This window comes from Schistocerca nitens, chromosome 10 (assembly GCF_023898315.1).
Source record: "Schistocerca nitens isolate TAMUIC-IGC-003100 chromosome 10, iqSchNite1.1, whole genome shotgun sequence".
Taxonomy (NCBI): domain Eukaryota; kingdom Metazoa; phylum Arthropoda; class Insecta; order Orthoptera; family Acrididae; genus Schistocerca; species Schistocerca nitens.
The window spans coordinates 90,511,010-91,009,860 of record NC_064623.1 but is presented as its reverse complement, the minus strand read 5'-3'; the positions used below and the strand labels follow the sequence as shown (position 1 = coordinate 91,009,860).

The 498,851-nt window shown below is 40.5% G+C and overlaps 3 protein-coding genes and 1 pseudogene across 6 annotated transcripts; 1 reads left to right on the top strand and 3 right to left on the bottom strand.

Annotated features, from left to right (window-relative positions):
• Positions 1-13,434: 13,434 nt before the first annotated feature.
• LOC126210653 (zinc finger protein 501-like) lies at positions 13,435-415,119 on the bottom strand. Of its 4 annotated transcripts, none has more exons than XM_049939982.1 (8): positions 414,921-415,119; positions 402,871-402,933; positions 377,843-377,911; positions 349,758-349,826; positions 303,634-303,702; positions 281,281-281,385; positions 233,342-233,391; positions 13,435-15,284 (listed from the first exon to the last, which is right to left on the bottom strand). In XM_049939982.1, exons 1-8 carry the CDS (start codon positions 414,921-414,923, stop codon positions 14,378-14,380), a joined length of 1,335 nt encoding a protein of 444 aa, XP_049795939.1. In that variant the 5' UTR covers positions 414,924-415,119; the 3' UTR covers positions 13,435-14,377. The 4 variants fall into 4 exon arrangements, with proteins under 4 accessions (XP_049795939.1, XP_049795940.1, XP_049795942.1 ...); XM_049939983.1 differs by lacking the exon at positions 13,435-15,284 and adding an exon at positions 70,096-71,376; XM_049939985.1 differs by lacking the exon at positions 13,435-15,284 and adding an exon at positions 152,418-154,414.
• On the bottom strand, positions 57,984-59,525 carry LOC126210655 (gastrula zinc finger protein XlCGF71.1-like). Its single transcript, XM_049939987.1, has one exon. It carries the CDS (start codon positions 59,512-59,514, stop codon positions 58,792-58,794), a length of 723 nt encoding a protein of 240 aa, XP_049795944.1. The 5' UTR covers positions 59,515-59,525; the 3' UTR covers positions 57,984-58,791.
• Positions 415,120-416,649: 1,530 nt separating the features above from the next.
• Positions 416,650-421,740, top strand: LOC126210352 (uncharacterized). Its single transcript, XM_049939566.1, has 2 exons — positions 416,650-417,096; positions 421,451-421,740. The coding sequence occupies exons 1-2, from the start codon at positions 416,720-416,722 to the stop codon at positions 421,539-421,541; spliced, it is 468 nt and encodes a 155-aa protein (XP_049795523.1). The 5' UTR covers positions 416,650-416,719; the 3' UTR covers positions 421,542-421,740.
• A 52,913-nt stretch (positions 421,741-474,653) lies between these two features.
• Positions 474,654-474,770, bottom strand: LOC126210963 (5S ribosomal RNA; annotated as a pseudogene).
• Positions 474,771-498,851: the final 24,081 nt, after the last annotated feature.

The following is a 498,851-nucleotide window of genomic DNA, read 5'->3' as shown; positions in this document are numbered from 1 at the left end:
TATGAGATACCCTGCAAATCACGCTATAAATTAAGAGCACACTAGAATTAATAGAAGTTTTAGGGTTTTTTTTTCTAGAGGCAACAGAGAGATTTGAGCTCATATGAGACATTATTTTAAGCCCCAGAAAGTTTGAAAATTTCCAAGGGAAGCCACAGAATATGATAAATGTATGTACATCCACTAAAGCAATGTTATTACAAAGACAAACACCAAAAACAAAGCCACAATCAATGCTACAGCAGACATAAAAAGCTACTTGATACATAACGCTACTGCACACTGCGAACTTCTACATCCATATCTATACAGCACAAGACATGCTACCATCTGTCTGGGAGTCATTTAACTTCAGATACTCCTCTTTTTGTAGTTCATTGATATTTTCGGACATATAAGAATCTTTTCTTACCCAGTACAATATTGCAATGGCTGTCCTATTCCGAATTACAATACAGTGTTCCTTTGGACATGCATAAATGTCCAAAGGAACAAGCACTGCAGCGACTACAGCCATTATGAAATACGTGAAATGCATCCACATTTGGAACTATGGACAACCATCAGCTGTATAATGGCACGACAACAATGAAAATTTGTGCTGAAGGGAGGCAAAAGTGGACAAATGGTTGACGATATATGGAAATTTTGGTCTGGCCCTGAGTTGTGTTTCGGTAGCCATACGGTAACGCGACCGCTCGTGATAAGCGGGGAATCCGTATCTGTGTCCTAGCCTGGCACGAATTTTCACTGTCGTAATTCTGCTATACACATGATGGTTGTCCATATTCACAACTGTGAATTACGAGTATTTCATGCATTTTCTTAGCCGTCCTGACTATTAGAACTCAAAGGTTACAAAAACGAATGAGCGATTTTCCTTAGATTACTATAAACGATGCTACCTTTGTCATGGAGCAATGTACAAAATATTTTAGAAAGTGGTGGAGTACGGTATTGATGTTTCACTAACAAAAGCCTGTGCAGACCTTGCAGATGCCTGAAAAAAAAAACTACTTACATGACACTATGTGATAAGAAAGATCCAACTAGGACTTGGTTTAAACTTAGCACAGGTAACAGGTTTATAAGAAAATCGACAACTGCAGTACTCTTATATCACCTGGATGAAGTGATGTGTTGTACGACACGTACCAAACTAACGAATAATGATTAACGCCTCTAAAGTTTTATTTATATAATGAGTTTAGTATAGTATGCTGTTCTGCGGTTTGCTTTCTTTCTTTGGATGTACTCTGGGGTAGAAGGGATGCAGCATATCTGCAAGCCAGGATGACGATAGCACTCTTACTATGCTTCACATTATCTGCTTTATGAGGCAGTTTATTCCATGTTGCTGGATCCTGCAAAGAGATATGGTGTGATCTATGGAAGAAGAACTGCCATGAAAATCACTATGATACCATGTCACTATTTTAGCTGCTGTTCAAGAGACAATTAAAGTCAGTTACTATAAGATGAAATTGTATTGAAGACATGTAATAAAACGGCTCATTTGTTACAAAGTATTGCATGAGGCGTTCGACTATTGTAACGAATCGATCAATACATTGATATTATCGAAGAATTCCTCCACATCATTTATTCGAGACCTTTTCGGTTTCGAGCAAAGAAGAAGTTGCCAAAAGAGACGAAGTCTACATTAACGAAGACACACATAGTTATTCTGGATTTGCAGTTCAAGCACAGCAGGTCATAATTAGTAATTAATGCTGACCAAAGATTTATTCACAAGCATATCACATGAAATAACGTGCAGAACACTTCCAGTTGGCGACCAAGTCCAGAACCAGAACATTTCTGTGCTGGAAAGCCGATAAAAATTTGATGAGAAGAAGAATATAACAGTTTTCACCATAAGAAATCTCATGAAATAGTGTGGTTGTCCTTAGCAATGAAGGTCAACATCCACAACTAAGCAGCAGTGAAAAATTTAATTTGCAGCACAGCAAACTCCGGGTAGCTGTCAAGAATCCCATTTAGGACTCTTCACTCCAGAACATCGGCAGATTCAGCCGCCGAACCGATGTACTGCAACTCAATACGTCCATCGCATAGAATCTGTCTTCCTGTCGTTATCCCAACATGGAGAGCTAAGAAAGAAAAACTTGGTGATCTGTGTAAATTATAATTTGCTTTCCTTTTGTTATAGCGGTCGTATAGTATTCAGAGAACTCTTTGGTACGAGCTTTGGCCATTGACGTAGGAGCCGGCCGAAGTGGCCGTGTGGTTAAAGGCGCTGCAGTCTGGAACCGCAAGACCGCTACGGTCGCAGGTTCGAATCCTGCCTCGGGCATGGATGTTTGTGATGTCCTTAGGTTAGTTAGGTTTATCTAGTTCTAAGTTCTAGGGGACTAATGACCTCAGCAGTTGAGTCCCATAGTGCTCAGAGCCATTTGAACCATTTGAACCATTGACGTAGGAAATACGCGACAAACGTCGTAAACAATGTGCCAATTGTGAGGTCATATCAGCATCTATTTCGTGAACACAATAAAGAGAAGCGTTATGTACAAGAATGCTTGCAAGCGATATATGCATCGAATGCACTACTGTCATGGATTACCGATTTTGTTTACACTGATCGGAACTACTACGACGAAAGATGAACGATGTGGATTTCGGTTATAGCGTTCACAACTCCAAAAAGAGTACATGAAAATTGACCAATGACGACATAAAATGTAACTTCATTTATTTACTCTTCATCGATATCTCATCTTGGACAACTGCATGTGATGTGTGTGCTGCCAGTAGAATTCCTTTTTTTCCATAGGTAAACTTTAGCAATATCTCTTAAGAAAATTGGCAAAGTCTCACAGGGAAGATTCATACCACGTAAGCGCCAATCGTGGTAGATGCACTGAAAAATGTACAGTTCATCTCAGTCTCCCAGTTGTCATTCTCATTTGATCGATAATTTCATGGATCTCCATAATCGCTCAGTGTTCTGTGTGTGCACAGAGAGATCATCAGAAGACACGAATTCGAGAGAATGGTTTACAAACTCGTGGTGAAATCCCTCTTCCTTCAAAGTGTTTTACGATTTCCATTCATCTGTAATGAGTTTGGTGTGAGGCAAGATGAAATTCTTAATAAGAGACACTAAAGTTTGTTTAGTCATGAAATACACTTTCACACAGAAACATTTTCTTGATTGTCTTTCTATGCCTCCAAATACCCAAACCTGTTCAGATTCGTTCTTGAGAAGTCATCCTTTCCCGTACTTTCTAGTTGTTATCTGCGACACATGTATTTCCACAACCTTGTTGACACCACATATTGGACCACCGTCATTAGTCACAATTACGTAACACACTTCACGACAGAAGCCATAATAGTCATGAAGAGTATTAATCGCCAGTCCAATTTCCGACGCTGTGTTTTCCAGCATGTAATCTTTAATCCAGCAGGAAACCAAGATGATGCTATGCTGTATTGTCAGTTTAGAATAATCAAACCATGTGTTTTTCCTTATTCTTATTCTTTTCCGACATTTGCTACAATACTGTTGTAAAATGAAATCAGAATCGCTACTTTCTGAACACAGTCTGATGCAGTTCTCTCCATAATAACCCGCGCAATTTCTAGTGTCGTGATTCGGCAGCAGATGACACTCCCACACTCAATGGTACTCAACATAGGAATCAATTTACGCCATATGGGACAGACACTGCTGAAAACTGTACCTCCTTCAGTCTGCTCTACGACACTACTGAAAACAAATATTCTTCACCACTTGTTATGGGTCAATGCTGTCGCTCGAAGCGAGATTCTTTGCCGCAGATTATGTGTCATTGCTCTAAACAAATTCGATATCTGCCGGCCGTTGTGGCCGAGTGGTACTTGGCGCTTCGTGTTCGTGTTCGAAATGTGCAATAGGTGGAAAATTAGTAACTGGCTGGTTTCCGCAGATGAGGCAAGGCTTCCCCTCCAATTTTCACAGTCTCTTCAATGGTTTGACGACTAATGTGTGGTCTTTCATTGACACGCAAAAGAAGAACATATGCCAAAGCTTTTGTTGAGCGATCTTGCTGAAGAAGTGCTTTAAACTGTTTGAGGGTTGTGACGGATGGGACAGAATATATTGTGCATCCCTGCCCGAAAAAATCAACCGCAGTCACACCCTTTGCATCCCAGAATAGCGAAGCCACACCTTTCCCTGACGATTCTACAGTTTTGAACTTTCTCTTCTTTGGCGAGTTTGTTATGCCATTTCACTGACTGTCTATTTGATTCTGCTTTAAAAAAAATGTACCCATGTTTCATATGCGGTCACAATTTACGCCAGAATTTCTCTCCCACTAAACGGAAGAGCTGCAATGGTTGAGAGCAAATTGTTTTTCTTGCCTCTTTATTCTGGTCGATTAATATTCTTGTATATCCAAGTTCCACAAACCTTGAGTATCCCAGCTGTTAAGGGGACCACACCCTGCTTATCTAACCCATGTTAATTTAGGCAAGCATTTTATCCATTTCTGAAAAAAACTATTTGATGCAGGACCTTAATATTTTTACTGTGTTACATGATGCTAATAAGAGTCTGTACTAAAATCTACGTTACCCATTTTATAGTTTTTAAGAAATACCTTTTTTAATTTATTAACAAAATATATTAAGTTTTTTCCGCAGAAAATATTTTTTGTGAACTTTCCAATGGGGGAATATTAATTAATGTAGTACCAGAGGTGTCATTTTATGTTATGCAGAGTGTTTGAAAATTTCATTTATTTATCTACGATAGTTTCTGATATAATGGGGCATATCTACTGAAAATTTTAGTTGGTGGGAAATTGACTTTAAAGAAAAAAACTTTTGAAATTTGTTACTTAGAGTTAATTAAAACTGTCCTGCTGCATATGACGGCCCTTCTTTGGCCTCTAGCAGGTCTTCCAGCTTCTTTTTCACCTTCCTGGATATTTGTCTTGCTTTCTTGGCCATATTAGATGCAGACCTGTCCGCAACAGTTATCCTCATTTTATCACAACATTGCAGCCCAGTGATCATATTTTCACCAGGATTAATTCCCAGCTTTTTCAGTACCCAACACTTACCAATATTACCACAATTTAATGTAATAACAGCATCATGAACTCCTAGTTTCATTGTATGCATGCCCACAATTATAGTTTTAGGAAGGCGGTTCCAAATTATACTGTTGAAACATTCATCTACATCTAAATCTACACACATACTCCGCAAGCCACCTGACGGTGTGTAACGGAGGGTACCTTGAGTACCTCTATCAGTTCTCCCTTCTATTCCAGTCTCGTATTGTTCATGGAAGGAAGGGTTGTCAGTATGCCTCTGTGTGGGCTCTAATTTCTCTGATTTTATCCTCATGGTCTCTTATGAGATATACGTCGGAGGGAGCAATATACTGCTTGACTCCTCGGCGAAGGTATGTTCTCGAAACTTCAACAAAAGCCCGTACCGAGCTACTGAGCGTCTCTCCTGCAGAGTCTTCCACTGGAGTTTATCTATCAACTCTGTAATGCTTTCGTGATTACTAAATGATCCTGTAACGAAGCGCGCTGCTCTCTGTTGGATCTTCTCTACCTCTTCTATCAACCTTATCTGGTATGGATCCCACACTGCTGAGCAGTATTCAAGGAGCGGGCGAACAAGCGTACTGTAACCTACTTGCTTTTTTTTTTTGGGATTGCATTTCCTTAGGATTCTTCCAATGAATCTCAGTCTGGCATCTGCTTTACAGAAAATCAACTTTATATGATCATTCCATTTGAAATCACTCCTAATGCGTACTCCCACATAATTTATGGCATTAACTGCTTCCAGCTGCTGACCTGCTATATTGTAGCTAAACGATAAGGGACCTTTCTTTCTATGTATTCGCAGCACATTACACTTGTCTACATTGAAATTCAATTGCCATTCCTTGCACCATGCGTCAATTCGCTGCAGGTCCTCCTGCATTTCAGTACAATTTTCCATTGTTACAACCCCTTGATATACTACAGCATCATCTGCAAAAAGCCTCAGTGAACTTCTGATCTCATCCACAAGGTCATTTATGTATATTGTGAATAGCAATGGTCCCACGACACTCCCCAGTGGCACACCTGAAATCACTCTCACTTCGGAAGACTTCTCTCCATTGAGAATGACACGCTGTGTTCTGTTATGTAGGAACTCTTCAATCCAATCACACAATTGGTCTGATAGTCCATATGCTCTTACTTTGTTCATTAAACGACTGTGGGAAACTGTATCGAACACCTTGCGGAAGACAAGAAACACGCATCTACCTGGGAACCCGTGTCTATGGCCCTCTGAGGCTCGTGGACGAATAGCGCGAGCTGGGTTTCACACGACCGTCTTTTTCGAAACCCATGCTGATTCCTACAGAGTAGATTTCTAGTCTCCAGAAAATTCATTATACTCGAACATAATACGTGCTCCAAAATTCTACAACTGATCGACGTTAGAGATATAGGTCTATAGTTCTGCACATCTGTTCGACGTCCCTTCTTGAAAACGGGGATGACCTGTGCCCTTTTCCAATCCCTTGGAACGCTACGCTCTTCTAGAGACCTACGGTACACCGCTGCAAGAAGGGGGCAAGTTCCTTCGCGTACTCTGTGTAAAATCGAAGTGGTATCCCATCAGGTCCAGCGGCCTTTCCTCTTTTGAGCGATTTTAATTGTTTCTCTATCCCTGTGTCGTCTATTTCGATATCTACCATTTTGTCATCCGTGCGACAATCTAGAGAAGGAACTACAGTGCAGTCTTCCTCTGTGAAACAGCTTTGGATAAAGACATTTAGTGTTTCGGCATTTAGTCCGTCATCCTCTGTTTCAGTACCATTTTGGTCACAGAGTGTCTGGACATTTTGTTATGATCCACCTACCGCTTTGACATAAGACCAAAATTTCTTAGGATTTTCTACCAAGTCAGTACATAGAACTTTACTTTCGAATTCATTGAACGCCTCTCGCATAGCCCTCCTCACACTACATTTCGTTTCGCGTAATTTTTGTTTGGCTGCAAGGCTTTGGCTGTGTTTATGTTTGTGAAGTTCCCTTTGCTTCCGTGGAAGTTTTCTAACTCGGTTGTTGTACCATCTCTTACGATCTTGCTTGGCACATACTCATCTAACGCATATTGTATGATATTTTTGATCTTCGTCCACTGATCCTCAACCCTATCTGTATTTGAGACAAAACTTTTGTGTTGAGCTGTCAGGTACTCTGAAATCTACTTTTTGTAAGTTTTTCTAAACAGAAAAATCTTCCTACCTTTTTTTAATATTTCTATTTACGGCTGAAATCATCGATGCAGTAACTGCTTTATGATCGCTGATTCCCTGTTCTGCGTTACCTGTTTCAAATAGTTCAGGTCTGTTTGTCACCAGAAGGTCTAATATGTTATCGCCATGAGTCGGTTCTCCGTTTAACTGCTCAAGATAGTTTTCAGATAAAGCACTTAAAAAAAATTCACTGTATTCTTTGTCCCTGCCACCCGTTATGAACGTTTGAGTCTCCCAGTCTATATCCGGCAAACTAAAATCTCCACCCAGAACTATAACATGGTGGGGAAATCTACTCGAAATATTTTCCAAATTATCCTTCAGGTGCTCAGCCACAACAGCTGCTGAGCCAGGGGACCTATAGAGACATCCAATTATCATGTCTGAGCCAGCTTTAACCGCGACCTTCACCCAAATTATTTCACATTTCGGATCTCCGTCTATTTCCTTCGATACTATTGCACTTCTTATCGCTATAAACACGCCTCCCCCTTCACTGTCCAGCCTGTCTCTGCGGTATACATTCCAATCTGATTTCATTACTGTTTATGTCTGGTTTTAGCCAACTTTCTGTCCCTAGTACTATGTGGGCATTGTGACTGTTTATTAATGAGAGCAGTTCTGGGACCTTTCTATAGACGCTCTTGCAGTTTACTATTAGTACATTAATATTGTTATTCCCTGTTGCATTTTGCCTACTCCTACCTTGCCGCGTCTCAGGAGGCATCTTATCGGGCCTAGGGAGGGAATTCTCTAACCTAAAAAACCCACATGTGCACTCCACACGTACTCCGCTACCATTGTAGCTGCTTCCTGCGTTTAGTGCACGCCTGACCTATTCAGGGGGACCCTACATTTCTCCACCCGATAGCCGAGGTCGAGAAATGTGCACCCCAGATCTCCACAGAATCGTCTGAGCCTCTGGTTTAAGCCTTCTACTCGGCTCCAAACCAGAGGACCGCGATCGGTTCTGGGAACAATACTACAAATAGTTAGCTCAGATTCTACCCTGTGAGCAAGGCTTTCCACCTTCACCAACTCCGCCAACCGCCTGTAGGAACTGAGGATGACCTCTGAACCCAGAGTCATTGGTGCCGACATGAGCAAAAATTTGCAGTCGGGTGCACCCAGTGCTCTCTATCGCCGCCGGCAGGGCCTCCTCCACATCTCGGATGAGACCCCCTGGGCAAACAGACAGAGTGAACACTGGCCTTCTTCCCCGACCTTTCCGCTATTTCCCTAAGGGGCTCCATCACCCGCCTAACGTAGGAGCTCCCAGTAACTAATAAACCCCTCCCCCCTGTGCCTGTTCGGACCTTGCTGAAGGAGCGGCCACATGTCCACTCACAGGCAGAGTGGGCAATGCCACACAGCCAGCCTCCACAATGACCCTCCGCCTCATGCGCCGCAAACGCCGCTGAACCGACCACTCCCCTTGGGGAGAGGGTGGCCCAACCGCGTCCGGTACCCGCGAAGATGTCTCGACAGCAGGGACAGTGGGTGAAGCATGTAACACCTGGGGTGTACCATGCGATGCACCAGACTCCACACTGCCACTACACTCTGAGGCGGCAGCCTGTAGATGGCTGACTGCGGGCATCAACATGTTCAGCTGTTTGCGAACAGTGGCCAGCTCCTCCTGTGTCCGTACACAGCAGTCACACATCCTATCCATCCTAAGAAATCAATTTACTGTAGAGAGTTAAGCAACTTTTAACTAGACTGTTAATTCACTAAAGGCGGCTGATAATTGAGTAAACTGTGGTTACTAGACACTTCTTGTAGAAAACAATGAAAATAGCACTACCTGTCTCTGGGCTGTATTGAAAACAAACACTAGCACTACTGGCACTATGTTGAGTAAAGGGACTCTCTCTGACTGTATTCAAAACAAACACTAAATCTATGGAACACTGTTACTAGCACTCGTCAATTAAAGATTCCTAAAAGCAAAAACACACGGAAGAAGAAGTGACAAGTAAGAAAAATACAGTTAATACTTAAATTAACATAGCTCGCTGCACAGCAGACGTGACGCAGACGGCAGTTACGACGACACTGACACTAGTGGCACTATGGCTGACTAAAGGGACTCTCTCTGACTGTATTCAAAACAAACACGAAATCTATGGAACACTATTACTAGCACTCGACAATTAAAGAATCCTAAAAGCAAAAACACATGGAAGAAGAAGTGACAAGTAAGAAAAATACGGTTAATACTTAAATTAACGTAGCTCGCTGCACAGCAGAAGTGACGCAGACGGCAGTTACGACGACACTGATTTGGGTTCTGTGTCTGCTTATGCATACATTTCCTTAGACGGTCAGGATGAGACAAGTATCTGAAAATAGGTTTAATTGCTGTAAAAACAGCAGCAGGAAGAGAATGCTGGTGAGAATAATATTCTCCAATTGCCTGAGCCCTATTGTATTTGTGCCACAAATTTTCTCCTGATGGACATAATCCATGACATGGCTTATCAGTAGAGGACTTATGGAAGAATATGGCCCAAACATCTCTCTTCATTGCCTCCAGATTTTCTTTATTTCACCTAATTGCCTGCCCATAGTATACCTGCAAGTTTTCTATTTCAGTTTTAGTTAATCGATGCTGTCCAGTCAACGATTTTCCATCTTCTTATTTTCTTCCTCTCATATCAACAGTTTTCACAGCCTTGCTCCCAAACGTTTCTGTACACAGCCTACGCATTCTATTTTGCTAATAATGGCACCTCCATATGGCTTAGAGTTCACCACATTATTGTATGCCTTACTGTCACCATCAACCAAATATTTGGTGTACCATATGCCTCTTGTTTCTATGGAGCGATGTAATATTTGTTGTACTCCATGAACTTCCCTACCACCACTCGTTCCTCTAAAATTAGCCACACAGTTGTGTTCTTTATGATCTTTGGCTTTACAGAATTTGCTATTTTTAGACATTATCTCCACATCTAACACTTAACTGGTGTCTACACTCATGGCAGTCACTACTCCAGTCAGAGAAGTATGTCGTACTGTCTGCCAACTTCCACCAAGTGCAACTCCAATATCTGAACATCCATCGTTTTCTTCCACTGCTTTCCTAGCAGCCAGTCTCATGCTTTCCTCACTGACCTCACATACAGCTTTCTCTAAAATTTCAGTCAGCTTTTCAAATTTATTAGTGGTTGATGTAAGTTCATCACTGAGCAAAATGTTCTCCCTCCAGCCAGGCCCTTGCCAATGGATTGTAAGGCAAAAACTAATCTAGTACTGATTTCATAAGGGCCACTTGCATCTGGTTTTGAAGAACTCATAAATGGAATCACAGCTGAGCATTTAGTGCAAATTAAATCCAAAGCAATTGCTAGGCTTTTCTCCTACTGGCACTCTCACAACTTTTCACACTCTGTGACTCACCACACTGTCTATGTTTTGTAGAAATTTAGAAATTACATCTGATAATATTCTCAAATTTATAATAATGTTACTGCATCCCTTGCCACAATAAATTTGTTGTAACTCTCTTGAAATGGTGAGAGCTTCTTTGATGATGCAATTGTTGAAGAATTACAGTTAGAAACATCGTTGCCATGAGACACAACCTCTTGTACAGAAAGCTTTCTAAACTTGTTTCCTCTAAATTGTCCTTTCGTGGAAATGCCTTTACGTGTCGACATCTTCAATAAATACAACATAACACATGTAAACAGGCACTGCAAATATAAGTATAACAATTACTTGCAATCTCACTTGAACAAAACTAACCACGTGTTTGAAAGCATGTTGTTTACAAACAGGAGAAACAAAAGAATACCGACCATTGCATTCCAAGAATAGCCAACACACTCGGGAGTAAAAAAAAATCTCTAATGTGCAATGTAGGGATTGTAAAGATCTATTATATATGCAGAAAAGAGGGTGACAGAAAAGTGGGCGTGGCACATAAACACACGTAGTCGGAAAATGCTCTTTAAATGCTCAAAAAAATTTTTTTCAGCAAAATACTTTGCAGAGTACTTAAAACCTTAATGCATCGAAATATGATGAAAACCGAAAATCAATTTTTTTCGACCCGAACCACGGTGTGGTGCCCTTAAATAATCGTCATTGTGCTACCTTTACTGAGAGAGATAACGCGAGAAAAATCACCTGCAGTTGCCTGGCGGTCACCACGAATTATGTCGTTGACTCGCTGAATGTTGTTAAGTGTCACTGCAGTCACACCAGCCCACCACTCTGTGTTTCGTCAGACGATGGTGTTTGCCATGAAAGTTTGATACAGTAATGATCTCCGATACAGTAATGATCTTATTACCTAACTGTGCTGACATCCAGTGTTGCATCGCCACACACATTTTTCAGTCTTTCATGAATATTAATGGTTGTTTCACTTTCTGCATTCAAGAATTCTATCACAGAATGCTGCCTGAGAAAAAAAAACGATAACAGTCATTTTGAAAGCGCTTGCAGTAATGGCATCTGTTTATGCAGAAAATTACTATTGCAGTGGATTGGAGAAGGTTCGCGAAATAGTGCCAAATTCAAATTTTTTTCACTAACAAGCCTTATTTAAGGAAATAAAAAATAGGAGGCATTACATTTTGGCTGCCCCTTGTACTTTGTGTGAAAATCTGGTTGCAAATGTCACAGCTGTGTGGTCATTCAGTAGTGTCCATTGAATGAACACTTTCCAACTACTGAGCTTTGTGGATTTTTGTGACAGGCACCACAAGAATGCATAAATGTCTAACTGTTCATGTGTGTGTGGGGGAGGGGGGGAGGCGCATGCGTGCATGCATGTGCGGTCTCCCTCAGGTCCCTTACATATGCAGACTTCTTTTTGCAAATGAAATACTTACGTTGACATACACTCTTCCTACTTGGTGGTGAAGTGTAACCAAACCACCAGTGCCATTACTACGAGAATTGTACGCCATGCAAAAGAGGACAGAGCAGCAAAAAGTGAGATAATGCTGGTCAATGTACTAGCCAATCACGACTGTATTGCACTTGGCCTCCCACAGCAGTTATCAGAAACATGCAATGATGTTAGAGTAAATAACGTGCAGTGGTGACTAATGAATACACATAGCACTGTGAATGCTTTCAGACAGTTGTGCATATACTGTCAGGTATTAGAGCATCTCCTTGTGGAACATCACAACAAAACTCACGAAAATCCGACCAAAGCGCCCTTACTCCCAGCTGCAATAATATTGTGGTTGACTAGTAATGTGATACAATATGATCATGAAAATGAAAAATTATGTGGTCTCACACGTGGGTCACAAAAGTGCCTTGGAAGCTCTCCACAAATGTACTGCATAAGACATTCTCTGAAATATACATTATAAATTAGGAACACATCCACCAATAGTGACGTTTTTTGAAGTGAAACTTAAGGAAACCACCAGGTGTACAGCTTAACTGTTAGGAGCAACTGTAATCTATTGCATAAAATATGAAGTTACATTCAGACAATCTCATTGTTGAAGCTCATTGACATGTTGGGATGTGGTATGACACTCTTTCCATTACTGCCCTACTTGTCATTAGTCACCAGTCACAGATAGAAATGGGAGACATTGCTTTGACTACCATAAAGGGCGCTACCTCTATCCTGGTGTAGTGGATAAAAACTTTTACAACCATCGAACAGATACTGCATGAAGATCTTTCAAATGACAAGCAAACAGCGAGGAACAAATGATGGTCAGAAAAATTCCATCATAAATTTGGTTGATATTTCTCTCAGGTTTTCGTTCTTGAATGGTAGTGAGAGGTAATACCCCCTTCCAGTCTACACTCCATAATAAGTAATAAAATCACATGAGATCTTTATGTTATGTACATCGCAGTTACTAGTATGCTACTTTATTCCTGGATACATTCATATGTAAATAACTGCTCAACTTCAAACCATGGAACGGCCATTAACACTGCAAACATATATTTTTATAATAATTATTTCCATTTTAATATAAACACCAAGAGCAATGCAAACACACCATCATGTTACTGAAATTGTTGCATGCTTACAACCTACTAATATGAATCCATAAACCCACAATAGTGACAGAGTATAGTTAAACAACTATCAGCGACATGGTAACAATAATAGTTTAATACTACTGTGACATATAAGCAGTAAATTTCACACTAATAAAGAGTTTTGCAGCCATTAGAAACATTAACTTTAGGACAGATGGAATTCAGCACCTACTCAAAATTCAAAGATCTCATATTCCAATACATATTACTTTCCCAGCTTTAATGTCTCATAATGGTTACAATAGTGCAGTTGCAGGAACTGGGTAATATACAAAGGCATGTTGAGAGTCATTCTTTCTACGCACTATCCCTGCTGTATCATTTTACTGACCACCTGACATCAACCCACTTAAAGGCTATTATTTATATGTGATAGATATTTTATTATAATTACATTTGAGGTTTCTGTAAGGCTTTTTCATCATTCCAACAATTTACTGCAACACCTTAACAATCCCCATGACACATTTAATTCATCTGATACTTATAATTAGCCAGCCGGAGTAGCCGAGCAGTTCTAGGCACCTCAATCTGGATCCGCACCACCGCTACGGTCGCAGGTTCAAATCCTACCTCGGGCATGGATGTTTGTGATGTCCTTAGGTTAGTTAGGTTTAAGTAGTTCTAAGTTCTAGGGGACTGATGACCTCAGATGTTACGTCCCATAGTGCTACGAGCCATTTGAATCAATACTTATAATTATTTTGATGACACTGGTGTTGCATTTCAACTATTATGCAAGCATAAATGTGTCTCTGTAAGCAGCTCCCCAGCCACACTTAACTGTTACAGCACAAACAGCCACAATTGTCGACACAGACATAAGATTTCATAATCTCAGGAAAGACGCTTCTGCTCTTAAACTTCTAAAGACACAAGTCACAGCAACAGTAATATTCGGTACTTTGCACTGACAACTATAGTTTGAGACCTTTCCTGAGTGAAGAAGTGTGTGCCTCTCCAGTCTGCAGCTGCTTGCAAATCTCTTCACACACATCGCAACTATAGATGGGCAATCACTTTCACGAAGAAGTAGGTGTTTCCTCAAGCTGCGGTTAAGTTTGTATTAGTTTCGACAAATGCTGCAACTGTATGATCTCTCACAGCATGAAGCCGCAAGTGTTCCTTGAGACTCCAGCGCCGCGAAAATGTCTTTGGACACATACTACAGTTGTACAAACGTTCACCAGTGTGTAGTCTGGAATGTTGTTTTCGGTCGGACTGCTTCCTGAATGACTTGCCACATACATCACAAGTGTAGGGGCGTTCACCGGTGTGGAGCATCGAATGCTGCTTCAGACTTCCACTTTGTGTGAATGTCTTGTTGCAAACACTACAACTGTAGGGGCGTTCGCCAGTGTGCTGCTGTGAATGTCGCTTCAGATGATCGCTGTGCTTGAATGTCTTGTTGCACACGCCACAGCCATATGGGCGTTCACCAGTGTGCCGATTAGCATGCTTCACCAAGTAGCTATTAGATGCGAACGTCTTGTTACAAACACAACAGCTGTATGGACGTTCGCCGGTATGCAGTTCTGAATGCTTTTTCAGGTCGGAATTTGTTACAAATGACTTATTACAAACGGCACAGCTGTAGGGGCGTTCACCAGTATGCAGCTGTATGTGTCGTTTCAAATGACCACTTAACTTGAAAGTCTTGTTGCACACGCCACAGATATAGGGGCGTTCACCAGTGTGCACAGGAGAATGTACTTTCAAACCAAAACTTGTAGTGAATGTTTTGTGACACACATTGCAAGAATGCAAAAATTTACTTCTGATGTCACTACTGTACACTAGATGCCTTGTACTGGTTTTATTCCCACAGAACGCTTCCAGCCTGGTGGTGCTTTGTGTCCTGTTGCCTGTTCCAGAGGCCATGGAAACTTTGGTAACAGAACTGCCACTGTCTCCAGTACTGTTGTCGTCCTCCACGCCAACGAAGTTATTACTGGAGAAAAATGGAAAAAAGTCTTAGAAATATTACAAGAACATAGCTACGGAAGAGAAAATTATACTAACATATGCTAGGGCGCCAAATGTGCCAAAAAAATCCCCAGAATGCACATATTTTATGTCCCATAAGCTTGTAAATTTGGGAGAGATAGTTCTGAAGAAGTAATATGTATGTAGATCCACTAATAGCTATGTTACCACAAAAATATCAAGAAAACACAAACCACCATCATTGCTACAGATGTAAGAAGTTACATGATAGGGACCATGTAACTCAAAGTGCATACATTCCGAACTTCGACATCTACAGCTGTACTCCTGAAGCCATGCTGGTGTGTGTGTGTGTGTGTGTGTGTGTGTGTGTAGGACACTTAATTTGAAGTTCCTCTTTTCGTTGTTCACAGATATTTTGGGATATGTGATAATATCTTCTTAGCCATCCTACCTCCCAGAAAACAAATGTCACTGAAACTTATGAACAACTTTTCTTCGATTACTATAAACGATGCCACCTTTGTCACTGGCAATTGATAAAAAACTTTACAGAGTAATGGAACAAGGAATTCTTGTTGCACTAGAAATGCCTGTGCAGATGTTGCAGCTGCTTGAAAACGAAAAAAGTGCTACTTATATGACAATGTGTGGTTAGAAGAAGGTCCAAGTAGGATTTGGGTTAAATTTAACACAGGTAGCGTCATTAACAGAAAATCGACAGCTACAATACCCCTCACATTAACACTTCATAGCTTAAAAAATATAATTAGCCATTACTTGTGTTACATACAGCCTAATTGCGACATTTAATTGCTGGTTGACTGATATATTTGTTCACACATTATTTCCCAATACTTAAATTAACTAGGTTTCATTGTTGGTATATAATTCTGTCAATACAATTAGAAGTAGTACACACATAATTTAATAAAACATATTTATTAGCTGTACCAATTTCAACAGTCACTTTGATTCATATAACATTGGACATTATTCTGGTCACAGGAAGGTGGGTTCCTTTCTGAGACTTACGTTTTATGAAAGGTAAACTATTCTAAAATACTCATATTATTTAGCAACTGAAATAAATTATCTACGAAATTTTTCAGAATTAAGTTATTAACACAGTTTAAATTGCAAATGGAGAACCACCACAGGTAATATTACGTCTTTGTTTCCTTTCTGTGCATGTAATCTGGGTTTCGATGAATGCAGCACATCTACAAGTCAGAATGACTCTTATTATTCTTCACGCTATCAGGTGACTGGAAGGTTTATTCCATATCGTCGGGGCCTTCCTTGCAGATATAGCGCACGTCGTGGAGGAAGAGCTGGTGTGACAATCGTAATAAAGTCGTGAGGACAGTTGCAGCATTTTTGCTGTCATTCTGTTAGCAGTCATTCGGGGGAGAATTAACGTCAATTACTCTCAGATGAAACTGTATTGAGGACATGTAATGAAACAGCTAATTTGTTACAAGAGACTGCATGAGATGTTCCACTACTGTACTGAATCGATCAACATACTGATTATGAGCAAAGAATTCGTCTACATCATTTCTTGGAAACCTGAGATTTGAGAGAGTCATGTTTAGCTTCCAGCACAGAAGAAGTTGTCGAAGGACATGAACTCTACAGTAACGATGACATATACTGTTATTCTGCCTCTGCATTTCAATTAACAGCGACCAGCAATTCATTTACAAGTACATGAATACCACATAATGTAACATATGGAATACACCACTGTGTTAAATAAATATCATGTATATAATGTATGTCTCTCTACTGACAACAGGACGATCAGATTCTTAACTACGAGTTTTGATGAGTTTAAGGTACATTATAGAGCGACCTCTCTTGAAGACATGCCTAGCACCTTTTCATACGACTGCCCCTAGTTTCAAGATACTGGATGTTGAAGTTTCTTTGCATAACTCCTACACATGTGAGAGTATCATTTCGATCAAGCAAGCGTGACACAATGGTTAGGGTTAGTGGCTTCCAGAATGATGTGATGGGTTCAGACGCTGTCCATGTACTTTTTCGCCCTTAACTGTCACTGTACAGAGCAACACTAAACAGTATATGGCATGAAAAATGTTTCAAAAATAGTCAATTTCGTCGTAGTTAGCACATGATTATAGCATATTATCTTCAAATGTATATTCCGTTTGTGGTTGAAATTCCTAATATTTAGACAGCTCCAAAGAATTCGCAACGAGGGACAGAGTATTGGCAGTTGTGGAAGGATTCCACATACAGATGAAAGTACTGATCTTCAATTTTGACCTCGATTATGTAATTATACCGATGAAAACGGCTGCCATGACCATTTGACATACAACAGAACCCTTGCATAACAAGAAGCGAAACCCATCTGAAAAAAGATTAGGACAGTGTACTGTAACTTCATCAGGAAAGATATTTCCGTACATTTTCTTATGTATGCTAGAACAATTTGAGATATTTGGTCAGATTTTTCAAAAAGCAGTTAACCTCTTGGTTCATAAATTTAAAAAATACAATTCTGTCCTGCGCGAAATCAAGGAGTTCACGAAAGCGCTGACGAAAAGTTAAAAAAAAAAAAAAAACGTTATTGCATCATGGGGAAAGTAGACTGATCAGATGCTTTACTATCAAATCTTTGTAGACGAAAAAAAAAGGAAGCTTCTCTACTTTAAAATCATCCCACGCAAATGTACAACACTTTTCAAACCTCATGATGTTTATTTTCTAAGCAGGTTAAAAGTTTTACGAAAAAAATTCAAAATGCTCCAGACTAATAGAAAAATCACTTTGAGAGAAAACTCCATAAAAATACATCCGATTATTCTGCGTCAATTTAGTTCTTCAGCTACCACAAGAATGATCAAATATGCGTGGTTGTCATCGAAGTTGATAGAAGAAAGTACAATCATTTTTAATTCAAGTGAACTGTATTTTCCAGTATTGCTTCAAAAAAATCTGAGTGCTTTCACAGCAGCAGCTTTCATTACAGGTATGTGGTGTTCTACAAATTTATGTTTAGATTGCTTCTATGACAGGCGCCATCCCAAATCCTGTTGTAGCACAGCAAGTAATGCAAGAGGTAGCGAATAAAACGATTCTGCAAACTATGCTGTAATAAACGAAATAAACATTTCAAGAAAGTCTGCTGTCATGATTAATTTATTAATAAAATTGCTACAGCGAAAATGACTATTTTTGAGTAATATGGACGACACACACTATTTAATGATATTCTGTACAACGACACTGAAAAAAAGGTTATAAACAAAATTAGAACCCATACCGCTAGCCTGACAGCCAGAAACCTTATCTGCTGCACTATGACCACTTAGTCAAAAGATGAGTAACGTTACTGGTATAGAAAATACGCACAATACTTCAACATCTATTTCACCATGAACTAGGGACTGCTGCGTAAAAGGCCGCTAACCAGGTACTCATGGTAGAGCCCTCTGCAAAACATCTAAGACCCATCAAAATCTGTGATCAACTTATCTGAAGGTTCGCATGTGTACCAAATTGCGTGGCAATTGGTTTTTATGCAACCTACCACTCGCACTGAAGATGGCAGTCAAATTATTTGAAAATAAATACTGCTGTACCAGGTCCAGGCCCAAAAGAAGATGGATATGGTGTCATATTTACAAGGAAAGAATTTTCGAAAGAAAGAAAATGTATACTACTAATAGGTAAGTATACAGTCAGCAATTTCTACATATTGTAGGGGACAAGGGGTTATTTTTAGGAACTATCGTGCAAAATTGTGATTTAGTGTGCTTCAGTGTGCGATGCGCCAGCCTCACGGCAGATGGCAGATGAAGGCTAGCCGGCACATTATGTAGGTGACACAGTTTTGCATCAAGTGTCGATATGTGTGTGCATGCATGGCAGCCATCAACAGCCAGAATGCAGCATTAGCAGAATGACGCAGGCGTGGGCCACATGTGGCACGGTTGCGTTAGCCAACTCATCGAGGACGTTCTAAAAAACACGGCGCCGTGTAACCGGCGGATTCAGCAGCGGTCTGCACTATTTAAGGGCATCAGAGTTGGGCGTCGGCATCGGTTCGACCGATTAGGCGTACGGTCACTGTTACATCGTCGTCGTCAGTGATGCTGTCCCTAAGGACCTGCCGGCGGAGGGCGTTGCCCGCTGCTGCACTGGCGACTCCCGGCGTTGTCACGAGACGCAGCGTCTGTAGCAGGCGAGCTGGGTCGGGCCTCGTGCTGCTAACCTCCTACTGCCTGCACAGCCGCTGACTGAGCATGGCATCACGTTCCCCGGGCTGCGTGCATCTGCGTGTCTCCACCACGACATGAGCGGTGGGGCTGAGCTACCGGAAAATGTATTGGAAGAACCAACAATAAAGAGAAAGATTGATAAAAACAGCCACCTTCTTCTACCCAGCTGCACCCTACAACCCCGACCACGTCACCCGCTCCAGTCATCCTATTACAAGTAGTGTCAGTTGGGCAACCTGCGCATCACACACTCCTGTTACAATTGGTGACAGTAGTGGTCTCCTCCCTGGATTTGGAGGAAATTGTGGCTGGTAATCGACGAGGATAAGTGGAACATGAGAAGGGCAACAATGGATCAGCAACTGCTGAAACATGACAAGTAAGTGCCTATTTTTCGTTTGGTGGTTTGTCTGAACCTGTAGCATAGTAAGTCTTCCTTTCCTGTTCTTCTTTCTGGGCTTACTGTAGTCTTGATTCGATAGCTGGTAGTGATGGAGGAGTCTGTGTCAGCCAAGGTGGCTATTCAGCAGCTACTTGAGCGAGTGTCAGAACTAGAGATAGAGCTTGCTCCGTCTAAAGAAGTGAGCAAGGATCGGTTTCCTGTTAATGCAGTAATTCTTGACACTAACGCTGCGTCTTTGGTCACCCGTCTCTCAGAAAAAGCTGGGGAGCATGTTATGATTTTGTTTGAGAACCTTAGGACGGCCACTAAATTGGGAAATTGGGGTGTAGAAACACTTCTGCATGTGGCTAAGTTGAAAGTAACTGGTGATGCCAGAGCATACATTACATGCCATGAAGAATTAAGGGATGTTCGGACATTTGAAGTATTCAAAAAAGGGTTGCTGAAAAGGTATCGAAGGAAAAATACGTCTAGATACTATCGGGAACAATTGAATAGAATGTATCAAAGGAATGGGGAATCAATAGAAGCTTTTGTTGATCGAATTTGAAAAATTAATGTTAATACCTATGAGCTAACGGATTCTGATAAGATTAATGAAGCCATTCTGCAGGAAGCTGAGCAGAGGGCACTAGACGCATTTTTGCGGGGAATACAACACAAAACCTCCAGCAAGATTACGATGGAATTCCCTAAGACTCGCAATGAGGCAGTCGGAATCGCTGTGGCGTTAGAGGAAGTTGAAGCAGTAACAAAGACGTGAGACAGGAAAGCAGTGTTTAATGCAGAAATAAATTGTTTCAGATGTGGTTGCATAGGACACATTAGATTCAATTGCAAGGAAGTGCAGTGCAGGAAATGCAAACGTTGGAGTCATCAGGAGCGTAACTGCAATGGGTCCTGGCAGAAAGATGATAGGTAAACCGCAAGATGGGCCCCACCCCCCTCAGTTAATTGGGCCAGGGGGTGGTGTGTCCACTATGCAACAACCCCGGTAAGGATTAATGCTAGTGCAGAATCAGTGGCAGTCTTTCTTCTGACCGGCTTAGTGAGGGGCAGACCGTGCAAATTTTTATTGGATACTGGGTCTCAGGTATCCGTGGCGAGTAGAAATGTACTCGGTAAAGTAGAATTAATACCACCATGCTGGGCGTTAAGTGGCGTGGGTGGGGGACAGGTGAAGTCACTCGGATCAGCGGTGTTAAACTTCTGAGTGGAAATGAGGAACTTCCAGGTCAAGGTAGAAGTTCTTGCAGTTGTTGGCAGCAGCTATGATGTCATACTCGGACTGGATTTCCTGGTTGCGCATCACCCAAAAGTTAACCTGGAACGGCCTACAGTAGAACTGGACGGAATACAATTTCGCCTAGGATCTGTGGCCGAAAAACCTTTACTGTTGCAAGGAACCGCCCAGACGGTGGGTGGGCCACCTAAACTGCGTACAAGGTCCCTTAGGGTTAACTCGCGGGATACTATACCGAAGGGTACAGGGAAAATAATCTGAGCAGATGTTGGAGCTAGCGTGCTGATAAATTCGTTGTGTGTTGTTGAACCTTTGTCTGAGAATGAGCCGCTGGATAAAATGAAGCGTTTTATGCACCGTAGCGTGTCCTACGTGCGGGAGATAGAAGGAAAAAAGGTTGTGCCTGTCAGTATCGATAATTGTGACCTTGAAGAGGTGCAGTTAGCATGGGGTATGTAATAGCGAATCTGGAGATAATAGGGGAAGATGAACTGAATAAGGATTTCGCAGCAGATTACACAATACCAGGACAATCTGTCTGTTGATCCGCACTGAGGGGTAACGTAGCACATTTAGAAGGGCAAGACAGACAAATCATGGAGAACCTTTCGACAGAATATAAAGAGTTATTTAATTCTCATGGTCCACTGTCTGCCACACCGTTAGTTCAGCATTACATTCCCACTGGGAATGAAGCACCAGTGTATAAACGTCCACATCGTGTTCCTAAAAGTTTACAGCCTGTCATGGAAGAATTTATTAATCAACAGCTTAGGGATGGGATAATACAAACCAGTAGTAGTCCCTGGTCTGCTCCTTTTGTAATAGTGGTTAAAAAATCACTTGATGGGGGCAAGGCATATCGTTTTTGTTGTGATTATCGTTTCCTGTATCAAAAAACTGTATCTGATGCATACCCAATGCCCAATATCACTGAAACTCTGGATAATTTGGGTTGGTGTCGGTACTTCACGACCTTGGATCTTCGAAGCGGGTACCACCAGTTGGAGGTCGCCCTGGAAGTCCGACCGAAGACAGCTTTTTCAACACCTACAGGTCATTTTCAGTATCGGCGAATGCCTTTCGGACTCAAAAATGCTCCAGCAACCTTCCAGCGGTTACTAGATAGCGTGTTACGAGGGCTGAAACCTAATCAGTGTATGGTATATTTTGACGACATAATTGTTTTCTCAAAGGACGTGGAACAACATGTGCGCCGTTTGAGCGAAGATTTCGATCGTCTGAAAGCAGCGCGGTTAATTCTTCATATGGAAAAATCTCATTTTTTGTTGCAAGAAGTCCGCTATTTAGGTCGTATTACAGGACATGAGGGTGTACGCACGGATACAAAACTTGTAGAGGCGGTAACAAATTTTCCGACACTTACAAAAGTAAAAGAGTTGCAGCTTTATTTAGGTCTCGCCAATTTTTACAAGAGGTATTCCAAAATTTGCGGAAATTACAAGGCCCCTCACACAGTTGTTGAATAAGGGAGCAAAATTTCACTGGTCAACAGAATGCAAAGAGGCTTTTCAAAAGTTAAAAAATTTGTTAACATCTAGTCCAGTTTTGGCTTTTGCAGATTTTAGTAAACAGTTTATATTAATTTGTGACTCTAGCAATTTTGCTTTGGGTATTGTATTATCTCAGGAAATAGATGGTGGGCAGGAACACCCAATAGCATATGCTTCCAGACAGCTAAACAACGCAGAAAAAAATTACTCAACAACTGAGTGAGGAGTTATTAGCATTAATTTTCGGAATAACCTATTTACGGCGTTATTTGTATGGACGACGATTCAACGTGATTACTGACCATGCAGCACTTAAGTAGTTGTTGGGGCTTAAAGACCCAATGAGTAGATTAACTAAGTGGGCTTTGCGTCTTAGTGAGTACGATTTTGAAGTGATTCATCGACCGGGTAAATCACACGGAAACGCGGATGGTCTGAGTCGTAAAGTATGCACCATGGAATGCACAGGAATAAATGAGAACGAATGGGAGGAGGTAAAACCGCCGACACAGATTGTCAACGATTTACCTCACAGCGACAGTTCGTCGTGGAAGACGAGATATTGTCCCGTAAAACTAGGAACGGTCCACGCATAGTTGTACCAGAAAAATGGCGTAGCGAAATGTTAAGGCAAACAAATTATTCAATGTTTTCTGGTCATTCACGTCGAAGAGCAACGGAAAGGAGGGTAGCACAGAGTTATTGGTGGTCAATGCATAGGCAAGATGTCAATCAGTACGTATAGAATTGCATTCTGTGTGCTCAACAGGCAGAATTGAGTCATCACAAAATTGTGTTGCAACGACTACTGGAAGCGGATAGAACTTTTCAATTACTTGGCTTTGACGTCTTGAAACCGTTTGTGCAAACACCAGCGGGTAATCGCTATGTTTTAACAATAATAGATCATTTTTCGCGCTGTGTCTATCACAGCTATTCCGGACCAGCGAGCTGAAACAGTGGCTCACGCCATGGTACATCAATGGATATTGAAATTCGGAACACCTGAAACTATAATTACAGATCAAGGGTCAAACTTTATGTCCAATTTGATGAAACAGTTAAGCAAGTTGTTGCATCTAAAGGAATTGAGAATGAGTGCGCTACACCCGCAGCCTAATGGTTGGACCGAGAGAGTTCATCGTACAATAGCTAAGATGTTAAATTATTATGTAAATTCGCAACACAACAATTGGGATACCCTACTGGCGTTTGTAACCGCGGCATGTAACTCAAAAGTGCATGAAAGTACAGGATTGTCTCCGTGAGAAGTACTGTTCAGTAGGAAGATGCCATCTCCGTTTGAATTGCTCAAGACCCCACCAGGAACCGATATTTCGGCTGTTAAGGATTTATCCACAAAGTTGAAAACAATCTGGCGGAAGCTGAAAAAAATGAACACTAAAGCGTTAGAGAGACAGGACAAAATTCACAATAGAAAGGCGGCTTTACCCAAATATCATGTAGGACAATGAGTGATGATGACTAATCAGTATGTGCGAAAGGCAAAACGAAGAACCTTGTATCCCGCTATCAAGGTCCTTTCCAGGCGATCGAGATGACATCGCCAGAGAATGTAAAATTACAGCTTCCAGTTCGCCCAACTACTGTGCATGTGAGCCGAATTAGGCCTTTCAAGGGGAATTTTGAGGAACTTCCTTCATTGTCTGCTGTAACTTCTAGTGGAGAGAAAGATGAATCTAAGAAAAAGAATAAGAAAGGAGTAGAAAAACAAGAGAACTAAGTTAATTGCGGAAGCGATCACACATGCTACTATGCTCTTAGGCCACGCGCAAAAAGGAAGACCTAATGTGAGTTGTTTTTCTTTTGTTTCTCAGAAGGCCTGACGTTCTGGTAAGACCAGCAGTTCCAGCGTCATGGGTTGCGCTGAAGAGGGAAGGTGTACACTATCTCTCAGCATAGTTATTCTGATTTGCTGTTGCAACTTAGCTGAAGCCTTGAAGGTACGTCCTATATCAAGTGGTGTTTTGTTCTCGCGACAAGCGGACGTAATTATGTCTGGACATCAATGGACCTTAAGGGTGGACTGTAATATTTGGGCGGTTGAAGACGAAATCAGTAAATTAGACGATATATTTAATGAACTTCATTCCATGGTGGCTAATCAGTTAAGGTTTAATGACACACAGGGGGAATATCAGCTACTACGATCAGCTTTTGTATGCTTACAATCTCAGTTGCGGCAAACTGCAGGGTTAATCCCGCACCTCTGTAGGAAAAGAGGATGGTTAGATATGGGTGGCCGTATCCTAAAAACTGGTTTTGGGACCGATCACGCGGAAGATATTAAAAGTATTATTGAAACGCTGTAGCAGGTACAGGATAATGTGAATAGCAAGCAGGGAAAGCTAGATCTTCACACAACCCAATTAGAGAGTTTGGAGTAAGATTTAGTTAACAATACGCGCCAATTGCGAGCTTTGGTCGCGACCTTGATGTCCCACATTAAGACCACAGCCGACACAACCAATCACGACTTGGGTATAACCAAGTATCGCTATGCTGCTCCGTTTTCTTGCTGATAGTATTACGGAAGCACGCATAGAAGCCACGGAACTACAGGAGGCTTTGTTGCATGCAATGCGCAGCCACCTAAACCCAGTGTTGTTACCTTCGGAACAGCTACGGGAAGGATTACGGAAAGTTCAATCGGAATCGCCCGCATCCCTGGAGCTACTGACAGACGAACACTTATCTCTGTACTACAAAATGGGCAATGTTACATGTGTGCAGACAGGTACCCTGCTGAGAATTCATATCATAATACAATTAACATGTAAGGATTGTAAATTTGAATGTTACGCCTTGCATCCGTATTCAGTGATGTGGGAAATTTTGCAGAAATTCATACTATAACCGTACAGGAAATACTGTTAGTGGCACGTAACAGTTCCCCACTCCACAAGACTTGCTGTGTTGTCGAACAGGTCCAGTTACCATCTGCCCCGTGAAATTGTTACACACTGTTCTCAAATCTTGTGAGTATTCTCTATTCCGCTCTCAAGAACCAGTCGCGGAGTGCCCTAATGAAATAATAGCAGGCACGGTGCAGATCTTTCAGCAAGTGCGTCCACATTGGATATTTTCAGCAATGGAAAACACAGTCGTTATTTGCGTTTGTTACGAGCAGGGTAAGCAAGGGAGTACGCAAAGAATAGAATTGCAGGGACAGGGACTGTTAATTAACAGTACACAGTGTGATATTTCAGGGCCAACTTTCTGTTTACCAGCCGTGATTACTGGAGGTACAATCAGGAACCTAACACGCACATTGATCTATGTACCCGACCAACCTGTACAATTCGTCACGAAAGAAAATCTCACTCTTTTGAATAGTACGTTAGACCCAAACTTTGCTCCCCTCTTTGGACCGGATGCTAGCAGCTCAGGATGGACATATAACTATGGAACATCTTCTTCAACGAGTGCATGAGCACCGTAATGAGCATAAGCAACACTTACTAGTTATTGGATCATCAACCACCGCCACCTGCATTTTTATCTTTGTCGTAGGTTTAGTGTACTATCGGCTCAAGAGGAAGGTAAGCCAAATCCCGCCCCTTCCAACCTTTAACCTAAGGGTCCAGACGAAATCACTGAACAGTTGTGAGGCACTGCAGCAGAACACTGAGTAATGTTGATGAAGAAAGATTAGACTGAGGATAGAAGTGAATGAACACAGTGTAAATAGTGAATCAATCGCATTTTGTGGGGTTTTTGAAGTGAACTATAGTTGTTTTGACTTTTTGGTTGAATTTGGGGACGAATTCTTTTCATACAAGAGAGGTATTGTAGAGGACAAGGGGTTATTTTTAGGAAATATGGTGCGAAATTGTGATTTACTGTGTTTTAGTGCGCAATGCGCCAGCCTCACGGCACACAGCAGATGTAAGCTGGCCGGCGCATTATGCAGGTGACTCAGTTTGCAATGAGCGTCGGTATGTGTGTACATGCGCGAGAGCCATCAACAGACAGAATGCAGCATTAGCAGAATGACGTGGGCCGCGGGCCGTGTGTGGCATGGTTGCATTAGCCAACTCATCGAGTACGTTCTAATAAACACGGCGCCGTGTAACCAGGGGATTCAGCAGTGGTCTGCACTATTTAAGGGCATCAGAGGTGGGCATCGGCGTCAGTTCGACCAATTGGGTGTTTGGTCGCTGTTACGTCACTGTCATCAATGTCGCTGTCCCCGAGAACCAGCAGCCAGAGGGCGTTGCCCGCTGCTGCACCGGCGACTCCCAGCGTCGTCACGAGCCACAGCGTCTGTAGGAGGTGAGCTGGGCCGGGCCTTGTGGTGCTAACCTCCTACCACCTGCGCAGCCGATGACCGAGCACAGCGTCGCTTTCCCCAAGCTGCGCGCATCGGCACATCTCCACCATGACACAAGCGGTGGGGCTGAGCTACCAGAAAATGTATTGGAAGAGCCAACAATAAAGAGGAAGATTGCTAAAAATAGCCACCTTCTTCTACCCAGCCACGCCCTACAACCCCGACCATGTCACCAATCGACGAGGATATGTGGCATCTGAGAAGGGCAACAATGGATCAGCACCTCCTGAAACATGATAAGTAAGTGCCCATTTTTCGTTTAGTGGTTTGTCTGAACCTGTAGCATAGTCCGTCTTCCCTTCCTGTTTTTCTTTCTGGACGTACTACCACTCACACTGAAGATGGCAGTCAAAATATTGGAAAATAAACTACTGCTGTGCCCGGTTTATTCCCTAAAGAAGATGGATATGGTGTCATATTTACAAGGAAAGAAATCTTCCAAAGAAAGAAAATGTATACTACTAATAGGTTGGTTGGGTGGTTTGGGGAAGGAGACCAGACAGCGAGGTCATCGGTCTCATAGGATTAGGGAAGGACGGGGAAGGAAGTCGGCCGTGCCCTTTGAAAGGAACCATCCCGGCATTTGCCCGGAGCGATTTAGGGAAATCACGGAAAACCTAAATCAGGATGGCCGGACGCAGGATTGAACCGTCGTCCTCCCGAATGCGTTACTATTAGGTAAGTATACAATTTCTACATATAATGTCATGTCCAAACAATGGAGTACCTTGGAAAACAGTGACATTCACAAAAAATTTGTTGTTACAGAAATTTTCTATGTCAGATTTGTACAAAACTATAGTGTTTCCTGCTAGCTGTAAGCAACGATTTATTGAATTTAGTTATTATACCAGAATTAAGAGTGTCACCATACTTGACGATTTTATAAATGTTTTAATCTTTTTTATCTTTACATGGATCACAGACATGACACAATGTTTCTTCAGATGTTGCACATGTCGAATGGTTTGAGTGGACATGGAAGCATCACATAAGTGGTTCCCCAACACTCTTACAGACAGGTACTTGTGCTCTCAAATGTAATGAACACTCCTATTGGATGAATGGTCTCGACCAGATAAAGCAGTCATCAAGTACAAAAGAAAATAGTGGAGGCTTTTACTAAAATGATTTTTAAAGCATATTTCCAAAAGAAACATACCTTCAAGTATTTTACAGCCTTTACCACTATCACAGAGAAATGAGGAATAAAGATGTAGCCAAATAAGAAATAAGTAAGAAAAATTACAAGCTACACAAATTTTAGTGCGAGGCTGTAAATTGGAGTGCCACTGCAGCCTCCTGAGAGAATGGTGGGGCAGCGCCCAATTAGTATAGTACAGTATGTCCCACCAACAGCCTGCTGCTCCGCTGTATCTCTAGTCACTACACGTACATGGGCATTCAGAGTTTCTTTGGATGTTCTTAATTTCCACGCTGCCACTACCATGCATTTAGGTAAGACAAACCTATCCTATATGGGCACCTAGCAGCTCATGTCAAGTGAGTAAGATTCTGAGAGGTACGATCAGCGCACTCTGCACTTCTTAATTCATAACTGAGAAAGTGTTCAAGTAGTGTGATAACTTCACTGATTCTACACGAGTCTCATACAGCAGCAGCAGAATATGGGTTATATTTCAGTAAGAATAATTGAGCTATATGACGTCTGAATAACTCTGATATGTTCCATGGCAACAACGAAGAGTATGAGTGCAGCAGGAATGGAAAATACAGCTCTGATGTCATTGTAGATTGTAATGATAACCTTTCTATAGTGCCAGGCATAATGCACAGAAAGCACTGAAGGGGTTAACACTGAGGAAACGCAGAATAAATATGTTCATGCAAACAGTGTAATAGGAATTCTTGGAGCAAACCACGACCATACTCTTTTTCCTTATGCAACTCTTCTGAAGATGTTTTTATAAAAGTGAGTACACCTCAATGGTATCTCTGCATGGACAGTAAGAAGCAAATGGAGTGAGACGACGCTCAGCACATCTTCAGGTTTGCATTGTAGCTCATGGTGAGTGCTCCCACATACGGAGTGTGCCAAGCGGATGGTAAATATTCAGGGATACGACAGGAATGGTCACTAGAAGTAAAAATGTCTCTTAAACATGGGCTCTAAAATGCATAACTTAAGAGCTACAAGCACGTATTTATCTGCTTTACTGTGAAACACATCTCCTCTACTGACCAAGTCCTCATAGCTCTTAATCTATACGTTTTAGAGCCCATGTTTACTGGCCTTTTTACTTTGAATGATCATTGCTGTTGCATCTTCGAATATTGATCATTCATCCTGGGACAACCTATATATGTAACACCTGCCCCCTCCGCACTGTATTAGAACCAGTAGGGTTGTGTGACCTTTCTTTGAAAGGGAGTACCTTACAATGTCCGATAACACTTGCATAACTTTACCATATACGTGTTCTTGCCACCATAAGTGTTCATGTGTATCTTGCAGGATATGTAAGAGTACTAGGACAAGGAGAAAACGATATAACCTTCAAATGACCTTTAAGTGTCCGCACTCTCAGTTAACACCAAATGACGCAATTGCCCATGTCATATTCTCACTTCCTTATCTCCAAGACCATACTGAGACTCAAGACTTACTGCTACACACCAAATCAAGGATGGGGGAGGGGGGGGGCAGGAGGGCAGGGGAGAAGAAGACAACTGAGTGTCATGTCACATCACACATTAGCACCGTCTTATTTCCAAGGCAATCCAGGAATTATGACATCAGCATCATGGTATCTGGCCACATGCCACGGGTATGTAGTGGAAAGGGAAGGGGATGGAGGCTGCCCCCACACCACAAGCACTCCTGCTTGGCGGCCAGACACGATCAAGTATCTGAACTGCAGAAAATTTTGGCAACTATTTTTGCATTAATGACTTCCAAAAATTCAATTACAGACTGGCTTACCAGTCACACTGGTAAATTTCATTTGAACCTGTATATCATTTGTAATGGCCTATTGGAAGGAGTAGACAGCATATTGCTCTACAAATACTAGGGTTGGCAGCATTGGTATGCGGCAGGTACTGTCTTGTTCCGTAGCCTCTTCTCTACAGCTCCAGTTGGTGGGAAGCCTTAGCACTGAATGGTTGTGTTGTTACAGTGTAAAGTATGGAACCATGCGCAGACGGTCAGTCAATACGATTTAAGCGCTGTGCTTGTTTTGTAGCCTCTCTTGTAACTTTCGAATAGTTCGAAAGTTACAAGAGAGAATCGTGCTGGTACCTCTGACATTGGAATAGATGTACAGATACTGTTAGTGCTAAGAATGTCGGGTATGTAACTTTCAGACGTGGTAGTAGGCACCAAATTAAGAAAAAATATCTACTACACAATGGCTGTAAAACGCATACCTGGGGAACTAGTGTGAAACACATTTCCTCTATTGAACAAGTGCTCGTAACTCCTCACGTATGCATTTCAGAGCCCATGTTTAGTAGACATTTTTTCTTGTTTTGGTCCATACTTCCACCTCTGAAAGTTGCCCAACCTACAATCTTAGAAACAACGGTAACGGTTTATGTATTTCACTGTTGATAGGTTTCAGAATAGTTTTCTCTTACAACTTTCAACTCGTTTGTTTCTGGTACAGCGACCCTTATCTCAAATTGATATCTTTTTCCTTTTCCATCATCCTTGAAACTTTCTAACGTGATCACAGGATCACCCTTCATATACTTACATCTACAGCTGCCGGCATCTATTACTTTGACGTTCAATAGCGTCGATGGAGGAAGTTTTCAGACAAGTTTCGAATGGTTCAAAAAAAATGGCTCTGAGTACTATGGGACTCAACTGCTGAGGTCATTAGTCCCCTAGAACTTAGAACTACTTAAACCTAACTAACCTAAGGACATCACAAACATCCATGCCCGAGGCAGGATTCGAACCTGCGACCGTAGCGGTCCTGCGGTTCCAGACTGCAGCGCCTTTAACCGCACGGCCACTTCGGCCGGCTTTCGAATGGTTCAAATGGCTCTGAGAACTATGCGACTTAACTTCTGAGGTCATCAGTCGCCTAGAACTTAGAACTAATTAAACCTAACTAACCTAAGGACATCACACACATCCATGCCCGAGGCAGGATTCGAACCTGCGACCGTAGCGGTCACGCGGTTCCAGACTGAAGCGCCTTTAACAGCACGGCCACACCGGCCGGCTTTCAGACAAGGGTTCCTATGTAAAACACGATGTACTAAATCCCCTCTATAGCCTCTAGAACTGTGTAACATGAATTGTGAAACACACTATATAATATATTATATAAGTTTTACTCTACCATTGGAGATAATCCACGTTAATCAGGCAGCCCTAACTGTCTTATCACACGGTACGTGGTGTCCATAAACGTCTACTATGATTTTAAGATTTAATATTAATTGTATTTATGATGGTACGTTTGTTTTTTCTTACAGATCTACTAGGTAACCCATGAAGTTCCTGTACACCTTTGTCTGATCCAACATTTTCACTACAAGGAGCGTTTTGTGAGCTATATAGTAGAAATGGCTTTCCCGGGGAGAAAGCTCATTGTCTTGTATGGAAAGCAGAAACCAAATCAATGATTACTGTTCAGCAAAAGTTTGGGCCCCATTACGGAGAGAAAGCACCTGATGTCACGTTAATCAGAATATGGGTGGACTTTTTTTTTTTTTTTTTTTTTTTTTTTTGCAGTGGCGTAATTTCAGAAATGGACAAAGAGTGGCAGACCATCTGTTTTGGAAAAAGACTGTGCAGGATGCAGGAATTTCAAACCGCGTTCAAGAGGTCACCACGCAAATGGTTTAGATAAACTTCACGGAAACTTCAAGTGTCAAAGAGTAATGTTCATAAAGTAGTCCGCAATTGTCTTAAATTGTATGCATACATGATCCAGATTGTTAAGGCGTTACAACTAGATGATCGCACAAGGCACAAACAATTTCCAATGGACATGATGAACCATCTGGCTGAGGACAAAGATTTCTTGAATTGCGTGTGTTTTTCTGATAAGCCTACATTTTATGTTTGTGGTTCAATTAAAGGCCATAATGTCTGGATCTGGGGATTAGAAAATCGATGTTGTACAAGAAAACATCTGGGACAGTACAAAGAGTAATGTGTGGTGTGGGTTAATGTGTGGTCGAGTGACTGGCATTTTCCTTCCTAGAAAGTAATGTAAGTGGATATGCTTACCTAGACATGTTGGTTAATTACGCCGTTCCCTAGCTACATGATATGCAGGACACTATCATCTTTCAGAAAGCTAGGTGTCAGGGATCAGGCAACATACAAAGTCTTGCATTAGGAGTATTGTAAAGTTGAGCCAGACAGAAGGGGATTCTATTGCTAATTCAATTTAAAAGGTTTATTTTATTCTCTCGTTACAGCCCAACATTAGCCGGCAGCTTCGGGTGCCTGTAATTTTCTCATCCCACAGTCTGGCAACAGCAAGTCAGCAAGCATCTCGAACACGCGCTTCCCCCGTGTGCTGACGAGGTAACGCCGCCCAGGCGATGACGCTGACCAGGCTACGCTCTGGAAATTTCCATGTCACCCCTGTGGATTCCTCGGCTTCTGACCAATTAGGGCAGAGGAAGCCGTGTGGCCGTGTCGCATGTACCCGGCCACCCGCCAGTGAGCCGCTCTCTCTCGATCACGCGCCCTGTAGCAATCAACATCTCCTGCCCTTGCCGGTGCAGCGGCACCATGGACTTTGTTTTTTCAGTAGCTGCCACGCCAGTCAGACTTGTTCGAATGGCAGACACTGCATTTCCCTAGCTATGCGAACTACGTTTCGCCCCCGACTATGCTCTGGCTCACCCTCGCCTCCCTAGGCCTGACTATGTGACCCATTTCAATGCATTTACTGCCAATAAATGGCCTTTTAACTAAAATGTAATGGTTCATTCCTGCCCACCACCTTCTAATCCAGATGTCCTGTATAAAAATTGGTGTCAGAAATACGGATGCATTCCCATAGCGACTTTGTCGCTATTCCAAATTCTTCCGGCGAAGCGCCGGGCATTTTGTGCATTGAGTGTGCCAACCAGCCGGCATGTTCGCCCCACATGAGCCGCGGCCATAGAAATGCTCAGGGCGCACGCTGCAGTGTCGGAGGCACCTCAGTCTGAGGGAACCAGCCACGTGAGTCGGGCGCTGGTGCTGCCCGCCGGTGTCGCTGCCGAGTACTGGCCAAGCCAGCGTCGACTCCCGCCAACACATCAGCCGCCACCCGAGGGTCCAGCAGCCGCCCACTCACACCTGTGTCCGCTGTTGGCACGTCGCCAGCCGCTGCCACTCCACCACGTCGTCGCCGCCGCCAACATGTCGCATTGACTCCACCTTCATGTAAGTGGCGATGATGCTTCCAACTTTAACATCGAGCTCTCTGCCACTGGAGTAGGTTATTTGTGACCTTTCTTTTTTGTAACAAATCGCTCAAAAGAGGAAAGGTCGCTGGACCTGATGGGATACCAGTTCGATTTTACACAGAGTACGTGAAGGAACTTGCCCCCTTTCTTGCAGCGGTGTACCGTAGGTCTCTAGAAGAACGTAGCGTTCCAAGGGATTGGAAAAGGGCACAGGTCATCCCCGTTTTCAAGAAGGGACGTCGAACAGATGTGCAGAACTATAGACCTATATCTCTAACGTCGATCAGTTGTAGAATTTTGGAACACGTATTATGTTCGAGTATAATGACTTTTCTGGAGACTAGAAATCTACTCTGTAGGAATCAGCATGGGTCTCGAAAAAGACGATCGTGTGAAACCCAGCTCGCGTTATTCGTCCACGAGACTCAGAGGGCCATAGACACGGGTTCCCAGGTAGATGCCGTGTTTCTTGACTTCCGCAAGGCGTTCAATACAGTTCCCCACAGTCGTTTAATGAACAAAGTAAGAGCATATGGACTATCAGACCAATTGTGTGACTGGATTGAAGAGTTCCTAGATAACAGAACGCAGTGTGTCATTCTCAATGGAGAGAAGTCTTCCGAAGTAAGAATGATTTCAGGTGTGCCACTGGGGAGTGTCGTAGGACCGTTGCTATTCACAATATACATAAATGACCTTGTGGATGAGATCAGAAGTTCACTGAGGCTTTTTGCAGATGATGCTGTGGTATATCGAGAGGTTGTAACAATGGAAATGTGTACTGAAATGCAGGAGGATCTGCAGCGAATTGACGCATGGTGCAGGGAGTGGCAATTGAATCTCAATGTAGACAAGTGTAATGTGCTGCAAATACACAGAAAGAAAGATCGTTTATCATTTAGCTACAATATAGCAGGTCAGCAACTGGAAGCAGTTAATTCCATAAATTATCTGGGAGTACGCATTAGGAGTGATTTCAAATGGAATGGTCATATAAAGTTGATCGTCGGTAAAGCAGATGCCAGACTGAGATTCATTGGAAGAATCCTAAGGAAATGCAATCCCAAAACAAAGGAAGTAGGTTACAGTACGCTTGTTCACCCACTGCTTGAATACTGCTCAGCAGTGTGGGATCCGTACCAGATAAGGTTGATAGAAGAGATAGAGAAGATCCAACGGAGAGCAGCGCGCTTCGTTACGGGATCATTTAGTAATCGCGAAAGCGTTACGGAGATGATAGATAAACTCCAGTGGAAGAAACACTGCTAGAGACACGCTCAGTAGCTCGGTACGGGCTTTTGTTGAAGTTTCGAGAACATACCTTCACCGAGGAGTCAAGCAGTATATTGCTCCCTCCTACATATATGTCCCGAAGAGACCATGAGGATAAAATCAGAGAGATTCGAGCCCACACAGAGGCATACCAACAATCCTTCTTTCCACGAATAATACGAGACTGGAATAGAAGGGAGAACCGATAGAGGTACTCAAGGTACCCTCCGCTACACACCGTCAGATGGCTTGCGGAGTAGGGATGTAGATGTAGATCTTATGGGTCAATAACGCCCTCCTAATTTTGTAAACACGCCGATGGGAATGAGAGCGATGGAACGGATACTCCCGCAGAGGCACCAGCGTCGCAAGACCTGCTCAAAACTATTAATATTCAAATGCACCAACTGTTCATACAAAACCAAGAATTTCTTGAGCAAAACAGCGTCTTGAAACAGACACTGGAAGCCAGAGTGTGACCTTCAGTACCTGAGGCTAGCTCCACGCCTCTAACAAATGTGCAACCAGTGACAACTTATACTAATTCTGTCACTACTGCAACTACCACAATTTCAGCTAACACGGCAACTGTAAGTAATTTTCCTGCAGCTGATTTCATCCACACCTTTTCTGGAAAGTCCCATGAAAATGTGGCTATGTTCATACAGAATATTCGCGATGTGGGTCGCACTTATGCCTGGCCGGATGATCTACTGGTCAACGTAGCCACATTGAAATGGACAGGGGAAGCCAGAACGTTTATAGAGACAGTGGACGAGCTGCGTGATATGCGTGACTTTGACGTTTTGGCCCGCGGACTAACTACGAGTAATTCCGATACCAGAGGTACCGGATATTACAGGGAATAATTATCAACTCTTAGGCAGAAGCCTAACAAGGATTTTGATGCTTTCGCAGATCGCCTATGAGCTGTATCTTGTCGTACCTAAAAGCTACGCGAAAATGCCAATGAAAATAGGATTTTGCGCTCAGAGGCAGAAGCACGTGCAATTCATGTGCTTGTTCACATTATTGATCCCCGCATCAGAGGAGAAGTTAAAGGAGCCTCCCCCACCTCTTTGCTTGGCGCTGTTAATTTGCAGAAGCACACGAATATGAATTGCGCTTCTGCGCTGCTGCACCGTGTCCGCCGGATCCAGTACCGGTATTAGCAAAGGAAGTATTTTGTCAGCATTGTAGGAGACCCAACGACACGGCAATGCACTATCGGGCACCTTTCTGCACTATTTGCCAGACGGTAGGTCATCTTAATAATGTCTGTCCAACAAAGTCCCAATTTTCTAACCAGATGCGCGGCCAACGCCGCTACGAGGGGTCAAACTCGGGAAATGTATGGGGGGACAGGCTCTGCCACCCACACACGCCCCCGACCAGAATAATACACTCGGTGAGGGCCGGAGAAAGTAAGGAGGTGGACCATGTTAGTCTAAGTGGCATACTCGGGAACAAAGTAGTTAAGATTTTAGTTGACATTGGTTCACAAATTTGTAGATAAAAATGATTGAAGGGTGCTACAGCCACCCTGATTTCATACCACTGACGTTGGTGAAGAAATAATGGTCCCTGCAGGTTCGTGTGTAGCGAATCTGCAAATAGATGAGAAGAAATACTATCAAGAGATGGAAGTAGTGAGGTTAAATAAAGGTGATTTTGACCTCGTATTAGGGAATGACTTCGGCCACCATTATCAGGGAATAGTGAATTATCGAACGCAAACTGTGCAGTGTGGGGAAGCAATTCACTGTTTCGGTAGTGTACCAACCCATCAGATCCGAAGAAGCTGTGAAAGGTGCCGTTCACAGTCTCCTACAAAACTGCAGATGTGGGCGATAAAAACCACTGACCCTGTAAGGATAAAAGGCGGAAGCGGAAAAATTCTTTGGATAGATGTTAAAAATCGGAAGCAGCTGAAGATAGACGTTCTGGTGGATGCTCTCAGCCAGAATGATGTATTAGATCGTCAATCAGTTCATGTTAAGAGAAGTATTTGCCGACCGGAAAGAAAACAGAAAGGTTTTGCAGTACCGGTGAGCATAGATAACTATGGTATGAAAGATGTAACACCGAAAGGTACTATTGTTGCTACTGGACCTGAAATCTTGGAAGAAGTACGAGGAGCTGAAATTTCACAAAGTAAAGATGAAGAGGGATGGAGGAGAAAGAAGTGTCCAGTCAGATAAGTGGGTTATGTCGTGTCATCATTAAGGAATCAGTTGACAGAGAAGTTGAGTCATTTAAACGTTGAGGAGAAAAAGATGTTGCAGCCAGTGTTTGAGGAATTTTCTTGGTTGTTTGAAGAGTGGCAGTTTCTACCGGTCACGGATTTGGTTCAGCACGAAATTCCGAACGGTGAAGTACGGCCGATTGACCAAAAACCATACTGTATACCATATCATTTGCAATCTGTAGTCGAGGATACGATTCAGCAGCAATTAGCTGCAGGAATCATTCAGCCCTCCTCAATTTCGTGGACGTCCCCCGTGGTCGTCGTGCCAAAAAAGTCAGTAAACGGAGAGAAAGCCGGTTGTTGCACGTATTGAAACCCACAGCATGCTAGGTATATTTAGATGACATTATTATTTTTTTCTAAAATCATCAAAGAACATGCAGAAAGACTGAGGGATGGTTTGGAAAGATTGAAAATAGCTCACTTGAGTGTGAAACTGGAAAAGTGTGCCTTTGCCCAATTACAGGTACAATATTTGGGACATATAATAAGTGAAGAATGTGCCAAACCAGATCCCTATTTGAACACAGCAGTAACGGAATTTCCAACGCCAACAAATATCAAAGAATTACTGTCATTTTTAGGTCTTAGTAATTATTACAGATGTTTTGCGAACAATTATGCTACCATTGCTAAGCCCCTGACTAAAAGATTGAAAAACGAGTTTTACCTGGACCAAGGAATGTGATGAAGCAACGCAACAAATCCAACATGTTTTAACTAGAGCCCCTGTACTAGCATACCTCGATTTTGAAAAACCATTCATTCTGTTGGTAGACAGCTCTGATTATGCTGTAGGAGCCATCCTGTCACAAGAAATTGATGGAGAAGAACGACCAATTGGTTATGCGTCTCGGCAGCTTAACAAAGCAGAATTAAATTACAGTACAACTGAGAAGGAAGTCTTAGCGCTCATGTTTGGTGTAACCTATTTTCGATGCTATTTGTGCGGGAAAAAATTTACTGTCATCACTGATCATGCTGCATTACAGTGGTTGTTAAGTTTTAAGGATCCTAGTAGCAGGTTGACTCATTGGGCTTTAAAATTGAGCGAGTTTGAATATGATGTAAAACATAAACTGGTCAAGTTGCATCAAAATGCCGATGCGCTAAGTCAGAAAGTTAATGATTCTTACCAATGATGTTTCTATTTAAGAATTGAGGGGACCACAGCAAAGAGATGTTGAATGTTAGAAGTACGAAACTTTGCCTGAATTTTCTGTTGAAGATGGAATTTTGTATCGAAAATCCCCATTAGGTAAACGGGTGGTAATTCCGAAAGAGCTATGTTTCAAGATAGTAGCACAATGTCATGATAGCCTGCAAGCATGTGATAATGGTCTTCATGCTGTCGTGTCACCGCCAGACACCACACTTGCTAGGTGGTAGCCTTTAAATCGGCCGCGGTCCGCTAGTATACGTCGGACCCGCGTGTCGCCACTATCAGTGATTGCAGACCGAGCGCCGCCACACGGCAGGTCTAGAGAGACTTCCTAGCACTCGCCCCAGTTGTACAGCCGACTTTGCTAGCAATGGTTCACTGACAAATTACGCTCTCAATTGCCGAGACGATAGTTAGCATAGCCTTCAGCTACGTCATTTGCTACGACCTAGCAAGGCGCCATTATCATTTGCTATTTATCTTGTGATGCATGTACCGTCAGACCGATGTTCATCAATTATGGATTAAAGTTAAGTATTCCAGAAGCTACGTACTTTATTTGCTAGTCTTCATTACTTGTCCTGTTCTAGACCTCACGCCATCCTGCGTGAGCTTAAACGCGTGCCTTTCGGCTTCCTCCAAACCCCGTGAATTGGCTTCTGCCAATTCACGACACGTGCCACTAATTGTCGAATAGCCACCCGCTATTTCTGGGAAGGCAGGCGGAGAGACATACAAAAGTATATACAAAATTACTTGCCCTGCATTAAGAGGTCATTGGACCCTGAACAAAGGTACCATTACAGCAAGTGTCAGAAGCAACTTGTCTTTGGGCTCTGGTAGCAGCAGATATCGTGGTCCTTTCCCTTTGACTCCACAAAATAAGAGATATATTGTCCATCATAGATCATTTTTCCAGGTTCTTAATTCTCGTTCCCATACCAGATACTGGTATGTCCGCAGAAACTGTAGCTCGTGCATTTTTCACCCACTTCGTGTTACCCTATGGAAGCCCTAAAGCTGTACTTACAGATCAAGGCACGAATTTTATGTCCACATCGTTTACAGAAGTCTGTCGATTGTTGCAAATCAAAAAGTGGAGAATGACACCGTTTCACCCCAAAGCGGACGGACGCTTGGAGCGAGTCCATCACACTGTTACGCGCATGCTCTATTACTATGTCAATAAAAATCACTCTGACTGGGACAGGTGTGTCCAACACATCACGTCGGCATATAATAGCCATGTTCATGAAGCTACAGGATATTCCCCTTATAAAGCAATATATGGCCGACCTATGAATTCACCTTTTGATATTGACAGACTGGAATTAAATCCATAGACGTGAAAGGTTTGGCATAACGTCTAAAAGCCATTTGGAAAATAGTGTGAGGGAACAATGCAAAAGCCACTGCTCAACAGTTAAAGAGGGACAATCAAAAACCAAAAATGCCCGAGTACAAGGTAGGAGATCTAGTTATGTTACGCAATTCAGTAGTAAAAAAGGGAAGAACAAAGAAGTTTATACTTGTGTATGAAGGACTGCACCGTATCACGCGGCTTACTTCGCCGGTAAATGCGGAAATTAAGTTAGCAGAACACACAGTGATCGTTCATTTCGACAGGTTAAAATTGTATAAGGGTTCCGAGCTACCCCTGCTTGATAGTGAAACAGAGCCTGTTACAACAGTAGTTCCACCCAAGAAAGAATGTAGTACAACCACCTAGACCACAACATAAATATGCTCCAAGATCAAAACACCCCTATGGGTTACATTCCAGGGATTAGGTCGAGTATGACATGTAATCAGCTGGAAAAGTCCTGAGGGAGGCAAGAGAATTAATTGATGTAAACTACCGTCATTGCTATATATTTATTTAATTTATTGGACAGATACAAACATGACCCGCAGTCCGGAACCGTGCGACTGCTACGGTCGCAGGTTCGAATCCTGCCTCGGACATGGATGTGTGTGATGTCCTTAGGTTAGTTAGGTTTAAGTAGTTCTAAGTTCTAGGGGACTGATAACCACGGCAGTTGAGTCCCATAGTGCTCAGAGCCATTTGAACCAAACATGACCGAGTGCATAAACGCAGCGATAGGTACATATATTTCACAGAAAGTTTCATAATAGCAAAGACATCCAGTATGTAAATTGTGTTTACTTTCACACGTAGGCTGCCAGTCACGATAAAATTTTTGGGAACTGGACAACATTCCAGTCGTTAACCTTTGCGACAATAGGCTTACACTCTACTTAATCTAACTTAAACTAACTTACGCAAAAGACAAGACACACATCCATGCCTGAGGGAGGACTCCAACCTCAGACGGGGGCAGTCACGCGAACCGTGGGAAGGCGACTCATACCACGCGGCTACCGCGCGCGGCCAGCATCTCCGAGGTAGCGATGATGTGGGGATTTTCCCATACGACCATTTCACGAGTGTACCGTGAGTATCAGGAGTCGGATAAAACATGAAATCTCAGACATCGCTGCGGCCGGAAAAAGATCCTGCAAGAAAGGCAGCAGCGACGACAAAAGAAAATCGTCCAACGTGACAGAAGTGCAACCCTTCCTCAAAATGCTGCAGATTTCAATGTTGCTCCGTCAACAAGCGTCAGCGTGCACACCATTCAACGAAACATCATCGAAATGCGCTTCCGGAGTTGAAGGCCCACTAGTGTACCCTTGATGACTTCGCGACACAAAACTTAACGCCTCGCCAGAGCCCGTCAACACCGACATTGGACTGTTGATGGCTGGAAACATGTTGCCTGGTCGAACGTCTCTTTTCACATTGTATCGAACGGGTGGACGTGTACGGGTATGGACACAACCTCATGAACCCACAGACCCTGCATGTCAGCAGGGGACTGTTCAAGGTGGTGGAGGCTCTGTAACGGTGTGGGGTGTGTGCAGTTCACGTGATAGGGGACCCCTGCTATGTCTAGATAGGACTCCGACAGGTGACACGTACGTAAGCATCATAACTGATCACCTGCATCCATTTATGTCCATTCTGCATTCCGATGGACCAAGGCAATTCCAGCAGGACAATGCGACACCCTACACTTTCAGCATTTCTCCAGAGTGACTCCAGGAACACTCTTCTGAGTTTAAACACTTCCACTGGCCACCATCCCCAGACACGAACATTGTGGAGCATATCTGGGATGCCTTGCAAGGTGCTGTTCAGAAGAGATCTCCGTCCCCCCCTCTTGTACTCTTACGGATTTATGGACAGCCGTGCAGGATTCATGGTGTCAGCCATTAGTTGAGTCCATGTCACGTCGTGTTGCGGCACCTGCGTGCTCACGGAGGCCCTGCACAATATTAGGCAGGTCTACCAATTTCTTTGGCTCTTCGGCGTATGTAAAGACTGTAACTACAAATGTCATTATTTGATACATAACATGTTCATTTTACCAAACAGGCGTGCTTCTGATAATCATTGTGCCGTACCTTTGAAACGGTATACTTTCGTAGCACACAAGTTATAAAAATAATAACTTCAACTACAGGACGCTGTTACCTATCTAAATGTCGTTTCCTGTCATTTTATTATAACAAGTCGTACCTAAAACGACGCGTTTTCGAGAGGTCCTCAATTTGCTGATGCTTTGAAACAGCTTATGTTCGTATCACGTACTCTACAAGAAATAAAATCCACAAGATACAATGTTTAACGCCATACAATATGTCGCCTAGATACTAGAATACACGGTAGGGATCACTAGGTGTATGCGCAGTAGCAAGCCGCGCCGTTGACGTCAGAGTGAACCTAGCCAGCACTCAGCAGCTCGCAGTTGCCATATAGAATTGTGCTGCAATGCGTTTACCAGTCAATATAAAGTTGCCTGCGGCAAGGTTAATTTTTATTAGTGACTGTCGACTGAGTTCCGAGCTGCATCATCATTATTAGTATATTGAGCGACTCTTCAGAGTAAGTTTTTAAGTGAAAAATAATGATTTGCTGCACAGTCGCCAGCTGTACTGACCACAGCAGAAACGAATTTAGTTAGGAATAAAGTTTCATATATTTCAAAGAGAGAAAACAAAAATGGATAAATGCCGAGTAAATGTGCAGATACGATTTCAGATGAAAATGCCCATGCTTGCTCAATACATTTAAATGATTTGGATTATGAAAGGGATTTGAATAGTGAACTGTAGAATATTCCATCGAAATGCAAGTTGAAAACTGATGCTCTTTCATCTGTAAATCTACAATTCTCTGGTGCTGATTTAGGATGTAGTAGTAAGCCTAATAATGAGAAAAACATCTGTGCTCAAAAACGAAGCTACGATGAAGAAAAAGACGATATTTTACAAGTAAATATATCAAGAGCTCATGACGAAATTACGACTAGATAAAAGGCCAGTCATGAAAACAAACACTGATGTCAATGTGACGCTCTGTGATTACGACAACAATTAAAATTATGGAAACAGAAGTAAAAGCCCTTTGGCAAAAAAATGCTCATTTATTGGACTTTCTCTCTCGATGTAGCGCTACTGAAATTAAAAAAAAGTTCAAAAGGGGTTTCAGGGGCCGCTTTGTCATGGCCAACAACCAATGGTTATGAAAGGGCTAACTGGTCATCTGAAGATATTGCAAAGGTTGCGACTGTACATTGCCTACCTTATAGAATGTTATATTTTGTCAGGGACGCATTGAAATCTGCTCTTCTAAGTAATTCACTTTAAAAAGAAGACAGGCAAATTCAGCCTTCCATCAAGTTTCATTGTCTTAAACCTTAGTGTTTTGAAAAGTAAAAAAAAAAATAATTAGAAAATGGCTCTGAGCACTATGGGACTTCACTTGGTGGTGGTGGTTAGTGTTTAACGTCTCGTCGACAACGAGGTCATTAGAGACGGAGCGCAAGCTCGGGTTACGGAAGGATTGGGAAGGAAATCGGCCGTGCCCTTTCAAAGGAACCATCCCGGCATTTGCCTGAAACGATTTAGGGAAATCACGGAAAACCTAAATCAGGATGGCCGGAGACGGGATTGAACCGTCGTCCTCCCGAATGCGAGTCCAGTGTGCTAACCACTGCGCCACCTCGCTCGGTGGGACTTGACTTCTGAGGTCATCAGTCCCCCAAAACTTAGAACTACTTAAACCTAACTAACCTAAGGACATCACACACATCCATGCCCGAGGCAGGATTCGAACCTGCGACCGTAGCGGTCACGCGGTTCCAGACTGTAGCGCCTAGAACCGCTCGCCCACCCCGGCCGACTTGAAAAGTCAGTTAAAAGTTATTAACAAGATTTGAAAAAAAAAAACACCTAGTGCAGAGGCTTTACACTAGCGTTTCATCGACCATAGAAAACACAATTCAGCTAATGTAAATCTTAATAACCACAGTAATCACACACTAAAACCTTGAGGATCTCGATTACATTCACGCCAGCGTGCGAGGTAAGCATGTTTGCGTCGTCAGCTTATAAACTTCAATGCAGTGCGATATGGCGAGAGGGCCCACGGTGACGTCATTGCTGACAGACCACCTGTGTCTGAGCCCTAACGTGTACTCTAGTATCCGTGATATTGGGGGGCATCTTTATGCTCGTGCCAGAAAACGACGGCGCATCTCACTGGCTACGTTCCACTCCTCGAGGCAAAAATCTTACGTGCCAGCTTCTTGATTTCACGCCCCGCGGTGTATTGGAACATGGCATTCCACGCTGTGACGTCACCAGCTCCTCGTCCTGGTGCGTTTACACGTCTCGTGAGAGGACGGCTTCAGGCTCAGACAAAATTCTCCCGTGTGGCGACCGTGTGAAAGGAAGAATTCTGCAGCGAAGCCACGATCACTGTTCGAAGCAAGAAGACATCGGCCCACCAGTTTCAGCGGTACTGTTCTGCCGCAATTCCAATTACTCGTACGAATAATTATATTTACGCCCTCCCAACCGTTAATGTGGTTCGTGGTAACGGACATCATATGCTGACAGCAAAAGGTGACCAATAATGACGAATAATTCACCTTGGTGATAAGCAATTTCGATTAATAACAACAACACTGGTGTAGGAACCAGAATGAGATTTTCACTCTGCCGTGGAGTGGGCGCTGATATGAAATTTCCTTGCAGATTAAAACCGAGTACCGGACTGAGACTCTAACTCGGGACATCCATGTTTGTTACACTTGGTTGGTCAATGTAGGGATAGTTAATGGTTGCGGATGACGCTGGAGTTGTCATCAGACGCTATCCCACATATGCTTGATTGCAGGTGTTGTGATCGAGTGGCCTAAGGAAACATGTCGACGGCCTGCAGTGCACGCTGGGTTACAACAGCAGTATGTGGACGAGCGTTATCGTGCTTTCAAACAACCTCTTAGCATTCAAGAGGTTGTTCATGAATGGTAGCAAAACAGGTCGAATGGCCAGACTGATGTACAAATTTTCAATCAGAGTGCGTGGGATAATCACAAGAGAGCTCCTAATGCCATACGAAATCGCGCCCAAGGCCATTACTTCAGGTGTAGGTTCAGTGTGTCTAACAACCAGGTTGGTTGGTTGGTTGTAGGTCTTCAATTGGCCTCCTCCTAATCAACACGCGGCCATTGCTGGCACTGAAGCAGAACTGGCTTTCATTAGAGAACACAACAAACCTCCACCCTGCCCTTCAATGCGCTCTCACTTGACACCACTGAAGTCGCAAATTGGGTGGTTTGGTGTCAGTTTAATGTACCCTACAGGGCATTTGGCTTGGAGCTGTCCTTGAAATAACCGATTTGTGACGGTTCGTTGTGTGACTAGAGTGCCAATGCTGCTGCAGATGTAGTATGATACACCCGAGCCCCGACATCGAACATGATGGTCGTTCCTCCCAGTAGTGAGATGCAGCCGTCGGTAGCTCGGTCTTCTTAGGACTGTACATTCTCATGACCACCAGCTGCTTGTAATCACGTACAGCGACTACATTCCTGATAAATCTTTCTGCAATATCGCAGAAGGAACATACAGATTCTTATACCCTAACACACGACCTCATACAAACTCAGTGAGGTGTTGATAATGGCATCTTTGTCACCTTAAAGGCATTCTTGGCTGACATCAAGTCACCACGTTCAATCTCAAAGGTAACTAACTTTCTCGACGGGTACAGCGTTTATTTAAAGCAAATTTGATTTGCATCGCCATAGTGGCACTGCTAGCGCTACACTCATGTGACTGAAATGAAATTTTAATACACATCATTTTTCAGATATAGAAACACAAGTACTAACTCTTCTATGTCGCACAAATCTTTCATGTTGTTGCGATTTTTTTCGTCAGTGAACATTATTGTAATGTTAAGTGTCTTAATGAGGAAAACTAGGAAACTGGTACCACGAAAACAAAAACTTGGTAAATGGGACCTATTATTATGACTTATTATAACCTCATTAAAAGGTCTGAGGCGTATAATACCCTCTACAAAGAAGAGACTGCCGTAGATCCCGAACTCCGGTTTTCATTGAGAAAGTTACAGATAAAGCTGAAAACTATCCAAAAGATTTATGGCCCTAAATAGGGAGACAGAAGTGAAAAATGAACAGAGCACACTGAAAGATGGAAGAAATGATGCAGACCTTCCAGAAACAGCAAACAACTTCACAACAGATAGCTACGAACAGAAGCAGAGCTATTGATTAGAAACCATTTTATAAAACAAAGAAAACATAAGCATATAAGAGGTAAACAGACTGCAAATTCCACATATAATATCACCACTCACACAATTGGCTATCTTGGAATTTTTTATGAAGAAATTTTCTGTACTGCTTTTGTAACAAATTATGATGTTTCCTGCTGTAACATACAGTAAGATGACAAAAGTCATGGGATACCTTCTAATATTGTGTCCGACCTCCCTTTGTCCAGTGTTATGCAGCAACTTGACATGGCATGGACTCGACAAGTTGTTGGAAGTCCCTGCAGAAATACTGAGCCAGGCTGCCTCTACAGCCACTGATAATTTGAAAGTGTTCGAGGTGCAAGATTTTGTGCATGACCTGACCTCTCGATTATGTCGCATAAACGCTCGATGGGATTCATTCATGTAGGCCGATTGGGTGGTCATATCATTTGCTCGGATTGTCCAGAATTTTCTTAAAACCAATTTTCAACAACTGTGGCCTGGTGTCAGTTCCATCACTGTCTGAGAATATGAAGTCCACGAATGGCTGCAAATGGTCTGCAAGTAGCTGAACATAACAATTTCTAGTCAATGGTTGGTTCAGTTGGCCTTGAGGACTCAGTCCATTCCATGTAAAATTGGGCCACGTCATTATGTAGCCACCACCAGCTTACACACTGCCTTTCTGACAACTTGGGTCCATGGTTTCGTGGGGTCTGCACCATACTCTAACCCTACCATGACCTCTTACCAACTGAAACAAGGATTCATTTGATGAGGCCACTGTTTTCCAGTCGTCTAGAGTCCAACTGTTATAGTCACGAGCCCTGGGTAGGAGCTGAAGGTGAAGTCGTGCTGTTAGCAAAGCCACACATCAGTTGTCTGCCTACACCATTAACACCAAATTTCACCCCATTGACCTAATGTAATGTGGTAAGTTGACTTCTGCAGTGCTACTGGACAAGCAACACTATGGTTATTTCATGCAGTGTTGATTGTTCGATAGCACTGACAACTCTACGCAAACACTGCTACCATCGATCGTTAAGTGAAGGCCGTCAGCTACTACGTTGTGCACAGTGAGAAGTAATGCCTGAAATTTGGCATTCTTCTCCCACTCTTGATGCTGTAGATCTGGGAATACTGAATTCCCTAATGATGTTCCATGCATCTAGCTCCAACTACCATTCCACATTCAAGTTTTTTTGATTCCCATTGTGCAGCCGTAATCATGTCAGAAAGTTTTTCACATGAATCACCTGAGTACAGACGACAGCTCCGCCAATGGACTGGGATTTTATACTTTGTGTATTCAATACTTTCGCCATCTACATATGTGTATATCCCTATCCCATGACCTTTGTTAACTCATTGTAAAGCCATAGCCACATTCTCAAAGCGCTCCAATGTAAGAGACAATTTGCTGAATTTAGTTATTACGCTAGAGGAAAATGTGTAACCACACTTGCCACTTTTAATGCTCGTTTATTCATTTATTCATTCAGGTATCGCCGTTATGTGACACTTCGATCCTTAATGCATGGCACAATGCTGAGTAGTTTGAGGAGCCTTGGGATCGTGACATAAGAGAGAGGTACTTCTGCCGCTATACAGGAACTGTGCAGAAAATTATACTAAACATCCCTCTTGGAAGTATGGATCTGACCAATAATCCAGTCATCAAGTACTGAGGAAGATAGTTATCATCTTATTAAAATTTATTTTAATGTATGTTTCCATAAAAAAATTACCTTCAATAGTCTTTGCATCATCATGGGCAAATATAGAATAAAGAGTCAGCCAAATAAGAAGAAAATTAGAAAAATTACGTCACTATGCAAAAGATAGGGTGAGCCCATTAAGTAGGATGCCACCCCAGCCACCAGATCATATGGAGGGGCGGTGCCTGAGTAGCACATCTCACCGACAGCTTGTTGCCCCACCATCCCTCTACAGTACTCCATGTACGCCTGCAGTCATATTCTCTGTACTGCTATGAGGATGAACCTGCTATCACCACTTTGACAGTATAACAGGTGGGAGAAACATGGTGGGTTCAGGATGGCACTACAGATCATGGCACTTGCTCCGATCTGTATGTGTCTAAGAAGGAATGGTCAATATGTAAGGAATGATCACCGAGAGCAAAAAGTCTAGAAAACATTGGCTCTGCAGTGTATACCTTAAGAGCTCTGAGCACTCGTTCATTTTCACTACTGTGAAACACATCTCTTCCACTGAACAAGTGCTCATAGCCTTTAGGAGTGCATTTTGAGCCCATATTTAATGGGCAATTTTTTCTTCTCCTCACAACATGTGGAAGGCAAAGAGCTTGAAGAAGAAGAAATTTGATTCAAAGTCTTTAAGATGAAGAAACGCTCATAGCTCTTAAGATATGCATATTAGAGACTATATTTACTAGGCTTTCTTTTTTCAGATGATCCTACTGGGACATCCTGTGTATGATTCATGTGCTCCTTCCCACTGTTATGCCACCAGCAGCTTTGACTATGTCATTTTGAGCTGCTGTACATTAGTTGTTCGATAATAATAAGATAATATTATCTTAACATGTTTTTGCCCTTTATGAATATTCTGTGGATGTTGTAGTTAAACAGATGGAACACGTGGCAGTACCACACAAAGTACAGGAACTGAATGACAGGATTTACTTGGCAGTTCCTCCATAAAATACAAGTAATGCTTTTTATCATTTAGATATGCATGTAGTTGCTCAAAAAATGTGCATATTGTATAACACAAAACATTTACTTGATTTACACTAGAGTCTGCAAATTTGGGGCATAGTGTCATTACTCATTCACTGTAACACATTGTTGAACATTATGATTCATAAACGATACAGGTACATTCTCTGTTTATTCTAGAGGTAGACGATATTCATCATAACTATTAAAATCACAGTTACTGATACATATCTTTTTAGCAATTTAATCTGATGCACGCTAGACTCTATTAAATTTTTAATAGTTTGGGATTCACCAACAGTACATCGAGGTTTCTCCATTCAGCTCTGTCCTGGCAAAGTTCAATCGTTTTCTAAGGTAACCACTTACGTGAAGTTGCATACAAGCTACAGCACACAAATATCAGCTTCCTGTTGTGGTTATGTTGTCCGACCAGGGGGATCCTGTGGTAGTAGTGTGGTGACAGAATGATACTGGGGGTCAGTTGCAAACGAAACAGAGACGTTTTGAAGGCTGTTTAATATTATATCCTGCATTGATCAAACACTTTTGGTACAAACTTTTTATTGCGTGACTATGATTATTCTGGATTCACTGTGAGGCACCAAGACAAATTTCTCCCACTTTTAGTGACCTCATAGGGAATCAAGATGTCGCACCTATCTATATGACACCTGTACTGACAGCTGTTGGCTTTTAATCATAGAAGAATCGAAGTCAACAGAGTCACAACTTATACTGCAATGACATTAGCATTTATTATGGAGGAAACTTAATTCAGAGAAATGAATATGATGTCTGTGGATGAAGCAAAATTAGATTCAATGATATTCAGAAGAACAAGTGTGAAGGACATATATCAGACCTATACATAGAACATAAAAAAGAATTTTCAGTCCTCTTAAATTTTAATTTCTGTCTACACCTAGGTTGCAGATGAATTTTTAGTAGCCACATTATACCACATTACCAGTACTGTGCTATATACGAATATGAAACAACTACAGCTGTCATGGTGTCATTTATTGTTTAGCTGTAGGCGTTCCATTTTCTTACATAAGTGAACAGCTGAAGTCGCCCAAGACCTTCAATCAGGAGAATGAACACAAAAAAGTATTGTGACAAGGATTAGTAATAGCACATTTGTGCTTAATGGAGATGCACACCTAAATTTATTGTGTATTTTCGTGTTGTTTTTCTGTAGCTATGAATACGATATAATGCTGCACATCATGTGATTTTTAGTAGCCATTTTACGCCACGTTCCCACTAGTCTGGGAGGTATTACTAATAGCATATTTGTCCGTGACTAGCTTCCACACCTGAATTTGTCATGTGTATTTCTGTAGCTACAAATACGAAATAATGGTTCAAATAATGCAGAGGTATCAGCCCTATATTTATTCAAGATTCTCAGCATGCCAGTAGGTTAGAATATTGCTTGAAAAGACACATTGTCCCACAGCCCCCCCTTTCGCTCCTTAGCAATGAATCTACGGTAGAAAACTGAGAATCATCTAGAACAATGACTCACACTACTATGACCAGATGCCAATAGGCAGATCAAACACTGTTTGCAATCAGATGAGTGGGAAATAATTCACTGCTGCTAATAGGACCCCTTGGCTCCCAAGGAGAAGTTGAATGTCCATTCTTTACTCAAACGTAATGCAAGGTAATACACGAAAAGATACAATACCATTTCACTAAACGACTGGATTTTGGTCAGTCACAACTCTCGAGTATTTAAGACTACTTGACTACAGAGATTTAAGGTTCAAATGACCACAGGAAGGATGGAGAAGGATGAACTGCATTATGAAATGCACTCCTAACAAAATTCAAAGACATAATATATACTTATTACTTCCTTCAACTTATGTCTCATACTGACCATGATGGTACTGTTATAGAAACTGGATCACAGACACAGGGGTGTTGACAACCTTGCCACATGGTAAGAATAAACAAAAAGGTTTGTTAATTGTATCTGTGAAACAAAGCTATTACAACAATTTAATCCGATGTAACTGTAAGAGTGAGTCACTCCAGAATTTTACAGCATCACATCAACCATCCCCACAATACATTTAAGTCAGTGGTCATCAAACTTCTTGCTCAAGAGCCAACAATGACATTAATGCATGGTATCTTGGACTTCATATGTATGGATCTTATTGTTACCTGACAACCTACATAAATTGGTATTTAACAAGCCTCCAATAGACAATTTATAGTAAGGAAGCGACAAGTTGATCTCCTATCCCCCTCTCCCCATCCCAAGCACTGATCGTTAAACGTCAGAATAAACTGTTACACTTTGTGTCGATTATTATTCTCTGTTTCAGATTGCTGCCTCCCTCAGTGACCGCAAAGTTGTGACTCTGTGATTACCTGATGATGTGTTCTTGTGCTGTCTGTGTGGGCATGTGATTGTTGTTGTTGTTGTGGTCAGTCCTGAGACTAGTTTGATGCAGCTCTCCAAGCTACTCTATCCCATGCAAGCTTCTTCATCTCCCAGTACCTACTGCAACCTACATCCTTCTGAATCTGCTTAATGTATTCATCTCTTGGTCTCCCTCTACGATTTTTACCCTCCACGCTACCCTTCAATACCACATTGGTGATCCCTTGATGCCTCAACACATGTCCTACCAACCGATCCCTTCTTCTAGTCAAGTTGTGCCACAAACTTCTCTTCTCCCCAATCCTATTCAACACTTCTTCACTTCTTCATTAGTTATGTGATCCACCCATCTAATCTTCAGTATTCTTCTGTAGCACCACATTTCGAAAGCTTCTATTCTCTTCTTGTCTAAACTATTTATCGTCCATGTTTCACTTCCATACATGGCTACACTCCATACAAATACTTTCAGAAACGACTTCCTCACACTTAAATCTATACTCGATGTTAACAAATTTCTCTTCTTCAGAAACGCTTTCCTTGCCATTGCCAGTCTACATTTTATATCCTCTCTACTTCGACCATCATCAGTTATTTTACTCCCCAAATAGCAAAAACTCCTTTACTACTTTAAGTGTCTCATTTCGTAATCTAATTCCCTCAGCATCACCCGACTTAATTCGACTACATTCCATTATCCTCGTTTTCCTTTTGTTGATGTTCATCTTATATCCTCCTTTCAAGACACTGTCCAATCCGTTGAGCTCCTCTTCCAGGTCCTTTGATCTCCCTGAGAATTACAATGTCATCGGCGAACCTCAAAGTTGTTATTTCTTCTACGTGGATTTTAATTCCTACTCCAAATGTTTCTTTGGTTTCCTTTACTGCTTGCTCAATACAAATTGTAAATAGCCTTTCGCTCCCTGTATTTTACCCCTGCTACCTTCAGAATTTGAAAGAGCGTATTCCAGTCAACATTGTCAAAAGCTTTCTCTAAGTCTACAAATGCTAGAAACGTAGGTTTGCCTTTCCTCAATCTAGCTTCTAAGATAAGTCGTAGGGTCAGTATTGCCTCACGTGTCCCAACATTTCTTTTTCTTTTCTTTTTGGTCATCAGTCTACTGACTTGTTTGATGTGGCCCGCCACGAATTCCTTTCCTGTGCTAACCTCTTCATCTCAGAGTAGCACTTGCAACCTACGTCCTCAATTATTTGCTTGACGTATTCCAATCTCTGTCTTCCTCTACAGTTTTTGCCCTCTACAGCTCCCTCTAGTACCATGGAAATTCCCTCATGTCTTAGCAGATATCCTATCATCCTGTCCCTTCTCCTTATCAGTGTTTTCCACATATTCCTTTCCTCTCCGATTCTGCGTAGAACCTCCTCATTCCTTACCTTATCAGTCCACCAAATTTTCAACATTCGTCTATAGCACCACATCTCAAATGCTTCGATTCTCTTCTCTTCCGGTTTTCCCACAGTCCAAGTTTCACTACCATACAACGCTGTACTCCAGACGTAGATCCTCAGAAATTTCTTCCTCAAATTAAGGCCGGTATTTCATATTAGTAGACTTCTCTTGGCCAGAAATGCCTTTTTTGCCATAGCGAGTCTGCTTTTGATGTCCTCCTTGCTCCGTCCGTCATTGGTTATTTTACTGCCTAGGTAGCAGAATTCCTCAACTTCATTGACTTCGTGACCATCAATCCTGATGTTAAGTTTCTCGCTGTTCTCATTTCTACTACTTCTCATTACCTTCGTCTTTCTCCGATTTACTCTCAAACCATACTGTGTACTCATTAGACTGTTCATTCCGTTCAGCAGATCATTTAATTCTTCTTCACTTTCATTCAGGATAGCAATGTCATCAGCAAATCGTATCATTGATATCCTTTCACCTTGTATTTTAATTCCACTCCTGAACCTTTCTTTTATTTCCATCATTGCTTCCTCGATGTACAGATTGAAGAGTAGGGGCGAAAGGCTACAACCTTGTCTTACACCCTTCTTAATACGAGCACTTCATTCTTGATCGTCCACTCTTATTATTCCCTCTTGGTTGTTGTACATATTGTATATGACCCGTCTCTCCCTATAGCTTACCCCTACTTTTTTCAGAATCTCGAACAGCTTGCACCATTTTATATCGTCAAACGCTTTTTCCAGGTCGACAAATCCTATGAAAGTGTCTTGATTTTTCTTTAGCCTTGCTTCCATTATTAGCCGTAACGTCAGAATTGCCTCTCTCGTCCCTTTACTTCTCCTAAAGCCAAACTGATCATCACCTAGCGCATTCTCAATTTTCTTTTCCATTCTTCTGTATATTATTCTTGTAAGCAGCTTCGATGCATGAGGTGTTAAGCTGATTGTGCGATAATTCTCGCACTTGTCAGCTCTTTCCGTCTTCGGAATTGTGTGGATGATGCTTTTCCGAAAGTCAGATGGTATGTCGCCAGACTCATATATTCTACACACCAACGTGAATAGCCGTTTTGTTGCCACTTCCCCCAATGATTTTAGAAATTCTGATGGAATGTTATCTATCCCTTCTGCCTTATTTGACCGTAAGTCCTCCAAAGCTTTTTTAAATTCCGATTCTAATACTGGATCCCCTATCTCTTCCAAATCGACTCCTGTTTCTTCTTTTATCACATCAGACAAATCTTCACCCTCGTAGAGGCTTTCAATGTATTCTTTCCACCTATCTGCTCTCTCCTCTGCATTTAACAGTGGAATTCCCGTTGCACTCTTAATGTTACCACCGTTGCTTTTAATGTCACCAAAGGTTGTTTTGACTTTCCTGTATGCTGAGTCTGTCCTTCCGACAATCATATCTTTTTCGATGTCTTCACATTTTTCCTGCTGCCATTTCGTCTTAGCTTCCCTGCACTTCCTATTTATTTCATTCCTCAGCGACTTGTATTTCTGTATTCCTGATTTTCCCAGAACATGTTTTTACTTCCTCCTTTCATCAATCAACTGAAGTATTTCTTCTGTTACCCATGGTTTCTTCGCAGCTACCTTCTTTGTACCTATGTTTTCCTTCCAGACTTCTGTGATGGCCCTTTTTAGAGATGTCCATTCCTCTTCAACTGTACTGCCTACTGCGCTATTCCTTATTGCTGTATCTATAGCGTTAGAGAACTTCAAACGTATCTCATCATTCCTTAGTACTTCCGTATCCCACTTCTTTGCGTATTGATTCTTCCTGACTAATGTCTTGAACTTCAGCCTACTCTTCATCACTACTATATTGTGATCTGAGTCTATATCTGCTCCTGGGTACGCCTTACAATCCAGTATCTGATTTTGGAATCTCTGTCTGACCATGATGTAATCTAACTGAAATCTTGCCATATCTCCTGGCCTTTTCCAAGTATACCTCCTCCTCTTGTGATTCTTGAACAGGGTATTCGCTATTACTAGCTGAAACTTGTTACAGAACTCAATTAGTCTTTCTCCTCTTTCATTCTTTGTCCCAAGCCCATATTCTCCTGTAACCTTTTCTTCTACTCCTTCCCCTACAACTGCATTCGTCGCCCATGACTATTAGATTTTCGTCCCCCTTTACATACTTCATCACCCTTTCAATATCCTCATACACTTTCTCTGTCTGTTCATCTTCAGCTTGCGACGTCAACATGTATACCTGAACTATCGTTGTCGGTGTTGGTCTGCTGTCGATTCTGATTAGAACAACCCGGTCACTGAACTGTTCACAGTAACACACCCTCTGCCCTACCTTCCTATTCATAACGAATCCTACACCTGTTATACCATTTTTTGCTGCTGTTGATATTACCCGATACTCATCTGACCAGAAATCCTTGTCTTCCTTCCACTTCACTTCACTGACCCCTACTATATCTAGATTGAGCCTTTGCATTTCCCTTTTCAGATTTTCTAGTTTCCCTACCACGTTCAAGCTTCTGACATTCCATGCCCCAACTCGTAGAACATTATCCTTTCGTTGATTATTCAATCTTTTTCTCACGGTAACCTCCCCCTTGGCAGTCCCCTCCCAGAGATCCGAATGGGGGACTATTCCGGAATCTTTTGCCAATGGAGAGATCATCATCACACTTCTTTAATTACAGGCCACATGTCCTGTGGATACACGTTATGTGTCTTTAATGCAGTGGTTTCCATTGCCTTCTGCATCCTCATGTCGTTGATCATTGCTGATTCTTCCGCCTTTAGGTGCAATTTCCCATCCCTAGGACAAGAGAGTGCCCTGAACCTCTATCCACTCCTCCGCTCTCTTTGACAAAGCCGTTGGCAGAATGAGGCTGACTTCTTATGCCGGAAGTCTTCGGCCGCCAATGCTGATTATTTATCAAAATTTAGGCAGTGGCAGGGATCGACCCCGGGACCGAAGACGTTTTGATTATGAATCAAAGACGCTACCCCTAGACCATGGGTGAATCCAAACTGATCTTCCCCGAGGTCGGCTTAAATGACAACAATAATGACACTTATATTTAATTACATTATGGAATATGAGACATGATCAAAAACGTTTACTTTATTTTCTGAATGACATTATTGTTTTATTCATTGTGTTGTACTACAAAGGTCTTAATTTAATTTCGTATTCCTTGCTATAAATACATACTGTGTCTATAATGTTCATTCAGAAATCCATGTTACTTCTGTGTCAAAATTTATACCATAGCTGCTAATCGGCATTGGTTGCACACGCCTGTCAGTTGTCAGTACTGGAAGATGGACAAGGCAACACTCTGCGTGTTACAGCCTCTAACCATTCTACTTAACCTTTTGCCCCTGAAGTAAGTGACCAGCTTTACTTAGGTCATGGCTAGCTTCCAAGCTTCAATTAAAACTAAGCACATCTTAAAAATATTTCTCTCTCTGTAAGAATTTTCTTTTGTTACTGAGCACGAAAACTACACTCTTAAGAATCTTGATGTTAGTTGGCATTTTGGTTCAAAATGGTTTTCAAATGGCTCTGAGCACTATGGGACTTAACTTCTAAGGTCATCAGTTCCCTAGAACTTAGAAATACTTAAACGTAACTAACCTAAGGACATCACACACATCCATGCTCAAGGCAGGATTCGAACCTGTAACCATAGCAGTCGCGCAGTTCCAGACTGTAGCGCCTACAACCGCTTGGCCACTCCAGTCAGCTGGCGCTTTGGGACTCATTTGCTATTGTTAGATGCATCCATACTTACTATACCAATGGATCTAAGTAAGTATGTTCCAAAGGTCCTCCAAAACCATCAGACCATTTTCAAACAACTTTTGTACGCATATCACTTACTGTCTGGAAGAAATCGCTGTTGTAAGTACCACCAATCTATAAAAGCCGTGATGGTAGGGATGGAAAGAAATAATGTAGCCCATGACCCGTAAACACACAGACTTTATTCATCCACTATTCGAGAAAGAGAGCACTTAATGACTTTCAACAAACTTTATACAAAATTTCAAACGTTTATGGCACTTTTTCTCGCTGTCAACCCGCACAAAATGATAAAAGAATAAAAGGTTTATCGCTTAGTACATTTTCGCTGTTCATACAGTAAAACTAGCGCATCAGGCACAACCGTTTATTTTACTACTTCTTTACTACTAACAGTATTTGCGACACATTTTGCGGACTGTATTCACATATAACACAGAATGTACCTGGAAAATTACAACGTTGTATGACACACAGTTCAAGGAATATGAGCTCAAACAATGAATGCATGAAAAACTGCCGCATCATGCATGACTATAACTTCTTTGCTACTAACTATTTGTAACACATTTCACACACAGTATCAACATATGCTGCTGAATGTACCTACAAATATGTAACATTGTACAACACATCACTCAAGAGATAGGACAGCGTAAACATCTGCAGGGCGAAATTCGTTAGAGATATAATATGTGAAATCTATTGGGCATTCACTTACATGGGCGAAGCTATGGACGAAAATCTTTTCCTGCATCCCTGGGTCCATTTCGACCAAACCTTCTACACATACTACTTACTATCTTGAAAGAAATACTGTGGGAGTGAGACCCAGTAACCTCGCAATTGGTTAGGAGTAATAATGTGAAGAGAGAAGTGGATAGGAAGAGATGGACACACAGAGAGGGGGTAGGAAGAGATGGACAGAAGGTGGAGGCAGAGGAGTAGGATAGAGGTAGGCAGAGGAGGAGGAGCAGGGGGAGGAGGAGGAGCAGGGGGAGGAGGAGGAGCAGGGGGAGGAGGAGGAGCAGGGGGAGGAGGAGGAGCAGGGGGAGGAGGAGGAGCAGGGGGAGGAGGAGGAGCAGGGGGAGGAGGAGGAGCAGGGGGAGGAGGAGGAGCAGGGGGAGGAGGAGGAGCAGGGGGAGGAGGAGGAGCAGGGGGAGATGGATAGAGGGAGGAGGAGGAGGAGCAGGGGGAGATGGATAGAGGGAGGAGGAGCAGGGGGAGATGGATAGAGGGAGGAGGAGGAGGAGCAGGGGGAGATGGATAGAGGGAGGAGGAGGAGGAGGAGCAGGGGGAGATGGATAGAGGGAGGAGGAGGAGGAGGAGCAGGGGGAGATGGATAGAGGGAGGAGGAGGAGGAGGAGCAGGGGGAGATGGATAGAGGGAGGAGGAGGAGGAGGAGCAGGGGGAGATGGATAGAGGGAGGAGGAGGAGGAGGAGCAGGGGGAGATGGATGGAGGGAGGAGGAGGAGGAGGAGCAGGGGGAGATGGATAGAGGGAGGAGGAGGAGGAGCAGGGGGAGATGGATAGAGGGAGGAGGAGGAGCAGAGGGAGATGGATAGAGGGAGGAGGAGGAGCAGAGGGAGATCGATAGAGGAAGGGAGGAGGAGGAGCAGGAGGAGATGGATAGAGGGAGGAGGAGCAGGAGGAGATGGATAGAGGGAAGAGTAGGAGCAGGGAGAGATGGATAGAGGGAGGAGGAGAAGGAGAAGCAGGGGGATAGATGGAGGAAGAGGAGGAGGAGCAGGGGGAGATGGATAGAGGGAGGAGGAGGAGGAGGAGGAGGAGGAGGAGGAGGAGGAGGAGGAGGAGGATGGGGAGATGGATAAAGGGAGGAAGAGGAGGAGGAGGATAGAGGGAGGAGGGGGAGGAGGAGGATAGAGGGAGGAGGAGGAGGAGGAGGAGGTGATGAATAGAGAGGGGAAAGGGGGAGATGAATAATGAGAGTGGAAGGAGCTGGACTAATAGAAGATTGGAATAAATGCATACCCAGGCCACGCCAGGTAATCACGTAGTGTCATTATAAAATACAGCTGAGAACCACAGGCCACATAAATACTTTTGAGTTGGGTTGAATGCAGCATGTGGGATGAAGTTTGATGTCCATTAAGCTACATGATCTGTCCCGTATAAAAATTAATAGTACATTGATATTGCAGTTGCGATTATATCCCAGAGTAAGTGTGCCTCCAAAATACCTCTAAGTGAGCTTCCAATCACGACTTAACTCTTATAGCAAAAGAAGCATCCTAGATGAGAAATTTCACAACCCCTCTTAAACTTCTTATGATGTAAGTTACAGTGATTGGAATATGTGTCGGGATGTAATCACAGGGGTATTTTCAAGCCTTTAAGAACAGTCATTGTCTTGACACACATGCCACAAATGTGGCTTCTGTGGCATATTAAGTGCCTCTCCAGTCTGTGGCTGGTTTTAAATCTCTTCACAAACATATAACAAGTATATGGACATCAATATTTATGAAGAAGGGAATGTTGTCCAATATGCATCAATGTTTTGACAAACAATGCAGCTGTGTTGTCTTTCTGTAATGAGCAGCTGCAAGACGACCTTCTGGTAACCAGATGCAAAAATCTGTTACGACACACAAAAGAAATATAAGGACATTCAACACTGTACAGCTGCGAATGTTCTTTAAGAGTATTACTTTTTGTGACTGCCTTTTGCAAACGGCAATAGATTTAAGCACATTCGCCAGTATGAATCTGAGAATGCTGCTTCAATAGATCACTTCGTGTGAATGACTTGTTGCAAATACTGCAACAGTAGGGGCGTTCGCCAGTATGTAGCCTTGAATGCAACTTTAGATGGTTATTTGATTTGAATGTCTTGTTGCAAACGCAACAGCTGTAGGGGCGTTCGCCAGTATGCAGCCGTGAATGCATCTTAAGGTTAGTATTTGTTACAAATGTCTTGTTGCAAACGGCACAACTGTAGGGGCGTTCGCCCGTATGCAGCTTCACATGTTTACGTAGATGGCTATTTGATTTGAATGTCTTTTTGCAAACGCCACAGTTATACGGGCGTTCGCCTGTATGTAGTCTGAAATGTTTATGTAGATGACTATTCGATTTGAATGCCTTGCTGCAAACGCTACAGCTGTATGGGCGTTCACCCGTGTGCAGCCGTGAATGCTCCTTCAAAGTACTGCTTTGAGTGAATGTCTTGTTGCAAACGCTACAACAGTATGGGCGTTCACCAGTATGCAAACGGAAGTGTTTCTCCAAAGTGTCTCTCCTTTTGAATATTTTGCTACACACGTTACACGAATGCAACAATTCACGTCTGTCCACGTGTGTGTGCTCCTTCAGATCCTGCAACTGGCTGAATGTCTCTTTGCAGATGTCACACCTGTGTGCCAGATGTCTTATATCAGTTTTATTCCCACAGGATGCTTGCTGCATGGTGATGCTCTGTATCCTGTTGTCTGATACTGCAGCCAGGGACACTTTGGTAACTGAACTGCCGCTGTCACCGGCAGCATTGCTGTTCAGCATACCAGCACGATTAGTACTGCAGAAAAGTGGAAAAAACTGTGTCAGAAAATATTTTCATAACAGTTCAACTATGGAAATAACAATTACACTAACATACGCTAGGTCTCAAAAGATCTCTAAACATCCCCATGAAGACATTGTGTACGGCATAGTCTGCAATGCAGGTTACAAATTATGGGCAAACGTACTTGCATTAATAGAACTTTTCGGCCTCTTTAAAGAAGCAACAGAGAGACTTGGGTTCATATGAGGCGTTATTTTAGGTACCAAAACATCGTACTTTCGTCAGAGAATATTCACAGGAGATAAATATAGGCAAATTCACTAATAGTGATGTTACTCCACAGTGTAACACGATGAAAACACACCCAGAGATCCAGTAAATGTAAGGAGGTACCTGACTGGGTCAATAAAATTTTGATGTGTACATTATGACCATTTATGTCTACATACCAAAGCCATAATAGGGTCTGATGCAGAGTTACCTTCAGACACTCCAACTTTTGAAGTTCACTGGTATGTTGTGACATGTGAGGCTCTTTTCATAACCACGTACAATCTAAAAGTCATTGTTCACAAAAATGAATGAGGAACCTTCCTTAGAATGAAGCCAAATTGGTCGTGGAACAATGGATAAAATCTTTTACATAATAATGGACAATGGAAAAAATTTTAAACAAATTGAAGTCCGTTTAGACCTTGCTGACACTAGGAAAAAATATGTACATGGCAATGGTTGGCTACATATGTTATACTTCGATTTGGGTCAAATTTAGCACACGTAACGTCTTCAAAAGAAAAGTGACAATGTAATTGGATGCTGTATGTGCAGTGTATATCAGAATTACTACTTTTAAATGCTGATGCATTTGCTCGCACATTATAGCCGAATAGTCCCGAATTAGGTGATGCAGTTTCGTAACAGTTCAAAGAATGCTTGAGTCTTACTGTATTTCCAATTCGTACCTCACACATAACTTGGTGGTGACTTCAATACATCGTTAATACGTCGACGAAATTACATGTTTAAAGTCGGTGGTAGGCATAAAACATCGTCCGAAATTTATCTATTTTAAAAAGCATATGTAAATTCGCATGACGCCTTTCTAAGAGACAGCTTCCGTTCCTTCCGAATTACGCAAGTGTTGACCACGTGAGGCTGACATTCAAAGAAATAGTATCGACACACATGGAGACATTTATAAGAAATCAATTAATAAGAGACGGAAGTGAAACCCCATCCTACACAAAACAAGTCAAGAAAGTTGCAGAAGCAACAGAAAGGGATGCCCAATTTAAAAAAAAGCCCAAAATCTCCAAGATTGGCGAAGTTTGACAGAAACTCGGAATTTAGCGCCGACTTCAATGCGAGATCTTTTAAGAGTTTCCACAATGAAATTCTGTTTAGAAATCAGCAGAAAATTCAAAAATATTCTAGTCGCATGCAAAGTACACCACTGGTAAAATACAGGCAATTCCATAATTGCACAATGGTGATACCAGTGCCACTTAAGAGGAGTTACCAAATACTGTTCACCGAAATTCCTCCAACAAAGACGATGAATCAGGTATTCCAAAATACGAATCAAGAGCCACTGCCTAGATTAGAGCTAAGAAGTAGATATCCTCTGAATAGCGATGCAACTTATATCTCTTAATAAAGGCAAGTCTTCCCATTCACATTTATCAACAGTCAGGTTTCTTTCAGCATATGCTGACACTATAGCCCCATACTTAGCAATCATACACAACCAGTCACTTGTAGAAAGATCTGTACCCAAAGACTGGAAAGTTGTACACGACACACCAATACCCAAGAAAGGAAACAGGAGTAATCCGATGAATTACAAAACAATTTGCATTAGAATTTTGAAACACATACTGTGTTCAAACATTATGACTTACCTCGACGTAGATGGTCTACTGACAGGTAGTAGGGATTCAGAAGTTATCAGTCTTGTGAAACACAACTACTGCTTATTCTCAGCCATGCAGAGTGGCTGCACGGTTTGAGGCGCCATGTACGGATTGCGTGGCCACTCCCTCTGGAGGTTCGAGCCCTCCATCGGACATGGGTATGTGTGTTGTTCTTAGCATAAGCTAGTTTAAGTAGTGTGTAAGTCAAGGGACCGATGACATCAGCAGTTTGGTGCTTAGGAGTTCATAAACATTTGAACATTTTCTTATTCTCATTAACTAATGAGTGCTTTCGACAAGGAACATCTAATTGATTCCATATTTTGATATTTCCAGAAGGCTTTTGACACCGTTCATTGCCAGAAACTTCCAGTAATGTTACATACAGTACATATGGTGTATGGTCTCAGTTGTGCGACTGAATTCATGATTTCCTGTCAGAAAGGTAACAATTTATAGCAATCAATACAACATCGTAGAGTGAAACGGAAGTGATATCTGGCATTCTGCAAGAAGCTGTTACAGTCCCTGTGCTGTTACTAATCTAAGAGACAATCTGTGGAGCCTGCTTAAATTATTTGCAGATGATGCTGTCATTTACCATCTAGAAAAATCATCAGAAAATGAAAACCAACTGCAAAAATCATTTAGACAATAAATCTGTATGGTGCTGAAAGTGGCAGTTGACTGTAAATAAGGGAAAGTGAGAGATTATCCACTAAAAGGAATCCATTAACTTTCAGTTACACAACAAATCGCGTGAATCTAATGGGTGTCCGCTCAACTAAGTATTATGAATTACAATTATGAACAACTTAAACTGGTACAATCACTTAGGTAACATTGTGAGAACGCGAATCAAAGACTGTATTTTATTGCCAGAATAATCAGAAGATGCAACAAGTCTACTAGAGAGACTGCCTGCACTACCCTTGTCCATCCTCTGCTAGACTACTGTTGTGTACTATGGGATCCTTACCAGGGAAGACTGATGCAAGACGCTGGAAAAGTTCAAAGGAGGTCAGCTCATTCTGTATAATTACGAAATATGGGAGAGAGTGTCACGGATATGATAAGCAGGTTGGCGTGACAATTATTAAGAGAAAGACGGTTTTCGTTGTAGCGAGATCTTTTCGAGAAATTCTATTGGTAACGTTCTCCTCCCTATGCGGAAATATTATGTCGACACCTATCTACATAGGTAGAAGTGATCACTGTAATAAAAAAAAGAAAAGAACAACAAGAGCTTGAACAGAAAGATTTTCTTATTCATTTTTTCTGCACGCTTTTCGAGAGCGGAACGTTAGAGGAATAGAATGAAAGTGGTTCAATGAGCAATTGCCAGTCACTTACGTGTGAGGTGCAGAGCTAGTCATGAATATTCACATATAGATAAACATATTGGGTGATACTAATGCTACACGATTCTGGTGATAGTACTATAAGCAGTACCCTATGAAGTTTAATGAAACCTAATTATTATTTCTACCAATTTCAAGCGCCAGTGGGCCCCACATAGCACTGATCACCATTCTCGTCATAGGAAATTGAGTTTCCTACTGAGGCTATTACATTTAACGATATCTAAACGAACCTAAGATACATCTTAATCAGCAAATGAGACAAATTATCTACAAAAGTTTCCACTATGAAACACGAAGTATTATTTAAATTACAATCGAAAATTAAACACAAGTAATGTTTTATGTTAAATCTACACTCCAGGACTGTCGATGTGCTATTTTGTAATTCACAGGGGCTCACCTTTTGTTCTAGATTGTTGATTCATATGGACGAAATATCTTCTTTAAGACTTTATTTCAAATCCGTGCTGCTAATTGGTCCAGTACTTTCCAATCATCTTTATTTGTAGACGTGTGCAAAAAAACGGGTAAACCCTCAAATGTGAAAACTTACCAATAAGTGCTGCCATCGCTTGCTGGGTATGGGATACAACAAAATTGACATTGGTCTCACCCCTAAATGTCTCTTTAGGATGTAGTACAACAAAGAGGATTTCTTGCATTTCATTAGATATGATTTCCGTGATGTCAGAATGGGCTAACCTTTCCATAAACTCTAGTTTCCCTCTATTGGAAAGAAGCTGTCTAGCTGAGTAGCCAATACTGCGCCAAATGATAAACAGACAACAGAGAGTTATCTCTAAGTTGGAAAGATTTGGAGGCAGACTTAGATTATATTGGAATTAATAAGAGTGTAAACACAAACTACAATCCTTGTGTAATTTGTAATATTATTCACTTTATGTACAAAGTTTAGAGTGTTTCAAGTGTTCAGTTGGCACATTCAGTACACAATACAAATACTGAACATGGCGGATGTAGAAATGGCGTATTGTGGGGCGGCAGTTAGGTTGAAAATATGTGATTGCTGTACAAATGTTTGCATGTTGAATCAGTTTCTGGCTTTTAGAATGTTATTAATGCTGTCTTTCGCCGTTCTCAACACTGGCTCTCTAATTACTTTTAGCAACCAGAAAGTGATTTAACAAAACGTGAAGCCTGTAATTAGAATTCCTAGTGCCCACTTCATCTGAGAATACAATTATAGCTGCAGCTTATAGCTCTGAGGAATTAGGAGATTGTCCGGGATTTATAATCAAAAACGATATTCCAAAATAGTTGAGTATATTCTGAAAGTCACTGATAAAAAACACAAGTATCCCTACAACCTAACTAACAGAGCAGTTCAGAGTCTAATGCGCTGATGCAACTATAAATGTCCGAATTAAATGTTAAAATGAATGCTCGCTATAATTTGATGATAAAATTTCATCAAACGCCACGCTAAATAATGGTAGAATGTCTGTCCCGCGACGGCACGTGAAAATACGACAATACACAAACTGAAGCTAGATAATGAAAATCACTTGAAATGATTTCATGGTTACACGCATCTCTAGTAACTTAATACGGCACCCGAGGCTGTTTGTAGCAGTGATACCGATGCGACGCGACTCCCAACACAGATGGCGTGTTATTCAGCGTCTGGAGAGAACTGGGGCCTTGCTTCCTCACGCAGCGTTCTTATATATAAAGCCGCAGTGCGGACGGCTAAGGGAACGCCTGATCAAATCGGCTCTCCCGACTAGCCGCTGGGCTAGTAATGCACCACTTCAAGTTACATAATAAATTATAGCTTCTTTTGCTGATGGCCGATGAAGCTCTTAATTTAAATGTGCATTCAGCACGCAGGTAAGTATTGATAATAAATTTTTGACGTGGCTAAGTTAAATATTTTCGGCGAGAGAATTAATGAAATTACACTGCACGCAGTAGATGAGCTCTGAACTGGCCCTTTTGAGATCCGCTATCGCTATAATTTTATAGGTATTCAAAAGAAACTTCTCACATCTTCATAGTCATAGCGGACCTCCAACCTATTTAAATCTAAACATCCTAGCCTTATTTATTAGCCTACTTAATCTATCTTGCTTCCTTCAGTTTTGAGACGAAAACCACAAAATCATGAATTTCCACTAAAATCTTAATTTGTGAAATCCAAAGTACTGTTTTTATTAAATCATTATGAAAGATGAATCTAAATATAAATTTTGAAGTCTCTAACTCTTTTCTGTTGCGCCAATGATTTTTACAGAAAAACGTCCAAATTTCAAAAATGGCTAAAGTTATCGAACTGATACTCAACAGACATTAATTTAGTATTATTCCTGACATGCTAGAAAAGTTTTAGGTTATTTGCTTGATTTTTAAAGTATTGCGCAACATTTATGACGTCAGAGCTAGTTACAGCAGACTGGCTGGCACACAATGGAAAGACTGATGTGAATTTACTACAGCGTGAGTAGGCTGCTTCCCTACAGTATGCTGATGAAAGTGTAGAAAATCAGCGAAATTTATCGATAGAAGAAGCGTAATCAAGAGAATTGGCGCAAAGAAGTAACAAAGAGTACAAAAATTATTCGTATGTAGTGAAAAATGCAAATTCACAAGGTTGAGATTGAGCCTACGGTAGAAAATGTTTCGATATTGTATCGAAGTAGAAATGATCTTCAAAATTCTTATGTACATTGAAGAGCCAAAGAATAAGATACACCTGCCTATAATCGTGTAGGGCCCCTGTGAGCACGCAGAAGTGCCGCAACATGACATGGCATAGGCTCGACTAATGTCTGAAATAATTCTGGAGGCAATTGACACCTTGAATCCTGCAGGACTGTCCATCAATCCGTAAGAGTACGACGGGGTGGAGATCTGTTCCGAACAGCACTATGCAAGGCTCCCACATATGCTCAATAATGTTCATGTCTGGGGAGTTTGGTGGCCAGCGGAGTGTTTAAACACAGAAGAATGTTCCTGAAGCCATTCTAGCAATTCTGGACGTGTGGGGTGTCGCATTGTCCTGCTGCAATTGCCCAAGTCCGTCGGAATACCACAATGGACATGAATGGATGCAGATGATCAGACAGGATGCTTACGTATGTGTCACCTGTCAAAGTCGTATCTAGACGTATCAGGGGTCCCATATAACTGCAACTTCACACGCCCCACACCATTACAGAGCCTCCACCAGATTGAACAGTGCCCTGCTGATGTGCAGGCCCATGGATTCACGAGATTGTTTCCATACCTGTACACTCCATCTGCTCGATACAATTTGAAATGAGGCTCGTCCGACAAGGCAACATGTTTCCAGTCATCAACAGTCCAATGTCAGGCCCACACAAGGAGCAAAACTATGTGTCGTGCAGTCATAAAGAGTGCATGAGTGGGCCTTCAGCTTCGAAATCCCATATCAATGATGTTTAGTTTAATGGTTAGCACGCTGATGCTTGTTGATGGCCCACCACTGAAATCTGCAGCAAATTGAGAAAGGGGTGCACTTCTGTCACGTTGAACGATTCTCTTCAGTCGTCATTGGTCCTGTTCTTGCAGGATCTGACAACGCTTACTCCACTCTTTAAACAGGGACAGCACCACATTTTTGAACAAAACAGTCAATGGCCATGAAACAATGGTCCACCAGTATGGGGCAGAATCAAAAAGCCAGATAATAAAGTCGAAACACCTGAGAACAACAAAGGCAAAAAATTCAAGACTGCCACTGGCGGAAATCATTAAGCTAATAATTTTTCAGATGCAAAAGGGCCAGTGTAGGAAGAGAACATACCAATGGGAACAACTGCCGACAAGGAATCTTACAGTGGGGTGCTGGAAACACGCTAAAGACAGAAATTCACTACAAACGACGAGGTCTGCTGCCACAGAAAGGGTTCCCATTACATGACAACGTCAGCCCCTACACATTTCACCACACCACTGAAACCATCAGGACAATGGACGTTTAGCTAATAAAACTCCTCCCTACAGCACATATTTTGTTCCAACAATCTTTAATTTGTCTGGGCCGCTCGAAGATGCTGTGTGAGATCATCGATTTTTGTCCAATGTGGAGGCACTAATGACTGAATCATGAGGGCTGCCAGAAAGAAAAAGTCGTGTAAGTATGAATATTAGCTGTAAGCCTGTAACTTAGGTAAAGTCATACAGTGCAAGTCACTTTCGTCAGTCCATTACGTGGCCATATGAATAGAGATACCTTTGATTTCAAGTTCACTGCCTGCGAATTGGAGGTAAAAATCCACGAAGTGACATCTTACCTGTAAGCGAAAAACAGGCCCAAATACCATATACAGAAGCCCTCAAACGCCACACAAGGCATAGTTCTACAGTCCAGCGATCAAAAGACAGCCTATAGTGTCCACCATGTGAGTGAGAATGGTCTTCAGTTAAGGTTGTACACTATGATGGACTTGAAAAGCTTGCCTTAAAGTACCGCTGGATTAGGGTTACTGATTTCTATCATACATCTGTCTACATGTATCTGTGTCTGTAAGTCACTTGAATTGTGACGAGACTTGAACCTAAGGTTCCAACAGAACATGGCAGGTTCAAGGTTCATTGTTTGTAATAACACACATTACTGTGTACACCCTAATCTGTGTAAAGTTAAAGGCCTGGGCGACCTTTAGTTCTCGTATCTGATTGGAGTATCTAGTAAGCCTCATATATATTTTTATAAGAGGACAAATGTAAGGATTCAGAACTGTATATCACTAGGAGAAAGAGAGATACCGCCTACAGAAAATTAAAAAGGCTTTTGGAGTAAAGAGAAGCAGTTATATAAATAGCAAGAGCTCAGAAGAAAAACCAGTACTAAATAGAGAAGGGAAAATTGAAAGGTGGAAGGAGTGTATACAGGTTCGGTACAAGGGAGATGAAGTTGGAGAGAAAGGCATAAAAAGGAAAGAGACCGTAGAAGAACATGAGATTGGTGACAGAATACTGCAAAAAGAAGTTGACAGACCACTGAATGACCTAATTCGAAACAACGCCCCTGGCGTAGATGACATACCCTCACAACTTCTGATAACATTGGGAGAGCCAGCCATGACAAAACTATTCCATGTGATGTGTAAGGTATATAATACTCTCAGGATTAAAGAAGAACATTATATTTCTAATTCCAAAATTAAGGTAGATAAACTTTGTGCTGGCATACGTTTTTGCAGCAGGCCACGGTTTTTGAGTTTCTAGAAAACCGTACAAAAGTGACCATCACGACACATCTTCACCCCCCAACTAATCCCTCACCAGTCATGATTTTTAGTATGTTGTTCGTGGCACTCCATCCTAGCACTGTACAAAACTTTCAGACTACACGAACTATTCCCGATATTCGACCTTCTTTTGGCTCTATCGATTAGGTTGTTACATCACCAGCACAGTTGGCTATTTCATTCACATTATTAATTTAAACGTACCCGTGAAAGTAATGAAAGAAAACCGACTACCACAGACGTTACTCTAAAACTAATTACGTTAACCATTCGATCCAAAAGTAACTCTTACAACCTTTTCGTAGTCGGAAGACCTGACAAATACTACTATGTAATCGTTTAAATTCAGAAAACTGTTATTTACAATTTATCTAAATGTAAGTTTTATAATTTCTAAGTGCTCAACTAAACTGATGGTGTAATGGTACAAAACTTATCTACATTACATTTCCTGCAAAAAAGCTCTAGTTCATTTTTTCTGTAGGGCTAACAGTTTGCATGTTGCCAGAAGGAGAAAATGAAAAGCTTGCATTTGGTTTTTGAAGACTTGCTATAATATTGTGGGTTGCATAAAATATCGCTAGGGGCAGCTGCAACACCCTGTATAACAAGACAAAAAGCCTAATTATCACTCTTCTTCAATATTCGATTCTGTAAATGCTTAGTATGCAACTGCATTTGTACTGTTGTTTATACAATGTTGTGCCACATTTTATCAGTACTGTGGTGAGCTGATAACCAAACTACATTTGTGTTTGAAGGGAAACCACACAAGAAAATTGTCGCTGAATTTTTGGTGTGCTTTGGAGTACCTGTCAACACTAAATATAGTACAGTCTATTGTAAGGATGCAAACACTATATTCCTTCTCTGGTCTGTGAGGCAAAAGATTGGGCAGGTAGTTGTATAGTCACTGTTTCTATCTACCAATGAAATTAGATAACAAAAGGGAAGAAAATTTGCGATATTCACTCACACTATTACCAAAAGATATTACTGTTAACATCAAACATTGTTCACAACTAGATGAATGGGAAGTGACTCATTTCTTGTTGTGAAAATCCTGATTATAGAGTGGGAAATAGGTGAAATTGTTCCAACTTGATATTGCGCCATTAAGAGTAGTTATTGCCATTATGGGTACGTAGTTTATAGACATCAGTTGCTAATTCTGTATGCTGTGACAAATAGTAAGAGAACAAGATGTCATGGACTCACAGTAACTCAACAGTGTTCAACTATATAGTACTATATCACATCACTGGTATGATGAAAATCCAAATTTAAACTGTTTGTGCAATGCATTGTTGGTCAGATGTGGAAAGACACCATGTGTTCTTCAAGCAACGTCAACTGCTCAGTTTTCCTGCTAATACAACATAATGTAATGCTATATAACATATGAAAATACCTGATATTGTTTGATTTAAGGGTTGATTATTGAGTCAGCACAATAAGGACTCAAGAATATCTGACAAGAGAGATTTAAGGTGTAACTCTCTCTGGGGAAGGCAGAGTAACTCAGAAAGTGTCATACTGCATAAACCTGAAAATTCAGATTTCACATTGTAGTACAGATTTGGATACATATTACTTCACACAATTTTAAAATATTCCATAATGACCAAGATTATATATTAATTTGAGGCACACTGGGTTAATATGTTTGTCCAGCCAATGCTCATACAAAAATACGACTTTGATATATGTACAGTCTTAAACATGCTTTGCATGCTATTATGGAATATACCACTCTGTCTGTTATGATGATATGTACAATTGGTTCAGGTAACCCAAAAGCAGTCATGAATTAAATAAAAAAACTATATCCTTAAACTTTGATGTTTTCTGTATCAAACAAAATTACACAATTACAGAAACTGAGGAATATATATGCAGGAATGTGAACGGAATTTCTGTGTACATGTTGTCTGTGCTACTTTTGAATAGAACAATGTGAAATTACGTCATCTGCTTTGAATCCAGTCAGTTTTTATTCACATTTTATCAGCATCTCTACAACAACATCTAAAATTGAAGAAAATAGGAGGCTTTTGTATTATTTCAGCAAACTACTTGAACACCTCAACCATCTCTTGATACAATCAAGTGATATTAGTATAACAATAAAAATGTTCCACTATCCCAGCAAGTGACGTATCATACAAGCATTAATGTGCCACGAAGGGGCCCCTTAGACCTCTTTCCAATCAAACTCTTACAGCGGAAACATATGATTCGTCTAAGACCAGTGATTACATGCTGATTTTCAAGCCACTTCTGAACTTAAACTTCCGTCAATAGAAGTCACAGCACCAGTATCATTCCCCTGTGGGCACACCCAATATAAACAGGTGTTTGGCAGAGTGTCATTTTGTTTCCATGACTTCTTGTGAATATTACAGATGCATCGGTGTTAACCAGTGTGCCCTGCTGAGTGTCGTGACAAGCCTCTCTGACATCTGTATGACTTGCCACACAAGTCACATTTGAAGTGGCGGTTGCCAGCGTGCGTACGTAAATGCTCCTTCAGGACGCTGCTGAACTTGAATCTCTTTTGACATATACCACAGCCGTATGGCCGTTCATCGCTGTGCTTCTGTGAATGTGTCTTCAAGTGGCTTCTTTGTGTGAATGTCTGGTTGCAAACGTCACAGCTGTATGGGCGCTCGCCAGTATGCAACCACATATGCTGCTTCAGTGTGCTACTTTGAGTGAACGTCTTGTTGCAAACGCCACAGCTGTACGCACGTTCACCAGTGTGCACGGTCATGTGTCTCTTCAGATCACTATCTTTCCTGAATGATTTACCGCACTCATCACAAGTGCATGGACGATCTCCTGTGTGCAAACGTATATGATCTTTCAGAATGCTGCTGCTTTTGAATCTCTTGTGACACAAGTCACAGCTGTAGGGGCTAAACCCAGCGTGAACCAGCAAATGCTGCTTCAGGTGAGTACTTTGTCTGAACGACTTTTTGCAAATGTCACAGCTGTATGGGCGCTCACCAGTGTGCAGGCGGAAGTGCTTCTTCAAATTGTCACTCCTTTTGAATGTTTTGTGACACACACTACAGGAATGCAGAAATTCTCGATTGCCCTTTTGAGGGCGAATTTTCACGTCCTGACACTGTGAAAACTTCTTTTTGTTGAATGCATCCGTGTCTTTCCCTGCAGGCAGGGGAACTTTGGTAACCAAACTGCCACTGTTACCAGTGCCGTAGCTGCCATCTGCGCCAACGGGGATAGTACTGCACAAAAGTGAAAAAACAGTGTAAGAAAGTTTTTTCATAACAGCACAACTAAGGAAATGAACAAGCATATTAAAATACGCTAGGATTCGAAATATCCTACAAGATCTCCACAAATGCATTGAATTTGGAATAGACTACAAAACTAGGTTATAAATTAGGACAATGCCTCAGTATCACAGAATATTTCTGCCTTCAATGAGGCAATTAAAAGATTTGACCTCCTATGAAATATGATTTTTTGGCATAAGAGTTTGCAAATTTCTCAGCGTATTCCCCAGAGTGAATTTTCCGATATTTTTGTTTAAGGTGATTTTTCCATCGCTTCCTGGTAGAACAACTTCACAACAACATGTGAAAACTACAAAGAGTTGGTGCAAAAGATATAACAATTCACTCTCCATGTGTAATAGCTACTGCACTGTTGTGCACATGAAGCGTAGCTGTAAACGTCACCCGCTGATACTCTGACAGAATTTCTCTTACTCCACCAAGAGTCCTGACCCAGATAATAATTTCGTATGCTGAGAGTAAATATGTCTGCACATGAATCTGTCAGATTTTCAAATGGCGCATGTACGTTCCTATGAATTATAAAAGGGAGGTATAGTAATCCCACTGTTGTGAAATTTTGTATAAACTTTTGTAAAGATGATAGTTAACAACAATATAAATTTCAGTTTTTTAAGTAACTTTGGTACACAAAAAACTATCGAAAATTCAGAAGTTATAACTTTCCTTGATAAATAAGTTCTTGGTATGTTAATTAGTTTTCTGTAGATGCCACTGAAGGATGTTAACTAAATACTTGAACCTTAAATAACAAAGAAAACAACATTACAGTCAAAAGACAGGAAATCTGTATAATGCAATGTATTCAAACTGCTACTGCTCATCTAATGGACAATATTAGATTTTTGTAGCTGAGAAACATTATATGTGAGTTCAGGGCAGGCTATACTTCTGCAGAACTCACTAAGGTGAGTATTATTGGTGTTAGTAAGATGAGGGAACAATATGTCGCACTGCTGCACACCAGTGTTGTACCCTCCTTGATGATGACAGTTAAAGTCTGATGATGGCCTTGTAGGCTGAAGACAAATTGTCTGGCAGCCACTAGACGACACTACTGCACACTACATGTATTTCTCTTGAAATATCCCTATCGTTGAGGCTCACTGAGATGTTTGGACATGCATAGGCACTGCTGTCATGGTCACTATGAGCTATATGCGTAAATCAGATTTTCCGCTTGTGTGTCGATTTATTGAATGATTTACTTGTGTAAGTGGCTATTCAGTCACTTTTATGAATTATAGGCTGTTGGCGAATTTGAGAGCACATTACTCTTAGTTTCTGGTGTCAACAATAGGGCAGGTTCAGCGTGCAGCAGCCTGCTGCGAATGTTGCGGAGTTAGAGAAAGGTGCTGCATGGATGTGTGGTTAGGGGTCCGCACTGGTCTGATGTGTGTACTGAGTAGGGCTGTCTGTATTGTAGTAATACATGATCACAAAAAAATCAAGAACTGTCACGACAGTTGTTTTGATGAATATACAAAATTAATGTGGACTGTGTTCCACATAGGTTGGCTTACATGTTAACCTGCGACTTCCACAGACCTTTCCTGAACCTGGCAATGCAGGAGCCTACCAACAAAGTTTGTGAGACTTTATTCTACTCCACTCTTTTTATATTTTTTCAAACAGAGCTAAGTTTAAATGCAGAAGTAAATTTCACTGATTGGACTAATGAAAACATGTTAAATTATTTTAGGTGGCATGTCTTCGGGATCCAAAAATTGTTTAATGGAATCCAGAGCTTACGAATTCTGTCAACTGGGGGCATTAACGATAGCTATCTTGTTTTTGAGTGTGATAGTAGTCTGACAACTGACATCAATGCATGAACAGAATTCTTTTCAACTTCTCTGTCCTTATCGTATATATTGAAAAATAATTACATATTTTCATGGCGATTATTTCAATGTCGACAGTTAAGACTACAGCAGCGCTTGATATAGTATCGTCGAGAATATGGGCACGGATTCCAACTTCTTCCACGTGTTTTCCTATTTCTTCATTAATTTGGCGAAACACATTCCTCTGGCCGCGTCTTTAAAGCCTTCTGAAGTTGATATTGGTACTGTCCCCACAAAACGCGATTAATTTATCTAATGGAATCTGCAGTTGTCTTGAAGTGTATGTCCTATCCTGACAAAAGACCATTCTTATGGTAATCATTCAAAAACTGACATTTTCACTTTCTATCCTGTGACATTTTCGTAAGTTTTGATGAGACAAGTTTATTACCGGTAATCAGTCGCCAGTAACACTTGAGTCATCGAAGTATACGTCACCATACACTTCACGCCCTATATATCTGCGGTAAACACTTCAAACATTATTAACTTGCACTCGTTCGTATTACGTTTAGAAAGAGTTGTCTTATCACATCGTTATTCAAATGGGAACTGCCCGATTCTTCCGCGTGAAGCTGCTTAAGTGGTTCCACCCCCATACTACTGAAGAGGTCTGGTATTTCCCGAATGATGGCACTAGATCTAGAAGGTGCCTGCATAGCCAACAGAGGACACGCAACATGTAACGCCATATGTGAGACAATCTTGTCAACATAAACTTGTTGACATAAATAAAACTAACTGAGGTTGCATTTACATTTTGCACAAACAGATGGCGCTGCTTAAGTACTTGAGACAAGTTAGTAACAGTATTTTGCAAAATCGGTACTAAATTGAGTCTTGTTGGGATGTCGGGACAAAAAGGTCCATAACGATGACTGTTCTGATACATCAGGATGGATGCCAACTCTATACACAGCAGGAAGATAATAGTGGGGGAGTTTACAATGTGGCAAAAAAATGGCTCTGAGCACTATGCGACTTAACTTCTGAGGTCATCAGTCGCCTAGAACTTAGAACTAATTAAACCTAACTGACCTAAGGACATCACACACATCCATGCCCAAGGCATGATTCGAACCTACGACTGTAGCGGTCGCTCGGTTCCAGACTGTAGCGCCTATAACTGCACGGCCACTCCGGCCTGCTTACAATGTGGCGATGCGCGCCGAAGCGACATACAATGTGTAATCTCTGGATGCGTTCGATGCTGACTGCAGCAGTTACATGGTGAATCTGTTTACGAAATACGTAGCAGCGACTCGTAAGAAATGGCAAGCGCAACGCTGAATAGGTATGTAGGAAAAATAGACTATAGCTTTTAAAATTTGTTAAAGGTAGTTGCCAAGTATTACTTTAAGTGAATCAAACAGAGAGAGGCTAAGGATATAGACAACAATGGTTTCGAATTTGTAGGAAACGTAATTAATTATTCTGACACAGAAGAAAGTACAGCAGGTTTTCAAAACAATCAAGTTGTGAAAATGGTAATCAGAATTTCGCCGCAAAAAGTGCCGGTTATGTAACCAAAACCGACGTATTAAAAGGGTCGCAGATTCAGGCATTGGTTGAAATTCTTACAAGCCTAAAGAAGGATTAACTGCGAGAAATAATCTCCTACAGAGAGTACAGGACAAAAAATAAGAGAAACAAAAAAAGAGAATGTGTTGATTTAATTTCACTAAAGCATGATGCGTTCAAGGCCGAACGTCATGGTAAATGCGATAAATACCACACTAAAAACACTGTTAGAAGGGCAAAGCGTTTGGCGTAAAAAGTCTGCTACTGAAACTTCTGATTTTCATCGACAGTAGAATCACGAAAATGCTATTGTAATGTAATAGTGCAGTAATAATATGAATGCTGCAACGATATTGCTTGTTGCGCAGCTCACTGTACAGGGCTTGAAAAAAAAATTATGGGCATTAGACAAGTGGTACACGATTGTGCCGACACTACAGTGAAATCTCATCGTGGAATGTTGAAGAATGACATTAATAGAGTATTCAATGAACGGGATAGCAAAGTACTGGACTCATCACATATCAGAATTTAAATTCGAAAAGAATTCAAAGCAGTGCATGGCATAGATGGAGTGATTCTCATGGATCGCACAGAAACAGAGGTTACAGACAACCCATGGAAGATTTTAATCGTTATGAAGAGGATTATAAGCTATTCAATGACGTGTGAAGTCTTGACAGATCTCTGGATCCAGGAAGGAATGAAAGACGCATGGCCGGCCGCGGTGGTCTCGCGGTTTTAGGCGCGCAGTCCGGAACCGTGCAACTGCTACGGTCGCAGGTTCGAATCCTGCCTCGGGCATGGATGTGTGTGATGTCCTTAGGTTAGTTAGGTTTAAGTAGTTCTAAGTTCTAGGGGACTGATGACCACAGCAGTTGAGTCCCATAGTGCTCAGAGCCATTTGAACCATTTGAACCAAAGACACATGACAGACCGGCCCTCACAGTTAAACCAAATGGAGTTTCAGATGTGACTCACTCCAGAACTGTCACTGCAGTAAAAGAGTCAGCACCTGCTATTAAAGATATTCAGTGGCATGAGTTATGAAGTATGAGGTGACTTGATGGTAGAGCCTGAAGTCATCACAGAAGACGAGTCCATGCCCGTTGTCGACATTAATTTTTGCTGTAGTAACACTGATGTGCTTCTGGACAGCATTCGCCAGGTCTGTGCACTATAAAATAAACTGTATGTACGGTTAAATGAGGTTTCAGAGATCCCATCTTTTTCTCCAAGTTGTTTACATACTATGACTGATGTTTGTAAACAGAAGCAAGTAGATTAGGAATCAGATATTATTGAAGTTTTACGCCAGTGAAAAACAATAAGAGGAGAGTTTCATGGAATCTTAAACTTTATCTGTTGGATGTATTTTTGTGAGTGACTGGATGACAGCGAATAAACGTAAAGAGCATTTTGCTGTTGGTAAGTTAGGCAAGGGGTAGGTAGACGTCCGTTCATCATAAAAATAAATCTGATACATACAAATACAAATGCGATGACTAGTCAGAAGCCGTAGCACACGTACACTGGTGTTACTCCACTCTTGGAAGTAGGTCCTACTTATGTACTGGATACATTATTACAAAGTTACGTTAAATGAAATTTAGAGATATTCAAATATATTAACAGCCATTAACTTTTATCTTAATCACGCTTTAGCTACCTAGTTTTTATTTCCAAAATCGTGTACAGTCACAGCCTCAGCAGCGTTGTGCTGATTGTCGCACTGTTAATGCACAATATGAAAATGGCAGAGGTTGCTTTCTGTTCCGCAGAGAAACGCGCGTGTGGAATATAGTTAAAAAGTGCCAAGAAATAGGCTGTTCTTCATGTTTTTCATAAATTTTCGGAGATAATCGGCTTTGTAATTTTCTCAGTCACTGTATGTAGCACAGTTGATTCGTAAATCCACATTGTATGTGTAGCGCAGTTGTTGCATATAGGAATGTTAACCAAGTACAGTAAATGGTTCGTAGGTTTAAAACTCAACAGTATCATTTTTTTCTCGTCCAATTTGAAATACCTATACCTCGTAATTATCAAACTCACCATTTTTTTCATGAATAATGCACGCCTTCGTGTTTCTAATTACATATTGCACGCGAAATTCCGGTTTTCATTTCAAATACAGATTCTTACTTATCGATGTTTTATGAAAGACTGTTCATAAAAGTTGCTTAAATTAAGAAAATATAACAACTTAATTTCAAGGCAAAAATGAAAAACCAAATCCTCTTTATTTGAACTGTGTCCATTGTTTTATACCACAGATGTAAATATGTGTCGCAGAAACATGAAAAACAATCGTTGTCACAGCATCCAGCACACAACACAAATGCTGAAGTTTTATAGCTGCTACTGAACCATTACAATATGAACCAAATAGAATTGATCTGGAGTTAAGTTGCGGGATTTGGTCCGAGAAGTAAGAATATTGTTAAGCTGTCAGACGTACTGAAACTAACGCACGCAGCTTTTCCACATGTCACTGCCGAACGCCGGCGAGATATAGAATGGCTTGTCACAAAAGAAGAAGAGAAAATGCGGCGCCTGGTTGGCTTAGTGGATTCTGTTGTTGATAGGCTCGTTAACAACGTAGCAGGTGACACTTCCAGAACTGAAAAGTATTTCTCGTATTCGGATAAGATTGACTGTAATTAATACCTTCACTGGCTTCAGTATTCAACAGTACGGTGAAATCCCTACAGTATACTTTTGCATTACACACATCTCTCTCATAAAAATTAGCCTATGTTTGAGTGAGAAATTTTCATAACTTTTCCCTGTAATTACAATACTATGTCAGGTAAGAATGAGTGCATTTTATGCTTTCCGTCTGGCCATCTAAGAAGCGCGCGGTTGTGCAGGAGTTTCTCCGAATATTATTTGATACTCTTTAAAAATTAAATGACATTCGAAGGTATAATGTCTCTTTGCTCGACCGTTTTCACATCTGAACTGCGACTGCTCACATCATTGCAGGTTAGTTCGACCGCTGGCTGGCCAGTGCTGCCCAAGTTTAAACCGCCGGTAAAACTGTTATCCCGCATTATCGCTCAGTCTATGTGTGTGTGACACAGCATAAAACGTATCCTTATGATCGTACTTGACTGTACTGTCACAGCTTGGCTTCCGCTCCATGTGAAACGAAATCCAATGAGATTCAAGCAAACGCGGAAGTATACATGGCGTAATGTTTACATCGGGTTTATTCTTATGATGAACAGAGTATAGAAGTATTGGTCCGCTCGTTGCACTAACGCTTAAAGATGGAGTTGAAAGAACGGTGTCCCACAACGGGCTTTACATTTTCGATCTTTAATACCTGGAGGTCCGCCGCTCGCGGTAGCGCTCTCGCTTCCCGGGCACGGGGTCCCGGGTTCGATTCCGGCTGGGTCACTGATTCTCACCTGCCCTGAGATGACTGGGTGTTGTGTCGTTTTCATCATCATCATCATCATAATTCATCAACATTACGGTCGGAGGAAGCCAATGGCATACCTGGAGACAAACTGGTGATAGATAATCTGATCCAATTGTAATTATATAACTAGTGTGTTTCGCCATTCTTTGATTTTATTTTCAATTGACAGCAACTACATGTAAATAACAAGATGGCTGAAAACTAGACCTTAGACCAAAGAAAGTAGATTTTAAAGTGCTATTGGAAATGGGAAAACATAAAAGTGCAGCCGTCTGGGCCACCGTTTAGCGAAATTACGCGATAAATGTGAGAGGGAAGGAAGTGTGCAGCACAGAGGTATAAGCTTCACCGACATCGCCACGGAAGTCCACAGTGCGAGCTGCGCGTGAAATCAGGTGCCAGCAAATCAAGACTTCGCCCCATTTTATTATGCAAGCGAAGTAGAAACCCTACATTTCCAGTTTGCTTCACGCGATGAATGACGACGACCAGGATTGGCACCTCGAACTTTGTGAGTGGATATGCAATAGTGAACAGTTGACAGATGTTATTGTTTGATCTGATAAGGCTATACCGGCCGCGGTAGTCGAGCGGTTCTAGGCGCTCAGTCCGGAACCACGCGACTGCTACGGTCGCAGGTTCGAATCCTGCCTCGGGCATGGATGTGTGTGATGTCCTTAGGTTAGTTAGGCTTAAGTAGCTCTACGTTCTAGGGGACTGATGACCACAGATGTTAAGTCCCATAGTGCTCAGAGCCATTTGAACCATTTTTTGATAAGGCTATGTTTAAACTCAATGGATTCATCAATCGCCATAGCAGTGTGTACTGTGACAAAGAGGTAATCCTCATGCCACTGAAGGATGAAATGTTAATGGTCCTGGGTTACCAGTGTGGTCTGGAGTGGTGTGCCTGTCTTTAAAGGACTTATAGGGCCTTTCTTTTTGCAGGAACAGTGACCTTACCATGTCGCAGGAACTATTTGTATCAGCTGTTCACCAAATGTACTGAGATAATTTTTTTTTCAACAAGACAGTGCACCGTCACATTACCATTGTGATGTATGGCAATTCCTGGATGAAACATTTCTTGAGAAGTGGATAGACCGACGAGAAAGTGCCGAACTTCCAGCCAGGCTTCCCGAGCACGCGCCTTGAGACTTCTTTCTGTGAGGAACCATGACGGACACTGCCTTCGCCATAAAGCCACGTACGCTGCATGACACTAGAGAAGCGATTGTGAATGCCTGTCTATTAAATGGCAACCACTACGCATCTGTATGGAGCTGGTATCTGTACAGATATTATTGGTGATCTTGCACTCTCGATGAATGAAATTATAATGAAATCTAGACCTTTTAGCTGCTTACAGGCGTTGATAAATATCAACAGGGACAGTTAAATAATGTCTGCCCCGACTGGGACTCGAACCCGGGACCGCCTGCTTACATGGCAGATGCTCTATCCGACTGATCCATCTTGGGCACAGAGGATAGTGCGACTGCAGGGACTTATCGCTGGTAAGCTCCCCGTGGGACCCACACTTCCAACTTACTGTCCACACACTACATTTGTAGTGCCTCTGGACACTATAGTCATTACTCGTGGCAGTCAATCTACCCATTCTCGTAAGAGTTCGGGCAGTGTGAGTGCATCCGCACTGAAGAAGATCATTGGCCAGTAAGCGTTACCTGTATGAAGATGATATCTGTTCTTTCAGAAATGTTACGAAGTCGATAAACTATCGTGCTGTCGTCGATATTTTGCGTGACGTCAAAATGACGTCATGTATGCAGGAAGTAGGGTGAAACGACTGTTATCCTCAGAGTTTTCTTCTATCTAACGTTATTGTATCTTCAACTTTCGAAAATAAAAAGAAACTTCCATAAGACCCAGAACTACGTCCGATTATTTATGTGCATAAATAATGACGCCACATAATTTGCGACCCTCTCAAAAACTTTCGTAGCTTTCAGTGAATGGCGTAGGCGACCAGCAGCTAAATACGCACGGAGAAAATGAGCGACAGCAGCAAGATACTCCACGAAGTCATTGAGTAATGAGTGCTATCGACAGGGGATGTCAAATTGATCGCATATTTTTAGATTTCCAGCACGGTTTCGACAAAGTTCCTCACAAGCGTCTTCTAACTACACTGCGTGCCTGTGGAATATCGCCTCAGTTGTGCGACTGGATTCGTGGTTCCCTGTCAGAAAGGTCGCAGTTCGTAGTAATAGACGGAAAGTCGTCGAGTACGACAGAAGTAATATCCGGCGTTCCCCAAGGAAGTGTTATAAGCCCTCTATTGTTCCTTATCTGTATTAACGACATAGGAGACAATCTGAGTAGCCCTCTTGGACTGTTTGCAGACGATGTTGTCATTTACCGTCTTTTAAAGCCAACAAATGACCAATACGAATTGAGAAATGATTTAGATAAGATATCCGTATGGTGCGAAAAGTGGCAATTGACCCTGAATAAAGAAAAGTGTGAAGTTATTCACATGAGTACTAAAAGAAATCCGCTAAATTTCGATTACTCGGTAAGTCACACAAATCTGAAGGCTGTAAATTCAACTAAATATTTAGGGATTACAGTTACAAATAACCTAAATTGGAACGATCATATAGATAATGTTGTGGGTAGGGCAAACCAAGGACTGCGATTAATTGGCAGAAGGTGCAACGCGTTTACTAAAGAGACTGCTTAGAGCATGCCTGTCCGCGCCATCCTGGAGTATTGCTGTGCGGCGTGGGATCCGCCTCAGGAGAGACTGACGGATGACATCGGAAAAATTCAAAGAAGGGCAGCTAGTTTTGTATTATCGCGAAATAGGGGAGATAGCACCACAGACATGATACGTGAGGTGGCAATCATTAAAAAAAAGAGCTTTTCGTTTAGACGGCATGTTCTCATAAACTTTCAATCATCAGTTTTCTCCTCCGATTGCTAAAACATTCTGTTGGCAACCACCTACATAGGAGGAAATGATCGTCACGATTAAAAGAGATAAATCAGACCTCGCACAGAAAAATTTAAGTGCTCGTTTTTCCCACGCGCCGTTTGAGAGTGGAACGGTAGAGAGACAACTTGAAGGTGGTGCCCTCTGCCAGGCACTTTACTGTGAATACCAGAGTAATCGCGTGGATGTAGATGCAGACTGATGACATTAACGAACTTCAGAATGACATAAAGGCTTTGGAGCTTGCAATTCTGATACATTCTGGCATGAAGTCCATTTTGGACAACAAAAACGGCGTTAACTCTGCAATGTCCACACATCGCAGCACAGTTTACCAGGTGGCGCACGGTATTAGGCCAGGCTTCAGCCGTCTTCACACGGGACGAGGCATCTAACGTTGACGATGACGCTGACGAGACATACACCATCCGACCTCACGAAGGACAGCACTCCGCCAACCGGGACGAGCTGGTTAACGTGATCTGTGCCCTCAGCGCTATCCAGCGGTCATTTTCGGCTTTATTTGGCTCGCAAACCACACTCTATACGAAAATGAACGAGCGTAATATAGCTGTTGGTTATTGTCGAAAATGAAATGGAAAAATCCCGAAGGAGATTCTTGACTCGTCGATGGCTTGAACAATGAATTTCTGGTAGAAGAACACTACATAATATTCTAGAACGGTCTGAGATACATACCTGTAGTAATAGTTATTCGTTAACTCAATCGAAATTTCATCCCATTTTCGATTTTCAAGTGAATATAATTAAGGTATAACGGCCAATGTCAGTTTGCGCAAGCATAAATCAATATTCTCGATATTGGATTGTGTGCTGACACTGAAATGATGCACTGCATCACATAGATTTCAAGATCGAGGTTAGTTTCGTATCTTCATTCGAATGAAGAAACGAGGTTTTGGCAGAAGCTCATCATCAGCAAAAAAGGTATTTACCAGCAAGATACAAACAAGAGCGAGTCCATAAACACAGAGACAGGTACATATACAATACTGGCCATTAAAATTGCTACACCAAGAAGAAACAAAGGTGATAAACGGGTATTCATTGGACAAATATATTATACTAGAACTGACAGTTTTACGCAACTTGGGTGCATAGATCTTGACAAATCAGTATCCAGAACAACCACCTCTGGCCGTAATAACGGCCTTGATACGCCTGGGCATTGAGTCAAACAGAGCTTGGACGGCGTGTACAGGTACAGCTGTCTCTGCAGCATCAACACAATACCACAGTTCACCAAGAGTAATGACTGGCGTATTGCGACGGGCCAGTTGCTCGGCCACCATTGACCAGACGTTTTCAATTTGTGACGGATCTGGAGAATGTGCTGGCCAGGGCAGCAGTCGAACATTTTCTGTATCCAGAATGTCCCGTACAGGACCTGGAACATGCGGTTGTGCATTATCCTGCTGAAATGTAGGGTTTCGCAGGGATCGAACGAAGGGTAGAGCCACGGGTCGTAACACATCTGAAATGTGTATCATGATGCTGTAAACAGAACCTGGATTCAACCGAAAAAATGAAGTTTTGCCATTCGTGCACCCAGGTTCGTCGTTGAGTACATCATCGCAGGCGCTCCTGTCGGTGATGCAGCGTCAAGGGTAACCGCAGCCATGGCCTCCGAGCTGATAGTCCATGCTGCTGCAAACGTCGTCAAACTGTTCATGCAGATGGTTGTTGTCTTGCAAACGCCCTTATCTGTTGACTCAGGGATCGAGACGTGGCTGCACGATCTGTTACAGCCATGGGGATAAGATGCCTATCATCTCGATACAAGGGCGTTGGGATCCAGCTTGGCATTCCGTATTACCCTCCTGAATCCACAGATTCCATATTCTGCTAACAGTCATTGGATCTTGACCAACGCGAGAAGCAATGTCGCGATCCGATAAACCGCAATCGCGATAGGCTACAATCCGACCTTTATCAAAGTCGGAAACGTGATGGTACGCATTTCTCCTCCTCACACGAGGCATCACAACAACGTTTCACCAGGCAACGCAGGTCAACTGCTGTTTGTGTATGAGAAATCGGTTGCAAACTTTCCTCATGTCAGCACGATGTAGGTGTCGCCACCGGCGCCAACCTTGTGTGAATGCCCTGACAAGCTAATCATTCGCATATCACAGTATCTTCTTCCTGTCGGTTAAATTTCGCGTCTGCAGCATGTCATCTTCGTGGTGTAGCAATATTAATGCCAAGTAGTGCATATTACAGAAAGTTTCATAACAGCAAAAAACTTCCAGTTTGTAAATTGTTTACTTTCACACGCATCCTGGTAGTCACGATAAAATGTCTGAGCACTGGCCAATATTCCAGAAGTTGACCTTTGCGACAAGAATTGCACCAAATACATTATTTATGATAAACTACATCGACTATTGAGATAATAAATCTATGAAATGCATAAGAAAGACCCAGGCTCTCTAAGACAAGAAACAGTTAGAAAAATAATATACAACATCAAAAAAAGATTTGCATCACCCCTGTTCCCAGAACTCCTGTAGATAGACGTTGACTGTGGATATTGTATCACAGCCATAGTCCCTTTGATTGTTCAGAGATGTCACTGAACCCGCCCAAAGACGTAAACAACCATGCATGAGCAGGGCCTATTGGACAGAGAGGGTCCGACAACCGATCAGTTCCAGTCATTCCAACAGGAAGGAGGTACACGCATCATGTTGTCTGTAGTTCAACCATGCCTAGATGGTCAATACCGCGGTTCGATTGCGACCACATTGTTACTTTGTGCCAGGAAGGGCTCTTAACAGGAAGGACTCTTAACAACGGATGTGTCCAGGCATCTCGGAGTGAACCAAAGCGATGTTGTTCGGACATGGAGGAGATACAGAGAGACAGGAACTGTCGATGTCATGCCTCACTCAAGCTGCCCATGTCTACTACTTCAGTGGGTGACCGCTATCTACGGATTATGATTCGGAGGAACGCTGACAGCAACGCCACCATGTTGAATAATGCTTTAGTGCAGCCACAAGACGTCATGTTGTGTGTAATAAGCTGCATGATGGGCAACTTCGCTTCCGACGTTCCATGGCGAGGTCTATCTTTGCAGCCACGACACCATGCAGCATGGTACAGATGAGCCCAACAACATGCCGAATGGACTGCTCAGGATTGCCATGACGTTCTCTTCACCGATGAGTGTTGCATATGCCTTCAACCAGACAATCGTCGGAGATGTGTTTGGAGGCAACCCGGTCATCTGAACGCCTTAGACACACTGTCCAGCAACTGCAGCAAGTTGGAGGTTCCCTACTGTTTTGGGGTGGCATTATGTGGGGCCGACGTACGCCGCTAGTGGTCATGGAAGGCGCCATAACGGCTGTACCATACGTGAATGCCATCCTCCGACTGATAGTGCAACCATATCGGCAGCATATTGGCGAGGCAATCGTCTTTGTGGACGATTATTCTCGCCCTCATCGTGCACATCTTGTGAATGACTACCTTCAGGATAACGGCATCGCTCGACTAGAGTGGCCAGCATGTTCTACAGACATGAACCCTATGGAACCTGCCTGGGATAGATTGAAAAGGGCTGTTTATGAGGGACGTACCCACCAACCACTCTGACGGATCTACGCCGAACCGCCGTTGACGAGTGGGACAATGTAGACCAACAATGCCTTCATGAGCTTGTGGATAGTATGCTATGACGAATACAGGCATGCATCAATGCAAGAGGACGTGCTACTGGGTATCAGAGGTAACGGTGTGTACAGCAATCTGGACCACCACCTCTGAAGGTCTCACTGCATGGTGGCACAAAATGCAATGTGTGGTTTTCGTGAGCAATAAAAAGGGCGGAAATGATGTTTATGTTGATCTCTATTCCAATTTTCTCTACAGGTTCTGGAACTCTCGGAACCGAGTTGATGCAAAACTTTTTTTGATAAATGTATATGGAGCAGGCCTCTGTATATGGAACAGACTACTCTGAAGCGCGAAAGAAACTGGTGTAAGCATGCGTATTCAAATATAGTGATATTTAAACAGGCAGAATACGGCGCTGCCGTCGGCAACGCCTATATAAGACAAGAACTGTCTGGCGCAGTTGTTAGATTAGTTACTGCTGCAACTAATGTGTGTGAATTCCTAAGGGACAAAACTGCTGAGATCATCGGTCCCTAGACTTATACAATGCTTAAACTAACTTATGCTAAGAACACCACACATGCCCGAGGGGGGACTCGAACCGCTGACGGGACGGGACAGGCCGCGCAATCCATGACATGGTGCCTCTAACCGTACAGCCATTTGCCGTGGCACTGCTGCTACTATGGCAGATTATCACGATTTAAGTGAGTTTGAACGTGATGTTATAGTCGGCGCACGAGAGATGGGACACAGCATCTCCGAGGTAGCGATCAGAAGGGGATTTTCTCGTACGACAGTTCCTGCAAGAACGGCACCAACGACGACTGAAGAGAATCGTTCAAAGTGACAGAAGTGCAACCCTTCCGCAAACTGCTGCAGATTTCAATGCTGGGCCATCAACAAGTGTCAGCGTCCAAACCAATCAACGGAACATCATCGATATGGGCTTTTGGAGCTGAAGGACCACTTGTGTACCTCTGATGACTGCACAACAGAAAGCTTTACGCCTCGCCTGGGCCTGTCAACACCGACATTGGACTGTTGATGACTGGAAACATGTTGGCTGGTCGCACGAATCTCGTTTCAAATTATATCGAGTGGATGGACGTGTACGGGTATGGAGACAACCTCATGAATCCATGAACCCTGAATGTCAGCAGGGGACTGTTGAAGCTGGTGGAGCCTCTGTAATGGTGTGGGGCGTGTGCAGTTGGATTGCTATGAACCCTTGATACATCTACGTATCACTCTGAAAGGTGACACGTATGTAAGCATCCTTCTGGTCACATGCATCCATTCATGTCCAATGTGCATTCCGACGGACTTGGGCAATTCCAGCAGGGCAATGCGACACCCCAAATGTCCGGTATTGCTGCAGAGTGGCTCCAGGAACATTCTCCTGAGTTTAAACACTTCCGCTGGCCACCGGACTGCCCAGACATGAACATTATTGAACATATCTGGGATGCCTTGGAACATGCTGTTCAGAAGAGATCTCTACCCGCTCGTACTCCTAAGGATTTATGGGCAGCCCTGCAGGATTCACTGTGTCATTTCCCTCCAGCACTACTTCAGAAATTAGTCGAGCTCATGCCATGTTGTGTTGCGGCACTTCTGTGTGCTCGCGGCGGCCCTACATGATATCAGGCAAGTGTACCAGTTCCTTTGGCTGTTCAGTGTATGTAAAGATAGTAACTACAAATGTCATTATTTGAGATTAAATATACAGGGTGTTTCAAAGTGAACATACCGGTTTTAAGGTGTTTTAGCATTTATTACGTTCAACTTACAGTTGTAAATAATAGACCAAATCAAAGAGCAACTCAAAGAGTTTTGTTTGTATACCTGTGCGCAATGGGAAGAGTATGGAATGACAAAGAGTAACTGAAAAACGTGTTGAACAAGTGTGAGTCTTTCACGCTTAGCCCCAAGAAATATCCCCGCGGAAAGTTTATGGGCTTTTCTTTTTCGATGAATCAACTGTAACTGATGTTTTTTTTTATCTTGATGTGCTACAGCTATGGCCCGTGCCTCAATGGGAAAAAGCTGAACAACACATCTTTATTTGGGAGCAAGATGGTGCACCATGAAACTGGCATAATTCAGTACATGACTGCTTAAACGACATTGTATCCGACCGGTGGATTGGGCGCAAGGGTCTGGTTGACACAGCACTTTATACATGACCACGTTCACACACGATCTGATGTGGTCATGTGTTTGTGCCTCCTATACTACCTCATATATCCGACTTTAGAAACAGTGTTATTGCAACAGTTACTCCTGACACATTGATCAAGCTTTCAGAACAACTCGCCAATCGACTCGATGTCTGATCGTTGTTCACACTGAATAATTGTAAGAAAAACTGTTTGTGTTCTCTTTCATTTGGTGTATTATTTATAATTGTAAGGGTGAATATAACATGTCCTACGAAGCCTTAAAACCCATATATTCATTTTGAAACACCCTGTATTAATTTTACTAAACAGACGCCATTCTGATGACCATTGTGCTGCAGCCTTGAAATGGTATACTTTCGTAGCAAACAAGTTATACAAATGAAAACATCAACTATAGGACGCCGTTATCTATCGATATGTCGTTTCCTGTCATTTAAGTGTAATAAGTCGTGGCTAAAACGGCGCGTTTTCGAGAGATCCTCAATTTGCTGATGCTCTGAAGCAGCTTATGATCCACAAGAAAGAAAACCCACCTGATACAATGTTTAAAACCATACAATATGTCGCCCAGATACTAGAATACATGGTAGGGATCACGAGGTGAATGCCCAATAGCCAGCGGCGCCGCTGACGTCAGAGTGAACCCAGCCAATGCTCAGTAACCCGCAATTGCCATTAAGAATTGTGCTTCAATGCGTTTACCAGCCAATATAAGGTTGTCTGCGGCAGTGTTAATTGTTATTAGTGACAGTCGACTGAGTTCCGAGTTACATCATCATTATTACTATATTGAGAGACTCTTTAAGAGGAAGTTTTTAATCGAAAAATAATGGTTTGCTGCACGATCGCCAGTTGTACTGACCACAGCAGACAATGAAGTTAGTTAGGAATAAACTTTCATATATTTCAAAGAGAAGAAACAAAACGGATAAATGCCTGTAAATGTGCAGATTCGTTCTCTGTTGAAAATGCTCATGCTTGCTCAATACATTTCACTGATTCGGATTATGAAAGGGTTTGAACAGTGAACTGTTGAATATTCCAACGAAATGCAAGATGAAAACTGAAGCTGTTCCAGCTCTAAATCTACCATCTTCCAGTGCTGATTGAGGACATAGTATTAAGCCTAATAATGAGAGAAATATTCGTGCTCAAAAACGAAGCTACCACACAGAAGTAGAAGATATTTTACAGGTAAATATATCACCAGCTACTAGACAAAAGGCTACCCATGAAAATAAACACTGCTGTCAATGTGATGATCTGTGGTTACGCCAACAATTAAAAATTATGGAAACGTAAATAAATACCTTCGGCAAAAGTATGCAGATTTATTGGATTTTCTCCCTCGATGTAGTGCCGAGTTATTGAAAGTAGAACATGAGTTATTGAAATGAGAACATGTTCAAAAGGTGATTCAGGGCTCTGTTTCTGATAGTCAACAATAAGTGGTATGAAAGGACTGACTGGTCATTTGAAGATACTGTAAAGGTTGCGACTTTACATTGCCCACCTTATAGAGCGTTATCTTTTGTCTGGGACACATTGAAATCTCCTCTTCCCAGTAAGTCACTTTAGAAAGAAGACAGGCAATTCAGCGTTCCACCAGATTTCATTGTCTTAAACCTTGGCGATGTTAAAACTCAGTCCAGTCATTAACAAAATTTGAAAAAAAAAAAAAAGACATAGTTCAGAGGCTTTACACTAGCATTTCACCGACCAAAGAAACACAGTTCAACTAATATAAAGCTTAATAACAATAGTAATAACACAATAAAACCTAGAGAATCTGGATCACATACACGCCAGTATATAAGTTAAGCATGTTTTCGCCATGAGCCTATAAGCTTCAATACAGTGCGATATAGCGAGAGGGTTCAGGGTGACATCATCACAGCTGACAGCCCACCTGCATCTGACCCCTAACGCGTATTGTGGTATCCGTGATACTGCGGGGCCTCTTTTCTGCGTGTGCCACAAAATTACGGCGCTTTCCACTGGCCACGTTCCTCTCCTCGACGCAAAAATCTTACGTGCCATGTTTTTGATTTTACGCTCCACAGTGTAGTGGAAAGTGGCATTCCACACTGTGACGTCACCACGACTTCAGGCTCAGACAGATGCTGCCGTATGGCGACCGCGTGTGACAAAGAATTCTGCAGCTGAGCCACGCTCACACTTCGAAGCAACAAGACATCAGCCCACCAGTTTCAGCGGTTTGGTCCTGCCACGATTGCAATTACTCGTACAAGAACTTCCAATTACGCCCTCCCAACCGCTAACGTGGTTCGTGGTAATGGACATCATATTCTGACAGCAAATGGTGACCAATAACGAGTAATTCACTTTGGTGATACGTAATTTGGACCAATAAACAACAACATTGGTATCGGACATTACAGAGCAGTACTACCACACACCGCAAAACTTCCACCATTGGTGCAGCAGTCGAAGCAAACACTGCAGCAATACACACTGCCCGCCCCCTCCAGTGGTAATTGGGCGTCTGCACGCGCGAATACTTACACAGCTGCTCGCATGTGACTCTGTGAAAGGACTCAATCAGGTAGTGACTACAGCCACCATACACTGGCCCTTTCCCAGTGTTGAGTAGAGTGGATCGTACCATAGACATATTGTACAATGACGTGCCAATGAATGTATCAATTGAAAGGATCAAAGTGGTGTGGGTTTTAGTTTCTGGCAGTGTTAGGCACCTCACCGAAGCTGCAACCACAATCAGTCCAGAAGAACTGAATCATACTTCTTGGACGCCAGACAAACCTGCTAGTCAGCTTTGGGACACACAGGTGCAGCAACAGAGAGCATCTGCACCATAAAAGCAAATTTCCGGATTATTCAAGTACCGAGATCCCAGATGTTCTGCACTATACGGAGGTCAGTGGGATGGAGGTGGCGGCAGTGGTGGAGGTAGTGGTCGTGGTGGGGGCGGGGGGGAGGGGGGAGGGGGGAGAGGTTGGCATCGTTACTTTTTGTGTACTTGTGCATCGTAAAAGCAGCATGTGGTACACGTGAACTCTCTGACATATTTTGTGTTGTTATCTTTGCTGTATTATATGAGGGCGTGCTGAAGAGTAGTGTCTACCAATTTTTTTATGTGATAATTCTCAAAGATCTCAAATAACACAAAGTTTATTAACATTCTTCATCTTTATTCTTCACGTCTATGTATTTATTTCCCCAACACTGTCACCCTGGCGTCGAACACGTTTCTCCCAGTGACAGACGATCCTGTTGATACTGCCGCTGTAGACTGTTTGACTTCGTTGATGGAACCACAGCCTCACCTCTCACTATCAAAGTGAAGTCCGCAAAGGTGTTCTCTAAGTTTTGGGAACAGGTGAAAATCGGATGGGGCCAAGTTGAGGTTAGCACCATTGTTTCTTGCATAAGAAATATGAGCAACCCAAATCCGCACATTACTGATGTTGAATCAGCATCACCGTAGATGGCTTTAATTCTTCTATGGCTGTGAATTGGAGGCATATTTTCTACAGTTAGAAACTCGATTACAGCACACTGTTTATCACGCACTGACGTAGCTACGTTCCACTCCGCCATGTTGCACGCTACAATTCGGAGCTGTCTAGCACCACTGGGGTTGCAACTTGCGTCAGCAGAGCGGGAAAGTCGACTGAGTAATACGCATGTAATGCAATACCTCAATCAACATCGAGAACACAACAAAAAAGTCGGAGGCATTAATTTTCATCGTACCCCTTATCATCATCGTTACTATTATTTTCGTATCCAGGATGGAACAGTACAGTTATTTACAAATATATGCACAACAGTTTGTTGAGTGTCAAATTGCTTTTGGGGCCCAGGATTCGGCGGTCCTAATAGCGTGAACATTTTCTAAAACCAGGTCATCCAGCCTTCAGACTTCAGGCAACCTTGGGAAGACCAAGAGAGTTTCTCCGTCTGGAAGTTCTCCACAATCGCAAGTTGCATCTTCAGTAATATAGCCCAACCGCTTCATGTTATGTTTGCACTTTTGTCACTTCACTTCGCAGTTCGTTCGGGGTCTTCCACGTTTGATAACGTAGTTGTAAACCAGTAACGAGACGTTCTTTAGTTTTTAGCTGCTATTACCATTTGCCAAGTTTCGCCACAGTTCCATTCAGCGAGTGGAAGGTGACGATGTAATTGCTTCAGTCGTTCGAAGAAAGCCCTTTCTTGAGTTTAGTGTAGGGCATGAAGCTTCTCTTTCAAACATGGTATGCCTGGGATCATTTTCCTGTTTTTCCTTCACAGCCTCTGCAGCTGTTCTTCGTCTCGTATGCAGTGGTACTACGCCTACAAGATGGAAGACATTGTCAATTGGATTTGCTCGTAGGCAACCAGTCACACTGTGGCCTCTCTCATGAAGAGCTGTGCCGTCATGCCTGGTAAGTACGGAGTTCTGCCGGACTGGTGCTGTATATACTGCCACGGAGAAACGTAGAGAAAAAGCAGACATATGTAGAACATTTGTCTGAGTCCCCCATGTGCTGTACAATATTAATTCGGCTGCAGACTTTGAGCTTCATGTACCCGCTACGGTTATTGAAAGTAAGTACGAGTGTACATAAAGTCCGGGAACACTTTCAATTATTTATTGCACAAGAACCAAACATTGTACAGATATCACACATATGTTATTTTGAAGTTTTTTTTCATGTATAACGCCACAGCGTAATTTGGTAATTTTCCGATAGTTAGCGCTAATCGCAAACATGGTGAGTTCAGCTGCGGAGTGGGCTTTCTGTGTGTTTGAGTTCAACAAAAACAAGTGTGCTACAGCTGTTCAACGGATGTTTAGAACCAAGTACGGTAAGAAGCCACCAACAGGAAAGGCCATTTACCACTGGCACAACAAATTCGTTACGACGGGTTTCTTGTGCCTGTCAAAGAGAAGCGGACGCTCCAATGCGTGTGAAGTGAATGTGGAGCACGTACGAGAGACATTTATTAGGAGTCCAAAGAAATCGGTGTGTCGTGCATCCTGTGAACTTGAAATGGCTCCAATGACTGTGTGGAAAGTCCTGCGACAGAAGCTGCCTATGAAACCATTCGAATTGGAACTAGTGTAGAAGCTCAGTGACGACGACAAAGACAAGCGTTTTGAGTTTTGTGCGCTGTTGCAACAATTGATTGAGGATGGGGATGGCATTGTTGATTGCTTAATTTTTAGCAACGAAGCCACTTTTCACACTAATGGGAAAGTGAACAGGCATAATTGTCGAATCTGGGGTACAAAACATCCACACGAATGCATTGAATTTGAGTGTAATTCCCCAAAGGTAAATGTTTTTTGCACCTTGTCACGTCGAAAACTGTATGGGCCATTCTTCTTCGCCAAGAGCACTGTCACTCGATATTCCTATTCTGACATGTTGCAGCAATGGCTCATGCCTCAAAATATGCAATCGGACTCTCTGTTCATCTTTCAGCAGCATGCTGCTCCGCCCCACTTTCATTGAGAAGTTCGTGGGTACCTGAACACGGATCTGCCACGTCGATGGATTGGCCATGGTACAGAAGGGGACAGCTCTTTCATGAAATGGCATCCCCAATCACCAGATCTCACTCCGTGAGACATTTTTCTGTGGGGACACATTAAAGATCTGGTGTATGTGCCGCCTCTACCACGTGATGTAGCAGAGCTCTGGAGAGAATAAGGGAAGCGACTGCCACAGTCGACCATGCCATGCTGGGATGGGTATGGCAAGAATTCGATTACTGTATTGACATCTGCCAAGTCATTCATGGTTGGCGTATCAAATGTTTGTAAAAAAAATAAAAACTTTCATAGTGTCTCTTTAAATGCAATAATGTATGACATCTGTACAATGTTTAGTTCTTGTCCAATAAATAATTGAAAGTTGTCCTGGAGTTTATGTATGCCCTGTATGTGGTCGAACTTTACTCCGATGTACTGCAGGTTATACCGGTGATGTAGTTGCTGTCCCCTCCAAGTAACATCCAGTTATTGCCTAGCTTGTCTACATATCAAGTGAAACGTAGAGACCCGTGATATGGATGGGTTAGGCTTCAGGTGGTTATTTTTCTAGTGTGCTACTAGATCTTCCAGGGGTGCAGTCAGTTTCATTTTTAACTCCTCAAATGTTCCTCCTTGGGATGCAACTGCTGTCTCGTCAGCATAAATGAAAGATGTAGTCTTTGTTCCGACAGACTGATCACTGGTGTAGGTACTGTATAGAAGCGGTCACAGCACATTGTCTAGAGGAAGTTCCCTTGCTTTAGAGTTTATGTTTGCTTTTATCTAACGTCATTGAATCTTCCACTTTCGAAAATAAAAAGTAATTTTTTGTACATCAATTATTTATATGGATAAATTAAAAGCTAAAAACCGAATATATAAAAATGGCTTTCCTTCGCTCACACTATCTCTGCTCTAATAATATATACAGTAGATTTTATCAAATATCCTGAGGCAGTTTGTACATATTTTCCATGTTCCGTTAACCATACCTTGACATTATCTTCTAAATATGCACTTTAATAAAATTCTTGAAGTTTGTCACACATACCAGAAGCTTATTTCCAAATGAGGTAACAGGTGGCAGCATTACCTATAACAATACGTATGTAATAAGAACTGTTATGTATCCAAAAACGTACCATATCTATCATATATTTCTCCTTAAGACTTTCTGTTCATGGCGAAGAGTACCAAATCCAGTCTTATTTCGTTTCTTAAGTCCAAATCCTGGTAGCTAATCGTTGTTCTTTTTGATAGTGACATCACAAACAACATGGCCGACATTTGTTTACATGACATTGTATATTGTATATTGTAAGGGCATGTCAGGAGTTTTATTTTTTAAATTCATTTTGAGTTTTTAATTAAATCATGGAGACTGATGTATTAGGTGAATACTGTGAATCACCAACAGAAGCTCCAGAACAACAGTTACCAAACTGAACACAATTTTCTATCAAAAGGTACCATATCCGTTTTTATTTACGCAACAACAAATAAACATGTAACAGAAAAACTATAATGTGTCTCAATATCCGTCTGAATATAACAAGAAAGCCATAAAACATACTCTGATGCTACCGTGGTTGTAAAACGTTTTTCGTCCCTCCCGTTAAATTAGATTTTATGCATTTGGTTCCTTTAGGAAAAGAGCATCTCATTTCACTGTATGCGTCAGGAAGTATTTGAGATACAGCAGCTACTGAAATGCGGAACATTTATTAAAGTCAGTGTCTCCAGTTGATAATAATCAGAGTGTAAATCTCAGCTTTTTCTTCAGGTGGAATTGCTCGTCGTAATTATTCTTCTGCTTTTAAATATCCCCTTCAGTTGGACTGAGAAGTCAGCGAAAAGCGACAACCAACAAATCTGCACAGTTTAGGAATAATGCTAAGGAAAACTGAACCAGCAATTCAGTGTTAAGTCCATTACCTCCACGCGTTTCATGCTTGCATGCAAATTTAGACACCTTCATTCTACTTTTCTTACATACGTCATTTTGATTGCAAAGTCAAAAACAGCGCGCTCGCCAGGAAAAATAATCCTATCAGAATATCACAGTCTTGCATCGTGGCTAAAAACAGTGTTGTATCTAGTGAAACTCGTGTGACAACGTTCGTAGAGCCGGCTGCTGTGGCCAAGCGGTTCTAGGCGCTTCGGTCCGGAGCCACGCTGCTGCTACGGTCGCAGGTTCGAATCCTGCCTCGGGCATGGATGTGTGAGATGTCCTTAGGTTAGTTAGGTTTAAGTAGTTCTAAGTCTAGGGGACTGATGGCCTCAGATGTTAAGTTCCATGGTGTTTAGAACAATTTGAACGTTCGTAGAGTTGGCACGTTATCCTCGTTCTAAAGTGCTCTCTTCATTTCTTCCGGTGTAAACAATGGGCAAATTATCTGCGATTGCATGTTCACTTCCACTAGCTTTGGTGTAGAATCCGCCAATGGATGTGTTCGTTTTTGTCAATCAGGAGCTTAAGGCTTTTTCTTTTTTCTTTTTTTGGTACTAGTGAAAGAAGTTACGACACTTTTCATGTCATTTGGTTCAATTCTGCTCTATCTGAAACGTCATTAGAACAAAATTTTTACGTATTCAATGTCATTTTCCGATAGAAGTTTCATCAGTTAGTTACCCATTTCGGTACAACAACCGCAGAGTTTCGTTTCAAACGTCCTTAAGCCACCAGTTTACCAAATTCCGCGTGTTTGTCAAATTATTTGGCAGTGTGCTGGTTTATTTTACGAGTTTGTCAAAGAATGACTTTGTCTGGCATCACTGAGAAATATTTTAATTGGTAACCGATTTGTCAAGCAATTTTGATCGTTTTGTGCTTCTCAAACATAAGCCAGCTGCATGCCTGACTTCGAAGATTACGGACCTATTAGCGTGGACGTTCCGCCGCGTATTTTGGACGAAAAAGAAATTGAGGTGCTGAGTACCATAAAGGCCCGAAGCACAGACACGAAGTTTTCAGACAAACAGGCATATGCAAAAATCAGATTTGTAGACAAGCCACATGTCTCCTAGATCTGTTTTTTAAAACTAAGTCTCCACAGCCTATATTTCACAAAATTACCTTATATAAGCTAGTGACAATAATATCTTTTGACTATGGTAAAATTTTTAATTAATATGAAATTAGAATCAGAAGACAAAGAACAAATACTAAATGCACTACATACAAAATTATTACTACCTGTATGAACACTTCGTGGTCCTCGTTACCATAATTTTCATTACGCAGATTCTGTGGCTTGAAATTCAGATAAAACCTCCGATTACGACGTGCTTCTACTGTGTACATGATGTAGACGCTAAATTATGTCGGCAACTCTAGATAACAATTTAACAGCACAGTGTAACAAAATTTTGTTATGTGCTTTGGGCCAATTTGAAAATGACTATTCGACAAATATGGGACGCAGCTTTTGGCGAATCCTCATATAAATAATGTGGGCTTACAGATATAGATAATACTGGTTCACCATAAGATGTCAGGGGCATGCATAAATGGTACAAACTCAAAATTGATGGTGTGCTTTACGCCCTTATGGTTCTCAGCGCCTCAATTTTATTGCAGTTTCTCTCTTAGCGTCATGAGTTACAATTGTGAAATTAATCTCGAAGGTTTATACGGACAGAAACAAAAGATCACAGGTCATTACCAAAATGGTAGAGGTGTTGCACCTTTCTCCTTCAAATATTACACAGCAAGACGTAAAGAGAAAAAAAAAATCAGTTTTTTGCCCCCGAAGTCCAATCGAGAATACAACAAGATAATACTGTCTTTTAATCCTTCATTTATTGTTCCACGGGTTTCCATAATAATGTCTCTCAGCGTGCGAGATGCAATGCAGAATACAAATATTAAGTCTGTGAAATCTGCTTCAGTTCACAGATATCCCAAAGTTATATACGAGTATATATATAATCGTTGAGAGACTGAAACAGAATTCCACATAACTGTGTCCTCTTAATCATTGTGAGGTCAAAGTAATTCTAACAAGTCATTAAAAGTTTGATTGTCCATTTGGAGAAAGATCATGTTATTACCAGAGGCTGAGTGTGGTACTTCTTGTAGCAGATTTTGATGGGTCTCTGCCACTCAATTTCAACCATTCGCTATATCAACGTCCTGATTTCTTTTTAATCTTTGTACGCAGTGCTAAAGTAAATGCAAGAAATGCTTCGTTTGCTATGGTAGACATTCACACTAGTGCGAAAATACGACACAACATGATACAGAGCGAGAGGAGCTTCAGAAGTGATGTCAAGTTTGACAAACTTGGTTTACACATCTGCACACTTATTTCACAAACCCGCGAAAAGCAAACAGCAAAGATGACCAACAATTGTGACCGTTTACAAGGGCGATACGGACACAGATAACTCTTTACAGTTCTAATTCGTTCATCATAAGATTAAAGCCAATGTAAACAAACGCAAACGCAGTGACTTATCAGCAGCCGTAGCACAGATATACTAGTGTAGATACACTCTTGGCACCAGGTCCTACGTATGTATTAGATATCTTATTACTATGTTACGCAAATGAACTTCAACAGATTTAATATATTAACAGCCATCAATGATTTTCACAATCATACTGCAGTTATGTAGTTTTTATCTCAAAAGCAGTGTACAGTCTCTGTACTGTTGTGCTCTGACTGTCGCGCTACTATACGCAGTGGAAAAAGGGCTGGCGTTGCTTCTTGGTCTGTGTGAAACGCGGGCGTGGAACACCGTAAAAATGGCGAGAAACAGGTAGTTCTTAATGTGTTTCACAAGTCTACCAATGCAGTGGATGACCGCTACCCACGGATTATGATTCGCTCTGACAGCAACGCCACCATATTGAACGATGCTTTTCGTGCAGCCACAGGACGTCGTGTTACGACTTGAACTGTGCGCAATAGGCTGCATGATGCGCAACTTCGCTCCCGACGTACATGGCGAGGTCCATCATTGCAACCACGACACCATGCAGCGCGGCACAGACGTGCCCAACAGCATGCCGAATGGACCGCTCAGGATTGGCATCACGTTCTCTTCACCGATGGGTGTCGGATATGCCTTCAACTAGACAATCGTCGGAGACGTGTTTGGGTGCAACCCCGTCACGCAGAACGCCTTAGACACACTGTTCAGCGAGTGCAGCAAGGTGGAGGTTCCCTGATGCTTTGGGGTGGCATTATGTGGGGTCGACGTACGTCGCTGGTGGTCATGCAAGGCGCCATAACGGCTGTACAATACTTGAATGCCATCCTCCGACCGATAGTGCAACCATATCGGCAGCATATTGGCGAGGCATTCGTCTTCATGGACGACAATTCGCGCCCTCATCGTGCACATCTTGTGAAACTGCAAAATTACCTCGAGTAAACAAACAGAGAACCGACTCGTGGATATAACATCTTGGACCTACTGATAACAAACAGACCCGAACTTTTCGACTCTGTAAGCGCAGAACAAGGAATCAGTGATCATAAGGCCGTTGCAACATCCCTGAATATGGAAGTAAATAGGAATATAAAAAAAGGGAGGAAGGTTTATCTGTTTAGCAAGAGTAATAGAAGGCAGATTTCAGACTACCTAACAGGTCAAAACGAAAATTTCTGTTCTGACACTGACAATGTTTAGTGTTTATGAAAAAAGTTCAAGGCAGTCGTAAAATGCGTTTTAGACAGGTACGTCCCGAGTAAAACTGTGACGGACGGAAAAACCCACCGCGGTTCAACAAAAAAGTTAGGAAGCTACTGCGAAAGCAAAGAGAGCTTCACTGCAAGTTTAAACGCAGCCAAAACCTCTCAGATTAAGCTAAACGATGTCAAAGTTAGCGTAAGGAGGGCTATGCGTGAAGCCTTCAGTGAATCCGAAAGTAAAATTCTATGTACCGACTTCACAGAAAATCCTAGAAAGTTCTGGTCTTACGTTAAATCAGTAAGTGGCTCGAAACACCATATCCACACTCCAGGATGATGATGGCATTGAAACAGAGGATGACACGCGTAAAGCTGAAATACTAAACACCTTTTTCCAAAGCTGTTTCACAGAGGAAGACCGCACTGCAGTTCCTTCTCTAAATCCTCGCACAAACGAAAAAATGGCTGACATCGAAATAAGTGTCCAGGGAATAGAAAAGCAACTGAAATCACTCAACAGAGGATAGTCCACTGGACCTGACGGGATACCAATTCGATTCTACACAGAGTACGCGAAAGAACTTGCCCCCCTTCTAACAGCCGTGTACCGCAAGTGTCTAGAGGAAAGGAAGGTTCCAAATGATTGGAAAAGAGCACAGGTGGTCCCAGTCTTCAAGAAGGGTCGTCGGGCAGATGCGCAAAACTATAGACCTATATCTCTGACGCCGATCTGTTGTAGAATTTTAGAACATGTTTTTTGCTCGCGTATCATGTCGTTTCTGGAAACCCAGAATCTACTCTGTAGGAATCAACAAGGATTCCGGAAACAACGATCGTGTGAGACCCAACTCGCTTTATTTGTTCATGACCCAGAAAATATTAGATACAGGCTCCCAGGTAGATGCCATTTTCCTTGATTTCCGGAAGGCGTTCGATACAGTTCCGCACTGTCGCCTGATAAACAAAGTAAGAGCCTACGGAATATCAGACCAGCTGTGTGGCTGGATTGAAGAGTTTTTAACAAATGGAACACAGCATGTTATTCTCAATGGAGTGACGTCTACAGACGTTAAAGTAACCTCTGGCGTGTCACAGGGGAGTGTTATGGAACCATTGCTTTTCACAATATATATAAATGACCTAGTAGATAGCGTCGGAAGCTCCATGCGGCTTTTCGCGGATGATGCTGTAGTATACAGAGAAGTTGCAGCATTAGAAAACTGTAGCGAAATGCAGGAAGATCTGCAGCGGATAGGCACTTGGTGCAGGGAGTGGCAACTGTCCCTTAACATAGACAAATGTAATGTATTGCGAATACATAGAAAGAAGGATCCTTTATTGTATGATTATATGATAGCGGAACAAACACTGGTAGCAGTTACTTCTGTAAAATATCTGGGAGTATGCGTGCAGAACGATTTGAAGTGGAATGGTCATATAAAATTAATTGTTGGTAAGGCGAGTACCAGGTTGAGATTCATTGGGAGAGTGCTTAGAAAATGTAGTCCATCAACAAAGGAGGTGGCTTACAAAACACTCGTTCGACAAATACTTGAGTATTGCTCATCAGTGTCGGATCCGTACAGGTCGGGTTGACGGAGGAGATAGAGAAGATCCAAAGAAGAGCGGCGCGTTTCGTCACAGGGTTATTTGGTAAGCGTGATAGCGTTACGGAGATGTTTAGCAAACTCAAGTGGCAGACTCTGCAAGAGAGGCGCCCTGCATCGCGGTGTAGCTTGCTGTCCAGGTTTGGAGAGGGTGCGTTTCTGGATGAGGTATCGAATATATTGCTTCCCCCTACTTATACCTCCCGAGGAGATCACGAATGTAAAATTAAAGAGATTCGAGCGAGCACGGAGGCTTTCCGGCAGTCGTTCTTCCCGCGAACCATACGCGACTGGAACAGGAAAGGGAGGTAATGACAGTGGCACGTAAAGTGCCTTCCACCACACACCTTGGGTGGCTTGCGGAGTATAAATGTAGATGTAGATGTAGAATGATTTCCTTCAGGATAACAACGTGGCTCGACTAGAGTGGCCAGCATGTTCTCCAGACATGAACCCTATCGACCATGCCTGGGATAGATTGAATAGGACTGTTTATGGACGATGTGACCCACCAACTACTCCAAGGGACCTACGCCAAATCGCCGTTTAGGAGTGGGATAATCTGGAGCAACAGTGCCTTCATGAACTTGTGGATAGTATGCCATGACGAATACAGGCACGCAACAGTGCAAGAGGACGTGCTACTGGGTATCAGAGGTATTGGTGTATACAGTAATCTGGAGCACCACCTCTAAAGGTCTCGCTGTATGGTGGTACAACATGCAATGTGTGGTTTTCATGAGCAGTAAAAAGGGCGGAAATGATGCTTATGTTGATCGCTATTCTAATCTTCTATACAGGTTCCGGAACTCTCGGAACTGAGGCGATGCAAATTTTTTTTTTGATGTGTGTACGTAAGGTTATGAGAGTCATTCTTCCCTCGTACTTTTCCTGCCATATAATCACACATCTGCTTAGAAATTGGCAAAGAATCCAAATAGTTACGCCAGCAAATTTGATACCACCCAACGGCTGTTATTTACGTACACATTAGAGAACCAATTAATAAAATTAATACAATTTATTTTAATGAAAATATCCTTTTTACTGCAACAATTCAATAATCACCAAAACATAGCATATCGATCACAGCGTTATAATAATTACGATTCATTGATATTGCAGTTGTGAAATTATAGAAGCTTTAGCAGAACTCCAAAGTACCGTCTTAGGGAGCCTTCCAAGAAGATTCACCGGTTACAGCACAAAGTCATAAGAATCGTACTAGGAGTGAAATTTCACGTGCATCCTAAAGCCACTGCTGCTCCTATGCATCTTATAACACAAGTCACAGCAGTACAGTAGTGGCAATTAAGATATGGATGTTTGTAGGAAAATTAACACTGTCGGTTGCTATAGTCGAGCACAGTGTATATGCAATACTATGAGATTCATTACATCGACAAATGCACTCAGGTGGTACCGCGTTTGATATCAGTAGTAATGTACATAACAAGACACCAACATTTCAGGTGGCAGAGTGTGGAACTCTGTATAAAGATAGTGAGCTCTGTGCGGTGTTAGTACGTGCGTACGTGCCTTTACTAATCGCCAAAATGTTGAACCGTTCACGTATAGTGATTGATAATATCGATTGTTTGGGTACACGACATGGACAGAATGGAGCATATGGGCAAAGTAGAAAATTATCTGAGGCATCGAAACGGTAACTTTTGCGCAAAAGAAGGCCACAAACGATTAGTCTTCTCAAGTTCTTGCTGATTTACAGTGACCACTAACTACTAGATACGTATGACAAATTTTGTCAGATGACAAGCATCTTCCATTTACGAAACGACAACAGAAAGCAGCTTTAACACCCAAACGTAAACAACTCAGATTGGAGCTTGCTGGAAAACGTACACTATGTGATCAAAAGTATCCGGACACGTGGCTGAAAATAACTTAAAAGTTCGTGGCGCCCTCCAACGGTAATGCTGGAATTCAGTATGGTGTTGGCCCACCCTTCATGACAACTTCCACTCTCGCAGGCATTTGTTCAGTCAGGTGCTGGAAGGTGTCTTGGGGGATGGCAGCCCATTCTTCACAGAGTACTGCACTGAGTAGAGGTATCGATGACGGTCAGTGAGGCCTGGCACGTAGTCGGCTTTCCAAAATACTCAGAGGTGTTCTATAGGATTCAGGTCAGGACTCCGTACAGGCCAGTCCATTACAGGGATGTTATTGTCATGTAACCACTCTACCACAGGGCATGCATTATGAACAGGTGCTCGACCGTGTTGAAAGATGCAGTCGCCATCCCTGAATTGCTCTTCAACAGTGGGAAGTAGGAACATGCTTAAAACATCAACGCCGGCCTGTGCTGTGATAGTGCTACGCAAAACAACACACACATAACACCACAGCCTCCGAATATTACTGTTGGCACTACACACGCTGGCAGATGACGTACACCGGGCATTCGCCATACTCACACCCTGACATCGGATCGCCACACTATGTACCATGATTCGTCACTCCACACAACGTTTCTCCACTGTTCAATCGTCCAAGGTTTACGTGGCTTACACCAAGCGAGACGTCGTTTGGAATTTACCTGCTTATGAGCAGCCGCTCGACCATGAAATCCAAGTTTTCTCACCTCTCACGTAACTGTAATAGTACTTTCAATGGATCCTGATGCAGTTTCGAATTCCTGTGTGGTGGTCTGGATAGATGTCTGCATATTAAGCTGGGTTTACACTAGCAAGTCGCTTGCAGAAGTTATTGCTGCAAGTTATTGCTAGCCGCTTGCAGCTGTGTTTACACAGCAGCGCAAGAATTAAGCAAGATTCTTCCGCAAGTTCTTTGGCAAGAAACTTGCGTCAACAACTTGCTGATAGTGTTTACATATGCTTTCAGTACCACTACGAGTGTCAGCCGAAGTGTAAAATGACAAGTAGGCGGGTGAGATATGCTGCAGCTCTTGTAATTGTAATGCAAAACGTGAAAAACAAAAAGAGAAGTATTTTGGTTAGAGAGTAGATAATGAGAAGATCGCAAAATGGTGCCTGTAATAACCTTTTGCAAGAACTTAGTATCGAGAGCATGGATACTTTTGCAGAATGTCCTCAAATGATCCTTAGTATTTGTTGATGTTAATAGCGCCCATCATATCAAAACGAGACACAAACTTCGGTACTGCTATTTTAGCAAAGGAACGTTTGCTAGTCACTCTATGATTTATAGCTACCGGTGAGCTACGAATAAAATAGGCATTTCATTTATTTATGTGAAACATACAACCAAAAAAAGTTTGAATTATGAAACCTTTTCTTTGTAGGAGACTCATACAAGTCCCTAATGTACTTGTTTCACATTCCCGTCTGCACGATTTCTCTGATCGTACCCGATGTATGTAGAGCCTTTTTCAGTGTCTTGAAAAGGGAAAATTATTTGAAGGTATGTGAAAACACAACAATGTAATTAAATTTTTATTGAAATAAACAGCATTTTACAGAATGATATGATTATAAAAATGTTTTTTTTTTCTAATGCTCATAAAATGGAAAGTGTAAAGCTAAGTAAATAGAACATGTAATAATTACACATCGTCTTTTTCTAGACTCCTAAAACAACAAGCGAGTGGATGCAGATGGCAAAGGGGTTGTGTCTCCAAGTTATGCTACTTTCTATGTACTTCTTTTATAGATGAGTCGAATATCGACGAGATTTCATTTAAAGCGCTCATCTTCTTCACTCTATCCTTAAAGTCGCGGATATGCACGTTCCATATTTTGGGGTAGCTCTCCACAGCTTCAATAAAATGTTCTGTATCCTGCTTCATCCATTCCCGTTTCTCCTCCATTTCTGAAATTTGTTTGCATATAATACGTAAGATGGTTGCATAAAATTAAGTCACCACATTAAGTAAAATGTTAAATATGAATGTTATGCAGACGACATACTTACTATAACTTGCGCTTCCTACTTGCAGGAAATAGAAATAAATCCTAAAAGCTGCAAGTTACTTGCAGACACTTCTTGCGTGGTGTTCACACTGGAAGCGGAAAACGTGCAGCAAGTCACTTCCGCAATAAATTGCTACAGTCGCAAGTCTACTTGGCGATATGTTTACACTCGCAAATCGCGCGGCAAGTTCCTCCGCGCAAGTAAATTGCTGCAATAACTTGCTAGTGTAAACCGAGCATTACACATTACGACCATCTTCAACTGTCGGCGGTCTCTGTTAGTCAACAGACGAGGTTGGCCTCTATGCTTTTGTGCTGTCCGTGTCCCTTCACGTTTCCACTTCACTATCACATCGGAAACAGTGGACCTAGGGATGTTTAGGGGTGTGGAAATATCGCGTACAGACGTAAGACACACGTGACACCCAATCACCTAACCACATTCGAAGTCTGTGAGTTCCGCAGAACGCCCCGTTCTGCTCTCTCACCATGTCTAGTGACTACTGAGGTCGCTGAAATGGAGTACCTGGCAGTTGGAGGCAGTACAATGCACCTAATATGAAACATGTATGTTTTTGGATGTGTCCAGATACTTTTGATCACATCGTGTACGTTATGGACTTCAGAATGGGATAAGTGGTCTTCAGTAACGAGATGAAGTTTAATTTAGATGGGCTGGATAGATTTCAGTATTATAGGCATGATCCGAGAACAGAGCAGAGCAGGAATGAAGAATACGCAGAAATTTTACTGGCCGAAGTGTTATGATCTGGGCAGCCTTCTGCGCTAAAAGTAAATCACGCATTGTTTGGTTGAACACTATAATTAACTCTAATAAGCACACTGAGATGCTAGAGACAGCATTGATCAGAATGTATGAGGACCTAGGGAGAGGAAAATTTAATGTTTAATGACATAATGCAAATGTGCATGTTTCTGCTACAACCAAAAAAATGGTTTCGAGATAAAGATATCGACGTCGTGTCTTGACTTGCACGTAGCCTGGATCTGAAATCTGTGGAAAACCTTTGAGGAATACTTGCAAGGCGTGTTTATTGCAATGGACGGTTATTTGAGGCCGTATGTGAGCTAAAGAGGGTGATATGAAACGAGTGGACGACAATTTCACTGTGTGACCTACAAACTTTAACGAAATCAATGTAGAAGAGAATTTTTGAAGTACGGTAAATAGGAAGAATGGAGGTTGGGCAAAGTACGAACGGCGTTCAGTAAGTAATGAAATACATTTTCTTTCTCGGCCAATATCTGTTGAAAAAAAATGCGGAATTTGTCGCGGAAGATTCCCGCTTCTTCCCCTACAGTTCCATAAGGTTCCGACGCGTGGTGGCGATACACGTAGCATCCAATTTGGCGTCTGTTACGGAGGTGCGTTTTGTCATTGAGTTTATTTTGGCGGAAAACCAGATCATCGCACATATTCGAAGGCGCTTACAGAATGTCTACGAAGAACTGGTAGTGTTTACTACCAGTGCTCGGTGAGTCGTTGGGCGAGGCGTCTCTGTCATCATCACAACAAGGTCACGCAAATGCAAACCAACTTCTCCTTCTCTGTGACCATGCAAGGCCTCAAACGAGTCTGCATACCCGAGAGGAGCTCACAAAGTTTCACTGGACTGTTCTTTCTCATCCACCCTACAGGCAGAATCTCACACATTCCACCTTCTATCTATCTGGCACAATGGAGGACGGACTCAGCAAGAAACAGTACGCGGATGTTGGGGACGTCGCTGATTGGTTCTGACGTCGACCAAAAGAGTGGTACCATGCACACATAAAGGCCCTCCCAGTATAGTGGCGTACCACCCTCACATTGAACGGATACGGTGTTGAGAAAAAGGGTTTTGTAGCCAAAAGAATGGGGAATAACATTGTGCTTTGCAGTCCCGAATGAAACCAACCGGCTTTCAGAAAAAAAAAAACGTCCCTCATACTAACAGTCCAATAACCAACAGGACAGCAAGTGGCTTCATACCAGTTTTCTTCCCAGAAAGGCAAACACCTTATTTTGTTATTTGTATTACGAAATAACCTATGTAATTCCGTCATGGTCGTTTATGCTTGTGTGTATCTACTATATTCATAATGAATTCGATATGTGTACGCTTCAGACACTGTAGAATTACTTTTGTAGCAACCCTGCATTTATGATTTCCACTACATCTACATGGATACTCTGCAAATCACATTTAAGTGCCTGGCATAGGGTTAATCGAACCACCTTCACAATTCCCTATTATTCTAATGTCGCATAGCGCGCGGAAAGAACGAACGCCTATATCTTTTCGTACGAGCTCCGATCTCCCTTATTTTATTATGGTGATCGTTTCTCCCTCTGTAGGTCAGTGTCAACAAAATATTTTCGCATTTGCTGGAGGAAGTTGGTGACTGAACTTTCGTGCGAAAAACGCCTTTGTTTTAGTGATATCCATCCCAAATCCCGTATAATTTCTGTGACTCTCTCTCCCCTATTTCGCAATAATACAAAACTTGCTGCCCTGCTTTGAACTTTTTCGAAGCACTCCGTCACTCCTATCTGGTAAGGATCCCACACCACGCAGTAGTATTTTAAAACAGGATGGACAAGCGCAGTGTAGGCAGTCTCCTTACTAGATGTGTTACATTTTCTAAGTGTTCTGCCAATAAAATGCAGTCTTCAGTTTGCCTTCCTCACAACATTTTCTGTGTGTTCCTTCCAAATTAAGTTGTTCGTAATTGTAAATCCTAGGTATTTAGTTGAATTTACGGCCTTTAGATTTGACTAATTTATCGTGTAGCCGGAGTTTAACGGATTCCTTTTAGCACTCATATGGGTGACCTCACACTTCTCGTTATTTAGGGTCAACTGCCAATTTTTGCACCAGCCAGATGTCTTTTCTAAATCGTTTTGTAATTTGTTTTGACCTTCTGATGACTTTTTCTAGTCTATAAACGTCAACGTCATCTTCAAATAACCTAAGACGGCTGCTCAGATTGTTTGCCAAATCGTTTATATAGATAAGGACCATCAAAGGACTAACACTACCTTGGGGAACACCAGAAATCACTTTTGTTTTATTCGATGACTTTCCGTCAATTACTAAGAATTGTGACCTCTCTGACAGGAAATTAAGAATCCAGTCACATAACAGACGATATTCAACAAGCACGCAATTTCACTACAAGCCGCTTGTGTGGTACAGTGTCAAAAGCCATCTGGAAATTCAGAAACACGGAATCAGTTTGAGATCCCTTGTCAACAGCACTCAAGACTTCATGCGAGTAAAAAGCTAGTTATGTTTCACAAGAACGATGTTTTCTAAATCCGTGTTGACTGTGTGTCAGTAGATCGTTTTCTTCAAGGTGATTCATAATGTTCGAACAAAATACATCTTCCAAAATCCTGCTGCATTTCGACGTTAATGATATGGGCCTGTAATTTAGTGCATTACTCCTACTACCTTTCTTGAATATTGGTGTGACCTGTACAACTTTCCTGTCTTTGGGTACAGGTCTTTCGTCGAACGAACGATTGTATATGATTGGTAAGTATGGAGCTATTGCATCAGCATACTCTGAAAGTAACCTACTACTGTAGGAGTATTCGTCATTGGGCACTCGCTAGTGTATTTTCAGTCAGTTTGGAGCTCTGAGTGACCTGCCATACACATTACAAGTGCACAAAAGGTCCCCTGTGTACGTAAGTGAGTGTTTCTCCAGGTTGCCAACACACCTGAATCTCTTACGACACAAATTACAGACCTATGGGCATTCGTTTGCATGTAGATGCAGATTCTTCTCCTCAGCATGTCGATGAAAACTACGTAAATGAGATGCTGCGTCTCAGAAAGGTGCACTGCTTTTGAGCAGGGTAGTGAAGAAAATAGATCATCATCTGTCCAACCTCCATGCACAAGACAGAGTCCTGTTATCGCAGAGTCGCTGTTTTAACATGGCTGGCTTACTTAGGGCAATGCCCGAGGGGAGATTATTAAATATCTCAATGTTGGCCGTGACAGGATGTTTTCTGGGGGGCATCTCCTCTTTTGGTAGTATCCTATCACTTTTGGCTCTTTCCTGCCACCATTGTAGCCTCTCTTTTGCCTTTGACTTCACCAATGGGGAGGTACTTGAGATGATGATTTTCCTGCTGCGAAGACGTCAAGAAACAGGTTCATGCTCATGAAGAGCATGTCTGTCATCAGTGTTGATTCTGCTCCTCTCGGATTTCGTTGTTACTATTCGACTGGTATTGGGTGGAGCTACTCCAGCCAGAGCCTGGATCTTCTCGACAGAGGTTGTGTGAGGCACACACTCACATGGCTGCAAGTTCGGTGAAGACCAATATCAACCTGTTTCGAGTGGCAGGTTTGGTACCACACGGGGTAAGTACATTCTTCGCCTGAGTAGCACAAGGCTACAGCCGACGTCCAAGGTACATGAGGGCTTGTTCCCCAACTTGTGCCATTGAGATTTTTTAAGATACTGTTTCGTGTTGCAATCTTCATTTTGACACTGTCAAAATGTTTCTTGAATGTCAGACTCCTATCACAAATAACGCTGAGATGTTTAGGCACAGAGCTGTGATTGAGAGGAGTTTCCAACCATGAGGTTTTTAGACTGTAGTTAGCGTATTTGTTATGGAGATTGAAAGCGTTGACTACTTGTTTGCTTGGATTTGGCTTCCCACAGTTGGCCTCATAATAGTTTCCAATGTAGTCAAAAGCATACTAAAGGTGAGCTGCGGATCATTCTTTAGGTGAGTACTATGAGTGAATGTCCTGTTGCTCACATCACAGATGTATGGGCGATCTTCAATGTGCGGACGAGTGTGCGCCATCAAACTGCCACTCTGCGTGACTGTTTTGAGACACACACCACAGGTATGCAGAAATTACTCACTGAACATGTGTGGGCACCTTCACATTCTGCAATTGTGCAAACATCTCTCTGCAGATGATATGTATAGGATAACAAAACCGCCAGTCATCAGTACTACGTCTTCCATGCCAGTGGGGACAGTTCTGTAGAAAAGCGAAAAAAACTGTGTCACGAAATAGTCATACAGTATAATTATGGGCCTCAACATTTATATTAACTTACACATAATTATAAAATACCTCAGAATCTCTCCGCAAATTTGCTAAATAAGGCATTGTGTTTGAAATGAGGAGCACACCGTCTCCACAATAGGGATATTTGTGACTTCAAGTAAGGTAACTGACAGGTATACGTTCATATTAGGCATACATTTAAAAACCATAAGCTTCGAAAATTTCTACATTCCAAACGTAGTCACATCCACTGACAATGATGTTTTTTACTTTATGGTGTAATTGGTTCATACAAGTAATTCACTGCTAGGAAACACAGAAATCTAACGTGTAACACCTACACCTGCATACATATTTCGAAAAATACAATATGGTGCGTGGCGGAGAGTATCTTGTACCACAACTATTTTCTTTTTTCTTCCACTCGCAAATTGAGCGAGGGAAAAACAACTGTCTATATACCTCGGGACGAGAGCTAATTTCTCTGATCTTTGAAGTCCGTACGCGAAATGTACGTTAGCAGCAGTAGAATCATAAACCAGTAAGCTACAAATGCTGGTTCTCTAAAATTTTTTAATAGTGCTCCGCGGAGAGAACGTTGTCTTCCTTCCAAGGATTACCTCTTGAGTTCATGAAGCATCTCCATGATATCGCGTGTTGCTCGAATCTACCAGTAACAAATCTAGCAGTCCACCTCTGAATTGCTTCGATGTCTTCCTTAAATCTGACCTGATAGGGACCTCAAACATTCGAGCAGTTCTGAAAAATGGGTCGCACACATGAAGATATATTCAGACATGTTTATTGTTCTGCTGATTGACAAGTTGGGACACGACACGATACTGTAGTGATGACAGAATCGTAAAGGGTTGCCAGAAAAATGAAAAAAATAGTACGAATATTTGTAAGAAAAATTTTAAACTTAGATAATAACATACAGTTTCAGCCACTTTCACCAGTTCATTATGAGGTCAAACACATATATATGCCGCTGATTTCACGCGCTGATTGCGAATTGAAGGCAAAAGGGACCACAGTCACACACCACCTGCAACCAAAGAGGCTCAAAAGCAGTATATAGAATCCACCTATCGACAATTAGGGCAGAATTCCTGACAGCAACAAAGTTCTACGCCGACATCCACCTAAACCAGCGCCTTGAATAAATACTTGCAGACAGCAGGAACTATGGGAGTGAGAATTAGCAGCTTCAAAATGTACTTTTTCCCAATTTAAATTCTGATCAATATGGACATCTAAGAGTTTTGAAATTTCCAGCCTATTTATTATTTTCTCGCCCTATGTTACACTTGCCATTGGTGTAGCACCCCTAGATGTGCAGAACTGACTATGTTTTGTTGTTTTAAAATTGAGGGTGAGACTATTGGCAGAAAAACAGTCAATGATACTTTCAAGAACGATATCGTTTCTTTTGTTTCTGTATGTATGCTTGGACTGATCGCAAAACGAAATAATTCCTCTTGATGTATATTAGATGAAAAATCGTTTACGTACATGTGAAACAATAGTTGAGCTGGGATTGAGCCTCAGGGAACCCAATACGTGTTTCAGTTAAGCTTGTACACTACGAAGGACTTGTAAAATTTTCCTGTTGGTGCCCCTTGACTACAGTTAGTGGTTTCGTTTGAACGTTTGCTTATATGAACCTACACCTGGTTGTCACGTTCACTGTGGCGTGAAACTGAAACTATGGCTTCGACCAGAGCAACAGAAACTGGGTTCTTTCATCACTTACTGTCTGGAACACCGTCGTTATATGTTGCTGCGTGTACCATATTCCTAATAGTATGTTAGGCTGGTTACGCCATTTGTTCTAATAATTGGTTAATAATAGCTTACGGTTTCAAACCATGTCTGTCTTTTCCACCTACATTGAGTCTTGGACTTGACTGATAAACTAGTGTCTCAGTGCTTCAGCATATTAGTTAATGTTCCACAGAACATTTGCGTGATACAGTGTAATGATGTGGACCAGGTCATTTGAAGTACACATCACAACTTCATTTTTAAATATGGCTAGATGCTGGATATTTACAAAGTAGTGTCTTTTTTAAATCTATACAGATGTGGGTTAGTAATTCCTTAGCACCACCTTCTACACATTACAGTAATATAAATTCTTTTACAGAACAGGAGTTGTAAAGGAGAAACTTTTTGATTTGTCTCCAAACTTTATTTTGCTATGACAGATATTTTATATTCCTGAAAAGTTATCGGAAATTTTTGCTGCAGCATTGTGCACCACTTTTGTGCTAAAGACACCCTTGGTGTGGAATGTCATTTTTCCTTCTGGTATTGTAATTATGTACATCACTGTTCCTTATGAACTGCAGTGGATTATTTACAACAAACATCATGAGGGAATATATATACTGTCAATCTGTAGTCAGAATGCCCAACTCCTTAAACAGATGTCTAGAAAATGATCATGGGTGACCACCATATATCATCCTTACTGCATGTGTTTGTGCAAATAAGACTTTCTTTCTCAAAGATAAGTTACTCCAGAACATTATTCCATATGACACTACTGAATGACAACATGCAAAATATGTCAATTTACTGATTTGTCTCTCCCCAAGACTTGCAATGATTGTAAGTGCAAATGTGACTTAATAAAATCGTTTTAGGAGTTCAAAAATATACTTTTTCCAATTTAAATTCTCATCAACATGGACATCCAAGAATTTTGAAATATCCACCCTATTTATTATCTGTTGACCATATGCAACACTTTCCATTGGTGCAGAACTGAATATGTTATGTCGTTTAAAAATTGAGGGAGAGACAATTCGCACAAAAACAGTCAATGATACATTCAAGATTGAGCCTAAGGACTCGATACTATGTTGGTTGAATTACTAAGTACAACTCTTTGCATTCTTTTGGTTAGATATGACATTGTCCACTGGTTGGCTAGACCATGAGTCCCATAAAACTACAATTTATCTAGGAAAATACTGTGATTCACAAAGTCAAATACCTGAGACAGATCGCAGGAAACACCAACTGGCACTATTATATAATTTAATGCCTGTAAAATATGACGAATGAGAAAGTAAATGGCATTCTCAATACAACAAAACTTCTGAAATCCAAACTGTAATTTGCCGAGGCTATTATGGATGCTGACATGAGGTACTATTTTAGAATACATCACCATCGCAAATTAGCCTGACATCCATGTCTGTTTACAGTATACTACAGAGACCTAAAAATATATTTCACCCCGTCGCCATTTCACCTCCGTAGGTAGCTGCTTGTGTGCCAGAGGTAAAGTACCAAAATTATCATGTCACCGCCAAACTGACATTCAAAGTACGTATGTTGCGACCCATGTCTGGTTATGACAGTTTTCATGGCTGCCCTTCTAACGAGAAGGCATCATTCGCAGATCCAAATCAGAGAATTGCTTAGCTTACCATAAATGACATCATTTTCGTCGCTGAACAATGGATAAACAGGTTTACAGAACAATGGACCATGGAACAGATACTGTACAAAGAAAAATTCGTATGTAGATAACATCGCCTTCAGGTCTAAACTCCATGGCAAGTAACAAGACTGACTCAGACTTTTTTTGTGTGCATCACAGTTATTAAGTCCCTCGGTTACTGTGTGAAATATTTATTCCTACATAATCGCTCAACACTAAATTATAGAATGGTCATTACTACTGCAAACACATATGCCAGTGTCTGAATATAAACACAACGAGATAAGCAAAAACACGATGACATTATTGCACTTGCTGAATACTTACAACCTACTAATATAGATACATAAACCCATAACAGTGACACTGATTTGAGGAAAAACTATTGATCACATGATAGTAAATACACTTACATGCTGCTGTGACACCAATATCTTCGTACTAACGTGACACCCATAACTTCATACTAGGATGACACCCATACTTTCATGCTATGGTGACACACAAACGTTTATGCTATATTGACATGCATTTCCACACTAGCAGATCATTTTGCAATGATAACATAAGAAGTGATGGAAATAAGCAGAGGAAAACCGGCAGGTTAAATGGCAAAACGTTAATGCAGAAAAAGTGGGAAAACAATATATGCAAACAATGAGGCACATTTCAAATGTGACCAGCTTTTACTTCATTTAAACGCTGACAGAAAAAATCGCAGCACCAAAACATAATTAATACAAATTAATGAAATTTCGAGAATACATCCGTCTAGGTAATGTATTCCAGTGGTTAACACTGCTAGATCACAGATGAACGTAAGTATGAGATAAGCCAACACAAATGTGAAATGATGGTACATTAATAACCATTCTAACCGTCAGAATGTTGAATGCAGCTTGCAAACGTGCATGCCTTGTGTTGTACAGGTGCCATATGTCAATTTGTAGGATGGAGTTCTATGTTTGTTACACTTTCTTGCTCAATATAGGGACAGTTAATGATGGTTGTGGATGACGCTGGATTTGTCATCAGACGCTATCCCACATATGCTCGATTGCACATGATGTGATCAAGTGGCCCAAGGCAACGTGTCGACACCCTGTAATACAATGAATGGTAGTACAGCGGGTCGAATGGCCAGACTGATGTACAAATTTGCAATCAGAGTGCATGTGATAATCACAAGAGAGCTCCTAATGCCATACAAAATCGCGCCCAAGGCCATAACTCCAGGTGTAGGATCTGTGTGTCTAGTACCCAGGTTGGTTGGTAGTAGGTCTTCAATTGGCCTCCTCCTAATCAACACATGGCTATCGCTGGCACTGAGGCAGAACTGGCTTTCATCAGAAAACACAACAAACCTCCACCCTGCCCTTCAATGCCCTCTCACTAGACACCACTGACCACTGAAGTCTCAAATCGGGTGGTTTGGTGTCAGTGGCATGTACGCTACAGGACATTTGGCTTGGAGCTGTCCTTGAAATAACCGATTTGTAACAGTTCATTGTGTCACTAGGGTCCCAATACTGCTGCAGATGCAATATGATGCAACAGAGCCCCGACACCAAACATGATGGTCGTTCCTCTCGGTAGTGATATGCAGCTATCTGTAGCTCAGTCTTCTTGGAACTGTAAATTCTCATTACCACCGGCTGCCAGCAACAAGATACAGGGGCTACATTCCTTCCAAATCTATCTGCAATATCACAGAAGAAACATACAGCTTCTCGTAGCCCTAATACACGACCTCATACAAACTCAGTGAGGTGTTGATAATGGCATCTCTTGTCACCTTAAAGGCATTCTTGACTAATATCAACTCACCAAGTCCAATCTCAAAGGTAACTAACTTACACGACCATTACAGCATGTATTTAAAGCGAACCTGATTTGCATCCTCATAGTGGCGCTGCTAGCGCTACTCTCATGTGACTGAAACAAAATTTGAATACAGATCATCTTTCAGATGTAGAAACAAGCTTACTAACTCGTTTATGTCGCACAATTCTTTCTTGGCGTTGTGATTTTTTTTCGTCGGTGTACATTAGGTGTCCTAATGATAAGAAACCTGAAAATCTGGTACCACGAAAAAAGAAAGTCGGTGAATGAAGATCTATTATTATGGCTTATTATGACCTCATTAAAAGGTCTGAGGCGTATAATGTCCTCTACAAAAAAAGAGAGTAATGTAGAACCCTCAGAGAAGCGAACTCCAGTTTTAATTGTAAAAGTTACAGATACAGTAGAAAACTATTCAAAAGATTTATGGGCCCAAACAGGGAAACAGAGGTGACAAAATGAACAGAGCACACTCAAAGATGGAAGAAATTATGCAGACCTTCCAGAAACAGCAAACACCTTCACAACAGATAGCATCGAACAGTAGCAGAGTTACTGATAAGATTAGAAAACATTTTACAAAACAAAGAAAACATATGCATATAAGACGTAGACTGACTGCAAACGCCACATATAATATCACCACTCACACAATGGGCTATCTTGTAAAACAGCAACATTCATCACGAATTTTTTATAAGGCAATTTTCTGTACTGCTTTTTTAACAAAAGTCATGGGATACCTTCTAATATTGTATCCAACCTCCCTTTGTCTAGTGTTACACAGCAACTTGACATGGCATGGACTCGACAAGTCGTTGGAAGTCCCCTGCTGAAATATTGAGCCAAGCTGTGTCTACAGCCATCGATAATTCGAAAGTTTTCGAGTTGCAGGATTTTGTACATGAACGTTCGATGGGATTCATGGAGGGCGACTGGGTGGTCATATCATTTGCTCGAATTGTCCAGAATTTTATTACAACCATTCATGAACAATTGTGGCCTAGTAACAACTCCCTCATCGTCTGAGATTATGAGGTCGATGAATGGCTGCAAATGGTCTACAAGTAGCTGAACATAACAATTTCCAGTCAACGACCGGTTCAGTTGGACCAGAGTACCTATTCCATTCCATGTAAAAACAGACCACACCATTTTGTAACCACCACCAACTTACCCAGTGCCTTGCCGACAACTTGGGTCCATGATTTCGTGGGGTCTGAGTCACACTCGAACCTTACCATCACATGTTACCAACTGAAACAAGGACTCATTTGAACAGGCCACTGGTTTCCAGTTGTCTAGAGTCCAACTGATATGATCACGAGCCCTGGGAAGACACTGCAGGTAATGTCGTGCTGGTAGCTAAGGCACTCGCATCGGTCGTCTGCCTATGTAACCCAAAAACACCAAATTTCATCACATTGTCCTAAATAATGTCGTAAGTCCTACACTGACTTCTGCAGTCCTATCGAACAAGCAACGCTGCGGTGATTTCATGGAGTCTACACAAATGCTACTACCTTCGGTTGTTAAGTGAAGGCCATTGGCTACTACACTGTGCACAATTAGAGGTAGTGCCTGAAATTTAGTATTCTCAGCCCGCTCTTGACGCTGTAGATCTGGGAATACTGAGTTTCCTAATGATTCTCGAAATGGAATGTTCCATGTGTCTAGCTCCAACTACCATTCCACACTCAAAAGTCTGTTAATTCCCGTCGTGCGACCGTAATCATTTGAGGAACTTTTAAACATGAATCACCTGAGTGTATATATGACAGCTCCGACAATGCACTGGTATTTTATACTTTGTCTATGTAATACTATCGCCATCTGTATATGTGTATATCAGTATACCATGAGCTTTGTCAAGTCAGTGTAAAGCCTTAGACACATTCTCAAAATGCTCCAATGTAATAATTGCTGAATTTAGTTACTATGCAACAGGATTCAGGTATCACTGTTACGTGACACTTCAATCCATAATGCGTGGCACATTGCTGACTAGTCAGAGGGGCCCTGGGATCGTGACAAAGAGAGAGATACTTCTGCTGTCATTCTGGAACTGTGTAGAAAACTATACTGAACACCGCTCTTGGGAGTATGGATCTGATTAATAATCCAGTTAACAAGTACTGAGGAAGATAGTTATCATCTTATTAAAATTTATTTTAATGTGTGTTTCCATAACAAAACTTGCCTTCAATTACCCCATAGTCTTTGCATCATCAAGGGAAGATAAAGAATAAAGAGCCAGCCAAATAAGAAGGAAATTACAAAAATTACGTCACTACGCAAAAGATAAAGTGAGCCCATACATAGGATGCCACCCCAGCCACCAGGCCATGAGGAGGGGCAGTGCGTGACTAATACAGTACAGCACATCTCACCGACAGCTTGCAGCTCCACTGTCCCTCTACAGTATTCCATGTATGCCTGCAGTCATATTCCCTGTATTGCTATGAGGATGAACCCACTATCCTCGCATTGACAGTATAAGAATTGGGAGAAACAAGGAGAGGTTCAGGATGGCACAACAGCTCATGGTACCTGCTCCCATCCGTTCATGTCTCAGAAGGAATGGACAACATTAAGTGATATGACAGGAATGATCACCGCAAGCAAAAAATGTAGTAAATATAGGCGCTACAATGCATACCCTAAGAGCTCTGAGCACTCGTTCATGTTCGCTACTGTGAAACACATCCCTTCTACCGAACAAGTGCTCATAGCCTTTAGGTGTGCATTTTGAGCCCTTGTTTACTGGGAAATTTTTTCTTGTGTTGGTCCATACTATCTCCTCCCAACATGTGGAAAGCAAAGAACTTAAAGTAGAAGGGATTTGATTCAGAGGCTCGAAGATGAAGTAGTGCTCAATGCCCTTAAGCTATGCATATTAGACGACGATTCCTCCTGAGACATCCTGTATATGATTCCTGTGGTCCTTCCCACTCAAGGGGACATTGTAGTTAAACACATAGAACACATGGCAGTGCCACACAAAGTACAGGAAGTGAATGGCAGGATTTATCTTGGCAGTTCTTCCATAAAATACCAGTACCGTTGTTTATCATTTAGATACGTGTGTATTTTCTCAAAAAAGGTACATTTTGCATAAGAGAAAATATTTGCTTGATTTACACTAGTCTAAAAATTTGAGGTGTAATATCATTGCTCACTCACTGTAACACATTGGTGAACATTGCGATTCACAGTCAATAGAGAGACATTCTATGTTTATTCTAGAGGTAGACAATATTTATCATAACTATTAAAATCACAGTTACTGAGACATATCTGTTTAGCAATTTAATATGGTGCAAACTAGACGCTATTAAATTTTCAATAGATTCGCATTCACCAAAACTACATCGATTTTTCTCCGCTCAGCTGCTTTTTGGACGCTAAGAGAACCTATTGTCTCTATTACAGAGCTTATTGGTAAAATTCAGTCTTTTGAAATTAGTCACTACCATTTGTAACTTGTCAATGTAACAGGTAGCGCTGCAGCCATGACTTACTAGTATCTCTGTCCTCGCAACGTTCAATCGTTATCGAAGGTAACCACTTCCATGAAGTTGCATACAAGCTTCCTCTTGTGGTTATGTTGTTAGACCAGGGGGATCCTATGGAGGTAGCATGGTGACAGAATGATACTTGGGGTCAGTTTCAACCTAAACAGAGACGTTTTGAAAGATGTTTAATATTACATGCTGCGTTGACCAAACATTTTGGGTACAATCTTTTTATTGCACCACTATGATTATTCTGTGGTGTAGAACTAGACACTCGTGATTCACTCTGTCGCACCGAGAAATATTTCTCCCACTTTGAGTGACCTCATAGGGAGTCACAGTGTTGCACCTATCAATACAACACCCATACTGATGGCTGGCTGCTTTTAATCATGGAAGAATCAAAGTCAACAGAGTCAAAACTTATACTCCAACGACATTAGTGTTTATTATGGAGGAAAAGTAATTCAGAGAAATGAATATGTCATCTGTGGATGAAGAAGAAATAGACCGAATGAAATTTGGAAGTGTGAAGGGCATATATCAGAACTATACATACAATATAAAACAGAATTTTCAGTTCTGTTAAAACGTAGGATGCAGATGAATTTTTAGTAACCATATTACGCCACATTACCAATATTGTGATATGTATGAAAGCGAAGCAACTACAGCTGTCATTTATTGTATGGTGGTAGGTGTTTCATTTTCTTACATAATACATTGTTTTGTATTATAAAGGTCTTAATTTAATTTCGTATTCCTTGCTATAAACACAAACTGTCTCTATAATTTTCCTTCATGAATCTACATTACTTCTGTGTCAAAATTTATACAATAGATTCTGATCGGCATAGGTCACACATGCCTGTCAGTAGTGGAAGACAGACAAGGAAACCTTCTGCCTCTTACAGCCTCTAATCCCGCAGTAACCACTCTACTTACCCTTTCGCCCCTGAGGTAAGCAACGAGCTCTACTTAGGTCACGGCTAACTTCCCATCGTCAATTAAAACAAAGCACATCTTAAGATATTTCTGTCTCAGTATAGTTTTTCGTTTGTTATTTTGCCCGAAAACTACAATCTTAAGAATCTGGCGTTTTGGGATTCAGTTGCTAATTGCTAGATGCATCCATACTTATTATACAAATAGATCTAAGTATGTATGTTCCACATCTCCTCCTAAACCACCAGATCTTTTTCCACCAACCTTTGTACGCATATCACTTACCGTCTGGAAGAAATCGCTGCTGTTGTAAGAACCAATAATCTATCAAAGGTGTGAGGGTAGGGGTGGAAAAAAAAAATGTAGCTCACGACACGTGAACACACGGACTTTATTCATCCAGTATTTGAGAAAGAGAGCAGTTAATGGCTTGCAACAAACGTTATACACAATTTCAAACGTTTATGGCATTTTTTCTCGCTGTCAACCCCCACAAAATGATAACAGGAAAAAAGTTTATCGCTTACTACATTTCGCTGTTCATGCAGTAAAACTGCCGCATCAGGCATGACCTTTTAATTTACTTCTTTACTATTAACAGTACTTGCGACACACTTTGCAGACTGGATTCACACATGCCATTGAATGTACCTGCAAAATTATTACATTGTATGACACACAGTTCAAGAGATATGAGCTCAATCATTGAGATGTGTGAAAAACTGCCATATCATGCATGACTATACATTTTTTGTTAGTATCTTTATTCGCAACACATTTCACAGAGAGTATCAACATATGCTCCTGAATGTAACTACCAATTGGTATCATTGTATGAGACACCATTCAAGAGATACGATGGCGTAAACATCCACAGGTCGAAATTCGCTAGGGGTATAGGTGAGGCATGAGTACAAATATCTGTGAAATATGTGAAATCTATTTGGTGTGTACATATGTGGACAAATACACAGGCGAAAAGCATCTCCTAAATCCCTGGGTAAATTTCAACCGAACTTTCTTCACTTATTACTTACTATCTTGAAGGAAACACTCTGGGGGTGAGAACCAGTAACCTATTTGGCTAGGGGTAGTAAAATGTGGAGAGAGAAGGGGGACGGAGGAGATGGACACATAGAGAGGAGGAAGGAGGAGATGGACAGATGGTGGAGGCAGAGAAGGATAGAGTGGGGAGGACACAGATAGAGAAGGGGGGAGGGGTGGATAGAGGGAGGACGAGGAGATGGATAGAAGGGGAGGAGGTGGATAGAAGGGGGGAACAGATGGATAAAGGAGGGTGGAGGTGATGAATAGAGAGGGGAAAGGAGGAGATGGATAGCGAGAGTGGAAGGAGGCGGACTACTGTAAGACTGGAATAAATTCATACCCAGGCAATGTTGGATACTCAGGTAGTATCACTATAAAGTATGGCTAAGAACCACAGGCCGCACGAATACCTTGAGTCTTTGATGACCACTAAGCTAACTGATCTTTGATGTATAAAAATTAATAGTACATTGATATTGCAGTTGTGATTTTATCCCAGAGTAAGTGTGCCTCCAAAATATCTCTAACGGAGCTTTCAATCTTTACCTGACTCTTATAGCAAAAACAGTCATAAAAATCATCATACACTGCTGGCCACCGTAAATGCAACACCCTGAAGGAAGCATCCGAATCAAGTGAAATTTACACCATGGGTTTGCAGCGATGAGATATGCAACTGATTAGAATTTCAGCGCAGACGTACATCACGCGCGCCTGTGACGCCACCTCATAGCGCCATTTAAGGCTTGGCGATTTTGACGAGTGTACGTTCGGCACGTGTGTTTACCTTGTGGTTGTTTCACAAGACGATCAGTTATGCCTCGTAGACAACAGCGAACGTCGTTTGATCAAGTATCCGAGTTCGACAGAGGAAGGATAGTGGCTTACCGAGATTGTGGATTATCATACAGAGAAATCGCTAGTCGTGTTGGACGAAACCAAACAACTGTAATGCGGATATGTTACTGTTGGATGCAGGAGGGTACGACGGACCGACGTGGTCGATCGCATTCACCTCGGTGCACCACTGCACGTGCTGATAGGCAAATTGTGTGCACGGCAGTGAAAGATCGCTCAGTGACATCCCGAACCATAGCACAGCACATTGCGTCTGTAACGCATCATCCAGTGTCTGCGCGTACCATTCGACGCCGTTTACAGCAGAGTGGTCTGTCCGCAAGACGTCCATTGCTTCGTCTACCATTGATGCAGAACCACAGACGTCTCCGTCGCCAATGGTGTGATGACAGACGGATGTGGACGTCAGAATGGAATGACGTTGTCTTTACTGACGAGGCACGCTTCTGTCTGCAGCACCATGATGGTCGGATTCGAGTGTGGAGACACCGTGGAGAGAGGATGCTGGACAGCTGCATTATGCACCGCCACACTGGTCTTGCACCGGGTATTATGGTATGGGGCAGTATTGGATATTACTGTCGCACGCCTCTAGTATGCATTGCCGGTACTTTAAATAGCCGGCGCTACATATCCGAGGTGCTGGAGCCAGTTGTCCTTCCTTACCTTCAGGGCTCGGCCACAGCCATATTTCAACAGGATAATGCGCGACCACACGTGGCACGCATTGTCCAAAGGTTCTTCGTCAATAACCAGATTGAATTGCTTCCCTGGCCGGCTCGCTCTCCGGATCTTTCGCCGATAGAAAATATGTGGTCCATGGTTGCTCAACGAGTGACCCAGATTACATCCCCAGCTGCCACACCAGATGATCTTTGGCAATGTGTGGAAGCTGCTTGGGCTGCTGTACCCCAGGAACACATCCAACGTCTCTTTGACTCAGTGCCGAGACGTGTGGCAGCGGTGATCTCCAACAATGGCGGCTACTCTGACTACTGATTCTGGCAGGAACCACATGTCACAGACGTCTGTAAACGTAATCATTTGATACTTGGTCAACATGATATCTACAAAATAAATTTTGTTGTGCTACCTCTTGTCTTTCTTGGTGTTGCATTTACGATGGCCAGCAGTGTATATGTAAAATTTCAGAATCATTATGACGCCTCTCCCTCTCTTCAACTTCGTGAGATGCAAGTTACAGGGACTGGAGCATTTGTTGAGACGTAATCACATGCGTATTTTCAGGCCTTTGAAACACTTATTGTCTTGACACACATGCCGCAAATGTAGCCTGTGTGGTGAAGTGAGTGCCTCTCCAATCTGTGGCTGGTTTTAAATCTCTTCACAAACATATCATGACTATATAGACACCCCTTTTTCTGAAGAACGGAATGTTGTCCAATATGCATCATGTATGGTTAAGAGTTTGTTTTGACAAACAGTACAGCTGTGTTGTCTTTCTGTAATGTGCACCTGCGCCCCGAACTTCTGGTAAACAGCTGTTGACACCACACACACACACACACACACACACACACACACACACACACACACACACAAGAAACATAAGGATGTTCAACACTATGCAGCTGCGAATGCTCTTTAAGTGTGATGGTCTTGTTACAAACGACACAAGATTTAAGCACGTTCGCAAGTTATGAATCTGTGAATGTAGCTTCAGAACATCACTTCACGTGGATGACTAGTTGCAAACACCACAACTGCAGGGGCGTTCGCCAGTATGCGACCATGAATGCTTCTTCAAGTTAGTGTTTGTTACAAATGTCTTGTTGCAACTGTAGATGGGTACTTGATTTGAATGCCTTGTTGCAAAAGCCACAGCTGTAGGGGCGTTCGCCAGTATGTGACCGTGAATACTTCTTCAGGTTAGTTGTTGTTGTTGTTGTTGTGGTCTTCAGTCCTGAGACTGGTTTGATGCAGCTCTCCATGCTACTCTATCCTGTGCAAGCTTCTTCATCTCCCAGTACCTACTGCAACCTACATCCTTCTGAATCTGCTTAGTGTATTGATCTCTGTACGGGTGTTCGCCCGTATGCAGCTTTAGATGTTTACGTCAGACATTCCTACTTTTGCTGCTCACTGGCATGTTGCGACATTTGAGGCTTGGGGGACTGATGACCTTAGCTGTTTAGTCCCGCTTAAACATCCCAACATCCACCACCACCATTTGAGGCTCTTTTTCACAGCTATCCTACAATCCAAAAGTCATTGTTCACATAAACGAATGAGAAACTTCCCTTAGAACGATGACACATTGGTTGTGGAACAAATGATAAAATATTTTACAGGGTAATGGACAATGGAAAACACTTAACTTAAGCTTGGTGGTGACTTAGTACCTACATACTGCATTTTGAAAATGTGACTATGCCTATTCAGGTTGTTTTAGCTTTATCTCTAGACCATGCAATCGTAGACATAGTATAGAATCAGGTATATCTTCTGAAGAAGGCTCAATTACTTGGGCTGAAACGTAGGTAAAGGTTGGTTTCATTACCGCAATCGAGGGTGATAGTTTTTTATACAGGGTGTTCCATTGATAGTGACCAGGCCAAATATCTCACAAAATAAGAGACAAACGAAAAAACTACAAAGAACGAAACTTGTCTAGCTTGAAGGGGGAAACCAGATGGCGCTATGATTGGCACAGTAGATGGCGCTGCCATAGGTCAAACGGATATCAACTGCGTTTTTTTTAAATAGAAACCCCATTTTTAGTGCATATTCGTTTAGTACGTAAAGAAATATGAATGTTTTAGTTGGACCACTTTTTTCACTTTGTGATAGATGGCGCTGTAATAGTCACAACCATATGGGTCACAATTTTAGATGTACTGTTGGTAACAGGTAGGTTTTTTAAATTAAAATACAGAACATAGGTACGTTTCAACATCTTATTTCAGTTGTTCCAATGTCATACATGTACCTTTTGAACTTATCATTTCTGAGAACGCATGCTGTTACAGCGTGATTATCTGTAAATACCCCATTAATGCAATAAATGCTCAAAATGATGTCCGTCAACCTCAATACATTTCGCAATACGTGTAATGACATTCCTCTGAACAGTGAGTAGTTCGCCTTCTGTAATGTTCGCACATGCATTGACAATGCGCTGATGCATGTTGTCAGTGGATCACGATAGCAAATATCCTACTACTTTCCCCACAGAAAGAAATTCGGGGATGGAAGATCCGGTGACCAATCCACCTGTCATGAAATATGCTATTCGATACCGCTTCAACCACACACAAGCTATGTGACCGATATCCATGATGTTGGAAGTACATCACCATTCTGTCATGCAGTGAAACATCTTGTAGTAACATCGGTACAACATTACATAGGAAATCAGCACACATTGCACCATTTAGATTGCCATTGATAAAATGGGGGCCAATTATCCTTCCTCCCATAATGCTGCACCATACATTAATTGCCAAGGTCGCTGATGTTCCACTTTTTGCAGCCATTGTGGATTTTCCATTGCCCAATAGTGCATATTATGCTGGTTTACATTACTGCTGTTGGTGAATGACACTTCGTACCTAAATAGAATGCATGAAAAAAATCTGACATCGTCCCATAATTTCTCTTTTGCCCAGTGGCAGAACTGTACAAGACATTCAAAGTCATCGCCATGCAATTCCTGATGCATAGAAATATGGTACGGGTGCAATTGATGTTGATGTAGCGTTCTCAACACCGACGTTTTTGAGATTCCTGATTATTGGGCAACTTGTCTGCTACTGATGTGCGGATAAGCCATGAGAGTAGCTAAAACACCTACTTGGGCATCATCATTTGTTGCAGGTCGTGGTTGATGTTTCACATGTGGCTGAAGACTTCCTGTTTCCTTAAATAACGTAACTATCCAGCAAATGGTCCGGACACTTGGATGATGTCGTCCAGGATACCGAGCAGTATACATAGCACACAGCCGTTTGGCATTTTGATCACAATAGTCATACATCAACACGATATCGACCTATTCCGCAACTGGTAAATGGTCCCTTTTAACATGGGTAATGTGCCACGAAGCAAATACCGTCCGCACTTTTGGAATGTTATGTGATACCATGTACTTATACGTTTGCCACTATTACAGCGCCATGTGGCACAAAGTGAAAAAAGTGGTCCAACTAAAACTTTCATATTACTTTATGTACTACACGAATATGTAATAAAAATGGGGATTTCCTATTTTTAAAAAACGCAGTTGATATGCGTTTGACCTATGGCAGCGCCATCTAGTGGGCCAACCACAGCGCCATCTGGTTTCCCCCTTTAAGCAAGACGAGTTTCGTTCTTTGTAGTTCTTTCGTTTGATGCTTATTTCATAAGATATTTGGCCCGGTCACTATCAATGGACCACCCTGTACATTGGGTTGTCACGATTTGTGACTGGGCTGCAATGTTGAAAGTACTACAACATCTAACAGGTTACTGTAGGTGTGGTAGACGCTCAGATTTGTAAGAAAGTTTGTCTATCAATCTTCAATATGAGGAATGGACGCCTATCGCGGGTGAATCAACAAAAGAAAACACCAGAACTGTACAGTTAGTTTCACTATTTCATTAGGCAACAAGACACTAGACATGCATTCACAATGACAGACATACATTCACAATGACAGATTTACATGTAATATGACATTAAGAGCTAAATATTTTATTTGAGGAGGATAAGTGGGGAAGATGTAACAATCGCTCAAATAAATGCAGGAAGGAGGACCAGAAATGTGTATTTCCTCATATAAACAGTTTGCTATTACTCCAGGAAAAAGAATCCCAACATGACGTATTTGTACGTACTTCTAAACATTACTAAACTGTAAGTTTGCATCAAGATAAGTGCAGAGACAGCAACAAGGAACCACTGAGCCATGGCATGTGCTGTAAAATATTTTATCAGTTTTTCGATATTGGCTTTGCAAAAACACATAGTGACAACTGTCAAGTTTATCACCTTAAGAGGCAAATTTAATGTGTGGAAAACGATCACAAAAAAGAAGCAACTAGAAGCAAAAGAACATCCATTTAAACAGGCAAGTAGTGCCTACAAAAGTCTCAAAACGGACTTAGAATATTCAAAAACTAATAATTCTGTTATGCTCATTGCTTTCATCAATGGTTGCATTGTTTTGCGACATCAGACTATGATAGCCAGAATTGGTTCGATTTACTTGAGCCATTTGTGATGTGTTATCACCAATTTTCCCTTTTACAGTATTTTTAGCTACAGTTTTTGGAAATTTGTGCTTGTGGATGTTTGATATTGTACAAAACAAACCTTCACATATTATTGATCTTCTTTATTATTTTTTTTCATGTTACATTCCAGTACAAACAATATGACAGATTAGAAACATTAACTGGTCCGTACCATATACATTTCTGTTATAAAAATAAGAAATAAAATAATCTGATATATTTTTCCAGCCTCATTTACAAAATACCATTTTTCTCCATTTCCAAATACTGTGGGTCAGCTCATTTTTCCGCGCATGTCCTCATTTCTAAATACACTAAATAAGTGTCTGGTATGCAATGAGTCTCTTCCACTGAGACTAGTTGTGTTACAAGTACGGTGTGATCCGGAGTTCCTTCTGGTGACCACATTCAGTGGCACACATCAACCACATCCCAATCTGTTCAAGGTACATTCCATGACTAGCGAAAAAGTATTACTTCTTGACTAGTGCGAAGGTGCTAGGTTTTTTGCTGACTGAAAGAGTTTTGTTTGCAATATTTCTTGAACACTGGCTAAGATGAGAAAAGTTTAACGGGAACTGTTTTTCACAGAGCGAATATCTCTGTGCCTTTTAACAATAATCAGCTGCTTCCTTTTTCATTGTTGGATCTACAGCATAAAGCAGCATGGTTGGAAGATTAAATTTCTTTTATTTCACGTCTTTGTTCACAAAATTGTACGTCCTCAGATGTTTTGGTTAGCAATGACCATCTTCAGATCTTTTTTATAAAAAACATGTACTAAAATGCTGGAGCCATGGTCGTATCGCAAAGTGCTATGTCTTATGCACATTAGGACATGTTTTTTACAAAATAGATCTGAAGATGGTCATTGCCGACTGAAACTGGTAGTCTGAGGACCTACAAGTTTGTGACCACAGACACGATAAAAAACTTTATTCTGTCTTTTTGGATCACTGTTCCATTTGCAATCATGTCACAGTTTGTGGCAGTTGGAAGAGGTGCATGAGCAATAGGTGTTCTAAAGCTACTGATGTCTCACTGTGACGTTTGCCTGTATTACAGTGCCATTCAAGGAAGGTGTCCCATAATTTCAGCCTTGATGCCTACACACTAGAAACGTTCAAACATTTTTGAATTCCTAAGGGAGCAAACTGTTGAGGTCATTGGTCCCTAGACTTACACACTACTTAAACTAATTTATGCTAATAAGGGAACCTCCCCATTGCACCCCCCTCAGAATTAGTTATATCGCACCCCCCTCAGAATTAGTTATAAGTTGGTACAGTGGATAGGCCTTGAAAAACTGAACACTGATCAATCGAGAAAACCGAAAGATGTTGTGTGGAACTATGAAAAAATAAGCAAAATTTACAAACTGAGTAGTCCATGTGTAAGATATGCAACATCCAAGTGAGTGTAAACCCATGAGCCCTGTGGTCCCGTGGTTAGCGTGTGCAGCTGCGAAACGATAGGTGCTTGGTTCAAGTCTTCCCTTGGGAGAAAATTTTAATTTTTTATTTTCAGACAATTATCAAAGTTCAGGCACTCACATATAATCAACTTCGCTCTCCAAAATTCCAGGACATGTTCAGATTTGTTTGGACATATGCAGAATTTGACAGTCTACACACGGAAAAATTTGAAAACGTTAAAAACATATGTTTTGACAGAGCACAGACAAAACTGTGCGACTGTGAAACTGTTGCAATCATTTGTTGCAGTTTATGTGACAAACTCTTATGTTTTCACACTTTTTTGGGAGTGATTATCACATCCACAAGAAAACCTAAATTGGGCAAGGTAGAAGAATCCTTTTACCCATTCACCAAGTGTGCTAGTTAGGTGGGTCGACAACATATTCCTGTCATGTGACGCACATGCCGTCACCAGTGTCGTATAGAATATATCAGACGTGTTTTCCTGTGGAGGAATCGGTTGACCTATGACCTTGCAATCAAATGTTTTTGGTTTCCATTGGACAGGCACGTCCTTTCGGCCACTAATCATATGGTTTTGCAGTGCAGTCGCAAAACACAGACACTAAACTTATTACACTGAACAGAGACGTCAAGGAAAGAACGGACAGATCATAACTTTGCAAAAATAAAGAAAGTAAACTTTTTACTCTAGGGAATATTTGAACCAAGAACCTCTCGTTCCGAAGTTGCTTACGCTAACCACGGGACCACGGCGCTCCTGAACACGGATTCTCCTAGATGTTGCCTATCTTGCAAATGGACTACTCAGTTTGTATATTTTGCTTAGTTTTTTCATAGTTCCACACAACTTCTTCCTGTTTTCTCGATTGATCTGTGTTCAGTTTTTCAAGGCCTATCCACTGTGCCAACTTATAACTAAATCTGAGAGGGGTGCGATGGGGAGGTTCCCTTGTAAGAACAACACATACAACCACAAGGGAGGACTCCAACCTCCTGCGGGAGGGGCCACACAATCTGTGACATGGCACATCTAACTGCGGCAACACACTAGAGCTGTACTTAACAATTCAATTTTTTATTGTATACATCCTGATAAGAACCCACCAGGGTAGCTGAGAGCGCTAATGCGCTGTTTCCTGGACTCTAGTAGGCTTGCTGGCCCACCAGATCGAATCCGGCTGGTGGACTAATGATGAGGACCGGTGTGCCAGCCAGCATGTATGTGGTTTTTAGGCGGTTTTCCACATCCTGCTAAGTGAATACCAGGCTGGTACCCACATTCCGGCTCAGTTACACCGCTTGCAGGTATCTGAACACATTTGCACTATTCCATGGCTTAGGGGAGAGTTAGGTTAACAGGGCCACATTTTTTAAAATTGGTCTGAATCATTTTCTGTACAACTTATCAGTGTTTAATTTTATGGGAAGCCTAGAATACATATTTTGTTTGCAATGTAGTGTTCAAGAACACTGTATTACTTCCAGTTTGTGTGAAATCTGAGGTAATAAACTTCTTCACAAAATGACCACTTAACCTAACCAGTAAGGTTAACTGGTCCGAGGTGGTGTGGTTAACTGGTCTAGGTAGAAAAATCAATAGAAATACAGTAAATACATTTAAATTTGAGTTTTACAATGTTTTAAAGTATATTTCACCAAGATTTACTTTTTATTACATTACATGTCAAATGTACTAATTTAAATTTTAAATAAAAGCAGTCTTAGCGAAGGCTGTATTCATATAAATCGACACTGAAATAAATCATGTCTTCAAATCTTTGACGGAAGTCTTTAAGGGGCTGGGGTAGTTTCATAATAATGTCTGCAGTGGCAACAAATGCATTTTCATCTGTTATGGAAAATCTGTTAGACAGTTTGTGCTGCGTATAGAAAATCACTTCAGCCCCCGAACTAAGAGATTTGTTTCACAACAGCTACGTAATTTCTACCTGAGTCTTTCTTGATTTCATGGACTTTAACAATTAAGAGGTCACCAGCTTTAATTTCTGAAATATCCTCATCTGCTTCAATGTCTTCATCCCATGAACAATCGGATTCTTCTAAAACCAAGTGAGTGTTGTCTTCTGATGATGGATCTGGTTCTTGTGGAGTAGGTTTCTTTTTTATTCTTTTTATTCTTTTTATTCTTCTTTTCATCTCTGGCCTTCACTGGTGAACTTGTAAGAATAAGAGATTCTGCTTTCTTTCGGCCACGATTATCTCTTTCTCGGGGACCACACTTTGGAAATGGAAGCAAGGCTTCCGGAGGCACAAACAGTTCTGCTTTGAATTCTTGTTCATGAGGACAATGAGGAATGAGATTATAAGCGGAAGTTGAAGGAACTGGATGAGAAGCAGATGCATGAGGAGGTGGAGGAACTGAACCTGGAGCTGTATTAGGAACATTACTTTCTGAAACAACTTCATTCTCAGTTGGCTCAAATGGTTGGTCTGTCACACATGAACACAAAACATCTGCGTCACTAAATGTTTCATCATTGAAAGGCATTATTCCTGTAGCTTTGAAACCTTTGCTGATATTAGACGGAGTGAAAGCAGATGGAAACGTTTCACCTACTAGTCCTGCTACATCATAGATACGCAGTGTCTGACAAGGATGATTTAGTAGCCATCTGCCACAAGCTTTGTTGTAAAAGGACTTCAACGGCGACATCCAGAGGCTGCAGCTTATGGCTGCAGTGTGGTGGTATTGTTAACAAAACTATGCCATTTTCTTTGGCAAATGTTATTGCCCTTATGGACATGTGGCTTTCATGATTGTCAACGATAAGAAGTTTTGGCTTTTCTTTGCTTGTTCGTTCATGTTGGCAAAATGTGCCAATTCGTCCATAAATATGTCCCCGGTCATCCATCCTGAGGTGTGAGCCACCCCTGCACTTTCAGGTGGTGCATTGTGTAGCATGTGATCATGAAAATGGACACGTGGGAACACAAAAAATGGAGGAACAGCTTTTCCAGTGCTCCCAATTATGCCACACATGGTTACACACGTGCCTCTCTCTGCAGACGTTATCTTCCCCACTTGCTTCTGGCCACATGGAGACACTACCTTTCCTGGCTTCTGTACTGTTGTGATGCCAGTCTCATCAAGGTTGTAGACGTCTTCTGACCAAATTTGAAGTTTCTATAAGCTTCCTTCAAACTGGTAGAAAATTTACCAACATTTGATTTATTGAAACTAGTAGCATGACACAGACTAGTAGCTTCAGGTTGTCTAAGAGAGAGCTGATGCCTCTTCATAAAAGAATGAAGCCACTCCTTCCCAGCCATATTTTGTTGTTGCCAGTTTGCCAGAAGTTCCTTCTTGTTATCTGCAGCAAATTCATATGCTAACTTCCTCGTATCTGTGAATGATAAACCATAATGCACACCAGCAATTTCTTTCAAGTAGGAACACAAAGAAAGCTCCTCTGCTGGTGTAAACACCCTTTTATGCTCATCTGATGGCCTGAAGTTTACTTCATGGTCATCAGCAGATTTACGGACATAACGTTTTAGCGTTGTTCAAGGAATCTGAAACCGCTTAGATGCTGCACGAATACTAGTTCCTTCTTTGATAGCAGTCACTGCTAGTTTAAGATCTTCAGCTGAATACGACCGGTGGTTAGTTGTACGAATACGAACTCGCGGCCTCTGAAAGAAAAACTTATACCGCAGCTAAACCTGGCTTTAAGTACAGTTCATCACTATTGTAACTCAATATTACGTGAAATATTTTGAAATTAAAAGCTGTGTAAGTTACAAAAGTAAATAGTTATATTGGGGTTAACTGGACCGGTCCACATAACCTAACTGCCTTGGTATCCAGTTAACCTAACCACACATTTTTCTTCTTAATGTCGCTAAAACAACTGCTAGACTAACGTTAGTCAAAAACAGAACCACCTGCTGTAAAGGGTAAACACTTACAATTGTTATTGTGTATTTGACTTCACCAAAACTATTTCTGAAGCCACAAATAAACAAAAACCAATATGAGCAGGAAAAAAATGTGGGACCTCGGAAACAAAGAAAGCCATACAAAACAGTTGTTTATTGCTTTTCAATTGTTACTGGTCGCTGAAGATCTTTGACCTGAGTAGTTACTTGAGCCATCTGCTGGAAGACACAGAAAACAGATTCTGATACGATTTATGGGTCAAGGACCAGTTGACCTAACTCTCACTAGACACACACAGCTGGGGTTTACTAATTCCATCCCAGGGGGTACAGGGTGGTGGCAGGAAGGACAGCTGGCCACCCCTTAAATCCACGTGCCAAATCCGGTTAACCACAGCCAAACCTGAACAACTGCGGGACAAGGCACAAGGAATGGATAGACATCCTACAGAGGAGAACGTGTGTACCCAATACTTAATTGTTCATCAACATGTTGACTGCCACGACGCGGTAAGAAGCTGCCTAACAGCATATCACACCGAAGTTTGTGTGCCCACCGGCCCAGCTGTGAGACAAACATACATCATCACGCATGTGGCAATCAACGTGTTTAACATCTTTCCCACCTTGGTCCACACATGTGGACCCTGGTAAATTGTTTTTGTTTCTTCAATAAATAGCCGTATTTTTCTGCTCATAGACTGACGGTCTGCCAGCGTTGGCCTTCTAGTTCTCAGTTTTGAAATCAGGGCACAGCACCTTGCTAGCTACGAATCGTGTATTAATCTACAGCTGGTTGTACACAGAAAATTGTTACTTCAAAAAATGTAAAAAATGTTTAAATAATTACTATGTCTAAATATTAAACTGAGAAAATGTATTTTTTACTCATAGTTCACTAACTACTCTAGATGTTCAGAATTCGTTTAGATTTGTATAAATTTTGTTCATTACTATAAACTAATCCATTTTCTGAATGTCCTCGCATGTGAGTCTTGGGTCATATTGAAGTCTGCTAATTTCAATTTCGCCTTCTATAATGGAATATTGAAACAATTGGTTTTTCTACACACTATACCAATGCACGAAATACTAACTGATGGACCGTTAGAAACGCTTTTTAATGAGAGCTATGCAGAATTATCTGATTGGGAAGATGAGGAATTCTGGTTTTTGGTGAAGATTGTTCTGCTGAGCTTGATGAAACTGACCAATAAAGAATAAGAACATTAAGATCTCATGTCAGTAGCTAGGAGAAGAGAGGACGTCCTTGTACAGTGAATTCCTCTGATAGTGAAGATACAGATGCTGTTGAAAATGTGGGTAAAAAATTAAGACGAGCAGTGTTGCGACCAGTTTCAGAAGTTAGAGTTTACAATGTCGGCCAACTACCAAAATTTGTTGAGGCAAGGAGTGCCTCAAAATGCAGGAAAGCTTACTTCATTTCCAAGATAAGATACATGAGCGTCAAATGTGGAATGTATTTATATACCGTGAAAAATAATTGTTTTGAAGCTCATAATAAAACGTAGCATAAATATTTATGTACTGGGAGTAGCAAATTATTACTTGCCAGAAATTGATGTAAAAGTATGATTATTATTTTCTTGCATTTATGAAGTTGTTTTAATGCATATATAAAACCTGTATTGGAAAATCATATATTTCAAAAATATAACATTGAGAGCCACATTTTCTGTGTGCCTCAGCAAACACTATTTACTGATTCAATTAAAATATATTACCGAATGTTTTTATTGAACAACGGGGAAAAATGTTTGTGGTAGGTTCCTACTGGACCTAATTGCTGAGGATATCGGTCCGTAGGCTTACACACTACTGAATCTACCTTACACTAACTTCCACTACGGACAACACACAACCATGCCGTACGGAGCACTCGAACCTCCGACGGCAGGAGCTGCGCAGACCGTGGAAGGTGCCTCACACCATGCAACTACCCTGCGCAGCTTGGGGAAGGAAAATATGTGGCACAGATTAGTAAGTTTTCATGCTAAGTGGGACTTCAGGTCCACATATGTGAACTTCAATTTACGCCTTAGTGAACAATCAAAATAATATTACATTTGCATATAGATCATGCTTGTTTACAAGCTTGTTTGAAAATACTAAAAGAAAAATTTCCTGCGATTTTTTTTAATCTCAGGAATGATTATTTATTTATGCATTTATTTTACCTGGCAAGATTAGGGCCTTCAGGCCCTCTCTTACACCTAACCAGGCATACTCAGATTCAACAAATTTCAGTTTCTACAGAACATTAAGGACATATAACATGTTATACAGTATTTATGTTAAAGAAAAAAATAGAGAATATAAACGTAGTACAATGATAATTATAACAATCAAAAAATAATTATAACAATCAAGAATAATAATAATAATAATAGTAGTAGTGACTATGTATATGGAAGTAGACATATTTTTCTTTTATGAATGTCAGTCCTATTGCTAGTTGGGAATTTTCTCGTTATATTCTTGCAGCTTGTGAGTTATTCTCATCCAGCAGAGTCGTAAGACGATAGAATGGAGTGAAAGAGATATAGAAGAGGTAGACAGGTTAGAGGAAGAGAAATAGAGTGGTAAAATTCGAAGCTATGATGGAGAGGAGAAAGAAAGAGATGAGAGGGGCACAACAATGGTGGCTATACCGTCCCTAATATGTAAGTCTTGAGTTCCCTCTTGAATGTTGAGTGGTTCTGGATAAGACGCAGATCACAGGGGAGCGCGTTTCATAGTCTTATGGCTGAGATGGAGAATGACATGGAGAAAGATTTTGTGTTATGTAAAGGTACAGCCAAGATGCTAGACGTATCCGATCTGGTATTGCGGTTGTGGAATGATGATAGGTATTTAATGTGAGAAGATAAGTATTGGGGGCACCAGTGGCTAAGAAATCGATGAAGTAAGCACATCGTGTGGAGATCGCGTGCCTTATGTGGGCGTATCCAACCTAGCTGGGAGTATGAAGGACTAATATGATCATACAACTGTATATTGCATACGTATCTAACGCAAGCATTCATCACTAGCTCGAGGCATCTCGAATTTTCACTATTTGTGCCGTGTTGAACTACATCACAGTAGTAAAGATTAGGCAAGACTAGTGTTTGGACTAATTTTTGTTTAACATGGGTTGGAAATATTTTTCTAAATTTTTGAATTGCATGTAGGGAGGAGAGCGATTTCCGGCAAGCTGTGACTGTTTGTTCTTCCCAGTTTAGGTGTTCATCCAAGATTATTCCAAGGTCTTTTACTGTTTTTTGGTATGGTAGTTGGGTACCATTGAGGAGTATTTGAGGGACTGTTTCGCGAAAGTACCGACTGATTAACTTTGGATGAGATATAAGTATGACCTGGGATTTCTTGGGGTTTAGTTTCAGACCTAGGTTCTGTGCCCATCGAGAAACAGAGCAAAGATCTGCGTTCATACTCGCTACTGCGTAAGCAATGTTCTTGGGGCTTGCACTTATGTACAGTTGGATGTCGTCGGCATATAGATGGTAGTTGCAGGAGTGAATCACTGAAGAAATATCATTAATGTACAGTGAGAAGAGTAATGGACCAAGGACGGAGCCTTGGGGAACTCCAGAGCGCACGTTTTTCCATGATGACTTTTCCGACCAACAAATGACTTGTTGACTTCTGTTTTTGAGGTAGCTGTCGAACCAGTGTATTGCGCTGTTTGAGAAATTCAGGTGCTTCATTTTAATCAGTAATATATCAAAGTCAACTGTATCAAAAGCCTTGCTAAAGTCAAGCAGTGTTAGGATGGTAGCTTCACGTCTGTCCATAGCATGTTTAATGTAATCAGTTACTTTGATTAATGCAGTTGCTGTACTATGGTGCTTTCGAAAGCCCGACTGATATTTGTCGTGGATGTTATGAGTTTTAAGGTAATCCGTCAGCTGTTCATGGACGATGTATTCTAGGGCTTTAGATATTGCAGGTAGTATGCTGATCGGCCTGTAGTCACCAGGCGACTTTGGGTTGTCAGTCTTGGGTATCGGTTGAATTAAACTTTCTTTCCACTTAATGGGGTATGTACTACTGACAAGAGACAGGTTGAAGATGTCTGTGATAACTGGAGTAATAGTGTCTACGACGTTCTTAATCATGCCAGTGCTCACTCCATCATTTCCTACTGCCTCGGAAGAGATACTCATAATTGCCTTGTGTACTGTGCCGGTAGTGACATGTTTTAGGAAAAACTTGTCTCTCAATAGATTGATATCTTGGGGCTGGTAATTTGTCGCTGCGTGGCAGTTTGCAGCTGTTGAGAAGAAATCGTTTAATTCTTCTGTAGACGCTTGATAAACAGCGTCAGCTCTCCACTTCCCTATACCGAAACTGCGCAGCTTTTTCCACAGTGCAGCAGGTTTTGATATGCCGCATACGACAGAGCGGGCATGTCTGATTTTGGCATTCCTCACGCTTTGCTTGGTTCTATTCCGGAGTTTCCTATAAGCTTCGTACGCCTCGGGAGTTGGGTTACGTTTGAAGGCCCTATGTGCAGCATCGCGTTTATTCATTAACTAGCTGACCCGACAGACTTCGTCCTGTCAAAAAGATTTGTAATATGGCAGTTTTTTTGCCTATGTATTTAAAAAAATTCTCCTGAACAGAACCGTCACCCTGGTGATGGGGCGTTGTGAATAAAAAATAATTAAATAAAACATATATAAGGATTTAAAAGTAAGTAATCGCTTTATTGTTAATCATGTGAATCATAATTATTATTATTATCATTGTAGTGCTTTGTGGTATACGATGTTTTTTGTTTGATTACCTGGCGCATAGATAAACAAATCTGATGGTTTTCCAACACGGGAACAGGCAACATACAATTGACCATGTGAGAAACATGGGTTTTCTAGATTAATACCACAAACACTTAATGATTGCCCCTGGGACTTGTTTATAGTCATAGCAAAAGCAAGCCGCACTGGAAACTGTAGTCGTTTAAACTCAAATGGCACATCAGTCGGAATCATTGGGATGCGCGGTATGAGAACATCTTCTCCTTTATACTTTCCTTTGAGTATAGTTGCTTCTATCACATTGTTTAGTAATTTTTTATCGCTAACCGTGTACCGTTGCAAAGACGCGGTTGGTTGATATTTCGCAACATTATAACCACCGATCCAACCTTTAATTGAAGATTGTGAGGTGGCAATCCTGGCAAATCCAGCGAGTTTAAAAATTCCGGTGGATAGTTGACTACATCATCTTGATTAGTAGCCGAATCAACTGATTTATATATCCTCAATTCGCCTGTAATTTGTTCTTGAATTTTGAAATTTAATTCATTTACATCTATGTTTTTTGCAGCCAGTATAGCTCGTTCGCTCAACCAATCATGGTTTCTGTAATTTTGAGAAACATCTGGAAACACCTTCTGAATAAGTTCATCTTTTGATCGAGTTAACTGACAAAAATTTTGAGGAAAGTTAATGCAGCCAGTCAACATGTCTATAGGAAATTTGCCATTACCAATGTCAATGAGTTGTTTAGAGAATATGTTTCCAGATTGGTCATTTCGCAACTCGACACGCATATTCTTGCTTAAATGAAGTACTTTTACATGTTTCCACAAATTGGAGGACTTTAGACATGCATTGAGTTCATCAGCTGGCGTTGATCGTGGAATCACTGGCAATGTTTGACGAAAATCTCCTGCTAATAAAATCATTGCACCACCAAATCGGTTATTATTGCTCCATAGATCTTTTAAGGTTCTGTCTAAAGCCTCCAAAGATTTTTTATGTGCCATCATGCATTCATCCCAAACAATCAATTTACATTGCTGCAAAGCCTTTGCCATTGCAGAGTTCTTCGAAACGTTGCAGGTTGGCGTTTCATTGCTTTGCATATTTAATGCCAATTTTAGTGCTGAATGGGCTGTTCGACCACCTTCAAGCAAAGTTGCTGCGATTCCCGACGAAGCGAGTGCAAGTGCAATTTTATTTTGTGAGCGAATTGTTGCTAATATTAATGAAATCAAAAAAGTTTTTCCTGTACCACCAGGTGCATCTAAGAAGTAAATCCCTCCAGTTTCATCATTTGTTACTTTCATAAGAGTTTCAAATACATACTTCTGTTGTTCAGTTAACAGACAACTTTTTTTTTTTTTACATTTTATATGACTTGAAGTCAAATCCTTTTAAGCCGTACGAATTGTAACGCGATTTTTGTTTGACTGATGTAATGACGTGGAAACTGATGCATTTTATCTCGCGTGCCGAAACTAATACAAAAGAAACGCGAGTTTCGGAACGCGATATTAAACTTCTCCAACTATGTATTCTGTGCTCCAACGCACACACGCACATTGTTTTGATAGATATGATCTTTGACGTTAGGAACACACCTACATTGCTTAGACAACAGTGTGTGCTTCTAATTTAATATGAACTTTATACCATAGCAATAAAGCTCAAATTGACTACGTTTTAGTTACAAATCATTTGTATAGGAAAAAGAAAAGGGCTATTTTTAGGGTTTTTCCAGCAATAATTCTAATTTTTCTCGCCGTAAAAACCATCCTTGAACTTCAACGAACATTTTAAAAAAGGATTTGGCCAAATTGGTCGAGGCGTTGTTGAGTTATGCGCTTACCAACACATTTTGCGATTCATTTTAATATGAACTTTATACCATAGCAATAAAGCTCAAATTGACTACGTTTTAGTTACAAATCATTTGTATAGGAAAAAGAAAAGGGCTATTTTTAGGGTTTTTCCAGCAATAATTCTAATTTTTCTCGCCGTAAAAACCATCCTTGAACTTCAACGAACATTTTAAAAAAAGATTTGGCCAAATTGGTCGAGGCGTTGTTGAGTTATGCGCTTACCAACACATTTTGCGATTCATTTTTATATATTAGACTGGCGTAATGCAGTGGTGAGCCACGGAGCGGGAGCTCTCTTTACCTTGACAGTGCGTTGAGGAGCATGTTTATCATACAGTGCAATAATTTTGCGACATAATTCCCGAATTTTTCCGTCTAGAGTCGGTTCATTGCTTATATCATGCCAAGGGATGTCTGAGCAATCCTTTTGAAGAGCGTCATGGTTAACATTTTTTAGGTTTCTGTATGTTACCAGGTGAGATTTTTCTTTGGTAGTATGCACTGAGTAATTTAAGAATATCACGTCATGAGCAGAGAGTCCCGGAGCGGATGTCTGATTGGCGCGAATTATTTTATCTGGTCGCTTTGTTGCTATTATATCTATGAGTGTATGGCTGTGTGGCGTGTGATGGGTTGGGTCCAGCGGTGTTAAACTCATATCATTGGAGTGGAACAGTCTCCTTAGTTTTTCTGCAGAGGGAGATTTTAACTGTAAGTCGATGTTTGTGTCGCCCATAATGATTATGTGTTCATACAGTGTCACGAGCGAGGACAGGGCAGACTGAAAGGAGGACATAGCACCGTCGTTTGGAGGTTTATAGATTACTCCAATTAGCAGTTTCTGATTTGTTGTATTTATTTCGAAAAACAAGAACTCTGCTTCTCCTTCGCCCTTTGCATCCAATGTGCATAGTATAGTAGGTCTCAGATCAGAGCGAACATAGGCACCCACACCACCCCCGCGTCGTGTTTCACGATCTGCCCTTAGGAGAGAGTAACCAGTGATTCGGATAGCGTCGGAAGAAATGTTTGGTTTCAACCAAGTTTCAGAGACGAGGATAATATGGAACAGCGATTGGCAGAACAGGTTACAGAACTCGTCGAAGTGAGCCGTTAGCGACTGAGCGTTTGCGTGGGCCACAAAGAGCCCGCCGCCGGAACCGGTCCGTCCCATTGTGGCCGCCTGTAGGACCGAGCGCGCTCCGTTTACCTGCTGGCCGGAAGAGGGACAAAAGCTGGATTTCGTGGGGGAAGACATACTTACAGGTGTGTCCAAGGTCGTGACTGACTCAAGCGTCTGTGGACTAAAGGTGAAAGACAAGCTGGAGGTATCGGAGCAGGGAGCGAAAAGAAAGATGGAAAGTGGCAGTAGTGGTTACGAAAAAGATAATAGTAGTAGTAGTGGTAGTGACGAGGATGAAAATAACAGATATAGAAAGGCGGTTTTAAGGAGATTCCTGTTAATGGAGAATGTTAATTCCCGTTTGACTGACAATATGAATATACATGAGCACTTATGATAGACAAATAAAGAAGCAATATTTATGTGAAACAATTGACTGATTTTAAATAGAGTACTTATGGTACTTACAGAAATAACGAAGCAATATTTACGTAAAAAAATGAAAAGAAAGAATAAAAATTAACTTATATTAGACAGAGTACAACATGAGACTTTGTGTCTCGCGAGATTTAGCTCAGTCTTTCAGTTCGGACATGTTCGTCACCGTTTTCCTTCCTCCTTCCGTCTTGACTACGATCCTGCCATCCTGGGTCCATACATTTTGAAGGCCGAACTGTGTGATCGCAGTGTTCAAAACTTTTAGTCTTTCGCGCGTCAGATCTTCCCTCAGGGTAACCCCACTCTTGGCGAGTTTCCTTTTCTGAGCAAACACTTCAGCTCTTTTCCGGTATGACACAAATTTAATTATTATGGGCCTGGGTTTCATCGCACCTGGTATCCTGCGCCCAACACGGTGGCTTCTGTCAATATCGGCCACGTCGATCTGCACGCCAAGTTTTTCACGCACGAGGCTAATGGCCAGGTCGTCGGTGTTTTCACGTTCGTTTTCAGCTACCCCGAACAAGCGCAAGCTGTTCCTTCGCTGATACTGCTCAATTTCATCGGTGGCCGCAGACAGCTTAGCTTCTAGGTCGGCGGCTTTTTTCTCTTGTGCGGCCAGGGACTTTTTAAGAGACTGGATTTCGGTGCTGTTGCGCCCGACAGACTCCTGCAGTTTGTCCAAGACCGCGGCCGTCACAGAGTCCGTGATGGATTGCACGATTACGTCTAGCGTGTCTTTGCTGTGCAGCTCCGCACTCTCCTGGGACCGGACGAGCTCCCCGATGTCGGGAAGCGAGGCCTCACCTGCCGCCGGAGACCGGGCGCCCGCGCCGCCTGCGCCCCTGTAGCCTCGCCTGCTGCCGCTTACTCGTGCTCTTCCCATTTTTCACTCACTTATTATTTATCACTTGTGGTAATCAACGGAGAACAATACACCACGGCAAGTAACACTTGTTTAGTCGGATGCACACGTTGTGGACTGCCGCACTTCTCTGTAACACCTTCAATGAGCGGAAAAACTCGCGAGCCAAAGAAACGCGCGTCACTCAGTGGTTAACACTGACTTAGTTCTTGTATATGCTCACTTGCATGGGATTCAAACATACTAGTGAACGCATCTTACTGAAGTTCTGCCTCCCTATTATAAATAATTTTTTCCTTATTTGAAACATCCTTTTTTCGTAAAATAATAGGTCTGCCAGTGTTATTGTCGGATTTATTACTTTCTTCCACAATAAATCGAGAAGTTCAACGGATTTTGCATTTTAATTTCGTTGGCAGTTAATATTTGTTACGTTTAGCTGTTATATTATTCCATAACACTACGTTATTCCATAATATCAATGTCATTTTACCTCTTACCAGTGTTCATATGGAAGTCAACAGTTTGCTACAAGAAGGGCAGAAAATGAGTTACAGGATTCGCTTCGCAAGTCTCAGAAAGGAAAAATGTAATGGGGATATTGTGATGATGGAATTTACTTTTGTTGCGTGGCAAAGTGAACATATGACTTTTCGTAGAACGCTTTAGTCTGTCTCTAACGACCTCGATGTCGACGGGACATTAAATCCAATCGTCCTTGCTTCCAGAACTCTTTACGAAGGAGAGTCAAAAATTATGTAAACTTTGGTCATATCACACTTGTAAAAATTTCGCTCTGCTTACAGTTGCAGTGAAGTACGCATCGTCAGACTACAGTTGCTTACATTGCATTCTGTCGAAGGGACAACGAGCGTGGTTCAATTTCTTTCGTCAACATAAACTTTCAGCACAATATCAGGGTACTGCCATGTAACGCATAAATGTTTATTTCTGTGTCAAGATACTTGAAAGTGGACGGACTAGCTTGACATGTTGCAGCATGCACGTCGAGGGATACGCGAGTTACCATCGATATAGCAGCACCTTCATGGTTCTTCCTACTAACTTGGCTCCCATGAAGTAACTGCACAATGGGTACGCAAGATAGCTTACAGAAGAAACCAAGGTTAAACATGTTGTCATCTGCTAACGCTTCCTCCACTCTTTAAACAGGGACGACAGCACATTTTTGAACATAACAGTCATTGGCCATGAAACATCGGTCCACCACTACAGGCAGAATCAAAAGGCCAGAGAATAAAGTGGAAACATCCGAGAACAACAAAGGCAAAAAATTCCAGACTGCAATTGGCATAATTTTTCGGATGCAAAAGGGCCAGTGTTGGAGGAGTACATAGCAATGGGAACAACCGCCGACCTGAGGTGGTGGAAACAAGCTAAAGACAGAATCACAGCAAACGACGAGGTCTGCTGTCAAAGAAATTGTTGCCGTTACATGACAACGGCCGCCCACACCCGTTTCACCACAGCACTGAAATATCAAGACAACGGATTTTTAGCTAGTTAAACTCCTCGCTGCAGCACATATTTTGTTCCAATAGTCTTTCATTTGTCTGGGTCGCTCGAAGATGCTGTGTGAGATCATCGATTTTCGTCCAATGTGGAGGCTGTGATGACAACCATGAGGGCTACCAGAAAAAAAGTCGTCTAAGTATGAATATTAAATGTAAGACACGTAACTCAGGTGGAGACATACAGTGTGAGCCGCTTTCGTCAGCCCATTACGAGGCCAGAGGAGATACCATTGATTCCGAGGTCATTGATTGCAGACTGGAGGTAAAAATCCACGCAGTCGCGTCCTACCTGCAAGCAAAAAACAGCCCCAAATGCCATATACAGAAACTCTCAAACGCCAAGCAAGGCAGAGTTCTGCAGTCCAGCGATCAAGAGAGTTCCTTCTCGGATAACAGACAGGCTATAGTGTACACCATGTGAGTGAGCATTGTCTTCAGTTAAGCTTGTACACTATGAAGGACTTGAAAAGCTTTCCTCTGGATTAGGGTTACTGATTTCTATTGTACATTTGTCTACATTTATCTGTGTCTGTATGTCACTTGCACTGTGACGAGACTTGAACCTGAGGTTCCAACGTCGAAGGTTCGTGGTTGTAGTAACACACGTTACTGCGTACACCCAAATCTTAGTACAGTTACAGACTTGGGTGACCTTCGTTCTGGTAACTGATTGGAGTATCTAGTGAGCCTCATCTACATTTTTATAAACCAGCGTCTGCATTCTTTGCATGTTCATTGCAAACACGGGAAGGGTAAAAATCAGGCCAGTAAATCAACCCAGCGGCTCGATTCCCTTATATCTCCATACCTACTTTCTTAGCCTAACATCCAAGTGTTTCCGTACTGTCTCCTACAACAGAGATCTAAAAAATCTAAGCTATACACTGTCGCTGTTTCAGTACTGTTCACATCCGTTCGCGTACCATGAAATGGATGACCTTAAATCCCGCATCACCTCTGATCTGAGAGTGAGCTTTTAAAGTAAGTTTGATGCGACCAATGTTGGGTTACGAAAAGGTTAAGATTGTGGTGCATAAGTGGCTTTTGCGAGCAACTTCTTCTTGGCAGGAATATGCAAGCTTGTGGGTCGCTGGACCAAGTGCAATAAAAAAGATGGAGAAAATGTTGAAAAATAACATGTCACACCAGCTTTTTTCGTAAATAAATTGTAGAATGAAAGCGTATTTAATTTTTGACTCTCCCATGTATTGTACATTGCATCCCACCTTCGGTTTGGGTATGGACTTTTATTGTGCCACTGTGCTAATACAGTGGTGCAGAAATGGACGCTGATAATCAACTGTACGGCTGTGGCGCCAAGTTCAGATGTTAGCCACCATGTGTGGAGTCAGTACATCACAACGATGGCACTTATACAAGCAGCTGTCTGCTTTTAATTTCGAAATAATCAACATCAAACAGATTCGCAAACTCACCCTGTCATGGCATTAGCATTGCGATTGTACAATACATACAATTGCGGTGTAGTGAATATGAGACATAAGTATACCAAGGAAGAATATTCTGAGTGACAAATAGGAGATCACGCGCGAGTGGCATGTGTTAACACACACAGACATGTAACGCAAAAATATAAGTATTGGCGTTCTTTGGTATTCAGTACTCTAAATGCCTACCATACAGTCATCCTCGTACTGTCATACCTGGCTCATTACTACAAATGTTGGCAGTATTTTGATGAGTTAGTACAAACTTTACGCTTCTGTCTGAAGGAAAACCACACATATGGCTGGGAGTAAGATGTGACTCGCTGTTAATCTGGTGCTGAGAGGATTACAAGGGTATCTGATGACATTCTGATCATATATTGCTCAGTGACATTGAAAAGGCGCCACTTATTGAAGATATCCTAAATAAGTTCACATTTGCGGTCTCCACACTCAGACAACAGTGTTGCATCAACCTCCCATTTGAAATTCTCAAGATGTCTTTGTTTCTTTCAGTAGCTCCCATATTTCACGATGTTCATTCTTAAATGCTTCTGCACCTACATGACTACTCTGGCATGTGCCTAGTAGAGGGTTCATCTAACCACCTTCGGACTGTTTCTCTCCCATTCCACTAACAACAGTGTGTGTCAGCTCTGTTTTCTCTTATTGTACTATGATGATAACTTTTTCCTACATAGGTTGGCGAAATTAAATATTTTCTCGTTCAGAGGAAAAGGTTGGTGGGTGAAATTTCGTGAAAAGGCTTTGTCACAACGAAAACCGCGTTTGTTTTAATGACTGCCACAGCAACTCGCTTATAATAGCCGTGACACACACTCCCCGCTTCTTTATAATACAACACAAGGTGCACTATTTTGGACCTCTTCCATCTCCTTCGTCAATCCTATCTGGTAAGGATCCCATACAGCACAGCAGTATTATAGCACATGACGGTCAAGTGTAGTGTAGGCAGTTTCTTTAGCAGACCAGTTGCATTTTCTATATTTTCTGCCAATAAACTGCAGTCTTTAGTTTGCATTCCCACAACAATATCTATCCAGTCATTCCAATGTAAGTTGTTCGTAATTGTAATTTATGACCATTTAGTTCAATTGACAGCCTTAGGTTTCGTGTGATAATCATATACGTGAAATTTAATGGATTCTTTATTTAGAGTCAATCGCCACGTTTCGCGCCATAAACATATCTTGTTTACATCATTTTTGGAGTTGGCTTTGATCTGGTGATGAGTTCCCTAGACGGTAAATGACAACATCATCTGCAAACAATCCAAGCGGGCTGCACAGATTGTCTCCTAACTCGTTTACACAAATTAGTAACAGTGGAGGGCCTGTAACAGTTCCTTGGGGAACGCCAGATATTACTTCTGTTTTACTCAAGGACTTTCTGTCGATTACTATGTACTGTGACCTTTCTGACAGGAAATCACGAATCCAGTCGCACAGCTGAGACGATACACCATATGCATGTAATACGATTAAATGTTGCTAACGAGGAACAGTTGCAAAAGCCTTGCGGAAAGCTCAAAATATGGAATCAAGTTGACGTTCCCTGTTGACAACACTCATTACTTCATGAGAATAAAGAACTAGTTGTGTTTCACAAGAATGATAATTTCTGAATCTGTTGTATGTTCAATGTACCATTTTCTTTGATGTAACTCATAATGTTCGAACACACTATGTGTTTCAAGAAATTACTGCAAATTGACGTCAGTGACATTGGTCTCGAATTCATCGGATTACTCCTATTTTCTTTTTCTTTCTTGGGTATTGGTGTGACCTGTACAGCTTTCCAGTCTTTGGAAACACATCTTTCTATAAGGACCAGATGTATATGGTTGCTAAGTATGGAGGTACAGTGTCAGCATATGCTGCAAGAAATCTGACTGGTATACAATGTGGACAGAAAGACTTACCTTTATTAAGACATTTAAGCTGCTTCGCTACATGGAGGCTATCTTCTTCTAAGCTACTCATCCTTGATTCGAATTCTGGAATATTCACTTCATCAAATTTGGTGGAGGAATTTCGGAAAACTGTGTTTAATCACTCCGCTTTAGTGTGTGATTGGTAATATTACCATTGGCATCAAACAGTGAAGGTTTTGATTGCCTTGCCACTGTTGTACCTTACATATGACCACTCTGGGTTTTCTGCCAGATTTCAAGACAAAGTTTCATCATGGAAACTATTACAACCATCCTGCACTCAAGTCTAGTTTCAGTAAAACATCGCCAACGTTGAGGATTTTCTATTATTTTGATTTTGTCATGCTTTTTTCGTTGCTTCTGAAACAGCGTTCTGAGCTGTTTTGTGTACCATGGAGGATTAGTACCATCTTTTATCAATTTATACGGTATAAATCTTTCATTTACCGATGATACTATTTCTTCAAATTTTAGCCACATCAGGTCTACACTTACATAGTTTGGAAGAAGGGGAGATTGTCTCTTCAGAAGGCGTCACGCGAACTTTTATCTGCTTTCTTGAAGAGATTTATTCTGTGTTTATTTTTTGTGGATTTGGATGTTACGGCATTCATTCTCTGAGCAAATACCTTGCGGGCACTGATACCTGCATCCATCTTGATGCTCCCTATTTCGTCAGGATTATTTGTTGTTAAGAGGTGAAGTATGGTTTCGCAACCATTCACACCTCGCGTGGGCTACTAAACTAACTTTTCAAAATCATCGACGTCAAACAGAATCTCTGAGTCGGGTGACACCAGATTGGGGGGGAGGGGGGGGGGATGGGGGGGGGGGGGAAGGTCGGTCGGTAGAAGGAAACAAATACTACTTTACTCCTATTGTTAAGTATAACCCCTACACATACTAACTCACAGACTTGAATTTCACTACATCTAACAGTAACAAACACTCCCCCACCCACTACGGTCGCAGGTTCGAATCCTGCCTCGGGCATGGATGTGTATGATGTCTTTAGGTTAGATAGGTTTAAGTAGTTCTACGTTCTAGGGGACTGATGACCTCAGAAGTTAAGTCCCATTGTGCTCAGAGCCATTTGAACCATTTTCGAACTCCCCCACCAACGGTATTTAACCTATCCTTTCTGAACACTAACTGCGGCAGTCATAGCTGTGAACTGATTGGGAGATACATGGGACATGCTGGACCTGCTTCCCTTCGATCGCCACATTGCCCCCCTCACCGCCCACCCCTTTCAAGTGATGTCTATTGTGAAAAGATTAAAGCTGTGTGACTAAAACCAGGATCACCTGGAGATGTGAAGAAAGGGCCACCAACAAAATGATTATATCTAAAGTGCTAAAAGTAAATGAAAACAAGTCGTTTCTTGTCAGAAGCTCGTTATAACTCACAAACGAAACAGTATACTGTATACTGTGACAAGTTCTACAACCGAGTCCTACACAGCGTTAAAAAGCCATTTGTCTGACAAAATAAAGACTTAAATTCTGAATCCAGTCTTCCAAAACTGCTTCAACAAACATGAACATAATGCAGTGTGATAGTTTTAACACTCTGACACATGGATAAATTACACAAAAGGTAACAAGTCGGTGCAGAACTGGAATCCATTCAAGTACCTGAACAGATGAAATGACACATAAAACGAGAGCTCACTCAATTCTAAATTTAGATTGGGCGGTAGAGTAGTTTATAATCGATTCTCGACACAATAAAGTGTGACAAGTCACTACAAAATTCTACAGAAAACCTCAGACCTATTTCACTGGCTTGAGTATCGTGTACAGTCATGGATCGTAATGACGACGTTTGAGCTAATTCAAAAACATCGAGACATCAAAAAAAAAAAGTTTCCTTACATGCCAATCACATGAAACACAATGCACTCTGTCCACTCTTGAGATTCACAGTGCAGTCGATAGAGGGGTTCAGGTTGATGGTGTGGTTGATGACTTCAATACATCCTTTGGTAATGCTCTGCAGTTGCCAGTAAAGAAAATACTCATACTCATATACAGAATACTGGCATGTACATGTAGCTGGTTTCAAGAATTTGTAGAAAAAAAAAAAACCTGGATTTTCATTAACTGAAAGGCCTCTCCGAAAGCGAAAACAAGGTCAGGGCTACCTCAAACTAGGGTGACTGGAGAATACTATACACGACATACATCAGGGACAGGGGACATACTTTATGACTGCAGCAACAGGATGCTGTTCTCAAACGATTCATGTTTGTATAGGGAGAAAAAAAATCGTTGGAAACTTGAATGTAAATGCAGTGAAACTTGCAGATCATCAGTGACCGGTGCAAAGTTGCCTGTTGACCCTCAATGCAAATACGATACAATTTAATGACAGCCTGTCACAAGCGTAAAGTACCAAACAACATCTAACGCATGAGTTTTAAGATGGAATAGGCCATGGGGAAAAGCAGAGAATGCAGTACAGCATCGCAGAGAGTCTCACACTCAAAATTCAGATGTGTCACAAATGATACACATGAAGATTGAAGTTACTCCCTCCAATTTTTATCTGTTCATAACGACCATCAATGTACAATTAGCAAGTTCAGCTTATTGAGCTTGTATAAGCTTGATAAAGCTATGTGAGTCTTTATAATCTCTAATGATGTGTCCAGCATTAGGAAATGAAAAGTCAGCCACACAAACATGCCTTGGTCCACGACTTAGTGCCCCAAAAACAATTCATCATTGACGCAAATACTGCCCGTCAAAGCCTATATGTAGACAGTCTTTCTTTCCATCTACTATCTCAATTGCTTTTAACTGTGAGATATCCTCACATCTGCATGGAATAGGTCAAAGGCCTCACATAATTACTTCATCAAACCCGGTTCCACTCAAAAGCTGTTTAAATTTGCCAAGTATGTTTATTACAATAACTTAACTTTATGAAAACATGAGGCTTTTGTCTGATTCCATGATTTTACAGCACCTAATCAATGAACCTCATGACACACCACAAGTGATCCAAAGTTTGTAAATATTTAAAAAGTACAGCTGTCCGCCTGTCTTCTAGAGTTGTTGTTGGATGGGGATTGCCGTGAATGACTGCAGATCAGGGGCAGCCAATAATTCAGCTCACAAGCCACACCCTGGCATGGCACGAGTGCCATGGTGCTCAGCTTTGCTGCACGTTTCCCCCACTGGGACGGCACACTGTGAAAGTGTGTAGGGGGGGGGGGGAGGGAGAGGGGTAAACTATCTACACACTGCTTTTAAATAGCAGTGCAGTCACACTGCATACGACTTGGTTTTACAGTTCATATTTCTCAATTATTTGTGACACACTGAAGATGTAATATAACTTTTATATGGTACAAAATGTCAGCATATGGAAAGATACGGACTATTTCCTCTCTCTCTCTCTCTCTCTCTCTCACACACACACACACACACACACACACACACACACACACACACACACACACGTCAAATGAAACATTTATCATGTTTGACACCTGTTTGTGGAGAAAGCAATATATAAAATTATGAACAGTCTTCGCATACAAGGATTCCTGTTCAAAACCAGAATTATCTTGCAGACCAGCCAGTTACATTTGCACATGCAACAGGGCGCTTTTCAAATGAAACAAGATCGGTAACCAATGTAAGACCGAAAGTGTACTCAAAACTGTTGCAAAACTATCCTTGTAATTCTTTCAAGTCCACAATAGATCATCCAAACTTTTTTTTATCGTCAATGAGTTTAGGGAACTGTACTGTATTTGTCAGAATGTGTCTCTTCTATAATGCGATTCTCTTTTAAAATGCAGCCTCTCCAAATCAGTAATAAGATCTTTCTCACGTTGTAGACTGTGTGCAGTTGTGTCACTTAAAATGCGACATCTGCAGTCCACTTCAGATGTCCTAACTTTAATTCATGCACTACATGTTTCTTCACAAAATTAACAACAGCGAGTTCTAAATCGAAAAATTGTTCCGGCACACTCCTTGACTTAACCAATGTACTCTGAACTGTTTATTCAATTCCATCGAAAACTGTTGCAACTGATAGTAGCATAATGAGTACAATTTCAGAAATTTTACTATTCATACCATCAATTTCAAGTGCTGCATGCCTGGGAATTTAGCGAAAAGTACCTCTTGACGTACAGAACAACGAATCCCATCCACTGATGGTTGCAAGTCTTTGCTCTAAATTAAATTCTTTCTTCATGGTATTGTACAGTCGTTTCATGGAAAATTTGCCGTTCCTGTTGCTCATGCGACTGCACAATAGATATTGAGGATTCTCATTCATTTTTAAATACTTGTGATGACAGATCGCTAGAGTACCTGTTTTTGTTCAATGAAAGCTCTGGACATGTGAAAGTCTCTCATACAACAAACAGTGAAGGATAAATAGCGCAGAAGTCACGATTCTGCAGGACTGAAGAGAGATGCCGACTGAAAAATGCCACAATGCAGCAGTAAATGAAACGTTGCTCTGCACCAAATACTTCCTCTGGGAAGGACCGAGCAAAGCTGACACAGCCTTACCCTTGACCCACACATGTCCCACTCACATTGCCGGCATGAAGTTGGCACATCATGCTGAAACTGAATGCCGTGACAGATAGCTGCATATACAACTTTTTTACAGTGGCTCCATAGGATATACATCTAACGGGTTGAGGTCCAGAGACCATGTGGGACATGCAACAGGACCACCTTGTCTGATTGACTGACAGGGATATACGCTGAGATATGAAGACTACAAAACTGCAGTTCTTAACACACAGTTTATAACAAAATGAGTTATGAGTTACACACTAGTTAGTTTCATCAGAAAATCCTCCGTAATATTCCTTGAATGGCATAGCAATACTCTAGAATAAGAAAGAATGACAGGGATATGGTATAGAAATGCTCTAGAGTATGAAAGAATGTTTTCTTGGGGGGGGGTGTCACTGTCAAAACTTCTACAAAGCCAAAATTAAGATTGCAAATCGAGATGTAGTAAGAATGACGTCTTCTGCAGGACCTGTCAGGTTAAAAAATTATGAAAACAACACAATATATGATCATGCCAATGATGATGTGATTTGTGAAACATGTATGAGGTAACTGCATGAAATCCACATACAATGCTGCACATACAATGCTACAATCTACAACTTTCAAGTAATTTTTTTTCCAATATACACGGCCTCACTTGCAGATAAACACAAAAATTGTAGTGAATTTGTATTTAATAATAAATGTGCAATAGATTTTGCCTGTAACTAATTTAATGATATCTGCAACAGTGCCATGCCAAAGTTCAACACTGCAATCTCAATTTATCCCTCTCAGAGCAGGACAATTCATTAAAAACCACCACAGGAATCCTTTCGATGTCAGGCATTTAACAACGTAATTGTTTTATTATTTACATGTTAATTATTACTTTAAAAGTGACAGCATCTTCACCCAATACTTGTAGGTATTATAAATGATGATCTCTTACTCGTTTGTTCAATATGCGATGTAGAATAAAAATTAGCACTTTTTTTCAAAATTTAATTATGTGCACAGCAAGCATGAAGTTTCATTTGTAGAGACATTTAGGTCATGCTGAAAAGTAAAACGCCTGATGCTGATGCCTTATTCCAGGTGTGCCTGGTATAATGAGTTTTGATGAATTTTTTTCATTTTTTGAGATTTCCTTTTTTTTTAGCATTATGTGTAAAAGGCAGATGTTATAACTATTGCACAAGGAAGATAAACTGTCAGCCAGATATATCGAAACATACTGGAAGTATTTGGATATGTTTGGGCAGTCTGGTATTTCAAAACTGAGTTAGTAGTAACCATGAGTAATATCATAGAGTACCTGATGACAATATTAACAGAAACAAGTTTTCAGGACAATATTTAAACACACACACACACACACAGAGAGAGCCTTTTTTTAAGAATTTTATAATGTATTACCCTCCCCAAATATAAAATACACTCCTGGAAATGGAAAAAAGAACACATTGACACCAGTGTGTCAGACCCACCATACTTGCTCCGGACACTGCGAGAGGGCTGTACAAGCAATGATCACACGCACGGCACAGCGGACACACCAGGAACCGCGGTGTTGGCCGTCGAATGGCGCTAGCTGCGCAGCATTTGTGCACCGCCGCCGTCAGTGTCAGCCAGTTTGCCGTGGCATATGGAGCTCCATCGCAGTCTTTAACACTGGTAGCATGCCGCGACAGCGTGGACGTGAACCGTATGTGCAGTTGACGGACTTTGAGCGAGGGCGTATAGTGGGCATGCGGGAGGCCGGGTGGACGTACCGCCGAATTGCTCAACACGTGGGGCGTGAGGTCTCCACAGTACATCGATGTTGTCGCCAGTGGTCGGCGGAAGGTGCACGTGCCCGTCGACCTGGGACCGGACCGCAGCGACGCACGGATGCACGCCAAGACCGTAGGATCCTACGCAGTGCCGTAGGGGACCGCACCGCCACTTTCCAGCAAATTAGGGACACTGTTGCTCCTGGGGTATCGGCGAGGACCATTCGCAACCGTCTCCATGACGCTGGGCTACGGTCCCGCACACTGTTAGGCCGTCTTCCGCTCACGCCCCAACATCGTGCAGCCCGCCTCCAGTGCTGTCGCGACAGGCGTGAATGGAGGGACGAATGGAGACGTGTCGTCTTCAGCGATGAGAGTCGCTTCTGCCTTGGTGCCAATGATGGTCGTATGCGTGTTTGGCGCCGTGCAGTTGAGCGCCACAATCAGGACTGCATACGACCGAGGCACACAGGGCCAACACCCGGCATCATGGTGTGGGGAGCGATCTCCTACACTGGCCGTACACCACTGGTGATCGTCGAGGGGACACTGAATAGTGCACGGTACATTCAAACTGTCATCGAACCCATCGTTCTACCATTCCTAGACCGGCAAGGGAACTTGCTGTTCCAACAGGACAATGCACGTCCGCATGTATCCCGTGCCACCCAACGTGCTCTAGAAGGTGTAAGTCAACTACCCTGGCCAGCAAGATCTCCGGATCTGTCCCCCATTGAGCATGTTTGGGACTGGATGAAGCGTCGTCTCACGCGGTCTGCACGTCCAGCACGAACGCTGGTCCAACTGAGGCGCCAGGTGGAAATGGCATGGCAAGCTGTTCCACTGGACTACATCCAGCATCTCTACGACCGTCTCCATGGGAGAATAGCAGCCTGCATTACTGCGAAAGGTGGATATACACTGTACTAGTGCCGACATTGTGCATGCTCTGTTGCCTGTGTCTATGTGCCTGTGGTTCTGTCAGTGTGATCATGTGATGTATCTGACCCCAGGAATGTGTCAATAAAGTTTCCCCTTCCTGGGACAATGAATTCACGGTGTTCTTATTTCAATTTCCAGGAGTGCATATGGTTCAAAATCAATCAACACAATTACCTATCAGTAGCTGATCACTGTGAAAATTAAAGGTGAACCACCATTCTAATACATAATGTAGTCTTCTTGAATATTAAAATATGTAGTAGTACATTTATGTAAAACCTTTTCCACACTGATCTATCACCTAAAACGAGAAGTGGAATTCTTATTTCAAAACGTAAGCACAATTTTGGGAATCAATTGCAGTGATAATCATAACTTCCCATCAATACCCGGCACCGAAACTTTCAATGCAGGAGATGGTCCGGTGTCATGGCAACAGACGAGTTAACACCACATTTTTCAATCAGATCGAAAGGAAAGAAAATGGAAAAACTCAAGTTATGTTTTTCTTTTGTGTCATTACATGTACATATCTGCAATCGTGGTAGAACTGAATTCACTGTGCCAAAGTAGCACAACACAATGCTTCACTAGCGAAATCAAAGTGGTGCAGCTTACACATAAAGTAGAGATGTGCTGCGAATATGCACATACAAAAAACGACTCATTAAATATGTAATCTTATCTTTTAAATGTGGCAACGAAAAATTTTTCAACAACTTACATGACCCTAATTGACAAACCCGACATATGAACCGTGGTAGACGTGAGATTTCAAATGTATTTTAAGCCACTTGTCCTCAACTTCTTAGAGCACATTCATATCCCTAGCAGCAATCACTTCAATGGACTCACAAGTGAATTTTTAGGCAGGTGTCATGAGTCATATGTGCAAAAGTAACAACTTTCTAGTCTATGAATCTCTAAGGAGCCAGCCGCTATGGCCGAGCAGTTCTAGGCGTTTCAGTCCAGAACCACGCGACTGCTATGGTCGCAGGTTCGAATCCTGCCTCAGGTATGGATGTGTGTGATGTCCTTAGGTCAATTAGGTTTAAGGAGTTCTAAGTTCTAGGGAACTGATGACCTCAGATGTTAAGTCCCATACTGCTCAGAGCCATTTGAACCATTTTTGAATCTCTAAGGAAATACATCACAAGCACACGGAAGTTCCCTCCAGTTAAGAACTAGGTGGTTTCCTGAGATGATCTAATTGAGAATTTCCTGCAACAAATGCTGCAACAGTATTGTATTTTATCAATGTACAGCTGCTAATATTCCCCCTCGGGTTCCAGATATTCCTGCACCTCTTACGACACACATTACATCTATAGGGCCTTCAGAAGTGTGCAGCAGCAAATGCTGCTTCTGGTGACAACTTCATTCACAGGTCTTGCTCCAGATCCCTGAGGCTTTACGAGCGCTCACCAGTGTGCAACAGTGAAGGCTTCTTCAGGTGAGTACTTTGGTTGAATGTCTTCTTGCAAATACCACAGATGTAGGAGCGTTCACCAGTGTGCAGATGCGAATGACGTTTCAGTGCCTCACTTTCTACGAATGTCTTGTTGCAAACGCCACAGGCGTAAGGGCGTTCGCCAGTGTGCAACCGAGAATGCTTCTTCAGGTGACTACTTTTCTTGAATGTTTTGTCGCAAACACCACAGATGTACGGGCGTTCAGCAGTGTGGAAACGCATATGCTGTTTCAGGTCACTATTTTGCCTGAATGTCTTGTTGCAAATGTCGCAGGTGTATGGGCGTTCACCAGTGTGCAGATTCAAATGCCGCTTAAGTGCCCCACTTTCCTTGAATGACTTATTGCAAACGCCACAGCTGTATGGGCGTTCACCAGTATGCACACGGAAGTGCCTATTCAAACTGCCACTCGTTGCGAATGTTTTGTGACACACGCTGCACGACCGCACAAGTTCACGTTTGTCCGCAGCTGCGTGTCCCATCAGTTCCTGCAACAGTGGGAACGTCTTTTTGCGGAACCCATGTCTGTGCTGCAGACTCCTTGTACCAGTTTTATTCCCACAGCATGCTTCCGCCTTGGTTGTGCACTGTGTTCTGTTGCCTTTTACTGCAGCCATGGAAATGTTGGTAACCAAACCACCGCTGTCATCATTATTCTTGTCGTCGTCCATGCCTCTGCAGAAAAGCAGAGAAAACTGTCATAATGTATTGTCATATCAGTGCATCTTTGGAAATGAAAAATTATGTTAACAAATGCTAGGTAGCCAAATGTATCAAAAGATCCTCAAAACTAGGTTATAAATTGGGAGCACACTACCTTAATCAAGTTTAGCGCCCATAAGGTTGTAAATTTGTCAGAGTGTTTCATAGAAATGAAATGTAGCAGAATAACAGGCAGTGGGAGTACTGCAAAGTCAAACATTAGGAGTAGAAGAACTACCATTATCACTCCAATACTATACGAAAATACCAGATAGGGACCGTAGAAGTCTAATGCATACTATGTGAACTTCTACATCAATTCTGTACTTCGATAGCCACCTATCGTAAGTGGCAGCTACTAGTCTTGTGACATTCCTTTTGTTGTAGCTCACGCACGTTTTGGGACGAATTAAGATTTGTGTCTTACCTACCCTACCATCCACAGGTCACTGGTCACAAAAACTAATGGACGAATATTATAAATGACGCTACGCTAGCGAGGGAGTGGATAGAAATTTCTACAGAGCAATGGACTATGGAAAGTTAAGTTACACTAAGAGAAACCTGTGTAAACCTTGCAGACGCCTAGAAAAAAGATATTTATGTCACAGTAGACAGTTAGAAAAAACTAATATATGGTTGAAAATCTGCACAGGTGTTCTTCTTAAAAAGTATTGACAGCTATAATGGCCTTCTGGTCCTAATTATCACTTTCAAATACTGATGGGTTGATACATTTATTCATACAGTATAGCCCATTAATTCGAATAAAATGTGATTATTAGTTATGTCAAACTGGACCCATTTAATTATAGCCACCAATCTGTTCCAAGGAAATAGGTTACTACTTGATGCTACTACATTTTATGAAATCTGAACTAAACTGAAACACATCTTTACTAGTAACTTCAGGAAGTATGTACCAAACTAATCACTACCAAATACTTAATAAATTTACAATGTAAATTACAATCAAAGAATGATCACAGTTAAACATAAAGCTGTAATCTCCACTCCAAAATGTTGGACATTACTAGTTCTAATCTGTGCTTCGAATATGTGCGATTCAAGTGTGCAAGATAGTCTCTCTAAACATAATATTTTTAAAAAGTACTGGTAACTGGTCCAGTATTTCACTTATTTCTTCATTTCTACAGTATACTAAACACATTTCAGTCATTTAATAATTGCCTACTCTTTGAGGCAACTTGTGTTTACATATAACACTCAAATTGTGCACAATCAGAAGTTCCTGGCAGTACCTACATTCTGTGGAACATACTAATCTGTTTCCATTTCAACAACTGTAGGACACATGACGAATGAGAATGAATTACTCCATTTCTAGTCTGAAAGACGCTTGTTTTCCATGTTATTTGATCCTTGGCTAATACATGAAATTTTGTACAGGAATTCTTGTCCACTGGATAAAGGTCTTGACAACGGAATTAGATATCTCATTGCAAACTTTATTCAATACTTGTTGACCTAGTGCGAATTTCCCTGCTTCAAAATTCTTTTGATTTCAACAAAAAGTTTCTTTTTAATAATTCAGTTTACAGAACAAAGCTTTCCATTACATAAACTGGAACTAGCAGTTCAAACAGTGGTAACATCGTATGTACCCTGTGTCATCCGCTTCAAAGTGCTTTACAAAGTACATATCTACATCTAGAAATGACGTTTCGCTACATTATTTTGATGGCCAAGACAGGCTATACAAAATTGTGGCTGAAAGCCTACACACCGGAGCTGTAACTGAGAGCTGAGGCAACCAGACTTGCCTTGGTGAAAGATGCAGCTGTGTCTGCCCAGTATTTAATCGTTTACTAAATATTAATGTAGATCTTCTCCTTGTCTTCTGAACATGGGATGCAAGGAAAAACATGGTGCACATGTCATATTCAGCGTCTGCAGAAGGGGTCATGTCTGCTTTAATGTTATAAAAAAGCACTCTGTCTTCAGGCCACGAGTGGCCTACCGGGACCGTCTGACCGCCGTGTCATTCTCAGTGGAGGATGCGGATAGGAGGGGCATGGGGTCAGCACACCGCTCTCCCAGTCATTATCATGGGTATTCTTGACTGAAGCCACTACTATTCGGTCGAGTAGCTCCGCAATTGGCATCACGAGGCTGAGTGCACCCCGAAAAATGGCAACAGTGCATGGCGGCCCAGATGGTCGCTTTAATGTTATGAGAAAATTAACAGTCTTTTGTATGTATGGGTCCATGTCTGCTATGAATTTCTTGTGTGAAGTCTTTTCCTACTAAGTAATCTGTTGTTATATTTTCAAATAACCATGTTATTTCATAATTTAGCAATTAGCTAATTTCGCCCCAATGGGGAAAATCAAGATACTTGTGATAAAAATAACAATGCCAAAAGTTGTAGCTGCTACCAGACAAAACATTAAATTAAGGGGACCACACCCTGCCTATCTAACCCATGTTAATTTAGGCAAGTATTTGACCCATTTCTGAAAAATTATTTGATGCAGGGCCTTCATCTTTTTACTGTATGTTACATGATGCTTATAGAGTCAACTGTACTAAAATCTACTTTATCCATTTTATAGTTTTCAAGAAAGACTTTTTTTAAATTTATTAACAAAAATATTAAGTTTATCTGCTGAAAATATTTTTTTGGAACTTCCTAATGGGGGAATATTAATGAATGTAGTACCAGAGGTGGCTTTTAATATTATGCAGAGTCCCTGAAAATTTAATTCATTTATCTACTATACTTTCTGATATAATGGGGCATATGTATTGAAAATTTTAGTTTGTGGGAAACTGACTTTAAAGAAAAATCTTTTGAAATTTGTTAGTTACAGTTAATTAAAACTGTTCTGCTGCATATGATGGCTCTTCTTTGGCCTCTAGCAGGTCTTCCAGCTTCTTTTTCACCTTCCTGGATGTTTGTCTTGCTTTCTTGGCCATATTAGATGCAGACCTGTCTGCATCGGCTATCCTCATTTTATTGCAATGTTGCAGCCCATTGATCATATTTTCACCACGATTAATTCCCAGCTTTATCAGTACCCAACACTTTCTAATATTACCACAACTGAATGTAATAACAGCATCATGAACTCCTAGTTTCATTGTATGCATGCCTACAAATTCAGTTTTTGGAAGGCAGTTCCAAATTACGCTGTTGACACATTCATTTGGGTCTTGTGTCTGCCCATGCAAACATTTCCATAGAAGGTCAGGATGAGCCGCATCTCTGAAAATAGGTTTAATTGCTGTAATAATAGCAGCAGGAAGAGAATGCTGGTGAGAATAAGATTCTCCAGTTGCCTGAGCCCTATTGTATATGCAACACGAATTTTCTCCTGATGGACACAATCCATGACATGGCTTATCATCGGTAAGGACTTATGGAAGAATATGGGCCAAACATCTCTCTTCATTGGCTCCAGATTTTTTTTTATTTTTCCTAATTACCTACCCAAAGTACAAATGCAAGTTTTCTATTTCAGTTTTAGTTAACTGACCCTGCTGTTCAACAATTTTCCATTTTCTAATTTTTTTCCTCTCATATCAACAGTTTTCTCAGCCTTGTTCCCAAACGTTTCTGAACATGGCCTACATATTTTATTTTGCTAATAATGGCATCTCCATATGGCTTAGAGTTCACCACATTGTTGTATGCCTTACTGTCACCATCGCCCAAATATTTGGTGTAGCGTACATCGCTTGTTTCTACGGAGCAATGAAATATTTGTTGTACTCCATGAACTTACATACCACCACTTGTTCCTCTAAAATTAGCCACACAGTTGTGTTCTTTACGTTAATTGACTTTACAACTTTTGCAATATTTAGACATTATCTCCACATCTAACACTTTACAGCTGTCTACACTCATGGCAGTCACTGCTGCATTAAGAGAAACATGTCCTCTTTTCTGCCAACTTCCATCAACTGCAACTGCAATATCCGAACATCCATCATTTTCTTACACTGCTTCCCTAGCAGTCAGTTTTATGCTTTCCTCACTGACCTCACATACAGCTTTCTCTAATATTGCAGTTATTTTTCCAAATTTATTTGGTTGTTGATGTAAGTTCATCACTGAACAAAAGTGTTCTCCCTGCAGCCAGGCCCTTGCCAATGGATCGTAAGGCATAAACTAATCTAGTATTGATTTCATAAGGGCCACTTGCAATGTAAGGGATATAAGGATCTAAAATATATACAGAAAAGTGGGTGACAGAAAAGTGGGTGTGGCACATGAACACGCGTGGTAAGGAAATGCTCTTTAAATGCTCAAAAAAATTTTTTTTCAGCAAAATCCTTTTCACAGTACTTAAATAAACCTTCATCTAGCGAAATATGGTGAAAACCGAAAAGCGATTTTTATCGACCTGAACCATGGTGTGGTCCCCTTAAAACACAAACATAAATATAACAAAAGTTTACGCAACTCTCTTACATCACAGTGAGAATTGTAATATACATAGCATGAAATTTTCGACACAGCTACGTTGTGGAAGCAACGAGGAATAGTGCCCCTGATACGGCTTTTGCAAAACCACAGTAGTTACAGTCACAACCTGCATGTACTTCACTATTTAACGTAATTCACACTAATAACGTAAAAAACAATCATATGATATTATCTTCGAATGGCATAACAACTTACTATCTGGGACGTGAAACCCACTGTAGGTAACTGCATCATCTGCAACCGTCTGAGAATACTATTGATACTGATTGTCAGGACATTGATATACGAAGGGCAGTCAAATGAAATCCAAACAGCGGCTACAACGGGACCTTGGAATGGTTCCACTCGAAAACAATAACAACATCTCTTAAGAAATTTATCCCACTGGGAGATGAGACGATCAGTTCATATTACATAGAACACAGTAGGCCACAGATGGATCCACAACTGCATCCACTCTTGCACTTCCTCGTCCGACTGAAACGAGGTGAAAAGCACAGGGTGAAATATCCAGACTGTACTAAGCATTTTGGCAACGGCCTTGCCGCAGTGGATACACCGGTTCCCGTGAGATCACCGAAGTTAAGCGCTGTCGGGCGTGGTCGCACTTGGATGGGTGACCATCCAGCCGCCATGCGGTTTTGCCATTTTTCGGGGTGCACTGAGCCTCGTGATGCCAATTGAGGAGCTACCTGACCGAATAGTAGCGGCTCCAGTCAGAGAAAACCATCATAACGACCGGGAGAGCGGTGTGCTGACCACATACCCCTCCTATCCGCATCCTCAACTGAGGATGACACGGCGGTCGGATGGTCCCGATGGGCCACTTGTGGCCTGAAGACGGAGTGCACTAAGAATGTTGCAGTTTTTCCCAACCAAACAGCTGCAAAGTAGCTTCGCTGATAGGCATTGTAGGGGCGGCCGTTATCGTGCAACTTGATGATTCCGTTCGACATCACACCTGGACGTTTCGATTTTATGGTGTGTTGCAGTTTCTGCAAAGTGCCTTCATAGTGCTGCGCATTGATTGCGGTTCCACATTCGAGGAAATCGATGAGCAGACGGCCCCTGCTGTCGAAAAAGGAGGTCATTATGACCTTAGCTGAACTTGTATGAACAACTCTGGATTTCTTTGGCGGGGGGATGTGGGATGTTATCCCTGTTGACTTTGCCGTTTGTTGCACTTGGGGTCAAAATGGAGGTACCACGTTTCGCACCTGCGACAATATGAGACAGAAACGGACGCCATTCCTCGTACTACTGCAGAAGATGCGTCAGACTTGATGCCATTCTGTATATCTTATGTCTCTCCATGGGGTGATATGGCACCCACTGCACGCAAAATTTGCGGAAATGCAATTGGTCTTCGATGATGCCATGCACGGAGCAATGCAATGGCTAACGCCGCCGATCTGAACTCTGAACATGAATTTCACCCTCCATGATTCGTTGGTCTCTACATATAAGGCCATAAATCCGATCCATCACACCATCATATCAGGGGTAATGGCTCGATGGCCCTGTCTGGGGCATGGAACGTCTTGCGGTGATGTGTGCCCTTCCCAGAATCTCCTCTGCCACTCGTGCACACACATCAGAGACAGCCAACGTTCACCATACGTCCAGTAGGACGTGCAAATGTGAATTTCGCACACTCAAACACCCTCAGCCACCAGAAAACGAATCACCAATACACTTCTCTATACTATGCCTGAAGTTACTTCTGCACCTGTTGATGACTCTCCATTTAAAAGTAACATGCTCCATAATTCTTAATAAGGAATCAATAATGCAGTACCAACACCCATAAGATCGTATTTTCGTTTATAAACGTTGACGTTTTACCGAGGAAGTGTTTCTCTAAAGTTCAGAAGTACTGCATTAATCTCTCTTTACTCACGGGTTTGTTTTGACCAACAGGTTTCAGGATGACATGTGCAATTTTCGCATGACCCACGTTTAGAAATCCATGCTGGTTGATATGAAGAAAATCATTCTGTTCGATAATCCGCACTGTTTTACAACATATAGAGGAAAAAACAAAAAAAATTGGATAGTTGTATTACGGATCACTTCTGCTACCCTTCTTGTAAATGGGTAAGACCTGTGCTTGCTTCCAAATCAGGAATTTATGGGTTATTGTCTTTTAAATAGGTCTGAAATCAACGACAAATTTTATACAGATTCTGATACAATTTACATAAGGCCCTGGGACATTGTTTAATTTTAGCGGTTTCAATATTTCTTAAACAGCCTTTGCAGCGGCGCAATCACGATGTTCTGCCTACAGGAACGTCCACTCAACTAGCGGTGAACTTCTCCTTCTGCAGTCCAGTCCTCACGTCTCGCATGTTATAAAATGGGCAATGTTGCTCGGCTAGAGAAAGCTGTGGCGGAAACTAGACACACTACACGCCTCTACAGACTGTATCAAATTATTTTTAGTATCAACTTGGTGGAGTTATTAAAGGTTGATTAGTTTTTAATGAAAATTTCGATATATTCCTACCTCTTTTACACAAAACACCATCAAATCCGTGATAATCAGAAAGTTACTGTTTCATTATTCTCACGCAATCACATTCACTCATACCTTCTGGTAATTAACCGAACCAGTTAACAGAAAGCTTACAAAACAATGCTCGCTCTAATATTATCTCATCGAATGTGCAGTTCTTAGACAAAGCTTGCATAAAATGGCACATTTAGTACATTTAGAAGTCACACTTCACAGATAAAAACCAGGATTTCCGGCGTTTGTCTTCATCATTCGTTGGCGATTTCTTTGCGGCGCTCCACGGTCAAAATTTAACTCGTAATTCCGCAAAATCTATTCAGAGCACCTACTTCACACATCCCATCGTCATAGTGGCTGACCTCCGAACTGAACTCAGACTTCACAAATCAGTTCTTTAATTCATCAAATACGCGCAGACATCCAGTCTTCTAATTCTCTGAGAAACATTACACCACGTGATCTGTCAGTATAAACCCGCGCTAACACGCGTTTTTTCATTATGAACAAATCACAACATAATAGCACAGACTAGCAATTTATTAAAAAAAACATATTTATAAAATCGACAAACATCAAAATATCTCCCTCTTTAAATAACTGAATTATCATAAAATGTTTCTTGTTTCGCCAGTACCATAAAATGACGAACTGCACTTTACAAATTTCCGATCAGCATATGATTCACTCATGCTGCCTACATACATTTCTCACGCTAACGTATACTCAGTTAATAAACATATCAACAATTAATTATTATACTACTTCGTATTAATGGCTTCATTTACACTAACACAAAAATACGAATCTTCACAGAAGATACAGTTTTGTTCCCAAAATATACCGCTTTGACTGTTCCTGATTTTGTTGCCCATAAGATGCTGACTCCTCGCAGCCACAGCTGTCACTATTAGGAACTGCTGCTGGATCGGAATGCAAATCTGTCACGCTAGAATCATGACTCATTGTCTGTATGAAGCCCCTTACTATCATGAATTGATACATACTGGGTGACAAAAGTCAACGAGTACCTTCTAATATCGTGTCGGACTCCTTTTGTCCGGTGCAGTGCAGCAACTCGACGTGGAAGTCCCCTGCAGAAATATTGAAAGTGTGGTCGGGGTAGAATTTTATGCACCAGCTGACGTTATGTTCCATAAATATTCGATGGGGTTCAAGTTGGGCGATCCGCGAGGCCAAGTGTTTCGCTCGAACTGTACAGAATGTTCTAAAAACCAAACGTGAAAAACTGTCGCCTCGTGACATGGCGCATTGTCATCCATAAAAGTTCCATCGTTGTTTGGGAACATGACGTCCATGAATGGCTGCAAATGGTCTCCCAGTAGCTGAACATCCAGAGGAATCAGTCCACTCCATGCCAACACAGACCACACCGTTACGGAGCCACTTCCAGCTTGCACAGTACCTTGTTGAAAACTTGGGTCCATGGTTTCCTAGGGTCTGCGCAACACTTGAATCCTACCATCACCTCTAACCACCTGAAACAGGGGCTCTTCTCACCAGTCGCCTAGGGTCCAACCGACGTGGTCACGATCACAGGAGGGGCAATACAGGTGATGCCGTGTTGTTAGCAAATGCACTCACGTCGGTCGTCTGCTATAACGCCAAATTCGCTGAACGAACACGTTCCTCGTACGTCCCACATTGATGTCTGCGGTTATTTTATGCAGTGTTGGTTGTCTGGTGCCACTGACACCTCTACGCAAACGCCGCTGCTCTCGATCGTTCAGTGGAGGCCGTTGGCCACTGTGTTGTAGGTGGTGAGGCGTAATTCCTCTAATGTGGTTTTCTCTGGTCATTCTTGACACTTTGGATGGCAGAATATTGAATATCTTACGATTTTCGAAATTGAGTGTCCCATGCGTCTAGCTCAAGCTATCATTCCGCGTTCAAAGTCTGTTAGCTCCCGTTATGCGGCCATAATCACGTCGCAAAGTTTTTCACATGAATCATCTGCGTACAAGTGACAGCTCCGCGAATGCACTGCCTTTTTATACCTTGTGTACGCGAAACTACCGTCATCTGTATACATGCAAATTTCTATCTCATGACTTTTGTCACATCGGTGTAGGTATGACGTAAAGGCACTACGACTCGCCTTGACACTAGCGGATATACCATTCATTTCTGCCGTAATGTGAGAAATAAACCGCCTCTACCCACTGAATTTTCTGTGTAAAAGAACATCTGAGAATGGTTCGCCCTACTACCCCCAGTTTCATTCCCGATGGTTTTTAGCACTGTCTTTAAAAAGACTGTACGGTGTGGACAGCCCCTTCCATCATAAATTATTCTACTAGACACATATTAATGCATATACACTCCTGGAAATGGAAAAAAGATCACATTGACACCGGTGTGTCAGACCCACCATACTTGCTCTGGACACTGCGAGAGGGCAGTACAAGCAATGATCACACGCACGGCACAGCGGACACACCAGGAACCGCGGTGTTGGCCGTCGAATGGCGCTAGATGCGCAGCATTTGTGCACCGCCGCCGTCAGTGTCAGCCAATTTGCCGTGGCATACGGAGCTCCATCGCAGTCTTTAACACTGGTAGCATGCCGCGACAGCGTGGACGTGAACCGTATGTGCAGTTGACGGACTTTGAGCGAGGGCGTATAGTGGGCATGCGGGAGGCCGGGTGGACGTACCGCCGAATTGCTCAACACGTGGGGCGTGAGGTCTCCACAGTACATCGATGTTGTCGCCAGTGGTCGGTGGAAGGTACACGTGCCCGTCGACCTGGGACCGGACCGCAGCGACGCACGGATGCACACCAAGACCGTAGGATCCTACGCAGTGCCGTAGGGGACCGCACCGCCACTTTCCAGCAAATTAGGGACACTGTTGCTCCTGGGGTATCGGCGAGGACCATTCGCAACCGTCTCCATGAAGCTGGGCTACGGTCCCGCACACTGTTAGGCCGTCTTCCGCTCACGCCCCAACATCGTGCAGCCTGCCTCCAGTGGTGTCGCGACAGGCGTGAATGGAGGGACGAATGGAGACGTGTCGTCTTCAGCGATGAGAGTTGCTTCTGCCTTGGTGCCAATGATGGTCGTATGCGTGTTTGGCGCCGTGCAGGTGAGCGCCACAATCAGGACTGCATACGACCGAGGCACACAGCGCCAACACCCGGCATCATGGTGTGGGGAGCGATCTCCTACACTGGCCGTACACCACTGGTGATCGTCGAGGGGACACTGAATAGTGCACGGTACATCCAAACCGTCATCGAACCCATCGTTCTACCACTCCTAGACCGGCAAGGGAACTTGCTGTTCCAACAGGACAATGCACGTCCGCATGTATCCCGTGCCACCCAACGTGCTCTAGAAGGTGTAAGTCAACTACCCTGGCCAGCAAGATCTCCGGATCTGTCCCCCATTGAGCATGTTTGGGACTGGATGAAGCGTCGTCTCACGCGGTCTGCACGTCCAGCACGACGCTGGTCCAACTGAGGCGCCAGGTGGAAATGGCATGGCAAGCCGTTCCACAGGACTACATCCAGCATCTCTACGATCGTCTCCATGGGAGAATAGCAGCCTGCATTGCTGCGAAAGGTGGATATACACTGTACTAGTGCCGACATTGTGCATGCTCTGTTGCCTGTGTCTATGTGCCTGTGGTTCTGTCAGTGTGATCATGTGATGTATCTGACCCCAGGAAAGTGTCAATAAAGTTTCCCCTTCCTGGGACAATGAATTCACGGTGTTCTTATTTCAATTTCCAGGAGTGTATTAATTCACATTTGTGCCAGAGTTCCTCTACACGCTACTACACAGACATAAATGTTTCGAGTTCCTCTGCGATATGAGACAGCATTGCCTATTTACCTATTTTTCTGAAAATATCTTTCTACTTGTTCCAGTTAGCTTTTGTACTTTGGCAATCATTACTGCGACAACCACCTCAAGGACATTGATACGAATTTCAATCACGTCAGACCGCCAACTGATGAAATATGTTTCTGTTCGAAATAACCTTCTGAGTTATCTGTTCCACGTTGCTTTCAAAGAAGAAATTTACCATTACATGATAGGATCCCTAGTTACACTTGCCATTTACAAAATGACACTGCCCCCTGGTTGTTGATGATAGAAGTCTTCTCAAATGACGTCATGACTACGAGATACACGTATTATGGTGTCAAGGTTTGCTCCAAATTTACATCTAGGGTGATCCAAATCGATATATGGTGTACCAACTACTTACATTATTAGAATTGTGTTAACACTTCTCTCCCTCGATAACTTATTTAAACGATTTTGATTAGCTTGATTCGTGTTAGTAATACCGTCTTAAAGGTTTCAACTAAAATTAGTATAAAATAACTCGCCAAGATAAAGCCTGTTGAATGTTTGATGTGTCAGTTGCTACTAAAGGAGTTAGAAATTTTCGTGTAACATACCGAAGCATTTCTTTTAATTCACTGATTTTCTGGACGTGCCGGCCGGAGTGGCCGTGCGGTTCTAGGCGCTACAGTCTGGAGCCAAGCGACCGCTACGGTTGCAGGTTCAAATCCTGCCTCGGGCATGGATGTGTGTGATGTCCTTAGGTCAATTAGGTTTAAGGAGTTCTAAGTTCTAGGGAACTGATGACCTCAGATGTTAAGTCCCATACTGCTCAGAGCCATTTGAACCATTTTTGAATCTCTAAGGAAATACATCACAAGCACACAGGAGTTCCCTCCAGTTAAGAACTAGGTGGTTTCCTGAGATGATCTAATTGAGAATTTCTTGCAGCAAATGCTGCAACAGTATTGTACTTTATCAATGTACAGCTGCTAATATTCCCCTTCGGGTTCCAGATATTCCTGCACCTCTTACGACACACATTACATCTATAGGGCCTTCAGAAGTGTGCAGCAGCAAATGCTGCTTCTGGTGACAACTTCATTCACAGGTCTTGCTCCAGATCCCTGAGGCTTTACGAGCGCTCACCAGTGTGCAACAGTGAATGCTTCTTCAGGTGAGTACTTTGGTTGAATGTCTTCTTGCAAATACCACAGATGTAGGAGCGTTCACCAGTGTGCAGATGCGAATGACGTTTCAGTGCCTCACTTTCTACGAATGTCTTGTTGCAAACGCCACAGGCGTAAGGGCGTTCGCCAGTGTGCAACCGAGAATGCTTCTTCAGGTGACTACTTTTCTTGAATGTTTTGTCGCAAACACCACAGATGTACGGGCGTTCAGCAGTGTGGAAACGCATATGCTGTTTCAGGTCACTATTTTGCCTGAATGTCTTGTTGCAAATGTCGCAGGTGTATGGGCGTTCACCAGTGTGCAGATTCAAATGCCGCTTAAGTGCCCCACTTTCCTTGAATGACTTATTGCAAACGCCACAGCTGTATGGGCGTTCACCAGTATGCACACGGAAGTGCCTATTCAAACTGCCACTCGTTGCGAATGTTTTGTGACACACGCTGCACGACCGCACAAGTTCACGTTTGTCCGCAGCTGCGTGTCCCATCAGTTCCTGCAACAGTGGGAACGTCTTTTTGCGGAACCCATGTCTGTGCTGCAGACTCCTTGTACCAGTTTTATTCCCACAGCATGCTTCCGCCTTGGTTGTGCACTGTGTTCTGTTGCCTTTTACTGCAGCCATGGAAATGTTGGTAACCAAACCACCGCTGTCATCATTATTCTTGTCGTCGTCCATGCCTCTGCAGAAAAGCAGAGAAAACTGTCATAATGTATTGTCATATCAGTGCATCTTTGGAAATGAAAAATTATGTTAACAAATGCTAGGTAGCCAAATGTATCAAAAGATCCTCAAAACTAGGTTATAAATTGGGAGCACACTACCTTAATCAAGTTTAGCGCCCATAAGGTTGTAAATTTGTCAGAGTGTTTCATAGAAATGAAATGTAGCAGAATAACAGGCAGTGGGAGTACTGCAAAGTCAAACATTAGGAGTAGAAGAACTACCATTATCACTCCAATACTATACGAAAATACCAGATAGGGACCGTAGAAGTCTAATGCATACTATGTGAACTTCTACATCAATTCTGTACTTCGATAGCCACCTATCGTAAGTGGCAGCTACTAGTCTTGTGACATTCCTTTTGTTGTAGCTCACGCACGTTTTGGGACGAATTAAGATTTGTGTCTTACCTACCCTACCATCCACAGGTCACTGGTCACAAAAACTAATGGACGAATATTATAAATGACGCTACGCTAGCGAGGGAGTGGATAGAAATTTCTACAGAGCAATGGACTATGGAAAGTTAAGTTACACTAAGAGAAACCTGTGTAAACCTTGCAGACGCCTAGAAAAAAGATATTTATGTCACAGTAGACAGTTAGAAAAAACTAATATATGGTTGAAAATCTGCACAGGTGTTCTTCTTAAAAAGTATTGACAGCTATAATGGCCTTCTGGTCCTAATTATCACTTTCAAATACTGATGGGTTGATACATTTATTCATACAGTATAGCCCATTAATTCGAATAAAATGTGATTATTAGTTATGTCAAACTGGACCCATTTAATTATAGCCACCAATCTGTTCCAAGGAAATAGGTTACTACTTGATGCTACTACATTTTATGAAATCTGAACTAAACTGAAACACATCTTTACTAGTAACTTCAGGAAGTATGTACCAAACTAATCACTACCAAATACTTAATAAATTTACAATGTAAATTACAATCAAAGAATGATCACAGTTAAACATAAAGCTGTAATCTCCACTCCAAAATGTTGGACATTACTAGTTCTAATCTGTGCTTCGAATATGTGCGATTCAAGTGTGCAAGATAGTCTCTCTAAACATAATATTTTTAAAAAGTACTGGTAACTGGTCCAGTATTTCACTTATTTCTTCATTTCTACAGTATACTAAACACATTTCAGTCATTTAATAATTGCCTACTCTTTGAGGCAACTTGTGTTTACATATAACACTCAAATTGTGCACAATCAGAAGTTCCTGGCAGTACCTACATTCTGTGGAACATACTAATCTGTTTCCATTTCAACAACTGTAGGACACATGACGAATGAGAATGAATTACTCCATTTCTAGTCTGAAAGACGCTTGTTTTCCATGTTATTTGATCCTTGGCTAATACATGAAATTTTGTACAGGAATTCTTGTCCACTGGATAAAGGTCTTGACAACGGAATTAGATATCTCATTGCAAACTTTATTCAATACTTGTTGACCTAGTGCGAATTTCCCTGCTTCAAAATTCTTTTGATTTCAACAAAAAGTTTCTTTTTAATAATTCAGTTTACAGAACAAAGCTTTCCATTACATAAACTGGAACTAGCAGTTCAAACAGTGGTAACATCGTATGTACCCTGTGTCATCCGCTTCAAAGTGCTTTACAAAGTACATATCTACATCTAGAAATGACGTTTCGCTACATTATTTTGATGGCCAAGACAGGCTATACAAAATTGTGGCTGAAAGCCTACACACCGGAGCTGTAACTGAGAGCTGAGGCAACCAGACTTGCCTTGGTGAAAGATGCAGCTGTGTCTGCCCAGTATTTAATCGTTTACTAAATATTAATGTAGATCTTCTCCTTGTCTTCTGAACATGGGATGCAAGGAAAAACATGGTGCACATGTCATATTCAGCGTCTGCAGAAGGGGTCATGTCTGCTTTAATGTTATAAAAAAGCACTCTGTCTTCAGGCCACAAGTGGCCTACCGGGACCGTCTGACCGCCGTGTCATTCTCAGTGGAGGATGCGGATAGGAGGGGCATGGGGTCAGCACACCGCTCTCCCAGTCATTATCATGGGTATTCTTGACTGAAGCCACTACTATTCGGTCGAGTAGCTCCGCAATTGGCATCACGAGGCTGAGTGCACCCCGAAAAATGGCAACAGTGCATGGCGGCCCAGATGGTCGCTTTAATGTTATGAGAAAATTAACAGTCTTTTGTATGTATGGGTCCATGTCTGCTATGAATTTCTTGTGTGAAGTCTTTTCCTACTAAGTAATCTGTTGTTATATTTTCAAATAACCATGTTATTTCATAATTTAGCAATTAGCTAATTTCGCCCCAATGGGGAAAATCAAGATACTTGTGATAAAAATAACAATGCCAAAAGTTGTAGCTGCTACCAGACAAAACATTAAATTAAGGGGACCACACCCTGCCTATCTAACCCATGTTAATTTAGGCAAGTATTTGACCCATTTCTGAAAAATTATTTGATGCAGGGCCTTCATCTTTTTACTGTATGTTACATGATGCTTATAGAGTCAACTGTACTAAAATCTACTTTATCCATTTTATAGTTTTTAAGAAAGACTTTTTTTAAATTTATTAACAAAAATATTAAGTTTATCTGCTGAAAATATTTTTTTGGAACTTCCTAATGGGGGAATATTAATGAATGTAGTACCAGAGGTGGCTTTTAATATTATGCAGAGTCCCTGAAAATTTAATTCATTTATCTACTATACTTTCTGATATAATGGGGCATATGTATTGAAAATTTTAGTTTGTGGGAAACTGACTTTAAAGAAAAATCTTTTGAAATTTGTTAGTTACAGTTAATTAAAACTGTTCTGCTGCATATGATGGCTCTTCTTTGGCCTCTAGCAGGTCTTCCAGCTTCTTTTTCACCTTCCTGGATGTTTGTCTTGCTTTCTTGGCCATATTAGATGCAGACCTGTCTGCATCAGCTATCCTCATTTTATTGCAATGTTGCAGCCCATTGATCATATTTTCACCACGATTAATTCCCAGCTTTATCAGTACCCAACACTTTCTAATATTACCACAACTGAATGTAATAACAGCATCATGAACTCCTAGTTTCATTGTATGCATGCCTACAAATTCAGTTTTTGGAAGGCAGTTCCAAATTACGCTGTTGACACATTCATTTGGGTCTTGTGTCTGCCCATGCAAACATTTCCATAGAAGGTCAGGATGAGCCGCATCTCTGAAAATAGGTTTAATTGCTGTAATAATAGCAGCAGGAAGAGAATGCTGGTGAGAATAAGATTCTCCAGTTGCCTGAGCCCTATTGTATATGCAACACGAATTTTCTCCTGATGGACACAATCCATGACACGGCTTATCATCGGTAAGGACTTATGGAAGAATATGGGCCAAACATCTCTCTTCATTGGCTCCAGATTTTTTTTTATTTTTCCTAATTACCTACCCAAAGTACAAATGCAAGTTTTCTATTTCAGTTTTAGTTAACTGACCCTGCTGTTCAACAATTTTCCATTTTCTAATTTTTTTCCTCTCATATCAACAGTTTTCTCAGCCTTGTTCCCAAACGTTTCTGAACATGGCCTACATATTTTATTTTGCTAATAATGGCATCTCCATATGGCTTAGAGTTCACCACATTGTTGTATGCCTTACTGTCACCATCGCCCAAATATTTGGTGTAGCGTACATCGCTTGTTTCTACGGAGCAATGAAATATTTGTTGTACTCCATGAACTTACATACCACCACTTGTTCCTCTAAAATTAGCCACACAGTTGTGTTCTTTACGTTAATTGACTTTACAACTTTTGCAATATTTAGACATTATCTCCACATCTAACACTTTACAGCTGTCTACACTCATGGCAGTCACTGCTGCATTAAGAGAAACATGTCCTCTTTTCTGCCAACTTCCATCAACTGCAACTGCAATATCCGAACATCCATCATTTTCTTACACTGCTTCCCTAGCAGTCAGTTTTATGCTTTCCTCACTGACCTCACATACAGCTTTCTCTAATATTGCAGTTATTTTTCCAAATTTATTTGGTTGTTGATGTAAGTTCATCACTGAACAAAAGTGTTCTCCCTGCAGCCAGGCCCTTGCCAATGGATCGTGTGGTGTCACCGCTAGACACCACACTTGCTAGGTGGTAACTTAAATCGGCCGCGGTCCTGTAGTACATGTCGGACCCGCGTGTCGCCACTGTGTAATCGCAAACCTAGCGCCACCACATGGCAGGTCACAAGACACGGACTAGACCTCGCCCAGTTGTACGGACGACATTGCTTGCGACTGGACCTACCAAGTTTTCCTCTCATTTGCCGAGAGACAGATAGAATAGCCTTCAGCTTAGTCCATAGCTACTACCTAGCAAGGCGCTATTTGTATCAGTGCTAATAGCGTACTAATATTCAAGAGAGATGTATTCCAACAAGAGAATAAAGATAAGTATTAAACGCATCTACGTACTTTTCCTCTTATTCATTAATAAGTCTCATGTTCCAGAACTTCAAGCCCGTCTGCGTTAGTTTAGCGTGCACCTAGCTACCTCATTGTGTCTATGCTGTATGAAATAGACACAACAGATCGTAAGGCATAAACTAATCTAGTATTGATTTCATACGGGCCACTTGCATCCGGTGTTCAAGAACTCATAAATGAAATCACAGCTGAGCATTTAGTGCAAATTAAATCAAAGCAATTGCGAGGCCTTTTTTCCCACTGGCACTCTCATAGATTTTCACACTGTGACTCACCGCACTGTCTACATCGAACAAACTTAGAAATTACAACTGATAATATTCTCAAATTAATAATAATGTTACTGCCCCCCTTGTCACAGTAAATTCGTTGTAACTCTCTTGAAATGGTGAGAGCTTCTTTGATGGTGCACTTATAGAAGAATTACAATTAGAAACATCGTTTCCAGGCGACATAACCTCTTGTACAGATAGCTTTCTAAACTTGTTTCCTCTAAATTGTCATTTTTTGAAAATGCCTTTACGTTTTGACATCTTCAATAAACACAACAAAGCACACATAAACAAGCACTGCAAATGTAAGTATAACAACTACTCGCAATCACACTTGAGCAAAACTAACCGCGTGTTTGAAAGCATCTTGTTTACAAACAGCAGCAACAAAAGAATACTGACCGTTGCATTCCAATGATAGCCAACACACTCAGGAGTAAAAAACAAAAGCCCTAACGTGCAATGTAAGGGATATAAGGATCTAAAATATATACAGAAAAGTGGGTGACAGAAAAGTGGGTGTGGCACATGAACACGCGTGGTAAGGAAATGCTCTTTAAATGCTCAAAAAAATTTTTTTTCAGCAAAATCCTTTTCACAGTACTTAAATAAACCTTCATCTAGCGAAATATGGTGAAAACCGAAAAGCGATTTTTATCGACCTGAACCATGGTGTGGTCCCCTTAAAACACAAACATAAATATAACAAAAGTTTACGCAACTCTCTTACATCACAGTGAGAATTGTAATATACATAGCATGAAATTTTCGACACAGCTACGTTGTGGAAGCAACGAGGAATAGTGCCCCTGATACGGCTTTTGCAAAACCACAGTAGTTACAGTCACAACCTGCATGTACTTCACTATTTAACGTAATTCACACTAATAACGTAAAAAACAATCATATGATATTATCTTCGAATGGCATAACAACTTACTATCTGGGACGTGAAACCCACTGTAGGTAACTGCATCATCTGCAACCGTCTGAGAATACTATTGATACTGATTGTCAGGACATTGATATACGAAGGGCAGTCAAATGAAATCCAAACAGCGGCTACAACGGGACCTTGGAATGGTTCCACTCGAAAACAATAACAACATCTCTTAAGAAATTTATCCCACTGGGAGATGAGACGATCAGTTCATATTACATAGAACACAGTAGGCCACAGATGGATCCACAACTGCATCCACTCTTGCACTTCCTCGTCCGACTGAAACGAGGTGAAAAGCACAGGGTGAAATATCCAGACTGTACTAAGCATTTTGGCAACGGCCTTGCCGCAGTGGATACACCGGTTCCCGTGAGATCACCGAAGTTAAGCGCTGTCGGGCGTGGTCGCACTTGGATGGGTGACCATCCAGCCGCCATGCGGTTTTGCCATTTTTCGGGGTGCACTCAGCCTCGTGATGCCAATTGAGGAGCTACTTGACCGAATAGTAGCGGCACCGGTCAAAGAATAGCATCATAACGACCGGAAGAACGGTGTGCTGACCACATGCCCCTCCTATCCGCATCCTCAACTGAGAATGACACGGCGGTCGGATGGTCCCGATGGGCCACTTGTGGCCTGAAGACGGAGTGCACTAAGAATGTTGCAGTTTTTCCCAACCAAACAGCTGCAAAGTAGCTTCGCTGATAGGCATTGTAGGGGCGGCCGTTATCGTCCAAATTGATGATTCCGTTCGACATCACACCTGGACGTTTTGATTTTATGGTGCGTTGCAGTTTCTGCAAAGTGCCTTCATAGTGCTGCGCATTGATTGTGGTTCCACATTCGAGGAAATCGATGAGCAGACGGCCCCTGCTGTCGAAAAAGGAGGTCATTATGACCTTAGCTGAACTTGTATGAACAACTCTGGATTTCTTTGGCGGGGGGATGTGGGATTTTATCCCTGTTGGCTTTGCCGTTTGTTGCACTTGGGGTCAAAATGGAGGTACCACGTTTCGCACCTGCGACAATATGAGACAGAAACGGACGCCTTTCTCGTACTACTGCAGAAGATGCGTCAGACTTGATGCCATTCTGTATATCTTATGTCTCTCCATGGGGTGATATGGCACCCACTGCACGCAAAATTTGCGGAAATGCAATTGGTCTTCGATGATGCCATGCACGGAGCAATGCAATGGCTAACGCCGCCGATCTGAACTCTGAACATGAATTTCACCCTCCATGATTCGTTGGTCTCTACATATAAGGCCATAAATCCGATCCATCACACCATCATATCAGGGGTAATGGCTCGATGGCCCTGTCTGGGGCATGGAACGTCTTGCGGTGATGTGTGCCCTTCCCAGAATCTCCTCTGCCACTCGTGCACACACATCAGGGACAGCCAACGTTCACCATACGCCCAGTAGGACGTGCAAATGTGAATTTCGCACACTCAAACACCCTCAGCCACCAGAAAACGAATCACCAATACACTTCTCTATACTATGCCTGAAGTTACTTCTGCACCTGTTGATGACTCTCCATTTAGAAGTAAGATGCTCCATAATTCTTAATAAGGAATCAATAATGCAGTACCAACACCCATAAGATCGTATTTTCGTTTATAAACGTTGACGTTTTACCGAGGAAGTGTTTCTCTAAAGTTCAGAAGTACTGCATTAATCTCTCTTTACTCACGGGTTTGTTTTGACCAACAGGTTTCAGGATGACATGTGCAATTTTCGCATGACCCACGTTTAGAAATCCATGCTGGATGATATGAAGAAAATCATTCTGTTCGATAATCCGCACTGTTTTACAACATATAGAGGAAAAAACAAAAAAAATTGGATAGTTGTATTACGGATCACTTCTGCTACCCTTCTTGTAAATGGGTAAGACCTGTGCTTGCTTCCAAATCAGGAATTTATGGGTTATTGTCTTTTAAATAGGTCTGAAATCAACGACAAATTTTATACAGATTCTGATACAATTTACATAAGGCCCTGGGACATTGTTTAATTTTAGTGGTTTCAATATTTCTTAAACAGCCTTTGCAGCGGCGCAATCACGATGTTCTGCCTGCAGGAACGTCCACTCAACTAGCGGTGAACTTCTCCTTCTGCGTCCAGTACTCACGTCTCGCATGTTACAAAATGGGCAATGTTGCTCGGCTAGAGAAAGCTGTGGCGGAAACTAGACACACTACACGCCTCTACAGACTGTATCAAATTATTTTTAGTATCAACTTGGTGGAGTTATTAAAGGTTGATTAGTTTTTTAATGAAAATTTCGATATATTGCTACCTCTTTTACACAAAACACCATCAAATCCGTGATAATCAGAAAGTTACTGTTTCATTATTCTCACGCAATCACATTCACTCATACCTTCTGGTAATTAACCGAACCAGTTAATAGAAAGCTTACAAAACAATGCTCGCTCTAATATTATCTCATCAAATGTGCAGTTCTTAGACAAAGCTTGTATAAAATGGCACATTTAGTACATTTAGAAGTCACACTTCACAGATAAAAACCAGGATTTCCGGCGTTTGTCTTTATCATTCGTTGGCGATTTCTTTGCGGCGCTCCACGGTCAAAATTTAACTCGTAATTCCGCAAAATCTATTCAGAGCACCTACTTCACACATCCCATCGTCATAGTGGCTGACCTCCGAACTGAACTCAGACTTCACAAATCAGTTCTTTAATTCATCAAATACGCGCAGACATCCAGTCTTCTAATTGTCTGAGAAACATTACACCACGTGATCTGTCAGTATAAACCCGCGCTAACACGCGTTTTTTCATTATGAACCAATCACAACATACTAGCACAGACTAGCAATTTATTAAAAAAAACATATTTATAAAATCGACAAACATCAAAATATCTCCCTCTTTAAATAACTGAATTATCATAAAATGTTTCTTGTTTCGCCAGTACCATAAAATGACGAACTGCACTTTACAAATTTCCAATCAGCACATGATTCACTCATGCTGCCTACATACATTTCTCACGCTAACGTATACTCAGTTAATAAACATATCAACAATTAATTATTATACTACTTCGTATTAATGGCTTCATTTACACTAACACACAAATACGAATATTCACAGAAGATACAGTTTTGTTCCCAAAATATACCGCTTTTACTGTTGCTGATTTTATTGCCCATAAGATGCTGACACCTCTCAGCCACAGCTGTCACTATTAGGAACTGCTGCTGGATCGGAATGCAAATCTGTCACGCCAGAATCATGACTCATTGTCTGTATGAAGCCCCTTACTATCATGAATTGATACATACTGGGTGACAAAGTCAACGAGTACCTTCTAATATCGTGTCGGACTCCTTTTGTCCGGTGCAGTGCAGCAACTCGACGTGGAAGTCCCCTGCAGAAATATTGAAAGTGTGGTCGGGGTAGAATTTTATGCACCAGCTCACGTTATGTTCCATAAATATTCGATGGGGTTCAAGTTGGGCGATCCGCGAGGCCAAATCATTCGCTCGAACTGTACAGAATGTTCTAAAACCAAACATGAACAACTGTCGCCTTGTGACATAGCGCATTGTAATCCAAAAAAATTCCATCGTTGTTTGGGAACATGACGTCCATGAATGGCTGCAAATGGTCTCCCAGTAGCTGAACATCCAGAGGAATCAGTCCACTCCATGCCAACACAGACCACACCGTTACGGAGCCACTTCCAGCTTGCACAGTACCTTGTTGAAAACTTGGTTCCATGGTTTCCTAGGGTCTGCGCAACACTTGAATCCTACCATCACCTCTAACCACCTGAAACAGGGGCTCTTCTGACCAGTCGCCTAGAGTCCAACCGACATGGTCACGATCACAGGAGGGGCAATGCAGGCGATGCCGTGTTGTTAGCAAATGCACTCACGTCGGTCGTCTGCTATAACGCCAAATTCGCCGAACGAACACGTTCCCCGTACGTCCCACATTGATTTCTGCGGTTATTTTACGTAGTGTTGGTTGTCTGGTGCCACTGACACCTCTACGCAAACGCCGCTGCTCTCGATCGTTCAGTGGAGGCCGTTGGCCACTGCGTTGTAGGAGGTGAGGCGTAATTCCTCTAATGTGGTTTTCTCTGGTCATTCTTGACACTTTGGATGGCAGAATATTGAATATCTTACGATTTTCGAAATTGAGTGTCCCATGCGTCCAGCTCAAACTATCATTCTGCGTTCAAAGTCTGTTAGTTCCCGTTATGCGGCCATAATCACGTCGCAAAGTTTTTCACATGAATCATCTGCGTACAAGTGACAGCTTCGCGAATGCACTGCCTTTTTATACCTTGTGTACGCGATACTACCGTCATCTGTATACATGCAAATTTCTATCTCATGACTTTTGTCACATCGGTGTAGGTGTGACGTAAAGGCACTACGACTCGCCTTGACACTAGCGGATATACCATTCATTTCTGCCGTAATGTGAGAAATAAACCGCCTCTACCCACGGAACTTTCTATGTACAAGAACATCTGAGAACGGTTCGCCCTACTACCCCCAGTTTCATTCCCGATGGTTTTTAGCACTGTCTTTAAAAAAAGACTGTACGGCGTGGACAGCCCCTTCCATCATAAATTATTCTACTAGACATATATTAATGGATATATTAATTCATATTTGTGCCAGAGTTCCTCTACACGCTACTACACAGACATAAATGTTTCGAGTTCCTCCGCGATATGAGACAGCATTGCCTATTTACCTATTTTTCTGAAAATATCTATCTTTCTACATGTTCCAGTTAGCTTTTGTACTGTGGCAATCATTACTGCGACAACCACCTCAAGGACATTGATACGACTTTCAATCACGTCACACCACCAACTGATGAAATATGTTTGTTCGAAATAACCTTCTGAGTTATCTGTTCCACGTTGCTTTCAAAGAAGAAATTTAGTATTACATGATAGGATCCCTAGCTACACTTGCCATTTACAAAATGACACTGCCCTCTGGTTGTTGACGATAGAAGTCTTCTCAAATGACGTCATGACTACGAGATACACGTATTATGGTGTCAAAGTTTGCTCCAAAGTTACATCTAGGGTGATCCAAATCGATATATGGTGTACCAACTACTTACATTATTAGAATTGTGTTAACACTTCTCTCCCTCGATAACTTATTTAAACGATTTTGATTAGCTTGATTCGTGTTAATAATACCTTCTTAAAGGTTTCGACTAAAATTAGTGTAAAATAACTCGCCAAGATAAAGCCTGTTGAATGTTTGATGTGTCAGTTGCTACTAAAGGAGTTAGAAATTTTCGTGTAACATACCGAAGCATTTCTTTTAATTCACTGATTTTCTGGACGTGCCGTCCGGAGTGGCCGTGCGGTTCTAGGCGCTACAGTCTGGAGCCGAGCGACCGCTACGGTCGCAGGTTCAAAACCTGCCTCGGGTATGGATGTGTGTGATGTCCTTAGGTTAGTTAGGTTTAAGTAGTTCTACGTTCTAGGGGACTGATGACCTCAGATGTTAAGTCCCATAGTGCTCAGAGCCATTTGAACCATTTGTGGAACAGTTATAAAATTTCACAATACCTCTTTGGAAAAGTATTCAACAGACTTTTCAGATTTTAACTGTGAACAGCTGCGTGGTGTCAGAACTTAGTTTATTCTTGGACAAATTCATGGATCAATCTGTGGCTGCACTCACTGTATTAAATAAAGTGAGAAACAAATAATTTTAACTGTATCCATCCATACTGTATTAAGGTGATATTTATTTCTAAATCTACATAGAGGGGGTGGACAAAAATATAGGAACACCACATACACAAACGATCACCATGCGGTGTACGAAAATCTTTGCCATTCAAAACAGCTTCCACTTGTCTCGAAATGAATAAACATAGACACTGTGAGGTTTTCAGGCGAACCTTCTAACATTCTTCCGGAAAGGTAGCCGCAAGTTAAGATAACAATGATGGAGGTGGATAGTGATCATGCACCCTTCTCTCCAAAGTAGAAGGCGCAATAATACTGACATCTGGTGCAAGTGTGGCCAGAGGAGATGCGATAATCCATCCCTGAGACGACAAAACGAGTCCTGACGATTCTGTCGTTTTGGAATCCAGGATTACCATTGGGGAAAAACACACTGTACCATGGGATGGACCTTATCAGCCAAAATGCTCATGTAATTCTTGATACTTATGCGACATTGCAGAGTAGCCATAGGGCCCATGGAATACCATGATATGGTGCCCACATCATCACCAAACCTCCACCATGTTTTGCTTTTGGGATGTAAACTTGGCCGGAAGTTGGAAAGAGTGTGCAACAAGTCTCATGCGACCAAATGAGTTTCTTCATTGCGCCATAGCCCAGGTTTTCTGGCTACGCCACCACGTTTTCCTGCTACGAGCACTTCGACTGCTGATAAGTGGTTTTGGAATTCCCTGCTTCTGCAGCTCCCTTCATGTTGTATTGACGCTGACAGGTTCACGAGTGCGACATTCAGCAACGCAGCGACTTTTGCAGCTGCCGTCCTCTTATTTGTTGTCATAAGCCTCTTCGATGACCACTGTGACGCTACCTATGGAATACCGTGAGTAGAATCTCTAACCAGAATCCCATACAAGCAAACCAATTGCCTGTGGTTGCTCGTCTTTAGGTAAATGGGCTATGTATAGCTCTGTTTAAAAAGAAGGTTCTGAGAGACGAGGCACATGTCTGCTTTTATGCCGAGTCGCTAAATCTATGCAGTGAGATAGTCAGTGCATTGAGGACTGTCATGCCAAGGGGGCCGGGTTCGATTCCCATGTGGGTTGGAGATTTTCTCCACTCAGGGACTGGGTGTTGTGGTATCATCATCATCATCAACATCATCATCATCATCATCTATCCCCATCGACGCGCAAGTCACCGAAGTGGCGTCGACTCAAAAGGCTCACACCAGGCAACCAGTCTACGCGATGGGAGGCCCTAGCCACACGACATTTCCATAGAATTGCGAATTTATAAAATAAAGAGAAACATTAAATAAAAATAAATGAATAATTAATAAAAGGTTTCTATACTAGCATTTGAAATTGTTATAGATGACACCAGAGAATTCTGCTGAATAATGTTTATTCATGATAGAATTTCTAAAACAAATGGTAACTGGCCTGATGATAACCAGTTATAATATAGACAGAAAGATAACCTCATAAAATCCAATAAAGTTCCATTTAGAGATAGCATCATGAGAATGGTAGCAAAATCCCCACGCTAAATAATCATACAAGATGTGTGAAAAAATAAGTTCATTTCGTGATCACAATGCACGAAATATTCGCCAGCTCAAAATAATTCAGATTTCAGCATGACAATTTACACCCTAACACGTGAGAGATAACGAGTGGAACTCACTCTGTATAGTCTCAGTTCTGTAAGCAATAGGAAAAGTTAAAGTTCTGCAATGGAACGCACTGACACCCATCAAAAGTTAAGGTATTCTAGCGGCTGTGTAGTCTGCGCAAAATGCCGTGGCAAGTAGTTGCACAGTCGTAAGGGCACGTGTGGGGAGAGTGGTAGTGGTGGGGGTTACACGTAGGTGATGTAGGAGAAATGCCGAGCGCTGGAGAGGCAGTGCCTTTCTGAACTGAAATCTACGATCACATTTTTGTTTTTTTTTTTTTAATATTAAGTGGAGCCTCTCCACGCCCACACCTGCATGGTCACCATTCAAGGAGATCTGTCACCACTGCCTTGCTAGCGGTTCTAGGTGCGCAGTCCGGAACCGCGCGACTGCTACGGTCGCGGGTTCGAATCCTGCCTCGGGCATGGATGTGTGTGATGTCCTTAGGTTAGTTAGGTTTAAGTAGTTCTAAGTTCTAGGGGACTGATGACCTCAGATGTTAAGTCCCATAGTGCTCAGAGTAATTTGAATCATTTGAACCACTGCCTTGATCAGAATCTAAAAAGAATTCCGCTGAAAACGCAGCGATGTATATCCGCTTGGTTTGTTAACCATTTTTAACATTCAGAGAAACGTCATGAGTGGCGAATTTTGAGTAAGACTAACACATTTCTCTTGTTGCCATGTTAAGATGTGCTGCTTTTGTAAAACACAGTAGAGTTTACACAGTGTCACCTCAAAATGGTTCAAATGGCTCTGAGCACTATGGGACTTAACATCTTAGGTCATCAGTCCCCTAGAACTTAGAACTACTTAAACCTAAGTAACCTAAGGACATCACACACATCCATGCCCGAGGCAGGATTCGAACCTGCGACCGTAGCAGTCCCGCGGTTCCGGACTGCAGCGCCTATAACCACACGGCCACCGCGGTCGGCCAGTGTCACCTTTCTAACCTGCTGTGCCCATGCAAATGCGAGAGAATTCTGGAACAGTTGTTTATTAACGATCGTGGGACATCAAACAGACCGACTTGGAGCAGGAGAGGCACCAAAAGACATTTTAATTTCCGCTGTTTATACTTCTGCAAATAAATTCATAAAACTTTGTCAGCATGACCAGGAAGGATTCAGGATTTACACTCATAGTAGTGGAAGTTCAAAAACATAACAAAATAATTTTTTAACATGTGAAATTTCATCATTTTCTCACTTACTATTGGCTGCATTTATTGCTATAGGTACACTTTTCTTCATAAATAAGATATATTCTTCGATGAATTTAGCACAGTATACAAACCATACTTACAGGTGTATGAAACTCTACAATTTTCCAAATCTACATGTAAAAACTGTGGTAAAAATTGAGATAATTAACTGCAAAATCTGAGTTTCTTCTAAATATGGAAGTTCAATGTAGTCAGTAGTAAGTGAAAAAATGGTGAAATTTCACATGTGAAAAAATTATTTTGTTATGTTTTTAAATATACACTGCTACGAGTGTGAATCCTGAATCCTACCTAGTCGTGCTGACAAATTTTTATGAATTTCTTTGTAAAAGTATGGACAGTGAAAATTAAAATGTCCTGTGGTGCCTCTCCTGCTCAAAGTCGACCAGTTTCAGTTCCTACCACTATCGATGGCCCCTAAAAATTACATTCTTTCATCGAAAAAGTCTGTATTTAGTGGATTATCACGGTAGATAAAGGTTTTGCATGATAATCATATGGTAAAATACTCTCCTCTTTATGTGCTATCATTTGCAAAATCTCATTTCGATATGTCAAACCGTTTATGAAATATCACCAATGTTATGGATATTTCATTTTGGATTCATCACTGGCGCGGCGCGATCGCAAATGAGTGTGCTACATCAGACCAATTTTCTCGACATTGGTTCCACCCAAGTCTACAGAAAAATTCGATATGTTAGCTAAATTTCATAGGCAGCAACATATTACGTCATTTGCTCCAAAACCAAAATCATAGTGACCACCATTTTTCACTGCAAAACTTTTTCTAATTTCGCGCAGTGTGTTACCTCCACGCAAATATCGCAATAATTACGACCATTAGCGAAATATGTGCACATCATCATGAACCTGACATATAAAGCTATAAGTAACGCAAAAATGATTTTCGTTTATCGAATAGTTTCGTTTGAGAAAGGTTGCAGGGCGTCCGCCTCGATTCTGTTATTGTCGATCGGCCAAAAGTTGGCAAAAACTTGGTGCCCTCCCCTACTGAAAAAACGAATGAATTCGCCCAGCGCTTTGGACGAAAACTGGTCATTGGGCATCGCTACCTTATCCTGTGCGGACTATACACCACCCAGAATATATCACTCAGATACCGAATGTCGTACTATACTACAGGCAGGTCTGCCTTCTTCATGAACTCGCATGAAAGTTCCCGAATCGCACCCTTGAGTGCACCACTCAAAAGAGTGACTCCAGTAGTGTTGTGCCACTGCCTGCTCCTCCTTGGATGAAGGCCGTCTGCACCAAAAACACGTTCTTAAGTTCTACAGACGTGGTCTGACTCAATGTGACCACTTCCTACACTAAACTAATATATTACAACAATATTTAAATAAAGAAATGTTATAAATATTTGGTCACACTCGGATCATTTACAATAAGTATAAATAAAGATTTGTTCATAAATTAACAAGCCAAAATTTTTGCGTAAGTGCGCTCACTTTAATGGCAACAAAATGTTACATATTGTGTAAACAATTATTTGTGAGTGCTTGATAGAAGTGCCTTTTGGCATTCTTCTAAACAGGAGTGTCAACTAAGAAATGCGACTGACCACTTCTTAAATTATATTGGTTACTTAATGTCAAGTGTTATCATATTTAAATAAAGTTTTTAATATATTCCTTAAATAACGACACAAATATGGGAAGATATGATGTATTCATGTCGTATTTAGTTGCGGTGTTATTGTGGAGGATACGATATTCTGACAAACATTTGCATACTGAAAAAGATATAATACATAATAAATCAATAAATAATTCAGACACGGTTTAGTGCTCTTCAGGGATGATAGCTATAGTGCAACTCATTTTTTTCTTTTTTTTTTGGGAGGGGCAACACTTCGACGAGGTACTAATCCGCCATTGGCGTGACTTTATTAATAATTTTAAATGTCATTTTTTCTTCTATTGTGCAACCTGAACCTGCAGCCATTCGAGGAAGAAGTTCGAGAATTTTAACTAATCACCCAGTACAAAGTGGTTATCAGGTCATGATATGCAGATTTCATTTTCAAAAATTCCAGTGTGATACATCTTTAGCTGGACTGCTCCTAATACCAATCTGGGACAATTACAACGTGCCTTCTTCACTGCTAATTGTTCCTATTGTTCTGTTTGTCTTTCTTTCATGGTCGAGCGATCAAGATGCATGCATACCTTTAGCTGTGATTATTAAGAATGGACACATAAGAAAGATAAGAACATTGATAAATGTGTCAGTGACGAGTTACCTCGAGCGGTGAAGTGGTAGTTGAGTGACTACTTTTCAAGCAATGAAATTTCAAAACCAGAACAGGCTTATGAATTTAAATAACTTTGACAAACTGTTAACAAAGATCTGTCGGTTTGGCAACAAAATGTGTCTTCACATTTGTCCAATTTGCAAAATTAAATAAAAAAAGATACAGTAAAGTGTAACACATTCATCACCCACAGTTGCACCCAAGAAAGAAACTTTGAAAGTTCTTGTCACGTGCAAACTGCATGAAGTGTTGGTAATGAAGGTGCGCACGGTACCCAGTTCCCCACTAATGACGTTTTGTATAATCCACGCGCAGTACCTAACTTGCCAACTGCATTACTAGACGAGAGTTTTAGTAAAACATCGTCAATTCCAGGTATTCATTCCGGCGAAAAAGTCTGTCCACCCCGTCGTTTTTCTTAAAGCATTCAAACCGGCCTTGCCTAGGACCTGGACAGAGCGACAAAAGATCAGTTATATACCCGGCTAGATACAGGGTGAGGCCCTGATATGGGCATCAGAAACTGTGGACAACTGTATCGACTACGAACTGTTTCAATGTGCTTTTCTGAACTAAGTTTGGCCAGGCTCTGTTCAGGAAGGGTTAAAAAACAAGTTTCTGAGCTAGAATTCTTTAATCTACGTCAAGGTAGTTAAAGGCGCTATTGTGGCTAAATAAGACGCACTACTGGGACGATCCTGTCTCCAGGCCTGATGTGTTGCGGATTTTAAAGCAAAATTATCGTTTGAGATGTGTGAAAAACTTTTACAAGTGCCAGAGGCAGTAGAGAATACTTTATATATGTACTTAATTCACCGGTCTTACTCCAGGACGACATACACGGCTCACCAAATAACAAGAGTATGACAGTCCACGTGACACAGTCGCAATAGTACAGCCAACCTAATTCGCGCCATAAAAGCTTTCTTAACTATGTAGTACCAGCTAATCAGCCGCCAAATGCGAATCCGGCTCCTCAGAACTATGGGCGAATTCGCCTAACAAGAAAAGGAAGTACAGAATCCGTTTTCATCCAGGCTACAGCAGTAATCATAACAGACGAAACAACAGTATTCAGGTACACGAATGATAATGGAAACTGTAACTACACTAACTGCCGTAATAACAGCAGTAACAATAACTTACGGAAACGGACAACGTCAGTGGTACCCGCCAAACAACAACAATAATTGTCCTGGGAACCTGTCTGCCAACAATAATAATAGTAACAACCAGAACTGTTCGCAAAATAACACGCAAAGTCGTGCGGTTCAAGGTGACTGGAGGAGACACCTTCATCAAGTGAACGTAATAGAGCTAGCGAATGAGCTTCAACCGTCAAATGACGGGCCGGTAAACTAGATTTGGTCCCATTTTACACTCAGATGATGACCGGGGATCGACACAGGGGCAAAAACCTGTCACACATTATTAACAAGAACCAGAATAAATCAAATAGTGATCAGATACGTCCCGCACTCTCATTATGGTACAAAGAAAACACAGAAGATAACCAACGAAAACACAGAAAAAAACCAAAGAAAATATGAAACATAATGGCCCACAAAATGAAGTGGTACAGGCCACAGCACAACCTATCGTATGTGTTCTACCGACCAGAGTTGTTATACATGTGGGGATAGCAGCATATGCTGCAACATACAATTTGTATAAGAGGACGAAGACATTAGGCCACATTCCATATTTTCCTGTCAAGAAATGCCAAATCATGAGCACAGTTGCCGTTAGGATGCAGGTTTTGTGACAATTAAGATTGGAAATGGAGTGATGGAATGCGCTTTCCTAGTTATTGATCATTTAGTTACTGACTGCCTATAGCCGTAGTTTTCCTGAGTGAGAAAGACACAATAGTCGACTTCTCATTAAGAAGATGTTTCCTGACAAAAGATTTAAGTAATTCTGGGGAAAGAAAAATTAAATCTGGGTAAATGGTGCCTGAGCTATTGTACACAATTCTTAGGCACTGATGACAGCCATAGAGTTAGCCATCATGTAACAACAGATGAGATACTACACTTAAAGAAACTCGTAGGTGATAAAGTGATTGAATCTACAGTAACTGCAAAGGAACAACAAGGTAAGTTACATGCCTTATTACTACACTGTTTACAGGTATTTACATAAAACCAGGTATTATTAAAACCTATACTTACAATATGGAAGTTCGACCCCACGGTGTATTTTGCCACAACATATATACAGGCTGACAATTATTGAGCTATATAAAATAAAACCGTCTTAAATTCTGAACAGTTTGCGTCAGGACGTTCAAACTGCACGGTTGGCCGCGTGGTGTGGTGGGAATTAGTATCGTAGGTAGGGTTTAGTTTAGCGAGGAAGCCCACTTTCATTTGGATGGGTTCGTCAATAATTGGCGCATTTGGGGGACTGAGAATCCACAGCTAATAAAATGTTCCGGGCTATTATGCCGTGGTCGAATGGATTTCACTTTAAAACCCTACGTTTTGTCCCCTTCTGCGGAGGACGATATTCCTTGATGGCACGGTGACTACTGAACGGTACGTGAAGGTTTTGGACGACGTTTTCATACCCATAATCCAAAGTGACCCTGATTTCGACAAGATGTGGTCCATGCAAGACGAAGCTCGATCGCAACAAGCAGGAGTGTGTTTGATGTCCTGCAGGAGCACTTAGGGGACCGCATTCTGGTTTGGGGTATTCAACAGGCCACTGACAGGGGCCTCGATTGGCCGCCATATTCTCCGGATCTGACCACAGGGGACTCCTATTTGTGGGGCTATATTAAAGATAAGGTGTACAGCAATAACCGAAAAACCACTGCTGAACTAAAAACAGCCATTCAGGTGGTCATCGACAGAATCGATGTTCCGATACTTCAGCGGGCCATGCAGAATTTCGCTATTCGTCAGCGGCACATCATCGCCAATGATGCTGCCATGATGCATATCGAACATATCATAATCTAAATCCGAATACCTGTAGTAATAGTAGAATAAAGTGTGTGCCCGCCGTAGTTTCAACTAATTTACGTTTTTTTTTTTTTTTTCATACAGTTCAGTAATTTTCACCCTGTATGATCCCCTGGTCAGAGCGAGTGGCAGTGAGACATGAGACCAAGCAAACGCTAGAATGGAACATAACTGAACCATCTATATCACCACTGCAAGTGATAACCAAATCTAATGAAAATATTCGTCTTGTGTTAGACGCATGAGCCACAAATAAAATAACTGCATCCGTACACTCAATACCAGAAAACCTCAAAGAGCGATTACAAAAATTTCATGGTGCCAAATACTTTACAAGTACTGATTCAAACCGTTCATTTTGGCACGTAAGACTAACCCAGAATCTAGAAAATATAGAGGCTTTGTTTTTGGCGGCCGGAGTTACCAGTTTTGAGCCCAACCTTTTGGACTTAATGTCAGTTCTGGAGTGTTCATCTTTGCTTCAGAGACAATGCTATAGCCAGAACTGCTACAAAGTGTACCACTGCATGCTTGCGACATTCTAATGGGAACAAATACTGGGAAATAAAATCTCCAAAGACTAGAAGAAAACAAAAACTAGTGAAGTTTTCACAAGAAGGAGTAACGTCAAATTAACAAAAATTTAAGTTTGCGTGTGAGGAGATCAAATTCTTATGCTCGTATCTGTTTCAAATTTATCAAGAACAAGGCAAGCATGGAAAAAATGATTAGCGTTGCCAGTAGAACACTCACTGAATGGGGGCATTCAAAAAATTCAATTACTACATTTATAGCAGAAACATAAATATATATAACGATCACTAAACTTTGAATTTGTTGATGTTGTGCTGATTATTCGACCAGCACCTGGTGCAATGGTCATTGTTTTACACGAATATTCATTTGAGATAATTCGCCTACACGGAAACAAAACATTGTACCTGATGCATTGTTTAGACTGCCACAAATCCAATCAAAAATGTAGAAAATCTAGTATAAGTAACAGACTATCGTAATTTACTCAAGACAAATAATATCGACAATACTATACTGATATGTGCAGAATCATGAAAGAACTACAAGAAGCAGATCAGCGATGGCGCAAAGTGAGAACACAGTTGAAACAAGATAATGTAAACAGTGTAGGATACTTTTACACCCAACACAATAATGTATTGTTCTACAGAAGGCGTCCCAACACAAACTCTTGGTGCATATGCATACCAGCTGAAAGTGTAGATAAGCTCATTTAACACACACATCATACCTGGGGGCACTACGGAACTACAATGTGTGTAAGAAAACTCAACTCGTTCTGCTAATTTCCCAATATGCAATGAAAAGTGCATTGATTACTCAGCACATGTGTCACGTCAGAAAGAAAAATAATCTACAAAACTAGTAAGACTGAATTGCACTCTATTTTGTGCAGCAAACCACTTGAAATCACAGATATTGATGCTGATAGTTGTAATGGGATACCCTCTTCTAACACTACCTTTTTTAATAGAAATAACCGATACCATGTATACTATCGATTCTTGCATAGGTGAACATTCTCGGCTGTTTCACTGAAGGAATTTCATTTAATTTTGTATACGATACATTATATTTCAGGTTAAAACGTAAAAAAAGAAATTAATCTGTTACACTCTGTATGTGTGGTTAAAATTATTCTTCTTGTAAAAAATTTGAAATTACAAAATATCTGGTATATTTAAAATTAGTATTATTCATCGCACAATGTAATGCTAGTTATTAAATTTATGTATTGATTCATTTACAAAATACTGATATATTTTAGCGAAGATTCTTCTTTTGTGAAGAAAGTCTTTAAACTCTTTTGCTTTGTAAGCTCTTTGGAATATTGTGAGTACCGCAGAATGTTAGTAGTACTGGGCATACCTCTGATGGAGACAGACATATTTACATGATCGACACTAACAGTATAATTTGGAATATTAAGTGGAAATTGTAAAAAGGTGTGATATTTAATAATGTGCGAAGGATAAAATACTAGAAATATACAGGCAAATCTTTATCAGTTATTTACTCATCTTTTGTAAATTTTACGCCTCTCTAAGCTTTTGAAACTAATGAAGACACTAAGGAAAATTTAATAAAGACGTGTGAGAGGGTAAGATTACGTGGTCCATATCTGACTGCCTGTGGAGGTATCAAATAATAAAATGCACTATAAGACATCTTTTCCCAAGTTTGTAAAGCTATATGCTGCAAAGTCCATTAGGGCTACATTAATTATCAAAAAAAATTTCTTATGATTACATTCCCACAGGACACTCAAGACATTGCTAACGGACAATGCATTTTCCTTCACTGGTTACAAATAGAATTTGTGCGAGAAAATGGCATACGAACAATTTTAATATCACTCTTTAAGTTGCAAGCCAATCCGTGTGAAAGGGTGTTCCACGAATTAAACAGGTTCGCATGCACCTATAAACATAATCAACGCATTCGCTGGGTGTAGTATCTTGATTTGTTTGACCAGGTAGTAAACCATCTTCCTATTTATGACACACAATACGCTCCTGCAGGCTTGATACTGAATGTGGGTAGACACTCCTCCGAAATCCGTGTTAATTGCACTCACTCCCCTATTGCACCTTAGAGAACTGCAGTACAGGCCCCTGTAAACGATCAATCGTGTTTGACAAAATCGCTCTTAACCAGCCACGGATTTGCCAAGCACACGTTCAAACGATGTTTTTCGGTTTAATCTCACTTTGAAGCAGACGATGTTTGTGTGTGTATTTTGACAGTTGTCAGAACGGCGGATAAAGCAGTTCTGGAACTGTGTTTGAAGAAGCCGTACACGTACCAAGACAGCTTGTCAATTTAACCATACTTTTGAGGCACACGCTTTTCATGTATGCTGTGTTTTGGCACTAGTGGCAATGGCTACAAATGCAAATAAAACATTTCTAACATTGACTCTGGCACTGTGTTTAAAGAAGGAGAAAACAAGAGACTGGGCCAGAGAATGTATTAAAATGAGCAATATACAATTGAAAAACCGTTAATGGAAGTGTTACACTCAGAACCTGGTGATTACGTAACTTTCTGCGGATGGACAGTGAAACATTTAATAACTTCTTCAGCGTTACATCCCCTCACATTAAAAAAGAAGACACAAATACGGAAAATTTTATTCTTACTACTTGGTCTTCTAATGACAGTTCATTAAAATACCATACCATGGCAACATATAGCCCTCATTGGCCGTGGTAGAACCCGAGAACTTCGATTTCTTTTATTTCATTCCACTCCGCTTTTATGTTACTGTATGCGTAAAATATTGATTTTGTTCATGACCTCTTTATGTGTCATACAGGGGTTGGAAAGATGTGATACCTCTACCATTTCAGTAATTGTCAGCGTTATTTTGTTTTTATACTCGATAGTAATTTTCATAGTTGTGAAATCTCACGATACAGTGAGATAAAATCTAATAAACTTTTTCAATAAACATATGTGACGAAACATCGACGCAAATGTTGTATTTGTGGAGATCCACTGCCTCCAGATGCTTAAAAAACATAAATATGGTCCGTAGTAGGCTGTAACGTGAATTTTATTTCATCGTGCGATCAGCTGATTTAGAATACTTGTCACTGTCAAGCACTTGTAAAACTAACATCGAAAAGCATTAGATTGTCTGGCTGTATCGCATTTATAACTAAAGCTGACAACGACAAGTAGTCGTACAATTAAATAAAAATCACGTTAGCCAATTTCGCCATCATACTTCGGATCATGATAACTTTTAAACATCTACACAAGCAATGTCCGCCATCCTGTCAAACTTTCCATCAATCAAAATTTCTCTCAAACACGATCTATGCTTGACATACACGTTAAACACCACCGTTCACGGTCAAATACTTGGTAAGCATAGTTCCGTTTAACAAAAATCTCGAAAACATGCAAAATTATGAAGTAAGAAATTATGTTTTACTCAGAACTAACCGTAAAGTGGTTATTTACCCACAAATCCTAAAACCAATAAGATTCAAGGTTTGTAGCCACACAAAGATCAAAGATCTGAAAAAGTTTCAACGTACACAAAACCAATAAATAAATATTACGAAAGGAAAGTACCACCTACGAGAATATTTGTCATACTGATCGTTGAATGAACTAAAACACATGTAACGAAACATATCCTGACTTCGTTTTGGAATGAGCATTATGTTTGCAACATGCGTATGTATCAGTAATAGAGAAGCTATTCTAGCTGGAATCATGTTTATCCATTTTCCTACATACACAAGTAGTATTTTGCGGAAGACGTACTGTAGCACCGACTCATTTTTATCTGTGGTTTTCCATGTTTATTACGATGCTAAGTGTTTTCACCTGTATAGATATAACGTTATTTTCTCTGAGAGCAAAGGTGAATCTCAAACTTACACACTGCTGAATATCAACTATGCTTACCGCATTTTAGTACTATGACATTTATTTTATGAATAGAGTAAACGATGGTCATTAACTTATAAAACTGAGTGAATAGTGTAATGCCAGAGATGATGTCCTGTCGATAAATGAAACCATTTATACGGATACATGCACTGCGTGCTATGTATCATCGGAGTACACCATAAATACACAGGAGTATGTAATGTACTAGTCTGTTCACGAAGTACACATCAGTAGTACATTCACATAAAATACTAATCAGCAACATGAACGATAATATACGGCAGACACGAAACTTGTAACTTGATGCTTTTCTTCTGCTCGGTTTGGGTGAGCGTCTGTTTCTTTTGCACTTTAATCGTTTCTAAAAGTAGGTACTGTGGTATTTAGCACTCGTATACTTTAGGTTAGTGATGTCTTGTAGAGACTTTTCTCTGACCTGAATAGTATGTGTATGTAAGCAAATGCAATATGAACTTCATAATATATGAATGCTACACTCGGATTCTAAAGTATTTTAAGGCTGATAATAGGTTAAGTGAAATTTCAAAAATACGTGATTAGTTAAAAAGAATTAGTAAATAAAATGACTTGGACAGAATCTGTAAATATAAAAGCCCATAGTAAATACGAGTCATCACACGAAGGTACCTAAACTTATACTACAATAAATACAAACTAGTGATGTGTAAGTCATAAAAAATGACCAGTCGTGTGTTGAGGTAGAAAATTAGGACAAAGTGCATAATCCCGATCTCTGGCGGAGTGCTAAAGGAAAACTACAACAAACAGGAGCATCATTTCTGTCGGCTACAAGGGTGTGCACATACCTGTGGGGAAACTGGAATGGCTTCCTCCAGAAGAATTTGATACCGAAGGGATGTTGATGGATTCCGCAGCACAGGAGCTCAAAGCGCGTATCCAACACCAATCCTCGCTGAGAAAACTTCTCATCGCATAAACAACATGTGCCGCATCCATCGATCATGCTAAAACTGCCGGTCTTGTTGTGGCCGAGCGGTTCTAGGCGCTTCAGTCCGGACCTACGCTGCTGCTACGCTCGCAGGTTCGAATCCTGCCTCGAGCATGGATGTGTGTGATGTCCTTAGGTTAGTTAGGTTTACGTAGTTCTACGTCTAGGGGACTCGTGACCTCAGATGTTAAGTCCCATTGTGCTTAGAGCCATTTGAACTTTTTTTTTTTTTTTTTTTGCTAAAACGTGTATAAGTAAATAAAACGTGGACACGGTAATATTCATGTGAATTTATCAACTCTCGACTTTTGTAGATAAACAACACACTAACACGATTTAAAAAACAAAAATCTTTTAAGCTTGGTCTGAATTCAAACTGGGCAATGTCCAAGTCTCTCCAATTATCTAAAATCAAATAAAAATCAATGATTTCTATTGTACACTGTACGAACATTCTAAATTTATGTGTTTAGCTATAGTTACGGACGAAATTCAGACTTTATTTATCGTATATATATATTTTTCACGTGTTTTCACTCTATATGCACAATAGCAGTCCATCTTTTTCAACAGACTGATGGCGCGATACAAATGATTCGTGACTACCGGAGCTTACACTGCTGCGCGTATGCGAGCGAACACTGAGATGAGAAGCAGTAAGATTGCCATGTGTACGTAGACTGCAAGGCATACTGAGGAAAGTCGTGCCGGCTGGCCGGTCGCCACCACGTGACGTCATGGAACCCACATCTGACGTCCCTCCATTGCACTCTCGACCTGCATTGCGTCACGTACACAAATCGAAAAGTGACCGAAACCATCTCTTGCTCACTTATCAAACAGAGGCATACCTACAGACGAGCCTGTGCCAAGAACTTGACAACTAATGAACCATTCACTTATTGGACTGTTCTTGTCGAACAGGTAAAAATCGGTAAATTATTTGATCATTTCTATGTAGGGAATCTATCATTTTTACGAGCTGATTGACTGCTCTCAATAAAACAACCAACTGTGTCATAGTCATTCTAGGGAGTAATTCAACTGACAGCGGGGCTCAGGTTGACGCCGCGTTTGCTGACTTCATGATAGCCTTTGTTACTGTTCCACAGTTGCCAGTAAATTAGTTTCTTACGTGTAGAACACTAACACAGACTTGCAGTTATCTTCACCAATTTCTAGCAAAAAAATTCTAGTGCACCTTTAATAACTGACAGCCATACCGAAAAGGGAAAGCAGTGTCAGCAAACCTCAAAAGTACAGCGACTCGGGAATACTGCACACGATATACATCAGTAACCTTCCACATCACTTGTCTGCAGCAACATGTTGCTGTTCTCAAACGACTCACGTACGTACAAGGAGATAAAAAACGACGAAAACTTGATTCCAAATGCAGAGACACATACAGATCATCAGTACCTCGTGCAAAGCTGCCTGTTGACTCTCAATAGAAATATGATACAGCTTAATGCTAGGCAATAAATGAAGACATCTGATAATACGGAACCAAAAACAATCGGCGATCACTTATGACGGCCTGTCATAAGCGTCAAGTACTAAACAACATCTAAAGAGTGAGTTTTAAGCTGGAATAGGCCATGAAGAAAAGCAGAGAGTGCTGTAAAGCATCACACAGAGGCTTACTCTCAAACTTCAGAGATCTAACATTACCGGACACATGAAGATTACTCCCTGCATGAAATTACTCCCTGCAACTTTTATCTCCTCATAACGACCATTAATGTACAATTAGAAAAAAAACGTTAGGTACACAGAACTTTGTTGACTGTCCTTGGAGATAGTGATCCAAGGGAAATTTCTGCTCATACAGTTTCGTATCCAAGTCTGCAGATTCACGTAGCAGTTTCAAACTTAAACAAGCTCAGCAAGCTTATAAACAATTCGGCTCACTGAGCTTGTATGAGTTTGATCCTGCTGTGCGAGTCTTTATAATCTCTGAAGATGTCTCCAGCACTAGGAAATGAAAAGTCAGGCACACAAACGTGCTTTGGACCACAACTTAATGCTCAAAAACAATTCAGCACTGACGCAAATACCGCCCATATAAACCTGCTGACAGTATTTTTTTCCACCCACTGTCTCAGCTGCTTTTAACTGCGACTTATCCTCGCATCTGCAAGGTAGAGGGCAAAGACATCAAATAATTACGTCACCACACTCGGGTCCACTCAAAAGCTGTTTAAATTTGTCAAGCATGTTTATTACAACTTAATTTTATGGAAACATTAGACTTTTGTCTGACTCCATGATTTTACAGCAACAACTCAACAAACCTCATGGCACGGCCCACGTGATCTGAGGTTTATTAACATTTAAAAACTACAGAAGACAGAAGAAGGTCTCTTCTAAAGTTGTTAAATTATTTCTTTTCATAAACGCTACAACTATATTGTCCTTCCCCTATGTGCAGTCGATAATGTTCATTCTGATGGCTCTTGCTGTTACGCTAAGGTCATCTGGGTTGTCAATCATAGAACTTTTTTCCTCGAACATGAACGATTAAAAATCTCGTTCTTTGGCTTTCAAACCTCGTACATTTATCAAGCATTTAAAATGTTATAAAACCAAAAATAAGGCTTACTAAATAAGTGTGAATTTAGCAGGCATTTGTTAATTTAAAAATTTTGAAATGTACAAATAAAATGTTGCAGTTGCCATATTTTCTAGACCCAAATTCTGGACACCTTACTAGTCTCGGCTCTTTGGACCGTGCGGGGGGGAGGGGGCGTGGAGGGTAGGGTGGGACTATGATATAATTTCACTCTCTGAAGTAACAAGGATTCGCAAAACGCATTATAAATTGACGTTAAATGAGAATGCACATTAATAAATAATTTCAGCATGGGACATAACACTTGGGTGATAATTTATTAGTTCATAAAATTACACAGGTACATGATATTATTATTATTATTATTATTATTATTTAGACGATCTTTAAGGCACTTTAGTTAACTGTGTTGTTAGCTGATTGGAATATATTCCCCTCTCATTGGCGGTAAAAACCTCTTCGTTGCTTTGGCAAATGTTTGGTGACATTCAAAGTTTTTCGATCCTGTTCTGCCATTGAGGTGCGACTTACGCCACGACACCGCCGCAGAACACTCAACTGTGGCACCATTTAACCTACATTTGCATGTAACTACGAAATTTTTTGTGGTATTTTCTAGTCTTTATGTCTCCAAATATAATATAAGGTACATCCTCAGCATCACTGACACAGTTCTTATTCATGTTGCCGTATAATTTTTCCCTTGTCATAAGGCTGTACATGTCTTTTTTTTTCGGTTCAAAATTGACGCAATTTCCAGTACGTATTGGTCCTTTTACACTCTCTGCAGCAAGAAATGTCCTATTCACACTTTCCACAGTTAGCATGTTTCTTATGTCTGTTTTTATCAAATGAACCTTACTAAAAAATTCGCTCGCAGTCAGCGTTTGTATGAGGCAGGGACAGTGCATTTATAAGAAAAAAGAGCCAGCTCAGAAAAATCTTCAGTTTTCAGTAAAAGATCCCGAAACTTATCTGGCTCATTAATTTCATTCAATCTTTCAGGACACCGAGCTTGTGCGTTTAGCATCAGTCTCCAATTATCGATCTTTTTTTTTCATGATCTGGTCAATTTTAAGCGGAACCACTTCAATAAGAGGCACTACTGTTGGTAAACGGCTCCTGAAATTGTGAGAGAGCGCTGGTTCTGGTTTGAAAACTTGCAACTTTGACAAGACAGGGTTCTCCATCATGTATCGTTTTTTTATTTCTGTGGCAGCAACTTTGTAAAAAATTTTTTAACATGAGAAGAATTGTTCAATATCTGCAGGATGTCTGACCACATCAGGATGTTTTACGAGCTCGTACACTTTGACGCCAAGACACAGTTTAGTGTTACGGAATTGATGTTGCTGACTTTAAGGGTGTATTTCACCTACGTTTGGCCTCATGATACATTCTCGTTGAATTTAACGCAATAGGATTTGCTGGTAGAGTTCACGTATTTTCCCATGTAGATTGAGAATAATTACTTTCTAGCTTTGAAATTCCAGGCTGAATTTATTAAATAAAGGGAGCGACCATTCAAGGATACAAAAATAAAGTTCGTAGAATGAGTTGCTGAGTTTTTCAGAAATAAATACTGCCTGATTTCGCACATCGGCTATGGCGTTATGTGCAGATTTGACGTGAAATCGATAAAAAATAGACGTAGGGCTTCCCACTGCTCTAATATTCTTTCAGCCACTGCTGACAATGAAAGCCATCTTGTCTGAGATGGCTTAAGAATGGAAATGACTGGAAGTTACGAAAATCAAACTGGCGTTTATCACTGTGTTTAAAAAAGTTATAAATATCACGAGCTAGTTGCTCTACACTTTCAGGTAACTGTTTATGTGCTTCGCTGGCACACAAATGGGCTGAGTGACAAACACATTTCACTATTGTAATTCCGTTAAAATCACGTTGTAAACTAGTTTTTACGCAGTCGTTTTCGCCCATCATGACGTTACATTCATCTGAGCCAAAGCCTACAACATTTTTCAGTGGGACATTATACCTGGCGAATGAATCGATAAGAGATCTGTATAAAATCTCGGCACTGGCTGTGGGAATATCATCAGCATAGGTTCTTTCCTTAAAAACTTTGTGCAACTCCCAAAATGTCAAAATGTGCTACATAAGTTCAGAGCTTCTAGATCAAAATAGCGTACCACAACGCAAGCAGTTTTGACCGTTGAAATGTCGGTTGTCTCGTCCGTCATGACCGAATTTTTTTTTTGTAGTTTTTGGGCTAATTCTGCTTTATGGTCAGCAACCGTAAATGCAATGTTATGTTCTTAGAAAAAAAAATCACGGCAGGTTTAATTTCTGCACGTGCTTTTTCTTTATTTTGTGGAGTTACACTTTTTTGGATTCCAAGCGTTTTTTCACTAGAACCAGGTTTGTTATTTACATATTTTTTGGTAGTGGCGTGAGTTCCTCAAATTAGATATTTCAGCTACTATCGATGTTCCCAGGAAAAAATGCACACTTAGCTTTAGTTGAATCATTGGTGTCTGGCAAAAGTCAGTCCTTAAAAGCTGGATCCTTTAACCACTGATGTCTAAAATTTTTTGGGCGATTCTGCGATCACGTGTTACTTTCTTTCTTCCTTGTCCAGACGCCTATTTTGGGTATTTTTCTTGGTGGAGTAAGAGTACACGAATGGTCAGTGCCTTCCTCACAATCTTTCTCTGCCTCGTTATGACTGGGTGTTGTGTGATGTCCTTAGGTTAGTTAGGTTTAAGTAGTTCTAAGTTCTAGGGGACTGATGACCATAGATGTTAAGTCCCATAGTGCTCAGAGCAATATTCCTCACAATCACTCATAATTAATGGTAAATAGGTAACACAAACAACTACACAAAAGACACTATACTACACGTATGGAAAAGAGAAAAGTAGATACTACATACGGCGAGGCGTGCTATTTCCACTGACGGAGACACACCAGCGCTTAAATACTGGCGCACAGTGAGCTCAGAGCGCCGTAACGATCGCCAGATTTCGGTAAAAGAGCATTGCATATGTGTTCATGTTTAAATGTGTGGATACTTCATTATGAAATACCTACTGAAATAATACCGCACTACGCATTGTTAGTCTGCATATGTTGGCAGCGCTACGATTTCAGTTCGGTAATTGTTGGTAAGCGTCGGAGGAAGGGGCCATCTATTCTACTCTTTAGTAGTACTTTCGCTTTTATGATACAGACGGCAAATACAAAGAACGGAATTTGTTCAAAAATGGTTCAAATGGCTCTGAGCACTATGGGACTCAACTGCTGAGGTCATAAGTCCCCTACAACTTAGAACTACTTAAACCTAACTAACCTAAGGACAACACACACATCCATGCCCGAGGCAGGATTCGAACCTGCGACCGTAGCGGTCGCGCGGTTCCAGACTGTAGCGCCAGAACCGCTCGGCCACCAGCGGCCGGCACGGAATTTGTTCCTCGTGGATTCCCGGCTAACTAACCGTAGTGTAGATCGCTTTTTCTTTTAAAAGCTGATATGTTTATTTCGGGATAGCTTAGACTAAACTTTCCGTGTACGATTGCAAGTGTCAATTTTTGTATGACTGAAGGCCACTGAAAAGAAAATTCATATCAGTGAGAACAAAATTGTTTAATTTCCATTGGACTTCCTCGTGCTTATTGTCACGCACTGTAGTGTGCAAAATCCGGAACTTAATTAAAATTAATTCCAGAGATAGGCTTTATCAAGGAATTATTTTTTATGAATTGCAAATAAATAAATACAATGTCATTACAATAAAACATCTATTTTCTTTAGTAACAGGAAAGTCACAGGCACGTTTCGTTTATGTCAAAATTTTAGAAATTTTAATTATAACAAAAAAGTACAAAAATCTACCAACAGAAGCGTTAATTTAGAGGACATTGCGCCATATTTAGTAAATGACCAAGACTAATTTATTAACATGGATAGTAGATTTATTCTCCTCGAGTATCACATTTACCAGTTTTTCAGTTGCTGAGTAACAATCTGTTGCGTATGTATCATTTCCATTCAGATTAGAAGTGTAAGTGTAAGCATGGGCATGGCCCACTATTCCTTCTGAAGTTTTTCTAGTTTCCAGGGATGAGGGGTAAGCGCGGCAAGGAGGAACGAAAACAAAAGCCAACGCGTAACAGCGCAACGGCTTCTTCGCAGTACGGGCACGCAGTTCTCGCTTATTGTGGTGTGAACAACACGAAAGTAAACACATTTGTTGAAAGACCGTATTTGTGCAAGTTTATATTAGGTTACGGTACTTTTTATACCAATGAATATGAAATATAGAAAAAAGTAAATCATGATGTGACACAGTTATTCAATGAGTAAGAGATGAATTACATCGAAAACTATGTAAAATTTATTTTAATACAACCGATATAATCATTAACAAGTAAGTCGCAGGCACAGCATTCTTCTAGACTCTAGATTTCAGCGTCACCAATCATCATCATCATTAACACTATCGCGTCCACTGCGCATCGAACTTCTGTTCATTGTAGCGTCGCACGTTGCAAAACGCATTCGTTGGCAGCAATGCGTAAAAAGACGGAATGTTCCGGACTCTGCCGACGAGCTCCGAGCAAAACTGAGGGAGCTAAGGGAACTAGGATAACTTAAAAAGGTACATTAAAATGAAAAAAATCCGCGAATATACTCAATGCGTCTACTTTTCATGTAGCGCAGCCAATGTAGCCAAAGTGTAAAGACCTATTTACAATATAACTTGTTGCCCACAATAAAAAATCATGCTATAAAATTTCCTATGTCGGAATCTCGTACATAACTGCATCAGCCAGACCGTGTCCTCGTACCTCTTACAGCAGAACACAAATTTCGTATTTGTAGGAGGAACCTCGTACATTTGGCAACCCTGAAGCACATGGAGGAAGCGGAGAGAGAAGCTGTCAACGCGCCGCTTGTAAATAGTAGTGTAGTCGCACTGCATACGACTTGGTTTTACAGTCCACATTTCTCAACAACATAGATCACAAACATAACAAAATTTCAGTATTATTTAATAATTTTTGGCACACTGAAGAGATAATATAGTTTTTATTTGGTACAGACGGTCGGCATACGGACAACTGCAAACAATTTCACAGATTTTCGCACTCAGGTTGCCGCGTAGTCATGACTTATTTCATTTTATAATCGAAAAACGGCCTTTCATACATACATGAAATACAGAATGAGATTTTCAATCTGCAGCGGAGTGTGTGCTGATATGAAAATTCCTCGCAGATTAAAACTGTGTGCCGGACCGAGACTCGAACTCGGTACCTTTGGCAGCGAAAGGCAAAGGTCCCGAGTTCGAGTCTCGGTCCGGCACACAGTTTTAATTTGCTAGAAAGTTTCATACATGAAATATTTTATCATGTTAGCAAACTCATTATGGAGAAGTGGAAACTCTTCCTGAGGAAACCAATGTAAACGTCCTGGACTGTTTTAATGTGAAATGACATGTTTTAAAACAGAAATTACCTTGCAGATCAGTCAGACAGACCTGCACATGCACAGGGGCGCTTTCAACAGCTCCAAAACAAATGTAAGACTGGCAGTGTCCTCAAAATGTTTCCGAAACTATTCTCGGAATTCTTTCAAGACGACAATGAATTATTCAAACTTTGTGTTTTCCTTAAAGCCACTGTGCTTGTCAGAATGTGTCCCTTCTTCAACGCGATAATCTTTTTAAACGCAAACCTGTTAAATCAGAAAAAGTTTTTCTCACATTGCAATATCTTACTGTGGACAGTGTGCAGTCAAGTCACTTAAAACGCGAGATCTGCAATCCATTCCGGATGTTCTAATTTCCGTTTCTGAATTCTTTTTCCTTCATAAATTCAACAATTGCAAGTTTTAAACAGAAAAACCGTTGCAGACATGCCCCTTGACTTAACCAACGCACACTGCAATAGTATATAAATTCGGTGAATCCCGTGTATTGACTGTTGTAACTTTTTGCTCTTTCATTATTGCTAAATCTTTTAAACTCTTTCCGCATGGTATTGTAATGTCATTTGATAACAAATCTGCGGTACCTGTTGCTTATGCGATAGTATTAATATACGAGGGTCGTTCCAAAGTAACACCTATTTTTTGTGGTGACTTTGGATATCCACGCCGAACCTCCCACTTTCCTTTGCAGAGGGTTCCGTTGTTCTGCGGTACTTGGCGCCAGCAGAGCAGTGTTCCGAAATGGAGTCTCATATGGACGAGAGTATAGATCAGCGGTGTGTGACTGAATTTCTCACTGTTGAAGAAACTGCGGCGACTGAAATTCATCGACGCTTCCTAAAGGTGTATGGAGACGATACAGTAAACGTGAGTAATGTGAGCCGATGGGTGCGGCGTTTTCAAGGTGGTGGAAAGGGTATCCATGACAAGTCAAGGCACGGTCGATCCCGCACAGCTAACATCCCTAGCAATAAAGAGCGTCTCGATCGGCTCATCCGTGCTGAGCGGGGGATGACGACCGGAGAATTGTGTGAAAAGCTGAATAGCGGCTGTAATGCCTTGGAAACAATGTTGGAACATCTTGGTTGTCGCAAAGTCTGCGCGAGATGGGTCCCACGGATGCTTACAGAAGAACACAAAACTCATCAAATGGAAATTTGTCGGGGCCTGCTGACCAATACGCAGCTGAAGGTGACAATTTTCTGAATAGCATCGTCACTGGAGATGTGGTGTCACCACTACGAGCCGGAATCCAAAAGACAGTCCACGGAATGGCGACATGCGAATGCTCTGTCGAATAAGAAATTCTAGACACATCCGTCTGCAGGCAAACTGATGGGCATATTCTTCTGGGATAGCCAGGGAGGATGTCCTGGAGCCTGGAGAAGCTGTCAATTCAGCACGCTACAAGATGACACTGACTAATTTGAAAGCCGAATTTCCAGGGTAAGCCCAGAGAAGAAACCAACTTTCACACGAAACATGATAACGCCAGGCCCCACACCAGTTATCCGACCACGCAATTCATTGCAAAATTCGGCTGTACTCTCTTATCACATCCACCGTTCAGTCCCGATTTAGCGCCTTCAAAGTTTCATTTCTTTGGGCCTCTGAAACGTGGACTACCTGGCGAATATTTTCAAGACTCGGATGTTTTTCTCAAATCTGTAAGCAAGTGGTTAGTCTCAGCTGGTACCGATTTTTACAAGCGCGGCATGCAGGCTCTGGTTCATCGTTGGCAAAAGTTCATAATGAACGGTGGAGACCGTGGGGAAAAATGAAAGTCTGAGTAGATGAAATGTTGCTCTATTTAGCTCTGCTGTTGCGATTTATGTACCTCCAGTAGTTTCCAAATAAAAATAAGAGGCTTTACTTTCGGAACGACCGTCGTGTATTGAAAATTATCATCCGTCCTTTGTGTCATTTCCATTCATTTTGTGCAAACAGCCAATGGATCTGTAATGTCCTTCATACCATTAAAAAACAGCGAAGGGTAAAGAGAGCTGACACCAGGATTCTGCGGAACGGAACAGAGTTTTGCTGGCCGAAAAATGCCACAACGCCATACTAATTGAAATGTCGTACTGTACCACGTACTTCCGAGAGGGACCGAGCAAAACCGAAGCAGGCCGAGTCTTGGCACGCGCGCTAGACCACTGAAGTTTGGCACGCTGTGGCCAGTCCTGCTGCAAATACACATCACACATCTTTGAGCAGTGGTCAGCGTGCAACCGTTGCGGTCCCCTCGGCATGCCTTGGCTTTTGAATGACTTGCCATACACACCACAAGAGATTAGGCTCTGCTTCTAAAGAGCGCGTCATTTACGACGGCGGCCGAGTTTAGGTTCGTTCTGCGAATCTGACGTCACAAAACACAGTCAACCAATGAACAGCGAACGACGTTGCCAGAGCTCAACTGCAGTGTAGAGCACAGACGAGTGTCTTCGATTTTAGAAACGTTCAGTCACAAATAAAGTAACAGAACAAAAACAATGTCTTGATAGCAGACTTTCTTTTATAAAAAGTTTGGAAAAAGCATTCTTTATACCAATTGCTTCATATTCTATTAAGTAACTAAACCAAACAAGCAATAAGTCTCCTAATTCAGGCGATAGCAAAGAAAGGTGTTTGTATCATTCTCACGAACCGCTTTTTCGCAATAAAGAACAGCGGTAATTGTTTATTTCCTATTGTACTCCGACGAAACGTGAGTAATTCATAGTCATACCAACAGTGTTTGTCGGTATTTTGCGTCACATTTTAAAGTTCTCCGGGTAGACAATTGAATGACGAGCTGCGTTAGCGAAATGGTTACAGTGTTTGGCTGCTAAGCGAAAGGTTCTGAGTTCAAACCTTGTTCGGTACCTAATATTTTCTTTATTTAAAAACATTATCGAAGTGTCTTACTTCATGAATTTTATTCGTTTGAATGTAATTTTTTGAAATTTCTAGTGGCAACTAAAATCGACCATACGGAAAGTACACGCTAGGACTTCTACCTCTGCAAACTCTTCCAAATTTCGTGCAATAGTTTACTACGTCTAATGCTGCACAATAACTGCGTTGAACATCGAAACAAAATTAAGTCATTTATGTGGGAAAGGTATCAGTCAATAATATGTGAAAAAATCAAATTTTTGGGCCAAATAGTTTTTGTAAAATCAAATGATAAGTGTGTCAAAGCAGTCGAAACACCAAGTGTCTGCGAGCAGTGCAGTGATGACAAAATCGCGCACAGCGCGGAATGCGGGGAGCACGTCTCTGTAGCAGCGAAAGCCGTGGTGGCTTCACTTCATAAACTGCGCGCTCCCCCCTAACATAAGTTTGCGAACTATACTACACTATGGCCCTGCTTCTCTTGGCGCGTGCAACTGGCAACGCAGCAATCTCCCGCGTCTGGGCGGGCATGCGCGAGCCGCCAAGATAAAAGAATTGAACTATAGTGCTCCTTCAGGTTGCCGCAGCTCCTGAATTCATGACAGACGTCACAGCTCTACGGCCGTTCACCTGTGTACATATGCAATGACAGTTCAGTGAGCTATAATGTGTGGCCATCTCGTTACAAACGGCACAACTGTATGAACTCACACTAGTGTGCATGGTTGAATATGGTCTCAGACTGCTTTGCATATAAAAAGTGGAAACAAATGTGTCAAAGTTTTGTCATGACAAAACAATTAACTCATGCATGTGTCATAAAATATCTTTTGATATCTCCATATGAATGCACTGTGATAGGCATAGTTTGCGAACTAGAATATAAATAAAGAACACACTGTGCCAATATCAAAGAATATTTTTAGCTCCAATAAGTAAGAACAGTGATCTGAATCCATGTGAAGGATGGCTTTAGATCGAAATCGTTTGTAATTTCTCAGAGTTTATTCACAGGAGTTAAACGTAGGCTAGTCCACTGACATCGATCTAACTTGAGCAGCTGTGACAATCACTGCTGTGAAATTTGTCATTTTCTGACTTTGCGGCCCAACTAGAGCCCCTAGCTGCGGGAAAGCAATTCATCATTTAACGTCACACTGTGCAGTAATATTAATTTTCGTTTTTACCTCTTTTTCTGTTTCATTTACAAAATAGTTATAACATTTTTGCGTCCCAAACGTCAATAAAATATCGAGTTACTTAAATGGTAGTAAAATAAATGTAAAAAGAGCCAAAAGTCATGAATGAAATGTCATAATGTTTTCACGAAGAAATACTCTCCAAATTTTACGTAACTGCCTCTTATCCCGCTGAAAGCAAGATAACACAAAACATTGTCCAGCGTGTTTATAAATGAATATCGGAGTTTCAACGTTTTATAATATTTATTACATTAAACTTACAGTTATAAATGATATGTCAAATGAAAGAGCAACTCAAACAGTTTTACCAAGAACCTTAGAAATGTTCAATGTGGGCACCATTTGTCGCACGGCACACACCAAGTTTATAACCCAAGCGCTGGATAGGCCGCAAGGGGCCCAATGACAGGGCTGCTTTGCATGGCCTCCACGTTCACCCGACCCAACACCATGAAATTTTTTCCTCTGGGGCTTCATCAAGGATCGTGTGTACGTGCCTCCGCTACCAGCAGGCCTCCCTGAATTAAGTAACTGGACTGAAGTAGCTGTTGCTACAATCACTGAAGACATAAACGTCTGGGAAGAACTCGGATATAGACTTGATGTGTGCCGTGTGATAAAGGGTGCTCACATTGAACATTTATAAGGTTCTTGGTAAAACTGTTTGAGTTGCTCTTTCATTTGACATATTATTTATAACTGAAGTTTAATGTAATAAATATTATAAAGCGTTAAAAGCCCAATATTCATTTATAAACACCCTGTATTTCTTGTTTAACAAGCATATTATATATCCATTGCTGACTCTTTGTGATACCGGTGAGCACTTTGTGACAGCAATTTTGTGCAGAGTCTACAAAGATTTGCATGTTGATGCACTTCCCTCGACTTTACAATGCACTATTTTTTTAATGTCACTGCTTCACGTTATTGTGCAGATACACGACGTCTTTCTGCAATAGGTCATGTCTTCTGCAGCTTGTCATCCATTTCACGTTCTTAAAAAGAACGTTATTTTTTGGAGAAAGTTTGTAGGTTACAAGAAAATTGTAACTAAACTGTACTGTAATGTAGTGTTTCATTTCTCTTGAGTTCTTAAACAGGATGACAAATTTGGTATTTCTGTTTTGTTGTTGCTATAAGTGCGCCATGTACGCTCTTTTATACTATCCGCATTAATCGGATGTCATATTCAGTACAGCCTACTGTCTGCTTGGCACGCCGCTGTCGCAGTGTGTGACATGATATTTACTGTATTCGACGCCCCACATATTCGTCTACCATGCAACTACAATTTCGGCTGCTGAAGGCAGGGACTGGAGGTATTCAATGCTGAGCACAGCACGAGGCTACGGAACGTAGTTGAACTGCTTAGTCGACGAGTGACTGACAAAAGAGCTACAGTGCTAGATGTGCTGATACAAAGCAGAGCAATGGCAACGATAAACAAAGCAAACAACAGTGGCTGAAGTTAACCTTTCGTCGGAAATGAATCTACGGAATTTCGCAGAGTGGGGAAGAAGTGGAAGATGAAATACTAGCGCTTCTGCAATATGAATCAGTGGAATAGGCGGTGTCGTATACGCTCTTCTGTGCGGACAACGTACATGAGCAGTACGACGATGATATGCGCTTAACAAGTGAAAGTGATACTTAAATAGGTGTCCAGCCGTGTAGGTCATCATCCTTGTCAGACGGGGAGCCAGAAATCCCGTCTCCAGTGAAACGTAGTAAAGGACAGTCGTTGTCCATGGAACGAGTACTAAACATAATTACGTACATCGAAGATCATCCGCAGTACAGTAAAAAAACAATTATGAACAGATTTCGAGTAAGTCCACAGAAATATGACCGTGCAGTGCATACGGAAAACTACGGATGTTCAAGGGTGGACGAGGCGCTCTTGTTACATAAACTGGTGTTTGCTCGTTTCATAGATGCTCGACTCAATTTGCAAGATGTGAATGATAGTGACCTACTATGTTATGCACGTCAAATTCTGGGCGACACAGATTACAGTGATTTCAAGGGAAGCAGTGGATGGTTGCATAACTTCAAACGCTGTTGGAAGACGTAAGATCACGAAATTTCAAACAAAGCGGTGCACAGCAAACTGCGTAATCGACCTGAAAATTTGTAGATGAAATAAGCAAACTTATCCCATCGTTTGGTATAGAATTTATTTTCAGCTCCGACTAATCGGGATTTGAAGAGGAAATGCATATGAAAGGAACTCTGTAAATTAGAGGTACCAAGAGAGCTGTATCAACATCAACTAACATCAATGCCTTAATGCATTCGTATACAATTATGTCGAATGTTAATCTGGGTGGTGAATTGGTTGGAATGTTGTTCATTGCACTGCGAGAAGTTGGAGGTGCTCTGCCCCCTAGAATTATTTCTCATGTGCGTGATCTTGCGATAACAGTAGGGAATATTTGCGTCACAGCGAGCCAGAGTGGGAAAATCGCCGTAAGAGAACTACTGCTACGGTATGGGCAGTGCTTTTGGCCAATAGCTGGTCAAAATAACTTGCTTCTGGGTTACTCCTGGTCTGCGTATAAAAATCACACTACTTTAGAGCAAATTATCCCACCTAGAAAGCCGCCCGTGGTGGCCGAGCGGTTCTGGGCGCTTTAGTCCGGAACCGCGCGACTCTTATGGCGCAGGTTCGAATCCTGTCTCGGGCATGGATGTGTGCGATGCCCTTAGGTTAGTTAGGTTTAAGTAGTTCTAAGTTCTACGGGACTGATGACCTCAGATGTTAAGTCCCATAGTGCTCAGAGCCATTTTGAACCACCTAGAAAGTGTGTGATGTTGCAATTCTTACCACCTGGAACCACAGGCCAAATTCAGCTTCAGTATGTTTGTTTCTTTCCGTGCCTATACCACATATTACCGCACTATCTGCAGCTACACCTTAATGGACAACCAGTTTCACGATAAGCTCCCCCACAGACTGTTTCGCATTCGGTTGCATTCCATCATATTCCATTAGATCTCATCACCCCATTACACCAGTATGATCCTATTTGCATTCTTTAAGAGTGGATACCTAGCGGAACAACATGCGTGATTTGTAACTCCCAAAGAGTTCGCCTTCGATCTCGATGGTGTGAATCTTTGTGATGACTGGGACGCGTCATTTTTCATTTGGTGTTCATGGTACAAGTTAATGGTTTATTTTGAACGTTTCTTGAATGTCGACTATGTCCATTTTGTGGAGTGCCATACATACAGACCACAGAAGGTTGATCTCTACACCTTCCGGACACTCATTTCCTATCGCATATCTGATACGCATGGTGAACCTTTAAAAGATAATATTTTTCCTGCTATAAATGTTAACACACTTTCAAATGATCCATACTAAACACTGAACTTGCGACCTCGCACTCAAGTGGTTCCTTGTTAGACTGAAGGTGAAGATCAGGAAAAATACGATGTATAAGTAATTAACTGCTAGGAACCCTATAAATCAAATGCAAGCTATGTATATTGTTTTCACAAATCCCCACGCAAACCATTGACCTAGCACTATTCCCCCAAGTGCTATGCTCACTGATGTTCTCCTTCCACCACATACTTCGGACAGGGGGACGAAACGGAGAAGGGGGGGGGGCGGCAGTAGGTAGGGAGGGGGAGGGGTGTAAGACTCCACAACTTCACTGTCCATTTCCCAACCCAGCTCACGCAGGACCCGATCCAGGTGATGTCTCTCCATCAACAGGAAGCCAGACCACTTCTACACACAGAAGGTGTAGAGGGCCAAAGAAATTATCCTACATACCTTCGACACTAGCACTCCAAGAAGAAAGAATACTGGAAAGTAGGAGATGGGAAAGTGGCAGAAGTAAAGCTGTGACGGCGAACCGTGAATCGTGCATGGGTAGCTCAGTCAGTAAAGCATTTTCTCATGACAGGTAAAGGACCTAGGTTCGAGACCCAGCCCGACACACAGATATAATCTGTCACAGAGTGTTATTACACTACGTATCCTGTTACATGACTGGATAAAACTATTCGCGAAATTCTGGTGTTTAGATAATCATGACTCACTGCGTAAAGCCTCGAATGATTATAACAGCAAACGTCAAGCTAAATTTACACCTAACTCGTGAAAATAATGAACGGCGTAGAAACAATAATTCCGTAGTATAATTTGTAATCTGGAAGTAATGTACAGTAGAACTTCATCAACACGCTTGTCACGTGACCCGAATGTAAAAAAGCGTATTAATATACATAGAAGTTTCAGACTCGCAGCCAGTCACACTTTACTACATCCACGATATTTCGACTGGACACATGCCAACCATCTTCAGGTGGTACAGCCTTCCTAATTACTAGGCGGGTCTACTTCTGCGGCCAATAGTAAGCAACACTGGTGCTCGTCCACGTGATTTAGCCAAACATTTTGCTTTCATGGTCACATCATATACATAACTCGGCCGATTTCATCAAGACTGGAAACTCTCTATCGAATCAATTCTGACAGCTTAAATAGCTTCGATGTGGTATCACATTTTACAAATGCCTCTCTCGCAAAGCCATTAGCACTAACAAATTGCCGGCCGAAGTGGCCGTGCGGTTAAAGGCACTGCAGTCTGTAACCGCAAGACCACTACGGTCTCAGGTTCGAATCCTGCCTCGGGCATGGATGTTTGTGATGTCCTTAGGTTAGTTAGGTTTAACTAGTTCTAAGTTCTAGGGGACTAATGACCTCAGCAGTTGAGTCCCATAGTGCTCAGAGCCATTTTTTTTTTTTTTTGAACTAACAAATTTCCGTTGGACATCACTGCGTTGTTTCGGAATGCTCTGTCTCCAACCTATTTCATGTTCAACCAAGATTCTTTTGCGAAGGCTGCCGTAGGCCCCTGATTGCCAACTTTTTTCCAGATGACTTTGAGAATATAGCGGTGATATCAGCAGCTCTTCAGCTAACTGTATTTTGGCGGTATGTGGACGATACTCCCATAGTGTGGCCTCATGGAGAAGATAAATTAACGGGATTTTTACATCATGTGAACTCCATTCTTAAGAACATAGAACATTCAATTCACTGTGGAACAGGTGAAGATGACTGTCTACTTTCCTAGATGTTTTGGGTCACTGAGTTTATCATAAGCCCACTCATACCGATTTGTACTTACAGTTGTCGAGTTGCCATCAACACCGCAAAAGCACCTGTACACAGAGCTCACACAGTCTCGGATCCATATAGTTTGCCCAAAGAACTCGCCCACCGAAGTACAGTTTTCAGAAATAAAGAATATTCTACCCAGCAGATTAACAGGACATTATCAGTCAAAGACAAAAACCAGGAAGTGTATAAAGTGGAAAGCACGCCAGCAAAATCTCTAGCTTTTCTTCCCCGTTGTTGGCAATATTTCACTCGAGACAGCCAGAAACCTCGGGCGATTTCTGGTTTAGGTGGTTTTGCGTCCAACACCGAAGACTGTACATCTTCTGGGATCAATGAAGAACAATTTGTTATTGGCTCAAATGGCTCTGAGCACTATGGGACTCAACTGCTGAGGTCATTAGTCCCCTAGAACTTAGAACTAGTCAAACCCAACCAACCCCAGGACATCACAAACATCCATGCCCGAGGCACGACTCGAACCTGCGACCTTAGCGGTCTTGCGGTTCCAGACTGCAGCGCCTTTAACCGCATGGCCACTTCGGCCGGCAACAATTTGTTATTGCGGAAGGTTCTAATTACAATATATCTTACCAGTGGGGTACGGTTTATACACGCCAGACGACTCACATTGTGGAAGAACAACTCGCGAAGTCTCGTAATACCAAATATGGTATCTCCAAACCCGTGCAAACACGCTTGGTGGAAAATCTGATAAACTGCGACAGCGGGATACAGCTGGATAATGCATGGAACCACGTCATCTCCATGATTTGCTGCCAACGAAGGCGACAGAGTACGTCATTGGGCACGCCGGGTGGCAACCCTGAAGACAGCCGAGTTCCGCAGTTGCACCAGCGATGGCGCTGACTTACTAGGTAAACTTCTCATCGCACACCCTCAGGTTTAGTAGTAAGATGGTCCAGTGTTTTTTTTTTTTTTTTTTTTTTTTGGTCATCAGTCTACTGACTGGTTTGATGTGGCCCGCCACGAATTCCTTTCCTGTGCTAACCTCTTCATCTCAGAGTAGCACTTGCAACCTACGTCCTCAATTATTTGCTTGACGTATTCCAATCTCTGTCTTCCTCTACAGTTTTTGCCCTCTACAGCTCCTTCTAGTACCATGGAAGTCATTCCCTCATGTCTTAGCAGATGTCCTATCATCCTGTCCCTTCTCCTTATCAGTGTTTTCCACATATTCCTTTCCTCTCCGATTCTGCGTAGAACCTCCTCATTCCTTACCGTATCAGTCCACCTAATTTTCAACATTCGTCTATAGCACCACATCTCAAATGCTTCGATTCTCTTCTGTTCCGGTTTTCCCACAGTCCATGTTTCACTACCATACAATGTTGTACTCCAGACGTACATCCTCAGAAATTTCTTCCTCAAATTAAGGCCGGTATTTGATATTAGTACACTTCTCTTGGCCAGAAATGCCTTTTTTGCCATAGCGAGTCTGCTTTTGATGTCCTCTTTGCTCCGTCCGTCATTGGTTATTTTACTGCCTAGGTAGCAGAATTCCTCAACTTCATTGACTTCGTGACCATCAATCATGATGTTAAGTTTCTCGCTGTTCTCATTTCTACTACTTCTCATTACCTTCGTCTTTCTCCGATTTACGCTCAAACCATACTGTGTACTCATTAGACTGTTCATTCCGTTCAGCAGATCATTTAATTCTTCACTTTCACTCAGGATAGCAATGTCATCAGCGAATCGTATCATTGATATCCTTTCACCTTGTATTTTAATTCCACTCCTGAACCTTTCTTTTATTTCCATCATTGCTTCCTCGATGTACAGATTGAAGAGTAGGGGCGAAAGGCTACAGCCTTGTCTTACACCCTTCTTAATACGAGCACTTCGTTCTCGATCGTCCACTCTTATTATTCCCTCTTGGTTGTTGTACATATTGTATATGACCCGTCTCTCCCTATAGCTTACCCCTACTTTTTTTCAGAATCTCGAACAGCTTGCACCATTTTATATTGTCGAGCGCTTTTTTCAGGTCGACAAATCCTATGAAAGTGTCTTGATTTTTCTTTAGCCTTGCTTCCGTTATTAGCCGTAATGTCAGAATTGCCTCTCTCGTCCCTTTACTTTTCCTAAGCCAAACTGATCGTCACCTAGCGCATTCTCAATTTTCTTTTCCATTCTTCTGTATATTATTCTTGTAAGCAGCTTCGATGCATGAGCTGTTAAGCTGATTGTGCGATAATTCTCGCACTTGTCAGCTCTTGCCGTCTTCGGAATTGTGTGGATGATGCTTTTCCGAAAGTCAGATGGTATATCGCCGCACTCATATATTCTACACACCAACGTGAATAGTCGTTTTGTTGCCACTTCCCCCAATGATTTTAGAAATTCTGATAGAATGTTATCTATCTCTGCTGCCTTATTTGACCGTAAGTCCTCCAAAGCTCTTTTAAATTCCGATTCTAATACTGGATCCCCTATCTCTTCTAAATAGACTCCTGTTTCTTCTTCTATCACATCAGACAAATCTTCACCCTCATAGAGGCTTCCAATGTATTCTTTTCCACCTATCTGCTCTCTCCTCTGCATTTAACAGTGGAATTCCCGTTGCACTCTTAATGTTACCACCGTTGCTTTTAATGTCACCAAAGGTTGTTTTGACTTTCCTGTATGCTGAGTCTGTCCTTCCGACAATCATATCTTTTTCGATGTCTTCACATTTTTCCTGCAGCCATTTCGTCTTAGCTTCCCTGCACTTCCTATTTATTTCATTCCTCAGCGACTTGTATTTCTGTATTCCTGATTTTCCCGGAACTTGTTTGTACTTCCTCCTTTCATCAATCAACTGAAGTCTTTCTTCTATTACCCATGGTTTCTTCGCAGCTACCTTCTTTGTACCTATGTTTTCCTTCCCAACTTCTGTGATGGCCCTTTTTAGAGATGTCCATTCCTCTTCAACTGTACTGCCTACTGCGCTATTCCTTATTGCTGTATCTATAGCGTTAGAGAACTTCAAACGTATCTCGTCATTCCTTAGTACTTCAGTATCCCACTTCTTTGCGTATTGATTCTTCTTGACTAATGTCTTGAACTTCAGCCTACTCTTCATCACTACTATATTGTGATCTGAGTCTATATCTGCTCCTGGGTACGCCTTACAATCCAGTATCTGATTTCGGAATCTCTGTCTGACCATGATGTAATCTAATTGAAATCTTCCCGTATCTCACGGCCTTTTCCAAGTATACCTCCTCCTCTTGTGATTCTTGAACAGGGTATTCGCTATTACTAGCTGAAACTTGTTACAGAACTCAATTAGTCTTTCTCCTCTTTCATTCTTTGTCCCAAGCCCATATTCTCCTGTAATCTTTTCTTCTTCCCCTACAACTGCATTCCAGTCGCCCATGACTATTAGATTTTCGTCCCCCTTTACATACTGCATTACCCTTTCAATATCCTCATACACTTTCTCTATCTGTTCATCTTCAGCTTGCGACGTCGGCATGTATACCTGAACTATCGTTGTCGGTGTTGGTCTGCTGTCGATTCTGATTAGAACAACCCGGTCACTCAACTGTTCACAGTAACACACCTTCTGCCCTACCTTCCTATTCATAACGAATCCTACACCTGTTATACCATTTTCTGCTGCTGTTGATATTACCCGATACTCATGTGACCAGAAATCCTTGTCTTCCTTCCACTTCACTTCACTGACCCCTACTATATCTAGATTGAGCCTTTGCATTTCCCTTTTCAGATTTTCTAGTTTCCCTACCACGTTCAAGCTTCTGACATTCCACGCCCCGACTCGTAGAACGTTATCCTTTCGTTGATTATTCAATCTTTTTCTCATGGTAACCTCCCCCTTGGCAGTCCCCTCCCGGAGATCCGAATGGGGGACTATTCCGGAATCTTTTGCCAATGGAGAGATCATCATGACACTTCTTCAATTACAGGCCACATGTCCTGTGGATACACGTTACGTGTCTTTAATGCAGTGGTTTCCATTGCCTTCTGCATCCTCATATCGTTGATCATTGCTGATTCTTCCGCCTTTAGGGGCAATTTCCCACCCCTAGGACAAGAGAGTGCCCTGAACATCTATCCGCTCCTCCGCCCTCTTTGACAAGGCCGTTGGCAGAATGAGGCTGACTTCTTATGCTGGAAGTCTTCGACCGCCTATGCTGATTATTTATCAAAATTTAGGCAGTGGCGGGGATCGAACCCGGGACCGAAGACGTATTGATTATGAATCAAAGACGCTACCCCTAGTCCAGTGTACAGTCCCTCAAAAACTGAACACAGATGAAGCATGAATACAGAAAGAAGGTGTGCTGAACTGGGAAAAAAAAGCAAATAGGAACAGTGAACGGTCGAAGATTAACAAGTGCAACACAGAGCGAAGTGGAAGAGCGACAGCGTCGTGGGTAAGTGGTTACGGTATTGGACTACAAAGCGGGCGAGCCGCGTTCAAAGCAACCTCGTGCTTTTTTTTTTTTTTAACTATCTCTCCGGTCATTTAAATATTTATTCCCTTTCCGCAGTCTTGACAGTTGTCTCATACGATTGGTTATATATTTCGAGTCATGTCGTTAAGAATATGTTTCTGCCGCAAGTAAATGTGATGCATAGTGAGAGCAGGCGAGATAGCACATAGACGTCTCGCAGAAGTGAAAAGAACAAATAAACGAATGTGATCTATGTTACAATAAAGGAATTCAAGCTTCCAAAACACAACATAACTTCAAAAACGTTACGAAAATATTTCCTGACAGAGCACAGAGAAACTGTGTGATTGTGAACCTGCTGTGTTCATTTGTTGCAGTCTTTGTGACAACTATTATGTTTTCATCATTTCCTTGGGAGTGATCGCATTCACATTCATACGAACACATATATCGGGCAAGGCGGCTTATCTCACCCACGTAAAATCAGATGCATAGATAAAAAGATTTCTATCACATGACACACGCACTGTCACTAATGACGCGTATGGCAGAACAGACGTTTTTTTCCGGTGGAGGATTCGATTAACTTATAGCCCTGTCATCAAACGTTTGCGGTTCGCATTCGAAAGCCACTTCCTTTTCGGCTCCTAACAACGTAGTTGTGCAGAATCAATTGTCATTATAGGTCCCTACCTTAAACCTAGCTGTTGCAAACGGACGTAACAACACGACACAGACAAAAATGTGAAAAAGTGAACAGTGGGGGGGGGGGGGGGGGAGGGGAGAACTGGCATGAGGGAAGCTTGAACACGGGTCGCCCGCTTGACAGCCCAACACGGTAACCTCTTCACCACGACGCCATTTCTATTCCCGGCTAATCTATATTGCACTTCTTGGTATTGGACCATTCGCTGTTTCTATTTTGCTTCTTTTTCACAGTCCAGTACACTTTCTTCCTGTTTTCATGCTTGATCTCAGTTCGGTTTCTAACGGGCTGTCCTCTGGGCCCTCTTACCACTAAATCTGAGAGGGGTGTGATGTGGAGTTTCCCTAGTTAGCCACACCACGACCTTAACATGTGTGCGGAACACAGAGCGCTAATAAAGTGTGTGGTGGAGTAAGTCTCTGTCACCAGGGATGGCCGCTATCGCTGATACGCCTGGTTTCCTGTTATAGTGTTTCTTTTTCTTTCTTTTTTTTCTCAAAGCCTTTAAGTGGACTCTTAAAACCGTTCAAAATAAAAGGTTTCTGAAATAACCGATTTTCAGTTATTTATTCATCTTATTTCCTGTAATAAACGTAGAAATCGAACAAGGATTGAAAATTTTTGATTCCGTCAGTTTCACGATACACATAACAATAATATTAAAATAAATTGGCAGACGAAAGAAAACTTGGTCCGTCCACCGCTCGCTGCTTTTCTCGAAATGTGATAAGTGGTTGAATACTACAAAAAATCACCAGCATTCTCGTATTGATTGTAATTTTTTGAAACTCTGCTCAAAAATCACGTTGAATTGGGGATACCACTATTTGGACATTACGAGTAGCCAGTGATAAACGGTAAAAACTGAGGTTGAAGAACACTATTTTTCGTGTTAATTTATCCAATTTCAATGGTTACAAGAAGATAAACGGATGTTACAAAGACACAGGCAGCAGATCAGCTGCTTTATATTTTTATTGCAACTATGAACTTTTAAATTTTTGCCTTATATTATGTCACAAGTTTGTTGTGGTTACTCCTGTTTGTCATCTTTTAAAGCAAATGGGGCACTATACTTCACTAATACTGCACTTCGTAAAATATTTGCAGATTAGGGATGGTGCCATTCTGCAATACAAATGTCTGATAACGACAGGCAAAACTATCATCTATACGAGATACGACAAATCTCGCACATCGCATGTACACGGGTACCATCCTATAGGGAACGCCACGTCATAACGGGTACATTACTGTCCAAGCAATGCTGTACCAATTCTTCTGGCACGTGTTAGTTGCTCATTTCTGAGAGAGAGAGAGAGAGAGAGAGAGAGAGAGAGAGAGAGAGAGAGAGAGAGAGAGTTCCAGAATGAGATATTCACTCTGCAGCGGAGTGTGCACTGATATGAAACTTCCTGGCAGATTAAAACTGTGTGCCCGACCGAGACTCGAACTCAGGACCTTTGCCTTTCGCAGGCAAGTGCTCTACCATCTGAGCTACCGAAGCACGACTCACGCCCAATCCTCACAGCTTCACTTCTGCCAGTATCTCGTCTCCTACCTTCCAAACTTTACAGAAGCTCTCCTGCGATAGTTTGGAAGGTAGGAGACGAGGTACTGGCAGAAGTAAAGCTGTGAGGACCGGGCGTGAGTCGTGCTTTGGTAGCTCAGATGGTACAGCACTTGCCCGCGAAAGGCAAAGGTACTGAGTTCGAGTCTCGGTCGGGCACACAGTTTTAATCTGCCAGGAAGTTTCATGTTAGTGCACACTCCGCTGCAGAGTGAATATCTCTTTCTGGAAACATCCCTCAGGCTGTGGCTAAGCCATGTCTCTGCAGTATCCTTTCTTTCAGGAGTGCTAGTTCTGCAAGATTCGCAGGAGAGCTTCTGTAAAGTTTGGAAGGTAGGAGGCGAGATACTGGCAGAAGTGAAGCTGTGAGGACCGGGCGTGAGTCGTGCTTCGGTAGCACAGAGGGTAGAGCACTTGCCCCCGAAAGGCAAAGGTCCTGAGTTCGAGTCTTGGTCGGGCACACAGTTTTAATCTGCCAGGAAGTTTCAGAGAGAGAGAGTTGTATATAATTATTATAATTATGAATTTAAATGAAGAGTCCTGGAATAGAATGAGCTAAGCCTATTTTTTTTGTTTTTTGAGTTTTCACCAGTATATGGAAGTGTGGAACAGACCCAAAATTGCTACTAGAGTATGTGATAAGAAGAAAGTTCAGTCCCACTATAAACGAGCTCAGGGCTCAAAAAAAACTTCGTCCATCAAGTGCTGGTCTTTCAAGTAAATAATGGTATAGGTTGCAGACCTAATAAACAGTTGTCAAATGATGTGCATTGTTGGTCTTTACATAATGTACTACAGTTTCTGCAGTTTTGTGGAAATGCTGATATGGAAAATGAGCCATTGAGTGCTGACATAGTGGAAGTGTGGAAGGAAGTCAGAAACTAACGAAAGAGAAAAGGCATGGCCACTTATATTATGTCAACAAAAATTGATGGAAACAGTTTTAAATGTTGCTGAGCAACAATCACACAACACTTTTTAAATGAACACACCACAATTAAATGTTTTATTGTTTATCTAAGTACAACCCAAGCTTCACCTTTTATGCCATTTTTAATTATTTGATTTTATGTCTTTAACATATATTGCAAGACACTTAACATGTTGTCAAGCTCAAAGTTGACCATAAATTAAGAAAAATATTGGCTCCCCATGAAATGTCAGATGTACAATCACCATCTTGTAATAGATCAATAAATAATCATGGAAGTACATCATATTTATTAAAAAGTGGCTTATGTTGGTAAATAAAAGATGAGTACATTTTCTTAAAATATAATGATAGCAAAATCAGTCATTACGTTTTAAGGAAATGTGCTCATCTTTTATTTATCAACATAATCCAGTTTTTACTAAATATGATGTGCTCCCATGATTATTTATTGATCTGTTACAAGATGGTGATTTTACATCTGACATTTCATGGGGAGCCATTACTTTTCTTAATGTATGGTCAACTTTGAGCTTGACAACATGTTAAGTGTCCTGCAATATATGTTAGAGACATAAAATCAAATACTTCAAAATGGCATAAAAGTCCAAAACCTGGACTGTAGTTATAGATATAATAAAACATTCAAATGGTGGAGTGTTCCTCTAAAAAATTAATGTCTCATGAGATGGGAGAAAACTGCCACTGTAGGTTACAATGTTTTGATAACATGCCTGAAGATACAAGACAAAATATTTTATAGGAATTCCATGTATCCGAAACTGTATGGAAAACTGCTTATTTATGTGGTCTCATTTCTGTACTTCTAATATAGAATAGAATAATTTGAAACAATATTTAACAATGTAGTCTACAAGTACAGAGTTTGAAGGCAAATAGGGGATGGAGTGAAGGAAGTTTTAGTTTGTTGTAAGGTATTTATAGCAATGAATGGCACGTCAAAAAAATAAGATTCAATATTTTGTATCTAGTCTTTGAACTACTGGGAACACCCCTATTGATATAAGAAGGAAACATGGGAACAGGCATTGGAAATTAAGTGATGAGACAGTCATATCATTGTGCAGATTATTGCCTCCTTTCCAGGTAGAAGTAGTCATTACGAGTTAAAACCTGAGACAAAAGTTTACACCTCTGAGGAAATAGGTATAAATCAAATGCTCAATTTATTCAAAGTGGCTTACTCAACAGTTAAGGCATCTTATGAAACATATACAGGCATATTTAATATAAACTTCAATATTTACTTTGAGTATTCTCTCACACATAAATAAAGTACCTGTCACAAATATATAGCCAAAGTTAAATGCCTGGAAATGGATAAACAATAGTGCACTGAACCAGCAGAAATAAGAGGAATTGAGTGTCAAATGAAGAATTTGAAAACTTTAAATATTTTTTTTCAAAGAACATGCCAATAGGTTTACTGAGAGGAAGAAAAAAGCTAAAAAGGAAAATCAAAAGAGTATGGAAAAGGAAGCCATATTTACAGATTTTGGCAAAAATCTGTTTCTGTCTAACATTACAACTAACACTGTATATTAAAACAGTGATTACCTATGTATACTTGCAACATCCACTGTTTATCAAATGCCTAAAGTAGATTTTTCCTTTATCCTGAATGTTTTGGCAAGAAAGGTAGTAGTGATGTCTTTTCAACTGTTCAATGATTCATAAATTCTGTTATAATGACTGTGATGGGGCCATAAAAAACCTTGATATATTTTGTGATTTATGTTCCAGCTCGAATAGGAACTACATCCTTAATGTGATTTTTGCACTACTTGGTTGCAGTATAGAGAAGATCTGACACTGTAAAAGCAATATTTTTAATACGAGGACATTCTCATTTGGGATGTGATAAAAACATGAGAAAGCTCATACAGGACTCCCCATAATTTGGATAAAAGTGTTCATATCAAACTTCCTGGCAGATTAAAACTGTGTGCCGGACTGAGACTCGAACTCGGGACCTTTGCCTTTCACGGGCAAGTGCTCTACCGTTTTAATCTGCCAGGAAGTTTCATATCAGTGCACACTCTGCTGCAGAGTGAAAATCTCATTCTGGTGTTCATATCAGCTTGGTCAAGGCCTTCAACATTTGATGTTGTTAAATGAACATCTGAAGCTTTTTGCCGATGGATAGGATTCCTGAAGACCTCAGGCAGAAGTTATAGAACTCATCATAGTCAGAACTCACTTGAAATGGTACAAGATTTTCCACTGTTTTATTAGTAAGAATTTCAAACAAGAAACCATTTGACTGATGGGAAATTCCAAGACTAGTTTGATGTATAAATGAACAAACATAGTTGAGCATTCTGACATAAGGTTTATTAGAAAGGACATTTTGAGGGTTAGAACTATATTATGTATAAAGGTTTATTATGGAGCACATTCTGTTGTGGTTGTTCGATTCATTTGCCTGGAGTGTTTCCTATGAGCTTTGTGTGGTGACAGGACGCAGTGCTACACATGATATCACAGCAAAGAGATATGTGGTTCCAAGGGATATCAATGACTTGAACATGATGTACTGCACTAATGTTAATATATACTGAATCTTTTTGTAATAACATTTTGTTAAATTATTTGAAAGTCAGAGACTGCATTGGATGTCAGCCTAACAAAGAAACATGACTAATGCCTTGTTTGACGTATAGTCAATGTATTATGAATTACAACTGTGGCTTCAAGTTATGCATATACTGATTTTGTGAACATTGGTATCAAATCGAGATTTAAGAAGATTTCATCCAGTCAAGAGTTTGAGGATTACTACAGAAGAGATGTGTAGTTTATTAGTAACATACATTGTGACTGAACTCTAGCACACCCATGCTTGATGAATTCACAACAACCACACCCAAGCCTTATCAAATTCAGAACAACTTATAAGGTGTGGCTATAACATAACGGGACTAATGCTGTCACAGAGTAAAAACACAAGATGAACAACCAGTAGCTGTGAAAAGCCTTCTCAGTCGACTGCAGCATCTCTGGTGTCCGTAGCAAATCATTGTGGCTGTGGCTTTCATTTGTGTACGAGCTGTTACTTTGTTTAGATGGAACAATGATACGAGTAATAATAGAGAACCAAACTGTCATGGGATTTCATATGAAACTTGGAAGAACTGCTACTGAAACCCATTTTTTTACTAAAAGAAGTGTATGGCAAAGGCTGTTTTCATGTACAAGAGTTTCTGATGGTTTCTTATCAAGATGTCTGACAAGACGCTGACAATGTCCTGTGCCTGGGACAACCCTCAACATAAAAAAGGATTAAAATATTGAAAAAGTAAGTGATTTGATTTGATCTGACCATCAGTTGAGTAATTGATTGACTGCTGAAACTGTAGTAACTGACAGTGAATGTGTAAGGCTAAATTTAAATAACCAATTTAACATGAGGAAAGTACAGGCAAAACTTGTGGCAAAAATTCTCATGACTGAACAAAAAGAATCTCATGAAAATGTTTGTACTTGCACTTTGAATACCATTGAAAATGATGACAGTTTCTTGAAAAGAGTGATAACATGTGACAAATCTTGTTTTTTTTTTTCAGTTATGTTCCAGAAACTAAGTGAAGTGTCAATCCATGCCCTGGGAGGGTCCAACTTCACTCAAGAGAAAAAAGCTCGAATGAGCAAATCAAGATGTAAAGTGATGGTAATTGTTTTTATATATGTATTTGTGGAATTGTGTATTTTCACTGGGATCCTGAAGGTCAAACTACTGACCAACATTACTACCTTGAGGTTCGTGCTCAACTCATGAGAGGGAAAAAAAGGCCTTCAACATGGAAGAATGAGTCATAGGTTCTATATCGACAAAACCCAGTGGCTCTACCACATTGTATGTTAAGAGGTTACTAGTGAAGTACAGCATCCCAGTGTTAAACCTGCCACCTTATTCCCTTACCTAGCAACATGTGATTTTTATCTAATTCCTAAGGGCAAAACTGCATTACAAGGAACAAGGTTTTAGTCCATTGAAATAGCATGTTTCATCAAGAAGTTTTAAGAGGAAGACCTCCAGCACTGTTTCAATTAATGAAAAAATCACCTGAATCCTTGTATGGATAGATAAGGAGAGTATACTGAGAGTGATAATAACCAAAAATGTATATTTTTCAAATAAAATATTTTACAGCAATAATCTTGTTGTTTTATGGCCAAACCTTTTATAGTGGAGTGTGGGAGACTGTTGCTTTGAAATTGGCTCATCGAGCTGAAGAATTCAATGGACTAGAGTTTGATTTGCCTGAGTTTTCCTATACTGATAAGATTGTACAGCAATCTCCACATGTTATTTAGTTTTTACTATGACATAGTTTGAAATTCTAAAATGTTCTACTTTATACTTTCAGACCTACTGCCCACATCTCAGGGATGAGAAATACCAGGATCTGCAGATTTAAAAAAAGAAATTGTGTGTTACAAGCACAAGAATATTTAGCCAGTATACCTACCTATTGCTTGAAGCTCTCTGACTACACTTGTATAGCTTTCTAAATATAGTTTGTTCTTATTTCAAGTAATAAAGGAAAAAGTAATGCTTATCCCCACTTAGAATTCATGGACTCAACCCCTTCTTCCACTGAGTAAATTATTCTTACTCAACTTCTTAACACGTAGCATCAAAAGTTTGAATAGATGTACAATAACATTGTTACACATTTATCCCTCAAGATGAGTAATTTTCATCAGTAAGTTTAAACCTTATAGCATTATAAGATCAAGAAAAGATTTAAGTAGAAATATTAATGTTCTGTAATAAACTTTATAAAACTAGACCCTTCAACTGTGTAGTCATCTGAAGACCTTTATTGCTCTAGCTAGCAGGCAGCATATATAATGGTATATTATGACAGGTTAAATAATTTGAAGACTCTGAAAGGGCTGTAGCAACATTTCTTTCCAACAAAGTACCAATTTATAGGTTATTACCATAGTCTTTGTACTCTGTGCATGGAAACAAAATTTTTCTGTGCTACAAAGAAATACCATTTAAATAGAATAAAAATAGTGGAGGAAACAGAATATGATCTTACAGATTTCCACTATGAGAGACATGCAACAATTTAATGATGTTTTCAATCCCCTAACAAGTTTAAATTAAGATTACTATTCTAAATTAAAGATTGCATCCATCCAATGACAGATAAGCAATTAACGAATTTTTAAGGAGTTTTGCAGATTTAATTTATAAAATGACGAAAGCTGGTGACAGTTTATAAGGTTTTCTACTGGGTGGTAACAATAATTGGTATTTCGTACTGTTTTGAATTTACTAAATGGTATGATTTGGTTTATATAATTTTTCTTAAGGAATGTTGGCGTATCTTAGTATAAGTAGTTAAGCTCATTTCTTAAACTGACATAATTAAGGAGTTCAAGATTAAGTTAGGGGTGTAACTGGCTAATGCAGTGTACTCCTCATACAGTATGAAAATTATTATTTTCATTGCTACTCTCTCCATAGGCTTTCACTAGTAGGGTGTTAGAACCAATTTTCAGCACTTGTGTGGAAGAAGCTGATGGTGTCCATTCCATAGGACTGATAAAGATCTCTCTTGTCCAGCCCATCAGCAAAGTAACATCCTTCCCCCTCACCCCCCACCTGACCATTAATGTATCCTGGCGTCAGAGTTGGGAAGGGTATCTGTCTTTGTGATCTGTCTTTCCTCTTTATGTTCTAACTTGGTTAATCATACCTTTCCTTTCTCACTTCCCCACCTAGGTCACCATTCCATCTTCCCTCTTTCCATGTTCAACAGCTACATTGTGTGAACCTTTCTTATGTCCATATACTTAAATCTGTTTTCACTGGAGAGATCATGTTGTAGCAATGCTTGAGTAGCTTGTGGACAATGCATTCTAACATTGGCATCAAAAAGGAATTTTAACATATCCCAGATTTGACGTTGAAATGAATGACTAATGTAATGTATACATAATATAGAATACACAAATACAGTATAATAATAAGAAGCCCAAAAGGCTCTACGATTATAATAAGTGAAATATTGCAATAAATCAAGTATAAAAGATTGCTCTACTGAAACAAGTACAATGCTCAATGGCTAGAGATATTTTATGACACTGAACTAATTTAGATCCATATGGTCATTTGTTTCGAATGTAAAATAAAGATAATAATTTTGGGTAATAAAACAAAAAAGAATACTATGAACACTTACCTGATGTAACTTGAACAAGTAGGTTTTGAGACACACAAAGTTATGAATGTCTTAAATAAAAAAATAATTCACCAACATAAACAAGAGACCAGTATAAATTATTTCCAAACATATGAAGGAAAGATGATTCTTGTTGTAATGTTTAATATTTGAGTTATAGTATTTACAAAATAGTAACACGGTTACACATTTATATGGGGCAGCATGTATGAAGGTACAGAACTTTTGTGGAATTAAAGCCAGGATTTTTCCCTTAAAGAGTCCGAGGTACAAAGTATTATGCACCCTCATTATTCATACATCATCAGTAAATGTGTTGATAGTTAATTTTGATACAAGTTGTATCTTTTAAATAATACACAGGCATATAAATACTTGTTTTGGATTATATCTTTTGGGTTTTTTTGTTTGAGGTACTCCTTGGGTGGTGTACGACTGTTTTAGTTAACCGGAAGATGCACATCATTGCAGTAAGTACAGTACAGAGGCTCTGACACTGCAAGAACAGGTTAAGCAGAGTCTTGGAGAAGGTTACGTCAAAACTTGTCAATGAGGAATATATTCTAAATGTATATTTCTAAAAAAATGTTTGTTTTAGTGTTAATTGTATTCCCACGCAGAAAGCATATCAGTGCATGGTCGGACAGTAAATGTCCGTAGTTAAACAATCCAATTAAAATTTCATTCAAGAGTATGATTGAATTAGTAAGCATCAACACATTGTCTTTAAACAAACCTGTGATTGTCATGCCGTATTATGATATGCCATAAGAAAATAAGTTCCACTTCATTTGAAAAAGTTAATAATAATAATAATAATAATAATAATAAGGCCCGGGAAAAGAATAGGCCTCCGGTATGTTCTGCCAGTCGTAAAAGGCGACGAAAAGAACAAACCACTAATAGGGCTAACCCCCCTTTTAGTGCGATTATTTGGTTCAGGACAGAACTAAAGAAGCCTCGGACAAGCGCCGTCATGGTCGGGGACGACGCTTCAACCCTATGCCCGCCCACAATGGTAACGACACTGCTAGCCAACTGGAAAATTATTTAAATCCAAATAGGGGTGTTTTGCAGGATATGCTTCCTGCAACCACCCTAGAAGGAAAACAAAGACAGAGGATGAGATGGTCAGATGAAGTTAATCGACACCTCATGCTCTGTTATCACCAAGCAACAAACCTAGGAACCAACACAACTGGATACAGATCACAAGTATACACAACATTTATTACCAGAAACCCAGAATTAAAATTTTTAACAGAACAACGACTAGCTGATCAGACCCGTGTAACAATAAAAAATAACACGATACCCCAGTCAGAATTAGAAAACATCAAACAACATGTACAACAAATACTGGAACAAAATAATGTGCAATCAGAAGAAGAAGAAAATACAGTAATGGACTCAAACATCACAGAGCAAACAAACAAAGACCAACACACATCAATTAAACAATCAGAGGAAAACGAAATCTTAAGACAGCCACCAGAACAAGAACAGATAGAACACGAAGTCACACACATGTTAGATATAGAAGAGAAATTTCAGCTGACATATATAGAATACAAAGACACAAATACAGACATTAGACCATTCTTGCATAGACTGCCAAATAACCCACAAGTCGAAACAACAATAAAAACTATCAACACAATCGAAACTTCCTGGCAGATTAAAACTGTGTGCCCGACCGAGACTCGAACTCGGGACCTTTGCCTTTCGCGGGCAAGTGTTCTACCATCTGAGCTACCAAAGCACGACCATGGCCGGTACACACAGCTTTACTTCTGCCAGTATCTCGTCTCCTACCTTCCAAACTTTACAGAAGCTCTCCTGCGAACCTATCAACACAATCATACACAACAAAATAAATGAAAACACAACTATGGAAGAGTTACAACTACTGGTTTATATAGGAGCACTCACTACACTAAATATACATACTAGGCAGAGATCAGAACCAACCAACACACAGAAGAAACCCACAAAACACGCATGGCAACACAGGCTACAGATCAGAATAGAAAAACTGAGAAAAGACATCGGACAGCTAACACAATTTATAAGAAATGAAATGTCAGAAAAAAAACGAAAAAGGTTAGGTAAAATCTCACAACAAGAAGCGATAGAGCAATTAGATGAAAAGAAGCAGAAATTACAAGCATTGGCCAAACGACTTAGAAGATACAAAAAAAGTGAAAATATAAGGAAACAAAACCAAACATTCAACACAAACCAAAAGAAATACCAGACAATAGATAACACACACATTAAAGTTGACAATCCACCAAGCATAACAGACATGGAACACTTCTGGAGCAGCATATGGTCAAACCCGGTACAACATAACAGGCATGCACAGTGGATACAAGCAGAAACAGACACATACAAGATGATACCGCTAATGCCTGAAGTGATAATTTTGCAACATGAAGTCACCCAAGCAATTAATTCTACTCATAATTGGAAAGCCCCTGGAAAAGATAAAATAGCAAATTCCTGGCTAAAGAAGTTCACCTCAACACATTCACATCAAACTGAATTATTTAACAGTTACATTGCAGACCCATACACATTCCCTGATACACTTACACATGGAATAACTTATCTGAAGCCTGAAGATCAAGAAGACACAGCAAACTCAACTAAATATCATCCCATAACATGCCTACCAACAATATACAAGATATTAACTTCAGTCATGACACAGAAATTAATAACACATACAACACAGAACAAAATTATAAATGAAGAACAAAAAGGCTGTTGCAAAGGAGCACGAGGATGTAAAGAGGAACTGATAATAGATGCAGAGGTGACGTATAAAGCTAAAACTAAACAAAGGTCACTACACTACGCATACATTGATTACCAAAAAGCTTTTGATAGTGTACCCCACTCATGGTTACTACAAATATTGGAAATATACAAAGTAGATCCTAAATTGATACAGTTCCTAAACATAGTAATGAAAAATTGGAAAACCACACTTAATATACAAACAAATTCAAATAATATCACATCACAGCCAATACAGATTAAGCGTGGAATATACCAAGGAGACTCATTAAGTCCTTTCTGGTTCTGCCTTGCTCTGAACCCACTATCCAACATGCTAAATAATACAAATTATGGATACAATATTACTGGAACATACCAACACAAAATCACACATTTGCTATACATGGATGATCTAAAACTACTGGCATCAACAGCTCAGCCAATTACTAAAGATAACAGAAGTATTCAGCAATGATATAAATATGGCTTTTGGAGCAGACAAATGTAAGAAAAATAGCATAGTCAAGGGAAAACACACTAAACAAGAAGATTACATATTGGATAACCACAGCGACTGCATAGAAGCGATGGAAAAAACAGATGCCTATAAATATCTAGGATACAAACAAAAAATAGGAATACATAATACAAATATTAAAGAAGAACTAAAAGAAAAATATAGACAAAGACTAACAAAAATACTTAAAACAGAATTGACAGCAAGAAACAAGACAAAAGCTATAAATACCTACTCATTTGGAGTAGTGAAATGGAGTAACACAGACCTAGAAGCACTCAATACACTTACACGATCACAATGCCACAAATATAGAATACATCACATACATTCAGCAACAGAAAGATTCACATTAAGCAGAAAGGAAGGAGGAAGGGGATTTATTGACATAAAAAACCTACATTATGGACAGGTAGACAATTTAAGAAAATTCTTTCTAGAACGAGCAGAAACTAGCAAAATACACAAAGCAATCACTCGTATAAATACATCGACTACACCACTGCAATTTCATAACCACTTCTACAACCCTCTAGATCACATAACATCAACAGATACGAAGAAAGTAAATTGGAAAAAGAAAACACTACATGGAAAGCACCCGTATCATCTAACACAGCCACACATCGATCAAGACGCATCCAACACATGGCTAAGAAAAGGCAATATATACAGAGAGATGGAAGGATTCATGATTGCAATACAGGATCAAACAATAAACACCAAATATTGCAGCAAGCATATTATTAGAGATCCCAATGCCACAGCAGATAAATGCAGATTTTGCAAACAACAAATAGAAACAGTAGATCACATCACAAGTGGATGTACAATGCTAGCAAATACAGAATACCCCAGAAGACATGACAATGTAGCAAAAATAATACATCAACAGCTTGACTTACAACATAAACTTATAAAACAACACATTCCCACATACTAGTATGCACCACAAAATGTACTGGAGAATGATGAATACAAATTATACTGGAACAGAACCATTATAACAGATAAAACAACACCACATAACAAACCTGACATCATACTCACCAATAAAAAGAAGAAATTAACACAACTAATCGAAATATCCATATCCAATACAACAAATATACAAAAGAAAACAGGAGAAAAAATTGAAAAATACATCCCACTGGCTGAGGAAGTCAAGTACATGTGGCATCAGGATAAAGTTGACATTATACCAATTATAGTATCAACTACAGGAGTCGTACCTCACAATATCCACCAGCACATCAATGCAATACAGCTACATCCAAACTTATATATACAACTACAGAAATCCGTAATTATTGATACATGTACAATCACCTGAAAGTTCCTAAATGTAATATAACATATACCGTACAGTTAAAAGGAAGTCATGCTTGATCAAGGTCCGCGTCACTTTCCATTTTTGACCAGACATAACGTCTGAGAAAAGAAAGAAAGAATAATAATAATAATAATAATAGCAGTAATAAATCGTATAAATTGGAAAACACCACACACGTCCACTTTATACTTTCTGTGGGCACACTGTTCTTCATTAACACACATTTCTGCAACATATTACTAAAATCATCAAAGGTGCTGCAGACACAAATTAATTTCTGTTCATTAGACTAAAACTCATTGACACTTTAGAACATGCAGTACATATCAAGGCTCCAGAAGCCAGGAATACAGTCTTCTCTGACTAGCTGATTCCAGCTGTGGCCAGTTACAGCTGTTGTTATATAACTAGACAAATGCCTTATCTGATGAATCTTACATCTTGCAAAAAAATTGTGTCTGTTACCATAATACAGTCTCAAAAATGACAAATGAACTTTTATTAAGCAAATATTTACAGGTCTTAGGGACAGCATGTTACCTTCTCTATATAAGGTCACACTGGTTTACCACTATACCCTCTATTCACTCAGTATGTGTGATCCGCTCCACTATCAGACAAATTATCACACACATTGACATTCTTAACTGTCCACAAGTTCTACGTTAATTTTTCATGTGAACTTCTTATTCACTACACACAAATTGTAATAATATATAAATTGTATACTATTACGTATTACAAGAATTGTGGATTTAAAGTAACTTTCTGTATCTTGGAACTTATTAAAGATACTGACTTGAAATTTAATTGGTAAATTGCTAGTGCTACATAACTCTTTTGTGAAAAATTTTATTAAAATTTATTTACTGAGACAGATAGCAATAGTATTGAAGGTTGGTGTATGATTTAACGTCCCTATATACACTCCCGTGCATCACATTAGTAATGGACACCTTTCCACAAATCATCCACACAGGCATTCAATACTGCCTCTAAAGCCCGAATACATATTGCTGCACAACAATTTACAAAGACTGGTAACAATATAAGTAGACAACATCTTAATCAGTATGTCCACATGAGAGGAACATGTGTGACATTGGAGGAACTCATGGGGTTCAAAAAGACTGGTGTGATGGCTATAAAACAATAAAGATGGAAAGGCTAATGAAATCCAGATGACCTTGAAATGGCAGTAGCAACTTGCCACATCAGAACAGAAGAACTAAGGACGGCTTCATGTAGAAACCACTCATTTGTTGCTTTGTTTGATAATAGAATGATTTTAGCAGAAGATTTTTATGTAACTGGCTCCAAGTCTGCTTATAAATGTCCTTAGGTGTTTTCTCATGTATTTTTTCATTATATAATCTATGTACTATTTCTCCATATCATATACCATACAACATGCAATTTGAAATAACATGATTTGTCACTATTGTTACATATTTCACTTCAATTTGAAGGCAACTTTACTTTACTTTCCTTAGTCTCTTATGTATGTCATTTTTGTTTGTAAATGAATACACTGCACAGTCAAAAAAGTTTGTGATTGCAATCTAGGTTACCTGAAAATGAAATTTATAGGACACCTTTTTCTCATTTTCATTTCTGCTATGAACAAACTACCAAAAAAATGGAGGTGGCACTTGAGGTATGTGGACAACCAATGTATTCATGTCTACAAGGCAATATTGACACTACAGTTCCAAACTCCTCTAACTCTCTCCCTGTGGCAGAGAATGAACATTGACTACTGCAGGAGCGTGGGCAGTATAATTACTGTGTGTGGTGCATGCTCTTGTTAGATAAATATTTTTTGAGGCACTTTCATTTGGCAGAAATGAACTCTGTCAATGGTTGCTGCATCTCAGATACAGCATCCTGTGTGTTGCTTATATTTCACTACAATTTCAGATACTTACTACAAACTTGTTTCATTTACATTTTTTTTTCTTTTCTTATTGACGGTGTCCTTGTTTATTGTTCTTAGATGTTCCCTGTACTAGGCTGTACAGCAGATTTCTTACTTAGTGTATTTAACTCACAGTCATGAGCCTATGACTACAATCAACTTCTTAATAGAGTGTTGGTCCATCTTTGGAATACAATACAGCAGCAATTCTGCATGGCATGAATCTGAGAAGTCATTGTTAGGTTTCCACAGATATACAGCACTACGGCACACAATTGCATCTAGTGCACAAAACATCAACACAATTTCACTATCATGATCACCAAATCAGTGAAACATGATTCAAGCCTTGTGACACAGATGGTTGTCCTTCTGGAAGATGCTATTGTTGTTGGGCAAAGCATCAAGAATGAAGGGATACAGGTGATCTGCAACAATGTTCATCTAGTCCATACCAGTAATGCCAGCTGTCCAAAATGAAATAACCTGAATATGTATACAAAAAATGCCAGAAAAAGCTGAAATAAATAGGGTGCACTGTTGTGAAGTTTCATTTTTGCATTAATTATACTGTGTAAGGTATTTATGGATAGAGGGAGGAGGTGGAGTATACATATAAGAAAATGCATAAAAGTAGATATTGTTAGGAACTCAAACTGTATAAACAATTTCATCAAATTTTATGTACAGGCAAGCCAAAATGTAATCAATGGTAATTTTGTTTTACTTTGGAATCAAGTTCTTGAAAAATAATTTACTCATATTAAACTCGTATTTCAGTTTCAAATAACTTTGGGAAATAACTGTTCCATAGGGTTTTGCATCATATCTTATATGAGTATATGATGTTTCATTTTAATGGCTTTAATAGCCAGAGAGAAAATGTATAGATATTCAGAAATGAAAAGCTTCCAGAAGCAAAAGCTTCAGCAAAGCACAAAAGACTAAAAATTTTGGTGCATGTCTTATGCACCTCATTAGAGAAATTATTTCTGGATGCACTTGTACTTTGAATGCAGATTTAATAAGATTTTATTTGCATGATATGGATATCAAATATCAGTCCATATTTAAAACCTTGATATTTTGATGCAAACAACCTCATGTCAGTTTCTTTCACATAACTACTTCTCACAATAAAAATATAAATAATGTTTCTGCTAGGTACTTACAGGACAAACTTTACAATATCTGCACTGCAATATTACATTATTCCTTATACTTTCCAAACTCCTGCACTCATTACAAGTTTGCTGTTCCCCTCCTAGGTTCAATCACTAGCACATTGTGTATTGCAACTGTAAACTGTATGACTGCTTATTCAGCCTGCATAAATCAAAGTCTGCTTTGATTAGAACAGCTCCTTTTATTATTGTGAAGCTGCAATACCTTGTTAATGTCACCTATGCTGCAACAGCATTTCCACTAATGACCTCAACTGTTTACATTTCATAGTTTTATGGTCTTGGTGTGTCTCTTCCAGACTCATCAGCATACATATATACAAAACAGCTCTAGTTTGATATTTAATCCAATCTAACAATACATTTTCATTGGATATTAAAGTGTGTTTTGAAATCTTAGTCCAATTCAAATGATTTTCCTCAGATTAACATGATTTAATGCTTTCCTGTAGTAAAAAAAAAATAAAAAATAAAAAAAAAGCTAGATAAGAAGGCAAATTTTTGTTAGAAACAGCCGTGCTTCTGGACCCCAGCTAAATCACTCATTTTCCAGCTAAACGGTATTTAAAAAACTTCAATACAACAAAACTGTATCTATCAGGCAGTATGAGTACTGGATACCAATCGTCCTTACAATAGGAATAATTAAATTTAACTTACAGATGATTACAGATGTAAAGATTGCAGCCCACATTTTCATATGCTTTTTCTGATCTCAACAGATGAATAATTTTACCAGAGGGATGTATGAGCATCTCAAAGTATGCTATTTCCTTTACCCTATAGACAATACTTAATTAAAGGAAAGTACATTGTTGGTGGAACTGGAGAACTTGGCTGTATGTTGTCACAGTAGAACGAATACATAATATTAAGGCATGTTTATACTGAGTTCAAACATGTTCTGCAAAACTGTTTGCAGCTAAGGTGTAGGTACACATCAAAGGAACACTGTTCCCACCCTGATACCACTAAATACCACAACACAGAGCTAGTGTTTGTTTTTGTTAGGTCTGTAGTGTTGGATGTTTGTAGGTTAGGGGCACCTAACGACGCGGTTATCAGCACCCATTTTGCTTGTTGTCTTCCTGTGTGTAAACAACAGAATCATGACTCCCTCTGTGTTAACAGAAGCATGACTCCCTACAAAAAATTGCTTGGTGCCATTGGCAGTGATGTAGACAAAAAATTAAGTCTCTCATTCCTCAATACCACAGCAACAACAGGATTTGTTATCTAACTTTAAAATTTTTTTGTCCACACGTTATGTGAGCCGCCGCCCTATGAAACGATGGTGACAACAAAAGAATATAGGATGATTTCTGTGAGGCAGAAATGAATGTATGTATGTAAGAAGTAATAGTCAGCAGAAAACATGGATGTCACAGGAGGATCATCAACTGTAGATTTCACTGTCACATTCTTTGGAAGAGTGAGTGAAATAGAAGCCGAAGAAGTTTTTGTTATTGAAAATGATAATTTTGGTTAATTTTAATATGAAATATATAATCAATTAATTATATCTCTCAGTGCTACAACATAATTGAAGTATATGATCAATTAATTATACCACTAAGTACTATAACACAATTGAAGTATGTTTACATAATACTTCAACCTTTCAACTAAAGCTTCACAAACTGCAGGAACTATTTGAGATATGGCTGGCTTTGAAATGTGGAATAAATATGCAACACTTTGATAGGAATCTCCCATTGCCAAAAAACAAAGAGTATCAGCAAGTCTTTGCTTCACAGGAATAACTTTTCTGAAATTTGTGTCTTTCTTTGAACAGGTCCTGCAATACTCGTTAGAATTTTAATATCGGACAGCAACATCCTAGTGAAGATATGAATTACTAGAACCATCCTCCAAATTCAGCTCATATGGCTTGTCAGTCTGGCCACGTCCTATATAGGCCTAGTATGTTTTTTCCAATACTGATGACTACATCTTTTTCTTTGTCAGCTTAGTTCACTGAGTATTATTAATGCAGCACCACATACCATTAATTCTCCCTCTCCACTTATTGCATAGCACTTGATGCAAAGACATAATGCGAAATGTTTCTTGACAGTTCAGCAACAATGTGGATACATATTTAGAAATGTTTGTCACTATTGTAAGTGAGAATATGAACAATGAGCAATGTTGCCAACAAATTGGAAATAATGATGTGAACAGAAACATGTTTTTATAAACTCAGTGGTAAATGCAGCTTTACAGGCATCACTGGGCAGTGTTAATGTATTGCACATATGTGTGTATACCTATATATTCTCTGTGCACTTATAAAGTGAAGCTGAAAACAACCCATGCACAAAATGAAAAACAAGTGATGCAAAAAACTGTACAATACCTTTCTGGTTCACTGCCACTGTTTATTGACTCTGATTCTTCTTTGAGATCCTGAAAGAGGTATTAAGAACATCTATAACAACAACAACAACAACAATAATAATAATAATAATACTCTGGATGACTGGAATACTGAGAGATATATACACTACATAAGAAGGAAGACAGAACTGATGTTAATAATTATACAGGGAGTTCCATTCTTGTGTGTGTTTAGAGTTGAGTATTCAACAGTGAGGTTATCAGTGCCCATTTTAATTCTTCCTGTCTCAAACACAATTCTGCTGCAATGTCAACTGAACTGAACTGAACTGAACAACTTGAGGGCTAAATTCACAGATATCAAGAATGTTTCAGGCAACATGGATCTTGCCCAGAACAAATTTTAGTTCTGAAACTAATTCTCAAGCATAAAAAAGGGGCATAAAAATTATTGTGCAGCTTTGTGGATTTTAGAAAAGCTTATGACTAAATAGACACAATGTCTCTCTTTAAAATTATTAATTGACACTAACTCACACAAATTTTAAGATAAAATTCTGGGGAGAAATTTCAGAACACTTTGAAATTAGAGGAAGAGTGAGACAAGGTGATGTTCCTTAGAAAAGGCAATCCAAGAGATGTGCAAACTTAAATCAGAGCTTAAAATTTAAGTAATCAAATTAGGAAGACTCACTAGAAACAAACAGCAACTATTAAAGAAACAGCAAAAAGAGCAGGGCTCCAAAAATCATTTGAAAAAACCAAATAGGTATCTACCAACAACCTGGCACCCAATATTCTAAATACTAAATTGAAGACGATTGAAAGAGTTTCTCAGTTCAAATATTTAGGTAGAACTATGTGCAATGACCTAGAAACTATTGGTTATGACATTTGCTGTCACAAAATTGAACCAACTTTCAGGATTACAAAAGATATCTATAAAAGCAATGCATCTCAAAAAACACAAAACAGAAGCATTTCAACACTATTGCAAACCAGAGTGTCTTTATTGGGCTGAGACATTCATTTTAAACAAAAGAGACAGACATTTAAGACATCAAAAGAGGTAATGAAAAGTAGTCAAGAAAATTTTACATCCAAATTATACTGTAGATGGAACACAGAGCCTAAGAGCAAATAAAGAAATTGAAAATCATGCCAACATTTATTTGAATATGAAAAAAACACAGGCTAAAATTTTATGGGCATATCAAAAGACTGGAATCAAGCACATTAACTAAATGGGTTGCAGAATTCTAAGACATTCACAGTAAAACTAAAACTGAGACTATAAAATGGACTGGTGCAGTAACAGAAGACCTCAATGAAGCATGAATAACACAACTTGATGTACCAGTCCCCTTCTAACAGCCTTCCTGCTTCATTCATCCTATGCTGTTTTGCTTCCAAATTAGTATAGTTTGTTCACTCTGTTTGCTATACGGTCACCAATTCTGGTGCAAAGTTCGTCATTAGTCTCATTTGAGTTGCTTCTCAAAACTCTCAGTCCATATCCCTGCTCAAAATGTTGTGCATCCCATTTGGGAAGTTCTGTAATTTTTCCACTCACACAGATGTCCACATTGTCAAAATGAATCTCATGATTAATAGCCTTTCACTCCAATTTTCGTCCCACCTCTGAATTTTTCATTTCCTTCATTGTTGCTTCAAGTATATGTTGAATTGTAGTCCAGAAAGACTACTTCCATGCTTAGACCCTTTTTAATCAAGAACTTCCTTCTTGGTCTTCCATTCATATTATTTCTTCTTGGTCCTTGTATACATTTCCCTATAACATACATAAATTTGTCTGAGTGTTTGAAACATTTTTCACTACTTTTCATTACCGACTGTTTCTATGTTGACAAATCTTATAAAAGCACCTTGAGTTTTCTTTAGCCTTGCATCCATTATCAAGCAAATACTTACATTAATTTCAATCAACTGCTGGTCATTGTGTATATTTGTTGGTACCAGCTCCACTACAATTTTTACCACTGTACCTTATTCTAGAGATCACAATCACAAGTCAGTCCAATTCTCTCTCTTTTTAATTATTAGTTATCTAATTTCTAACCTACACCCATCCTTATTCAATTAGAATGCTTGCATTTTGTTTACAAGTTGATTAAAACCTGGATACTGTTTCATACATTGGTCTAGGGTATGAACACATTTTGAAATGTCCATTTTCAATGCATCTGGTAAATCATTATAGCCAAAGATGACCACGATACATTATTAAACAATGGAAAATGCAGGATGGAATGTAACAATATAATGAAAGAGATAGTTGCTACTCACAATATGGTGGAGATGCTGAGTTGCAGAAAGGCACAACAAAAAGACTGTTGGAAAGTTGGCTTTCGGGCAACAGGGCCTCTGTCAAAAAGAGACACCACACACACACACACACACACACACACACACACACACACACACACGCGCGCGCACATGACCACAGTCTATGGCAGCTGGAGCCAGACAGCAAACAGCATTGCATTATGGGAGAGGCAACTGGGTCAGGGTAAGGAGGAGGCTTTGGCAGGAAGGGGGAGGGATGCAAGGTAGGAGTGGGGGATGGTAAATGCCTGCTCAGAGTGTGTGGGGATGAGGCAGAAGTAAGACAGCTAGGTGCAGTCAGGAGGTTAGACAGAGGGTGGGGGAGGGTAGTGGAAAAGGGGAGAAGTAAAAAGACTACATGCGTTGACGGAATGAGAGATGTGTAGTGCTGTAATGGGAGCAGGGAAGGGACTAGATGTGTAAGGACAATGACTAACGACAGTTGAGGCCAGGAGAATTATGGGAACATAAGGTATATTGCAGGAAGATGTCCCACCTGCACAATTCAGAAAATCTGGTGCTGGTGGGATGGATCCAGATGGCACGGGCTGCAAAGCAGTCATTGGAATGAAGAACATTGTGCTGGTCAATGTGCTCAGCAACAGGGTGGTCCAGTTGTTTCTTGGCCACAGTCTGTCAGTGGCCATTCATGCAGACAGGTTGTCATTCCCACATATAATGCAGGACAGTGGTTGTAGCCTAGCTTGTAGATCCCAACTGGTTTCACAGGTGGTCCTGCCTTTGATGAGGTAGGTGATGTTTGTGGTGGTGGTGGTGGTGGTGGTGGGATGATGTACAGGACAGGTCTTGTACCTAGGTCTACTACAGGAATATGAGACATGAGACAAGGGGCAGGGAGGAGGGATTGTGTAGGGATGGACAAGGATATTGTGTAGGTTCGGTGCAAAGTGGAATACCATTGTGGGAGGGTTGGGAAGATTAGTGGGTAGGACATTTCTAATTTCAAAGCACATTGAGAGGTAGGCATAACCCTAGTGGAGAATGTAATTCTGTTGGCCCAGTCCTGGGTGGTACTGTCATGAGGGGCAAGCTCCTCTGTGGCTAAAGAGTGGGGCTTTGGGAGATGTTGGATGATTGGAAAGATAACACACTAGAGATCTGTTTTTATACAAAGTTGGGAGAGTAATTAAGATCTGTAATGGCCTTTGGCAAAGGTGGTGTTCAATAGTGGTAAGGTCATGGGCATTCCCTTTACAATATCATCCCTAATACCCATGGCCTAAATGCTACTGAACACTGTTGTTGTTGTTGTGATCTTCAGTCCTGAGACTGGTTTGATGCAGATCTCCATGCTACTCTATCCTGTGCAAGCTCCTTCATCTCCCAGTACCTACTGCAACCTACATCCTTCTGAATCTGCTTAGTGTATTCATCTCTTGGTCTCCCCCTACGATTTTTACCCTCCACGCTGCCCTCCAATACTAAATTGGTGATCCCTTGATGCCTCAGAACATGTCCTACCAACCGACTCTTATAACTGCCATCTGGTTTCTGTACAAATTGTAAATAGCCTTTCGCTCCCTGTATTTTACCCCTGCCACCTTTAGAATTTGAAAGAGAGTATTCCAGTCAACATTGTCAAAAGCTTTCTCTAAGTCTACAAATGCTAGAAATGTAGGTTTGCCTTTCCTTAATCTTTCTTCTAAGATAAGTCGTAAGGTCAGTATTGCCTCACGTGTTCCAGTATTTCTACGGAATCCAAACTGATCTTCCCCGAGGTCGGCTTCTACTAGTTTTTACATTCGTCTGTAAAGAATTCGTGTTAGTATTTTGCAGCTGTGGCTTATTAAACTGATTGTTCGGTAATTCTCACATCTGTCAACACCTGCTTTCTTTGGGATTGGAATTATTATATTCTTCTTGCAGTCTGAGGGTATTTCGCCTGTTTCATACATCTTGCTCACCAGATGGTAGAGTTTTGTCAGGACTGGCTCTCCCAAGGCCATCAGTAGTTCTAATGGAATGTTGTCTACTCCGGGGGCCTTGTTTCGACTCAGGTCTTTCAGTGCTCTGTCAAACTCTTCACACAGTATCGTATCTCCCATTTCATCTTCATCTACATCCTCTTCCATTTCCATAATATTGTCCTCAAGTACATCGCCCTTGTATAGACCCTCTATATACTCCTTCCACCTTTCTGCTTTCCCTTCTTTACTTAGAACTGGGTTTCCATCAGAGCTCTTGATGTTCATACAAGTGGTTCTCTTATCTCCAAAGGTCTCTTTAATTTTCCTGTAGGCAGTATCCATCTTACCCCTTGTGAGATAAGCCTCTACATCCTTACATTTGTCCTCTAGCCATCCCTGCTTAGCCATTTTGCACTTCCTGTCGATCTCATTTTTGAGACGTTTGTATTCCTTTTTGCCTGCTTCATTTACTGCATTTTTATATTTTCTCCTTTCATCAATTAAATTCAATATTTCTTCTGTTACCCAAGGATTTCTACTAGCCCTCGTCTTTTTACCTACTTGATCCTCTGCTGCCTTCACTACTTCATCCCTCAAAGCTACCCATTCTTCTTCTACTGTATTTCTTTCTCCCATTCCTGTCAATTGTTCCCTTATGCTCTCCCTGAAACTCTGTACAACCTCTGGTTCTTTCAGTTTATCCAGGTCCCATCTCCTTAAATTCCCACCTTTCTGCAGTTTCTTCAGTTTTAATCTACAGGTCATAACCAATAGATTGTGGTCAGAGTCCACATCTGCCCCTGGAAATGTCTTACAATTTAAATACTGAACACTACCTTTCCCAATAGCTGACAGATTCCAAACTAAACACCTCCTTGCTGGTTGCCATGACCAACTACATCCTCATCCACACAAATGTCTCTCCTTTGAAGGTATTACCTACAAAAAAAATCTGGGTATGGCTATGGGCACCTGCATGGCACCACCCTATGTCACCCTATTCATGTGCCATCTAGAGAAATCCTTCCTAAAGTGCAGAATCCCAAACCTCTCACCTGGTTCAGAGTCATTGATGACATCTTCGTGATTTGGATTGAGGTTGAGGACAACCTATCCACATTCCTCCAGAACTTCAATACCTTCTCCCTCATTTGCTTCACCTGGTCCAACTCAACCCAACAAGCCACCTTCCTAGATGTTGGCCTCCACCTCAAAGATGGTTACAGCAGTACCTCTGTCCATATCAAACCTACCCTCCACCTCGACAGCTGACATCCATTACATACCAAGAAGTCCCTTCCATACAGCCTGGCTACCTGTGGCCATAGAATTTTAGTGATGAGCAGAATCTCTTGAAATATACCAAAGGTCTTACTGAGGCCTTCACAGATTGTAATTACACTCCCAACCTTGCACAAAAACAGATCTCTTGTGCCTTATCTTTCATCACCCATCACCTTGAACAGTCCCACCATCTGGCCACAGGGGAGCCTTCCCCTTGTGACTCACAAGGGAAACTACCCATCGCACTCCCCTCAGATTTAGTGGTAAGAGGGCCCAGTGGACAGCCAGTCAAGAACTGAAAACAGATCAAGAATGAAAACAGGAAGAAGGTGTACTGGACTGTGGGGAAAAAAATTGAAACAGTGAACAGTCCAAGAACAAAAAGTGCAATATAGACCAGGCTGGAAGAGAAATGGTGTCTTGGGTAAGTGGTTACAGTGTAAGACTGCCAAGTGGACAAGTCACGTCTGAACTTCCCTTGTGCCAGCTTTTTTTTTTATGTTCACTTTATTCAAATTTGTGTCTGTGTTGTGGTGTAGCTGCTGTTTGCAACAGAAAGGTTAAAATAAGGACCTATAATGACAGCAGATTCTGCACAACTACTCTATTAGCAACCGAAAGGAAGTGGCTTTGGAATAGGAACTGCAAATATTTGATGACAAAAGACAAGTCAACCAAATCCTTGACTTGAAAATATGCCTAATATGTCATACACCGCATCAATGACAGTACGTGTGTCTTATGAGAGGAATCTCTTATTGATGCACTTAATTTGTACAGCTGGTAAGTGAGTGAGATATGTCTCCTTGACTGATATAGGCATTTGTACGAAGGTGAATGTTATCACTCCCTAGGAAAGGATGAAAACATAACAGTTTGTCATGTAAACTGCAACAAATGAACACACCAGTTTCACAATCACACAGTTTCTCTGTGCTCTTTCAAAACATCTGTTTTTAATATTTTTACACTTGCATTTCATTTCTGAAGCCTTGGCTCTTGAATTCCTTTATTGTAACATAGTTCACACCCATTTCTTTGTTGTTTTCATTTTTGTGAGACGTCCACTTTCATCTCATCTGTTCTCACATTTACTTGTGATGGTACTGTATTCTTACCACATGACTCATATTCTATAACCAATGTATAGTATGACAACTTCCAGGACTACAGAAAGAGAACAAACATTTCAATGACTGGACAGACAGGTACAAATATTGTGAAGAAATAAATAAATGCCACAAGGGAGTTTTTAACATCTTGCCCACTTGCCAGTCCAACACAATGACCACTCGCCCACAACCTCATTGCTTTTTCAGGCTGCTCTACATTGCACTTCTAGTTTTTGGAATGTTCACTATTTCTATTTTGCTTTTCTTCTCACGGTTAAGTACACCTTCCTGTTTTCATGCCTGATCTATGTTCAGTTTTTGATAAGCTATCCACTGGGTCACCTTACCACTAAATCTTAAGGGGGGGGGGGGGGATGGGCAGTTTCCCTCATCAGTACCACCCAGGACTGGAGAGACTGAATTACATTCTCCGTCAGGGTTAAGACTATCTCTCGTCATGCCCAGGGTTAAGACTATCTCTCGTCGTGCCTTGAAATGTGAAATATCCTACTCACTAACCTCCCACCCCTCTCACTGTGGTATTCTGCCGTCCACTGAACCTACACAATATCCTCGTCCATCCCTACATGACCTCTGCTCACAATTCCTTGCCTCAAGGCTCATATCCATGTAATAGACTTAGATGCAAGACCTGTCCCTTACATCATCCCATGACCACCTACACCAGTTCAGTTATAAGATCATCTATCCCATCAAAAGCAGGGCCTCCTGTAGAACCAGTCATGTGATCTACAAGCTAGGCTGCAACCACTGTGCTGCATTCCACATGGCATGACAACCAACAAGCTTTCTGTCTGCATGAATAGCTACTGACACACTGTGGCCAAGAAGCAAATGAACCACCCTGTTGCTTAGCATGCCACCCAGCACAACATCCTTCATTCCAGTGACTACTTCACAGCCCCTGCCAGCTTTTCTCAATTGTGCATGTTCCCATAATCCTCCTGGCTGAACCTCTGTTAGTCATTGTCCTTACCCATCTAGCCCCTTCCCTGTTTCCATTCCAGCACTACACAGCCCTCATTCCACCAAAGCACCTACTCTTTTTACTTTTCTCCTTTTCTACTGCCACTCCCCCACCCTCCAACATCCTCCATATAATCTCATGTTGCACCTAGCTGCCTTACTCTCCACCTCATCACTGCACATTCCCAGCTACACTTTACTGCCCCCTACTCCTAATTCTGCATCCCTGCTCCCTGCCCCAGCATCCTCCTTACCCCCACCCAGTTGCTTCTCCCATAATGCACTGCTGCTTGCTGTCTGGCTCCAGCTGCCATAGGCTGTGGTCGTGTGTGTGTGTGTGTGTGTGTGTGTGTGTGTGTGTGTGTGTGTGTGTGTGTGGGCGCATGTGTGCATGCACGTATGCATGTGCACTCACACACACCTATTTTTCGCAAAGACCTTGCTGGCTGAAAGCTAACTTTCTGACAGGTTTTTTGGTAAGCCTTTCTGGAACTCAGCATCTCCGCTATGTGGTGAGTAGCAACTATCCTTTTTGTTATATTGGTACTTGATACATTATTTCTTCTTTTCCTGTGTTGAGGATCCATAATATATTTTGTGGGACAACATTTCCATCTTTAATGGTTAGCTTTTATGTAAATTCTCCATAAATGTTTATGTATCCCGTATAATGCTTAAAATTTTTTGCATGATCTCTTCCGCTTTAAAATCATCTGGAATTTGAAGTTACAATTGTGGTGATGGGAAATAAAGTTAACATTCAAAGGAAATGAGAAATGTTTGAGCATAATTAGAAATGTCAGTTTTAATGTGAATTTAAATCTTGTCATGGAGATAACAGTGATGTGAATAATCCAAGAATGTGCAACTGAGCATACAGCCACTAATGAAACAGAATTCAATGATTCCTGCAAAAGATACCACTCAGACTGGAACACAATTACTCACTGAATTTGATCTTAATGAACTGTACATAGAGGGCCTTTGTGAAATTCATTGTCTGGGCAGTGATGAAATACCCATGATGGTAAAACAGCCCTTTACTCAAGGCAAAATGATCAACATTTGCATCTTGTTGGGTTCTAGTTAATGATCAACTCATCATTCGTGTTCATCACACTACTCACATGAGGAAAACTATTGTGCAGGTCTATTTGCCATCAGAATATTCAAATTAATGAAGACAAGGGCATTTTTCATGAACAGTTGTATGATCTATTTGATGAAATACTCAATCATGATCTTAAACTTCTTATAGATGAAATGAATGCATTACTTTGGCAATGACTATATTATCCCGTAGCCTCCATGGAATCTGTATAGGCAATAGTTTCCTTTAACTTAAAATGATATGTAAGAAGACCTAGCTTTCACCTGAAGGAAACAGTCTAAATTATAGTTACCACATTCGTTTGAACAGACAATGGAAGTCCTCTTTGTGAGATACACAAACCTATCATGCTGCACACATTAGGTAGGGTCATTTCTTGGTCCAACAGAACTTGAAAGTGGAGTTCAAATTGTGGCAATGCCAACAACATAAGTAGAAATCATCTGATGTAGCAAAGTGAAAGGTAAAGTAGGAAGTTCATTTGTAATCAGCCTTAAAAATCTATAACAGGTACTTCAAGATCAATCAGATGATGTTGAAATGCAATGGTTTAAACTCAAGGATTCTGTGATTACATGTACTGTAGGGACAAGTGGAAGACAGAGTGAAACACAGAAAGAGCAATAAATCCAAGACCATACTTGGCATCCGATAAGATGAAAGGATGATGGTGAAGTAACACAGTGAAATAGCTAAAGATCAGAAACTTCAATTTACTAAAAAAATACATCAACTTACACTGCGGCGTCAAAAGCAGTTGTAGAGGCAAAAAAAAAAAAGAAAAAAAAAAAGTTATTTCAACAGAAAAGTAGAGGGGTGCAAAATGATGCATCTCAAATTGACACCAGGACATTGTACCATATCATTTGAGAACTTTTACTTCAACTTCTGCATCTACATCTATATCTACATCTACGTCCATGCTCTTCAAACTACTGCACAGTGTGTGGCAGAGTGCACCCTGTACCACTACGAGTCGTTTCTCTTACTGTTCCACTCATGGATACAGAGAGAGGAAAATTGTTTACATGCCTCTGTATGAGTCCCTAATTTATCATACCTTATCTCCATGCACCTAACACAGGATATATACAGGGCAAGTCAAAAGTCCTTGGACACTTCATAAATTTGGGGGAAAATTGAAATGTGATGATGGGAACATAGGTTTGACATGGGGCCGTGACTTTTGGAGTGAATGTCATTCATGGCTGCCAGCTTCAAATCCGCCATTTTGGATTCAAGCCATTTTTTTAAATGGGAAGGGGGTGTATGACACATCAAATAACACTCGCTTGAGCTCTGGAATTTAGTGGTATAATTTGTTTTTGTCTATCTTGTACAGTTTAGAGGTTATTGATGTTCAAAGTTGGGAAATTACCTTCATACCAACTGTTACAACACATGTTGTCCATCCCATGCAAAGCACAACTGTAGTCACCGCAACCACTCTGACTGCACACAAAGGAGAGTGTCTCCTGCAATTTGGTCATAGGTTTGTTGTATGCGTTCCTCCAGGTGTCTCAAATCATGGATGTTCTCATCATACACTATCTGCTTAAGATGTCCCCTGGAGGAGTGCGACTACAGTTGTGCATTGCACGGGATGAACAACATGTAGAACATGTGTTGTAGCAGTCGGTATTAAGGTAATTTCCCAACTTTGAACATTAATACCTTCTAAACTGTACAAGATAGACAAAAACAAATTACACCATTAAATTCCAGAGCTCAAGCGTGTGTTATTTGATGTGTCATACACCCCCTTCCCATTAAAAAAAAATGACTTGAATCAAAAATGGCGGATTTCAAGCGGGGGGCCATGAATGACATTCACTCCAAAAGTTGCGGCCCCACATCAAACCTATGTTCCCATCATCACATTTCAATTTTCCCTTTAATCTTCCAACTTATGAAGGTGTCCAAGGACTTTTGACTCGCCCTGTATTTGCAGTAGTAGGATTGCTCTGTAGTTAGCTTCAAGTGCTGGTGCTCTAAATTTTCTCAATAGTGTTCCCTGAAAAGAATGTCACCTTCCCTCCAGCGACTCCCGTACTAGTTCTCGAAGTGCCTCCGTAACATCTGCACATTGTTTGAACTCCTCAGTAACAACTCTAGTGGCCCGCCTCTGAACTGCTTTGATGTTTTCCTTTAATATGACCTGGTACGGATTCCAAACGCTCGAGCAGTACTCAAGAATAGGTCACACTAGTGGCATACATGCAGTTTCCTTTACAGATGAACCCCAATTTCCTAAAATTCTCCTAGTAAATGAAAGTCTACCATTCTCCTTCTTTTACAATCCTTAGAGCCTCTTTCCATTTCTATTGCTTTGCTATGTTATGTGTAGATATTTAAACAATGTGACTGTGTCAAGCAAGGCACTACTAATGGTGTATCTGATCATTCTTGTTGTGGTCTTCAGTCCAAAGGCTGGTTTGATGAGTTCTCCATGCTACTCTATCCTGTGCAAGCCTCTTCATGTCCTAATAACTACTGCAACATACATCCTTCCAAATCTGCTTACTGTATTCATCTCTTGCCTTCTCCTACATTCTTTACCCCCCACTCTTTACTCCAATACTAAACTGGTGATGCCTCAATGTCTCAGCATATGTGCTATCACCTGATCCCTTCTTTTGGACAAATTGTGGCCCAGATTTCTTGTCTCCCCGATTCTTTTCAGTACTTCTTCATTAGCTACATGATCTACATATGTAATCTTTAGCTTTCTTATTTATCCTCTCTACTTCAGCAAGCATCGGTTATTTTGCTGCCCAAATAACAAAACTGGTCTATTGCTTTAAGTCTCTTGTTTCCTACTCTAATTCCCTCAGCATCACCTCATTTAATTTTGCTATATTCCATTATCCTTGTCTTGGTTTTGTTGATGTTCATATTATATCCTCCTGTCAAGAACTGTCTAGTCCATTCAACTACTCTTCCAAGTCTTTTGGTGTCTCTGACAGAATTACAATGTCATCTGCAAATCTCAAGATTTTTATTTCTTCTTCCTGAATTTTAATTCTTACTCCAAATTTTCCTTTGGCTTCCTTTACTGCTTACTGAGTGTACAGATTGAATAACACTGGGGATAGGCTATAACCCTGCTTCACTCGATTCTCAACCACTGCCTCCCTTTCATACCCCTCAACTTTTATAACCGCCATCTGGTTTCTACACAGGTTGTAAATAGAATTTCGATACCCATCTTTTACCCTTGTTACCTTAACAATTTCAAAGAGAGTATTCCAGTCAACACTGTCAAATTCTTTCTCTAAGTCTACAAATACTATAAAGGTAGGTCTGCCTTTCCTTATTCAACCATCTAAGATAAGTTGAAGGCTCAGTATTGCTTCATGTGTACTTACATTTCTCCAAAATTTAAACTGATCTTCCTCAAGGTCTGCTTCTAACAGTTTTTCCATTATTCCATACAGAATTAATGTCAGTATTTTGCAATCATTACTTATTAAATTGACACTTTGTTCATCTTCATACCTTTCAGCCACTGCTTTCTTCGGAATTGGAATTATTACATTCTTCTTTAAGTCTAATACAGCTTGCATGCGAGAGGGAAGTGTTTTGTCATGGCCGGCTCTCTCAAGACTATCAGTTGTTCTTATGGAATGTTGTCTACCCCAAAGGCCTTGATTTGATTTGGGTCTTTCAGTGCTCTGTCTAATTCTTCTCGCAGTATTACATCTCCTATCTCATCTTCATCTACATCTTCCTCCAGTTCTACACTTTTGCCTTTAAGTTCATCTCCTTTGTACAGGCCTAAATACTCCTTTCCCTTCTTTTACTAGTACTGGATTTCCATCTGAGCTCTTGATATTTGTACAGCTGCTTGTCTTTTCACCAAAAGTCTCTTTAATTTTACTGTAAGTGGTGCCCAATTTTTCCCTAGTGAAATGCGCTTCCAAATCCTTACGTTTGTCCTCTAGCCATTCCAAACATCATGGGTTTCTTTTTCCTACCCATCTGCATTAACTTACATTTTTCTACATATAGAGCTAGCTGCCACTCATCACATTAACTAGAAATTTTGTCTAAGTCATATTGTATCCTCCTAAAGCCACTCATCTTCGACACTTTCCCATACACCATAGCACCATCAGCAAACAACTGCAGATTGCTTTCCACCTTGTCCACCAGATCATTATGGACACAGAAACTAATAGTGGTCCAATTACATTTCCCTGGAACACTCCTGACGGTACCCTTGTCTCCAACGAACACTTTCCACCAAGGACAACGTATTAGGTTCTACTACTTAAGAAGTCTTTGAGCCACTTACATACCTAGGATCTTTCCATGTGCTTCAAATTTCATTAAGAGTCTGCAGTGAAGTACAATGTAAAATGCATTTTGGAAATCTAGAAATATAGAAGCTGCCTGTTGCCCTTCATCCCTAGTTCATAGTATATCACATGAGAGAAGGGTAAGCTGAGGTTTGCATGAGTAGTGCTTTCTAAAACCATACTGATTCAGAGACAGAAGCTTTTTGGTCTTAAGGAAATTTATAATAGAGGAATTCACAGTATCATCTAAAATTCTGCAGCAGATGTTAAGACCACTGGTCTGTATTTTTGCAGGTCCTTTCTTTTACCCTCTTACATACAGGATTCACCTGCACCTTTTTTTCCAGTTGCTTGGGACCTTGGCTGTGTGAGATATTCACAATAAGTGCAAGCTAAGGGGGGTGGGGGTGGGGGGGGGGGGGGCAATGTCACACACTACTCTTTGTAAAATCGAACTGGGATTCCATTAGGGTATGGTGACTTACTTGTTATCAACTCTTTCAGTTGTTTCTCTACACCAGGGATGATTATTACTATATCATACATATGGGACACTCTGTGAAGGTAAACGACATGTTTGTACTCATCTGGGCCTCCTTTGTGGCATATTCATATAAGGACGTTATTTATTATGCTATGAGACCAAGAAACTGCTGTGTTCAGCTATATTTTTTATTACAATAGACCTATTTTGGCATGACTGCCATTGCCAGGTTATATCAGGTGATCCTGATGTCCATATGATATCACTGTTTTTGCTGCCGTCACTATGGTATAAGTTTGCTTCTTTAATGTTGGTGGAACTATAGAAGGCATAAAACTATAGCTGGAGCAGTTACCTCTGAAGTCAATACAGCTGTCAATTAACATCCCTATGAAATAAATTTTCAAAATTGGAAAAGTTCAGAAATAACTGCTCTGGCTACATTTTAATTTCTATAGCTCCACCAACATCACAAAAGCAAACATATATAGTAATGACAGTAACCAAAACAGTGATATCACATGGACATCAAGACCACCTGATATAACCTGATCATGGCAATCACCCCACAATAGACCTATTTTAATAAAAAATATAATCAAACACAGCAGTGACTTGGCCTCACAGCAAACTTATAAAGGTATGTTTGTATGATTCTCCTGCGTGAACAATTTTTTAAGCACAAAATTTAAATCTTTGGTGTTCAGTTTGTTATCTTCAACTTCCATACCAGACTGGTCAACGAGTGAATGCATGGAAGCTTTAGCCCTGCTTAGTGATATTACATAGAACCAGAATTTTCTCGTTCTCGGTCAGATATTTTGGTAGGGTGTGACGATGATAGGCGTTACATATGCTTTGCGAATATATCTTTTCAAAGATGCACAAATCTCTACTAAACTCTGACTGTTGTCATTTGCACATTCTCTTCTGAAACAAGGGCATAACAGCCTCTGCTTCGCCACTATTTTCTGAATTTCTTTGTTAAGCCACAGTGGGTCTTTTCCATCCTTAATCCATTTACTACACACATATCTGTCCACTGAATGATTCCCTATCTGTTTAAACTTTACCCATAATTCCTCGATTTCTATCATACCAAAGCTAAGTGATTGCAATTCACTGACTAAGTGACATGCTAGCAACTGTTTATCTGCTCTTTCTAACAGAAACATTTTCCTAATCTACTTAACTCACTTATTAACTTCTGTAGCCATAATCATTTAATCTCGATCTATACTGATACCACCAATAAGGTTCGACCTGTTTGTAGCTACAAAGTCTAAGATATTTCTATTGTGTGTGGGCTGCTCAAGACAGTTTTTGGTAAAAGTGTTCAAAAAGTACTTCACAAGACTGTCTGTCTGTACCCCCCCTGGAATGCATCCATAGACATCCCAGTCTATAATCAGTAGATTAAAGTCTCCTCAAACTAGTATTGCATGATCTAGGTATGTACACACTACTGACCATGGACTTTTTTTGAATGACTTTAGAACTGTCACAATGGAATCAGGCGGCCGCTAAAAACATCTGACAATCAACTTGATGTCACCTACAACTGTCACACACAACAAGATGACTTTGCTGTCATACTCAATTTCAGCCTCAACAGAGACAATAGTTTTGTCAACTGCAATGGACACTCCCCCTCCTGTGGCATCTAACCTGTCCTCCTGATAAATGTTCTAAGACTCACTAAATATCTCAGAGCTTTCTACTTCGGGTTTAGCCAGCTCTCGGTCCCAAGTTATCATTGGTCTCATTGGATTAGGGAAGGATGAGGAAGAATGTCAGTCAAGCCCTTTCGAAGGAAACATCCTGGCATTTGACTGGAGAAATTTTGGGAGTTCACAGGAAACCTAAATCAGGATGGCCAGACATGGGTTTGAACCATCGTCCTCCCAAATTTAAGTCCAGTGTGCTAACCTCAGTACCAACTGGCTTGGTCACGTGGGAGGTCAGCAGCCTCCACTACCTCCATCAGCCATCTCTATGAACTGAGAATGGCCTCAGAACCAACATGACAGGTATCATCAGTTCTGATGCGAGCCAAAACTCACAGACAACTGCATCCTGCAAACTGTATACCTGCAGGTAACGCCACCTCCACATCTCAGATGAGGCCCACAGCATACATACTGAGTGCGCAATGGGTTTGTTTCCAGCCCTGAATGCTATCTTCCTAAGGTGCTCTACAACGCACCTATCATGGGGCTCCTGATAACAAGCAAACCCCTGCCCACATGTGCTTGCTCAGATCCTGCTGCAGAAATGACCACTTGTTCTCTCATAGGGTAAACAGGCAAGGTCAGACATCGAGCCTCCACACTGGCCCTCCATCTTGAGCAACACGAATGCAATACCACCTTGCTGTGAGGGCAGATCCACTGCATCGGGTACATTACAAGGTGCCTCAGTAGCAGAGCCTGTGGGCCAAACAAGCAACACCTGAGGTGCCCCCTGTGACATGCCAGATTCTTTGCCACCACTACACCCCACAGACAGCAGCCTGAATGCAGCTGACTGTATTTGAAACTGCATTTAACTGTTTGCAAATTGCGACTAGCACCTCATGCATCTGCACAAAGCATACACACATCTTACCCATCCTAGCAAGACTAACTGAAGAAGTAAACTATAAAATCTGACAGATACTTAGACATGCAACTTGTTACCCTCCTGATGTGTTACCAATGGACACTGATACCTTAAGGAACTGTGCAGCTGTCTGTTCAGAAGAAATGACAACTGAGCTACGGACTGCCTAAATTTAAACTTACAATGCATGTAATTTAAGAAATACGCACTACCAAGAAAACACAGGAAAAGCTAAATATGTAACTTGTTGCCCTGGAGATTGTCACAGGTGATAGCTGGAGCCAGGCTAAACAGAATGGTCACTTGTCTGCAAAACAAACAAATGAGCAACTATTGTGCTACTTACTGGACACCGTAATTTTTCAGGCACCTCATAAATAATAAAACTGGAATACTTCTATCCACAAAAGATGAACAAGCTGCACAATGAGTTGAGAACATCAAAAAAACCTTACACCAGCCCAATCGATATACAGCTTACAACTTTAAAATGAGCCAAAAATGTAACAGCTAGTGGTAAAAACAGGTAATCTCACAAAAACAGTTGTGTGTGTAGCATTCATAACATTTAAAAGCAATACAGTGGCTGAAATTATGTAATACAAGAGGCCTTGATTTCATTTGTCTCTTTATTAAACTGTGTAATACCAAAACAAGTTTGCTGGCTTCCACAGCCAGTGTCATTTTGAAAAAAATAATTCTGAGTAATAGGCCACACCATTATAAAACACTAAAGCAACTAAATAGCTGATGTTTTGACTGTTCAAGGAGGAAACTTAGTTCCTTTAGGGTTTTATAACAACATGGCACAATGCCCAAAATTATTTTATTCAGAATGTGCAATGCCTGTTGGCAAACATGGCAATCTGCAGAAGACTTGGTGCATGCGATCATTGTTAAACTACAAAATAAGGATATCCAACCACACATACAAATTGTAGGGTATCAAGCTTCTATCAGTGGCAGGGAAAGTATTTTTGCCTTGTTCTAAAAAAGATACAAACAGCAGCAAACTGTCAACAACGAGAAGAACAGGATGTCTCTTGAAGTGGAAGGCTGTGCTTTGAACAAATACTTGTTCTGAAAAAATTATAGAATAATGCACAGACTTCCACTGTTTGCTGCACCTTAACTTCATTGGGTTTAAAAACGCTTTCGACAGCATACACTAAGAATCATTGGAGAATACTGGAAGCCTGTGTGGAATTCCTAACCATCCCACTGATGTTTTCACAAACCTATATCTCAAGTTGCTGCATAAAAATATACAATGGATAGAAACCCTTTCTTTAGAATTCTGAAAGGTGTTAGACAAGGATGCATTTCGTCACCATTCCTTTCATATTGTCACATCATCACAAAACTCCAGACCAAGTCCACAAGCAAGATTGTCAATGAAGTACAGCACTTTGCACTGAAAGCACGGCTATTATGAACAGTAACTTACAGTAAGAACAAAAGAGAACTGAAATCCTGGACAGAAACTGCTGTAGTTTACACAAGCATAGAATATGCCATAATATACAAACATGAGAAATTTCAAGAACTTTCCAGAATTGATAGATAATAGATAACAAATAATTGCTGGTGGTTTGATTTGAGCTGGCGACCTACACCACACTACATGTAGCACAGCTTGTAGCAATGCTCCTCCTCCTGGAGAATTCCTCCAGGGAGTTCAAATGGTTCAAATGGCTCTGAGCACTATGGGACTTAACTGCTGTGGTCATCAGTCCCCTAGAACTTAGAACTACTTAAACCTAACTAACCTAAGGACATCACACACATCCATGCCCGAGGCAGGATTCGAACCTGCGACCGCAACGGTCGCGCGGTTCCAGACTGTAGCACCTAGAACTGCTTGGTCACTCCGTCCGGCCCCTCCAGGGAGTCAACTACAGCATCCTCAATCTAGATTTTGTCAATGGTCCTCTGTATTGAAGTGCTGGCAGATGCTTACATTCTGCTCATCTTATCACATCCTCCTCACTACCATCATCATCATCATCATCATCAATGAAGGTAGCCTCTCCTATTGAAGCTTCACAGTCGCCGAGTTGGTCTTCAGTTTCCTTAAACGAGAAGCCCTAATATCAAACTGCACCTTACAACTGTAGTATACAGAGGACATGAAAAACATCTCTGCACTTTTCTTTTCATGATGAAAGGCAATAATCTTCAACTTCACATGTGACGTCCTACAAGTGATGACAGCCCAGTAACAATCAAGTGACTTTTCTGCAAGTTGTATTTTCTGCACAGACATAAAGATCTATACCAAGTCTCTGGCACTGTATCTCACTAGCCAGTTTGGCTTTATAGCATTCTCCATCTTCCTACTGTGTGTTCAAGGTGCTTAAATGAGCCAGCCATCTTGTTTCTTTGGTCCTGGTGATAAGGTATTTCAGATAGTCATCCTGAATATCATCTGGTTTGAAATGGAACCAGTGCACCCATCATCCTTTTGGCTTCATGACCATGCAGAAGAAAGAACAGTGTGAAGTCAGTAGTGTGTTACTTTATCTTATATGCAAATTTCACAAGGGGCAGTACTGTATCCCAAACTCCGTGTTCGACATCAACATACATCAAGAGCATTTCTGCTAATATCTTATTAAAGCATTCTGTGAAGCCATTCATAATGGGTGTGGGCAGTTGTATTCCTGTGTATTATGTCACAACACGAAATTATCTCTGATACTATTCTCGACTGGAAAATTTTCCATGATCAGATATCAACACAAAGGGTGCTCTATGTTTCAAAATGTCATATTCTGTAAGCATCCGTGTACTTTCCAGTGCTCCAGCAGACAGTACAGCTTTGGTGCCAGTATAGAGGGTGTAATAGTCACTGCAGACTATTACCCACTGATTCCCTTCAGTTGACTTTTGGAATCTCCCCAAAAGATAGATTCAGATAACAATTTGGTGGAATATCCATCTGTCAGTGGCATTCTTCACAGTGGCTCACATAGTGTCCAATACATTGACAGAGATGTGGATGGTGGTATCAGAATCTGATTCTGTATGGAGTCTTCACATATTCCAGGTGACCAGATGTTGGAGCATGATGGAGAAACTTTAGGATAGCTGGCAGTAGCTGAACTGGGATGATGAGCAACTGTTTCTACTCAGGTAGACCATAGTTCCTCTTATATGAACGTTCCATTTACTAACTGGAATTCTCCTTCAGTTGGTTCCTCACTCTTCAAATCTTATACTGTTTCCAGCAATGCTTGATCTTCCCTCTGTTCAGCAGCCATGTCATTAACAAAGTGAGAACTCAGGTTTCACCCACACTGCTGTGTTCTGTCAAAGGATTCCTCGAAAGGCAGTGTCCTTGCATTTGCATCCGTTTCTGTATACCACTTCCTAAAGTTTTAGTACCCATCTTGTATACCAACCCAATGGGTCCTTCGAGCTAGCTAGCCAGAATGAAAAATGATGGTCCATCATAACAGTGAATGGTTTGCCAAAAAAATATGCCTGGAAATTGTTAATTGTCAAAACAACTGTAAGGCACTCTTTCTCATTTGTAGAGTAGTTAATCTCACACTTGGAGAGTACTCTGGGACTCTGAAAACAACTTTTAGAATTTACAATACAACTGCACCTATACTATAATTGCTACTGTCAGGGGATTCTTGTCATACAGTGCTAGGACTGAAAAAGATGTTAGCACCTCCTTAACAACATGGAAAGATCTTTCGTGCACTTTGTTTATGAAATATTTGGTGCCTCCCAGAAGTGGTTCTTGCAAGAGATATGATCCAGAATTCTTTTATGAACTGCTGGTAGTACAAGCACATTCCGAGAAAACTTTTCACATCACAAATATGTCGAAAAGTCAGAATATCTCCAACTACTCTTATTTTCTATGGATTGTGACAGACTTCATGGCCTTTCACTAGGTGACCTACGATTTTTACTTCTTGGGCAGCAAAGAGAACTTTTTTGTGTTTATGCGGAGGCTTGCAGTCTGAACAGACTTCAATGCAGTTGCCAGGCAGCTTAAATATCTCCAAATATCTTAAAAAATGACAATGTCATCCAGATAGCATACACACAGCCCACTTAACGTGTTTAAGCACACTGTCCCTCATATGTTCGAAGATGGCTGGGGTGTTACATAGTCCAAATGGCATAACTTTGAACTCGTAGAGGCCATCGGGGCTTACGAAGACATTCTTTTCCCAGTCAGCCTCGATTTGTCCGGAGAATCTCCACACGTCCACAGCTGAGAAAGATTTTGCTTTGCTCCTCTTGAACAGTCTAGGGTGTCATCAATGTGCAGCAGTGGGTAGACACTTATTACAAGTGCTGCTAGCGATATTCTACACTAGTACTAGCTAACTGGTGAATGATCCACAGTGTTGGTAGTGTATTACCATGAGCCACTTAGTTTATCTTTCCTCCACTTATGATTTGAAAGCATCCAAAAACTGGCACAGAAGAGCTAACACACACTGACATTGTGCCTTGCTTGTGGCCGCATCCTGTTGGCAGTTTGATAGTAGCTTCCTCCCCTGCATTATCTGTAGTAGTAGTAGTAGTAGTAGTAGAGCATGATTCACCATCAGTAGCATTAATCTGTCCTGCCTACACTATTTCAGCTGTCCCCTTGCACACCCTTTAGGGAGGTGTAGCGGCTGCTCATGACCTCATGACAATTAGTGATCAAAGTTCTCCTTGACTACCTATAATGCTTATGACTGTTGCTGGTGTGCAGATTTCTTTTCTGAACATGAGCAGCTTTTAGCAATCGATAAAAGCTTCATGTTTATATGAGCTTCTAGACTGATGATTGAAACTCATCTCACTGATGATGGCAGAATACCTTCAACAACAAACATCATCCTAGAGTGACAGTTATTGTGTGTGTTTATTGAAATACTTTTGTCCATCTGGAGTTCTGATCTCCCATGGCTATGACTTCTTGAGACCACTACAAGAAGTACTGTCTTATAATAATATTATAATCATGTTCTGCTAAAATGACAAATCCGAAGGACTTGTTCTGTCACTGATAGTTACTCTTGCAGCACATGTTCCAGTCTGTTGGATGTATTTCCCATTTCCAATCTTCAACACAATCACTTTTGTATCACAGGACATAGTCTTCTTTAGTGAGTGACAATAAGCATTCGACATTACTGAAAAGGAAATCCCTCAATTGACTAGTGCCCAGACAGGTTGTCCATCAATGATACGAGTGAGATTTTCTGACTTATTGGTGACTTGTCATTCTTTAAGCATTTTCATCTGTGGCAGCCTTCCCTCGACAGGTGGTCACTCATTTAATTTTCCTGTATTCAGCAGCTAGGTGAGCGTCTGGTGCCTCTGTATAGTGACAGGAAATGCCTACAGCATTTCAGGAGTGACCTCATCCATGGTACGCCAACAGCTTCATCCCACAGGTCGATTATAATTGTCTACAGTTGACTAGTGTGAATATAACTACTGTGATGTTTGACATCAGGTTGCATGGTAGTTATGAAAAACTTGTCTTCTTTCTTTGCAGTAGTATCAAACACGTTCAGCGGAAACATACCACCATTTTGTCCTCTAAATGCCTGTTCGTTTGGAGAGCATTATACTAGGCAAAGGAGTTAGTTGTACGTGTGTTGGTCGGCTGCTTGATTGTCAGTTGCAGCCTAAGTTCAAGTTGACCACATCCATTCTTCATGGCATGTTTGACAAGTGGCAGAGATCAGTGCCAGAGACGGATGCACATCTTCAAAATTCTCTATTATTGCCTGACATACAGAGCTGTTATCTCTTGCATACCTGATATTATAGTTCTGCCTGCTGCAAAATGCTGTATGTCTTCTCTTAAAACCTAGTGTAAAACAAAGAAACAGTCACAGTAGCCTTCCCCAACTGGCACTGGGACCACATTTGGGAGTAAGCTACACTTCCTTAATCCAATTCTTTCTCTGCTGCATTTCCTAAATGCGCTGGCACCACTTGATGAATTTCATTGTCGTCATGACATCTTTTACCAGAAGAGCTCAGTACATGTTTTTTGTGACTTCTTCTCAGGTGTCAGATTCTGTCAGCTATTGGCATTTGGATTCACAATCTGGCATAGATCCCAAACGTTCTAAATGTACATTCTGCTGCTAAGTGGACTTGCCGCTGATTGTCACCAAATGTTTTCTTCAGTTCAGCCTGGGATTTATCCCAGCTACTGAGTTTCTCTTGTTTGTCCTTGAACCACTGCTGGGCTGTGCCATCCGAGTAAAAGTAAACATTTGCCTACGACATCATGTCATCCTACCTGTCGTATTTGGCAACCTAATCAAATCCTTTCAGCTATTTTGTCAAGTCCTGAGCAGTGTCTCCAGAAAAGAAAAGATTAGATTAGGTTAGGTTAGATTAGATTAGTTTTTCGTTCCATAGATCCGTTCTGAGGAGATCCTTGTGGATGACGAACATGTCACTTTTTTTAAGGTAAAATAACAATACTAACAGTATGAGTATATACATCATTTGTTTCTATTAAAAAAATTCGTCAATTGAGTAGAAGGAGTTGGCCACTAGTAAGTCTTTCAGGCTTCTTTTAAACTGATCTTTATTTGTAACTAAATTTTTTATGTTTGCTGGCAAATTGTTGAAGATGAGTGTTCCTGAGTAGTGGACCCCTTTTTGAACTAAAGTAAGTGCTTTTACATCCTTGTGCACATCATTTTTGTTCCTGGTATTGTATGTATGAACTGAGCTGTTTGTTTGAAAAAGAGATATATTATGTAGGACAAATTTCATTAAGGAGTAAATATACTGAGAGGCAGTAGTTAGTATACCCAGTTCTTTGAAGAGGTTTCTACAGGATGTCCATGAATTTACTCCACAAATAATACATATTACACGCTTTTGCACTCTGAAAACTTTTGTTTGACTTGAAGAGTTACCCCAAAATATTATACCATATGACATTATGGAATGAAAGTAGGCAAAGTATGCAAGCTTTTTCATTTTTATGTCGCCTATGTCTGCTACCACTCGAATTGCAAATAGAGATTTGTTAAGGCGTTTCTGCAGTTCTGTGGTGTGCTCCTCCCAACTGACTTTATTATCCAGTTGTAGTCCCAGGAATTTAAGACTGTCAACCTCTTCTATCTGCTCTTCTTCATACTTTATGCATATGCTTAGTGGAAACCTCTTACAGGTTCTGAATTGCATATAGTGAGTCTTTTCGAAGTTTAATGTCAGTGAGTTGGCTTCAAAACATTTATTAATATCCGTGAAAATATAATTAGCAGATCTTTCTAGAACTACACTCGACAGTGTAACTGATGAGAGATCATTAATGTACACAAGAAAAAGCAATGGACCTAAAATGGATCCTTGTGGGACACCACATGTAATTTCCTCCCATTCTGATGATGGCTTAATTCACTAGTCCCTTGCACTGACACCCTTCGTTTTCTGTTAGTGAGGTATGACTTGAATCATTTTGCAGCACTGCCCATGACACCATATAATTCTAATTTATTTAAAAGGATGTTGTGATTCACACAATCAAATGCCTTTGACAAATCACAGAAAATATCTGCTGCTTGTAATTTGTTATTTAATGAATTAAGTACATTTTCACTGTAGGTGTAAATAGCCTTCTCGATATCAGAACACTTCAGAAATCTTCTTGATAATATGTTATTTGTGGTCAGATGGTTGAGAAGCTGCCTGTACATTACTTTTTCTAAAATTTTTGAGAATGCTGGCAAAAGTGAAATCGGTCTGTAATTTGATGGTATCTCTTTATCCCCTCTCTTGAATAGAGGCTTAACATCTGCATATTTTAGCCAGTCAGGAAATGTCCCAGTTATAATTGATTGGTTACACAAGTAACTTAGAATTGTACTAAACTCACAAGAACATGCCGTAATTAACTTTGTTGATATTTCATTGTAACCACTAGAATGCTTTGTTTTTAAAGATTTTATTATGGAAGTTATTTCTTTTGGTGAAGTGAATGACATATTCATGTACTTGAAGCTATTTGTAAAGGCTAGTTTCAGATATTCAAGGGCATTATTTTCTGATCCTGACAATCCCATTCTATCAGTAATGGATATAAAGTACTTGTTAAATAGATTTGCCACACTATGCCCATCGGTTACTAATGTGTCATCTACCCTTAATGCTATTTGCCCCTGTTCCTTTCTGGTTCTACCAGTCTCCTCTTTCACTATATCCCACATTGTTTTTATTTTGTTCCCTCACATTGCTATCTTCTTATTGTAGTGCATTTGTTTAGATGTATGAAATACTTTTTTTAATATTTTACAGTATTCCTTGTATTTAGCTAAATCATCAGCAATGGAGCTATTCTTGGTCGACAGATACATTTTCCTTTTTGTCTCACAGGAAATCCATGGTTTTATTATAGACTTTTGTTTAATTTGAGTAACTTTTAGAGGAAAACAGTTTTCAAACATGGTACTGACATTGTTCATGAATGTGTTATATTTTTCATTCATGTCATGAGCACTATAAACATCTTTCCAGCTCATATCTTTGAGCAGTTTTCTAAAACACTCAATTTTTGGTTGATTGACTACTCTCCTGTACTCAGATTTAGCAGTCTCGATAATCTGCTTAGAATTTACATCTAAAACAAGGAGCTGCATGTCATGATCTGATAGTCCATTTATTACAGGTTTTATGATATGATTTTGTTCCTTTGATTTGTCTATAAAAATGTTATCAATGGCTGTCCTTGATGATTTAGTGATCCTAGTTGGAAAGTTTACAGTGTGAGTTAGATTGAAAGACAACATTACTAACTGCAGTAAATGTTTACTGGAAGACTCCATTAGAAAATCTGTATTAAAGTCACCAGCAATCAAAATTTCTTTGTTTCTTCCTGTTAAATAACCCAAAAGAGCTTCTAGATGATTTATGAATAGATTATAATATCCTGCAGGTGCTCGGTAGATAGTTACTATTATATAGGATCTGTTATGGAACTCTATTTCTGTTGCCCATGCTTCTAGATGCTGGTCTAAACAGAATTTATTAATGTCAATGTTCTTGAATTTATGGCAGTTTTTAATAAATGTGGCAACTCCTCGTCCGTCCATATCTACTCTGCAGAAGTAGGAAGCTAGCTTAAATCCTGAAATGTCTAACACTAATGGGTGTCAGACGTGCTGTTGACTTATTGTTGTTTTGGATCCACTGGTCTCATATGTATCATAGATACATATTACTTCTATTCTGGTTTCTGTCTGCATAGGCAACAGCTTTCATATTGCCTAGTCAGAGCAATAGTGAAGTGAATAGTCAGAGATAGTGAAGGGAGACGAAAATTTAATAGTCATGGGTGACTGGAATTCGAGTGTAGGAAAAGGGAGAGAAGGAAACGTAGTAGGTGAATATGGATTGGGGCTAAGAAATGAAAGAGGAAGCCGCCTGGTAGAATTTTGCACAGAGCACAACTTAATCATAGCTAGCACTTGGTTCAAGAATCATGATAGACGGTTGTATACATGGAAGAACCCTGGAGATATTAAAAGGTATCAGATAGATTATATAATGGTAAGACAGAGATTTAGGAACCAGGTTTTAAATAGTAAGACATTTCCAGGGGCAGACGTCGACTCTGACCACAATCTATTGGTTATGACCTGTAGATTAAAACTGAAAAAACTGCAAAAAGGTGGGAATTTAAGGAGATGGAACCTGGATAAACTGAAAGAACCAGAGGTTGTACAGAGTTTCAGGGAGAGCATAAGGGAACAATTGACAGGAATGGGGGAAAGAAATACAGTAGAAGAAAAATGGGTAGCTTTGAGGGATGAAGTAGTGAAGGCAGCAGAGGATCAAGTAGGTAAAAAGACGAGGGCTAATAGAAATCCTTGGGTAACAGAAGAAATATTGAATTTAATTGATGAAAGGAGAAAATATAAAAATGCAGTAAATGAAGCAGGCAAAAAGGAATACAAACGTCTCAAAAATGAGATCGACAGGAAGAGCAAAATGGCTAAGCAGGGATGGCTACAGGACAAATGTAAGGATGTAGAGGCTTATCTCACAAGGGGTAAGATAGATACTGCCTACAGGAAAATTAAAGAGACCTTTGGAGATAAGAGAACCACTTGTATGAACATCAAGAGCTCAGATGGAAACCCAGTTCTAAGTAAAGAAGGGAAAGCAGAAAGGTGGAAGGAGTATATAGAGGGTCTATACAAGGGCGATGTACTTGAGGACAATATTATGGAAATGGAAGAGGATGTAGATGAAGATGAAATGGGAGATACGATACTGTGTGAAGAGTTTCACAGAGCACTGAAAGACCTGAGTCGAAACAAGGCCCCCGGAGTAGACAACATTCCATTGGAACTACTGACGGCCTTGGGAGAGCCAGTCCTGACAAAACTCTACCATCTGGTGAGCAAGATGTATGAAACAGGCGAAATACCCTCAGACTGCAAGAAGAATATAATAATTCCAATCCCAAAGAAAGCAGGTGTTGACAGATGTGAGAATTACCGAACAATCAGTTTAATAAGCCACAGCTGCAAAATACTAACACGAATTCTTTACAGACGAATGGAAAAACTAGTAGAAGCCGACCTCGGGGAAGATCAGTTTGGATTCCGTAGAAATACTGGAACACGTGAGGCAATACTGACCTCACGACTTATCTTAGAAGAAAGATTAAGGAAAGGCAAACCTACGTTTCTAGCATTTGTAGACTTAGAGAAAGCTTTTGACAATGTTGACTGGAATACTCTCGTTCAAATTCTAAAGATGGCAGGGGTAAAATACAGGGAGCAAAAGGCTATTTACAATTTGTACAGAAACCAGATGGCAGTTATAAGAGTCGAGGGACATGAAACGGAAGCAGTGGTTGGGAAGGGAGTAAGACAGGGTTGTAGCCTCTCCCCGGTGTTATTCAATCTGTATATTGAGCAAGCAGTAAAGGAAACAAAAGAAAAATTCAGAGTAGGTATTAAAATCCATGGAGAAGAAATAAAAACTTTGAGGTTCGCCGATGACATTGTAATTCTGTCAGAGACAGCAAAGGACTTGGAAGATCAGTTGAACGGAATGGATGGTGTCTTGAAGGGAGGATATAAGATGAACATCAACAAAAGCAAAACGAGGATAATGGAATGTAGTCGAATTAAGTCGGGTGATGCTGAGGGTATTAGATTAGGAAATGAGACACTTAAAGTAGTCAAGGAGTTTTGCTACTTGGGGAGCAAAATAACTGATGATTGTCGAAGTAGAGAGGATATAAAATGTAGACTGGCAATGGCAAGGAAAGCGTTTCTGAAGAAGAGAAATTTGTTAACATCGAGTATAGATTTAAGTGTCAGGAAGTCATTTCTGAAAGTATTTGTATGGAGTGTAGCCATGTATGGAAGTGAAACATGGACGGTAAATAGTTTGGACAAGAAGAGAATAGAAGCTTTCGAAATGTGGTGCTACAGAAGAATGCTGAAGATTAGATGGGTAGATCACATAACTAATGAGGAGGTACTGAATAGGATTGGGGAGAAGAGGAGTTTGTGGCACAACTTGACCAGAAGAAGGGATCGGTTGGTAGGACATGTTCTGAGGCATCAAGGGATCACCAATTTAGTATTGGAGGGCAGCGTGGAGGGTAAAATTCGTAGGGGGAGACCAAGAGATGAATACACTAAGCAGATTCAGAAGGATGTAGGTTGCAGTAGGTACTGGGAGATGAAGAAGCTTGCACAGGATAGAGTAGCATGGAGAACTGCATGAAACCAGTCTCAGGACTGAAGACCACAACAACAACAACAACAACAACAACAGTCAGAGCAATGGTGAGGCAGATGTCTTTATGTACCAGATGTCTCCACCAATGACATACCTTAACCAGAATCAAATACAAGTCTAAAATCTGGGTGGTCAATGATATACAACATTTCACAGTGAAAACACATTTATTACAAACAACAACATACAACTACAAAGATTGCTGTTATTTATACAAACATCAAATATTCCAGGAAGTATGAAGATTAAAAACAGAAGATATTTTGAGAAACTTCCAGAAATTATAAATGTTAAATAACAAATATGTGCTGGCAGTCAAGTTAGAAATGGTGAATCACAGTACATAGCCAGTGATGCTAACTGTAACACACACAGCATGTAACACTGCTCACAGCAGTATTAATTATACTATGGGTAACTGCAACATGGGCATACATTGGAATAAGCAATCTATGATTACAGATATGTTTTTCTCTGATAATATAATTCTCCTGCCAGACAAACCACAAAGTTTATAATTAATGACTATCGAGTTGGTTGGATATACCAGTTCTGTAGGGCTAATAATAAATGGTGATAAGTCAAGCACAAAGTACATAAAAAGTGGAAACTGATTTAATCAAATTGTAGTGCAACAGAAGTTACTACAAGATTTTGACCAATTTACAAATCTCAGCCGTCGGATCGGTTATAATGGGATGTAGATGGTGACAGCAGCAACAGAATTTGGAAATCTTTCAACAAATGCTATCCATATGGCCATTAGACTCTATAAGTATGTCTAAAAAGGTTTTAGCTGTACTCCTCTATAATGTTACTGATAGCCATAAATATGTGTGAGACCTGGAAAACGTCAGTGAAATCAGTACACAGGTTAAATGCTTTTCACCAATGATAGTTAAGGTGAATTCTGAAGATTCATTCAAATTATGAAATGTTGATGAGAAGTAATCTACACAGCCTGTACAACACTGTGACTGAAAGAAGATTGAAGCTTGCATGACAGATGGAACAATCCTCAAATCAGCACTATTGAGGGGACGAACAGATGCATACAGAAATGAAGGAAGATCTCATAACACCTGGAAACAAACCTTTACAAAGAATTTTCAGTATCTCAAGATAAACTGGGAAGAAGATGAAAATCTGATAGCTAATAGGAATTCACTGGAGAAAGCTGTTGCCCGATATGCTACATATTATTGGAGGAACTAATTCTATGTCTAATCATTAGAAAATCTGCATAAAGAATTTTAAGCTAAAAGTAACAGATACATTTACGTGCTTTCAATAACATGCATTTTTTTGACTGTCATGAGGGGAGATGTATACAATTCACATTCACAACACAAGACAAAAGAAAGGAATGGAGGTGAAATGTCTGACAAAAGTATGATGGGACGGGGAGTGAAGTTTGGTTACTGCCTTTACTCACTGCTCTTTGATATATGAAGTGTGACGAAAAAGTAATAGGAATTTTTGTTTTTCTTAATGAATCTTTAATTATTCATTAATATCAACTTTATCCACTTCAAAGTTATCCCAATCAGACACAATATTTTTGTGCCAGCCCTTTTTCCAGTCTTGGAGGCATATCTGGAACGCATTTTCTGTTAGCACTTCTGTACATCACCTTCTGTTACAGTGTTCAGCCCTGTCAGTAATTCCATTTTTATGTCATCAATGGTGGCAAAATGACATTCTTTCAAGGTTCTCTTCAGCCTATGGAATGGAAAAAGTCACATGGGACCATGTCTGGCAAATACAGTGCTGAGACAACATAATGGTTTTGTTTTTCACCAATACAGCATGAACAAGCATTGAGGTGAGAGTGGAATTATTGTGATACAATTTCTATGAGTGGTTTTGCCGCAGTTCTGGTTGTTTTCTTCAGATTGCTTCGCGTAAGTGGAGCATAAGTTCCAGGTAGTGTTCCTTATTGATTGTATGACCATAAAGCAGGAAATCGTGATGCACTACCCCATTTAACTGAAGAAAGTAGTAAGAAGAACCTTCACATGTTATCAACCTTGTTGAACATTTTTTTGGTCTTGGCTGTTCAGGCTGTTTTCAGTGTGACAATTGGGCCTTAGATTCAATATCATAGCCATATACTCATGTTTCATCACCTGTTATAACCTTCTTTAGAAGTTGATCATTGTCATCCTCATCCAGCAATCTCTGAGCAATGTCTACATGACACTTTCTGGTTGAAATTCATTAATTTTGGAGCAAACTTTGCTGCTAAATGTTTCATGCCCAAAGCATTTAACAAAAATTTCTTGGCATGAACCAAAGGATATAAAGGATATGCCAACATCATCAGCAACCTTTCTGATGGTGTTTTGGTAATTTTCAAGAACCATTTTCTTTACTACATCATAATCAGAAACTGCCGTGCTAGGGCAGGCATTGGCAAGTAATTTTAAATGGAGTCCAGATACTTTTGACAATTTTTATCTGGTTCCAGAAGAAAAACCTTGTATTATTCACTATTTTTTTATTTTTATTTTCACTCAAGAAAAATATGAAATACAATAGGTCAGCATACTTGTATGAATCAAGAGAAAAACATTCATTACTATTTTTATTTTAATATTCATTCACAAAATATGAAATACAACAGTTAGGTGTACTTGTATTTAAAACAAATCAATGGAAGAAATTACATTTTTGGTCTTGAGCCATTTTCTTAAAGTTAGGTTCACTTGGGGAGGAGCATATGCGAATAATGTCGAGGTGGGCAGCAATTAATTTCGAGCAATATTTGTTCTTGAAAAAATTCATTTCTGAATATGAAATTTCATAAATGTAAGTGGAGCCAAACAGAGTCATCAGGTATATGGCTAATTTTTCACAATTTTCGCATTTCTCTGGGACATGTTTATTCCAAAACTCTTCAGCAGATGCAGTTTTATAAGTTTGCAAGGAAATATGTTCTTGCAGGTCTGTTATCTCCATTTGGAGTAAAAGCTTTGAAAGGTAGAACAACTTCACAGCCACATCTGTCCATTCTGCCAGTTTAGGAACTACAAAATGTGATTTTAAAAATTGCAACAGCTTCTCTCTCTCTGGAAAGTCTTGGAATCTTGCTGCAAGTTCTTTGTTAAGATCTGACATAAAGTTTGAGAATACTGAAATGTATGCCTGAGAATTATTTTTATATTCGAATATTGTTGGAAAGTGAAAAAATTCTTGACTTGAAATGTCTTTTTCAAAATTATTTGGCTTGTGATGGGAAGCAGACGCACTTTGTATCAGCTCACATATTAATTTCCCATTTCTTTGTAGATTGGTACTAGGTGCATTTGAGTTTTCAGAATGTCTTTCAAGAAAGCCACAACTAACGTACTGTGTTTGTTTTCTAAGATCCAAATGTTTCTTGCTTCTTGTGAATTCAAGTTTTCTAAGAAGGATGTTACTTTTTATTTGCCAAAAATGTTCAATCACTTCACCTTTACTTAGTCAAGAAACATTGTTGTAATGCAGTAAGCCAGAATGCACAAAATCACAGTCAGAAACAAACTCTTTGAACAGCTGGTGCCGAAAACCAGAATGAGACCTCATAAAATTAATCAACTTGATCAACTTGTACATTACTTCTTTCAGAGCCACATTAAGTTTCGCACAAAGGGCTGTCTCGTGAATTTTACACAAATAAGATAGTAGCTCGGCATTCTTATCATTGGTCCGCCCCAATAGCTGAGTGGTCAGTGCGGTGGTCTTTCACGCCAAGGGGCCCGGGTTCGATTCTCAGCTGCGTCGGAGATTTTCTCCACTCAGGGACTGGGTGTTGTGATGTCCTCATTATCATTTCATCATCACCAGTGGAAGGCAATGGGAAACCACCACTGAAATCAATTCCCTAGATGCTCATGCACTGGACTTGTCTGATGAGGCTTCCCCCATGACAAGACCTGTCATAAGGTACAACACAAAGTTTATTCTTATCATTGACTCTCTTTACGAGTCCTTTTTCTTTGCTGATCATCACTGGGGCCCTGTCAGTTGATAAAGAGACCATTGTATCATAACTAATGCTTGATTACATCATGAAGTCATCAAAAGTCTTGAATAAATCTTCTCCGTGACTCTTGCCTTTTAACAGAAGTATTATTAGCAATTCTTCCCTAAATTCTTTACTTTCAACATCCAGTCATACATCTTTTCTTCATAAACAATGTTGCATGATTCACCTAGTGCTATGGCATAGCAAGGTGCCTTCAGTGGAAGTATGAGCGAACTACTACTATTGTCAGCAGCCAAAATTTTGATAGTTCTTGTATAACCTCTTGTCAACAATGGAATACCTTGAATTGCAGCAACAACATCCGTATTCTGAGAGTCTGAAAAATGGCTTTTGGTGTTTATCGAGCATCCTACACACATGCATCACTGCTTCTGCAGATCTTTCTTGCTCGCTCATAGAGAGAGCTAGGAAGGGGGTGCTCTGTTTTGTAAGAAGCTAGATATACCTGCCATTTTTCTTGATGAGCTTCATCACTACCCAGAGGAAAAATTTTATGGAATTGCAAAGTTGTCTTGTAGCATCATTTTAAATTAGCACCTTTAACAAGAGTGAGAGTTCTGTTGCATATGAGGAGGCAGCATAAAACAATTCTGTTAAGTCCACTCAGTCAAAAACTTCCTATTTTCATTATCAATTTTATGCTGTTTACCCATATTGATGCAAAAGAAATGTTATAAGCCTTCATAGCAATGAAACATTCCATACAAGATTGTAATTACTGAAGAAGTGGTGACAAAATTTGTGTACTTTATTTAGATAGCTCTTTGTGAAAATACCGGCATCTGACACAGCACCATCCAAAGCACTGCAAAGGAGCTACCCCCCTGTGGAAGTGTATGCTGCCACACACCAAAGGAAATAACTAATCATTAAGAATTCTAATTATACAGCAGTTAATGTACACTAGAAAAAATTATAAGGGCGATGCTCAAATGAATTGTTATCTACAAAAAAATATTTTGTAAATGACTTGATTACATAATGTATACTTTCAAAATACATTTGGGCTTCTGTGGTCTAGACATGGACTATGGTCCACCGTCTGCTGACTACTGTGCTAGGAGATCAAGGGCACTCGCTGTCTTTAACATCTTCTTGGCCCTCTTTGAAATACTTATGTCACTCATAAACTCTTGTCTTAGTTATAGTAGATTCACCAAAATCCAAAGTCAACATTTTGAATGTGGTGCTGCACTTTATTCCATTTTTCAAGCAAAATTTAATGCAAATTCACTGATCCATCTTTCCGAAAGTAAAAATTTGCCAAGCACTCAAAAAATTGTATAAACTTTTCGACTGTCAACTTAAGTACCAACAAGATACAAAAAATTGAAAATTTGACATATAAAACTGTTAAAATTAAGAAATTCTGAAAATTGTTGAGTGATATTCAGTTACAAAAAAGGAGTTTTTGTTGGAGTAAAGAAAATAGCATGTATACAATTTGCAGATGATAAGGTGTTACTGGTAGGAACTGAAAGTATGTAGTGCAAAGAAAATAGAAGATCTTAGTGAGATATGTGACAAATATACCATGAAGATCAATAAGAGAAGATCAATAAGAGAAAAAGTGAATGATGACTATCAGATGTAAATAGCTAATATCAACATGGGGCAAATTAAAATGAGCCAAGTGACAGCTTTCAGGCTCTAGGAAGTACAACAGGTGCTCTAAGGTGCCACCAGGAGGTCAAAGCTTGAACCGTGATATCTAAGGAAGTTCTAAGTAGAAATAGGAACTTATTATGTTGACAGCTATGTCAGGAAAAGAGTAACTAAGTGTTTTGTCTGGAATGTGGCACTTTATGGAGCTAAAACATGGGCATCGAAAAGAGACAGAAAGATAAGGGAAGCATTCGAGTTGTTGGTATGGAGAAGGATGGAAGGGATTCATTGGAGACAGAGAGTGACTAATTAATGAAGAGGTTCTGGAAAGAAAAGAAGACTACTGGAAGTTATAAGAAAATGAAAGATGAACTGGCTTTGTCACATGTTGCACTGGAACTGTTAAATGGTGAATGCACTTGGAGGATTAATGTGTGGGAGAAGAATGAAAGAAAGAAGAAGAAGAAGAAAAAGGTTTGGGCATACATCTTATACACCATTTGTTTGCAAGAATACTATATGACTAGCTACAGTTCTGGATAGACTCTTAAGCTGCTTGTTCAGTATGAATTCTATCCTCACAAATATTCTTTTAGTTTGTAGAAAATCAGCCACAATCAGCTTATTAATTTGGTATTTGGGGTGTACTTCAATGTCTTCTTTTTATTTTTGTCCCATATAGTACAGACTCTACAGAATGAAGTACAAGGATCTCTTAGTGCCAAACAAGAAAAACTAACAGATTTTGATGCTACATTCAAACAATATGCATAGCTCAACAAAACAAACCCAGAATGGTGTAGCTAATTTTCTGTTAAATGTGTGTTACACACATTATAAACTCAGTAAATATTTTATAAATTGCTACATTAATACAATTAAAACAAATTAAGGAAACGCATATCAATGTAACTATCACCGGGTAAACGGTATTGAAATATATGATACTCAGAAACAATATAGTGCCTGATGCACATGTATTTTTCAATTTATAGTTTGTCTTTTTGGGTTTTTATATATAAAAAGAAAACCTTAAAACTGATAATGGATTTAGCTCCAAATGAAATTACTGTATTTATGTGGCAAGCATTAAAGAAGTGTGAAAATTATTATGATGAACTTAACAAGAGTCATGGATAAGACAAAAACACGTATTTATGCCACTAAAAATATATGTTCGTAAAATATTACCACTGCAGTTATTGTAGAAGAAGGAAATATTAAATGATTAAGCACAAGGAATCATTTCTGACAATGTTCATATACAGTGAAAACCAATTGTGGCTGATATTGTAACTAAGAATAGTAAAGGAAGAATTGTTGAGAAAATATTAATATGTTTCCAGAATGAAAACCTAAAAATATGTTGGTGGAAGAGGTCGTTGGTAGGTAGTTGGTAGCGACCTGTTGGTTGTTGGCTTACTGACTGTTTTGCACCGATTTGTTGGAGACTGTCCATACAATATGATTTTCACCCTGTGCACTAACGTGTGCAAGGTGAGAAATAGTGTCTCGTTAATTTTTTTAGTGGTACTCACGACTAAATCATCTCACAACCAAAGCTACATCTGCTGCCTTCAACACAGACTTGTCGTATTTAAACATGTGTGATTCACGTAATATTATATTCAGTCTGCAAAATTCAAGCACTTGGGTTCAAATGGTTCAAATGGCTCTAAGCACAATGGGACTTAACATCTGAGGTCATAGCAGCCGGCTATTTCTGGACAACTTTGAACTGCATCAGGATGAGTGTTGATGTAGGTTTAAGCAACTAATGAACAAATGAGACATATCGGACAGTCCTGCATGTGAGTACGGGGAAATCAATGAATGGACCATTTACTTGTGTGTGAGGTGCACGACTATGAGGGTCAACTGAAGCACATACACAGGCTCTCTGACTCATGGATAGAGTTCCTCAACTGTATTTGTAATATTGTATAGTATTATAAAACATATTAAAGATTATTGTAACTCAGTATACAGCTATCAGCATATTTTAGTTAATGAATGCCTTGTACATTATGAATGAGTAAATAAATAAATAACTTCCTTTGTTCCACAAAGGTGTCCATTACTCAAGAACATACATTTTCAATAACTTGCCAGTAGCCATAAAAAATTGATCTACCGATAAAGTTCAGTTTATGAGGATCCTAAAGAGAAGCCCAAAGGATTTGTGTGTGGGCAACTCTTTCCATTCCACTGACAAATTTCTTAACTTATCAACTGATCTACATCCATACTATGCAAACCACTGTGAAGTACGTGGCAGAGGGTATGTCTCAATGTATTAGGATTGCTTCCTGTTCCATCCACATATGGAGCATGGGAGGAATGTTTGTTTGAACGCTTCTGTCTGAGCTGCAATTATTGTAATCTTGTCCTCACAATCTCTAAGTGAGTGATATGTAAAGGGTTGTAGTATTTTTTGTAAAAACTTGTCGCTACTGCTGTGGAGACCAAGTTGCCACTGTTGTTATGGTACGCCGAGTTTGTGAGTTTATGAAATGACTCCTGGTGCAGTACACCGCTAAGAAAATTTCTCCCTGCCATTATTATACAGCTACGCCCCAGGGTCAGTAACAGGATGGAAGAACAAAGGTTCTACAACACACCAAGAAATTAGTAACAAAGTCACACAAATGAGTTAGAAGGTTTCCTTATCTCAGTGACTATACTGAACAAGGAAGTCTGCAGCACTCCATGTAATGTAACACAGAAAAGGCCTTCAATGGCTAAGTGCAAATAATTGTACGTAAACTTCACACTGCACAGCAGATGCAATTTAAAACAACTGTCTGTTCACTTCTATGAGTCCACTAAATGACATTTCCTGTTTAAGTCAGCCTTGGATGATGATCTATAACCAAGTGGGAGAGAGCTGCTCTTCTATCTTCCCAGTAAGCTTCTGTCTGTTGTCATCTGGTCATTGGTAGATTGTACTCGGCCAGCAATTGGCCAGGGCAAAGTCAATATCTTCATCCTCAGCACCACCCGCGGTGCTGGTGGAGCTTGTGCAAGTGGCAAGTCCCTATGGCACTGGCACCAGTTTGCATCTTTCTGCCTGTGGTGCTTTTTCCCTGGCTGTGTCTTGTTTGGGCGATACTGCAGTAGGTTCCTGGAGTCATCATTTAAAGCTGGTTCTTGAAACTTTGTTAGTAGACTTTCTCAGGATAGTTTACATCTATCTTCAAGTGTCTGTCAATTCAGTTTCTTCAACATCACTGTTAACACTCTCCACAAAGTCAAACAAACCTTTGACCATTCTCAGTATAGATTCAATATCCCCATTAGTCCTATTAGATAAGGGTCCTACACACTTGAGCAATACCCTAGAATAAGTCACATGCAATCCTAAAGCATCGACTGCACACCGACCAGCACAGTGCCACAGAACAGCATCAAGAAGTCGCTGACCCGTGCGCCAATGCAAAGAGTGGGCTGTGTCACACCTCCAGGAAGACAGAGCTCAGTGCCACCTGTCAATGCTGACTTAACCAGTTGCTCATCCCTGGTCAGCCCCAGTTTGGTCACAGTCTTTGAGAGCATCAGTACTGACTAACAGGAAGACAACACTTACCTCACGTTCTGCAAGTATTAATAGCGAGTAAAGTAATTGCATGTAGGATGCACAGGAAGCCATTTCATAACAATAAGTTACGATTATTTTCTTTTAAGAAATAAAGTGTCCAATTAGTTAGAAAGTTTAATGTACAGATCATTTTGGTTTTCTACCACCAGCCATCACAACTTCTCTCTCTCCTTGTTTGTGTTGGTGCTGACACCCACAGTAGCCAACACGTCACACGAGTGATTTTCAAGCAATTTTCTTTGTAGACTGATTGCACTTCCCCAGCATTCTACCAACAAACCAAAGTCTACCACCTGCTTTACCCACAACAGTGGTCATTCCATTTCATATCCCTACAAAGTGTTACACCCAGGTATTAGTAGGGGTTGGCTGATTCCAACTGACTCACTGATATTATAGTCATAGGATATTATGTTTTTTCATATTTTGAAGTGCACAATTTTACATTTCTGAACATTTAAAGCAAGCTGCCAATCTTTACACCAGTTTGAAATCTTATTCATATCTGTCTGAATATTTATGCAGCTTCTCTCAGTTAGTACTTCATTATAGATAACTGCATCATCTGCAAAAAGCCTGATTTTACTATTAACATTGTCTGCAAGACCATTAATATACAACATGAACAGCAAGGGTCTCAACGCTCTTCCCTAGGGTACACCCGAAGTTAATTCTACATCTACCGATGACACTCTGTCCAAGATAACATACTGTTTCCTCCCTACCATAAAGACCCCAATCCAGTCACAAATTTTACTTTATACTCCATATGATTGTACTTTTGACAATAAGCTTAGGTGTGGTACTGAGTCAAATGCTTTTTGGAAATCAAGAAATACTGCATCTTCCTGACTGCTCTGACCCAAAGCTTACAGTATGTCATCTGATGAAACATGCTGGCTGGCAAAGAGGAGGTCATTCTGTTCAAGATACCTCATTACCTTTGAGCTCAGAATATGTTCTAAGATTCTACAACAGAATGATGTCAAAAATATTAGATGGCAGTTTTGCGGATCACTTCTACTACCCTTTTTGTGGACACTTGTTAACTGGGTGCTTTCTTCCAACTACTTGGCATGGTTTTCTGTTTGAGTGATATACAATAGATTATAGTTAAAAGAAGGGCTAACTCAGCTGAAAATTCAATATAGAATCTGATAGGGGTTCCATCAGGCCCTGGAGCTTTGTTCAGTTTTAACAATTTTTTCTCAACACCACTGACACTAACACTTATTTCATTCATCCTTTCAGTGGTGGGAGGATTAAGTTAGGGCAACTCTTCTGGGTTTTTCTTTGTAAAGGAACAGTTGGAAACAGAGTTAAGTATTTCAGCATTTGCTTTGCTACCCTCAATTTCAGTTCCTGTTTCATTCACTAGGGACTGGACACTAACTTTTGTACCACTAACAGGCTTTACATGCAACCAGAATTTCTTTGGATTTTGTGAAAGATCATTTCACAATATTCTGCTATGGTGGTCACTGAAAGCTTCACGCATTACTCTCTTGAAAGCCAAATGTGCTTCATTCAGCATCTCTCTATTTATAGTCTACACTTTGTTTTACACATATTATGCTGTAATCTCTGTTTCTTTAGAAGTTTCTTTACAGTGAGTGTGTACCATGGACGGTCCCTCCCATTATGAATTGTTCTATTGGGTATGTATCTATCTGATGCCTGGTCAACTATTCTTTTAAACTTGAGCCAGAGTTCCTCCACATGCTCCTGCCCTGTGCTGAAAGTTTCAAGTGCCTCACTGAGATATGACAGTACTGCTTTTCTATCTAGTTTACTGAACATATATATTTTCTGCTCGTTTCAGTTGCCCTTTGTATTGTGGTAATCATTGCTGCTACAACCATATCATGGTACCTCACACCAGTTTCAATGTGGGAACAAGGTCAGGTCTATTTGTTGCCATCAGAGCCAATGCATTTCCATCACGAGTGGAATTCTGAACTATGGGTTGTAGGTACTTTTCAGAGAAGGCACTCAGTAATGTTTCACAGGATGTCTTAGCATGTCCACCATTTCTCCATTGATGGATATACATCTGTAATAATGTCAAATAACATGTTGCATTCTGACTTCTTCACATCTTCACTGCAGTAACGTGATCAGTGAAAAGTACTGCAGACTGATTTTCTGTTTGATGGAACATAGTTACTGCAGCCTAAAACTTATCAAACACACTTCATGTCTTTACATGTTTTGTGAAAAGTTTGTTGTTGCATATTAAATATAAATGTTTAAGATTTTTTTACATATTTCAAGCCAATTTCACATAAGATCTGAGGAAGGAACATCAAAATATATCTTTTTTTCTGAATATGTATTATTTATTCTTATTTGAGATGTTCTATATCCTTGAGGATCTCCTCACTATGGATCTACAAAATAAGTAACCTAATCTGGACCAATGATTACATCTACATCTACATCAATAAGACTATTCTGCAATTCACACTTAAGCACTTGGCTGAGTAGGAAAACTGTCAGATTATCTCTTGACCGTTCCATTCATTAACAGCACAAGGGAAAGATTTTTCCATTCAATCACTGACTTCTGCTATTTTACTATGATGGTCATTTCTCCCAATGTATATGTAGGTTAAAAACATTATGACATTCAGATGATAAAGTTGGAATTGAAATTTTGTGAAAAGATCTCACTACAATGAAAAAAACATTTGTTTTAATGACTACCACACCAATTATCACTAATACAAAACAAGTTGCCCTTCTTTGAACTTTATCGATTTCCTCTGACAATCCTATAGGATAGGAATCCCATAAAGTAATCCAGAAGAGGACAGATAAACAGAGTTCAAGAAGTCTCTTTAGTAGATCTGTTATAGCTTCTAAGTGTTCTGTCAAAAAATACAGTCTTTGGCTTCCCTTTCCTATCTGATGGTTCCAATTTCAGTTCTTTGTAATTGTAATCCCCAGGTATTTAGTGAATCGACAGACTTTCTATTGTTTGGCGACAATCTGTGACAAAACATCTGGCATGGCCGATCTGTTGAGTGTTGTATGGAGGCAACTGGTGGAGGGGCAGTTTGTTGTTTTGTGTGGCCTGGCCTGGCCACACCATGAGAGAAGTGGCCAAGGACTTGCTTGTCTGTGGATGGTTCATATCATTGGGGAAAGTGCAAACCTAATATGCCTGGTAACAATGGAGGTGAATGCCAAGATGGCCTTGCAACTGAATGTGTTACATTAAAAGTATTGTATATCAATTAAAAATTGCCAAAATTGCCTACAGTTGAGCAATTGAATATACAAGAATGTTTTTAGAATCAGCAGAAGCTCTAGAACACAATAAAATTATTACTGTATTTAAATGGTGGCTTGTTTAGAAGTCATTGAAGTTTAAATGTTTATTTATTTATAACAAGTAATAACCATTATCAGACATGTTATTAATACATATGACACAGCAACAAACAGGTAGTGACCTCAGTTGCATGAAGAGCAAGCCTGTCATTGGTATGCATGAAAACAAATTGTTAAACAAATCACATATAATATTTAATTATGCTGTGATAAAACAAATAATTCTGTACCTGAACATTATTATTTACGTTTAGCATGTTGACATTGCAGTAGGGATTATGACCTAATTTATGTAAATCTGACCTGCAAAGTTTGTGAAAAATTAGGAAATGTGGTTCAAGTCTCATAGTGCCACAAGGACAGAAAGAATACAGACGTGTACTTGGCTAGCTTCTGTGATTTTCTTTCTGAACAAAAGTAAAATAATACATTTAAAGGGTATAGAAAAGACATTTAGTTTTGGTATAAGATGAAAATATATAAAGATTTAAGAATAGTGATAGTACGGACTTAGTGTGATTGTAGTTGATCATACTGGGACACTAAAGTATTAAGCAAGTGAATAGTATGACAGTGTCAGAATTAATTTGATTTTTAACAAGTCTTACTGGAACTTTGAAAACATTGCAAAGGGTTGAAACTATGTTACATATGCTATGAAATCTGAGATTCATTAGTATTCAGAACTTTTTGATTGATGCTCTGCTTGCTTTGCTCTGCTGTATAGCTTGAATCATTTAGGAGGAGACTGTACGTCCCAAGCTGCCCAAGTAAAATTAGAAAACTTTGTGATCTTATCTTGGAAAGCTTTTAAGACACCAACTTCCAATTTTCCATAAATAACAAATATAATTTTGTAAATAGATGCAAACAAGACTACTACAAAAATTGTATTATGAGACATGTTATAGTATTTTTCTCTTAAGTTTCATTTTTCTGGCAAAGTTTTGTAAATAAATGAACATAGAAACCAAAAATCATAGAATATTTTTATTATTCTAGTTCCATATGTATTGAATCTTCTTTTTGGCATGCTGTGAACATTTTGTGTGTCTATCTTCAGCACTTTTCGAGAAAACAGGCCATTTACAGCAAAAAAGTAGTTTTGAGATACTAAGGTTCAAAGTGTTATAGTAACATACTTAATGATTACATTACTTCATGCACAAAAACTGTCTTTGTCCTTAATCTGTGTCCTTTTCATTGTCACAATCACCCAGTGCTTGCCTCTTTCTTTAATTTTTGCGGCTTTTGTCATTTGCTGAGGAGCAAACTCTGATTGGCGTACGTGAAGCACATCCAGTTCTCACAGTCCTCTAGAAGCATTCTGCCCTAATCTCACTCTTAGCTTCTCCCAAAACCTTCAGTATTTTGCACTTCCCATGGTTTAAATGTCATTTCAGCATCAGACACTGCTAACTTTGTACAGTCCTGTGCTGGTATTGGCTCAAGTGAATGACATCAGTGGGAATACTGTTCAGGCCTACCACTCATGAGCCTCAGAATACTGTCCCCATGGTCCACGAGAATTTTAATACCACCCTCAGGAACTGTGTGATGCAAAGTGCTGATGCACATTATTATGCATTGCTTAAATCTAAAATTACTACATCAACACTTGTATGTTATGATAATGGCCACCTTCAATGACTTAACATTAAGAGTTAGAACCTCTTACATTTACTGCATTCATCAATAGTTACTGAAGCTCAGAAAGATCACAAAACATTCCTTTGAAGATTTTTCTTCATGACAATTTTTTTTATGTTTTCTATTGTAGCCTGTACGTTCAGATGTCTTAATCTAATGAACATTCTTGGGCTAACTTAGAGCGAAACCACTTTGTGATGCATTGCAGGAATCTTTGATGTTACTGTAGAAATTATCTATTGCATCACTCAGTCACACTTGGCAACATGTCACCCATGAAAACTCCAAAAGTTGCTTCAAACATTTTCATTTCATTGAACCAGTCAACTGAAGGAGAAATGAGTCCACCACCAAAGATTACAGAGATCCAGTCACAACGAGTGATGTAACCTGAATCCAGAAGAAGTGTCTCTGAGAATGAACCCAAGCAACTGCCAAGGTAAGATAGGATCTGGCCATATGTGAAACACATTCTTATTTGTTATTTTATTACAGAAGAAAACTGGCAATTGACTCTCAATAATGAAAATGTGAAGTCCTCCACATGAATACTAGCAGAAATCTGCTAATTTCCATTATGCGATAAACCACACAAATCTAAAGGCTGTAAATTCAGCTAAATACAGTTATGAATAACTTCAATTATAATTATTACATAATAATGTTGTGGGGAAAACAAACCATAGACTGTAATTTACTGTGAGAACTCATAGAAAATGCAACAGGTTTAATACACTCCTGGAAATTGAAATAAGAACACCGTGAATTCATTGTCCCAGGAAGGGGAAACTTTATTGACACATTCCTGGGGTCAGATACATCACATGATCACACTGACAGAACCATAGGCACATAGACACAGGCAACAGAGCATGCACAATGTCGGCACTAGTACAGTGTATATCCACCTTTCGCAGCAATGCAGGCTGCTATTCTCCCATGGAGACGATCGTAGAGATGCTGGATGTAGTCCTGTGGAACGGCTTGCCATGCCATTTCCACCTGGCGCCTCAGTTGGACCAGCGTTCGTGCTGGACGTGCAGACCGCGTGAGACGACGCTTCATCCAGTCCCAAACATGCTCAATGGGGGACAGATCTGGAGATCTTGCTGGCCAGGGTAGTTGACTTACACCTTCTAGAGCACGTTGGGTGGCACGGGATACATGCGGACGTGCATTGTCCTGTTGGAACAGCAAGTTCCCTTGCCGGTCTAGGAATGGTAGAACGATGGGTTCGATGACGGTTTGGATGTACCGTGCACTATTCAGTGTCCCCTCGACAATCACCAGTGGTGTACGGCCAGTGTAGGAGATCGCTCCCCACACCATGATGCCGGGTGTTGGCCCTGTGTGCCTTGGTCGTATGCAGTCCTGATTGTGGCGCTCACCTGCACGGCGCCAAACACGCATACGACCATCATTGGCACCAAGGCAGAAGCGACTCTCATCGCTGAAGACGACACGTCTCCATTCGTCCCTCCATTCACGCCTGTCGCGACACCACTGGAGGCGGACTGCACGATGTTGGGGCGTGAGCGGAAGACGGCCTAACGGTGTGCGGGACCGTAGCCCAGCTTCATGGAGACGGTTGCGAATGGTCCTCGCCGATACCCCAGGAGCAACAGTGTCCCTAATTTGCTGGGAAGTGGCGGTGCGGTCCCCTACGGCACTGCGTAGGATCCTACGGTCTTGGCGTGCATCCGTGCGTCGCTGCAGTCCGGTCCCAGGTCGACGGGCACGTGCACCTTCCGCCGACCACTGGCGACAACATCGATGTACTGTGGAGACCTCACGCCCCACGTGTTGAGCAATTCGGTGGTACGTCCACCCGGCCTCCCGCATGCCCACTATATGCCCTCGCTCAAAGTCCGTCAACTGCACATACAGTTCACGTCCACGCTGTCGCGGCATGCTACCAGTGTTAAAGACTGCGATGGAGCTCCGTATGCCACGGCAATCTGGCTGACACTGACGGCGGCGGTGCACAAATGCTGCGCAGCTAGCGCCATTCGACGGCCAACACCGCGGTTCCTGGTGTGTCCGCTGTGCCGTGCGTGTGATCATTGCTTGTACAGCCCTCTCGCAGTGTCCGGAGCAAGCATGGTGGGTCTGACACACCGGTGTCAATGTGTTCTTTTTTTCATTTCCAGGAGTGTAGAAAGACTGCTTAAGACTACGCTGGAGTATTCCTGTATGCTGTGATCCACATCATATAGAGAAGGGAAGCTCATTTTGCATTATCACAATATAGGGGATAGGATCTTCTCATGAAATTTCAGTCACCACCTTTCTCCTCTGAATGCAAAAATATTTTTTTGGCACCCACCTACATGGTGGGCTTGCACAGAAAAATTTAAATGTTTGTTATTCCCGTACATTTTTTGAGAGTGGAATGGTAGAGAAATAGCTTGAAGGTGGTTCGATGAAGCCTCTGCTGGGTGCTTAGTTGTAAAATGCAGCATAGTTGTCTCTCCTTAGCAGTTTTACCTTAATTTTTAATCTGTCTTTTCTTGTTTACAAGTAACATCTAGGTAAAGAACTACACATTGTTGATCTCTACAAAAAATCAATGCATGGATTATTCCAAAGACAATAATCAATAATACATAGAAATGTATTTCGAAAGAGGATGAACATCTGGCAATGATATGTACATAGTCTTTGCTGGCATAAACCTTGGATACATCTTCATACCAATTTCGATTTTTTTGTGATGGCAAAATGTCACTCTGTAATTATCTTTTCAAAGAAAAACACAAAAGCTCATTTTTTAAGTACCACTCATAATCTTTGGAAAGAAAATGATCTCAACAAACCTCGTATTATTCACATCAACAGTATCAATTCTTTTACAGAACGAGACCCATTTGTGCTGTAGTTCTCTTATCTTTAGGAAATTGACGGTAATCAACATCCAGAGTTTTAAACAAAGCAACAGCACACTGATTTCTAATTTTGCTCATAGTATGACAAATTGGCCAGCAAGAAGAATAGCTAATAAGCAACTGCATTCTATTTATTTTGACACAGGGATCCCGAGAATTTTCTTGCATTAACAATGCCTCCCGCTTCTCACTTCCTGTATTCCCAATGACGTCACGCTGTTTTGCCTGCAGTCTGTGCAGGAAGTCAATATGGCATGCTCTGATAAATACTGTGAAAATAGGGGGGGGGGGGGGGGGGAATGGCAGAGATAATTCTTGTCAACAATAAAACTTGACTATTGAATTGTCATCTATCAAATACAAACTTATCTGTCAAGTCTGTGTAGTTATTGCCCATATATCATTAATGATCATGGCTTCTTATTTTCTATTTAAATTGTTACCATGTTACACTGCTCAAAATAAGCAGGGGAACGCATATAGCAATGTCTGATACATTAAATCTATGTTGACACAGACACTAGCTGTGGTCTTATTGCATTTTGCTTCCAGTGTTTCAATGTACACAACAACTAAAGTTATTAGGCACCTATCAGCTGTGTTATACATTACAGTACCATGTGACCCCACAGAAGGAAGTGAATACCAATGTTCCAATGTTCTCTAGTGACGTACAAAGTGGGCAGTTGTCATTTGTGGGTATTGTATTCAACAAAGTACATGCAATGCAACATCTTACTGCAGTTCAAATCACAAGGGCGGTCCCCACAAAGACCAACATCCGGCCATTCCTGTATTGCGACACTGTACGGCTGCCACCAGACCACTTAAAAATGGTTTCAGAAGGGCCACTAGAGACGTGGAGCCCAATCAGACTGTAAGGAACAGGTTATGAGAAAAGGCCATACAACCCAGATGTCATGTTTGAGTGGCTGGCTTCAGATGACGGCATTTCACGGCTTGGCTTTGGTTCTGGTGTTGTCATGTTGTCTGGCAACTCTGTCACTGGTGAAACATGTTATTTGAGATAAGTGCAATTTCCTCTGATGCAAGGTGATGGGCATGTTAGGTGTGTGCAGACACTGTTGTGAGCAGTATCTGCCAAATGTTGTACACAAAATCAACACATTTTTCCACGATTCTGTGATAGTGTGGAGAGGCAACAGTGTTTACAGCCATACAGATCTTGTCACTGTTTTTACAGAGAGTACTCTAGGGCATTGGCTCCTTACCTAGCTTGCATTTAGCATCAATCTCTCTCCAAGAACAAAGTCCCAAGCAACTGGAAAACGGTGCAGGTGACTCCATTATATAAGAAGGGTAAAAGAATGGACCTGCAAAATTACAGACCAAGATCCCTAACTTCTGTTTGCTGCAGAATCCTTGAACGTATTCTCAGTTCGAATATAATAGATTTTCTTCAGACTGAGAAACATATGTCCATGAATCAGTATGGTTTTAGAAAGCATCACTCATGTGAAACTCAGCTTGCCCTTTTCTCACATGGTTTACTGTGAACTGTGGATGAAAGACAACAGGAAGATACCATATTTCTAGATTTATAGAAAGCATTTGACATGGTCCCCCATTACAGGCTGATAAAGAAGGTACAAGCATATGGGATAAGTTCACAGATATATGAGTGGCTCAAGATGGCTTAAATAATAGAACCCAGTATGTTGTCCTTGATGGCAAGTGTTTCTTTGAGACAAGGGTATCGTCAGAAGTGCCCCAGCGAAGTTTGATAGGACCACTGCTGTTCTCTACGTACATAAATGATTTAGCGGACAAGGTGGATAGAAACCTGCAGTTGTTTGCTAACAATTCTATGATGCATAGTAAGGTGGCATAGTTGAGTGACTGTAGGAAGATACAAGACAACTTGGCAAAAAATTCCAGTTGGTTTGATGAACTGCAGGTAGCTCTAAATATGGAAAAATGTAAGTTAATGCGGATGAGTAGGAAGATCAAACCTATAATGTTCAGACACAGTATTGCTTGAGTCCTGCTCAACACAGTCAAATTGTTTAAATATCTGGGCATAATGCTGCAAAGTGATATGAGATGGAACAAGCATGTGAGAACTGTGGTAGGAAAGTAGAATGGTTGAAATCAGTTTATTGGGAGAATTTTAGGAAAGAGTAATTCACCTGTAAAGGAGGTTACAAACAGAATAATGGTGCAACTTATTCTTGAGTATTGCTCAAGTGTTTGGGATTCGTATCAGGTCAGATGGAAGGAAGACATCGAAGTAATTCAGAGGTGGGCTTCTAGAATGTTACAGATAGGTTCGAACAACATGTAAGTGTTACAGAGATGCTTCAGGAACTCAAATGGGAATCCCTGTAGAGAATGGGCATTCTTTTTGAGAAACACTATTGAGAAAATTTAGGGAACCGGCATCTGAAGCTGACTGAAGAATGATTCTACTGCCATCAACATATACTGCACATATGGACCACAAAGATAAGATATGAGAAATTAGGGCTCATATAGAGGCATATAGAGAGTTGCTTTTCCCTCACTCTATTTGTAGATGGAACAGGAAAGAAAATGACTACTAGTGATACAGGGTACCCTCCAAAAAGTACCATATGGTGGCTTGAGGAGTATCTATGTAGATGTAGATGTTGGACCATGTAGTGGCTGGTGGATACTGTAATGGCCCTGAGTTTTTTCTCATGCATGATAATGCCAGGGGCCATGTGGCAGCTGCCACCACAGATTTTTTGTGAAACCTGGACACTGAAGTAATGAAATGGCTAGCAGAGAGACCCAACCTAAATCCCATTTGGTACCTGTTGGACATGCTTAAGAGACATACCCGCAGTCATCCTGTTCCACCACACTGTCCAAAAACTCTCAGGGGTTCTCTCTGAAGAACTAGAATGGATACACATCAATATACTAGTGGTGGACACAAAAACACTGAACACAACTCACCAGCTCGTCGTCTCCACTCTCTGCCTCCTCTTCGTCTTCCTCATTCTCCGTTTTATCAATATTGGATGTGCTAGGTCCAGAAAAATCTTCTGAAGGTGAACATTCCTGGAACATTTAAAAGAAAATGCTACACAAGGTGATAGATAGAATACAACACACTTTCAAGCAAAATCACAGAGAAATAAAGAGCACACTTCTTCAGCTTCAATCTACCTAATAAATGCCTTTGAAGAAATGATTTTAGCTACAAATGTACTACTGAAAAAGCATCATACAGCAAATTTATGTAACACTACTGCTGTTGAAATGCATTGAACTCAAAGCAATTGAGCTGTCCTCCTCCTCCTGCTCACCACCACCACCACCACCATACAGTGTTCTGCCTATTTACAGGTTTCTGACACCACTGCTGTCTTCATCTGATCCTGCCAAGCCCAACCTTTTCATCTCCTTATTTTTTTCTCCTGTCCTTCGACTGTACCTTCAATACCTGTTGTTGCTATTCCTTTTCCTAGCAGTATACGATGCAATAAAAAAGTAATGAGAATTTTTGTTTTTTCTTCAAGGTATCATCATTTATTCATCAGCTCTGTTCCCTTCAAAGAAATCCCCCTCAGATATAATACACTTATGCCAACACTTTTTCCAATCTTGGAAGCACTTCTCGAACTCACTTTTCATTATGGTGTTTATCTCCTTCAGGGATTCTCAGGAATGGAATGAAGTCTCAGGGGGCCACGTTCAGCAAATATGGTGGCTGAGACGACATAACCCTTATTGCAATGCAATTTCCACAAGTGGTTGTGCCACAGTTCTGGTCATTTTCTTTGGATTGCTTCATGCAAACAGAACATAGCTTCCATGGTGTATTACTTAATGACCCTATAACTACACTCCTGGAAATTGAAATAAGAACACCATGAATTCATTGTCCCAGGAAGGGGAAACTTGATTGACACATTCCTGGGGTCAGATACATCACATGATCACACTGACAGAACCACAGGCACATAGACACAGGCAACAGAGCATGCACAATGTCGGCACTAGTACAGTGTATATCCACCTTTCGCAGCAATGCAGGCTGCTATTCTCCCATGGAGACGATCGTACAGATGCTGGATGTAGTCCTGTGGAACGGCTTGCCATGCCATTTCCACCTGGCGCCTCAGTTGGACCAGCGTTCGTGCTGGACGTGCAGACCGCGTGAGACGACGCTTCATCCAGTCCCAAACATGCTCAATGGGGGACAGATCCGGAGATCTTGCTGGCCAGGGTAGTTGACTTACACCTTCTAGAGCACGCTGGGTGGCACGGGATACATGCGGACGTGCATTGTCCTGTTGGAACAGCAAGTTCCCTTGCCGGTCTAGGAATGGTAGAACGATGGGTTCGATGACGGTTTGGATGTACCGTGCACTATTCAGTGTTCCCTCGACGATCACCAGTGGTGTACGGCCAGTGTAGGAGATCGCTCCCCACACCATGATGCCGGGTGTTGGCCCTGTGTGCCTCGGTCGTATGCAGTCCTGATTGTGGCGCTCACCTGCACGGCGCCAAACACGCATACGACCATCATTGGCACCAAGGCAGAAGCGACTCTCATCGCTGAAGACGACACGTCTCCATTCGTCCCTCCATTCACGCCTGTCGCGACACCACTGGAGGCGGGCTGCACGATGTTGGGGCGTGAGCGGAAGACGGCCTAACGGTGTGCGGGACCGTAGCCCAGCTTCATGGAGACGGTTACGAATGGTCCTCGCCGATACCCCAGGAGCAACAGTCTCCCTAATTTGCTGGGAAGTGGCAGTGCAGTCCCCTACGGCACTGCGTAGGATCCTACGGTCTTGGCGTGCATCCGTGCGTCGCTGCGGTCCGGTCCCAGGTCGACGGGCACGTGCACCTTCCGCCGACCACTGGCGACAACATCGATGTACTGTGGAGACCTCACGCCCCACGTGTTGAGCAATTCGGTGGTACGTCCACCCGGCCTCCCGCATGCCCACTATACGCCCTCGCTCAAAGTCCGTCAACTGCACATACAGTTCACGTCCACGCTGTCGCGGCATGCTACCAGTGTTAAAGACTGCGATGGAGCTCCGTATGCCACGGCAAACTGGCTGACAGTGACGGCGGCGGTGCACAAATGCTGCGCAGCTAGCGCCATTCGACGGCCAACACCGCGGTTCCTGGTGTGTCCGCTGTGCCGTGCGTGTGATCATTGCTTGTACAGCCCTCTCGCAGTGTCCGGAGCAAGTATGGTGGGTCTGACACACCGGTGTCAATGTGTTCTTTTTTCCATTTCCAGGAGTGTATAAGGCAGGAACTCATGGTACACTACCCCAGTGCAATCGAAGAAGTGATCAAACTGGTCGAATTTTTTTCGGTCTCGGTTCTACAGGCAGTTTCCACTGGGACAACTGGGCCTTGGTTTGGACGTCATATCTGCAATCCTTTGATCATCATCTGTTATAACCTTATTTAGAAAATCTGGATTATTAGTGACTTCATTCAGCAATTCATGAACAATGTCTACATAATGTTGTTTGTAATTGAACTCAACAATTTTGGTACAAATTTTGCTGCTACATGTTTTATGTCAAAAATATCTAAAAAACTGCACGACATCAGCTAAAGGATATGCTAACATCATCAGGAATCTCTCTGATGGTGATTTGGCAGTTTTCCAGAAACATTTTCTTTACGTCTTTCACATTGCCATTAGTAATTGATGTGTTAGGGTGTCATGGGCAGTCACCATTTCAACATCTTCTCGACTCTCTTTGAAACATTTAGACCACTTGAAAACTCTATTCTTACTCACAGAAGACTTGGCGAAAGCAACTGTCAACATTTCAAATGCACTTTATTCCAGCTTTCAAGCAAAATTTAAAGCGTATTTCTTCATTCAGCTTTTTCATAAATAAAAATTCTCTGAGCACTCAAAAACATGTATAAACTATTTGACTGTCAACAATAAACTAAACATTCAAAATAGCTGAAAATGCATACATACATACATCAGGGACGTGTGTATCAACAAGATGAAAAAAATGTTTTGAAAATCAGATTTATAAAGCCCACAAAATAAAAAAAATTTCATTACTTTTTGATCACATCTTGTATGTCCCACATTGTCTGGTTTCCCTTTCTTGACCAGGGGTTTAGAAACATTCTTTGTTCCTTCATCCTTTCTGGTTCTTCACTGGTCTTCACTTTATCCACCCATTTTATTTTATCAATCCCATTCCAAACCCACATCTTGAATGCTTCACTTCTGCCTCTCTCTTCTTCAATGTCCAGCTTTCACAGCTGTACAAGAAAACACTTCACATGAAGCATTTAACCAACCTTTTTCTTAATTCCAGCCCCAATTTACCCCAGAACAGATTTTTTTCTGGAAAACTTCCTTTGCCATTGCACTTCTTGAGCTTATTCCCTTTCCATTTATCCAGTTATCATTTAGTGTGCTCCCCCAAATAGCTGTACTCTTTAATGTTAACTCACCTGTTGACCAACAGAATGTCACATTACAGCAAACAGTGGTGCATTTACACTGGAGAGAATGTAAATATTGCATCATGTTGAATGGACACAATGATATAGCAGTAGAGGACACAGCCATGTGCTGATCTATTTACTTGAAATGTGCATCAGTGGGTAACACTATGGCCTGAGGAGACATGGTGTAAAAAAACTACTGATGGTCTCTTATGGCCTGCACTAGTTATGCTCACACAAAAAATTTTCTGGAGCAGGTGGTTTCATGCCATTCCACTGGGAGATCCCAACTTGTTTCCACTGAGTATTAGGTATGCAGAGTTCAAGGTGGTGGACTGAGCTAATTGCCTCCAGAGGGATTAGAATTGTCGATCAGGAAAGAAAACTGTTCAAGATTGGCTACCATGTTCTGAATGCATGCAAATTAAACCTCCACATTCATAACAGTGATTTATGGACAAAACTGTTTTGTGTTAAATAAGATGAAAGCATGTTATATTTTCTATGCAGATTAAACTAGTGGAAAAGTATGGAAAGATTTGAGGTGATGACAGAATTTATAACAACAGGAACACTCTTGGTGATTTTATTTGTATGGGCTTTAGGCCATGGACTTACACATTTTCCTGTGCTTATTGTTTCATCTCCTAATGCTGGAGACATCCTTAGTATTTATTAACACTTGGTTAATTGCTTTCTGAAATTGAACAATATCAGTAAGCCAAGCAGTTTGTAAGTAATTGTGCAGTGGTCAGGTACTGACATCATCTGACTCACTGTTGTCACAGATCACAGTCTCGACATTGCCTGTTAAGGAGCTTATAGTGAAGATGATAAGACATTATACGCTTTGTCTAGCATTAAGGAGTAGGACTGAAATTAGACAAGTTGTGGGCCTTAGTGCTAAAAAAAGCAAACAACACCAACTTTTTCCTACTAGAAGCTTCATAACTTATGGTAGTGAGACTGTGTGAACTGTGGCAACTGTCAGATGGCTGCTGAAAATATATGTACAAACTGTTCAAGGCCTTCTGACTGAAAGTTTTAATGTATAATAGTCCTTTTCTTGTGGCTGTCTGTAATTCAGCATCTCTTCTATATGGTGAGTAGTAATCTACTCTTTTCATAATATCATTATTCCATTCTGGAGTTTTTACTGTTTTATTTAGACTCTATTAAAATATTGACTGGAGTACTCTCTTTCAAATTCTGAAGATGGCAGGGGTCAAATACAGGGAATGAAAGGCTATTTATAATTTGTACAGAAACCACATGGCAATTATAACAGTCAAGGGGTATGAAAGGGAAGCAGTGGTTGAGAAGGGAGTGAGACAGAGTTGTAGCCTATCCCCAATGTTATTCAATATTTGTATTGAGTAAGATGTAAAGGAAACAAAAGAAAAACTCAGAGTAGGAATTAAAATCCATGGAGAAGAAATAAAAGCTTTGAGGTTTGCCGATGACATTGTAATTTTGTCAGAGACAGCAAAGGCCCTGCAAGAACAGCTGAACGGAATGGACAGTGCCTTGAAAGGAGGCTATAAGATGAACATCAACAAAACCAAAATGAGGATAATAGAATGTAATTGCATCAAATCAGGTAATGCTGAGGGAATTAGATTAGGAAATGAGACACTTAATATAAAATGTAGACAGGCTATGGCAAAGAAAGCGTTTCTAAAGAAGAGAAATTTGTAGACGCTGAATATAGATTTAAGTGTCAGGAATCCTTCCCTAAAAGTAGTTGTATGGAGTGTAGCCATGTATGGAAGCAAAACATGGACTATAAATAGCTTACACAAGAAAAGAATAGAAGCCTTCGAAATGTGGTGCTACAGAAGAATGCTGAAGATAAGATGAGTACATCAAGTAACTAATGAGGAGCGTCCGGCCATCCTGATTTAGGTTTTCCGTGATTTCCCTAAATCACTCCAGGCAAATGCCGGGATGGTTCCTCTGAAAGGGCACGGCCGACTTCCTTCCCCATCCTTCCCTAATCCGATGAGACCGATGACCACGCTGTCTGGTCTCCTTCCACAAACCAACCAACCAACCAACTAATGAGGAGATACTGAAACAAACTGGGGAGAAGAGGAATTTGTAGCACAACTTGACTAGAAGAAGGGATTGGTTGGTAGGACATATTCTAAGGCATCAAGGGACACCAATTTGGTATTGGAGGACAGCATGGAGGGTAAAAATCGTAGAGAGAGACCAAGAGATGAATGGATTAAGCAGATTCAGAAGGATGTAGGCTGCAGTAGTTACTTGGAGATGAAGAGGCTTGCATATGATAGAATGCTGTGTAGAGCTGCATCAAACCAGTCTGTGGACTGAAAACTAGAACAAAAACAACAACTATTGAAATATTATTACATGAGCTATATCTTTAATGAAAACCAAGACATTCCTAAATTTTGATCCTCTAACTTGTCATTTGAGGGTTTTAGGAAAAATATATAATTCTGAGTACACAATTAACCCTTTCGTGTAATAATTTGAATATTTTGTTTTGTTCTGAATTCAAATATTGAAATTAGTTTTGTTTTCAGCAACATAACCCAACAATTTCTCATACAAAAATACAGCAAAGGACACAAAACAGAGAATTCGTGATTATTTCTAATGTACAATTACTGAATATATGAATACATTTAAAAATTTCTACATCTACATCTACATGGATACTCTGCAAATCACATTTAAGTGCCTGGCAGAGAGTCCATCGAACCACCTTCACAATTCTCTATTATCCCAATTTTGTATAGCGTGTGGAAAGAATTAACACATATATCTTTCCGTACAAGCTCTGATTTCCCTTATTTTATCTTCATGATCGTACCTCCCTATGTAGGTTCGTGTCAACAAAATATTTTCGCATTCGGAGGAGAATGTTGGTGATTGTAATTTCGTGAGAAGATTCCGTCGCAACGAAAAACGCCTTTCTTTTAATGATGTCCATCCCAAATCCTGTATCATTTCTGTGACACTCTCTCCCATTTTTCCTGATAATGCAAAATGCGCTGCCTTTCTTTGAACTTTTACGATGTAATCAGTCAGTCCTATTTGGTAAGGATCCCACATCGCGCAACAGTATTCTAAAAGAGGACGGACAAGCGTAGTGTAGGCAGTCCCCTTAGTAGGTCTGTTACATTTTCTAAGTGTCCTGCCAATGAAATGCAATCTTTGGTTAGCCTTCTCCACAACATTTTCTATATGTATTTCTTCTAATTTAAATTGTTTGTTATTGTAATACCTAGGTATTTAGTTGAATTTACGGCTTTTAGATTAGACTGATTTATCATGTAACCAAAGTTTAACACGTTCCTTTTAGCACTCATGTGGATGACCTCACACTTTTCATTATTTAAGATCAACTGCCACTTTTTGCACCATTCCAATATTTCTTCTAAATCATTTTGCAGTTTGTTTTGATCTTCTGATGACTTTATTAGTCAATAAATGACAGCGTCATCTGCAAACAACAGAAGACGGCTGCTCAAATTGTCTCCCAAATCGTTTATATAGCTAAGGAACAGCAAAGGGCCTATAACACTACCTTGGGGAACGCCAGAAATCACTTCTGTTTTACTCGATGACTTTCCATCAATTACAACGAACTGTGACCTCTCTGACAGGAAATCACAGATACAGTCACATAACTGAGATGATATTCCACAAGCACACAATTTCACTAAGAGCTGCTTGTGTGTTACAGTGTCAAAAGCCTTCCGGAAATCCAGAAATACGGAATCAATCTGAAATCCCTTGTCAATAGCACTGAGCACTTCATGTGAATAAAGAGCTAGTTGTGTTTCACAGGAACGATGTTTTCTAAACCCATGTCGACTGTGTGTCAACAGACCGTTTTCTTCGAGGTAATTCATTACGTTCGAACACAATATATGTTGTAAAATCCTGCTGCATATCGACGTTAACAATATGGGCCTGTAATTTGGTGGATTACTACTACTACCTTTCTTGAATATTGGTGTGACCCTTGCAACTTTCCAGTCTTTGGGTACAGATCTTTCATCAAGCAAACGGTTGTATATGATTGTTAAGTATGGAGCTAATGCATCAGTATACTCTGAAAGGAACCTAATTGGTACACAGTCTGGACAAGAAGATGTGCTGTTATTAAGTGATTTAAAATAATTTACATCAAAAAAGGAAAATAATTAGTAAGTTGCATGAAAAATACCACATATCTGTATCACAGAGGAGAAATTTCTAAAAGTATTTGATATCAACTAACTTAAACAAGAATAATAAATAATGTGTCACAAGAACACTGTTAAAATTGTTCGAGTATGATAAAACTGATCGCAGTAACAACTTTCAACAAAGTAAGAATTATATTACCTGTTGAAAGAGTATAAATAGGTATGTGGCTGTGATTGCAAGAAAGCTAATTATTGTCTTGGGCTCAGTGTTTTTATATATTTGTCAGGCAGAGTATTATATGCTGTTCAGTTGTTAGTGCTTTGAAGCCACGTGAAGCCGAGACATTCTTATTCCTGTCTATAATCACTACATTAAATATGTTTCTTTTGAGTTTATAGTGAGCTGCTCTCCAAAATAATTTTAATGCACTGCAAAAAATTGCTTAAGTTTGACAGTTATACACTACGAAAAATGTGTTTACAGCAGCAGTTGGCATACATTACAATTGACATTAAACTTGCACTAACTCATAGAAAATCACTACAGCTTGAAATTAACTGCTACACACCTGATGTTTGTTTTGACATAAGGAAGTAAACCAGTCATCATGAAAGTCGGTTTGAAGACTGGAGAATTTACTAGGCTTGGTCTGTTGCCTCTACAAATCCTTGCCTCCTTCAGAATTTAGTACTGACTTACCCAGAGTTTAGCACAAATTCCATGAAAAGCTTAAACATGCCATTTTTCATATTGACAAATTACTGCCAGAGATGAAAGAAAAAATCTCAGACCTAAGTGGACATCAAACCCCAAGCCTTTGGATTTCAAGTCCAGCACTTACCCACTGACCTACCATGCCAAATAGCTTCCTCTGTCTAAATGTAAAGTTCATGATTACTAATGCATCAGTACTTGTAGAGAAAATGCTGCTCTATGTGATACAATGATCATCTGTAACACTATGACCTCCACACTGCTATTGATATAAAACAGTCCAATCCATAGCAGTGTCACCTGGTGAAGAATGACCGTAAATAAGACACATGCATGGTACGTGTAGTATCAGTGGGCATGCTGTCTATGTGTTGAATGGGGAAGGCACATGATCCGACTTTGACCGAGGGCAGATTATGATGGTCCTTAGGCTTGGCATGAGCATTACGGCAACTGCATGAACTGTTGGGTGTTTGAGGGGTGCTGTGTGGTGAGTGTCTTCAACACATGGTGAAATCAAGCTGAAACCACGTCTAGGCATCATGGGTTTTGACGGCCATCCCTCGTTACAATGTTGGATGTTCTAGGTTGTGTAGACTGGTAAAACTGGACAGAGGGCAAACTGTGATAGAACAAACATCACAGTTTAAAGCTGGGCATGTAAAAGTGTGTCTGAACACACAGTGCACCAAACACTCTTAAAGATGGGCCTCCAGAGCTGATCCCCTATGCATGTGCCAATGTTAACAGCACGACATCAGCAACAACAACAAAGGCACACATGACTATTGGCACTGGACGTTGATGCAGTGGCAGAGCGATGCATGCTCTGATCGACCCCAATGCCTTCTTTATCATGCCAATGGGAGAGTGCAAATCTGTCGTCTTCCAGGGAAACAGCTCCTTGAAACCTGTACTGTGGGATGGAGGCAAGTTGGCGGCAGCTACATTATGCCCTGGGGAACTTTCACTTGGGCACCCATAGGTCCAGCAGAGCTGATGCAAGACATCACGACCGCCAAGTAGTATCGTACACTGGTTGCAGACCACGTACACCCTTCCATGGCATATATGTTTCACAATGGCAATGGCATTTTTCAACACGATAATCCACGTTATCACAGGGCCAGGACTGTGACGGAGTGGTTCAAGTAACACAGTGGTGAGTTCTAATTGATGTGCTTGCCCTTAAACTCACCAAACCTGAACCCAATCAACCACATCTGGGATATAACTGAATGTAGCATCAGAGCTCATTGGTCCCCTCCCCAGAATTTATAGGAATTAGGTGACTTGTGTGTGCAGATGTGGTGCCAGCACCCTCAAGTGACCTACCAATGCCTCATTGCATCCATGGGACAATGCGTCAACACTGTTATCTGAGCCAAAGGTGGACATACCAGGTATTAGGTAGTTGGTCGTATGTTCTGGCTGGTTAGTGTATGTATAATGTAATACAAAGCATAGTACTAAAGTTCATTTCACTATTTTATCAAATGAATATGATCACTTTTATTTTTACTTTTATTGAACTGCACTAAACACAAACTCTATATCACCAGCTGTGGAACTTATACTCCTAAGACTAATATTGAGATTACTGTGTATCAAATTCATCTGTGGCTTTTTGGTTGTTTTGGAAAAATGCTTCTAAGCCTTAAAACCACTTTGAACAATGGTAAGTGTAAATAATGTTATAGCTGTGGTCTTTAGTCTGGAGACTGATTTGATGCAGCTCTTTACATTGGTCTATCATGTACAAGCCTCTTCACCTCTGCATAACTACTGCAACCTAGGTCCACTTCAATATGCATGTGTAGTCAAGCCTTGCTCTGGCTCTATGACAGATTTTTACCCCTCACATTTTCCCCTCATAACCAAATTTGTGTTCTGTGATGTTCAGAATGTCTTATCAACTAGTCCCTTTATTTTAGTCAAGTTGTGTAATTAAGTTCTTCTCTTCCCAGTTTCAGTATCCAGTCTACACATGTGATCTTCAGCATTTTTCTGCAACACCAAATTACAAAATTTTGTATTGTCTCCCTACATGTACTGATCATCATCCACACTTCACTTTCATATAAAGCAACACTCCATACAAGTACTTCCAGGAAAGACTTTGCTACATTTTTATGCCATCATTAGTTATTTTATTGACCACATAGCAAACATTTCTCTTACTTTTAAGAGTTTCATGTCATAATCTAATCTCTTTGGTATCATCTAATTTAATTTGACCATACTCCATTCCCTTTGTTTTACTTTTGTTGATGCTCACTTTAGAATCTTCATTCAACAAATCTTCCACATCCTCTATCTCCCTTTATCTACATTAACGATGAGTTTTCACTAAGTAATAATGCAACACATTTATTTCTGAAAGCAGGTTGGTTTTATTTGGGATTCCGATACATAACATTATTCCCCACTATTCTGGTTACAAATCCTACTTTTCAACGTAATCTCTGTTGACTGTGATGGCCTTATGCCACTTTACTGGGAGGGGCTGTACGCCTTCACGGTATGATTTACTGGCCAACAACAGAGCCACCATCATGCTCCACCAACAACATCCCCATCATCCACAGGTTGTTTCCCACAGAGTGCAACCTTCACTGGGCCAGACAGATGAAAGTCAGAAGGTGAGAGATCCAGCCCATAGTGTGGATGAGGAATAACAGTCCAATGAAGTATTATGATCTCCTCTCAGGTGCACATACATCTGTGAGGCTTTGCACTGTCTTGGAAAAGGAGATCATTTGCACTTCTGTGATGACAAACATGCTGAAGTTGTTTCTTCAATTTCCGGAGGGTAGCAGAGTGTACTTCTGAGTTGATCGTTCCACCACAAGGGAAACATCAACAGAATACACCTTCAGACTCCCACAACACAATCACAATTAATTCATCGGGTGAGGGTGCTACTTTGTACTTTTTCTTCAGAGGAGAAGTGGTGTGACCCCACTCCATGAATTGCCGTTTTGATTCCAGTTGTCTGTGGCAATGTTCAACAAAAATTTTTTTGCAATTAGCCTCATAACACACCAGTAAATCTGCACAGATGGTCCTTCATTGCTCTTTATGGTCTTCTGTTGGTGGAGAGGAACCCAACAGGCACATGCCTTTGATTAACCCAATTAGTGGACAAGTGTTGCAGCACTACTAACACAGGCATATAGTTGTGCAACAAGATGTCAATTGTGATCAGTCAATAACTTCAAATTAGAGGGTCCACAGCTTCCAACATATCTCAGGAGTCACAGCTGTGTGCGGTTGGTTGGCATGTGGAAGATCAAATAGGTTTGCGTTACCTTGTTGGATGATGACAGACACCTCACCCAATGGCTCACCATGCTTTTGTTCCCTGCTAGGTCCCCGTAGACATTCTGCAAGAGCCTACAAACATCTGCAATGCTCTGGGTATCTGCAAAAAGAAATTCAATAATGGCTCTCTGTTTGGAACACATCTCTGTTACAGACACCATTCTGAAGGCTATACACGTCTTGTGGTCTTCAGTCCAAAGACTGGTTTGATGTAGCTCTCCACACCACTCCATCCTGTGCAAGTTTCTTTATCTCAGCGTAGTTAATGCAACATACATCCTTCTGAATCTGCTTATTGTATTCATCTCTTGGTCTTCCTATATGATTTTTACCCTCCAGGCTTCCCTCCAGTACTAAATTGGCGATCCCTTGATGCCTCAGAACGTGTCCTACCAACCAACCCCTTTTTCTAGTCAAGTTGTACCACAAATTTCTCCTGTCCCCAATTCTATTCAGTATCTCCTACTTAGTTATGTGACCTACCCATCTAATCTTCAGCATTCTTGTGTAGCACCACACCTCAAAAGCTTCTATTCTGTTCTTGTCTAAACTGTTTATCATCCATGTTTCACTTCCATACATGGCTACACTCCACACAAATACTTTCAGAAAGGGCGTCCTGACACTTAAATCTATATTCGATGTTACCAAATTTCTTTTCTTCAGAAACTTTTTTCTTGGCACTGCCAGTCTACATTTTATATCCTCCCTACTTCGACAATCGTCAGTTACTTTTCTTCCCAAATAGCAAAACTCATCTACTACTTTAAGTGTTTCATTTCCTAATCTAATTTCCTCAGCATCACCTGATTTAATTCAACTACATTTTGCAGAACTGTGTATTGTACAATGACATCATTTTGTAGGTACCTTCAGCAATATGTAAGTACTATCTGCGAAATGTGTTGCGAATCAAGTTTGTAGTAAAGAAACAATAAATTAAAACATCATTCTTGATGATGTTTTGGTGTATGCCATTTTAAGCAGTATAAACATTCAAATATTTATGACATTATACCTCTCAAACTATGTATCATATAATGATATAATTTTGCAGTACAGTCAATGGTATATGTGGATACTGTCTGCAAACTGTGTTCCAAACAAGTGTCAGTAGTAAAAAAATATTAAATTAATATGTCATGACTGATGCTGAAGTTTTACTGTGTGAACAGTGAATACGTAGTAAGTGATAAATTTTCTTCCTTTCACAATTTTGTGATGCGTGTCAGCGAGAAAAAGTTTTGCAAAGGTTTGAAGCTATTCGGGAAGTTTGTTGTAAGTTGCTAAGTGATCTCATTATCAAATACTGACTGAATCAAGTCCCAATATTTGGTCACCATCAATTACATTGCCTCAAAACAAAACAAGCAGTTTCCAACTGTTATGCTTGTCTTAATGCATTAAATTTTAACATAAGATTACACATCTTAATTAGGAGATTATGACATAATTTTAAATTTTTAAATTCAGTCAACAGTTACACAAAACACTAAACATGACATTTTTGTTGTCTCTGAAGCTGCATTCTGGGATGGTTACTTAGTAATGTAGATGTGGAAAAAGGATGATCTCGAACCTCCAACTGCAAGCGTGAACTTTTCCTGCCTGTCGACAGCGTCAGTTGCTGGCAAGCAGCAGTTGAGTGAGGTAGTGTATAGAGTTCATATCAATTTTTCATTGTAATGGAAATGATGGAACAACTGGAGCAGCCCTACTGGTTCAAAATTTTGCCACAAACTGGGCAACGGCCAGTTGGAAACTATTTTGAAAATTCGGATGGCTATCAGTGACGATGCTATGGGCATCATACAGATTAAGGAGTGGTATGACCAGTTTAAAGGCAGCTGCACATTGGCGGAGAGCAAGCCAGGCTCCAGTTGGCCAGCAACATGCTGAAATGACCAGGCCATTGCCAAAGTGAACACTCTGGTGATGTGGGACCAGCATGTGACTACCAGAGAATTGCAGAAGGGGTGGACATTGGTACTTTTTCAGCATATTCCATTCCAACCGAAGACTTGGCCACGAAGGGACTGTTGGTGTAATTCGTGCCAAATTTGCTGACGGTGGAGCAAAAGCAACATTGTGTTGACGTCTCACACAAATTGCTGGACTCCACAAAGTGTCCCTGACTTTGTGAACATTATAGTCACTGGTGAAGAGACCTGGGCGTGTTGGTATAAGTCTGAAACCAAATCCCAGTCATCACGGTGAAAGCAATTCTCATCACCGAGACCAAACAAGACCCGTGAAGTGTGCGGCAAGGTCAAAGTGATGCTGACTGCTTTCTTTAACTCCTGTAGTATGGTACACCATGAGTACGCACCACAGTGTCAATCGCCAAAGAGTACTACAAGAATGCTCTCCATCACCTATGTCATGATGTGCAGTGTAAGAGACTGGACTCGCGGTCACTAGGAAATTGGTGCTTCCATCACAGCAATGCTCCAGCACATTCCCCACATTTGAGGTCAGTAAAAGGGACATGATTTCAAACAAGAGAGGACATTATGGCAGCAATGACAGCCGAGCTAAACTCTGTTCTGAAAGAGGCTTTTTGGGCTTCCTTCCAACAATTGCAGCACTGCTGGGAGATGTGTGTGGGGTCCCATAGGAAAGACTTTCAGAATGATTAAGTGTCCAATGCTCCAGGTAAGCCAGTTTTTTTCCCCAGCCAAAGGTCAGATACTTTTCTAACAGACCTCATTATATGTACAGATGTTCCACATCTCCTAAATCACTGGACTGATTTCAACCAAACTTGGTACACATATCACTAACTGTCTGGAAAGAATCATTATGTGGGTAAGAACTGCCTACCTATCGAAGGGTGGGAGTGAGGGTGAAAAACCAGTTAGCCCACGACAGAATGATGAAAAGAAGAAAGTTTGTTTCTAACTACTCTATGTGATCAAAAGTATCTGGGCACCTGGCTGAAAATGACTTACAAGTTTGTGGCACCCACTTTCAATAATGTAGGAATTCAATATGGTGTTAGCCCATCCTTAGCCTTGATGACAGCTTCCACTCTCACAAGCATACATTCAATCAGGTGCTGGAAAGTTTCTTGGAGAATGGCAGCCCATTCTCCACAGAGTCCTGCACTGAGGAGAGGTGTCGATGTCGTTCGGTGAGGTCTGGCACAAAGTCGGTGTTCCAAAACATCCCCAAGGTGTTCTATAGAAGTCAGGTCACGACTCTGTGTAGGCCATTCCATTACAGGGATATTACTGTCATTTAACCACTCCACCAGAGGCCATGCATTATGGACAGGTGCTCAATCGTGTTGAAAGATGCCCGCCATCCCTGAACTGCTCTTCAACAGTGGGAAGCAAGAAGGTGCTTAAAACATCAATGTAGCCCTGTGCTGTGATAGTGCCATGCAAAACAACAAGGGATGGAAGCCCATTCCATGAAAAATGTGACCACACGATACCACCACTGCCTCCAAATTTTACTGTTGACACTACACATGCCGGCAGATGGCATTCACTGGGCAGTCTCCATACCCACACCCTGCCATCAGATCGCCACATTGTGTACCATGAGTCATCACTCCACACAATGTTTTTCCACTGTTCAATCGTCCGATACTTCTGCTCCTTACACCAAGTGAGGCACCATTTGGCATTTACCGGTGTGATGTGTGGCTTATGAGCAGCTGGTGGACCACGAATTCCTAGATTTCTCACTTCCCGCCTAACTCTCATAGTAGTTGCAGTGGATCCTGATGCAGTTTGGAATTCCTGTGCGATGGTCTGGATAGATGTCTGCCTATTACACATTATGACCCTCTTCATCTGTCAGCGGTCTCCGTCAGTCAACACACAAGGCCAGCCTGTCTTTTGGGCTGTATGTGTCCCTTCATGGTGCCACTTCACTATCACACAGCAAACAGTGGACCTACGGGCGTTTAGGAGTGTGGAAATCTCACATACAGATGCATGATACCTATGACACCCAATCACCTGACCACGTTCGAAGTCCATGAACTCTGCAGAGCGCCCCATTCTGCTCTCTCACTATGTCTAATGACTACTGAGGTCACTAATATGGACTACCTGGCAGTATGTGGCAGCACAATGGACCTAATATGAAAAACGTATGTTTTTGGAGGTTTCCGAATACTTTTGATCACATAATGTACATTTTCACTGTTAATACCATAAAACTGCCACACGAATCATGACATTTTAATTTATTACTTCTTTACTACTAACCATGCAAATAGTATTCACACACACAACTGAATGTAGCAGCAAAATTACATGACTGTACAATACACCGTTCAGGAGACATGACACCATAAACTTTGAGATGCATGAAAAACTACTGCATCATGCATGATGTTTTAATTTATTACTCCTTTACTACTAATTCCATTCAAAACACATTTCGCAGACATAGGCACATATACCACTGGATATACCTCCAAAATTATATCATTGTACGACACAGTTCTGGAGATATTACATCACAAACAGTGAGCTGCATAAAAATGAAATGTGATATATTTTAAATATATGACATATATTTCACATATGCATATGCAGGCAAAACCACAAGTAAAAAGCTCATCCTAAACCCCTGGAATTATTTCAGTCAAATCTGGTACACATGTTAGTTATGAATTGTAAAGAAATATGGGGGGGAGGGGGGGAGGCAGGGGGGGAGGCCACCAGCTTCCTGGTGGGGTAGAGTTGACAACATGGAGAGAGAAGGAGGAAGAGCAGATGGACAGAGAGTGGGAGGAGTAGATGAACTGGAAAAGGGGAGGAGGAAATGGACAGAGAGTGGGGGAAGGAGGTGGCAGAAGTGGGCAGAGAGGGGGGGGGGAGTGGAGATGGACAGACAGAGGGGGAAGGACTAATAGAAGATTAGTATATACCCAGGCAATGTAAAGTACTCAGCTAGTATTTATAGTATATTCAATGTTAGCAAATTCTCTTTTCTCACCAGAAATTCTTCCCTTGCTGTTGACAGTCTGCATTTCAGATCTTCCCTACTTGCTCATCATCAAGTACTTTGTTGCCGAAATAGCAAAACTCATTTACTACCTTCAGAGTCCAATTTTTAATCTAATTTTACCAGCATCATCTTATTTAATTCAACTACATTCAATTATCCTTGTTTTATTTTTGTTGATATTCATCCTACCATCTCTTTTCAAGACATTACCCATTCTCTAATGTCTGTCCTATGTGGTGTATTTTGCTGTTGTTCAGTTGGCCATATATTTCTTTCACTACTGCAAGGGTATTTTCTGCACATGGGTTACCACCCGTATTTGTCACAGTTACATCATGGATGGTTTGAAAATGCACACAGGTGTCCAAAACTAGTCACCATCAAGAAATTAAAAAAAAAAAGATACTTCTCAACACAATACACGATGGAGTTACAACCATTTATTTCAATTATAAGGCAAGTTGCGGATCTACTTTTCACCTGCAGCATGCTACAAATTCGTAATTATCCATTCCATTCACAACTGCTTTTGCAAGTCCTTTGCAATCTCCGACATAACTGTAAGAACTGCTGCGATAGTTGCAACATCATCTGCAGACCCCATAGTTTCCATTTTCTCTCCATCGATTTCAATACTCTTTCTAAATTTTTCCTCAGTTTCCTTTACTGGCTGCTCAATGTACAGATTGAACAGCACTGGGTATAGGCTACAACTCTGCCTCACTTCCTTTTCAACTACAGCTTCCCTTTCATGCCCTCTGGCTCTCACAGTCAGACTCTTATAACTGCTGTATAGCTTTTGGACATGTTATGCTGCCTGTATGTCACCCGAATTGCCTTCTAAGTTTGAAACAGTGTATTCCAACCAATACCGTCAAAAGCTTGCTCTAAAACTGCAACTGCTATAAATGTTGGTTTTACTATTGAAGCATGTCTTCTAGGACAGGCATAGGATCAGTATTGCCATGCGAGTTTCTACATTTCTCTGGAACCCAAACCAATCTTCCCCTAGACTGGATTCTACCAGTTTTTCCATTTTTCTGTAAATAGTTCATGTCAATATTTTGCAACTGGTAGGTCTACAACATTGTTTCCATCATTTTTTCTTGAACATGGAGTTTTTATTGTGACAAACTTACACAAAATTTCACATTTCAAAGTATTGGTCATCACTGACACTACTTTCTCTCATTTATCAGGCAGTATACGAATGCAGAAGAACTGGGCATCTTTTGAGGAGACTCATGAATCAATCGAATTTTGTACTTGTTCATATGACTGGAAGCGCTGCTCAGCCATGTCATTTGCCACTGAAAGATAAAGGTGTTGTTGTTTGTTGTTGTTGTTGTTGTTCTTGTTGTTGTGGTCTTCAGTCCTGAGACTGGTTTGATGCAGCTCTCCATGCTAATCTATCCTGTGCAAGCTCCTTCATCTCCCAGTACCTACTGCAACCTACATCCTTCTGAATCTGTTTAGTGTATTCTTCTCTTGGTCTCCCTCTACGATTTTTACCCCCCACGCTGCCCTCCAATGCTAAATTTGTGATCCCTTGATGCCTCAGGACATGTCCTACCAACCGATCCCTTCTTCTGGTCAAGTTGTGCCACAAACTTCTCTTCTCCCCAATCCTATTCAACACCTCCTCGTAAGTTACGTGATCTACCCACCTAATCTTCAACATTCTTCTGTAGCACCACATTTTGAAAGCTTCTATTCTCTTCTTGTCCAAACTATTTATTGTCCATGTTTCACTTCCATACATGGCTACACTCCATACAAATACTTTCAGAAACTACTTCCTGACACTTAAATCTATACTCGATGTTAACAAATTTCTCTTCTTCAGAAACGCTTTCCTTGCCATTGCCAGTCTACATTTTATATCCTCTCTACTTCGACCAACATCAGTTATTTTGCTCCCCAAATAGCAAAACTCCTTTACTACTTTAAGTGTCTCATTTCCTAATCTAATTCCCTCAGCATCACCCGACTTAATTCAACTACATTCCATTATCCTCGTTTTACTTTTGTTGATGTTCATCTTATACCCTCCTTTCAAGACACTGTCCATTCCGTTCAGCTGGTCTTCCAAGTCCTTTGCTATCTTTGACAGAATTACAATGTCATCGGCGAACCTCAAAGTTTTTATTTCTTCTCCCTGGATTTTAATATCTACTCCAAATTTTTATTTTTTTTCCTTTACTGCTTGCTCAATATACAGATTGAATAACATCGGAGAGAGGCTACAACCCTGTCTCTCTCCCTTCCCAACCACTGCTTCCCTTTCATGCCCCTCGACTCATAACTGCCATCTGGTTTCTGTACAAATTGTAAATAGCCTTTCGCTCCCTGTATTTTACCCCTGCCACCTTTAGAATTTGAACGAGAGTATTCCAATGAACATTGTCAAAAGTTTTCTCTAAGTCTACAAATGCTAGAAACGTAGGTTTGCCTTTCCTTAATCTTTCTTCTAAGATAAGTCGTAAGGTCAGTATTGCCTCACGTGTTCCAATATTTCTACGGAATCCAAACTGATCTTCCCCGAGGTCGGCTTCTACCAGTTTTTCCATTCATCTGTAAATAATTTGCGTTAGTATTTTGCAGCTGTGGCTTATTAAACTGATAGTTCGGTAATTTTCACATCTGTCAACACCCGCTTTCTTTGGGATTGGAATTATTACATTCTTCTTGAAGTCTGAGGGTATTTCGCCTGTCTCATACATCTTGCTCACCAGATAGTAGAGTTTTGTCAGAACTGGCTCTCCCAAGGCCGTCAGTAGTTCCAATGGAATGTCCTCTACTCCCGGGGCCTTGTTTCGACTTAGGTCTTTCAGTGCTCTGTCAAACTCTTCACGCAGTATTGTATCTCCCAATTCATCTTCATCTACATCCTCTTCCATTTCCATAATATTGTCCTCAAGTACATCGCCCTTGTATAGACCCTCCACCTTTCCGCTATCCCCTCTTTGCTTACAACTGGGTTTCCATCTGAGCTCTTGATATTCATACAAGAGGTTCTCTTTTCTCCAAAGGTCTCTTTAATTTTCCTGTCTTACCCCTAGTGAGAAAAGCCTCTACATTCTTACATTTGTCCTCTAGCCATGCCTGCTTAGCCATTTTGTACTTCGTGTCGATCTCATTTTTGAGACGTTTGTATTCCTTTTTGCCTGCTTCATTTACTACATTTTTATATTTTCTCCTTTCAGCAATTAAATTCAATATTTCTTCTGTTACCCAAGGATTTCTACTAGCCCTCGTCTTTTTACCTACTTGATCCTCTGCTGCCTTCACTATTTCATCCCTCAAACCTACCCATTCTTCTTCTACTGTATTTCTTTCCCCCATTCCTGTCAATTGTTCCCTTATGCTCTCCCTGAAACTCTGTACAACCTCTGGTTTATTCAGTTTATCCAGGTCCCATCTCCTTAAATTCCCACCTTTTTGCAATTTCTTCAGGTTTAATCTACAGTTCATAACCAATAGTTTGTGGTCAGAGTCCACATCTGCCCCTGGAAATGTCCTACAATTTAAAACCTGGTTCCTAAATCTCTGTCTTACCATTATATAATCTATCTGATACCTTTTAGTGTCTCCAGGATTCTTCCATGTATACAACCTTCTTTTATGATTCTGGGACCAAGTGTTAGCTATGATTAAGTTATGCTCTGTGCAAAATTCTACCAGACGGCTTCCTCTTTCATTTCTTAGCCCCAAGCCATATTCACCTACTATGTTTCCTTCTCTCCCTTTTCCTACTGTCGTATTCCAGTCACCCATGACTATTAAATTTTCGTCTCCATTCACTACCTGGATAATTTCTTTTATCTCATCATACATTTCTTCAATTTCTTCGTCATCTGCAGAGCTAGTTGGCATATAAACTTGTACTACTGTAGTAGGCATGGGATTCGTGTCTATCTTGGCCACAATAATGCGTTCACTATGCTGTTTATAGTAGGTTACCCACACTCCTATTTTTTTATTCATTATTAAACCTACTCCTGCATTACCCCTATTTGATTTTGTATTTATAACCCTGTATTCACCTGACCAGAAGTCTTGTTCCTCCTGCCACCGAACTTCACTAATTCCCACTATATCTAACTTTAACCTATCCATTTCCCTTTTTAAATTTTCTAACCTACCTGCCCGATTAAGGGATCTGACATTCCACGCTCCGATCCGTAGAATTCCAGTTTTCTTTTTCCTGATAACGACGTCCTCTTGAGTAGTCCCCGCAAGGAGATCCGAATGGGGGACTATTTTACCTCCAGAATATTTTACCCAAGAGGATGCCATCATCATTTAACCATACAGTAAAGCTGCATGCCCTCAGGAAAAATTACGGCTGTAGTACCCCCTCGCTTACAGCAGTTCACAGTACCAGCACAGCAAGGCCGTTTTGGTTAGTGTTACAAGGCCAGATCAGTCAATCATCCAGACTGTTGCCCCTGCAACTACTGAAAAGGCTGCTGCCCCTCTTCAGGAACCACACGTTTGTCTGGCCTCTCAACAGATACCCCTCCGTTGTGGTTGCACCTACGGTACGGCTATCTGTATCGTTGAGGCACGCAAGCCTCCCACCAGCGGCAAGGTCCATGGTTCATGGAGAGAGGATAAAGGTGTTATGTTTGCAAATGCCTATGCTTACTGTATTACGCTTACAACTTACCAACTGAACCACCACTTGGCACTACAGACATCTATAGTCAGATCCACAAACAATGGCAGTTCACGCCTGTCGAGGCACGTACAGAGATTGCACTGTTGACAATTCCAGTCGAAAGTTGCGGTATGTGTGTGAGCGTTCTTTCTGCTTGAAGAAAGCTTACATCCTGCAAATTATGTCTCTCGTTTACTTATGCAGAAATTAGCACTTAACACCACAATCAGCAATGACAACTCACAACAAATGGAATCGAAATTCACAAAACAACTCGCTACAATCTTGTTTAATGCTTGCATTAGCTACGGCATTTACAGCAGAGTGCTCAGAACACTACTGAGTGCTCAGTAGTGTTCCGAGTGCTTGTGGTTGTTGGAGCATTCATGACGTAGGTGTATAGAACGTGCCTAACTTGACCACTGTCATTCATGACTCCAACGAAAGTGCAAAATAGCAGAAGCAAAGTTGAACCAGAAACAAAGTTGTAGACCTAACACCAATGATTAAACTGATAATTTGGTAGTATTCACAGTTATCGTCACCTGCCTTCTTTGGAAATGGAATTATTACATCCTTCTTGAAGTCTGAGTGTATGTGCCATGTCTCATAACTTCTTACACAACAGGTGGAATAGTTGTCATGGCTGGCTCACTTCTGGGGGAATGTCATCTATTCCAAAGGCAATGTTTTGACTTACACATTTCAGAGGTCTGTCAAATTTTTCCTGCAGTATCAAATTTCCTAGCTCATCTTCATCTACTTCCTCTTTCCCTTCCATAATGTTGCTTTCAAGCTCATTTCCCTTGTACAACTCTTCTATGTATTCCATACATAATTCAGCTTTCTCCTATTTGCGCAGTACTGGCTCGTCACTTGAGCTATATTTATATAGAGCTGTTCCTCTTTCCCCCACAGGCAATCAACAAACACGTAAGTAAATAAATTACTGTCCTATGTTATGCAATGCAGTTACCCACAGATAAATAAAACAATACAAAAGACACACTCACCTCCACAGTGCCACTTAGTGGGTCCTGTGCGCTATCAAGGCCTTCGGGCTCCTCCCACTCTGGTAAACACTGAAAAAAAGTAAACAGAGTTATTTATGTGTGTTTGTTACAATGTCCATATGCATGATTAATCCTAGAAATACCAACGCATTTTCCAAAAATTGCATTGTTGAGGGTGGTGGGATTCTTTATGCCCATCCTGAAAAAAGAATTTTAAAAAATCATATATTGTTGACTTAGATCAATGACATACTTTTTACAGAAGTACTGACATGTCAATAGGATCCTGAACCTGAAAATATCTTTTAGCACCTTAGCAATATGAATACACTATAAATAACGAGCAATACCTTAAAAAATTGTTAATTATTGTTGACTTCTACTCATAACATACTTTTTAAAGAGATACTGGTGTTTAAATGATGATAACATCCTCTTGGGTAAAATATTCTGGAGGGAAAATAGTCCGCAATTCGGATCTCCGGGTGGGGACTACTCAAGAGGACATCGTTATCAGGAGAAAAAAACTGGCATTCTACGGATCGGAGCATGGAATATCTGATCCCTTAATCGGGAAGGTAGGTCAGAAAATTTAAAAAGGGAAATGGATAGGTTAAAGTTAGATATAGTGGGAATTAGTGAAGTTCAGTGGCAGGTGAATACAGGGTTATAAATACAAAATCAAATAGGGGTCATGCAGGAGTAGGTTTAATAATGAATAAAAAAATAGGAGTGCGGGTAAGCTACTACAAACAGTATAGTGAACGCATTATTGTGGCCAAGATAGACACGAAGCCCATGCCTACTACAGTAGTACAAGTTTATATGCCAACTAGCTCTGCAGTTAATGAAGAAATTGATGAAATGTATGATGATATAAAAGAAATTATTCAGATAGTGAAGGGAGATGAAAATTAAATAGTCATTGGTGACTGGAATTCGATGGTAGGAAAAGGGAGAGAAGGAAATGTAGTAGGTAAATATGGACTGGGGGTAAGAAATGAAAGAGGAAGCCACCTGGTAGAATTATGCACGGAGCATAACTTAATCATAGCTAACACTTGGTTCAAGAATCAAGAAAGAAGGTTGTATAATTGGAAGAAGCCTGGAGATACTAGAAGGTATCAGATAGATTATATAATGGTAAGATAGAGATTTAAGAACCAGGTTTTAAATTGTAAGACATTTCCAGGGGCAGACGTGGACTCTGACCACAATCTACTGGTTATGAACTGTAGATTAAAACTGAAGAAACTGCAAAAAGGTGGGAATTTAAGGAGATGGGACCTGGATAAACGGAATAAACAAGAGGTTGTACAGAGTTTCAGGGAGAGCATTAGGGAACAAATGACAGGAATGGGGGAAAGAAATACAGTAGAAGAAGAATGGGTAGGTTTGAGGGATGAAGTAGTGAAGTCAGCAGAGGATCAAGTAGGTAAAACGACGAGGGCTAGTAGAAATCCTTGGGTAAGAGAGAAATATTGAATTTAAATGATGGAAGGAAAAAATATAAAAATTCAGTAAATGAAGCAGGCAAAAAGGAATACAAACGTCTCAAAAATAAGATCGACAGGAAGTGCAAAATGGCTAAGCAGGGATGGCTAGTGGATAAATGTAAGGATGTAGAGGCTTATCTCACTAGGTGTAAGATAGATACTGCCTACAGGAAAATTAAAGAGACATTTGGAGAAAAGAGAACCACTTGTACCAATATCAATAGCTCCAATGGAAACCCAGTCCTAAGCAAATAAGGGAAAGCAGAACGGTGGAAGGAGTATGCAGAGGGTCTATACAAGGTTGATGTACTTGAGGACAATATTATGGAAATGGAAGAGGATGTAGATGAAGATGAAATGGGAGATATGATACTGCATGAAGAGTTTCACAGAACACTGAAAGACCTGAGTTGAAACAAGTCCCCGGGAGTAGACAACATTCCATTAGAACTACTGACAGCCTTGGGAGAGCCAGCCCTGAGAAAACTCTACCATCTGGTGAGCAAGATGTATGAGACAGGCAAAATACCCTCAGACTTCAAGAAAGCAGGTGTTGACAGATGTGAAAATTACCAAACTATCAGTTTAATTAGTCACAGCTGGAAAATACTAACACGAATTCTTTACAGACGAATCGAAAAACAGGTAGTAGCCGACCTCGGGGAAGATCAGTTTGGGTTCCGTAGAAATAATGGAACATGTCAGGCAATACTGACCTTACGACTCATCTTAGAACAATGATTAAGGAAGGGCAAACCTATGTTTCTAGCATTTGTAGACTTAGAGAAAGCTTTTGACAATGTTGACTGGAATACTCTCGTTCAAATTCTAAAGGTGGCAGGGGTAAAATACAGGGAGCGAAAGGCTATTTACAATTTGTACAGAAGCCATATGGCAGTTATAAAGAGTCGAGGGGTATGAAAGGGAGCAGTGGTTGGGAAAGGAGTGAGACAGGGTTGTAGCCACTTCTCGATGTTATCCAATCTGTATATTGAGCAAGCAGTAGAGGAAACATAAGAAAAATTTGGAGTAGGTATTAAAATCCATGAAGGAGAAATAAAAACTTTGAGGTTCGCTGATGACATTGTAATTCTGTCAGAGACAGCAAAGGACTTGGAAGAGCAGTTGAATGGAATGTACAGAGTCTTGAAAGGAGGATATAAGATGAACAACAACAAAAGCAAAACGAGGATAATGGGATGTAGACGAATTAAGTCAGGTGATGCTGAGGGAATTAGATTAGGAAATGAGACACTTAAAGTAGTAAAGGAGTTTTGCTATTTGGGGAGCAAAATAACTGACGATGGTCGAAGTAGAGAGGATATAAAATGCAGACTGGAAATGGCAAGGAAAGCGTTTCTGAAGAAGGGAAATTTGTTAACATCGAGTATAGATTTAAGTGTCAGGAAGTAGTTCCTGAAAGTATTTGTATGGAGTGTAGCCATGTATGGAAGTGAAACATGGATGATAAATAGTTTGGACAAGAAGAGAATAGAAGCTTACGAAATGTGGTGTTACAGAAGAATGCTGAAGTTTAGATGGGTAGATCACATAACTAATGAGGAGGTATTGAATAGAATTGGAGAGAAGAGGAGTTTGTGGCCCTACTTGACTAGAAGAAGGGATCGGTTGGTAGGACATGTTCTGAGGCATCAAGGGATCATCAATTTAGTATTGGAGAGCAGCGTGGAGGGTAAAAATCGTAGAGGGAGACCAAGAGATGAATACACTAAGCAGATTCAGAAGGATGTAGGTTGCAGTAGGTACTGGGAGATGATGAAGCTTGGACAGAATAGAGTAGCATGGAGAGCTGCATCAAACTAGTCTCAGGACTGGTGACCACAAGAACAACAACATTGGTGTTTAAGTAAGGCCTCAAATTTGAAAGCTTCTATTCTCTTCTTGTCCAAACTATTTATCATCCACAGAAACACAGAACAAAGACTTAAATTTTTTGGTTAAATTTAATCCTGGTAGAAGAATTCATTAAAAACAATATTTTTTTCAAATATTTAAACTATTATGTAACTTACAAGATTACAGCATTTTCAAAAGGTGCAATAAATTCCCCCACCCCCCCCACCCCCTTAGGTGTTGCAAGGGTTAAGTGGTGTCATGACCACCACCCAAGATTTATTTGCAATGTGTAGCAAATTACATATGCAGTAGTTTGGCACCCTCACAAGCTAACACATCTCATACTTTGGAAACCATGTGAAGTGCATGGCTGAAGATGCTTAGCATGGGACCGTATGTCAGGGTTTCTTCCTGTTCCAATTGGGTACGAAATGCAGAAAGAATGACTGCTTGAGCCTTGTTTACACCAGGGTGAATGCAAGCAATCACAAGCAAATAAAGCATTCACAGATAACTGACCACTGTTCACGACCATTCTCTTCTGTCCATAAACAAGCATTTCCACTGGAGGGAATAGAAGAGAATGAATAAAACTTGTCAACCTGCCAACCTTACAATGTTATGAACTCTGCTACTCTTTTTTATTATTTTATTTTTATTTTTTTCCCACTCTAATAATTCTCACATTTCACTCAATAAAACACTAGTTATAGCCACAATCAAAAAGCCTGATACTGTAGTAGGAATGTTTTGCATAGCGAAACAGCTGTGTTTGACAAACCAAGCAAAATGGCATAGCAAAGGAAGAAAGCAGGAACCTGAATTTGTTCATAAGCATGAAATGTGTGACGGTAGTGCACTTAACACAGAACTGCAGCTCTAGTCTCTCTTACGATTCTTCCAAACCTTTGAACATATATCTGTTGTGACTCGCCTATCATTCAAAGTGCCGCTGCACAATTACGCGCGTCGTCTACATGTGGCACTGTCTGCCAGGCATGCAGCAGCCTCGCCACCTAAGCGGCCAGCCATCCAGCGGCTAATAGACTTGGACTCAGTGCTCATTCGAATGTTACCATGTTCAAATGTCTTGCTTTGTCAGCTTGCCCAGTGATATACGTGTCGTGTCGTTTCGAAATATATGTGTTCAACTTGACGTTATAACAATTGGTGATGAGGATGGGATTTTTCCTTTTCATCAGTGACCCACAGGTTTCCATGGCTACTGTCGAGCAACTATTGCAAGGTCTCATTGAACAGCAAATGCTTCTAACATCGGCGATTTGCGATTTCGTCGCGGCATCAAATGTGGGGCATTTCTCGTCGTTGTATATACCTCCTTTTCCTCCTTACGACGAGACGGCGGAAGACTGGCCTGATTACAAAAAACGTCTTCAACAGAACTTCTTGGCATTTCATGTCAAGGACGAACAAACATGTAAGTCTCTGATTCTTTCATGGATTTTACCTCAAATGTATCGATTGTTGTCGCAATTGGCTCCTTTGAAAGATCCTGCGTCTTTGTCCTTTGCTGAAATGTGCTCACTTTTGTCTGTCTATTTTCAAAAACAAACGCATGTAGTAGTGTCTCGTGTTGTCAAAAACAACCGCATCAATCCTATCGCGCTTGGGCTGCTGAACTTCACGGCCTCAGTCGAAAGTGTCAATTTGTTACTGACGTTCACAAAGAAGCCTATGCCGATTCCATTGTATGGGATGCTATTATCCGGTCGGCGCCTGACAAAGAAGTTCAGCAATGTGCCCTTCAGTTGGCAAATCCGACTCTAGATGAAGTCCTATCCATTGGCAGTCTTTTGAAATTTCTCGCGCCACTGGTGCACAAATAGAGGCGTGGGGTGACGTCGGGGAGATACAACCTCTGTGCGTTGTTGACAACGCGTGCAGTGCATCCCCGCCGGCCGATGTGGCCACCGTACGCTACCACATTCAGCCTCAGCCTAACCATAAACAACCCTCTACAAAACTGCAGCAAAACCGTCGGCAACTTCCTTCATGTCCATGGTGTTTTACGAAACATTCACATGAGGATTGTCCTCAACGTTGGGCTGTGTGTCACAATTGCAAAAAGAAGGGTCATGTGTCTTCCGTTTGCAAATCTGACCGCATACATGATGTTCATGAACATGACGCTGATTCTGATTCTGTGTTGTCTGTCAATTGTACTTCTTCCCTTTCAGGGAAGTTATTCCTCACTGTCCAAATACTTGGTCGATATGTTCACATGCAGGTGGATACTGGTTCTGCTGCCACTATCATTAATTCTCAGACGTATCTTCAGTTGGGTTCACCACTCCTATCACCCGTCACTCGGCAATTACGGATGTACAATAAACAGAAGATTTCTCTCTTGGGACAATTTAATGCTGAGGTATCTTACAAATCCGCGTTCGCACTGTTCCCATATTTGTGGTTGACCAGAGTAACGCAGAGAATCTTTTTGGTTTTGATGCCTTTCGCGCTTTTGGGTTCTCCATAGATGACTTTGTCAATATCGTCTCTGATGCTATTCCTTATGATCAATTGGATTCCTTGTCGATGACATTTTTGTCCCTTTTTTCTCCTGGGTTAGGCCGTGCAAACGACTTTGAAGCTCATATCACGCTCAAACCCACTGCTCAGCTAAGTTTTTTCGGGCTCGGCCCATTCCTGTGGTCCTTCGTGATCGGGTAAAACGGGAGCTGGATCATCTCACCGCTTCCTGTCACTTCCAGTGAGTGGTCCTCTCCTGTCGTTGTCGTTGCTAAGCCCAATGGTGATATTTGTCTCTGTGGCGATTTTAAAGCCACTGTAAATGCGCAATGCCTCATCGACACTTACCCTATGCCCCGACCTGAAGAATTGTTCACTAAACATGCGGGAGGCCAGTATTTTTCTAAAACTGACCTGTCAGAAGCTTATCATCAACTTCCTCTCGACGCTGCTTCCCGGCAGTTTCTGGCTCTTAACACGACTTTCGGCCTCTTATCAATACCAACGATTGCCATCCAGGGTTGCCAGTGCCCCTGCTCTCTTTCAGAGATTCTTGAAACAATTATTGCTCCCTGTCCCTGGGTGTATAAATTACATCGACGACATTGTTGTCACTGGCACCACCACAGAAGAACATCTTCAGAACCTCCACACACTTTTTCATGTCCTACAGACTGCTGGTCTTAAGTGTAATCTTCAGAAGTCACAATTTTTTCAGGCATCTATCACGTACTTGGGGTTTCAACTCTCTCGGGATGGTATTCGTCCACTTCAGCAAACTGTCGCTGCGATCAATGCCCTTCCTCGCCCTACATTTGTTAAGGAACTGCAGGCCTTCTTGGGGGAAATAGCATACTATCACAAGTTTTTACCGTCTGCTGCTTCAGTGGCTCAGCCATTGCACCGCCTGTTGCATAAAAATGTGCATTTTCCGTGCCTTTTCACTGGTCCGCGTCATGCAATGCGGCTTTCCAGACATTGAAGACTATGCTGAAACAGGCCCCGTGCCTCGCTACTTATCGACCTGGCCAACATCTTGTTTTTGCCAAGAACACCTCTCAATACAGGGTCAGTGCAGTCCTTGCACACTGTTTTTCTGACGGCTCTGAACAACCCATTGCTTATGTCTCCAAAACACTCATGGATGCCCAACAAAAGTATTCTCAAATTGAAAAAGAAGCTTTGGCCAAAGCATAAGTTTGGTGTTTTTCTCTATGGGTCCAAATTTCATCTTGTTACGGATCACAAACCACTTGTTTCCTTGTTTCATCCATCATCGTCACTTCTCGACAAGGCTGCACACCACCTCCAGCATTGGGCTCTTTACTTGTCTCGTTTCAATTATGAGATTCATTTGCGGCCGATGGCTCAACATGCGAATGCTGATGCACTGTCTCGCCTTCCCATGGGTTCTGATCTGGCATTCGATAGGGACAAACTTTTGTGTTTCCACCTGGATGTTGCCGAGCAGTGGGTTGTGGACGGATTCCCCATCACCGGGGACCGGCTGGCGGCTGCTGCGGGTTCTGATTCTACCCTCTCCCGGGTTTTACGCTGTATTCAGAAGGGTTGGCCAGATCATCCGTCTGCTAAGACTTCTGACCCGTTGCAGAACTACTACGCTTTGCGCTACCGCCTCACAGCTAGGGATGGTGTTATCCTCTTTTCCACCGACAATGCTTCGCTGCGTGTTGTGGTACCTGCATCTTTGCGTGCTTCGGTCTTGCGCCTTCTTCAACAAGGGCACTGGGGTGTCTCTCGCACAAAATCTCTGGCGCGCTGTTATGTGTATTGGCCTGGCATCAACTCTGAAATAGCACACATGGTCGCTGCCTGGAGCCCTTGTGCGTCACAGGCCGCCGCCCCGAAGTCATCTTTGTCACCGTGGCCTTCGCCTGAGACGCCCTGGGAGCACATTCATGCTGACTTCGTGGGACCTTTTTTAGGTACTTATTGGCTCCTCGTAATTGACGCCTACTCTAACTTTCCTTTCATTGTCCGTTGCACGTCACCTACCACCGCGGCAACCACAAGTGCTCTTGCCCGCATTTTTTCTTTGGAAGGCCTTCCCTCTACTCTTGTTACTGATAATGGTCCACAATTTGCCTCTTCTGAATCCATCCACAATCAAACGGTGAGGCTGAACGACTGGTCTGCACATTTAAGGCTCAAATGCGGAAACTTCTGACTTCTTCTGCTGCTGATGATCCGCTTCTCCAGTTTCTGGCTTCTTCCCGTTTCACCTCCATGGGTGACCACAGCCCGGATGAGCTCTTACACGGCCGACAGCCCCGCACGCTACTTCATCTTCTGCGGCCTTCCACCTCACGGCCGCGGGTGCCTTCGCTTGGCCGGTTCACCACCACCGACGACCTTGTCTGGGTACTGGGATATGGCAGGCGGCCAAAATGGAGTCCGGACCACATCTTACGACACCGGGGCCGATGCCTGTATGAAATCCAGACAGACATGGGTGTTGCAGTGCATCATTCGGACCAGCTTCGGCCTTGTGTGCCGGCAACGCCTGTTCCGAATGCCGCTACACCACCTTCGGCTCTACCTGATGCTCGGGGTCCTGGCATCTCTCATTACTCACAATGCATCACTCTCACCGTCATCTCGGTGCCAGTACAAGAACGGACACTACCAGGAGACATGCCCATGCAGGAACTGGATGACCATCATCTGTCAGATCCTATCTACTCGCCTCCTTCTCCTATGGACGCCGACAGATCGCCCATGTCTCCTATTATATTTACTGGACTTGCCGCAATGGGCAGATTGTTGCACGGGGCCCCAGCCGATTCGACCCCTACATCTCCTGTCATCTCGACCCGGTATCATCGGCGACACATCCGTCCGTGTGGGAAGCCTCCTCCTCGAGACTTTACGGCCAGTCAAACAACACCTATGGACGTTAGCAATCTACAGGCCACTTCCATCAAGACCAGTGCAAAATTTGAAAGGGGGGAAAAGTGTTGTGACTCGCCGATCATTCAAAGTGCCGCCGCACAATTACGTGCGTCGTCTACATGCGGCGCTGTCTGCCAGCCATGCAACAGCCGCGCCACCTATGCGGCCAGCCAGCCAGCGGCTGCTGGACTTAGACTCAGTGCTCATTCGAATGTTACCGTGATCACATGTCTTGCTTTGTCAACTTGCTCAGTGACTTATATGTGTCGTGTCGTTTCAAAATAAATGTGTTCAACTTGACATTATAACAATATCATTTGACACTTTTTGAATGCTTCTCATTACAACTGAGTTGGATATTTAAAAGCCGAACAGTAATTACTAATGACCAACATAACCTGAAGAAAGGTCATATTTAATTTAATATTGATATTTAATTTAATATTTACACTGTCAGAATTAGCAACTAAAGACAATTATGCTAAAGTTGTCACATTTCAACAGATGTAACACTGCATACTAGTTGATGTTTGAAGTGATATACACAAAGTACTTCAAGCATGTTATTAAAGTAGGTATAAGAAAGATAATGTGAATGAAAAGAGGAATTGAAAAGAGGAATATGCATACAAATTGTCACATAGGATGCTTGATAAAATCTGCTACACAGGTCGTTATAGGGCAGAAAGACTGATCACAAAAAAATTAAAAACCTCTAAAACAAAAGATACATCAGCCATGTAATTACAGCCACTATGGATGTAAGCAGGTCTTTTGGTCATTTTTAATTTTAATCAGGCTAAGAGAATCGTATTCATACTCATTTACTTTCAGAGAAAAATAGTGAGCTGTTTATTTCCGGTAAAAAGAAATACAACGCTTGTGCTTATTCAGTCTGTTCTCGCCTAACTAATAGAAGCATCTAATAAATTTATGGCCCCTCTCACATCTCCAGTTAGAACTATGAATGTTTTGGCAATTTTTTAAAATAATATTTTCTTTCTTCAGTATTTGTACTGTGGATTTCTTGGATCAAACTAACATCTATGATGTCTACTTTCTTCTGCTACCAAAATTACATTCTCTCTAGACCAATCCATCACTTATCCAACTCATTTCAACAACAAAAGTAGTTCCCATGCAAAATTGCAGACAATGACAGCAGATGAAAGCTCTCTCTGCTGTCAGTGCTGAAGCAGAGATGATGTGGACTTCCGTCAACAGTTTGCTCAAAGGCCAATGGCCAGTGAAGCATGGGTGAGCAGCAAATGCACACTGAACATGACCAATAGATGTTTGCCTGTGCTCACCTGCTGCTTACACCAGAGAGAATTCTCATTTGTTGCTGCTCATTCACAAGTGTTCGCTCCACTGCGAACCAGGTATTAAAGGCCCCCATGGGTGCTGTAATTAATTTAATCTTGCCTTCACAATGCTTGTGAGTGGAATACGTAGTGGATAAAGAATATCTCTAGCTTCTGCATTGTTGTTGTTGATTTGTGGGAGGTGACCAAACAGCGAGGTTATTGGTCCCATCGGGATAGAGAAGGATGAGGAAGGAAGTCAGCTGTGCCATTTCAAAGGAACCATCCTGGCATTTGCCTGAAGTGATTTAGGGAATCCGGACAGCCGAATGCAGGTTTGAACCATTGTCCCCCCAAATGCGAGGCCCTATTGGTGTGTAAAAATTTGCAAGCAAGTTTCACGCTATAACTGACATCCATCTTCAAGCATCTGCCAATTCAAGTTTATCAACACTTCTGTCACACTCTCCTGCAAGTCAAACAAAACTATGTTCATTTGTGCTGCTCTTCTTTGCAAACGTATGTCACTTGTTAGTCAGCTTTGGTATGGGTCCCATACACCTGAGCAACATTCTGCGATGTGATGCACAAGCAGTCTCCTTTATACACAGACTGAATTTTCCTAGTATCCTGCTAATGATCAGAGGACTGCCACCTCACTTGCTGAGGACTGAGCCTATGAGATCATTCCATTTCATACCCCTACAAATCATTACATCCAAGTATTTGTGCAAGCTGAAAGTTCTGAACTGTTACTGATCTTGCAGTCACAGAAAACTATTTTTTTGTGTTTTGTGAAGCACAGAATTTTACTTTTGTGAACACTTAAAATAAGCTGACAATTTTTGCAGAAGAAATCTTGTCAAGTTCTGATTGGATCTTTCTTCAGCTTTTTTTGGACAGTACTTCATTAAAAATAACTGCACTATCTGCAAAAAATCTGAGGTCTATCTGGTTACTAACACACAATAATAACAGAAGGGTCCCAAAACATATGCCTGGGACACACCTGAATTTCATCTAGATCTACATACACACTCCAGAGGCCAACATAAGGTGCACAGCCAGAGTACCTTCTGCCACTGCCAGTCATTTCCTTTCCTTTGCCACTCATGTGTGAAGAGAGGAGAAAAACGATTTCTATATGCTTCTGCACTAGGCCCAATCCCTCATTTTGTCTTCACAGTCACTATGTGGCATGAATGTTTGTGACAGTACAACCGTTCTGCATTCTGTCGCAATTGCCAGTTCTATAAACTGTGTCAATAGTAACTGCCTGGCAGATTAAAACTGTGTGCTGGGCTGAGACTCGAACTCGGGACTGTCGCCTTTCGCAGGCAAGTGCTCTACAACTAGAGCACTTGACCACGAAAGGCAAAGGTCCCAAGTTCAAGTCTCGGCCCGGCACACAGTTTTAATGTGCCAGGAAGTTTCATATCAGTGCACAATCCGCTGCAGAGTGAAAATTTCATTCTATGTCAATAGTGTTTTGCAAAAAGAATGTCTACTTTGGCACAGGCAATTGAGTTCACATGCCATTTCAGTAATACCTGATCTAACCTACTGGTAAAAAGTCTAGCAACACATGCCCGAACTGCTATATCTTCCTTTAATGTGGCCTGTGTGGGATCTCAAGTACTTCAGTAGTGTTTAAGAATGGATCACACAAACATTCTTCACATGGTCAACTGGTAGATGAGCTACACTTTCTAGTATTCTCCCAATAAACCAAAGTCAATCATTCACCTTCCCTACAACTAATTTTATGTGCTCATTCCATTTCATGTCCTTCTACGACATTACACCAAGGTATTTAATAGATGTGACTGAGTCAAGTAGCATGTCATTAATATCTGTATTCAAGCATTACAAGAAAGTTTCTCCAAATCACCTGGATTAATATACAATTTTCACATTTACAGAAAGCTCCAATTCATCATCCCCAAAAGAAATTCTTTCCAAATCATCCCATATCCTCCCAAATCACTTGAAGATGGCACTGACCCAAACACTACAGCATCAGCAGCAAACAGTTGCAGACTGCTACTCACCTTTTTTGTATATAGATAACTATGAGGGTAAGCCCAAAAGTAAGGTCTCCAATTTTTTAAACAATATACAGAAGCGATTCTATTTTCCCAAATAAATGCCATTTCAATTAACGCATTTTTGTAAATGCTGACGTAGTTTTTGTATGCCCATGTCATACCAGTCCGCTCCCATGCTACTGAAGATGCGTCGGACCTAATCTTTGACCTCGTCGTCATCACTAAACTGCCTTTCAGCCAAGTGGTAGTGATGTCCCAGACAAATTGTTGCAGAAGATTCACAGTTTGACGGGCAATATGGACGTGAGCAATGTCGTGCAGAAGGCTAATTCCCTTGCTCAACATTCAACTTCGTCAGTTCTAAATTGCACATCTGAGTTTTTTAATGTTGACAACACCTGTCAGCATTTCTTGTCCCACAAAACATGAAGTTGACCAACAATATCCCCTTTCATCCCAAAACACAGTTGCCACAACTTTATTGGCAGATTGTATTCTTTTGAATTTTTGCAGCTTGGGTAAATCTGAACACTGACACTTACATGACTGTTGTTTCATCTCATCAGGTGTGAAGTGGAAAGCCCAGGTTTCATCACCTGTGACTACTGAATCCAAAAGACTGTCCTTTTCACCTGCACAGCATTGAAGAAATTGGCGAGAAGTTTCAACACGTTGCCGTTCGTGGTCTTCTGTCAGCATTCTTGGGACCTACCTTGTGCATACCTTCCGAAATTTCAACACTTTAGTCAAAGTATGTTGAACAGTGCTTTAAGAAACCTCTATAACAACATTGCAGAGTTAATCAATATTGGTCCGGCATTCTTGAAACATGACTTGTTCAACCTTTGAGATAGTCTATTCAGGAATTGGTGATCTCCCATTCTTCTATTATCATGAATTTCAGTACGACCACCAGTAAACTCTCTACATCACTTGCTGACATTTTTGATATCCATCCATGTCTCTCCATACAATTCCGCCAACCATCAATGAATGTTGATCATCTTAATGTCTTCTAAAACTGAATAACGGCACAAAGTTCACACCTGGCAGTAGTGGCTAACGGGAGCTCCATTACAACTGGCTGCCAAGCTGAAACTGAAAGCTGCAGTGGAGGTATGGTGGTTTCTGCAGGGAATGGAGGGAACAAGGAAAAAACCAGTGCAGCCAACAGCCACACAAACAATTTCACTGCAGCCCCAGTGCTTTGGGAACCTTACTTTTGGCATTACCCTAGTACATAGGTTTTATCACATATCACATTTCTGTATGGCACTCCCAATGATACGTTTGTCTCTGATGAACATTTGCCGTCCAAGACAACATACTAGGTTTTATTACTTAAGAAGACTTTGAGCCACTCACATATCTCAGAACCTATTGTACATGCTCAGACCTTAGTTAAGAGTCTGAGGTGTGGCACTGTGTCAAATATTTTTCAGAAATTTAGGAATATGGAATCTGCCTGCTGCCATTCACGATTCGCAGGCTATCATGCAAGAGAGGGCATGCTGATTTGACATTAGTGACATTTTCTAAATGTGTGTTGATTTTTGGACAGAAAAGTGAAATTTATTATACTGAAACTTAAAATCTGCTCATGAATTCCTCGGCAAACTTATGACTTTCAGCCCTTTTTCTTGGAGTCCATTCCTTCACCCTCCTTACACAAGGGAGTCACTTGTGCATTTTCATGTCATTCAGTACTTTATACTGGGCTTTGGAACCACAGTTAATGTAAGCCAATGCTGAAGAGAACACTCCTTGAAACAGAATTGTGATTCCTTTTATACTACCGTACCAGACTGGCCTATAAGTTAATGAACAGAAGCCTTAAGATCGCTTAGTGATTTTACACAGATCCACAATTTTATAGGTTTCCCAGCAATACCTTTTGCTAACATTTGACAGTGCAACTATGTATGACTTGTGCATTGATTTTTTTATAGATACACATATTTCCAGTAACTTTAGCCCATAGACAAATCTGTGTTCTTTTTAGAACTGAGTGAAGCACAGCCTCTGTTTCTAAGCATTTTCCAATTTTAGTATTAAACTATGGTGGGTATTTTCCATCCTTAATTGACTTACTTGGCACATACTTCTTCAGAGTGCAATTTACAGTCAGTTTAATCTTGGCTCAAAATTCCCACACATCCATCATACTGGAACTAAATTACATCTATTCGCTGTCTACGTAGCATGCTATCGCCAACAACTTGTGATATATCATACCTCCCCTGGTTACAAGATAACTCACTCCTTCCATTTAATCTTGTAGTTTTATGTAATGTTCTCATCTTTTTTCATCAAGTATGCTCTTTATCAATTCAGTGCTCATTTGAACAACTTTATCAACGCTGCTAACAAATTTTCAGTTGTCTTGAAACAAATGAAGAGGAGAGAGACAAATGTAATTTGTCTGCTCTTTGTGGATGCAAATAGGTGCATTTTCACAGTAGATTTAATAAATAAATGCCAAGTCTAAAAACACATTGGCATGGACTAAATTAATTACCGATTTGTACAATTACTTTATATTTGTGTTAATAGAAGGACAAAGAAATAGGTTTGTCCAACTAAGCAACAAAAATATTTTATCTGTCAGTCCCACAGGAGAAAATTTGAAAAAATGCTTGTCTATCTTATCTATTCTTTACAGAATAAAAACTCCCCTAGTCTTACTGATCAATTTATTAACTTCAAAAACCATTGTGGGTATGATGACATCATGCTCACTAATCCATTTTCTTACTGAAACTGACAAGATTATCAAACCAGTTGGCCCCTGTGAGGTCTAAAATACAGCGTTACTCTAAATGATGGACTGGTTTTCAAAACTTCATATATTCCAAAATGCGTCATGCTCCATCTTTAACAGCACACAACCACAAAATTCAAGACACTTCTCTTTGTCATTGAGGTTGAGATTCTGCACAATTTGTAATCGGTAGGGCTTGTACAGCAAATACCGTCTCAGAACTTTCCATACAGATGGTTGGGGTATTCCAAGTTCTCGACTGGCTCTATTGGTAGACTTACTGGGACTGCGCACAAAGCTTTCTTGAATCCGTCGGACAGCATCCTCTGACACATGCGGTCAAACTGTGCTTTTTCCTTTGCACTCTCTCCCAGTCTGTTTAAATTGCTTAAACCAATGGCTAATGGATTTGCGAGTTGATGGTCAAATACCGAATGTGGTACAAAATGCCCACTGCACTGCAATTTGCAACTCACTTTTCGTGAACTCAAGAACGCAGGAAACCTTATGCTTCACAGTCACCATCTCACTCAAACTGACAGTGAAATGGAATGGCAGCCCTATTGTCAAGTGAACTCTACTGGCCGCTTCTGAAAGCATCGCCACCTGCCCACCAAAAACTTTGAAACTGCCCCTTTTCAGTGGTATAAAGCTTGTTATTTCGGATTTGTTCTTGAATACATACTAATTTTTGAAAATGGGTCCATCATTTAGAATAACCCTGTATTTCCATTACATTTGGACTGTCACATTAGATATTTGATTCCCAGACATACATCATACTGGAACTAAATTACATCTATTCACTGTCCATGTAGGACGCTAACAACTTGTGATATATCATATCTCCCCTGATTGTGATATAACTCCACTGAAACTATAGATGTCACAATCTATACTTGGTAGATTAAAGCTGCCTCCAGCTAATACTAAGCAATTGGGCTACTTCTGTGCTACTGAGCACAGACTCAATGAACAACAACTTGGGTCTAAGAACACTGGTGTCTACAGAATTTCTTGTGAACATGGAAAAAAATATATCAGACAGAAGCAGCATTGCATAACACACTGCATCTCTAAATGTGTGAGAAGTGTTCGCCTCAGACAAAAGGAAAAATCCGCAGTACTGGAGCACAGCACATGATTCAATTTGAACAAACCAAGATGCTGTGTAGAGAGAAAGGTTTCTGGGACTCGATTATTAAAGAGGCAGTGGAGATACAAGTCAATGATAACCTGGTCAACTGGGATAGCGACTTCCAACTCAGCATCGCATGGGACACAACATTAGCAAGAATATGATGAGAGTGCACCAATGGAGGGAGGATGGTGGTGGCAGATGGAACAGACAGGCCACACCTAGATGTGACTCTGGGACCTGGCACATGCAGCTCCCTCCCTCCATGTGCCTCAGTGCCAATTCCGCTCATGCCTTATTGGGTCGAATGGCACCGAGTATGCAGAGAAGACCATGGTCCAGCAGCTATAGAAACCCAGACAAGACATGAACCTGACACTGTACCTGAAGATGGCGAGTAAGAAACTTGCTGAAACATTGCTGGAGAAATACACATTGACTCGACTCTCAACTGGAGAAGATTTTATCATCTCGGATGTGCTTGACATTTTCATCAGACATGCACGGCCAACCAGTCTCTTCCCTTTGCATTATGCAACCAACTTCAAAAAATTTCATATTCCAGCCACATATCTACTTGGGCAGATGAAGCGTTTTGCTGAATCAGCAATGGAATGCACATTTCACTTGAACACTAGATTGACTTCATGCAAATTACCATACACAAATTGATTTCTCTTGTGGTGTAGTCGCCATGTTGCTACAAACAGAAAACAGCGAAGTGATACGTGCAAGGTGTTTCTATCTTGTATAGTTTATATGTAATACACAACTGAAAATGATTCTTTCTGAATCATTGAATACAATCCGATAGAAGTTTTGTTGGGTTCCAGAGCTTCATTCAGTTTTAATGAATCCAGCTGTTTCTCAACACCACTGACACTAACACTTATTTTGTTCATCTTTTAAGTGATACAAGGATTCAACTGGGGTAGCTGTCCTGGATTTTCCTTTGTAAAGGAATATTTGAAAATAGAGTTCAGCATTACAGCTTTTGCTTAGCTTTCCTCAATTTCAGTTCCCACCTCTTTCACTACAGACTGGAGATTAACTTTGGTGCTAGTGGCAGCCTTTACATACAATATGAATTTCTCCGGGTTCTATGGAAGATCACACGACAATATTCTGCTGCAGTGGTCACTGAAGGCATCGCACATTGCTCTCTTGACAGCCAAATGCGTTTCACTCATCATTTCTCTATCTATAGCCCCATGCTTTGTTTCACACCTATTATGTGGTAATCTCTGTTTTTTAGAAGTTTCTTTACTGTGACTGTATGCCATGGAGGGTTTCTTCCATTATGAACTGTTCTACCGGGTATGTATCTATCCAGTGACTCTTCAGCTATTCTTTTAAACTTGAGCCATAGATCCTCTACATGCTCCTGTCCTATACTGAACGTTTCAAGTTCCTCGTTGAGATATGATAGTACTGCTTTATTGCCTAGTCTACTGAGTGTATGTATCTTTTTATTTGTTTTAGTTATCTTTTGTATTTTTTAAATCATTGTTGTCACAGCCATGTCTTGGTCACTGATACCAGTTTTGATGTGGCCATCCTCAAAGAGGTCAGGTTTATTTTTTTCTATTTGATCCAATGCAGTTCCATCATGAATGGTGTTCTGAACTAACTGTTATAGGTAGTTTGCAGAGAAGGCATTTAGTAATGTTTAAAAGGATGTCTTGTCAGACCCTCCACTAACAAAACTCTACTTACCCCAATTGATTGTTGGATGATTTAAGTCTGCACCAGTAGTCTGACAGGGGTACTTACATACACATGAACTTAAGTTTTCGTTTACATCAAGAGACGAATCTGGTGGCCAATAGAACATTCCAGTTACCATTTTATGCCCACCCCTGATACCAAGTCTTGCCCAAATAATCTCACATACAGCTTCAATTTCTATTTTGGTGGATTTGAGTAACTTGTTTACTGTGTCAAGTACACACACCTCCATTTCCTTTTAGCCTATCCTTTCAATATACACTTCCATTTTCCCCAAAAATCTCACTGCTATCAATTTCAGACTTCAATCAGCTTTCTGTACTATGAGGGTGATTCAATATGAGTTGTAAATGCAAGAATACCAAACATCATTTTAAATTTCGTGCCTATATGAATCTAGAAGTTGCAACACATGTTGTATGGAAGGTAGCTGACACAGTATTCTGCAGCCAGTGGTTAATGATCTGCAGTCAGACCATCACGGCAGGTGTCCTACGAGTGCCTATCTGACGAGAACAATACAATTTTTTTGAGCCCAGGGCTGTCCACAGAGCACTTACCCCATATATGGGATGAACCGTGGACGTTACCATTGGTGGGGATGTTCGCATGCCTCAGCAATGAAGATAGCCATAATGTAGGTGCAACCACAATGGAGGGGTATTTGTGGAGAGCCCAGACAAATGTGTGATTCCTGAAGAGGGGCAGCAGCCTTTTCAGTAGTTGCTGGGGCAACAGTCTGCATGATTGACTGAACTGACCTTGTAACATCAACAAAAACAGCATTGCTGTGCTGGTACTGCAAACGGCTGAAAGGGGGAAACTAAAGCCATAACTTTTCCCGAGGACATGCAGCTTTACTGTACATTTCAATGTTGATGGCATCCTATTGGGTAAAATATTCCTTACCTAAAATAGTCCCCCATTTGGATCTCCAGGCAAGGACTACTCAGAAAAATGTCGTTATCATGGGGAACAAAACTGGCATTCTATGGATTGGATCATGGAATGTCATATCCCTTATTCAAGCAGGTAGGTTAGAAAATTTAAAAATAGAAATGGATAGGTTAAACTTACATATAGTGAGAATTAGTGAAGTTCGATGGCAGGAAGAACAAGACATCTGGTCAAGTGAGTACAGAGTTATAAATACAAAATTAAATAGGGGTAATGCAGGAGTACATTTAACAATGAATAAAAAAATAGGAATGCGGATAAGCTACTATGAACAGCATAGGATAGACATGAAGCTCACGCCTGCCATAGTAGGACAAGTTTATATGCCAACTATCCCTGCAGATGACAAAGAAATTGAAGAAATTTATGATGAGATAAGAGAAATTATTCAAATAGTTAAAAGAGATGAAAATGTAATAGTCATGGGGAACTGACACTCGACAGTAGGAAAAGGTAGAGAAAGAAAGGTAGTAGGTGAATATGGACTGGAGCAAGGAATGAAAGAGAAAGCCACCTGGTAGAATTTTGCACAGAGCATAACTTAATCATTGCTAACACTTGGTCTAAGAGTCATGAAAGAAGGTTGTGTATGTGGAAGAGACCTGGTGACACCGGAAGGTTTCAGACTGATTATACAATGGTAAGACACAAATTTAGGAACCAGGTAAGACATTTCCAGAAGCAGATGTGGACTCTGACCACAATTTATTGGTTATGAACTATAGGTTAAAACTGAAGAAACTGCAGAAAGTTAAACTGAAAGAACTAGAGGTTGTAGAGAGTTTCAGAGGAAGGATTAGGGAATGATTGACAAGAACAGAGGAAAGGAATACAGGAGAAGAAGAATGGATAACTTTGAGAGATGAAATAGTGAAGGCAGCAGAAGATCAAGTAGGTAAAAAGATGAGGGCTAGTAGAAACCCTTGGGTAACACAAGAGATACTGAATTTAACTGATGAAAGGAGAAAATATAAAAATGTAGTAAATGAAGCAGGCAAAAAGGAATACAAACATCTCAAAAATGATATCCACAGGAAGTGCAAAACGCCTAAACTGGAATAGCTAGAGGTCAAATGTAAGGATGTAGAAGCATATATCACTATGGGTAAGACAGATGTTGCGTAGAGAAATATTAAATAGATCTTTGGAGAAAAGAGAACCACCTGTATGAATATCAATATCATGGTAAAACAGTCGTAGGCAAAGAAGGGAAAGCTGAAAGGTGGAAGGAGCATACGGAGGGCCTGTACAAGGGTGATGTACTTGGGGCCAATATTGTGGAAATGGAATAGGATATAGATGAAGACCAGATGGGGAATATAATACTGCATGAAGACTTTCACAGAGCACTGAAAGACCTAAGTAGAAACAAGGACCCAGGAGTAGACAACATTCCGTCAGAACTACTGATAGCACTGGGAGAGCCAGCCAAGATCAAGCTCTTCCATCTGGTGGGCAAGATGTATGAGACAGGTGAAATACCCTCGGACTTCAAGAAGAGTATAATAATTCCAATTCCAAAGAAAGCAAGTGCTGACAGATGTGAGAGTTATCAAACCATCAGTTCAATAACTCAAGGCTGCTAAATACTAACATGAATTCTTTACAGACGAATGGAAAAACTGGTAGAAGCCAACCTTGGGGAAGATCAGTTTGGATTCTGTAGGAATGTAGGAACACATGAGGCAGTACTGACCCAATGACTTATCTTAGAAGCTAGGTTAAGAAAAGGCAAAATTACATTTATAGCATCTGTAGACTTAGAGAAAGCTTTCAACAATGTTGACTGGAATACACTCTTTCATATTCTGAAGGTGGCAGGGGTAAAATACAGGGACAAAAAGACTATTTACAATTTGTACAGAAACCAAAAGGCAGCTATAAGAGTCGAGCAGCACAAAATAGTGGTTGAGAATGGAGTGAGACAGGGTTGTAGCCCATCCCTAATGTTATTCTACCCAGACATTGAACAAGCAGTAAAGGAAACAAAAGAAAAATTTGGAATAGGAATTAAAATCTAGTGAGAAGAAATAAAAACCTTGATATTTGCAGATGACATTGTAATTCTTTTAGAGAGCAAAGGACTTGGAAGAACAGTTGAACAGAATGCACAATGTCTTGGAAGGAAGATATAAAAATGAACATCAACAAAAGCAAACTGAGGATACTGGAATGTAGTCAAATTAAATCAGTTGATGCTGAGCGAATTAGATTAGGAAATGCAGCACTTAAAGTAGTAGATGAGTTTTGCTATTTGGGCAGCAAAATAACTGAGGATGGTTGAAGTAGAGAGGATATAAAATGTAGGCTGGCTGTAGCATGGAAAGTGTTTCTGAAGAAGAGAAATTTGTTAACATCGAGCATCGATTTCAGTTTTAGGAAGTCTTTTCTAAAAGTATTTACATGGAGTGTAGCCATCTACAGATGTGAAACATGAACGATAAACAGTTTAGACAAGAAGAGAATACAAAATTTCGAAATGTGGTGCAACAGGAGAATGCTGAAGATCAGATGGGTAGATCATGTAACTAATGAGGGGGTACTGAATAGAATCAGGGAGAAGAGGAATTTGTGGCACAATTTGACTAGAAGTAGGGCTTGGTTGGTAGGACACATTCCGAGGCACCAAGGGATGACCACTTCAGTACTGGAAGGAAGAGTGGAGGGTAAAAAGTATAGAGGGAGACCAAGAAATGAATACACTATGCAGATTCAAAAGGATGTAGGTTGCAGTAGTCACTCGGAGATGAAGAGGCTTGCACAGGATGGAGTAGCATGGAGAGGTGCATCAGACCAGTCTTTGGACTGAAGACCACAACAACAACAACAAAACCAACAAGAACATTGTTAGAATTGTATTTCATGGATATTTATGCTTGACTGGATACAGGAATTCAGAAAACAACAAGAAAAAGTCACAAACAAGGAGTGTCCTGGCCACCCTAGTTATCTAGTGATGCCACAGTTTCCTCATCTAAGGTTATTTCACTGCCCTTAGGACACATCAGTCTTGTGGGTTGCAGCAATTTAAGGAACCAAACAACTTTATTATACCCTGAGAGGTCACGCATTAGATGCAACTGCTGCTACAAGCATTTTATGCTGCTGGCTTCTAGTGCATTTTTGAATGATGGGGTAAGTGTTTACGCTTACAAGGAAAGTATATTGAAAAGGAAAATAAATTTCTGGCTGGTATCTACAGCTCTAATATCTCTACCCCAATTTGTACCATATGTATTGACTGAACCTCAGAACATTATGTGAGCTTCACTGCCTTTCTGAAGCATTTCAAACTCTGGCACTGTGTTGCAATGTGTTAGCAGTTAAATATTAGGATTTACATATTCTCACCAATAGGGGCATTCTTACGCTTATACTTCTGGGTCTTCTACCACTGTCATTATGTGGACTAGATGGAAAGTCACCTGATCTATAGTACCCTTCTGAGCATGAGCTACCTGTGTAGCAGCTTCTGCAGCGCACACCTGACCATTTAGTGTGACCCTACAGTTCTCAACCCTATGGTTCAAGTCCAGGAAGTTGCAGCCTCACTTGTCTGACAACCCTGAAGTCTCTGGTCCAGTTCTTCCACTTGACACAGAGGCAGGGGCCACAATCAGTTCTGGAGATGAAGCAGCAAACTGTGCACTTTGTTGAAACCTTCTTGCCAGTAACTGGGGTGATCCAATTATGGCCTCAGAGCCCAGACAACATGGAGCATTTGTTCCAATGTGTGCCATAATATGCAGTTGGTATCACCCACTTCCTTCGATGGCTGCTGGAATATCCTCTTCAACATGCTGAATGAGGCCCTCAGGCATACACACTGAGTGCAGCTGTTGTTCTTTCCTGCTCCTTGCTGCCATTTCCCTAAGGGGTACCACTGTTTGTCATATGTTTGAACTGTTCATGATTAGTAGACCCTCCTCTTTTGCATTTGCCCCTTTTGACGCAGAACAAAGCAGGTTTGCCCAAAATATATGACATGAGTCCTCCTTACTCGGGTTTTCAATTTCAGTTAAAGACAATGAGGTGTAACATGTCATTCAGAGAATGAGATGTTCCATGTCCTTTATCTCAAATGGGTGACAGGACTTTTTTGGGGGCTTTAAAAAGAAGACTGGTGATGGGAGGCAGGGGCACTTTAGAGACATGAATAAGTGTCAACAATTAATTACTTTTTAAGATTTTATAAGGGGGATTTTTTGTTAACAATTGCTAGTAAAATCACATAGAAATTCCTGGGTTTATGAAGATTTTTTAGGGGAGGTATCAGTGTAGCAGTGCTGTAAGTTGGATAATAGACAGACAGAGACAGGACACTGACGACTGATGATATACTATTTTTTTTTACCGTTTGAGTTTGTTCTTTCTCTTCACGGTTACAAGAGGAGTTCTCTGGGGTAGCTTTTTGGTGTCTGCAACAGCGAAGTTGTGACCAAACCATTTTGCAGGGAATGCCAACCAGCTTTTCCCCCTGTTGCCACAATGAAGAACTTAAGCAGAGGGAATTTCCTAGGAGTGGGGGGTGGTATGATACACAATGTTTCATGGCTATCTCCTTTCTCTCTTCGATCTTAATGAAAGCATCTTTCTTTTCCTTTCTTACTTCTCCAAAAGGAAGACCAACTCTGACTTTCCTGCTCTTTCATATTCACAAGTTTCTATCAGTGAAACTCTTCTTTCTTACACATTATCTTAGTACCACCCTGTCATCACAGGGTACCCGAGGAAAATGACACACATGGGTATATATGACGACAACACTTGGACAAAATTTTATGACTGATAATTATGTGTCACATTTCAGTCAAATCACATGTTATGGGAGAAAGGGTGGGTATAGCAAATCGACGGAAAATGTAATGGATGAACATGTGCATATCACACATTAATTATGGTAACACTGCAAAGATGGAAGAATTGCAACAGAATTCTCATGGCATAAGGGAAGTGTTCTGATGTGCAAATAAAGTCACAAACATGGAAGACTGAATGAATTTTATTAGGGGCAAGGTTAACAAAATTAAGACATTTGAAAGTTCATGGATACTTAACCAAGTCAATATATTTTGTAATATGAGTATTATAAAGACAGGGAGACACTTAACAAATACCACTTAGTATTCATCCGGTAAGTATGTATAACACATTACAGGAAAAATAGGGAAAGGGTGAAAAGAAGTTCAAATATGGTGGCCTAAAAACTTGTCCTTGGGTCATAGCTTAGTAATGTGTCAAATCTCACAATATTACTGGAGAATGATTATCGATAGCAAAATTATTAATGATTGTATTAAACAGCTGGCATATGTATCTTGATGATAAATGTATTCTTAAATGTTGAACTGTTTTCAGCAAAAAAACAAAAAAATGCTTTATTGTCAGATGTAGAGACATTTGAGTGAGCATAGTTTTTTATTCTGCTTCTTTCTTCATTTACTTTTATATTTCTGTACTGCTGTGAAGATAAAACGAGAACGACCGAGCGAGGTGGCGCAGTGGTTAGCACACTGGACTCGCATTCGGGAGGATGACGGTTCAATCCCGTCTCCAGCCATCCTGATTTAGCTTTTCCGTGATTTCCCTAAATCGTTTCAGGCAAATGCCGGGATGGTTCCTTTGAAAGGGCACGGCCGATTTCCTTCCCAATCCTTCCCTAACCCGAGCTTGCGCTCCGTCTCTAATGACCTCATTGTCGACGGGATGTTAAACACTAACCACCACCACCACCACCATAAAACGAGAACACCAACATAAAACAGATTTAGTAACAAAGAATTGCTGCCCAATATTCTACGATCATTTGATTCACATACTCTTCAGAAGATAAAAATCATCATGTAAATCCTTGACTGTGGTGGCAAGGTGTGAACTGGCAGAAGTTGCCATAAAATTCTAGGCACACAAGTTACATCTGCTGCTACAGAGCATGCCTTCAGCACTTTTGGATTGTCCACAGTAAAAAAGGAGGCTCACGTCAGAGAGAGCTGCAAAGATAACTTACCACTTCTATGACTTGAAACTGATGAATGTAGCAGGAACATGACCTAAGCCTGTTGACCCCAAGGAAAAACCCGTATGCAAAGACAAACTGGAAAGGAATCCAGCAGTCAGCAAGGAATCAGATTCAGGAGAATCTGAGGCAGTGGCGGATACAGGAAAACCTCAAGGAGGGGGCACTAAGGATATCTTGAGCTATCTTTACTTTTACTGTAATAAAAAAAATCAAGTCACATGCAAAGTTTAAAAAAGTTTTATTTAAACCGATTATACACATATACAAGACAATGCCATCTTATGATCTAAAATAGTTTCTATTGTGGTTCTCTTCTGTAAATAATGTATTCTATGTGCCTTTTCTTCCTGGCAAATTGGTTAATTACATCGTCAATAGGACAATCAATGCCAGGGTGAGAGTTCAACAGAGCTAAGCCATTAAGTCAATCCTCCTTCATAACATATCGAGATCACTACAATGGCCGCAACTTTTCTCGTAGGTATGTGGTAGCTATCTATGTGCCAGACAGAAAGGTATAAAATATGATGATGTGGACACGCGTTATATGTAGGAAAGTACAACTATTTGATAACTGAATTCAGTCGAGTTGAGTGACAAAAGAAACATACAAATAGTGTGCGGGCTGACTGGTGGGGTCGGCGCAGGATGCAATGAGGGTGGCCCCACAAAGAGGGGGTGAACGGCCCGTGCACCCCCCCCCCCCCATATGTATCCACTGCTGAGCTGAGGCAGAGTCAGAACTTCATGATTCTTCTTCAACTTATGAAGATCAAGAAACTGATTGAGAACATTTGTTAAATATTTTGCAGTAGTAAAGCTCAAGTAAAAATACTACCTACAGGCTAGCCACTTAATATAAACTATACTTTATTTAAAAAATTACTTTAAGATCTGAGTATTGTTTCCTTCCTTATTAAATAATGCTCCAAGAATTGGCCTCTTAAAAATGCAAACAGTTGTGTTTACAGTCCAGTTTATTTCCTCTAATAACCCTCCCATAACTCTCAAGCAGCTTTTTCAGCTTGGTTACCCAACCATCAAAGAAGCAGTGTTGCAAAACACATTTTCCAGTACACAATATCAGTTCAGATTTTTTTATATGTGCTGCTAATCAATTAATCTTTAAAATGCATGAATGCCCAGACATTTATGAATTTTGGGCATTTGCCCAGGCATTTATCCTGGGAATATGTCCCAACCTACAAATGTCCAAGCATTTTACACTACTAATCAGCACAGAACTGTTAAGAGCTGTAAGTATTAATGTAGGACAAAACCTGAGGAAGATGAGAATGTACACACAGCAATGATCACTAGAGGCGAACATTAAAGGAGTAATGTCTTCTTCTACTTATAAGAGTACAAGCTGGGAAGGATACTTTATACAGAAATTGGAAAGTGATTGTGCTTGTGCCCAAAGGCAGCATGCTAGGAGGATAAGGGGTAAGTGGACCTATGGAAAGGGTGACTTACACCTTGGTTGGGTGGATCCGTAAAAGGAAGGGCTTGTACTGCTTTTATGGAGGGAGAGTTGAAAAGGGCGACTGGTACCTCAAATGCTAAGATAAGTGAGAAGTATTCACTCCTAGAATGAGGTGTAAACATGCACACACAGGATGTTCACATTACAGAACCGTTCTCCAGACATGTGTAATGTGGTATGGACCTGGTTGATTTAACTTCATAAATTTGAGTAAATTTCTTCTGCAGTTTAAGATAGCAAGTATCTGAGGTTAGGAATAGTTAAACATTGTTGATTCCAATCCAGGAGGTCACTCTTCAGGTAAATCAGTGAATTAATTGAAGTAATTTAAAACTGTGAACAAACATAACATAAATACCTTTGTGAAAACCTGGAGTAAAGAGAACATTACAGTAAACTAGTGCCACTTATGAACAGCACAGAAAGCATGATAATTAGTTAAGTATAATATCTCCAGAAACCTACAGAAACGTTTCTGCATGACAGAATATGCATTTTTAAGGGAAGTAGATACCATGTAGCTTGTGTAATAAAGACAAAAGAAGAACTCTAAAGTGTAATCACAAAATTAAAATGTCTGAATGATGGAGCAGAGGTGAAACTATAGTATGATAAACAAAGACGGCAATGAAATAGAAAATTGTATGTGAGTCCCATAGGAACAGGATGCAAACATAGCCTGGTGATGGGAAGAAATTAGTTAAATATGAGCTGGTATGCAAAATCCCTCAGGGAATTGAACTGCAAGGAACCTCAGTATTTTGTAATGTTATAACATTACACAACTGTTTTAAAATTGAAGTTTATTCTAAAGTCATTAAATTTTCAGAATTAAGTTCATGGACATAAAATCTTCCATCTCAGTGGGGGAATATGAGGTGTAACAAGTCATTCACAGAATGAGATGACGTCCTTGATCTCCATAAGCCAACTAAAGATGTTTGTGGGTTAATGTTGTAAGTAAGTTGGAAGCATCCACTTTCAGGAGGTTTTCTTGGTGTTTGTGCAGATCAGAATTGTACTTATCCTGTGCTATCAGGCAGCAAACTGGCACTTCTTCCTGCTGAGTGGATTCATTTGTTCCATGAGGGCATGAGGGAAAGGCATGGAGCACAGATGACCTCCATGACATTAAAGAAATCACCAATGCATTGATGTTCAGATTTTATTGTGCTATTGTCCAGAGTCTCACGTGAAACAGACATATGATTACATCTAACTGGAATATAACACATGTATAGTCAATTTATTAAGAGAAGTTAGAGTTGTACATAATAGGAAATACACTGAGTTTAACTTCTCTGAGTATTATTCCACTGGCACAAGACAAGTCTCTTTCAGCATCTTCGATGCAATGGATCGAAATACGCAGGGGAGAAATTGTGTCACAGTCCAACGGTACTGAATAGCAGGACACTTGCAGCATTGTTATTGTACAGCGAGTGTGAGGGAAAGTAAGAGAAGCTAGAAACCTAGCAAGATACGGAAGTTACAGATCGACTGTTGGACTGTTTCAATGGTCTATTCCTACCATTAGGAAAATAAAGATCAAGAAAACATTGCTACAGCACCTCGAACTATATGTAAATGACCTTCCATCTAATATACAACAAGCTGAATTACTTGTTTATTGATAATTTGACTTAATCATATTAGGGTCTTAAGGCCCTCTGATTAGCTATTACACAACAATCTCAATAATAATGATAACAATTATCATCATCATTATTATTATTATTATTATTATTATCATCATCCATATATATTATAAAAATAAATTGTGTGTATGTGAGGAGGGGGGGGGGGGGCGTTGCACTCATGTGCATGCCTTTTTTCCCCCACATCTCCACCTACACAACTTGAGCAATTTCAATCAAACTTCGTACACATATCCTTTACAGTAAGGCAACAATGGTTGTGAGAGTAAGAACAACCTACCTAATATAGCCGAGGGAATATTATATCATAAACAATGAGATGTATGTAAAACTGCAACATTATGCCTGATGTTTAAAAGTATTACTTCCACGTTACTAACTCTATTTGCAATAAATTTCGCAGACAGTATCCACATATGCCACTAAATGCACCTGCAAAAGTATATCATGGTAATAGACACAATTCAGGAGATATGGTATCATAAACACTGAGATGCATTAAAAATATCTGCCTCATGCTTGATGTTTAAATTTATTACTCCTTTGCTAGTAACTCTATTTGGAACATTTTTCTCAGACAGCATTCACACATGCTGCTGAATGTACCTACACAAATACATCATTCTATGACACATAATTCAAGAGATATGACATCAAACTCTGAGAAAGATGAAAAATTGTCACACCATGCATGAAATTTTAATACATTTATTCTTTACTACTAAAACACTGTTGCAGTCAAGTCAAATTAAGGAAATCCCTGATACTTGGCACTGTTTTTGGCAGATTTCAAGTGCAAAGCACAAATTTATGTACAAAGACAGATGATTCAATTTTGCCCAGTTATGGGCTCGGCACTCTGATGAACTGCTGAATGATGATTCAGCTGATAACCAAGGAATCTTACCCTCTGTAAATACGAGGAACTCAGAAACGGAAGAACCAGTACCAAAACTTCTGAGGAAGTAGAGGCAGCCATCAAGAAGCTGAAGAATGATAAGGCCCCAGGAGTCGATATACGAGGTGCATTCAAGTTCTAAGGCCTCGGATTTTTTTTTTCTAATTAACTACTCACCCGAAATTGATGAAACTGGCATTACTTCTCGACGTAATCACCCTGCAGACCTACACATTTTTCACAACACTGACGTCATGATTCCGTGGCAGCGGCGAAGGCTTCTTTAGGAGTCTGTTTTGACCGCTGGAAAATCACTGAGGCAATAGCAGCACGGCTGGGGAATGTGCAGCCACGGAGAGTGTCTTTCATTGTTGGAAAAAGCCAAAAGTCACTAGGAGCCAGGTCAGATGAGTAGGGAGCATGAGGAAACACTTCCAAGTTGTTATCACGAAGAAACTGATGCATAACGTTAGCTCGATGTGCCGGTGCGTTGTCTTGGTGGAACAGCACACGCGCAGCCCTTCCTGGACGTTTTTGTTGCAGTGCAGGAAGGAATTTGTTCTTCAAAACATTTTCGTAGAATGCACCTGTTACTGTAGTGCCCTTTGGAACGCAATGAGTAAGGATTACGCCCTCACTGTCGCAGAACATGGACACCATCATTTTTTCAACACTGGCGGTTACCCGAAATTGTTTTCGTGGCGGTGAATCTGTGTGCTTCCATTGAGCTGACTGGTGCTTTGTTTCTGGATTGAAAAAAGGCATCCACGTCTCATCCATTGTCACAACCGATGAAAAGAAAGCCCCATTCGTGCTGTCGTTGCGCGTCAACATTGCTTGGCAACATGCCACACGGGCAGCCATGTGGTCGTCCGTCAGCATTCGTGGCACCCACCTGGATGACACTTTTCGCATTTTCAGGTCATCATGCAGGATTGTGTGCACAGAACCCACAGAAATGCCAACTCTGGAGGCGATCTGTTGAACAGTCATTCGGCGATCCCCCAAAACAATTCTCTCCACTTTCTCGATCGTGTCGTCAGACCAGCTTGTGCGAGCCCGAGGTTGTTTCGGTTTGTTGTCACATGATGTTCTGCCTTCATTAAACTGTCGCACCCACAAACGCACTTTCGACACATCCATAACTCCATCGCCACATGTCTCCTTCAACTGTTGATGAATTTCAATTGGTTTCACACCACACAAATTCAGAAAACGAATGATTGCACGCTGCTCAAGTAAGGAAAACGTCGCCATTTTAAGTATTTAAAACAGTTCTCATTCTCGCCACTGGCGGTAAAATTTCATCTGCCGTACGGTGCTGCCATCTCTGGGACGTATTGACAATGAACGCGGCCTCATTTTAAAACAATGCGCATGTTTCTATCTCTTTCCAGTCTGGAGAAAAAAAATCGGAGGCCTTAGAACTGGAATGCACCTCGTAATACAACCAAAACTCATTAAAATGCAGGAGAGGAATTGTCAAATGTTTCCACAAGCTTGTAGTTAAGATTTGGATATATGAAAGAATCCCTGATGATTGGATCGTAAGTATCATATGCACAATACACAAGAAAGGCGATACTATGCTGTGCTATAACTACAGGGGAATTTGTTTATTATCTACAGCATATAAAATATTCTGCAACATCATTTTAATAAGCTTACACCTGATGCTGAAAATGCTGTTGGCAACTATCAGTGTGGGTCCTGTTGGGAAAGAACAACTTACTGTTGATCACATCTTCACAATATGGCAAATACTGGAAAAATGCAAAGATTTTGGGACTGACACATTATCTCTTTATATACCTCACATCAGCCTATGACAGTAATGAGAGGATGGAGCTGTATACAGCAATGGAAGAGTTAGACATTCCTAATACATTGATTGCTTAGTGGAAGCTACTACGGAAAATATCTGGAGTCAAATTAAAATGCAAAATACGTTATCAAGTGCTGTGATCACAAAGAATGGAGTAAGACAAGGAGATGCATTACCCTGCCTTCTGTTTAATATAGCCTTGGAGAAGGTTATAAGAGAAGGAGGAGGAGGAGGAGGAGGAGGAGGAGGAGGAGGAGTAGATTACTGTTTAACGTCCCGTCGACAATGAGGTCAGTAGAGACGGAGCACAAGCTCGGATTAGGGAAGGATGGGGAAGGAAATCGGCCGTGCCGTTTCTAAGGAACCATCCAGGCATTTGCCTGAAGCGATTTAGAGAAATCATGGAAAACCTAAATCAGGATGCCCAGACACGGGAGTGAACCGTCGTCCTCCCGAATGCGAGAAGGTTATAAGGAGTGCGAGCATCTATACAAGAGGGAATATCCTGTATAAATAAGTTCATGTGCTGGCATATGCAGATGATGTTGATATAATTGCAAGAACATCAAGAGCAATGAAGGAAGACTTTGCCAGTCTGAAAAAGCTGCTAGAAAGTGAACCCATGGATAAATGAAGAGAAAACTAAGTATATCCCCGTAACTAAGAAAGATTATCGAAATGAGCCCCATCTACAAAACTGGTTTATCTAAGTTTAATGTTGTGCAAAGTTGCACTTACCATGTGCATAAGAGGTAAACTGTAAAAACAATGTCAGCTCCAAAATCCAAAAATGAATATTGTCTACCAACAAGTGCACCATGCCCTCAGAAAATATCTGGAAGCTAAGCTGATATTCAGGACAACTAAAGTTCTGATGTATAAAGTTTTAGTAAGGTGTATGTTAACATAGGGTGCTGAATCATGGACATTAACAAAATCTGGTGAAAGGTAACTTGGGCATATCTGAAAGGAGGATCTTGAGACAAATTCTAGGGTCAGTGGAAGAAAATGGTATCTGGAGGAGGAGATTCAACTATGACTTACTCAGGGCGAAACACCTCAAACTTGCACCACAAATATTACAGAAATTGACAGTGCTATTAATGTGTGATTTTCACAAAAGGGATTGGTAGTCAGGGGCTTGTATTGTTGGTCATACAACAGATTGTAATAATACTTAGAAAGTGTATTTTTGTACAAACATGCACTTTCATAAATGGAACAATGCCTATTGATATTAACAGAATAAAAGTAGGATAAATCAGAATGTTACTGGTATTTGTCGCAGAATTCTAGTACGAGTCATTTACAAGATATCATATTTATTTTGAAAATTTCCCACATTGACACTTGTACAATACTTGTCGTAACACATACTAAAGAACAACACAAGTGCATACACCAGTTATGTGGATTCTGACAAGTAATGGGACACCGGACCAAGACAGGTTGTGGCAATACATACTTCCAGTCTAGTATGGAACAACTGCTGCACATGTGCTAACATTTCTGTGGAGATGTCTGAGCAGGCTGCAATAATAAATTGTTGTGTATCATTGGGTGTAGTTTGTATGTCCTTGTAGACAGCATCTTTCAGCTTTCCCCACAGCAAAAAGTATAGAGGCATCAAACCGGGTAATGGGTCGGCCAAGGCACAGATCCTCAGAGTCCAATCCAATGATTTGGAAACAATTTTTGAAGACATGCTGTAGTACTTCATGCACTACGGACTGGACAGCCATCATGTTAGTACCACAGGTTCCTCCTAGTCTGCAGAGGAATGTCTTCTAATATCCATGGGAGATGGTCTGTTAGGAGGCTGTGATACTTGTGCACATTCAGTGTTCTGTCTACGAAAAATGAGTATGAGCTGATGGTTCACTACCCACGCCACATGTTTACGCTCCATGGATACTGGCATTCCACCTGATTATCAACAGACCAATGGCACATGTTTCGGCGGTTTACCTGGCCACTATTGGTAAATGTGGTTTCATCACTAAACAAGATACATGATACATCTGGAGTATCCTGTCTTAATGCCTGTGTACAGAAGTTAACACATTTGTCATAATCATTTCCATCTTGATGGAGAGAGATGTGATAGGGGTGGAACCTATGCTGATGGAGAATGCATAGGACACTTGCCTCACTCATGCCACTTCCTCATGCGATTGTGCGGGAGCTAACATGTGGTTCAACTGTGACAGCATCAAGAACATTGATTTCCTCCTCTTCTGTTGTCACTTGTTTCCTTCTGTTACATTGGCTAAGAATTACGCTACCATTTGCACGTAAGTGGTTGAAGAGGTTGATAAATAGTCACTGAGATGGTTGACGTCTATTGGGATATCTTGCTGCAGACAACATAAAAGAATGAACTGCATTCTCTCTACACTCTCCATGCTCGATGCGCACGTTGGGTTTTTCTGCATTGGTAAATCCCATCATCAACTCACAACTTACTGCTTGGATTGTCACACAATGACTGACTAGCAAGTGGCAGTGGCAGTGGCAGTGGCAGGAACACGCAAGGCACTGCTGCATTTAAAAACAGTGTATGTTTGTACAAATAATATGATTTGTAAGTATTATTACAACCTGATGATTAGCTGACAACACAAGTCCCTGACTAATGATACATTCTGTCAAAATAGCACATCAATAGAACTTTCCATTTCCACGATTCTGATGGTACAAGTTTTGGGTGATTCACCCTTTATAATCTCTATACTGAACCAGACATTGTCAGCTACATTAAGATTAAAAGGCTGGAATTGTCAGGACACATACTGAGAGAAAATGACAGAATGATTAAGAAGACATTCAGTGCAGTGCCTGAAGGAACCAGGAAAGTAGGATGACCAGAGCTAAGGTGGAAGGAAGATGTCAGAAGGGATGTAAGGAAAATTGGGAATCAAAACTGGAGTTGTTCAGTAGTAAACACGGAAGAATGGAATAACCAAGGCCAAGGCTCACGAATAGCTGTTGTGCCGATGATGATGATGATGATGATGATGATGATGAATAACAATAACAATAATAATAGGTTAGGTTAGGTTAGTGTTGTTTAACGTCCCGTCGACAACGAGGTCATTAGAGACGGAGCGCAAGCTCGGGTTAGGGAAGGATGGGGAAGGAAATCGGCCGTGCCCTTTCAGAGGAACCATCCCGGCATTTGACTGAAATGATTTAGGGAAATCACGGAAAACCTAAATCAGGATGGCTGGAGACGGGATTGAACCGTCGTCCTCCCGAATGCGAGTCCAGTGTGCTAACCACTGCGCCACCTCGCTCGGTCAATAATAATAGTAATGTTAATAATAATAAAATAATGGAGACATTAAGGGATAAAACAAGAGTACAAATTTAAAATATAAATGACAGTGGCTGTCAGGGAAGTGGCTATTCAACAGAGCACTCTGCAGAAAAGAGTGAGGGAAAAGTGGCTGGGGAGGGAGAATTGACAAGAGTAAACTGCAGACAGGTACATGGAAGAGATAGCAATTGCAATATATGATGTGTCATTAGCTGTCTATCAAAGTTTTGAAAAGATTTTAATTTCTCTAGTAGTTTGAGGAAGGTTATTTTAAAGTCACATTCCTGGTTCAGATGATGATTTAGAGTAAAGAAGGAAGATTGGGTTTAACGTCCTGATGACATTGAGGTCATTAGAGATGGATCACAAGCTCGGATTGTGTCAAGGATGGGGAAGGATATCGGCTGTGCCCTTCCAAAGCAACCATTCCACCATTTGTCTGAAATGATTTAGAGAAATCGTAGAAAACCTAAATCTGGATGGCTGGACATGGGTTTGAACTACCATCCTGACAAATGGAAGTCCAGTTTGTTAACCACTGCAACACCTTGCACAGTATGGTTTAGAATACATGGCAGTGTTGTGTAGCAGCACAAATAACATTTTGCTTCGCTGAGAACAAGTGTTTCTGCTGTGCTGTTCAGATAGTACAGGTTGAAGATAAATAAGAAGTAGTGCAATAATTAAGAAGATGATAGAGCAAACACAGGGTTTGATCATCTCTATGCTTACTGGCATCTGGGTAGGATAGCTGTTCACAGGCAGGAGTGGTATGGTCGAAATCACATAAATCAAAAATGTATTGCACAGAAGTATCCATTGTCAGTTCCAGAACTCTCATGCAAAAGTCCTTGTAGAATAGGATCACCATAATCTTGAGCGAAGTGAAGTGATTTGTGGCCATAAAGGCATTTGTGAATCAGATAAGAAATTTCAGTACTGCAGCAGTTTCAAATGAAATTTAACTTGAGATTGATGACTACTACTATTATTATGGAAGCATTTATTCAAATGGTATTAGACAATTTCACAAACAAATAATAGATTTGCTAAAACAGATGATGTGTTCACATCAAGGTAATAGAATCTATCTCCTCTGGTTCAAAGACTACGTAAGCTACCCAGTATCAATTTTCTCTCGCGCTGGCAGTTCGCAGTGTGTTGGGCTTAAAGTATCTAAGAAAAGAACCACTGCAGTATGAACTTCGATTAAGAGGCGAAGGAGACGAGGGCAGCGTGGCGAAATTGAGCCAGCGGTTGCGAGATATATTACACAAGCTTGTAAAAAACACTGCCGGTCCAGTAGGCGAGGTGAGTACCGCATGCGCCGCATGTCTTTCCTTATTGGGTGTTGTAAAAGAAGGCATTGAGGTTTTAGAAGGTTCTAGTCCCTCCCAAGCACAATTGTTATGGTTACACACTGTGGTGGATCACATGGCTAATCGAGTTAGTGATATTCAGCTTCTTTGTGAAGGAAATACATTTCTGAATGATATACGGGTGTTGCAACAAGAATTATTTTCAGTGCAAAGGATCCTATTTACTTATAAATGGCAGGAAGGCGAAGGGAAGCAAGGTGTAGAGGAAGGTAGAAGGGGCAGTCTGAATACTGCAGTCCAGAGTTCGGAACAGTTTAGTAAACTGCCGAATCCCGTGTTACCACTACTTCAGAGGACGTTAATAGTATAAAAGAGCTATTATTGTTGATTGTTAAGTCTCAGAAGGATTAATTTGTCAGTTAATTTATCCATTGGCTGAAGGACAGCTAAGTCAAGTAATTAGTGAATTGTTAAGCCAAGGTGGTTCCTTGTTTTGTCTTCGTCAGACAATTTTGAAGGAGTTTTATGTGAACGAAGGTACAAGGATCTTGTGGACGATTATTTTTATCATGTTCAGGATAATGATGAGTCATTGTCTGAATATGTCAATAGGGTGAGAACAGCTATGATAGCCCTATGCATTGAAGTAACCGAGGTAGATGCTGTGAGTAGCCTGCTTGAAGGTATGCGTCCAGATCGGTCTCAAGTGATCTTTGCAGATGAGCCGTGGTCATTTCATGATTTAGATAGATTGGTAGTGGGAATAGAAAATGTGCAGCATTGTGATAGTAAGTGCAAAAGAGAGTGAACACCTGATACCAACCTTAAAAGCCAGGAATTTAAAAAGGAATTTTCGCAGCATCAAGGTCTGACTGTGCACTATTTTAGATGTGGGAGTTTTGCACACCTTGTACGTAGTTGCCCTAAACCACGAGATCATAGTACTTGACGCCAGAAGGCTACCCGGGAGTTGAAGGGAGTTAGGCCTCCCTGCGGGTGTCGTATGGTATGTGCAGGTAATACTTCTCGCCTCCCGTTTGCTTGGGTGTCTGTGGGTTTGGAGCCGGTGCAGGGGTTGCTGGACTCTGGGAGTAGTGTATCCCTCCTAGATTATAAGTGGTATATGGATAATAAGACTCGTGCCAGTTTACCACCCTTACAAATGACCGAAAGTGATTGTAGATCTGTGGCCAACGAACATTTAAATGTTGTGGGTAGTATAAAGTGTAAATTAAAGATTGGTGTATTTTCATGGCCTTGGTGGTTTTTAATTATTCAGGGCTTCTCCGCATCTGTTTTGCTTGGATATGATTTTCTTGTTAAAATGGGTTGTGTATTAAATCATGCACGAAAGGAATTTTCCTTTAATTTTTGTCCGGGGGTAAAGTTTCAGCTATGTGATCAGAAGAAGCTAAGTAGTGTGTACCATGTGCAGGAAGAGGGTTCCGATTTTGATCTTTGACATCTTTCCTGTGAGCAGGCTAGAAAGCTTTTAGATGTGCTTCACCAGTTCCCTGGCGTTCTGTCTGAAAATTTAGGAGTGACACATCAGCTGTGTTATAAGATAAGGCTCAGGGATTCGAACCCTGTTAGACAGTCACCTTACTGGCTATCCCCTCCTAAGATGAGGGAGTTATCTAAGATTGTAAGTAAGTTGTTAGAGGAAGGGGTTGTTAGACGTCAGTGTCGCCGTATGCCTTGCCAATTTTTTTGGTGCCAAAGCCTAATAATAGGGGGTTTAGGCTGGTGGTAGACTACCGGTTGTTAAACCAAAAGGTGGTGTTAGAATCAGCGCCCTTACCGGACTTGCAGACTTGTTTTATTTGGTTTTCGGAAGCTCAGGTCTTTTCCGTATTGGATTTAAACCAAGCCTATTATCAAATCCCATTGCATGAGGAGTCTAAACCAATAACGGCTTTCTGCACTGATTACAATCTGTACGAATTTAACCGTGTACTGTTTGGGGTAGCTACAGGGGCGGCAGTACCCTCCCAACTGTTAGATTCTGTCTTTGGCGAATTTAAATTCAAATTTGTCTACAACTATCTAGACGACGTGGTGATCTATAGTAAGAATTTTGATGAACATCTTGAACACCTTAAATTAGTGACCACGCGTTTGAGGGAAGCGGGCCTGACCATAAAACCAGGCAAGATCACATTAGCAAAAAAAGGAAATTTCCTTCTTGGGGCATACTGTGTCAAACCAAGGGGTTAGGATGGATCAGTCTAGAACCAGTGCGAATCATAGGTTTCCTACACCTCGTGACAAGAAAGACGTAGCCCGTTACATTGGTGTGTGCAATTTTTTTCGAAAATTTGTACCGAATTTTGCTGGGTTACTGGTCCCTATAAATCAATTATGGAAAAAAATGGGAGAAGTTCCAATGGGGGGATAGCCAATAATCAGTTTTTGAGGCACTTAAACAAGCCATTAGTAATGCGCTAGTGTTAGCTATTCCCAACTTCAATTGATCTTTTATTGTACAAACTGACGCATCAAATACCAGTATTGCTGCAGTTTTGTTGCAACTACAGGAAGGGGAACGTCGAACTGTAGCTTTTGCTTCGAGGGTATCATCTGATCCAGAGCGTAACTATTCTGTTTATGAGCTAGAAGCTTTAGCGGTGTTGTTCACCATTGAAAAATTTAAGTTTTATCTCGAACATCGGAGGTTTCAATTGGAGGTGGACAACCAAGCTCTAAGTTGGGTTTTGGCAAGGTCCTGAAAAACGGGTAGGATAGCACGTTGGACTATCAGGATATCAGCATTCCAATTCGACATTGTACATATTAAAGGCTCGCAAAATTCGGATGCGCTTACCCGAATGTTTGAACAAGAGCAGGAAATCTCCCACGAAGGAGCTTAGCCAGCATCGTTATCCGTGAATAATGCGGAGGTGCCGCAAACTTGAGTAGGAGGGGGAGTGTTGACCAAGATTCCCAACTTGTTTCAAAATTTGAGGGAAGAGCAAGAGAAGGATCCCGACTTGGCAGTGATACGAAGGAAACTGCGCAACTGGCAGGAGTTAGAAGGATATTCCTTGGAAAAAGGCATGCTTTGTTATAAAGGGCGACATGATCAGAAAGAAAGAATTTGTTTGCCAAAAAGTTTAGTACCCGCAGTGTTCAGGTATTATCACCAATCAGTGTATGGAGGGCACCTAGGAGGTAAGAAAACTTTGGCTAAAATCAATGAACATCTTACCTGGAAAGGGATGGCCCTGGAAGTTTTGAAGCTGGTTAGAGGTTGCAAAGAATGTCAAAGTGGAAAACCAGACGTGGGCAGGAGTAAAGGTTATTTGCAATCCACAAGGGAGTTCCAGCCATTTCAGAAATTGTTTATTGATTATGTAGGACCCCTCACGCGAATTAAGGATGGTAACAGGTTCACCCTTGTAGTAGTGGACGCCTTTACTCGGTTTGTTTGGCTGATTCCAAGCCAAAGTACCACTGCTCAGATGAGTATTCAGCATTTGGTATCTATTTTTACCACATTTGGCCCACCACGAAGGTTAGTAAGTGATAATACCCCTGCATTTTGTTCCAGTCAATTCCGTAGGTTTTGCTTTTCACAAGGTATTCGACATTGGACCACTATGCCATACTATCCGCAACCTTCGTTTGCAGAATGGATTAACCAAAATTTAAAATCAGCCTTAATCGTTTATCATTCAAGGGCTCTGAATAAGTAGGACCAATCGCTGAGGTGGCTTAGTCCTGCATTCAACACTGCACAACATGAGAGCCATGGGACTACTCTTGCCAACTTACTCCTTGGTTATGAGATTAACACACCTTTAAGTAATCTGTGGTCCTTGAAAGATACCCTACCAGAGCATGTGGACCCTGCTGAGCTGTGGGTTCATTGGGATGCCGCAAAAAGGAACATTATTTCGGCACACCGTTGAGAAGAACAAGCCTATAATAAGGGAAGGCATGTGGTGTCGTTGGCAATTGGAGACCGAGTCTTTGTCAACATTTTTTGGGGGCAATCGCACAAAGATAATGAAGTGGTTGGCAAGTTAGTGCCCAGATATGTAGGCTCATGTCAGGTCATTAGAGTTCTAACCCAGGTAAACTTCCTTGTACGGGACCTGAAAACACACAGGGAGTTTCGAACCCATCTGAACCAACTCAAGGTGAGGCGGTCCGGGGCAGTTTTGGTTTAAAGGGGGGAGATTGATGTGTTCACATTGAGGTAATAGAATCTATCTCCTCTGGTTCAAAGACTATGTAAGCTACCCAGTATCGATTTTGTCTCGCGCTGGCTGGGTATATAGCGCATTTCCGAGGCAAGCAAGGAGGCAGACGGAACTGAGTGACCAGGAGGCGCAACTGTCGTGCGCTGCAGCTGGAGCACAGTGTGCGAGAGAGGTGAGTGACGGCTGGACTGCCTTGGTGTTAACACCCGACGCTGATCTGCTCTCCGGCCCTCAGGCGTTGGTTTTGGGACTCCGTTTCCATCTGCTGGAGTTTCAGTCTTACCGATAATCTTTCTCGTGAGCATCATTTCAGTGACAACTGAGCTTATCGCAAACATTGAAGAATTGCGCAGGCTCATTCGTTGTATAAAAACTTTCTCAGTTCAGATTCAGATTATGATACTGGTGCTGCTCATTACTTGTCGTTAATTAATATTCGACTAAGCCGGGACATGCTCACTGGTTGCGAAAGAGGCATTTTGGTTTTCATATGTGTATATCAGTGAATGTCCTTTACATTAGTTAAAGAGAGATGTGTAATTGTTAAGGTTTTTTACTCATAATTAAGTTGCGGGGTTGTTTTCTTAATTGTATGGCCACTATTTTATTGTGTTTTATTTGCATGTTAAAGACTGCAATGTATTTATAAGGCCGTGGGTAGAAATGTTTCTAATAGAAGATTTCTGTGTGTTCTAGAAGGCTTTCTTGCTCTGGTTTCAATGTTTATGTACTTTGGCCCGGAGGAGTATGCGGGTCGTGTGGGTCCGTTCAGAGAGCAAGAAGGGCACGTGTCCAGAGCAGGACTGTAAAATTCTAAATTCTATTTTCTTCCTGTAATTTAGCACTCTTATTGAGCTATAATTGTCTGAGTAGCTTATGCTTAAATTAATATGTGGTAATTAAGCTTGCAGAAATTTTGCTTTGTTCAAGGTTTGCTAAGATAATGTTGAACGTTCAGTAATTTTATTAATTGGGTAAATATTTTTTTTTAATGCAATTATGCTTGTGTCTTTTTAATGTTGAGTTTTTTAGTATATTTTATTTAAGGGAAAGGTAAACTTTAGCCTGGTTGTGAGGCGAATTTCTTTCTGAGTTCATGTCAAAAGCCTTTGCTTAAATTTTTGGTGTTACTGAAATGGTTTAAAGAGAACTTGACAGTGATCGTATTTATTTCAAAATTTGTTTGCAAAAGGCTAAAGAGTGTAATGAATGTAAATTTTACAGCATATTTTTTTGAGTACCAAGGAATGTGAACATGTGCTGAGGAACTACACTATAATAAAATTTATTATATGTGCAAACTTGGGCCTAGTCCTTCCTTGATCAAAAGAGAGAGCCTGTTCTAAAGCTTTTAAGTCACCGCTACAATAGACAACAAGTTCACTCATGCACATAGCAGATTTACACAAACTGCCAACAGATTAGGCCATACGAACATTACAGTAAAAGATTCCACTAACCAATTAAATAGTAAGATGGGCAGACAGATACTACAATATACTTAGACAAAAGCATGGTACCAGATTGTGATGATCATGTAAATTTAGTGAAAGAAACAGTAGATGGCAATACTGAACATGCTTATCTACTATATTTGATCTACACATTAATAGTTACTTCAACTTCAATTATGTCAGACTTGAGTTGAGTTTGCAATCAGGTAATTTAGTTTTTGCACACCAGATAGGTATTCTCAAGATAAGAAAACATTATTGTACACAGTGTATATTTAATGCTGTGAGGATAGCAGTGAACCACACTGGTCTGCAGGCTGTTGGCCAGGGAGTGTGGCTGGTGCTCCCGTAGAATGCATTTGCGTAGCCAACATACAATTAGTGATGAAACATAATTTCAGATTTGTGACAATCTTTAATGCAGCCTTACCTAGTGGCCAAAATTCACTACAAAATTTTTGATAAAGGAAGTTTCTTACGAAACTTTTCACAACATATTGGAACCTGCAAGGAAGTAACATTCTGGGTGCATTGTAATTAGAAAATAAAACAGTGTTTCTCTAACATTTTGGGGATTCAGAGACAAACCCTATTTATGCTTAGTCATAGTGGAGAAAATGTGGCAGTAATTAATTAATACAGCAGCATGCTGATGGCAGACTGTTTCTTTGTGTGTCCTAGTCAAGGGGTGGCATTAGAAAGAGTGTTATATAATGTCAATTAATATTGAGATTCAAATGTAGTCTTAGCATAAAATATTATAATGGTCAACGAAAGAATTTTATTTTAAATTACCCTAAAAAGAGTTATAAGTATTACAGATTTGAAGAGGTGGCAACTACAAGAGGAATTGTTCATATTTATGAGGTCAGTCAATGTTTTATGCCTGCGTAAGGGAACTAGAGGTATCCCCCATGACTGGGTAAGCCTATTTTGGTAGACACTTATGCTTCATAGGGGTTATCAGGGCAAGTAACATTGTTGTTAGTTGTATAGTTAAAAAAAAAAAGCATAAAACTCTTAGATCTCTCCACTACAAGAGCCATGTTCGATTAAAACAATGTCCATACGCAAACAGTGTTCAAATTTTGATAAGCCTTTATGAACCAGAAATGGATTACATAAAAAAACCTGTTGGATTGGATAATATTTAGAGAAATTTTATGTACATCTACAAGTTTTGTACATTAATAAAGTAAATTTTATGTGGAAGTTTTAACATATAACCACATCTAGGAGGATTTTCTGTAGAGGGGTACTTGTGGTTTGGTTAAGGTTTTGGAGAGGAAAATAATTTTTATGTTTTGTTGAAATATTGATTAATATGGTTATTTGATTTTGAAAGAGAAATTAAAATCTCAAAGTTAATGAATAATAAATGGTGATACAAAAAATTAAATGTATAAAATAAATTACTGTAGTTCAAAAGAAAAATACCTTTTGCATGCTGCACATTAAGGGTTTTTTTTTAAATTTATTTATTTATTTATATTTTGCACCCAGATATGTTTCACCATAGTTACAAGGTACCTTCAGTGGGTGTACCGTCTTTTGACATAAAAATATGTACTTTAACTTATCAGTAGCAGAAACAATGAACATCATAGAACAAACCCTGAAATATAACAGCCAACTACCAGATGAACAAATCACAGAAATACACAAATTTCTGAACTGATAAGTGAACAGAACTACCTTCAGTTTAATAGCGAATACGATTTACAAGAAGATAGACTACCAATGGCATCCCCAGCGTCAGGTGCCCTACCCAACACTTTCACAAACCACCTAGAAAACCTGATTTTTAAAAACATATTCACAAAGAGTTACAGCACACTTTATTGGATTAGATGCACAGGTGATATCCATCATCTAATTGATGAACCTCCACATAAATTTATCAGTTGCTTGCAGATATAAGCACAGTACGTACAAAGATAAGATTAACAATGAAAAAAGAACATGACAACCAAATAAACTTCTTAGGATAACCATAAAAAAGAAAACAATCAGCATAGCTTTGAAATTCACCATAAACCTGCAAGAATGGACACTATCATGTGTTAGACTTCAAATCACCCATACTCACAGAAGCAATCAATATTCAGATACATGCTTTGTAGACTTAATACAGTACAACTCAGCATAGAAAACTACCAGTAAGAACTAGACATCATCTTACAAATAGCAACAAACAGTGGGTGCAGTAGTATCTAGTAACAAAATTAAACAAAAAAATCAAACACCATAAACAGTCAATAAATATGACACACATTCAGCCAAAAAACAACAGCACAACAAAATACCACACAAACAAGCATACACAGCAACAGAACAACAATGACACAAAGAATACATGAAAACAGGAAAGAAGGTTCAAGATGGTACATGATGACCTACAAGCACAAACACACAGATTAAATAACAAACATATTCAAAAGACAAGGCATAAACACAGCATATAAAACAGACAGTTCAATCCAAACGTATATTCCAAAAATAACAAAAGATACTGACATCTACCAGAAAATAGGAATATACTAATTACAATGCAACATATGATGGAAGATAAGTAGGACAAACCAGCAGAACATTTGACACACGGTACAAAGAACCTATCTGAGCATGGAAATATGGGACAGGACATTCAACTTTTGAAGAACATTTAAGAGAAAATACCCTCAAACCTGGTACAAAAGTGAAAGAAATGAAAATAGTCAGAATAAATACTGAAGGACAGCTCCTAACCTTATGGGAAATTTATCACATACACAAAACAAAGGCTGAAAGGAATAAATGACCAAATGAACATGATTCACAATTCACTGTTTACACTGACTCATCATATAATAGACAATAATCCCAACAGATGATCACAAATTTCATTTCTCTCCCAAGAATATACATGTTTGTGAAAAAAATACAAACAATAAAGTGTACACATACACACACACACACACACACACAGAACTTACATTAGCACACATATGGTAATAATGATTTAGCTGCTGATATGTAAGTATTTTTCTGTTTCATTATAAAACACTCCTGTTGATAGCCTAGTCGCTGATGAACACTCGCCAACGAGGACAACATACTGGGTTCTATTATTTAAGAATTTTTGAGCCACTCACATATCTGTGAACTTATTCCATATGCTCGTAACTTTGTTAACAGCCCGCAAATGGGGCACCGTGTCAAATGCTTTCTGGAAATCGAAATATGAAATCTGCCTGTTGCCCTTCATCCATTGTTTGCAGTTTATCATGTGGGGGAAAGAGCAAGCTCAGTTTTGAAGAAGTGATGCTTTCTGAAACCATGCTGATATGTGGACATAAGCTTCTTAGTCTCAACAAAGTTTATTATATTGAACTGAGAATATGTTCAAGGATTCTGCAGAAAATCGAAATTAGGAATATTGGTCTGCAACTCTGTTGGTCCCTTACCCTTCTTATACAGGGTGGTCCATCTGAAGTTTTGGATGAGATTATCTCAAAAACTATACATCGGGTAAAAGTAGTGGGTAACACAAGTTTGTAAGCTCAGAGGGTGGCATCAAATGATACTACACGTGACCCCCAGCCCCCGCCCCCTTGCCTTGGGTGAGGTGGGAGGGGGGGGGTTACTTTTAAATCTTAAATGTAAACACCCATTTCTTACTGCAGATTAGGATTCTCCATAAAAAAGCAATCAAGTTTTGTCTGAAACATTTTTTTAAACTATTGACAGATGTCGCTGAAATCGAGAAAAAAGTAAAATTGAGGAAGAACTCTGATTTATTTACAATTATCTGAGAAAGATGCATCAAATCGATACAAAATGTGCACCAATTTTTTCATTATGCCAAATTAAGCTATTTTTGTACAAAATGTACTGTATCCTACTTTAAGCGTTACCCAGAAACAACGACGTGGTCGTAGTAGAATGATGTTCGCATGGTGTGCTTCATTAGTGAGTCCCCTTGCCTCTCACAATTTGGGGTGCTTAATTAATGAAATTAGCCACAAAGAAATTGTTTAAAATTATCCTTATTTGCTTCAATGCATATAGTAAATTGTCTGCGAAAGTTGTCCACAGTTTTGAGTAGCACATCCCGTGGTATAGCTGCACATGCTCTTTGAATATGTTGCTCCATATCATTATGGGTTGTGGACTGTCTTTCATAAACAATAATTTTTAAATAACCCCACAAGAAAAAATCAGAAGATGTTAGGTCTGGTGAACGTGGAGGCCACTGAATTGGTCCGCTGCATCCTATCCATCGACCAGGGTACCGTAAATTTAAAACATTCCGCACATTCCTTTTCCGAAATGAACTCAAGTGTCGTTGAAATTCAAACGCCCGCATTAAAGTAATATCATTCCATTTCACTGCTTTAATTTCAAAGTTCAGTTAAAGTATTCATAGCTGGCTACAATATTTAGATTACACAAGCACAAATTAAGAGTGCGAGTTTTGTTACCATATTTTAGCTTACCTGTGACTGCAGCTCAGCTTGGTACATACTAAATTTTACTATTGTTAATTGTTCAAAATCAATTTCATAGTGCTTCAGAATCAAAGTTCACTATTAATTTCAGTCACTAAATTAACTTTCAATTTTCCGGTTTTAATAATTATTTTGCTAAATTAAGTCAGTGTAGCGAAATTTATTACATCTGACAAAAATTCAATTTTCACACAACACGTGTCAACCTTCAGTTGCCACACTTTTAGTGCTAATTATATGTGCATTAACCTATCTTTTTCAGTTATTATAGTAGTTGTCCACAGGAGTGGCGACCGTAATTTTCCCCAAATCTCAAATATCTAATTAATGCCAGTTAATTATTAACGTAATGACCACACATTTACTTTCTTTATTAACTTTACCCTTTTTCAATTAATTTCCACCAATTTCATTTGCATTTTTCCTTTCATTTAGATGTAACCCTTCCTCCCTCTTTACCGATAGATTAACTTCGGTGACGATTGCTTTTTCCAAATTTCCATTAGGTACATGCGGTTTAATTTTTCACTGTCATTAAGGTCGATAAGTGAGGGGGAGGTTACAAGTTCAACAGAAGGAAGGTGGATTAAGGCTTAACATTTTTTCAACAACAGGATATTACGATGGAACACAGGACAAGGACAAGGAACGATATCAAATGCACCCTTTCAGAGAAAGTGCCTTGGTGTTCTCATGTTTTGCACAGTGCCTTGCAGAGCATATGTTTGGATGTGAAGACAGATGAATTTTAGTACTTACCGGAGGTTCTTGTTTAACAGATATGTACTCTATCTCTTGCTTAAGAAATGTGGGTGGTTCAGCCTCCACCTGAAACAAAGGAAATGAGTTAAGTACAGATGACATCCACATTACAAGAAGCACATATAAAAGCAGTCTACATAACACAAATGAATATATTGTGACAATTGAAAGTTTTTGCTACAGCAGAACTCAAATCCACATATCTCGAACTTTGTGATTGGGTGATTTTATTTTATTTATTTATTTACACGTCAAGTTCCGTAGGACCAAATTGAGGAGCAAATCTCCAAGGTCATGGAACGTGTCACTACATGAACATACAACATAAAAGTAATAACAGATAAAAATAAATGTTCATGAACCTGAAAAAAATCAGTCCATAAGTTTAAGTAAACGCTATCAGCAATACAATAAGAATCAGCTTAATTTTTCAAGGAACTCCTCGACAGTATAGAAGGAGTGACACATGAGGAAACTCTTCAGTTTCAATTTGAAAGCGCGTGGATTACTGCTAAGATTTTTGAATTCGAGTGGCAGTTTATTGAAAATGAATGCAGCAGTATACTGCACACCTTTTTGCACAAGAGTTAAGGAAGTCCGATCCAAATGGAGGTTTGATTTCTGCCGTGTATTAACCGAGTGAAAGCTGCTTATTCTTGGAAATAAACTAATATTGGTAACAAGAAACGACAATAAGGAATATACATATTGAGAGGCCAATGTCAAAATACCCAGACTTGTGAACAGAGATCGACAAGAGGTTCGTGAACTCACACCACTTATTGCCCAAACCGCCCATTTCTGAGCCTAAAATATTCTTCTAGAATGGGAATAGTTACCCCAAAACATAATACCATATGACATAAGTGAATGAAAATAAGCAAAGTAGACTTATTTACATGTTGAAGTATCACTCACTTTTGATACCATTCGAATAGTGAAAATGGCAGTATTAAGTCTTTGAACAAGATCCTGAACGTGGGCTTTCCACGACAGCTTACTATCTATCTGAACACCTAGAAATTTGAACTGTTCAGTTTCACTACTCATATGCCCATTCTGTGAGATAAAAACGTCAGGGTTTGTTGAATTGTGTGTTAGAAACTGTAAAAACTGAGTCTTACTGTGATTTAATGTTAGTTTATTTTCTACAAGCCATGAACTGAAATCATGTACTGCACTACTTGAAACCGAGTAAATGTTGCACACATCCTTTACTACCAAGCTAGTGTCATCAGCAAACAGAAATATTTTAGAGTTACCCATAAAACTAGAGGGCATATCATTTATATAAATAAAGAACAGGAGCGGCCCCAACACTGATCCCTGGGGCACCTCCCACTTGACAGTACCCCACTCAGATCCCACATCACAGCCGTTATCAACATTGTGAATAATGACCTTTTGCTGTCTGTTGCTAAAGTGAGAGGTAAACCAATTGTGAGCTACTCCCCTTATTCCGTAATGGTCCAACTTCTGGAGCAATATTGTGAGATCAACTCAGTCAAATGCCTTTGTTAAATCAAAAAATACGCCAAGCATTCGAAACGTTTTGTTTAGCCCATCCAGTACCTCACAGAGAAAAGAGAATATAGCATTTTCAGTTGTCAAACGACTTCTAAAGCCGAACTGTACATTTGATAGCAAATCGTGTGATATAAAATGATCAATTAACCTTACATACACAACCTTTTTGATAACTTTTGCAAACACTGATGGCATAGAAATAGGTCTAAAATTATCTACATCATCCCTTTCTCCCTTTTTATAAAGCGGATTTACTACTGAGTACTTTAATTGCTCAGGAAATTGACCATCCCTAAAGGAAAAATTACAAATATGGCTAAATACAGGGCTAACAAGTGCAGCACAGCACCATGACCTATTCTAATCTGCTGTGTTTTAATAACTTAATCAAAACAGCACATTTGCAGTCTGATGAAAAATAAGGGATGAATGTACAAAACTGCAGCTTACATACGACATGATCATAAAGTTTCCATCTGAGGGTTGTACAGTTCACAACTGGAATGCCACTTGGGCAAAATTGTCACGAGCACTGAGGCAATCATTGCACCGACACACCACGTGGAACATATCTGTTTGGTAAAACACCCTGTCTTGCTGCGTGAAGAAATCCATAACTGCCTGCTGCACACTGTCACCCGACAGGAATTGTCATCCTTTCGAGGTTTTCTTATGGATTTGAATACACAATTATTGCACAGGGAGAGATCAGGACTATAGGGTGGATTCCCAAGTGTCCCCCGCTCGAGTCGACGTAACCTCTGTGCATCTCGATCCTGTTTGCACACATTAGGTAACAACATCCCCACAGATCACTTTTTCGTATTTACCGCACATGTGTCAGAAAGATACGAATGCCACACTAACCACCTGCCTATACGTCAGTGGTTATATAACCACAATGAAGATGTGCAATGTCACATGTATACTGCAGCAACGCCTTCAAATAGACACGTTTTGACTGCCCCTTATATTTTATGAAATATGATTCTAAGTACTGCATGCATTAATATGTACTTTCCAAATAATACCTCCTAAGACTGTTGTAAAGCTGCTGGGCATAGCTGCCTGCTACACAGCTCAGTTTCTTCAGTGACTTGGGATTAGGTAGTCTTTACATTTATTAACCTTCAAACATCTGTTGTGCCCAAATGGACAGTTTTACAGATAAATGACCTTGTTGGGGAGCACAGCAGACAAATATCTGTATTTTACAATCATTTTTCCTCTGTTTTAACTAGTAGCATTGGGGCACCTCCACTGTTAGATCCATGGGTGCAGTTGATGACTCAGATTCGCTATGTCCACACATTTTAGAAGTTTTTGATTCAGTAGGTACATTTTCATGGATCCATAGCTATAAGTATGATACTCATAACACAGAATGTTACCCTGCAGGAAGAATCACTTACTGGCACTGAATTTTATTTATCTTTTACTCAGGGGCATGTACTAGACTTAGCACTGCTCACATTATACAACAACAGTTTAACGGATAGAATTAGCTGCAGAGTGAACTTGTTGCTAATAACAGGCAACTCTACCAAAAAGAGTCATTTGATAAAAACTGTAGCAACATCCAGTCACATCTCAAAAAATTCTCAATCTTGTACAAACCGAGAAAAGTTGTGCACTTCATGAAACAAAATAATACAGCAACCTTTTACTGCAGGTTTAATGAGTCACAGCTGAGATCAGATTTTGAGTCACCTGTTTCCTAAACTCTTTATATCCCTTGTTCTTCAATATTAACATTTTTATATATTGAAACAGCACACTTCGAGCTATATGGTTTAGAACATAAGTTGCTATTTCTGTTATAAAAGTAACTCCAAAGTTCCAGCCTCCATTATATCCGTGATGGCCTGAGTTCTGGTAGATGTTAAATGCTGACAACAATATAGGACCTAAAACCAATACATTCATTGCCTGTTTAATGCTTTGAGAAAGATACATTTCCAAAGCCCATTATTTCAATGTGCTTGTCAAATCATATTTAGAATACATTTTAAAAAGAACATTTGTTTCTCTTTTGAGGTAAACGTGATTTTATTTTGTTCAGCTTTCTGTATTTTATATTTTTCAACTGGTATACCTGTCAAGTTGTATTTTGGCACAAATAAAAATTACTGAGTAACACCTGGTTGGCTGGATCGAAAAGAAAGTACATTCAAAAATCACTATCTTGAACCCTAGTGATTATTATTACATTATTCGAAACTTTGGGACTTGGATCAGGTGTACATGTTGCTGATTGATGGTTGTCTGTTAAAGATCCCAAGAAACCTTCTTCTGCAAGGCACTTTCAGTTCCAGCCTTCAAAAAGGATATTAATTACAAAAAACTGAAATGTCGGAGCATTTTACTATTCAAGGGGAACAAAGTTATAACACTGATACAGGAACTGATAAAAGTATCTGCAATAATGGTAAATCCTAGGTAGGAGTAAAAGCAGCAGAGGTATGTAAAGGTGTTACGGTAAAACCAGAAAAAAAATCTCAGGTAACAGTTCTTTTACAGGACCACTATGGACCAGGTTGAATTGACATTAATTAATTAATTAATTTATTTATTTATTTACACATCAAGTACCATAGGACAAAATACAGGAGAAAATCTCCAAAGTCATGGAACATGTCATTACATGTAATTACAACATAAAAGTAATAACAGACAAAAATAAAATGTTTATGAGCCCAAAAAAAGTCAAACCATAAATAAATGCAATCAACAATAAAACAATAACCAGCTTAATTTTTCAAGGAACTCCTTGACAGAATAGAAGTGACCCATGAGGAAACTCTTCAGTTCTGATTTGAAAGTGCGTGGATTATTGCTAAGATTTTTGAATTCGAGCGGTAGCTTATTGAAAATGGATACAGCAGTATACTGCACACCTTTCTGCACAAGAGTTAAGGAAGTCCGATCCAAATGCAGGTTTGAGTTATGCCGGGTATTAACTGAGTGAAAGCTGCTTATTCTTGTGAATAAGCTAATATTGTTAACAACAAATGACAGTATGGAATACATATATTGAGAAACCCGATGTCAAAATATGTAGACTCGTGAACAAGGGTCGACAAGAGGTTCATGAACTTACACCACTTATTGCCCAAACCATCCGTATCTGAGCCAAAAATATCCTTTTAAATGGGAAGGGTTACACCAAAATATAATAACACACGACATAAGCGAATGAAGATAAGCAGAGTAGACTGTTGTGACTCACCGATCTTTCAAAGTGCTGTCGCGCAGTTACGCGTGTCCTCTACATGCGGCACTGTCTGCCAGCCATGCAGCAGCAGTGCCACCTAACTGGCCAGCCAGCCAGCGGCCGCTACACTTGGACTCAGTTATAATTTGACTGTTAAAGTGTACACACGTCTTACTCTGTTTACTTGATCTGGGACTTTCATGTATCGCGTATTCCTTGAAATATATTTGTTCAGCTTGAAGTTATTACAATTGGCGACGAGGTAGTGATTTTTCTTTTCCATCGTTGACCCACATGTTTCCATGGCTACTTTAGAGCAACTATTGAAAGGTCTCATAGAACAGCAAACGCTTCTGACAAATACGATTCGTGATTTCATCGTGGCATCAAATGCGGGGCGTCTCTCGTCGTCGTCTCTACCTACATTCCCTCCTCACGACAAGATGGCGGAAGACTGGTCTGATTACATCTTCGACAGCACTTCTTGGCATTTCGTGTCACGGACGAACAAACGTAAGTCTCTGTTCCTTTCATGGATTTCACCTCAAATGTATCGGTTGTTGTCACAATTGGCTCCTTTGAAAGATCCTGCATCTTTGTCCCTTGCTGAAATGTGCTCACTTCTGTCTGTCTATTTCCAAAAGCAAACGCATGTGATAGCCTCTCATGTTGCCTTTTATCATTGTCAAAAACAACCGAATCAATCCTATCGCGCTTGGGCTGCTGAACTTCACGGCCTCAGTAGAAAGTGTCAATTTTTTACTGAAGTTCACAAAGAATCCTACACCATTTTTATGGTACGGGATGCTATTATCCGATCGGCGCCGGACAAAGAAGTTAGGCAACGTGCCCTTGAGTTGGCAAATACGACTCTAGATGACGTCCTATCCATCGCTCAGTCTTTTGAAATTCCTTGCGCCGCTGGGGTGCAAATAGAGGCACGGGGCAGCGTCGGGGAAATACAACCTCTGTGCGATGTTGACGAAGTGTGTGGTGTGTCCCCACCGGCCGACGTGGCCGCAGTAGGCTCCCAAGTGCAGCCTCAGCCTAACCGTAAACAAACCTCTAAGAAACTGCAACAAAACCCACGGCAACTTTTTTCATGTCCGCTGTGTTTTACGAAATATTCACGAGAAAATTGTACACAACATGGGCCGTGTGTCACTAATGCAAAATAAAAAAGGGGTCGTGTCATCCGTTTGCAAATCCGACCACATATATGATGTTCATGAACATGACGCTGATTCTGATTCTGTGATGTCTGTCAACTGTACTTCTTCCCTTTCAGGGAAGTTGTTCCTCACTGTCCAAATCATTGGTCGGGATGTTTGCATGCAGGTGGATACTGGTTCTGCTGCCACTAACATTAATTCTCTGATGTATCTTCAGTTGGGTTCTCCAATCCTATCACCTGTCACTTGGCAATTATGGACTTAAAATAAACAGAAGATTTCTCTCTTGGGACAATTTGATGCTGAGGTATCTTACAAATCTGTCGTTCGCACTGTTCCCATATTTGTGGTCGACCATAGTAAGGTAGAGAACCTTTTTGGTTTCGATGCCTTTGGCGTTTTTGGGTTCTCCATAGATGACTCTGTCAATATCGTCTCTGATGCTCAATTGGATTCCTTGTCGATGACATTTTTGTCCCTTTTTTCCCCTGGGTTAGGCCATGCAATAGACTTTGAAGCTCATATCACACTCAAACCCACTGCTCGGCCTAGGTTTTTTTGGGCTCGGCCCATTCCTGTGGCCCTTCGTGATCAGGTCAAACGGGAGCTGGATCATCTCACTGCTTCAGGGGTCATACTTCCTGTCACTTCCAGTGAGTGGTCCTCTCCTGTTGTTGTCGTTGCTAAGCCAAATGGTGATATTCGTCTCTGTGGCAATTTCAAAGCCACTGTAAATGCTCAATGCCTTATCGACACTTACCCTATGCCTCGACCTGAAGAATTGTACACTAAACTTGCTGGAGGCCAGTATTTTTCTAAACTTGACCGGTCAGAAGCTTATCATCAACTTCCTCTCGATGCGCTTCCTGGCAGTTTCTGGTCCTTAACACGCCTTTCGGCCTCTATCAATACCAACGATTGCCATTCGGGGTTGCCAGCACCCCTGCTCTCTTTCAGCGATTCTTGGAACAATTATTGCTCACTGTCCCTGGGTGTATAAATTACCAGAGCGTCATTGTTGTCACTGGCTCCACCACTGATGAACATCTTCAAAATCTCCGCACACTTTTTCATGTCTTACAGACAACCGGTCTTAAGTATTATCTTCAGAAATCAAAATTTTTTCAGGCATCCATGACGTACTTGCGGTTTCAGCTCTCTCGGGATGGTATTCGTCCACTTCAGCAAACTGTCGCTGCGATCGATGCCCTTCCTCGCCCTACATCTGTTAAGGAACTGCAGGCCTTATTGAGGAAAATAGCATACTATCACAAGTTTTTACCATCTGCTGCTTCGGTGGCTCAGCTGTTGCATCGGCTGTTGCATAAGAACGTGCCTTTTCACTGGTCCACGTCATGCAATGCGGCTTTCCAGAAATTGAAGACTATGCTGAAACAAGCCCTGTGGCTGGCTACTTATCGACCTGGCCAACATCTTGTTCTTGCCATGGACGCATCTCAATACGGGGTCGATGCAGTCCTTGCACACCGTTTTTCTGACGGTTCTGAACAACCCATTGCTTATGCCTACAACATGCTCACAGACGCCCAACAAAAGTATTCTCAAATTGAAAATGAAGCTTTGGCCATTATTTATGCTCTTCATAAGTTTGGTGTTTTTCTCTATGGATCCAAATTCAATCTTGTTACGGCTCACAAGCCACTTGTTTCTTTGTTTCATCCATCAACGTCACTTCCCGACAAGGCTGCACACTGCCTCCAGCGTTGGGCTCTTTACTTGTCTCGTTCCAATTATGAGATTCATTTCCGGTCGACGGCTCAAAATGCGAATGCTAATGCACTGTCTCGCCTTCCCATGGATCCTGATCTGGCATTCGATAGGGACGAACTTTTGTGTTTCCACCTGGATGTTGCCGAGCAGCAGGTTGTGGACGGGTTCCCCATCACCGGAGACCGGCTGGCGGTTGCTACAGGTTCTGACCCTACCCTCTCGCGGGTTTTATGCTGTATTCAGAAGGGTTGGCCATATCGTCCGTCCGCTAAGACTTCTGATCCGTTGCAGAACTACCACGCTTTGCGTTACCGCCTCACGGCTAGGGATGGTGTTATCCACCTTTCCACCAACAATGCTTCGCCGCGTGTAGTGGTACCTGCGTCTTTGCATGCTTCACTCTTGCGCCTCCTTCAGCAAGGGCACTGGGGTGTCTCTCGCACAAAATCTCTGGCGCGCCGTCATGTGTACTGGCCCAGCATCGAATCTGAAATTGCACACATGGTCGCTGCCTGGAGCCCTTGTGCGTCACAGGCCGCCGCCCCGAAGTCATCTTTGTCACCGTGGCCTTCGCCTGAGAAGCCCTGGGAGTGTATTCATGCTGACTTTGCGGGACCTTTTTTAGGTACTTATTGGCTCTTCGTTATTGACGCCTACTCTAACTTTCCTTTCATTGTCCGTTGCATGTCGCCTACCACCGCGGCAACAAACAATGCTCTAGCTCGCATTTTCCCTTTGGAAGGCCTTCCCTCTACTCTTGTTACTGATAATGGTCCCCAATTTGTCTCTTCCGATTTTGTGGATTTTTGTGCCCATCACGGCATCATGCATGTCACGGCCCCTCCGTTCCATCCACAGTCAAACGGTGAGGCTGAATGACTGGTCCACACATTTAAGGCTCAGATGAGGAAACTCTTGACTTCTTCTGCTGCTGATGATGCGCTTCTCCAATTTCTGGCTTCTTACCGTTTCACCCCGATGGGGGACCACAGCCTGGCTGAGCTCTTACATGGCCGACAACCCCGCATGCTACTTCATCTTCTGCAACCTTCCACCTCACGGCCGCAGGTGCCTTCACTTGGCCGGTTCACCGCCGACGACCTTGTATGGGTATGGGGATATGGCAGGCGGCCAAAACGGAATCCTGGCCGCATCTTACGACGCCGTGGCCAACGCCTGTACGAAATCCAAATGGAAACGGGTGTTTCAGTACGTCGTTCGGACCAGATTTGGCCTCGTGTGCTGGCAACACCTGTACCGGATGCCGCTACACCACCTTCGGCTCTACCTGACGCTCGGGATACTGGAATCTCTCATTACTCATGACACAGTCCTCTCATCATCATATCGGTGCCAGCACAAGAACTGATGCCACCAGGAGACGTGCCCATGCAGGAGCCAGTTGATCATCGTTTGTCAGAGCCACTCTACTCGCCTCCTCCTCCTACAGACGCCAACACATCGCCCACGTCTCCTGTTATAACAACCAGACTTGCCGCAATGGGCAGATTGGTGCACAGGGCCCCAGCAGATTCGACGCCCACGTCTCCTGTCATCTCAACCCGTTATCATCGGGGGGACACTTCCGTCCGTACGGGAAGCCTCCTCCTCGAGACTTTAAGGCCAGTCAAACAACACCTATGGATGTTAGCAATCTACAGGCCACCTCCATCAAGACCTGAGCAAAAAATTCAAAGGGGAGAAAAGTGTTGTGACTCGCCGATCTTTCAAAGTGCCGCCATGCAGTTACGTGTGTCCTCTACATGCGGCACTGTCTGCCAGCCAAGCAGCAGCAGCGCCACCTAAGCGGCCAACCAGCCAGCGCCCACTAGATTTGGACTCAGTTATGATTTGACTGTTAAAGTGTACACTCATCTTACTCTGTTTACTTGATCTGTGACTTTCATGTATTGCGTATTCCTTGAAATATTTTTGTTCAACTTGAAGTTATTACATAGATTAATTTTCATGTTGAACGATCACTCACTTCAGATACCATTCGAATAGTAAAAATAGCACCATTAAGTCTTTGAACAATATCCTGAATGCGGGCTTTCTACGAGAGTTTACTATCTGAACACCTAGAAATTTGAACTGTCCAGTTTCACTAATCATATGCCCATTCTATGAAATTAAAATGTAGAGTTTTGTTGAATTGTGTGTTAGAAACTGCAAACACTGAGTCTTAATGTGATTTAGCATTTGATTTTTTACATGCCATGAACTTATGTCATGACCTGCACTATTTGAAACAGAGCCCATGTTGCACACATCATTTACTACCAAACTAGTGTCATTAGCAAACAGAAATAGTTTAGAGTTACTCATAATGCTTGAGGGCATATCATTTATATAAATCAGGAACAGGACTGGCCCCAACACTGATCCATGTGCCCCCCACCCCCCCACCCCTCTCCACCCCCCCCTAAATTGACTGCACACTCCGCTCAGACCCCACATCAGAGTTATTCTCAACATTGTGAATAATGACCCTTTGCTGTCTGTTGCTAAAGTAAGAGATGAACCAATTGTGAGCTACTCCCCGTATTCCGTATTGGTCCAACTCCTGGAGCAATATTTTGTGATCAACACAATTAAACACTTTAGTTAAATAAAAAAATATGCCTAGCATTTGAAACTTTTTGTTTGACCCTTCCAGTACCTCACAGAGGAAAGAGAATATAGCATTTTCAGTTGTTAAATGACTTCTAAAGTCGAACTGTACATTTGATAGCAAATTGTGTGATATAAAATGATCAATTAAGCTTACATGCACAGCCTTTTCAATAACTTTAGCAAACACTGATGACATAGAAATAGATCTAAAATTGTCTAAATTACCCTTTTCGCCCTTTTTATAAATCGGCTTTACTACTGAATATTTTAATCGTTCAGGAAGCTGACCATTCCTAAAGGAAAAATAACAAATATGGCTGAATACAGGGCTAACATGTACAGCACAGTACTTTAATATTCTGCTAGGCACTTCATCATATCCATGATGGATGGATGATTTAATTATTGACTCAATCTCCCCTTGTCTGTATCACAGAGGAGTGTTTCAGACATCAGTCTTGGAAAGACATTTGCCAAGAAAGTTGTATTATTCCTCGTAGAAACTAAATTTTTATTCAATTCACAAGAAATGCTCAGAAGATGACTGTTAAATACAGAACATTTATCTGATTTATCAGTAACAGAAATATTTTTACTAAGAACTGACTTTGTATCATTGACCTTGTGCTGCTGACCAGACACTTCCTTTGCAATTGACCATATGTTTTTCATTTTATCCTGTGAATTAGCTATTCTATTTGCATACCACATACTCTTTGCCTTCCAAATAACATTTTTAAGCACCTTACAATACTGTTTGTAATGGGCTACTGTAGCCTGATTGTGACTACTTCTAACATTTTGGCATAAGTCCCACTTTGTTCTACATGGTACCCTTATCCCACTAGTCAGCCACCTGTGCTACCTATTACTGAACTTTTATTCTGCAAGAATGTCTTTAAACAGATATCTGGAGTTCAAATGGATGAGAATCTGAAGTCCGAGAGCTACATGATGAAGCTGAAGAGCAGAGCAGAATAAAAAGTAGTCATCTGATAATTATGTGTCATTTTAATACAAAACTGATGGCAATTGTTCAAAAAAATTAATTAATAGTTAGGTGCTATGTTATTCTTTCTAGTGGTCACTAACTATTTTGTACCAGGAATAAGTATTACGAAATATCTATATTATTTTTCATTTTTACCCATCATTTTAAAACCAAAACATTTCCAGAAACCGTTATGTACAGGTTACAGTTGCAAAAGTCGTTATGTTCAAAGTAAATAAAACAATGGAAACCCCAGGTAGGAATATCAACCATGTAGAAAAAAAAAGATTGTAACTTACTGTAAAGAATACACGTCAAGTTGCAGACAGGCACAATTAAATGACACTCACATAAACAATGTAGGAAAAAAACAGATTGCCACTTGTCTTTTTAATTGTGCCTGCAACTTGACATGTCTTCTTTATGGCATGTTCAAAGAAAATATTTATTTTAAATTAAAATATTGTGGTATGATTTATGGGAAGTATAAATATAAATCCAGAATATAAAAGAAAATTGTAATAACTAAAGAATAACAATAAAACCAAATAGCAGCTGATTGACAGTTTTCTCTTGTTTCCAAAAACTTTTATTACATGAAGATAAAAGACTTTGGAAACAGACAACTCAAATGTCCTTGCAGTATCTGAGAGGAACAAAGAGTAAAGGCATCAAGTGGAACAATCACTTTAGCTTGGTTGTAATTAAAATAACTAGCTGCATTTGAATCACTGGCTGGCTACTGAAGATCTCCAGTTTTCCTATGAAACAAATACATTACAACGGTCAGTCTGATCCATAACAGATTAGAATAATATGAAACATTAAATATGTGAAAAAAATGAGGCTGTACCACTTGGTCATAGGTGTGTTAGCTTTTGTGAGAGAGTGTAATAGAAACTGTGGACAAAGTCAACTGACAAGGTACCAAATATCCCCTGAAATTAATTTATAAAAAACAAGAATCAGCTATCAGGGTAGAATGCATAAAACTTTTCACAAATCATGAATCTCTGCTGAAGGAACTGTGAAATTAAAAATTCATACCGGCATACAGCAAAATGAATAAAAGCAATCATTTTTGTGAGGATTCACCCATTAACTGATTAGGAGAAAGGCTAATACACTCCTGGAAATGGAAAAAAGAACACATTGACACCGGTGTGTCAGACCTACCATACTTGCTCCGGACACTGCGAGAGGGCTGTACAACCAATGATCACACGCACGGCACAGCGGACACACCAGGAACCGCGGTGTTGGCCGTCGAATGGCGCTAGCTGCGCAGCATTTGTGCACCGCCGCCGTCAGTGTCAGCCAGTTTGCCGTGGCATACGGAGCTCCATCGCAGTCTTTAACACTGGTAGCATGCCGCGACAGCGTGGACGTGAACCGTATGTGCAGTTGACGGACTTTGAGCGAGGGCGTATAGTGGGCATGCGGGAGGCCGGGTGGACGTACCGCCGAATTGCTCAACACGTGGGGCGTGAGGTCTCCACAGTACATCGATGTTGTCGCCAGTGGTCGGCGGAAGGTGCACGTGCCCGTCGACCTGGGACCGGACCGCAGCGACGCACGGATGCATGCCAAGACCGTAGGATCCTATACGCAGTGCCGTAGGGGACCGCACCGCCACTTCCCAGCAAATTAGGGACACTGTTGCTCCTGGGGTATCGGCGAGGACCATTCGCAACCGTCTCCATGAAGCTGGGCTACGGTCCCGCACACCGTTAGGCCGTCTTCCGCTCACGCCCCAACATCGTGCAGCCCGCCTCCAGTGGTGTTGCGACAGGCATGAATGGAGGGACGAATGGAGACGTGTCGTCTTCAGCGATGAGAGTCGCTTCTGCCTTGGTGCCAATGATGGTCGTATGCGTGTTTGGCGCCGTACAGGTGAGCGCCACAATCAGGACTGCATACGACCGAGGCACACAGGGCCAACACCCGGCATCATGGTGTGGGGAGCGATCTCCTACACTGGCCGTACACCACTGGTGATCGTCGAGGGGACACTGAATAGTGCACGGTACATCCAAACCGTCATCGAACCCATCGTTCTACCATTCCTAGACCGGCAAGGGAACTTGCTGTTCCAACAGGACAATGCACGTCCGCATGTATCCCGTGCCACCCAACGTGCTCTAGAAGGTGTAAGTCAACTACCCTGGCCAGCAAGATCTCCGGATCTGTCCCCCATTGAGCATGTTTGAGACTGGATGAAGCGTCGTCTCACGCGGTCTGCACGTCCAGCACGAACGCTGGTCCAACTGAGGCGCCAGGTGGAAATGGCATGGCAAGCCGTTCCACAGGACTACATCCAGCATCTCTACGATCGTCTCCATGGGAGAATAGCAGCTTGCATTGCTGCGAAAGGTGGATATACAGTGTACTAGTGCCGACATTGTGCATGCTCTGTTGCCTGTGTCTATGTGCCTGTGGTTCTGTCAGTGTGATCATGTGATGTATCTGACCCCAGGAATGTGTCAATAAAGTTTCCCCTTCCTGGGACAATGAATTCACGGTGTTCTTATTTCAATTTCCAGGAGTGTACATACCATTAAAGGCTAATATATACCAATAAAGAGTGCAACAATACAAGAAAAGGAAAGTTGCTACTCACCATATAGCAGAGATGCTGAGCCGCGATAGGCACAATAAAAAGATTCACACAATCATAGCTTTCGGCCATTAAGGCCTTTGTCAGCAGTAGACACACACACACACACACACACACACACACACACACACACACACACACACGTGTGTGTGTGTGTGTGTGTGTGTGTGTGTGTGTGTGTGTGTGTCTAATGCTGACAAAGGCCTTAATGGCCGAAAGCTATGATTGTGTGAATCTTTTTATTGTGCCTATCGCAGCTCAGCATCTCCGCTATATGGTGAGTAGCACGCACGCACGCATGCAGGCACGCACGCACGCACGCACACACACACACACACACACACACACACACACAAGCGCAACTAGCATACACATTTACAGTCTCTGAGAGCTGAAACTACACTGCGAGCAGCAGTACCAGTGCATGATGGGACTGGCAACTGGGTGGGGGTGAGGAGGAGGCTGGGGCGGGAAGGGGGAGGGATAGTATGGTGGGGGAGTGATGGACGATGAAGTGGTGCAGTTTAGACGGAGGGTAGGAGGGAAGGTGCTGAGAGGGGGGGGGCGGGGTAAGTTGTGTAAAGAAGAGAAATAAAAATAAAAACCTTGTACAACAACAAATCTCCCATGCCATATCTTTCCAGTCTCCCACCACCTCACAAAGTCCCACTGTCCGGCCACAGAGGAGCATTCCCAACTCAGTACCATCCGCGACTGGAGCAATTGAATTACATTCTCCGCTTGGGTTTCGATTACCTCTCCTCGTGCCCTGAAATGAGAAATGTCCTACCCACTATCCTACCCACCCCTCCTACCGTGGTATTTCGCCATCCACCGACCTACACAATATACTCATCCATCCTTACACAACCCCTGCTCCCAATGCCTTACCTCATGGATCATACCCCTGTAATAGACCTAGATGCAAGACCTGTCCCACACATCCTCCTACCACAACCTACTCCAGTCCGGTCACTAACATTACCTATCACATCAAAGGCAGGGCTACTTGTGAAACCAGTCACGTTATCTACAAGCTAAGCTGCAATCACTGTGCTGAATTCTATGTAGGCATGACAACCAACAAGCTGTCCGTCCGCATGAACGGCCACCGACAAACTGTGGCCAAAAAACAAGTGGACCACCCTGTAGCTGAAGAAGCTGCCAAACTTGATACCCCCACCTCAATGACTGCTTCACAGCCTGTGCCATATGGATCCTTCCCACCAACACCAGCTTTTCTGAACTGCGCAGGTGGGAACTTTCCCAGCAATACATCCTACATTCCCGTAACCCTCCTGACCTCAATCTTCATTAGTCACTGTCCTCACCCATCCAGCCCCCTCCCTGTTCCCATTCCAGCACTACACAGCTGTCATTTCACTGCCACATCCAGTCTTTTAATTTCTTTTATTTTTATTTTTATTTCTCACCTTTCCGCTACTTACCCCCTCCCCCCTCCGCACCTTCTTTCCTACCCTCCGTCTAAACTGCAACACTTCACTGTCCGCCACTCCCACCATACTATCCCTCCCCTCCCCGCCCCAGCCTCCTCCTTACCCCCACCCAGTTGCTACTCCCATCATGCACTGGTGCTGCTGCTCGCAGTGTAGTTTCAGCTCTCTAAGACTACAGATGTGTGTGCAAGTTGCGCTTGCGTGAGTGTGTGTGTGTGCGCACGTGTGTGTATGTGTGTCTACTGCTGACAAAGACTTAATGGTCGAAAGCTATGATTGTGTGAATCTTTTTATTGTGCCTATCATGGCTCAGCATCTCCGCTATATGGCGAGTAGCAACTTTCCTTCTCTTGTACTGTTACATTCCATCCTGCACTTTCCATTGTTCTAATAAAGAGTGCTTTTTACAACACTATTTGTGGTGTAAATATAACGATACAGTTTTACAACTGGATATTTGTATGAACTAACACCAACTGTGATTGAGCGGTATTATAATCATAGGACCTTAGGTATTTTTCTTTTTGTGAAGTGCAAAATTTTACATTTATGGACACTGTCGTCACTATCTGAGGTTTTGATTTTTGAAGTTTCAAGACCAAATTTTGAAAATGCGCTTTTGCTAAAACATTTGTTTCAAAATTATTGGTGAAAGAGGTGAAACCAAATGGAAGCTTCACTACATCCCTAGTGTGAACTTGGGAGCTGCCAACTTATTTGCTCATATTGGAGCATGCTGTACAAGAAAATACTTTTTGCTCTCAATCCCTGACAAGGTCAAGAAATAAAATGTGAATATCAGAAAGGCTTCACATATGGGTACTACATACCATTTCCTTCTTTAGTTTGCAATCTGAGGATATGTTGGCAGCATACCTCCATTCCTCACATCTTTCTGACATTTTCTGCATTTCTGTGTAGGAGTTATGGCCAACATTGCTTATAATTTGATTGGGTCCTCCTCCGACTGTTTTTCCTTCGACAGAGCTCTTCATGTGTAAATAGATGATTAATAATCTGTGCCCTTCATTCTACAATGGCATTCCACAAACTTTCTTTCTCCCACACTCTTTTACGAGTTTTGAAATTCATGGTAATAACTGTGCACTTGATTTTCAGACTGTGCGTGTAACACCATGTCATGAAAGAAATCGGTCTTTTCCTGCTGGTTGAAATTCCTTTTTATGACACAGTGCCACCGATTGCATAATCAGCAGGTGCAGGTGTTCGACAAGGATGACAGCGACGGCCACCTTGGAAGGCACTGCAACCGAATGAACTACTTTCCTAGATCCCAGTCGCTTGCCAGATGACATCCACTACTTGGAGAGCCAACAAGAGAGCAGCTCGTCATCACAACCACAGCAGCCAGTAACGTGGATTGACGTAATTCAATAGTTGGAGTCCACGCAAAGTAGCCAGCAAGCTACCATCTATGACAGTTGTCTGTGAGTGATATGACCTCCAGTATAGTCGATCTCGAGCAATTCATCTCAGAAGGTAATCTGGTAGATACAGACTTGTAAGAGAAACCATCAGACTTGAAAGTATGTCAGGTTGCGGACTTAGTTTTTGGAAGTTACATGTTCCAGGAAGTGCTATTTGCATTCAGTTATACCAGGGTTCTACATTCCATTTGTGTGTTCTAATAAATGCAATAAATGCAGCTCCTATACTTGGATTGCTTATTTGTGTAGCTGTCTCTGACACTACACTGGTGCAGTTGGTCATTTTGACAGATGATTCAACAACAAATCAGTGGCACAATCGAATAGTCAACACATATACGACAGTGGTGCAGTGAGTACCGAGTCAAAGCCTAAACACATTTTAGCCTACTCGGTACTACGGTTCGAAGCCTCCAGTTCTCTGGTACTTGTTCAGGAATTGAACATTTTCTTGACTGTTTTCAAGTGATCTGCACAGATGTTGTGGCTACTTTCCTCATGGTACTTTCTGTTTCCTTTTGTGGCACAACTGCAGTGCAGTGGACTTGCTCGGAACTCTGAGTATTTTGTAGGTGGTTTCACCATTTCTTGCTCTCCTTCAGCCATTCATTGCACATTCTAGACTACGAATTCTTATTGTGTGTGTAATATTCTACGAGAGGGGACCCAAAAATAACCGGAATTTCTTTCTAGAAAGCATATACTTTATTGTTTTTAAATGCAACCTTAATCTCCTTTGAAGTACTCTCCATTAGCATTAATACACTTGTCCAAGCATTCATTACAATGTTCAAAGCACCTTTTAAATTCGTCCTCTTTGATACCTGCTAGCACATTCATGACATTGCATTTTACGTCTCCCACATCTGCAAAACACTTCCCTCTCAACTCTCTTTTCATCCTCGGGAATAGGAAGAAGTCCAAGCGTGCTAAATCCAGTGAATAGGGCGCATGGGTCAAGGTAGTCGTCATCGTTGAGGCCAAAAACTGGCGAACGCTGAGAGCCGTGTGCGCGGGAGCGTGGTCATGATGCAGGAACCACATGCCATAATCCCACAAAGCCGGACGTTTTCACAACAAACTTCGGCGAATCCATTTCATAACCTCCAAATAGAATTGTTGGTTAACTGTCTGGTCTTCAGGGACAAATTCAGAGTGTACGAACCCTTTGATGTCAAAAAACAGATCAATATCGTTTACACATTCGATTTCACTTGTTGAGGTTTTTTTGGTTTAGGTGAGCCAGGTGACTTCCATTGTGATGACTGTTGTTTACTTTCTGGATCATACCCGTAGCACCATGACTCATCACCTGTAATGATTTTGTTGCAAAAATGTGGATCATCTTTGAACGCGTCCTTCATTTCGAGACAGGCTTGAACGCAAAGATCCCTTTGATCTCCGGTAACAAGCTTCGGCACAAATTCTGCTGCCACTCTTCGCTTCCCCAAATCGACGGTCAAGACGCGCTGAATTGAGCTCCAGGACAACCTGGACAAGTTCTTGAGTTGGTCGATTGTCCAGCGTCGGTCTTCACTGATGTGTCACGGATTTTATCGATGTTGTCTTCGCTTCAAGCAGTTGAAGGTCGACCGGAATGGGGATGATCTTCAACCACCATTTCTCCCTTTTTAAACCAAGAAAACCATTCGTACACTTGCATTTTACTAAGAGCATGGTCTTTGTAGGCTGTCTGAATCATCGCAACATTTTCTGCTGCGTTCTTGCCGAGCAAGAAACAAAACTTCACTGACGCATGTTTTTCGTAATAACCAGCCATTTCCTCTTGTCACGTCTGCACTGTACGCACACTCAAAGAACTGCCAAATAAACCACACTTCTCACTGTTGGGTGACGCCGCATGGCAGAATGACTCAGAAGAGCTCCTACTACAACCCTCTGGCGGCGCAACCTGTTACTACAAGTACACGATGTGCAGCATTACGATTCCGGTTACTTTTGGGTCCCCCCTCGTAGATGGCGGAACTTGTGGGCTTCTCATTCCCGTGTTTAATGTCTTCCTGTCCCTGCAGACTATGCTGGACGCACTGGTAGTTGTTCAGGGCCGGCTGCTACAGCACTCAGAGGACAAGTTGCGCACAACCTAGATGTTCAGCATCCTCCCCCTGTGTTCCCTCCGTCTGACCCGGGACGGGGACAGTGGACCTGCTGTTTGGACCCATTCGGATCAATACTTTGCTGCTTATAGACCTTATGGTGAAGTAACAAAGTGTGCATTTTTCTTGTCCACCGCAAGCAATCTGGACAATCCTATTCTGAATGGTTTGCCTCCTCGGAAAGCCTAACGTTTAACTGTCAGACTGTATGTGAAAATCTTAACAATGCCCTGCCTTAGGTAGATTATTCAGTGCTCAGAGAATTGTTACTGTTCAAATTCTGGACTTACGGCTTCAAACAACCCCCTCCACTTGGGCAATCCATCATTAAATGAATGCTTATCAGTGGTGTGTGCTTTTGAACAAGTCCCATGCTCTGTGTAAGCATTACAATGCAACAATTCTGATGTGTTTCAGAATCCTGCCATTATCAATGATCATCCATCAGGTTGTCACAACCAGCCACCCAGACCTCGGGTCCACTAAGGATCCAATCCCGCCCTCATCCTGCCATTTGTCCACCACCTAGGCTTCATGTCATTTTTCATGACCTGGGCCCAGTTTCATCTGCTGGAAGCTCACCACCACGACCTCGGTCTTCACCACAGGAACAGGACTCACCACCTACCGGTAACCTATTGTCGCCTGACAAATTTTACACCCAGTATTTCATCGACCACAACACGTTATCTCATACTGTTCAAAACCTGCACGGCCTACTTTACCACAAAAGGGGTACAATTACAAAACTTGTGCTGCACTGATCCTTCTGGTGTTACAGAAAATTCAGTGTTTCTATGGGACTTGTCCCCTCAGGCTTGGAAAGTTGATTCTCAAACCGGTGATTTTGAAAATAAGGTGTAAGCTCTGTACTACTCAGAACATTTGTTCTACTATAAATTCTCTTACACATCATGCTGATAATGACAAAAACTATTTGTTCTCCAGTCAATTCTGTTCAAAATAATGTGATCTCAGTTCTTGAATGTTTTGGTGACATGATTTTTGTGAATTGGACACTGATGGACATATTGTTAAATTTCCAATAGATACTGGATCTGCCAAGTCTATTATTAATGTGAATATTTATGCTTTAATTGGTTCTCCATAATTTTTCTCTTCTCATACTTTCAAAAACTAAAATAACCACTAAGTGACACTTCTAGTTGTTGCCATGCGCACATACAGTACAATTCAGTCAACACACTGCCACAGTTTCTTGTCACGCACTTGTGCACATCAACTAACATTTTGGGCCTCGATCTTTCCCAGCATATACATTTCTGTGTCCCTGATCTGAGTGCTCTTATCCAGATCTCTGAATTGGCTGACGTGGTGACCCACTACCTATTTCTGCACCTAGGCCAGAACTGCTGGTGCAAAGGGATCGTTTCCCATAGCACTCCAGAGGGCCTCTTTGGGATACAATTTTGATGATAATTCTGGATTCTTCCACTGGGTACCCATACTCAGGAAAACCCACAGGTGTTCCCCACCGTCCAGGTGCTTTGGCAAATCTACACTGGACAGCCTACTCCACCCCATCATGTTGTACTCTGTTGTGCACTTCGTGCCAAGCGATCCTTCATCGTTCGATGCAGTTGATTGAGTGCGCCTCTACCGAGGTATCTCAAACAGACCTGCTGGCAGCTTTCTATGTCTGTTTCCAGCCCCCACCCAGTGTCCTTTTTGTAGATGCCTATCTCTGATTCTGCTCTCTTTCAGGTTCTTTTTTGTCAAGGACATACCATGCTACAGGAAAAATCTGCCCACGCCTTCGACTTCCCATCAGTGTTGTAGGTGGGACAAAGTGGGTGTTGCCTCTCCCCTCTTCCACTGCTAACCTACGGCCATGCATCAGTTTCTTCAGTCTGTTCCCAGTTTGGGACCCTTTCCAATTCCAGTTGCTGTTTTCTCACAATCCTGCAGAGGAGGGGATGCTCCACCATTTCACTGTCCAGTGGCAGTGACCTATTATGACGACCAGACGACTAACAACTGAGCAGCCGGCAGTCGTCACTCCACTCACAGTTCCAAGGTCAAAGGTGCAAAGGTGCTTCACTTCCTTTCCCATGGTGCCTGCCAGATGACATTCCTTTGCACAGCACATAATGACTCGTTGTATCACACGTGATGGCCTTTCAGCAAGGCTAACAGTAACAGCTGCCTTGACAGGGCACTACAGCCAACAGAACTACTTTCCCACTCCCTCCACAGATGCATATCCCCTACCATGCCATGAGCCAATGAGCGAGCAGCTCATCAACCCAATCAGTAGTAGCCAGTCACATGGCTTAAGTGTAATTCATACTCATGACAATACCAGTTCTGCAGCCTCTACAGTCAGTTCACAGCATGATCAGTTCACAGTTGGAGTCCACCCTAAGAAGCCTGCGAGCTACCACCTGCGGCAGTTGTCGGTGAGCTGTATCACCACCAGTGGAGCTACACGAAGTTGCCTCGGAAGATAACTTGGTAGGTACAGACTTGTAATCGAGGAACTATCAGAGACTCGTAGCATGTCAGGTTGCTGACTTAGTTATTGGAAATTACCTGTTTCAGGGAGTGATATTTGTATTCAGTTACACCTGAGTTCTACATTTCTGTATTCTGATTATTTATTTGTGCAGTTGCCTGGCAGTTTTTTTTTTTTTTTGTCATCAGTCTACTGACTGGTTTGATGCGGCCCGCCACGAATTCCTTTCCTGTGCTAACCTCTTCATCTCAGAGTAGCACTTGCAACCTACGTCCTCAATTATTTGCTTGACGTATTCCAATCTCTGTCTTCCTCTACAGTTTTTGCCCTCTACAGCTCCCTCTAGTACCATGGAAGTCATTCCCTCGTGTCTTAGCAGATGTCCTATCATCCTGTCCCTTCTCCTTATCAGTGTTTTCCACATATTCCTTTCCTCTCCGATTCTGCATAGAACCTCCTCATTCCTTACCTTATCAGTCCACCTAATTTTCAACATTCGTCTATAGCACCACATCTCAAATGCTTCGATTCTCTTCTGTTCCGGTTTTCCCACAGTCCATGTTTCACTACCATACAATGCTGTACTCCAGACGTACATCCTCAGAAATTTCTTCCTCAAATTAAGGCTGGTATTTGATATTAGTAGATTTCTCTTGGCTAGAAATGCCTTTTTTGCCATAGCGAGTCTGCTTTTGATGTCCTCCTTGCTCCGTCCGTCATTGGTTATTTTACTGCCTAGGTAGCAGAATTCCTTAACTTTATTGACTTTGTGACCATCAATCCTGATGTTAAGTTTCTCGCTGTTCTCATTTCTACTACTTCTCATTACCTTCGTCTTTCTCCGATTTACTCTCAAACCAAACTGTGTACTCATTAGACTGTTCATTCCGTTCAGCAGATCATTTAATTCTTCTTCACTTTCACTCAGGATAGCAATGTCATCAGCGAATCGTATCATTGATATCCTTTCACCTTGTATTTTTATTCCACTCCTGAACCTTTCTTTTATTTCCATCATTGCTTCCTCGATGTACAGATTGAAGAGTAGGGGCGAAAGGCTACAGCCTTGTCTTACACCCTTCTTAATACGAGCACTTCATTCTTGATCGTCCACTCTTATTATTCCCTCTTGGTTGTTGTACATATTGTATATGACCCGTCTCTCCCTATAGCTTACCCCTACTTTTTTCAGAATCTCGAACAGCTTGCACCATTTTATATTGTCAAACGCTTTTTCCAGGTCGACAAATCCTATGAAAGTGTCTTGATTTTTCTTTAGCCTTGCTTCCATTATTAGCCGTAACGTCAGAATTGCCTCTCTCGTCCCTTTACTTTTCCTAAACCCAAACTGATCGTCACCTAGCGCATTCTCAATTTTCTTTTCCATTCTTCTGTGTATTATTCTTGTAAGCAGCTTCGATGCATGAGCTGTTGATTGTGAGATAATTCTCGCACTTGTCAGCTCTTAGCGTCTTCGGAATTGTGTGGATGATGCTTTTCCGAAAGTCAGATGGTATGTCGCCAGACTCATATATTCTACACACCAACGTGAATAGTCGTTTTGTTGCCACTTCCCCCAATGATTTTAGAAATTCTGATGGAATGTTATCTATCCCTTCTGCCTTATTTGACCATAAGTCCTCCAAAGCTCTTTTAAATTCCGATTCTAATACTGGATCCCCTATCTCTTCTAAATCGACTCCTGTTTCTTCTTCTATCACATCAGACAAATCTTCACCCTCATAGAGGCTTTCAATGTATTCTTTCCACCTATCTGCTCTCTCCTCTGCATTTAACGGTGGAATTCCCATTGCACTCTTAATGTTACCATCGTTGCTTTTAATGTCACCAAAGGTTGTTTTGACTTTCCTGTATGCTGAGTCTGTCCTTCCGACAATCATATCTTTTTCGATGTCTTCACATTTTTCCTGCAGCCATTTCGTCTTAGCTTCCCTGCACTTCCTATTTATTTCATTCCTCAGCGACTTGTATTTCTGTATTCCTGATTTTCCCGGAACATGTTTGTACTTCCTCCTTTCATCAATCAACTGAAGTATTTCTTCTGTTACCCATGGTTTCTTCACAGCTACCTTCTTTGTACCTATGTTTTCCTTCCCAACTTCTGTGATGGCCCTTTTTAGAGATGTCCATTCCTCTTCAACTGTACTGCCTACTGCGCTATTCCTTATTGCTGTATCTATAGCATTAGAGAACTTCAAATGTATCTCGTCATTCCTTAGTACTTCTGTACCCCACTTCTTTGCGTATTGATTCTTCCTAACTAATGTCTTGAACTTCAGCCTACTCTTCATCACTACTATATTGTAATCTGAGCCTATATCTGCTCCTGGGTACGCCTTACAATCCAGTATCTCATTTCGGAATCTCTGTCTGACCATGATGTAATGTAATTGAAATCTTCCTGTATCTCATGGCCTTTTCCAAGTATACCTTCTCCTCTTGTGATTCTTGAACAGGGTATTCGCTATTACTAGCTGAAACTTGTTACAGAACTCAATTAGTCTTTCTCCTCTTTCATTCCTTGTCCCAAGCCCATATTCTCCTGTAACCTTTTCTTCTACTCCTTCCCCTACAACTGCATTCCAGTCGCCCATGACTATTAGATTTTCGTCCCCCTTTACATACTGCATTACCCTTTCAATATCCTCATACACTTTCTCCATCTGTTCATCTTCAGCTTGCGATGTCAGCATGTATACCTGAACTATCATTGTCGGTGTTGGTCTGCTGTCGATTCTGATTAGAACAACCTGGTCACTCAACTGTTCACAGTAACACACTCTCTGCCCTACCTTCCTATTCATAACGAACCCTACACCTGTTATACCATTTTCTGCTGCTGTTGATATTACCCGATACTCATCTGACCAGAAATCCTTGTCTTCCTTCCACTTCACTTCACTGACCCCTACTATATCTAGATTGAGCCTTTGCATTTCCCTTTTCAGATTTTCTAGTTTCCCTACCACGTTCAAGCTTCTGACATTCCACACCCCGACTCGTAGAACGTTATCCTTTCGTTGATTATTCATCCGGCACTACACTGGCGCAAACGTTACAGTAGGTCATTGTGGGAGATGAGTCAACAACATAGCAGAGGCATAGTCAATACATATACAACAATTAGGCTTTACCATGCATTACACACTGGTTTCCAGAGGTATTATGCAGATTATGTGGAATTTGACCGTAGGTTTATAAGCAACATACAATTTTTATGTTAAAACATAGGTACATGTTGATCATTTAATTAACTATTTTTTTCTAATGTTTATCTACAACAAAATCTGACAAATGTAATACAGACACATACCATATGCTTCAGCAGATAAGACAACAGTTGAAGCATAAAAAAGGAGCTCAAAATTAGAGTATTTTTATATGCAGATATAAAACATAGACTGAAATTTATAGAAATTAAAACCATTACAAAATAAAATAAATCACTCCCCAATGCATTTAAAACACTGCAGAATCCTTATGATCATCATCTAAGGAAAGCAGTTCCGCAAGTGTATCCTCACTTTGTTGAGAAGCTCGTCATATGGGTCCCATTCTGCACCTTGTGAATCGATTTCAGCTTCATCATCAGTATCCCATAATAAATCGTATTCAGTATCATTGGTAGCATTGGAAACCCCCCTTCTTGAAGTATTTGGTCACCGTTTGCACACTCACTTTTTCTCATGATCTGATCACAAAATTACACATAAAACGTCAAGTGATGCAGCCCACATAGCTCCACCTTTATTACGTGAATTTTTGCCATCATCATACAATTTTTCCATTGTTCACGCATGTGGTTTTTAAATGGTTTATTCATAGAGATGTCTGTGGGTTGTAGCATCGAAGTCAAACCACCCAATGTAACAGAAATCTTAATTGCTAAGTGCTATGTGATTTTTGGTATTATCAGTTATGTGACTCAAGAACATATGTCACACTCCACAATTTTACAACATTCTCATCCATCCAACCCTTCTTGTAAAAATGTACAAAAATGCCTGGCAGAAATTTTATTTTAGAAATGGTTTTCTGCTTGAAAACTATAGCAGATTTTAACATTGTTCCATCTGTGATGCACATTAATGCTAATGTAAACCTGGTCTTTCCATGGTCTGTACTTCTGACTTTAACAGTTTTTACACCTTTTGTTTCCATAGCCCTATTGTTTTTCACACTGGGTTCATTGGTGTTTCATCCATATTTCCAATATGAGACAGTGGAAAATAACAAGCTTATGAAAACTCATAGCTTTAAGGTCAAGATCTTTCTGTAATTTTTATGCAACTTCTGTTTTCTGCAATATTGCCAGATTTTTTTATGTTTGTGAAATGATTGCACCAACCTAAAGTTGCTTAAAATTCTTTGGCGTGCTATGGATTGGCTCATGACAACTTCAGTGCATAAGCTCTAATCATATTTCTTATAACAACATCACAATTCTGCGTCTGTTCTTATAGCCATTCTGCAATGCTATTTTACCTGGCCAGCAAGCTAACATTTTTTTGATTGGCATTTTTAATAGCATTTTCATTCTTTCATCAATCTCTAGCCATCTTCTCTTTTATTTTGAATGCCCTTGATGCAGCACAGTTGTTTTATTCTTTAGCCTGCTTTGTGATCTTTAACTTGAACCTTGCTTCATATTTCCTTCTTTTTGTTGTTTCCATCATTAAGCACACACTTCACAAATTTCACAAACTGTTTGAACACACAATACAACATATTATAATACTTAATAGCTGTATATTTGAGAGGCAAAACCATAACAATGCTAAAGGAGGCTTTTGCTTCATGACGTGATGATGATGATGATGATTGATTTGTGGGGCATTCAACTGCGCAGTTATCAGCGCCTGTATAAATTACCAATCTTTATTCAGTTCAATCTTGCTAATTTCACGAATGATGATTAAATGATGAGAACACCACAAACATCCAGTCCCCAAGTGGAAAAAAACCCCAACCCAGCCAGGAATCAAACCCGCGATGCCATGACATGTCCAACAGTACCAACTGTTTAGTAGTACAGGACGGGTATGTCCACAAAAATGAATACCCAATATGATGCTTTTATAAATACTCAAGATCATTACCGTAATCAGTGTGCTTATTATTATCCAGATGACCACCGTTCTAAACTAAATTTATAGGCCACTGATAGTTTGGGGATCATCTGATAGGGCGGGCATACGGTAAAACTATATATCTTTGACAAAAATTTATACTTAGTCTCGTCTGAAGGTTGTCTTATTTGCCGAAATATACAGTACATATAATATTTATACAGAAATTCATCTGTGGAGGAGGAGGAATTGTCCGAAAGAAATGAGTTGTTTGTTATTATAATGTTCAGTATCTGTCAGCACCTTTTTTCCCAATGTACGTAGTCCAACAATTTTACACTGCATATTTCACTCTTTGCTAGCAAGAGTAGGTTTAAGTTGTGGATAGAGAGGGTTATTTTTGCTTCCAGTGTTGTGTTTATGGATGCTACTATTATTTTTAAATTGTGCCTCATTTCTTCACAATTAACTGCACAAGAGAGTAAATGTATTGTGAGGCTGACATTAGTATGCTTAATCATCTACATGGTTCCCTACATGAAATTTTGGGATGAGCACCAGATTTTATCCTTACATCCTTATTAAAGCCCCTTTAGCATAGTTTCAATGTTTATAATAATGGTTTCTTCATAAGGAAAATATAGAAAACTGGATTACATGTTGTGGCAGAGGTACATCAAAACACAGCCAAAAAGCATCGCCAAATATAAAATTTCACCTCCATATTATATTAAAACATGCACAATGTGATTGTTGTCATATGGTACTTCCTCACCAATGCAAAACTAGTGTACTAGCTGATTTGTGTGCATACTAATGAGAACTTGAACTGTAAATCATATATTATATAGATCTTCTTGTAAAAACAGTAAACAGTTAATCAATTGCAAATTGGAAGGTTTCTTAAAACCCCTTCAGTTCATATCTGTGCACTAGCTGTACATTGGTGAGGAAGAGCCATATGACAACTACCCATGTTTTAATTTAATATGGAGGTGAAATTTTATATTTGAAGATGTCTTTCCGGTGTATTTATAAGTACCTCCACCACAATATGTAATCCATATTTTCCTTTTGAAGGAGCCATTTTTATAAATGGTGAAACCATGGTAAAGGGGCATTAATAAATCTTCCAGTTTGCAACTGATTGGCTGCTCCTTATTTCTACAAGAAGATCCATAATATATGTTTTACAATTAAAATTCTCATTAACATGTGCACAAAGTAGTTCTGAACATTAAGTTTTACATTTTTCCTTTCCTCTATACTGGTACTTATGACTACATATGTTGGCATGTACCGAACTGAATAAACTGTGTTTTTTCTAAGTTAGGTGATTTACTGAGAGAGGATCAGTCCCACTTTTAAGATTTCACATATTGTTCTTTCTGTATCATCATTCCAGATAAAACAAGTTCAAGAGATGAAAGAGAGGCAATTTAGGATTTCACACACCATCAATAACAAGGTCATTACAGATGAAGAACAGGATGAGAAGAAACAAGGAAATAAAACTCATCCTTTTCAAAGGAATTATCTTGGTATTACATCCAATCAATCATGTTGAGCACAGCAGCTTGCAGATAACATATTAGGATGTAATGATAAGTAAATTTTACAACTTACTGAAGGTTCTTCTTTAACAGATATGAACTCGATCTCTCGGTTAGCAGGCACGAGTGGTTCAGACTCCACCTGAATCAAAGAAAATGAGTTAAGTACAGATGAAACACAGAGTACAAGAAGCACAGACAAAATAAGTCTTCTCACAACAAATGTATATGTCAAGACAATTAACAGTCTGTGCCAGACCTTGATTTGAACCCGTGTTCCCCACATTTCATGATCAGGTTCTGAAACTGTAAGATTAACTGGAGGTGAACTTTGTTCAGATCTTACACAGACCTTTTTGTATTTGAACCTGGTATGTGGAAGGCGAGAATGAATTTTGTTAGTTGGAGAATTTATAGGAACTGATACGGTGCACAACTTACTCCATTATCAGAGGCACTGCCTGTTTTTGCCTTGAGATCTGGTTGTGTTACATTAGCTAAGTCTTAAACGTATAAATTGGCATCAATTTTAGCATGCCAGTGTCAATAGTCTTTGTGTAGAATTTGTCATGAAAATCAAATATTTGTGGACCAGTCACTTCCAGCATTAGGCTATCTGAACATACCTCCTAAGTAAACTCAGACTCCCACTGCCAATGATGTATCCTCATATGATTTATGAACACCACTGCATGAGGTTGTCCAATGGGGTATGTGATGTCATGTGGTAGATTATGAAGCTGTTCTCCACTGATACCATTCCTCATTCCATCCCACCCCCTGCTCCCCGTGTGAAACTGTCCCCACACGCCCCATGGAAAAACCTCATATAGTGGTATTTAGAAATCATATGAGTGACAAAGAAAGTCTGAGTATGGTTTCAGTTCTCGTTCATATCAACTAACACCATTACATCTTTGTTGTTTTTGTCCCTCCTGCCTTATTCTTTTCATTTTAGTGTATTTAATTCCTTTAACTTAAAGAACATACAAATTATCCCTGCAATTTGTTTAGTACCTGTTGCAGAGCTTGTAAGTTTAAACATATTCAGCTGCCAATCAGGTGCAAGTGGACATACACTTCTGTAGGCAAGTGCCATTAAGCTGTGGGCAGGGTTAGCTAGGCAGTGTGAATTTGTGAAGGGATGGCAAATACCAACAGTGTACTCACACAGGGGATGGAAAGACTGGGAGGCGGGGGGTAGGGGTGGGGTGGGGGGCGGGGGGGCGGGGGGGGGGGGGAGACACCTTACTGTGATCTCCTCCTGTGTGCCAACTGCAGAATACTGGCCATAAAACTGAAGAGTATGTTTCCAATGACATACATTAAAACTAAGTACCACTGACACTTTGTATCGACAAAATGAATTCATTGCTTCTTCTAATTTGCCCATATGATCAAAACTGTGGAAACTGGGCTACCTTACTGAAACTTTGCAATCACACAGCAATGCTGTGTGCAATCACATACCGCCACAAACAAGATCTAAATGGCGACTGCTAGCAGCCGGTTGCAGCGGTGACTGGAAGAAGTAACATTTTTGTATCGTGGGTAGGTTTGGCACGGATGTCATTTAAGTAATACAGAATTAATTATTAATGGTAGAACGCTCATATCCAGTCATCAACAAATGTTATGAAAGAAAATCTGTATCGAACTTCGACAAATCTTCATCTCTGTATATGCAAATAGCAGCTCTAAGCTAATTGTTATTTGTGAAATTAATGATTAATTAATTGTGCAATAATAAAACTGCCTGTTACTCCAGTCTGGTACCACTTAGCATAAATTTACGTAATAGTATGAGTTGGTTAGGAATATCTTCATTATTTTCTTTGATTTGTTATCTGCTTATAAAGGAAAGTATAAAAATCTTAAATAACATTGATAATTTTTATGTTACCAGCATCTTTTGTAGAAGTAATTTTACACGGGGGGATTGTGCATACTTGTGGAAAGATCAATGGAATATAGAGCAACATTTGATTTCGATTCCCTTAGTAGAGAATGTATATTTGAAAGCTGCTGCCTAGAGTTAGGGCAAAAATTTGTAATTTTATCTGCATATAGAATTCCAGATGCAGAAAAAAATGAAACATTCTTGTCTAAATTCCAGTGTCTATTACAAAAATATCAAAAAGAAACCAAGAAAAGAGTCATAATAAATAAATGAAACATTCTTGTCTAAATTCCAGTGTCTATTACAAAAATATCAAAAAGAAACCAAGAAAAGAGTCATAATAACTGCTGATTTAAACGTAGATCTAGCCAGTGAAGCCAATAATTCAACAAAATTCAATGACATGATCCAAATATTGGGTTTCAGTGCTAATGCCACTGATTTCACTTGAGTAAACGAAATGTTTGCAACATGTATAGATAATATTTTAACCAATTATACTTACAATAAAGCAAATACGTTTTGTTTAGATTTAGGACTTTCTAATCATTGTGCTCTGTTTATGGAGTTACAAAAAAAAAATAAAACTTTGCTCAAAAAATGTATACCATCAAACACCAGTTCAACAAAGAAAATATGAACTTATTCCATAACTGATTAACTAGGGTGGAGTGGGCTATAGATCACAGCATTTCATGTTCTGAAAATTTTCCTACTTTCTTGGAAAAGTTCCTACACATTTTTAATGAAACTTTCCTCCTTACTTTACATCATAAAAAAGTAGGAAATAAAGCAAAATGGATTACTGGAGGAGTAAAAACATCTAGTGCAAGAAAAAGAGGGCTACATAGGGAACAAAAACATAACAAAAGGGCTGATTTTATTACCCGTGTAAAAAAATTACAAAAACATTTTTAAAGACAGCAAACGAACTGGGAAATAATAGATTTATTTTGGACAGTGAAAATAAATCAAAGTGACCAAAGCTGAAACAGGTGCTACAACTAGAGGGCATGATATTTCTGAAATCAAGATAAAGGATAACACTATTGTAAATCCACCTCAAAACTTCTGAATTATTTAATGAATTCTATTTAAATGCTAACACCTCAAACATCAATGTAGAATATTGCACAGATAAGAAAGATTTCTTTACCATTGAGTAATTTGCAGGTGCACTTTTCAGTATATTTACCAAAACTACTATAAAAGATATAGAAAATATGATACTATCAGTAAAAAGTAAAACATCAGCAGGATGGGATAGGATACCAGCAAGTGTTAAAAATGAGTCTCTAAAATAAGTGCACAGTCACTATCTACAATAGTTAACCAGCCCCTTCAAGAAGGTTATTTTCTAGACACACTGAAATACGCAGTAGTTAAGCCACAATTCAAAAAAAGGCACAACAGAACATATGGGAAACTATTGCCCAATTTCTCTTCTTCCATCACTATCAAAAATATTTGGAAAGGTAGTCACCATACAAATTCAAAATTTCATAGAAAAATTTAAAATAATCTCAAAAAATCAGTATGGGTTCCAAAAATGTAAAAGCACAGTGTCTGCAGTAAACCATTTTGTAGATAAAATTAGCTACTCTCTGGATCACTCACTGCATACCAGAGTAATTTTCTGCGACCTAGCAAAGACTTTTGGTAGTGTGAACCATTCCTTGCTACTCTGTAAACTGGAAAGCGTGGAATTAGGGCCATGGTATTAGAATGGTTGAAGTCTTATCTAACCAACTGAAGACAATGCTTTTATAATCAGAGCGAACAGCTTATACTTCAAAATGGAAAACCATTTCACATGGAGTTCCCCAAGATCCTGTCTTATGTCCCATTCTGCTTCTGTTTTACATAAATGATCTACCACTTAATATTGAGTGTCACTCAGTTTTAACTGAAGAAGACACATCTGTAATAATTGAAAGTAACAATACTGACTAAATTCCCCAAACTGTATTAAATACTTTAGAAAAATTAGATACCTAGTCTGATTTAAGCGGGTTAAAATTAAACATGGAAAAGTCTCAGTGAATGGAGTTTAAAAACAAACAAGCAAAATTAAATGATATTCAGGTCAGTCACAGCAACCAAGATTTGCAGGAAGCTATCTGTGTGAAATTCCCAGGAATGCAACTGGATAAAAATCTACCATTGGTCTCACATATACAATAGCTAGCAAATAAATTAAATGCCGGTAGCCTGGCATTTGCAATGAGAGTATTGTACAATGCTACCAGTATGGGCATGAGAAAAGTAGAAAATCACAGCTACTTTGAGTCAGTAATAAGGTATGGAATTGTATTTTGGGTAACTCAAACAATGTGTGTCGAATATTAAAATTCAGAAAACCATCATTAGAAATATGCACAATGTAGGGCAAAGAAAATCATGTTGACCACTCCTAAAAAATCTAAGTATATTAAGTGTACCTCACTGTACATCTCTGAGCTGATTATCTTTGTACATAGTACCCTGACTTATTAGTAGCAAATTGTTTTCAACATGATTACAACACCAGAAAAGAAAATAATTTTATGGTGCCCACCCACCATTTAAACTTTATGCTCAAACTTCACATTATGTGGGTACAATGAAAGGAAGAAAGGAAGAAAAACGCTCAGCATGAATTTAGAAACACTGAAAAAAAAACCTTATATGACAAACTATGCAGTAGAAGAATTCATGAATGACAACCTGTAAATTTGAGCAGTAGAGAGCAATTACTTAGGACTGTTAATTTTTAGAAGTTTATTACTTTTGAAAAGAAATTATTAATTGCTTAATTAATTAATTATTCAGTACCGTATATTATATTGCTGATATTATAAGGAAAATTGTAAACCAGTTTTTTGTATTTTCAAGGTTCTCCTGCACATTAAGTCAATGACTTGAAATTGTATGTCACAAGACAATAAAGTTTCATTCTGTTCTATTCTGTATTTTTTCTCTCTTCCATGACATCATAAGAATTAGACTTTCTATGCTTATTTAAATATTGTGTGTGGTATGTAGATCCGAATGGCTAAAGAGAGACTAGTATCAAAAGATAAATCTTTTGAGGTATATGACTTACATGTTTTGTGATAAATTAAATGTCATCTCAAAAACATATATTTGTAAAAAAAAAAAAAAAAGAGAGAGAGAGGAGAGAATCTGCAGGCTAATCATGCCATGAGATATTGAATGCCAGGTCAGCCTCAGTCTGTCAGTACTGCGAAGTCAGCCACTGGGTCGTTCTGCCAAGAAGTACTTAGAGGTAGTGAATCTGTGACAGGCACAATGGCTGCAAAGCTTCAACTGCTAGGAACATTTTCATATGTTTCAGAGTTTGTCAATTTTACTGCTGATTTCACTGATGGAAAATCTTGCTCAAGTTTTGGACTCTTAACTTGTTGTTGTTGTTGTTGTTGTTGTTGTTGCGGTCTTCAGTCCTGAGACTGGTTTGATGCAGCTCTCCACGATAATCTATCTTGTGCAAGCTCCTTCATCTCCCAGTACCTACTGCAACCTACGTCCTTCTGAATCTGCTTAGTGTTTTCATCTCTTGGTCTCCCTCTACGATTTTTACCCTCCACGCTGCCCTCCAATGCTAAATTTGTGATCCCTTGATGCCTCAGGACATGTCCTACCAACCGATTCCTTCTTCTAGTCAAGTTGTGCCACAAACTTCTCTTCTCCCCAATCCTATTCAATAGCTCCTCATTAGTTACGTGATCTACCCACCTAATCTTCAACATTCTTCTGTAGCACCACATTTCGAAAGCTTCTACGAGGTGCATTCAAGTTCTAAGGCCTCCGATTTTTTTTCTCTGGACTGGAAAGAGATAGAAACATGCGCATTGTTTTAAAATGAGGCCGCGTTCATTGTCAATACGTCCCAGAGATGGCAGCACCGTATGGCAGATGGAATTTTACTGCCAGCGGCGAGAATGAGAACCGTTTTAAATACTTAAAATGGCAACGTTTTCCTTACTTGAACAGCGTGCAATCATTCGTTTTCTGAATTTGCGTGGTGTGAAACCAATTGAAATTCATCGACAGTTGAAGGAGACATGTGGTGATGGAGTTATGGATGTGTTGAAAGTGCGTTCGTGGGTGCGACAGTTTAATGAAGGCAGAACATTGTGTGACAACAAACTGAAACAACCTCGGGCTCGCACAAGCCGGTCTGACGACACGATCGAGAAAGTGGAGAGAATTGTTTTGGGGGATCGCCGAATGACTGTTGAACAGATCGCCTCCAGAGTTGGCATTTCTGTGGGTTCTGTGCACACAATCCTGCATGACGACCTGAAAATGCGAAAAGTGTCATCCAGGTGGGTGCCGCAAATGCTGACGGACGACCACATGGCTGTCCATGTGGCATGTTGCCAAGCAATGTTGACGCGCAACGACAGCATAAATGGGACTTTCTTTTCGTCGGTTGTGACAATGGATGAGACGTGGATGCCATTTTTCAATCCAGAAACAAAGCGCCAGTCAGCTCAATGGAAGCACACAGATTCACCGCCACCAAAAAAATGTTGGGTAACCGCCAGTGCTGAAAAAATGATGGTGTCCATGTTCTGGGACAGCGAGGGCGTAATCCTTACCCATTGCATTCCAAAGGGCACTACAGTAACAGGTGCTTCCTACAAAAATGTTTTGAAGAACAAATTCCTTCCTGCACCGCTACAAAAACGCCCAGGAAGGGCTGCGCATGTACTGTTTCACCAAGACAACGCACCCGCACATCGAGCTAACGTTACGCAACAGTTTCTTTGTAATAACAACTTTGAAGTGATTCCTCATGTTCCCTACTCACCTGACCTGGCTCCTAGTGACGTTTGGCTTTTTCCAACAATGAAAGACACTCTCCGTGACCGCACATTCACCAGCCATGCTGCTATTGCCTCAGCGATTTTCCAGTGGTCGAAACAGACTCCTAAAGAAGGCTTCGCCGCTGCCATGGAATCATGGCGTCAGCGTTGTGAAAAATGTGTACGTCTGCAGGGCGATTACGTCGAGAAGTAATGCCAGTTTCATCGATTTCAGGTGAGTAGTTAATTAGAAAAAAAAATCAGAGGCCTTAGAACTTGAATGCACCTCGTATTCTCTTATTGTCCAAACTATTTATTGTCCACGTTTCACTTCCATACATGGCTACAATCCATACAAATATTTTCAGAAACGACCTACTGACACTTAAATCTATACTCGATGTTAACAAATTTCTCTTCTTCAGAAACGCTTTCCTTGCCATTGGCAGTCTAAATTTTATATCCTCTCTACTTCGACCATCATCAGTTATTTTGCTCCCCAAATAGCTAAATTCCTTTACTACTTTAAGTGTCTCAATTCCTAATCTAATACCCTCAGCATCACCCGACTTAATTCGACTACATTCCATTATCCTCATTTTGCTTTTGTTGATGTTCATCTTATACCCTCCTTTCAAGACACTGTCCATTCCGTTCAACTGCTCTTCCAAGTCTTTGCTGTCTCTGACAGAATTACAATGTCATCGGCGAACCTCAAAGTTTTTATTTCTTCTCTCTGGATTTTAATACCTACTCCAAATTTTTCTTTTGTTTCCTTTACTGCTTGCTCAATATACAGATTGAATAACATCGGGGAGAGGCTACAACCCTGTCTCACTCCCTTCCCGACCGCTGCTTCCCTTTCATGCCCCTCGACTCTTATAACTGCAATCTGTTTTCTGTACAAATTGTAAATAGCCTTTCACTCCCTGTATTTTACCCCTGCCACCTTCATAATTTGAAAAAGAGTATTCCAGTCAACATTGTCAAAAGCTTTCTCTAAGTCTACAAATGCTAGAAACGTAGGTTTGCCTTTCCTTAATCTTTCTTCTAAGATAAGTCATAAGGTCAGTATTGCCTCAGGTGTTCCAATATTTCTACGGAATCCAAACTGATCTTCCCCATGGTCGGCTTCTACCAGTTTTTCCATTCGTCTGTAAGTAATTCGCGTTAGTATTTTGCAGCTGTGACTTATTAAACTGATAGTTCGGTAATTTTCACATCTGTCAACACCTGCTTTCTTTGGGATTGGAATTATTATATTCTTCTTGAAGTCTGAGGGTATTTCGCCTGTCTCATACATCTTGCTTACCAGAGGGTATAATTTTTTCAGGACTGGCTCTCCCAAGGCCATCAGTATTTGTAATGGAATGTTGTCTACTCCCGGGGCCTTGTTTTGACTCAGGTCTTTCAGTGCTCTGTCAAACTCTTCACGCAGTATCGTATGTCCCATTTCATCTTCATCTACATCCTCTTCCATTTCCATAATATTGTCCTCAAGTACATCGCCCTTGTATAGACCCTCTATATACTACTTCCACCTTTCTGCTTTCCCCTCTTTGCTTAGAACTGGGTTTCCATCTGAGCTCTTGATATTCATACAAGTGGCTCTCTTTTCTCCATAGGTCTCTTTAATTTTCCTGTAGGCTGTATCTATCTTACCCCTAGTGAGATAAGCCTCTACATCCTTACATTTGTCCTCTAGCCATCCCTGCTTAGCCATTTTGCACTTCCTGTCAATCTCATTTTTGAGACGTTTGTATTCCTTTTTCCCTGCTTCATTTACTGCATTTTTATATTTTCTCCTTTCATCAATTAAATTCAATATTTCTTCTGTTACCCAAGGATTTCTACTAGACCTCGTCTTTTTACCTACTTGATCCTCTGCTACCTTCACTACTTCATCCCTCAGAGCTACCCATTCGTCTTCTACGGTATTTCTTTCCCCCATTCCTGTCAATTTTTCCCTTATGCTGTCCCTGAAACTCTGTACAACCTATGGTTTACTCAGTTTATCCAGGTCCCATCTCCTTAAATTCCCACCTTTTTGCAATTTCTTCAGTTTTAATCTACAGTTCATAACCACCAGATTGTGGTCACAGTCCACATGTGCCCCTGGAAATGTCCTAAAATTTAAAACCTGGTTCCTAAATCTCTGTCTTACCATTATATAATCTATCTGATACCTTTTAGTATCTCCAGGATTCTTCTATGTATACCACCTTCTTTTATGATTCTTGAACCAAGTGTTAGCTATGATTAAGTTATGCTCTGTGCAAAATTCTACCAGACGGCTTCCTCTTTCATTTCTTAGCCCCAATCCATATTCACCTACTATGTTTCCTTCTCTCCCTTTTCTTACTCTCGAATTCCAGTCACCCATGACTATTAAATTTTCGTCTCCCTTCACTACTTGAATAATTTCTTTTATCTCATCATACCTTTCTTCAATTTCTTCGTCATCTGCAGAGCTAGTTGGCATATAAACTTGTACTACTGTAGTAGGCATGGGCTTCATGTCTATCTTGGCCACTATAATACGTTCACTATGCTGTTTGTAGTAGCTTACCCGCACTGCTATTTTGTTATTCATTATTAAACCTACTCCTGCATTACCCCTATTTGATTTTGTGTTTATAACCCTGTAGTCACCAGACCAGAAGTCTTGTTCCTCCTGCCACCGAACTTCACTAATTCGCACTATATCTAACTTTAACTTATCCATTTCCCTTTTTAAATTTTCTAACCTACCTGCCCGATTAAGGGATCTGACATTCCATGCTCCGATCCGTAGAACACCAGTTTTCTTTCTCCTGATAACGACGTCCTCCTTTTAGTCCCCGCCCGGAGATCCGAATGGGGGACTATTTTACCCCCGGATTATTTTACCCAAGAGGACGCCATCATCATTTAACCATACAGTAAAGCTGCATGCCCTCGGGAAAAATTACGGCTGTAGTTTCCCCTTGCTTTCAGCCGTTCGCAGTACCACAACAGCAAGGCCGTTTTGGTTAGTGTTACACGGCCAGATCAGTCAATCATCCAGACTGTTGCCCCTGCAACTACTGAAAAGGCTGCTGCCCCTCTTCAGGAACCACACGTTTGTCTGGCCTCTCAACAGATACCCCTCCTCAGTTGTGGTTGCACCTACGGTACGGCTATCTGTATCGTTGAGGCACGCAAGTCTCCCCACCAACGGCAAGGTCCATGATTCATGGTTCATTAACTTGGGACATCTATTAGGCAGTTTTATAGTCATTCCAAAGTTAAATAGCATTTCATCATGTTTATTTATGTACACAAATGGTGCATTGTGATGTATTTACATGCCTATCATGTGAATTAAAGGTACAGACTCTCCATGTGTTCTGAAATGGCAGAATTCATCACATACCAATTCTTCCTAGTGTGATTATCTTCCATACATGTACACTTATACTGGAGACCTTTAATTTCATTTACATTGCTTGGTGAAGAAATAGCACCTTAGTGCTATTTCAAATTGCTTTTCTCTAAGTGAAACTTTTCATATATTTTAATTAAGAGTAATTGTTAAAATTTGCAAAATGCCTCTGAGCAATTACCTGGTGTCACGACTTAGTGTAAGACTTGCACTCGTGTTGCCATTCTATGTATACATTCAATGTCCCCCACCAGTCCTACCCAGTATGGGTCTCATACACTTCAACAGAAGTTTTACTCGAATCCAAGGCGCACTTTTTTTCCGGTTTTTGTAATCCAAAAAACCGCCTGCGGCTTAGAATCGAGTGCAAAGCAAGAATCGAGTGCAAAGCAAGCGGAAGTTCTGAAAAATGTTGGTAGGTGCCGCCACAACTAACTTCTGCCGTCGAATATATGTAGCGCTAGACAGGCATGCTTTGTAGGCACAGAGATAAATACTGGCGCCAAAACCTCTGCGTCAGTAAATAAATTAAAAAAAAAAAGATGGAAGACGAGCTTTTTTTTCTCCGCCCCCAGTTTCGACCACTGCATTTTCATACATTATCCAACGAAGTAAATACAAATCCCGTATTGTTCATCTTCGAAAGTAGCAGAATTTCAATGTACTACGAAAATCCGACTGGCAAGACTGTTGCTAATAGGAACCTGATGAAATGTGAATCACATGCAGTATTCTCTTCACCATAAGAATAATACGAATATAAAAATTTTGCCATGTATTCTTTCGTGTTTGCTGCTATCTCATTTAAATCCTGTCTGCCTAATAAACTACGAAACTAGAGTGAGACAACAGCAAACGCGGAAGAATATACGTATCGTGTCATGTTTATATTCGTATTATTCTTATGCCTAATAGTGATACAGTCAGAAATGAAGCACGGCAACTGACTAGATTTTTAAATCTAAAATGACTAATTTCTGTGCAGAATTTGATGTACTAAAGAAGCGGCCGCAAAGATTTTCAAACGGAGAAAAATTTTCGCCTAACTCTCGTTCAAACTTGTTCTATCATACACAGTCTATTATTTGGTTCTTGTTGATCATTATCAAAGAAAGCAGCAGTGTAAGTAACAACAAGTAGCAGTCACTTGCCATTGTTTCGCTAATGAGACAATTCCTCTCTTTTTTTAATTGTAAGCGGCGGTAGCGCGCACAAAAGCAAGCCATGCCGCGGGCGGCAACAGGCCGTAAACACGCACTATCAGAATGCGACAAACAATGCATGACGCAGTACAGTAATGCATTTTCAGCTTAGAGTGACGTAAACACCTATAACAAAGAAAACGGCACTTATCAGATCAAAGCAAAATAACCAATCGATTCAAACCAGACGAAGCACGTGAAAAAGGAAGGGTACCCGAATAAATACGGACGGAGCGCCTGACGCATAGCAATGGCTACCTGGTAAAGCTTAACTGCTAAGCTTACGACTCGAACCAAACTATTGTAGCTGTATCGTCTTTCATTCGACCTAAATTGTGTCTCATATTACAATGGACCAACTTTGTTTCGATTTGAAGGTGCGGCCTAAAACTTTTCTCTCCCCTTGAATTTCGAGTCTCAAATTTCAGGTGCGGGTTAGATTCGGGAAATTTTTTTTTCCCTTGATTTCGAGTCTCATTTTTCAGATGCGGCTTAGATTCGAGTGCGGCTTAGATTTGAGTAAATACGGTAAACGGCATGAGTATTTTGTAAGCAGACTTCCTAAGACTGACTATATTTTCTTAACATTCTACTAATGAACAAAAGTCTGATAGTTGCTTCATATGCAACTGAGTCTATGTGGGCATTCATATTCCTGCAAATTGTTACAACCTGATATTTGTATGAGTTGACCAACTCCAACTGTCACCCACTGGTATTGTAATCATAGGACCCTTGGTATTTTTCTTAAGTGAAAAATTTTATGTTCTTTAACACTGTTGTCACTACTGATGATTTGATTTTTGAAGTTTTAAGATCAAACTTTGAAAATTCACCATTGGTAAAACATACGTTTTAAAACTATTGGGGACAGAGGTGAAATAAAATGAAAGCTCTGTTACATCCCTAGTGTACACTTGGAAACTGCTAACTAATTTTCCCATATCTGATCATGATGCACAAGAGAATACTTTTTGCACCCAATACCATTGGGGGGGGGGGGGGGGGGGGGGAGGAAATAAAGAGTAAATATCAGGAACGCTTTACATTCAGGTCCTGCATACAATTTCCTCCTCAAGTTTTCAATCCAAGAATATGTTGGCACTATATCTCCAGTCCTCACATCTCTCTGCCATCTTCTTCACTTCTGTGTAGGAGTTACAGTCAAAATAATTTTGTAAGTTGATCTGTATACTTCAGCTGTGGTCTTCCTCTGGTTGTTTTACCATTTACAGGTCCTTGTTTTATTGGTTTTAGGAGTTCTTCATGTATCAATAGGCGACACATAATCTGAGGTTTTCCTTCTAGAGGGTTGGGTTGTTTGGGGAAGGAGACCAGACAGCGAGGTCACCAGTCTCATCGGATTACAGAAGGATGGGGAAGGAAGTCGGCCGTGCCCTTTCAAAGGAACCATCCCGGCATTTTCCTGGAGCGATTTAGGGAAATCACAGAAAACCTAAATCAGGATGGCCAGACGCGGGATTGAACCGTCATCGTTTTTCCTTCTAGAAAACTGTTCCACAATCCCCTTTTCTCCCCCCAGAGGGCCTTGTCATTTATGTATTATCAGTCCATTTTGTTTTCAGGATGTGCTTGTTACACCATATCTTGAAAGAATTCCATTTTTTTTCCTCATTTACCATAGCTCAAGTCTCACAGCCATACACTGCTACACACCAAATAAATGCTTCCAGAAACATTTTCCTTATTTGTAGGCTGTTACCTGTAGAGGCTCTATTGTCATCTTTTAATGCACACAAGTACTGATTATTTTTTGCACTTCATCACCACAGTCACTATGTGTTTTAATGGTGCACACATTCTCCTGTACTCTCAGCAGACAGGCCTCCTGCCTGTTTATCGAACAGCTTAGTTACTGTTCACTACTCAGCGTCCTCAACATTTGGTAAATGTGTTAACTGTTTCCTTATTTTATATAATCTTTAACTCAATACTGGTTCACAAGCACTAACAATCTAAGGCAGTAAACAAAAAATAATGGTGAACACACCACTCTTTGTAAGTTTGATTTACACCACTAATGAGATAACACATGATGCACACCTAGTTAACATGATCTTGGTCCACTTTTGGATATCAATACAGCACCAATTATCCACAGCATGCATCTGAGAAATCCTTGCTAGATTCCTTAAGCTATGTGGCATATGATGTCTATGCAAAGGTCACACAATTCTCACGAATAATAGACCAGTGGTTTGTGAGCATGGAGTTTGCACCTGACAGAATGATCCATTCATTCATGTGACACATTTATATTGAGCCACAGAATAATTCTGAAGATCCTCGACCCATTGCAACCATTTCTGATGTGTTGGTTCAACATGGAAACACATAGGTGTCACCTTCTGCAGAGCCCCACATTCAACATTGTGTGATGAACAGCTTGATCAGAAACTCCCGTGCCTGCACCAGCACTGTACTCTGTCCTCAGCTCTGCCATAGATCACTTTACATAGCAGATGAGCCCCTGACCTCCACGGACTGGGATGAGGCATGAACATCTTTTCGGGTACTTGTGGTTTGACCGTTATTCAACCACTTTCCCCAGAGGCTCATCACAGTAGCAAGCAAACACCCAACCAGCTTCACTACTTCTGAAATGCTGGTTCAGCGGTGCTGGGCTGTAACAATCTGCCCTTTGTCAAAATCGCTTCTGTCAGTGTATTTCCCAATTTGGGAAACATATCATCACTAGAATAATTCCCCATTTGTCTCTTCTCTATTTTAATTATTTCCCTACTGCGTCACACGCCCATAATACCTCCAGGTACCATTTAGTCTCACTAGTGTTCCGGCTCATCAATGTATCTGCTTCTACATCTACATGATACTTTCCACTGTACCAGTTATTGGGGATTCTCCCTGTTCCATTCACATGTGGAGCACGGGAAAAATCTTGAAACTTCCGTAATAGACTTTCTCAGGATAGTTTACGTCTGTCTTCAAGAACTTCTAGTTCAGTTCCTTCAGTATCTCTGTGATACTCTCCCACAGATCAAACCAACCTGTAACCATTCATGATGCCCTTCTCTGTATACATTCAATATCCCCTGTTATTACTATTTGGTATGGATCTCACACACTTGAGCAGTGTTCTAGAATTGGTTGCATGAGTGATTTGTAAGCAATCACCTTTGCAGACTGATTGAATTTCCCCAGTATTATACCAATACATCAAAGTCTACCACCTGCTTTACCCATGATTGAGTCTATGTGATCATTCCATTTCACATCCCTACAAAGTACTACACCCAGGTAGTCATGTGGGTTGACCAATTCCAGCCGTGACTCACTGATATTATAGGATAGTACTTTTTCTTGTGAAGTGCACAATTTTACATTTTTGAACCTTCAAAGCAAGTTGCCAATCACTGCACCACTTTGGAATTTTATCAAGATCTGACTGAATTTTTATGCAGCTTCTTACAGATAGCACATCATTACACATAACTGCATAACCTGCAAAAAGTCTGAGGTTACTATTGTCTGCAAGGTCACTAATATACAACAGGAACAACAAGGGTCCCAACACACTTCCCTAGGGTGCACCTAAAGATACTTCTAAATCTGATGATGATTCTCAATCCAAGACAACATAGTGCATTCTATCTACAAAAAGCCAACAATACAGTCACAAATTTCACTTGATACCCCATATGATCATACTTTTGAAAATAAACATAGGTATGATACTGAGTCAAATGCTTTTCAGAAATCAAGAAATACTGCACCCACTTGCCTGCCTTAATCCAAAGCTTTCAGTATGTCAAGTGAGGAAAGTACGAGTTGAGTTTCTCATGATCGATGTTGTCAGAACCCGTGCTGGTTGGCATTGAGGTGGTCATTCTGTTCAAGATAACTCATTATGTTTGAGCTCAGTTTATGTTCTAAGATTCTACAACAAATTGATGTCAAGCATGGGTTTGTGGGTCACTTCTAATCCTCTTCTTGCAGATGGGTGTGACCTGTGCTTTTCTCCACGAACTGCGCATAGTTTTTTGTTCCAGAGATGTACAGTAGATTAGAATTAGAAAAGGGGCTCTCAACAGCATTGATATTAATACTTATTTCATTCATCTTTTCAGTGGTACGAGAATTAAATTGGGGCAATCTGCCTGCATTTTCCTTTGGAAAAGACCATTTGAAGACTGAGTTAAGCATTTTAGCTTCTGCTATGCTACCCTCAATTTCAGTTCCTGCCTCCTTCATAAGGGACTGGACAATTAACTTTGGTGCCACTAACAGCCTTTAAATATGAGCAGAATTTCTTTGGGTTTTGTGAAATATCATTTGACAATATTCTGCTACAGTATTCTGCTGATATCACTGTTGCAGCCATTACTATTTGTTTTCCGTATACTGATATTTACAGACCAATACATAAAGTGTCAGACATATTGAGAAAGGATAGTACTCATCAAAACAAGAAAAGTACGTGCAATAAACATGGATTCGGAAAGGCTTGCTCACTGAGATGTGAACTCTTGTTCATAGTGGCCAAAGACATTCAGATGTGGATATGAACACAGTTGCTGCTTGGATCTCTATCAATAATGTCAACAATGTGTTCTGATGCAGCAGAGCTTTTTAATGTCATTCTGTATCATAGTAGTCTAAGTACACAACATTCCAAACTTTAAGCAGTCTGTACTCAGTTGTGTGATCACACTGGGTTGTTTGTGTTGTTGCACAATAAATTACTCACAACCCTGGGTACGAAATAACACTAGTCAGTACAGAGGTGGGGGTATTAACTTTACTCCTGGAAGGACCCAATGATACTACAACACACAAATATACAGTCACTTTAATACAACTTGAAAAGATGAAACACTTAACTTTGCAACAATCCACATCCCCAGGAATGTCATTGGACAATAAGGTATCACTCTATAAGGAACAAGATGCTAGTCTCTTCTCACAAAGTACAACTGACTATAAACACTTATACAGAGTTCTGTCTAATACAACTGTCATACTGCTGGCTTGGTAGAGGGGCCATGCTGCCATCTTCAACAATAGTTACTAACTGGGCTGAGTGGTACTGTGCTCAGTTGTAAGGCAGTGAGCTGATGTAGTGGCATACAGAATCTCCCCTTGGTGTGTCTATGCCACCATCTCTTATTTGTCATTGCTTCTGGCAGCGACTATGTTTAACTTTGGTTCCATCAGGAAAAAAAAAAAGTAAGTTAATGTGGATGAGTAAAGAAATAGACCTGTAATGTTCAGATACAGCATTAGTAGTGTCATGCTTGACACAGTCACGTCATTTGAATATCTAGGCACAGCATCGCAAAAGCTAAATGAAATGGAACAAACATCTAAGCACTGTGGAAGGGAAAGTAAACAGCTGACTTTGGTTTATTGGAAGAATTTTGAGAAAGTGTGATTCATCTGTAAAGGCAACTGCATATAGGACACTAGTGTGTGTTACTCTTGAGTACTGCTACAGTGTTTGAGATCCCTATCAGTTTGGATTAATGTAATACATCAAAGCAATTCAGAAGTGGGCTGCTAGATTTGTTACCGGTAGGTTCAAACAACACGTATGTATTACAGAGATGCTTCAGGAACTCAAATGGGAATCCCTCGAGAGAAGGCGATGTTCTTTTCCAGGAATACTATCAAGACAATTTAGAGAACCAGCTTTTGAAGCTGACTGTAGAACTATTCTACTGCCGCCAACATACATTTCGCCTAAGGACCACAAACATGAGATGCAAGAAATCTGAGCTCATACGGAGGCATATTGACAGTCGTTTTCCCTTCACTCTATTTGCAAGGGCACAGGAACAGAAATGACTAATAGTGGTACATGGAACATTCCACCATATGCAATAAAGTGGCTTGAAGAGTATATATGTAGTTGGAGATGTACAAATCTTACCTTGGCACCTTGCTCTTTAGACAACACTACATGTATTGTGATGTCTACCTACTTACGCAGATGACTTAATTTTTGTGTTGACTGTTATGGGGTGGGGGGGGGGGGGGTTGTATTCACAAATGGTTCAATTCATTTTCTTTTCTCTTCTCAACCGCTGGAATTGAAGCCTACTATCCCATAATGATATGGCAGACTTGATTTTTTTTGCTATGGTTCAGCAAATGGAAGGGGGCTGCAGTCAATGCCCTCGATGTTGAAAAATATCAGTCTGACACAGAACAAAAGAATAAGCTATTACAGACAATCTTGCAGTGTCTTATTGTCACAATCTCACCCATTTTACACATCAGAGATGGATAAGCATATGCTACAATTACTGCACAAAATTCCTGAAACAGTGCATGACTACTAGCAGCAACAGAACACACGAGACATTCCCTCATCTGCATGGTACTTTGTGTACAATTTCTGTATGTGTACCATCTTCAATGCTGCCAGGCCACTGGGTCACAAGATCACCACGGCAGACTGTACTTCTATAAGCAACTCTTGCAAAAGCTGTGTGCTCGTCAGGTGGCTACTGTGTCCACCAGAGTCACTATCTGTGTGAAGGAGATTTTCTCCAGTCTGCAGGCGATGGGTTGGTTTTTCCCCAATCCTCCTAAATAGTTACTGTTATAACCTTTAATCACCAATAATTGCGTGGATATTCAAACACACTCACTTAGAAACAATAGCTCGTTACATGATAACAACTCAGTATCTCTTATTCGACTGCCGTGCCGTGACATGCGGCCGGTGCCGTTCGTAGCTAGGTGGCACTCCCGCGCTCAGCCGAGTTGCAGAGTGCCTCTATTGCCGTTTGCGCGTACTGTCGTGGTGGCACTGTTAAATGTCGTGGCACTGTCACAACAGTTACGGCCAGAGACCACACAGCTGGTTTATAGGTTTGCGGTTCACCTGAAGGCCAATGCTTTCTGACATCCTCTTGACAGGAACTTCTGAAGGTCCAGCCTGAAATTTCTATTAGTGGAAACTGGAGATGGCCAATGAAAAAACCTATATTACAGCTCCTGATTCTGATCAACTGAAAGGCCTTAATGCTATAACAATTTTGGGGAGAGTTTGGAAGTTCATTAATTCATCTACTGGCAGCCCCCACAGGGTTGAGGTGCAAGTTGTAGGCTCTGTAGTGTGGAGTTCCTGTTCTGAAGTCAGAAGTCATTGACCATTTTTTACCAAGAAAGCTATTTTTCATATACAGAAAGAGTGCAATCTGGAATTATTGGGCAGTTTTCTTTTGGTTTCTTTGAAGTTATTCTAGGTGACTGTTGATGTTGGGAGAGAGTGCAAATACTCTATAGCAAGAGGCACCTTATAATGCAACTTGGAGCCATTAGCTGGCTGGAAATAAGAGTTCACTGCGCATAGCAGACCCAGCGAGGTTTAATTGGAGAAAATAAATTTCATTCGCTTCCATGGAAATTTTTGAGTGTGTCTACTGCACTACTGTTTTGAAGTTGTTGAGATTTTTCCAGAAGTTCCGAGGAGCCAGCTGGAGGGGTGTACTGGAGCATTAGCAGTTTGTATATTCCAGTCCAGTGGTCACATCTCAGAATCTTCCAGAGAGTAGTTAGGATGATAGCAGGAATTTTAATTATTGACTTTGTAATAATCAGAAATTGAACCATGTCTAATGAAAAACATCACCAGGAACCCAGTGTGCCAGTGTAGAAAATTAAAGTGGATCCACCAATAAATGTTTCTTGTTTTGTTTGTTTTAGGCACAAAAAACAACTGAGGTTGAGGTCATATGCGCCCAAGTCAAAACTATAGAACACAAACACACAGATGATGGAAATTACTATATGTCAGTCCCAATGGACAGAATAAGAGACAGCTACACAAGGCACGTGGAAAAAGGATTAAAGGAACACCAGACAAAAATGGAGATCCAAAACTAAAAATTAAATAGCCTTCGCCATATTGATTCGGTGGATAAAAAGTAAAACACTGGTGACAGCCCACACGTCATTCGCTAAAACAGCTGATAAATCAGATGGCCAACCCAACATGGAATGTAAATTGATAAGAAAGGGGCATTCCAGCAGTTAGTGGTGGACAGTTAAAATTTGGGAGTGATGCATACAAAGTGGTGGGGCAGCGCCACTGAGCAAATGACGATGGCTAAAAAGGCAGTGCCCAATATAATAATCTCCTCCCAGTGGGAGTGCAGAGAGGAGGTCATCCAAGGTGCCAGGAGAGGCTTAATAAGACGAAGCTTATTCCCGTGAAGGGAGCACCATTGACATCACCTCCTGACAGACGGCAATGCAGAGATAATCGGAGGGAATAGAGGTACTCGCAGGCTGAGGTATGAGGAGTGCAGCCTTGGCCAGGGACCAACAGAAACATGACATTGGCTCCACCAAGAGTTAGCAAGTGACAGTTTTCCTGGACCCACTGCACTAAGGGATGAGCAGTGTATAGCGCACGTAGACCTGAGGGCACTGAGTGAGTCTGAGCAGAGGACACAATTGGGAAGGCTGTGTCACCGGATGTACTCCATGGCCTGATACAAGGTGAAGAGCTCGGCTGTGAATACTGAGGAGTGGTCCGGAAGCTGATATCGAAAGACACGGGTGTCAACGATGAAGCCACACCAGACCCCACGGTCAGTCCAAGAGCCATGAATGTATACAAAGGTACTAGCACTAAGTTCCATGCGAAGGTCGTGAAACTGAAGGCGTTAGACCGAGGCTGGAATAGTGTCCTTAGGAAGCAAATGAAGGCCAAGGTTAACATGGGCTTCACAAAGCCAAGGTGGTGAAGGATTCACACCCATGGGGAAAGTTGCAGGTAGCATGAAGTTAAGACGCCATACCAAGTGGTGAAAGCGGACTCCAGGAGGTAACAGAGAAGAGGGACGAGCCTCATACTGACAATCTAAGGAATCATCAAAAAAGGAGGCATAGGAAGGGTGGCTACACATGGCAGACAAATGGCACGCATACCTGCTGAGGAGAAGGTCACGGCAGTAGGACAGTGGCAGTTCAGCAGCTTCAGCATACTGACTCTCAACCAGGCTGGTAAAAAAGGTATCCGTGGCCGAACGGATGCCATGACGGCTTTGTCTGTGGAAAAGTGAAAGCCATTGACGATACTCCAGGAGTGAAGAGGATCAAGACAGTGCTTAAGATGCAGCTCAGTGAGACAGGTCCATGGAGAACTGCAATAGAAGGCAAAATCATCAACAAAAAGGGAGCCGGAGACGCCTGGTGGGAGACAGGCCATTGTAGGGTTAATGGCGATAGCATAGAGGATGACGCTCAGGACGGATCCCTGAGCACACCATTTTCCTGAATAAAGGTGTCTGACAAGGCAGAACCCACACGCACCTTGAAAACTTGGTCTTGTAAAAATGCCCGAAGAAAACAGGGCAGGCACCCACGGAAACCCCAGGTATAAAGAGTACGGAGGATACCAGTTCTGTACAGAGGATACCAGTTCTCCAGCAGGTGTTGTAGGCCTTCTCCAAATCGAAAAACACGGCCACAGTCTGTGATTTCCGCAGTAAACCATTCATGACATGGGTGAACAAAGTAACGAGATGGTCAACTGCAAAACACTGCACTCAAAATCCACACTGCACATTTGTGAGTGAGTGGCGAGATTGGAGCCACCACACCAACCGGGCATGAATCATACGTTCCGTAACCTTGCAAACGCAGCTGGTAAGAGAGATGGGGTGGTAGCTCGAAGGAAGGTTTTTGTCCTTACCAGGCTTAGTTATGGGTATGACAGTCACTTCACGCCAGTGTCCGGGAAATGTGCCCTCTGCCTAGATGTGGTTGTACGTATTAATAAGCTGCCTAAAAGCTGAAGGAAGTCTGCACAGGTGACATTGAAGGACAGAGGTACATAAATGGTACAGATGCAGAAAGTCAAGTGGGGAAGGAAAAGGCGAATGGCAACAGCTTGAAAACAGGTAGTCAGGGAGATAAGTTGACTACGAAGGCCATCCCGTAAAAGCAGCATGACGCCCCCATGAGATGGGATGCCGACCTCAGGGGGAAGGTCAAAATGAATTGGTAAGTAATGTGAAAGCTCAAAGCGGTCTTGAGGGCGCAATTTCATTTCCTGAAGGCACAGTAAAAGGGGATGCTGTGATGCTAGAAGCAGCCGTAAATCCTCTTTGTGGGACCAAAGACCATGAATGTTCCATTGGAGGACAGTCATGAAGAGGGAGAGATGTAGGGGTGTCAACTAGGTGGCCACCAAGGGACAGCCAGTGGAGAGACGCTACTACAGGGCACAGAAGCATGAGGATCCTGCTCCATGGGGTCCACAGAAGCATCGGTGTGCTTGTTCAGTTGGTCGGTGGAGTCCAACACTGAAAAACGGTTGGTGGTGTGCACCGGTGAGACAGAGGCTGGCTGGGATAAGTGACCACATGGCGACACCGTCGAGCAGGATATTCGAGTTGGTGAAGGAGAAGAATGTTTCTCTTCAGCAGACTTCTTTGAGCCCTTCTGGTTAGAGGAAGACTTGGGTGTTGTTTGGTTGGAGGGATGGAGGAAGTCTTCTCGGCAGTACTACTCCTGTCCTTTCCTGCCAGCCGGTTGCATAGTGGGTAGCTTCGCCCCTTTCGGCAAGAGTTTGAGAGTCTGTTGCATAGCAGAACGTGGGCACGGCGATGCCATCTTGACATTGGGTGACTTCACAACCTCAGAGCCAAATTTGAGGCCATATGTCTGCGTAGCCATGTCCTTCATGGAGCGAGGGGTAACAAGAACCGAAATAGAAGTGCCAGACAGGAGAACACAGGGTTTGCGACTAGCCAGCCACTGGGTAAGGCACTTTTTCCTTTACCCGAATCTCTTGAACAGCCCACTCATCTACATACACAGGACAATCCCAGGAGGAGACGGTGTGGCCGCCATTGCAGTTGATACAGTGGGGAGAAGGAGGCGAACATTCACCCTCATGTGCACCCCTGCCACAGGTTACGCATTTGGCTGGGTGTCGACAAGAAATTCTAGTGTGATTGAACCAATGACACTGGTAGCAGCACATCGGATTCAAAATGTACGGCCGGATTGTGACGATTTTGTAGTCTGCTTTAAACTTGGACGGCAGCACCACCCTATCAAAGGTGAGGAAAAGAGTGCTGGTGAGCACCGAGGAGGAATCGACCTTTTTCATTACACAATGGACGGCAATGACACCCTGACCAGAGAGGTAAGGTTGTTATTTCAGGCTCAGTTAGACTGTCAAGCAGCCTGGTGTAAACTACACCACAGTGAGAATTCAAAGTTCTATGTGCCTCGACATGAACAGGGTAGCTGTGGAGAAGTGAGGCAGCAAGTAGTTTTTGCATTTGAGAATCAGAAGCTGTCTCCAAAAGCAAAGTGCCATTCCGTAAACGAGAGCAGGATTTCGCAGGGCCAGTAATGGCATCAACACCTTTCTGAATAATAAACGGATTGACCGTGGCAAAGGACTGACTGTCGTCAGAACGTGAAACCACAAGGAACAGCAGTGCAGCAGGAAGAGTCTTCAAATCAGTAGCCTCATTATGTTTATGTTTTGTTGACATCAATGGAGAGGATGAGTGACTCATCGTGAGGAAATCCCCCATGACTGCCAGCATCTCTGATGGCCCGCTCCTTCCAACTGGGGCCCCCTTCACAGGGGGCACACACCTCAGGTCACACCTCCCAAACACCTGACAGAGGGACCAATAGGCAATCTGGGAAGGTAGCAACTGAGACAATCACCCCTCCCTGGGCCTGGCCTGTACCAGGCGGTACAAGCGAACCCTACCTGTCGACCTGGGGCTGGGAATTACACGTTACCCAGTCACCTTTTACGTGTCAGACGCTTCATGAGGGCACAGGGAGGAAGAAGAAAAAGAGGATCCTCATATGCCAAAGTGGAGGAATGAGAGGAGAAGGGAAACAAGGAAAGGAAATGGGAGCTAAAAAGAAAGTTGAGACTGTTCGCAGGTCAGCGACAGACTGCACAACATTCCCAATAATACCCCAAGGGAGTGGAAAAAGAATAGCAAGAGGATAGACATGCAGCACGGAAGGGAAAAAGTGCTTTAAAGGCTGGGGCCCTATGGTAGCCAAGCACGAATCCGGCGAAGAGTGGCAAGCCCCCTGGGGGAATAAACGTTCTTGATTACCTCTGCAGAGCAGTATGTCATGCAATTTGTCTCACGCACCATACTTAGCTGTGAGTTAATGAGTTCTGATGGTGGTTGCAAGTGTGATTTAACACCACAGAAGCTCTGAAAGGGGTCAAAAGGAGTATTTCAGGCATTTTGAATTCTCATAATCATCCTGAATGGGTTGATAAAAATGTGCAAGTAAGCGCAGAAAGATGAAATAAATATTATTTCACAATCAACAAAAAAATTTTTATTGTAAATAAATTATTTGGGCTTATGTGCTACAGAGATTAAATGGGTAGTGTTACACAGATTTTCTTATTAATGTATTGTCTACCCTACTGGAGTATGTGCCACATAGGCAAAGCCTACAGGTGTGGTTCATGCAAAGGGCTCACCAGTACATTTTTGCAGCAGTGCATTTGAACATCTGGTGCTGAATTTTCGGGACTGCTGGACTGGTCAGGGAGGGCCCCCCTCCCCCCAGACTTTATCTCCTTGTTTTCCAGACTTTTAGACACTTGCAATCATTATTCAGTAACATTCCAGCCAACAACGATAAGCCTACAGTACAGTGTCTTCAATATGGGCCAGCATGCACACCAACAATCAGGTCAGCTTCAAAGAAATTGTGATTTCTAATGCTGGAGGGAAAAAGGATGCACTGTTACAAAAAGTCATCCCACGGAGGCATTCCTTCAAACAAGTGATCTGATCTCACAAAGTATGTATTTCCAGAACCACGTTCAATACAGTTGTTTCTTTGTTTGTACGAGTACTACCATCACTACACTTTTCTCTGTTTTTAACAGTTTTTCCAGACACAAGCAACTTGCCCACATACATGGTTCTACAGAACACATACATCATAAATAAATTAATTATAGTGGATTAAGACTTTCAAATATTCTGAATAAGGCAGCTCTGACTCTTTCATGTTTGTCAAATTTTTCTGGGGAGGGAATTTATGAAACATATTAGTTTTGTCATTACAATTTGACAAAACAAGAGAATGGAGAAATCAGAAAAAAGAGGCGCAAACATTATCTAAACAACACACCAAGCAAGCACAATAATGCAAAAACTGTCAAATGTTGATTGCCCACGAAATGTACAAAATGTAGCTTTGTTGAATCCACATCTTAAGTGAGGCACTTTAAAGGGCCATTATTCCAAAAGTATAGGCACATATTTATGGCTTTCAGACTTAAAATGACAACACAGAAAAATGTTATAACTTCAAGTTGAACAAATATATTTCAAGGAATACGCAATACATGAAAGTCACAGATCAAGTAAACAGAGTAAGACGTGTGTACACTATAACAGTCAAATCATAATTGAGGCCAAGTCTAGCGGCCGCTGGCTGGCTGGCCACTTAGGTGGCGCTGCTGCTGCATGGCTGGCAGACAGCGCCGCATGTAGAGGATGCACATAACTGCGCGGCGGCACCTTGAAAGATCGGTGAGTCACAACAAAAAACAGTCAGATTTTTATCATCTCATTACAAAAAAATGAGATGCAATGATGTTGGCTCACAGGAGCCAAAACAAGTCTGGGTGACAAAAGATCTTAAGATGGCAGATAATTTATTCTTCCTCCTTTCTTGATAAAGGAGCTGCTGTTTTCCAACTGTTATTTTTGAGATACTCCCCAAATTATAACAAACAACATAATAGTTCATATTAATAATACTTACTGGCTCCTGTTTGACGGTAACCCCATCACAGGCAGAACTAGTATGTTGTTCAGGGGCAGTCTCCTGTAAGAAAAACACAACTGAAGGCAAACTACAAAGAACAAACTGAGAATAAAGCATAAACTAGAAAATAAGGTACAAAGTTCTGTATCTGTAGGCTGGGAAATTCTTGCCTCCTTTAATAGTTATTTATTTTCTTGTTTATTTGTTTATTTATTTTGCTGAACTTCAACAAATTTATAACTCTTGGATGGAAGTTGACAATTAAGCCAGTCTTTAACGGTTCTGTATCTATGTAGATTCAGTCAATAGGAGACTTGAGATTCTGTATGCCAGAATCTAATTATCTTTTTTTAAAAAAAAATTGCCCTTGGATATAATATAGGACAGGAAAATGGAATTTTTTCAGAAATTCAAATTGAAATGAAAGGAATATCTCATTAGCCACTCATTCTATAAACTATTTATTTATTGTTTGTTGCAGCAAATCATTTTTAGGGCACTGTCTGCAAATATGATATACAACAAGCCAGGTTAACGTAAGTAATTTATAATTACAGTACATACTGAGACTACATGATCAACAAAATGAGAGTAAATAATAAGATAAAGCAACACATTTAACACATAATTATACAAGTAACAATACTTGATACATCTGGCTTACTTATAGTGCTGTTTCACAGGTTCAGAGACAGAGGACAGTAGAAGCAATTGTCAAGCAAGAACTGTTTCAACTACATTTAAATGTATTTAATGTTGGTATGCATTTTAAGCAAGAATTGTTATATAACTCCAGTATGACATATACCTCTTTTACATTAATTTGTATTTCGTCCTGGAAAATGTTGTTAGCACTGTATTTTGGGACTCATCACACTGAGCTAAAGCTTTTAGCATGCAAAAGCATGTAATATGACTCATTTGTGGTGTAAATCCAAGAACATCGTGTAGAAACATGTTCAAAGAACTTTACATTATAACCACTGCTTCTCAGTATATTTATTCCTTAATGAATTTGGTTGCAAGTAATATAACTCTCTGTTTCCAACCAACACTCAATATATAGTGTCAATACTAGGAATAAGAACACTCTACATAAAGACCTAAATTCACTTACCATGGTCCAGAAAAGGGTCCAATATTTCGGAACACACATTTTCAATAAATTGCCAGCAACCATAAAAAACTTGGTTTCAGATAAAGAGCAGTTTAAACAGAGTTTGAAAGACTTTTTGATAGACAACTCCTTCTACTCTATAGATGAATGTCTTAACAGGGACTAGCTTAAGTAAAAATGACTGTTGGATTTCAGTTTCGACAACACTTGGTCACAACAGTCAAGATTAGGTATTAGTGAATGATAAATTTATTACAAGGACATAACTATGTTTCATTCTGATAAGAGTGTAAATTCTGTAAATATTAGCACGACTGGTTTACTGTAATGTATTCACCTATTTTGACAATCTCGTGGCAAATGATCAGGGTAGTGAGTATTATATTCTGATGTTTTATAGTTTTTTTTATTTTATACTTTCTAATTTGTTCCATACTCACAAGAATCATCTCATTTTTTGGGTCTATGGAACAAAAACTTAATCTAATCCATGAAACCAAGTTCAACAGATGTACCCTATCATAATATGCCATCAAATGTCCTCTATTCTTGAAGAGTAATTGGTACAACCATAGCACCACAATATAATTAGTAGGTGAACAATCCTGTGTTGTATATATAGAGAAGCTGTAGGTTATTGAAAATAAAAAAATGTTCTCTTAATAATGCAAGATACTAGTTTGCAGCTTTTTTAAAAAAATACAGTAATGGTAACTATCTTCAAATAATAGCAAAAGCTAGTTAAATTCATATTACATTTTAAAATATTTATCTTTTTCAGAAATGCTTTTGTTGTTTCTGCAGTTTTGTATTTTATGTCTTGCACATCGTCACTTTTCATCTACAACTTTTAGTGTCTTATTTCCCAGTCTAATGTTGTTTGAGGGACTTACAATATATCAAGGTTAAAGGGGGGGGGGGGGGGGGGACCTTAACTCAGCTGCTAATTTTGTATACTAAAGTTTTCTGATCCCAAAAGTAAGCAATATGAATTATTTGTTGTGTGAACTCACAAACAACCTGCAGAGGACTGTTTAAGGAACTGGAGATACTGACTACTGCTTCCCAATGTATTTTATTCCTTAGTGAAATTTGTCATTAAAAATGTCTTTTCTTTTTTTTTTTTCAAACTAATAGCTCAATGTATGGAATCAATAATAGAAATAAGAATGATGTTCACAAAGATTTAAAGTCACTTACTTTGTTTCAGAAATGTGTCCATTATTCAGCAATACGCATTTTCAAATTTTCAATAACATGCTAGCAGCCATAAAAAGTTTAACTAATAATAAAGTTCTATCTCAGAAGACTCTAAAGAATTCATTGGTGGCCAACTCCTTCAACTCCATTGATGAATTTCTTAGCACAACTGATTTATGCGCGCACATCATTAATAATATCACATAATGCGAATATTGTAAAGGAATACTGAAATCAGAACTGTGTAATTGTTTTTTTGCTTTACTACTCTCAATTTCTGTGTCTCCCATGACTGTCTAGGCACTTATATGTCAGCAGTGTACTATGATGTCTTACTCACAGTACTCTACCTACCACTATGTGGTCTGCAGTCAGTAGTGTGGTTTGAGTCATGTTGTAGGCTATGTTAGTTTTTGTCATGTTTGTGTCTTGTTGTGCAGTACTGTCAACCCTGGGTACGTGTCATGGTGTTTTACCTTCTTCCAAATGTCGATTCACTTATGGGTTTACTATTGTACTGTTTGTACATATAAATGGTGCAGTACATTTACATTTTCTCTCCTCCATCACTTGTTAGCAATGGAAGCCTACTACTCTGCAAGTGAAATGGCGGATGTGATATTCTGCTAGTGTTTAGCAAATGGACATAGCCTGGGAGCCAGTGTCCTCTATGCTGAAAAACACCCACAGTGCAGAGTGCCCTCTGGTAAGCTGTTTAGCAGACATTTCCAGTGTCTGAGGGACACAGGTACCCTTGTACCTTGGGAGAGTGACGGTAGAAGATCCCACACAGTCTGTATACCTGACATGATGGAGCATGTTCTACGCTCAGTGGAAGAAACCCCTGAGACCAATGTGTGACAATTAGTAGCAGCAGAAGGATTGTCTCACTCTCTTATCTAGGAGGGGGGCTACTTCATGAACAACTTGTGTACCCATATCATCTACAGTGCATTCAAACCATAAGGTCACAGGATCATCATGGCAGGCAGTGATTCTGTCAACGGCTGTTGCAGAAGTGTGCTGCAGATCCATTGTTCGTATCAAGGATTTTTTTTAGCAGTAAGGCAGGGTTCACAAGAAATGGTGTTATGAATTCAGGGAAGAGGACAGCAACATTGATTTTCAATCAATGTATCGGCAGTTGTACTTGTCGACAGATTAATAGGGTCATCATGGTATCACAAAGGTTAATTGGGGTGCATTATCTGAACATTCTCATTAATATATTGCCTACCTTGCTGGGAGCTGTGCCATTGCAGCAACGAACAAAAATGTGGTTCATGCACGATGGCACATCAGCACACTTTTCATTGCAATGTGCGTGAACATTCGGCGCAGACATTTCAAGACCACTGGATTGGTCACAGGGGGTGCGGGTTGGGGGAACACCTTGGCCTGCTCATTTCCCAGACCTCAATCCCCTAGACTTTTGGTTACAGGGACACTTGAAGGAATTGGCCTATACCACGCCAATCAATAATGTGCGGGCACTTCAGGCTCAGGTCTTCAACACGTGCCACATATACTTTAAAGGGTACATCATTCCTTACACCGGAGGGCAGAGAGGTGCATTGTCATAAATGGATGCAAAATTGAATACCTCCCATAAGCACGTGTTTATTGCAGAAAGTATACATTTCTGGAACCACACTCACTGGACTTATCTAAAAAAGTATGCATTTCCAGACCCATGTTCACTGGACTTACTTTTCTTGTTTCGATGAGTACTACCTCCTCTCAAAGTATTCAAAAAATTATATATTAAAAAAACAGTGTTCGGTCAGCTGTTTAAAATAAAATCACTGGTCCTCTAAATGATTTTGTTCAGAGCTAAATGTTTCAAATTCATCCTTCAGATATGAAACTACTGCCTCTGTATTTAGTTTACTGAACAAGTTAATCTTTCTACAGACTGTGATACAAGCTTATGCACAGAAAGCATCACATCAGTCAGATCTATTTATTACCAGTAGTTCTATCTAACACACTGCCATCATAGTGCGCTTCTGAGTGATACTTTTCAGAGTGAGCAATTGGTATTGTTTCGGCATAGTCCATATCAATTCAGGAAGGCTAGGTAAAAATCTTATCTTCATAGTCTCAGATGTTATTGAATTTAGCACATGTTAAAATGAAGGAATAAGTAAGCAACACATATTTTTTTTGTTTACACCAAAAAAATTTCTGCTCCAAGATACAGCCCTCCAAAGATGACATTGTGCATATCATTTTGAAGATGCGAATTCTGGAAAATGCTGTATCTCTGGAACAGTTCTAGATATTTTGTTGGGCTTTCTTTTATTTGAAAGATAACTGCTTTATGATTACAAAGAAATCTTCTATTTGGACTTATCTGTCAAAGTTCTTTTACTATAGCATAGTGAATGTTTTTTTTATAATTTATGGAAAAAATTTCTTTTTTTCAAAAATGCCAATCCATAAAATTTTGATTTTTTTCTGTTGATTAGTGCCATATAGTTCTACATTCCCTTAAAAGGATAGCTTCCACTTTTAGGTTGAACAGGTTTTATAAACTATTGAAATTTTTGCCATACAAAAAACCTGTTTTATTACCACATTATCACATAACAGGCTTATAAAAATCAAAACCTAGCTTTATTTTAAATGGTTCCAAAATGTATATGAAAAATCCAAAAATTTAAAGGTTTCAATTTATACAACTTCTGTGCATTCTGTTTTGTACTTAAATTAGCCAGTCAATGAACTAAAAATGTGTTCCACTGCTTTAGTATCTTCTTTTGATATAGAGTGATGCCTTCCTGTTGAACCAATAGGAACTGGTGCACTTACAATCTTCAAAACACTGTGAGCAGGAAGTGAGCACTGATGGCATTGTTGCTGTCCTTCACCTGGAATCCTGTATCCAGCAGCTGGTCCATGTGGAAGCATGAAGTTCACTACAGTTTCGTTGAACTCATAACTAGTGTCTATAATCTCTGCAATTCATCAGTTATAGACATACACACAAACCACAAACATCCCCCTTCTCTGGTTGTGAATCTCAACATTATCCTGCTGTTCCTGATGTGTTGGATGCACGAACAAAATTTCTTCTTTCTTGCTCTTTAAAGGGCATGCAGTATGTGTTAGCCCTCCACTTTGAGTCCAAAAATGTGTCTTCTGCATTCCTTTCACGGGAGTAGTTTGTTTGGACAATTCTTCTTTTTTCTGCTCATGAAATTCTTCAATTTCCTCTTTGAACAAAAGAATGAGGGCTTTAGATGGATAAGATTTCACAACTCTCGTAAAATCCTCAGCACTCTGAATTGCAGCTGTATTTGGTCTGCAAAGATTATGTTTTATAGCATGGTGCTTCAACAGGCCTCCTACACCATCACAAGGCCCCTTTCTGGGACCAGTAGCACTGTATACCCAGTCAGTTGGCACAAGCAACTTACTCAATTCAAACAACTGGTACTGATTTTTAAAATGACTAGGAGCACCATCAGAAATGATGATGATCTTCTCTGTCCCTGTTTGCAGGTCAAGAATTCTGTGCATTGCTAGCAAAGCATGTGCTGAGTCATGTCGTGTGTCATCACTTACAACTACAACACTTGTGGTCTTGTTTTGAAAATATGTCCCTCCTGTAAAAACTGAAACCTGGTCATTACTCCAATGTTACCATTGTACTTCTTCTGGAAGAATTACAGACCAGTTCTCAGCAACATCACAGTGAAGCAATAAACACAGTTCTTTAGCCTGTACACACCTTTTCACTTCTGCAATGTGTTGTTGTTGCAATTTCTTCAGATGCTGGTGTGTTACTGCTTTCACTGACCATTCACCAAGTTCATCAATGAAACTGTCAAAGGCAACAGTTTTCTTAATTAGTTTATTTTCCTCCCATGTTGCATATGTTATTTCTGCAGAGATATATGCTACGTCTTCCAGGCTAACTGTCCATAAAGACAGTCCTCCCTTTCCAGCAGAAGTAATCATTCTCATCGTCTCCAATATGGAGCCTATGACATCATTACTTAAACACAACAACAAACACAAAAGCACATACAAAAACAAGAAACACGTTCCCTCCAAAAATATAATCAAACTAACGGGATCAGCACAGGAAATTGGTGATTTTTGTGTGGGGACAAACTAAATACAAACACATACAGACACACACCACGACCACAAACTACACCAAATTAATAACATAAAAACAACACAAAATTCCCACATTCCGCTACACTCACAATATCCGCAGGAATCGGTCACTTCCCTTCACTTACATAGTTCACCACAATTGTTGATACCACAAAATAAAATCCAACAACACCCAAAAATTATAATCAGACCGCAACTATCGATACCACAAAAACAACAACTTCCCTTGACATATATAGGTCAACTACAACTGACGATACCAAAACACAGAGCAATGACGACACATTGGAATCGGACACTACCCTTGACCTATATAGGTCAACTACAACAAACGATACCAAAAAATTGGAATCGGATACTTGCCTAAGGTACATAAATCAACCACAAGTGATGATACCAAAACATCAAACACCAACACCTGCGATAAATAAACACGCACACGCACACACACACACACACACACACACACACACAAAACAAACTCCCAATCCACCCACAATCTACCAACCCCAACCCCAACAGCCAACAGCCAACAGCCTCCAACCCTACCCCCCCCCCAGCCCCCGCCCCCCAAAAAATAAACAAAACTCTATCACACACTACACACACACTACAACTCAAAAACAACATAATCACAAAACAACCTCCACCTACCCAACCCACCTACATCCACAAACATTACCAACAACCCCCCCCCCCAATACACACACACATATGCAAAACCTCCTTAACTAACCACATATAGCCTATAGATTTTACTAACAGCCATCAAAAAAATGTGAAAAATGAATTGCTCTCCAGGGATGCTCTTTCGCCAGCGATACTCATCTAAATGAGATTGCAGGTTAGAAGAGCGCCTCTTCCCCCTCCCTATGACTGATTTAACTGCCCCCCCCCCCCAAAAGAAAAAACCTTCTATTGTATTAGTATGTGCCCCAGTCTCGTAATTCTTGTATTCTGAACTACGATTGACAACTAAATGGTCATAACCCCCCTTCCCCAACCTCCTATAAGACGAAAAAGCATCTGAAACTACTGCACTCCCCTCCTCTATACACTCTTCAATTAATCCCACAAGTTCCCTCTTCATATGCCCATACAAAACCCTGAAAACACCATCTACCTATCCAACCTCAAAATAACGGCCCGCCACATCCTAAACCAACCGGAGACTTACCCTCCCGTATTTTCTCTTTCCGAACTGTGACTCATCTACCTCGAACACCACCCCGGCCCACCCAACTTACCCCTGCACTTCACTATTCATAACATACTTCCCTACAAAAAGAAAACCAATCTAAGACAGTCCTATCACTCACACCAGTTTCATGATTGCAAAAACTGATGGAGGATCTATAACAAAAATAATAAGTCATCAAAACTCTCTCTCTCATGGCCAACCTAGACTTATCGAACCAGGTACGGCACCTAATGGACCGCCAAAGGTTATCCCCTCCGCACCGCCACATGTAACAGTCCCTGATCCGAGATGCCGAAACAGTGGCCAACCGCATATTCTCTTTACAGACACTGCACTTGACTATTTTGGCCACCAGTCCAAACTTCTGCAAAACTTTAATGAGGCACATCATGTCGTCCCCCATCTCAGCCCACAACTGTGAACTGTTAATTTCACTGCCATATCCATACCTAACAAAAGAAGCCACAAAATAAATTAAATGCCTTTCCACACGACAAACAGCAAACCAATACCACCAATCGACACCGCAATCTCATAAACAAAAACAATTCCAATTGTAAAACTCACTGAAACCAATTTCCGTTCTCCAATCATAGTCAACATAAATTAACCCACACTATGACCAACAGCGCTCAAATGGACCCAATACAACACGTAACATGTGGACCACACACACACACACACACACACACACACACACACACACACACACACACACACACCACCACCACCACCATCACCAGAGGACACCACCAACCACAACAAGACGAAATCAACAAACTCAAACTAAACTCCATGCTGTAACACAACAAGATGACATCGACAAACACAAACAACTCATAAACTAAACTCCATGCCATCATGACGTCAGATACCACAAAGCCCTATGTCACAGGTCAAAGCTGATGGGTGGGATCGGACGCCTCCATTGAATCCTTTTACAAACCTCACATTTCTTGATTTGTCTACCATGTACTTTGATACTGATGGAACGTGATTCAAAATTGTTTTCTTTGAAAATGTCTCCAGAATAATAGTTAAAACTTGCATCTTTTCACTGTAGGATGCACAATATTCAACAGCTGAATTGATATTTCTTCTGTAGTTAATTGATTCAGGGTATTTAATTCTTCCTCTATTGATGCAAAATCTGCATCATCTGCACTTTGTTCTGATACTATCACTGTTGTTATTCTGTCAAAACATTTAGAATCAAAAAAGTCATAACTGGAAACATCTTCACTTTGAAACAGAGACTTCAAATGAGAACACTTATTTCCAACCTGAACAAAGTCTGTTTTTTTTTTATTGTCTTATATATCACTCTTTTAAAGATATGCATTATAGTCAGCACACTTCACTCTCCTGTGGCTCCAGTCAGAAGACACGTCCTTTTCACAAAACACACTGCAACTGTGTCAACTGGCAAATTTCTCACGAAAACTCGGAACTCACTGGATGGCCTCAGATATCTTAGAAGTCTCTTCAGTAAACAAATTAGCACTGAACAACTGCAATACAGAAACTTGCAATAAACAACCATGACCAAGAAACTACAGTAAAGTGTGAGAAATATCTGCAATAATGAAAGTGATAAGAAGTAACTGCAACAAAGACAATAGAAATAAACATTGTAACAAAGAAATTAGTAAGAAGCAACTTCAGTGAAGATGTACATTACCCTTGAAAGTTATGAAAAAAAAAGAAAAGAAAAGAAAAGAAAAGAAAAGAGAGAGAGAGAGATTAAAAAAACTGTCCAACTTAAAACTTTAAAGTGGAAGCTCTCCTTTACAGAGAATATAGTACTACATGGTGCTAATAAACAGAAAAAAATTATGTAAATAAAATAATTCAACAGGCAACAGTAAAAGAACTTTGGCAGATATTTCAAAACGAAGGATATCATTGAAATCATAAAGCAATTATCTTTCAAATAAAAGAAACTCTAACAAAATATCTACACAGATATACAGCATTTTAAAACTTTTTCTGAAATGTGCATCTTCAAAATGGTGTTCACAGTGCTATCTTTGGAGGCCTGTATCTCGGAGCAGGAATTTTTTTGAAGGGAACTAAAAAATACATGTTTCTTGCTTACTCCTGAATTTTAACATATGCTAAATTCAATAATATTTGAGACTATGGAGATAATCCCCCTGCCTGAAGTGATATTGATTATGCATTCCGCAGGATGTCTCCTCAACATACCACATACTAAACTGTAATTACCGGTATCCCAATCAACTGTTGTATGATTAAAGTCTCCTCTGATGTGACCATATGATTGGAGAACATATCTGTCTAATAGTGGTTCTTCCAAAAAAGTCTTTGTTTACAAATGAGGTTGAATCTGGCGGTTGATAGACGGTCTCAATCTTATATTGATGGCCACCATTGATACTATGTATTGTCTACACAATCTCACTAGGATCTTCAATTTCTATTTCAATGGACTTCAGCTTTTTGTCTACTGTGACAAATATAAACATCTTAGTTTCTCATTAGCCTATCCTTGCAATATACACATATACGAGCTCCACTCCTCTTTACAGCTGCTTCAAACATTGGGACTTTGATGCAATGCATGGCAGTTGATCACTTGGATTTCAACTGTTTCATCTATGCAGGCCACCTCTTTGAACTTTAAATTAATACTTATGGGCCTCATACAGCTATTGTTAATTGGTCTGGATCAGGAGTTGCTGAACCAGAAAAACCACAGCCAGTCATCTCGTTAGCAGCCTTTGACTTATAGTGCACCCCTGAGCCATTTAAGAGTGCCATAAAGTTCTCAACCCTCTAGTTAAAGCCTGTCAAGTCACAGCGTAGCATGTCACAGAGTCATTCAAGTCTCTGGTTCAAGCCTTCTGACCAGGGAGCTAGACTGAGTTCTAGGGACAATGCTGCAGATTGTGAGCTTCAATAAATCCCTGTGAGCAAGGGTGGCCCTCTCAACCTTTTATACCATCTGTGGCAATGATCCAACTGTGATCCTGGAGCCCATATAACAGGCATCATTTGTTCTACCATGTGGTAGTACATTCTGCAACTCATTGCACCTTGTTCCCTCAAAGAAGCTCTTTGCTAAACCATTACCTTGTTGAATGAGACAGACTGCACATGGGGATCCTTCACAACCCATATGCTATTTCACCGAGGGATAGAATCATCCACAGCATGTTCTAATTGCCGATAATGAACAGACTACTTATCATTTCACACATGTACTCTTGACACAGCAGCCCTTTCAAAAGGTGAAGTTTGACACGCAGGTTTATTTTCAGTGGGAGGTAACACCTTAGATTCATTGATACAGGGAGGGGGCATATTTTGCCAGCACCTTCCTCCCATGCACAGGCATAGTCCCCAAATCAATCACTAACTAGCATTTTGATCATATCAACAAGGAGCAGTGTGCACTCATTTTCTGGATAGGAGACACTACCTAATGGATATGATAATACTTTAGATACCTTTCCTAGTTCATCCAACACACCTATTCATAGCATTGTGCTCATAATATCACAAAGGACACCATTCTTAGTACAGCTGAATTGCTTATTTCAATATTTACTCATTATTATATACAGTCCTACAAATCTGTCTAATGAAGATTACAGTGACAGACTGAGCTGTAGTGCACCCTTGGATCTTGGTTGGATTGAGAAGTGATAGACCTAATCCAATTTTAAGCTTCCAAATTAAACAAATGTGATATTATAAAAACACAGCTAATATACAGTGAAAACTCAAGTTTATATAGTCGTCTTGTGGTGCTTTCTTTTTACTGTTAGGGTCTGTCATTGGTTTAGCAATAAATATAGGATATTTCGAAGATTTTGCCTTGAGCAAAACAATTTGTTTTTCTCTTGTACCACTACCAGTGAAAATCCCAACCAACAAATAAGAAATGAGGACAACCCAGTCGTGAAATATCGGATATACTGCATAAGAAGTGATCTTAACAGCGGAATGTGCAGTTCAATAAAATAGGAGGGAACTCACTGATGATGGTGTAACATCATTCATATTAGTGAAGAGGAAATAAACAAGAAATTGGATTTTGGTCAATATAGAATTTTCCTAACATATTTGAAGTCTACAGAAAGTGGCTATAATTTGTTTCGTTAATACAATGTTCAATGTTTCACCAAGAACCCATAGTCGAATCAATTATTTTGGTTAGCTTTCTGAAATCCACTTTTGCCATCCAGCTAGATAAACTCCCAAAACTATGGTACGGTTTAATATAATATCGATACAATGTTCAGTGAATTTTATTCGTGTTATATTTTACATAATATTATATACAACCTGTCCTACGGAAAGCAAAAGTTAGTGAATTATTGCCTCCTTGAGTGAAATATATGCGATAGTTGTCGTTACGGTAACACTAACCATTTCCACTGTAATTGAATCCCTTCAGGTAATTTCGTTCCACATGTAACTTATGTTTCACAAATGCAAGCCGAAACTTGATCACAATTCCGGCCCACAGCGCACTACCGGTAGTGTCTTTGTTTATTTATTTGTGTTCAGCATATTTACTAGTTTACGATTTTGACAGCATCGACAGAATAGAAACGTGTACTATCTTTGGCATCCGTCTTGCAAGTACTGTTCCCAAAACGATAGCCTCAGTGTATTTTTTTTTTAAGTCAGCAGCGTGTATGGCCAACGATATCATGTTGGTGCAGTATATGAATCCATTGGGATTATAGCATTAATTTACTTCCAGAGAAGCATTCCACTGAGGAACTTACTCGTGACGCTCAACGCTGTTTAAAACCATTTTACTTCGATAATATACTGTGTTGGTATCGCTGCCACTAAACAGTAGACAGCCTAGCTCGTTGATTATAGATGTTGTTATCCCTGTACCGGGTGTTTCAAAATGAATTTTGGGGTTTCATTCGACTCAATATTATAAATAGCACATCAAATGAAAGAGCAATACAAACAGATTTGTTTTTATACATGTACAAGCTGTAAAGCTTTAAGAGTACGTAAGGTTGCTGCATGACGATGAAAATTTTCTGGATCGTGTCGTCTTTAATGATGAGTGGACTTGTCATCTAAATGAAAATGCGAACACACACTCGCATCTGGGGATCAGGAAATCCACATGAGATGATACAGTTGCAACGAGACTCTCGTAAATTGAATGATTTTTGTGCCACATCTCGGTGGAAAGCTTACGGGCCTTTCTTGTAACAGGTGTTTCTTATCTTGATGCGCTAGTACTATGGATCTCCCTTCAGTTGGAAGAAACTGCACGTCGCAATAATATTTGGCAGCAAGGTGGTGCGCCGCCTTACTCTCATAACTTATTAACGCACACGATGTTGCAACCTCAGCATCGAAAGACGAAATAATTAAAGTGTTGCAACAGGATAGAAACGTTCTGTTAGCGAGAATCAGCGAGTTAGAACAAGAACGAAGAAAACGTGTAAGCAGTGAAAAGTGGTGTAGCGTAAAAAGTGCGTCGAACACACACAATTTAAAATCGCAACTAAAGATGTACTCGTGTTATAATGTATCTGCAACGCCAACGGTATCCAGAAAAAGTGCGTCTGAACAAGTAAGTGCACTTTCAGATAAAGAAACTGTTCTGATGTCAGCTGGTAAAAAGCTAGTGCAATGTGTAAGTGTTATTGAAGGCAGTGTTTACACGGCAATCAGCGAAAACGAATCTGTAATGAACGATACCAATAGTGTTCAAGAAGATAAGCACCTGGACATATGAAACTAAGTTACGAGTTAAGGAATGCAGTACGGAATCCGAAAGTTTTAATAGTGAGTGACAGCCAAGGCAGGTACTGCAGAAACATTGTGGAGACAAAACTAGACACAAAATATGACATTCAAAGTTTTATTAAACTAAATGTTCCTCTCTGTGAAGTTTTTAATCGAATTGACAAGTTAGCAGAAGACTTGATGGGAGTGATACTCGTATATTAATGGCTGGGTCGAACGATACTGAAGACTCCTACAACGACATTGTGGAAAGCATTGATAACGTTTTACCAAGTGTTCTCCAACTCAGTAACAAGACAAATATCATTTTGCCCCCAATCCCTAAAAGATTCGACAAAGAATATATAAACAAAAAAATTGATATGGTTAATCATCATTTAGTGCAAACAGTGAACTATTCAAAATCTTGCAACAAAAGTAGAATATCCATAAACTTTGAAATGGGAAGACTGTCTCGTGATAAATTCCCACATCACGGATTCCACTTGAACAGACAGGGGAAGGAGCAAGTATGCAATAGACTGCCTTCGTTAATTAAAATAAACAATCGTACAAACATAATGCAATTATCTTTGAATCGACCATTCTACCTGAAGACATCAGTGTTTACCCAAAATAAATACAATGTTAAACCCAGTGCAATACAAGTGCCTAAAATGAAACAAATGCTACTTGACAAGTGGATTACCATTAGAATCACCACAGCACACGGAAGGCAGGACCCAGAATCCAGGGAACCAGCTAGCAATAAGACACCACCCACACCTCAAAACAAGGAGGATTTTTTACACCTAACAATACTAGATGTAAAAAAGAGGTAAGTGGTCAAGCAAGACACATCATAGTTCCTGCTTCATGCTTTAAATTATTCCATCAGAATGTCCAGTCTCTTCCCAACAAACTGAATGAAATATAAATCTTGTTAAATGATATGAGTGATATTTCTGTTTTATGCTTTACTGAGCACTAGCTAAATAAAGACATGATAGAACTAGCACACCTACCTCAGTTTAAATTAGCTGGCACATTTTGTAGAAAGAGGCATAGAACTCTCAATAGTAGAACTGCCAACTAGAAATTCTGTAATCATCTGTGTATATAGGTCACCAGATGGTGATAAAAAAGCTTTTTTATAATCATATGGAAGAGCTGTTAGAGGATTTCAGCACTCACCAAAAAAAAAATATCGTATGTGAAGATTTCAACATGTTGATTTCTCCAAACCCAGTAAATTTAAAGATGAAATCAAAGATTTACTGAAGTCCTTTAACCTAAAACCAACTATAATTAACCCAACTTGTATAGCCACTACTTCTGCAACAACCATAGATCAGGTGTTTGTAAATACGTATAAATATACCTGCAACACACACAGACTGCAAACAATGGTTTTAGTGATCACAATGCCCAAACACTAACAATCGTTATTCCAGGAAACACAAAAGCCCAGAAGACGAGAACTATCGCCAGGAAGTTTAATAATGAAAACATAGATTACTTTTGTTCTCTCTCTCTCTCTTGAGAAGAGAAATCTGGACCGATGTTTATAGTTCAAACAACACAGATGACAAGTTTGATAAATTTATGGCCACGTACAAACATTTTTTTGAAATAGCCTTTCCTAAACAAACGTCACTTATTAATTCCTTACACAAACCAAATAAAAGGATCACAACAGGGATAAAAATATCATCCCACAATAAGAGGGACTTATATGAATACTAAAAGCAAACCACAAATCCTGTATTTATCAACTACTTTAAACAATATAAACAAATACTTGAGTTATAACAAAAGCAAAGAAAATGGAAAGTGACAAACAAATAAAAAATTCCAGGAATCAGTTTAAAGCAACCTGAAGTATCATAAAAAGAGAAACAGGTACTACATCATTAGCCCACAAAAATATAGAACTTCATGAACACAACAATAAAATAATCAACCCCATAGTAGTGGCAAATAAATTTAACAACTACTTTTCTAACACTAGCATGCCACCTGATTACCAAACATTACAACTCACAACCAGACAGCTATACACTCCAGTCAAATACAAAAATTCTTACAAGAACCCCATTTATGTCTCCTACAACACCTGAGGAATTATCTGTCATTATAAAAAGGTTACCCAATAATTATTCAGCAGGTACTGATGAAATACCAGCTATTATCATCAAAGCAACTGTAACATCTATCGTAGAACCATTAACGGATATTTTCAATTCATCATTCATGAGTGGTATATTCCCGAAAAATCTGAAAATGTCGAAAGTGACACCACTGTACAAGAAAGGGGACAAACATGAAGCTGCAAACTATAGACCTTTATCAGTATTGTCAGGCTTTGGCAAAATTCTTGAAAAACTATTTCTTGGAAGGCTGACAGCCTTTCTAAATAAAGAAAACATAAGTGATCCGTAACACGGATTCAGAACTGGCAGATCAACACAGTCAGCTATTTATACCTTCTTAAATGAAATTGTAACTGCAGTAGATAATAAGCAACATGTGTCTGGCATATTACTTGACCTTAGTAAATCATTCAATGTAATTGATCATAATACTCTGTTGCAGAAGCTAGGTTATTATGGAATACGATGCCTGCCAAACAAGTGGATACATTCCTACCTTCATGACCATCAACAGATCACTCAAATAAAATACAAAGACATAAAAACACAAAAAAATTGTAATTTTTACAGTAATGCACAAAACATTACATATGGAGGGTTGGGATAACAGAAGCGTCTGATTCCACCCCTCTGCTTTGACCAATTACGTCACCAATATGGCGGAAACGACCATTCACAACAACTTCCATACTGCTCCTATGACGTAATCACGTAAACATGACAACAAACACGAAAATAGATCGAAAAACCACCAACCAGATATTCCTCCAAAAATATAATGAAACTAATGGGACAAGCAGAGGAAAGTGGGGGTTTCTGGGTGGGGACCAACAAAATATAAACAAACGCCACTACACCAAACAACAAAAAACACTAAAATAATAGTCCCATAGTGCTCAGAGCCATTTGAACCATTTTGAACTAAAATAATAAGACCCCACAACATTCCCAAAGTCCACTACACAGAAAAATCCACTGGAATCGATCACTTCCCTTGACCTATATTGGTCAACAAAAATAATCAATACTACACTATAAATCTCAAAAATTTCACCACCACCAACCACCACACTTAATCCTTAAAAAAAACTTAGAAAATCAAAATTGGAATCGAACACTTCCCTTGACCTGTATAGGTCAACAGCAACTACCAATACCACACTATAAATCTCAAAACTTTCACCACCACCACACTTACCTGTAAAAAAAAAACAAAAAAACAAAAAAAACTACTACTTAGAAAATCAGAATCGAACAGTTCCCTTGACCTGTTATCCTTACGACATCTCCACATATAGTCATCCCTGGTCCAAGATGCTGGAACTTTAGTAAGCCTCATTTCTTCACGACACACTGAACACTTAACGACTTCAGCCAACAGACTGAATAGCACTGTCCCCCATCAGTTCCGACAACTGAAAACTGTTGACCTTGTCAGTCTTATCCATACCTACTAAAGACATAAACAAAGCAGTTTACCAAACTTCACATATGACGAACGGAAAAAAACTACAATAACGTCAACATAACAAAACCAAAATCGTTAACTCAGTGAAAAATATTCTGCTGAAAGCACCGATACCACACACATGCAATGCTACCACACAAATGAACCCTATACGCCACAAAACATGCTACCCATAAACACACCACCAGAGAGAACCACCGACCGCAACAATACGCCACCTATAAACACACCGCACATGCAAACTAAATCAAAAACATCACACAACACATAAACACCCCACCAGAGAGCACCACCGATCATATCAAAACGACACTTACAAACATGCCCCTCTCACAAACTAAACTCCACGCCGTCGTGATGTCACACTCCCCAACAGCCTTATGTCACAGGTCAAAGCTGACGGGTGGAATCAGACGCTTCTGTTGACCCCAAGGGTCAAGCCTTGGGCCAATTCTTTTCATTCTTTATGTTAATAATTTGTCATAAAAAATAACTAAAGGGACACCGGTACTTTTTGCAGATGACACAAATATCCTAATCAAATCATGTGAAGAGGAAAGCCTACAAAAAACAGCTACCGATATAATACAAAATTTAACACAATGGTTCAGAACAAACAAGCTAATAATAAATAATGAAAAAACCGTTACAGTCAATTTCCATAATTCACAGAAACTAAATCCTGCAAGACCGATTTTTAAAATTGATGGAAAAACTGTCTCACTTGTGAGCGACTTAAAATTTTTGGGTATACATATTCAGCAAAACCTAAAATCATGTAATTAAAAAGTTAAACACACTTCCGTATGCAGTAAGAATCCTCTCACAAAATACAATCTGTGCATTAGTGATCACAATGTACAATGGTAGTATTCACTCACTGCTGATGTACAGCATTATCTTTTGGCGGAACTCCGTAGGTACACAAAAAAAAAAAAAAAAAAAAAAAAAAAAAACAACAACATTTAGGCTACAGAAAAAGATTGTTAGATTAATAAACCATGCTAAGTACAGAGACTCCTGTAGACCAATATTTAAAAATCTCAAATATACTGCCTCTTCCATGTTTATGTATGTGTGAAATATTAAATTTCACAAAAGGAAGTATTTTAAAAGATGGAAATATCTTCAAGTATAACTGATTTCCACCCTCATGATACTAGGCAGAAGCATTATTTGTATGTCAATACAGTAAGTACAAACATTTGTAAGAGGGGAGTGTATCATACTGGCATAATGCTATACAATCACATGCCATCCTATTCGAAAAAGATGCAAAATTTACAAAAGTTTAAAGTGAAACTGAAAGAGCACTGTGCTTGACCACTGCTTCCATTCTGTTTCCTAGTTTTAGAGTACCAGAAAAATATAGTGTTACTGCTCAAATATTCTTAACCAATCTATCATTTTATTTCATTATATTAATTTCATCATCAATATTCAACATGTATTGAAAAATTTTAATTATTTATCTTTTCAAAATAACAATGTGTATGATGTTGTATATACTGTACCAACCTGACGTGTCCTACATTGTTTGTGCAAAATATGTACCTAAACACAATTTACAGGCCCAATAAAGAAATACAAATACCATACCGCTGGATTGGTCACAAGGAGACGTACGGCAGAGCATTTCGTGTGACTTCCACGTACACCTGATGTGATGCCCTGCGATCTTTGCCTGTTATTGAAGCAGTTGTTGCAGCCAGACACACTGATAAGTTTTGGAGCAAACTCACCAATCGTCTCAAAGTGGGGCTTGTGACAAATGGTGCTCACATTGAAGACTTGTAGTAATAACTGTTTGAGTTGCTCTTTCATTTGATGTATTATTTGTAAGTCAAATGTAATAAATGCTACAAAGCCTTAAAACCCCTATATTCATTTTGAAACACCCGATACTGTTGGGAAGTTGAAAATAGGCCTAATCGGAAATGGAAAGAAAACACATGTATAACTAGTGTATTCAAACAGGAATTGATGAATTAGAAGTTTTTCGCAGCAATAAATGCTGGACATATCACATTCCTATTCCCTTGTTACAACTAAGTTATGTATTGCACAATAAATTGTCCAAGGAAATGTAAAATATTACTAAAACACGTCTGTTTAGAAATGCAGCCAAACATTATTCATAGGTAATGCATACTACACATTTGAAGATTAGGCAGGTTAGTGGGTAATAACGAAAGGGGATAACTACAACACCTGTTGTATTTCTGTACATGATTATGGTTTAGTGTTTCCACAACTAAATCGTGTCAAAATGTAAAGTGCAGGAGAGTGATGTCTTGTCGTTTTCTGGAGTTCAATGTCTCACTCATCATAAGGAGATACTTACTCAGTTTTCCTTTTTTCTGTTTTGTTCCCAATACATAACATTATTTACAAATGAGAACATGATGTATCACAATAAAATGCATGTCTTAAATAAGAAAAATATCACTAACTAATAATAAAAATATTCTTGAGCATGAGAAATAATTTGTTTTCAAACTTAATTGTCTTCTTGTAAAGTGTTTTGCTCTTTTCCTTACCTTTCTTCAGGCCTCCAATGGGTTATCCTACTCCAATATTGTCAAATGTTACTTCCAGCATGTTGACAAATAATTTTTTTGTCTTGCAGATCTTTTGGTTACCAAGTACACCACTTTCATGTAGGTAATGAAGTTGGTAAAGTTATCATCCCCTCTGATATTAATTATGTGACTGACATAATGTCCCAGAAACCACATTATAGTGCTATTTTTGTGGTAGGATACAGTCTGGATGCAGGCCGAAGTAGGATGTCTTGTGTATAGTTGATTTCAGAGCTCCTTGTTTCGTTTACTTATTTATCTTTATTCATTCAAGGATCAGCTCACAATGATATAGATGATATAGGATTTATCAAGGCAATATAATGCCAATAACTAGGGCAAAATATAATACACAGCATACAGCAACATGCTTTAACAGGATAGGACTGTTAACCTACTGGGGTAGGACAGGTGCTCGGCCATGGCCTTGATTAAGGGACCATCCCGGCATTTGCATTAGCAATCCAGGAAAATACAAATCAGGATTGCTGGACAAAGCAGTTCCATCCTCCTGAACATGGGGTCAGTGTCCTAACAGCTGTAGTGCCTCATTGGGTAATTCATTATTGTATAATGCTCTTTCATTGATACACTACTTATTTCAGTTAACTTGCTAAGCCAAACATTGTTTCCTTCTTCACTGCCCACATACTGAGGATACCTGCTAATGACTCCTGGAAGGCTTCTAGTCACTTGCAATTTAAACCACCCTTCACTGGCACACGCCGTAAGACATTCCCTAGACTGGACTGAACTTCTGGATTGAATAAATACACCACAATCAACTTTCCACTTGAAAAACCAAGCCAACATACATACTGTCATGTATTATACATCTTGACCCGATTCCTGTGAAAGCATTAAATCATAACAATGTATAATAATGTGACAAGGTGCTGTAGTGTCTTGTTTCTTTACTATCCACCAGTCTTGAGTATTGTGTAATATGCATTACTTATGAAGAATAGTTAACTGTCTTTTTAAACAAATGTGTTTTAGTAATCATTTTCACTTCCTTTGGCAATTTATTATACAATTTTATCTGAAAATAAAATTCTGTTTTGAGTTTTTTGTTTGTTTTTCCAGGGTAAATGTAACTCCAGACTATCTCTTGACCCATGATTATGAAAAGAACTGTTAGGACATATTTAGAAGTATTTTCCCTGATATACACCACATATTATGTATGTACTCACTTGGCGCAGTAAGAATGCCTATTTTTTTAGATAACTCTTTACAATGAGCTCGCCTACTACATCCAGTTATTATTCTCATGGCCATTTTCTACAGATTAAAAATAGTGCCCATGTTTTGTGCCTCTGATCCCCAGAAAAGAATCCAAAAGCTGTGAACTGAGTGTATGTGGACATGGTATGTCACCACCAGACATTGGGTGTTACAAACTTATGCTAACACTCTAAATCATGCTGGCGACACCCTTTTTGCGAGTATCTTTGTATGTGCGCTCCATGTTAGTTGACAATCAATGCTCATCCCTAAAATCTATGTTTTTACTACATAATCTATACAATTATCATCTATGCCTAAAGTATTAGAGTTGCTTTCCGTCTTTATGCTGAAATGCATCCTGTCCACTTTTCTTATGTCCAACATTGATTATTGCATACTATGCACCTGTAAACATCCTCGAGGGTTTCATTTGCTGTCTCTAATAGGAGTTTTGATGTTTTATCATTGACTTTGATGTTACTGTCATTGGCAAAGAGAACTTTTTATCCATGTCTTACAATGTCTGGAAAGTCATTTATAGGTATTAAGAAAAGAATTTTACCCAATACACTACCCCGAGAAACAGCTATGTTTATCTATTTCCTGGCTGACAATTGTTTTGTTAAATTTATCACCAGTATATCTTCACTTTTGCACCCTGTTTTTCAAGTAAGACCTAAACCACTCATTCACTGTTCCTCTTACAACTAGCACTCCTAGCTTATTCAATAGTATTTTACTGTCAACAGTGTCCAAATGCCTTCGACAAGTCTAAGAAAATTTCTGTAACAAAATCTTCCCTATCAAAAGCTTCAAGTATCCTTTTTGCAAACTGTGCAATGGCTGGTATTATACTTCTTCCACTTCTGAAACCAAACTGCGCTTTGCTAAAGTGGCCATCATTAAAAAAGGTTGTCAGTAGGGAAAGTCTATTACTCTATTCCTGATCCAGCTCCAGTTGCAAAAATGACCACAGCAAGTGAAATGGTGAAGAAGGGTATCATCTAATCCACACGAGAGGCATTCATCCTTGTCATTAACACTATTCTGTGGAGCTTGTTGTTTGTTTCAACAGTATTATTAACAACCCTGTACATTGTAGATATAATATGCTTTGAGGGTTGTGCTTGACCATAAAGTTTGCCTGTCAGTCATTGGTTGCTTGTGTCACACTTTTTCCATTCATGCTGGAAATCTCGTCATGTTGTTTGTCTATGTAACTGTCTTGAAGGAAGAATTCCCTGACATGCTTTATCTTGCAGTTAACTTTGCTTATGTTGATTGGTGGATGCATACTTGTTGGGTGCACAGTTTAGAAAAGCTTACAAGTGATATTGCCTGAACTTTCATTTAGCTTGAGAAACAACACCATTGCTTTTCTGTTGATATGAACAAGTTCCATCCCACCAGACTCCTTCAGTTTGGCTAGCATAACATACAACAGCCTGCATATATTTCCTAAACTATCTGCTAGCTAGTTGCTTCATCCTGTTGCCTTGCATTTTTTGAATTGGAAAAACTGTGCAATATACGAGGGTTGTTTTTTAAGTAAGGGCCATTTTTATTTTTAAAAAAAGATACAAATACTTTTGTAAAAAACTTTTATTTGCTGATTCTACACACTTTTACTTATTTTTCTACATAGTTGCCTTTTTTATTTAAGCACTTGTCATACCGTACAACTAAGTTTTTAATTCCCTCTTCAAAGAATTCGGCCGCCTGCTCCAACAGCCAACAGTTCACGGCCGCTTTCACTTCATCGTCGTCATTGAAGCGCTGCCCGCCAAGATGGTGTTTCAGGTACCGGAAAAGATGAAAATCGCTAGCAGCAAGGTCGGGGCTGTATGGTGCATGGTCCAAAACTTCCCAGCCAAAAGAATCAATCAAATCCCGAGTCTTTTGAGAGGTGTGAGGCCTAGCGTTTTCGTGCAGGAGCAAAACTCCTTTTGTCAGCATGCCACGCCTTTTGTTTTGAATTGCTCTGCGGAGCTTCTTTAGAGTTGCACAGTAGGCATCTGAGTTGATTGTCGTTCCTCGTGGCATAAAGTCCACTACCAAAACACCGCGCCAGTCCCAGAACACAGTTGCCATAATCTTGCGCTTTGACAGCGTCTGTTTGGCTTTGACCTTGACGGGTGAGGTTGTGTCTCGCCATTCCATCAATTGTCGCTTGCTTTCGGGAGTGATATGGGATACTCGTGTTTCATCCCCAGTGACAATTTGACTCAACATGTCATCCCCTTCTTCCTCGTAACGAATCAAAAAGTCCAATGAAGTGGCAAATCTCTTCCCTTTGTGGTCTTCTGTGAGGAGTCTGGGTACCCACTGAGAACACAGTTTCTTAAAGTTTAGGTTTTCAGACACAATTTTGTACAAAACCGATCTTGAAACTTGTGGAAATTCCAAAGAAAGAGTGGAAATTGTGAATCTTCTGTCCTCACGAGTCTTTGTTTCGACTGCAGCCACCAAATCATCAGTGATCACAGAGGGCCGGCCTGAGCGTTCTTCGTCATGGACGTTTTGACGGCCATTTTTAAACTCTCGAACCCATTGATGCACTTTACCTTCACTCATTGAGCTACGGGACTATACGCGCGAACGGCCCTTACTTAAAAAACAACCCTTGTAGTATGCTTTGGAAAATACGTAAGTGTTAATGTTTTGGAAAATTCATAGGTGTTAATGATTGTAATTTTTTCAATTAGTTTCACTGCACACCAGCTATATCCCACAATTGCCCTTTGCATTTTGTTTTTCGCAGATCTCCAGTTTTTGGCTACCATATTTGGAAGGCACATATTGAGATTGTGGTACTTCTAGAGTTTTTTCTTGGCCCACAAATCATGCCCATCATATATCTAGGATGTTGTATCTTAATGTTTAGAAGTTTACTATTTTTATCACTGAGTTGTACCCCTGACACCGTGCTATTGGAGGGAGACACTCACTACAGTATATATCACTGATGGGCTGTGAGTGCAATATCTGTGACTTGATCAGAGACTTCAGTGTGATTTTAGTGTCCATGTGTTACAGTTGTGTGTCTTTATCTGTGTATGCAATTGTTCAATAAAGTGTAAGTCTACAACATCACGTCATACCAGAATGAGATTTTCACTCTGCAGCGGAGTGTGTGCTGATATGAAACTTCCTGGCAGATTAAATCACTACCATTTGATGGCTCATCAACAACAGAGGAACCTACAGCATTGTAGCCACTAATACTGTCACGTCTTGCTGCCTTACATGGACATTCTCTTTTAGGAACATCATAAAACCAGACCCAGTGATGGACTTATTACACCAAATCCACCTCTCCTTGGTTGTATGACATACCGCACTTGTGTGCCTTGACAAGGGCCGTTGCAATGCAGAATCTTTTGCCCTGGCACCTCATCCCTACCTGATATGTCGACCATCCAAGACAATTAACGGTAAGACAATCATACATCAATGGACACACACAAGCAGTGTGCCTCTTCAGCTGATGAGCTCTTGGTGATTCACTGACATTACACCAATTTCTGTGTGTCATCGTACGCACTCTGTATGAAGAAAATGCTTCTGCAGTGTAATAAAACATTTGGTGCCCTCACCATGGCGTGTGAACAGCTTACAGTCTTTTCGCCCAGCCATCTTAATGACAAGACTAGGAGTGTACTCATGAACTTGGACCCACTGACCAGTTGTGCCCACCAGCAGTCCAACCACACTGACTCCCTTATCTACCCAGCATCCACACTGTCACCTATCCCGGACATACAATGAAATACACATGACAGTACACTGTGCTTCTTCTTGCCACCTGGCTTCTCCGCTGCTGGTATCTTTGGGCAGCATATTGTTGCCATGTCTCTTCCTCACCAGTCACTGCCACGGAGCTCATCCGCCACCTGTTGTCGATCTTCACACGACGACACTGACTCCACTGACTGCGTTCACCTGGGTCTACATTCGATAACTGTACAGCTGCCACAGACTGATGACGCTCTACAACACCATTATCAGTTGTACTATTCATGTCCAACTGTCGCAGACAACTTCAGTGCCTCTTACCGACATGAGTTAACACAATAGTGCCAGACTCTATGCCTGCATCTCCATCTACACCAACTTCAACCATGACATGAAATGGATTGGTGCTCAACATTCATCCCCTGTCTTTGCCTCCAGTCCACCAGAGACAGTTACCACACATGCCACACCCATTACTACCTCAAGGCAATCACACTGCCCTCTTCACATTATAGACCAACAGGGATTATGCCAAATAATGGCTGAAATGTGTTAACTTTATCTGCTACATTGAAAATGGTCAGTGACCAAACTATAGAGCAGATAGATAAAGCACGTGTTGCAACTGACTGCTACACTTTCTTTTACCAATAGAAGTAAGCGCAGTTGCTGAGCACTTCCAGATGGGCTCAAATTTATCTGGATTTCTACAAATGGCATTCCACTGAAAACTTGCAAGCTTTGATGACTACACCAGGATTCATTTATAATGTTTTTAACTTCGCCCTGCTTGAGCAGCACTTCTACATCTATATCTGTACTCTACAAATCACTGTGAAATTCATGGCAGAGGGTACATCCAAGTGCACCGACTAATAGGGCCTTCCCTGTTCCATTCATGTATGTAGTGTGGGAAGAAAGTCTGTTTGAATACCACCATACATACTGTAATTAATCTAACTTTGTCCTCAGGATCCCTAAGGTGGCAATATGTGTACGGTTGTAGTAACCTGTATTCCTAGAGTCATCATTGAAAGCTAATTCTTGAATCTTTGTTACTAGACTTGCTTGAGATACTTTCCTTCTCTCTTCAAGAGACTGCCAGTTCAGTTCTTTAACATCTCTGTGATCTTTGACCATTTATGCTGCTCTTCTCTCTGTACATTCAATATACCCTGTTAATCCTATTTGGTACAGGTCCCACACTTGGGCAATATTCTGGGATGAATCGCTCGACTGATTTGTAAGCAATTTCCTGTATAGACTGATTGCATTTCCCTAGTGTTATACTATTAAACTGATGTCTGTTATCACATCTTTAAGACAGCAGTTTTCGTTTTCAAGTGGAAGGTTAAATACACAAACAACTTTAGAATCAACATCCTTTCTGGTAACAGAAATACAGGATTCAGCTGTTTCGTGAAGAATCTGTACTGCTCCAGGTCATAATAAGCTATCTGAACTTGGTCACCTGTGATGCCTATTATATCCACTATCCAATCATGCACTTCCAGTGAACTTGGTTGTGTAGCATGTGTAGAGTTGTCGAATTCGTATTGCAGAGTATTTTTCCCTGGGACCTCGACAGACATTTTGCTACTTAACCCAAGTGGTTAACTGTTCTCAGATATCTGCACTTAAGTGTAAGAGATGGATTTCTTTGTGAATTTCTTCCCAGACAGAAATGAGAATAATACTTTTTTTCCCATCTAGACTCACCAGGAGCCACCCTGATTGTATCGTTGTTCTCCAGCAGTCATTTCTAAATTATGGTTATTATTCAGTATCCAAATTATAGTCTTCTTTTTTTATATTTATTCTGTGTCTACATCAGTTAGATGGTATGGGTTTTTTTAAACTATTTGAGCATATCGTTGGCAAATATTTTAAGAGGAATGTTCTCACATGGCAGTAGGAAGCTACTGTTAAGTAGTAATTATTTTTCTGTTTTTATGTTTTGTCACTGTGCATGTAGAAGTAACTTCGGGTGTGTCCCAGGGAAGTGTGTTGGAACTCCTGATGTTCATGTTGTATATTAACGACCTCACAGACAGTATTAAAAGTAAAATCAGGCTTTTTGCAAATGATGCAGTTATCTATAATGAAATACTATCTGAGAGAAACTGCATAAATATTCAGTCAGATCTTATAATATTTCAACATGGTGCAGAGATGGCAGCTTGCTGTAAATGTTAAGAAATGTGACATTGTGCACTTCACAATATGAAAAAATATAGTATCCCATGTCACTGAGTCACTGTTGGATTCGTCGAACTCATACAAATACCTAGTGTAACACTTTGTAGGGATATGAAATGGAATGATCACATAGTTTCAGTTGTAGGTAAAGCAGGTGGTAGACTTTGGTTTATTGGTAGAATACTGGGGAAGTGCAATCAGTCTACTAAAGAGATTGCTTACAAATCACTTGTGCAACCTTCCTAGAATATTGCTCAAGTGTGTGGGACATGTACCAGACAGGACTAACAGGTGATATTGAACATATACAGAGAAGGGCAACATGAATGGTCACAGGTTTGTCTAATGCATGGGAGTGTGTTGCAGAGATACTGAAGGAACTGAAATGACAGATTCTTGAAGATGGATGTAAACTATCCCAATCAAGTCTATTAACAAAGTTCCAAGAACCAGATTTCAATTATTATATTATATGAATGGCTATACTACAACCCCCTACATATCACTCACACCGGGATCATGAGGATAAGTTTAAGATAATTATGGCATGTTCAGAGGTAATCAAACAATCAATTTTCCTGCATTCCACACATGAATGGAACGAGAAGAAACCCTAATAACTAATACAATGGCATGTGCCCCCTGCCATTCACCTCATGGTGGTTTGCAGAGTACAGATGTAGATATTACATCTAGATCAGTCAGTTATTCTTGTCAAGTATGTTACATGTGAATGTGTTGTATTAAACATCATGAAAATGGTTACTCATCACTGAAGCAATAATCTACCAAGAGGTTAATGGTCCAGATACATGGAACTGAACACTGGCTGTGTAACTACTACTCAGTTTTTATATAGTAGCACACAAATAAGTTAGTAATGTGCTATAAACCAGCAAATACTCCAAAGTAGTGATGGCTGGTAAAAGATCTTGTGGAGAGCTTGAGGAAATTCTGGTCCCACATAAAATCACTAAGCATGTCAAATGCTTCTATTCATTCACTCACTGACAAGCGGATTGTGTCAGTAGAAGTCAGCAAAAGGAAAGCTGAAGTTTTAAATGTTGTGTGTCAGAAATCATTCATGCAGGAGGACCATACAAACATGCCCTCATTTGACTGTCATACAGATTTCCATATGGCGGATTATAGTAGTAGGCATCCCTGGTGTAGAGAAGCAACTGAAAGAGTTGAAAACAAATAAGTTTCTGGACCCAGATGGAATTCCATTTCGGTTGTACAGAGAATACTCTAAGTCATTGGCTCCTTACTTAGCTTTCATTTATTGTGAATTTCTCACCCAATGTGAAGTCCCAAGTGACTGGAAGAAAAGTGCCAGTCAATCCTGTATATAAGAAGAGTAAAAGAATGGACCTGCAGAATTGCACATCAATATTCTTTACTTCAATCTGCTTCAGAATTCTTGAACATATTGTCACTCTGAATATAATAAATTTCCTGAAATGGAAGAGCTTCTGTCCACAAATCAGCAGGTATTTAGAAAGCTTCCCTTGTACAAAACTCAGCTGTCCTTTTGTCACATGTGCCACAGAGTGATGTACTTTGGGCAAGTGAGAGATTGTTTGTTTACTCTTAGGACAGTGTATCTTTGACAAGTTGTATTGCATGTTCTGTGACACATCGGAAATCGCGGATTATAAATATTACAATGACAGATTGGGAAGCGTTCTGAACTGCCTCGTTAAATTAGATGAGGATATTCACGAGTTGTTAGACGATGATGAATATGAAGAAGATGTTCTTAAATGCGAAGATTATATAGACACCGCGAAACTCACAATTTCTTGATTGTCTCACGAAATAGAGAAACAGCTTGCGAAATCGGTAGCACACATAAATATTCCCGATAATCCGCCAGTACAATCTGTAACAATGAGTGTTCCCACAGCTTCAGTAAAACTTCCACCAATCTAGCTTGAACCTTTTTCAGGCGATCTCAAGACATGGGCACAATTCTGGGAGCAGTTTGAGCAGTCGGTTGACAATGATCTAACGGTAACTACAATTAATAAACACATCTTTCTTCGTGGCTATCTCTCGGGAGAACCAAAACATTTAGTGGATGGTATTGCGGTGACGACCGAGACATACGCAGAAACTAAGAGGATTTTCCGAGCGCATTCTGGCAACAAGGATCGAATAATTCAAGCCAACTTAGATTATCTCGAAGCCATAAAACCAATTCAGCTGTCCACCCCAGAGGAACTTAATTCAACATTTATTAAATGCCTGTGACATATTCAAGCTCTCCGGGCACTTGGGGAAGATGTGAACGGATACAGCCGAGTCCTTGTGCCAAAAATTTTACACGCTTTTCCGGATGACATATGCCGCCACTGGATAATTCACACCAAGCGTACGGGAATATCCGAAGGGGACATTTTGCATCTGATGGAGTTTCTGAATGAGGAAGTCGACGGGGCGCTTACCATGCAGAAGATACGCGGTGAATTTTCCAGCACTTCTAGTAACCTTCCCACTGCATCCACACTTCACGTACATGCGAAATCTAAAAGATCGACTCCGAAGGATACCAGCATAAAGGAACCATTGTGCGTCTTTTGTGAATCTTGCGGTCATTGGGCGCAAGACTGTAAGAAGATCGTACGTGTTAATGATCGAATAGATAAATTGAAACTAGCAAACAGATGCTTTCTTTGTCTTCAACGTGGGCACAAAGTGTCAAATTGCAAAAAGAAAGAAAAGGCTCGGTGTGTTAACTGTTAAAGACTGCGTCATAAGTCCATTTGTGAGGTACGGAAGGATATTAGGAGTCCTGCAGGTCAGACATACATTACTTCCATGGGAAAGGTATCTGTCGCTCCCCACGGACACACGTACCTTCAGACAGCTCAAGTATGCATCTCAGGACCTACAGGACTGAGCAGGACAACGTGATGTCTACTGGACACAGGTAGTCAGTCCAGCTTCACAGCAAAATCACTGATTGATGATCTGAAACTGCAAACAGTAGACCGACAAGAACTAACTGTTTGTTCCTTTGAATCAAACCCTACACACCCACGCCACCACTGGCTTGTTCAGTTTAATATGAAAGGGCTTTGACAGAATTTTTCAGTGCGACTTACTGCCTTTGAATGTACCCACGTTATTTCTCACCAGCCTTCGGTTCCACAACGTATAAAGAGTTACCAGATGCCCATAAGATTACGCTAGCAGATCCGAAAACTGATTCAACAGAAGATCTTCCCGTGAAGATTCTTATAGGAGGTGATTTTTATTGGAAGATAGTGAGGCACATTTCGCCCATATGCATCTCTGAAACCTTAGTGTTAGTTCCTTCTCTGTTTGGCTGGATACTTAATGGTAACAAGTCAAGCCTGTGTACATGCAACTGTGGTAAATTTTGCTGAGACTGACCAATCTCCTCTGCACTCAGACAATGATTTCGGACACTTTTGGGACTTGGAAACTATAGGGATTACTGCCGATCAGGATCTACCTGTGAACAACAAGGATATGAGACTTCTTCAAGAGTTTAGAGCATCTTTCTCTATAAAGGTCATGGAGCAGTGGTTACACTTCCCAAAAGACAACATACAGTGCTTTCGAGTAACAGACCGATCGCGGATAAACGATTCAAGCACCTTAGGGAAAGATTTCAACATCAAAAGACCTTTAAGCAAATGTATTTCGATCTTATGCTAGACTACCTTACGAAGGGGCAAGTAGAGGTCGCTCCCACCCCACTCTCAGGAAAGGAACTATATTATCTCCTTCATCATGCAGTGAGGAAGGAGAAATACGGAACCACTAAGTGGAGAATAATCTTTGATGCTTCATCTCATGAAAACAATGCTCCTTATCTGAATGAGGTATTAGAAGTAGGACCGAACCTATTACCAGAAATTCTGGAAATTTTACTGCGTTTCTGACTATATTCTGTGGCTATAGTCATGGACATCACACAAGCTTTCCTTCAATTAATCTTGTACAAAAAGGACAAAGACTTGACCCGATTCTTCTGGTTCAAAAGTAGCCAGGATCAAACAGGAAATCTTCAAACGACGGACGAACTAACAGAGTACCGTTTTAACAGATTCCCATTTGGCCTGACCTGCAGCCCATTTTTACTTTCTGCAACACTAAGAGAACTTGCCGACAAGTGTATGACAGCATTTCCCACTGTAGCGCCATTTATAAACAAGACTGCATACATGGACAACTTTGTGATCTCAGTAGAAGGTGATAATTTGGTGATAACTATATACTATGAACTTGTAACCGTAATGAAATTGATCAGTCTCCCCTTATCAAAATGGGCTACCAACTATGAACAACTCGAAACTATCTGGAGAGCAGAAGGGCGAGAACTCCACACCCAGACTGAAGTTTTAAGCGTAGACTGCAACACCTCAGCTGACTACTTCAGTATCGATCCTAGCGAAATCATCAAAAGGTCGTCAGAAGAGCCAGCCACCAAACGACTCCTTTTACAACGTATGGCTAAATTCTATGACCCACTCGGACTGTTTTACCCTGTTTCTCTTATTGGGAAATTGCTATTCCAGGACACATGGCACCAAGGAATTTGCTGGTATGAACTTATTCCCTGGGACTTAGGGGCACGATGGCGCACTTGGATATCTAGCTTACCTTCATTGTCACATATACGTGTCCCTAGATGGATAGCTACAGCTCATGGAAGAGACTCTCAGCTGCACATACTCTGTGATGCCTCGGAAAAGGCATATGGAGCAGCTTTGTACATTCGTACTGTCTTAGATGATGGCGTCGTAATCCATTTAGCCTGTAGCAAGAACTGACTTGCTCCTATTAAGAATGTGACATTGCCTCGACTTGAACTTTTAGCGGCAGTAGTTGGGACCAGATTATTGTGTTATTTTTGCCACGCAACAGACTTTAAAATTACCCATGCGATATTATGGACGGATTCTACAAAAACACTAAGTTAGATTCGCTGTGATCCTAACCGATGGAAGACCTTCGTTTGTAATCGTGTAACTGAGATACAAACACACACGACTCCCATGCAGTGGAAACACTGCTCAGGACCAGACAATCCTGCTGACCACTTCTCACGTGGACTCCTCAACTACCAAATGAATTCTCTGGATATTTGGTGGCATGGGCCGCCTTGGCTTACATGCCCTCCTGAATGCTGGCCAAACGATACTTCAACAATGGTACGACTTCCTCCCGAAGAAAAGAGCAAGAAAACCCAGAGCCAAGTCTTGTCGATATCTACACCAACCAGCCTTCTGGACTTATTTAAATTCAGCTCATACTGGAAGCTCATTCGTATCACAGCATGGACTCTCTGCTTCCTACCCAACATTCGTCAGAAGAATAAATCTTCAGGAGAACTTACAGCCACCAAATTATCAGCTGCCAAAATGTATTGGATTCGAGTGGGCCAGAGAGATTCCTTCCCCAGTGAATTAAATGCACTTCAGAATAACTTACCACTGCCAAAAGAGTCAAAAATCGCTCAATACAATCCTTTCGTAGAAGATGGACTGATACGTCTAGTAGGTCGACTGCAGTGCACTAGCCTAAATAGGGGACAAAAACATCCTGAACTCCTTGACGGTTCCCACCCCTTCACGCAATTGGTTATTCGAGAGACACACATCCACCTCCATCACTTTGGCGTTCGATCTGTGCTATCCGAACTGTGAACCGAATTTTGGATCCTTAGAGTTTGTCAGGCCATCAAAAGAATCCTACACTCATGCCTCGCATGCAAGATCTTGAAGAATCCACGAGGGCAACAGATCGAAGCACTGCTGCCACCTGAACAAGTTTCACCTGCCCAACCATTTGCTGTAACCGAAATAGACTTTGCTGGCCCACTATTCATCAAAGTGGGGAAGGAAACGCACAAGTCATATATCACTCTTTTCACGTGTGCTACCACACGAGCTGTACACCTCGAACTTGTGCAGACCTGTCTACGGACAAGTTTCTTATGGCACTTCAGCGATTTGCCGGAAGACGCGGACTACCCCACAAGATATATACAAATAACGTGAAAGCACTTCCTGCCACGAATATGGAACTAGCCCAACTTTGGAAGGCATTAACCACCACAAAAACTTATCAGTTCCTTGCCCACCATGGTATTACTTGGATATTTATTGTCTTCCAGGTGGCTTGGTGGAGAGGATGGTGGGAAAGGATGGTGGGCACTATAAAGCGTTGCCTACGGAAGGTATTGGGACTCGCAAAGCTCACTGAGGAACAACTGAACACCACCTTGATCAGTATTGAAGCCGCGGTGAACTTCAGGCCCATCACACCAGGAGATGGTTCTGATGCACTCAGACCTTCCCATTTTCTGACGGGAGAAAAACTTACGACTATTCCAATGGGACCAGAGCCTTCAGCGATCACCAATTTAACAAATGAATTCCAACTGAGTCAGCAACTCTGTGACAGTTTAGGAACCGTTAGATTAAAGAATACCTATTGGAGCTCCAGAACTACCATGAAGTAAAACGCCCATCGGGACGAGTCATCCCCTTTCACCCTGACGACATCGTGCTGATCCAAGAGGACCTTCATCCGTGACATATGTGGAAGAAGGCCAGGATAGAAAAGGTACTACCAGGAAGAGAGGGCAGGGTAAGGACGATAATATTCCAGCCACCAGAAGGTCACATCATTAGTCATCCTGTGCAGCTGGCTGTACCTTTGGAGGTCGACCAGTGTGGGGAGGATGTCACAGAGTGATGTGCTTTGGGCAAGTGAGAGACTGTTTGTTTACTCTAAGGACAGTGTATCTTTGATATGTTGTATTATATGTTCTGTGACTATGAAATAAAGTGTTGTTAGACTGCTAATCGCTGCTCTACTGTGATTCACGACAACATGATGTCCTGTGAACCATGCATGAAGGGCAGCAGGCAGATTCCATAGTCCTAGATTTCTGGAAATCATTTGACACAGTGTTCCACTTCAGACTGTTAATGAAGGTACGAGCATACAGAATAGGTTCACAGGTATGTGAGTGATTTGAAGACTTCTTAAGTAACTGAACTCAGTATGTTGTCCTTGTTCGTGAGTGTTCATAGGAGACCAGGATATCATCAGAGATGCCCCAGTTAAGTGTGACTGGACTGGTCTTATTCTATATATAACATAAATGATTTGTCAGACAGGGCGAGAAGCAATTTGTGGTTGATTGCTGATGATACTTCGGTGTATGGAAAAGTGTCATTGAGTGACTATAGGGGAATATAAGATAACTTAGACAAATTTTCTAGTTGGTATGATGAATGGCAACTTGCTTTCAATGTAGAAAAATATAAGGTGCTGCAGATGAGTAGGAAAAACAGTCCTATAATTTTCAAATGCAGCATTAGTAGCGTGCTGCTTGATATAGTCATGTCAATTAACTATGTAGGCATAACATTACAAAGCAATATGAAACAGAAGGAACATCTGAGGATGGTAGTAGAAAAGTGAATGATTGACCTCGGTTTATTGGAAGAATTTTTAGAAAATGTTGTTCATCTGTAAATGAGACCATATATAGAGTCCTAGTGGGGCCCATTTTTGAGTACTGATCATGTGTTTGTGATTCTCACCATGTTGGATTAAAGGAAGACACTGAGGCAACTCAGAGGCAGGTTGCTAGATTTGTTACTGGTAGGCTTGATTAACACATATTACAAAAGTGCTTTGTGAACTCAAATGGAAATCCATGGAGGCAAGAGGATGTTCTTTTCATGTGAAAAGAAAATTAAGAGAATCAGCATTGGAATCTTGTGGGATGCTGCCCACTCATCTAATATATGGTGCCTAAGGAGCTTTTTTCTTGGATAGCTAGACAACGTTCAAGAAAATCTTATTAATGGAGTTTGTTACAGTAAATTGAATTGACAGTCTTAACTTTGCCTTTTTACAAGGAAGTGTTGCAAGCAATTGGTAACATGCAAATAATCAATGCCCTTCAATATATGCAATATCCATGCAAGCAATTAATATAGATCACAAGTCACGGCTAAATCGTTTTGATCATGGCTCATCTTCTAGTGCAGCTTTTCTAGTGTAGGTCTTCTGATGTGGCTCTTATAGTGCAGCTCTTCTTGTGCCTGTCTTCTAATGTGGCCGAGGCTATATTCTCTTTGTATAGAGGCTGCTCCTGTCATGGTGTTGTTCTAGTCAGCCTTCTATTGGCTGATGTCATCTCAAAGTGCTCTCTGCTGTATCATTCTGGGCCAACATGCTGGTGCTTGATGTTACACCAGAACAAATCTGATTGCAGAACAATTCTAATGCTGTGAAAGTGCAATGTGTGTAAGGACCACAAAGATAAGATAAAAGAAATTAGTGCTTGTACAGAGGCATAGAGACTATTTTTGAATGGAACAGATGAGGAAATGACCAGTAATGGTATAAGGTACTATTTGCCAAGAATCCTGCAGCCTACGTATATTGATGTAGATGTAATATTGGCAAATGAAAGTGCATTGAGAAATGTCAGTTACATGCTTTAAGTTCACAGACAATAAATTTTTGTCTTTCACCAATGGATTCTATTAAGCCACAATTGTAAATTTTGTCAGAGGTACAGCACATAAATGTCAATTAAATATCTTGGCAATTTTAGTCAAAGAAGTTGTACTCAATAGCAGCCAGACAATAGGACAAACTGAGCAATGGATGAAGTTTTGGATTGAGAAAGATCTTGAGGCACATATCTTTAAAGATTTGAATATCAGCAGCAACATAGCCAGGAAATTAGCAAATTGCAAGTCAATCTGTCAAATGTTTAAAAAATTAAAAATGTGGTATGGTGAGAAATCTAATTTAACAGTTCAAGGCTTCTGGAGACATTTCTTCAATTACATATACAATACTAGTAAATCATATGAATATAATAGAGGGAAACATTCCACGTGGGAAAAATATTTCTAAAAACAAAGAAGATGTGACTTACCAAACGAAAGTGCTGGCAGGTTGATAGACGCACAAACAAACACAAACATACACACAAAATTCTAGCTTTCACAACCAACAGCTGCTTCATCAGGAAAGAGGGAAGGAGAGGGAAAGACGAAAGGATGTGGGTTTTAAGGGAGAGGGTAAGGAGTCATTCCAATCCCGGGAGCAGAAAGGCTTACCTTAGGGGGGAGGGGGGGGGGGGAAATACTCTGGATGTAATTCATGCTGACTTGTGTGAAATGAATCTCATGTCATCAGGAGGAGAAAGATATATTTTGTCATTTAAAGAAGATTTTCCCCATTTCCATTCTGTTTGTTTCCTGAAGATGAATGATGAAGCTGTTTCTAATTAGAAACTTCCATGAAAATAGTAGAAAATCAGTTTGGAAAGAAAATACCAATAAAGTGTTTGATGCCAAACAATGAGGCCAAAATAAAGAACACTCTCATACTCTAGGTGAACTTTGACTTTTTCACCCAAAGATGAACATGTACACAGTTCAACTAAACAGAATAACTGAAAGAGTCAGCTCAATCAGCAATATATGGTGACCTGGAGGGAATAATGACGAATGTCACGTTTTAATGTTAGTGAGATATTTGAATTTTAAAGTTTGAAACACTTTGTTACCTATGAATGTCATAATGGGGTGGCAACATCAGCAGTAAGCAAACCCCAGTGTCCTAATGATGTAGTGAAACAGTTTCAGGAATGTCTGGCCCATAGCAATGGAGAAAATGCAAAATGAAATGTCAGTGACCAAATAAAAGTGGGAAGAATGATTAATGTACTCCAGATTGTTTACACATGATTTCCATTTTACACAATTTATCACAATTGAACTCATACATCCTTAAAACACAAGTTCTGTAATTTAACACTGATGAATAACTTCACAGTTTAAGACTCGCATCCACCCACAGTGCTGAATCATCTTATAAAATATTTTTGATTCCTCTGTTGTTAAAGGTGTGGACAGTTCCTAAAAACCAAAACCAAGAAAGTTTGTAGTTTACTGTTGCATTAGTAGTAGTAGTAATAGTCTATAAAATATTCAGTAGACATTCCTGCAAATCTTTCCATTTTAGGAGCAGAATCAGCAAGTCTGTCCAGTAGTCTGGACCTGATAGTGGAAACTCTTGTTCTGGGAGACTTGATGAACTCTTCTTATGGATCTATGTGATTACCACTTTATCCCACAAACTGTTTTAGCTTCCTGACCTCTGTGATGTAATGTGTGGCTGGTTATTCTCTACCTGTACCTCCGTGTGTGGTCTCTAAGGTACAGGTAATCTCCTTTGTGCACTCTATTACATGAAAAGAATGATGTCCGATGTAGAAACATTGATCAATCATATTCCACAACTTGAAATGGACATGGTTTCAAGTGACTGACATACAACATAATACCAGTCTTTTGGTACCTCCATTGGAGCAGTTTGTGATATTAAACCTGTGTTCTTGTCACACTTGAGGTATGAGTGCCCTCTTTCTGGAGATGTCATCGTAACTGTTTCAAGGCACTAGCAAACCATCCATATGTAATGAATGTATCTAAAAACAGTAAAGTTCTTATTTTGTTCAGTATCACAGAATTTGATTAATTGTACTACATCAGGAGAAAGAATGTGAAATATGAAATGGTGAAGCATCGATACAACTTCATCTGCACCTTTCTTTGCTACAGTCTCCTCATAACAACAATAAAATATTGAAATTAGAAGGAAGGTCAGTGTTGGCTATAATATTGATGGTTTATTGATAGCAACATCGATTTTCAATCACATAGTTATCATCTTCATGGCTGTGGTGTACAAATCAAACTCATAGGCACTGGTATCAAGTTATTATCAGTAACAAAAGCTAAGAAACGATCACAATAACTTTTTATTGTGATCATTTCTTTTCTTAGCTTTGGTTACTGATAATAACTTGATACCAGTTCCTATGAGTTTAATTTTTACACCAGAGCACTGAAGATGATCACTATGTGATTGAAAATCAATTTTGCTATCAATAAACCATCAATATTACGGTCAACTCAGACCTTCCTTGTAATTTCACATATATGGTTGTTGTGCACACAACACTCCATGGAGTCACCAATTAATAAAATATTGACTTCCCTGATGCTAAAACATGGATGTGAAACAAATGTACTGTCAGCTAATGTTTGTAGTATACCGTGTTACTTGCTATATTTGAGACTGGCACATTCCTTTAAAAATCCATGGCAATAGCTTCTTCTTTGCTTTTAGCACACTGTTGCCTGCAGAGATGTTTCTTATCATAAAACATGTGGGCTCTCCTTAAATGAAGTTCCTTGTCTATTTTCAGACTTTTCAGTTTCTTAGTCAGTTGTTGTTTAATGCTAGGATCATTCATATTTTTTTCTGAGCAAGCCAGTTCTTGTATTTCAACCTCTTGTGCATTCATGGTATTACATTGACTACATGTATCTGATTCAGGATACCCAAATGAAATATTGTATTCCACATTAAAAATCCACAAATATCTATCACAAGACACCGAATTTTTGGGGTATTTATCCAAGTACATCTGATGGAGCTTCTTTCCATTGAGATATTCTGGAAGGTAAGTTTTAGATGTCTTATTCAAAGAACAGTGCTACAGGTAGCCTTGGAATGACTGAATATGCTCATGAATTGTATTCCTTGTGTCATCACTCAAAGCATGTGGCTGATTTTTGTGCTTGCCCCTTTCATCTGGTACAACTGTGCCACATTCTTTTAACTGTTCTTGTATTGCCTGCAAAGTTCTAGGAGATATACCTTGAAGAACGAGGTAAGTTTTATAATGAACAGGAATTTCCCTCATAGCATTATTCTTCACTCTTACCTTGTATGTGTATATATGATCATGAAGGAGAGCTTCACTAGGACTTTTCAAGGATAACTTCTATGTTCAATTTTAACATCAACCAAACTACTTAAATATAACCTCTGTGCATCGTACCATAATTATTTTCTTTACATCCAATATTCTGCAGTGCTGTCACCTCTTATTAACATTCTGAGTGCATTGTGGACTTGTATCTTCATCCATTTTTACAACAATCTACACATATTGTGACTACAGACCACAGTAACACAGCCTCACTAACAATGATCAAATCAACTGGCCTTTTGTTGAATTCAATAATGAAACAAAGGAAAATCACCAACCAGTCACACCTACCCGTAGGGTAAAAGACTATTTTATATTGAAAGAAAGCAGAATGGACCATCATAATTTTTTCATCAAACTTGAGGCTCTCACCAGTTTTCTATCTTGTCAGGCATTTTTATTAATATGGGAATCTTAATATTTTTAGTGCCAATGAATACCTCAACAGATTCTGTACACAGACCTCTACAATATAGCAACACAATCACAAAAATGGACATTCATTGTTATTCTCTCTAGGTCTTCATATGCATGAAACCTGAATAAGAATCCGTGGGCTGAAATGATAAATTATGCAGGCTTCACAGTAAATAAAACTGGAAGAAGTTCAATAAAAAGAAAAAGTTTGCCTGAATTGTGCTTGGGAAAAGCAAAAAAGGAAAATTATCTTACTAAGTTGAGAAGCCTGTGTACTGGGTAGGATCGCAGCTGAAGAAAGACTGAAACTAAATCAAAGAAAGGAAGCTTTTTCTGATATGATTTGGATTTGCCCTGATGACTTATCATTAAGGCCAGAATCTTTCAGTAGCTACCAATCTTATTCTGGGAAAATCAGAGGCTTCCTGCATTTCAGAATAGTGCCTTGGATTATGTCATTCATTTACATGACATGTTACATAAATCCTGTCATGGGTAGAGATTAATGAGCACACACCAAATGAAATGCCATGTGTGCATTCCTAGGCATTAATTACTTGTTTTGTAGATCATATTCATAAAAAATGTTATGATTTGGTAGTTGTCAGCTGAAATAAATGTAGAACACATATTTTAAAATATGAAAAAAACTACATAAAGCCACATGCTGCCAATTTGTACAAATTTATAATCTGTATAAATGACATCATTTTTATTCAAAAATTACTCTGTGGTATAAATTGGTTGGTTGATTCAGGGGAGGGGAGAAAATGGCGAGGTTATCAGTCCCATCAGATTAGGGAAGGATATGGCAGCCGTGACCTTTGAAAGGAACCACCCTGGCATTTGCCTAAATCTCAACTACTGACATTTCAAACAGGCAGTTCTCACAACTAAAATATGAATAGTGTGTGTACTATCTCTGCAACAGAAAATTGTAACTGTAAATTCTTGGGTGTGTATGTTGATGAAAATTTGCGGTGGACATACCCCATTAATTTTGTATGCAGAAAAATCAGTAGTGCCGTATACCTCTTCAGCCAGCTAGCAAAGATAGGTCCTAGCCAAGCACTGAAATTAATATATTATGGAACACTTACCTCTTTCTCAGTTACAGAATTGAACTATAGGGCTGTGCAGCTGACGTACATTTAAAAAGAATACTACTACTACAGAAAAGAGCAATAAGACATATACATGGGATGGGACATAGAGATTCATGTTGTGAAGTGTTTGTGCAGCACAAACATCTGACAACATATTCTCTGTACATCTTCAAAATAGTTGTATTTTTTATAAGTCAACCAACAGAAGCTATCAAGGGCAGTGATGTACATGATCACAACACTAGAACAAAGTGTAACTATTTCTGTAACAGAACAACATTAAAAATGACTGATAGAAGTCCATATATCAGTGGTTTGATTTGGTATAACAAGCTACCAAATGCTCTAAGAACGTACACAGGAAATGTTTTTAAAACAAAATTAAAATCTTTTCTAATAGAAAAATGTTTATATTCTTTCAATGAATTTTGAGATAGTGGTTGTAACATGAGGCATTAGCATATCAGTTGTAATGTGATAAATGTAAAAAATAGACATAAGAAGCAACAGGTATAGGATATAGTGTATTTTATAAATGTAAATATAGCCATAGTATTAAGTGTGACGTTTGCGAAAGCCATCATTATAATGGCTCCAAGCAAAAAAAATGTAAATAAATAAAGCAATTTAGGGAACTCACAGAAAACCTAAATCAGAATGGCTAGATGCAGGTTTGAACCATCATCCCGAATCTGAGTCCAGTGAGACTAACAACTTCGCCACCTCACTCAGTTTTACTCTGTGGTATATAAGGGGTTGTTACAGAGAAAAATCTTTACTCTACATTAGGAAATGCTTCTATTGTCAAGACGTTTTATTCCTATGGCTAGATTGTCAAAGAGTTTTACAGCTACATATTTCACTCCACTCAGTTATGCCTTGTTTCACTTAGAAATCTCTCTCATTTTGTTGGAATGCCAAAGTATTATTAGCATAGTTTCACTCAATATTGTCCAGTGGAATAGTCTTCTGGAGCCAGCCAACTAAAGTAGAAGAAATACTTCTTTTGCAGAAGTGTACTTTAAGAATATTACCATATATCTCTGAATCCAAGACGACTCTTCGAATGTGAGATGAACCCCTGCTGTTTGACAAGGGATTAGAAAAAAAGATGTATACACATACTAGGCTTACTTTGAAAATATACAAATGGTTACCATATTACAGGCAACTGAAGAAGACAGTAAAAAGGTTGATTTCTGCATTCAATGCTGGTGTCAAATGCCCCTGGAAAGCATTGTGGATTAACTTCCCATGATTCTTTAGAAGAGCATCTGGACCCTTGTTGCAGACTGTATGGAGCCAATCTATAACAAAAAACTCACTGGTCATCCATCATTCTCCATTGCAACAAAATATGACACCAGGTGGCAACTTTCCCTGTGGCATAGCTTTATGACTGAGGATGACATAGGGTTGATTCGGGGGATGGGACAAAATCGTGAGGTTATCAGTCCCATCGGCAGTTCCATTGTTCCATTGCAAGCACACACAACATCATGGTGATCTGCGATCCCTCATTGCCACCAGTGTGAACCAATACATTTTTGCCACGTTTCTCTTCAACTGTTATACTGGATGACATGTCGAGGTAAACAGGGGTCTCGTCAGCTTTATCAGTTGGCCATAAGGAGATAAGCATGTTTCTTTCTCAGTCTTATAACATACTGCTAATACTTGACCAACTTCTCCATGTATGATTCTGGAGGATGCTGAGCACGGGATGTTCGATGCTGCAGCACAGATCCATTGTGTGGTGTTGTCCTTGTATACCACCCAGATCTGGCTTTATATTGGATACCACATTCCTGTGCCCATTCACGAGCTATATTTTGTATGATATTGTGGGACACTGCCGTTCCTTCTCTACATTTCTCAAGTACAAATACCACTATTTCCATTTCAGTATTTTTGAAACATACATTCTGTGGGTCACTGAAAGCCTTCCTAGTAAACTTCACATTTTTCAGATGTCCTTTGTCCTTTTACCATTTTGAACATCTGTGACTCCATATTTCCTCATAGCTGCACAATTGTGTGTTGCTTCTGGATGTCAAACAACTACAATTTTTAAATTTGTCTCATAGTAATGCCTGCATCCTGTTGAAAAATTCAGCGTGGAACCATGTTGTTCCACAATGTGATCTATTACACACTTTGCTATGCATCTTGGAAGTTGGATCTCCAAAGTCAAACAACAACTGGTAAAAATTTTTTATAATGAACACCTTCTGCTATTGTAAAATAATACTCAAAGTGCATGTGTACATTCAAAGTTAAAGCAGTGGGCATGACAGAGAGCAAAGTTTCAGCATAATAGAAGACTGAAGTTCTATTTGGTGAAGAAAATAAAAACTCCACATCACATGCCGCAAATGCAAGACAGTCCTTACTCCTGGGCACAAAATTTCGGGAAAAAGCTCATTGTGGATTCAGATGTACACAGTATCTAAATTTGATGAGCTAACATCTTGCAGGAGTCTCAACAATAACACTGATATTCCTACTCTTATCTGACAATACATTTAGGCCTACAACGTAATGGTGCTTGTGTCCAATAATAGGTGTAAATTTAGGATGCAAGCATGTAAATATTGAAGTGTGCTGAAAAGTGTGCTCTTCAAAACCCAATTTAGGGTCCACTTACACGTGGAGTAATAGTCCTCACTATTGAGGACATGTAATAAAATATTGAAAGAGATAACAGAGAATTGTTCAGCATCTGCATATATATCATAATAGTTTCAAGACTTGTGCATTTCATACTCAAATTAAATACTAGACCATTTGGATTTCTACCTGAATGCACAAGAAACATGGTTGGGAAAAAATAGTCTTTGTAGATTCCCGCATGGTTGAATAAAAGTGCTGAATAAAAATTAATGTCTTCATGGATAAGACCGTAGCCATACTCAAAGGCATTTGTATGAAAACTTGCTACCAGTGTTCTTTCTGGGTAAACATTGTACTCCAGTTTAATGGTTATTTCATACACGGTAGTTAAGCAAAGGCATTTGATTTCTCTGCTTTTTGTTTACTATAACCTAATATGAATCTTTTTTGTTTTAATTTTCTTTATTGCTCACGGAAAGAAAAATCATAGGGAAAAGTGCATACTGTGGGTTGTGAAATCAGTATTCATTTCCCCTGTGAAGCTATGCATAATAAAATTTTTATGGACCTTAATTTTCATTGTTAATCATAGTGCAGAAAGCATTTGTTGTATGGCACCAACAGTCCAGGGGGTTATGACTGTAAGTGGCAGGAAACCATAGTACTGAAATAAGTTTGTGTAATTTGAACCGACAACTGACTGCCAACAATAAATTATATAATAAATTTTGTAGGGCATGTACTGGAATCTGAATATAAATGTATGAAAATCAAAACCAGTAATGGCTATATTTGTATAAAACAAAAGACCTGTTCAGAATATCTCAATTAATACCACATACTGCAATGAAACTTATTTAAAATGAGGGGGGGGGGGGTGGTTAGAATCATTACAAATTCAGTAGGCTAATGGATGTTAGTTATTCCAGAATATGTTCATAGTGATGAAAACCTAAGCTACTCAATATTTTTGAAAGTATCATCTGAAGAGGAACTACCAAAGATTATAAAAATGCTGAAAGCAGCCAAGTGTGTCGATCATGATTGAGATGTCAAACTATGTCATCAGGCAGATGACAATAGAAGTAATGGCACTACTACTGTATGGTATCAACTGTTCATTCCAGGAAGGTATATTTCCTTAATTGTGTGCTTCTGGGTATATGATCGAGTTGTTGCTTCCATTTTATGTACAGTGTTCTACAGGTACCATGAATTGTACTTTTATGTGTACTCCCTGCCTCCAACAAGTCTGGCACATAACAGCACAATTCCCAGCATCTGAAGAAGATGACTGGTTCTGTCATGAAAACAGTGCTCAAAATGGAAAAAAGAAATTGGCCGTATATCTGGAAGCACACCATTTGATTGATCATACCAAGAAAACCAGAGAGATCAGGTATATCTCCTGGTCAGCTTAAATGAAGGAAGAACCTGTGTACTAATTGGTAAAAGATGATGATGATAATAATCCTAATACTAACCAGTATCTTTAGTATCAGACTTTTCAAAAATATTAGAAATTTCCTTGCTTTATAGAATTATTGTGTTTGTGGGCAAAAATAATATAATAATGAGAGCACAGGATAGATATTGAAAAGTCATTTTTCCCTCACTATATGTGTCAGTGGATCAGTAAATGAAATGACCCTTTACCATGCACCAAACGGTGGCTTACAGCATATTTATGTAGACACAGAGGGGAACCAATAAGCAGCAATTGAACATTTAACAAAAGTCATTGTGTAGTCTTTGGTGGTTTTTGTTGTTGTTGCTGCTGCTGCTGCTGTGATCTTCATTCTAATGATTGGTTTTATGCAGCTCTTCAAGTTAGCCTATCATATGCAAAAATTTTCTTCTCTGCAAAACTACTGCCATCTACATCCTCTATTTATTTATTCTCCATAGGCAAATACAAGATTTGGTTTGGGATAAAAAATATGACAAAAATTAAACTACTCTGCTCCTCTGAATGGAATTCATTAATACTATAAGAACCCTTATTTTTATGAAACACCTCCAAAGCTACTTCCTGTTAAGCATTCCTAGTAGTTCTGGAGATTTTATACATTTAGTTCCCTATGTAATATGGGTTATTGTCTGCACATTTTGTATTATGGCTTGCTGGCTGTTAAAAGAAATCTATTTAGTGTTATAAACATGTACATCACTGTTTAGACTACCACAGTGCTTGTATTTTAAACCTTTACTCATAAGTTGACTTTTCTGTTTTCTGTAACATCTACAATGAGATGTGGTTCTGGGATGACTGTGTTTGAGTCAAGATCTAAGGCATAAATCATTTGAAATTTTTTTTAGATATATAACATTTATTTTTACAATTATTTAGGTGTTGTTTAAATAATCCTTGTTCATTTTATTGTGCTTATTGTGCTAAATAAAGCATACAGTATTTTACTTTTTATCAAACAAAGTCACATGCTTCTGGCTGGTTTTTTTCTAAGTATACACAAACAAACTGTAAGAGAACTGAATTTTATGTTCTGAAAAGTTATGATACCTCTGTAGCAATTACATTTTCACACAAAAGTAAATTCCAGGGTTTAAACTTGCTCATAAATATTTCACTTGAATGATACAAAAGGCAAGTTTGCAAAATTGACATTCAGTGCTGGGGTGTACATTTTTATTTATCACATCTCAGAACACACTTGATTTTAACTAGGACAAAAGTATTTTATTAGATAAAGAGAAAGGTTCACATCACCATTGCCCTGAAGTTCTTCCTCTGAATGATTCTGTTGTTCGCTAGCAGAACTGTGATCACTGGTTATTGTAAAATTGTCTTCTTTTTTCATCTATTGCTTGATCTATATCACTGACATGTATCTCTATCCTCTGATTAACAATTTCATCAAACTCACAATTATTAAAACTGATCCATTCCTGTGAACACTTTTTGTACTTTACTGGAGAAAAGAGGTACTTAGTTCACACAACTCTAGGCACAGTCTAGTGGATTGCAGCATCTGTCACTAACACGTATCAACAACAAACAGAGAGGGCAATAATGCAACTGACAGTAAACCATTGGTTAGCATTTTAAGGGAGGGGGGAGGATAGAAGTATTCCTCCAGGACTAACCTCAGAGAGCGAGATCAAAAATTTTCCTGTTATCTGAGAGATCAGTCCTTGAGTTAAGGTTTAAAATTGCTTGTACAAATATACACTGCTGGCTACTGAAATTTCTGAGAGATCACACCCTGTGGGTTAAGGTTTAAAATTAGTTGTACAAATGTACATTGCTGACTACTAAAATTGTAGGACCAGAAAGGATAGCAAATAACAAAATTTTATTTTTTGTGAGTGCATAACACAGTAATGTATACCTTGACTCATTCCATATCCCTAGAGGCTTCCTTCTTAATATAGGCACATTGTTCCCTGCTTCTTCAAATCTATGCCACAGAAGCTGACAAGTAATGGCATGGCAGTCTCTCAACAATCTGTGACCAGATGTTTTCAACAAACGAGAGATATGGAGGATATGCTGGCCTAATATCTCCACATATTTCTAGAAGACAGGGCACAGCCAACACTTCAGAAATGTAATTACTGTTACTCAAATTAGCAGCGTGCCAGGTGCAGTAGCCCTATTCTGTAGTATTCATACCATTTGGTTCCACAATTTAGTCTCGGCAGTGATGTCATTTTCAGTTCGGTAGCCAAAGTTGCTATTCTGTACGCTACTGAGAGCTGTTACTGATTGGTCAACCTGTAGATTTTTGTCTACTGTACTGAGAGATGTGGATTTGTCAGTAAGGCTGTCTGTACCATTCAGTGTGCTTTGATTGAGGAGAAAAATTATTTTAGAAATATTGGGTGATTTTTAGTTTTTGATGTAGCAATTATGTTTCATTGAAGAATCACTGAGATGCGTCCAAGTGGAAAGGGAGATCATAAACATTATTATGCATGTGTTTTAGCCAAGGATCATTGAAGTGGACATTGTGTACACAGTACTATTAACAAGGAGGCAAGAGCAACAAAGGTGGGTGAGCAGTTTGAGGAAATATGGTGCCACATGATTTGCTAACGTAATCAGTGGGATGAGACGAATCCTTTTGAAATGACTGAGAGCAACTCTGTGGCTAGATACTGACTGACTGAGCAGGAAGATGGCTCATAATTTGGTTGAGTAACTTCATGAACCCATGAAAGAGCTATAGCCATCCCTTTGCATCTGAAGGTATATCTCTTTAGCAAGCTCTGAAATGACTAAATCAGTTGAACAAGCTATATCAGTCATCAAATTTTTAACACAGGTAGTTATTCTGAGGAAGGCCAGACATATTGATTGAAACTGGACAATACTGAGGTGTCTTACTGCATACTGGTTTTGTTTTAAATATAGCACACATTAACAACAGACACATAATGCCAATACGTGAAGCCATTTCATTGTCACAGGGATGTGAACATACTAACTTCTCATTTTCTTCCACCATTTCCACTTACATATGACCGAGAGGAGTTGGCATCACATCTGCATCTAATTTCTGTAAATTCTGGAGAGAGGGAAATGAGCTTTAATGCCTCATTTAATCTCATCTCAGATGTGTTCCATTGGGTTCAGATCAGTGAGTGGGGGGGGGGGGGCATCACATTGATTGGAACTCACCACTGTGTCCCTTGAACCACTTGATAACACTCCTGGCCTTGTACATGATGCATTATCTCGTTGAAAAATGTCACAGCCGTTGGGAAACACAATCATCATGAAGGGGTGTACATGGTCTGCAACCAGTGTGCGATACTCCTTGGCCATCGTGGTGCCTTACATGAGTTCCACTTGACCCATAGATGCCTACATGAATGTTCCACAGAGTATAATGGAGCTACCACAAGCTTGTCTCCACCCATTTCTCTTGAGTGACAATATTACTCAATTTTCTCACTACACTTCTTTTCTCCACAATAACCCCACATGTAGTGTGTAAATCTAATAAAATCAATTACATAATCTTCAGGTATACAGATGCACCGACAGTTCTATTCCAGCACTCGCCGATGAAATAGCACAACTTAGTATATTGTGTAGTACTTACCTAGATCTCCATCTTCCTTGCTGTTCAGTTTCTGCTCTACCCTCCTCCAGTGAGGATCATTTTCTTGTAAATTGCTCATTTCCTAACACAGATTTAACTAACAGGGTTTATAATTTTCATCTTGTATTAATTAGATTTTAAAATCTGATGTCTCTTCATTTAGTTCTGTAAATTCATTTAATTCATATTAGAGTTTATAAAGTGCATTGGCTATAGTGTTTTGTACTTCTTTTATATGTATTATTTCAAAACTGAATTCATTTATAGATAAAGTTTGGCGGTCACAATAAATTTGCAGATGTTTTCCCACACATAGTATTCAAACTTCCAAAAGGCCCACAGTATTGGTAGCACTCAGTGAGTGTCTGGCTACAACACTAATTACACAATTTGTGCTGTTTCCATCTATTTCTGTAATTTGAAACAGACAAGCACCAATATCCTGAAATGATGCATCTGTGCTTTAACAAAAATCTCGTGTTATGTCTGGATGGTGTAAAATATTTGCATCTACTAAAGTTTTCTTTATGTCCTGGAGGTCTCTTTGGCATTTATCAGTCCAAAACCATGTATTGTTTTTTTTTCTTAATAATTTCAGAGGGGGTTACTGTTTAACAACTGCTCAGGTACAAACTTCCTAAAGAATGAAATTAGTCCTAGGAAAACCTTTAATTGTTTTATGTTCTGTAGTGTAGAAAAATGTTTAATAGCTGCAGTCTTTCCAGGAGCAAGTAAATATTTGTTGCCCAAAAATTTTATTTCTTCTGTTACAAATCAGAACATTTGTAAATTAACTGTAACATCATATTTAAGAAATTTTTAAGCACCTCCTGTAACAAATCTAAATGAACTGATCAACATACATGGTGATTCTCTTGTGAAGTGCTGGTCTCAATACAGTGTCCTGTGCTGCTATAAAGACACCTGCAATAACACTGAGTCCAAAACGTAATGCACAAAAATGGTAACTGTGACAAGAACATAAAAATATGGGGCATTTACTACTTTCCATGTGCAGTGACACATGCCAGTAGGAAGAGTGCAGATCCTGAGATGTTAAATGTGTTACACATTGAAATTTCAAGAGTTGTTCATCGATATTTGTGGGTTTTGTCCTTACAGGAACAATGATTTTGTTAATGGAGTGAGCATCAGTTACTAATTAAATACTACCGTTTGCCTTATTGGTGGCCAGCAACAGGCTGCAATACAGAGGATTCGATTCTATTACTTGTCAAGTTAACATTCTTTCTATTTCCATAATCACTGCCTCTTTCTTTACACAGGTGATTGGGTAAGAATTATAACAGAAAGTTTGATATGGATATATGCCCATTTTGTAATGGTAATCTTTTATAATACCTGTTATTCTACAAAATACCTGTTCATTCTGTATGCATAATTTACATAACTGCTGCCATTGTACCTCAGTGAGATCTTAAGTCCCATAGTGCTCAGAGCCATTTGAACACCTCCCTACTGCATTAATCATTTATTAAAAGTAATTCATTATAGGTAAGATGAAAATTTACTTTATCACTATTTTGGGTATGATTTTCTTTCATTGCAAACAAATTCATTGATAAAATCTCTTTATCAACCTACAAGCTGCATTTAGCAGTACCTACATTGAGGTTTGCCTTAAACTGTCTGAAAAACTCTATTTCTAGAATTCAATTCATTATTAACTTCTCATCCGCAAGAAAACTGCATTTGATCATGGTATTATCAAAGATAATAGGAATGCATGCTTGCAACTTGACATTTTGTGTCTTGTTTCCTATGGCTGTTAATATTTTCCATTTCTGTGTAGGTAAAGTGGCTACATGCGCGTCCTTTGCTATTGCGTCAAACAAACTCTTGCACAAACAGACACACGTGTATCCAGAATTATATGTACTGGTATATTTCCTACACTTGCATGTATTATTGCTTGTACCACTTCCTCTTCATCCTTCCTTGTCTCTTTCAGAAATAACTCCTCTCTCAAGTTGTGTTCCTCATCATACCTCAAAAAATTAATAGTTCTTGAATGCAGTCCCCTAAATCCAGGATCTGGCAAGCTATTTGGAAATGATTTTTAGTGTAGCAACTTCACTAGTTCTCACAAAAAACTCAAATAATGCAATATAGAGTTCATAAGATTTCATTTGAGAGCTCATAAGACTTCATGTAATAACATGCCTTTTAATGCAAGATTGTCTACAAGGTAATGTATTGCCTCACAGTAATTACTTTTTGACACAGAACATTTATGATCAAGGCGCAGAAAATTTTATATTTTCTGAAATTAAATGTTAAAATATTCTTATTTGGTTTTCTTTCTCATTTGGAATTTTTTGACACTTGTAACAACAAATTCCATAATTTTAAACAACTGTAGGCGTCATACACTTAAACAATACATTATAGTAATCACTGTATATTCTGATTAATGAGTGTAAGGTTTGTATAATTTTCAACATTGTTTACCCAAATGTCCTCAATTTCCTTTTGGTACTTAGTTGTCATGTTTTTTGGTGTTACAGGGATTACTTTCTTGAGTTTATCACTAATGAGGATCTCCTATAAACAAAGTTACTGCTGCTTGTATTTATCCCAAAAAAGTGGTGGTTTCAGTTCTCTGAGACTGCAGACGTGTGTGCAGGTTGTGTTTGCATGAGTGTGTGTTTGTGCATGTGTATGTGAGTCTACTGCTGACAAAGGCCTCAATGGCCGAAAGCTATAATTGTGTGAATCTTTTTGTTGTGCCCATCACGTCTCAGCATCTCCGCTATATGGTTAGAAGCAACTTTCCTTCTCTGGTACTGTTACATTCCATCCTAAATTTTTTATTGTTTGATATCCTAAAAAAGACTTATTTGCCCTTTACATTGTCAAGTTAATACATTTAATGCTAATTAATACCCAAAACTGAAGCTCTGATTTTCTGTGGTTTTACTTTCCCGATGGTATGGCGAAAAAATGTTATAGATAATTGTGTAGTTGTCTGAAAAAAGCCAAAGAATAAATAAAAAACTTATAATGATGGACAAGCATATGACACAAAGTACTTATTTACTATAACAATTCATGGCTCCAAATGTATTGGTTTTCTTCTCCCCACCACTACCTTTATCAAGGGACACTTCAATGTGTTCATAGTGCAATCAGTTAGAACAAACAAATTAAAATAGTTCATTGTCACTTCTTTCTCCCATAACAAAAAAATTATATGTATTGTGGAATTTGAGCTATGACACAGGAAAGCACAATACCATAGATCTTTGCATGTTTAAACATACTTCAGTTCTATGTATAAAATTGTTAAGATGTCTATAAATGCATGTACAAAGTTTCATGATATTTCTGAAGGTGGTCTATGTGTACCAGCAAAGTAATAACACTCAAAATGAGCTAAGTGCTATATGAGCTGCAATGCACCATCCCAATACCATGTGATCTGAGCACAGGAGTTGTGGACAGATGTCAGTGGCGGCCTCAACCAACCTCCTGATCTGGAAAGTCAGGTTGTAGTCGGCAGCATGCCATACATCCAACTACTAAACATCATGATGGTACAACGAGAAAAATCTCATTACCCCGGGCCCCAGTCAATAGACTGGGATTGTCGTGAGCATCGGATTCCGGGGGCTCACGGACATCATGAGAAGAATCGGAGCTTCTCAAACTCCCTCAAGACCAAACGCAAACACTACATCGGCACACTCAATGTGAACACACTGATGAAGACAGGAAAGATGAAACAACTGACAGACACTCTCGAAAAATTTCAAATCAAAATATGTGCACTGCAAGAAACACGATTCACAGACGAAGGCCATTTCAACACAGAGAATTTCAGAATATACAAATGAAAACCATCGAGACAACTGAAAAACCTAAGGCTTTTTGGCACAGGATTTGCAGTACACAGGTCCATCACGGACAGCATAATCGACTTTTCGTCACCAAACGAAAGAATCAGCACCATCACAGTGAAATCAGCCAATAAATCCTACACAATAATCAACGCACATGCACGAACTAATGACTACAACAGGAAAAACCCGGTCGAAATTGATGACTTCTGGACGACAATGGAAGAAACTATCAGAAAAATTCCTGCACATAGAGTCAAAATAATACTGGGAGACTTCAGCGCTAAACTCAGAAAAGAAAAGATATACAGACATATCACAGGAAAACATACTCCACACGAGGACACCAACAAAAATGGAAAACATCTGATAGACTTCTGCAAAAGCCACGACCTCGCCATTATGTCAACAAAATTCAAGAAACCAACATGAAAACTTACCACATGGAAATTCCCCAGCGGAAAGCAAGAACTACAAATCGACCACATAATAATCCAGAAAGACTCACAAAAAGAAATTTTGAACATAGACACCTGTAAAGGCTACTTCGACTCAGACCACCACCTACTACAGATCAGGATTCGTCTTTTGCCCAAGAAAAAGCTCCAGAAGAACAAAATTGTTAGACCAGATCCAGAATACGTTACCTTAAACCAGACACAAATATTACACAAAATTAAAATGGAGAAAATGACAGACTGGACACAACTTTCACGAAGAATCCGAGAGGCCATTAAACTAGCAAAAGCACCACACACATGGAAACACCATTGGTGGAATCACACATGTGACCAAGCTATTGACCAACGAATCAGTGCATGGAAAAAATTTATTAGCCATAAATCCCAAGAGAATTGGATGAACTTCTTGAAAACACAGAAGCAATAAAGCAAAATCATTCGCAGTGAAAAACGACAGCATGACAAACGGCGACTGACAGAGATCGAATCGGACTTCATGAAGAACAATACAAGAAACTTCTACAGAACGTTCAGAGAAAATATGACTGGATATCAACCACCCAACTTGTGCTTCAGAAGACCGGATGGAACCCTAGAAACCAATACCAAAAACAATTGTGACATTCTGGCAAAGTACTTTGAAAAACTGCTCAACACGGACCCCCCTATGGAAGAAATGATGACAGAAACGAGCACATACAATCCAGATAGTGAACCTCCAACTCTAGAAGAAGTTAAAGAAATAATCAAGTCACTCAATAATCGTAGAGCACCAGGAGAAGATGGCATCATCACGGAAATCTGGAAGTTACAAGACCCAGAACTCACCAAAGACATCCACAGGATCTTGGAAGACATCTGGAAGACGATGAAAATTCCTGACGACTGGAAAACTGCCCTGATACCCCCACTACACAAAAAAGGTGACAAGACTGACCCGAACAACTACAGAGGAATATCCCTACTACCGGTCACATACAAGATCCTCTCTAAAGCTTTACTGAACAGACTAGAATGCCAGACCGACCACTTGATTGGGGAATACCAAGCAGGCTTCCATAAAGGGTGGTCTTGTGCGGAACAAATTTGGAACCTGAAAATGATTTTACAACACAAACAGAACCTGATCATTACCTTTGTTGACTTCAAAAAGGCGTATGACTCTATCGACTGGAAAACTCTCTTCAAAATTCTAGCAGAATACAAAGTAGGCAACAGAACACGAGCTATCATAGAGCAAACTTTAACCAACTCAACCTCCAAAGTAAAGTTCTGTGGGGAACTATCAGAGCCATTTGAAATTCGCACAGGTGTCCGACAAGGCGATGGCCTCTCACCTCTCCTTTTCAATCTGGTGTTAGATAAGGTCATAAAAGAATGGGAAGCATCACAACAGGGGATAACCTTAGGAAACCTACAGATTAAATGCCTGGCTTTTGCAGATGATTTGGCGATTGTCACGAAAGGTATAAAGGAAACAAAAGATGCTATTGAAAAACTGCAAGAAATCGCTTCCAAAACTGGACTACAGATCTCTTACAAAAAGACACAGTTTATGAGCACAAAGAAACTCTCATCTCTGAACACAAAGTATGGCACGATTTACAAAACGGCAAACTTCAAATACCTTGGTGAAACACTACAAATGAGTGGACATAACAGAGACTCAAACGAAGAAAGAAAGACTAAACTGGACAAGGCATACAAAGTAGTGTGGAATCATTACAACAAGAAGTCTATTTCACAAAAAGCCAAATTACGCCATTATGACACGGTGGTGCTCCCCGAGGCACTATATGCACCATAGACCGCACTAATCCTAGGGCATACACGTATCAGACAATTAGAAAAAGTAGAACGGAAAATACTTAGGAAAATATTTGGCGCAACTAACAACAATGGAATATGGATCAAGAAACCTACAGAGGAACTGTACAAACATACGGAGACAATCACAGAAAAGACTAGAAAACGCAGACTACAATTCTCTGGACACCTATACAGAATGCCATCACACAGGCTGACCAAACATATCTTTGACTGCGTATCCACTAGAAACAACAAATGGGTGGCAGAGGTAGAAAACAACCTGAACCAACTCAACATAACAGCAGACACAGTAAACGACAGAATAAAATTCAGAAACATCATTAAGAAAAGTAAACTACATACTTCTGGACTCACAGTGAAGAAGAACTCCAGAATTTCCTCTCCAATCTCAACTCCTTTGGTTCCATCAGATTCACCTGGTCCTACTCCAAATCCCACGCCACTTTCCTTGATGTTGACCTCCATCTGTCCAATGGCCAGCTTCACACGTCCGTCCACATCAAACCCACCAACAAGCAACAGTACCACCATTATGACAGCTGCCACCCATTCCACATCAAACGGTCCCTTCCCTACAGCCTAGGTCTTTGAGGCAAACGAATCTACTCCAGTCCAGAATCCCTGAACCGTTACACCAACAACCTGAAAACAGCTTTCACATCCCGCAACTACCCTCGCGACCTGGTACAGAAGCAAATAACCAGAGCCACTTTCTCATCCCCTCAAACCCAGAACCTCCCACAGAAGAACCACAAAAGTGCCCCACTTGTGACAGGATACTTTCCGGGACTGGATCAGACTCTGAATGTGGCTCTCCAGCAGGGATACGACTTCTTCAAATCCTGCCCTGAAATGAGATCCATCCTTCATGAAATCCTCCCCACTCCACCAAGAGTGTCTTTCCGCCGTCCACCTAACCTTTGTAACCTCTTAGTTCATCCCTATGAAATCCCCAAACCACCTTCCCTACCCTCTGGCTCCTACCCTTGTAACCGCCCCCAGTGTAAAACCTGTCCCATGCACCCTCCCACCACCACCTACTCCAGTCCTGTAACCCGGAACGTGTACACGATCAAAGGCAGAGCCACGTGTGAAAGCACCCACGTGATTTACCAACTGACCTGCCTACACTGTGACGCATTCTATGTGGGAATGACCAGCAACAAACTGTCCATTCACATGAATGGACACAGGCAGACAGTGTTTGTTGGTAATGAGGATCACCCTGTGGCTAAACATGCCTTGGTGCACGGCCAGCACATCTTGGCACAGTGCTACAGCATCCGGGTTATCTGGATACTTCCCACTAACACCAACCTATCCGAACTCCGGAGATGGAAACTTGCTCTTCAATATATCCTCTCTTCCCATTACCCACCAGGCCTCAATCTCCGCTAATTTCAAGTTGCCGCCACTCATACCTCACCTGTCATTCAACAACATCTTTGCCTCTACACTTCCGCCTCGACTGACATCTCTGCCCAAACTCTGTGTCTTTGAATATGTCTGCTTGTGTCTGTATATGTGTGGATGGATATGTGTGTGTGTGCGAGTGTATACCCGTCCTTTTTTCCCCCTAAGGTAAGTCTTTCCACTCCCGGGATTGGGATGACTCCTTACCCTCTCCCTTAAAACCCACATCCTTTCGTCTTTCCCTCTCCTTCCCTCTTTCCTGATGAAGCAAACGCTGGTTGCGAAAGCTAGAATTTTGTGTGTATGTTTGTGTTTGTCTGATGTCTATCGACCTGCCAGCGCTTTTGTTTGGTAAGTCACATCATCTTTTCTTTTAGATATATTTTTCCCACGTGGAATAATAGAGGGAAACATTCCACGCGGAAAAAATTTATTTAAAAACAAAGATGATGTGACTTACCATACGAAAGCACTGGCACGTCGATAGAAACACAAACAAACACATAGATACACACAAAATTCAAGCTTTCGCAACCAATGTTTGCTTCATCAGGAAAGAGGAAAGGAGAGGGAAAGATCAAAGGATGTGGGTTTTAAGGGAGAGGGTAAGGAGTCATTCCAATCCCGGGAGCTGTAAGACTTACCTTAGGGGGAAAAAAGGACACACACACATATCCATCCACAGATACACAGACACAAGCAGACATTTGTAAAGTCAAAGAGTTTCGGCAGAGATGTCAGTCGAGGCGGAAGTACAGAGGCAAAGATGTTGTTGAAAGACAGGGGAGGTATGAGCGCCGGCAACTTGAAATTAGTGGAGGTTGAGGCCTGGCGGATAACGAGAAGAGAGGATATACTGAAGGGCAAGTTCCCATCTCCGGAGTTCTGACAGGTTGGTGTTAGTGGGAAGTATCCAGATAACCCGGACGGTGTAACACAGTGCCAAGATGTGCTGGCCATGCACCATGGCATGTTTAGCCACAGGGTGATCCTCATTACCAACAAACACTGTCTGCCTGTATCCATTAATGCGAGTGCACAGTTTGTTGCTGGTCATTCCCACATAGAAAGCTTCACAGTGTAGGCAGGTCAGTTGGCAAATCATGTGGGTGCTTTCACACGTGGCTCTGCCTTTGATCGTCTACACGTTCCGGGTTACAGGACTGGAGTAGGTGGTGGTGGGAGGGTGCATTGGACAGGTTTTACACCTGGGGCGGTTACAAGGGTAGGAGCCAGAGGGTAAGGAAGGTTGTTTGGGGATTTCATAGGGATGAACTAAGAGGTTACGAAGGTTAGATGGACGGCGGAAAGACACTCTTGGTGGAGTGGGGAGGATTTCATGAAGGATGGATCTCATTTCAGTGCAGGATTTGAGGAAGTCGTATCCCTGCTGGAGAGCCACATTCAGAGTCTGATCCAGTCCCGGAAAGTATCCTGTCACAAGTGGGGCACTTTTGTGGTTCTTCTGTGGGAGGTTCTGGGTTTGAGGGGATGAGAAAGTGGCTCTGGTTATTTGCTTCTGTACCAGGTCGGGAGGGTAGTTGCGGGATGTGAAAGCTGTTTTCAGGTTGTTGGTGTAATGGTTCAGGGATTCCGGACTGGAGCAGATTCATTTGCCACGAAGACCTAGGCTGTAGGGAAGGGACCGTTTGATGTGGAATGGGTGGCAGCTGTCATAATGGAGGTACTGTTGCTTTCATCTTTCCCTCTCCTTCCCTCTTTTCTGACGAAGCAACCATTGGTTGCGAAAGCTTGAATTTTGTGTGTATGTATGTGTTTGTTTGTGTATCTATCGACTTACCAGCGCTTTCGTATGGTAAGTCACATCATCTTTCTTTTTAAATATATTTTTCCCACGTGGAATGTTTCCCTCTATTATATTCATATCATTAATTGGAACCCAACAATTACGTTTGTTATTGTCACTGTTGCATTTAGAAATCTTTTCTGTCGTCTTATTTTCTCTTTCTGTTTTTGCCAGTAGGTTCACTTTATATTCACCTTCTCCTTTTTACCATAATCTACTATACAATTTTATCCCGCCTATATATACTCAATAATACGTAACCCACTTCCAAACCATAACCGAAAAAAGTTTTTTCCGCTTTCAACACTACCGCTGCTATAAAATCCACCGTTTCTAGTTCACAAACAGTTAAACAACCATTTCGGCTAGTTCTAATAACTTTCGCTTTATTTCCATTTCCGTTTTTCCCACATCATTGATCATTTTATCCGCTTCCCACTGGTTTTAATGTCATTATTTCTTTGTCAGACAATTGTTAGCCCCATTCTCATAATCTGCCACCACAAAACCACTCCTTTTAATACATTTACACGCAGTTTTTTCGAAATTTTCCCGAATTTCTCCGTCCTTTAACGTGTTTTGGCGGCAACACAACCACCTAACCTTTGTGCACATCGTTGTCTACCAACCCAAGTCCAACATAGCCCAGCTGTAACCAACACCTTTTCGCCTTTTTTCACACCAGATCTCCAGTTACTTTCCAGTTCACCTTTATCCCTCCCCATATATTTTGATTTTCATTTTCATTTCAGCCTCATGTTACACTTTCCACCTTCTAATACCATGTCACCCTCACAACACCCCCACAATGACCCCATTAAGTTTAATTTACATCCCCTCCGCAAACATGCCTTCGCCCTAGCCAGATTACGCTCCCATATTTTATTTTCTGGCTTGTCTGACATTTGGCATTACCCCCAAATGCCTCACACTTAAAGTTCCCATCTCTGGCTGCAACCCTTCTTTCCATCAGTCCCTATACCAGTTCCAAACTGAACAATCCATTGCCCTCACCCACCTGATCCTTCACCTACACATCAACTCAGCCAATGAACACACCCGTCAACTCCTATCCTTAATAAAAGTCCCCAATCTTTCCTCTCCCGCATCCACACCGGCTGTTCAAAGCATCCTCCTACAGGCCAACTGCAAATTAGAACAGCATGCCAACCTCCACCTCAAAAAACTATCCAATCTCCTGGTTTCCCACCTCCGGAAAGGCAACTCACTCACCCTTCACAACCTTTCCAGCTAACCTCAACCTCCTCTCATTGCACACAAACCCAGTCTCTCCCATCTACTCAATCTCCTACTTCCAGCTCCACTCCCTCCAAAACCTCAAAATTCCAATCAACACAATCTGGAACCACAACACCCTAATTCAGTAGTTAATCTTTCCTCCAAACCTCTCTCCCAATCCGAAACCTCTGTCCTATCCAAAGGCCTCACCTTCAGCCCCACTCCCAGATTCAACCAAACAGCCCTCGTCAATGATTTACTGTTCTACACTCATACTCTCTGCTGGAAATACCACTTTGCCATGAAGATAAATGATCCTAATCCTACTCGATCCAACTCCCCAAGACACTATCCAAATTGAACCCTGCCTGGAACAGTTCCGTCCTCCGTCACAGCGGGACCAACCTCCTCTTCCTCAAAATCACCCTCTCCAAACCTTCCAGGAATTTCTGACTTCCAGCCTTGCTTCTCAATCCTTCTTAAAAAACCTTAATCCTACTCCCAACATCACCACTTCTGAAGCCCAAGCTCTCCGTGATCTGAAGGCTGACCGATCCATCGTCATTCTTCCGGCGGACAAGGGTTCCACGACCGTGGTACTTGATCGTCGGGAGTATGTGGCTGAGGGACTGCGTCAGCTTTCAGACAACACCACATACAAAGTTTGCCAAGGTAATCCCATTCCTGATGTCCAGGTGGAGCTTCAAGGAATCCTCAGAACCTTAGGCCCCCTACAAAACCTTTCACCTGACTCCATCAACCTCCTGACCCCACCGACACCCCGCACCCCTACTTTCTACCTTCTTCCTAAAATTCACAAACCCAATCATCCCAGCCGCCCCATTGTAGCTGGTTACCAAGCCCCCACAGAACATATCTCTGCATACATAGATCAACACCTTCAACCCATTACATGCAGTCTCCCATCCTTCATCAAAGACACCAACCACTTTCTCGAACGCCTGGAATCCTTACCCAATCTATTACCCCTGGAAACCATCCTTGTAACCATTGATGCCACTTCCTTATACACAAATATTCCGCATGTCCAGGGCCTCGCTTCGATGGAGCACTTCCTTTCACGCCGATCACCTGCCACCCTACCTAAAACCTCTTTCCTCATTACCTTAGTCAGCTTCATCCTGACCCACTACTTCTTCACTTTTGAAGGCCAGACATACCAACAATTAAAGGGAACAGCCATGGGTACCAGGATGGCCCCCTCGTATGCCAACCTATTCATGGGTCGCTTAGAGGAAGCCTTCTTGGTTACCCAGGCCTGCCAACCCAAAGTTTGGTACAGATTTATTGATGACATCTTCATGATCTGGACTCACAGTGACGAAGAACTCCAGAATTTCCTCTCCAACCTCAACTCCTTTGGTTCCATCAGATTCACCTGGTCCTACTCCAAATCCCATGCCACTTTCCTTGACGTTGACCTCCATCTGTCCAATGGCCAGCTTCACACGTCTGTCCACATCAATCCCACCAACAAGCAACAGTGCCTCCATTATGACAGCTGCCACCCATTCCACATCAAACGGTCCCTTCCCTACGGCCTAGGTCTTCATGGCAAACGAATCTGCTCCAGTCCGGAATCCCTGAACCATTACACCAACAACCTGAAAACAGCTTTCACATCCCGCAACTACCCTCCCGACCTGGTACAGAAGCAAATAACCAGAGCCACTTTCTCATCCCCTCAAACCCAGAACCTCCCACAGAAGAACCAAAAAAGTGCCCCACTTGTGACAGGATACTTTCCGGGACTGGATCAGACTCTGAATGTGGCTCTCCAGCAGGGATACGACTTCCTCAAATCCTGCCCTGAAATGAGATCCATCCTTCATGAAATCCTCCCCACTCCACCAAGAGTGTCTTTCCGCCGTCCACCTAACCTTTGTAACCTCTTAGTTCATCCCTATGAAATCCCCAAACCACCTTCCTTACCCTCTGGCTCCTACCCTTGTAACTGCCCCCGGTGTAAAATCTGTCCAATGCACCCTCCCACCACCACCTACTCCAGTCCTGTAACCCAGAAGGTGTACACGATCAAAGGCAGAGCCACGTGTGAAAGCACCCACGTGATTAACAACTGACCTGCCTACACTGTGAAGCTTTCTATGTGGGAATGACCAGCAACAAACTGTCCATTCACATGAATGGACACAGGCAGACAGTGTTTGTTGGTAATGAGGATCACCCTGTGGCTAAACATGCCTTGCTGCACGGCCAGCACATCTTGGCACAGTGTTACACCATCTGGGTTATCTGGATACTTCCCACTAACACCAACCTGTCAGAACTCCGGAGATGGGAACTTGCCCTTCAGTATTTCCTCTCTTCTCGTTATCCGCCAGGCCTCAACCTCTGCTAATTGCAAGTTGCTGCCGCTCATACCTCACCTGTCTTTCAACAACATTTTTGCCTCTGTACTTCCGCCTCGACTGACATCTCTGCCGAAACTCTTTGCCTTTACAAATGTCTGCTTGTGTCTGTATATGTGTGGATGGATATGTGTGTGTGTGTGTGTGTGTGTGTGTGTGTGTGTGTGTGTGTGTGTGTGTGTGTGTGTGCGTGTGCGCGCGAGTGTATACCCGTTCCTTTTTTTCCCCCTAAGGCAAGTCTTTCCGCTCCCGGGATTGGAATGACTCCTTACCCTTTCCCTTAAAACCCAAATCCTTTCGTCTTTCCCCTCCTTCCCTCTTTCCTGACGAGGCAACCGTTGGTTGTGAAAGCTAGAATTATGTGTGTATGTTTGTGTTTGTTTGTGTGTCTATTGACGTGCCAGCACTTTCGTTTGGTAAGTCACATCACCTTTGTTTTTAGATATATTTTTTCCCACGTGGAATGGAGAATGGCAGCCCATTCTTTACAGAGTGCTGCACTGAGGAGAGGTATCAATGTTGGTCGGTGAGACCTGGCATGAAGTTGGCATTCCAAAACACCTCTAAGTCATTCTATAGGAATTAGGTCAGGACTCTGTGCAGACCAGTCCATTACAGGGATGTTATTTTCGTGTAACCACTCCACCACTAGCCATGCATTATGAACAGGTGCTTGACCATGTTGAAAGATGTAATTGTCATCTCTGAATTGCACTTTAACAGTGGGAAGCAAGAAGGTGCTTAAAACATCAATGTGGCCTGTGCTGTGATAGCGCCATCAAACAACAAGAAAAACAACTTCATGAAAAACATGACCATATCATAACGTCACCGCCTCCAAATTTTACTGTTGGCACTACACTCACTGGGAGATGTGTTGTAATAATCAAAAAGTAATAAATAAATTAATAAATATTCCTAAATATTATTCAATATGCATATGGAAACATTTTATAAAGTTGTATAACACTATTGCATTATTAGAAATGTTCTGTAGGCTATCGGACTTCACTTACATTCCAAATGTAGTTGCAATCAGTGGACTCCAAGAACACTGGTGCTTGTTATAATCAAGAAAATCCTCCTTACATGGTCCTCACTTTACTTCAATAAATAAAAAATACTTGGTACTGTTGTTCAGTACACTATTTTTCACGCACACATATGATACATAGAACTTGTAATACTTCATACTTAAAAACGCACATCTTCGTCATTCTTCTACATATGAGAGAGAGTGTAACAACCAAAAACGTGTATAAATAATTGAATGAATGTTTTTGTGTTTGTCTGTGTCTACAGTGCATTCATAATTAATGTCTTTGCTGATGCTTATAATTGATCAGTGTTTCAATTTTTTTTAAAATAAATTTTAACTTTATGGTATCCTGGGGGTCTTTCACCCTGTATGTACACATTTTTCCCCACACTGTGGTATGGAGACATACAGTGTTTTTTGTATTTACATTTGGCAATAAGGGTTGATGCACTGTATTTGTCAGCTTCCCTTTTATTTAATGGAATGTATATGTAAGCTTCTCCTATGTATGTTAAATTCCTGCATGAAATTAAAAGGTTATATTCATAATATGATAGTCCATTACATATTTGAATGTAGCGCACTAACAATAGTGTTCAGGTTGCTTCATTCTCACCGCCAGGTTTAGCGCTGGTGCACTGGCCGATTTGGCAGCTAAGAGCTAGATGCTAATGGTCAACATGCTAGAAGCCACCATCACATGTGCAATATATCACTTTTTCAAACCAACAGCTCAATTCATGGGATCAATACTATAAATAAGAATAATCTTCACTAGGATTTAAAGTCACTTAGTCTTGTACAAAAAGGTGTGCATTATTCAGGAACACACATTTTCAATAACTTACCAGCAGCCATAAAAAGCTTAACAACCAATGAAATTCAGTTTAAGAGAAGCCTAAAGAATTTATTGGTGGCCAACTCCTTCTACTCCATTGATGAATTTCTCAATAGAACTAACTGATTTGTGTGTGTGATATTATAATTTCTGCACAATTTCAGTGCAGTGATGTGTTCATTGTAAATATGTGTGTGTGTGTGTGTGTGTGTGTGTGTGTGTGTGTGTGTGTGTGTGTGTGTGTAAGTACAATCTAACTTCTGCACCATTTCCGTGCAGTAATATGTTCATTGTAAATAAGTATTATAGTAGTTGTATTGCACGTTTATTACCTTATAAATAAATAAAAAACTTTTTTAGATTAGATTCAGTGCATTAGTATTTGCAAAATGACTCTTTCATATAGTGTTCATTAAAAAATGACGATCATTCCACTTGGGACCTGTGGAATGGTACATTAGCTTATTTTGTTTTAGTTGTAAATATTTGTCATGTATTATCGTTTTTCTGACATGTTCTACATTCTGGAGGACCTCCTCACTACGGATCAATTGGAATGAAAGTAAATCTAATCTAATTTAATCTAATCTGCACTCGCTTTCTTAGTGTTGATTTCACACTGAGTGTCACACTTTCACCTATCACATATTGAAGAATTGCCGTGGCATTTGTCTTCATTCTGGGTGCAATGGGTGTGTGATTATTGTTCAAAATCTGGTGCTGTCCAATTTTACAGCTTGGCCATCATTATTACCCATCGAACTTGCATTTTAAGTGGAGAGAACGCCGACCAACAGCACCCATTGATGAGGTGTGTACCTGCTCGAAAACTATAGTTCACTTGTTAAAGTGTCAAGCATTATGAGCCATGATGCTCAGAAGTTATTTTGTTGTACTTGCATGTTCATGTCATGACACTTGACTGTCCACTTGTTGAAAGACACATGCAGCCATCCAAAATAATTGTATAAATTGCTTGTCTCTGAAGCTGATTTCTTCATATAGAGTTTGGTTTCCAATGAAGATTCATACAGGTATTGAGTTACAACAATATACATAACATGATAGCTTGTACCTATGGATGACATTCCGTCCCTCGCTTATACTATGAACATAATTTTCTTAAGTTTTAAAACATCCTAAACTTTTTCGGTATTACAGAAGTGTCCAATTTCACCCGTCTGCTTTGACCCATGACTTCATCAATATGGTGGAAATGGCTATTCTAAGCATCTCCAATATGGCGCCTATGATGTCACTACATACACACGACAACTAACACAAAAGTACATATAAATAAGACAATAACATCTCCCTCCAAAAATACCATCAAACTAATGGAACAACCGTGGGAAATTGGGGGCCTTAGGGAGGGGACAAGCTAAATATAACAGTAAAAAAAACACACCACGATCACAAAACACATAAAATGACGAAAAAAAAATTTACAAAATCTACAGGAATCAGATACTTCCCTCGACCTACAGGTCAACCACAGCCGAAGATACCAAAACACCAATGCCTACAGCAAAAACTATGGAAATTGGAATCAGACATTTCTCTTGACCACAGCTGACGATATCAAAACACTGATACTTACATATAAAACTACAAAATTTGGAATCAGTCATTCCCTTGATCTATATAGGACAACCATAACAATTGGTACAAAAAAACCAACACCTATAAAACTATTACTTACTACCAACAAATTTTGGCACTGCAAAGTCTGAAAACACAACCAACTCCTAAACTCTGCGCCGTAATGATGTCACACACCACAACACCCTTATGTCATGGGTCAAAGCAGATGGGTGGAATCGGACGCTTCCGTAACTGGTTTCTGTTACTACAGTTTGTTTGTTAGCTTCAACTTATCTTTGTTCACGTGACATATACAAATTAATTACATATCACATTATTACGACACAATAAAAGCATGTGATACATTTATGCTTCCTTTTACAACTAACAAAACCAGAGAAGGAAAGTTGCTACTCACCTTATAGCGGAGATGCTGAGTCGCGATAGGCACAATGAATTGTTGTGCCTATCACCACCAACATTTCCACTATATGGTGAGTAGCAACTTTCCTTCTCTGTTATTGTTACATTCCATCCTGGATTTTCCATTCTACCATTTTATAGATAGGCTTTTATCACTTATGAGAGCTCATTTCTTATTTAGGTACAGGAGGGAGAAAACATTTGAAATAGGACCAAAACATTGAACATTGCTGGCCTAACTACGCTTGGCACTGCCTCCTTGTTTGGGAGGGAAGAAGAGAAATACTCATCTGGTTCAAAGGTTTATGAGGAAATGTTACTCAATGATGGACTAGTTGCCAAGGAATTGAAATAATGTGTACCAACTAATCACCCATGTAGTATCATGTTGTTTCTTCATGTGTTAGTGCTGTTTACTTAAATTCATGTGTAGCTTAGTGTGAAATCTGATGTTTTAACCATCGTAGATTTATTTTTCTCAAATACCTGGAAATGTCAGTATTCAAGCTTTCATGTGACATGATAAAATTAATTGGTTTTTGTAAAATCACACACTTAAATGTTAGTGTGTACTCTGCAGCGAATAGATACTGATAATTGTCACAGAGGTACACTGTGACAATGCATATTTCAGTTTTCATTTGTCTTATGACCTTTGTATAAATATCCCTATAACTAAATTGTTTACTCAAGGTGCAGCCTGTTTCATTTGGTACCTGCTATTCTCGATGTAATTCTCTTCTTCTGCACTGTGACATTGCACTGGTCACTGAAAGAAAAAACTTAAAACTAACTGCATTACGTAGCTCAGTGGCTGCTGATGCACTTGGTCATTACACACATCTGTAGATATTTTCATACCTTGTGTAAATTCATAGACATTTGTCTATTCTGTTACCCATCATGAACATTTACTCTGCAAAGAAAATTATTTGATATTTCTTATAGTATTTTGTCATTCGTCCTTACTTACATGTCTCGTGCAGTTTTTCATAATTCTTCCTATTGGTTGTAAATATATTTTATATAGCTTAGTATCTAATTAAATCTCTGTGTACCTATATAAATAGGTTCCTTGGTTCTTAGATAGTATATGTAATTTTGTAGTATTTCTGTTTACTTTGTATCTAAGTTAAATACATATTGCATTCCTATTTTGGTTGCACCTTCTGCCAGTCTGTCGCGCATGTGCACAGGTCAATGCCTCCACTCCTGTTACTGATGTCAGTGCGTATTGTTGAGCGTGGACAGCTGAGCCATATGCTAATTTTGTTTATACTTTCACTTAGCATGAAGTGGTATATTACTTCTCAATGCTGTTAATTTTATGCCTTTGTGTACAAATCAGAAGAATTACTTATGCCTATACACATTACTTTATCTAAAAAATACTCTCCAGAAGAAAAATTAGACTGAGAGTTATGTACACTATGTACAATTATCTTATGATAGAAAGAAAAAATGCTACCTAGCTTCATCATTCTATAAAACTTTTATGTCATTGTGGAGGTGGAGACCCTTGTGTCTTCCTGTGTTCTCATAAACTAACCTGTGCATCCCAGGGTATGGTATTTTGGAATTTACATATGGTCCTGAATAGAATAATTGCCACTTCTTATTCAATTTGAGAATTTTTGTTGATTTAGGAAGTGCCCATCAAAGAGGACTTGTTGCCCTTCAAAAAATTATGTAACATGTTTCAGTGTCTTATTATAAATTTTCTTCCTATACTCAGCCGTGTTTTCTAGTGTAACCATGGCTTGTTTGATTTTGTCTTGAAGTTTAATTTCTGTAGTGGGTACCTTTGGTATGCACGACTCCCACTCATTCATTTGTTTTGTCTGGAACATCAGTTCATTAGGTGTGAAACCTGTTGAAGAATGTGGAAGGTTTTTGAGAACTTGCATGAAGGGAGTTACGTACTCTACCCATTGGGTGTGTTAGTGAGGGGTATACCTCTAATAAACTGGTTAAATTCTTTAAAGACTCGTTCTACTGGGCTTGCTTCTGGGTGAAAAAGGCTTACTAATATATGCTTTATGCCCTGTGCAATCATAAATTGTTTCCACTTTTGCCCAATGAAATACAAAGTATTAACAGTTAGTAGTACCTTTGGTTTACCTACTCTTCTCAAAGAGTCTCCCTAAATTATTTTTCTGATATTTGTGGCTGTTGCATTTTTAATGGCATAAATTTTGATATGTTTTGAGAAAATATTGTTTAGTGCTACTACGTATCTTACTCCTCCTTTACTTCTTGGATATGGGCCAGCTATGTGGGTTTTTTGTGAGTATTGGGTCTAGCTCAGTATATTTTACACATTGGACTGTTTTGATTTTTGACATATTGCACACTTTCTTAATACTTGTAGGACTCGTCTTCTGAAATTTGGAAAACAACAAAGTGTTGCAATTTTTGCAGTACATTTGCCTAATCCGTAATGACCCCATACTTCATATGTGTGTCGTATAAATTCGTTGATATAATCTCTGGGAATACACACACACACACACCATTGATCAGATTTTTCATAGTTCCTATGAAACAAAATGCTCTTGTACTCCTGATACCCTTTACGTACCTTTCCATCTCCATCCTGCTTAAGGTTTCGCATGACTTTCGTCCATCTGTGATCTTACTGTTGTATAATTTTCGTTTGCTTACAAAACTTATGGTAATCAAGCTGTTGTGTTGTACCTTGCATTAACAATGTTTTGACTTCTGCATCTTGCTCTGTTAATTCACCAAATTCCTCTAAATCTTGTGGTAACCCAGATAAGGCATCTGCAATAACATTTTGACTTCCTTTAATGTAAACGATCTCTAAATTGTATTCTTGTAAATATAGACTCCACCTAGCTAATCGATGTTGTAATAGTTTACATACGAAAAGAAATGACAGTGACTGATGGTCACAGTAAACTTTTGTATTCTTGCCCCACAAAAAATATTCAAACTCCTTAAATACCCATATTAGTGCTAAAATTTCCTATTCTGACACAGAGTAACATCTTTCTGCTTCTGATGACGTGTGACTGGCAAAACTGATGACCTTGGGTACTCCCTCACCTTCTTCTTCTTGCATATGGGACAAGTATGCCCCCAGCCCTTGAGATGAGGCATCTGTGCATAGACGAAAATCCTTGGACATTTCAGGGTGGCTAAGAATGTCTGCATTGACTAAAGCCTGCTTAATGTTATTAAAGCCCTCTTGACACTTACCATCCCATAACCAAAGCCTATTTTTTCACAAGTTGAGCAATGCATCACTGTTCATCAGTTGCTGTGGTATGAATTTACAAAAATAGGATGCTAGTCCTAAAAACCTTTTAGTTGTTTTTTATTCCTTGGAGCTGGACAATTGTGTATGGCATCAAGTTTTTTCAGATCATTTAATATACCTTGTTCTGACACAACATGTCCTAAAAATTTGACTTGCTCCTTTCCGGAACTAGACTTTTTAAAATTTGCTGTTACTCCATAACCTGCAAATCGTTGGAGCATCTGTTCAATGAGTCTGATATGTTTTAATTAAGTGGGTGTGGCTGTTAACATGTTGTCTACATAAACTGTGATTTAGATATAAACACTCCTGCACTAATGTTCAGTTCAAAAGGTAGAACACGGAATTTGTAACTTCTGCCACCACAGACAAATGATGTATATTTTCGAATTTCTTCATGGAGCTTTATTTTCCAGTAGGACATCATGAAATCAGGTATACTGAAATATTTTGTATTGTGAAACATTAAAAGCTGTTCATCCAAGTTGTCTGGTCTTATGTGTACTGGCACTATAATCTTGTGGCTACCTCTAGCATCGAGAACTGATCTTACAGAACAGTCTGGCTTATTTACTGGTAATATTGGACTGCAATAGGGTGAAAATGAAGGTTGTTGTAAACCCCATTTAATTGTATGATTGATCTCTTATCTTTCTGCCTCTTGTTTTGGCCATGGAATAGGATATGACATTACACAAAATGTCTCATGTGGATAGACTTCAAATTTATATTTATAGTCTTTGATTACTCATGGCTCCTTACTGAAAACATTTGCATACTTAAATAACTAGTTAGAAAGTTCCTTTCATTGCATCTCATGTAGTACCTGTGATTCACTTAGTTTCTCCTCTACCATTTTGTAACTAACCTCAGGGTGTACTTCTTGTCCAGTATCAGATTTGTTTGTGAAATAGGAATATTGTACTATTGCTTTTGACTCTGGTTTGTTTTTGTTACTTACATCAGATGTTTTGACTAAGTTGATAGGAACAATCTGATCCTTTACATAAAAGTGTCATTTACCATTACCTACATCAATTTGTGTAATGTATGTTCTTAATGTGTCCATGCCAATAACACAAATAACTATATGTTTGTCAATTATAAGAAAGTTGCACTTCACCCTAAAATGTTCAATTTGTAATGGAATAACTGCCTGATGTTAAACCAATTTTGTCTTAGCCTGTGGCAGTTTGCACCTTGCAATTTTGTACAGGAAATGTTGGGAATTTGCCTCTCTTCTTCATTTCACAAAAAATGCATTTGACATTAGCTTGGTAGTTGAACTTGTATCTAAAACTAACCGCATGTCAATATTAAACCACCTTAATGATTGCTTGTATTTGTTTTTCCTGGACTGTATCTACTATATCTAACTCATGCTGATACAAATCACCCTTGATGTCACCTTGTTTACGAAACATTTTTGTAGTTTTGTTTTGCCCCCAATCCCTGAGATGTCAATAGCGTGGGGCTTAACTACCACTGGTTGGTGTTTTCCAATGGTGTAGAAATTACTTGGAGTAATTTCACTGAGTTGCAGGTTTGAGTCCTGTCACAGTTCTCAGTTGTGTTGTAATAATAAAAAAGGAATAAATAAATTAATAAATATTACTAAATATTATCGAATATGCATATGAAAACATTTTTTAAATTGATATTACACTATTGTATTATTAGAAGTGTTCTGTAGGCTATCAGACTTTGCTTACATTTAAATTGTACAAGCAGGACTCTGAGAACACTGGTGCTTTTCATAATCAAGAAAATCCTCCTTATAGGGTCTTCACTTCAATAAATAAAAAATACTTGCTACTGTTGTTCAGTATACTGTTATTCATGCACACATATGATACATAGAACTCGTAATACTTCATATTTAAAATCACACATCTTCATCATTCTTCTACATATGAGACAGAGTGTAAAAACAAAATGCTGTACAAAGAATTGAATGAATGTTTTTTCATTTGTCTGTGCCTTACTGGACATTCATAATTAACATTGTTAATGCGTATGATCAATTGTTTTTTTTTTTTTTAATAAATACTAACTTTACGGTATCATGGGGGTCTTTCATCCTGTACCAACACACAGATGATGCCACATTGTGTACTATGCTTTGTCACTCCACACAGCATTTTTCCACTGTTCAATTGTCCAATGTTTATGCTCCTTACACCAAGTGAAGCGTTGTTTGGCATTTACCAGTGTGATATGTGGCTTATGAACAGCCGCTCAACCATGAAATCCAAGTTTTCTCTCCTCCCGCATAACTGTCATAGTATTTGCAGTGGATCCTGATGCAGTTTGGAATCCTTGTATGATGGCCTGGCTAGATGTCTGCCTATTATATATTATACAATATGAGAGGATATAAAATGTAGACTGGCAATGGCAAGGAAAGCGTTTCTGAAGAAGAGAAATTTGTTAACATCGAGTATAGATTTAAGGGTCAGGAAGTCATTTCTGAAAGTATTTGTATAGAGTGTAGCCATGTATGGAAGTGAAACATGGACGGTAAATAGTTTGGACAAGAAGAGAATAGAAGCTTTCAAAATGTGGTGCTACAGAAGAATGCTGAAGATTAGATGGGTAAATCACATAACTAATGAGGAGGTACTGAATAGGATTGGGGAGAAGAGGAGTTTGTGGCACAACTTGACAAAAAGAAGGGATCGGTTGGTAGGACATGTTCTGAGGCATCAAGGAATCACCAATTTAGTATTGGAGGGCAGCGTGGAGGGTAAAAATCGTAGGGGGAGACCAAGAGATGAATACACTAAGCAGATTCAGAAGGATGTAGGTTGCAGTAGGTACTGGGAGATGAAGAAGCTTGCACAGGATAGAGTAGCATGGAGAGCTGCATCAAACCAGTCTCAGGACTGAAGACCACAACAACAACAACAACAACAACAACAACATTATGACCCTGTTCAACTGTCGGTGGTCTCCGTCAGTCAACAGACAAGGTCGACCTGTACGCTTTTGTGCTGTATACGTCCCTTCATGTTTCCACTTCACTATCACATCAGAAACAGTGGACCTAGGGATGTTTAGGAGTGTGGAAATCTTGCGTACAGACATATGACACAAGTGACACCCAATCACCTCACCACATTCGAAGCCCGTGAGTTCCGCGGAGCACACCATTCTGCTCTCTCATGATGTCTAATAACTACTGAGGTTGCTGTTATGGAATACCTGGCAGCTGATGGCAGCACAATGCACCTAATATGAAAAACTTATATTTTGGGGGTGTCCAGATACTTTTGATCACATAGTGTCTTTAAAATTACAAATAATGCACTTCATCCATTTAAATATTCTACACTAGAGCAAAAGTAGTGATGCTGTAAATATGTCATTAAACATGTTCTGAAGGTTTTAGGCTTAGTATATGCTTTTAGTTTTGAGGGAGTTTGTTACAAAGTTTCACTCCCACGTGAGGAAGTAATGGTTTGAAAAAGGGATGTGTTGATTCAGATCGTACAGAAGTGTATGTTTAATACAATAAGGTGTTTGTGTACATGGCAATTAGGTTTTTCTTCCCAGTCTGTGTCCTAATGTTTATTTTAAACAATATAATAGCACTCTGGCTTCAGGCCACAAGTGGCCCATCGGGACCATCCGACTGCCGTGTCATCCTCAAGTTGAGGATGCGGATAGGAGGGGCGTGTGGTCAGCACACCACTCTCCCGGTCGTTACGATGGTTTTCTTTGACTGGAGCCGCTACTATTTGGTCGAGTAGCTCCTCAATTGGCATCATGAGGCTGAGTGCACCCCGAAAAATGGCAACAGCGCATGGCAGCTGGATGGTCACCCATCCAAGTGCCGGCCACGCCCGACAGCGCTTAACTTCGGTGATCTCACGGGAACCGGTGTATCCACTGTGGCAAGGCCGTTGCCTTTAAACAATATAAGAGTTTACATAACGTAAATATATGGCAAAAGGAGAGGAAGATTAGAGATCTTAAACAGCATTTTACATCTTTATATGTGTTTCTAGGTTTGTGTCTAAACAAAAATAAACTCGGTAAGACAGAGTTTACTTGGCTCCTTGATGACATTAGCAGTGAGGCTGAGGATGTCAAATTCAAAACATAAGTCACTAAATTCAATAAATTCTTCTTAACAGTAGCTGAAAACACAAGGGACAAAAAATAGTCACTCAAACGCAGATTCACTAGATTAGACACATTCAGTACTCCACCAGCCAATGCTGATTTTTACCAAATTAATTTGTGGCTTGACCAAAAATCCGTGCTAGCATTTGGAAGAAAGTACATGTCACTTCAGTTTACAAGAAGGGAACAGAAGTGACTAACAAAACTGTTGTATAATATGTTTGACATCCATATGTTGCAGTATCTTAGAAAATATTCTGAGCTCAAATATAATGTGTTGTGAGCATCTACATTTACATCATATTTTGCACGCCACCTAGTGGTGTGGTGGAAGGTACTTTTTGTACCACTAATTGAGCCCTCCATCCCTGTTATACTCGTGAATAGCACATGGGAAAAATGATTGTTGACAAGCCTTTGTATTGGCTCTAATTTCTCAAATTTTCTCCCTACGGTCATTATGTGAGATGTAAGTAATATGTTGCCTGACTCTTCCCAGAAAGTGTTCTCTTGAAATTTTGATAATAAATCTCACTGACCTCCTCCTCACAAACTAGCATGAAAACACCAGTCATTCAAAATGCAACTTGCACTTTCCTCACAAAATATTCTGGAAGCTGTGTATCAAGGCATTTAGGTAGATGATAAATTTGTTAACCCTCCCACGGGACACCACCTTACATTAGGCACCTTCAGTACCAGGCGGGAGGGTTTGCATGCTTTGTTGAAGTCAAGAGCTATGTTGGCGGTAACATAGCTACTGGCAGGGTCACCCAAGCAGGATTGATCTTGACAGAGGAGCCAGAGAAAGTGTGTCCCACAACATAGGGCAGGGAGGGCTCCAGAGGCATAGTGAAGCCAACTTCCCTAGAGGAGTAAACCTCATACAGATCCTGGTCCTCCAGGTTGGGGGTTGGGCATGTGACCAATAACTCCATACTGTAAAAAAAAAAGAAAATTATGGAAATTCAACAGAAGCCTCGGAAACTGGATGGAATGCATGTATCAAGACCCCAGCAAAGGAAACCGAAAAAGGATCTGACAGTAGCATCGTGGAATGTGAGGACAATGCTTCAGCCTGGAAAAATGAAAGAAATACTCAATGAAATTTTAGAATTCAAATATGATATCATAGGGCTACAGGAAATTAGATGGCAAGGGAATGGGCAGATAGATAAACCTGAGTACTCATTGGTATATAGTGGACCAGAAGAAAGAACAGGCCAACTTGGAACAGGATTTATAATAACTAGGGAAGCTAGGAAAAGCCTTCTAGAATTTAAACCCATAAATGAAAGGATGTGGAGACTCACACTAAGAGGGAAATTTAGGAATATATCAACAGTTAATGCACATACACCAACAGAGGAAAAAGAGGATATAATTAAAGAACGGTTCTATGAAGACTTGGAAAAAGTATGCTGTGCAGTACCTAAATATGACCTGATGCTAGTAATAGGAGATTTTAATGCAAAAATAGGGAGGAATGAACATCCATATGGAGTTTCTGGAAAATATTCACTACATGAAGAAAACAACGAGAATGGAGACTTACTATGCCAATTTGCTGCAAGGAATAATATGATTATTAAAAGTACCTGCTTTCGACACAAAAGGATCCAGCTGGGTATTTGGAAGTCTGCAGCCAATCTCCATGCTTGACCATATTTTAGTGACTGCACGCCACTCCACATCAGTTACAGATGTATGGAGCTGCAGAGGACCAAACTGTGATTCAGACCACTTTGTGATAAAATCAGTCTTGAGAATGAATGAAATGAAATGATCGTATGGCATTGTTGGCCGGGAGGCCCCTTGCGAGGAAGTTCGGCCGCCGTATCGCAAGTTCTTTTTAGTTGACGCCACTTCGGCGACTTGCACGTCAATGATGATGAAATGATGATGATGAACACACAACACCCAGTCATCACGAGGTAGAGAAAATCTCTGACCCCGCCGGGAATCGAACCCGGGACCCCGTGCGCAGGAAGCGAGAATGCTACCGCAAGACCACGAGCTGCTGAGAGAAACTATCACTAACAAATGGCAACAAAGTAGGAAAGGTGATGAAATGGAATACAGACAAACTGAACATCCCTGACTAAGTAAAAAAATACCAAGTAACACTAAACAGAAAGTTGAGCAATGAAGAGACTGCAGTAGGAGTAGATGAAAGGTGGAACAGAATTGAAAAAGCCATTAAGGATGCTGCAGAGCAAATAATAGGCATAAGAAGGAATAGAAGAACCCAGGAATGGTTTGATGAAGATTGCAGGTCAGCAATAGATGAAAAGAACAGGGCAAGAACAAAAGTGCTATAGAGAGAAACCAGAAATAATGTGGAACAATATGGAGAACTAAGGAGAAGAGCTAACAGACTGTGCAAGAGAAAGAAAAGAGAGTGGAATAATAAGAAATTTCAAGAACTAGAAGAATTAAAGGAACAGAGTGAAATAAGAAAGTTCTATCATGCCACAGGCAAAATGAAGAATAGATTCCAACCAAAAACAATGGCGTGTTCCAGTAAAGATGGGAAAATGATAAGGGAGGAAAAACAGGTAATGGGAATATGGGCAAAGTATTTCAAAGATACAGCCTAGAAGATGAAGAGAGAGCTGCACAGGAGGAAAGAGTGGAGCTGAAAGTAGACAATGAAACCAATGAGGCAAGAAAGCCAACACTATAAGAAGTCTCCCAGGCTATACGCAAGTCAAAAAACAATCGAGCCCATGGGGAAGACAGCATAATCGCTGAATTAAAAAAAAACTGGTGGTGAGGCTGTAATAAAGGAACTGCACACATTAATGTCAGATATTTGGGGAATAGAAACTATGCCAGATAATTGGAAAATTGGAATAATAATCTCCATTTATAAGAAAGGGGACAGAACAGCTGTGGGAACTATAGAGGTATAACACTCCTAAGTACAGCTTATAAGATTTTCACAAGTATATTAAACAAAAGGATACAGAAGTGTGCAGAAGGCATACTAAGGGAATATCAGTGTGGCTTTCAACCAGTCAGAGGAACAACTGATCAAATATTTGTGATAAGACAAATGATGGAAAAGTTCTGTGAATATGATATAGATCTACATTTCCTATTCATCGACCTTAAACAAGCCTTTGACAGTGTAAATCAGCAAGAACTATGCAGAGTACTGAAGAAAGTTGGTATAAGTGCTAAACTAATAAGACTAATCAGAATGACAATGACAGAGAGAAGAGCAAAAGTAAAGGTCCTTAGCAGAACAAGTGAAAGCTTTGACTTTAATAAAGGTGTGAAGCGAGGTGATAGTCTCTCTACTGTCCTATTCAATATAGCCCTGCATAGGTAGTAAATAAAATCAACAAAAGAGGCACCATATTTATGAAAACTAGCCAGATATACCCCCCCCCCCCCCATGAACCATGGACCTTGCCGTTGGTGGGGATGCTTGCGCGCCTCAGCGATACAGATGGCCGTACCGTAGGTGCAACCACAACGGAGGGGTATATGTTGAGAGGCCAGACAAACATGTGGTTCCCGAGGAGGGGCAGCAGCCTTTTCAGTAGTTGCAGGGGCAACAGTCTGGATGATTGACTGATCTGGCCTTGTAACAATAACCAAAACGGCCTTGCTGTTCTGGTACTGCGAACGGCTGAAAGCAAGGGGAAACTACAGCCGTAATTTTTCCTGAGGGCATGCAGCTTTACTGTATGGTTAAATGATCATGGCGTCCTCTTGGGTAAAATATTCTGGAGGTAAAATAGTCCCCCATTCGGATCTCCGGGTGGGGACTACTCAAGAGGACGTCGTTATCAGGAGAAAGAGAACTGGCGTTCTACGGATCGGAGCGTGGAATGTCAGATCCCTTAATCGGGCAGGTAGGTTAGAAAATTTAAAAAGGGAAATGGATAGGTTAAAGTTAGATATAGTGGGAATTAGTGAAGTTCGGTGGCAGGAGGAACAAGACTTTTGGTCAGGTGATTACAGGGTTATAAATACAAAATCAAATAGGGGTAATGCAGGAGTAGGTTTAATAATGAGTAAAAAAATAGGAGTGCGGGTTAGCTACTACAAACAGCATAGTGGACGCATAATTGTGGCCAAGATAGACACAAAGCCCATGCCTACTACAGTAGTACAAGTTTATATGCCAACTAGCTCTGCAGATGATGACGAAATAGATGAAATGTATGATGAGATAAAAGAAATTATTCAGGTAGTGAAGGGAGATGAAAATTTAATAGTCATGGGTGACTGGAATTCGTCAATAGGAAAAGGGAGAGAAGGAAACATAGTAGGTGAATATGGATTGGGTGGAAGAAATTAAAGACGAAGCCGCCTTGTAGAATTTTGCACAGAGCATAACTTAATCATAGCTAACACTTGGTTCAAGAATCATAAAAGAAGGTTGTATACCTGGAAGAATCCTGGAGATACTAAAAGGTATCAGATAGATTATATAATGGTAAGACAGAGATTTAGGAACCAGGTTTTAAATTGTAGGACATTTCCAGGGGCAGATGTGGATTCTGACCACAATCTATTGGTTATGAACTGCAGATTGAAACTGAAGAAACTGCAAAAAGGTGGGAATTTAAGGAGATGGGACCTGGATAAACTGAAAGAACCAGAGGTTGTAGAGAGTTTCAGGGAGAGCATAAGGGAACAATTGACAGGAATGGGGGAAAGAAATACAGTAGAAGAAGAATGGGCAGCTCTGAGGGATGAAATAGTGAAGGCAGCAGACGATCAAGTAGGTAAAAAGACGAGGGCTAATAGAAATCCTTGGGTAACAGAAGAAATATTGAGTTTAATTGATGAAAGGAGAAAATATAAAAATGCAGTAAATGAGGCAGGCAAAAAGGAATACAAACGTCTCAAAAATGAGATCGACAGGAAGTGCAAAATGGCTAAGCAGGGATGGCTAGAGGACAAATGTAAGGATGTAGAGGCTTGTCTCACTAGGGGTAAGATAGATACTGCCTACAGGAAAATTAAAGAGACCTTTGCAGAGAAGAGAACCACTTGTATGAATATCAAGAGCTCAGATGGCAACCCAGTTCTAAGCAAAGAAGGGAAGGCAGAAAGGTGGAAGGAGTATATAGAGGGTTTATACAAGGGCGATGTACTTGAGGACAATATTATGGAAATGGAAGAGGATGTAGATGAAGACAAAATGGGAGATAAGATACTGCGTGAAGAGTTTGACAGAGCACTGAAAGACCTGAGTCGAAACAAGGCCCCGGGAGTAGACAACATTCCATTAGAACTACTGATGGCCTTGGGAGAGCCATTCATGACAAAACTCTACCATCTGGTGAGGAAGATGTATGAGACAGGCAAAATACCCACAGACTTCAAGAAGAATATAATAATTCCAATCCCAAAGAAAGCAGTTGTTGACAGATGTGAAAATTACCGAACTATCAGTTTAATAAGTCACAGCTGCAAAATACTAACGCGAATTCTTTACAGACGAATGGAAAAACTGGTAGAAGCGGACCTCAGGGAAGATCAGTTTGGATTCCGTAGAAATGTTGGAACACGTGAGGCAATACTAACCTTACGACTTATCTTAGAAGAAAGATTAAGAAAAGGCAAACCTACGTTTCTAGCATTTGTAGACTTAGAGAAAGCTTTTGACAATGTTAACTGGAACACTCTCTTTCAAATTATGAAGGTGGCAGGGGTAAAATACAGGGAGCGAAAGGCTATTTACAATTTGTACAGAAACCAGATGGCAGTTATAAGAGTCGAGGGACATGAAAGGGAAGCAGTGGTTGGGAAAGGAGTGAGACAGGGTTGTAGCCTATCCCCGATGCTATTCAATCTGTATATTGAGCAAGCAGTAAAGGAAACAAAAGAAAAATTCGGAGTAGGTATTAAAATTCATGGAGAAGAAGTAAAAACTTTGAGGTTCGCCAATGACATTGTAATTCTGTCAGAGACAGCAAAGGACTTGGAAGAGCAGTTGAACGGAATGGACAGTGTCTTGAAAGGAGGATATAAGATGAACATCAACAAAAGCAAAATGAGGATAATGGAATGTAGTCAAATTAAATCAGGTGATGCTGAGGGAATTAAATTAGGAAATGAGACACTTAAAGTAGTAAAGGAGTTTTGCTATTTAGGGAGCAAAATAACTGATGATGGTTGAAGTAGAGAGGATATAAAATGTAGACTGGCAATGGGAGGGAAAGCGTTTCTGAAGAAGAGAAATTTGTTAACATCGAGTATAGATTTAAGTGTCAGGAAGTCGTTTCTGAAAGTATTTGTATGGAGTGTAGCCATGTATGGAAGGGAAACATGGATGATAACTAGTTTGGACAAGAAGAGAATAGAAGCTTTCGAAATGTGGTGCTACAGAAGAATGCTGAAGATAAGGTGGGTAGATCACGTAACTAATGAGGAGGTATTGAATAGAATTGGAGAGAAGAGAAGTTTGTGGCACAACTTGACTAGAAGAAGGGATCGGTTGGTAGGACATGTTTTGAGGCATCAAGGGATCACAAATTTAGCATTGGAGGGCACCGTGGAGGGTAAAAATCGTAGAGGGAGACCAAGAGATGAATACACTAAGCAGATTCAGAAGGATGTAGGATGCAGTCGGTACTGGGAGATGAAGGAGCTTGCACAGGATAGAGTAGCATGGAGAGCTGCATCAAACCAGTCTCAGGACTGAAGACAACAACAACAACAACAACAACAGCCAGATATGTGCATATGCTGATGACATTGCTATAGTAAGAAGAAATACTAATACACTCCTAGAAACATACCAGGCAATGGAAACAAAAGCCTTAAAAATTGGTCTCATTGTAAATGAAGACAAAAGAAAATATATGGTAATGTCACAATCTAAGGCCAGAAGAACCCCTAATAACCTAAACGTCAATGGGAAATGCTTCAAAGGAGTGTCCTCTTTTAACTACTTGGGATCCCTAATAACAAATGATAACAGTATTGGAAAGGCTATGGGAAAGAATACGAGCAGGAAACAGAGCTTAGTTTGCACATATGCAACTTTTCAAAAGTAGTCCTATTACAAAAAAAAACTAAACTGCTAATATATAATTCCCTAGTCCCCCCAGTTATCACGTACGGGTCAGAGGTATGGGCATTGAGAGAATACGATAAAAATGCACTAAGAACCACTGAGCAGAAAATACTACACAAAATCTATGGGCCAATAAGGGAGGAAGATGGCTGGAGAATAAGCTACAATGCTGAATTACAAGAGTTAATACAAGGCAGGGACATAGTAAAATTTGTGAAATCACAGCAAATACAATGGCTAGGACACTTGGAGAGAAATGCAGATGATAGAATTCCAAAGAAAATGATGAAAAGTATGATCCATTCAGCTAAGTGAAAAGGGAGACCTAGAAGAAGATGGATTGATGAGGTAATAATGGATATCACCAGCATGGGAGTCCGGGGGTGGAAAAGAGCAGCAAATAACCGAGAAGGGTGGAGGAAGAAGCTAAGGCTCACCAAGGGCTGTAGCACTACTGAAGAAGAGAAGAAGACAATATATTTTTTGACTTCTGGAAACATTTGATTTGTATGACACTTTGATGATGCAGTTATCTATAATGAAATACAGTCTGAAAGAAGCTGCACAAATGTTCAGTCAGATCTTGATAAGATTACAAAGTGGTGCAAATAATGGAAACTTGCTTTAAATGTTCAGAGATATAAAATTGTACACTTTACAAAATGAAAAAGATCCTGTGACTACATCATCAGTCAACTTATACAAATACCTTGATGCAACAATTTGTGGAGTTTTGAAACAGGTTGATCACTTAGGCCCAGTAATTGGCAACATTACTAACAGACTTTGGTTAATGCAAAATCTACAAAGGAGAGAGTTCAAAAAAAGTCAGTGAGAACCCTGGGTCAGGGGAAACAACTTACTGGGTGGGGTGAGAAGAAAGTACTGATTGTCAGGGACTGCAACAGACAAGCTTTGAAAACCTGAGAGCCTAAAGATGGAAGATAAGCAAGACAGAGATTACTAATAAAACATCATGCCTGAGTTAATAATAGCAGAAAGCTAAATGCATAGTATATGGTAGTGGGGGGAATAGACAAGTCAGAAAATAAAAGATATAGAAAATAGAAAACTGAAAGGGATTGAAGAAAGGAATAGTTACTGAGAAGAAATGCTGAAACTGAAGAAATTAACATATGTTAAGGCCTAGTGGGTGGCAAGAACCATGGGCATGGTTGTAACACCAGTTCCCATCTGCAGAGTTCTAAGAAACTGATGTCTGGGGAACATCCAGATAGCATGTGTGGTGAAACAGGCACTGAGGTCATGACTGTCATCTTGTAGAGCATGTCCTGCAACAGGATATTATGTATTTTCCCATATACACCTTCTGTCTAGAAAGCTGAAGTGTCAGTGGGAAAAAAATTTCAAACAATGAGGACATTCACACAGAAGTTTTTGAATTTCTCTGTTAACACAAGGAGTAGATTTCTATCATTCCAGAAGTGGACTATTGGTAGGACACTCTGACTGTTGTTTACAGAGACTTTGTAACTATGTTAAAAAACCATGTCATGTGTCTGTGTCAGTTTGAAGTGTAGTCAGCATTCGATAAAATTTACTTTGTGTGCCATAAGAATGTGTAACTTAGCATTTCAAGCCCCTGAATGTAGGTGCATATGCAGTTTCATAAGTGTTGTATGTAGGATGGAAACATAATACTTGAAATTCTTTGATGGAGCAGTGTATAAAATAAGGAAAAGCAAACAATCATCTTGCCAAGCTGAGGGGAGTGTGTATTCAGATCTCTGTGAGGATTGTTGGTGAATTTGTGTACTACTCCTGGGAAAAAAGCTAGGGCTCAAAAGCTAGCGTGAATGCTGCCTCCTGTTACATGTTATGTGCTCCAGACATCAATGCACTATATGTGAGTGATCACCTTTTCTTTATTTCATGTATTGCTCCAGACATAATACTTGGATATTCATTGACTTTTGTTATGGATACACATCTGACAAGCCATATGATATTGTCTCAAGCTACTAATACTTTTGTACTACCGAGCTCATACGCTGTGTCTGTTTATGCCATTGTTTCATTTTGCTGCAGGAACAATCCAGCCACCACACCGGCTATACAAATAGTAAATTTTTGTTTATGTTGTGAATGAAATATTTATTTTTGTGTTAATGGAATGGTGTTTTTATGCTCACCACATGGGTCATGCTCACATGGTATTTGAGAGAGTGGTTTACTTACACCATCATACAAAACTGCATCGAGAGTGCTGGAATGGAAATTTATTAGCTGCATGTCATGACTTAACAATTCAGAGTGGCCCTTAACATCTATCTGTGCTTGAAAATCACAAAATTTCAATTACACTAAATATTTTCAATAGCCATAAATGGAGTGACTACATTTGGTACTTGAATAAGTTATATTTACATAAAAAAGAACAAAAGAGATGTGCAGTACTTCTAATTGTTTATTTCCAGGATTACAATGAGTTTCGTCTTCCTCAAATGCATTAAATCTTATAGGAGTTGAGTGCAAGTACAACATCACTTTTCTTGTGTGCACAGTCTTACTCAGAGCTGTCTGTGCAGTCTGAGCTATCTTCAGCATCTTCCACATTTTGTTCAGCCATCAGCACACACACACCTCGAGAACCACACTCCAAGCCTGGACTACACATTGTGTTTTCAGGAATGAATTTGCGGCAGATTTCTCCCTCCTCTGTCCAGAAAAAAGACAAATATATATGTAAATTTATTTGTAATAATAGATTACTACTCATCACCTAGAGGAGGCACTGAGTGACAGACAGTCACACAAAGATGAACATTAATGAAACTGACAAATTGCAGGGATGGATTCCTGACTGGAAATGGAGGAACAAAGGTCCTATGAACATGTGTCCAAAATTGGACACTGTGTGTGCAATGACAACGAATCATCCCAGATCACAGTTCAGAGCCTCATTGCATCCATGTCACAACAGATGGTCAAAGTGGCCTCCGTGGAATTGCAGGTGATAGGAACAGTAGCAGTTGTCATGCAGAACTAATAAAATCAAACTTTGGCTTACACCTTGTAGGTGGGGCACTTGTCAGGAGATTCTACTAGGGAAATTCTCAATATCCTGTAGAATCTGGTCTCCAAATCTGGCATGCAGACAGTTCACAGCCTCCCTTCATCTGTATCAAAGGATCCATGAGCACACAAACACCCAAAAGGGTCAATTGAAGGCATAAAGTTGGTAATAAGTCTGCAGTTGTACTGTGTCACTTTATCTGTAAAGGTCTGTCTCAATGACACAAATTATTTGTGTGATCAAGACAGATCTTTAAAAGTAAAGTGCCCAAAAAGGACTTGAAATGTTGTGTGATGTGGTTGGTGTCTGTGAGGCTCCTTGTTTTGGTATAGCTGTGCTTCCTCTCAATCATTTCTGTCTGCTTGACCACACACAAACACTATCTCAGTTTGTTCCCAACATGAATACCAGACCATTCTGCTACACTGTGTCAGTCACACAGCCTGCAACACACAAGGAACACACTGCAGGTGGTTGGCTGATTTGGAGGAAGGGAGAAAAAAGTGAGGTCATCATCCCATCAGATTAGGGAAGGATGGGGAAGGAAGTCAGCCATGCCCTTGTAAAGGAACCATCCCAGCATTTGCCTGAAGAGATTTAAGGAAATTGCAGAAAACCTAAATCAGGATGACTGGACATGGGTTTCAACCATCATCCTCCCAAATGCGTGTATAGTCTGCTAACCACTGGTGCACCTCACTCAGTGCTGCATGTGGTCAGAGGGGCTCTCATTCATCGGCACCATCTAATGTGGCAACGGCGTATTTCCAGACACATATTCATAGGACCCTTTTTTCCTCCATTTCTAGTCAGTGATCCATCTCTGCAGTTTGTCAGTTTTGTTAATGTTCCCCGTGTATTTATAAGTAAGTGTGTGTGTGTGTGTGTGTGTGTGTGTGTGTGTGTGTGTGTGTGTGTGTGTGTGTGTGTGCATGTACACACATGCTTATGCGTATGTATGAGTGTGTCTAAGGAAGGACTTTTTCCATAGCTTAATCCTCCTTTAAATGTAACAGATGGCACTGATAAAAGTAGCCCATGTAAGTATAAAGAAAAATGCAGTGAAATTACAGAACTTAAGAGCTGAAATGGACTTCTCATTTATTTAAAATGCAAAATACAGAGAAAAATACATTTTTAGGAGATTATGAAACTAACCCCCGCAACATCAGTACACAACTGTGCATGTCTAAGCATATTCAGATACTCCCTGCATAAAGTTTGGATATTGATGGTGGCAACTTCATGGCTGATGTTGTCTTTCAGTTCTTGTATTGTGTGTGGATTTGTTACAGACACTTGCTCTTAAAGGAAAAAAATCACATGTTAGATCTGGCAAATGTGGTGGCCATAAATTCTGCTGTCAGTTTGTTCCTCAGAGAAGACATCATGGACTTGTTCCAGGGATATCTTATACATGTGGTATGTTGCACCATCTTGCTAGGAGAAGCAGTATTGTCTTTCATATCCAGTTAGTTGGGCACAAAATGTATCTACAATTTCCATATATGCAACAAACACCACACCAAGTGCCAATTTTTTCATCATGGAGTGGCTGCTGACGCACAATATTAGGGTTCTCCATTGCCCAGTATCTTGTGTCCTGTCAATTCACATGACTGGAAAGATGAAACCATGCTTCATCCCTCATGATGCAATGGAAAGGGTCTAACAAAATAACACTGATGTTATTCAAAAGCCATGTGCAGTGATCTACATATTCCTGAATATCATTCTCCCACAATTGCTGCACAATCATCACATGATATGGCTTTAAATTAAGACTTTTCCGTATCTGCTGGCAACTCTTCCTACTCTCATGTGCCTCTTGGGCAAAGTAATGTGTAGACTTCTTTGGACTCTGAATAATTCTCCAGAAAATGCCTACAATAACTTCTGGTGTATAAACTGAAGGAATTCTTTGTTGTTTTACATTTTGCAGAGATCCATATGTGCACCAATTTGTATACAGACTCTGTATAGCTCTGTCTGCTGGCAGTCATCTATCCAGACAGCTGACCCCAAAAATTTCATGAGTTTCTTTAATCAAACCTGTTTTCACATACACTTCCACACTTTCAATTTTTTCTTCTATTGAGAAAGTTATTTTGCAGACCATGAAGAGGAACATCCAATGTCACTGATGAAATAAACTGAAATGCTGAGAGAAGAATGCTAACAGTTGATTATTGCTGTCAATTGTTGTAGCTGTTTATTTCAGAAGTCGAAATATTGCATTTGCATGCAAAGGGGAGGCAGGCTACTTTTAACTGTCCACCCTGTACTTTAAATGTACTTTTCTGCCATTTAACACCTCCTCTATGTGCTGAAGAACAATCTGACGTATTCCATTATGTTTATTCCATTCCACACTTTCAATTGTTTAATTACAGTCATATATATGAAGACCTTAATCAGATAACCAACATCAGAGAATCAGTGAATTCCTTAATTCAGATGTATATGGATGCTTGACTAAAAATCTGGACCATGCCCACTGTTGTCATTTTTGAGTTATGCATTGCTTTTTGCAGCCAAAAAAGAGATCTGCCACAGGAAAAAATTGACCAGGTCCTGGTGTGTATTTCCTCACCATCTGTTGACAGTCAGTGTACTTCTAATAAATGGGAGCTCTTTGTTCAGTTATACAGGGTAGCCAAAATAAAAGAGGCCTCATGTCATACAGACAATTCACTGATCTATTGTAAATACAGAATACAGAGTAGTAAATTGCTATTACAGCAACATTTGAACATTCAGTAAATCAGTAGTTCATAGGAGGTGCTGAAAATGTTCTCCATAAACTTTGATGCACAATTCAGCATGTCTCAATATGTTTCTGGAGACTTGCCAATTCATTTGGTGTGATTTCAACAATCACATTGTGAATGTCTGTTTTCAGCTCTTCAATGAATGTGGGTTGTTACTGTAGACTTTAATCTTCAAATTATCCCAGAAATAAAAATCACAGGTAGACTGATGGGGCCTAAATCTGTGGAAATTGTACATTCTTCTCCAACAGCTTCATGGATGTATGACACTGAAAACCATGAAGCATGCGGTGTAGCATAATCTTGCTGGAAAAATGCATACTTCATTTTTCCTCAGTCGCTGTGTTATAAATTGTTGCTAAATTCTGTTACATACGCTTCGAAGTTCACAGTGTTGTTACAGAAATTCTGACCTACAACCTGTTGGTCTGAACTGCAAACCAAACACCTAATTTCAAATCATGCAGAGGTACCTCAAAGAGTTCCCTGGGATTGTCTGTTGACCAGTAGCATGAATTTTGAGAATTCACATACCTATTAAGGTGAAACTATGCTTAGTCTGATTTTAAGTAAAGATTTGAATCCTTCAGCAACATGCATGAGTAACCATTTTCAATAGTGTTGTCACTGTGCATAATCTGTAATTTTAATGCTTGCATCACTCTTACTTTGTATGCTCACATATGTAACAGTTTCAACATGTTTTGATATGACATTCATTGAATGCTTAGTTGGTAGGATAGATGTCTAGTCAATTTCTGTGGATTTTTTACCATAGTCTTGTGAGCACATTCAATATTTTCCAGTGAACAAACTTTCTTTACATGGTTACATTTAGCATTAATGACTGAACCTGTTGCTCTGAATTTAGTGATCAATTTCTGCAGAGTCTTCTTGCAGGAGCAGCGGTCTCTGGATATTTTATCATGAACTTTTCATTTAATGTATTAAATGAATTACACACAAAAAAGTTTCAACAATAAGCACTCTTTGTTCAACTGAAAAAGGCATTCCACAGAACTGTATTCACAACAAGCTTCAAACTCACTACTGACACACCGTTGATCTCTAAATTGCTGCTTGATCTCAACTGACATCATGTGGTCCCTCTTGAGTACTGCCCTAGTGTTAAAAAATAACAACACCCAGATACTTCAGATATCATGTTCAGAATAACATGGGGGCTCTTTTATCTTGGCCACTCTTTATAATGGACCATGTCTACTGTTGATGAACATAGCAGACTGTGATTTGGCATTTCACATTTTCAATGATTTTGTAGATGATGTATTTTAGTACAGTGTTTGTTGATTTTTTTCAGTAAGTGAATCCTTTTGTAATGTCCACTTTTGTTGTGGAGTACCTACTTCATTTCTATGGTATATTTTTAATGTAACATTCTGCAAATGGGTTATCTGAAACAAAAATAGGATTTATTCCAAATAATATTTATTTGCTCCAAAAAGTAATTTCAAAAGTAGCCCTAATGTTCTCAAAGTAACATCAATTTATAAAAAACAGGGGTTTTAAATTTTAATGTGATGGTTGGTTTTGATTTTTATTTTCACAGATGTATCTAATGATAGGCTTTATGGTTGAAAGTTGAATTCTCATGACAGGTTTGGCATCAAGTCTGTTTTGGTATGTATGTTCTCTCAACACATAATCTGTAAATTGTAAAAGTACTAACACGGGCTCTTGCAAAAGTTGGGGATATTGACCTTTTAAGCTTCACCAGAAATCCACTACCAACATTAATTAAAATATTTCTTCCAGTGATGAAAGAGATACTGGTTTCATTTTCTTCTGCTGCCGTGATCATGTATTGACAATAACTGGGTTTCTAATTCATAGTTTACTTTAATTTTACTTAAGTTAAGTAGTTAACTTTACTTAATTTTTAATCTGCTGTTGATCTGGAAAATGGGCTTAGTCTGAATGGCCTGCTACAATCACACCTTGCGCTGTTGGTACCAGATGGCTGAGTTCGACATTTACAAGGGTTTCTAATAAATACAGCTTTATTTGCAGTCAGTGTTGTATTCATATCAACTATCCAAATTAGTAAGAGGAAGCAGGGTTTGTTAACTGCGTCCAACAGCTGAGCTTAAATCACTTCTGTATTTTTTCAACTTTGACAGAAAGTGCCCAACACACACAGGCTGACAGCCATCATGATGTACAGAGGTTTTGTCATGACCTGGATGCGGCAGGACCTGTGCTGATCAGAGAGCATTCTGTGTGAGATAATTGAAGCAACATCTCAGACAGACTGAGCAGTGATTCTAGCTTCACATGCTTTAGGTACAGAAAAGTTTGGACAGTAGTCCAGTAGCTGGACTTAGAAAACTCAGAGCCCATTTAGGTGTCTGATTGTTTTTGTCAGGTGACAGTCTAGACTTTTGATTCTTGCATGATGTTTCTGACTCTGTTTCTAAACACAAAAGTTGGAAACTTCCTGACAGATTAAAACTGTGTGCCAGACCGAGACTCAAACTGTGGACTTTTGCCTTTCACGGGCAAGTGATCTACCAACTGAGCTACCCAAGCACGACTCCCGCCCTGTCCTCACAGCTTTACTTCTGCCAGTATCTTGTCTCCTACCTTCCAAACTTTACAGAAGCTCTCCTGCGAACTGGTTCTCAGGAGAGCTTCTGTAAAGTTGGAAGGTAGGAGACAAGATACTGGCATAAGTAAAGCTGTCAGGATGGGGCATGAGTCATGCTTGGATAGCTCAGTTGGTAGAGCACTTGCTCGCACAAGGCAAAGGTCCCTAGTTCGAGTCTCTGTCCGGCACACAGTTTTAATCTGCCAGGAAGTTTCATATCAGCACACACTCCGCTGCAGAGTGAAAATATCATTATGGCACTAAAGTTGGACTTTGTTTCAGTTTTACCTCCAAAGACTCTCATGATTTTTACTACAAATTGGCACTTAGATTTTAGCGTTGTGTGTCAGTTTGACTCTAATTAGGTGTGAGTTAGTCTTCAATTTATTCTGCTTTAATATTTAGCATTGAATATACTTGAGGATTTCCAGCAGTTTTAAATTTATTAAATTTTATACAGTGAGCTTAACCTGCTGCTATACTGGGGGTTCAAGTCACTTTTAATCACTTACTGAAATAGTTGTTGCCGCCAGTATTTGAGTTTATGTGAAAATTTTAAAGACAATAAACTTTTATTAGTGAAAATTTAAATATTAGAGAAGTGGATCATAATTTCATGTAATTTGCTCCTGTACAATGCCCAGTGATTAATTAATTGTCTTACTGTTTAATTGCATCAGCAACAATTTGACGTAATTTTTTCAATTATAATATGCATGGGAAAGGGAAGCTGACTTAAGACCCCCAGTGAAGATGAGAACCATCATATTTAATTTACAGCCAACTACATATTTCTTTCCCTGTACCATCACAAGGTCTTGTTTGGCAAATGATGTCCTTCCAAATCTGAAGGAGTATATTGATGAATCTGCTAAGATCTCTTACAGGCTTCTGAGATATAAGTTTGATATGTGGAAAGCAGGATTCACTTTTGTTAACCCTGATGATTTTTGTTATATAGGCATTACACCATGGTGCAAGGCATGCTTCTGTGCATTAAGTTTCATCTCCTATTGTTGGAGACCTCATCACAGGCTATAAAGACTCAAATAGCAATTTCCTGGACCATAGCTAAGTAACAAGACATTGCTGGGCAGGAATAATCACAGGTAAAGATGAACAGTGCAATACATACATAGTAGAGGTGGAGTGATATGTTTCTAATGAAAAATGGCATAGATTTCACCTCATGGAAAAATAGGATAACAAACATAAACAATATTCATGTTTGAGACAGGTCAGACTGTCAATATAAAGGTAAGAAATGTGCCCCCCTTGGGCACTAACTCACAGTATTCACCTATTATTCATGATGGATACTAAACTGTTGAGGAGTCCTCAGGGATATTGGCCCACTCCTCTTTTGAGGTGGTTTTCAATTCTTGCACAGTTTGAGAAAGGGATATCTCCAACATTAGGAGATGAAGTGTTAGGCACAGAAATGTGCTCATGACCCCAGCTTAATGCTCATGCAACTAAAATCTCTATGAGTTCAAATACAAGCCATGAAATCCTGCATTGCATGATGAATTTTCTTAGTTAGAGAATTTTTAGGATCTGTGTTGCATACCTCAGTCCACTCACAAACCATTCCCTGTTTTTGACTGAGATCTGGTGGTGCTACATTAGGCAAGACTTAAAGTGTGGGGACAGGTGTTGATTTTAGCATACCTGTGACAGTTATCCTTATGTAGAATGTCATGTCAGTTGAAAATTTGTGACAGGCTGAGACTCAAAATCAGACTTCCTTCATATTAACTATTGGACTGTCTGAATGTGCCTCTAACACAGATTCAGAGTATCATAGCCACAGATGTCTCCTCCTGTGATTTATGAATACTGCTATCAGAGGATGTCCCACAAAGTATATGGGGATAGCATCACTGGGGGAATGGATTTGGTGGATGAGAATAGCTTACTCTGGATGTGGACCATATGAATTAAATTCACTGATCTAAATGATTGGATGAAATCAGTAAAAATGCAATACCATGAGATGGACCAGCCAAGGCAGGACCTCAGTGCCGTATTCAGGGTGTGAGCTACAGTCAGCTGGTGTAGCACTTTGATATCCTGGCAGTGACCTCAAAAGTGACCCAGTTCTGTAGGCAGTGACAAACCTTTGGGAAGCTTCAGCAGCACTTAAGCATGTGGCAGTACTCGTCTTCCAACTGCCCCACTTTGGATGAATATGTACCCCTATCCAGCCAAAGAAAATCATCAGCACAGCTAGGCTGGCACTGACACTTGCTGCACACCACTCTCTGCTGTAAGGCTGGTGACATTCTCCTGATGCAGTTAAAATCATTGCAACAAGGCTGCCAACCAAAGACCACTGCCCAACAGCCTAGCCTTCCATCTCACTCTGGACACCCGATGCCAAGATGCTGTCATATCATTCTGACTTAGCAACAGCTGGCCACTAGAATGTAACAGTAGTGAGGCCATTCACTACCGGCTGCCTCCTCGAGAAACATTTTTGACCGCATTTCCACATCAGTGCATCTAAGCCTGAAGTTTGATATGCATCGTGTGCTGTCTGTCTGCTGTACTATGTTTGTTTATAGTTAATAATAAATAACTTTGACAACAACTGGCTCCCTTCATCACCTACACCTCACCCACATCCAACAGAGAGACATTTGCACGATATATGCACTTTTACAGAAATGTTGATAAATGATAAGTGAGTTACTATTTTGATTTACTGTACATTTCCACTCATCAAAATGCTGAACCACTCACTGAATGATTCTTCCTGTGAGAGCCTATGTAAATTTGATGACTGTGTATTGAAAAGTATCTTCATTGGTGTTATACGTTATGCTGCACATCTATTATGACACATGAGAGAGCAGAAGCGGCGGCAGAGTCAGATAGCAAAAGCACTAATGATGTGGACAAGGAATGCTGGCTAACACTAACACCATTGCACACAGATACAGTTAAAGAAACTGCAAGAATAAACCATGAAGTTCGCCACTAATGTTGGAAGCTGTCATCGAATCAAAGCTCTGCTCCTTCATCAATTTTAGCAGTTGTTTGATAGAGTTCTTAGTAGTTTATGTCCAAGCAAGCACATTGAGCATGAAGATACATGAGGAGCCAGTACTGTAATTTTTAATGTGAAGTAATATGCTTTGATCTCCAAAGTTGGCGTGGATGCTTGAGTCCTAGCTGTGAAATATTGGGAAGTACTAATAGGGTAAATTTTGGCACAAGATAGATGAAAACATCTGACCTGGGTAAAAGATCTATGTTTTCGATTGGTAGTGGAAAAAGTTTTCTCTCTCAATTGTTTTGTTGTCTCTCTTAATTAGTGAGCACACGTTATATATGGCTATGGAATTACTTACATTTTCAGGGGATTTTCTTTACTCAACACCTTGCCAAACAGTGTACGACTCTGTAATAAACAATATATGCCTTTCTAGTACCCTCATCTTTTTGATTTGACAGTTATTTAAAAAAGTGTTGTGATACTAAATATTAATTAATGTCTGGTAAATAAGAACATGACAAAAGAGATCTAAACTAACAAATATCATTATTTTTAGTGTCACTCTACAAGTTGGCTCAGATGAGAAAATTGTTTCAACAATGCACTTTTGGATGTAGAAGTTATTTTTTTAGGTGCCAGATTTTTAACTGAATGTCAGTTCAAGTGGTACAGGTTATAATTAAAGATCAGATGCACTATATTATACATAAAAAATTTCTTAAAAGGAAAGGATAAAAGCTATTTTTTGTGTAAAATACAGGCTACTATAAATTATTCATTCATATTCAAAGTTCTGTATTTTCCAAAGTATTATGTGTACAAATATAATTCATGTATGAATATAAACATAAACTCATTGAGTTTGTTTTGTGCTCCCCATTTGGTTTTATGAGTGCAGTGCCTTGACAAAATGGTGTCAAAGAAAGAAAAGCATTTCATGTGTTGGAATGCGTGGAATGTTTATCTGTGACAACAGTGCAGCATGAAATCAAAATATATCATGGAAAAGAACCATCAACTACATCGTATGCAGAGCACTGTACATTGGTCTTGACAATTTTGGGAGGCTTGTTGTCTCTGTAAACAGAAAAGCACTGGTCAACCCAGTGTGCCAGATGCAACCATAAGATGGTGAGGGAAAGTTTCATATGCAATCAAAAAAAAATCAATGCTCCTTACAAACCAAGAACTCTGAATACTGCAGTAAAATGTGTGGAAGATATTTCTGTGGTGTTTAAATCATACTACCTGCAGGTTATGCAACAATTAAAAAAAGACTATGCTGCCACTTTCAATTTTGCATCACAATGCAGGGGACAGTATAGGATGAACATTTTAACAATAAGGTGATATTCAGCTAAGAAGCAATCTCCCATTTATCTGAGAAAGTTAATTGCCACAATGTAAGTTTGTGTGGCACTGAAAATCTCAATAAACTGTGGCACATGAATGACATTCATGAAGGGTTAATTTTTTTTAAGCAGTGTCACAAACAAAGTTGTATGGGCCATTTTTCTTCTGTGAGATGACTGTGGTAAGTACTTATTACCTCAGTATACTGCAGTTGTGGTTCTTTCCACAACTGACTGCTGATTCCATAGTTTTCATCTTCCTCTTCATTGGAGCATCAAAGGTTGTCACTATATAAATGATGAACTACTGCATCACTTGATTGGGTGTAGTGGCTCTGTTCACTTGGCCACTGCAAGTCACCTTCCCAAATGCTTTATGACTTTTTTCTTTGGGAGTACAGAAAGGACATCTCCCCTCTGAGAACACTGGAACAGCTGAGAGAGTGCACCAGTGCACTGTGATGTCCTTTTGCAAGATGTTGCTGTGTAATGCTATGTAATGTGTAATGGTACAGATTAGTATACCATCTGATCCCCCAACTTTAGTATAGAAGCTTGCTATAAATTGTGGTCATTCTCTAATGCCAGCATATTATCTGTCTGAAATTATAATTATACTGAGTGCTATACCATTAAACTTCAAATTATTGTTATTTTATGTAAAACTGTCTTCCAGAGCATATTGTAGCAACTTGAATTTAACTTAAAAAATACTTACAAAATTTCTGTATAACTTTTATCTGCATAAATTTGTTGATATTGTGCCAAAGAGTCAGGAAGAATGTTAGCAGGAAAACTACTGGGTAATTAAAATGTAAATTAACTTTTTTCTGTGTTTACAAAATGTATTTCACTGAATTTGGTCTAAAAATATGCCATATAAATTCTGCTTGTGTGAAACCTGTCAGAACATTTCTTAGTAACAAATCCTTTATTCAGACTGTCAGAGATTTAAAATTTTAATTATAATTTCAACAAAGTGTCATTTGAACAGTGCTATGAAATATGCTGATTGTTATACATTATTTATACAGCAGTAAATGCGCCCCCAGTTCAGTTTGCCAAAATGTTACATAGAGTCTGATTTTAGGCATAGTTAAGGCAGGTTGTCTGTGTTGGTTGTTGCCAGAAATAGGTGTTGCCATGCTTTTCTTTGATTGGAGCAATAAATGAAGAGAAATTTTAAAACAGTGTTTGGCTTATACATTCTGCAATTACTGAAGATCTAAGCAGAGCTACACTTTCTCCCAGATAAGTATATTTCCAAGGTTGTTATCAACTACCTCAGATTTCAACTTGTTTCCCCCTTTTGCATCTGTTTCATCCTTCTCATGATTTTTCCCATATATTTGGGTGTATTTTTGCGAAATTTATCAGGCGTAATTCTACTTTATTTAAGTGATTTTTCGTATTTTTTCCACTACCATAGATCCTTGCTCCTTCCATCTGCATCAATGCAGAAAAGTTTCCTTATCCCTAGCCAGATCCCAGTCCCACATACCATTCCTGCATTGTTACTTGGCTATGGAATCCCCCCAAATCGCCTTACCATCAAATTACCCATATCTGGCTGCCACCCCTCCTTCCACAATGACCTCCACCTGTCCAGATTCCGCCAATCCTTAGCCCTCGCCAACATAGTCCTGCAAAACCATATCAACTAAGCCCAAACCTCCTTACAGTACCTTCTCTAGATCTGCAAAATTCTCCTGCTATGCAGTCCAAACTTCCTGGAACACGTAATACACATTGAAACTCTTGCCCTGCAGGAACTTGAACAACATGCAAAACACCACCTCAAAAAGCTCTCCATCCTGCTCACTTCCTACTCCTGCCTTGGAGCACCACCTCCACAACAACCTCCAAACCTCCCCCACATCCATTCATAGCTGACAAATCCTGTTTCACAGACCTACTACACTTACCCCACCCATCAAAACTCCCTCCCACCACCACACAGAATCCAGAACCTAAATGGGCCCATAACACACTCATGAACCTTTCCTCCAGAAGCCTTGGCCCATCAGGAATATCAGTCCTTTCCAAAGGCCTCACCTATTCTTCTCTCCTTCTCCCAGTCCCTACAGTGGTAGAACTTTTTTTCCACCAATCTTACCAATCAGACTCAATCAGAGACCAATACCTAACCCAGTCTAACTCAGTTCACTACTCCATCCAACCATGATGAACCCCCACTGCCCCAAAATCAATCCCAGTCAACTTTCCAAAATTTCTTAACTTTGAACCTTGCCTCACTATCATTCCCCAAAGAACTCAACATGCAGACTAACCTCCACAGAAAGAAGTGCAGTCCACCATCTAAAAACTGATCCTAACCTCACAATACTACCTACAGACAAAGGCTCCACCACGGTTGCTTTGAACTGTGAGGATTACCTGGCAGAAGCACTCCACCAGTTGTCAGATACTTCCACTTACAAACCTTGCCACAGTGATCTCATTCCAGAAACCCAGCAGGATCTCTACTCAAATCCTTAGGCCCATCCCAGAACTTCTGCCTGGAGTCCATCCCTCTACTCACCCCCCTCCCCCCTCCCACTTCGCGCACTCCTACCTTCTACATGCTTCCTAAAGTCCATAAATCTAACCATCCAGGACACCCCATTGTGGCTAGTTAATGTGCTCCCACTGAGATACTCTCTTCTCTTGAAGACCAACACCTTCAGCCTGTTACCTGGAACCTACCCTCATATGTAAAAAATACCAACCATGTACTCCACCAGCTCTCCATAGTTCCTTTCCCTTTACCACATGGTATCCTGCTCATCACTATTGATGCCACCTGCCTTTACACTAACATTCCTAATGCCCATGGCCTTACAGCTATTGAACACTATGAACACTACCTTTCCCAACACTCGATGGATTCCAAACCAAGAACCTCCTTCCTTGTTACCATGACCAACTATGTCCTCACACACAATTACTTCTCCTTTGAAGGCATTACCTTCAAAAAAATACAGGATACAGCTATGGGTACCCAATTGGTACCATCCCATGCCAACCTATTCGTGAACCATCTAGAGGAATCCTTCTTAAAAACCAAGAATTCTAAACCCCTCACCTGGTTGAGATTCATTGATGACATTTTTGTGATCTGGATTGATGCTGAGGACAACCTATGTACATCCTCCAGAACCTCAACAACTTCTCCCCCTTTTGTTTCACCTGGTCCTACTCAACCAAACAAGCCACCTTCCTCTAGATGTTGTCCTCCACCTCAAAATGGCTACATTAATACCTCCCGCCATATCAAGCCTACAAACCACCAGCAATACCTCCACTCCTCCACTTCAACAACTGCCATTTGTTCCATACCAAGAAGTCCCTTCCATATAGCCTAGACACCCATGGTCATCGCATCTGCAGTGACGAGTGGTCCCTCTTGAAATACACCAAAGGTCTCACTGAAGTATTCACAGACTGTAATTGTCCTCCCAACCTTGTACAAAAACAAATCTTTCATGTCTTATCTTTCCAGTCTCCCACCACCTCCCAAAGTCCTACTGTCTTACCGCAAAGGAGCATTTCCCTAATAACTCAGTACCACCCAGGACTGGAGCAACTGAATTACATTCTGTGCCAGGGTTTTGACTACCTCTTGTCATGCCGTGAAATGAGAAATGTCCTACCCACTATACTTCCCACCCCTCCCACAGTGGTATTCTGCTGTTTACCAAACCTACACAATATACTTGTCCGTTCTTACACAACCCCTGCTCCCAACCCCTTACCTCATGGCTCATACCCCTGTAATAGACCTAGATGAAAGACCTGTCCCATACATCTTCCCGCCACCACCTACTCCAGTCCAGTCACGAACATCATCTGTCGCATCAAAGGCAGGGCTGCGTGTGAAACCAGTCATGTGACATACAAGCTAAGCTGCAATCACTGCTGCATTATATGTGGGCTTGACAACCAAGTTGTCTGTCTGCATGAATGGCCACTGCCAAACTGTGGTAAAGCAACAAGTGGACCAATCTGTTGCTGAACATGCTACCGAACATGACATCCTTCATTTCAGT

Coding starts and splice junctions, on each gene's coding strand:
- LOC126210655 (XM_049939987.1), bottom strand. CDS start 59,514: ATGCAGCAAGCATCCTGTGGGAATAAAACTGATATAAGACATCTGGCA.
- LOC126210653 (XM_049939982.1), bottom strand. Junction 377,912..402,870: donor TTACCGTCAAACAGGAGCCA/GTAAGTATTATT, acceptor TCTTTGATTCAG/GTGGAGTCTGAACCACTCGT. Junction 303,703..349,757: donor CTGTTAAACAAGAACCTCCG/GTAAGTACTAAA, acceptor ACTTTTTTTCAG/TGTTTACCAGAGTGGGAGGA.
- LOC126210352 (XM_049939566.1), top strand. CDS start 416,720: ATGGGAAGACTGTCTCGTGATAAATTCCCACATCACGGATTCCACTTG. Junction 417,097..421,450: donor ATACTAGATGTAAAAAAGAG/GTAAGTGGTCAA, acceptor CACAATTTACAG/GCCCAATAAAGAAATACAAA.